This window comes from Macrotis lagotis, chromosome 6 (assembly GCF_037893015.1).
Source record: "Macrotis lagotis isolate mMagLag1 chromosome 6, bilby.v1.9.chrom.fasta, whole genome shotgun sequence".
Classification (NCBI taxonomy): Eukaryota; Metazoa; Chordata; class Mammalia; order Peramelemorphia; family Peramelidae; genus Macrotis; species Macrotis lagotis.
Window position 1 is genome coordinate 53556100 of NC_133663.1, and position 499562 is coordinate 54055661.

The window sequence follows — 499562 nt, forward strand, 5'->3', positions numbered from 1 at the left end:
GAAAGATAGCCTCACCCCCAAGCCCCTGCCACCACCGCCACAGGACCACCTCCTAGAGCACTGGAAGGGAGGAGCTAAGCTCCAAGGACTCAACTCATCAGATGGCTGGGAATTGAGTTTAGTGTCTCGGGGTTTGTGGTATATTTGCTAAATCAAAATGTATTGAATTTGAAAGTGGCCAAAGAGAAGAGAATAAGCATTGCTATTTACCAATAATCGTTCATGGATCCTTACAACAATCCTTCCAGGTAAGTACTGTCATCAAGTACAGTTGAGGAAACTAAGGCTGGATTTGAACTCAGGATTCCCTGACTTCAGGCTCAGCAACAAAACAAAGTGATGCCATATTGTTTTCTAGAAGTATTAAAGGAGTGGGATGAGACTCAGGATATTTTAAATAGACGACATCACATTCTTTATGGGAGTTTAGCATCAATACAGTGGACTAAGTCACAGAAAATCCAAGCTCACTGGAAAGGTTCTCTGCCTTCCCCACTGACCACGGTCCATTATTTGGATCCCCAAAAGTGAAGTGAACTTAAGAAGTGAAGAAAAGTAGCGTGGGTTCCTTTGATCACTGACTTCAGAGAGAGAAGTTGCCATTTTCTGTGAGCCAAGTATAGCCATGGGCTTGATTTTCTCTTGTAAACTAGTTTCTTTACACAGTTTGGATTTTGTCCTTGAAGGAAGCTTCTTACCTTTTCTCTCTGGCCATGTGAGCATTCATCACATGTACCATGATGGTCCTAATAAGGCTGGCAATTTTGGGAGTTGGAGGACCTAGGTTCAGGTCCATCTATGGTTACTAGACAAAGAACTATGGGCAGCACTGGACCTGGAGTCAGGAAGATCCAGTTCAAATTTGGCCTCAGACACTCACAAGTTGGATAATTCCGGACAAATCAATGAATCCCTGTTTGCCTCAGTTTCCTCAACTGTATAAGATGCTGATAATTAGTAGTCCTTCCCTCTCAGCACTGCAAGTCAAATAAGATTTGTCAAGTCCCTCTTCTCTTGTTGAGTCCCCCAGGGCCAGAGGAGAGACTTGAGCCTGAGAAGATCTGATCCTAAGGCTGGCTCCTCTACGAATCTGCCAGTCTCCCAGGTCTCTGATGCACAGTCAGCCGGTGGGGGGGGGAGGATTTTTCGGTTTGCCACAATGGAATAATACAGAGTGCTCCAGAACAGCCAGGTGGCAAAGTCCTTTCTAATTTTGTCATCCTTTATTACTCCCTCCCAACCTCCCAAAAACTCTTTGTGCAATGCTAGTTATTTATGGGCTTTTTCTCAATGTGAGTTGGCCAGCACTTTACATAAATTCTTTTATGTGATTATCTGGGTCCCTGGGATATATTATCCCCCATTCTGCAGATGAGCAAACTGAGGCTGAAAGATCTAAAGCAACGTCCACAAGGTAACAGTGGCAATAAGGGGCAGGATCAGGTTTTTTTAAGTCTGGGTCTTTCGGCTCCAGACTCAACCTTCTTTGCATGCCCCAGCTGCCTCTATAGAAAATAGAATGAATCTCTTGCTGTTTAAACAATGTCTCTAGAATTTACAACCATTTGTTTTCAGTTGTAAATTAAGTATATTATTCTTCCACAGTCTAGGTAGGTAGAATTAAAATCAAGTTTCAAGAGGCAGATCACATCTCTGGAGAAATAAGGACAAGGGATATCCTTTCGTGTCCAGAGCAGCTGACTGTGTTCAACATTTCACACACTGCTCATGGGTCAGGTTCAGGACCAACCACAGAGTATTAAACCGGGATGGAAGAGCTATGGGGGGTGGGGGTGGGGAGCAGAAAGCAGAAGGCCCTCTAGGTGGACCCTCCATGCTACAGATGAGGAAGTCTATGAACCTAGAAAGTCATTTAATTCTAGAATGAATACAAAATCTGTTATGAAAATGGAACCCCAGAATGGGTAAAGACCTATTTCATAGGAAAAACACTCTAGATTCTGTTCCCTCTCCTATAAAATGAGGGGTAGGGCAGAAGGAGGAATAAGGTCTCTTCCATCTCCAAGTCAGGGTGTCTCCTACAACATTTCTGATCTGTTGGTGTTGGGGATTTTTGTTCCTGAATGTTTACACTCCCAGGAATATCTGAAGGATTTGGCAGTTAAGATTAAGACAAAGAGTGTGGCCCAAAGCCACGGGAAAACTCTTGATCCCTTTGTAAACTGTTCACATACCTCCATATGACACAGCACAATTTCAACAATATGCTGAAATGGAAGCCTGTTTTTGATAGTTATTTCATATATATTAGTGGCCCCCTTTAGATTCAAGAAGCAAGGGAGGTATCCTCTTTTCCATTTCAGGAGTGTGGCTATCCAATGAAACCAGGCAATATTTTCCATCAAAGTTTTGGTCACCCACAATCTTATGAAGCTGAAAGGGACCCATGGGTTTTATTAAGGCCCTGAGGATGCTGCTCCTAAACCCTTATTTCTTAAAATTTAAAGTAGTTTCCTTTTCAAATGTTATGTGGCTTGACTTCAATATTCTGGAAGTAAATTACTGTAGTTTTAGGGAACATCTAATACTCTCCTCCCACATAATCTGAAAATACAAACTGTAACTTTTAAATGCACATAAAGGGTTCAATAATGCTTATGTAACCAACCCCATTGGCAGACTTATCTCAGGATATTGTTCTCTGTCTGCTCATTTTGCGGAAATTGTGGATATTGCTTCTCAGGTTAGAAAAAAACTGCATTGAATATATGCATGTGTTTTTATTTCCACATCATGTGTATATTCATACATACACATAATGTATAGATAAGTATATACACACACACACACACATATACACACATTTATGTGTCGTTAAGTGTGCGTATGTCTGGAAGGAGAGAGACAGAGAGATGGGAAGACAGCTAAGGTGGTTCACTTGTTAAGAGCGCTGGGCCTGGAGTCTGGAAGACCCAAACTGAAATTGAGCCTCAGATAATCAATCCATCACTAGCTGTGTGACCTTGGGCAAGTCACTTTCGTTTGGCCTTAATCCACTTGAGAAGGAAAAGTATCTTGGTCAAGAAAACCTCATACAGGGTCACAAAGAATTGGACACTACTAAACAACATATATACAAACATACATTTGTATAACTATATATACACAATTTTTTAAAATTGTGAAATTGAAAAACAAAATGTCTTCTAATAGAACACCCTCAAGTGGACTATCTACAGGCAATATCAGTTTGATTATATACATTAGTAAACTCAAAGAGATTACATTTGGAGGCTATGGAGTCCTGATGAAAAAATAAATCTTTCATGTAAGTGGAATACAAAAAAAGCCTCTTGAATATAAAAAGCACAGCCTTTTCTCAGCCTTTCAAGACTGATTTCATTTGTGTAGGTTCAGAATGCAACCCTTAAACAACCTTGACGAGTTGCTACAAACAGACAAAAAAAGCCCGCTACTTTATCTGGCATGCAGTAAGACATGAGTTATTAGTTTGGTGACCTCTTGGGGTCTTGGGCCACCCCTAGCTATATCCATGAAAGTCAACCCCACCCACCCCAACATGGGTCTGACCTATTAGAGGCTGGTCCACCTCTTTTACTGGGTCTGTGTTTAGAGCCTTCCAAGTCTGGCAGTGTCTGCCACAGCTTGCCCTCTGTTGGCATACACTTAAGAATCATAACAGACTTAGGCAAATGGATCAGAATTTGAGTGTAGGACTATCCATCAAGATTAAAATATAAATGTCAACTCTGAAGACAACAGCAGATTAGGAATTGGCATTACTTGCAGATGAAAATGCCAAAATATTTCATGTGTGCTTATGACAAGCCTGTTAAATCAAATAAAAATCAACCAGATTTTAAGAATTTTTAAAAGGAAAGGCTCCTAATAAAAGGACAGTTATAGATTGTTAACCTTTATTTTGCTGTTTCTTGTAGGTACATTAGTCTTAAATACACTATGTTCACTCTAAAATACAATTCTCTGAGTCTAAGAACTTTTTTTAAAATTTTATTTAAGGCAATGGGGTTAAGTGACTTACCCAAGGTCACATAGACAGGTAATTATTAAGTGTCTGAGGCCAGATTTGAACTCAGGTCCTCCTGACTCCAGGGCCAGTGCCCTATCCACTGTACTACCCAGTTGCCCCCTGAGAACTTATTTGCAATGCAGCATAAATGATAGATAGAAAAAACAAAAAGTCTTGAGTGAATTGTCCACTAATATAAATACTTTTGATGTATTAAGATAATTCAGTATAATTATGTTGCTAAGCACTTACAATTGTAGTCATACCAATAAAACAACTCTACAAATTCAATATGCTCAATGCTAGGAAAACAAAAGGGCAAAACTAAAACCTATTTTGAAAAATCTTATTTTATATAACCTCCAAACTATAAAATAATTCCGTAGTCCAGTATTGGAAGTGACATAGAAAACAATGAGAATAAAACAGAGGGCATGGAATCAAAAGTGTTGGAAGTGCAAGGCATTTTAATGAGATGATGAAGCCAGAATGTACAATGCTTACGCATGTTTTTATGATCAGTTACATTTCTTTCTTTTTTAGTTTTTATTCAAAATACAAAAAATGCTGATAGGCCATTTTAGCAGTTATTTTCCAAGCCCTGGAAGGAAGTAGCTGTTTTCAAATGCCAAAATCCTTAAAGAAAACATTATTGAATCCAAAAAGGAACCAATAAGAAATCTGAAAATTCCCAGTCATGAGTTTACTGTTGTAATAGTCAGCATTCTTGGGGGGATGAGGAGATGGTGGAGAAGTTCACAAAAAAATAAGTACTTGAAGTCGTATGCTAAGATTCTCACCATGAAAAATGTGGTTGCAACAGATAAAAAAGGTGCACTGCTTGCATCCCAAAGGACAAAGATCTTTTTAGGGTTCGACTGCTGAAGGCACAGCTGAAATTAATTAGATATGGCTTACTGTGCTTGCATTAAAAAGGCTCAAGTTCTACATGGATAAAATTACATGAACAGTATAAATTTGATATGAAAAAGTGTACTTTTATTAAAGTAATTATGCCCAACAAACAACAAAAGGGAAGTTTCACAATTTGGTTTCAATCATATAATCCTTAAGTAGAAAAACTATAAAGTGACAGTCTGGTATGGAGAACATCTCCTTTAATAAACTTGGAACCTTAATCCTTGTATTAAGAGATTCTATTGCGGAAGAAGTTGAGTGGAAGGAAACATCTTGGGAGGTGGGGAATAGGGGAACACAGGGAATCAAGGAGAATATTTCAGCTTAGCTGGTTCCAACTACATTATTCTCAGTTCTAAAAAAACTCCCTATTCCCCCTGGTGTTTCAAAGCCACCACCAGAGGCATAACAACACAAGAGATTGCAGAATTAAAACAAAATATATCAATACTCCAAGCACAAATAGGCATATGAAAATGGGCTTAGGCCAAATTTTACCTATTCACCTAAAAAAACTATATAACCAATTATACATACAATGCATTGATACTTAAATTCCAATAAGGTTCACAGCTGTGTTGAGTCAAACACTGAGGCAATCACTTTTTAACCTGGGATGTGACTATTTGAAGAAGAGTCCTAGAGTTGTCTTAAGAACACTCCCAACTGGAACTTTACACTGATGTATTATAAAATCAATCTTGGAAGACAGTGGGGGGGGGCAATGCTTAAATTATTATAATAAACTAACCCCCAAATAAGCTTTTCTAAATCTTACAAGTATGAATATTAGACAAGTCCTTTACCATGAAAGGGAATTTTTACAAATAGTGTATTTAAGCTCAAAAGAATAATATAGACTTTCTAAAAGCACTGGTTATTCAGAAATATTTGCATTAAATTCATTATACTTGGTTTAGTCATTTAAAATTGTTTAGTATCTAAAGATATTTCAATGCATAAAACTGATCAGCCTGAGTTCTTCAAACAGTGTTTATACGTTATTTTGGAATTAGAATCTCTTACAATGGTAGTACTGTACAGTCTTAAAAGCAACCCACTTTAGGGGAAGAAGTCATGATTCTGATGTCCAGTTTGAAGCATTTTGGCAATATAAGGTTTGGCGATATAAATAAGCTGTTTTTTTTTCACAATGGCAAAAATATTCTTTTAGCTCTATTTCTCTGAATCTTGAATTTTGTAAAGATAAAAGTTAAGACTTTTTTTTAAGAAAATTAGGTTTAATTATTAGTAGGATTCTTTAAAAAATGATTCTCAATAGTAAAGAATTTAAAACTCAAAGATAAAACAGCTGTTATATGAAAGCATGTAAGCAAATATTTCTACCACTAGGTTCTTTAATTGGAGCAAGTCTCAATTTAACCCCACAGGCATGGTCCATACAAAATAAAAACCAGGTCAATGCAATTTTTGCAAATCTTAGCACACACAAGAATTTTTTTTTTAAAAAAATTCTGAATCAATAAAAAACACCCTTTGGGTCAAACTCAATTCCTAAACATGCTTCTTATTTGAAAATCCCAGTCATTTACCAATGGCAATATAGAAGCACATGGAAAAAATATTTCCCAAATGAACATGCTGAGCAGCAGACTTGTCTTTTAGTCTTGATTTTTTTCACCTGAACAACACTAGGAAAGCAGCATAAGCCTAGTAGGGGAAGCCCTCATTTGAAACCCTAGGAAACCTAGAGTAGTGAGAGAATGACTCCCCCCCTGCAAATGAAGAAGTCAACAGATCACATTTTCTCTCCTAACTGGCTGAAAAAGATACATGGTTCCTGGGTCTGAATGAGGAAATCAGGAGGAATATTTCCTGTAAGTGAAAGGCAGTGAATAACATTGTTTTGGCTTCAATTTGAATTACTTTTCTAAAATCTCAAACCTGCCTCTCTTATTCAAGATGGGCTCATTTTTTCATCATATTCAATTCTCAGGAGTCATGTTTACTTGCTCTAACTTTTCATTGAAGTTAATAAAGAGCAACTAATTTGCCAGTAACTTTTACAATTCAACAGAAGTGCTCTGGAGCAAACCAAAGCTAAGAGATTCCCTACATGTCCTCTAAGGTTTTTCACATAACATGTCAACACTTCCAAAAATAAGGTCCTCAACAAAGGTCAGTCTTTTCTACTGTAAAAATGATGTTCAGAACAGAGAGCTGCTTAATTCTCATGCAACAAGCAGAGTTTTACAAATAACCCAAATTAAATTATCTCAATATTTTTCCCACTCTTTCATCCTCTGAAGAGCAGAGTAGATACACATTCACATTTTCTTGCTATTTGTTTGGTATATTGCTTATTTTCAATCCTCTACTCTGGTCCCCATTCCCCAAGATAATATGAAGCTACTAGCACTGCAAAGAGATCCATCTCTCCCAAAAATTTTGCCAAGCAAGATAGTTTTCACAAAATTAAGTTGTCCCAGGTATGGATTAAGAATAGAAAAAAGTTACTTATGTTGACTTCAAAAAAAAAAAAAAGGAAACCAGCACCAAATTTTTAGAGTTTCTTAATGGTTCAAAGTGAGTTTTTTTAAACAATTAACATTCTCTAACAAAATGCTTGAACAGAAGCATGAAAGATAAGTGAATGCCTATTCAAGCAATATATTTATATGTTGATAAGAGCCATTAAGGAAAATAATCTTGATGGGCTCACTGCCACACATTATTGGTTGTACAGTTTAGAAGTGGCCTGCCAACACTGAATTGATACAAATACATTTACTCCCTCACAAGAATAGTACATTTAAAATTACATGCCTTCAAGAATTGGTTTTTAAAATGTGGAAAATTGGTCTAAAATAAACTTTTTTAAAAAAAGTATCCTAATCAAGACAATCCATCATCAAAGTAGTTACTTCCCTTTCAAAAAAACAAATACCCAACACAAAAAAATCCTCAAACAACTATACAATTAAGCACCCAAATGAAAAGGAAAATTGACAAATTTTAGCATCTGTCAGACCTAAGATCTAAAATGACCCCAAATTTTTATGCTTATTATATAAAAACATTGTACAAATATCTGCTCTTCCATATGGAGGAAGGAAGTCTTGCTGCCAGCTCAGAGCACATTAGGACTTCCAAGTGGTACCAGTTGCTTACGTGAGCTTTTCACTACATCCTGGATGAGACACTCAGGCTTAGCAGTTTTGAAAAGCTAATTCATTTTCCTACTTTACCTGAACTGAAATCCAATCTCATTTTTTCAGATAGAGGTGATTAACAGTAAGAAAAAAAAAATTATTGAAATATTTTAAGATACCAACCTTCAAATGGGGACACGAAAAAAGAATACAGAAAAAGGCTTTAGCTGTCATGGGAAGGAGATAAAGCCTAGAAAAACCTGGTCTCCAAGCTTCTTCTTCCTATCTTAATCTGAATTTCTTATACAACAACTCAATACCCAACTAAGCCCATGATTTAAATTCTCTTCATATATTTGTCTTTAAAATTACTTTTATTCTAGATATGTGTGTTGTGTTAAAACTATCTCTGTAAAAAGATAATCCTATCAACTTTGGCTCTGCCTGAGGGCAGTATGTTAGCCTAACAAAGCATGCCATTTCTATGATTCTTGGCTGTCTGGGCACCAAAGTGGTCTAGGAAGACCTAGGTTATTTCAGAACCCTCTTAGGAACAATGACCACCAAATTTTCTCAGTTGCCTTAATTTTGACAATCATTTTAATGTAACTAAGGGACAGCTACTCAGACACCAGGGACTGTAAAGTGCATCACAGAGGAGAAACATATAGGTGGTGGTAAATTACTTAGCAGACTTTTATGGAACTCGCTGTCACCAATGGGGCAAGAAAACACATCTTAATTTTCTGTTGAGATTTTATTTGAAATCTAATTCAAATTGTCAAAGCTACAAAAGGGGGAAAAAACATCTGTGTGTTATTTTTGCTAGGTCACAACATCCTAAAACAAAATATCACTACTGCCAGCAGATCAGTTACACACATTTCTGATGAAATTCATAAACACAAAAAATGTTTCATTTTGAGAAACAGCCACAATGAAGATAATTTTTGTACAATATAAAACAATGACAGGTCTACAGATGCAGTTACTCATGAGTATACACGTGCATTCACAAAAAAAAAAATTCAGGAATGCTCTTCCATTTGATTTTTTTTTAAAACAGACTTGTTCAGGCACAAAACAAAACCGCATTTCCAGTAAGCGACAGCATTGTAAAAAAAAAAAAAATGTGAATTTTTTTTGTCAGTGTTTACTTTTCTTTGACTTCTTGTGAGATCTGTGCGGAGATCGAGACTGAGATCTGGATTTCTTCCCTGATTTTTTAGGGGACCTAGATCGTGATCGCCTAGACCTTTTAGGCGTCCTTGAACCAGATGGTGATCTGTCAAAAACAAGAAGTCAAGCATGAATATATAGATAAGAACTCTATTTTAGATGTTTATAATACCCAACAATTTAGAGCAATGAAAAATCATTTAAACAAAGTATTTAATTTCCATGTTACAACCAGCCTTACATTTCTAAACTACTTCAAATGAAAATATTATTATCCTGTACACTATGAAAGCAAGCAATTCAACAAGGCAAGTTGTAGCTTCCAAAAATCTATTTTAATTTTATATAAAAATCAATACAGATCTATTTTACCAGGTGAATTTTGTGGTACAGAATAAAAATTTCCCTTCAAAAATTAAAGAGTCATGGTTCTCTCTCAATTCTTCACTTCAATTTATAATTCATTAATTTGTGAAAATGATGTGACATGGGTTATTAAAGGAATAAGAGAACAAAAAGTACATTACTAAGAGAGATTATACACAATTTTTAATTCTATAGATTAGGAAGGGCAGCTAGGTGGAGCAGTGGAGAGAGCACAGGCCCTGGAAGCAGGAGGACCTCAGTTCAAAGCAAACCCCATCACTCAAAAATTGCTTAGCTGTGGTGACCTTGAGCAAGTCACTTAACCCCATTGCCTTGACAAAAACAAACTAGATAAAGTTTTTCAGCCCAAATGAAACCTGTCTAGAAGATAAACAGATTTTTTTTTAAATAAGACAATTTGCCTTTTAAATATTTACAGTTTAAGAGGTCCCAAATAGCCTATGTTCCTAATATGTACACAAATAATAATGGAAAACACAAGAGCCTTAACTCACTCCACAAATAAAGCATGATTTGATGGTGTGCCTTGGAACCAAGACAACTTGGGTTGGTCAATCAAGTCTTACTTGTAATACTAACCAGCAGTGTAACCACAGGCAAGACAATCTTATCAGACTGTTTCCTCTGCTATAAAAGGGGCTAGACTAGATGGTCCTTCAAGCTCTAAATCTGAGTCTATGAATCATGCTACCATTTTGATTAAAGTCTAAATGCAATGCACCTCCATTTACTGTTAAGCCAGTTATAAATGACTGAAAACAAGTAAGACTTATCAGTAACAAAAATAAAGACCCCAAAGTCCACATGGGACCAAGGACACACACTTCCTTCCAAGGACAGATTAACAGTCTATATGGTAAGTGCGTTCTTAGAAATCTAGATTCACATCTCATAACAGAAAAGAAGCATCAAGTTAGAAAAGTGAGGAATGTTGGAGGGCCAAAAAGGTAAAAAGAGGATCCTAGAAAGTAAAACAATAGTGCTAAGAATTATTTGCTGAGAGTAAGGGAGAAAAAAGAAAAATGAATTAAAAAAGAAAACAGCAGCCTATAGTCCTTTAGCTTGTCCACAGGGGCCAAGGGCATTATCATTTATAGACAGTACTGCTACAGTAACTGCCACACATCCTCAAGAATGCCATGCATTCCAAGAACACGTAAAACCAGAATGCCAGAATGCTCTGATAATGCAGATTTTGGACAAATTCTATCAAACTTCTTTTTTAGCTCTGACACCCAAAAGAAAACAGATCAGTTATTCGGCAAATTTCCATTAATGGGAAAAGATGACATGTAAAAAAAGGAAAAGAGTACAGAGACTACAGAATTCAGTAAGTAAAGAATCAAGAAGAAGACTCCTTTATGCCAATATTTATATCACTCTCACACAACAAACAGCCTGTGATGCTGCTGTGTTTTAAGATGGTGATCCAGGGTAATGAAATAATTTAGACCTATCTTCTTTCTTTCATGAAAAGGGGCTCTGCACACTACAGAAACTATAGAAGATAGTGAGGGGGAGGGAACCTCTTTCTTAGATTCATTTGAGAAGTTTTGAATATTTATCTGAGGTTATGGACCTTGCTTTCTCATCCGAAAGACTTTCCTCATGTGTATTCAGGAGAGAAAAATTGAACAATCTAAAATGCAAAGCATTTAAGAAAGTCATCAAGGAAAATGAAAGCAAAATAATTCACAGAATTGCATTTACTGACAATTCACCTGAATTCTCTAAGTTTAAATAGCAAAAAAATTGTAAATGACAAAAGAAATTATGAAGAAAACCACAAAATACATTATTTTTTATGACTCAAATTTATAGAAATGATTCAGAATTACCTTTTGGCCTTTTTACTAACATCTCTAGGAGAATCTTTGTGAGATGACCTGGAACGGGAACTCTCTTTGTGAGATCTCTCTGATCGCTCCGATCGTTCAGATTTTGGTGAAGGTGATTTTGCTCGCCTACCACTACTGCTCCGAGAGGGACTGGGCGATGTGCTATGTCGCCTTTTCCTGTGCAATGAAGAGCCAAAATATTCAAAAAACAGGTAATGGATAAAGTTGTGCATGTTAGATATTAATTCCTAATGATAATTATTTTCAACTGCTACAGCAATATTAATTTATGCCAGTAGTTCAAGGCTAATAATCCAAGAGCCTTTTTTTTTTTTTTTTGCAAGGCAAATGGGGTTAAGTGGCTTGCCCAAGGCCACACAGTTAGGTAATTATTAAGTGTTTGAGAATGGATTTGAACCCAGGTACTCCTGACTCCAGGGCTGGTGCTTTATCCACTGCGCCATCTAGCCACCCCAATCCAAGAGACTTCTTCAACAATTTAGACTTTTAGAGTCATATATAATTCCATATTAATGCCGTACTACTGAAAAAAGTCCTTTTTTTTGAGAGCAAAAGGTTAATAGTAAGAATGTACTATACCAAACATGATACAGCCTCAGGCTTCCTACAAAATAAGTGACACAATCACATATATGATGCAATTCCACAAAAATGATGACCTACCCAATTGCCGCAACAGAAAAAGCATCAATCTTTGATTTAAGATGAATGAACTGAACCACAAAGTTTCTTTTGGGAATAAGACTATCTGCCATGAACAATTGAAGTCATATAATGTATATGTGTATTTCTTTCACCAAAAGTTTTCAGCTGTAGCTAGCAAAGAATCAAACATATTTCAAAAGAATTAAGTCCAAATCTTTTGGTTCAAGGTCCATTACCATTACTAAGAAACCCTAAGTTGCAATAGCGTTTCAACAGAAGCAAATTTCTGGCACCAGTAACTTGGTGACCCTCTTTCTAACTGAAGCCCTTCTGGGCTAAAATGAAGGCAAATGGCTTCTCTTTCTTCCACCCCCACCACTTCCAGGTTAGAGGCAGTCACACTAGCACATTAACTGTGAGAGCTACTTCTCTGGAAGATAAGGAAGATCTAGTGAGTTGTTTTGGACATTTGAGTCTCAGTTTGGTACATGATATTGTAACTAAATTCCTTCTCAGAGGTAAGAACTCAAGATACAATCTGAACCTCAAAGTAAGGAAGATGGCTGCATAATGAAGCTCAGTACTCTCCCTTATTCTCCAAATAATACTACTGCCTGTTGTGGGCAAGAATCAAGTGAGCCCTGACCAAAAATAACATTTTCCCATATTACTGCCATGATTCCCCTGTGCCTTAGTGTCTTTCCCTTCTGGCTTTAGAGCTATCAGTTTGTGAAAATGTCACTTAACAGTCACACCAACACAAAACCTCCAAATTTCACCAAAGAGCAAAATGACAAAGGCTGCACCTTTCTTTTCTTGTAGGCGTGCATTCATCTTTTTCCTTCTTGTCTTTGGATCGAGATTCCAGTTTCTCTTTATCTTTCTTGTCTCTCTCACGTTCTCTTTCCAATTCCTTCTCTTTTTCCTAAAATTTAAAAAAAAAACCATTTCTGAAAATATTTGTCACATTTTGCAAATAATTTCAAATTCTATATAAGTACACTTATCCACTACTGTGTAGAAAACAATACAGTACTGAATTAACATCACAGAAAAACTTGAAAAAACTCTTTTATATAAAAAACTATTAATTTTTCTATTACAGTGTAAGATACAAATGAAAAACTAAGTATTTATTAACTTTTTTATGTTTCTGATTCTCAAATATACAACATATGAATATAATTAGCAACATTTGAAATGCTTACTTCCAGAAAACATCTTTTAAATATGAGCATAAAAATACCCCCCTAAAAAAAAGTGTTATCATACCAGTAGTTTACCCATATTTTAAGTGGTGATTGTTCTGGCAGATTAAAATTCTTATGACAACTTAAAAGAAGAAGTAAAACTGGCAGAGCAATCTTCCTATTTGTCCTAAATCAATGGGCTTTGTAAAACACTCATGTGTCTTCAAGCATTATAACTATCCTATGTTTAGTTCAGGGGTATGACGTAAGAATGACTGGTAAGAATGACCCTAGCTTGTCTACAATGCTAACTGAAATCCTAATTTCTACCAATATCTCCTTTGAGATTTCCTATTCATCTTTCTATCTCTGCATTACACATAGTAGGCATTAATATTTGTGGAATGAACAAGGTGGGTGCCTCTGAATTATTTAAGGAAGCACTTTATTACTCCCTAGCTTTACACTAATATGAATTTCCAAATTTATTAAATTTGAAAGGGGGGAGGGGAGAAAGAATCTATCCAAGACAATTTCTACCTTCTGTAATAAAAAGAAAAAAAGTGTGAAGACCCAAGAAGCAACTATGTTCTAGAACAGATGTTACTGTTTTAAACCATTATATTTTAGCTGTCACCATTCAGTTTAGCGAAAGACTAAGTTTGAAGATATACTACAAAACTCTTAATCATCATTTTCCAAAAGTTTTCAGTCAATTCAGTGGCTTGGTTATCAATTTTGAAAATATTTCAGGTTTATTTGGATCAGAAATATAGAGGTGATAAATAGACTGGGCATTAATAATATGCAGAAATCATATTTTCCCCAATAATAAATGCAGTTAAATGCCTAAAATAAGCAATTTTAAAATAAATATATAAATGCCACCATTACTATTTACTCTGACTTCCAGCCTTGTGAAAACCTAAAGAAAAATAAAGTTTTATTTTTCTTGGGAGATACACAAGACAGGATGGACAAAATGATATTCATCACTCGCAGTTTTGTTAGTTTGATAAAGTAGCCAAAAGTAATAATTACAATTCTGGTCCTGGTAGTCAGTCCAAGTCCCTACACCTAATGAAATATGAATTTGGACTACTGGTCCTTAACTATGTTTATATCTCTCCACTCAGTAGGGTTCTTTCTGACAAGATAAGCTAGATTGAGAGTAATGAGCTACTCTGAGAGTTGGTGCCCTAATTTGAAGACAATGTATAAAAAGTTGTCTACAATTTAAAATTTTACCAGTTCAAATTGCTTTCATGTCCTTTGTGCCATTTATACAGGGAGGCCTAGAACAACTGTCTCAGACTGTCAAAACAACTGTGGCACTCGCAGGGTCTTACAGATTTAATTAAAAAGAGTAGTCCATCGTTTTATAGAAGATAGGGGCTACATTGGCCCCTTCTGCCCATTTCAAAATGCTTTTAATATAGAATTCTGAATATGTCAAATTTTGTCAAATGTTTCTGGATGCTTAGAACTCAGAGAACACAAATATAAAGATACCAATTTCTAATTTCCTTTTTAAAGGATACACAACTTCTAGGCCATTAATCTATATATATAAAATTATTGAAGCAAATACCAAAATTCCCCTTACTCTCTGAAGAAGTTTATCTCTGTAGTGTTCTACTTGTTCTTGAAAGCTCTGCCCTGGTTTTTTCGGTCTTTTCCCAGATTCCAATTCATCCTGAAACTTCATCACTTTGAGCTATGGAATAAAAGGGCATTTAAGTTAGTTCTCATTACCAGAAGTTCAATCAGAAAAGGGTTCCTGAGGGTGGCTAGGTGACGTAGTGGGGGCGGCTAGGTGGCATAGTGGATAAAGCACCAGCCTTGGAGTCAGGCAGGGTGGTAGAGTTACAAGCTGGCAAGATGGTAGGCAGACAGGGTAATGATAGAATGGAGTCAGGAATACCTGGGTTCAAATATGGTCTCAGACACTTATAATGACCTAGCTGTGTGGCCTTGGGCAAGCCACTTAACCCCATTTGCTTTGCAAAAAAAACCTAAAAAAAAAAAAAAAAAAAAAAGAAAAAGAAAAAGAAAGAAAAGGGTTCCTGAGCCAAACACCACTGTCATTTCCTATCTGGCTTATGAAAAGCAATACAAATAAAACCGGACTGGGTTGCAATTTCCAGCTTCTCCCAGTTCATCTTGCAGATGAGGAACTGAGGCAAACAGGGTGATGTGATTTGCCCAGGGACACACAACTAGTAAGGTCAGATATGAATTCTATCCACTATACCACTTAGTTGCCCACACAAATATAACAAATGAGTAATTAAGTCAGACTCCAAGAGAAACAAGCTCAAGTAGACTGGGCACAGCTGGGAGGGAGAGTGGGACTTCAGTTTGCATCCATCTTTGCTACTTTGTCTGTCACAGCACCCACCTCTGCTGTACCCCTGGAATTGAGACAAGGATCTGTCTGCTAAGCTCTTCATTTCCAGGTCAGCTCTCTGAGCATGCCCAGCTGATAGTCTCTCTCACACCCCTGGCTTCCCATTCTATTTTCTTCTCTAGTTCCTGGGCTTTCTCCCATAAAGACTCTCTCTCTCTCAAATTTTTCTTGTGGTTTATTTATTTATTTTCATATTATTACAATAATCTTGTTGGAAAGTAAACAAACTCTCCACACCCCCCCCAAGACAGGAATCTCATGAGAAATGGAAAGGAAAAGTCTATGTTCAGATTCCATCGGCTCTATCTCTGGAATGAGTTGCCTTCTTTATCATAAATCCATCAGAAGTTGTTTCAATATCTTTTCCCACAACTGCTACTATTAGCTGTATTTCCCTCCACTCTATTCCTCCCCACTCCCACTCTCTCTCTCCTCTCACCCTCTCTTCAGAAGTATGTTGTATCTGACTACCCTCTCCCAAGATTTTTCCCTCCCTTCTCTCACCTAGTTCCCCCCTCCCCTCCCCCTGTCCCCTTTCTCCCATCGCTTTCCTTTTATTTTTCTCTAGGGTAAAAGATTTCTATACCCTATTAAGTGTGTATGTTATTTCCTCTTCTGAGACATTTCTGATGAAAATAAAGGTTCACTGATCCCCCCTCACCTTCCCTCCTTCCACTCCATTGCAAAAGCTTTTTCTTGTCTCTTCTATGTGAAATATCTTAGCCCCTTCTTCCTCTCCTTTCTCTTCCTCCCAGTACTTTCCTTTATCATGCATTGACTCCATCTTTTTACTATATTATACCATTATATTCAGCTCCCTCCTATGCCTATATATGCTCCTTCTAAATGCTCTTATGAGAAGGTTCATAGGAATTATAAGTATCTTCTTCCCATGCAAGAATACACATAGTTCAACATAATTAAATCCCTCCTCGTGAGCCCTTCCTGTTCACCCTCTCTATGCTTCACCTGAGTCCTGTACTTGGAGATCAAGCTTTCTGTTCAGCTCTGGTCATTTCCTCAGGAAAGTTTGAAATTCCCATTTCACTGAAAGTCTATCTTTTCCCCTGAAAGATGTTCAGTTTTGCTGGGTAGTTGATTCTCAATTCTAAACCAAGATCTTTTGCCTTCCGGCATATCATATTCCAAGCCCTACAAGCCCTTAATATAGACCCTACCAAATCCTATGTAATCCTGATTGTAACCTCATGGTAGCTGAATTTTTTGTTTTTGGATGCTTGTAATATTTTCTCTTAGACTTGGGAGTTTTGGAATTTGGCTATAATATTAATGGGAGTTATTTTGGGGGGGATCTCTTTCAGGACATGATAAGAGAAGTCCCTTAATTTCTATTTGACCCTCTGCTTCTAAGATCTCCAGGCAGTTCTGTTGGATTTTTTTTAAATCAAGTCTAGGCTCTTTTCCTGGTCTTGACTTTGAGGTAGCCAATAATTTTAAAATTATTATTAGAGATATTTCACATTTTCTTCTGTTTTTTCATTCTTTTGAGTTTTATTGTTTCTTGACTTACTGCAAAGTCATCTTTAGCTCCATTCTATATTTGAAGGAGCTATTTTCTTCAGAGGGATTTTTTTTATCTCCTTTTCCAACTGGCCAATTCTGCTTTTTAAAGCATTCTTCTCATTTGCCTTTTGGATTGTTTTTTCCCATTTGACCTAAACTGGCTTTTAACATGTTATTTTCTTCAGTATGTTTTGCTATTTCTTTCACCAAGCTGCTTACTTGGTTTTCATGATTTACCTGCACTGCTCTCCTTTCTCTTACCAGTTTTTCCTCTCCCTCCCTGACTTGCCTTTCAAAGTCTTTTTTGAGCTCTTCCATAGTCTGAGTCCATTTTCCATTTCTTTTGGAGGTTTTGGAAACAGAAGAGTGTATATTTTGATCCCAAAGTAGTTGTCTATGGTCAGGTTCTTCTTTTTCTGTTGTTTGTTCATTTCCTCAGCTTATGACTGATTTACCACACTTCGAAAGCTTTTGGAGGTTTTTTAGGATACTCCCCCCACCCCCAGAACTAGACTAAAATTCTTTGATTCTACGATCTGGTTCCCAGTTTAAACCTATCATAAGGAACTGTCTAAATGGAAGGCAGGCCAATAGGAAAACCCAGAAGGTACAGATCGATTGGTGACATGCAGAAATGAGAAAACTAAGAAATATCTAACATAGTCATTAAGAAAAGGGTAAATCAGATTAAATTAAACTTGTTTCTAATTTGACTATTCAATTTACTTAAAATAAAGATCAAGGAAACCCCCAGAAACAATCGAAATATGTACTCTGAAAGAACACTGTACAGCCTAACAGCAACATGGGGGTGATGGTCAACCTTAAGGGACTTGCTCATTCCATCTGTGCAACAATCAGGCACAATATTGGGGCATCTGTGATGGAGAATACCAGCTGTATCCAGAAAAAGAATTATGGAGTTTGAACAAAGACCAAAGATGATTATCTTCAATTAAAAAAAAACTCATTATCTTATCATGTAATTTTGCTATCTCTTATACTTTATGTTTCTTCCTTAAGGACATGATTTCTCTCTCATCACATCCAACTTACATCAATGCATACCATGGAAACAATGTAAAGACTAACAGACTGCCTTTTGGGGGGGGGAGGAGGAGCAAGAACAGGGGGAAAATTATAAAATTCAAAATAAAATCTTTCTTTAAAAAAAAAGGATAAATCTGCACATTCCAACAGTTCAACAATCAGGGACAATTTTGGGCTATCTGCGATGGAGAATACCATCTGTATGCAGAAAATGAATTGTGGAGTTTGAACAAAAGCCCAAAGACTATTACCTTCAATTTAGAAAAAAAGAAATCGTTATCTTATTATGTAATTTTTCTATCTCTTATACTTTATTTTTCTTTCTTAAGGATATGATTTCTCTCTCATCACATTCAACTTAGATCAATGTATACCATGGAAACAATGTAAAGACTAACAGACTGCCTTCTGTGGGGGGTGGGGGAGGGAAGCAAGAATGGGGAAAAATTGTAAAACTCAAAATAAATAAAATCTTTCTTAAAAAAGGGTAAATCAGTCAGAATCCTCTGCTTAAAGCAGTAAAGAACAAAAGCAGCTCTTGATAAACCAAGTGATCCAACAACATCTGGGGAACATGCCCCACACTCAGTGATGCCAGATAAATTTGGGGGGTGAGGAGGGGAAGGAAAGGGAGGTATCTGTGCTCATCACAGCCTGCTCTACCATGACACCTGCCAAATGTGGAATTTTCTAAATGAGTTTACTTTAGTGACCTAATTCAGGACTCACTATGAAGTTTTCCTCAGAAAATTTTCTAGCTTGGGCCTTTTATTTAAACTATTCATTTTTAACTTATTTCTAATCTGACTTTTCAATTTACTTAAAAAAAATCAAGGAAACCCCCAGAAATAGTGTAAATATGTACTCTGAAAGGTATTGGAGAGCATAAAATTTAAATAACATGGACAGTTTCTTGTGTACATGTAGAATGTTAAAAGTCACATTTTTTTCAGAAGATGAGGAATTCACCATTTCCACAATGTTATATATGAACTTCCCTAGAGCACAACAGAGTAACCACATGAACCTAATAACTCTGAAAATCACGGATCTCTCCACCCAAAGTTTACGCCCTGTAGATATTGCGCAGCTCAAAATGTTATCAGTGGCTTTTGAATCGACTATATATGAGAAATGGGTGGGAAAAATCTTGCAATAACCTAACAAGGTTAAGGAATAGGAAATAAGATAACACAGAAAGTTAAAATGTAAAAGCAAACCACATAAGAAACTTAAACTTCTTTGTCAACCTTATTCTTTTAAATTTGAGACTCCATAATTACACTTCACTACAAATAGTAACTCCTGGGAAACTTTGGACATAACCCTAGGGTAGAGATTCATGAGGATTTTCTCCAATAAAATACCGTATCTTTTATCTGGGAGGAAAGAACAAGCAAAAAGAATAAACCAGTCTGCTCCAAGAAGACTCATGGAGATAATGATAACCAGTTGGTTCACTCTCCAGAGTAGGAAATTGAGGGCCAAAACAAAGTTGTACTAGAGGCATGTTGCAAAACTAGAACCCCAACCCGGATTCTCTAGGTACTAATTCCCTGCTTTTTCCAGTTCAGCACAAGTCCTCTTTTCTCATTCAAATGCATTCAAGTTAGTGCCCAGCATCTCAGCTACAAAACAATCCCCACAACAGATCATCTTCGTTTATGGACTATTTTAAAAATAGACATTCCTTTTCCTAGTTCCCAGGTCAAGCATGATGGAGGAATTAATCTGGGCCTCAATGTGTCACCTAAAACCACAGAAATCATCTAGAATGAGGAAACACCTCCTTATCCCCGAAATTACCCACAATGCTCCCTTTTGTTCATGAGTCTGGTTACACTTTCACACATCATGCTAATACTGACCTCAATTTCTCGCAGTTTAGCTCGCTTTTCTTCACTCATTTCAGAATATTTAATAGAGGACTTGGACTCCGTCATTTCTTCTTTGATTGGATTGGAATACAAATGATGTTCTTCAGATTTGGAGCTCTGAGTATCTTCTTCATCTTCACTCTCTTCTTCTTGACTTTGGGAATAAGTAGACCATGTTAACAAATTCAGATTAGAGCCTTGGTTTACTCCTATCTCTGGGTACTCATCTCCAGATCTTTGTTTCTCTTTCTGTCTATGCATTTTAATAGCTCTCAGAGCCAATCTCCATTGGATAGATGTATTTCTCCATTCCCAAAAAAATCTGGGTTCTGGGCTGCTTTAGCAAAATATGGACTCTACAAAGGCAAGGACTGCTTCCTCCTTGTTTCATGTTCCCTCTCTCTCCTACAATTAAGCAAGGCTTAAGAAATATTTATTAAATTGATAATTTTTTCCACTGTGCAAAGGGTTTACTTTTTGTACTCTAGAGAACTCTGGGCAGGGTAGCTGAACACAAACAAATTTTCTCATTGACTTATAGTCAACTTCAGAGATGTTTTCTCTGAAAAGTTTTTCAAAAAGAAGCTGATTTCAACAAGTAATAAAAATCACAATCACATCTTGCTTTCTTGGTGTTGTGGCATATCCTTTGCAAAACTAATGAATCAAATGAATAATCATCCAGATGTTCTTTGTATAACATTGTTCATAGGACATTCTTAAACATTAAATTTCATTTATATAAGAAGCCACAGTAATATTCAAATATTAACTTTTTCAAAAAACATTGCTTACAAAATATTGATCTAAACATTAGTACCCATTATCACTACCTTAGGTGATCAATTAGTGGATTCTATAGAGAGTAATCAAGTGGCAAAAGGAATGAAGAAACCTATCAGTTTAGTGTTTGTGGTACAGTTTACTATATATTTCTTTAATTGAGTCAAGATAAAAACATAAAGCAAGGACTATCAGCCAGTACTGTCCTGAGTGGGGAGACTCAAAAAGTCGAAGACAGGTATCAAAACCAATCCAAAAAAACAAAAAACCTTCAAAATTCACTTTGAAAATTATCAGTAACCCCAGGTGAGTAGTAATGAAGAAGTTTTAACCTGTCCTACTTTTAAATCCAGAGTTTACACACTTTAAAATGCGAAACATGTCAGAAGCCCAGGGCCCTTTAGACACAGTGTGCATACCCAGACAAGTCACCCACTTGTGTCTTCCACACCTCACTCCCAACTACTATTTTAGGTTTTCCTCACCTATCACCTGGATCACACTAAAAGCTTACTTAGTGTCCCTGATTCTAGTTTCCCTCCATAACACAGCCTTCACACATGCCAATAAAAAAAATCTTACTCAGGAAAAATTCTCAACAACCCACTAAGGCCCCACACAAGAGATGACTCTATTCTACATGTCTAGCCTTATGTTATTCCCTCAAAAATTATAAAGAAGAGGGAAGAGTGAGAGGAGAGTAGGACCTTTCTTTCTCTCCTAAAAAGCAAAAACCTATTTAAAATGACTTCCAAGATAATTTTTTGAAATGAATTTTAGAAATGCATCATAATTTTGTATATGGCATATAAACTCAAAACATGGCACAAGGAATGTTCTGATTTTTGAAAGGTCATAAAGTTCCCCATCAAAGAATTGTTGACCAGTTCTGTTGTAATCTTGCTTTTCTACTTTTGAAGCACATTAGAAGAACTCAAATTTAGCTAGTCCATAAAGTTCTCAAAGCAGTATGAATATACTATATACAAATAAAGCATTAATTTCTCTTCTAAAATCTAGTTTCTTCCTTGGTGCTATAGGAACCAACCATTATTCTATCTCCCATAAAATGCAGTTGACAAAAATACTAGTCTAGATTCAACCACTAGAGTGCAGCAGCATAACACACAAAGAAATTCAACAGCTGTTGAGAATACTGATAACAATTATTTATTTTACTAGGTCTTTTCAACTTCAGTCTGTAAGAAATCTCTGAACCTTTTTCATTTAAACTTAATAGGAATTATATTTTAAAAGAACTAGAATGATCACCCAAGTCTTTGAGACCAAGCAGGATGATTCAAAAATTATTTTAAAATACTGACCATTTGACTTTTTAGCACCATTATCAGCAAGTCTAACCATATTCATTTTTATTTTTCTACTTAAAAGATTTTAAGTGTGATTTTGATTTCTTGCTAAAAAAATCACTATCATTGGATTCTCAAGTCTTACTCTCATCAATTTAAGAATGTTACATACAATAACATCAACTAGGTTAATGGCTCAGGAAAAAAATCAAATATACATCAAAATTCAATGATCTAATGGATTTATTAGTTCTATATTTTAGAAAATATTAATGAGTAAAAGCTTCTCTCCTACTTGAAAAATGATAAACTCTACTATGCAACTATATCAACATGCTTATTATTTTGCACTATTTCTGTCAGCAACTCATCCTCACTCTGGGAATATATGTAATTAGTTACTGCTGAGTAGCACTGCTATACTTACTATAATATATATGTATATACATATACATATATCAGAAAAATCATCTATCTTGCAAGAACATTCTAATCATGGAAAACTTGATTTTCATGAAAGTATTATTATTACATTTCCCAAAATCCTGAGCAACACTGGTATCGCTTTTTTATTTCACCTTACTCCTCAGTTGCAATGTATATACCTGCCCTTCCCATAAGACTCTTGTTCAAGTTTTCATTTAAAATTTAAAAAAAGGGTTTCTCATTTTCAAATAGAGATCTTTAATTTTTCAATGCTTCCATGAAGAAAGGATATATAGGAAGTGCTACCTCTAACCTAAAACAGCAATTGTATTAGACAAGCCAGAGTCTCTGAAATACGATTTTGAAACATTTTACTACAATTTCATACCCAAGTGACAAACATAAAAATTATTTAAAACCGGGTCAGAGAACATTAATTGACATGACAATATTATAATTTTAGTGTGAAATAAAATTTTCCATTTTTTTGACTTATGAATAGAAAAATGCACTGTTTTAATTTATTCTGCTTAGTTCTTTCAAGTTATTCTTTAAATTCTAGTCTGAGTTTTAAGTGATATAATACATGGAAAAATAAAAATGCATCTGCCATAAAAATGATACCGTCAGACCTGTTCTTCCTCTGGTATAAAAAGTTCTCCAATTTTCCTAAATAGTTTTTTGAAATAGTTTTTGAAAACACTATCAGGTATTTAAGCGCACACTTGTGTTGTAGTGTGTGTCTGCGTATGTGTGTCTCTAGGTCCTGGTTTTACAATGTAAGCTCCCATCTAAAATGGACAGTGATACCACTATTCCTTCTACTTCTTTAAAAATCTCTTTCCATGGAGCCCAATACAATATTTGATAACAGAGATCTGAAAGAAATGCCACTGATCAATTAACATATTTAAACTACAAAGTGAGATTAATAACTTGATGGGAGAAAACAAATACACTACAGAACTAAAAAGCTCATTGAAATGAGAACAGAACCAGAAGCCAAAAGCTCCTCATGTGCTGGGAAAATAATTGAGGATCTGAACATGATCCCCTTACCAGTTTTCCTCCCTCTTCACTATTATTTCAAGCACACCCCCCATGAAAAAAGGGACCCACACAAGAAACCAAGCACATTAAGATCCTAGATCCTTACTTTTGATTTTCTTCTTCTTCTGATTCTTCATGCTGGTCAAATAACTCCCACTTAGATGTTGTTACCGCTGAATAAAGGAAAAAAGGATGTAATTCCATAAGGTAAATTAACATTATTACAGAAGCATAGCTGAGTTCCAGGTTTAGAGTTGAGAGGTTTGCATTACACAAGTTTTTATCTGTATGGTATTAACAGTCATTTCTTTGTGCTGCATGCATTCCATCCCTCATGAGAATATGTAAGTTTATTTCTTTACTCAAACTTACATTGCATTTCTATCTGAATTAACTAAGAAACTAATATGCCCATGCTTCTATTCAAGATTCCTTGTTTGATCAGAAACTCCATATATTCCTGTGGACCCATTATAAGCATCTTGTTTACATTCATGTGTACACATCATGAGCACATCGAGGAATAGGAGAAAATTTGCCAAGAATGAGGGCTCATTTCCTCCAACTCCCTAATTCCTATAAGCAAAAGTGAGTTTGAAATGGGCTTCCAAATGTCCTGTGAGTCTGTACTTCCAAAGAAGGTACTTACAAGATTTCTGACAGTGGAACAAGGGTCTGAATTAAGGCAGGAACATTCAATGGTCTAAGAACTCACTAGGCCCTTATAGTATCTGATTCTAAATTTCTGCTAAATAAACACAAAGGAACTAACTGCCCCTGCCCTTACAAATGCACAAGAGGACACCTGCAAAATGGTTCCCAATGATGGCTATTATTTATTTGGGGGAAAAAATTCTAGTTAAGTAATTAGCATTCTGCTCACCCTGTGCTTCCAATTCGGATTCATCAACTGCTTCCCATTTGGATGGGGCCACTTTAAAAATAGGCTCATTCTTTTTTGAGTCTTCAGAGGTATCCACTATTGAAACAAAGAACTGCATTATTAAATGAGAAGCTAAATAAGGGCAGTCATGCTAAAAAAAAAAAAGCATCTATATTGCTCATCTATAATTTTGTAAAATGTTTATCTCATGGTTTAGTGATGCTTTTAATCCTAATATCACTCTAAATGTGATACTTAACCCTCTTGATGGAGTACTGCACATACACATACACACCAACTTTTAATTCCCATAATTCATTTACTACTGAATATTCGGGCTTTTTATTTTTAAGTAACAAACTCAAATCCAAACAAAACATTTCCATCACAAATTCCTATGTGACACTTTTCATTATTTTCAATTAAAATAAGTGTAAAGTCTATTTAATGTTATTATAAAGTCTATTTCCTTCTTTCCACATAAAAGCAAAGATGAAAGTTTCTCTTACAAGGCACACCATCGAGATCATCATCAAGTGACTTTATGGGAACTCCATCAAGATCATCAATGGGAGTAGCATCAATAGGAATACCATCTACATCTTCCAAGGGTGCACCATCAAGTTCTTCCTCAATAGGAGCCCCATCAAGATCATCTGGTACTTCCTACAGAAACACAGACATATTAACATCTTCCTGTATTTCTTACCAGTTGCTACTTAGGCATTTACAACATCTTTCACAAGATTATTAACAAGTTAATACAAACCTACTGAAATACAGATGCATCTGGGACAGGTTTGTATTTTACTAGAAAATAAACTCCTAGAAAGTAAGTGCCAGTTTTCATTTTTTTTCATCTTCAGAGATTAGTACATTGCTATGCTCATAGTAGACAATTACTTATTGAATCAAAGGATAAAGAGTACATATGAATTAAGATTTTTAATCTACAGACAAAGGGCATGTACATGAGATAGGGCATGTACATAACTTTAAACTAAACTGGTAGATTTTTTTTTCAATGAAAATTTATAGACCAGTACATTAAAACATTAGTTTACTTAGAACTTATATTACTCGATTAAAATCAAAATAAAGCTGTTCAAAACACTAAAGTGATCAGCTTAAGTATGCACAGCCTTGTTTATAGTTACAAGTGCATTCACACAAAACTGTCAAGAACAATTTTTTCTTCTTAATATCAAATATACCAAGGTATTTTTCAAGGAAACAAAGTTAGCAGGTAAATGAGCAATAAGTCAATAATTCAACAAATATTTATGGTAAACAACAAGCAACATAAAAATAGTTACAGCATTAAGCTATGATTTGGTATCATTTTTAAATCCAAGCACTAACCCACCAAAAACAATTGATTTTTTTTCATTCTTCAAGGTCCAGCTAAGTTTTCCTTCCCCTGACACATTATGTAGAAAAAGATTAGACTCCATCCTCTAAACCACTTTTGATTTGTACCACTCACTGGGTACTTAAAAACTTAATAAACAATATATTAACATGCTATCTTTCTGCATGTCTATGCTTCATGTATACACTGTAAACTTTCACATCTTTATATTGTAAACTTCTCAAAAAAACTAAATTTTATGCTTGCTAAATGACAACTAGCAAAGCAGAATACTTCAGAGATAGAGAAGACATTCAAAATACCTGATGGAGAGGTTTTTTTTTCCTCCCAATCTTTAGATTTCTAACCTCAGCATCTAGAATAGTACTGAAAATCTTAATATATGCTTAATGAATGAATAATGAAGTGAATATTTATATTGAAGATTTCAAATTACTGCTATTTTCAGTCATTCTAAAAAGTTCTTAATCCCACTGTTGTCACTAGAGGAGCTCCAGTGTTGTTTCCTGGGCTAAAATTACAATTATGAAGTAAGTTTTTTACACAAATAAAAATAAACATAAAAAAATAATATCTTAAAATCACCCTTTTATGAAGAGATTATGTCTTTCAAATGAGACAAAGTAAAAACTACAAACCTGACCCAATCTACTTAATCTGGTTTAATCCTCAAAATAGATCAAACAAAACTATAATTATAGACCAGGGAGTATTAGTAGAACATGTTGAGTTTCAAGAAGTATTTGGAGTGAGGAGGTGCCTACGTTGGAGATGACTAGGGGATGGGGAAAGGATTTCTCTCTTCTTCCAGATAAAGCAGGATTAACTGTGCTGTTTCTCTGTTGCCTTGTCCAATCCCTCTAGGTTGAGGAGATACAAATTACATAAGCCATTAACTTCTTTGTCTTGCCCTGTTAATTCCCACCCTTTTACTTTATCCTAGCCAAGTAAGTCTCTTCCTGCTTCTATGTTTACTGTCCCAGTGGGCACTACCAGGCCAGAGAAAGTTGTAAAATCTTTTTGAATTCTTTGTGACAATATTATGACAATTATAAATTCAAGACATCTAACACATACTTCAAAGAAGTCATGAGGAAATAATATGAATTTAAAGTCCATTTTGAAAATGTACTGTGTTTTAACATTACTTCATGCCATTTTGTCTTCACAGTATTGCTTAATGATTATTCTTTTGTAATCTCTATTGTGTTGTGCTGTAGTACATTTTATCCTATTCCCCAAAAGGAAGACAAGGGGTAATGCCTACCTCTGTTTCTTTTTCTTCAATAATATTTACAAGTCCCAAAAATATATTTTGTAATTTGATCAAAAATGGTTCTGGATAAATTGCCCAGTCTTCCCATGCTCTGAAGCAGGTCATTACTCGTTGCTTTAAAAATAACAAAAGTAAAGTATTAGTCATCTATCAAGAAAATCAAACCATAAAACTGGTACAGTTAAAATTGTGGCCCAAGTCTCCTAAAATCCAACCACAATCTTTAGCTCTGAATATCAATAATTTGGATGAAGGATTAATGATTGTTTTAAAACAAATGGAAGGATAACAGAAAATTCAAAATATTTCTTTTTAGGTTTTTTGCAAGGCAATGGGGTTAAAGTGGCTTGCTCAAGGCCACACAGGTAGGTAATTACTAAGTGTCTGAGGCTGACTTTGAACTCGGGTACTCCTGACTCCAGGGCCAATGCTCTATCCAGTGTGCCACCTGGCCGCCCCAGAAAATTCAATATTAAAAAAAAAAATTAAACTAACCAAAACATCTAGATGTTCAATAAATATCATATAAAGTTATTTGAAGTCACCTTAAGAATTATGAGGATGCCTTTATTATCTTTTAAGGTAACTCATAAAATGGGATATTCCCTGAGAAAAGGCAAGTAATTTCAATTAAGTCTCTAATGACTTGAAGCATCAAAAGGAGAGGAGTCAGGAAGAGTGATCCCCATTAAGGGTCACTTCACTAGAAGTAGAAATGGATGATAAATCCAATCAATCTGATTTCTCAAAAGGATCATCTCTAAGGCGGAAAATACTAAATCATTTCAACAACCAAACTTTCTTAAAGATGTCATTTTCTATGAAGCATTCTGCTTTTCCTTAAAGTCAGTGTGTATAACTGATCATCACTAACAACTTCACAGTATTGGACGGTTTACAAGGGGCTTTATATCCCATTAACTTCAACTTTCCACACAACCGTAAGGCAGGCACGAATATTATCCTTATGTTACAAATAAGATGGAGGTCAGTGATCATACAAGCTAATAAGTGACTTGAGGCAAGAGGTGAACCCAGGTAATTCCTGGTCCTCCTCACTGGCAATGGCCAGCTAACCCAAAGATATAAAATGGATTTCTTTTTCATGATAATGACTGGCTTATTCAATTTTGTACTGTTATCTTTATTCCACTGTGACACAGTGACAAATTTTCCGGCATTAAAATAATCAAAATCTGAAAAGTAAGTCATTTGATATATGCCATTACAAAGCAGGTAGTCTTCACAAGCAGTTTCACAAATGTCTGGGGTACAGTGGTATAAGATATGGTGCTTTTTTTTTTAACTCAAGATGATTAGGTCAAAAAGTAAACAATTAAGAACAGTTAGGCAAAGTTAGCCAACATATATTTTATTAATTTTTTGTTGGGGTGGCTAGGTGGTGCAGTGGATAGAGCACCAGGAGTACCTGAGTTCAAATCTGGACTCAGACACATAATAACTACCTAGCTGTGTGGCCTTGAACAAGCCACTTAACCCCATTGCCTTGCAAAAACTAAAAGTCAGAAAAATTTCCATAAGAATGCTAAAAAACAAAGATAATATGAGATGTTCAGTTTTTTAAGGTTCTATCAAAACAAATGGGACTCTCAAAAAAATAAATAATTAAATATAAAATTTATACACATACCTTGAAGTTTTCAGATTGCAAGTGGCCTTGAATTGTACGGTAGGTGGCATTGAGATCTGAAAATATCTGACATAACTTTGTTTCAAAACTGTAATTCAAACAATTTTATTTTAAAACTCTAATAGACATTGTCATAAAATACAATTGTTTTTCCATTCTTGTCAGATCACAATTCTTAAATATTTACTATACAAGAACAGTTGTACAAAATAACTTATTTAATTGTAACTTATTTTAAAGACTATAACTATCTTCTAAGCATTAAAAGTCTACAAGCTACAAGTCTTACAGATCAGTATTATGCCAAATTAGATCCATTGATAGATCAATTTTTTTTCACAATAATTGTTTCCAACTCCACATTTATGAAACATGAAAAATTATATTTAGCATGGAGGTGGGGCTAAAATATTTTGGTTATTTAAATATGCCTTTTGCAAAGTCCAAATGAATTAAGTTCATAATTTTATAGGTATATAAAACTATACTTACAATTTCCTGTAATAAGAAGCATTGGCAACTTTTGCTGAAGAGTTATATAATACATCAGAAACCAAATATAATCTGGCAATCTATAATGTAAAAAAAAGGTGAAGAATTATTATCACAAAGCCAACAAAATCTGGAAAAGGACATGGTGCTTCTATGACACAGACAAATAACAGATAATATGCTTAACTTCAAGTAAATGGTCAGGAACATAAAAACACTCAACAAAATTATTTCTTTAGCAGAAATATAAATTGTCTAAATTTCATTGCATATTATCTTCCAATTCAACATGTAAAGATAAAAAGTCCCAGCTCATAATTATGTAAGTACAAAAAACATGAAATAGTTTTCTTAGGAAAAATATATTCAGAGTAAAATATAACTTAGTCACAAAATACTTCATGTAAAAAGGAGCTAGAAATTTACATACCTTTTTAGGCAGTGGTGTTTTCAAGATGGACAGTGATTCAGTAATACAATCCACTATTTCTTCAGCAGCTTCGGCATTATTTAGACAGAAAACCATTGCATCACCAATATCATTTTTCCGAGGAGTTAATCCACGTAAGATTTCTTCTAATTTATCTCTCTGTCTGAAATAATTTTTTTTGAAAATTGTAAATACTTTGGATTCCATTAGAATGCAAGATTCTTGAAGAGAGAAGCTGTTTTTTCTTTTCTTTGTATTGCCAGTACTTAAGCAGTGTTTGTTACCTAACAGGTACTTAATAATTGTTTTTGACATCCAAATGTCAAATATTTAGTAAGGATGAAAAAAATCACTTAGCATCATTTTTGACTTAAGTAAATATTTTAACACCAGCAAAATACAAGTTTTAGAAAAAATGTGAATACAATCTAATAAATATTTCTTAGATAAAAGCAAGAATGATAAATACTACATTAAAAAAATCATTTACTAAGTCCCCTGAAAGTGAGCTCCCTCCCAAGTACCCATTCTGTAGTACCCCAAGTATGTACAGGGGTCAGGATCTTTTCCTTCCTTTCTAGGTTGGGTCTTACCTAGCACTCCCTTGGACATAACTAGAGCAGGCAGACCTTCTGAATAAGCAAACACATTCATTCAACAAGGGACTCACCAATACCAAACCAAATTCAAAGTTATGGATTACACAAAAAAGACATTACAAAAAAAATTACACACAAAAAACACATCCCCCCCCAGTTTCCTGAATGTCAAATCAACAGCAGGAAAGCCCTGAGGTACATTATTTCACCTCCTACAATAGCTTTAATATTTGATTATCCCAAATTGCCACAGAGGGCTCACTCCACCTCTCAAAACAGAAACTGGAGAGATTGTTGGTAGGCCGTTTCTGGCTCATCCCTGCCAAAGTAACTCTTCCTAATCCTACTAATCTTATAGTAGAAAAGATTTCAATAAGCAATTAGAAACTGGACATGAACCTGAAGTAGGTCTGTGAAAGAAACATTCAGGTCTAAGACTCAAATACTGCTAAGTGATAACATGATGAAGGACTTAAAAAAATTATGGAAATTACCAAGATCCTTGGGCATCCTCTTGCACAGAAAGGTATTTACTACTATTACAAAAATTAACTAGCAAAGAATAGGTCAGATTGGGCTGATACAATAAAGGAGAAAAAAAATTTCAGCAGAATTTTTATGGTCAGCATTCCAAGACATTTGGTTTTTGAGGCAAAGAAAGGAAAAGGGCAAAGCCGTCACAAAATGCGCCATTAATTACCTTATTCCTTAAAATGTTTTTGTATCAGAGAGGTTTTGTTTAGTCCTAAGGGACTACATAAGTATATAATCTATAGATGGAAGAGAGATAAGTCAATCTAATCAATCTTTTCATTTTTCAGGGCAAGGAAACTGAATGATTAGCATAGGTATATATGGCAAATAACAGATGAGGGAACTAACTTTCCAATTCAGCCTTATCCATGACTCCCTTTTAAGGAAGTAGCCAGTGTAGAAGTGAGGCCTACTGGGCAAAGCTACAATTCCGGATGTGGTCATGACCAATTGCAGAAAATCTTGAATCCAGAGTCTGTACAGGGCCTCAGTGACTTGTGATGTTCTCAACACAGTAATGATCAAGAACAATCTTGACTAAACTTATTGAGACAAAGAAGATAGTGAGAGGGATTTAATATTCCATTCCTGACTCCAGCACTGGCTGGTTGTCACCAGTTTCAGTCACATTCTCTCTCTGGTCCTAGCTTCCTAATCTATAAATTAAGGAGCTTGTACTGACTAGTACTGACTTTCTATCTCTAAATCTATGATCTGATAAATGTATCAGTGAAGAATTCTTTGTTCAAAGGTTACAATGTAATCCATCATCTTTTTTCTGGAACATATACTGTACCAGTTACTTAGGGTAGTGACTTACATCTTAAGCAGCACTTTTTATAAGCTGCATAGTTTTAAAGGAAAAGCTCTGAGGTCATTTGATACAATTCTGTTCTCCCCCGCCCCCACCTTTAAAGGTAAGGTAACTTCCTAAAGATTAAATGAACCATACTATAGTTGCACAGTGGCAGACTCTTAAACCAACACTCTTTCCATGGCACCACGAAGCATTCAACTAAAATGAACTGAAAAACATTAGTCACAGAAGCAATAGAGGCCAATGGCAAACAATTCTTAGTTCTTAGTTGGTGAAGTGGATGGCTAGTTTTCTTTTTTTTTCCCTGGAGTCTCAAATTAAAACATCACAATTTTTAAGGTAATAATAATCTTGGCAGGGAAAGGAAAGGGAGACAATTGTCCCAATACTGAAAGGGGGGGGGGGGGAGAGTCAAGCTTACTCTTCTTTGAGTGCTCCTTTCTTGCTAGGTTCTTCAACAAAAGCTTCAGTTTCTTGCTCTTCTGACATCCCATGCAGGTATGGATTTAATGGTGGTGGTCTCCAAAAAGATCCATTTTTGAACATACGAAAATCTTCTGTTCTCCACTTAGTTGGAGCATCTCCCTAAAAAAACCCACCAAAATATAGGACAATTAGGTCTAACTTTACATAAAGTCAAAACAGTTTTGAAATTGGTTCTACTTGCCTGTAGAATTGAATAAAGCTTCCATCTATAGTAAACATGGGCCGGAGTCTGGTTTTCAAATAAAAACCTAAAAAAAAAAAACCCCAACAAATATACAGTTCAAATTTCCAATTGAATTATTTGACCATCTTCCCCAAATAAACACATGTACAAGTCAAAGATATTTCATTTTACTACTGCATGAACAAGACCTAACACTTAAAGTCAAAGAGATCAGGTTTTTTTCCTCTAACTTAATTTTATTATTTTATCAACCGACAGTCAAACATAAATACATCCTTCAGAGGAAAAAAATGTTACTTTAGTCATTCAAATCACCCTATTCTCAAACATTCATTCTAAATGAAATCTAATGAAATACATCAAGCAGTTACTGAAAACATTTTTTTTTCAATATGTATTCCCTGATTGGCATTTGAGAGTGATCTTTAAATATTCAATATGTGAAAAATAGAAGAATTACAGGATCATGGATTGAAAGCTAGGAAAATCCTGAGGGATCGTCTAATTCTACTCTCATTTTACAGATGTCAAAACTAAGGATCAGAGTTGCCCCAAGGACACAAAGAGTGGGGACTTACACCCAGGTGCTGAGATTTAGCCAACATTCTTTCTTTCTTTTTTTTTTTTTTGCAAGGCAAATGGGGTTAAGTGGTTTGCCCAAGGCCACAAAGCTAGGTAATTATTAAGTGTCTGAGACAGGATTTGAACCCAGGTACTCCTGACTCCAAGGCCGGTGCTTTATCCAATACCCCACCTATCCACTAGCCCAACATTCTTTCAAATGAACCACTGTCTCCCAAGGAACACACCATGCCATTTTTCTTTTCCTCCCAAGTCACTATGGAAGGGATTCACTATTCTGAATCTTCCTTTTAATAACCATGATGAAGGTATTTATCCTATTATAACTCATTATATTTAAAGACTACTCTCAGAGTCTGAGCATTATTTCAATATAACTGGTTTCTCTGTAATCCTATGTCTTTTATTTAACACATTTTGTAAATGGTTCAGAGGTTCATACCAGATAGGTCAATGACACAATCAAAATTAAGAAAGCCTCCTCTGAATCAAAACAACTCCCATGTGTTGAAAACTATCAAGTTTTATCATTTAGTTGTGACATAATTCAGCTCCTGATTCACACATTTGTATCAAATACAAAAACAGTCAATATATATTATTCAATCTACTGACATCTTCCTTTGGCTATTTTAAAAACATACTTTTGAAACTTAAATTTCAAAGATTAAACAACTAAGGCTGATGTATGTAATATAGGTAACATACACCCACCTGAACATAGGATTGTTGATTTCTCTATTCATAATCATGGCTTCAAACATTGGTCCTTCACGTACAACAAACTCTATCATTCGATGTATCAATGCGAGCAAATTCCTATAACAACAACACAGTTAAAGAAAAATGGATTCAGACCTACCACTATATAAAACTACACTTCACCTAAGTTACTTTAATTGTGCAGGAAACGATTATTTGCTGACTAATACAGAATTTTATACCAAGTAAAAGTAATTTGGAGCAAATGTTAATTCTGTGCATTGTGGGGAAATGGGAAGGGCATGGTAAGGGGAGGGGAGGGAAACCACAACACATCCTGATAATATTAAAGAGTAAATTTTCTGAAATGTCACTCCTAATTTTCAAAACTTAACTGAAAAGGTTACTATGAATCAGGGACTAAAAAAGGAGGAGTACTGATCATATATAAAAATTGGAAACTGAAAACTCACAGGCTATCTTACTAATATTACAAATATTTCTAATCTAATATCAGGTAATGCAAAAAGTAAATGAGTTACTTTGGTCATTTTTGTATGTAGATACTATTATATATGGCTACTAAAAATTCAAAACTATCAGGAAAATAAATAAGCATGTGGTCAGATTTAATAATAAGTCCATCTAATTCTATGCCACAGAAATTTTTTTTAAAAAAATTAATGAACGCTACAGTCCATTGTAGAACTGGACATATACCTTTCTGCTTCATACAAACCAGATGGAATTTCTATTAAATCTAACCATTAAAGAGGCAACATCCTTTTGGTCAATAATACAAATAATATACATCAGTGAAATAAATGAAAAATTCTACAGCTTGTAGATTAGAGGCTTTCAGTTTCAAAATAGTTTGTGGGTAAGAAAGTCTTAAATAAAGCTATTCTCCACTCAACTCAAAATACTGTCAAAGGGAGAAAAATGTAAGGAGTTTTCCCCAGGTTATATAACTTTAATACTGCAGTATTTGGCCTAAATTTTAATGTATCACAGCAGTCCTTTTGCCTCTAAGTCTGTCAGCCAAGTTTGGAGAACAATTTTATTTAACAATCTGACAATGAGTTCTAAAATTGTCACATACAGCTCAATTTATATTTGGAGATTTTTTAAAAGTAACAAGATATACAGTTAGGTAAAATGAACTCAGTTGTCTCTTTGCCAAAGCACTAACAAATACTAACAGAGAAAAACAAAAGGATATTGGCTCTTGGTATACTGCACAGACATAATTTATTTACCCTATTAGTACTGCCAGAACAATGAGTTCACATATCTGCTACAACATACTTTTAAATGTACTGTTATTTTAGAAAATATCAATTTATATGGTTTTATTTCATTATCCTGCTTCAAAGTACATAATTATAAATCAGCGAGATAAAATTTTGTTGCTTAACTTCTTACATTTCTCACAAACCTACTTAAACTGAATACTAAAATAGCTACAAAAGTGAAAAAAAATTAATTTAAGGCTAAAAGGAAAAAAAACTTCTAATCTATAAAAGATTTAAAACTAGGAAAAGGGTTGACTATCTAGATTTTTAACTATATTTTGACTTTCACAATTAAAACAAATGACCCAAAGCATCCCTTAGAGATTGATAATCTAATCTAGAAGGGTTTTTTTGTACAGAAGTATTTACTTCTATACAAAAATAAGAACCCTCAAGGACATGTAGTTCTAAGTTCAAAAACTGAGAATATTCTCCATATTCACAGTTATCAGTATTCTTTTGGGTGGGATAGAGGGAAATGATAATGAAATTATAATTCATTTTCTAAGGTCCTATTAGTGTCAGTCATCTTAAAGATATGGGAAATGGTTTTTCCCATTATCAAATGTTCACATAGAGTCTACACATAACAGAAAACTCATGTAGATTAAATTAAAAAAAAAAACACACGGACTTTTAAGATAAACACTGGCAATCCAGTATCCTAAGTGGAAACTGGTTTATTAACTTTTAAACTAGGGGTTTATATTAATAGTGAGTCTTGAGACTTTTTTCACCAAACTACACTCAACCAATTAGATTTTTTTAAAGAGATAAACTAAACCATACACAGATACTCCTCAAGTTTTTAGAAATGCTTAAAAAATAAAAAAAAAAGGCAAAAAGACCTCTCTCTTTGAAGGCTAATAACATGAAAAACTATAGTTTTAAATAGGCTTGTAACTGATAAATATCTATACATTCATGATCAAAAATTTAAGTAGTTTTCAATAATTTAAGGAATATGACATTTAAAAAAAACACCCTACATCTGACAATTAGCTTCTTCTGGCACTAGTCTAAATTTGTTCTTATTATAACAATTTTACTTAAACTCCTTATCCTAAAAATTGTGTTTTTTTAAAAAACTGTTTTTCTTATTATTTTTTTAAAAGGGGACTGTTTTACAATAGAATGAAAACAGTGTAGTACAAAAAGATGATAGTTTAAAGTGCATTATTTAAAAATGTTATTATCTTACTCTGGGCAACAAAAAAATAAAAATGTCTCTCAGTTATAATAAAACCACATTTATTGGAGTCGATCGTACCAATGTCTGGTCAAAAACTGTATACTTTCCCAATCCATCCCATGATGTTTTCCTGGTCCCCCGCTGCCGCAGACAGTTCAGCTGGTGTTGCTCACCAAGGCCAATGTCAAAGAGAATTTGGTATTCTTTTGTGTTCATTTATTATCCAACCAGTGTTGTGTTCCTGTGTTTGGGAAAAGGCTTAGCTTGACTGAGCAAGAGCATACCTAGAGAAACACCTCTGCTTTTAAATACTATTGTTATAAAGAGTAAAGGGGGAAAAAAAAGAAAAACAGAAACTCAACTATCTTCACAGTGAAGAATTGCTTCCCCTGTGCAAAGTGTTCAAGAATACAATTAGTTTTTTAAAAAATCATTTAAAGATCTACAAAATAAATCTATAACTCTACCAAGCTCTTCTCAACCAAGATTGCACATTAAATGCATATAATTCAGAGAATTACAGAAAGTTATAATACATGAGGTAGAAACAACAATCTAAGCATCCATTGTATGCAAAAAAGCCCATTAAAGATTCAGTCTTCATATCATTAGACTATCATTTTCAAATGAAAATAACCACATCCTATTCTACAAAAACTATTAATTCTCTATATATTACACTAAAAAGGAAGGAAAGTAGTGACATAAAATTGTAAAATATAAATTATGAATTAGTAAAATTCCCAATTCCCCCCCATAAGTAAGAGGAAGGAACCATTGCTCAGTCAAGCCATTACCTTTTCCTCAACACCATTTTTTTAATTCAGAAGGGGATATTTTCTATATTTAGATCAGTAATAATAAAGAAAAACATGTACCTTTCTGTTGGGATAACCACTTTGACTATGGCTTGCGACAGAGTCTGTATATGAAGTCACATCAGATAATAAACATAGAATATGTGAGTATTGTTAACAAGTAACAAGCAAAAATATACATATGCATTGAAAATACTACACATCTAATCATAAGTTTTGCAGGCAATCACTGCTGTGAAGTTATACACTAGGCAATTACATATATGCAAATGGATGTGTTCAGCGAACCATGACTGTTCACTAAATGCCAAGAATAAGAACACTCCTGCCAGAATGCACATCACTGCCCGGAATCAGTACTACACTGAGAGTCTAAGATAAGGATTTTAATTTGTGAAATCATTCACTGTTTGCCTTGGATCATACAAGTTTACTACTACTTTGTTCCCAAGCCTTTAAAACCAGCCCTGTCATTTTTAAGTGTAATTCATTAAAGAACCAACACATTCTTAGAACCATAAATTAAGTTGGTTTTATGTTTTAAAAAAGTAAAGAATACTCACCCTTAGTATGCTTTTACTATAGTTAGTTGCTTTAACAAACCACACATACCCTAAAAATATTCTGACACCTAGTTGGTGCTTAAATATTACGTCAGCTAGTTGCCATCTAAACAAATCAACTATTTAGGAGGTCATTCTAATTGAAAACTAAGCCATCTGATTACAAAGTAGAAGTATCTTAAAACAAAATAAATTTAAATACTGTAAAACTGGTACCTAAATAATAAAACTGAAACAATAGGGAATAAGAAGGGAGAAAAAAATAACTGAAGTTTGGAAAAGTATAACTAGATTTAAAGGAGTGACAGTAACAAAAATATGGCCTTATATTTCTGAGGCCTTATTTCAATACTGGGGTTTTATGGGCTAAGGCAGGGAACAGACTATATGTATCTTTAAGGGTTACCAAACAGATAAGCACACACAATTCTATAAAATTGTAGAAAAGAAAAACTACCATAAGATTTAGTATTTACAAATTAGATGTGGTCTATGTACATTTTTAAAATTACCTTCTCAAAATCCTCCTTGCTTTTAGGTGGAGGTAGCATTGGAGCATTGGGGTTCTTTAATCTCTCTCTAGGTTGAGCATTGAAAGGCAGGCCAGATGGTGGGGGAGGAAGAGTGTGTTCCATCATAGAAGGTGGAATGTATATTGGATGTGGTGGAATAGGTACAGCTTTGCCCCACCCTAGTTTCATTTCAAAGGACATGATCATCTTTCCTATAATAAAGAAAGAATTACTTTACTTCACTGAGCATTGGCTTATACACAAAACCAAATATTTTAAACTGCATTTGGACTGTATAGCTAATTTTTAAATTTCAAAACTACATTTCAAACAGTGAGAAAGTTCTAAAACTCTTGGACAGATATTACTGCGACTTACCATTTAGATTTTTCAAAGCTCTCTCAGCATCTCTTCTATTCATAAAGGCTACAAAACCACAATTCCTTTCTCTTGCTCTTTCCTCATCTGTTCTTGGCCACATAATTTTGACACTGGCTAATGGTCCAAACCTCCCAAATTCTTGGCATAACATTTCTTCGTTCATCTAAAAAAGGATGAATTTTTATTCAAAATGAAAATTCATTAATTTATACCATGAATTTCTAAAATAGAATTTGTCATTTACTTCAAATGAGTCAAATTCTGTTACAACAAAACTTCAAGAGACATTGAAAAAATTTTATTAATGAACTATTAAAAATCACATTCTCATCTGTAAGGTCACAATACAGATTTATTACACAATTCAACTCTGAGTTAGTAAGGAAAAAAATCAACAACATCTACAAAATTAAGGCAAAAAAGAAATCCCAAAGCAAACTTTTCACTTCTGCATATTTATTCCTTCATCCCTACCCACTTTCTTCCTTTTAAACTTCTGGAGGAGGAAATTATATTATTGAGGTAGGTGCATTGGGAGCTGTATTTTTATGGTAAAGTCATTTAGGCTATTTAAGGTGGAAAGGAGACTGGAAGAATACTTAGAAAGAAAAATCTCACATCCTCCCCCCCAATTCATAAATTAACACTCTAAAATAAGGACATCAACAAAGAGAGAAAAGGAAACTAACAAGCATACTATATGAGGCAAAAGTCACAAAATATCCCTTATTACTTCTCTAAAATTCAAGTAATTATTCAATCAAATGATATAATTGAACAAGAATCAGCCAAATAATGTGCTAACTAGTTTGGTCATAATGTTATAATGACATCATTGCAAAGTAATCTTAAGATTATAGAATATAGCTGCAGTGTTTCCAACTCCCAAATTAATGGTCTGTTTATCAGAGCAATTATTTAATATAATAAATTAATTTGGAAATTTCTCTAAGAATTTTCAAGGAAATCACATACTGATATCCATTCAATTAATGTTACTAAGGTACAGGATTTCCCTATGGTGCTCATTATGGAAAGCTATATAAAATAACAGAAAACAAGCTATAGTAGATTTCTCCTTGAGTCCCAAAGAATAAATCACACTAATAGAGGCCACAGACAATGACTTGTAAAATATCTTTATTAAAATATCTTTATTAAAACACAGCTAAAAAAGTTCCTCAATTTATTAGAAAAATTAGAAAATAAGCTGCTACTGTTTGCTTTCCTTTTCAAAGAGGACCAATGATATCCCTATACTCATAATCAAAACTGACTTGCCTCACTATCTGAAGGGCATTATGTGTTTTTACAGGGTCATCTGATAATTACAAATTTTTAAAGCACATATTACAGTGATACACCATAGTATAGAAGCTAATTGTCTCAAAGGTTAGCAATCCACTTTTTTTTAGATTTACACCATTTTATTCTAAAAAAGAAACATGCAGTAATATTCAGTTTAGACTTATATTTATTACCTGTGGGTTAATGTTTCCAAGATATAAATTTGTAGTACTTGGATCCCCCACATCATGTGAGCCAGGAGCATAGTCATCAAGGACTAGACAAAAAAGAAAAAGGATTGTAACCCTCAGGATAAATACACTGTTCAAAATTTGTACCGTGTGAAAGAGCAAGAAACTATATTACCACCAGATGATCTATTTCTTCGGGAAGGCGCGTCCACTAAAAACAAAAGCAAATAAATAAATAAATAAGTAAAGCATTCTTACCATTAATTATATTTTTTTTAATCAAAGATATTTATTAAAATAAATTTTACTTACTAGAACGACGCTGGCCATCTGAATCTGACTGAGGAGGTTCAAAACGACTTAGTCTGCCTTTTGTTTTATGTCTTTCATCACGCTCTTCTTGAATTCTGTTGAAAATATTGTAAATCACTAGCAATGAGTCAAAATATCATTCTAGGATTCTGAATAAAAAAGACTATCTACTATATTCAAATAGGGTGATTTTTAATTATTTTCATACTGGCAGTCATTGTTAACACTTTTAGGAACAAAAGAATTTGATGTTATAGCTGCCATACAAGACAGCCCAGATAACTGAGTCCTTTCATTATGTACAAAGGCAATATATGCCAATTATACTAATATAAAAACTGAAACAGAAGAATTATTTTTAAAACATGGGGAGGAAATCACAAGTGACAACTATTAAATTTACTGGGTCCTCTCCTATATTTTTCCTCAAGAGGAATAATTTTTCCACTGCAAACAGGACTCCGGCCATTAGGTAAAATCATTTTAATTCAACCCACATATGGGAAATTACCAAGAGGCATTACTGTGAATTTTATTTTAAGTTCATTTTCAAACCCTGCCCCACAAAGCATAATCATAAAATCTTAAAAGAAAAAAATCTTCATGACAGAATATTTGGTAATAACTAATAGGTATACTATGTGGGCCCTTCCTTGTATTTTCAAGCATCTATTTGATATACCTATGATAGTTATTCTCCACACTGTAAAACTTACTGTTTTAGTTCTTCTTTGAAGAGTTCCAAATTGCTCTTTTTCTTTTCTTTCTCCCCTTTCTTCAGTGGCTATGAAGGATATGACAGGTTATGCTTCAGAAAAATGAAGGTTTAACAAAACGAATGGTTCAATAATTATACCATTTCTAAACCATATTTACCTCTTGGCCACCGATTTCTTTAAAGTTAGTCACTAATAAGATGCTGGTAAAAATGAAGCTTATCATACTGTCAAATATCTGTATCTAAAAAAACAATTTTTGGCACTATTCTTAAAATAATGAGGTCAAAGAAAAATCTTAGCCCAATACACCTGAAATATATTACTATTTTTAAGAAACATACCAAAACCCATACATCTAAATAAGTATTGTGATTCATAGCAGTCATTTTGGAAGATTACACTTAACCAAAAGCTACTGCTCAATCTATTTTTGCATGACCTCTTAGAACTGCCTTCAAAGCCAATCTAGAAGTTAAAAAAAACACACAAAAATCACTATTGTTACTTTCTCTTGGTATCTTTTTGACCAAAATCTATTTACACTCTCTTTGATCCATTTATTCACTGAACTTGGTTCCAGGTGACTTTAGGCTATTTCCAAAACAATCTACCCTCAAAATGATAAAGAAATGGTACCAATACATTAAAAAAAAAAGTCACAGGTTGTGAAGAATATTCCAAATGAGTAATCCTAAAAATTATGAATAAGAGCTAAATAGAATAACAATTCCCCAACTTGACTTTAAAAGGTACAATGCTCATTTATATGTAAAACATCTGGTATGTTTGTTTAAAATATAGTCATTAATATGTAGATAAGTATATCTTAAGCTTCAATCAAACATTCTTAACATACACTAACTGCAGCCCCAATTACTAGGTTAGTATCAAATGTATGAACATTAAGAAAAATGCAAAATCTTATGCCATAGCAGTATACCTAAAGGAAGCAAAAGTAGAAACTGTTCACTGCTTAAAGTCTGTCAATAATCATGTGCCACATGCTAATATATCATAACCTTCTGAATGAGAATGCTATTGGGTTAGAAAACGCCAAAACTCACCACCTCCAAAAAAATACCAAAGTCCTGCTTACAGTGGAAGTACAGAAAATAGTCTCAGCAAGGTCATCCAAATAGACATGAAAGGTCAGGAATTTGAGTATGACTTACAGGTTTTTTGGTTTCTATCACAAGAAGGGATGGTGGTCTTTCATTGGAGGACTGATTGGGTGCATTTTTTTGATCTGCAAATCTTGAGGATGGCTTGTAGATTTTGCCTCGTTTTTCATCTGTTTCATGTTCTTCTATAATTTAAGAAAGTAGGACGTTTACTATATAGTACATTTCAAACAATTAACAAGCATTTGTTAAGTACCAAACATGTGCCAAGCACTGTGCCAGGTGCTAGATATGAATGTTATTGGGCACACCTACCAAAGCCAACAAAATTGGTAAAGTATTTCCAGTTCCAATGTGTATGTATGTATGTGTGTATATATATACACACACACACACATACACACACATACACACACACCCTGTCTTATATATGCCATACATGAGTGCGCGCACGCACACACACAAACACAGAATTTGCTCATAACCACTCTACTAAGGCTGCAAAGATAAAATGACAATTTTAATAAGGGCTGGCTCTCCCATCTATACTTATTGAAACAAATTCCAATTCCATGAACCCTCATTGGCACACACACAATGTCCAAGGCTCAGTGCTAGGTGGCTGAGGGTTTGAGGGCAGGGTGTAGATGGGGCGGGGGGGGGGGGGGGGGGGGGGGGATGGAGGAGGTGATACAAAGATGAGTAAGACAGTCCTTGTCTTCAAGGAATTTGCAGTCTAGTAAGAAAAATAAGAGATATAAACATTAACTATAGCATAAAGCAGATATGAAAATGAAGAAGAAATACCAAAAATAAAAAATAGTACTCACTCCTTCCTCCTCCCTCCCCCCCAAAAAAGAAAGGATCACATCTGACTGATGTGGTAGGGGAAGTAAAGCAAGCAAAGTCCATAAGGGAAGTGCTGTTTGAGTTCAGGAAAAAAAGAATCTCAATTTGCAGACATTTGGAAGCTAGTGAAGAATGGCAGTAATTACTGAACATGTTTTTTGTTTTTGTTTTTATTTGTTTTTAGGTTTTTGCAAGGCAAATGGGGTTAAGTGGCTTGCCCAAGGCCACACAGCTAGGTAATTATTAAGTGTCTGAGACCGGATTTGAACCCAGGTACTCCTGACTCCAAGGCTGGTGCTTTATCCACTATGCCACCTAGCCGCCCCTTGAACATGTTTTGAGACCGGCAAATAAACCAGTATGGCTAGAGCATTGAGCTCCTGAAGGGAAATAATGTTGAGGCTAGAATAAAAAAGCAAAAATCGGATTGTGCTGGCTCTTAAATACCAACTTTAAAAAGCCCAGACTTAACCAGTTTAACCATCTTAAATCTCTTTATTGAATATTTACAAAGAACTTTTGAAATGTCCAGACCAAAAGGTACTAAAATAACAAGTGCTTCCTTCTCCTACTGTCCATACTTTGGACCTTTCCTTTTTATTATTAGCAAATCCACTAGAGGATATTAAAAGGTGGATGGAAATTCTAATTAGTCAATGTTCTCCAGCTGTTATCTCTCTCAGAAAATAAAGAAGGGGAAACTGAAATTCATGTGTGAGTGAAGACTAGCGATTATTTATGGATTCAATGACCAAGAATAATGTAAAGTTAGCAGGATCATACCATGTGTTTCTTTTAACTTTGTGCTTTGAAATAAATCTAAAATCTGATCCATTACCTTAAAACAATATACATGGGAAATCTAAAAAAGTTATGTGATGACTGGATTTCATTAACCATGTTATCCCCTTTCATCAGAATTCTAGCCAAACCGTGCAACTAACCAGTGAGAAAGTGGCCTTGAAAAAGTCATCTAATTTCACTGAACCTCAATCTTTTTCACCCTATAAAATGAGCATTATACTAATGCATGTGTAAATGTACTTTCACTAAAGTTCTTCTCTGATCATGGAAGTTACATGATCCTGGGTTCTTAAAGGCCTAAACATTTTACTAAGCCATAGTGAACTTAAAAGACTTTACATTAAAGACATTCAAGTTTGGTTTGTGTTTTTCATCACAGAACCAGCCCAATCAGAAGAGGTTCATGAGCAATGAATTAGCTAACATTGGATGTTTTCAGTCATTCTAAGCATGGATTGTGATCTAGAAATGACAAGAGAAATCCCAACTATACTGTTCAAGGTTTTAGATCTGTCCAAATTATTCCAGCTCTAATATTTTTTATGCTGTTAATTTGCATTAACTGAGAACTCTGAGACTTAAAACAAAGCCAATAAAAAATAAAGAGGCAATGTATCTAAAAAGTTATCAATAAAAACAATTTAAAATTTTAAAAAACTTAATAATTTGGAAAAATATAAACTTTTCATTTAAAATTGTATAAATTAAACCAATAATAAAGTTTTTTAAAGTCATACTTATGGTCCCTAGGCACATACTTTTGATAAGGTCTTGGATAAGGCACATATCCTTCTCAACACTCCTGGACAACTCACAAAGCCCTTATATTGAAAAAGCTTCCACTCAGCTTTAATTCTGAGCTACCTAATTATAATCTATGATGACTGCTAAATGACTATAGTTATCATATTCAAACTTACCTTTAGCGGCATTAACCACACCACCTCTCACAAATGTTTTCACTTTATTGCCATCACTGCCTTCAAAAGCAGCCAGGAACTCTTCATAAATCTCAGCGGCTGCCTTCTCATCCTCCTAAGTGAGTAAATTTTAACAATTTAGTATTACACTTTCTACTAAATATCCCCCAAAATCATCCAAGTACAGACTAAGCAGTTGAAATCTTCCAGCTCTAAGTAGTTTCAGAAGTTAGAATTAAGCAAATGTCATCCTTGGGAGTAAAAGCATGCTTCCAATTACCAACATAAACTCTTGTTTCTATACTGAATTAAACCTATTTGAAGGCATGCTTCAGAACTTGAACTCACCACCCTTAGGTATATCATAGTCACAGCAAAGATATCAGGCACAGGAGAAGGGAGTATAAATTACCTTTTTCTTCAGTTCTTCTTGCTCTTTCTTGCTCAAAGTCCTTTTAGCTGCACTCATCTTCCCAATGCTAAAAGCTTTGAGCTTGTTTTCCAGAAGTGGCTATACAAAGAAAAACAAACTTAAATGTTTATATAAACAATTCTTAAAAATCCCTTCTTTTCAGAACAGATCTCTAAGTCCCACACAGCAGTCAAGGTCCTCTGTGCAGAAAAGAGGACCAATGGACAAACCCAACAAGACATGCTTCCCTCTAGTCTTTCTTTCAACCCACTGAAGGTCAGAGAAAGAAGAGGACCCTCATGGAGATGCTGTTGGAGTCACAGGGGAAGGACAAGAAGAAATAATGAACTTATAAATGGGAGAGAATGAAAACAAAATTTCAATTTTAAACTCTTTCCCTCTCTCAATGGTTACAATATCACAAAATAGGTTCATTTTAAATCATCAATTTAAAATTCAGGGGTGGGGATGGGGTGAGAACATTAGGCAAGTTATCCCTAACCTCTTATACCCACAGACCTTAAGGAATTCTACAATTTTACAATATAACTAAAAAGAATTATGAGATAACACACATATACACACACACAAAACAATCCTTATAGAGATCCATATGGGTTATACATTTGCACATGTAATTCAGTACATTTTTCATTGTATTAGCTCAGTTGTGATGATCTATTTTCCTCTTCCTTGTCTTTTAAAAAGTAACATTTGCTGTGGCATGGCTGAGAGGATGATGAGAAAAATATCAATAAAAATTTACTTTAAAATTTTTTAAAATTACAATTTGAAAGTACTGAAACCTCTTACCTAACAACTTAAGATAAACTTTTCATTTAAAAAACTGTATAAGTGATTAAACTAACCACATAGATTCTATTTTTATATCTCGATAAAATGTTTCAGATACAGGGAATCAAAATACTTTTGAGTAAGGGAATTGGTTTACAAAGTATCTTTCAAATCATCCAGTTATAGTAATGGGATACCTTTGCAATCATTTCCTTATCACTAAAACAAAGTTGGCCAATCATTCTAGTGACTTGATATTAGTACCTAACAATATTATTATAAATCATCTTGGAAATGTTTATATCAGTAGTATAATCTGTTCATTTAACAACATCCAAAATTATCTAAATGATGTTTTTCTAAAAAGATTAATCACTGTAAAATTAGTAACTGCAATCAGTCACCATTTCTAGCTCAAAAATAAATATTTTTAATTTAAATTTAGATATGAAATTCCATTTTCATTTCTTAAAAAGAGAAAAAAATCTTTTTGCTGGTAATATATTCTCCCCACAAAAATACAATTAAAAAAGTTAACTAGAACTTCTCAAGACTGCATCAACTGTATGTATCTTCACAAACACTGGCAAAACTCTATATTACAGGTGTCAATTAGATGTCTCCTCATTTTATTTCCTCTTAAATCATTTTGTTCCATTTGTCTCTGCGGTTCACTTGCATACTCATCCTGTTCTTGACTTTTAGCCTTTTCTAAAGCAGTGCATTCTTAGTTTTTTCCCCAATTCTCTCACCAGACATAGACCTTTATGTCACAACATGAAAGGGACTTCATGAGTTATTTTACAGCTGAGAAAACTGAGGGCCAAGAATTGAGTGATTTGCCCAAGGTCACAAAAGTCACAGGCATTAGCAGCATCGAAGAATCAAGTCCTCTAACTTTCCATTGTATCACAAAGTCTTTAGTTGAATCATTCTTCCTTAAGCCAAGGGCAGGAAGCTAGGAGGGGACCAACACCCAAGCCATCTCTCCAGCATTTGAGCACACACACCTCTGCTCCCTTATCTAAAATAAAATGTACTGCCTGTCTTGTTAAGAAGGCCTCCCTGGACAAAGTCATGAACAAAGGCCCAGTACAGGGCAACTCAAGAGGCCAAACCTGAGTAAGAGAACAAATGAACAGCAGAGAGCAGAGGGAACATTCAGCCAATTGCCTGTTCCTCTGGGTCATACTGTAATCATCCTATTCATTTAGTTTACATCATCTAAATTATAGGTGAAAGCAAAACTGGAGGTAAGATGGGCTGAAAGAGAAGAGTGAAGAGGTACTGATAGAGAAAGTCAGACGAGAATAAAGATTAAATTTATGGAAAAAGTCCTAGACTTGAAGTTCTTAGACCCGAATTTGAATCCAAAGCTCTATCATTCACTAGTGGCAGGATCACAGAGCAATCAAATGGTCACTCCAAGCCTCAATGTTAAATTGTTAAAATAGCAACAATGCTAGCATTGTGATACACTGACTTATTCAATATCTTTCTGAAGGAGAATACATTCACCCTCTAATGGAACTTGTTATGAAGAGGTACCAAAATAAGGCTTGAGAGGTAGGTCCAGTCATGATTCTCAAAAATCATCTTTCAAATCACCTCTAGGACATATTCCAAAAGCTTTTATCCTCTGGATTTTTATATATCTATATCTATATCTATATCTATCTCTATATCTTAGATTTTTGCAAGGCAAACAGGGTTAAGTGGCTTGCCCAAGGCCACACAGCTAGGTAATTATTAAGTGTCTGAGACCGGATTTGAACCCAGGTACTCCTGATTCCAGGGCCGGAGCTTTAACCTCTATGCCACCTAGCCGCCCTGATTTATATATTTTTTAAAATATCATTTGTAAGACTTACCAAATTAATCACAGGAGAACTAATTATTTTCCCCATATTTGACATAATATAGACATGGAGAAATTCCCCTTGAGTTCTACTCCACATACATACTTGCTTCTTATCTTCAATACTTGCTTCTTATCTTCAAATTACACTTAACCTTGGAAAATTAGTATGCTATTTATATTGTGACAGGTCTTTTATTGTAGTTAAACCTTCCTATCTTAGATTGTAACTTCTAAAGAATATAATTGGTAACTGGGGGGAAAGGGGTTATTTTTATTTCTGAATGAAACTTTTTGATAAAGAACTACACATGAGGTGATAGTTTATACTTAATCAAAAGTGACTTTGAAAATATCTGAAAGAGGAAATCATACTGACATATCAATCTGAGAGGTCAATCATAAATAAATTTGGCTGTGGACACATGTTCTACAAATTAATTAGACTGAGAAGAAAAGGAGGCAAGAGTTCTTATTTGCTTTCTTTGGGGATAAAGAATGGCCCAAATTATCTGTACAGGCAAAAGTTTGTTAATATATATGTTTCATATTAACCCAAACTGTTATCTTTAACAATTCACCATATTACTTTTAAACAAGACTGAAATACAAGTTTGAAATTTAATAGTTAAACAATAAGAATTTAAAGTTGAAAACCCCTTCTAACACAGAGCAAATGTTAAACTCCTAAGTTATTTTTTTCTAACTCACCCTAGACAGATTTTGATGAGGAGAATCACAAAGATTCTCACGGGTATTTTCTGTCCTATAATTGTGCTTCCTTGGACTCTTAGGCCGTGTCCGACTTGGCATATCTGTATCTGAGGGTCCAGCTGCATCCATCTTCAAAGGGAAAAAAAGCAAAAGAAATCATATCTGAAGATTATATAATCCTAGGTTCTTGCAAGATATTTTTCTTTAAAAATAGAAAAATAGAAATGAACAGATTAAAAAGTTAATCATTTGAGAAAGAAGACGCTCTATTGGCAATCCCTTGTTTTTCCCTTCCTCCTTATCATATGCATCAGTTTATGCAGATATGTATATGATACAGATTTCACAACTATATCCTATGCAAGATTATATGCTCAAAATTTTAAAAATAATAATATTTTGTGGGTTAGAATGATTTCCCAAAATGCACATTTACTATTTTGTTTCAAGGTATTTCCTTGTTTTCCCTTAATGAATACTTTAGCAGATTCGACATGTGAATTAACTGCCTCTACCAAAGCAGACTAACACCTGCAGGGAGAACTGAAGAGTTTAAGTGACTTGCATAGATCACACAGACAATGGCTATCAGGAGAGGCATGGTCCCAGGTCTTCCTGCTTCTCTAGAGATCTACCACAACACACTGTCTGTCCATCTATGATTTTTTGAAATGGTTAATTTCAATGACTTTTAGATTAGTGAGTTCATGTAAACTAAGCTTTTATTTCCTTGTCTTAAACATCACTAAATTATGAAAATTAATATAGCCACAATATTCACAATTTAGAAGTTATACAGCAAATAGTATAGAATGGTGAAAATAACACTGGATTTGGAAGACCTGAGGTCAAATCTTGACTTTGTCAATTATGACACTATATGACCTAAATAACTCTCTGGGTCTCAGAGTATGTATTATAATGCTCTCTAAGGTACTTCTAACTCCAAATCAATGAACCACAAAAAATATACATTTTTTCCAGGTGATAATTTGTGATACTTGATTCATTCCATTCATTCAAAAATATTTAGAATATCAGGCATTGAAGAAAACATCAACAGTTATAAATGTCCAACTTATAAATAACTTCACCTGATATCCTTAAGTGTAAAATTAATTTGAGAGCAATTAATGGTGACCCATTTCTTTAAGCAGGTTCCACTGCCACCTCTGACATGCAGGGGTCTGGAACCATCTTAAATCCCTGGGAGCTTTTACATTTTTCTCAATACATTTTTGGGGACCCTCCCACATAGTCAAGTTGACCAGCCATCTAGTTCTCCCCTCTTCATTATTTGGATGATCTCCTTCCTCAGGCACTGGTGCCGCTTTGGAACATTTTATCAATGGCGAGGATCAAGACCTGGAAAGGCATACTTATCAAATCTACAGATGACAAAACTGATATGGATCATATATGGGCTGGAGAACAGAATCAGGATTTTAAAAGATACAGACAGTCTGGAAAGATGAACCAAAATAAATAAGATTAAACGTATACAGGGAAAAATGGAACATCTGAAATTAGCCACAGAAGTGATCAACGGAAGAAGCTGAGACCTGAAACTGACAGTAATTCAAATGAAAATGGTGGTCTCTTGGGCCTACACCCTACTTTGATTTTTTTTAAATTTTATTTATTTAAAGCAGTGAGCTTTAGTGACTTGTCCAAGGTCATACAGCTAGGCAATGATTAAGAGTCTGAGGTTACATTTGAACTCAGGTCCTCCTGACTCCAGGGCCAGTGCTCTATCCACTGTGATACCTAGCTGCCTTCTATTTTGATATTTTAAAGTACCTGTGATATTTCACCGACAAAAGATCAGGCAGATATCAATTCACTATACTTTTTGTCTGTGTCTTTCTAAAAATCCTATATTGCACTGAATGTCTTCCTCTTTCCTCTAAAATTCCAGGAATATCAAAATGAGACGGAGTAGTACACTGACAAAGGAGGTCAACTTGGAATCAGAAAAGAATTGAATTCAAATACATATACATAATCATAGGCAAATCATGTATTTTCCTCCTCTACAAAATGTATGATTATCCCCGTGTTTATGAGGAGCATTGTGGAGATCAAACACAAAAATGTATAAATTAGCAAACCTTCACAGTGATCTCTCCATGTCAGTAATCATGATTAATTCTTCTTCTCCTAGATAATCTCTTCTTTCTAGGACTTTGTGATTGACCCACCTCTGACCACAGCTCAGTCTCCTCTACAGGTCTTCGCTTATGGGTCCCTGAAGGCCCTTTCTTGGGCCTCCTTTTCTTCCTACTCTCTTCACTTGAGAACACCACAACTTTCTGTATCACCTCCCTGCCAAAGGTGCTCAAATCTCTACAGACAGCCCTAGTACTCCTAATTCACAGGATCAAGTCACCAACTGCTGATTTCAAGTTCCATGCATTTCAAAAGCATCACACACAAAACTGAACTCATTTTCTTACCCCCAAAAACATACTTTTCCCCTAACTTCCTTCTTTGCTGCAGGTCAAACCACCATCCTCCTGGTCATATAGTTTTGAAACTCTAGTATCACACCCTAGACTTCTTACTCACATTTCCCATAACCAATTCACTGGCAAATTTTTTAAAATCTACACAACATGTGTCACATTTGTCCCCTTCTCCAGATCCATACAACTATCACTCTTATCCAGGGCCTCATCCTTCTCATCTGGGCTCTAAGTCTATTGAGAAAACTGCCAAAAGGAGTTTCTCCAAACACAGATCTGATCATGTCATTCACCTGCTCAATAAAACCTAATGGCTGCCTGTTGCTTCAAAGACCACAAGTACCACAATCTGGCTCTAGTCTACCTTTCCAGTCCATTACTTCCCTTTATATTCTTTACATTATCTTATTTGATACCTACAAAAATCCTCATTTAGAAAATTGAGCTTCAGAGAAGTTAACATGTCTATGTCACAAAGCCAATCTGCAAGATTGGTCTCAAAATGACATTTTAAGACACCAAATCCAATATTCTTCCTATTTCTCCCTATCACATAGGACCAAAAATTAGAAATTATAGAAAAGCAGATTTTACCTTTATATAAAGAAAGACCTTTCTAATAATGGCTATTTGACAATGGAGCAAAGTGTTCTGCCATGCAAAATAATGGGCTTCCTATGGTCTCTGGAAGCATTCAAAGCACTGTCAAGGATGCTTTTAGATGAAATCTGTGATAGCAAAAAGAAGTTGGACTATATTTCCTGCAGGTTCCTTTTGACTGATTTCAATATTACTTAGGCTAATATGATCAAGAATTTTTTCCTTATGCAACCCTAAAACCCCCTCCTGAATCATAGTAACCCTTTTTTGGATACTTTAAAACCTAAAATTGGCAAAAAGGAAAGATCTTGCTTTTAGGCTATGTCCAAATACGACATTATACTACAAAACTGCAAAGACCCATGACCATATTGATATAAAGTTCTATAACTGGTTAAAAAAAAAAACAGTCTCAGAGCATTCCTGAGCCTGAAAAATATAACATTACCCTGGGAAAAAATTTCTCTAATATTGTTAGACTTATCTTCCCATGATATAATGTATCCCGCCACATCCACATTAAAAACTGCCACAGCTTTAAGACTATACTAGAATGGCCTTCAAACACCCAGAGCCACTGTTATACTATAAAATGCTCTAAAGCAGGGATTCAATAACTTTTTTTCCCATATTTTTACAGCTAAATTTCAATTAAATTGGTTTACTTTATATTCCTGTTTTATTTCATTCTTTTAAAAACATTTTTCTAATGACAAATGTTGGAGAGAATGCTAAAAAACTGGGACACCCAATGCACTTCTAGTGGGACTATAAACTGATCTAATATTCTTGAGAGCAATTCAGAACTATGCCCTTAAGGCTACAAAAACTGTACTTACCCTTTGATTCAGTAAAACCACTACTAAGTTGCATGGAAGATCAAAGAAAAAGGGGAAAGACCCACATATATAAGAATATTGATAGCAGCTCTTTATGTGGTGGTAAAGAATTAGAAATTTAGGGAACATCCATCAACTGAGGAATGGATGAACAAGTATATGATTGTGATGAGTACTTACTACAGTATAAAGAAATGACAAACAGGATGCTTTCAGGAAAAATCTGGGAAGATTTATTAACCACTTATTAACCACAATTCAGTATTCACAACTGACACAATAGATAGAGCAAAAAGACTAGAGTCAGGAAGACCTGAGTTCAAATTTAGTCTCAAACACTAGTTATGTGACTCTGGGCAAATCACTTAGATACTCTTTGCCTCAGTTTCCTCAGATGGAGAAGAAAATGATGAATCACTCCACTATATTTTTGCCTAGAAAACCTTAAATGGGATCATAAAGAATTGGACACAATAAAACAACTGAACATTAGCAACAAAGTATTTTGAAAAATGCTATTCCAACTCCAGAGAAATAACTGATGGAGTCTAAATGCAGATCAAAGCATACTTTTTACTTTATTTCAAGAGGGATTTTTGGGTCTCCATTTTCTTTTCCAACAGCTAATATGGACATATATTTTACATGACTTCTCTCTCTCTCTCTCTCTCTCTCTCTCTCTCTCTCTCTCTCTCTCTCTCATATATATATATATGTACTATACACACACACATATAAAATCTATTATCAAAATGTTTGCCTTCTCAAGGTGGAGTGAGGGAAAGATTTTGGAACTCAAAGTTTTAAAAAACATGTTAAAAAATTTACATGTAATTGAGGAAAAAAAACCATTATTCTGTAAAAAAAATGCTTATTTAGCTTCACCAAACTGACAAAAGGGTCATTGATAAAAGCATTATGGTGGTTGAGGAATTACCATTTAAGATTTTAAGTTTTGCTTTTTTAAAAATACTTTTTTCCTAGATAGGATTAAAATATAAAATAAGGCTACTAAAATTACAAAATTCATATGAAGCAAACAACAAAAATAGTATCACAATCAAAATTTTAATGTAATATCCACAAAAGTTTTAATAGTGAGGAAAGGAATATTCCTTCGCAATTATTCTATTGTCATCTTTTATACTTACATGTGCATCTGAAGAGCCAGATGAATGTACTGTGTCTGATGATCTGGCCTGTGAACATAAGAAATATAAAGTTAATTTAAAAACAGAGGGAAAAGTTTTTGTACTCTAAATAAAATATGCTATTTTCCTTGGTAGAATTTACTCTTCCAAACTTGTTGGCATGTCTTTCTCAATTAGCAGAACTTAAAACAAGCAAAGCCCCCAACGTACAAAAAAGTTGCATTTCAAACAAGCCAGCTGTAAGAAGATTTAAGTCTCTATCTGACCAGTAATTTAAAAATTTAAACATGGATTATATCCCAATCATATATAGAGGATAACAAAGAGGAAAATACATGCAAAAATATACAAATATAATAGCCCATTACAAAAAAGCAAAATATATAAAAGGAAAAGCAGAAGAGGGAAGAATCTCCTGTATTTGGGTAAAACACAGAAGTTGTAACTGAATGGTGCTGTGAATGAAGAAAAGAATTTCAAAAGCAATGAAGGATAAACTGAACAAATGTATGAAATTTTAAAGGGGAAGATAAGATAGGGGAAGAGTTTAAATAAGGGAAGCAGTATAAAACAAGGCTTGGAAAACTTAGCATGGCATCAGACCATGGAGAATTGAAGGCTAGGCTCAAGCATTTGTATGTCATTCCAGTTAGTAACACAGTTACTGAATGTTGTAAAGGAAAGTGATAGAAAGTAACATGTACATGAATATTAACTTGAGTAATATATACATAGATTAGAGAGAGAAAAGTTATTTAGTTTCTACAAAAGACCACAATCTGCTTATGAGTGTCAAACTGCCACAACAAAAACAAAAACAATTCACTAGACACAGAAAAAGTCAGTACAGAATGATATATGGGCTCCCCCTTTCTGATAACCAGAAGAGCAAAAATTAAAAAATCCTGAATTAAATGACTAAAAATCAAAACCTGACTGAACTGCTGGTTCAGGATTCTTCAATTTCTTAGCAAATCTATTTTTGCTGACTATTGTGGCAATTTCAGCACAGAAACCCAAGATTGTGAGCATCCATAGAACAAATCCTTCCCTGCCCCCAAGTTTGTTTCTGTACCCACAAAAGTCAGAAGTAAAATGTCCATTCTTTCAAGACAGGTTTTTTTTTTCCTCCTTCAACTTTATCTTTGATTGTGAGCCTCTAGAACAGCTCCTGGCACAAGTAAGGTACTTCAGATTTTCATCCCAACTGAGAGCTCATTTAATCTGACCCCAAAGACATTTTTAATTCTAAAAGTCTTTGAACTAACAATTAGCAACTTTAGAGTTTAAATTCCATCCAAAATATTTGCTGTATGTTTTCATGTATGATTTTGACTGTAGCCTTAAAATTATGATGCTTTTTGGAAAATAGCATTTTATACTTGAATTAGGAAAGAAAAATATGGGCTTAAAATGAAGGCTAGATTAAAAATTATACTAAGATTAAGAATTAAGTGATTTGCCCAATATGGTTAAACATTAGGGTCCTTATTTGAATTCAGTTCTTTTGATTCCAAAATGCACTCTTCCTATTCCATGAGTCAATGATAGGGAATAGATGAATCAATTTAACTGGCAGCAAAAGGATATTTAATAGTCTCTTAAAACAAAGTAACTACTACAAATAGACCTTAATTTCAGCATTGCAGACTCCTCTACTAAAAGGAAAAAAAAAATTCAGGCTGGACAGTAGGAGGCCACCTGATGTAACATATACATTGAAAGAAATCTATTGCAAAGAGGTCCCCAAATTTCCCTATCCAAGCAATTCTCCAAACTCCAGTCAAATCTACATTGCCAATATTTTTCAACTCCATGCTTTTGATTTTTTGCCATAACTGTCCCTACCTCAATTCAAGTCCTTTAACTATGACTATTTTAAATAGTCTTAGAAAATGGTCTTCTTTTTCTCTCCATCCCGATCTATAACTTACACTACTAACACACTAGTCCCTGCTTGAAAATTTTCAATAGCTATCAACTTGCCTTTACATAAACAAAATATAAACTCCTTACTTTAGGATTTAAAGTTCTCTGTAATCAGACTCAAACTAATATTTTTTTCCATTTTTATCATATCTCCCAGTACATACTCTAAATCAGGAGATCTTAACTTGAAGCTCATATGGTTCCATAAATTTGGAAAGGAAACAATATCTTTATTATCACTAACATCTACCTGAAATTTAGCATTTCCTTCAAAGATGAAGTTAGGATACAGACATTGCTGGGAAGAGTCTCTAGACTTCACCAGACTGTCAAAAGGGCTCAGAACAAAAAAAGAAACTGCTCTAAGTTCCACAAAATTTGGGTTTCTCTCTCCCATTCTCATCCCCACTTCTGTTTCAATGCCTCTATTGCTCCTATGAACCTCCACGAGCCTGGAATGTCCTTTGATACTACCAACTAAAATTTTTCTTCCTTCAAGATCCAACTTGGGAGCAACCACCTCCATAAAGTGATTTTTTCCAAATGAGAGATTCTCATGAAATCTTCATGACATACTAAATATGTTATACTTTATGACATACTAAATATTTCAGAATTGCAATGACCCAAAAAAATTCAATGCTGGTGATGAGACAACTAGGCTGATCCTCAACAACTTCACAGTTAAATGATATGGTGAACAGAGAATACTGGGTCTACCTGGAGTGTGGAGCATTTGCTAGCTGTGTGAACCTAGACAAGTTATTAAGTCCTGTTTGCCTCAGTTTCCTCAATTGTAAATGGAGATAAAGCACCCACCTCACCCAGCTGCTGTGAGGAGAGAACATTTGCAAAGACTTGGCATATAAATGCTTCTTTCTTCTATCCCTCCCTCCTTCCAGTCTGACACTTAAGCTTGAGGAAATTACCAACAAAAAGAACATTGAGGGGTTTGCTTCTTTTCATAGTCTGCCTTCAATCAACTTTGTTCTTAATAATTGCATGCCCCTGGTATTTTCTACAATTTCCCCCTCTGCTGAGCAACAAAGTTTAAAAGGAAAGTTGGCACTAAGGAAATGTGTAGCTAAAAATCAGCTTGTGTACTGTCACCTTGAATAATCCAACACTAAAATACATTATCAGATGATCTTATTAACCTTAGTAAAGCCAAGAATAACACACCAATAAAGGGATGAGTAAGACTTTTCAGTAATAACCTAGAAGAAAAGGATTATTTGTCTAGAATAGGTAGACAAGAACTATGGCTTGTCTCCACCACCCCTCCCCAATCCAATTGTAGTCAAAGTCTGCAGATCTAAGCTTTCCAACAGCACTAGACACACCCATCCTCTTCTTAGACAGTGCCCCCATTCCAGGACAGGTCCTCAACACCCGCTATGGTCTCAGAACAATCTCAAAAGGGTCTATTTAGGGTTTATAAACACCCTAGTCTGACTTCTACCTTAATGCCCCAATATATCCTCTTCCATCCAGTGACACTGGCTATTCACAAACAGAAACCTCCATCTCTCAGCTCCAAGTATATTATCTGGTTGTCTCCATTTCTGGAACACTTTCCCTCCTCCACTCCAAACTACTGACCTGCCTGTGTGAACTTCACATCTTCTACAGAAAGGTTTCTCCAGCTCCTCTTAATTCTAGAGCCTTCTCTATTATTACGGTGTATATGTATATATATGCATGCTATCTCCTCAGAGGGCAAGCTCTTTGAGGGCAGGGACTGTCTTTTACCCCTTTTTTGTATCACCAGTGTTTTAGCACAGTGCCTAGCATAGAATAGACATTTAATAAGCAATTATTACTCTTTTGGTAGTTCTGATATTTCTCAAAACAACTCTGAAACAAAGGATTATCATAAAATAGGACCATATTCAGGGGAAGGGAGAAGGAGAAATGAAAAAATATGTTCTGACAAAATTTTTAAAAAAAGTTAAGAGATTTTTCCTATCCTCACACCAATTTCAAGATATTTTCCTCAGAAGACATTCACTAGTTAACCTGAGGAATTGGTACATTCATTTCATCACCAAGACTGGTTCATTCATATTTTGTTACTACTTTGTTAAAAATTTCCATTCAAAAACAACGAATGGACATGTGAGAACACCTAATCAAATCCCTCATTTTATTGTGGGTTTAATTTCTTTCTAATTTTCAAAATATTTCATTGATGATCTAACATAACTTTCAGTTCATAATGAGGTAGACCATGTCATATTAATAAACCTTCCATATAATAAAGTAGAGTTAAGTCAAAATAAATCAACATATTGGATATATCTGAAAATGTGTACCTCATCCTGCCCACACAGCTCTGCCAAAAAACAGAAACACACTTGCTCATCAAGTCCTCTGAAGTCAAAATTGATCACATTGGTCAGAAGTCTAAAGTCTTCATTGTTTTCCTTTACAATTAATATGATTCACCATATAAATTATTCTAACAATTCTCTCATTTTAAGGAGGAGGAAAATAAAGAAAAAAGTCAGAAAGGTTGAATGTGAAGGAGTGGGGAGTAGCAGCAAGAGTGCCAAGTAGTGGTGGTACTGGAAGTAGTGACAGTAAGTCAAGGAAAATAAGTGATTCAAATTTATAAAGCACTTTGTCATCTGCAAAACTCTTAAAATTATTACATGGTCCCCACAGGGAGGTAAATGAGGAAAAATGAGGCAGAGTGAAATTAGGTTGCCCAAAGTTTCTAAGGTAGAATTTGAACTCAAGTGCTGACTCTAAGTCCAATGCTCTACTCTCAGTACTGTCAGAGGTAAAGAGAGTCACTCAAAAATTCCTGTTTTCTCATTAACTGCTTTTTTTGCCTTTTGCACTGCCTATGCTCTACTTGAAAAATGCTATTCCTCCTCACCTCCACTGCACAGAATTCTTTAGTTATTTCAAGGGGCTAGAAGTATGTTACCTTTCAAACAATGTTAAATAATTTCATAAATTGTTTTCTTAGTTCTGCATCATACAAGTCTTTCCAGGTTTTTCTGAACCTGTCCCATTTGTCATTTCTTATGACCAAATAATATTTCTTTTTTTTTAAGGTTTTTGCAAGGCAAATGGGGTTAAGTGGCTTGCCCAAGGCCACACAGCAAGAGTGTCTGAGACTGGATCTGGTGCTTTATCCACTACGCCACCTAGCCGTCCCTAAATAATATTTCTTTAAGGGTTGAAAAGCACTAGAAAGGAAGCAGCTAGGTTGCAGAGAAGATAGTGAATCAACCCTGGAGTCAGGAAGACCTGAGTTCAAAGCCAACCTCAGACACTTAATAATTGCCTAGTTGAGTGAACGTGGGCAAGTCACTTAACCCCATTGCCTTAAATAAATAAAAAGACACTAAACACCAAACAAAATTCAGAGAAAATTTAATTGGTTGACTTTAAGAGAAGAAACAACTGGTTAATGGAAATGGGCATCATTTCCACATCAACTATCCATGAAATAAAATCAATCAAAATCAATCCCAGATTATAGGAGAAAAGAAAATGCCCCCCCTTCCCAAAAGCTCTAGTGTAATCTATTTAACAGACTGTGGTTCCTGAAAAATTGGAAACCAAGGGAATATTGATTTATCATCACTTTTAGAAGTTTCATATGACTGACCAAAAACAAGCCACCAATACAAGGGTAAGAGAATTCAAAAGTTACCTCAGATAGCAAATGGGGAGGCAGGATAGTCAAGACAAAACTGGTTTAGAGTACAAGCTAACATGAACAATACTGGGGGGGCAGCTAGGTGGCGCTGTGGATGGAGCACTGACCCTGGAGTCAGGAGGACCTGAGTTCAAATCCAATCTCAAAATTAATAATTGCCTAGCTGTGTGACCTTGGGCAAGTCACTCTTGACCACATAACCTTAAAAAAAATAAAAACAGTAACATGAAGAATATTGCTGAAGATTAAAGTTTTTGCCTCTCCAAACAAAAAGTAGCAAAGAAGAAAGTAAGCCAGGAAAGAAAAAAAGAAAACTTGTCATGAGAACCAAATAAACCAAAACTAAAGTATTTACAAATACAACTGTGGCCAAAAAATTGATGCAAAATATATCAGATTTAAGCTAAGTTTCTAATGTAGCTAACTATTCTTCATCAACAATAGTGACCTTCACATTTGAATCTGACATCTCAGACACTGATATATTATGTTGATACAAGGAAATGATATTTAGAATTATCTTGGGAAAAGTGGCTAACCAGAAGCCATTCACATTAGAAAAATTTGGCAACATAACTATGAACACAGCGAAGGATCAAGTCTCAGGATCTCAAGAAACCAAATAAATATATAAAGGGGGGAACTAGAAAGTATTACAAAACAAAACCAAAAAGGTCAACAACTATGCATCATATGGCATGTAAGAATGAATAAAAAACATGGTTATAGTCTTTTAAGAAGCCTCTCAAGAATTCTAAAACTTCAAGGAACACAGATTACTTGTCAAGCAAAATTTCTGCTATACTCAAATAAATGTTAATTAGGAGAGTTCTGCAATGACACAGATTACAAACTGCAGGACATTAATCCTGTCTATCCTGTGGGACTTTTAGTTCACCATCTCTCCTAAGTTCACTAGAGTAGATCCACCTAACGTGTAAATAGATAGTGGCTGTGGTAGAAAAGGGGGCAGAAGATGCTAAGAATCACATTTTAGACTATCAATAAACTTTGACTACTGGGACTCGAAACACGAGCTTCTTGTTCAATGAGTACAGATACTTCTAAAGGAGCTGAATCACATCAATCTTTACATTCTTGCCAAGGAAGCTGCAGTTAAATAGGAAGATGTAGCACTGGGAGCTACCACCAAAAAAAAAAAATTGTCAGAAGTTTTGAAAGTACACCCTGGAGTCAGGAGTCCCTGAGTTCAAATCCGGCCTCAGACACTTAATAATTACCTAGCTGTGTGGCCTTGGGCAAGCCACTTAACCCCATTGCCTTGCAAAAACCTTAAAAAAAAAAGTACACCCAGAAGTAGCAAAAAGCATTGTTTCAAAGGATCATTTATGCTATTATTAAGCATTTGTAAAAATGCTACTGTAAAAATAATTTGGGTCGTCTATGTACCTTACTAAGAACTAGGTAAAGAAATTCAACAAAGAATGTGATAAAAACCTTCTAAATAAGATAAATAGAATAATACTTGGTGACCTCAATGCCAAGATGGGAAAAAGGTAAGGTTAAGGGGGGAAAAAAACCTATGGGAGGACATGAAGATTCAAGAAAGAAAGCTATCTACCAATTCTTTTTTTTTCTGAGTATTCTTTTTCTCAAAGCAAAAGACTTCTGAGTAATGTACCAAAAGGATTTGGAAGGGGTTTCACCTACAATGGGGAAAAGATTCACTGAGAGGAACCATCAACCTTCTTCAGGGTAGATAAGACTATAATAAATGATGATAGGAAAAAAAACCAAAGTTGTTTCTCTGTCTCTATCTCTCCCTTCCTACCTGTACTACAGAAGGTTGCTACATCTGACACAAATATATATGTAAAACCACATGTATACTTCTACTTATCATTTCTTTCTCTGGAGGCAAAGAGTGTATCTTCCTTCAATAGGTCCTTTGTGGATAAATTTGAGAATTTCTACTAAGAATAACTTAGTCATTCAGTTATTCTTTGAACAATATTACTATTATTACATACAACATTCTCTTGGTTCTGTTTATTTCATTCTTCATAATTAACACAGAAGCTGCTCAATTAATATTGAACTATTTAACTGAAAATTTAGAAGGACTATTATTTCCCAAATATTTACTTTATTCTAATTCCTTGAAGTATTTTCTCTGTGACCTGAGAGTTTGAAAACCGAGCTTTGAGATCTTTCATATAGTATTAAGTGGATTTTTTTCAATTACTATTTTACCCTCTAATTCTAAAACTTTGGAGCAATTTTGAAATTGCTTTAAGTATAGTGTCTAGATTTTTTTTCTTTCTTTTTTTTTTTAAGACATTGGGGTTAAGTTATTTGTCCAAGTGATATCACACAACTAAGTAATTATTAAGTGTCTGAGGCCAAATCTGAATTCAGGTCCTCCTGACTCCAGAGTCAGTGCTCTATCTACTGAGCCACCTGACTGCCCCTAGATTTTTCTTTAATAATAACTTTCAGGTAGTCTAATAATATTTATATTGGTGCTCCTCAATATTTTCCAGGTCAGTTGTTTTTTTACCAATGAAATGTTTCACATTCTTTTATATTTTTTTCTTTTATTTCCTTGGTGTTTTATGAAATCATTAGTGCCACCCTTGTCCATTTCTAATTTCTTTTTTTTTTTGGCAAGGCAGTGGAATTAAGTGACTTGCCCAAGGTCATACAGCTAAGTATTAAATGTCATCAGGGCAGATTTGAGTTCTGGTCCTCCTGACTCCAAGATGGATGCTCTATCCACTGCACCACCTAGCTGCCCCCAATTCTAATTTCTAATTAATTATGTTCGTTGGTTAAGTTTCTGGATCTCTTTCCCTAATTGGTTGGCTTTCTTTTCATTTTCTTGATTTTTCTTATTTTTTCCCCCACAACCTCTCTTATTTGATTTTTAAAGTCCTTTTTAAGTTGTTCCAAGAATTCTATTTTTGGCTTGTAACTATTTTACATTTTCTTTTGAAGTAGAAGTAGCTGTTCTTACTTCACTGTCATCTTCTGGGTTTGAACTCAGATTTTCTCATCATCATAGTGGCTATCAATGGTCAGGTTCTCTCTTTTTTGTACTCAATCTTTTTTTTTAGGCAGCTTACTTCTTAGCTGCAAACTTTACATTAGAGTTGCACTCTTGTCTCAAGATGTGAAGAATAATGTCTCAAGTGTCAAATTTTTCCCACTGTTGTTTTTTGAGCTCTATCTGAAGGTCTGAATTGAGGTAAGGACCAGGGCCATCAGCAACACTTGCTGCACAGTGGTTGCAAGCTTGAATTCATCTCTCTCTGCCCCTCCCTCAACCATGCACAGCCATAGCCTGCAACCTCTTCTGGGCAGGTCTCCTATAGAGGGGCCCTACAATATCTTTCCCTGATTAGCTATCTGACTCCACACTCTTTGTAGAGAGAGATAAGTACCTTAAGCTAAAGCTGTGGAGACAGTGCCCACAAGGCTTGTTGTTTATTGACTTATAGGTATCTATCTTCAATCAGGGAGGTCTGGTTTTTCCTAAAGTCTTCCCAAGTTGTCTCCACTAAACAACTGCTTTTATCCCAACTTTTAATGATTTCTGTTACTCTAAAGTTCAGTTTGAGGCATTATTTTAAATTACTTATGGGGGCAATTTCCTGCCTTATTCCACCATATTCCCAGAATTGTTTCAGCTGCTTAGCTATTACTTGGTTTTCATTTTCTGAGTCAAAAAAGAGAATCACAGAGTTGATACTCAAAATACCTACAGAGATAGTAAGAGGTCATTTAAATCTAGATTTCTGAATTCAGGATCCATGAACCTAGTGTTTCAGTATTTTGATAAGAATATTTCAGTACTATTGGTTTCCTCTGTAAACTTACACATTTCATTTATATTTTTAAAATATTATTTTGATTATATTGTAAGATGAAAAGTGAAGTTTCAGAGAAACCATCTAGAGACTCTTTTATGCAATGATACAGATAAGAGAGAACAGAATCAGGATAAAAATTTATAAAAGAAAATCATTTGTAAAGATGGCAAAATCATGATTCCAGAGAACTAAAAAACATGCTACCAACCTCTGGGGATGAAGAAAGAAAAGGAAGGGAACAAACATTAATTACATGCTTACTAACTATGTACTGGATACTACACTAAGAACTGGGAATACAAAAAAAATGTAAAACAGTCACTGTTCTGAAGGAGCTGACATTCTAAAGGAGAGACAACATGCAAACACTATGCATAGGAAAAACTGGAAATGAATAGAGAGAGCCCCAAAATTAAGAGGAATCGGGAAAAGTTTTCTGCAAAATGTGGCATTTTAAGCTAGAACTTGAAGAGAAGGAATCCTGAAGATGGAGATAAATGAGGAGGAAGAGCATTCAAAAATGGCGAATATGTCTTCAGGTGGAATGTCTGTCTTATATCCTGGAAACCAGTGTCACTGGTTCAAAGAGCAAATAGGGGAGTTGAAGGCATAAGAAGACTAGAAAGTTGGGGAGTGGGGTTCAGGATATGAAAGGCTTTTAAGTTAAACAGGTTTCTATATTTGATATTGGAAAGTGCTGTACTGAATGTAATGACTTTTACTGAAAAGGGAGGGGTATGTGGAGAGACCTATCCTTGAGAAAGATCATTCTGCCTGGCTGAGTAGAAGACAGCACCAAGTGTATCAGAAGAAGAAAAAGGTGGGTAAAAGTGTCAAAGGCTGTAGAGTCAAGACTTAATAAATGCTTCTTAAATACATGAATATGAGTATTCTCTCCATAGATCACAAACCATCCATTTTATCAGTTTTTGTCTATATTCTTTCATATGTCCTCTACAGGTTACACACACAATGTACTTAGGGATTTCCTCTACAACTTTTTACATTTTAAGGATACTTATGGAGACCCCTGGATCATCCATATTATGCTCGTACAAGACTCAAGTTCTCTTTTTCATTCGACTTCCCTAATGTGCATTCTAGGAAGCTCCGTGGCACAGGCAGTAGAGTCAAGAAGACCTGAGTTTCGCTCTTACTTCACACTCCCTAGCTCTGTCACTTAACTTCTCAATGCCTCCTCACTTTCCTCTGAGGTAACAGTACTTCCCTCTCAAGTTTGTAAAGGTTGTTATAAAGAACAAATGAGTTAACATATGTAAAGTGTTTTGCAACCCTTAACTAACTATAGCTATTGTTGTTATTATTACAAGATATAATTAAAAATATGGGCAGCTGGGCAGCATAGTCATTAAAATGCCAGGCCTGAAGTCAGGAAGACTCATCTTCCTGAAATCAAATCTGGCTCCAGGTAGTTGTGAGTCTGCTGGGCAACTCATTTCACCTTGGTTTGCCTCAGTTTCCTCATCTATAAAAGAAACTGGAGAAGGAAATGGCAAACCACTTCAGTATATCTGCCAAGAAAACCCCTTACGTTGCCACAGGGAGTAGGACATGACTGAAAATGACTGTACAACAATAATTAGAAATATATTACCTGAGCCCAATGTAGATCTCACCACTGCTCTTTGGATTTTACTCACTACTTCCTTCTAGCTATATGAAATCTTTATTAGAATGTTTTATATGTATCAAAGGTACACTCTGAAAACATAAAGGTAATTATCAGGCTCTGGGGAAATAATTTCTACTGCAGACCACACATTCAATGTCATACAACTGATTGATGATTACAGAAAACTTTGGACACAAAGGCTCTTCCATTCAAAAAGACTCCTATCCATAACAGATTTCATAGTAACTAAGGGCATCTAACATTCTCTTTGTTTAAGATGCTCTAGTAATATCAAGCAAAGCATAAAACAGAATATATATATATATATATATATCAAAGATATTTATCGATATGATGAAGACTATCTGGCACAGGATTGAGAGAGAAGAGGGATTTCCTATAAAGATGAGGTCTTTTACAGAAATTCCTATTTTGCTGACCACCCCAAGATCTCTTTGGGGCCTCTTCATTAAGATACATGAGCACCAAAAAAGGTCAGCTTACCTTAGAGAGTACCATAATGCTATTATCATAAATATGGACAACTGAGGATGTTTTCCAGTAACAAACAAGAAGCTCCCCAACTGTCCCCTTACTCTATGCACTAGAGCTGGAATATAGGCACTAATAAACAATTTGGTTTCTAAATGTCACTTTCTGGCCATTAGTTCGATATATCACATGACCACCTTTGTTCAGATCTTAGTTGGACATCATTTTGACCATGCTCATCACCAACTTCCACCTCCAATGTGATCACTCTTCAAATTCTGATATTAACTCCCTCCTCTTCCTCCTCCTCCTCTATTTTTTGTGATACTGCTCTTTCTAGGTCCTCTCTTCCCTGGCTTACTCTCAGGCTCTTTTACTTGTTTTTCAGGCCCACTAACCAGGGATATACCAAGGCTGACTTATAACCCCCTCACCTCTTCCCTTTTTATACCCCCACTTAGTGATTTCATCAGCCCCTAGAGGTTCAATTATCATCTTTCTCTAAATGAATCCCGTATTTAGCTATCCAGCTCATCTCTCTCCTGAGCTCCAGTTCCACATCACTGACTGTTTATTGGACATTTTATCCTGGATGTTCCACAGACCTCAAACATAACATGTTCAAAAACAGAACTCCCTCTTACTTCCTCAAAATCCTACCCTATCCCAAACTTATCCCAAACTTCCATGTTAATGCCAAAGACCACCATCCTTTCCATTATCACAAAGTCACTGAATCAATCAACATTGATTAAGCACCCACTTTGTCAGGCACCATGCTAAGCACTAAGTATACAAATTCAAAAAAACAAAGAGAGAGCTCAAAAAGGAAAGGTGAGAGAGAGGGTGCCTCCAGCTCAGGAGCAAGAGGAGAGAAGCCAAAGAAGTCAAAATGAGTGCAGTCTGCATAGTTGCTTTTATCATCCTCCACTCATCACTCACCCCAGTTATCTAAGCAGGAACCCTCCATTTTCTAGAGGAACAAGTATGTATCTCTTCTCTGGCATTCAAAGCTCCCTGGTTTCTTACTCCCATCCCAGTCTACTTTTACAGTCTTGCTCTCTTCACACACTAGCCTTACTACTCTACACATATACATTCTATCTATCTTCTCTACCCCTGGGTGCTCTGGCTTTTCCAAAGCCCAGAATACTCTCCTCAGGTCCACCCCAAGATACTGCTTACCTTTTAAATAGGTAGGGAAGGGGCAGGGGAAAAGAGAATTTAGAACTCAATTTTTAAAAATGAATACTTAAAAAAAATTGAATATAACTGGGAAATATTTAATGAAGGATATCTATATACAAAAGGACTGAGCTCATCAAGTATTACCTTCTACATGAGACTTTCCATGATTTACCTAACCAGAGGCTGGCACTTAAGATTATCTGTGTGTGTGTGTGTGTGTGTGTGTGTATGTGTATGTGCACATATTGCTTCCCTCCATTAAAATGTAAATTTCTTACATGATTGACTTCATATATATGATGATCCCAAGACAGAGTTAATGAATGAGATATGCATTTTTAGATTCATTTGATGAAGCTACTTAAATATATTTCTTTTTTTTTAAGGTTTTTGCAAGGCAAATGGGGTTAAGTGGCTTGCCCAAGGCCACACAGCTAGGTAATTATTAAGTGTCTGAGACTGGATTTGAACCCAGGTACTCCTGACTCCAAGGCTGGTGCTTTATCCACTAAGCCACCTAGCTGCCCCTTAACTATATTTTTTTATGAAAAAAAAAAGTTTTTAGTTTTATTGGGTGGGAGGTGAGAAATACCAAAAAAGAAAAGAAAAAAGATCAATTAATGATTTAAAAGTAAACAAAATATATTACAAAATTCAGAGGGAGCCACAAGACAATTGTTTAAACTACCATGCTAAATTTTGCATATAAAACAAAATGTTTTCACACACACAAAAAAGTGTGCATAGTGGGAAAACTACATAAAAGTAGAGGTTCATGTGATACTCTTTATATATTTAAATTTTCACATTTTTGATGTTTATTAAGATATTTTCACTTGTTTTTGTATCCCCTGATAATAAAAGATTGATGGAACTCTGTCTTCAATGATTTTTATCTCCCTTCTAACTTCCCAATCACTCACAACCGTTCCTTCTCCAAAATTCCAAATTCTAAAATTTCTAATTAAAAAACTTTAATGCTGCATTTTTCTCATTCCTTCCTAACCTGACTTTTCTTCCCCTCCTACTGCTTCCATGTTTCTGACAATCTCTCTAGCTTGGAAAAGAGATGGTTGTTAGTCCAAAGTGGCTCTGTAGAAGACCCTAGAATCCTAAACCCTACTAATTCCTTTTTTTTAAATTTTTCAAGCATTGCTGGAAAAGGTAATAAAACCATTGTCAACTCAATCTACTATAAATGGATCTATCCTCACTTGGAGCCTTTTACAGTTCAGTCATTTTTTCATCTTTTGTTGACTGACTATGGCATTCATTTGGCTTAGAAGTTCCTCCAAAACTTTTCCATTCTTACTAAGTCCAAGACAAACTATACTCTATACCTTTAATCTTAGCAATGACATCATCTCCCAAGACCAAATACATTCTCTAAACCTACCTTCTTATGTATTTATTCTCTTCTGAAAGTCTGAACCTTGTAAACCCTTTCTTGGAATGTCTTAAAATGTATATTTATTTAATTCATTTTATTTATACATGATAATTCCCCAAATTTCTTCAAAGATGTCATTTTTTTCCCTCATCTAAGTTTATGGACCACCGAAATCTATCCAAGACCTCAGACCTAGGATGTATCAAAGATAAGAACTGAAGCCAAATCTACTGAGGAAGATGCCTGGTATTTGAGTCCTTCCACAATCTGATACCTCCTCTCATGCTACATACTAACCAAACTGAAAAACTCAGGACTGTCAACATCTACTCATTTCCTTACATTTACTCACACACTACCCTATGTCAGCAACTTCCCCTCATTCACAACTTCAACTTCTGATAGCCTATCAATTCCTTAAGGCCCACCTCAACTAGTATATTTCCCTTCTCCCATTTTGCATAGCACATCCTTTTGAAAACTTTTTTTATTACAATCTGTCCTGCCCTTAAGTTACTTTGTGAATGTATGTGTGTATGTATGTGTGTGTGTGTGTGTGTATACACACAGTATTTCATGCTTATCTTTATCATAACTCCCTTGCTATAAGATAAATTAGGGAAAGGTTCTTGATTTAATTAATCCCAAGGATCCAATAGTCCTTTTGAATACAAAGACAACTAAATGATTCAACTCAACAATTTAAGAACCTGCTGTGCAAAGCACAGAATGTTAGTTAAGATATTTCCCCAACAGAGTGTACAGTAGGCAAGAGGAAAGGCACCAATTAAATAAAAGACAAGTAACTGCTGAATGAACAAATTCAACACAATTAATAAAGATAAAAATTTGTGGTACTCATTTGTTTTTATCCAAAATGACTGCTCTCTGGTATTATATTCCACACTGACTTAGGCTCTGTCTCCATCATTGGAGGTTTTCTATTACAAGTTATAGGGAAGGGAAGGGAGAGTCTCCCATTTTCTAGAAGAAGCAATAGGAACAAAGACCCAGAGTCTAAGAATGACCAGTGAAAAGAACTAGTTCTCTCTCCCACAAAAGCAAAGGCTCTACACCAGTGGAGTGGCAGTAGTGCAAGAGCCCCCAGTACCCTGGAGCTGTCTAACTTTCATGTGGTTAAAAATGTCAATCACTGGAGAGAATTTCATGACTCAAAATCTCTAAGTTTAGTTGCTTCTCCTGAAAAATTTCATTATCAGTACCTTTAAGCAAAAGGAAACACTGACAAGCATTTCTCAAATTATTTCTCAATTATTATACAACAGACGTGTCATAAATTTACTGTACTACTGAATTTACAGTAAATGCTATTTTAAAATGGAATCCTGACAATGTATGAAGGGGGTTTTATTGATTTGCTTTTGAAAAAAATTAACATTTAACATATTTGCCTCCTCCGTGAACTTTGTAAATTTGCAATTGCAAAATATATTATGCATCTTGTGGCTAGAGGGCCCTTTCTTCCAGAATATAGGAAATAAAGAATTTCCATCAATCTACAAAAGTATCAATACTTCTTACAACTTAAAGGAGCCTATAGGGTCTTGTTCCCACCCCTCCAATTTTAAGCGAGAATATGAAAAACAATATTTCAATAACCACAAACACTTCAACTAAAGCACTGGCTACCAAGAGCAAAAAAACTAATATCCTGATATATTATTCACCTTGCTTTAGAAGAACAAAGAAGCAAAGAGTTGCTCATTTTGTTCCAATGATTACTAAACTGCTGAATTTTGCAAATTCAATTCTCAAAAAGACAAAAATACTCTAAACATTTACAACTTTCTCATAGATCAATAACCACAGTTCTAGGTCTGGAGATAAAATACAAAATAGCCTTACAAATACAAAACTCTGCATATGTATATACAAAATAAATACAAAGTAATTGGGGGAGGGGTGTCCCTCAGGGTAAAGGTATTAGTAAACTGGGAGTGAACAGGAAGGATTTAAGCTAAGTTTTGAAAGGAACTAGGAAAAAAACAGATTATCTTATTGTCTGATCCTGCTATCTCTTATACTTTTTATTTTTTTCCTTAAGGATATGATTTCTCTCTCATCACACTCAAAATAAATAAAATCTTTAATGAAAAGGAAAAAAAGAAAGGAACTAGATTCTAGGAGAGAATGGTGAGACAAAAGGGACAGCCTACTGCAAAAGCAGGTAGGCTAAAACCTTTTTAAAAAAAGGGGGGGTGGCCTAGGGCAAGCCACTTAACCCCACTGCCTTGCAAAAACCTTTAAAAATAAAAGCAGGTAGGCTGGAGTGTCCTTGGTAAAGAACAGCAAGGCCAAGTCATGGGGACTGACTGAGGGCATGAAGGGGGTCAGGGGCTCTGAAGTGTTGTATTGCCACAAGAATTTGTGACTGACTGCAGAGACTCTCTGGGGCCTCTAAGTGATGTGGACAGGCCTGTCCGGTAGAAATAGCCCTCTGGCAGTTGAGGCTGGGAGAACTATTAACAGGCTCTACCCCAAGAGTTCAGAAAAGAAAGTGGATGAAAGCCTTGGTCAAGGTGGTGACTACAGCAGTAGGAAAAAAAAAAGGAGACAAATGCAAGATGTTCTGGAGTCTGAAGAAACATGATTTAGATTGGCTGGGTATATGATGTGAGAGGGAGGAACAGAGGATGACACCAAGGGAAAGAACTGGGAGAATGGAAGGCTGGTGATAGTATTTGTATAAATACTTCAGTATTTACATTCAGAAGAGAGGTAGGAAAGATAATACACTTTGTTCTAAAAGTCTGAGGCCTGAGGGCTAAACAGGGAGATCAGCGCATCTTCTTCCAAGAGAGGAACCCAGGGATAGAAAGTGTTCTCTTCAAATTCTGCTAGAGGAAAGATATGAAATAAGAAAAAGCAAGCATAAGGTAAGGACCCACAAAAGAAAAGATCAGAAGAGGAACTGAGGCTCCCGCATCTTACTCTAGTTTTCAGGGTAATTGCCAAGAGCATAACAACATAAAATCAGAGAACAAAAGTAGAAAAGTCTTTAAAGATCATATATTCACATGTAAGGAAATATGTTAAGCAGTTATCCATGGTGGCAGAAAAAATTGTTTCAAATCATACTGCTTTCTTCAAACATGGTATCCCTAAACAACGATCACACGCATACATACAAAAAGTAGAAAGACTTTTAGTATTCCTGAAACCTTTTAGAAATGACTATTTCCTCCTGGCACAGCAGGCAAAATCCAAACAGGGATCCGTTATGAACAACAGGGGTCCAAGAGGGAATGTTAAGCAATCATATATGTGTGTGTGTGTGTATAAATATTATACACACACACATATAAAACTTTCCTTCAGAGGACTGGATGAACAGTATGATCAAAGTCAGAAACCAGAAATTCCACCTATGGGAACAAAAGACAAAAAGGGTCACCCCCTTCAGGGACCTCATCCCTCCATTTTAGAATGCACTTCATTATTTAATGAAAAAAAGGCAAGGGTTAAGAGGATATGGTGACCATTGTTTATTTGGGATTAGGCTCCAGCTGATATTTTGCAAAGTCTGACGGGTTTCACACTCAATTAGGTAAAACGTCGGTGGGATGGCATACAGGAGGGTGGCAATGGAAGCCGATATCCAGGACTTACAGATGACAGCAGGGGGGCGGCACGGGTGCCAGGGAGCACCCACGCCTAGCTAACACAAGCTCTTCTCCCTTCCCAGCCGGGGGCGCGGGGGGCACGAGCGGGCGGGCTCCGGCGCTCCCTCCATGGCCGCTTGCCCGACGCTGGCCGGGCACTGCCCCGTGTGCCCCCGGCCCGGCGGCGCGGCGTTGCACACAGCGGGCCCGGCCCGGGCTGCGTGACCTTGGCCGCGGCGGCCGCACGGCCTGCCGAGCCCCCCCTCCGCCGGGCGCCCCGGGGGGGGGGCTAACGGTCTCCTCAGGGGCCCACGTGCAAATTCAAGTGCAGCGCGGCCGGGAGGGGGCGGGGAGGGCCGCCGGGCCCCGGGCCTGGCGCGGCTTCCCGCCTCGGGGAGGCCCGGGCCGGGCGCGGGCGGCGCCCCGCGGCCTCCGCCGCCGCCCCGCCGCCCTCGGGGCCTCCCGGCCCGGCCCGGCCCGGGCGCCCCCGGCCTGGGCCGCGGCCCGGCGGCCTGCGCACCACGGCGCCCCGCCCCCCGCCCGGCGCCCCCGCCCGCCGCACGCCGCCCCCCGCCCGCGCCGCCCCCGCCGCCCGCCGCCCCCCGCCGCCGGCCCGCGGAGCCCCCTCGGAAAGCACCTTTGAACTGGATTTCTGCGAGCCGCCTGGCGTCTTGTCCGCCATCTTGCGCCCTGCCCCTCCTCGGCGGCAGCGGCGGGCGCGAGTCGAGCGCCGACCGTGCGTGCGGAGCCGCCGCCAGCCCCGCCCGCCGCCTCCAGGGGGGAGCAGTCGATGGCCGAGGGAGCGAGCCGCGGCGGCGGCCGGCCGGGCGTCCCGCGCTCGTCCCCTCCCGCCGCCGGGAAAGAGGCGGGCGCTGTGGCGTCACGTGCCCGCCGAGCCCGCCTTCGGAGCGCCGATTGGCGCGCGGTCCGGGGGGCGGGGCCGGGCGCGCGCGCCTGCGCGGAGCTGCGCCGGGAGGCGGGTTCGCGCTCCCCTCCCCCCCGCCGCCCGGGAACGCGGGCCGAGCCCGGGCCCCGGAGCCCGCAGCGGGCTAGAGCGGCCGAAGGCGGGCCCCGCGCCGGGGCTCCCCAGCCCGGGCTGCGCCGAGGCGGGGCGGCACGGCACGGGCCCCCGAGTGCCCTGGCGGGGGGCTCTGCCCGGCCCCCTCCGGGCGGTCATCTCGTGCTGTCCCCGCTGCCTGCCATGCCCAGTGCACCCTCCCCCTCCCCTTCTCCTGACTTTTGGGGCTGCACCAACCCCCCAGCTGTCCAGCTCACAAGCTGGGAGGCATCCCGGACTCATCCCCCCCAAACTGAAGCCGAGCCCATTCCATGTTTGCAGCACCCTCTTTCCTCTGGCACTCCCCAGCGCCCTATTGCAGGGCTTCACCACCTCAGGCCTGGATAACTGCAGCATCCTCCTGCTGGGGGTCTGCCTGTCTCGGGCTCCCTGTTCCCTTCATTCACCAAAGTGCCTTTCCTAAAGGGCAAGGCTGATGCACACCAGAGGCTCCCTCTCATTACCAGATCAAACAGAAAGCCCTCCCTAACCTTTACATCATATACACCCTCCCCACACACACACACATGCACTCTTCATCCTATGCCCATTGCTGTCCCACAAACCTGGTACTTTCTCTGGTAGTTCCGGATGCCTGGCATTCTCTTTTCTTACCTCTGTTCTCTGGTTTCCCTATATTCTTTCAAGTCCCAGCTAAAATACTAGGAAGCCTTAATCCTAGTGTCTTCCTTCTATTAATTATTTCCTATTTATCTTATATATAGCTTGTTTGACCATATTTGTTTGCTTGTTCCCCAGTTAGATCATGAGCTTCTTCTAGGCAAGGATTTTGTATCTTCTTTTTTCTTTCTTTTTGATTTTGGCAAGGCAATAGAGTTAAGTGGCTTGCCCAAGGCCACACAGCTAGGTCATTATGAAGTGTCTGAAGCTGGATTTGAACTCAGGTCCTCCTGACTCCAGGGCCAGTGGGTGCTCTATTCACTGCACCACCTAGCTGCCCTAAGGATTTTGAATTTTGCCTTTTTTATATATCCCTGAGGTTAACTTACAATGATAGGTGTTTAATAAAATTTTTTGACTGATTGATCTGAGAGCTGTTATCTCTACATTTTGCAGATGATAAAAAAAGAATTTACTGTCCCCTTTCAGGTAAGTCACTTTTTCCTAGTTCTCATTTTCTTCCTCTGTAGAGTGAGAATTTTGGTCAAGATGACTTCTAAAGGCTCTTGTACTTTACAACCCTAAAATTTATCAAGTGCTTTCTTTACAAGTTGGGGAAAATTTGCTTTTATTATTATCTCCATTTTATAGATGAAGAAACTGAGAAGATGAATAGTCAAGTACTTATTTGGTTACTTGTTTATTCTTTTAATTGGGGAAAAGAAACATCTCTACACCTACAGTTCTGACCAAGGATTCAGAAAACTCCTTTAAATGGCCTCCTTTCCCCTACCCTAAATAGAATGTAGTCATAGGATTCAAAGTTCAAAGGAACCTTCAAGAAATTTTCTCCTCTAATACCTTCATTTTGCATAAAAGGAAATAGCAGTTTCAGACTTTTAAGGGACTTCCTTCCAGGCTCCTAAACTTGAAACAACATAGGAGTCATTTTTTTTTTACTCCCTTTCTCTCATATGCAGTCAGGTTCTGTGTCCTGTCACTTCTTTTGAAACTTGAATTTGCTTCTTTTTTTATTTGCACTATTAACGCCTAGATGAGCTCTGATCCTCCTACTTAATCTTGAATGTCTGCATCTTCTTAACTCAACCAGATGATCAATATTCATTTCTCCTTGCAATAATCCTGAATAATCATTGTCAAACATCTTCCTATTTATTGCATTTATCAAATTTGCCTATTCCTATTACATAAATCATTAAGTCCAAACTCCTCTGCTTTGTCTCCAAAGCTTCTATGATTTGGAAATCTACCTATTCCCACCTGTTATCAATTTCTCACTACTCTCTGGCCTTCATCTCTGTAATCAAACTGATCTTCTCTCACCTTCTATGCCTTGTCTCCCCTGATGCCACAATATCATTTGATTCAATTCTTACCTAAGCTTTAGTCATTGAATGGGCATTTCCTGAGATAATTTACAAATTAATTTAGAAAGGCTAAGGTCTCCTACTGTTTCCTGGGCTATCACCAATCCTCTTAACTTTTGTTCTGCCATTGAACCTCAATCTCTCTTGGAGGAGTGAGCCTGATGACTTTTCACCATCTTGTCTCACTCAATTCTTAGACTTCCAGGATAGAGCCAAGATGGCAGTGTAAATCTAGGAAGCCCTTGGAGCTTTTCCTGAAACAACTTTAAATAAAATCTCTACACAAAAAGCTACAGATTCCACAAAATAAAAACTGAAACAAGTTTTCAACTGAAGATATCATGGAGGAACTAAAGTAAAGCTGTCTTTTCTGGGGGAAAGGGGGACTTACCAGTGTAGGTGGAAGAGCTGGAAAGCCAGTTCGAGGCTCTTAGCTACAGTGCAGCTTAGGTCAGCAGACCAGCTCAGAAGACATAGTTTGAGCCCTGAGAATGCTGATACAACAGACTGGACTGAAGTGGCTACCTCAAAGCAGGCCACAAACCACTACATAGGCAACACTTTCACATAAAGGAAGAACAAACTCTGTATTGATAGCACCTTGGCAAGCATTCAGCTAGGGACCAGATCCAGGTCCCAACACAAAAAGCTTGGGACTAGACTCCCTGTACCCCCAAGAGCAAAACTCAACAATCAAAAGGAGAAAAAACAAGAGTGCTAACAATAGATTGCTAGGGCGGCTAGGTGGCAGTGGATAGAGCAAGGGCCCTGGAGTCAGGAGTACCTGAGTTCAAATCAGGCCTCAGACACTTAATAATTACCTAGTTGTATGGCCTTGGGCAAGCCACTTAACCCCATTTGCCTTGTAAAAAACTAAAAAAAAACCCCAATAGATTGCTGGTATCCTGTTTGGGATGATAAAAATGCTATCTCAGAAGAGGAAAGTAGTGATAAAAATACCTGCATGTGAAGCCTCTAAGGAATTTATTACTTGGCCTCAAATCCAAAAAGATCTTTTAAAACAGCTCAAAAAGGATTTTAGAAACCAAAGAAGAGAAGAAGATGAAAAATGGGGAGAAAGGAATAAGAGTCATGCAGGAAAATTATGAAAAATTGACTGAAAAAAACAAACTCCTTTAAAAGTAAAAATGGTCATCTGGAACAAAAAAGTAAAATTGAACAACTGAAAAAGGAAATACAACTCATTTAAAAGTAAAATCAACCAATTAGAAAAGAAACACAAAAGGTAACTGAAGAAAATAAAACTCTAAAAACTAGAATTGGACAAATGGAAACCAATCTATGAGACATCAAGATTCTCTCAAACAAAACTTAAAAAGCTGAAAAATAGGAGAAAAATGGCTGCCCTGGAAAATAGATCCAGGAGAGATAATTTACAAACTATTGGTCTACTTGAAAAACCTCAGGAAAAAAAATCCAGGAAACTATCTTCCAGGAAATTATCATGGAAAACTGCCTTAATATCTTAGAACAAGAAGACAAAATAGTCCTTGAATCCATTGATAGCCTCCAGAAAGAGATATCAGAATAAAAACTCCAAGGAATACTGTGGCCAAATTTCAGAATTCTCAGCAAGGAATATTTGTGGCCAAATTTCAGAATTCTCAGTTAAAGGAGAAAATATTCCAGGCAGCCAAAAAAATCCAAAAATTTAAATTTAAATACCAAGGAACCACAATCTGGATTATGCAGGGTTTATCAGCTTCAACATTAAAGAATTGGAGGGCCTGGAATATGATTTTCTGAGGGGCGTAGTACCTTGGATTACAACCAAGAATTAACTACCCTGCACATTTCAGCATATTCTTTGAGAGAAAAGATGGAATTTCAACAAAATAGAGAAATTTCAAATTTTTCTGATTAAAAAAAAGACCAGAATTGAATAGAAAATTCAATCTTCAAATACAAGAATCAAGAGATGCAAATAGAAAGGGGAGGGAATGCTACTCAGTAACATGGGAAGGTAATACTTGTAACTCTTTAGACTTCTATTTCTCTTAGGATAGTTAAAAGAAACATAGTTGGGCAGAGAGGGAAAATTGTCCCTGCAAGTTAAGAGGCTCTAGCTGATACTTTAGTTTCTGTTTAGAGGGAGTGTACTTGCTTGACTTATCACTTTAGTAAAAAGGATTCTGTTTCCATTGGGACAGAAGGAAGGGAGTGAGTGTACTTAGAGGGTCTAGACATAAACAGATCATGAAGTGATTTTACATTAGCTACAACTTACTTGGAAGGGGTAGGTATAAATGGTTCATGAAGTGATTTTGCTATATATGATACTTTAATTCATGAAGATTGTTAGATTGTTTCTATGCAGGATACTTTGGAAAACTGGGTGTGGTAAAAATTGATTATAATTTGATGTTTCTTATGACTAAAGGGACAGAAGAGAGGAGTGTGCTTGGACAGTGACTGAGGCAATGTTGCTTATCAATCAATCAACCCTTGAGAACTATACTTCTATAATGGGAACAAGACAGGGTTAAAACAATCAAGACATGAAAAGAAGGATTATACCAGGAGAAGGCTAGGCATTAGAGGATAAATAATACCACAGGAAGAGGCACAAAGACCTATTATAATAGAGAGAAAGAAGGAAGGGTGTTAACACTGAGTAAATCTTTTCAACAGATTTGACCCAAAGAGGGAATAACATACATTCCCAATTGAGTTTATCCTATCCTACCCTTAACAACTTTAGCCAAAATGCATAATACAAAACAAACCCACATAAATCATCAGCATTTCTAATAGTACAAACAAAGCCCTGTAGTAAGAGATAGAAAGAGAAATTATATTTAAATTAATTGTACACTTAATAATTACCTAGCTGTGTGGCCTTGGGCAAGCCACTTAACCCCATTTGCCTTGCAAAAAAACCTAAAAAATAAATAAATAAAGTAATTGTATACAACAGAAAATACTTAGGAGCCTACCTGCCAAGACAAACCCAGGAACTATATGAGCACAATTATAAAACATTTTTCACACAAAGTCAGACCTAAACAACTGAAAAAATGTCAATTACTCAAGGGTAGACTGAACTAATTAATAAAATGGATGATTCTACCTAAATTAATCTATCTATTCAGAGAAGTAGTGGGGGAAGAGGAAAGAAAGGGGAAGAAGGGACTGATAAAAGAGATGGCTAAAGTTAAAATTATAAAGAAAAGTTAAAGGGGAAAGGGAGAAGGGAAGGAAAAGGACTAATAGGAGAAAAGTACTGATAGGCAGCAGTCAGAAGTGAGGTGAGGAGGGATAAGGGGAAAAGAGAGAGAAAAGTATAAATGGGAAGATAGCATGAAGGGGAAAACAGAGTTAGCAATCTTACCTGTAAATGTGAGTGGGATGAACTCACCCAGAAGCAGATAACAGAGTAGATTAAAAAACAAAATTCTACAATATGTTGTTTACAAGAAACACATTTGAAACAGAAAGATACACACAGGGTAAAGGTAAAAGCCTTGAGCTGACTATATAATGCTTCAGCAGAAGTAAAAAAAAAATCAGGGGTGACAATCCTGATCTCAGACAAAGCAAAAGCAAATAGATCTCATTAAAAGGGATAAGGAAGGAAAAAACTATATTTCTTAAAAGGCACCATAGGCATGAAGAAATACTATTAAACATATATACTGTGAGAGGAGAAGCTAAATGATACATGGGAGACATAGTCAGCAAAACCATAATAGTAGGGGACCTCAATCTAACCACAAAATAAAAAAAAGTTTAAGAAGGTGAAAAGAATTTTAGAAAACTTAGATATGGGGATAGAAATAAACCTCTGTCTCTGAAGCACATGACACCTACACAAAAAGTGATCATGTAAGAAACCTCACAATCAAAGGCAGAAATATTAAATGCATCCTTTTCAAATCTTGATGCAATAAAAATTATATGTAATAAAAAACCATGGAAAGATAAACCAAAAATCAATTGAAAACTAAATAACCTAATTTTAAAGAATGAGTGGCTCAAATAACAACTAGAAATAATCAACAATTTCATCTTAAAAATGACATCAGACATAAATTCAAATCTCTCAGCAGTCAACATAATCCTCATGATATCATTAATTCTTTTCAAGAATGAAGTATAAACAACAGCTTCAACATCACACACACACACACACACACACACACACACACACACACACACACACACACAAAACCAAATAGCTCAGGTCTCCCCAGAGTCAACCCCCTATGACCCAGGGCTGAGTGTCCTCAGTATTTCCCCTCTCACCAAATTGCTACCCCAAGACCCACTCCTCAGAGGGATCCCAGAATAGGACAGCTTCTCCCTGCCCCTGACTTGGGAATCCTTACACAAAAATATGTGTGGATGAACTGCCCCAGATGTGACAGAGCCCTCAAGGATGGAGTGGGAAAGATCCATGGTTGGGGTGATGATGGCACAGAGAATTAGAGAGGGAACCATATGAAGAAGGGTCTCAGGCTCTGCACTCAGGAGTCTGAAGACGGAAGGAAGGATGAGTCAAGAGAGGATCACTAGTGGCAATAACACAGAGATGGCAATTTATTATCAGAAACAATTTCACACACTCCATCTAGGTTGTTCCTTTCAAAAACCATATGTAACATGTATACAAATAATTTTATTTCAATTCAGCCAACATTTAACAACTATGTTCAAGGCCTTGGAATAAGACTTAAAATGTTAATCATAGTATTTTCTCCTCTGTAAAAATGAGATAATTATAACACCTGCCTCAAAGGGCAGCTAGGTGGCACAATGGATTGTGAACTAAGGAAGACTTGAATTCAAATGTAGCCTCAGACACTTAATAACTGTGTGACCCTGCCCAAGTGACTCATCACTGTTTACCTGCCTTTCCCAATATGTAAAATGAGCTGAAGAAGCAAATGGTGAGCCATTCCAGGACCTTTGACAAGACACCTCCAAGATAGGGTCAAAGAGAACCAGACACAAATGAAAAACAACTAAACAAAACAGGGTTGTTGTGAGATTATATCTGTAATATATTTCTGCACAAAATAGTCAAATGAGATAATAATCATGGCAGCCACCATTTATTTAACATTTACTATGTGCCAGATGCTGTTGTAAGCTCTTGACAATTATTTTGCAAACCTTAAAGCCTTACATTATCACTATGTTGTTATTACTTTATAGTGTATTTTACTTCACTTGCTTGATCCTCATGATGGCCCAGAGAGTTAGAACAGGGCCATCTAACCTTACTTTTAAAAGTTTTTATTGAGGCAGCTAGGTGGCGCAGTGGATAGAGCACCAGCCCTGGAGTCAGGAGTACCTGAGTTCAAATCCAGCTTCAGACACTTAATAATTGCCTAGCTGTGTGGCCTTGGGCAAGCCACTGTTGGGAGCCAAGGTCTCTAAGCTGTTAGATACAGTCTCAGCAAGAAGACTCAAGGCAGTCACACTGCCTGATGGAACAACATTTCCTTCCTCAATATATATAGGAATTCCATGCATATCAATATTTGTATGTCTATTATTGATTGCAATATTTACTCACTCTAATAGTGGAATGACTATAAAGGAAGGATTTCAGAAAAATTTCTTGAATAAAACAGATTGTAAACTCTGTCCAAATTTAACAGGACTGCCTCTCCCTGAGGCATACAAAAGTCTTCAAAATTATGAAATCTCTGGAAAATCCAACATAGGGAATTCCAAGGAGATATCAGAATACATACAGGGAATACAGATATAAGATAGGTCAGATAGAATTCCAGGGAAATTAATAGTTTTGCCCCCCTTACCATATACAGGAATATATGAAAAAGATGGTGAGGAAATAGTACAGGTGACCAATATGTGAACTCTAGCAGCCTTAGTTTCATGGAAAAGAATTAAAAAAGTCACAGAAACTGTGGTTTCTACCAACAAGGCCTGAAAGAAAAATTGGTTATTGTAAGAGTTAACATTGTAAGAGTTAAGCATAAAAACCTCACTATAGATTGTTAAAGAAGTATATCGAAAAACATTACTTACACAGAAAATATAAAAAACTTTCCATAAAAGAATTGCTTAATAACTTTAAATGAATTAACAATTATACAATGTAGTAATAAACAAGGTAACAGATAGGTTGAGGTCATCATGGTCTGAGTAGGGATAAGAAATCAATTAACTATGATTATTAATTAAATTTATAATCACATGATTAAAACTTGTAACCACATGAATTATATGATTGATGGTGAAAATTGTACACTTTCATAACCAAGGAAATGATCTTAGCTTGCTTGCTTGAAGTATACATGATTCTGAGACTATAAAAATAAATCCAAGCAGCTGACAGTCAGTCAACCTGCTCCTGCCTTCACTCCTTTGTTGACTCAACTCATTTCGCCAACTCTATCCCTCCTGCCAGATTCCAAGGACCCTGCAGAGGGTGGACCCCCCACAAGCCACTTAACCCCATTTGCCTTGCAAAATCCTTAAAAAAAGGGGGGGGGTCCCAGATCCTAGCATCTGTTCCTGCTCCTGGAAAAGGAGTTGGCAATGTAATCTTCTCTGCCCATTGAAGTCATAGCTAGACTAGGCCCCAGAGTCAATGTGTGCTCATCCAAAATGATTAATCAGGTTCACCATTAAGACTAGTTTGTCTCCAAAGTACAGTATGAAATCCTAGACATCAGGATACTACACTTCAGCCAACAAAGTATCTCCTCTACTTACTTTGGGACCCTTGAAATTCCTCTGACAAGAAAAAGTTTATAACATGGATAAAAGACTTTAAGTGTTGTGTTTTTGTTTGGTTTTGTTTTGTTTTTAATTAACAGAGAAAAACTGAACTTTGTTACTATTGAAGGAGATCACCCAATCAATCATTCAATAAGTATAGATAATCCTTTATGAGTTTTTAGAGGGAAGTAAGTTTGAAAGAGAATAGGGCCTGGACACTTGAAGAAAAGGATGCCACTGAAAGGCAGAAAAGAGGAAGTTGGAAATATAGAAAACAAGCTTCTACTACTTGCTAATATTTCTGAGGACCAATTCGGTTTACCTTCAATTACCTATGTTCATCTAGAATCCCCTCTGGAAGTACTTTTTGTCTTTTTTTTTCCCAAACTCATCAGTTCTTTGTTAAGTAATAAATACCTAAGCAGAAATTTGTTATAAATCATTTGTCCCATAAATAGCACATGGCTTGGAAGGGTACGTCTTATTAAAAAATAATAACTTCAGAGTAGATTAAAGGGGGTAGGGTGCAAATTGGCATCAGAATTGAAGACAGAATCTTGTGAGGAAATCTGGAAGTGGTATCTATTCATGTGAACACCAAGTTGGGCAAAACAAGTGATATTACTATAGATATAAATGAGGAAAAATCTATTGGACAAAGGGAGAAAACAGATGAGTTGGGGAACAATTACATGGCTGACACAGAATGATATTGTACTAATGGCTGACTTCAATTATCTAGATATCTGCTAGAACACTCTGCCAAAAGTAATACAATTAATGATATCTTGGTTTGCCTTTATGATAATTTTGCTCCTTCTTAGAGGAAACAATGAGAAGTACTATTCTGGATCTAATTGTGACCAATGAGGATGAACTGATTACTGAAAATAAAAATGATAGGAATCTTAGGAAGAAGACACCTTAGGATTTTTAATAGAGAAGAAGTGGAAGAATACACTGAGATATATTCTAAATTTTTGGAGAGCAAATTTCAAATGTTTCAGAGGAATGTTAGGTTATGGATTGGAATTCAGTAAGAGGAAACCAATACCCAAAGAATGGAAATCTCTTGAATAAAATTTGAAGACAAAAAAGAGAAACAATTTTAGTGAGAGGAGAGAAAGGGACATGGATTCTCAAGATTCTTATGTGTTTCTATAGGAATGTCATCATTCAATTTTTATATTTTTGAAAGACATGTCTAGAAGATGGAAAGAAGAGGAGATAAAGGAGTCTCTAAGAACAGGATCAGACATAGCAAAGTAGAATTAGCTTGCTGTACTTAGCCCCAAAAGACAGTACTAGGTACAACAAACAGAAGCTTCAAAGGACCAAATAGAGATTTGGTGTTAAGAAAATGAGGTCATATCAATCCAAAAAGTCTTTGGTGGATGCAATATAATTGTGAGGGCAATAAGGGACCATTATACAACTAGGAGAGGAAGATACTAAAGGTGTGAGAAAAAATCTTGGATTTTATTAATACCAAAAATAGGGAAGATGGAGAAGGCAACTGTGGGAAATCAGTAACTATTGACCTAAACAGGTTCATATAGCATTTCCCAATTAATTGAGGGATGTAGAGAATACAAAATAACATCATACATATTGTTTGGTGATTACAAAATAGCATTTGATTGGCAGAACACAACAGACTCTTTTACAAGAAGTTGGTCACAATTCCTTAGAAGATAGAGGAAATCCAGTTGAGAGTTCAGGTCAAAGAGTGATTCCCTGTGGATAATAAAGTCCTTCCTTTAAAAATGTAACATCATGCTGATTGCATCAAGCACTAGAACATTGCAGACTCTCCTAGAAGAGATTCATCATCCTAACTATCCACACAGGAAATGTCAAGTGGATGAAGAAAGTCAATGGAAAGACACTTTTATGTATCTTTAGGACAGATGGTACAGATTGACAACAAATCGGTCCCACAGTGGAATGAGAAAAGCAAATCAGGCTGGAATGCTTTAAGGAAATTGCAAAGTTCTTTTACATGAGAGCAAAGACCCATTTTTCAGTATTAACATTTTACGAGTGTTTTATGTGATAACAGAACATAGAACCCCTGCCTTCAATGAATTAAAAATGAGTATCACAAAACAATGTTCCTATGTAATCAACAAGGAACACAAAGGTCATAAAGGAATAAAGGACATCATAAAGGAATAACATGATAGGATCATTTTTGATGATATTTTGGAATGACATGGGTAGGAGACATAAAGGGCAGAATTGTGCCTGTTATGTAGTAAGCAGTGTATAAATCTTAGGTATTATTACTCTTACTATTATTATCATCAATAGATCTAGATGAGTTGCAGTGTGGGCTGTGAGGAATATGGGGGTGTTTGGGTTCCACAAGAATATGAAGGGAGAATTGTATTGCTGCCTATGGGCAGGTACTGAGTTAAAAGATTTAGCCTTAATCTTATCAAAACCTGAGATTAGGTCAGGTCTGCCCCACCTAGTTCTGAGTAATCCCCCTTTGCCCTGCTCAGGAAGTAGCTGTTCTTGCTCTTTAGTATAATGAGCAGGGCAGGGAAAATGCAAGGGGACAAATGTGACAATTAGATTTGTGACCTCAGCCAATGATTGGCATGAAAAGGCAAGAACAAAGCCTTTCAAACTGCATATAAGAGCTAACATTTCTGGGATTCCTCATCCCTCTCCCCTTGAGAGAGGTGTGCCATTTATTAAACTGTCTTAATAAAAAAATTTTAATCACTCTGGACTAAGTAGTCATGAGCTATTTATAACATGGGTCTTGAAATCCATTTCTTTATTGAAGTTGGGGGAAAAAATTACCCATCAATTAATTCTATACAAAAGTAGACTGGACTGCCTCAGGAAGCAATAGAGTCCTGCTTCCTAGACTACAGGTGAAAGTTGACTACTTGTGGGGCTCCTGTATAAGGAATTCTTATTCAGGTTCAACCAGATGTCTTCTAAGTTGTCTTCCAACTCTGAGGTTCTGGGATAGGATTGCCCTGGGACAAAATTCCAAATGTAATGATCTTTCCAGGACATCTTATTCCTCATATTTTTATAACTTAAATATACAGTATGATCAAAACATTCCAAATTGTCACCTGTAGCTCTGTCTTTAAAATTAGCATATTTAGGTAACATGTAACCTAAAATATCTTTGTCTCTGAGAATCAAAAAATATAAAAAATCCTAGCAGAAAGTTGGCCTCTGGCCCATTCAGGTAGAGTAATTTACACAAATCATTAACCCACTCAGTATTCTTTTTTTTATTAATCATTTTTTTTGCAAGGTTTTGAGTTTTACATTTTTCTCCCTTCCTCCTTTCCCTCCCTCCTCACCTTGACAGAAAGCAATTTGATATTGGAGCTACATTTATAACCTTGCTAAACATAGATCCATATTGATCATTTATGAGAGAAGAATCAGATCCAAATGGAAGAAAGAAAATATTAGAGGGGGGGAATGGCATAATACATAAGACGACTTTTAAAAATTGAAGATAATATCATTTAAAGTCCACAATTCCTCCTCTGGATATGGATGCTATTTTCATCACAAGACTTTTAAAATTGTCTTTGATTATTGGACTGCTGAAATGAACAAGTCCATCCCAGTTGATCATCATCCCATGTTCTTGTTAGTGTGTATAATGTTCTTCTGATTCTGCTCACTTCACTCAGCATCAATTTATTCAAGTCTTTCCAGGCTTTTCTGAAATCCCATCCTCCATGATTTCTTACAAAACAATAGTACTCCATCACATTCATATTGTTTAGCCATTGTCCAAGTGATGGGCATCTCCTCCATTTCTTTGCCACTACAAAAAACATTGCTATGAATATTTTTGTACATGTAGCATTTTTACCCTTTTTCATGGATACAGTCAGTATTCTGAAGAACTTTCTAAAACCAGAGGCTGTAATAACCTGAATAGATAAAGGGAGATTACTTACCTGAAAGTCCCCTAAACTAATTTAATTACAAGGCTTTCCCCTCTCCCTATATTACCAGGTTTCTTTTGGTTTTTAACCACAGTTGTCATTTCACCATGTAGGGAATATCCTCTACCATCTCAGCAATTTGTACTTTTAGAAGTACCTGGGTCAATGAGACATCCAGAGACTTCCCAGGGCCATGTGTCCAGTGGGTGTCTAAGCCTCGACTTGAACCCAATGTTTCTTTTGACTCCAGTGGAGTCTGGATGACTCCTCTTCCACTCTTCCAATTCCACTCATTGCTTCTGGTTCTACCCAGAGGGCCAAACAGAATATTTTCCTCCATAAGAGAGCATGTCAGATACTTGAAGACAACTATTATGTCCCCCATGAGTCTTCTCTTTCTAGGCTAAACCTCCTCAGATCCTTGAACCTTTCTTCAAATGAAATGAATTCAAAGTCCTTCATAAATCTTGATTCTCCTTCCCCAGATCAGCCCTACCTTTCCAATATACTTAAACTGCAGTGATGATAACTAGGCATAGTACTCCAACTGGAGTCTGACCAGTGTAGAATACAGAAGGATATTCATTTCCTCCTTCTTCCTGGAAGCTATACCTCTCCTCATGAAGCCCAGGATCCCAACAAAAATATTGTTGCTGTTGCATAATATTGCTAACTCATAGTCAGGTTATAGCCTACTAAAGCCACTAAATAATTTTTCAAGTAAGCTACCATCTCCTCATGCCTTTCCCAACTTGAATTTGTAAGATTAATTTTTTTAGCACAAGTGTAAGTTTTTATATTTATCCCAGTTAACAACACTTTACCTTTTCAAGAATTTTTTAACCTACCAGTTTTGTATCATCTGAAAATATCAACTAATTAATAAAAATGTTAAACAACCCTGGGATGCTCCACTGGAGGCCTCCAGCTGAGCTAATATGATACCATTAATGATGACTCTATGAATTGGCCATTCCATTTCTGAATTCATTTCATTTCATTGGTTTTATCATCTAGTCCATATCTTCATCTACTCCATAGAAATAATAGGAAATGCTTTATCATATGTTTTGCAAAAGTCCAGGTAAATTACATTACAGTCCCTTGATTTGCTATTTTGGTATACTAACAAAAAAAGGCAAATAAGATTATTCTGGCATGACCTGTTCTGGATGAAACCAGCCTTGCTCTTGGGAATTACCACTTCTTTTTCTAGTTGCTCACAAATCATCTTTTTAATGAAGCATTCCAGAATATTTCCAGGTATCAAACCCAGTTCCCTGTCCTAAAGCCTACAAACCATTCTCTCTCTCTCTTAAAAAAAAAGGAATTTCTGCTCTTCTTCAGTCCAGGAACTGTTCTCACTCAGCTTTTAAATATCGCTAACTGGCTCACATCACATCCTCCAAATCTTTCATGATTTATGGCCAAGGGAATTAAATTCATCAAAGCAGTGACTATTTCCCCACCACTCCCTCATTTAACATTGGTATCAATACATCACTCGTCATTTCTGTTCTTTCAAAAATGCCTGTAACTCTGAGGTTTTACCAAGTGCTCTCCCCACACAACCCTGCAAAAGAGGCAATACAATTGTTACTATCCATATTTTATAAATAAGGAAAGGGATTCTCTGAGAAGTTGAGTGATAATGCCCAAATTCAAACAGTTAGTAGAGAGGCAAACAGAGGTTCTTTCCACTAGCTGCATCATTGCTCTTATTCTTATTCACCATTAGAGAACTAGCCCAAATACCTTGCCCAGTTTCTTACATAAGTTTCTTGAATGAAGGAATGAATGACTAAATGAATGGGTAAATGCTTCATTGAAGATTACGTAAAAACTTGACCACTGTTGCCAGGTTACCTTTAAAGATGGGATAAAGTCTGAATGTTCTCTCTCCTGAAAGTCTGAATGTTCTCTCCCGAAATCTTTACCCCTTATGCATTACAGGATATAAAGAATAAAGATAACAAGGATGTCAAGCATCCAGGGCAAGAAAAGGTCATAGCTAAGTCACAAATACTGAAGTAAGACAACCTGAGAACAAGTTGTTCTTCAGCCTGGGGACATTTTTAATTGAGAGACCAGTCCAAGGAAGGGTAGATAGAAGAAAGTTGTCTGGCTATATTTATCTATATCTTTTTTTCTCTCCAATTCATTCCTTCATGTTTGCAAATGTATTCCTTATGCCTGAGGCTTCTATAACAAGAAATTCCTGGTTAACCCAGTTGAACCCCTTTGAGAATCTGGTAAAGTCTCTTGTCTCTAACAATCATTTTTTAAATACATAAAATAGTTATACAGCATTGCAAGAGAAACCAGTTAGTATACTGAAATGTAGTTTTTGAACTTTTTTTTAAAAAACAACTTCATTGACCCAAGAACTTCCCTTGAAGCACTGATCCATGTAATGCAAATTAAACACACACACACACACACACAAAAGAACATCCACTGGAGACAAAGGTTGTGCAGTGAGTACCCCAATCCCAACCCAGCTGAGAGACTGAGCTTAGAGGTTTCCTGCCTTCTCCATGTTCTCCTGCAGTCTACTGCTACAATGTGGAGCATTACAGGACTCTTTGATCATCTCTGGTGGCCCAAACAAGTGGAACACTTCTCTAATGCCAAAATCCTGCCCCAGCCCCTCCTCTGCTTGGGCCCTCCATCACCAGACCCAAGAACCACTGGCCTCTTCTCCCCCCCCAGGTCATTCAGAGACAGGATTTAGAGACCACCTTGTTTCCTCCATCTTCTGTCCCAGACCTACTCTCTTGCTTGGAGGTTGTTCCCAATCCTCTGGATGTAGCCACACCACCATTCCAACCTGACTTTTAGCACCAAGTACCTGGGCTCAGATGGAGTCACCATTAATACCTAAGAATGACAATTTTTTCCAAAGACAATTTTGGAAACTGGAGATTATTGCTACTCATGGCAGCCACTTTCTTCAACAAACCATACATATAGCAACAATGACTTGGGCACCCCACAGCATGTCTCTCCCTGCCAACATCTCATCCAGGACACTTCCTACACCAAGACTCCTGCATGAGACCTTGACCAGGAGGAGGGCTTCAGGCACCAGACCTAACCCTAGGAAGAAATCCTATGTCCATGGTAACCAGGCTCACTTCAAGTAATCAGATAATATTACTTAATGTTACCTCCTTTATTGAAAAAATAGTTCACAAACTCCCTCTCCACCTCTCCAAAATGATTCTACATGAACCCTTTCTCTCTTCTCCTTGAGTCTAGTCTTTGCCTCAGTGACCCTTCTCCCCACATTGATGTTTTTGATCTCTCCTCCCATCCCCCTGCCATCCCTCCTCCCCCTGTCTGATGATAAGGCTAACTGCTCTCAAAGCAGAAATGGAGAACTCACCTTAAACAATTAATATTTGTTTAGTGCTTATTATGTTTTAATGGCTAAATGTACAAAAAAAGCAAAAAAAATTCCTGTTCTGAGAGCTCCCAGATTACTGGGGGAAACAACATGTGAACAAGACAGATGAATTGGGGCTAGACCCTTGGATCATTCCCCCCCCACCAATTCCCCATGTAAAGAAACATAGTCAAATCTCTTGAATCCTCAAACACACACACATTCATCTAACCCATGCTATTATCCTATATCTAGGCTCTTTTTCTACATCTTTGTCTCTATTTCCCTGTCTCCTCTCTAGTTTCTTAATTCCCTGTAATCCCCTTTGGGTGGGGGTGGGGTGTCCTTTCTGCAATTTCTCTAAGGTTACTAGCAATCTCTAATCATATCCTTCGGATTCTTATCCATCCTCATCCTTGACCTCTAGAACACTTCATACCTTAAACTATCTTATCCCCTTCTTCTCCCTCCTCCTCCACTTTCTACCTCTTTGAATTTTCCTAATATTTTCTTACATTGATTCTTCTCTTATTCTACTGTTCCTCTTCCATCTCCTTCATAGCTTTATCACCCATCTTCTGCAACCCAACTAGAAGTTAAGATTAATAAACAGCCAAAATTCTGTCCAGGAATATTTTCTCATTTCTCCTTATACTCTTGATAATCTCATCAATGAGCATCCCTATAAAGATGACACCCAGATTGACCTCCTCCCATATCCTCAGGATGAGCAAATTCTTATGGGAATTTCATTTGGGGACATGCAAAGACATCTGCTCCTGACCTTAAACTTTAGGGAAAGCATTGCAGGGAGGAGAAGGTCTATTAGTATAAGGTCTTTGAGCTATTGATCTATTGAGATGATTCACATGCCAAACCCTACCATATGCTTCCAAAGGGTGGCACCAGGGGGTGTTGGGGGAAGGGTGGCCATGCCATGGAGTATTTGATTGACAACACTGATGCTCACTACTGAAGATGATAAGACAATGGTAGCACTGGAGCCTTTTCCAGCATCACACATCTAAGCAATTGCTGGACATGAACTTGAAAAAAAGTCTTTGTATACCCAGCCTCAATATAATATTTTGTACATAGTAGACATTTAATAAACAGCCAAGTCTATAGGAGAGATCTGGATTTGAATGCTAGCTCTGACACATAACTAGCCAGGTGATCATTCATTTTTGCCCTTCTTGATTCCCCAGTTTATCAAACCACCTTAAAATGCTTATTGAATAACTGGTCACTGATTGCCTGGCAAAGTCCCTGAACTTCAATTTACTCATCTATAAAATGGTACTGAAAGGCAGTAGGCAACAACCTGAGTTCAGCCTAACCTCTGATATTTTGGAGTTCTGTCACCTTAGGCAAGTCAATGAATGAACTTCTTAATGCCTTAGGCAAACCTTTTAGACCATGTATTAAGCACTTAACGCTTTTTTTATTCATTTATTCATATTCAGTCCTAAACGTTTCTGGATAGTTTTCTGAGGAAATCTCTGGGGGGTGGGGTGGGGGGGAGAAACAAACAAATCAGAAATTATGTGATTAAGCATTTTGCCTTGTATGCCCAATCCCAATGTCGTATTTTGCATTTAGCGACATAAATATCTGTAAAGTGTATAGTTCAACTATTGTTGATGGAACTTGATATCTGCCAAAATTCAGCTTCATCTGCTCACCAGTTTCAGAGTATTTTCATGGAAGTTTTTGTGAATAGATAGATCCTTCTTTCTTTCATGAGCAAATTCCCTCCTTTTCCCAATTTAGTACATTTTCCAAGAATAACCTTCAACCTGGAGCACCCCCCCCCCATCTTAGCCTTCCAACTCCCCTGGCTTCCTTCAAGTATCAGTTAGAATTTACCTTCAAGAAGCCTTTGCTAGACCACCTCAGTCTCAGTACCTTCCTTCTGAGATTATCCCCAATTCATCTGTCTTGTTCACATGTTGTTTCCCCCAATAATCTGGGAGCTCTCTGAGAACAGGAATTGTTTTTTGCTTTTTTTGTACATTTAGCCATTAAAACAACACCTGGGACATAATAAGCACTAAACAAATATTAATTGTTTAAGGTGAGTTCTCCATTTCTGCTTTGAGAGCGTTAGCCTTATCATCAAAGACACTATCAAGAAAAAACTCCATTGGATCATTGTTGGCAATGTAGGCGTCATACTGGTCCACTCACTCTCACACTTCATATCCATTTTGTTGCCAAGGCCTATGGATTTTAACCTTCCTAGTAACATGTCTTTTTCACCCTCTCCTCTGTCCCCTGATATTGCTGACACCTGGTGTAAGCCCTCACCCCCTGAACTATTCCAATAATCTGCTGACTGCTCTCCTGGCCAAAAGGCTCTCTCCACTCCAGTTCACCTCCACTCAGCAGGAAAGCCTCAGAGAGGGCAGTCCTTCTGCCCTCACTGTGAAACCTCCTGGGGCCTCCTTCTGTTTTTGCCATCCTTACAGGCTGACTGCCTTATTTTGTGTTGCTCAATCTCCCTTCTTCAGAAATGAAATCTCAGAATGGTTTAGCTATACTAGGATGGTATGGACCTTCTTGAATCACTAGAGGGCAGCCATGATACATGTGTGTTGAGTTGCAAACATTTTCATACCCTGTGCTTAGTGTATCAAGGTCATGTTCAAGCATTGACATTTTTTAAAAAAAATCTTTTCCCCCTAATTGTAAAATACTAGAAAAATTATTCTGGTTTTCTGACAAGCGCTGAAACTCAGTTTATTGATTTATAGGATTTAGACCTAGAAAAAACTTAAGGAGTATAACACCTACATTTACAGCTAAGGAAACTGAGTCCCAGACTGTGCAAGTCAGTTAATCAAAGTCACATAGACAAGAAGAGACTGCATCTGATATTTATGCAAGGTCCTAGGTGAAGGAAGATTTCAGTGGACAGAGATGTGAAGGGAGGGTGCTCTAGGGAGGGGGTGTGCAAGGTATTGTTCATTTTACTATTGCTCCTGGAAGTAATAGGAAATTATGAGAGACACAGTCATACTTGTGCTTTATTACGATCATTTTGGTAGCTGAGTGGAGGTGAATTGGAGAGAGGCTTATGGCCAGGAAACCAGCCAGCAGATTATTGGAATTGTTCAGGTGTTGAGGGCTTATGACAGGTGGCAACAATGTCAGGGGACAGAGGAGGGAGTGTGTAAGAGATGTTACTAGGAAGGTTAAAATCCATATGTGTGAGCAATGGATTGGATATGGAATGTGAGAGTGAGTAGACCAGTATGATATCTACAGTGTGAACTAAGCAGACTGAGAGGATCCCAGTGCCCAAGGGGAGTTTAGAAGGGAAAAGTTTTGGGGAGAAAGTTTATTTTTGAACCTGTTTAGTTTAAGATGGTCTACAGGACAGTCATTTGAAATTGCATGCTAGGCATCTGGAGGTGTGATTGTGGAGGTTGACAGATACTTTAGGGCTAAATAAGCAGACCTGAGACTCATCAGCTTAGAAATGATAATTGAATTCATAGGAGCTTATGAGCTCACCAAGTGAAATAGTATAGAGGGAGAAGAGAAGATAACACGGGATAAATACTTAGGGGCCACCCACTGAAAACATGTATGGCCTGTATAAAGATACAGCAAAGTGGTTTGGGGAGTGGTCAGACAGATTGAAAGAGAACCAGGAGAGAGCAATGTCCCAAAAATGTAGAAAGAAGAGAATATCAAGGAGAAGTGTTTAATCAGCAGGGTCAGAGGCTGCAGAGGCATCAAGAAGAATGAAGATAGAGGTCATTCGCTTCAGATGAATGAAGTCACAAGTTGGACTGCATGAGTTAAGAAAAGAATGAGGAGAAAGGAAGTAGAGGCATAGATTACAGATGCTTTCTCCACAAAAAGAGAGGGGAGATGTGGGGCAATAATTACTGGTGAGGAACAGAGCAAATAAGTTTGTTTGGTTTTTTGAGAAATGAGAAGACATATGTAAATTTGGAGGCATTAAGGGAGTAGCCACTAGAGATGAAGAGATTGAAAATGTGAGAGGATGGGGATGATAGAGGAAAAAAGCTGCTGGACTAGACAATGGAAGGTGATCACTTTTGTTGGTAGGGGCCTTGCCTCAGCAAGAAGAAAGGTCAACTCTATGTGAGTTTGGAGGAAAGGAGATAATTGCGAAAGGCATCTGAGTGATATGAAATGAGGAGAATGAAAGAAGATAGCTCATGGAGAATGATCTCAATATTTTTAGTGAAGGATGGGGTTCCAGGTAAGAGACAAGGGTTCCAGGTAAGAGAATGGAAGAAGGAGGGACCATGGGAAATTGAGGATTGATGGAAAAGTTTAGAAAAGTTGCAAGGGATAGTGGGTCCCAGGAACTCTAGCCCAGGACATGGGCATTGGACAATTGAAACAATTCTGGTGTTGGAAAAAGGAATTTTTGGAAACTGTTTTAAACTGAATTACTAGAAGTCCAGCAAAAAAAATCTGGCCACAAAGGGGAAAAAAGACCAGTTACTAAGGGAAAGGGGAGGAAATAATCTTCATGGCTTAGTGGAAAGCTAAGTGGGAAAGGAAAGGTCAAGTCTTTTAAAAGACAGTGCAAAGGCATCTAGGTGGCACAGTGGATAGAGCACCAGCCCTGAAATCAGGAGGATCTGAATTCAAATCCAACCTCTGACACCTAATACTTACTTAGCTGTGTGACCTTGGGCAAGTCACTTAACCTATTGCCTTGCCCAAAAAAACTGCAAATCTGGATGGGATAACAAGATGGCACACTAAAATAGATCTGGGAAGACTAGAAATTTATCAACCAATCAAGTATTTACCAAATACCATACCTTGTGCTAGGAGTTAGGATTACACATTCCTTTCTCTGAAGGAGTTTTCATTCTTCCTCTCTAAGCAATCAAAAATCAAATTTAAGCTTGAAGATCCTCCAAATTTTAGATCAATAAGAGATTTTTAAACACATCCAAGGCAAGGAAATGAGAGATAGACAGAGAGATAGACAGAGAAAGAGACAGACAGAAACAGAGAGAGTGTATGTTCATGAAGTCCCTTGATCATTCCAGTGTAAAAATGTTCTCAGAAAAGGAGATAATCTAAAAAGTAATGAATTCTGTATGTTGCCTTCATTGAGGAAGACTTCTTAGTTTTGCTAAGTACTAAACTCTATATCCTATTTGACCCAATGATACCACTATTAGTCATATAATCTTAAAAGGTCGGAATAAAGGTCAATTTATACAAAGATATGTATACATATTTTTTTATGTATACAACATTTTTTTTTATAGTAGCAGAGAATTGGAAGAAACTGATGATGAACAAGGGGTACTCATCAATAAGGGAATGGCTGGAAAAATTTTAAAAAAATGATGGTACAGTTGTGCCAAAAGAAATCATAAATACGAAGAACGTAGAGAAACTTAGGATGAAAGAGAATTGATGTTTATTCCAACAAAGCAAGAAGAGGCAGGGAAATGATGACCACAATAATGTAAAGGAAAACAAGGATGAAAGACTCTAGAACTGATCTTCAGAAGTCAGATTCATTTCCTACGAGTATCCCCGCTCCTATCAGCATCCTTTGTGCATTACTTCCAATTCCTTCTACCCATTAGACTATAAGCTCCTTGAAGGTAAGGATTGAGTTTTTTTCCCTAGATTTGTATCCCCAGAACTTTACACAGCCTCTGACACACAGTGAGCACTAATGAATGCTTGAGCAGCCAGATGACACAGTAGATGGAGCACTGGTCCTTGAGTCAGGAAGACTCATCTTCCTGAGTTCAAATCCAGTCTCAGAAACTTACTGGCTCTATGACCCTAGACAAGGCTCCTGTTTGCCTCAGTTTCTATGTCTGTAATATGAGACAAAGAAGGAATTTCAGTATCTTTGCCAAAAAAACCTCAGATTCCCAAAGAGTTGGCCTAATCAACAAAATGAATGTTTATTAACTAATTAATGGTGAAACATGCCTCTTGGGAGATCTAGTCAAGATGCTATGGTTGATCTAGATTTAGACCTAGTCATATGTTGATTTGTTTTCCATCACTGTACTAATGTAATACTAATAATGCAAGGGAAGAGGAGAGTCAGCAGAAAGTGACAATCATATAAAATTTATAAAGAGTTTTGTTGAACATCATTTCTTCCCAGTTCTTTGCTGTACAAAAAGTGCTGCTATATGTACTTATGTATAAATGGACCTCTGTCTCTGACCTTCTGGGAGTCTATGCTTAGCATTGGTATCAATGTGACATATATATATATAAAATATATATATGAAAATGCTGTCTATTTACACACAAAAAGCACACACATGTGCAGACAAATACAGTGTAAACATATAAACACACATATACACCCACCTTGGTAACTAGTTGTTAAGCTTTAAGCCAAAGAATATAGTATAGGAGAAATAGATAGGAGCATGGAGCTTAACAGTTATGAACATACATCAGGCAATTCCCTTCTATGAGGAAGAAACTGCTTGCCAACAATGCAAGAAGGGGGATGCTAATGATAACAACTTACCCTCCACTCCCATCATTCTGTAGCTGTAACACAGGGATAGGAGTCCTTTAAATCTGAGAGAGACAGATAAGTGGTCTCATATATGAAGTACAGAAGTATTTTGCAGCATCTTTGAAAGCCTAGGGGTCCCTATCCACATGTCAGTGCTATCTGTGCCTCCTGGTTGAATTCATCTAGTTAAATTGGGTATCCCCATAGACAGGCAACCAGAAATTGACACTAGTCATATCTATACAGACTACAAAAATAGAGCAAAGATGCTGGCATTTGATAAGGAGAATCCACCTGGAAGATACTCATCCCTCTTCCCATTTATGTGTATATATGGGGACTGAGGTATTTCCCTTTCCCTAGGGGCAGCAACAGCACAAGGGCTCCTGGGTCTCTCCCAGTTGGATTTTAGTAGGAATTATGGAAGTGAAAGGAAGGAGAGATACAGAAAAGAATGACTCCAGGGCATAGTAGTCTGGAAGAAAGGAAAGCCCTATCTTCCATGTAGGGAGTTGGAGAAAAGACTAAAAATGTTAGATAAAGAAAATCAAGGAAGAAAGGTTCCATGAAATCAGGAAAAGACTATCAAGAGCCTACCCTCAATTTTACCTCAAAAAGAAGTAAAAATACCAACCTCTTGATAAAGGAAGAGAAAAAAAATTAATAACATCTCCCATGGAGACGTAAGAATGCCTTGGATTTGCAGAGACTTCTAGGATTTGGAGAATTTTCTGCTCATCTCCTAAGCAAGAAAATACACATGGACAGGGCAAAAAAAGGAGAGCAGAAGAAAAAGGGGAGAGCAATTTCAGAAAAGAGGGCATCAGGATTCCCCATTCCATCTCCCCAGAACAGAAATATAATGGCAACAGGAACAATGGTTTCATCGATAATGGAGATCAAAGAGACAAAAGATAAAGGACCAAACAGCAACATAGGAGGCTGTGGTTTGTTTTCATTTTTATTTTTGTCAGGAGCGCTTACTCAAGTGACTGCAGCAAACATATATGTCAGAACTGATTGTCTTTATTCCCTTGCTTTGCCTTACTTTCATTGGGGGGGGCAACTGGTGCCCCTTTTCAAAATGTAATAACCTTTATTCCATTGAAATTTGCACTGGACTGAGCCAATCTTCTTTTCTTTTTTGTTTTGTTTTTGTTTTTGTTTTTGTTTTTGTGGGGTGGGGTTAAGTGACTTGCCTAACATCACACAGCTAATATTGATGTAGAGAATTGTGAATGTAGCAGAAACAAAATCTGTTAAATGGGTGGAGATTCCACTCCTGATATTCTGCCTTCCTTGGACACTGTTTTTTGTATTTTGTCCCTGTTTTCCCTTCCACTTAACTTTGGCATGGATGCTGGCAGGCAGGAAATGACATGCTGAAATTGAGATCAAGCACCTTGAGATGGGAAGGACCAGTACATGATTTGCCACTGGGGGATACCTGGTTCCAAGTTGTAGGACCATTCCCATGCACCGCTCTCTGCCCAACCTACCCCAGCAGGGTATTTAATAGGAAGCTTGCTTTTTTGGGGCTCCTATCCAGAAGGATAGGGCTTCCTCTGGTTCTTCCTTAATCCATGTGGAGCTCCATGGGCTTCACCATGTGACCTGGCTAAGCCAAGCCTTATGGCTGCCTGGTTCCTCCCCCCCCCCCATCTCCTTCCTTTCCAGACTTTTGCTGAGTCTGGCAGCTGGCCTGCCAAGATTAATTAGCAATCCATGTGGCTTTTTCCTTAATCTCTTAACTTTCCTATTACTTTCTTCTGTGTTGTAATTTCTTTTGATAAATCTCTATCTTTTTTACACCAGGATTCCCAGCTCAAAAGAGAGATTCTTCATAGGCAGATAATTGAACAATATAGGCAACAGTATTAAATGTCTTGAGATCCGAATTGAATTCAGGTCCTTCTGACTCTGGGGCCTCTATTCACTGCATCACCTAGCTGCTCCCTGCAAATTTTATTTCTCAAAAACACCTGAAGTTGACCCTTTTATTTGCATTTCCTGGTGTCCCTTTGTTCATGACATGAGAGTGTGGGACAACTCTGGGAGCTCTCAGGAGAAAATGACTTCATCAAGTGTAAATCAAGGATTCCAACCCCAACCTCATTTGCTTTTTCCTCTCTAACTAAGTATAAAACCATGAACCACTCATGTTTCATCATCAGAATTCCAAGGGTAGAATTACTATGAATTTGAGCTTCTACATCTGCCTCAGTAGACCAGAAGTCTAAAAGTTGGCAAGTAGGGTAACATTGTTGATGGAGACAGATTTCAAATTGTTGAAAAAGACAGAATAGAATCATCTGGATCTCAGGAAAATAAAACCATCTACCTAAAAGTAAAGAAATTAATTCAGACTACTCAGTGGAAGGACAAATACTGAAGCTAAAGCTTAAATACTTTAACCAAAAATTGAGAAGATGGGACTCAGAAAATACCGTGTTGGTGGGAAAGAATGAAGGCAAAAGAGGAAGGGGATGGCAGAAGATGAGATGGACTGATAATGTCCTGGAAGCAATGAATATGAGCTTGGATAGACTTTGGGAAATGGGCCTAGTGTGCTCCTATTTCCACAGGGTTGTGAAAAGTCTGACATAACTGATTGACTGAACAACAAACCAAGAATAAGAACTCAGTCTGGCTGAGGTCTGAAGAATAGTGGTTTACAAAAGAAGTTATCAGAAGTGCTAATAAATCTACAGTAGATGAATAAAACACAAGAACCAAATGGTTCAGTGGATAAAGTGATGGACTTTGAGTCAGGAAATTCTGAGTTCAAATTCTTCCTCAGATATTTGCTACCTTGGTGACCTGGAGCAAATCATTTAACCGTCCTTGGTTTCCTCATTTGTAGAATGTTTATTTTAGATCATAATTATAATATTCTTCCCACATTATAATAGCACCTACCTGGTTATGAGATTATGAGGACCAAGGGAGATAATTGCAAGCTTATATAAATATATAAAGTGCTATATAAATGGTAGGTATTCTTAGCAATTATCCAACTCCTTCATTTTTCAGTTGAAGGCAATAAGGTCCACAGAAGGGAAATAACTTACCTTGGTTATATGGGTCTTTATTGGCAGAGACAGGATTCTAATCTAGAACCCTCTGAATGCAACACTCAGCATTTTACTTATATTCCTTATGTATCTGATGTAGAACAGATACTTAATCATCTTTTGAATGATGGTGAAGTTGATGACATAAATTTGTGATTTAGGCAGAAATGCTGAGAATAATAGAGTCTCAGGTTGGATTTGAATTTAGATTTGCCCGACCCCAAGCTGGCATTCAATTCAGTTTGTGTCCTAGCTACCCTAGGAAAAATGGTGTCTCTGAAGAGGGCATCTTTGCCTTCTCCAGGTTCCTCCCTCACAACTTCCTTAGCAATCCTCTCCTCTTACTGCCCACACTGGACTTGAAGACCCTCAAAGAATTTTGATCTGCTGCCAAACTGTCATTTGTTAGCCACCACATTTCTAAAAGGATTGTTTCCACCATCAGAATGTAAGCTGCTTGAAGGCAGGAACTGCCTTTGCTTTTGTATTTGTATATCTAACTTTTGTAATACATGTATGTAATAAAGGTTTTTCCATTCATTCATTTTTCTTTCATTCAGTGATGGGGAGGGAGTCTGTGGGGTAGAAACAATGTGAGGAAGATCATCATTAATAATGTTAACTACAGAATGATCAAAAAAGATGAGTACTGAGAATTGATTATTGAAGTGATTTGACAAATTAGCAGTCATCTTTGAGAGTTGGGTTCAGTAGATGAGAAGAATGAAAACCTGAGCATCAGGGACTGAAGAAAAAGTTACCATTATGAAAGTGGACAAGTGGACTTCTAGTACAGGCAATATTTTTTAGAAGTTTGGGACTTAAGGGAAAGAGAGATTGGTTAGTAGCTGAAGGAGTTGGGAAGTTCAAGAGAAGACCTTTTTCTTTTAAATTTGGGAAGAACCAATAACATTTTTAGGCCTGAGAAAGTAAAATGGGTAGAATCAAAGACCTGTAAGAGGAAATGATGTCTGGAGCAAGAGTGTCTTTCTATGGCATGATTCTAACCAAGTCCATGCTCAACAACTGAGGGTCAGTAGTTCATCAAACTATAGGAAAATAGATAAATTCCTTAGCTTGGTGTTCAAGCTCTTCCGATTTTCCACTTCCATTAGTGATAGTATCACTAATTCTGATCTCCTTTTCCAACTCGATTTTATATTACTCTCCTTCATGTACTTGGCAGCCTGACCAAAAGAGGTATGCCATCTTCTGTTCATGTCAGCAATATGCTTTCTTTGCATTTCTATCTTTGTGCTTCCTTATCTTCCTTCAAGCCCTCTTCTCCAGGAGGCCTTCAGCATTCATTCACCCTAGCTATGAAAGTTTTGTTTCTTCTCTTCTCAAATTTTCCTAGAATACTTTGCCTGGATTTCTTTTTCACTCCATTAGTCCCTTTCATGTATCCCTCTATATCTATACATGTTGTTTTTTCCTTCTCCCTTTCCCTGCCAGTAGTGTTTGAAGGCAGTGATCAGATCTTTTTTTTTTTTTTTAGGATTTTTTGCAAGGCAAATGGAGTTAAGTGGCTTGCTCAAGGCTACACAGCTAGGTAATTATTAAATGTCTAAGACTGGATTTGAACCCAGGTACTCCTGACTCCAGGGCTGGTGCTTTATCCAATGCGCCACCTAGCTGCCTTGATCAGATCTTTTTTTTTTTTAAATCTCTACCACTTGACAAAATGTCATATACCAGCTTGTTCTGTGACTTTTTTTAACCTTACTTACCCCCAACTCCCAGTGAGTGACTACTACTAAAAACCATTCATTATTCTTGAACTGATTATTAAACAACTTCTATGTGTTGGTACTGTGCTTCAGACTGAATTTGTACTTTCTATCAAGCTGTCCTTAAAGAAAACAGATCCAACATTTCTTTTCCTCTTAATTTAAAAAGTAAACACTTTTTTCAGCATCTCTATATTCAGAGGAAATTGCAAATGAGGGAAATCATTAACCTGATTGGGAATGTCTGCTACAATACTTTTAAGTTTAGACCACAGCTCTCAGGAGACAATGATAAATTTGATTGCTTTTCTTTACAAACTTTTTTAATCTTGTGGCTTTGAGCCTTTTTGTTCTATGGGACTCTTAATGAGCTTGCTCTCTGTGGTCAAGCTTAAAAGCAAGTACCTTATAATTTTGCTCATGAGCTCTCCTATGTGAAAATGGTGGTGGACCTGAGCTTGATTTCAAGATATGATTGAAAAGAGTTCCTTTCCATTGAAGCCATTATTTCAAGAAGAACCTGGAGACAATTTTAGATTCCCTATTGTCACCCATCTGTTTGGGCTTCTCAAATCTGAGGACTTAGGTCTGCACCTGGGTGGTATCCTCAACTGCTCAAATGGAACTGTGATTTCATTCAATAAATTCACCAAGCAATTGAAATCAATTAGTATTTATCAAATGCCTTCTGTGTCCCTGTCTGGTACATATAGTTAAGGGAGCTCACATTCTAATTGGTGAAGATGGGACACAAAGGGGAGCTGAAAAGGGGTGGAGTGTGACTGAAGCTGTCAAGAAGAAGTACGGAGGTGAACAGAGGTGAACTATAACCCAGCAGGATAAAGATAGCGGTAACTTTCAGGAATTCAAATTTTCTGGAAAGAATGGATGGGATGGCTTAAGTAGACCTTAGAAATCATTTAGCCCAATCCCCTTGGTTTACAAATGAGGAAACTGAGGACAATTAAGGACTTACCCAGGCCCTACAAATTCTAAGTGCCTGCTAATCTTTAAATTCAGGTCATGGGATTCCAGGTCAACAGGCCTTTCACTGCTCTGAAATGATCTTTGTCATTTTGTGAAAAGGGTTCATAAAGAGAATAAAGTCCACATGAGTGGAATACTGTAGGTTGTCAAATGATTAATTCTAGTCATGCCAGAATGATTTAGCAGCTTTGAGATAAATCCCCAAGCTACAGTTGAATTATTCTGTGGCCTTATTTATATCACTGAACCTTTCTACTTCAAATTTTTCATCAGTATTATAGAGACAACCACACTTGCCCATCTCAGAAGTGTATGGGTAATCAAGAGCTTAATTTAGTCATATCCCAAAAGAAAGATAGCAATAGTTGTGTTCGACTAAGCCTACGTGAGCATTGTAAGGACATTGGCAGCATTCATTGCTGCCTATTAAACATTTTTTCATTGTTAACAATTAAAAGTAGACTACAAATAGTCTGGATCAAAAAAATTTTGTTTTTGTTTAATTCCTTGAAGGGACACACTCTTCTGCATTTCTTGGAACTATCTCCAGTATCTGAAAGTCCTTTACCCAGAGTAAGTGCCAAAGGAATACATGGGGTTGAGTATGGTTAAGTGTACACTGGTACCCAATGTACTGTGAATTATTTGAAGAAGTTCCAGGAGATTTCTTCATAAAACAGTTTAAGGAAAGGCAGAATGTCCTAAGAGACAGAGAAGGTCTCAGAGTCAGTAAAAACTGAATTATGTCCTTCCTGAGTGACCTTAAGTCATTTAACCTCTCACTGTCCCAAGGCAAGACATCAAGATAATGAGTTGTTATAGAACGAGTGCTAATCTGCGTGGATTGAAGGATTTCATCTATTGGAAGTAAACCAATGAAATTGCAGATCCAGGGGAAAAAATTGACTATACCCTTGGGAAATCATGCAGTTCTTTTAATGACTTCAAACCAAAAGTCAGTCTTTTGCCACCAATATTTGTTTGTTAAGTATGTGTGCTTTTGAGGGGTGGCTAGTTGGCGCAGTGGATAGAGCACCGACCCTGGAGTCAGGAGTACCTGAGTTCAAATCCCGCTTCAGACACTTAACAATTACCTAGCTGTGTGACCTTGGGCAAGCCACTTAATCCCATTGCCTTGCAAAAACAAAAAAAAAATGTGTTTGAGAGCTATGGAGTGCCACATCTTCAAAGCATGAAAGCTACAGGTCTCCCAAAAGGCAATGGGGAAGATCATGGAGACAAGAGCAGGTTGCAGCACATTTCCCAACAGAGGACTGCATAAAAATAATCAGAGTAAAAGCATATCATCAGAGATATTTGACTAGAAAAGAAGAGGGGTTAGTTAAGTGGGTGGAACAAGGGATAATTGATCTAGTTTGGCAGTCTGTTGGCATCAACATAATGTCCAGAGGAAAGTCTCCAACCCTTTGGGGGGATCTGGCAAGCAATATTTTTATGTAAGGATATGTGCATGAGTTGCACAGAATGAAAGGGCCAAGATGAATCAGAACCTGCCCCACTTGAAGGAGTACCCATAGGAAGAGAAAGCAGACTGAAGCAACCAATCAATCAACATTTTTTAAGTGCCTATGATGACCAGTTAAAGAAAGTCCCTGCCCTCAAGGAACTTCCAGTCCAGTGGGAGAGACAGCATGCAAATATACACAAAGCAAGTGAGGGAAAGCACTGGAATTAAAAAGAATTAGGGAGAGTTTCCTGGAGAAGGTAGGTTTTTAATTAGGATTTAAAGGAAGCTGAGGAGGCAGAGTTCCACATGTGCAAGAGTCCAAGAGCTGAAAGGAGGCCAGTACCAGTGGATCAAAAAGTTTGTGTTGGACAGTAATGTGTAAGAAGAATGGAAAGGTAGAAAGGGACTAAGTTGTGAAGGACTTTGAATGCCAAACATTTATATTTGATCCTGGAGACAAAGAGGAACCACTTTATTGAGAAGAGACTTGAGGTAGGCTCACCAGAAGACATGGGGGTGGCCCAGATTTGGGGTGGCAGCATCAGAAGAGAGAGGCAGTGGTGCCTTGGAGAGGTGATACAGAGGGGACATTAGTAGACTTTGGCAACAGCTTGGACATGGGGTATGGAAGACAGTGAGGATAGATAGCTTGACTCCTGAGCTTTGAGCCTGGGAAACTGAGAGAATGGTGTTGTCCTAGAGATAAGCAGAAGAGTGCCAACTGGATTAGGTAGATTTGAAAAACACAAGCACAGAACTGATAAATGCAGATGAGATCACCAAGTGAAGTAGTATGGCAGGAGAAAGAGACCTGTGGGACACCATGATTGGGAGATATTTCTTGGATAAGGCTTTAGCAAAAGCAAGACTGAGGATTGGTCAGACAAACAGAAGAACCAGCCCAAAGAGGGGTCCCAAAAGCCACAAGAGATAGTGTCAAAGGTTGCAGAGAGGTCAACTTCAGTGAATGATATTTCCCCAACAACTTTAGTTTCAAGTGAATGTGCCAGTACATAGCCAGGTATGTGCACTGCCAACCTTGCCTCTCTTTGGGTTTGTCCTTTGGGATGGATACACCCACTCACAAAACAACAAACACTGTCTGCAAATACTGGGGAATGGCCTGAGGAACACTCACTGTTCAGCCTCTCTGTAAACTCAAAAATTTCTCTCAGCAGCATGTGCTCTTCGGAGCAAAGATCAGGGTTCAATGTCCTTCAAAAGACAGTACATTCCTAACATTAACAAAATTCAGAGGGGACTTTGTTTTTAGCAGTTCAAAAGCAAATCTTTTGGATGACTTTGGTTAAAATTTAAAAAAACTCTGGCTATAGACCAGAAAAAAAAGCTCTGAATCTTTTTATTTCTTCAGGAATTCCACCTTTGCCGACATTTTCTTCTCCATGGTTCAGGAAAGGTGAACACTGTGAGGTGAGAGCATCTGAAACAGTCCTTTGGGTTGGCAGCATGGCTAAATGGTGCTATTAATAGAAGAGAATTTAGGAATCCTTTTTGATACAAACTACTTTGTTAGAGATGACCTTTAAAACTGCCAATTATAGCAGTCACCCTTTCCTATCATCAGGTACTAGGTTATGTGTTGAAATCTCTCTTCATGTATGTAAATATATAAGCAAAACTACAAAAAATAATTGAAAAAATCCTCAAAAATTGGGCTATCAAAATTGTAAAGCTGTTCTAGAGGTTTGGACTATACAGATAGAGGTCCTTATCCACTTAGATTAACTGCCTTGACTGGAGTTGTTTATCAGGGACTGCCAGCTCTGTAATTAAAGTCTGCAGAAATAGGAATAGAGTTTTTGTCTCTACAAAATAGGACCTTGGGTTAATGCTGAATTTTAAAAAATTTTTTATTTTTAATTTTTTTTCTAATTTCACGTGGAGATAGTTTTCAACACTCATTTTTCTTAAATTTTCTCCCTTCTCCCCTCCCCAACAAATTGAGCAATCTGATTTAGGTTATTCATAAAGAATCATATTAAATATATTTCCATATTGGTCATGTTATTAAATATGAATGAGAACAAGGGAAAAAACAAGAGAAAGCAAATACAAGACAAAAACACAAATTTAAAAAATGAAAACAGTATGCTTTGATTTGTTTTCAGACTCCATACTTCTTTCTCTGGATGTGGAGGGCATTTTTCATCACAAGTCTTAGAATTGTCTTTGATCACCGTATGGTTGATCATTACACAACGTTGCTCTTAATGTGTTTTAATGTTCTCCTGGTTCTGCTAACTTCACTCAGCAACAATTCATCTAATTCCTAACAAGTTTTTCTGAAATCTGCCTGTTCATCATTTCTTATAGAACAATAATGTTCTATCGCATTCATATACAACTTGTTTAGCCATTCCCCACCTGACGGATATCCCCTCAATGTCCAATTCTTTGCCGCTATGAAAAGTTTCTATAAATATATTAGGAAGTTTTGTGGGAAAGCCTTAATCTTTAAAAGTTTTAAGTACATCCCCAAGTCTTGTGGGTTTGAATAAGTCAGCTAGTTGATGCAGTGGCTAAGAGTACTGATTTGCATCCAGAAGCTCCCAAGTTCTAATCTTGCCCCATACTGTATCTTTGGGCAAGTCACTTTACTGAGTGACTGAGGGTAGTTTTTTCATCTGAAACTTCTATCACAGGGTTGATGTGAGGATCAAACAAGGTAACATGTAAAAAAGCTGTGCAAATTTAAAAAGCATTCTATTCTTATTCCATGCATCTTTTCTGAACCTCATTTTCTTATCTCATCCTTATGTCATAAAATAGAATTGCCTCACATGGTTGTTAAGAGGATCAAATTAAATCATGTTTGCAGACCTCGTCAAACTATGAAATGATATTTCCACATGAGTTATTACTTGTATTAAGATTATTCAATAAAGATTCAGGTGAGAGAAGAGACTGGTAGCACTTAAAGGGGAATTCTCCTGACAGCTAATGTAGAAAGCAGCTTATTGAAAGGCAACATATGCTGCCAAGACACTTTGGACCAGGTAAAGTATGTGATATCTAACCTTATTAGTTCAATAATCAGCTCCTAGCCAATTGCAGAATTTATTAAGTCAAATAGCAAACAATTCTAGAGATAATGAAAATTGCAATAGTATAAAGTGGCTCCAATTAAGTGACTAATTAAAATTAAACCATTATTCATTATTCATCATATTTATTGTAGTTCAACATTTCCACCATATCATTTAAATTGTGGGTAAGGGGGATATAATAATCAGCATTTTCTTCCATATGTTAAAAAAAATCATTTAATCATTCAAATAGTGCCAAGTGCACAAAAGATCCAAATAAGACTACTTTTGACATAGTGATCTTGATGGTACTTTGCCCTTGCAGTGTGACAGACTCAGTTTTCTTGGAAAGAAGTTGTTAAGCAATTCTGTCTAGACCTAATCGATAACATTCCAGGATCACCTGAGCCTCCTGATCTCATTCTTCTTGGAAACCATCTCAGATGCAGTCCTCAGCTACTTCCTGTAGCACCAATTCTATCATTTTGCATATTGAATTATGTTCCTAAATACATAATTTATCTTTAATCATTTTTCAGACAGTGACTTTTCAATTTTCAACACATTTTTCTTTAAAAAATACTAAAATTCTAATTTCCAAAAATATTTCTCACACACCTATAAATCCACTTTGACTTTCTGAAATCATGTTTTGTCAGGACTTAAAATTCAATAAATCTAGGACATTTTTATGGGCAAGTTTTAGCAACTTTAGCAAGCTATTTTTTAAGTTAATTTTGAATGACCTACGAATGACAAATATCCAAATAGTCCTTGGCAGAAAAAAGGTTCCCCACCTCTGATATATAAAAGTCACTGTACTAAAAGCATCAATTATCTCCAGTTAGGATTGTTATTTCTAAAGGTGACCCAAATCTTTCAAACTCAGCTATAAGCAAATAACACCCAATGTTAAGTATTCCATTTTCCCCAAATTGCAGATGGTTAAGATAAAACTAAATGTGGAGAATTAAGAGAATTAGGGACAGCTACCTCTGGTAACTTTTAAGTACTGTTTCTGGTATCCATAAGGAGGTGAGGATCTCTACCTGAGCTCATGATTCCAGTGGCTTGAGTTAGAAAGGACTAAATGAAACCAGAGTTTTGAAGAGTGGCGTAAGAGAATTCTAGATATGTGGAAACAGCATGGATAAACTTGGGGTCATAGTTTATTGAACAAGACAGAGGCAGCAGAAAGCAAATGGGAAGTTGAGAGCTGGGGATAATGTATCTCAGATAATGCTGATGAAAATGTAAAGTTTAGAAGAAGGAAATTGGGTGAGAAGCTAAAGCCATAACCTGGAGAATAGCCAGTCAGGGATTTCCTGTGAGCCCAGTCCAGAGGCATGCTGGTGAAAGTCAATGTTGGTCTCCCGTTCAAGTAGATGATGAGGCCTAGCCAAAAAAGGCATTTATTTATTTTTAGATTTTTCAAGGCAATGGGGTTAAGTGGCTTGCCCAAGGCCACACGGCTAGGTAATTACTAAATGCCTGAGGCCGGATTTGAACCCAGGTACTCCTGACTCCAAGGGCGGTGCTCTATCCACTGCACCACCTAGCCGCCCCCCAAAAAAGGTATTTCTTAAGGTATTTGTAAAGGGAACTTCAGATCAAGTTAAGAGCAAAAGTGCCCAACAGATGCACAAGAGTTAGAACAAAGAGAAGGGCCTGATAATCAAAATAGCTTCTATTTCTTGGATGTAGCCAATACACCCACTCTCAGAGCCAGAGTAGCTACAATTGCCCTTTGGAATTCTAGGGTACCAAGAGGGCTTCGCATTTTATCTTCTCTATTGCCATTGACTTGAGCTTCCACCATCTGTATTCCCTTCATTGTTAATTGCAGTGACTGCAGTTCCATTTGACTTCATTAGCTAGGGACATTTACTTAATGTGTGGCAATATAAACATTTCCAGTATCTCAAGGGAAATGTGTATATACATATACAAATATAAAACCACTCTAATCCCTGGGGGGGGGGGTTTAAAGACTCAAACACAGCTCAGTCTCAACATTGGTCCAACCCAATTCATATCTCAAAACTGCTATTTGGTGAGTCAGTACAGTTAAACAGGTCACAATGACCACTAGTGAAGGTCACATCTTGCTCTTGTAAGTAGCAATGGGCAGGTAGGTGGCCCAGTGGATAGAGTCGGGAGAACAGGAATTCAAATCTGGCCTCAGATATTTGACAATGTATGACCCTGGTCAAGTCATTTCACCCTGAGTGCCTCACATCCAGGGCCATCTCGAGTTGTTCCTGATCCATATCTGGCCACTGGAACAAAATGACTGTGGAGGAGAAAGTGAGACTAGTGACTTAGCACAGTGCCCCCCCCCCCATCCAATTTCACATGCTTATCATGGCATCATCTATCTCCCTGATGTCATGGTCTTCTTTGAGACTAAAGGACAAACATTACCAGTGCTGTACAGATTGCCAACATCAGACACAAGAAGCCTGGAAGCTCACTCTACATTGAGCTATGCTGGAAAAAAAACAGATGGAGACCCAGGGCCAACACCCATTTCTTAGTGTTACCACAGTTTCAGTGGGGAGAAGGACCCAATGCTTCTCAGTCTTCATTTTCTCACCAGATGCTAGGACCAGAGTTCAACCAGGAGCATTTCTGAAAAGAAATGACCTACAAGTCTGGGTTGAAGCTAAAATATCCCTAATTCTGTGATATCCACTGAAAAAGGCAGTTGCTAACTACATGATTTGAGACCATAACCAGGTATAGACTGCAAGTGTTCCAAGTCTCACCAGCTTCCATTCTATGTCATGAAAGTAGGCTCTCCAATGTCTCTCCATGTGCAGAGGAATCTTCAGAGGCACTCTGTGTTTGCCTATATTACATAATATGAAAGGCAGCCATCTGTATAAAAGTATGAGATTTGGCTCCAGAAGACAATGGAGTTGCAAAAAAAAAATTGGGTTTAATATCAAGCAAAAATTTCTCAATTAGAGTGATCCCAAAATATAATGGACCAACTTGGGAGATGAGTTCCTCTTCAATGGATAGTTCAAGCTAAGACTGGCTGACCACTTGGGGTTATATTGCAGTAACTGTCTTTTCCAGGACAGGTGACTAGCTGACAATCCAAGGCTCTTCCAACTCCCAACTGCTTGATTTTCTATACCAATCATAATAATGCAAATGTGATGCAACATCTTATTTGATCCCCCAAATATCCCAATCACTTTAAAAGATATTAATCCCATTTTATAGATGAGAAGAACCGAAGCTCAGAAAGGTTAAGTGATTTGCCTAAACTCATACAGCTAGTGTCAGAAACTGGTTTAATTAAAGGCAAATCTGGCCCAGAATTCTCTTCATTATACCATATTTATGTCTCAAGGGATACTGACAAATCAAAAAGGGCTGCTTGGTTTGATGTTTTAATGCCAACCTAATCCTAGAGCTTTCTCTTTGATTACTTCCTGTTTTGTCCCCCCATTAGGTGGTGAACTCCCTAAGGCCAGGGACCATTTTCTGCTTTTCTTTGTTCCTTAGTGCTTAGCATGAAGCCAAGCCAACAGAAGGTCAGTCAACTGACTGACTGTATTTGCAATAGACTTTGACTAGAGGAAGCTTGCGCCCTGGAATTTCAGTGTCCTTGACCTACGTGTGCTGGGATACAATCATCAAGATGGAAGAGAGAGTCTGCCAGAAAGGGGAAAAAAAGTGAGAAAAAATCAACAACCCAGGAAAAATACTCTCTAGAGAAATTTTCTCTAGCACAAAGTTAACCCATGGCAAAACAGCCATGGGGAACCTGGTTGGGAAAGCTTCTGTTGGGGGAACAGCTACCGTTCTTGAAGAAGTTCCCAAATTGGGCAAATCATGATGAGCAAAAACAGTACAGCTGCACAAGAAGGCAGATAGGTAAGGATGAGAATAGTCTCAGATGAGAATTTCAACTTCAATTGCTTTGCTGCCAATTCCCAGCCCTCTCTCCACCTGGCCTTGGAATCCAGCATCCCTCCTGAAGACTTCCCTAGGGGTTGCCATGGTTACATCTGATGCTGCTACAAGGCTCTTCTCCTTGGGAACAACACACTGACTGGATTGCTGCTTTCCACTCTTACAAAATACAGACCTCTAATTTGGTATCTGGCAACTCCAGTCTCTTAGAGTTGAGACTGTTTCCCAATTATCAAAAGGAAATACACCTTATCGACAACAAAGGAAGGTCAAGATCTAATGTAGTTTTCTTTATACACTGGTCAGTACCCCACTCTCTGCAGCTTAAGATTTGGAATAAATATTTTTTATAGTGATTTACAAAAGCTTTGTAGACCAGAGTACAATAGACTTATTGGAGCTTAGTAACAATAACCAAAAAAAAAAAAAAAAGATACATTTTTGAGGGCTTTATGAACAATTCAGTATGCTTATCAAGGAAGTACCAACTTGTGGGGGATTTTTACAAGTAATACTTTTCTACTTAGCTACGGAAGAAGTAAACATATATTATTACTTTACTATAGAAGAAAACATATATTGCCTTACTGTATTTACAGGGAAAATGGTCCAATCCAACCAGGTTATAAATTAAATTGAACCAATTTGTCACAGCTTTCAAGCTACATTTGGTGATAAGGACCCCAGAGACACAAATATTTAGGGACTCCATAGGGAATCACACTAATGTAAACACAGCCCAATTTTACAGTTCTGTTTTGATCAAGCTTTGACTGTGGAGAACTGACCAAAACAGACTGCTAGGGGCCTGAACTAGCTTCCCGATGTAACACAAGGTGATTACTCAGTGAAGGGCTATGTGGTTAGGTCTTAGTTTACATTTAGGGACACCTTATCTCTCCATGTAAGATCCAGGGAATGGAAATCAGTCTATGGCTTCTATTTCATCCTCCTGCCTAACTGATATGGGAAAGAAAGATACAGTCTTAATTGATAATAGAATTGACTTTTGTAAAAAACATAGAGGTTTGACAAACATATTTTTGTAAGTCAAAGGAGGGTAAGAAAAGATAATACTGAACAATTGAGGCTCAGGAACAATTGCACAGAAGGACTTAAAAACAGGAACAACAAACAATTGAAGAGTGGATTTTTCTACTTTGCAGGGCCTTGGAATCAGAAGGACAGAAGTTCGAATCCAGCCTCAGACACTTACTGCTTACTAGCTATGTGACCTTGGGCAAGTCACCTAGTCCTGATTGTCTCACAGCCAGGGTCATCCCCAGTTGCTTTAAAACATCAAACCAAGCAGTCCTTTTTGAATTGGCAAAGCTGGTGACTTAGCACAGCTCTCCCCCCCCCCAAGTCCAATTCATGTGCCTTCCTGATGTCATGGTCTTCTTTGAAAATGAAGGACAAACATTATTATAAGAAACAGTAGATAAGAACTTAGTATCAGAGAGCATCTAGGATCATATTGTAGCTGCCAATCATTTTTATTTTCTCAGGGAATAGGTTAGAACACAAAAAAACAAAGGATTCAAAGAGACAAAGCTTACATCAGACAAATTTCCAATTTACCAGAAATGTTATGCAAGCAGTTTATGACTTTCCAAAGTAGTATGCAGATTTAAAAAAAAATTCATAAAAGGCACACTTAGTTACAATTGATTCTGGCTCCCAATAAAAAATGGTATTTTCTTGATTTTTTTTAACAATTTTTTAAACAATTTTTTAACAATTAATAAAAAGCAATTTTGTTTATTGTGAATTTTCCATCATTTTATTTTGTCCTGTTTGTCTAAGTATACTGATTATGCAACTGTGATGTTCATAAATACAGACTTTATCAAAGGGCGAACATATTATCCACAGAGCCTTAACTATGTGGTTGGCCAAAGAGTATTAAAAACAAATGCCAGGCTCATATTCTCTTTATACTTGACAGACTCTGGTTTACCATTGCTAAGCAAGCCTTAGTAATGCTCCAGTCTTAAATCCCTTTTACAAATTAGCACAGACTCTTAGGTGCAGGAATAAAAAAAAAAATTAGGTTTGGATTGAAAAGAATAAAGCTGCAGACATGGAAAATGGAACACAAGACACTAATACTCCCCCCCCCCCAAGCAAATCCTTACTAATTAGAAGCACACTGATTCTGCCACATCACTTTACCTTTGAACTACAGGGAAGGGACCATTTGCAAAGCCAATTAAGAGTGCAGATTTTAGGGAGCATGTTTAAACTAATTAGGAGAATGAGTATAATTCACAACCATTTATCTACCCCAAAAGTCACTGTTAATTACAAATCATTTTGTATATATTCATTAAAGTCTGTCCCTTAAGATCCTCTACTAAGCAACACACCATTAGCCTAGTTGTAGTTACAATATGCATCTGAATGTAAAAAAGAGTGACCTATCAGCTAGCCAGACCCGGAACTGGTGAAATTTTACTATACTGTATCTTCAAGTTACTGAAACTTAATTATGAGGCATCTCAAGTCAGCATCATCTCAAGCAAGGCAGTAATGTACTCATTTCATTCACCAAATTTATTAAGGTAGCCACTGGAGATGGGCTTTCTTATGGCTTTGTTGGGGGGTGGGGAGGGTCTGGACCTGTAATTTCATTGTGTAAGGTACTGCTGGGTATGGAGAGTTCCTCCAGGAAGCCATCTGTAATTTGCAAGCCCTGAAGAGCAATTTATCCAGGATCCCACAATTTTGTTGTGCCTGTCAGAGGTCAGGCTTGAGCAGAAGCCTAAGTATTCCTGACTTCTCAGATGTTACAATGACAATATGATGACAGTAAGATTTCTGATAGCTAATGTCACTTGGGCCTTACAAGTTGCCTTGCAATTACTGTCATGGCATTACTGGGCTTCCAGACACCAAGGCTCAAATCCTGAGTCATCTTTGACTCATTCCTCTCCCTCCCTATCTCTTCCCCCACCAGTCTGAGCAGCTGCCAGGTCCTTATCCATTCAAGCCTCTGCAGGCTCTCACAATTTTGTGCCCTTCTTTCCTCCTCATACTGTAACCACATTAGATTAGACCCTCAGCACATGCACCAAGGCTGGACTATGACAACATATTCCTAACTGCTTACTCTGCTTCCCACTCTATAATCCCATCCTTTCACATTGAAGCAATCTTTCCAAATCACAGGTTAATTAATTTATCCTTTGTTATCTATCATTTTTGTATTTTTCCCAAAGTACACAGGTGGGTCAGATTCTGTTCTTCCTTTGCTGAAAACCATTTCAGGAGTTGTTCTTCAGTGATATAGAAATAAAATACCAACTACTTAGACCAGTACACCTTGCCTTCCACTTCTGCCTCTAACCTAAGTTTATCATGTACTATTTTTCCCTTCATACCTTCAGTTTTCTAGCCAGGACAACCAATTGTCTGTTCATGTCCATGATTATCCTGCTGCATGTGCACAAGTCCCTCAGACAGAATCACTCAGACCAAAGCCTAGAAGCAGTTCAAAGCAAGAGGGACAATTGTTAAATTTCACAGCAAGTGTTTACTCTTTGGAAATGGGACAAATACTACAAATCTAGCTTTCTTGTTTGGAGGATTGTCTGAACTTGAGAAACAAAATAATTCAGTTTAAACTAAAAAGTGTATTCTATGCACATTTCCCTACTCTCCCACCCCCAGCCTGGGAAATAGTTATTAAAAACATTTTTACCAGCAAACCACTGCCTCAAATTCCACCATCTTCATCTATAGGAATTCCTTTTCTTCAAAGTCAGCCAGTGCACCCTTCTTCATGAAACCTATGATCCCCTCCAAATCTCTCAGTTCACCTGGATTTTTTTACACACGTACGATAGTCTATATATTAACACTTATCATTGTAACATCTCCTTTCCCTCTATTAGATTCTAAACTTCTTGAAGGCAAAGTTGTTTCTTTTCTCATCCTGGGGCACCTCCACTGTCACAGTGCTTTACCTCTAACAGATAATCAATAAACGATTGAATTATTCAGCCTCTCATTCCCAATTGCTCCTCTTTCCTGCCCCAGTCCTCCTGTTGACTTCCTATATAACACCTCCTTGTGCCCTATAGTCCAATCCATATTTTTAATCTTTATTCATATCAATACTTTCCCCCTTTAAGACAGTAGAGTAGCTAGGTGGCAAAGTGAATAGAATGATGAGCTTAAAGTCAGGGAGACCAGTTCAAATTCGATCTCAAACACTGAAGAGCTATGTGACCCTAAAGCACTTAACCTCTGTCTGCCTCAGTTTGCTCAACTATAAAATGGGTATGAAGTGGCACCTACCTTCAAGGACTGTCAGGAGGATCAAATTCAATTGTAAAGTGCTCAGCACAATGTAAACCTGCTTAAAGTAAAAAGGCTTTTGTTTTCTTCCAATAAAGGCATAGCCTTCAAATTTCATTGATCTCTGTATCTTCCCCATTCCATTAAGTGGGTGATTTCTACACAATAAGTATCAAACACTTAAGTGAATTTGTCCTTTAACGGACTTTTAAATTTGTCCATTATCTATTGTCTCCGTATTTTTGTTCTTGTATTTGTGTGTGTATGTGTGTGTTCATATCATTTCTCCCAGATAGAATGACAACTCTTCCACTAATTCATGCCACTTTATAATTCTAACTTCCAGGGAGTGAGGTGATACAGAGGATGGAGCACATCCTGGAGTCAGAAGGGCTTGAGTTCAAATCCAGTCTAAGACATTTACTGTGTATCAATGGACAAGTCAGTTAAATCTGATTGCCTCAAAAAAAAAGCCAGAATTTTCAATTTTTTAACATGACCATCATATTCCTCCAGATTCTGCTCTTCCTGACATTCTCATTTTGTCAATGGAAATACCATTCACTCAGACATCCATGATCATGACCCTAGAATTGTGTTTCTTCCATCTCTTCTACCAAATGCTATCAATTCTGCCTCCTAATTAGCCACCAAGTCAACCCCTCCTTCTGTGTCTAGCCGCTCTCTGAGATAATGTGGGCTTTCATTATTTTGGCCATATCCCCCGATCAATATCTTCACACTTCTAGGCTCTGCGGAGCATAGCCAGGTTGCTCTTCCTGCACAGACTTCACCAACTTTCTCTCATTACTTCCAGTCCTGTTCTGTATGTCCTAGTCAAACTGGATCGCTTCCCTTATTCTGAACACGCCCCTGCCTTTTCCATCTCGCTTACTCGGTCCGCTCTCTTCCTTGCTTCCTTGTCCTTGTCTCCATCTGCTGATTTACTATCTTGTGGCATGAGTCAGTCCCTCAAGGGCCAAAGTAGGTGGACTAAGTCTAAGTCCAAAGACTTTGCCTTGTCTTATCCCTTGAGCCTCCTTTCATCTGGCATCTCGAGTGTGCACTTGCAGCCCAATTTGTAGTTTTCCGGTTGATGCTTTTATTTCTTTTCTCTCCCCCAAGTTCTCAGAATACTAACTTGTCCGTGGCTGGCTTTTTATTAATGCTTATCATGGCACAACTTCAAGTGATGACAGCTAAGGCGGCATGTGCAGGTTTATCACCACGGACTGTCTTAAGGGGGACTTGCCAACAAGGCATGGCCATGCAGCCAACCCAGAGAGGTGAAGCCGGTTCTGTGGCTTCAGTGAGCTGGGCTCCTCTTGGGGCAGCAGACAGCACCGCTCTCACTTTGTCTAAGACCCCAGCAGGGTTTGAATTGGGCAGCCAGAGCTTCCAAGAGCCCAGGATCACCTCCGGGACAAGTGCGGGGTCACAGCGGAGGTTTAATACTTATCATACGCCTTCCAGCCGGCCCCTTCCCTGCATTATCACACTTTCTAAAGTCCCAGGCAGAGCAGGGCTTTGCAGAACTGAAGGTCGACAGTCGTTTCGAGACCCTCCTCAAAATCCCTCACCTGATTGGTCTTTTATGACGTGAAACCGAAGCCGAAAGGGTGGGGGGGGATGTGCTGCTTATGAATGCGGTCTGGCTCATGCATGTCTGCATGGGGGGTGGGAGGGCGCAGGGATTTAAAGTCCGAAGGCCCGTAATGCCCGTGCCCTCTGGCGCTGGCAGCCCCCCGGGGCTTGTTTCTTATCTGTAAAATGGGGGGGCGGGGTGAAATGACCCCTGCGGAGCGCCGGAGCCGGGCCCTTTCCACCCAGCTCGGCTTCACGCTTCAATGTTAAAGAAAGACCGAATCGGGTCTCCTCCCGGCCAGGGGTGCCGGAGGCCGCGCATCGGGACGGACCCCGCCGGGTGGGAGCTGGCCAGCACCGTCTCCCCTCCAGGGCTCCCCCGCCCCCAGCCGAGGCTCCTCCTCCTCCTCCTCCTCCTCCTCCTCCTCCGGGGTCCCCGGGCTCCATTCATTTTCGGGGACCCCTCCCCCCGTGACCCGCGACCCCAACTGTCCCCTTGGAACTCCAGCGCGGCTGTTGGCTGTGGAAGGCCGGGCCGGGCCCGGGGGGAGGGGCGGCCCCGGGGCCGCGCCCTTTGCTCCGGGCCGTGAATCATTAACAGCCCCGTCGGGGGGCGCGAGGGGCGCGGAGCGCGGGGGAGGAGGGCCCCGAGCCCCCGGCCGGGAGGCTCCCTCCGGCGCCGCCCCCGCCCCGCTCCCTCCCCGCCCCCTCCCCGCCGCCGCTGTGCTTGCAGTTACCGCGATGCTCAGTCGCAGCGCTGCGGCGGCGGCGGGAGCCGGGCCCCCGGCGAGGATGCTGTAGGCAGAGGCGCGCCGCATCCCGGGCCCTTGCGCAGCGCGGCCCCGGCCCCGCCGGGCACAGAGGCGGCTCGGGCCGAGCCGCGCCGCCGCCCGGGCTCCGGGGGCTCCGGGGGCTCCGCGGGCCCCGCCGGGACGGCCGAGGAGCGGCGCCGCGGGCGCGGGGCGGGCGGCATGCGGCCGCGGCTCCGGCCCCGGGGCGCGGGCGGCCGGGGCGCGGCGGCCCCGGCGGCCCCCAAGCCGCTGCTGCGCTGGGACGAGGTGCCCGACGACTTCGTGGAGTGCTTCATCCTGTCGGGCTACCGGCGGCTGCCCTGCACGGCGCAGGAGTGCGTGGCGTCGGTGCTGCAGCCCACCAACGAGACGCTCAACTTCTGGACGCACTTCATCCCGCTGCTGCTCTTCCTCACCAAGTTCGGCCGCCTGCTCTTCCTGGGCGGCCGCCACGACCTGCCCTTCCACCACCCCGGGCTGCTGCCGCTCTGGTGCTACGCCTCGGGGGTGCTGCTGACCTTCACCATGAGCTGCGCGGCCCACGTCTTCAGCTGCCTGTCGCTGCGCCTGCGCGCCGCCTTCTTCTACCTGGACTACGCCTCCATCAGCTACTACGGCTTCGGCAGCACGGTGGCCTACTACCACTACCTGCTGCCCGGCCTCAGCCTGCTGGACGCCGGCGTCATGACGCCCTACCTGCAGCAGCGGCTGGGCTGGCGCGTGGACTGCGCGCGCCTGATCGCGGCCTACCGCGCGCTGGTGCTGCCCGTGGCCTTCGCGCTGGCCGTGACCTGCACCGTGGCCTGCTGCAAGAGCCGCGGCGACTGGTGCGCCTACCCGTTCGCGCTGCGCACCTTCGTCTTCGTCATGCCGCTGAGCATGGCCTGCCCCATCATGCTGGAGAGCTGGCTCTTCGACCTGCGCGCCCGCAACCCCACGCTCTTCGTGCACTTCTACCGCCGCTACTTCTGGCTGCTGGTGGCCGCCTTCTTCAACGTCAGCAAGCTGCCCGAGCGCATCCAGCCGGGCCGCTTCGACATCGTGGGCCACAGCCACCAGCTCTTCCACATCTTCACCTTCCTCAGCATCTACGACCAGATGCACTACGTGGAGGAGGGGCTGCGCCAGTTCCTGGAGGCGCCGCCCGCCGCGCCCACCCTCCCGGGCACGGTGGGCTACATGCTGCTGCTGGTGCTCTGCCTGGGCCTGGTCATCCGGAGGTTCCTCAGCGGCTCGGACCTCTGCAGGGAGGACTGAGCCGCCCCCACCCGCGGAGGGGGATGTCCGGGGAGGCCCACACACGCACACGGGTGACCGTGACCGCCGCCGCGGGGATCCAGACGCACAACCGCCCGGGCCACCCTAAAGCCGCCCTCGCTCGAGCCCCGCCTTGGGCGCTCTCTGTGGAAAAAGAACTAAACGAACCCTGATGTTTTCATCTGCTAGAAAATGCATGGAAATGTGAACACAATTATTTCAATGTGTTGATGAATTGTTATTTAATTAATATATATATAGTTATATTAGACACAATATATATACATACATAGCTGTATGTATATATATACATATATATATATATGCAATGATTATTTCCTATGGGTTTTTTTTTTTCAAATTAACTCCTGTGTGGAAATATTTTCAGAATAAGCACTTGAAATTTTCTTTTTGGGAAGTTGGGGGGGGTGATGATTTCTTTTTTTTTTTGAATTCTCAGCCTTTTTTGCATTATATATATATATATATATATACATATATATATATGTATATATATATATATATATATATACACTGGAATTGGGTTGAAGGCAGTTTGGTGGAGAGCTGTTGCCTTTTTATAGTGTTTTTCTGGAGGACCACTCACTCTTCTGTGTGATGATCTAGCTGTGAATTATTCTCCTATAGGGAAAGGGATCCAAGGTATGGGAGAAAAGCTCCCAGGCCAGACATCCTCTCAATCATTCATTCAGTTCTTGCTTGATCCCCTATCTGATAGGGCAACACAAATCCCACCTTGGCTATTTGAATCTTGATGCTCCTACTGGAGTAAATGTGCCTTTTGAAGCCGTGCCCAAATGACCAATGAATCTTGGCCCTAGCTGGAGGAGGAGGCCTTACCTGGGGGGGAGAGGGGCCTCCATCGCAAATGAAGATTTAATATTTCATCCATGAACAAAGAAAGATGTGTTTTTTTGTAGAATGAATTTGATGCTCAGCCTCATCTTCTGAAAAAAAAAATCTGCATGTGGGATTTTATGCATAGAAATCAAACCAGGATTGCTGCTGCCACTGGTATTCCTGACAAGTAACCTTGGGGAAGAACCAATGAGAGTGTTTCAAACTGATGCAGCTCTTTGTTTTAAAAATTCAGTAAGGGAAGAGATCACTCAATCCCAGCTATCTATCAGGAGACAGATTCCATCAGCTATAATTGAAAAGTTGGAGTTAAAACAGGATTTAGCTTTGCGATGGGAGGTCAGCTACCCATTTCCCAGCATCAGAGGTTCAGATCTTTAGGGGGGACAGGCTCTTAACTGGTACAGCCTTAGGCAATGACTAATGGTGCCATCTTCAGTCATTTGGAAATGAGTTCCTGTACTTGACTTATTCCAACCATTCACGTTGGCCTATCTCATTGGGGACGTTTTTCTTACAAGTCCTAATCATTTTTGCACTTGAGCACAATCTAGTGGGGCTATTCAGATGCTTCTCAAAGGTCTATTAGGTGACTTGAAATGAAAATGTTGGGGAAGGAATTTGAATTATAGATTATTATGGCATTATCAACATGCACCAAACAGAAAAGAGAGGATTCTTTGGAATCAGAGAGATGGTGCTTTTAAAAGGGGCTAGTACTACTGTTTTTATAACCAGAGAGGTGTCACACAATTCCCTGGAGGAGATAGTATATCCCAATTGATTTTTGTGTCTTTGTTTGCATATGGAAGTTAAATTTATATTTATATGTTTATATTTAATGTAGGGTCTTTTCCTGAAATTCATTGCAAGGGTATTGATTGAGCACCACCTGTTCATGCTTTGGAAAACTCAATCAGCATTACAGCCAGGCTGCTGTCATAGGTTAATAAGCTCTGTAGTCAAGGAGCCTGTGGAAATAGCCTCTCTTTTATGCAAACTTATTTGTTTATGAATGGTGTCTGTTCTGGTACCCCAAGGAATGTTACTGTGGGGTGTTGAAATTATCCATTGTTCTTGATTTTGAGGTGAGCTGTAGCACCAATTCTGAGCTGTCAGTCTATAGACTTCCAAAGGTAGATTCTGCTTTTTTTTGGGGGGGGGGCAGCTTTTGCCACTATTTAAGGTCATCTTCTTAATTCTCAGTGGAGAACATTTAAACCAAAAGACAAAATCCCCCCCCCCAACCTCTTTCTCCTCCCTCTTTGTCCTTATGACAGAGAGGCCACTTAAGGATAAAATTATACCCATATCATTTTCAAGTGATTAATGTTGCGTGAGCCCTGTAAGATGACACACTTTTCCCTGTGAAAGGTTTGGTTCAAAGTGTGTCACTGGGAAAAATAATTCTCTCCTTCCTTTTCTTCATTTCCTCCTTCCTCATTTTCTTTCTTGGTTCAAAGTCAGGTGTAGGGGAAAAGGGAATAATAAGCATGGAAATTGAAATGTTTCCTCAATCGACTCAATATACATGTTAGGTATATTTGAGTTAGAAGACCAGGGATAATGCATTAATTTTTTCTATATTTATTTGCTAAGTTTTTCATGGTTTCTGCTATCATAAACAGTGGTTTACTAGAATCCACCAATATTTACTTATTATTTATATTTAGGTGGGACTACTAGATAATAATAGAAATAGCACACCAAAATTAGAAGAGTTTAGTTCTCTGAAACAATTTCCTAATTGCCCTTTTACCCTATCCAGTCTTTAAAATAAAAGACTGATTATGCCTCCATAGCATCTAATCTTAGTTGCAAATTAAAGATGAGATAAAATAATAATGAATTTAAAAATGATCTGCATAAATTATTGGAGTAATGAAATGAAGCATATTATATAATCCATTTTATTTTTACTTGTTAATCCTGGATAGGATGCCATCTCAAGGAGCAATGTCACAAAGTCATGACTGGCTTGTAAAAATAAATGTGATATTTTCCATTGGCCACATAATGTCTTCTATATATATCCCACCTAGACTATATGGTGCTGGCCTGTCCAAAGATTTGCCTGGAATGTTATTTTCATTCATAAATGGTGCCTGTAAAGTTATGATTTATAATGTGATCTTAATTTAAAAAAAATTTAGGCCCCATCAAATCAATATGCTATTTCATGCAAATCATTTCTAGGAATAGAAAATGTTTAAGAATGATGCTCATGAAAATGTTTTTTGACCTTTTTTTTTTTATCTTTTATGACTTTCTGCCAGAGAATTAGATTTTGATCAAAGGAGTAAAAAACATCAAGAAATAATTAATAGCTCTTTTCATCTCTAGTCTTTTTTATCAACCAGATGAATTAATTGGCACAAAATTACCAGTAAAAGAAAATCCATAGTTATTCTCTCAAATGTTAGGGCTCTATAGCTTGTTCAAGCCCACATAGCTAGTTTCCCAAACTAGTATTTTGAATTGACAGCTTAGAAGAGTTCTCATTGTGGATTTCATATACTTAGTTATGATTACCTATTCATTCATCCAGATACCAAGTAGTTTTTTTGGTTGTTTTTTTAACACTGATTTGAAGGGACAACAGGTGATAGACATACATAAAACTATGTGGAATAGGTGACAGAAATCCTCCATAAATATCTCCTCTTCTTTATACTATTTTAGTGTAGACTGCCCCCTTCCCCCACACATTTTTTAGGGTATGCTACTGGCTAAATTTTTTTTATTCATTTCAGCAAGCATTTATTGAGTACCTACTATGGGCAAGGTCTTGTTTTCACATGAATTTGGGGGGAATCTGACCATCCTTACTCTTTCACCATCAATTCCCCCTTTCACACATTTCTGAACAAGTTGGTTTATGGTGCTAAAGGCTCTGAAGGAAGCTTTTATTTAAAGTAGGGTTCTAATCCACCCTTGACCCAGACCTGTTTTGGGCAATTAAGCCAGAATGTTTCATGATACCCATTTGTATCAGAAATGGGGTATTGACTGCAAAAAATTATGCTTTACCTGAAAACTACAAGTTTCTGTGGCCTGCAGACCTTACTTTCCCAGATTCATGTATTTACATTTTCATGATTAGAGACCTGAAGGTTTCATCCAAAGGCAGGGATGGAGGCCAAGGGTACAGTTTGAAAAATCCAGAAACCATTCATTTTGGAGTTGTTAACAGCATTCCCAGCATTTTGCAGTTTATACTGATTGACTAAATTGTGTTATTTCTGATATGAACTATACCAGCCTATGTGGTTTGTGTCCTTCAGTTTCTTTCCCCCCTTTTAAGGTTCTTGCCATAGACTATCATTGAAAGAATTCTTGGAAAAAAATTAATCTTTATGGGGGATTTTGAAAAAAAACCCCAAAAAGATAAGACTCTCACTGAATTTAGAAAGCTTGTTAATAAACAAAATAAGCAGTTGGGCTTCAGACATCAACCAGAAGTGTCCAGGACAGCAGAAGGAAGAGCCATGAGCATTTTAGCCTGGATTTTTACATTTGTACCCAGAAAGTCAAGCTGCTGCTCAGATGAACACTCAGGACTTCTCACCGCAGCACTATCCCATCTCAGTCCTCTTCCCCACTTCTCCCCAGTTTACATTCTACTTGTGATCAGTTTTTGGTTGTTTTGGGGTTGGTTTATATTTTTTTGAATCTATGAATAAAGTGGGAAATTCAGGGTGCTTATTTTACCAGTTAATGGCCAAGAAAGCTCCCTGAGCTACACACAGTAGCAATATCTGAACTTTGGAGACCAGGATTCTGGGTGCTCTGATTTCCATCTGTTTGCAACAGATACTGATCATTGAGCATATTCAAAATGTAATCATTTCTATTTACTCTGCTTTAAATGGAAGGGACAGTGGTTTGTTTTGTTTTATAGAAATGCTTTATCTGGTGTGTTATAATATATCTTCTTTGCAATGCATGAGCCCCCATTGCTGTATGTTTTGTATAATTTTTCTAAGCCATTCCAGGCATGGCATTTCTCAAGGATACTTGGATTTCTTGAATGTGTAAAAACACCAAGCCAATTTCTTCATGCCTTATAGCACTGCCCAGCACATGCAATAACCACCCAAGTAGGTGCATGTTATGTCTTACAGATTATTTTGACTGTGTTACTCAGAATGTTCTGCTCTTAGTGGTAAATTATCTCAGCGTGAGATGGATGACCACTACTGTAAATAAACTTGTTTCTATAGGATGTAGTAATATCCATTTCTCTTTGCAATCCCCCTCTCTATATGGAAAAAATAATGTTTTTATTCAGCTAAATGCAATAGAAAAATCAATTAAAATAGGGAGATTTTTTTAAAAAAGTATTTGCATTTTATAAAAAATGTTCAAGTTTATAATAGTAATGAATTTGTGAATAATTCACCTTTACACAGAGATGAGGCTTACTTAAATGCTCATCTTTGTCTTGGGCATTTAATCACTTTTAACTCATTTGAATGATAATGACCTATAAATCGGGGTTTTTTTTCATAAATACTGTGTTAATTGTGTCTCAGTGAGGAAGGGTAAACTTTAAAAGCTGGGTCAGGTTTTGCTCTTTTTATATAGCAAGACCTAAAAGTTTTTTTTTTAATTCTGATGGGAAACATCATTAAATTTATTTTTACAACAGCCATCCCTACCCACCCCTCCTTTCTCCCAGTCTCTCATTCTTTCTAGAGGTCATTAATAAAATTATTCCAGACAGGCAACTGAGTTTAAAATAAAACGATTATCAGTAGAAAGGCAAAGTCCCATTTTCATGGTTTCTATAGCCATAATTAATGATGTAACCAGGCAAAACTGACTGACCAGGGTCATTCCACTGGTATCGCTGATTTCTACATTTTGTAGTGGCCTGTGAGGGTGGGAAGTAGGGAGAAGAGGAATTAGAAAACATCCTATATGTGTTTTGATTTCCCCTATTTCAGTGATGACACTGAAGTAGCACTGCTTGCATTAACCAAGTAGGAGCTTCCACCCCTGAGAACTGCCCTCTGTGGAGGTATTCATTCACATCTGAGGAGGGCCCCAGAAATCCATACATTTATTCAACTCTGAAGGCAAATGACAATGGACCACTTGATGTCTTGGATGATTAGTATTTGGGCCTTTAAAAACCATCTGCCTTACGAGGTTCATTCAATTCTAAACTGATACTTAAGGATTGCCATTCTAGAATTTATATAAGTAAGAATGTACAACCAACATGTGCCCCTTTTTAAATAAAAGGGATTAATTGAAGGGCCACTGTTCATATTTTCTCAGGTTGACATACTGGATTGGGGGTGTGAGCTTTGATAATGACCAAACAATGTAGACCTCCATATTTCAGTATTGTTTTTTTCAGCACATTTTGATGGTGATTAGGGAGGAGGATGAGGGGGATGGGTAAAGACTGAGGCAGGCATGAAGAAATAGAATTTTTTTTCCTCCAGTGCTTGCTAGATGACCATAAATTTTCCTGGAGAAACCCTCTAGCCATCAATAAATCTGGTAGTCTTTTCCCTAAAGGACCTTGTTTTAACTGGTTGGAAAGAGCTCTCAGGGAGTTTGAACTTGTGATACAAGGGGTCTGTGATGCTATTCCAAAGCAGTAGAGTGTAAAGGCAGAAAGATCCTTAATCACAACTTTTTAAAAAATCCACCAATGAATTAGATGCACCAATCTATAGAAACAGATGCCACCTTGATGCCACCAATTTTGTGCATGTGAAAGCCAGACACAATTGAGTCATTCCTGTTATTTGGTTTGCTTTCATTTTTGTCTTCTGAAAACTTTGTTCTTTGTGGTCTTGAATGCTGAAACTGTTAAAAAAAAATGCATTTTTAGCTGAAAGACAAATTATGAATAAAGTTGTTTCTAAGCATAATATTTAAAGACTGTATTTGGATGCTTTGATATTTATTCAGGAAAAACATTGTTCAGTTAGCCTAAGATTATCCAGGAATTAATAATAATCTAACATGAAGAATCTAACATTCAGAAAGATTCTGGAGAAAAATCATTGTTCTTGGATAATCTTAATGGCTGTGTTTTTTTCATGAAGCATAGGGTCATAAAGATAGTCCTGGAAGAAATCTAAAAGGTTATCCAGTCCAACCTTTTCAGTTGAAACCCAGGCAGATTACAGGTTACTAGAATTTGAACTTGGGGCCTTTGACTTACTGTCTACTATATTAGTACATCTCCATTAAAAGTTTATCTATTGGGAAAATCAGTCCAGGCTAACCTTTTTTTTTTTTAGGTTTGTTGGGTTGTTTTTTTTTTTTGCAAGGCAAATGGGGTTAAGTGGCTTGCCCAAGGCCACACAGCTAGGTAATTATTAAGTGTCTGAGGCCAGATTTGAACCCAGGTACTCCTGACTCTAGGGCTGGTACTCTATCCACTGCGCCACCTAGCAGCCCCCAGGCTAACCTTTAAACCTAGTTAATAAAATGTTTCCGAGTACTGGGTTTGCCTTATTTTGAAAGGCATATGATATCCAGGGGGTTACATGGGGGCCAAGGACACAGGCTAACTAACCCTGAGTTGCCTGTGTATGTAAAAGGTCTCCCCTTTACCTCCTTACTCCAATTGACCTTAGAGCTTAAAAACTATTAAATCATTTGGTGTATATACTTCTCATTTCTAAATTTAATTCCAAAGCTTCTAGGATTCTGTAGATATGGCTTGAATTTATAGCTTAAACAGTTGTAAATAATATTCTTTTGTTATGATGGGAAATACAGCAAAGAAAGTAGAAGTTAAAAAGTTTAGCCCTTGTTGCAGCTCCCCCATTGAGGAGTTTTTGGTTGAAGGGGCTCAAGTCAGTCCTGAGTATCATGGTGGTCCTGGGGAATAATGTTAGGAGCCCCCAATGTAATCGACCACCAGCTGTAGCCCTATAATAAAGGCGGCTGCTTGTTTCCATGTCAAACACTACTTCTCCATGTTAAGGACCCAGAACAAGCTGATTGGAAATTCAGTAGGAATCATTGATGAAAAAAGCAATTGGAACTCAAGACAAGGAGTGAGACAATCTATGATACATTTCCCTGAGTTCTGTAACAAGATAGATATGAAATCTATATGCATACGCAAACTCAAAGTTATTTGTAGTTGATCGGAGTGACATAGGATTCTGAATGGGTTAAGAAGCCCACTAGGGGAAAAAAACAATTCTAACCAAAACATTTAATATATAAAACCAGATATATTTTAGAAATTTAATTCTGTTAAGAGTCTGAGTAAGTCCCTAGAGTAATTCCCTTCGATTCCTACTCTGTATATTTTATAGTATTTTTAGTCATCAAATGTTAATCCCGATGGCAAAACTGGAGAGATAAGAAAATTTTATAATCCACAAATATAGGTTATATCAACATGTATTTTTGGAATCTGCAAAATCTAGCTTGATAGAAATGGTATTGACTCTAGAAGCCTATACTCTACCCAATTATTTCAGAAAATAACTTTTAAAATTCTTCCTATTGATAGCTCTCCTTTTCTATAATTAATAATAATAATAATAATAAATAGTAGCAAAAATATTAGCTAACACTATAACACTGTGCTAAGTGCTTTACAAATATCTCCTTCAATCCTCATAATAACCCTGGGGAAGTAGGAACTATTATCCCCATTTTACAGAAGAGGAAACAGGTAAACAGAGGTTAAGTTTCTTTCTACCACCACCAACTACATTTTTTTCTTTACAGAAGCCTGTCTAACTGGAACATGCTTTGTTTTGCCATGGAAAAATAATGGGTTAAATTTAAGAAGTTTCTATTAGTTTGTTTTAGCTGGCAGTATAGTGGATATTAGTAACACTTAGCTTAGAGACAAGAAGACCTGAGTTCAAATCCAATCCCAGATGCTAGCTGCATGACCTTGGGCAGGTCACTTAATCCCTGTCTCAATGTCCTCATCTGTAAAATAAGGATAACTCATACCTCTCTGGGCTGTTGCGAAGATCAAATTAGGTAATATTTTAAAGTGCCTGGCACAGCATTTTATTATAACATTAATCTCAATAACATTTGTTTTAGCATTAATATACTAATATAATTAACAAACACTTAACATTACTATTTCACTTACTATGTACCAAGTGCTTTACAAATATGATCTAATTTATTCTTGTAATTATTATTATTATTCTTATAGGAAAAAGAGAGCTAGTCAATACTCCTCCTCCCCACCCCCAACTGCTTCTCAGTGCTATCTCCCTACATAATTTTCCTTCTTACAGGAAGGAACCTACCTTGAGTTTAGATTATAGGTTCTCGGGTTGGCTAGGTGGTGCAGTGGATAGAGCACTGGCCTTGGAATCAGGAGTACCTGAGTTCAAATTGGGCCTCAGACACTTAATAATTACCTAGCTGTGAAGCCTTGGGCAAGCCACTTAGCGCCATTGCCTTGCAAAAACTAAAAAAAAAAAAAAAAAAAAAAAAGATTATAGGTTCTTCAATTCCTTTCTACCCCACAACAAAGTGATAAAACCCTAAACTTATTTGTTAGGAAACAGTGAAAAAAACCCCCAACACATATACACATTAAGAGTTCAAGTATTTGCCACTTATCTCCATTCTTTCATAAAACCATATAGATAGATTCCTTATTCAAGGGAATACTTGAAGTAGTCAAAGAATTTTGGAAGGAAAGAGACTTTAGGAAGCTCAAATTACTGAATTTGGCATCGTTCTTTGGGAATTGGGGCTGAAAAATCTTAAAGATTAATAAAAGCTGCCAAGAAGTGGTACCAGGGGCAGCTAGGTGACACAGTGGACTAAGTATTGGCTCTGGAGTTAGGAAGATCTGAGTTCAAATACGGCCTCAGACACTTAATTACCTAGTTGCGTGACCTTGGGCAAGTCACTTAACCCCATTGCTTTGCAAAAAAACAACAAAAAAAGTGATACCAAGTCCCAGATGTTCATATGTTTTGTTTTTGTTTTAGGTTTTTGCAAGGCAAATGGGGTTAAGTGGTTTGCCCAGGGCCACACAGCTAGGGAATTATTAAGTGTCTGAGACTGGATTTGAACCCAGGTACTCCTGATTCCACGGCCAGTGCTTTATTCACTGTGCCACCTAGCTGCCCCTTCAGATGTTCATATGATGCTCTTCCCTTCTCCCATCACTGTTTGGGAGAAAGAGGGAGCCCCAGAATGGAGAAAGACCTAAAAGTAAATCTGCTATTAGAAATAATGTGCAAAGAATTAAAATCTTAGATGATCTCAATAGCCTCTCATTTCCATTCTTCAGACTCGTCTTATTGCTATTTATCTATAAATCTGTTCTGATAGCAATCTGTCACTGCCATAAAGAACCAAAAATAAATGATTTGGGTCATGCACTTAATGTTATGCAGTGTATAGAAAAAGCCAGTTCATTGAATTAAAGGAAAAGCTACAAAGTCAGACAGCCTAAACACATCTAAGGACTATTCAAAACAAAATCATCTCTTGCTCTTATGAAAAAAATAGATATTTTTTCCTCCTAACTCTTTCCTGTTTACCACTTCTACTTTCAAATTAAAAGAGATAAATTAAATAGAAGGTTCCAGATGTGGTAGACTAGAACTTTTTAAGCTGGAGTTCATGAACTTGTTTTCATATATGCATTTCATATGTATACATATATGAAATTTTATTTCAATATATTTGATTTCTTTTTATAATCCTATGTATTTTACACATTTGACATTTCAGTTCATACATTTAAAAACCTCACTAGATTTCCACACAAATGTTGTTAGGTGGACATTATGTTAAATACTGGCTTTACCTGTCTCCTAGATAGCTAAAATTGCCATCATATCTTGCACAGACTAGAGTGTCTCAGTTGACCTGACTTTTTAAAATTTTTAAAATTAATTTAATTAACAGATTTGCTTTTTGTGTGTGTGTTTTATCCTGGCTCATCTGTATTGCAGAACTAGGAGGGATAGGACTGCTTACCTTCAGCACTTCACTTTTGAACTGCTGAAATCTATTTAACATGAAAAGCCCCAGTAGTCACAAAAAAACCATATGTATTCTGAGGACTCTGCCTCCCTGTGAGGAGAATCATAGGATCAATAGAGTTTCGTACTTAGGAAAGGGTTAAAAAAATCTGAAAACCAAACATAAACCTAAGAGTTCAATCATCTGCTAATCATTTCCATTCTCTATAAAAACATACAACCAACCTCCTATATCAAGGAACTTTTAAAGAAGTTAAGGAAGGATTAGGGAATTTGGAAAGAAGGGGATTGTAAGAAGTCTGGATGCTACTGGACTGCTAGTTGGCACCATAGGGTATAGGAGTGCCAAGCCTGGAGTCAGGATGTCTCATCCTCCTGAGTTCAAATCCAACCTTAGACACTTACTAGCTGTGTGACCTTGAGCAAATCACTTAACCATATTTGCCTCAGTTTCCTCATCTGTAAAATGAATTGGAGAAGGAATTGTTAATCCATTTGAGTATCTTTATCAAGAAAACCTCAAATCGGGTCACAAGAAGTTGAATATGACTCAATAACAACAAAAATTATAAGGAATTTGGCATTGTTCTTAGAGTCCAATTAGTCCAACTCATTCCTATGAGTGAGGATGAAGAAACTGAGTCACAGAAAGATTGAATGACTTGCACATTTTCAAGTGATAGAACTAAGGTTTTGTTTGCTTGTTTTTTAGGTTTTTTCAAGGCAAATGGGGTTAAGTGGCTTGCCCAAGCCCACACAGCTAGGTAATTATTAAATGTTTGAGACCAGATTTGAACCCAGGTATTCCTGACTCCAGGGTGGTGCTTTATCCGCTGCACCACCTAGACGCCCTAGAACTAAGGTTCTAATCAAGATCTTATCATTACAAATCCAGGGTCCTTTTTTGAATAAACCATTTTGTCTTTCATTATTTAGAAGTGTCTCAGGTCTTTTTCTTTCCTTGTTTGTTTCTTTGTTCTCTCTCTCTCTCTCTCTCTCTCTCTTTCTTTGTCTTCCTTCCTTCCTTCTTGCTTTCTTGTTTTTTTCTCTTTCCTTTCTTTTCTTTCAGACTTCAGGTGGCTGGAACACTTCCTCCATTGCTTCCAAGCCTCCTGGTACCTGATTTGCTGTAAAAAAAAAAAAAAAAAAAGCAGCCACAATGATGATTCTTTTTGTTATTGTTGCTAGTTTTATCGATAATGGAGCAAGATCCTTTGAGCAGAAGACTTTCATGGAAACAACCAAGAACATACATGTTAAGAGACTATCTAGAACCATGAGATTAAAGGTTAATGGTAAGACCACCATTAAGGCCATTAGCACCTAGTCCATGAAGTTGGTCCTATGATTGGTCTGGTAAAACAGACAATGGCATCTAGAAAGTAACACACAATGTTAACCAAACAAGGGGCTCATCTCTTCAAGGTTGTTATAGGAAAATTAACCTTTCCTTGTCAAGGAGAAAGAAAATTAAAAGATGTTCTCAAAGGACACAATGAACAGATACAAATTCACACAAATAATTCTGGAACAAAAACATGTTATTCCACAAAACAATGTTTAACATTCAAATGGTGCAGTGGGGGACAGCTAGGTGGCACAGTGGATAAAGCACCTGCTCTGGAGTCAGAAGGACCTGAGTTCAAATCCAACTTCAGATACTTACTAGCTGTTGAGCTAGTCCCTTAGTCTCAGTTTCCTCACTGACAAAACAGGGATTATAATAATAGCACCTCTCTCCCAGAGTTGTTTTGCGGATCAAAAGACCATTGTAATGCTCATAGTCTAGTGCCTAGCACACTTTGATGTTAATATTATTTAAATCATTTTATTATTAGTATTATGTAATGACAAATGATTATCTCTGGTTGGGGACTATGAAATGGCTAAAATCCAAGGGTGGAATCAAAAGTTTTGTGGACAACATCCACACGATTCAACTCTGTTAACAAATGTTGAGCAAATGACTCAACTATGAAGAATTTTTTATAGCAATGGAAGAGGGATTTATGGTAACAAATCTTTAAAGATTTGGAATTTATTGATCAATCTGATGCAGATTAGTTAATGAAGAGGTAGAATTCATGCAACCTATCCCTGCAGGTGCAAACATTCCCAGTCTACCTGACAATCAGGTGGCTGGAATTAAACACCAGAAGCTCATTAGCCTTTATAAATAAACACACAGATAACAAAGATAAATAGAAACCACCAAATGTCATTAAATTTAACAAATAAACACTTGCTGTTATAATATTGATACATAAATATTTAAGAACAATAAGATGTGGACATATCAAATATTAAGCATCTTATTTTAAAACTATACAACATAACAAGTTTTCAAAAATATAAAAATGTAGAAGAACCTAAAATCATGTGGAAATGAGCAAAGGTACATAGGATCATATATTTAAAGCTAGCAGGAACCTCAGAGATCATTCAGTCCATTTCCTCATTTTACAGATCAGAAAACTGAGGCAAACAGAAGTCAAGTGACATACCTAAAATTTCCCAAAAAGTAAGTATTTGAGATAGGATAGGTCCTGTTATTTTGTATGCCTCCTGGAATCCCAAAAGTGCTTTCAATGGGTCTACAGATGACCTGGTATCCCAGTTCTCTTACTCAAAAGAAAAAGTCATTTAATCTACCATACAATAATTCACAGAACACTAACTATAAAATATAAATGTATTAAATATATGTATACATATGTATACATAATGATAGCAAGACACATCTTTGTATCTGAACTCCAAAAAAGGATGAAATCATAACTAACACAACAACTGACATTTATATAGTTTATTAAGGTATGAAGAGTTTGACATCGATGACCTCATTTGCTCCTCTTTTATAGCACTGTGAATTAGGTACTAAAGACAGTTTTATCCTCTTTTTTACAGATCAGGAAACAGAGGCTTAGATCTACTATCAGAATTTTGTATCTGAAGAGGGATTTGAACCCAAGTTTTTCCTAATCGCAAATCTCATACTTCCTTACACATCCCACTGCCTCCTATAACATTCAAAGGGATATGTCCAAGGGACATGGGAGAAATATGGAAGGTCTGAGAGCTGTTTGACATATTCAGTGGGTAAATCGACTAGCAATGGATAGGAATGATCAGAGGAGGAAGAGATTACCATTTACCAATGGTATGATGAAAGCAAAGAGAAAACCATCAGCATTGTCTATCAAAAGGGTGGTGACTTTTTTTTTGTCTTTTGCAAGACAATGGGGTTAAGTGACTTGCCCAAGTCATCTTACCAGTAAATAATTATTAAGTGTCTGAGGCCAGATTTGAACTAAGGTTCATTTGACTCCAGGGCTGGTGCCCTATCCACTGCAGGGTGGTGACTTTTGAACAAGAAGTTTCATTAAAGCTGATGGGAAACTGAAACCAGATTATAAGAAATTGAGAACTAAGAGAAGGGTCAAATTGGAAGGGTAGGCTGCTTAACCTCTTTTATCTTTCAATAAATGTCTCAGTGAAAAGAAAAAAAGAAATGATGATAATTTGAGGATCTGATAAAGGTTTATTTAGAGAGAGGAGATATCCCCAAAACATTTTCCTGGAAGGTCCATCTCCTATTTGAGGTTGGTCAACATTTTAATAGACTTACCATCTGCCTTCCAAATTCAAGTCCAAATAAATTGGAATGAGTAGGGATATGTTAGGGATATCCTCATTATGCCCACTTCACCCCAAAGGGTCTTTAGGCACTGATGTGTGCCAACCCAGTCTGTGAGGATTGTGTTGACACATGAATTAATGTCATACCAAAGAGTATTGCAATGCATTACATCAAAGAACTTTATCCTGGATGCTTGAAAATACTTTAGTCCTTGTTGGAGGATATTGATTCAAGGGTGACCAAGGGGAGAGAGGTGGGAGTTCCTTCTAAGGAATATCAGGATTCATTTTCAGTTTGTTCCAATGCTGCCTGGTAAAGTCATCTCTAAAAATAACCTATCAGAAAGGGTTTCCATTTTCTGCTTGTGCTGCTCAGTCGGGATGACAAGTGTAAACAGTTTTATTGCCTGATAGGTAGACAAGAATTAGAAGTATTTGTGTGCATATTTTTCTAAAGTTATATCTTAGCTCTATGACATGAAATCATCAAGTTTATTATAGTTGCAAAAACACAGGATTACCAAGAGGTTTCAGAGCTTTAAGGTAAATTTTATAATTGACACTGGATATCATGATCATTTTAATTTATTAATATATGTTTTACATCTTGCCATATTCTATATAAAATAATTACAAGGAGTGGCTAGGTGGATAGTGGCACCAGCCCTGGAGTCAGGAGTACCTGAGTTCAAATCTGGCCTCAGACACTTAATAATTACCTAGCTGTGTGGCCTTGGGCAAGCTACTTAAACCCATTTGCCTTGCAAAAACCTAAAAAAAAATGAATAATTACAGTAATGTGCCAATTTTCCCTTTACTGTAAAAAAAAAAGCCAGATATCTTGAAGAGAAGAGCTGCTTGCATTATGTGAAGAATATCATCCCTGATGGGTTAAAAGGCTTTAAAATGTAATTCCCAAGATATACAAAACAGGTCATTGTAGAATCATTGGTAATCAAAGAACCAAACAAAAGTTTTATTTCTTCTTGTAGTTTTGGCAATCAGTTTCTTAGGCATGTGATCCCTTCCTAATTTTTCAAAGGAAAAGGTTGTAACAAAAATCATATATATTATATTTTTCATATATACTTTCTAGGTATAGGGACAAAAATCTGTGATTTCTCTGGCATATGGAATTCTCAGGTGAAGAAACTTACTATAACTTAGAATTTAGACAGTTGCTTATAGCAGCCTATCATAAAAATAAACCATATAAAAGTATCCATTAAGGCTGCAAATGACTTAGAAAATCACATTAGTGCATATATATATATATATATTATTTTTATTAATAAAACATCACATTAAGATCAAATAAAAATTACATTTTCAATTGTTTCAGACCACACTTGAAAGTATTGCCATCAACCACTTGAGAACTTTTATCTGAAACTTGCTCGGGGTTTCACAATTAGTATGTGTCAGAAGCAGGACTTCCTGCCTTAAAGGCCAGCTCTCTAAGCCAAGCCATTTCCCATACAGATATATGTTTTCTATATAGACACATATACATTTAAACATACATATGATTATATATATATATAGTATATTAAATGTATTTCTGAAAGATAAAAATGGATAATGGAAGGTTGGATAATAGAGATAGCGAGAGAGAGAAAAATGTATAATAGAGAGATAGAGGTGGGTAATAGAAAGATGGATTATAAAGAGAAATGGAAGACCAACAGAAAGATGGATTATAAAGACTGAGATGGATAATGGAAAGACAGATAATAGAGCTAGAGAGAGAAAGATGGATAATAGAGAGTGAGATGAGTAATAGAAATAGAGAGATGGTTAACAGAAAGATGGATATTAGAGAGAGATGGTTGATAGAAATGTGGTTAATAGAAATGGAGAGGTGGTTAACAGAAAGATGGATAATAGAGTTAGAGATGATAACAGGTAATAGAGATGGAAAATAAATAGAAAGCTGAGCAATAGAGAAAGATGGATAATAGAGAGAGATGGATGATAGATCCTAGAAATAGATGTTAACAGAAAGAGGGATAATATGGTTATAGATAAAGAGATATGGATAATAAAAAGATAAATATTAAAGATGGATAATGGAAATATAATAGAGATGGATAATAAAAAGATGGATAATAGAGAGAGATAGAGATGAGTAAGAGAAATATGGATAATAGAGAGATAATGAGAAATAGAGAGATGGTTAACAGAAAGATAAATAATAAAGAGAAAGAGAAATGGATAATACAAAGATAGATTTTTAAAGATGGATGATAGAAAGATGAATAATAAAGAGAGGTGAATGATAGATGAAAAATAGGAAGATCAAAAAGAGAAAGAGAAATAGATAAAGAAATAGCACAGTATAGTAGATAGAGCTCTTGAATTGACATCAGGAGTATTTGGGTTCAGTCCTGCTTTGGCCCATACTCTAGGCACATCTAACACCTAGGTTTAAATAAGTTACAGATGAATTATAAACTGTATTGATGCTACAGCAATAAAACCACAGATTCTTAACATACTGATACTTGTATGGATATGTTCTGGATGTGAAACACCAAAGGAAATAAAGTTGCAAATGACCCAATTGACACAGGGAAGACACTCCCTCTGCCAATATAGATTGACAGCTTCTGGGCAATTAATCCTCTTAGAGATTTCCCCAGGTTCAAAAGGCCAGTGCATGCCAAAGTGACTCAAATCCAGCTCTTCCTGACCTCACAGCGGAGCTTTACCTTCAGAGACATGTTGCCCCATGGGTTTCTGCATTATGATAATGAACCTAGTACAAACAGCAGGATTTAGATATCAACCCTTTTTTCTCTCTTCTGATATAGTCAATGTTAGATACCAGTATAATACACATTGCTATAGCATGTAAAGCCAGTGTTTAATGGTAGAAACATATATACCATCTTAAAACTGTAATCGAAAGGATCTTTTTTACAGTGAAAAGGGCAGGTGGGAGTAATGGATAGAATCACTCAATTTGGGAGTTGGAAGACATTTCATCATCAGCCATCTGGTCCAACTTATATCCCCAAGGACCTACCCAGCATGTTGTCAGCCAGCCTCTGCTAAAAGGCCTCCTATGAAGTAGAGACTATAACCCCCCCACCACCACCACCAAAGAGCCTTTTACATTTTTGGAATCAATCATTTATACAGCTCCTAAATCCTGAGACTGAAAGATGTCTTCCAGAGTAAGTCTTCAACATAAACTATTCAATAAATATGATCTCACTTCCCCTGCAGCAATTCTGCCAATGAACCAATTACAAATTCATACATGGAAACAAAAAGCTTCGTGGTAACACAAAGACCTGACCTAGGTTACTTAGCTAAAAGCTATATCTAATTTATAGGTGAATTCAAGCAATTTGGTTTAGGAGGCATCTGGATGGCATTGTAGACAGAGAAGTGTTCTTTAAGTCAGAAAGATGCTGAGTCTAGCTCTGACCCCAGACACTTGCTAACTCTGTAGCCCTGAGTGAATTACTTTACCTTTTTTACTTCAGTTTGCTCCCTGGTCAAATGGGCATAATAAAAGCAAAGGCCTCCCAGGGTTATTGAGTAAAGAATAAAATGAAATAATATTTTAAAAGTGCTTTATAAACTTTACAGCACTAAATAAATATGATTACTATTATTTGATGAGGAATTCTTGTAATGATTAAGAATAGAATATATTCTAATGGTGAACTGTTCTGATGGATAGAATGATTATTTCTATTTCTCATGAGGGAATAATAAAGGAAAATCTTGATTGGAGATCAACCAAAGAATAGACATTGCTAAAAAAATGACCCTAGAATCAATCGTTAGATTGATGAATTATGCAAACTGGTTAAAAACATTCATAGGGAGATAATTCATTTAATTTTTGCATGACCCAGAACTAAGCACAGACTTTTAAAAGCAAAACATTTACAATTCTCCTCTTTGAAGTAAGAGACCTGTAAAGAGTTGCTAAAATAAAGGAGAAAAAGGAACTCATCTGTTAAAACATCTGTCATCTGAAGAGAGGTGTTCTCCTGCATCTTTGTCCTATCATTGTAACATAGAACACCAAAGTTAATGAGAAGACTATATAATGAGCTGAAAGGATCTATTCCATAGTGCAAAGGACAGATGGAATGACATATTAAGAAGGGGAGAAACACATTGTGTCAGAGTCTCCTTGTTGTTGGATAAAATCCAAAAGTTTATCAGATCTAAATAAAACATTCATGATGTGCCCAAGTATCATATCAACAAGCTTTAAAATATAATGCCTAGGATAACTGCTAAATTATATATGACTTGCATGTTAAGGCTGTGCTATAAAATCAATAAAATCAATTTCATCCTATTAAAGATGAGAATAACTCCACAGATTATTCCAATTAACTTGTGCCTTTCTTGTGGGACATAGATTTATATATTTTTAAAATTTTCACTTGTCGGTTTTTTAAAATTTTGACATGTTGGGAAAAACACCATCGGAGGCACTAGGAAGACTCAAAGTCAAGATCAGAAAGGTTCTTCAAGCTTTGGCAACTTGTAACCAAGTTGGAGAATGAGATATTATTCCAGTTAAAATGCCCTGGAGTCAGGAGGACCTGAGTTCAAATCTGACCTCAGACACTTAATAATTACCTGGCTGTGTGGCCTTGGGCAAGCCACTTAATCCCATTTGCCTTGCAAAAACCTAAAAAAAAATGTATATGTAATGTGAAGCCTTGGTCCCACTGCCTGCCTTTTACCCCTTTCCCAGGTTTTCCAGTACCCTAAAGAGACTGTTTAAACTCTCTGCAGTTGGCTCCAATCCTCATTAAGGATGTTCTTCTAATTGTAGGGGGGGTGGCCTGTACCTCAATTCCTTTAAATCATTTACCAGTTGAATTAGCTTTTACAAAGGAATTTTTATATTTATTTTAAAGAAATAACTTAAAAAATAAAAAAAGGAAATAACTTAAATACACTTTCAAATATTCCCCCCCCCCTTCCTCAGTACATGGAAGCATAATCCTCCCTCCTACCCACCCCACATCCACTGCCAAGGGAGGATAAAAGGAGAGGATTCAGGTCATGGTTTAGGTCATTTCCTATCTAGCCCAGTCCCAGGTTCCAAATCCAAAGCCTGCCTTGAACTTGAATGCCAGGTATCCCGGTTTTGGGCAGCTTCCTTACTGGTTAGCTGGGATCTATCCATCCTGGAATCTTGTCTCCAAAGTCACCATGACTCAAGCTCCCAGTTCCAGTGGGGATTTCACCACCCATACCTAGAACCAAAAAAGTATAAACCAAATAATCCCAAACTGATTTCACAACCCCGGGGTAAATGTGAAGACAGTAACCCTTTCCCCATGAATCCTGTGCTTGAGCAATGGCCCTTTCTGGAAATAGTAAAAAAAAAAAAAAAAAAAAAAAAAAAACCAGGAGCATCCCAAAATGGCAGTCCTTAAAAACAAACCTGGTCCATATTGTAGGGAATCTCAGGATGTTTTTTCCCAGAAGCAGAGTTCACTGTCTTAGGTGGTTTAGGTACACCCCAACACCTTGTTACATAAGGTTTAGTAATACACCAAACTACCAAAGTACTACTTCACAAAACTAGCCAAAATACTTTTAAAAAGGCCTGGTATAGCAAGAGAAATGGAACACAGGGGTGGGTGTGGGAAAGGAAACTAAATACACCACCAGATCTTAAGCTATGCTTTAAAGCAAATAGCAATCAAAAAACCATTTACCACTGGTTAAAAAGCAGAAAATCATAACAGTGAAAGTAACAAGCTAGATTTTTTTTTGAAGACCTAGAAGCAATAGAAGACAAAGCAATGGTCCAGAAAGCCAAGATACTCTAGAGCCAAAGTCTCTAATACACTTTCTGCCTCAGCTCACAACCTTCCACTTGAGACATAGAAAACAAAATACTTAATATAGTCTGAAGCTATTGTTCTCTTATAGGAGCTCTTCTCATGTGCCTATTTCTTCAATTCTGCTCTATACTCTGCACTAGTAAATGTGAATTGGTGTTGTGTGATAGGAGTAAACAATATAATACATGCATGTATTATCTGCCAAGTCTTTCCTTAATTAAATAGCAAGCATCTGTTTACTTAACTCCTCAGTTGCTCTGTAAACCTTTTTCCAAAGCAAGATTGCCAATCCCCTGGGGATTCATTTTCTGTTGAGCAAGGCTCTCAAGTGAGTTATAGGCTTGTGATATGTGGCAAATGACCTCTATGAGGTTCTGTGAGACGAAGTCAATGAAATGACCTCAAATGCAAGGGATTTTTTTCTACTCCTGATCACAATTCCCTCAACCTTTTTATTCCCCATTTTTGGGAGGAGGGATGGGAATTTATCTTTCCAGACCTAAAGATGTTGGGAAGGAAATGTTTAGCTAGAAAGAGTCCAACGAAGAGCAAGTATCAGTTGAAGAAATTGGAGATGTTTACCCCAGAGAAGAGATATGATAGCTGCATTTTACTAAGTAAGACTGAAAGACTTTCACATGAAAAAAAAGCATGTTCTGTTGAGGTGGGAGGGGAATTAAAATGTGTAGAAATTGAAATGAGGCAAATTAGGCTTTATGGGTGGATCCATTCATCTTGATGGTTGAACTTCTAGCAATGAGAGATACCCCTAGGTGGGTTACCTCAGGAAACAGTGGACCTCATTAAAGGTATGTAAGCAAAGGCTAAATCTTATTGCCTATGTAATAGAGGGAAATCCCTCTTCAGTTATTAGTTAGACTAGTTGGCCTGAGAGGTCCTTTGTGACTCTGAAATTCCCTAAATTTGTTTCTTTCAGGTCAAGATTACTGTGATGACTTTAGACAATTAAAATCTTTCTGCCCAGGTCTAGGTATGTTTGAAGGAAATGCTGATGAAATATATATTTTGAAATACCAGTGCTGAATTTGTCTTGAAATTGTCTTGAACAATAATCTTGAAAACATTCAAAGTGAAAGAAAACGTTATAAGGGCAAAGAATTTCAGTTTTGTCTTTGTATTGTAAATGCCTACTACAATCCTTTGAACATTACTTTTTGTCTATACTTGCTATTATAGCTTTATAAAGATCTCCTACTGTGAAACCTCCTTCCACATGAAGGTCAAGCAACATGTCTGAGATAAGTCTTAGGTTACTGTCAAAGTCAATGAGAAAATAAAAGATTTTTCAATGATCACCCAACCAAAAGCAGTTCTTGAACACATGTCTTTCTGATTCCAAGGCTGAACCTCTATCCATTATATCATTCGAGCTGTAGTAGATATCTATATAGAAACATACATATACATTGGCATCTATATATGTATTTATTTATGCACATATATATGCAGATGTGTCATATACATATATTCTTATAGTCCTTGCATATAATAGACATTTAATAAATGTTTTTTCCATTTGAAGAAACCTTATAAGGGTTTTTTGTTGAATATATATATATATATATGTTAACAAGTGAAATCAATGATAAAACAAAGACCTATATTACTCTTTACAATATTTTGACTATGAGAAAGTTCACAGAATCATCTCAAGCTCATTAAAAGTAACCAAGTTCTTCATTTGTGAAACAGTTGAAGGGTGGATTGATTGAATGACTGAGGAAACAAAGGAAAAAGAAAATAATAAACTGATTAACCAGTAAGGAGTTAGTTTTCAAATAAGACATATGGGATGCTTGAAATGTATGGTGGTAAGAAAACTCTCATCAATCTTGGGATCTGACTGGGTTTCTGGTCCTGAGTTAACAAGTCTCCAAACAACAGGTAGAGGTGGTCCTGAATTCTGAATTACTACTCCCCCCCCCTTTCTTTTTTATTCCTTGCAACTGGATCTTGTCCTTTGTTATCAAAGAAGACCAAAATGACATCACTGTGTTTGAGACAAATTGCTGTGTCCCACTGTGACGGATCAGACTAATATGAGCTCAGAATGTTCTACCACAGGTTGAATACAAATAGTCATGTGAACACCATGGGTACTCTTTGTCATGTTTCTGCCTTCCTCTTATAGCAGTCCCACTGATGAGGGCCTGCCATGCTAGGTGGTCCTGTGCCAGTGTCTCCCATGCTGTATGATCAATTCTAAAGTTTTTCAATGAGACCTTCAGGGTATCTTGGTACAGCTTCTTCTGACCTCCTTTGTGAGTTCTTCATAAAATAGTTTTTTTGACAAGTGTACTTCTGGCATTCTAACAATGTCCAGCCCATTATAGTTCCATTCTCTGTAGTAATGCTAGAATGTTAGGCAATTTAGCTCTAGAAAGGACCTCAGTGTCTGGTATCTTTTTCTGCCAGGTGATCTTCAGAAACTTCCTAAGACAATTTAAATAGAAGCAACTCAGTTTCCTGGAATGTTACTGGTAGACTATCCAGGTTTCACAGGCATATAGCAATGAGGTCAGTACAGTACAAAAGCTCTGTAGAGCTTCATTTTGGTGTCAGTCTAATACCTCTTCTCTCCTAAACTTTCTTTTGGAACCTCCCAAATACTGAACTAGCTCTGGCAATGTGAGTGTCAACCTCATTGTCAATGTGGTTCTCCCTGGAAAGGACACTGCCAAAGTAAGGGAACTTGTTCACAGTTCTCAGAACTTCTCCATTTGCTGTAATCGATGGATCCACATATGGATGGTGTGGTGCTGGTTGATGGAGGACCTGAGTTTTTTTGGTGTTAATTGTTAGATCTAACAGCACAAGCAGCAGAGAATCAATCCATACTTGGTGCATCTCAGCTTCAGAGGCTGCCTTGAGTTACAATCATCTGCAAACAAAAGATCATGCACCAACACTCCCTCCACTTTGGTCTTGGCTTGTAGCCTTTTCAAGTTGAAGAATTTGCCATCAGTGCAGTAGCATATCCTCAGTGAAGACATTTGATAACATGACTGAAAGCATTATGCTAAAAAGTATGGGAGCAAGGGGAAATCTCAAAAGCTTCATTCACTATCCAGAAACAGGGTACACTGATGAACTTCTCCGTGCAACCACATTTTGACAATATTTTCCATAAACCCTCATGACTGATGGTATCAAATGCCTTGGTCAGATCTACAAACATTGTATACAGATCTCAGTTCTGATCCTGGCATTGTTTCTGAAGTTGTCGGGCAGGAAACGTCATCATAGCTATGGCTCCTCAACGATTAATTGTCTATCTCTACAAAGCTAAAGGGAATAGATTGTCCTGTGACAATCCAGGGGTGTTTCTCTTTTAGTCATTGCTGGTAACATTCTTGCCAGAGTCCTTCTCAATAGGCTGATCCTTCACCTGGAAGATGGTCACCTCCCTTAGAGCCAGTGTGATTTCAGAAAGGGTTGAGGAACAGTAGATATTATTTCTAATAAGGGATGACTTGCTTGATAGGAAAGGATATTTGTATACATGAAAGTGATGCAAGATTAAAGATGTCAATAACAATTAAAAAGATTAAAACAAAAAAAGAACAACCAGTTTTTCTTCGTGTTTCTAGGCTTTTAAGTATTGATTTTAAAGAGAAAGATTAGGGTTGAAGATATAGAGTTAAAGAATAAACAACCATCAAGAGGTTAAAAAATATCTTTGGGGCTAAGCAGATGAGAAAATTTTTAAAAATCAGAAGTGAAAGTAGAAGAGTTGAACTGATATCCCATTTGAGGGTTTAAATCAACCCACCTTCTACAAGTGAATTAATACATTTCTTGGGAAGGAACAGCAGAATGAGAAGTTGCATAAATGAGATCATAGATGTGGGAAAGTGGATCATGGGCTATGGATTAAGAAAGAAGGGTTGTTTTCTTTTTTTTAAATTTTATTTATTTAAGGCAATGGGGTTAAGTGACTTGCCCAAGGTCACATGGCTAGGCAATTATTAAGTGTCTGAGGCCGAATTTGAACTCAGACTCCTGACTCCAGGGCCAGTGATCTATCTACTGCACCACCTAGCTGTCCCAGAAGGGTTGTTTTCTTAATAAGAAGTCGTGAAGATGGGAGGAAATGTGTTAGGGTAAGGGGGCTTAAGGATAGATTTATGTTGGTTCCTTTTGTTAAGAATTCACCAATCTCTCTAACTCAGGGAGAGAAGAAAGGCTTAAATTTTAATTCACAGATTACTGCAAAAATTCACAAGCTATTATAAAAAGTTCATAGATTACACAAAGTTCACAAGTTAGGTTCTTTGGAAAAAGCAGGATAGTGAATTTCAATAGAAGTAAGAGGAGGGTGGAAGAGTGGATGGCTTTACTGCAAGATAAGCAACATTAGTAGTAGTCAAGATAAGCAGAAGAAAAGCACAGAGGGGCAGAGAGTTAGGGAGATGATACTTCCCCCAGAGTGGGCTACCCTCCAAAGGCAGAGATGTAGCTGGGAATAAACTCTTGAGTTAGATGAGTCAGTTTTCTGTTCTGTGATAAAACCATTTAATCATTATTTTTCCTTTTGACAGCAGAGAAAAAAATGATTAAGTGGTTTTATGTTTTTGGAAAAATATTTTTACTTATTAGTTGAATTCTGTTATCATTTCATGCATGGACTTAATATAAAGTGCCTAGCATTAACCTGGGAAAAAAAGATTACTTGTAAATAGTATTACTAAGCAGTTATTTTTCATTCCTGAAATCAGGAATATTAACTCTACATTTTTATTTATCGATTATTCCTTTATTGGGGCAGCTAGGTGGCAGAGTGAATAGAATACTGACCCTGGAGTTAGGAGTTAGAAACTCTTTCTATGTTGAAATTTGGTCTCATACCAGATGTGTGACCCTGGGCAAGGCATTTAACCCTATTTGCCTCAGTTTCCTCATCTGTAAAATAGCTGGAGAAGGAAATGGCAAACCACTCCAGTATATTTGTCTTGAAAATCCCAAATGACCAGCGACAAAAACCTCTATTGATTGAATCTCTGAATCTTACAGATCCCCGAGTTACATCCTATCTTAGCAGGAATCCTTTCTATAAGGTCCTAGAGAAGTGATCTGCTAGCCTCTGCTTTGAGACCTTGACTGATGAGAAACCACTTCTTGAGGTACCAGTCCCACTTTGGAAAAAACCATCTTATATACATGCTGTGTAATGTAATTTTTTTTTAGGTTTTTTGCAAGGCAATGGGGCTAAGTGGCTTGCCCAAGGCCACACAGCTAGGTAATTATTAAGTGTCTGAGGCCGGCTTTGAACTTAGGTTCTCCTGACTCCGGGCCGGTGCTCTATCCTCTAAGCCACCTAGCCACCCCCTGTTCTAATGTGTAGTGCTCTAGCCACTGTGTCACCTAGCTGCCCCACTGCCTCCCATTTTCCCTTATTCTTCTCCTTAGGACAAACAGAACTTCAGCAGTTCCAACCTACTTGGATTTATTAATGACAGAGAAATCAGCTTGACCTTGGCCTTCTGGTTTTCTTTCTTAGAGGACTTGGATCATGCCTTCTTGTCTCCCTGTGGAGTTGTTCATTGCCATGAATCACCACGGGCATTTGCTCTTTGGCAAATATTGCCAGCCAAACAAACCTTTCCTAAAAGTAAGCAAGGGTGGAAATCCTGCTGCCCTACAGCTTCTAAGTCTAAATGCATCAGCTGAAGGCTCAAACTGTAGCATTACAGAAACATCTGGACCTCCTAAGACTTGCAAAGCACTGGCCTCACTCTGGGGAGGTTTCATCACCTTGTAGGAAGGAAAGGATTGAGTCTGAAAGCCAACAGAGTCAGCTGGCTAGGGATCTGATGGCTGGCATTATATAATCCAGCCTTTGATGTCTTTCTCCCTGTATTTCTGAAAATATTATCTGGAATTATTATGTCTGGGTTCCCAAGCATGCCCTCAGGAGCAAAGATCATATTAGAGATTTAGCCAGAACTGTCTCATCCTAGACTCTTAGCAAAAAGTTGATTCCCTTGCCACCTGGGGACAGTCCCACCACCACAGGAAAACAGACGTATAGGGAAGGGACACATAGACACTACCTTTGAGTCAAAGGAGTCTTAAGAATAGAGAACCTGGGTTTAAATCCTGCTTCAGTCACTAGCTGTGGACAAAATACTTATCAATTTTCTCATCTGTAAAATGGGCAATAGGTTGTAGGACTCAATGGCCTCTAAGGTCTTTTATAGCTTTAAATTGGTGATTCTTCTTGAGTACCTCCTTGTCATTAATATACCAAGAACACTCCAATAATGCCCATCATTTAATTTAGAGTTATTTCCAAGACCCAGGCTTTTCATTTTGCAAATAATCTATTCTCCTTACAAGCAATGGGGTACCCAGAATACTAGCCACCAGTAACAACCCTCCCTCCTCCTCCTCTGTCACTATCACAAGATGATTTGCTTAAAAAAATCTGTAGGTCACATAAAGCTGAGCAGGATAACCAACACAGTGAATGACTGAACTAGGATGCAAAAAAGATCTCGAAAGGTTACAGCACTGGACTGAATCTAATACTATGAAATTCAATAGGGATCTAGGTAAAGTCTTATACTTGGGTTAAAAAAAAATCAAATTCATATTCGGATTGAAAGCTGAATAGGACTCAATAGTGTGACATTTTTGGTCAAAAATAAAAAAAAAACAAGCTAATGAACTCTTGGACAGCACTTAGAAAGACCTCAGACACTTACTAGCTGTGTGACCCTGGGCAAGTCACTTAACCTCTTACTAGCTGTGTGACCCTGGGCAAGTCACTTTTGTCTCAGTTTTGTCACCTGCAAAATGTTCTGGAAAAGGAAATGGCAACCCACTGCAGTATCTTTGCCAAGAAAAAGAGACCACAAAGAACTGGACATGACTGAACAAGAAGCTGTGATGAGGACCAAAGTATAAGAACACCCTGCAGACAATACTTAACCTTCTAGATAGCCACTTGGTCCCCCATTGAAGAGTGGACTCTAGACTTAAAATGGTTTTTAACACCCCCCCCTTCTTCCCTAATTGTGGGTTATGGTTCTTGACCCAAGAAGTTCTTTTCTCTCTTCAAGAAATCCCTACAAATTTCCCTTCTGAATGTGCCAAAACCAAGAGAAAAGTCCCTACCATGTGCCTGCATTGACTTTCTCGTTCCTCATTTGGCACAACATCCTTCATCTTTGTGGCTTAGCAATTCTGCTTGGTAGATCCCTCCCTTTCTTCAAGATTCAGCTCAAGCATCCCCTTCTACACAAGATCCCTCCAGATCCCTAGATTGTAGTGTCCTTCATTCAGTCTTAGAATTTTATATTTATTCTTGATGGTTCAGAGGTGTATATATTGACTCCCTCCATAGAATGTAAGCTCCTGGAGAGCAGGGACTGATTCATTTTTTTTGTTTTGTGTCTTCAGAAGCCAGCAGTGTCTGATGGTGTTTAATAATTATAGATGCTTAATACATATATGATTCACACTAAATAACTGAATGCATTTTTCATTTTTGAACTCATTCTACTTCTAGGAAGAACTATGTCTCATTTGCACCTTTTTTTTTCTTCCATAGTCAAACAAAAAATATTCTTGTTTACCTTTTGTTTAATTGAGACTTCTGTGAGGCCGTTCACACAAGAGCATAGGGAGCTAGTCCATCCTTCTCGGTCTGTCGAGTTCTGCTCTCACCTGATAAGAAAAAGGAACACGAATTTGACCCAATCTTATCTTTCTTGGTTCCCCTCCCTCTCTAACTCTTCCTGTCCATTGCTGGATTTTTATTTGGAGCCCTCCTACTAGTTGGACATATTCCCCAAGGTTCTATTTGGTGTCCCTTCCTTTCTCCCTCGATACAATTGCACTTTGTGATAATCTCAGCTTATTTGGATGAATTTTTATCTCTAAATAGATGATTCTCAAATATACTTTTCCAGCCCTTACCTCCTTCCTGATTTCCATTCTTATACTTCCAACCATTTATTGAACATTTTGACTTGGAGGATGTCCTGGAGACATCTTAAGTTCAACTTGTCCAAAACTAAATTTGATTTTCTTTCCCTCACACTTTCCCCTTTTCTTGACTTCCCTGTTATGTTTGAGGACCCCACCATTCTCCAGGTCATCAGGGCTCATCAACCTCGACTCCTTATCCAATCTGTTCAGGCTCTATTTTCTTTTCATTACATCTCTCTTATTTGTCCTCTCTCTCCTCTTACACTGCCACCTCTTTGGCAGGTCCTTGTCACCTCAAGACTGGACTCCTATGATATATCCTTTTTGTTGGTCTCTGTCTCATGTTTCTTCCCACTCCATTCCATCTTCCATTCAATGACCAAAGCTATGTCCCTAAAGCTCAAGTCTGACTGCATAGCCCAATCAATTACACAGGTTCCCTATTACATCCAGGCTCAAATATAAAATAAAATACAAAGTCCTTTGTTTGGCCTTTTGAAGCCCCCCATGACTTGTCCCTTTCCTTCTTTTCCAGTCATATTCCCCATTATTCCCCTCCACACAACTTACAATCCAGTGACACTGGCTATTCTTCACCCATAATGCTCCATTTCCCAGTTTGATGTATTTTCGCTGCCTCTTCCCCTTGCTTGGAATGCTTTCCCTCTCCATCCTTCCCCAACTTCCCAGCTAAAATCCCTTCTATAAGAAGGCTTTCCTGATTCCCCCTAAATGCCAACGCCTTTCCTCTAAGCTTTCTCTCCAATTTGTCCAGTCTATAGCTTATTTGAACATGGTTATTTCCATGTTGTCTCCCTCATTAGACGGTGATCTCTTTGAGGACAGGGGCTGTGCTTTGCCATTCCTTGTATTTCTAGTACTTAGCACAATCACTAGCCCTTTGTACACATTAAATGCTTGTTGGTTTATTTGAACTTATTTGACTCCATTTCCTTCAACCAATTTTCATATGTATTATTTTGAAGGCCCCTTAGGGTTGTCATCTTCCCAATATCTTTTTTTGTTTGTTTTTTTAGGTTTTTGCAAGGCAAATGGGGTTAAGTGGCTTGCCCAAGGCTACACAGCTAGGTAATTATTAAGTGTCTGAGACCTGATTTGAACCCAGGTACTCCTGACTCCAGGGCCGGTGCTTTATCCACTACGCCACCTAGCTGCCCCCATCTTCCCAATATCTTATAGCTTATCAGTATGCTTCCTAAAATGCTTCACTCAGAACTAAAAACAATACAGGCATACCTTGGAGATATTACAGATCACCAACTATTGCAATAAAACAAGTCACAGGAATTTTTTTGCTTTCCATTAAATTTCCAGTGCATCTAGTATAGTGTGAACATACAGTAGTCTATTAAGTCTGCAGTAGTAGTATTATGTCAAAAAACAATGTACATACTTAATTAAATAATATTGCCTTGCTAAAAATACTAGCCACCATCTGAGCCTTCAGGGAGTTTAATCTTCTTGTTGGCAAAGGTTCTTGCCTCAAAGTTGGTGGTTAATCAGGGTGACTCTAGCAATTTCTTTAAATAAGACATTTGAACACTTAGTGGACATAGTAGGATTATTAATTGACCTAATTTCAATATTTTGGTGTGCCTCAAGTTATAGAATTCTTTTTTTTTTAGGTTTTTTGCAAGACAAATGGGGTTAAGTGGCTTGCCCAAGGCCACACAGCTAGGTAATTATTAAGTGTCTGAGACTGGATTTGAACCCAGGTACTCCTGACTGCAGGGCCAGTGCTTTATTCACTTCGCCACCTAGCCACCCCAAGTTATAGAATTCTTAAGGAGAGAGAGAAGGAGGATTAACTGGTTTGCAAAGAAGTCAGGACACTCACACCATTTATTGATTCATTTCACCATCTTATATAGGCCCTGTTCATGGTGATTCAAATAAATACAACACTAACATCAAAGATCACTGATCACAGATCACCAGAATGGAAATAAAAATAAGAAAAAGTTTGAAATATTACAAGAATTATCAAAATGTGATAGAGATACAATGTGAGTACATGTTATGGGGAAGAATGGCACCAATGGGCTTACTTGACCAAGGGTTGCCACAAACTGTCAATCTGTAAAAAATGAAACATTTACAAAGTGCACTAAAATGTAGGCCTGTTCTCCAGACTTACTTGGACCCAAGCAAATTCCAACAGAATTTGATCACCTCCCTAATCCTGGACTCTATCTGTGCCAAAGAGTTAAGAGATCCTGAATTCCTAGGAAAAGAACACTAGGAAAAGCAAACATTGTGAGTATTTTATAAGATCCCAAGTGCTCTATTAGGAAAGACTCTTGTTTATGAGTCAGTAGTTTCTTTTGAGGTCTCTTAGTGTTTGTTTTTAATCACTTTCCTTTCTCCCACCCTCTACTCCTCCTTCTAATTATGTTGAACATCATTTATCATAGAAAGGAGATGTGCAAAGCTCTTCAAAATCTTTCCTTGTCCTATTGGGTTTCTAGTTTCACCTCCTTTTGTTAATCAATAGAATCATTCATTTCAGAATGCAATTCTTTTTGTTTTATAATACCATCTAAAAAATTGTAGATTTTTGCAGCTTCACTGAACATCCCCTGGCATTTAAATTACTAAGTGGACAAGTAACTTAGGCATGGCATTTAAATTAGTAAGTGGCATTTAAATTAGTAAGTGGACAAGTAACTTAGGAATTTGGCAAAAATAACATTCTGTGTGGGCAGATGTCTGTTTACATCATGATCGGTTTATTATTGACTTTAAAAAAAGGCAGTGTTTCGAGAGTTATCAGTGCAGTTCCCAAGGACCTGAGCAAGAAAGAGTGCAGTATTTCTGAGTGACAGCTAGAAAGAAGACTGGTCTTGGCATTTGGACTTTTCACTGTATCTGGGCATTAAATCTGTTTCCATTGGCTCATTTTTGGGGGTAATTTTTTCAACTTTCCAAAGCCATCTTAAAATTCTTCAAAGGAAGACGGAGGTATGCATAGGGTCTGGAAGATTCATCAATAACTCAGCCCCAATGATCCCCTTCCAAGTTATGGTGTATATTAAGTCCCCTAGAGATGCAGACACCTTAAATGCTCAAACTTTTTACAGTCTTCCCTAAGGGCTTAATAAAACTTCCTTGATGGGGGGAGGGAAGAGGGAGAGTATTTTTAACTGAAAATAAAATTTAAAAAAAGAGGTCTCAGACACTTAATAATTACCTAGCTGTGTGGCCTTGGGCAAGCCACTTAACCCCATTTGCCTTACAAAAACCTAAAAACAAAAAACAAACAAACAAAAAAACAACAAAGGTTCACTGAATTGAATGGGCCAGTGCTGGAAAGCTGCTGTGGATTAAGAATCTCATCTCTCATATAAAGATATAACCAGTGGCCTGCCCTTCTCAATGAGAGTAAGGAATAGTATATAATCATTTAAAGAACACTTAAAAGTCATCACCACTATAATGAGATGTTCTCAAATGGAGAATGCAGGTACTTATTTATTGGTCCCCAACCCATAAAAGCAGGTATCAAATTTATTATCTTCCCTTTCCTTATTATTCCTTAGATTTTAGGAGATATTAATATAATGTTTTATTATTTGGGTTTTTTTTTATAACTTGTTCTTTTCAATAGCTCTCTAAGGAAGTAAAAAGACTAAAAGAACACCAACTTTTTTATTTTTTAAGAAAGAGGTTAAGTCATATAAACCTATATAAAAATTGCTTACTGTTTTAGGGAGGGAAAAATTTTTTAATTTTTTTTCAACTTAAAAAAGTGGATGTTAAAAATTTTCTCCTATAGTTGAAAAAATACTATTTTTAAAAAGGAGACTGAACATCCTTAATATGTATGATTTTCCTTGCTGTCAAAGCATTTTTTCTGTGCCTGTAAAGAGGCTTTTATCTATTTTGGAGAGTAAACAAATGTAGTCAGTTCTAGTTAACTTGTCTTTGGCTTAATTGTTTGTATGAAGCTTAGGGAGGAACATTTTTCTAATCTAAGTAGCATAGATTACTCAGTTATTCATCTGGCTTGTGATTTTTAGGTCTAAAGAAAGTGAAGTTTATGAACTAGTTCATATGGACTGGAGTCACTGAATCCCATAGATTATTCTTGTTAAAATCTGACCAGAGAGGCACACAGCGACATGGCTAGAAGACCAGTCTTACAGTCAAGAAGACCCACATCCTGACCTTGCCAGACACATAGTCTCATTGTTGATGGCTCCTGATAATTCCCCAGAGCAGAAGGGTTGTCAGTCCATCCTCATAGTTGAGATAAGTTCTATTAAACTGAGAAATGTCTTGGCCAAAAATGCTTGAGAATATAAAAAGATCTTTTTTAAATTGCTAGTACTTCCCAGTCAATTCTCAGGAAATTTTTTAAGCCATATTTTTAGAAAAATGCTAGCTTCTTTAATTCTTAAAATATATAAATTAAAAAACCAAATATATTAAGCACTCACTCTATATTATATTGTGCACAAACAAAAAACTGTGTGTAGGGTAGTGTAGTGCAATGGAAAGTGAACTAGACTTGGAGTTACAGGATGTGTGTTCAAATCCTGATTCTGGCTTTACCTTATCTTGACCTCTCTGGGCCTCATCTGGTTTCCTTATTTGTAACATGAGAGGAGTTGAAACTCTGAAAGACTTCTGGTCTCTGATCAGTGTCATGATTAGTCAAGATTCCAATGGACAGATGATGGGGCATGCTACCTACCTTCTAAGAGCAAGGAGGTGGACTTAAAGTATGGAATAAACTGAGCATTTTTGTATGTAAACAATATGGGAATTTGTTTTCTTTGACTTTGCATATATGTGGCAAATGTTTTGTTTTCCTTTTCTTTTTTTCCCAATGGAGATAGGGAGAATGGAGCAGGGGAAATATATATATATATATATATATATATATATATATATATATATATATATATATATATTACATGTTAATTGGGAAAGGAAAGGAAGGAAAGGGAAAGGAAGGGAAGGGAAAAGGAAAAGGAAGGGGAAAGGGGAGAGAAGGGGGAAAGGAAAAAGGAAGGAAAAGAGAAAGGGAAGGGAAGGGAAGGAAAGAAACAAGGTGTAGGGGATAGAGCACTGGGCCTGGAGTCAGGAAGACCTGAGTTCAAATTAACCTCAGATACTTCCTGGCTATGTGACTTTGGTCAACTATTGCTTCAGTACCTGTAATATGGGGATAAAAACAGTATCTATCCCATAGGGTTATTGTAAAGATCAAATGAAATAACATTTGTATAATACTTAGCACAGTGTCTAACACTTGAGCATTATATAAAAGTTAGAAAAAGAAAGAAGTCTAACTAGATGATCTCGTGGGCCTCTTACAACTCTACAGATGTCAATTTAAATAATGTAATTTATTGCGTGGTATAGGTCCTTACACCAGCATACTTTCCTTTGTGGATTGGTTCAGTAACTGGCATTCTCTTTCCTTGCTTGCTGAACCCGTGACTTAAAATAAATACTCCACCAGAGATGCTTCAGAAGCATGTGTGTTATTAGTGGCAACTGGAATTCATCTTTCCCAAGGTAGCTGAATTAGCTGGAGCAATACATAGCATCTGCTTTTACTCATTATAGGAATTTCTCTTGCTGTGAAATCTAGATCTCTGTTTTGTTTTAAGCAATAAAGCCAATGGTGGTAGTTGAAGTAACTATAACACTTTAGAACATAGTTTTAACTCTATTCTCCCTCTTTCTAAGCCTTGATTTCCTCATCTGTGAAATGGGGATAGTCACATTCACATTTATCTCATTGGGCTGTTGAGCTAAATTGCCATTTAACAGGAAGCTGGTGTATTTGGTAGTATTTACACTTCTTCCTCAAAGTATCTCAAAGCTTTTCACAGATGTTATTGTAACTGTTTCAAGCATGAGATTTAAGAGCAATTTGCAGGTGACTACAAAGTTACAGATAGAACTTCAAGGTCTTGAACACTTTTATATTACATATACATATACATATATACATAGTTGCGATTCCTATCTCCTCTACTTTTCTTCTCCCAACTTTGTTTCTTTATCTTTCATCTAGAATAAGAATTCCTAACCTGGGGTGTATAGACTCTCAAAGGAAACATATTGATTTCCACAGACCCGTGAACTTGGAAAAAAAATTCCATCTTTATCTCCAATAACTTTTGACTGAAACTGAGCATTTCCTTCAACTGTGTTTGTAAGCGATGAAACATGTTTCTGAGAAACCCATAGGCTCTGAGAGGATGATTTAGATTCATTTAGATGGTATTTTCAAGTTCTATTGAGCTCCTCAGAAACAGCAGCTTCCTAAAAATCCAGGCTTTTCATCTTAAACCGGATTCTTCCAGAAGAGGGCAGAGGGGAGAAAACTCACCCTCCACTAACTCGCTGAATATGTCCTGGGATCAGCTGCTAACAGAGCCCACCAACAATTTAAACAGGCCCCAGGCAGAGCCTGTGAGGAGGCTGGGGGCCTCAGGCCCTGCAGAGACCCTCCTGCTTCCCTCAATAGTGGAGACTGAAGCCTGCTGCTCATCCTAGTGGCTCCCTATAAGACTGCTCCCGTGGCTGGGCTGGGACTTATTGTGGGCTCCCCATACCTGGATATCTCTCTGCCTCTTCCTCTGCCTCTGCCTCTGCCTCTGCCTCTGTCTCTCTGTCTCTCTGTCTCTCTGTCTCTCTCTCCTCTCTCTCTGTCTCTCTCTCTCTCTGTCTCTCTCTCTCTCTGTCTCTCTCTCTCTCTGTCTCTCTCTCTCTCTCTCTCTCTCTCTCTCTCTCTGTCTCTCTCTCTCTCTGTCTCTCTCTCTCTCTGTCTCTCTCTCTCTCTCTCTCTCTCTCTCTCTGTCTCTCTTTCTCTGCCTGAGTAAGGGGCAGAGGAAGGAGAGAAGGCTGTTCAGCAACTAAGCAAACAGCAACATTTTTACTTTCCTGCAAATATCCTTGAACCCTAGGGAAAAGAAAATCAGAAAACCTGGCAGAGGGGCATGAACATAGTAGGAACTTAATAAAAAGTCTGTTCAATAGTTACTTTTTAGACTTTAAAGAGAGAATCATATCTCTCCATATTGCAAAGTTTTACCACAAGGGTCTTTTGGGGTGTGGGCTTTTTGGTGAGTTTTTTTTAAATAAAGTCAAATATAGAATTTTGTCAGTATATCAGGGAAGTTCCAGTGAGGAAACCCCCCTTTACCAGCAGTGACTTTTACAGTTTAAGGTCCTAGAGAGTTGCTTTTGGGTACACCTGCTTTGCCCTTAGTCTGATGCCAAACACAGTTTGAGAAAGAAAATTTAGCTGTAGGGGGGACCCAGGATGCATCAAAATTTACAAACATTTGGCCACCTACAAAATGTAAGAACCTAGGAAGGCACTGAAGTTAGAGTGAGTGTTTGTGTGTGTGTGTGTGTGTGTGTGTGTGTGTGTGTGTGTGTGTGTGTGTGACAGAGAGACAGTGTCAGAGACAGAGACAGAAACAGAGAGACAGAGAGGAAAGAGACAGAGACAATGACAAAGAGACAGAGACAGAGATAGAGGGGGCGACTAGGTGGTACAGTGGATACAGCACCAGCCCTGGAATCAGGAAGACCTGAGTTCAAATCCGACCTCAGACACTTAATATTTATCTAGCTGTGTGACCTTGGGCAAGTCACTTAACCCCATTTCCCTTGCAAAAACAGAGAGAGAGAGAGAGAGAGAGAGAGAGAGAGAGAGAACATAGAGAAGACAGACAGAGAGAGACAGAGAGCCCAGGAACAAATAAGCACAAAACTCAAGAAGGAAAGTTTGCAGGAAATAAAGCAAGGCCAACCATGGACAATATTACTCACATTTATCTTTGCTGATTGACCTGAGGCCACCCTCTACTTCCCTCCAGGGAAGGAGGGAAGAGAGGGGAATGCACTCTATCATTCTCCAAACTTTCTGAATTCCACAGACATCAGGAAAAGACAATTTTGAACAAGCACTTCCAACATTTATAAATTATAGAGCTATACTGGTGCACTAATAATTAAACCCTAAAATAACCTTATGAAAACTTCCCCCAAAATAGAACTTTTTAAAAAGAATGAATTAAAGATGAAGTAACACTTGATCCTGGAATAAATTGGGAGCTACTGGAGTTTACTGAGTAGGGGGGTGATAAGTCATTCCTGCACTATAGGAAGATAACTCTGGCAGCTGTGTGGAGGATGGATTGGAGAGAGGAAAGACTTTTGATGTTCTTCATAATTCACCCTTTCTTTGCTGCCTCCACAGCTGCCACTTTAATTCAATACTTTATCACCTTACAATAAGCTATTGAGGGATTGAAACTCCCAGATGGATGATTCACTGTTCCTAGAAAAACTCTCTGTTTTCAAATAGAAGTCCTTTTTTTTTCTTTCCTCTGAAAATTTGCTTCTGGACCACCATATGCCTGGAATGTTTTCTTTTCTCTATCTTCACCCATCAAAATGTTAACCTCTTACAAATGAACTCTTTCCAAATGCTCTCTATCACCCTCCAGAAGTAATCCACTCCTTTTTGGATTCATATGACACTTGTCAATTAATCAATATAATACATATCATCTTTAATTATGGTGATTTGTGTTGTCTTTCCTCCACTATTAGAATATAAGCTCCCAGAGGGAAGAGACTATGTCTTTTCCATTTCTGTACCTCACAGAAGGTCCTCCACCTAGGAGGCACTTATTAGTTGTCAAATAATTGGATAAAAACTATTTCTCAATAACAGCTGCCTAGTACACAAAGATGCTGGTAGATGGCTCAGTGGATAATTATAATCATAGTAATAACTAACATTTATATAATACTTTACAAAATTATCTCATTTATCCTGGTGAACCTTGGGAGGGAGATGTTAATATTATCATTTCCACTTTACAGAAAAGGATACTGAGGCAGACAGAAGTTAAATGACTTGGCCAGTGTCATTCATATAGTGAATCTAAGACTGGATTTGAACTCAGGTCTTCCTGACTCTACATCTAGTGCTCTATCAATGTGTCATTCAGAAGTCAAGATTTGGAACACAGAAGACGAGTTCAAATCCAACCTCAGACCCTTACTAGTTATGTGACCCTGGCCAATTCATTTTACTTCTGTCTATTCCTCTTCTATAAAATGAGGATAATAATAGCTACTACATCCCATGGTTGTTGTTAGAATCAAATCAAGTGTTTTGGATACCTTAAAGTACTGCATAAATAGTATTATTATTAATACTAATAATTTTAATTGTTGTTCAATTGTTTCAGTCCTGTCTGACTCTTTGTGACCCCCCCATTTGAAGTTTTCTTGGTAAAGGTACTAGAGTTGTTTGCATTTCCTTTTTCAGCTCTTTTTATAGATGAGGATACTGAAGCAAATAGTTAGGTGACTTGTCCAGGGTTGCACAGCGAGTAAGTATCTGAGGTAGAATTTGAACTCAGGTCTTCCTGACTCCAGGCCCAGTGCTCTACCCACTATACTACCTAGTTGTCTAGTACTGCCACGAATAGCCAGAGCCCCAAAAAGAGTGATTCATGTTTGATATCAGACTGGAAGAAGACATCTGGAGATCTTCTGGTATTGATTCTGGGCCATTTCTTATCAGTGATACTGATGTTGTGGCAGTTGCATTGTATTTGACACAAAACTATAGGGGATGATTGAGACACTGTATGATAATATGTAAAGAAAAATTGGACCAAGTCTAAGCAAATGAAATTTAATATAAAGTAATTATATTTGGTTTCAAAACACCAATTTCACCAGTACAAGTTAAGGAAGACCTATAGGTTTATCTGAAAAAAAAAACAATTGGAGGTTTTTAGTAGGTGGTATGCTCAGTGTGATTCAGCTGTGTAGCGTGACCCCAGGAAAGCTAATGTTAACATACAATGTTGAAAAGAGGTGTGATGTCTACCCCATGGAGGTGATGGCCCACTGGACTCTGCTCTGCTCTGCTCAGACAATTCTTGGAGTATCGTCCTCAATCATGGTGCCTCATTTTAGGAAGGACATTGATATAAGCCAAAGAGTGTCCAAGGAAGGGCCACCAGAATGATGACGTAAGTACATGTCATTTGAGGATCAGTTGAAAAGGGTCAGTTAAAAAAGAGAAGATTAATTTGGAGAAGAGAAGCTAGCAGAGAAGACAGGAAGGAAATAAGCATTTATTAAGTGCCTATTGTATCCCAAGAACTATACTAAGAACTCTACAAATATATCTCATGGGATCCTCAAAGAACCCTGAGAAATAGGGGTTATTAATATTATTATACTCATTTTATAGGAAACCAAGGCAAACAGGATTAAGTGACTTGGCCAGGGTCCCAAAGCTAGTATGTGTCTGAGACTGGATATGATCTCAGATTGAGTGCTTGATCTGCTGGACCATCTTGTATCCTCTAGGAAAGAAAGAATGAATAAATGAATGAAAGTAATAATAATAATAATAATAATTAATAGCTAACATTTGTGGCAGGCACTATACTAAGCAGTTTACAATGATTATCTCATTTTATCCCCACATTAACCTTGGGAGGGAGGTGCTATTATTATTCCCATTTTGCAGTTGAGGAAACTGAGGCAGACAGAGGGTGAGTGACTTGTCCAGGGTTGCACAGCTAGTAAGTGTCTGAGGCTGGATTTGAACTCAGGTTTTCCCAATTCCAGGCCCAGTGGGGTATCCACTATGCCACCCAGCATCCTAACTGTGGAAGACTGTCATGTGGAAGAGGGAACTCTACTTTGACTCCATAGGTCAAAACTAGAAGTAAAGGATGGAGGTTTCAGAAGGCAGATTGAGTCTGGACTAAAAAAGATAATCTTAACAAGCCCCTCCAGAATGAATGGTTGCCTCAAGGTTTTCTCTACCTGGAGGACTTCAGGAAGAGGCTGATTGACTAGGTGGATTGGAGAAAGGTTTCTTTACCTCTGAGATGCCTTTTGATTCCATCCCTGCAAAGCTGTACATCTGAAGACTGAAATCTTCATCTCTGCTCAGAATTCTCAGAACCAAGTTCTTAGGAGAAATGTTAATCTTGACTGTTTTATAGAACATTCTTTTTTAGTGACACAAAACAGGCAACTTAGATATTCAAGTTTGCAAAAATGATTCCTCTTATTGCACAATTTTGTTTTCTCTGGCAGAAAATAGCAATGCATAAAAAATTTCATACTGTTTGGAATGAAAATCCTGACCTCTTAATTCAGTTTAATTCAAAGAACACATATTTTGTATCTATAATCTATAAGCCAACAAAAACTCAATGACAAAAAAGGATACTGTTCCTTCCCTCAAGATGTTTATAATCTGCGAAAGAAGAAAAGTATATAAGAATTATTGATATAGATTAGGAAAAACTGATTAAATGTATCAGAGAAGTCAAAAAGAGTGATCTAAGTGATTTGAATATAAATTTCCAGCTAGGAGCCGCCAGGGGAAGCTCCCATGGAATTGGCAACAGATGGGGTGTGAAGGGTGAGGGAGAATGGAAAGTGGCAAATAGTGTTACCATCACCTGAAATATTAGGAGGAGGGGAAGGTTTTAAATAGTAGATAAAACATGTGTTTGAAATGCCTGTGGGACATCTGGGTGAGGCAACTGGAAATTTGGGACAGGAGATCAAGGGAGTGGTCAGGGTTAGAAACAGAAATTTGAGGACTCTTTATTTGTACTTTTCTTCTAGTTAAAGGAAAGATAGCATCTTTCCTTTTTTATGTCCCTCTATGCCCCTGATCTCATTCCTTTCTTCCTACTTAAAAGATCTTCATTATAGGTCTAGAATGAAACTGAGGTGATTAAGTCCAAATCCTTCATTTTATAGTTGGTAGTTTATAGGCACAGACTGGTTAAGGGATTTCCTAGAGCCACATGTGTTAGCAAGTGTCTCAGAAACTTTGCCTAGCATTCATCATTATCTTTCATGTATCTTTAGATCCTCCCTTCATGAACTCCTCTACCTACAAAGGTGCTCAAGTCTCCCCAGTCCTAAAAAAACCCCAAACTGGCACTTCTGCTCTATCCAGCCAACATCCCATCTCTCTCCATCTTCTCAATGCTAAATATTTTGAAAATGTGGACTGCCTTCACCTTCTCCTGAAACCATTGCATTCTAGCTTCTACTTCCATGACTCTACAGAAAGCACTTTCTCAAAGAACACCAATAATCTCCCAATTGCCAGATTTAATCCCCTCCCCCCTCTTTCTCCTCAGTCTTCTCCATAGGCCCTCTGCAGAATTTGACGACATGAAGACAATTAGGCATGATGGACATTGGGGTCGGGAAGACGTGAGTTTCAAATCCAGCCTATCTCCTCTATATTTGGAAATGCCAGAGAATATAGGAACTTGGAATTGTGAGTAACCTTAGAACACTTAATCCAACTCTTACTTGAATAGGAAATTCTCAAAAAAGTGATTATTATTCAGGTTCTACTTAAAGCCTCTACATTCAGTAAGAGGGAATTCAATGCCTCCTGGGGCAATCTATTCACTTTCTGATTAGTGGTTAGGACATCTAAGTGGCACAATGGATAGAGTGCCAGGCCCGGAGTCAGGAAGACCTAAGTTCAAATTTAGTCTCAAACACTTACCAACTGCATGTCCCTGGACAAGTCATTTAACCCCTTTTTGCCTCAGCTTCTCATTTGTAAAATGAACTGGGGAAGGAAATGGCAAACCACCCCAGGATCTTCACAAAGAAAAATCCAAAGGGATCATGAAGAATCAGAGATGACTGAAATGACTGAACAACACCCAATAATTAGGAAGGTTTTGCTTCATCCTTGTTGCATCTTTCCAATTATAGTTCCTTGTTCTTGTTCTTCCCCACAGGGTCCACCGTGTAAAGTGTGGATTTATAGTCAAGTAATTATCTCTATTAAAATTTACCTCATTCAGTGAGACTCATTGTTCTAACAGTTTATCAAATATCTGGATTCCAATTCTGTCATTTAACTCACATGTCATCTCTCCCATATTGGGGTCATCTGCAAAGATAGCAAAAGTGACTTCTGTTACTTCATCTGAGTCACAAAGGTACGGCCTACCAATTGTCAAGCGAAAAAAAAGTAAAAAAAAGAAAAAAAAACAAGTTGTTAAATGAGACTCCTATTCACCTGGCCGTGATGCTGGGAAACTCGTCTCTAGTGACAATAGACTAGTTCAAGTTTGCCCCTGTGTAGCGGCTGTCCAATAGTATTTGGCTCATTTCTAGCTCTCATAAGAGTATCATGAACCACAGTTCAGCAGCAAGCACTGTTTTTAAAAGCATTCAGACAGTAGTATATTTAATTGTTAAATACTCAGATAATAGTATATTTATTAGAACAGGTAAAGAACAAAAATGGGATTCATCTCTGAGCCCGTACACATTGCCCAATCAATGCTCAACCAGACTCATTCAATCCTAGAAGTCCCTACCATAAACCCACTTTTTTGGCTTGTCCTCTTTCCAGAAATGCCTACCCTTGGATCTCATGTAGCATTTGCTCTATATCCATTGACCCATCGATCAGGTGTTATAGTTATCTGTTATAAGCTGCATTAGAACAGGAATCATATTTTAACCAACCAGTATGATTCTCACAATAGGTGCTAATAAATAGTTGTGCTGATTTGAATGTGCATAAAGGTCATAATTGAAACTATGGAAAGGGAATGAGATCACCATGAAAGAATGTAATATGACAGCACAGTTCCTGGCAAATAGTAGGTACTTAATAAATGCTAATTGATTGATAATTTGAGAAGGAAAAGAAAGGGAGGCAAGGATAAAGACTTTATCAAACAATGATAGGTTGCTTCAAGTCCAAAAAGGGAAAAAATGGTTTTATTGTCTTGACTCAGACATTAGCCACATTGGTATTACTGGGAATTTTGCCAAAGAAAGAATTATTACTGGGCTTTTCTGATTTCATCCAGAACAGTGCTAGATTTCAATGTCTTCATTCAGCCAAATTGGTATAATTTTTTTATAACAGCTATAAGATATGTAACAGTTTGTCAGCAAAAAAGAACTACAATTAATTATAAATATCACAAAGAGGCATGATGAATAAGAGTAGTTAAGTAATAATTGTCAAGAGAAGGATGAGTAATATTGTTATATAAATGGGAGGAAAAAGTCATTTCTTAGACATTACACAAGTGAATTTGTCAAAACAAATTTTTTTTAAAAGCACCCACAGAGAGCAACACCCAGATTTTCAAGATCTCTGCAATCTGCCCTCCTACGCCACCTCTTACTAGATAGGGCTCTCACCAAGGTGACCTCCCAATTGCCATATCCAATGCTCTCTTCTCAGTCTTTCCTCTCCTCCATTTCATCAGCCCTTGACATATTGATCACCTATTCCCAAGCAGCCAAGCGCATTGCTGGAGGAAGTGATGAAGTAAGCTGCTTCTGCCTGTAACAAATGGATGCTTTCTAACTTCATCTCTGCCCAGTCATCCTTTTATTCATTTCTTTTTGAGTTACCACACTCCCACAGTTCTCCTTCCTCAAGCTCACAATTTTCCCCCTTTACCTTTTTTTTTCTTTCCTCCTTTTTCTTCCCTTCCTTTCTTTTCCTTTTTCCCTTCCTACCACTTCTTTTTCCTTCCTGATAACTCTCATTTGCATACGTTTCCATTTATTTTTAAATTTTAAGGGAACTAAGCATTTAAAATTTTTTTCCCCAGAATTTTGTGATATCTTTGAGGAAGACAACAAAAAATAGCTAATATTTATATAGTGCTTTAAAGTTGCAAAGATATTTACATAGCTTACATCTCATTTGTTCACAACAGTCATGGACTTAGACTTCTATGACTTCCTCCAGAAGAAGAGTGCTAGTTACCCCCATTTTATAGATGAGGAAACTGAGGCAGACAGCAGTTAAGTGGTTTCCCCCAGCTAGTGAGTATCTGAGACTAAATCTGAACTCATTTCTTCTTGATTCTACTTCCCATGTGACCTATAAACAAGATTAGAGAACAAGCTACCGTAGAACTGATTATTTTACTTTTTTAAAAAATCCTGACCCTTGTTTATTTCTATTCAATGTTGATTTTTTTAAATAATTTTTTATTCATTTTAAACTTAAGCACAAAAAATAACATTTCCATGTACACAGCACTTCATAAAAAGAGGTTTCAGTATAAAACCATGAATTTCCATTCACACTGTTTACTTTTTTTTTTAAATTAAGGCCTTGCTAATGTTTGTATACTGAGAAACTGTCTTAAGGGTAGTGACTGGAATAAGTGGGTGGATCATATGATGGGGCTGCCACTGGCAAGAGTGGCCACTGGGACTTGGAGGGTTTGCCATTATGTCTCTGCCATCTGGCAAGCAATAATAGCTGGTATGAGAAAGTGACATAGCCCTGGAGGAACAGTGAGAACTGTAGGTCAGTGGCTTAAGCCATGAGCACACTAAAGGAACATGCCAATAGTGCCAAGCAGAAGCTCACCACTCTGACATATTGCCAATTCCCAAATGAATACCTTTGGACAAGATAAGAGCGTTCTGATAAAATAGATTCAAAACTACTTATTAAAATACAAATTGTGATTACCTTGAAGATAATTCCAAAAAAATGCCTGGAAACTATAGAGATTTTTATCTACCCATAAAAGCTATATCACTTCTGCCTGTATATATCATGCCATTCCATCCTACAGCTAACCATACCCATTTGGCACATTCTACAGATTGGTGTAGTAGAAAGAACATTAACTTGGAGGCAGGAATCTTGCACTGGCTCTTTGTGATTTTGGACAAGTTACTTAATTTCTCTAAGTCTGTTTCCTTATGTGTAAAATGGGAATTGTAATGTCAGTTCAACCTAACTGACATGATGAGGGTGCTTTGACAATTTAAGGAGTTCTTATACATCTTCATAGCAGCACTTTTTGTGGTAGCAAAGAACTAGAAGAAAAGTAAATGCCATAGATTAGGGAATAGCTAAACAAACTATGGTACATGAATATAATGAAATATTATTCTACGATGAGAAATGAGTGTGAAAATTTCAGAGAAGTGTGCAAAGACATACAACCTGATGCAAAGTGAAATGAGCTACACCATTAAAATAATATGAACAATGTCTATAACAATGTAAATAGAAAGAACAAAAATACTGAAACCTAACATCATGTATTCACGATGACCAGGGAAGAGATGAAAAAATGTACCTCATCACCCTTCTTTGTTAAAGTAGGAAATCAGATTTGGAACATTGCATATACTCTTGGGTTCAGTTAATGTGTTGGTCTTGCTGAATTAAATATTTTTTCTTCTTTTTCTTTTCTCTTCTTTATTACATGGGATAACTCTTTGAGTAGATAGTGGAGGAGGGATATGTTTGAAAATGAAGGTGACATAAAACCAAAGCATAATTAAAATGAACAAATAAAAGGAACTATGAAAATACAATGCATAAAATCAATCAGTACTTTTGTGGGCATCCTATGTGCTTATAAGACATAGTCCCTTTCTTCAAGGGGCTTCTAATCTGGTTGAAACATGCTAAATGATATAAGTCAAGAAGAAATAATACTAAACATCATATTATTAAATGTAAAATAGTATGATGATATCAATGCTTACTAAAATAATTTGGAAGGAAGCTTAAATAAAGCTATAGTGTATTTTAAAGTATAAGAATATATTGGTGGAAGAAATGATGACTCAATGATATATGTCTACATAAGGGGCAGCATGGAGTGTGAGTTTGGAGGCCATATATTATTCCACATTATTCCAGATTCTCTTTAGGGAAGGATCTGAGGAAAGAGAAACCAGACTTTGGAAGGGAGATGTAGGAATAGAGAAGGTCTTCCACTTTCCAAAACTCTCACCTGTTATATGTTGTGCCATGACCCTCATGCAGAATTGTTGCCCTTCAATATTGAAGAAGACCATGACATCAGGAAAGTGATGTTATGACTTGCACATAAGACTGATTAAAGTAAGGGGGCATTGTGCAAAGATGGAATTCTCACTCTCCCTCATGAGCCCAGTAGTCTGACATAGTAAGATCATGACAGTTGGAGATCATAGGAAACTTCAACCTTTTAGAATCAGGTCTTTTCCATGTCACTGAGGTTCTTTGGCAGTTTGGTATTGACAGACAATAAGCTTTTGATAGTAAGGTAAAGCCAACCCATCTCTCAGTGGTCTAATTTTATGGTGACAAACTTTCAACAATAAGGGATAGCTAACCCATCACTTGATATTCTAAGTGAGAGTTACCTGAACCCACCAGAATCAGGATGAACCCATTCGCGGGTGGCCCTGTCCTTCACAAAGAAAAGAGAACTACTCCTGGGGCTCCCACTGGCTTCTCCAGGATTGCATGACCATTCCCATCTCTGCCACTCTGTATTTAGGGATCTGAACCCAACTCCCTATGAATCGGCCAAGGGCAACAAAGACCATAGCCCATCTTTTGGAATGCTGCTGGAATATCTCTCAGGACCAATTGACCCATGTTCAATGGCTATTCTCATGGAACCCTCTTACACTTCAGTCTTCAAAGCTCTTATATTATGCAGATGTGGCCTTGAGGTATCACTCTTTGCACCAATGAAGAGAATCTTATCCAAATGCTGTGGACTTGAAAGTTTACTTACTTACTTACTTACTTACTCTCATCTTAAGGGATCTTAGCCTCAAAGGATATATATAGACATTTTTATAGGCTAGGAGAAAAATACTGAAAGTTATCTCAGAGAAAGAAGATAAAGTTCTAATAACCAGTGGAGTGTGTTTGGAGAATACTTAGGAACTATGTCCAAATTCCCAAGAAAACCTTTCCAAAGATATTGGAAGACCCCAGACTCTCCAGATTTTGGAAAAATAGAACAAAGCTGTTTTGAGATTTGTTTGCTTTTTCCCCCAGTCTTCTCCAGTCCAGCCTTTATGATTTGCATAGAATAAACAAATAGAGAAACATCACTTATGTCCTCCATTTGATAAAGTAAAAGCCTTGAAGATGCTTGCCCTAGCCAATGAGATAGTCTATGAACCAAGAATTAAAATTTCTTTCTGACCGAAAGTCATATAACAGTCGAATTCCTAAAGTCAGATAGAGTGAAAAAAGGAATTCAAAGAGGTGTGATTTTACCTTAGCATCTACTTCTACCTCCTATGAGAAGGTTGAATGAGAGGGCTGTTATCCTCCCCAATCCAGGAAGAGGCTTATTAATCACAGTTTTTGGGGAACAGAGCAGCAGACCCTAAAGAGAACACTGTCTGAAGACTACAGTGGAGACCAAGCCTCAGGAAAACTGAAAGTACTTTAGGAGAGAGATTTCCTAATTACAGCATCTTCAGTAAGTGATGATGGTCCTGAAGACATACCAGGAGTAGGATGACAACATCATCAGAACACATCATCAGTTCTGCAGTCCTAAAGATCTGAGTTACCCTGGCCACAGATGTTCCCCATCTGTGTGTGTCCCACGCTTGATTCCTATGTGTATCCACTCTTCCCACTAAAGGTTTATGTATTTGTGGGAGGATGAGCTCATGGTTTATAGGAGGAACATTCCGTTGTTATTTATTACCTTGCCATTTCATCAAATATTTGTCTTTGCTTTGAACCAAGTCCTCTGGGTGACCATAAAACCAAAATTATTGGTGGAGTCTCAGGAACTGTGATTTAGAGTGAATTCTGCCTATAATCTAGAGGTGTAGTGATTTCAGGTAGCTACAAAAGTAATTTTTTTAAAAAGGGAGATGGATTAGCTTTTAAATGATCTTTAGTTTTCCTTACTGAATTTCTTCTTAGCATATGAATATAGTGAACTTCCAAAACTTCATCGAACCTTGTAATATCTGCTTGGGAAATAGAAGGGAACATAACATTTTGATGTGATGAATAGTATGGTTCTACTTGTCTCAAAAGGGAACTGGGTTTGTGATGTAGTGAAATCAGCAGATAACACAAGAGCAGTCAGTGCCACAGACTTACTAGCTCCTGACTAGATTCTTCAGAAGAATCTGGGGAGGTGGGGTGGCTGGGTGGCACAGTGATTGGCCCTGGACTCAGGAGGACCCGAGTTCAAATCTGATCTCAGACACTTAATAATTACCTAGCCGGGTGACCTTGGGCAAGTTACTTAATCCCATTGCCTTGCAAAAACTAAAAGAAGAAGGAGGAGGAGGAGGAGGAGAAGAAGAATCCAGAGGAAGATATGGATGAATTGAAATCTGCAACATTGGTAGGAGGATCCATTTCCAGGAAATCAAGTAATATTCACCCCATATCTTGCTTCCTACCATGATATACTAAATTGTACTCCGACATTTTTCACCATTATTTTTACTATTCAATAAAAAAAAACCTGAATAGGAAATTGAAAGTCAAATAATATACTTTTTTTAATTAAGAATTTTAAAAGATAACACTTAATGAAAGTTTCTGTTGTTTTTAAAAACTACATACAGATTACTCAATACCTTTTTAGCTTTTAGTCTTATTCAATTACATCTTGATGGGCAAAAGCATTTTAATAATTTAACTGATAAGACTATTATCATCAATTGTGCACACTGCATTTGATCAAACTGGCTTTCCCAAATGTTTCTTTAAAACACTTAAAAGTTTCTGTCAATGATAACTGATTTTATATAATGCAAAATTAACAAACAAGTCTTCTATGAAAACAGATAGGTGTCTTTAGAAGGAAGTCATTGATTTCTTATTGCTGGAAAGTAAGATGAAAATGTAACTAATCCTATTTTCTTAAAAGTTTGAATGTACTTTTCTTATTTTCCTTGAGAATTTAGGTTTTTACATACATTTTGGAGTTAAGAAAAGTATAGGATTAAAGTAAGACTATCTTGATCTTAATATCTTGAACTTAAATGCTAGGAAATAAGACTAAATCATGCTATTAGAATCAATAATTTGTTAAAATAATATAAACAGCTAGCATCAATGTAGTTCTTTGAGTTTTGTTTTTGTTTTTTGGGGTTTTTTTTAGATTTTCCAAGGCAATGGGGTTAAGTGGCTTGCCCAGGGCCACACGGCTAGGTAATTATTAAGTGTCTGAGATCACATTTGAATTCAGGTACTCCTGACTCCAAGGCCAGTACTCTATCCACTGCACCACCTAACCTCCCCTGTTCTTTGAGTTTTGAAAGACAATGTACATGTTATCTCAACTGATCCTCACAGCAACACTGTGGGAGTGATGTTATTCATTTTTTCATTTTATAAATAACAAAACTGAGGTTGAAAATTAAGTTACTAGGGGCAGCTAGTACACACACACACACACACACACACACATTTATGATTGTCTATACCTATACATGGGTCATTGAAGTCAAACCATGCTTCTTCTAGTGGAAAACCTACTTTTAGGAGCCTACCAGTACTTAAGTAGCCTGTAGACACACACACACACACACACACACACACACACACACACACACACACACACACACACACACACACAGACGAACAAAAAGACTATTGTTGTCCATGAGGACAACATCTGTGACAAATATAGCAAGTGCTGATGTTATCTCAGAAGTATCTAGTTGGAAGGAACCCTCTTCAGTGTACCTATTGGGAGGTAGAGTGAAAATTCTGAGAAAAGAAATGAAAACATTTGAGTATGGCTCCCAAAGAGACAGTCCATAACCAAAAAGCTATAGTTTGGCTATATCCTGTTACAACTAGTGGAAGTCTAGGAAATCTCATCTATGTCAGGAAGCAAAAATTGCAGATATCCTTCCAACTGTGGATCCTTCTAGATGGCAAAATATCATTGTTTCACAGTTCTGGTGCTGAAGTATGACACCTTTTAGAGTCAATGGGTCTTATATTTGATGAGTGAGAGAGTTATTCTGACCCTTTTTATGCTTTCCCAGGTTGTTTTAACATACTGATATAACATGGAGACTGCCAAAGGAGTAGATTCACAATCCTTTTGCTATTATTCTATTAGTTTATGGCACTGAGCCGATAAGCTGGTATTAGAACAAAAAGAACTTAAAACCTGTTTTTCCTAGAAGTTTGAGAGATAATAGTTTGGGAAATAGGTGGTGAGAATGTTCGCTACTAGATTCTTATCTTTTGGTCTCTAATATTCTCTAATTAAACATCCATTTGCATTGCTAAGATATCACAAAATTAATTCTGGTTGAGAGGGAGGTTCAGAAGGAAAATGGGGGCTGGTGCTAGAAGAAGTTCTAAGAATCTGAATGTGGCTGTGCCCACACACACACACACACAAACACACACACACACACACACACACACACACACACACACAGATATGTACAGAAGTCCTATGTACTTCTTATCCTTTTTTTCCCTCCCATAAATTTTTTTTTTTTAGATTTTTCAAGGCAATGGGGTTAAGTGGCTTGCCCAAGGCCACACAGCTAGGTAATTATTAAGTGTCTGAGACCAGATTTGAACTCAGGTACTCCTGACTCCAGGGCTGGTGCTTTATCCACTACCCCACCTAGCTGCCCCCCCCCCCCCCATAAATTTTCTATGGAAAAGATTGGCGATTACCTTCTAGGTTTTTTGTTTTCTTTTGGTTATTTTAGTATTGTGGGGCTTTCAATGAGCATAACATTTAAAGTGAGAGTATACTTGTCTGATCTAGTTATACCAAAATTAAATTAATGCTAAGCATAATATTTTTAAAACATACCTTTTTATTTATTTAGAATTTCCTAATTAGATATAGTTTTATACTTAAAGGTAAAAGAACTTTAAAACTATTATTAAGACACCACCTTCTTAGTAAAAGTAAAACAATGAAGAGATTTTAAAATATTTGCATCATTTTTAAATGCAAAATTTGCATTTTTTTAGTTCTGACTAGGGAACAATTTATGTCAAAATATTTGCATATTATTTATTGGACTTGCAAAGATTACATAGTTGCATGATTTTAGAAAGAAATAGTAGTATAATTCTGATCAGAGTATGGAGGAAAGAAACCAACATGGTAAAGACCCTTGAATTCATGTGTTATGAGAGTTAGGTGAAGAAATTGGGGATGTTTTATCTGGATACTTCTTTATAATGCCAATTAAACATTACATACTGATTAGCTATTTTTTCAGATAAAGAATCTAAGGCCTTTAGAAGTTGACCAATGTCAAATATGTAGCACAGCTTAAGATGCCAAACCCAAGTCTTCCATTTCAAATATAGGGTATTTTTGGCTACACCATACTGCTTTAATTAATCAAATAGTGATATGACGTTTTTCTGTAATTCATTATCCTTCAATCCTTTTTCACATTTTGTTTTTTGACCATTTCCACTTTTTCTTTCATTAATTTTTCTTGTTTAGAACTCAGGACCTCCTGAAATTTTTGATTAACTAAAATTCTCTCTTCTATTAATATTAATCTCACCTGATTTAACTCATGAGATGACAATTTTAAAGAAGACTTTTGACATTCTCAAATGAGAAGAAGAGAATATAACATTTTTAAAAACTCCCCCAAATAGGTTTATTTGTGAAAGAATTTCATGCTAAGCCTTCATGAAATAAAAATCTCTTCCTCTAAATTAGCTTATTGTGACTTCTTTAAAATGTAGACTTGTAGTTTTGTAAGTGTTGGATGTTGCATACTCATTGTTTAATTGATAAACCTGACAAGTTTACCTAGAGTCTTTGTAATAGGCTTGTTTTCTCAAGGAATGGATGAGACTATATTTCTATTAAATTGTTTGTTTAACTTTTATGACATTGAAGAAAGTATGATTATGAATCTTTTTTAATCTTTTATGACCTGAAAGAATGTACAAGATTTTAAGATGTAAAAGAATTATCTGTCACTTTGCCATACTTTTATCTATGAGACCTTGGTAGAATACTACTCTAGATTCAGATTTATTTATTTATTTTTTGTCTGCCATCTGAACCTATGCTTAAGCATAATAAAACCTAGGAATTTTTTTAACCCTCTATAATTTTTGTGTTGTGGCAGATATATATTTGGCAGTGGTAATCTGCCACATGACCTCAAAAGGAGATATTTCTGCCATAACAGTCCTTTCTAGAGGTATTCTATGTCAAACTTCTAGAACAGGAAAAAGCAAAGTTAAAAAGGTTCTGGAAATAATTAAAGCAGCCTTCCAAATTCCTACATATCTACTTTCAAAGGCCTTCTAGTTCTTCTCAGAATGGCAACTTCCTCTGATAAGGTTTATCATTTGTTTTCAAAGAGGACCAAAGTCATCACAGGTAATTGCTTTGACTTTTGCCATAATTGGATATAAATGAGGCAGAGTCACATAAAGTTGTCAGCCTCACCCTCTCTTCCAGAATCATTGAAGTCCAGTGGCATGACAAAAGCCAGGATGACCAGTCTTCACATGCTGGAGGAGACATCACCCTAACTCATTGATGTGTTTATTGTAGAACTGAATTCAATAAATGTATGTTGCAATCAGTTGAAATAAAGAAAAGTCTAGCTTTCTAAATCTAATATATTTTGTATTTCTCTGCTACCCCCACCCCCCTCAGAATGAAATTTGCTTCTTCAAGAGAACTCTTGATTTTGGTACAATGTAAATATTTGATGAACTTGTCAGATTATAAAATAAAATTGAATATCTGCAGGAATTCTAAGAACTGCTCACACTGATATCTTGATTCTAATATCCAAGCTTATATAAATGTGTGTGTGTGTGTGTGTGTGTATTCATACTTATATATAGAGAGAGAAGGACAGAAAGAGACAGAGATAGAGACAGATACACACATACATACACACACAAACACACAAACAGAAATTTTATTCCACACTCACATATTTGCACTGGACCAAAATATTTCCTTCTTACCATATAGTGTAAGCCAAGACATAGTATCAATTAACATAGACATAGTACCAATTAACAATGCAGAAAAAATGGCTATTTTTAAGCACAGTGATAGAATTTTTGTTGGGAAACAAAAAAAAATTCTGTTGCTGTGTTTTCTTAGTTATAAAATTAATGCTTACCAGGGTCAGAGGGCCATTGGTATGACCAATTGGTAAATTACCCACAATTGAAAATCTTAGTGCTAGGACCATGAGAACAATTCCTGGCTTCAAAAACAGAAGTAAAATTAAAATCTCAGAACTAACAGCATAAGAATCATTCTAGAGTAAGACTCACATTGCTATATTTTCTAATTGAGAATCAAAATTTGCTTTGCATATTTTCAAAACTCATAGTTTTCATTTATTTAGAATTTCCTAACAGGTTGTACTACATTGCATAAAGATTTTACACTTATATTAAAGGTAAAAGAACTTTAAAACTATTCTTACTCTGGTATCTACTGAGGAAAAATAAAGTAATGGAGAAAGATTCTAAGATATTTGTGTCATTTTTTAAATGCAAAATTTCCTTTTTTTTTAGTTCTTAAGGTAAACTATTCAGGAAAAATACATTTTTGGACAAAATTATCTTTCGCTGATTTATCAGATCAGTTATGAGATATTTCACATTGTCAGCTCTTTTTTCCATTCCTTTTGACTTTATTTTATTGTTTGTTAAATGTCTCAGGGAGTCATTAGATTCCACATGCCCAATTCTAATTTTTAAGGAGTTACTTTATTCAGTGAGATTTTGTACCTTTTTTATTACCATTTGGACAATTCCATTTTTAAAGATGTTATTTTCTTCAGCAATTTTTTTGCTTTATTTACCAAGTTGCTAATTCTCTCTTCATAATTTCCTTGCAACACTCTGATTTCTAGCCCTCTTATTTGATTTTTCATTTTTTTTTACTCTTTAAGCTCTTCCAGGAATTCTTATTTGTCTTGTGTCCAATGTATATTTTTCTTTGAGACTTTCTTTGAAACTATTTTCACACAATTGTCTTATTCTGTGTTTGTGCCATGATCTTCCATTTCCCCATAGTAGCTTTTTATGGACAACTTTTTTTTCTGACCAGTTGTCTAAACCCCTTACTATCTCTGGACTGAGAGTTTCTGATGCTGCTGATATTGCTATTGATACTACTAAGATCCATAGCTGGTACTGCTCTGGACCAGCATCCACCCCAGTACACACACCTTTCCTTCCAATCTCCTTAGTTATCTTTGGGAAAATGTCCTTTCATTGGTTGATCTGCTCTAGAATTATTTGAGGCATTATTTTGAAGTTGTTTGGAGGAGAATGCTAGAGAGCTAAACTGTAGTGCTACTTTTACAACATCTTGACTCCTCAAGCTCTAATTTTATTTATTAAAAACATTTTAAATAATTCTTATTTTATCTCTTCCAGGAATTCTAGTTGAATTTCTGCCAAATATGTATTTTCTTTAAGACTTTTTTGGTAGATATCATATTCTTCTAGGTTTGTTTCTTGAGCATTCATTCTTCCAACCTTCTCCCATCTTCAGACTTGACCTTAGAAAAATAATTTGTATACTTTAGGAAATATTTGGGTTTATCCTATTGTTGTTGGATTTTTTGGGGGGAGAGGGTAGAGGTGAGTACAATATTACTCATTTATTAAAGAGACAATTCAGGTTGGGGGGTTTGCAAGTTTTCAGTATTCCCAAAATGACCTGATCCATGACAAAGTCTGATTAATGACTACCTGGTTTGAGTTCTACAAGTTTCTGACCTGGGATTGGGTCTGCCACTGTTGACTGCTGTTGGATTTAGTCACCATCAGTCAGCTAGAAAGCTCTGCTGGTTCAGAACTACAAAAATGCAGTATCTCCTTTGGTCTGGAATTCTTACCTTGCTTATTTCTCTGCAGATTTCAGACTGAACTAGCAGACTGAACTGCTCTGCTCTAGGGTCTGAACCATGCTATTGGCTTCTGAACTTGCTCCTCTCTCAGAAGACTGCCTGGGCCTGGGACCACTCGTTACCCTAGAACCTCATCTCTGAGCACAAGTCCCTCCCCAGTCTACCCTGAATCTGGGAACTAGACCTGGGGAATGGATGGCAAAGTTGGCAGATGACATCTGTTCTAATCTGGGTCTAGGGCCTCTTCTTGCCCTTGTACTTAGCCTCTCCCTATATTAGAGTGATCTTCAAAACCACTCCTGTCCCTTGGACAGAATCTTTCTATTTCCTTATACTGACCTGGGTTGGAGAAATTGAAAGAGTTTTTCCTTGGATCTCCTATCAGGATTCAATCTAATGTATTTTTTAGATCTCTTTGGAGGAGATTTTGAAGGGCATTGTACCACTCTGCCATCCTGACTCTATCCTTCAGCTCTGTAGCTTAGCAAAATTACTTTGGCAGCCAAATGGAAGATGGTTTCAAATATGGAAATATGTGAGCTGGGGGGTGCCAATTAGGTGATTACAGTCATGGTGTAGACAAGAAGTTAAGAGGATAAGACCCTAAATTTGGATGATGGTTATTTGAGTGGAAAGAAGAGGATGTATTTGAGAGATGAAGTTGAGACAGAAATAAAATTTTACAATAGATCAGTTATATAGGATAAGAGAATAAGGAATCAAGGATGACACTTACCTTGGAAACCTGAGTGATTGGAAGAAGAATGGTGCCTTAAACATTAGTGAGAGTTTGGGGGTGGGGTAGGAATTAGATAGTATATTCTCTTTTGGATATGTTAGGTTTGAGATGTTTTTAGAACATCTCTTTCAAAATGTAAAATGGGTCATTAATGATGTGAAGAAAAATTAGTCTCTCAGGAACAATATGAAAGATGACCAAGGAATAGATCAAAGACTTATATGATGATAATAATTGAATATATGGAAGGTGATGAGGTCTCCTGTTAGGAAAACAGAGAAAAGAGAAGAAGGTCCAGGACAGAATCTTGAGAATACCAAAAGTTAGTGGACAGTATGATAAAAATGAAGAACTGGCAAAAGAGACTGAGAAGGAATAGTCAGACATGCAGAACAGAAAGGACATAACAACCCAGAGAAGAAACAGTGTCCCAGGGGCAGCTAGGTGGCGTAGTAGATAGAGCACCAGCCCTTGAGTCAGGATTACCAGAGTTCAAATCCAGCCTCAGACACTTAATAATTACCTAGCTGTGTGGCCTTGGGCAAGTCACTTAACCCCATTTGCCTTGCAAAAAAAAAAACTAAAAAAAAAAAAGAAACAGTGTCCTGAAGAAACAGATTCCTACAGGATAAAGTGGGTCACAGTATCAAATAATACAGAAAGCAAGAAGCATAATGGGTAATAAGAAGATATTAGAAGAGAGCACTAATAACTTTGGATAGAGTCATTTCTGTTGAATCCTAAAATTGGAGAAAAAGTCACTGAATTTAGAGAAAGAGAGAGAGACAGAGAGAGAGAGAGAGAGAGACAGAGAGAGAGACAGACAGAGACAGAGACAGAGACAGACAGAGAGGCAGAGATAGACAGAGACAGTCAGATAAACAGTGTTGTTTGTCCTTCATCCTTGAAAGGAATCAATGACATCAGAAGAATGATGTCTTGACTTGAAGGTGATTTGGATTTAAGTGGGGCAGGGCTGTTATCAGCCTCTCTCTCTTCCTCCAGAGTCATTGGAGATAAGTAGCAAGACATAGATCTAGTGGCAAGACAGCTGGTGGTGCAGTGGGAAACTGTGGTATTTTAAGCTAAGATCTTTCCCAGGTCTGTTTGTTTGATCTATTCAGTAATTTAAGAATAGGTAACCAGTGAGCCAAAAGATGACCTACTTTGCTTACTAAGAAAAAAAAGAATAAAGGAAAAAAAAAGAAAAGAAGAAAAGAAAAAGGGAAAAGGGAAGATTCAGGACACATAATCGTTTAAGCTGATGTACATTATGTATTTGAACGATGTGGCCAGCCCCTCGGAGTTGCACTATGCAGTAGAGTTTGAAAATTGGACAATTCAGTTCAAGAAAGAACCTCAGTATCTGGCATTGTCTTGTCTTGTCAATCTTCTTAGACAATTCAGTGGAAGGGATTCAGTTTCCTGGCATGGCATTGAGATATTGTCCGGGTTTCATGGGCATATAGCAATGAGATCAGCTCATCAAGGTCACACCTTCGGTTTGGTAAGCAATTTAATACTTCTTCTCTCCCACATTCTCCTTTCAATTCTCCTAAATGTTGAGTTAGCTGTGGCAGTGTGTGCATCCAATTCATTATCTATGTGTACATCTCTAGAAAATACACTGCCAAAGCAAATGAACTTATCTACAACACTCATATTTTCTCCATTTGCTGTAACCATTGATTCCACATATGGATGGTGGGGTGCTTGCCGGTGGAGAACCTGTGTTTCCTTAGAGTTAATAGGTCAAAATTAGTACAAATAGCAGAGAATCAACCCATAGTTTGTTGCATTTCAGACTCAGAGGCTGCACTGCGTGCACATCATCTATGAACACAAAGTCACTTACCAACTCTTCCTTCACTTTAATCCTGGCTTGCAGTTTTTTGAAACTTGAAATATCTGAGGCCAGATTTGAACTCAGGAAGATAAGCATCACCTAGCTGCCCAAGACAGATGTAAGCATCAGGGAAGGAGCCATTAGATAAAAATTAGCTAGAAGATTAAAGAAAGGGTAGGGATAATCAAGAGAGATTTGCCTTTATCTAGTATCAGACTAAAGGTGGAGATAGGAGATGGTTTCAACAAGATTATAAGAAAAGGGAGAAAAAGGTACCTCAGTAAATGGACTAATTTTTTTCATTGAAGGATGAAATGAGATCCTCAGTAAAAAAAAGGTAATGGAAAGAAATAGGGTGGGAGGCTAATGAAAAAAAGAAAAAAGTTTGAAATGGTGCTGAGCTGAGTGGAAAATGGAATTAGGAAGGAATAATAGGATTTTCTTGCTGTAGTGAAGACCCAATTGAGATTACCTAGAATAAGTATATACACCAGACTTATTTATCACAATTTCATTCTCTCCTCTAATTCTGTTCAGTAGTACTTAAGTGGAAAAGAGGTAGGCAGATGACTGTGTTTATGCAGGGCCAGGTGAGATCTTTAAAGGATAAGGGAACAAGGAATTTAAGAGTAGAGTTGAACTGGGGAACCAGTTTTTACAAGATTCTTCTCTGTATCTAATTTAATCCCCTTTTAAAATATATTTTATATATTATTTGATTTCTTCAAATTCCTGTTTGGACTGAATCATTTTAAAGACAGCTTTTCAAGATATTTAGGGTTTATAATTTTGGTCAGAGTTGAGATTCCAAGTAAAATATGTGTAGCTAATAATATGGGTTTTGGTGAACTACTCTTAAAAACATGTAGTACATTTGGGGGTTTTCTTATGTACCTTAACATAACAAAATGAACAGTGTTGAAAACATTGAATGACTAGGTACATTTGAAAAAACATCATGAGTAGTTAGTATGTATGGAAATATTTACTGTTGTATGATATTTGTTCTAACTCCATTTTTAAATATTTGAAAATAATTTTTATCTTGAATCCAAACTTGTCCTGAAAATGTTCATTCTGACTGATATAAATGAGCATTTTTACTGGAAAACTAAATGGAATAATGTTTCCTGTTTATGATTTTGAGCCCTAAATTTCACTGTTATCAAAAATTAGACAATCTCTCTTGAAAAATGTACAAGATAAACAACCAGAAATTTTCCTCATTTAAAAACAATTTTTTGAGTTGGTTAATGATGTAAGTTTCAGAAGGCAATATGATTTGCCAGAGTTCGTAATGCATTTTTTTAAAATGTCATTCAGGGTGTGGTTCTTTCAGAGAGCTGAATAATTAGTCTTGCTTTTATTATTTACTTGTTTCTTTTTCTTTTTTAAAAAAGATATTACAAAATAAACCCCCTGGGAAAATCTGGGACTTATTATAAGCCCCTGCTTGCCCATGCCATTATAAATAAGAATTTTTAGTCCCTAGATCCAGTGATCTGCTTCCTTCCTTGCCAGGAGTCTCCTTGGAGAAACCTTAACCCTTGAGGTTTCAGTATTGGAAATCAAGTATTGATCAAGTATGTCTTAAAACATTTAAGAAATACCTTTGAAATGGGAGTGATGTAAAGAATGCTCCTTCTTCAGATGCTGGGGGGGGGGGGGGAATGTTTATTCCACAGTCAGAATATCATTAAACACAAACATTGGTAAGTGACTTTTCCAACAATCATTTGAATATGGATCCATTTAAAAAAAAAGACCATGAAGAAAAAAAGCAAGTTGTGATAAGCAGTTTCTGGCACTGGAGCAAAGCCAGGAATCTCTGAATACTTTTCCACCATTCTTTCATCCAGTGAAAAACCCTTTTAATAGAAGAGGGCCCTCAGGCAAAGAAACATCATCTTTGAAATGTTGGCTATTCAGGACCATTCTACTCAGGAGCTTGCTAGAGTCACCTTGGGAGAGCCCAGATTGTTAAATTTTCAATGTTTCCATGGAAACCCCAGAAATCTGCAATCTTTACAAATTAATTAATTGATTGACCGTTTGAAGGAAATGTTAATAATGCCGATTAGTCTTTCTTCTCCCTGCCACCAGCCCGGTGCTTAAGCATTTACTGGCACACTCTCAATTAACATTGCCTTGATACTATTGCTTCATCTCAGCGGGAGAGGAGAAGAAAGTTCAAGGAATGAAGTCATCACCAGATTGAAGACCTGGAAACTGTAGGCTAAGCATTAATAACGATCATCATCATCATCATCATCATCACAGTAAATTGGCATTTATAAAGCAAAATGCTGGCTACATCGATTATCTCTCATTTGAGCCTCACAACCACCAAGATCCCAAGGTCTGATCATTGTGGTTTTCTCTTATTGGCTCCAAAAGCCTGCTTCTTCAGGGAGCGAGTCACTGAGAAACTAGAGGCCGGAAAATGCAATGGCAAATCCCCACCCCAAAATCAGCTGTCGCCTCCTTAGTCACCCTCACCACCCCCCCCTTTTTTAAATGGGACTATTGAATGAAACCTTGGCTTAGACTAAGTCCAGGCTGGGCAGGATTCAAGCAAAACCAGAGCTGGGTGGATCGGAGGAGATAGCCATGGACAATGGAGCCTCAGCTGGGCCAAGCCAGAAGGCCCAAATGGCCTCAAAATACACCTTCCCCCCCAACTTTTCCCCACCCCACCCCCGTTAGGTAGCGTGCTGCCAAGCCCACCCTCCGGCCTCATCCGGTGGGCTCTTCTTTTCCACGCTCCTGGAAGTTTGCAATTCAGAGACTGAGAAGGGTTTTGAGTCACGGAGATGGGAGAGGGGGGGAGGAGGAGGAGGAGGAGGAGGAGGAGGAGGAGGAAGAGGAGGAGGATCTGGTTGGGAAAGCAGCCTCCCCCCCTGCTGCCGCCGCTGCCCTAAGAACAAATGGTATATTCATCAGTAGTTTCTTGCTGCCAGAGAAACTCCTCGAGGGAAATTCGGTGTAGAGTCAGCCTCCACTCCAAGCCTCCCTTTAAAAGCCCTCCCCTCCGGGCCGACCACCCCATGGACACTTAGTGGCCTCCGGGGGCCGGAGTGAGTGTGAGTGAGAGTGCACGCGTGGGCCCGCCTCGCGTCTCCACCAGCCATGAGAGGCGCCTCCCGCGTCGGCTGCTGGGTCTGGCTGCTGCTGGCCGCCGCGGCTCAGGGCTCGGGCCAGCCGCCGCCCGAGAGGTAAAGAGCTCCGCTGGGCAGCGGTGGGAGGAGGGGGCCGCCGCTGCCCCGCGCTGCCCCCTGAGCTGCCCCGCGCTGCCCCCTGAGCTGCCCCGCGCTGCCCCGCGCTGCCCCCTGAGCTGCCCCGCGCTGCCCCCCGCTGCCCCGGAGCTGCCCCGCGCTGCCCCCCGCTGCCCCCTGAGCTGCCCCGCGCTGCCCCGCGCTGCCCCGCGCTGCCCTGCCCCTGCCCCCTGAGCTGCCCCACGCTGTCCCCGCTGCCCCCTGAGCTGCCCCACGCTGCCCCCGCTGCCCCCGCTATCCCCGTTGCCCCCTGAGCTGCCCCCCGCTGCCCCCCGCGCTGCCCCGCGCTGCCCCCGCGCCGTCTCCACGCCTCTATCTCTGCGCCGGGCGCTCCTCTGGGTCCGCCTCCCTAGAACCCCGCGCACGGCCAGGCGCCTCCGGCCAGTCCGCTCCGGCCCGGGCACCCCTCTCCCCTCCCGCTGGTACTCCCTGCCACTGTGCCCGGCCCCGGAGATTTCTGGACTCCTCTTCTTCCCCACCCTCCTCCAGCTGCCCCCGGGAGCCCCTCGCTCCTTTCCACCCTGGACTAAGACCTCACCCTCCTCCTCTGCCCCGCGGCTGCGGTTACAGGCGCCTGGTGATGCTCTTGCCTAGGGTCACTAAACTACCCCCCTCACCACTCCCACCGTCCCCCCTCTTCCCCCTCATTCATGGGAAAAACGTCTACAGGAATTTCCAGATCCCTGAGGCCACCTCTCTCTCATTTCCTTCTCTTCTGGGAACCTTTGCCCAGTGAGTGGTTCAAGCCCAGGGAAATAGCATAGGCTAAAGGAAAGAAATTCTGGGCATCCTGCTAAGAGGTGAATTCATTTATTCCATGATCTCGACTCTTACTCCAGTTTTACCTGTAACCCACCTCCACCTCCACCACCATCTTTCTTTTCTCCATGGAAATCCTGCTAATAGGAACCCTCTAAAAAAGGAGAGAAGGGAAATGCCTCTGTCAGATTTTAAGCAGCTCTGGCTTCAATCAATTCTTGCTTTTCTACTCTGAAAACAAACACTTAACCCCTCCTTTTATTCAGCATGAGGTAGAGGCTGGAGGGTTTTTTTTTTTAATATAATGGTGGAAATTAATTGAACATTCGAAAAGACTCGGTTTTATTACTTGTTTGGGAGGCTGTATTATTCAGTTGCTTTTTTTTTTATCATGATTAGGATTGCCTGAATTGAAATGAATGACCAGGAAATATAGGTGTGAACATTGGGAATCTCCTTATGTTTATTAACTAGCAGAATGAGCATCTTCAAAGTTGAGATTGATTATTGAACATGGACGGACAATGTTGGTTGTATTTGCAAATGAAACCATATTACTGTTTTCTTCTTGTTTTAATCTTGCCAGACCTGTTTTCACCTGCGGTGGCATTCTATCTGGAGAATCTGGACTTATTGGCAGTGAAGGCTTCCCTGGGGTCTACCCTCCAAATAGCAAATGTACTTGGAAAATTACCGTAAGTAGTTTACATATAGTATTCTTGTAACTCTGGGAGTGCTGAAAACAAGGGAGATCTGCGCTGTTTGTGTGTGTTTGTGTGTGTGTGTGTGTGTGTGTGTGTGTTACCTGGAATAGTGAAATGCTAAATTGATCTCAGCTCTTTGGAAGATTATTGAAAGAATTCCTAGTGTTTTCATCTAAGGACTATATTGGGGGCAACTAGGTGGCACACAGGCCCTGGAGCCAGGAAGATCTGTGGTCAAAATCAGCAGCCATTGGATACCTTCTAGCTGTGTGACCTTGGGCAAGTCACTTCATCCCATTGCCCCACAAAACCGGCCAAAATGTATATCAAAGTGCTTTGAGAATGGTAGGGTAAAATGTTTACTTAGAAGTCTTCCTCAAAGCCCATCTCCCAACCCTCAACTTTCTGATACAGTCGTAGGAAATGAGAACATGAGATGATTTGCAAGCTGTAACAGCACTGCTGGGTTTTCTACTGTATCCTAACCTTTCAAATTCATTGTGTTGACTGTGCTCCACAGAGGCAGGCATAGGGAAGAAGGATACCTGATATTTATTTATATAGTACATTTCCTAGAGAGGATCTCATTTGATCCCTATTGTTGCTGTTGATGATAAGGATGATGACTTGTGTTCACATTCCCTCTGCCATTTACTATCTGTGTGACTTTGGGCAAGTCATCTCACTTCCTAGACTGTCAGTTTCCTCATCTATAAAATAAGAGATTGGACTCATTGAGTCCTGAGAACTCTTCCAGTTCTAAATTTAGAGCCCATGATCATGGAGAATTCATATCTCCTCTCTGGGATTCAGTTAACTCATCTATAAAATGAGAAATTTGAACTATATAACCTCCAATGATCTTTATAAGACTAAATCTTAGAAATAACCAGATGAGGTAAGTGGCATCATTTTATTATCCCATTTTACAGATGAGAAAACAACCTGATAAGTTAAGGAACTTATGTAGGCTCATGTGGATAGTGTCTGAGACAGGATTTGAACCCAGACAGTCATTGATTAAGTTTCTAATAAGCTATGGAAATACAAAGAAAATAAAAAACAAAATACTTTGTGCTATCAAGGAATTCAGGTCTTCCTGATGCCAAATTGAATATTTTGTTCATTATACCACTCTTTCTCTATATCATAACCAAAGCTTAGTCCCTCCCTTTGGCATCTATGAGAAGAATCAAAAATGTAGTATCCTACCGTTGAAATCTCCAGAAAAGGCACATTACCAAAAAAATGGAAGGAGAAACATCTCCAGTCTGCTATGTTCTTTTTTATTTTTATTTTTATTTTTAATAGGAATTGTCTGCCTGTGCCAGGAAAGTACAATGAGTATAATATTGAGTCATAGTGAGATTCTGGAAAAACAGAGACTGAGGCAATCTAAAAATGCCTCATTTTTAACATCAGAATTTTTAGTCATTTCCTCTCTTCCTTTGATAGTCACTGTCTGTAATTTTTTGGTTTTTTGATCTCAGGGTTTTATCCTAACAGTCACACAATAAACTTACTGAATGTTTTCTTTATTCAATATAACTACCCACTAAAACAGACTGTATTCACACTGAAAACAGGAGTGCCCATATGATGGGAAGATTCTAGAACTATGTTCTTCACTTCCATAGAGGTCCTAGCCTGCAAAGAGGCTTCTTTATTGGGAAGACTCCCCGGACAAGTGCCCTCCTATAAATAAACTTATCTTTCATTCATTCTCAAGTTTTAGTAGACCTAGGTAAATGTCCTTCTGTAGTCATTTCTCCATCCTGACAGGCTGAAAGAGAGTCTACAGAATATGAAGAAAGGACAATCATTTCCTGGTATCAGTAAGTCAGAAAATGACTTGGAAATGTGATTCTGAGGAAAAAGTCTAAATGATGAAATTTCTATATTTGCCTTGAATTGTTATTAAATGGTAAATGTTAAGAAAAGGTGGCAGTAAGTGGATGAGAGAAATTAAATTGTGCTTTGAAGTTCTGAAGCTTTATGAATTTCTTAAAAGAATTCGCCTTTAGAATAATTATAGAAAAAAGATCTAGCATCTTCAGGTTTGAGAACTGTCTTACAAACACAGGATCCCAGGGTCAGCTAGGTGGCACACCTACCCTGGAGTCAGAAGGACCTGAGTTCAAATCCAACCTCAGATACTTGAAATTTACTAGCTGTGTGACCTTGGACAAGTGTTAACCCCATTGTCTTGCAAAAACAATCAAACCAAAAAACCCTCAAACATTGGATCCCCAGAACAAGACAAAATAGGTATTACACCTCCATTTTTCAGATGAGAAAGTGGAGACAAAAATATTTAAGTGATTTGTCTACAATCATAGAACTATCAATCCAATCCAATTCTCTTCTGACTCCAAGAAGAATGCTTTCCATTATACCTCTGCTACTTCTCTAGAGAAAGGAAGGCAAATTCAATGTTGCAGCAGCACTGAGAGATTCTGCTAGGAAAGACACTGCTTTGGAGAGGTAGCTTTGGAATGGTGGGTGGGATAGACACCCTGCTGTGTGAATCTGCTTTATTGCTTCACAGCCAGTGGGTGAGGTGGCATGGTGCCCTCCCTTCACAGTATGCTTCAGTCTCTGTAACTAGCTCAAAATGTTTTTAAAATATTTCCATTTGCTATTAAAAGAATCATTACAGCTATGCCTACACTTTTAAACAAATTACTTGGATCATTGGAAGAAAAAGGAAAAGAAAGGAATGGAAAAGAGGAAAGGAAGAAAAATGAAGGAAGGAAGAAAAATGAAAGAAGAAAAAAGAAAGGGAGGATGGAAAAAAGAAAGGAAGAAAGAAAAAAGAAAGGAAGGATAGAAACCTAATTAGGCACTTATATACAAAAGAAAGGAAGGAAAAAGAAAAGGGATGGAAAGAAAGAAGGAAGGAAGAAATATGAAAGAAGGAAGAACTAAAAAGGAAGACTGGAAGGAAAGAAGAAGGAAGGATGGAAAAAAGAAAGGAAGGAAGAAAAAAGAAAGGAAGGAAGGAAGGAAGCCTAATTAAGCACTTAACATAGATACATACAAAAGTAAAGATAGTGTCTGCATTACTAGAGTTTACAATCTAATTGGGGGGTCAGTCTAATTGGCCAAAAGAGAGACCAAGTAGCTTGTCCAAAGTCACAGAGTGAGTTCTTTGGGAGAGCCAGGACATGAACCCAGATTTTCTGACTCTGAATCCGACATTCTTTCCACTCCATCTTGCTGTCACTCTTAAAGAATACCGTTGTGGTTTTCACAGTTCAGACAAGGTCAAAACCACTTAGATCAACATTAGTTAAGGACATTAGGGTAAATTGCCAAACTGGCATCCTCTTTCAAATGCTTTTTCCGTGTAGTACAAATAATTACACAAACTCCTTTTTAGAAAGAAAAAAAGGCTTTGAAGTGAGCGTTTGATTTTAGCCAATGAAATTTGGACTCTTTCAAGAGGACATCCCTTTGCTTTCTTGTTAGAAAAACAACTGCACTATTCTGAGAAAGGCAAAAAGGGTTCAGTCCATGTTCTTAGTTACTGGTACAACTTTGGCAGGACTGAGTCACAAGGGTCCTCATTGACACAGACTCACTTGGCTGCCACAGAGGACTCAGCTGGGCACTTTTCATTTTCTGGATAGCTATAATTTATTTGTAACTCTCCAGTTCAATCCATAGGCATTTATTAAGCCCCTAACACATGCAAAGCACTGTCCTTGGTGCTGTGGATACAAGACCAAACCAAACCACAATAACAAATAGTCCCTTTCTTTAATAAACTTATATTCCACTGGAGGGTTACAATATGTACACAGATAAAGAAACACAAAATAATTGGATGTGAGATAGAACACTAGGGACTAGACAGATCAAGAAAGATTTCATTTATAGATGGGCGTCTGAGCTGAACCTTGAAGGAAGGTAAGGCATCTAAGTGGAGGAGGTGAGAAGGGAATGGTTGTGAGAAAGCCCATGCAAAGGTGGGAAATGAGGGAGCAGAGGGCAGAAGTCTGGAAGAGCAAGAGTGCTTTAAATGACAGACAAGTGGACAAGTTTTTTGTTTTAGACTGGAAGTAATAGAGAGCTACTGGAGAATCTTTAGGAGTAGAGTAACAGGGTCAAGCTTCTACCTTAGAAGAGTATTTTGAAGGATGTATTGTTGGTAAGATTTCTTGATTGGTGAGAAAAAAGACTGGGCTCAGAGAGACTAATTAAGAAACTATTACCTTGGTCCAGATGAAAGGTAAGGAAGACCAGAATGAAGGAGGTGTCTATGAGAATGAAAATAAGGGGAGAGATGCAAAATATGCCTTGGAGATAGAGTCACCAAGCTTGGTAGTTGATTTAGCTATGGGAACAAATGTGAGGGAGAAGGAAGGATCATGGCTAACTCCATGATGCAAAACATTGAACACACAAGGGGAGTGAGGTTCCATAGTCTAGAAACAGAGGAAAAGGTCCAGTGGGCCTCTTGTTCTCCTTTTCTGGCTCCTCAACGTGGGTACTTGTTCTTCAGAGCAGCATAGCTGGGGGTGGAGGGAAATCTTTCTTTCTATAACTCCTGTAGATTCTAGGAGAATAGATGGAATGATAGATTCAGGTATAGCTTTTTTTATTCATTTATTTTTTCCAGGAATAGCTTTGAGTCTAAAGGAACATGGGTTAATTTTATTTTCCAAATATTTGTGAATGCAGATGAGACATGGTAGTAAAAATCTGGAGACCTAGAGGATACTGGGTGTTGTTCCCACCAGTGTTGCTGCCATTCTAGTGATGTCACCATAGAAGACTGCATCCTATAGGTTGGAGTCCCCTTATTCAGTTCAGGTGATAATAATAATTACTTATTTACATAATGTTCTACAAAGTATTTTCCTTAGATAGCATACAAAATGACTACAGCAATTTGAAAACATCAAACAAAACCTAATGTCCCATAGTTATGATGATAAAATCCAACCACGAAGAAGAGAAAATGTACCTACCTCTCTCCCCTCTTTGCAGAGATGGAGAACTGTGGGCATTGGATGCTGCATATACTGTCAGATTAGGGTGATATGTTGGCTAGTTTGGCTGAACTGGTTCCCTCCCCTCTCTTGTTTTTTCTTTTTCTTTTTTTAAATTTTTGTTACATGATATGATTCTCTGAGGATAAGGGAATAAGTTGAAAAATGACAATAATACAAAAACAAAATATCAGTGCACTTTTAAATGGAAAAAAAGCACAAAATATTTTCTTCACAATAGCCAAGTGCAGTGATGTTTCCTCAACCATTTTTATAGATCAGTAAACAAAGTTCAGGACAGGTAGGTGGCATAATGGATAGAGTACTGGGCTTGGAATCAGAAGGATTTATCTTAATGAGTTCAAATCCACCTTAGATGCTTGCTAGCTTTGTGATCCTGGGCAAGTCACTTAACCTTGTTTTGCCTCAGTTTACTCATCTGTAAAATGAGCTGGAGAAGGAAACTGCAAACCATACCAGTTCTTTTTGAAAACCCCAAATAGGGTCAGAAAGAATTGAACATGACTCAACAATAACAACAATTCAATTCAAGAGGCAATATGGCACACACACACACACACACACACACACACATATATATATATATGTATATATATATATATAGAGAGAGAGAGAGAGAGAGAGAGAGAGAGAGAGAGAGAGAGAGAGAGAGAGAGAGGGCCAGCTAACCTTGGAGTCAGGAAGACCCCCCAGTGCACATCCTGCCTCTGTCTGTATGACTATGAACAAATCAGTTTCCCTCTCAGACCCCTAGAAAATTGCCCAAGGAATTTCCACAAGGGAAGCTTCCCACACTGGTGCAATCAAAAGGATCAGACCAAAATAAACAAACAAAAAGACTTAAGCCTCCAAGAAGCTGTGATCAGATTTCATTTACAAGGAGGTGTTTGGTTTTTTTTATAAAATAAACTCTAGAATTTTTGTGACCTTCTGTATAAACCCTTTAGGTTTCCTTGGGATATTGGTAACCAGGGTTATTTATTTTGTGATGCTTACAGAGAAATAAGTTACATAGGCACAGGACTGGATCATCCTGTCCTCTAGACTTGGATGGTCTCTGTTAGTCTTACATATTGTAGATTTATGATATCGAATTTTTTCTAGAGATAGATTGTTAGAGGCTAAAGGGTGATCTTGAGGATCAGGAAATATTCCATTGATTTACCAACATCAATTTATTGCAGGATCTTGGGCAAATGCTTTCAGATTTCTATGCGTTGGTTTTCCCATCTCTGAATTATTCATTTCCTGAGCACATTGCTAAAATGGGTAGGATAATATTTGCTTTCTTTACATAAGTGGAACAATATTTTTTTTGCTTAAACAGAACTAAGTAACATGAGTAAAATAAGATCTAGCTGCTCCAAGTTTGTCTAATCGGTGTTATTCAGAATAGTGTCATGAGACAGTCACATCAGCTGAATTGTGTTTATAGCAACTATGCAAAGTAGATTGACTCCGAGGCCTGAAAGCTTCCTATTAAGATGGCAACAGGCAAATAAGAATTTTAATAAATAGATCACGCAGCCTATAATTGAATCAAGTGAGGCTCCTTGAGCCGATGATGCTTTTACTATCGCTGGTTGACTATGGCAATGTTGGCCAAGATTAATACAAATTATATGAGCAAAAATTTAGAAAGATTTAGAACTTAAAGGGACCTCAGAAAGTTATTCATTCCTTCTACAAGCATTTATTAAGTCTCTTCTAGATGAAAGACATCTTACTAGGTGCTGGGCACATAAAGACAAAATTTAAAAAAATATTCCCCCAAAGATCTTAAATTCCATAGAGGGTATATGTTCTTTATACATGTTAAATAGTGTAGGGTAATTTGAGGAACAAGAGCATTAATGATTTAGGACAGGATTCCTTAGCCTGGTATCTGTGGATTTTGTTTAATATTTTAATATTTTAAAATTAATATTAAATTATGGCATAAATTGCTATTAATCATTTTGTTTAATATGTGCATATCAATACAATAGTTTTCCTTTGAGTCATTGTACTTTATTGTTTGCATTTTATAATATTATTCTGAACAGGTGTCCATAGGCTTCTCCAGATTGCCAAAAGGGTCAATGATAGAAAGAAAAAGTTAAGAACCCCTGGCTTAGGGGGTCAAGAAAGACTTCCTTTAGGAAGTAGCCACTGAAGGAAATATGGATGGAGGGAGGAATATACTCCTAGTATCCAGATAGTCCCTGCAAATTTATGGTTGCCAGAAATTATCTATTCCAATTTCTTGATATTACAGAGGAGGAAATTGAGGCCAGAGTTACTAAGTCACTGGACCAAAGTAACACTGGTAGTGATCTGAACTGAGATCCTCTGAATCCAAAGCCACCATTATTCTATTTTCTCTTTCTTAGGTAGATGTAGACCTGACTCACAAGTCAGGTTTAAAAATTAAGTACTTATGATAAGTCTAGTTTCAATAAGAATTGTAATTAAACATTATTGAAAGTACTCAGCAGGCCTTTGCATAAGGGTTCATTTAGTGGTTTTTAACTCAGAAAGTATCTTAGCTGAGAAAGATTTGTAAGTGAATTCTAAGCATTTTTTTTAGTCTAAAGCATGGCAAACAAGGATTTATTCCCAATCATCTCCCAACCCACCCTATATACTTTGATATAAGTAGCATAGGAAGGGAGCTAAGGTGACCTGGAATCAGAAAGACCTGAGTTCAAATTCAGCCTCAGAAACTTAGTAGCTGTGTGTGATTCTGGGCAAGTCATTTAAATCTGTCTCACTTTTCTCATCTGTGAAATGAGCTGGAGAAAGCTCTACTACTGCCAAGAAAACTCCAAATGGGGATCGCAAAGAGTTGGACATGACTGAGTAAAACCAACTACAAAGAGTTTGGCGGGTCAGAGTCAGATTTTTTTTTCTTTTTGTCAGAAAGGAAAGGGAAATCTAAATTCTCCATAAGCAAAAATTGAAAAGAAAATGGATTTGGGGTGGCTAGGTGGTGCAGGGGCAGCTAGGTGGCACAGTGGATAGAGCACGGGCCCTGGAGTCAGGAGTACCTGAGTTCAAATCTGACCTCAAACACTTAATAATGGCCTAGCTGTGTGGCCTTGGGCAAGTCACTTAACCCCACTGCCTTGCAAAAAAAAAAAAGAAAATGGGCTGGATGATTTCAAAATAAAATATAAATAAAACACTAAATATTGAGAATAATTGGCATGCCCAGAAGATAATGGGGATGGCTAAACCTGCCCCTCAGGATGGTAGTTGAGGTAGGAGGAAGGTTGAGGGTCCTAGAAGTTATGAAGGATGGTGGACTGAGAGTCTTGAGTACTAGAGAGGTGATAATAAGATGGAATGTCACCTTGCCAAGAATAGGAATAGCAGAGTCTTTATCAGCACAGAGTTTATCACAATCCTTCTGGGGTAAATTACTTGTCAGAGCACTAAAGCCATAATCAGGGTAGAGTGATCAGAGATTCGTCCCAGAACTCCCAGCACTTCAGTAGCAAGGAAGCAACAGTTCAGCTTCCAGTTATCAAAGATATTTAGTGAAAGAGGAAGCTAGCAAATAAGGAGGCTAGAATGAGTTCTTCCCCTTCTCATTGGTTCTGCCTGCCATGGGACATTGTCTCAGATGAGGGCTACTTGAGCTCCAACACCTGGACTCTTGTCATAGTGCTTCCCTTCAAGCACAAAACCTCCCCTTTATGCCTCTGTCCAACACTGTCTCATTCAATTTAAATGGTATTGACATTCAGTTCAGTTCAGTATAATCCTGGGCTGAAAGTGGGTTAATGTTCCTTCCATCTAGCCATCCACCTTGGGTCATCTGTGAGCTGAGGGTCAAATAAAACCCTGTCTTTGCATGGTGACTGGAAGTAGGGGCTCTATTAAAGTTTGTTGATTCTTCTTCAAAAAAAGATCAGTTCTATAGGCATATAGTAAAAGGAGACACAGTGAATTCTGCCAGAAACTTGGCTCTAAGTCACTTGATTTTACTCAAGGGCATAGTAATTGGGTCCAAATTCCCAATAATTATTCCTCCTTGCTTTCTACAACCACAGCAGAGGAGATAGAGCAGAGGAATGTTGGCTTTCACCACAGATTTCCTGGCCACAACTGCACTGGAGCATTTAGAACTATGCAAAGATTGGAATTTCAGTCTTGACTGAAGTTTGGATGATTTTTTAAAAACGTGCATATATTTTCACTGTAAGAAGTATTTTAAAAGTTTAAAGAATGTTCCACACTGCTTGTCCTGACCTCATTAATACATATCTGATTCAAAAACAAAACCACATAATTAGCAAAGACATTCTCTTTGATCCTGGGAATTGTTAAGCAGAAAGAGAATAAGGCAACTTGAGTTTTTCTTTAAAAAAACCAACCAACCCATGATTCAGAGATTTGATGGCAATTGAGATTAAACTATAGGTAATTCTTAATGGATATTCATTGTGTGTATAGTCTGGGCAAATTAAAAGATGAGTTAAAGGCTGAAAGAGAATCTAAAAAAGAAATGGAAGGTTTTTTCTACCAAGGATCCAGCTTTCATATGTACATGGATTTATGCCTGCTGGCTTTTAAGGAGAGTCCAATGCTTTTTTTTTTTAATCTGTAAAGAATGGAAGGAATGAAGGAAGAAAACAAAGATATACTATACAACCACTTTACATCAATTGCTTTACAAATTTTATCTCATTTGATCCTTACTACAACCCTAGGTGGTAGGTTCTATCATCTCCATTTTACAAATGAGTAAACTGAAGCAAAAGGCAAAGTGACTTGCCTCCGAGCTAATAAGATTTTTGAGGTCAAATTTGAATTCAGGAATTCCTGACTTCAGACCCATGGATCTATCCACTATACTACCTAATTGCCTCCAAAATTAAAAAATAAAGACAAAACCCCCATTTTTAATTGACTCCTTTGTTTGGGCTACTTGTATATTCAATGCTCTGCTGAGGCAGATGGTTAGAAATGATCAGCAGAGAGATGGAGAAGGAAACTGGTCCTAAAGTTTCAATGGGTTTCCCAAAGTGAGAGTCTCTTTCCGTGCTTAATGAAAAGTGACTTCTTATCAAGAAAAGCAGCATATAGGACAAAGAATGCCTGACTTTATTCAGGTTTGAATCTTCTTTCTGAGACTCATTGGCTTTGTGATCCTGGGTAAGAAATTGATTTATCTGAGCCACAGATATTTGGAAATTATATACTACCAGTAGTTTGGGAAGCTGGGTTGTACAGTGGATAGAGCACTGCCTTGGAACCAGGAGAACCTGAGTTCAAATCCGACCTCAGACACTTGACTTACTAGCTGGGTGACCTTGGGCAAGTCACCTAAACTTAATTCTCTCACATCCAGGGCCATCTCCAGTCATCCTAATTTCTATCTGGCCACCGAACCCAGATGATTCTGGGTTTTTTTTGGCAAGGCAATGAGGTTAAGTGACTTGCCCAAGTTCACACAGCTGGGTAATTAGTAAGTGTCTGAGGTCAGATTTGAACTCAGGTCCTCCTGACTCCAGGGCCAGTGCTCTATTCACTGCACTACCTAGCTGTCCTATGAATCCAGATGACTCTGGAAGAGAAGGTGAGGCTGGTGACTTTGGACAACAACCCTTCACTCAAATAAAATTATTTTACTCATCATGGCATCACCTCCCTGATATTGTGGTCTTCTTTGAGAACAAAGGACATAATTACTACCAGCAGTGTTGAGTTCTCGAGTTTGTGATGAGGATCACAGAGAATGACAAAATCTGTCAAGAAGCAGCTTCATACAATAGGAAGGGCAAAGGATTTGTGGGTTCAAATCTCACCTCTACCTGAGGGACCCCAGGCAAGACATTTACCTGTAGTCTCCTACCATATCCTCCTGATTAATTTAGTTCAGTCAGTCCATTTTTTTTAGGTTTTTGCAAGGCAAATGGGGTTAAGTGGCTTGCCCAAGGCCACACAGCTAGGTAATTACGAAGTGTCTTAGACTGGATTTGAACCCAGGTACTCCTGACTCCAGGGCCAGTGCTTTATCCACTATGCCACCTAGCCTCCCCCAGTCAGTCCATTCTTAAGTTATTCATCTTTAAAATCAGCTCACCTCACTCCAGGACCATGGCAGTTGCCATCTTGCCTCAAGTCTCTCCTCAGTTCATCCTCTACTCAAATATCTACCAAAGAGATTTTCTCAAACCACCCATCTGACTATGTCATCCCTCAATAAACGTAGATGGCTCCCTATTCCCTGCACTATCAAATGTAATATCCTCTGATTGACATTTCAAATTCTCTATAACCTGCCCCCTTTCTACCTTTCCATATTTCTCACATTTTGACTCTTCTCTTCAAATCTGATCTAGCTACAATGTTCTACCTGTTGTAGTTTGTACACAGCTCTATCTCTCCTAGCTTTGGAGACGTGTCTTGCAATGCTTGGCCTCCTCACCTCTGCCCAGTAGTTTAGCTTCTTTAATCCAATGATTATAGAAGGTCTTTCTTCCCTGGTTTTCCCTATTATAATTGCCTTCTCTCTAATCACCTATAGTCACCACAACCACCACCATCATCTTCCATTCTCTTTATCTATAGCTTATTTGTATCTAATTATTTACATCTTATCTCCCCCATTAGAATGGAAGCTTTCTAAGGGCAGAAACAGTGTTTTTAATCTTTTTTGGTACCCCCAAGTTTAGTATATTGTCTGCCTCATTAGCACCTTATTAATGCTCATTGATAGACTAACTAAAGTTTCTCTACAGCTCTGAAAATAACCAATAATTTGGTCAGTATTTCTACAGTGATATAGTACAAAGATAACATCCATTAAGTCCAGAATTAAAGACAATAGAAATGAGAAAGCATTCTATAGATATTAAAAATTCTATCAGTCAGAATTTAAACAATCAGGGTGTTTAGTTTATTGTTCTAGTTGCTGGGCAAAGTTTATATAAGACATATTACCCACCAGTGTGAAACTCACAGTCTAGAAATGAAAAGAGACAAACATAGCTAATAAAGATATGCAATAGTAATTCAGAAGAATAAATAAACCACTTTCTGTGCCTTAGCTTTGGAGTTGCCTATAAAAATACAGCAATCTCAGACACCAAGGAACATATATTCTGAAGGAAGAGACAATAGTATTTTAAGAGGAGAGGTGAGGGAGAAAGGACACTTTGACCGGAAAGTTACAGGGATGGTGAATGAAGCCAATAGGGACTCAATTGTCATATATCTTTCAGGAGTAAGGTAGTATAGATTTGAGCATGGTTTCAGAACTAGCAATTAGGAAGGTGAACCCAGGAGTCAGGGTGGATGGAGAAAGGGACTGTTTGAGGTATAGCTGGGATTGCTCTGAAATAGTCTGACTCATGGAGGAGTTACTGTTAGGACAATAGAGCCTCTGAGATGAAAAGATTAAAAATCTTAAAACCTGCTCTGCTTTAGGTGGCAAACTGAGTAGGGAGTAAGGTAGGGAATTTGGGAGGTACAAAACTACATACTATAAGAGGTCTGAGGAGGAAGGTGTTAAATGCTAGATCCAGGAGATCAGAGAGAGCTTCACCAAAAAGGTGGCAATTTGAGTCGGTGAGAGTAGGAATGCAACATGCCAAGAGAAGGAAGGTGAAGGAAGAGCCTGAACAAAGCCATGGAGGGAATGATGATGATGATGATGATGTTTGTCCTTCATTCTCAAAGAATGCCATGGCATCAGGTTGGTGACAAACTTGTGAATTGTATTTGAGTGAGAGGTGCTGTGCTAAGTCATCAGTCTCACTTTCTCCTCCAGAGTCATCTGGGTCCAGTGGCCAGATATGAATCAGAATTATTGGAGATGACCCTGGATGAGAGGCAAATCAGGGTTAAGAGACTTGCCCAAGGTCACACGGCTAGTTAGTATCTGTTGTCTGAGGCCAAATTCAAACCCTGACTACAAGGCCAGTGCTCTATCTATTGCCCTAATAGAGAACAGAGGATGTTTCAACTACAGAGAATTATCCAGTTTGACTAGGATACAGAGTTTGCCACATGGTCTCCAATTGTCTTCCCCTTGGATAAGATCTAGGATACTCTCTCTCTCTCTCTCTCTCTCTCTCTCTCTCTCTCTCTCTCTCTCTCTCTCTCTCGGATTTTTTTTCCAAGGCAGTGGGGTTAAGTGGCTTGCCCAAGCCCACACGGCTAGGTAATTATTAAGTGTCTGAGGTCGGATTTGAACTCAGGTACTCCTGACTCCAGGGCTGGTGCTCTATCCACTGCACCACCTAGCCGCCCCCAGGATACTCTCTTGCTTGAGCTGAGTTACCTTGCTCCCAATGAAGAAGTTTCTTCAGTCTGCATTGTCTGTGTTGTTCTCCTTTGTAGATGTTTCCTAATTTCTGTTTTGCTTTTGACTTAAACAGATGAGTATATTTGCTATTTTTCCAGGTGTGTTCATTGTGGAATGTGCATTTGATGGGAAGGGAGTTAAACCTTGGATATATGCCTTGGGATACTCTTTCCCCATCAGAGGATGATGATTAGGAACTCAGCTTGAACCTACAAATGAACTTCCTTTATACTAATAATATTTAGAGGGATCAATAGATCAATCAACAAACATTAATTAAGCACCTATTATATATGGGGATGAGGTAGGTTCTATGTTGATTAAATATATTTTATATGACCACATGGGTCTTTCTATATGTGACTCTGAGGGAGATATGAGTGTTGAAGAGCTGAGGATACAAAAGAGGCAAAAGAATCCCTGCCCTGCCCTCAGGGAACTTTCAATCTAAAAAAACATCATTTTATTCTGGTGCTCTTTCTCTTAAGAGAGCAGGCAGAGTGGCCAACATATGGTCCCAACCTCTTATTCTCTTCCTGGAAGGAATAAAGTCTCCCTTGGGGAATAATGGATAGAAGAGATTCTAATGGTATCCATTCACATCTCCCTCAGTTTCATCTAGAAAGACCCATGTGGGCATATAAAATTTAGATAGTACCTCCTCCCACCTCCATCCCAACCTAATGTAGTGAGGCTTCAGGATAAAGAGCTAAGGCATGAGAGAAGAAGCTTCATAGATATTCTGGAGAATGTAGAGCTGACTGGCCCAGTAAAATGTGACATGAGGGAAATTAATATTATACTATCATATTAATAGGGCAACTAGGTGGCAAAGTGGATAGAGTGCCAACCTTGGAATCATGGACTCATCTTCCTAAATTCAATTCTGACCTCAGATACTTAGTCGCTATATGATCTTGGGCAAAATACTAAACCCTGTTTGCCTCTGTTTCCTCATCTATAAAATGGGCTAGATGAAAATGGCAAACCATTCCAGTATCTTTGTCAAGAAAACCCCAAAATGTCACAAAAGTTGGACAAGACTGAAAAATGACTGAACAACAATAGCAGAATTAAAGGAGCATTCTAATTAATCCCTCTTCACATAGCAAGTCCCAAATGTTAAATTTATGATTGGTACACCCATAACCAAATTTAAATGGCACCAGGGATTTTCAAATTACCACAGTGCCTGCATGACGTTGATGTTCTATAAATACTCATTCTCTTCAAAGGGATAGGGACTGGACCTGTGATTTCATTTGGGTTGGAATCTTCCAGGCCAGGAAACTCCCTTTATCAATGCAAGTTGGCACCTTCTTTGCAAGGTAGAGATTGAAAAAGTTGTCTAGAGCATCAAAACAGATCACTATTCACTAGTTTTCTTTCTCTTTCCTTCAGAGCAATCAGTCTTTAAAAATAAAAACATGGGGAAATAGGGGAGGGACCTGTGTATTGGGAATAGGAAACAGACATCTGTGCATTCTACCTTAATGGGTGTGCATACTTTCAGGTCACCTATTCTTGCAAGAGTGCTATAATAAAGGATCCTCTTTGCTTCAATAAAAATAATAAAATAAAAGCTATTATTTCTTTCATTGATGCAAAGCCAGATCTAAGGGTTTTTTTGGTTTTTGTTTTTTGCAAGGCAAATGGGGTTAAGTGGCTTGCCCAAGGCCACACAGCTAGGTAATTATTAAGTATCTGAGACCGGATTTGAACCCAGGTACTCCTGACTCCAAGGCCGGTGCTTTATCCACTATGCCACCTAGCCACCCTCTAAGGGTTTTCACAGAGGTGTCTTTCCTACCTCCATATATGTAGCGAGACCCAATTAATACCATTTCATTTCATTTCATCTCATCCTGTTTGGTAATTGAAGCAAATGATCAAATAAGAGCTATATTCTTTACTCAGGGGTATCTTCCTGCTTCAACTGAGATCATTACACATTCTAATTATTTGAAACCATGCTTTGAATCAATTCAGCCAAATTTAACAATTATTTCTTAACTACCTCTCAGAATAACAAAGAGGATCATTTAATATTTTATGTAGAGAAACCTTAAATGATCCTCTCTATCTGCTGTTTGCCATAACATTGCAGTCCCAGCCCTCAAGAATTTACATTCTTCAGGGGTATACAATATGATATCACCAGTAATGAAATACAAATATTATAGAGAAGTGATACTTTATAATTTCAGGAGAGATTGCTAATAACTGAAGGGATAAGGAAAAGCTTCATAGAGAAGAGGATGTCTGAGTTGTGCTTAGAGGAATGTTAGGAATTATAATCCAGTGTGGAGAAAGATGAAGGGTTTGTTGAAAAAAGTAATTTTGGGGGTGTGTTTTGAAAAGTCTATTTTCTTCAACACAATGATGAGTAAGACCTCAAAACAAATCGTGATTACAAGCATTTGCAGCCTGATTTACTAGTGATTTTCTTTCTGACCACCTACTAGACTTGACCATGTGCCTGGAAGATTGACTGATTCATTCACTGTTTTCATCAGTTGTTGCATTGGCCGGTTGTCAACTTGGCTTGCCTTGCTAGAGTTTGTTACATTTTGTTGATCAAAAACATTTTCTTCATAAACTTTAACAAGTTGGACATGAATTGCTCTGGTGGAAATATTTCAAAACTTGAATCACAGCTCACAGATTATTTGGGGCCCCATGTTGTAAAGAATGACTATTTCGAACTAATGGGCAGGGATTTGAATAATAGCTATATTATAAAGTTAAAAATTGTAACTGTTTTACTTAAACAGTATTACTATAAACCAAACAAAATATTGAATTTTATTTAGGGAATATTTATTATTTGGGATCCATTCTCTCATTTATGTGAGAACCCACTACCTTAGGGCAGGTTGAAGCTTATCCATGCCTCCTCATTCCATGGGATTCTTATGCATGTATTCTTATTACGTTTCCTTAGAGGACTGATACAATGCATTGGAGATACTTCAACTTTTTATGGATATTTGTACCCCAAAATGTTTTATGCAGAGAAATATTAAATGATCCTCTGTACCTGACATTATAAGCATATTATTTTTAAAATTACTTCTGGCTTTTCTAGGATTTACCCACTGTAATATTAACTCAAAGAAGTTCCATATTTCATTTAGGAATGATTTCTTTTAAGGTATGAAAAAAAGAACAAATTGTTTGAATTTGGGAAAGGCATTATCAAAGGATAGTTTTCAAAGGAAGAAAACCCTAGTGTTAACGATGGGGTTTTGAACTTTTCAAAGACAGGCTGGTTTGATCATTATTTTCACAGAAAATTTCACAGAAAATTATTATTAATATAAGGATCCTTGGAAATTGATTTGTCTGATATTCTTAATTTTACAGATGAGAAAGTTGATTGTCAGAATTGATTAATGGAAGGGTCAGAGGTACAATTAGAATCCAGGTCTTCCTAACTCCAATGCTTTATCTACTATGAGAGGTTGTATTAATAAGGTTCAAACCGAAAAGTTCTTGGTAAAACAGCTTATATTTTAAGAAAATAAATGGAACATATACTTAGAAGTGGTCTTAAAGTAACCAAAAGAAAAACCAAAATGCCCTTAATCCTTATTCTCCCATCTTAACCCCCCATCTGAAGTCTTTTTTTTTTTTTTAGGTTTTACAAGGCAACTGGGGTTAAGTGTCTTACCCAAGACCACACAGCTAGGCAATTATTAAGTGTCTGAGACTGGATTTGAACCCAGGTACTCCTGACTCCAAGGCCGGTGCATCATCCACTACGCCACCTAGCCACCCCAAAAGATTTTTAATTACAAAGTTTTACTTTATAAAAAAGGCCTTTATGATGTTTTTTCTTCCCTCAAGTTTTCCTTTTTTATTATTATTACCAAGATGATATTTTAAAAAAATCAAACATAAAATTCTGTTGAATTAACAAAATCTTAACATAAACACCCAAAATTTCAGGCCTTGGACAAACTAGAGCCCAAACTCCCATTTACATCCCTCACCCTGTGTTCTCACACTGAACTAGCTTCAAGCTAGAGCCTCTACCTCCAATATTACCTCAAGCCCCTATACCTAGCACTCAATCAGAGAGATGGTTTTTTTTTGTCGAGAAACAAGAATATTATATCTAGAGTCACATGACTTGGGCTCAAATTTCCTCTCTATTTACTGAATGACCTTGAACAAATTATCTTCCTTCTCTAAACCTAGGTGTCTTTATCTGCAAAAACATGAAATTGGGATCAATGGAAAGTATGGCACAGTACAAATCTGGAGTCAGATGATCTGGTAACCTTGGACAAGTCTCTTCATCTCTCTGGGCCTTTAGTTTCTTCCATTATGAGGGGATTAGATTAGATGGATCCTGAAATCCAGGGCCACAAATTCTAAGGACCTATACATTCCATGGAGGAAATGTAGTTTCTACACTACAGAAGGAAAGCATTGAAGAGTCAAGAGAAGCTTAGCAGAAGAGGTCCTGGCCCAAGAGGCAAATATGGATGGACAGATAGTCATACCGAAGCTATCGGTAGTTGTCTAATGACCCCATATTGAGTTATCAGTAGGCCCTAGTGTCGATTAAAAAAAATTAAACTGACTAGGGAAATTAAATCGATTCTATTCTCTTCTCAGCTCTTCGAAGGTTTCCCATGCCCTAACCTAGTTCTAAAGAAGTAGCTCCTCAATTATGTAGGCTTTCATTAAATTCTTCCCAACCTCTCTTCCAAGATGGCCATGATGAGGGAACGACAGTGGCGGCACTGAATGCACCAGGGACCACCATCTCATTTTCCAAATTTACCAGTTCATAATGCTTTGACTATAGTTGACCTGTCTTTGAAAAGTTTAAAACCTCATTGTTAACACCAGGGTTTTCTTCCTTTGAAAGTTAACCTTTGATAATGCCTTTCCCAAATTCAAACAAATTGTTCTTTTATCATAGCTTAAAAGAAATCATTTCTAAAGGAAATATGGAACTTCATTGACCACACTGGTGTCATTTACTTTTCACGACTGTCTGTAAAATGAAGGTGACATTCTCAAAGAAGTTAAACAAAGTTACTATGTTAATAAAACAGTTTTGTCATTAAATAGATCATAGACTAATGATACATTGGTCAATGTCATAATAATTCATCATATAATTTTCTTATTCATTTTAAACTGGTTTGCAGAATGATGATATGTGAAACTTTGGTACCAGCTTCTTGTTCTTATCATCTTTTCAAATGGTTAGTTTAAAAGGAAAAATAATATCTTTTCAGTATTGCTAGAGACCACTAATCATATTCATTTTTCTTTTAGGAATTATTTTTAAACTTGCTTATTTTGGACAATTAAGTCAGACTAGATTTTAATCTTATACATACACAGCTTACCATAATTCTGTGTTAAGCTTTTTAATCACGGAAAGCTTCCTTTTGGGAAGGTTTGTTGTTTTTATAGGAAACTCCTTACATTTCACCCGATCTGAAAAGAGCACAGAGAAATTCAGAAGGGAACACAGACAAGCAAGGAAGTCTGATCTATTGTTGGATAGTTTTCTGTTCTGTCCAACTCCTGCAATCCCATTTAGGGTTTTGGTTTTTTTTTTGGCAGAGAGTGGTTTGGCATTTCCTTCTCCAGTTCATTTTACAGGTGAGGAACCTGAGGCAAATAGAGTTATGTGATTTGCTCAGGCTTACATATTTAAGATTTTCTTGACAAAGATAGTGGACAGGATCTGCTATTTCCTTCTCCAGCTCATTTTACAGATGAGGAAACTAAGCCAAACAGAGTGAAGTGACTTGCCCAGAGTCACTCAAATAGCAACTGTCTCAGGTCAGATTTGAACTCAGGAAACTGAGCCTTCTAGGTCCTCTATATATTTACCCTCAGGCAATTTGGTATTATTGCTGCCATCTTAATGAACACTTTTAAAAATCCAGGCAATAAAAATTCACTGTTTCACATAAGAAAAAAATTGATCTCAACATAAAAGAACTTTTCTGACAACTTATTTTTTTCTGTCACTATGATCCATCCCTTATCTTCCCAAGTCCTCAGTTTCCTCATCTGTAAATGAAGGACCAGGTTGGATAGCCTTATGTTCTAATTCTTTTGATAAATAAGGAATATCTGGAATTTCATTTATAGAATAAGAAAGATGATTTTCAAAGTATCTTTGTCCTCATTTCACCCTTTTTAAGGATTCCATTCTAGTAATATTTGTTCCCCAAGAAGACAGTTCCCAGTTCTGGAGATCAGGAATTGTTTTTGAATGGATTCAGAGACATCTGAAACCTCCTTATCCACGCCTACTCAGAAGCAGAATTTCTCTTCTACTTTCAGCTAAGCATGCATTTTATGAGATCCATTGACAGAGAGAGAGAGTCATCAACACAGAATTTTCCCTCTGGTGAGAATGTTTAAAAAACATGTTGTTTTAGAGCTTGGTAGGTTTAGGTTCTTTTTGGGGTTTGGTTGTTTGTTTTAGTTTGTAGATTCATTGTAAGCAAGCAGCCCCTCTCCTATTACATAAATGCCATGTAATAATATTACTCCCTTCCTCTCCCCTCTCAGTCAGGTTTTCCAGGTCTGTTTCCATAGCCATTGTCACTTCTTACAACTCCAGCAAGCTGCAGCACAGTGGAGACCCTACCTGTGTTCAAGTCTTGTCTTAGACTTAAGAGTTGTAAGATCCTAATCAAAACACTGCTTAATCATATGTTCTATGAGGTAATTGTGTTCAATGACTTTTTTTCCCAAGGCAATGTACTTAAGGGACTTACCCAAAGTCACACAGTTGGATAATTATTAAGTGTCTGGATTTGAATTCCTGACTCCAGCCCTGGTGCTCTATCTACTAAACCACTTAGCTGCCCCTTTCAATGACTTCTAAGATCCCACCTAGCTTCACAGCTGGGATCCTATGATCATCCTCAATTGACCAATATTTTTGAATCCATGATGGAAGACTTATAAATTATTCATGTAAGAATCACAAAACAAGAAGTTAAATGAGTCATGGAGACAGGGGAGGGGGAAGCAGGCATGCTTAAAATTGAAAAACAAAATTTCATCTTTAAATTCCCCCATTTTTCCTCACATCCCTTTCTCTGCCTTCAACCTAGTAAACCAAATTAATGTTGGAGAGTTTATTTGGATTTTCCAAATTCTCTGGGTTCCATCTGATATCTTGGGGACTGTTGAACATAATGATTATGGTGCTGGGGATGGTAGGAATTTGATAAAATTATAGTGTTTTAAAATCCACCCTGAGTATTTCATCTCTTAGTTTGTAGAGGGTTTCTTTCCTTATATTTTATCTCCTGAAGAGTGTCATGACGACTTTTATTTTCTTGTGGATTTGCTATTGTTGTTTCTTTTTAAAATTTCACAAGCAAAGTTTTGGATATAGACTGGAAGCATTTTTCTTTTCTTTTCTTTGAGGCAACTGGGATTAAGCAACTTGTCCAGAGTCACACAACTAGTAAATGTCTGAGTTCAGATTTAAACTTAAATCTTCCTGACTTCAGGCCTGGTGCTCTATTCACTGTGCCACCTAACTGCCTCACAAGAATTTCATTTTTACTGAAAAATTTTTGACCCCTAACTTGAATATTTCGCCTGCATGTCCAGAGAAAAGTGCTAAGCCTGTCACCAATCGTCTTGTGCCCAGTCACTTAGTGTGGTTCACTTTACTGGGAAGAATGGATTCATGATGTGTTTTGTCTACCTAAGGTCTAGATTTTCTTCAAGCCATTCAATTAGTCAATTAATATTGATCAATAATATTTTGTCAATTAATGCTGCAAAAGACAGTTCAAATGGATCACAGTTTGGTGATGACACATCTGCCTGATGGCCTTCTTTTAAGGATGAACTGCTTCCTATTTTTGGTTGACCTTGAAATCCAAAGATTCATTTCAGGGTTCATAATGGCAAAAGAAGATGTATCAGGGATGAAAAAAGTTGTATTCTTCAGGCACTTTTGAGGTGAAAGAAGAACCCTCCAATCTCAATAAACTTTTGACAAAATGTTGATTGACATTAGCAAGGTTATAGAAATTTTTGTTATTCAGAGTGTCAGTACAATTTTAATATTTAGTAAATTGAAAGTTAAATTAAACTTTCTAAAGATTAAAATTGTATTATGGCTTTTGGGCACCCCTCTTTTAGTTACCATGTTTGTAAGAACCACAGAGTATACAATTAAGGATTGATACAATCAATTAATCATTCTACCCTACTTAAAATAACACCCAAAATACTCTATCCCTGATCCATTTTTATAAGGTGAAAACATCTCCATTGAATCTATCAATTAAAAACATTAAAGAGCACTCAGTCACGTTCTGGTTGGCTAATTATAAAGTAGCGAACTACCTGGGGAGCCAGGTACTTCAGTATCTGGCAGCTGAGAACAGTGAAGAGCTCTGGTCAAACCCTTGAGAGGGCATCCTCTGGGGCAGGGAGAGTAGAGGATAGCCACTAGGAACTTCCGGAGGGTTTGAGGATTTGTACTCTTCGCAGGCATCCGAGCAGTATCCCTGGAGCATCCATGACCAGGAACAGTCTCAATCAGGAGCTAAAGACAATCTAGATGAGATAAGGAAAGGCAAATTCATGGTTCTACAAGGAAGCAAGCCTAAAGCTGAGGTTATTATTTCACCAGCGTCTGACTCTCTGTGACCCTAATTTGGGGTTTACTTGGCAGAGATCCTGAAGAAGTTTGCCATTCTTTTTCCAGCTCATTTTATAGATGAGGAAAATGAGGCAATCAGAGTTAAGTGACTTACTGAGGGCCCCACAGCTACTAAATGTCTGAGGTTAGATTTGAACCCAGGGAAATAAATCTGGCACCACCTAGATGAGAAGAAAACATTTTGAAAACTCCCAACAAAAGGGCTTCTAGGAGTTGTGAATTGCCCCCTTTGCCTTGTGTACTCTTTAAGCTTCAGCCCACTTTTCCTGGATTTCAGTAAGAGTCTATCCGAAGATGGAAGAAATGTTTTGTACCAATGACACCAGCAGGGTAAACACTCCTTTCTAAAAGCTTATTAAATCTGACCAACTAATGTGAATAATCATGGAGTAAAGTACACTGGTTGGGGCTTGTGAGCAGTAGCATTGCAAAAAGATACACACTCAACTTCTTAGAGTCCCCTAGAGCCTAAATAAGGGAAGATGAAGTAGCTCTTCTTTTTTTTATTAAACTTTTTTTTATTTATTTAAGGCAGTGGGGTTAAGTGACTTACCCAAGGTCACACAGCCAGGCAATTGTTAAGTATCTGAAGCCAGATTTGAACTCAGGTGGTCCTGACTCCAGGACCAGTGTTCTATCCACCATGCCACCTAACTGCCCCTCAGATGAAGTACTTGTGTGGGGCTTGACCTTCAAGTGAAAGTGGAAGCTTAGTTCCAAAGGATGTATTTTATACATGGGGCAATTAGGGGATGTAATGGATAGTCAGGAAAACTCATCTTTCAAATCTGGCCTCAGTAATTGTAAGTCCCTGGGCAAGTCTCTTTACCCTGTTTGCCTCAATTTTCTCATCTATAAAGTGACTTGGAGAAGGAATGACAAGCCCCTCTTGAAACTCTGCCAAGAAAACCCCAAATGGAGTCACAGAGAATCAGAAAAGATTGAAACAACTGAACAACAACCAATAAATGCATGCATGCATCATCAAACACATATATATTTAGGTCATATTTTCTTTCCTAATTGCATGTAAGCACTTTGAGAGTAAGAACAGTCTCATTTTTGTCTTTGTATTTCATCATCTAATATAGTGTCCAGTACCTACTAAGCACCTAAAAAACTTATTGTCTAATAAACTGATTAATTCGTTAAGTGCATAGGTATGAGCTCCAATTTGATTCTCAGCACTTGACTACCACTGACCTGAACATGTTAAACGTTCATATACCACCAGCCCCAGTAAAACACACACAATCTGTTTTCCTGTTTTTCCTTTCAGAGTCCAGAACACATTTTGTACGACTCTTTGCTTTTCTGACTTAACCATGTCTTCTTTTTAAGGGTTTTGATTCGTCTTGCCACTAGCAGAACATTTCAGATCAATGTCACAAACTTTGAGCACAATGATTCACTGTCTGTTTTTAAGTCTGGTTCTTGCTGAATGAACTGGCCTTTGAGACTTACTGTGGTTTCCTTAAATTGGGTTATTTCAGGAGCCTGTTGGGTTGACCCTGTTTCTCTAACTTTTCATTCCACTTTAATTGCTAACCCCAGATATGTTTAAAAATTATTTTCTTTTATGGATTGAAAAGAAAATTCTAAGGCAAGATAGGATGCAATAATTTCATTAATCGACTTGAGGATACAATTCAATTTGTCCAACATTTGTTGAAGCATTTTAATTAACAGAAACCACTGAGGAAGAGGTTAGTATAAGGACAAAAACAAAAGAAACCTGCTCTCAAGAAGCTCACATGTTAGGGAGGAATAATATGAGAATGTATTGGGAGGAATAAACATTAATTCCATTGTATTTCAAGCCAATGGGACTTGGCTAAAAGGGAGAGAGAGATCCACAATTTTAATCAAGAGCTATTGAAAGGAAATGCAAGGCTCTAAGTGATGCCTCCTTGGACTAATCACAGGAATAGATTCAACAGTAAAAATATCACTTAGAGGTTGCCTTCCCAAATCTTGTGTTCTCTAGGGGCATGGTAGAAAGCATGGTAAAGTTATTAAAGAATCAACATAATTTAGCTTGGATAATCTTTCCATAAATGTATAGAAGACAATTCTAGAGTGAGTGTGGAAGAGTCCAGTACAGACTATGTGTATATGAATTTTTCTTCTTCCCATACTGAATTATACAGCATCTGTATCATAGAGCATCAATACCTCTAGAAGTTTTGCCTACTTCTCTCTGCACACCAGAGAGGTGGGGGCTTGCTACAGTAGAAGGTTTTCACCGTATGGCAATAATTAACTTGATAAAATACAGTAATATACCATTAATTCCATATGTCCCTTTTTTTTCAGCTTCAGGGAATTTGTTTTAAATGAAAAGTTATGAGTTATCATAATTGCTTCAACCCCCCCCAGTTAGGAAAATTTCAAACATTTAGGCAGAGGTTGGTATCTCTGCCAAACTTTACATATCCTATATAGATAGATGCATATCTGTATATTTGTATATACATATATATGTGTAAGATTATTAAATAAATCACTGCATATAAGGATTATATATACCTAAACCTATACTATGTAAGCATAAATATATAAATAAATATGAATATATTTATGTTATGGTATTTATTTATATATTAATATATGTATACACTTATATATTATCTATCTACCTTTTATATAATTATCTAACCATTTATCTACCTACCTTTTATATAATTATAATTATCTATATTTCATATAATTATATCTATTTACCTTTTATATAATTACCTATCTTTCTCCCTACTTTTTTATATATAGCCATCTATCTTTTATATAATTATCTATTTCTACCTATCCATCTAATTTTTATATAATTATCAATCTATCTATCTACCTTTAATGTAATTGTAGCTATCTTTGATATAATTTTCTATATTATCTATCAATTCACTTACCTATATAATCAATCTACCTATCTACATACCTTTTATATAAGGATAGCTATCTATTTTTTATATAATTATCTATATCTATCTACTTACCTTCTATAGTTATCAATCCACCTATCTACCTACCTTTTATATATCTTTTATATATCTATATCTATCTACCTTTTATATAATTATCAATCTGTTTAACTACCTTTTAAATAATTGTAGTTATTTATCTAAAGTTTGACAGAGAACCTAATCTCTGCCTAAATATAGAACATATATATTTATATAAATGTGTGTTTTTGTCCTTATATGTCTACACAAATATGCATATTTATATACATATTGATATGTATGTATGTATATTGTATATGTATGTGTGGGTGTGTGGCTTTCTAGTGAACTCCCAGAGCCTTTGTGGTTAAAGCAGCCATAAGAGCATAGTCTTGGAGCTAGCAGGGACCTCAGGAACCATCTTGTTCAACCTTCTCATTTAACAGATGAGGAAAATGAAGGTCAGACAGGACAGGGCATCTAAAACCCTCCACAGTCTGGTTCCCATCTTCCTTTTCAGTCTTGTTTCATAGTATTCCCTTCCCATCATCTTCAGCTCAGTGAAATTCCCATCATCTGCTTTTGACCTGACTGGCCCTCCTCTCTGGTATATACACTCATTCCCTCTCCCCTTGTCTGGTATACACTCCCTTCCTGAAGGTTCTTGAAAGCCATGACTTAAATAAATACTGCTCAGACACAACCTCCTACATGAGGTCTTTCCTGATTCTTCCCTGCAGTCCCTTCCCATCTCCCAAATTGTTAAATGTTCTCAACCTCTTCAAATTATTTTGCATTTATTCCTCAAACACTTACTTATTTCTGGAAAGATTATCCAAGCTAAATTGTTGATTCTTTAACAACTTTACCACAAGTTCTACCATGCCCCTAGAGAACACAAGATTTGGTAAGGCAACTTCTAGGTGATGTTTTTATTGTTGAATCTATTCCTGTGAGTAGTCCAAGAAGGCATCACTTAGAGCCTTGCATTTCCTTTCAATAGCTCTTGATTAAAATTGTGGTTCTCTTCCTTTTAGCTAAGTCCCATTGGCTTGAAATGCAATGGAGTCAATGTTTATTCCTTCCAATACACTCTCATATTATGGCAGCTTAAGTCTTTGCAATAGAGTTGTCCTTATGGTAATAAGCATATTTAAAGACTAGAGTTCTGCCTGTTATAGAATTCTTCAAAATTCTCCCTTCCCTTCTTAGTTTTTTAAAAAAATAAAATCTTACTCAAATTTCAAATTGATGATATAGTGATGGTGACTAAAGTTAAAAGCATTTTGCTGGAGATTTTCTAGCTTAAAGATTTAGGATCCATGTTCATATCCTGTCTCATCACTTTACTTCCTCTACTATTTTGGACAATTTATTTGGTCTCTCTGGGTCTCAGTTTCATCATCTGTTAAAAAAAAAAGGGGTGGTGGTGCATGAAATGGCCTTTGAGATCTACCCTAGCTCAAAATCAGGGCTTTTAAACCTGGGGTCTGTGAATTGGTTTGCTTTTTAAAAAATATTTTGATAATTCTGTTTTAATACAATTGTTTTCCTTTGAAAATCCTATACATTTTAAAATATTGGGCAGCTAGGTGACATAATGGTTAAAGTGCTGGTCTTGGAGACAGGAAGTTACTTTTCAGTCATATTTCAGTCATATCTGACTCTTCCTTCTGGAATTTTCTTGGTTAAGACATTGGAATGGTTTGCCATTCTCTGACCAGAGCTACTGTTCTTTCTTGGGAAATCTCTGAACTTGGAAGAAGTGAGTATAAAATCCCCCACAATTTAGAACAGGTTCTGAAGCCTGAAAAATACATACAAATGATTTGTTGGTGTTTTAATTCAGCCTTGCTATTTTATTGGTACCAGGAGCTTCCAGGGAGTTGTCTCCCTCCCTGTTGACATCAGGCAATGTCAACAACTGCAATGCTATTTACAATCCTAAGCTATTGCATGGGACCTCCAGAAGTAAGGGGCCTTGCCCAGGGTCACACAGCCAGTGTGTCAGAGGCAGTAAATCCAGGTCTTCCCAGCTGAACCCAGTCCTCCATCCACCAGGTCATAAATAACTTGATATAAATACTTTCTGCATTTTGAGTCAACCCCATTCTTCTAGTTCCAGATGACCTCATCACTGATGTCATCCCACAAAGTTGGGAAAGCTCCTTTCAGCAGATAAAGAAACTGAATTTAATCCATTCTAATTATATGTTTTCAATTGTCCTGATGGCACCAAAGCAAATAAGTAGTAAGCCCATGATACGCTTCAACAAACTGGCCAACTGTCATGAAAAAAATCCAGAAGGAGCATGTGGGTGACCGAGAGTTTCATCAAGTTTCCCTTGTCTACTAGTCCCAAGTATTCTCCTTGTGAGGACCAAGGAGAGCATTACTGATCTCTAGACCACATGAATATTCGGAGTGAATATTCTAATCCCAGCCTAATATAAGATTCTATGCATACAGCTGGTGCTTTATAAATACTTGTCACATGCATGATGGGAGAAACATCAACTCAGCAAATTAGAAGTTCTTTGTATTTTTCAGTGACCAAATATAAATCAAAGCTAAACTCTCCAGCACCAGTCCTAATAGAATTGCTTACTGGCGGTGGTGTCCTAGGAAGGGCAAGCTGTATTTGGAGTCAACATTCCAAATCCCCTCCTCTGCCTATGATGACCCACATGACCTTGGCAAATTCACACCTTCTTTCCTCTCAGTTTGCTCATCTGTAAATGAATTAGTCAGACCAGATCAGATCAAAGATGTCATACTCCATCAACCTGAAAAATTCTGGAGTACAGCTAAACCAGATTAATATAATGAGGTAATATTTAACAAGATAAATTTGAAAAGGATATAATAGAGAAAAATTTAATTTGTGGGTTTCTAAGTCAATATGCGGTCAGCAATGGTGAACTAGATTGAGATCTGGATGGATTATTTAGAAGCCATCACATTCAACCATGTTTTTATAGATGAGGAATTTGAGGTTCATCTGAGATAAAGTGACTTTCCCAAGGTCACACGCCCACTGGAAGGAGGCATGGTCCCTGGAATTCCTCAGGTCAACTACATCATTCTATTCATTAAAACATGTTGCCTCCTCTAAGATCCCTTAGAGCTGTTATTCTATGATCCTGTCCCCAGGTTATAAGATATATAGATTCCAGCAGAGACCATGTTGAACCTGGTGTGGAAATTTTCCATTTAACAAAGAGAAGGCTTTGGAAAGAAAAGAGGAGCAGAGACACCCAAGAACAAAAAAAATGAAGAGGATTTGATATCCACTTTCATATTAACTGACCATTGTTTGTGAAACAGTCCTGTCAATTTTTCATCAATGAGAGTAGTTTCTACATAAGTTTTCTACATGGATAAAATTATCAAAAAAAAATAAGAATTTTAAGAATCCCTAATAATCCATGATTTCCCTTTGGAAGAGAAGAGCCTGTAAAATAAATACCTGCCAGAAACCCTGCAAAGGTGAATTCAATTATAATTAGACTATTTTGTGTAGGTTAGGAAAAAAGTCTATTAGCCATGAGCTGAGAAAAAAAGTGAGCTTTTCATTAAGCCAAGAATGGACAAATTAGAGATTCTAAATGAACAGAATTAAAGGAAGTTTTGAGATTACCAGACCAATCAACCTATTTTCCAGAAGATAAAAGTTGCCCAAGGTCATACAGTTATGGAGCTAAAACCCAATAGAGCCAACTTTCCCATCGTGCTCAGTTCTGGGATAGAGTCTACATTCATCTTTTTTCAAAGAGAAGGTAATATGGAAATCAAATTTTAAAATAGAATCACATATTTTTAATCTTGTCATTATTAACTTTATGCATCTTTTGATGTATCTTATCACAGGAAAGTGGTCTCTGCCTCTGTATTTCAGGAATTACCCTTCCATCCTCGGCTCATTTTTTTAATTGACTGACCCTGTATTATCGCAAAAATTATTTTGCAGAGCCTTATAGACACTTTTTTAAAATGAGACTGATGACTTGTCATCCATTTATTTCATGGAAGATACTGTGAGAAAATTGATTTTTATCATCCTTGTATCCTAGAAAAAATGCTAGGTTAGGAAGTAAGAGACTTGGGTCCTAGTCTGGGCTCTGTTGTTGCTCACCTTAGTCCACAGAAAGAATCTTCGGAATCATTGGTTTCTTCAGTTTTGTAGTAGGCCAGATTTTGGGGGTTAAGTGACTTGTTCAGGTCACACAGGTAATGTCTGAGGCTGAATTTGAACTCAGGTCCACCTGACTCAAGGGCTGATGCTCTATCATTGTACCACATAACTAGAATATTTATTCTTGCAGAGTGTTTGGACAAGAATTTGTCAAGTTCTTTTTTTGCCTTTCTGTTTTTGTAAGGCAATGGGATTAAGTGACGTGTCCAAAGTCACATCTGAAGTTCTTATTTAGACTTTGATTTTCTTTTCTTTTCTTTTTTTTTTTTAAGGAAGCCAGCACTATATTTGAGTATAAATGCAATTTAGGGGGTTGTATGGAGGCCACATCAACAAGGCAGATGTTGATTTGTAAGGCTTTTCTGTAAATCTTAGGCCATTAAATTGACATTCAATTTCAGATACAGGGCAGCAACATGGAAGGGCTACAGAATGGTCCTTGGTGGTATATGACTGCCTTTTCCTTGTATAGCTTTAGATGTGATCTCCATCACCATGAGAAAGGTGGGGAGACTACTGTGGAGGGGGTATTTGGGAAAGGAGACTGGGGTTTTCTATAAACAACGCTTGGGGTGAAGCAGGCACTAATCAAGAGAGGAGAATCTCAGAGTGGAAGGATCTCCAAGGAACAGGGTCTGGTGTGGATAGAGAAGCAGATGGTAAGGAGACCAGGTCGAGACTGAAAAGACATTAGCCACACTTCTGGCTAGATGACTGAACCTTATGATTGTTCAATGCTTGTATCCATTTACTTCCACTTCCCTACCCTGTAACAAGTACTGGACAGCTATATATTTTCTCCACCATGGAAGGAAATACTTAAAACAGAATAATTTATAAATACCCACTGATCAATATTTAAAATGTGGAACAGCAACCTGTCATCCCAGTTGTTCTCTCCTAGGAACTGTAGACCTTCTCAAAGATATTGCATGTTTACTTCATATCTCTAATGACTACACAAGTCCAAATCTACTGGAAAGTCAATACACAGCGTGTCTTCAGAACCTGCTTGATGATGGCACTCTTCTTCTCCTCCAAGAATCTTTACAGAAATCACTGTCTTCTGGCCAATGACAAGAATGGAAATGACCATTTTTCAGGATCTGTACTCAGTTTTCTATTTTCAGAAACAAAAAAAGCAGCCAGACTTGAGGTCTGGTCTTAAGCTTACTGTTCAAGGAGTTGCACTTAGAAAGGGAACACTAAGCCAAAGAGGTAGCCAAGGTCAACCTCACTTTCATCTAGACAAGCCCAAGTTATCATTTCCATATGTGTGAAGTAACTGTAGTTAGTAAGGAAAGATTGGGGAGAACAATCCCATTTAAGGTTCCTTGCTGGAAGTTCAAAGGGTTGGCTGTGTCCCACCAGAGAGGCTGCCCTAAATAGACTAGAAGCTATAACTTCTCAGTAGGTCACTCTCCTGGTTCAGTTGCCAATACTTGTGGCATCGCCCCAGTCATGTAGAGATACAGAGATCGGCAATAACTTCTGGTCCCACATAGAATTACCTCTTCCTCAATGGAACCAGAGCATGCTTGTCCAGCTCCATGGAAAGTACCCAAGCCCAGACCTCTACTCAGCTCTTTCGGACTCCAGGCCCAGCCTTCTATCATCTAAGTTCAAAAATTCACCTTCACACAACCATGATAGAGGGGCATGACTAGGGGACATGACTTGGGCAGGTAGGTGACACAGTGGATTGAGTACTAGACCTGGAGCAAAGAAGATTCAACTTTATGAGTTTAAAGCCAGCCTCAGACACTTACTAACTATATGACCTTGAGAGAGTCACTTAAATTTGTCTCTGTTTCTTCATTTGTAAAACGAACTGGAGAAGGAAATGGTAAGCCACCCAAATGGGCTACAAAGAAACAGACATAACTGAACAACCGAAAGGAAAAAGTATGAAAAAACTTCCTAACCATTGAGAGCAACCCAAAAGGGAAATGAGCTATCCCTGAAGCAGAGGATCTCCACTTTTCACCAGAAGGTTTCTTGCAAAGGCTGGCTGACATTTAGGAGAAAGGCTACCAAGAGGATTCCTGCGACTAGGTGCAGTGGACCTGGCATCAAGAAGACCTCAGTTCAAATCCTGCTCCAGATACTTATTTAGCGATATGACCATGGGAAAGTTACTTCAGATCTCTCAGCTTCAATTTCCTCTTCTGTAAAATAAGGATACTAATAGCACCTACCCCACAACAGAGACTCAAATGAGATTCTGCAATTCTATTCAATGAGAAAAATGATTTATTTATTCGTCAAACTTCAAGAATAATCAAAGGAACCTTAAGATTTGCTATTCCCACAGGAAAACACTTCTCAAAGGAAAAATAGGCTGGAGAAATCCCATTTGCATTATACCCACATGATCCGATAAACCTAAAAATTCAGAGTGTGGGCTTAGAAGGTAGTCGTTTACTTCTCCTGGCAAGAATCCCAGTATCGAGTGATTTGGCACATTTACATGTGACAACAACTTAGCGCCAATCACCACAGGGTGAGTTGAGGACGAGGTTTTAGCCTCAGGCTTTGGCACAAATACAGATTTGGTTGTTAATATGGAAAACACACACACACACACACACACACACACAAACAGAGAATTGTTTCTCTACCAAAGCATAATAAATTCTCTAGTAAATACTGAGCGAAAACATTCAGGGTTGCATAATTTCCAAATATCTTCTTAACTGTGATTCTACAAGTATTAACATTACAATATTACAGGTATAGAATTGACTATTTTCAGAAAACATTTTTTTTCTCTTAGGCGAATAATGATTTATCCACAGAGAACCCTTTTTAATCTGTTTTTGAACTAGGTAAAATTCATTAGAAATTAAGAGATGCCGTTATCTAATACCTGTTGAATGGTTTGTGGAAAGGAGCTAGTGAGTTCAGTCTAATTCCCTGCAGAGGATCCATGTCCTGGTGATAGCTACTGTTAAGAATATTGCATCTCCTCTGGGGCCATTTTCCCTACTCTTGTTCCCATTGGTAGGCCATGTCCCCAGAAGGTGGCTGCCACTATTCTTTCAGGGTTCTAGAGGCAACCCTGATCCAGTACTGTTGTTCACAAGTCCCCATCAGCATCTCCATTGATGCTTTCCATTGATTATCAGGCAATAACTTTTATTAGCTTTTTTTTTAAAGCAAAGATATTTATGAAAGAGTTATAGTTAAAAAAAACAGTTGGTACAAAACATTCTCTTTGGTATAATAACAAAACAAAATTATTTCCCCTTGATATAATTAAGAAGAGTTGATTTTTTAAAAATCCTCTCCTAAAAATCTGAAGCAAATTCTCCTACAAATATACACAGGGTTTATGGGGAGAGTGACCACAAACATATAGTATAATGGTAGTGAGGCATATGTGAAGAATATAGCTATGGTCACAGTAATTGCCATCTCTGGGTGCTTTATGGTTTGGGAGTCCTTTTTTTGAGTCTATCATTGATATTGCTATCTGATAGAAAGAGTCATCTTCCTTGAAATTTGGTTGATTTCTGCAACTGGGTTTGTCCATGTTTGTCCTCAGTGAGTCTTCAGTGTGTCTTTTTCTAATGCAGTTACTCCCAGTACTGCTAATTGCTATTAGCTCTGGTGGATGCTGCTTCCATTTAGCTCCGACTGCCCACAGACTTCTGGATCTCTTGAACTTACCAGGTCACCTAGGCACTCCCAGCTCAGAATACTCATTGGCCTAATATCAGGAAAAGATAAACAGAAAGACAGAAATAGCCATGTGCTCGCTGTCCACTGGGAGACAGAGCAGGTATTCTCTCAGCAAGAGGTAGCCTAAAATAGTCCTTATCCCTCAAAGTCCTTATGGAAAGAGCAATTTAGGGGGTGGGCTGCCCCTTTTGATTACCTACTCAATTCTAAGGCAGCAACTTTAGTCATCAATTCCATGCTCTCGTCCAATTAGAGGTATTTCATCATCAGACAATATAATGACCCTCATTCACACATGGCTGGAATCATATTCCCCAGAGCTCCATGTTGGATTAGAGCCAGGCAAGGAATATCTGTGCAGGCTCTGTACAGCCCAGAAGCAAGGGTAAATCTACTCTATTACATAATAGAATTAACTGACCCTTAATGCTTCTAACTTAGACTTTAATCTATGACTTCATAGATGTGGTTACTTCCTTCACTGGTGCAGAAGAAAATCCACCCATCCCTTCTCATTCTATGACATTAATATCCATGCTTTTCCATAAATTCTCTTTATAGTATTTGTCCAATACCCTGGAAGCCTTCTTCTTTTTCTTCTAATAGCCAGTATGCCTCCCTAAGAAGTCCCTCATTCTTTTTATTTTTAAAGCATATTTAAGGGGACAGCTAGGAGAGCACTCGCCCTGGAGTCAGGAGAACCTGAGTTCAAATCTGGCCTCAGATACTTAATATTTGCCTAGTTGTGTGACCTTGGACAAGTCACTTAACCCCATAGCCTTAAATAAATATATTTTTTAAAAAGCATATTTTATTGATAACATTTTTATTTTTAGAATTTTTTTTAAGGTAAGTGATTTGCCAAGGTCACACAACTAGCCAACTGCTTTTCTCATCATAAATATCCTTGATGAGATTTTTTAAGGTACTTCTAGAACATGCACAAATCATTATGGGAAATGTGATGTAGTCAACTTTTGACTGTTTTTCTGCAGGTCCATTGCTCATCTATAACTTTTATTCTTGATTTTCTATAATTGATAGCCATACAGTAGAGTCACTGAAAGAAAAATGTGTGTTTTTGCCTCAGAGCTCAGCCTGAGATTATTAAATCACATAATTAAAATTATATAAATCATATAATTCCCCAAATGTGAAAGTCTTCCTACTCAAATCTGGATCAAAACTATTGTCCATAGAATGCCTAAGATTCTGTGTGTGTGTGTGTGTGTGTGTGTGTGTGTGTGTGTGTGTGCGTGCGCGCACATGCTTGTGCATATGTGTTGGTGTAAATGTGTGCCAGGTAGCTAGGTGGTACAATAGAACACCAAACCTAATGTCCAGCCACTGGACGAGTCACTTAACCCTGTTGCCTCAATTTCTTCATCTGTAAAGTGAGCTGGAAGAAAAAAATGTCAAACCTCCCCAATATCTTTGCCAACAAAATCCCAAATGGGGTCATGAAGAATTAGACAAGACTAAACAATAAAATATATATGGGACCATTATAGCTATGTGTATTTGGAAGGCATTTACTAAATGATTATGGTTTGATTGATCATTATAGACATAGATTTGGTAGGATCTCCAAGGTTTATCCAATTCAAACCCCTCCCTATACTGAAGAGATCATCTGATGAAGAGTCAGAACTCTGACTCTCCATTCATTGCTCTTTCCACGATGCCATGGCTTGCCTCTTCATGTGCTTATCACAGTCTGGGATATATGTGTGTGTGTGTCTCTCTCTCTATACATATATATATACATATACACATATGTGCAACTATACATACATATGCATGTGTTCCTATGAACATATATGTGTGTATTGTGGGTGAGTGTTGAGATAGATAGATAGATAGATAGACAGTCAGATATACTTCAATGCCCTTATATTTTCTTCTCTTGATGTTTGAGGTGATTTATTACAAATTAGTTTGAATTTTCCCCTCCATTTCAAACTTTTATATAGAAATAGGGTTGTAATTTTATTTGTATTGGGAACTTGAAAGTGAGAAAACTCTATCAATGCAGGTTTTCACCTTCTCTGCCAAAGGAGGAGGGAGAGTCAAATTTTGGGGAAGTCAAGTAGCAACCAGAGTAGGATTATGGAAAAATGTACACACTCTTACACTTCTTCTTCTTCTTCTGGGTAGTGAATGGGTGCAATGTTTTCAAAAAGCAAAATGAACTATAAGAACTACAAATTGTTTATCCCCTTTGACCCAATGATCCCTCAAATACCTTTTTTTCCATAATCTGCCTCCAAAACAAAAAACCTGGAGGCAATCTGGTGGATTCAGATGGTACATGTGCTTTGGAGCTACTCTTTCTCAGTTCCCTTTTGAACTAGCAGGTTAAGTCACCAGAGAGTATTTATTATGTCCCCTCAGAATTCTCAAATTAATTCTTGATAAGCTGAGGGTGGGGGTGGCTTTCTAACATCATAGCTTATGAGTCCCCACCGGTGTACTTTCCTCAGCATTTTATAAGGGTTATTTACTAAGGTGGTATAGTATATCCCTCATAGTGTGCAAGATACATATACAAAGATTGCCTGGAAGAACATCAAGAAGCCTGGCAATTTGGAATTTTTACAGGGTCTTCTCCATGTCGCTAGTTCCTTTTCCTACCTCCCCTGTCAGCAGAATTGAAAGCACCCTTTGGGAAGAGGGCATATATGTCTCACTTGAGGTTGCTCCACAGCTGATCCCTGAACAAAGTAGTATCTATGTTTGCATCTGTCATGGAATATCTTGAAATATTCATGAAAGACCCCTTATTTAAGAACCTTTAAGGCTACATTTTGTTCTATTGAGTCAAAGAGTGAGTGAGTGAGTGTGTGTGTGTGTGTGTGTGTGTGTGCGTGCATATGTGTATATTTAAGTTATAGCTTAAATAAATGTATTATGTATTTTAATATGTAAATATACTTAAGTATTTAAATATCTTTATTTATATTTACATAGATAGGTTTATATTTTTAAGCTATATAATAGATAGCAGGGTGACCCAAAAATCTTAGGGCAGTTTTAAACATTAATAGATTACTTATTTAAGCCAGAAGTAAAAAACAATTTGATTTTGAATTTTAATATCATACTTATTTAAGCTATAATTGAAGGCTTAAATAAATATGCTTTTAAGTCTTAAAGCTCCACCAAGATTTTTGGGTCAGTTTGTATTTCTTTTATTATACCTTTTGGCTTTATATCATCCTCTGAAATACATTTTTTATAAGACACAGGTAATTAATATAGCAGGATCTTAAATGTGGTAAATAAAATTATCTGTGAAAGTCTGCTTCTTCCCTTCTCCTACTTTCAACTACCCCATTAATAAGATACATGTAAAGATCCCAGTCTCATAAAGATTTTAGAAAGATTAGTCTCCTTCTGTGTTCCAGGCAAAGACAATCCTTGTCCTCAGGAAGCTTACAATCTATCAAGGTAGTCATGATATTAATATGTACATCATAAGTTTATATGGAATAAATACAAAATAAATACAAGATAGTTTGGGCAGGAGAACATTTGGAGGCATCAGGAAAGACTTCCAGTACAAAATGTTGCTTGAGTTAGCTCCATCTTGAAAAAAGAGACAAAGTCTATGAATTCAGAGGTGAGGAGAAAGTAACTATACATAAAGGACTGGGAGATGGAGTTAAGTGTAATGATTAAGTCATAATGAATTCATATATTCCAGGGCAAATATAAATCACATTGGTTGTGAGGGATTTCCTTTGCAGATGGTCAAATGTATCTTCAAAGGAACCTACCAAAGAAGATAGTAAAGCAAATTCACTTGTTTTAATGTATCATTAGACAAAATTTTGTGGCCTGAGTCTGCAGGTAGAAGACTGAGCTTGATTTCTTTCTTGAGTGCCTCATACTCTGGACAGACTTCTCCAATGTGGGGAGACAAGTTTTTACTTTACTCAATGGGGACCCCATCTGGTGGTTAGCTAGGAAAAAAGAATCAACTGACCAAGGCTTCATTCCTTATTAAGTAATTTGAAATTGGGATTTAAAAGGTAGTATAAACTCAAATTGAAGTATCAGAAATTATATTGAAACTGAATAATTAATTTTTCACATGAGAGAAGAACAGAATTATACCTTTTGGCTTTACATCATGCTGATGTTGTGACATATCATGCTTTGAATGACATATCAAAGAAAAAAGGACATGGAGAAAAGCATGGAAGGAATGTGCCTATTGTTTCATTATTACAAGATTATGGGAGTTTTACTTTTTTGAAATGAAACCGTGTAGCTCTGACAAAAGTTGCTTCAACTATGATTGGGTTACTTTAAGCACCATAAACAGTTCATCTGAATAATTCAAGTCCCAAAATGGATTTGCTTTGATCTGAAAGCTCACTTTGGTCAAATTAACTGGATAGCAGCCAGATGTCCCCTTTGTTTCATGATCTGTAGGCACAACCTGAGGCACAAAGTATTGTGTAAATAACCCTGATCTTGAAGTAAGAAAACCTGGGTTAGGGTCCTGGCTCCTCTCCATACTGGCCAATTTAGCCTTTAGAAGTCACTGTTATAGCATTCAATTTTGTCATCTGTAAAATGGAGAGATGCTTGCTCCTCTACTTCACAAGTTTCCCAGAAGGCTTCTATAATGTCCGTGAAAGCACATCTAACATGTAAGTGCCTTGGAAATGGAAGCAATTATTATATGTAGGGGTTTTGCTTTTGTTTCAGTAAGGATGAAATGAAGACAAAATACCTTTAATAGCCAGTTTGTTAAACAATGAACCTAACCTCTCACAAGATGAAGCAGGTGTGCTTGGGTGCTAAAGCCTAATCAAAAATTCACTCTACAAATTATGAAGCGTCGATTAATAACTGCTTTCACCTACTTTGTTTAGAAGGACCCTTGAGGAAGAATTGTCTTCTTCAGCGAATATGGAAATGTTCCCAGTTAATTAAACACTTAGATTTTCTTAGCAAGAAGAAAGCTCTTACCATTTTTGCTTCTTTTCTCCTTTGTAAATTCTATATTCTAGGCAAATCGGTTTACTTTTTAATCCATGAACACATTCATCTCCCACCTTCTTGCCTTTACACATGTTGTCTTCAACTCCCTGACTAGAATGCTGTCCCTTCTCACTCTCACTTCTTGGAATCCCTTTAGAATTTACCTACTTCCAAAGCCTTTTCTGATATTACCCCCACACCACTAATACTTTACTTATCTACTTATCTAATCACCTGTTGTTTCCCACCTTGGGAAGTTCCTGGGGGCCATGGGACTGTTCTTGTTTTAGCTTCAATTCTCCATTTCCTAGCAGTTTCGACACAAAGTCATCTACCCTCCTCATTCAGGTTAGAGATGGGAGAAGCTTGTTCCTTAACTTCATACCCATCTTTTAGGAGAAACATAGTCATGATTCTCATTCTCTTGGGAATTCTTGTCCTTAACGATTCTTTTCTCTTCACAGGTACCTGAAGGGAAGGTTGTTGTTCTTTACTTCCGGTTCCTAGACTTAGAAAGTGATAACCTATGTCGCTATGACTTTGTGGATGTGTACAATGGCCACACCAATGGGCAACGCATCGGTCGTTTCTGTGGAACTTTCAGGCCAGGGGCCCTTGTATCCAACAGCAACAAGATGCTGGTGCAGATGATTTCAGATGCCAACACAGCTGGAAATGGTTTTATTGCTATGTATTCTGCTTCAGAACCAAATGAAAGAGGTATTTTCCACCACTAAACCTTAGAAGTAGCTTCCTGGTCCTTCTGGCAGTACCAGTGAATGTATCTTTGTCTTGTACAGCAAACTGCAGCCAAGCAGGTCTTCCTCACCATGAAGAGATTCCAAAAATCGTTGATTGATCCTAGTGCTCTTATCTGTCTTGGATTTATCCTTTGGAAGAAAATAGACTAGGGAGGGAGAACAAAGTGTGGAGAATTGGTAGTTTGAAATACTTTTTTCTTTTAAATAACAAAAGGATTTGTTAAAAACCAAATATTTATTAACAGAGCAAAGCATTCAAATCTGGGACCAAAGCAGGGATTAAGAAGTTTATGTGCATTTTATTAACAAATGATAGTATATACTGAACATCTTTTACTATTATTATTACTATCGCAGCTGCTGCTACTACTACTACTACTACTCATACTTCTATCACTACTATTATAATCACTACTATTTATTTATTTTTAACATTTTAAAAAACATTTTTAACACTTAAAAATTAAGTTTAAATTCTCTCTCCCTCCCTTCAGCTCTTTCCCTACCCATTTACAATCATCTCACTTCCTCCTTACAACTATATTATCCTCATTTTGCATATGGTGAAACTGAGACAGAGGTTGGGTGGCTTGCCCAGGGTCTGAGGACAGATTTGAATTTAGTTCTTGCTGACTCCAGCCACAGAGCTCTACTTTGCTACCTAACTGTATAGAAAAAAATAACATTTCTTTCATTTCCTTTTATTGTTTAATTTGTTCCAAATGAACAGATAGGTATTTTCTCTTTTTCTGTCTTGTCTCCTCTTGAAAAAAACAAACAGGGAAAAGTAAACTCAAGTGAAAATCTGGTCAAGTAACACCAGTTAGTTAAAAAATAGCCCCGTCTAAAATAAATATCAAAATTCTCTTAACTGTTCAGCACATACTATCGTCTGTTGGCGACTGGCACATAAACTTGCTAATTTCTGCTTTGTTTCTTTTTTTGCTCTACTGATTAATATCGTTCGTTTATGCTTAACCTCTATATGTTCCCTTCTGGCTATTTGTGAGTCACAAACAAAAGATATGAAGTTCTGACGGGATTAACCAGTAAAATCAATCAAACAGAGTGTCAAATCATTTTTTTTTAAATGGCAGCCTTCTCTTGATGAATTTGAGTGATCAGGCTAATTGGGAGCTTTAGATATCATGGTTTATATCAGCATTGCCAGGAGTACATAAAGAATGACAGCTATTTGGTAAAGCTGATTCATTGCCTAGATTTTATGATCTCAGTATTAGGATGTTCCTAGTTATTTAAATTACTATCGACTTTGCTTCCTCATATAGCCTGTTCTTGGGAGTTCATTTCATTCTAATCTGTATTTTTATGATTATAGGGGATCAATATTGTGGTGGGCGATTACAAAGACCAATAGGTTCCTTTAAAACACCCAACTGGCCAGATCGGGATTACCCTGCAGGGGTCACTTGTTTATGGCATATTATAGCTCCAAAGAATCAGGTAAGATTTATTTTTCATAATGTAGAATTTTTTAAAATGTAGAAAAAAGTTTACAAAAATGAAGAATCTTCATAACATTTAAATTATCATAGAATCACAGAATTTGAAAGTTAGGAGGACTTTAGCAACCATGTAGTCTAAACCACCTATAAAGAAATGCTCACAAAATGGTTGAAAAGTGGTCATCCAGTCCCTGACTGAAGACCTCCAAGAATGAGGAGCTGTCTTTAGACAACTCATTCCACTTTTGAAAATTTCAATTGTTAGGAAATGTTTTCTAATACTGAGCCTTAATTTACCTCTTAGAAATTCCCACAAATTATTCCTCCTGGAACAAATGGAAAAAGTGTGACCTCTTCTCTACTTAACAATCTTTCAGAGGCTTTGGAAAGGCTTCAGGCAGCTAGGTGGCACTGTGGGGAGAGCCCTGGGTCTTGGCATCAGGAAGACCTGAGTTCACATGCAGGTTCAGTCACTTCTTATTTAAGTCATTTTTTTCTAACAAGGAAATAGAGGTAGAGGGGAATAACCTGTTTTTGAAAAAGTCATGATGCCCCCCTTGAAATCATCATTTCCTTTTTTTTTTTTTTGCAAGGCAAATGGGGGTTGTGTGGCTTGCCCAAGGCCACACAGCTAGGTAATTACTAAGTGTCTAAGGCTGGATTTGAACTCAGGTAATCCTGACTCCAAAGCCGGTGCTTTATCCACTACACCACCTAGCTGCCCCACCATTTCCTTTTTCTAGAGATTCTTCAACTATCTTTTTAATGATCTGTTCTAGAATCTTCATAGGAGTTGTAATTAAACTACTTATAGACCTGTTGTTTCTAGACTCTGTTCTCTTCCGTTTTTGAAAATTAAGATATTTACCCTTTTTCAATATCTTTCAATATCTTTGACAGTGGCTTGTGCACAGATGTTCCTAGTTCAAAGGTGAAGTTCAACTGAGCCAGGAGAATTGAATTCATCAGCTGGTTGTTTTTTTAAATTATCTCCTTCCCCATGTTGAATATTCATTTTCTTTTAATCCACTATTCTAGAAAGTTGTAGATGTATATTCAATCCAAATATTCAAATGGTTCTTTGATGCTATTGATTCAGATGTTCTCTCCAACAAGGCAGAACCTATTCCCATCCATGCTTGCTTCTCCTATGTGACTCTTGTCCATTTTCTCCCATAAATTTGTCATAGGGGATCCACCAAACATGCTAAAGAACTTCTCTTGATATTCAGAAAATGCACATGCTGCAATAATTCCATTGCTTTTCTTAAGAACTCTTGAACATTGAAAAGGCAGTAATAAGAAATTAAATTTATATAACATAGAAATATTGTATATGTTTCAGAGGGAAGAAAGAAGAGATTAATCTAGCCTCTTCTCCAAGGAACACTTTAATTCCTGCAAGAAGGGAAATCAGAATGTTAGGGTCAGGGATAACTGCTTTGCTCCCTTCAGAGAATTATATCTATTCGCTCCTTTAAATCTTGTAAATCTAAAGGAATTAACTTTAAGATTCAAGCTAAACTTCTGATAGCTACTTATTATTGGGAAAGGGGAAGGGTCCAAGTTTGATATCTAAGACTTGATCCTCCCTATCACCAAATAAATGCACATTATTGAACTTGAGAGCAAGACAGAAATCAGAGAACATCTATTTATGAGATTATCTGTTACTATTTAATTGCTTTCAATAATGTTCAACTCTTCATGACTCCGTTTTTTTGGGGTCTTCTTAGCAGAAATACTAAAGTGGTTTGACCATTTCTTTCTCCAGCAAATTTTACAGAAAAGGAAACTGAGGCAGACAGGATTAAGTGACTTGCCAGCTAATATGAGTCAAGTCAGATTTCAATTTGGTCTTCCTGACTTCAGGTCCCCCATTTCATCCACTATACCACTTAGGGTACCCTTTGAGAATATTACCAAACAATACAAATTGAACAATAAATTGATTCAGCTCAACCAAGAGAGTCCCAGATCTTCCCCAAAGGGAAATACTCTGAAGTCTCTAGTGTAGGAAGTTGAGAATAATAAGACTGAAGTTCTACAGGTTGGCTTCTTCCTAGAGTCTTTCTCTTCCTTCTTTTGATCTGAAGAGAGGTTGGCATCTCAGTTCTCTCTCAAAGCTAAAAGTCAGAAGATCCCTAGATCCCTCTCCTCTTTTGCTCCTATACTGTCTCACCCTCTCATTCAGATGTGGTGTATTGATCTCCAACAGTGAGGAGAAAAATCTCATACCAATGGGTCTGGGCACTTGGGTTACATTTGTAACTAGAAAGATTCACAAAACAGAAAAGGAGAGAGGATGATTTAATTGGCTTCTATCTGCCTCCCAACAGGATGATTTGGAAGTAAAACCAGTCTCCCCAATCATATTTTCCATATGACTTTTCATTGTTCTTTGGGAGATAATCATTGCATGTATTTCCATTTGTATGGGCATACACTTGGTTTTTTTTAAATCAGTAAAGTTAGGGGCGGCTAGGTGGCGCAGTGGATAAAGCACCGGCCCTGGGGTCAGGAGGAGTACCTGGGTTCAAATACGATCTCAGACTCTTAGTAATTACCTAGCTGTGTGGCCTTGGGCAAGCCACTTAACCTTATTTGCCTTGCAAAAACCTAAAAATAAAATAAAATCAGTAAAGTTAAAGGTTGAATTTTCTAAGACCTGTTTTGATCCTAACAGTGATGCTGTTTTTATTTTAAATATGAGCATACATGAAGTAAAAAGGCTACAGACACATCTTTCTTTTTGTCTTATTCAAGATGGCCCTGCCCAGGATAGGGTCAAGAGTGAAGTCCAAAGTGAAGAGGGAGCTGGAAGTCTTCCATAGCAACAGAAAACAAAACCTTTTTCAGTCATACTCAGAGAGTTAAGTCATACCAAAAAAAAATAAAAATAACCACGATAATAATAATCATCATCATCATCATGATCAAATTCATATAGCAATTTTATGTTTGCAAAACTCTTTGCATATGTTAAGTTATCTCATCCTCATAACAACCTACACCAAATTTTAATCAGAAAAGCCAAGAAGAGCCAAAGGGATTCATTATATCTTTTGAATCAAGATGCTTGACTGATTAGGAAGCATTAAGATCCAAGTGTAGAAACAGAAACCAAGAATGGAGGCTAAAGGAAGGGCCAGCAAACTCTGAAAGGGAGAGATCAACAAAGAAAGGCAACAGGGTATTATAATAAGAATACTGAATTTGGAGCCAGAAGACAGGGATTCAAATCTCACTTCAGCTATTCACAACCTGTGTGACTTTGGACAAATCACTTAATCTCTTAATCTTAATCACTTACACTTAATAAGGAAGTTGGATTTGATCTTTAAGAGCTCTTTCTTGACCTTATTAATATTACTGACAAAGTCAGAACTTGTTCAAAAATATTGTGATAATTTGCCATGTATTCTATGAATTTAGAGTACTAGCTGACTTTTGCCTGGCACTTCCAGAAAGGAAGACTCCAATTCACCTCCATCCTCCTGAACAGGAAGGAACAAGTTATCATCGAAATGAAATCAGGAAAAAAAAAAAAACCAATTCAACCAACTTCTTTTGTTTTGTAAAATCCTTCCAGTTACTAATTTAATGTCCTACTACATAAAACTGCCATCTTTCAATATTCAAGACAATTTTTAAGAAAAGTAATGGAAACCCAAAACCAGAGAGATTTTTTAGTCATCTAGAAGGTTCTATGTGTTAAAGACTGCCATTCAAAATCATCATCCTATGGGTAAATTTGATATGAATTTTTTCTCCTATTTCTAATAATAGTCATAATTATTATTTATCATTAATGTTCTGCTCCACTGCCTCAGGATATGACCTTGGGGCTTCAAAATACAAACTCAAGCAAGTCTTGAAAAAAGGCATCTATTAAATATGCTTCAAGTCTGAACTACTCTGGCCTTGGTCCACTGCCAAACATGATTGGAGTTGGCTACCCTAGGAATGACATTTTAGCCCCAGTAATTTATGAAGCAGACTATTTAGGCATAGAGAAGGGGTGATATGCACCAGTCAAGAGAGAATAGAATAGAATTTGCATTCTAGAAAAATCACATTTCTTCAAAATATGAAAATAACAAAGTATGATAGACAAATAGTGATAAATAAGGAAGAACAGCTAATGATGCATCAACATCACAAAAGAGTAGACTACATTTTTTTTCAAAAAGGAAGAAAGAAAAGCCAGATCACATATGAGTCACCCTGAAATCATTTAAAAGTGTGTTTTTCATATACAAGATGTTGTACAAGTTCTGTGCAGAAAGATTGATTCCTAGCTCCTAATAGTAAATTGATTTCTGACATTGATTAATTCATTGATTATTCAAGTTTGTATGCTTTCTGGAAATCTAACTTTGCTTCCATATTTAAGATGGAAAAAGGAGTCAAAACATTCTAGTTTCTAAATGTAGAAGCAAACAAACCTACCTTGTAGGATCTGAAATATACATATTATTTCTATGGAGACTATTGCTGGGTTGTTTAGTGAATTCTTCAAAACTGGTCCCTTGTCATCTTATCAGATGTACCTTGGCATTAATATTGAGATATACTTCCTAATATTAATCTCAATACTTTTATTAATGAACAATTCAAGCCATCATAACACTGATGTTAATCATTGGTTTTCAGGTAATGATCTGGAGACCCCTGAGACACTTTCAGAAAGTTAAAACTATTTTCATAATAATACCTAAGCTTAATTTTTAAAATGGCAAATATGAATAATATAAATGAAAGCTCTTTGGAAGGATCTTCAATAATTTTTAGGGGTCTAAAGAGGTCTCAAGACTGAAAAGTTTGAGAATCATTATTTTTGATGATATTAAACAAAAGCTTTTTTCACAATCCTAAAATTCATTTTTGTTTTAATATCAAAAATTTCCAATTTATTAATGAATACTACTATTTTATAATCTACCCTACAAGATTTTATACTTTTTATTATTGTAGTATTATTAATGAATACTGCAAGTTTTTATAAATTAAAATTACATTTCAGAAAATATAATTTGAGTTGTTATATGAATAATCCTTTGAAATTTAATTGGTCACATTTTCACTCTGTTGCAGGTTTAAATATTCTAAGATAACCCAGTTCCTGGGCTATTAAATTCTATTCACAATATATTTCAGAATTTTTTTACTATTCTCTTTTTAGTAAAATTCTACTTCCTTTTGTGTCTTTATATCCAGTTTATACACTTTTATTTTGTTAATGTAATTTTTGGCTAGGATCTCTTGACTTTTTAATCTTCAGAGAAGTCTTTGAAATCACTGGGAACTCTGTTCAGAAATATATGATGGAAAACCTGAGTGTTGAATAATTTAGGAGCACTCTTTCATCCTAAGAAATCTATGGGATGTTTCCTGTGTTTAGAATCTCACTGAAAGAAAGACCCTTTTCCTGCCCTCTTCTTTTATCCCTTCTAAAGCATTTCTCCCATCACCTCCAAATGGGAATGTGTAGTAAATTTCAAAGTTAATTTTTAATGGCCCATTATCTTTAATAGCAAACATAATTTTACTCATAATGATTGAGAAGTCATCGTGTACAAATAAACCCAAAACATTAATATACTATGAGGCAATCTTATAAATTAGTCATTTGCCCTCCTCTGTCCAGTCATACCCAGGGATGGGGTATCAAAAGAACCTGACTGCCTTTCAGGTCCAAACACAGAGAAGAGTTTAACTTCACTTTGGATCTAGGTCATCTAGATGACATAGTCAATAGACTGTCGGGAAGTCAGGAAGACCTGAGTTCAAATACAGCCTCAGACACTTTTTTTTATGACCCTAGGCAAGTCATATAGCTGTTTGCCTCAGTTTCCTCATCTGTAAAATGAGTTGGAGAAGGAAATGACAAACCATTCCAGTATCTCTGCCAATAAACTACAAATGGGGTCACAAGAACCACATTAACAAGAAGATATGCAAAACAAGACGAGAGAGTTAAGGCCAAGAAATTCTTAGATCTTTGATAGTCTACCTCTCTAAGTCTCAGTTTTTTCATCTCTGAAATGGACATAATAATAATTTGCACCAGAGAGGTCAAACAATGGGCCAAAACAGATTAAAATGCAATTGGAAACCATTTAATAAAAAATAAAAACAATAGAACATAGATAGTGCTAATATGTGATTTTTTTTTATTTTTTGCAAGGCAATGGGATTAAGTGACTTGCCTAAGGTCACACAGCTCAGTAATTATTATACATCTGAGACAGATTTGAACTCCAGTTCTCTATCTACTGTGCCACCTAGCTGCCCCTAATATGTGGTATTCTAAGTCAGTTTGCAGCCTTCAGAACTTCCAAAAAAGTTTAGGGACCCTTGGGGTCTATTTGAGTTTGACACCAGTGTTAGATACCACCATCTTCTCAGTTTGTTATGAGCAAAACATTTTGTAAACCATAAAGCAGGTGTGTCCAACTTGGAACTCCCCCCATGCTCACTTGCTTGTGTGGGTTGCCAGGTTTTCATGAAAAGGTATTGAATTCTGTATGCAATCCTGGAGGGTTTATATTAGGCAACGCAGCCCAGAATAACTAAAAGACTAGACCACCCCTGCCATAAAGCCTATGTGAATGGGAGTTATTTTCAAAATGTTGAAATATTGTTTAAATTCTTTTTAACGTTTTCCTCACTCCTTCCTCACTCCTTTTTTTTTTTTGTGAGCTGCCAAAGTGGGGATAAATGCTCTATCACAAACAAGTAAATTCTGGTTTTCAGAGTAGGTCAATCAATATTTATTAGCCCTTAATGGGTGCCAGAAACTCTTCAATACAAAGTAAGGAAGGAAGAACATTATCCTAGCTTTCATGGTTTAATAGGACAGACGAAATGCAAACAAGGCTAAATGGAATTCCAAGTAAGTCCCTGGAACTCTTTTGTGTCTTTCATGTACAAGATGTCCAAGTTCTATGCAGACAGGTTGATTCCTAACTCCTAACAGTTTTTAAGGAATTCTGATATTGATTATTTCATCGTTTATTCAAGTTTATGTGCTTTATTATGTTTACTGTAACTGCTTCCCTTCTGGAGGCATTGCACAGTGACATAAGCTGCCATCTTTGACCTGGGTCCTATAACTTCTCCCCTACTTCATACTTATGTAACAAATACAGAATGAGCTATAAGATCAAATTATGTTTGGTAGAGCACTTGTTTTTTAAAAAGTTCATTCTTGGGGCGGCTAGGTGGCGCAGTGGATAGAGCACCGGCCCTGGAGTCAGGAGTACCCGAGTTCAAATCCAGCCTTAGACACTTAGTAATTACCTAGCTGTGTGGCCTTGGGCAAGCCACTTAACCCCATTGCCTAGCAAAAACCTAAAAAAACCCATTCATTTTTATTTTTTCAAATAAAAATATTTTAAAAATAATCTGACCCTCCCATTGCCTCTCCAATTGAGCAAATTAAACAAAATAATCACCCTCCCAAAAAAGGTTAACAAATTCCCATATTAGTCACATCTGAATATCTATCTATATATAGATAAATATAGATATAACTTTCTGCATATTAAGTTGATTATTTTTCTATCAGGAGGTAACTGTCCCATTTCATCTTCATTCTTTTGGACTTATGGCTTATCATTGTACAAATTAATTATAATGTCTTCTAAAGTGGTTTTTCTAAGTAATGTTCTTATCACTCTCTAGATTGTTCTCCTTCTGCTCTCTTTGCTCAGCTTTGGCTCTTTGGGATCTTCCCAGTGATCTCAGAAGCTGCCCATTTTATTGTTTTCTTGGCAAAATAATATCCTATTATATTCAAACCACAATTAGTACCACATTTCCGAGACCCTAGCTACTGAACTCTTTCTACTTTCTGTTGGAAAGGAGAGTGTCCAGGGAAAGGCCATGGGTAAATGTGGGCATCAGACATCATGACATTGACTTTTTGCAAGATACTATGTTGAACACTTTAAGGGATAAAATAATGGATGAGATATAATCCTTGCCCTCTGAGACCTTGCAAAGTATGCCTCCCCCCCATCGCAACAGGTCCACTATATTTTCTTAAAGTACACCTTCTTCTTCTTGCTGTCTAATCCATTTTTCTCTGTTCCTTCTACTTTATTTATTGTTGAAGAACCTTGATCTCTTACAACCTCCCACAATGACTCCCTAGCATCAAGTGATTGGATTCCCTGGCCATTGCATTCATTTTTTGTCCTTGAAATAGACCCAGGAGCCAATCTCCCCTTTCTTCTAGCCTGATATCGAGTGGAATCCAGAATCCATGTTTCTTGAATTACAAACTAGTAAAGTTCTTGCCTTCTACATCACCCATTATACTTTCCATGTGGATCAAATGAGGCCATATTTGTAAAGTATTTAATACAAAATAGAAATACTTGTCTCCTCTTTTTCTCTCTCCTCTAGAGGATTTCTTGAGTGACATCTATAGATCCACTTTTCTATCTCTACATCAACTTAACCTGTCTCTGCCTTTTAGTGAAAAGCATTTTCCCATTTCCACCTTTCCTGTGCCGTAGTTTTATTTCACACAAATTATTTGTCCAATCCATTCTCCAGACAGGAAGGTCACTTTCACAGGGACTATTAATGTATGGGATTCAATGACAGCAGAACTATGGAAGATTAATACAGATAAAAACAGGTAGAGACAGCATCTTGTCTATAAGAATAACCCTTACACTTCAGAGCTCGGAGCACGTAAATTTAGCAAACAGCTATGATGGCAACATGCCTGATTCCTATGCAGTTAATGGTCTGACTCTAAAGGTCCCTTGAACCTTCCCTAATAGGAACCCTACATTTGTCTCCCTTGATTCCTGCATTAGTCCAATGCAACCTCACTCTTTGAGACCCATTAGCACTCTCCAAGCAATCCTGCCTTTGAAAAGTCAATGCCTCCCCCCATCCATCCACAAAATCTTACACGTTTCCACAGGTTATAGTCCTCACAACCTCTTGTTCAACATTCCCCAAAGGAGAGGAAGAAATTCTTAAGTACTTTCCTTCCCTTTCTTACCCATTTGCCATAGCGACATTATAGCACTGATGAAGACAGCCTTTGTCCCTACTGGAGTAGCTCCTAATTGAAACCACCAAGCTTAGTTGGCCACTCTCAAAAGAGAAAGGAAGTGACTGGGCACTAATTAGAATGCCCCCCTCTCTCCAAACTCCAAATCTCCAAATATTTGGCTTAGAATACCAGAGATAGTTTTCTCACAGATTGAAAAAAGAGTAGTTTCAGATTACTCCTATCAAACTATGCCTTAGACCCCACTTCTACAAATCCCTATTAACCAAGATCAGCAGATCTTGGTGGGCATAATAAGAGTACTAGTCAGGAAGACATGAGTTCAAATCTGGATTCAAACTTGGTCACTGTATGACCCTGAGCAAGTCACTTAACCCTGTTTGCCTCAGTGTCCTTATCTGAAAAGTGCGCTGGAGACATCCTATCACTCCAGTATCTTTACTAAGAAAACTCCAAATGGGGTCACAGAGTCAGACATCTCTGACAATGACTGCATAACAAAAACCCATCGATGGCTTGACACCATTGATGATAGCAGAAAGCCCCTCCTGGATAACCTAAGATATGACAGACCTTTGAAGATGGAGTACAGGTGAAAATTGCCACCAGACTGATTGGGTCCCTGAGCCAGTTCAGGACTCGGGAATGAAACAACAAGAAGTCACATTTCTATAATATTAAACGGGTTATGAAATGGCTTCTTCACAACACCCTATGGAGATATTAGTGCATATATTATCTCCATTTGCCAGACTGGGAAGCAGAGGGTCAGAGATGGTGACTTTCTCCAGGTCACAAGCTAGTAACTATCACAGTTAGGAAACAAGTTCATGTCTCTGGGACTCTTTGTCCAACATTCTTTTCTACCAGACCACAACTAACTACTTCAATCCATTCCAGGCAGTGAGTCATGACTTAGCTTGGAACAAGGCCACTCTAATGGACTAATTTGTCAAGCAGCTTATAGATTTGATTAAGTATGAACTCACAAGAGAGGAAGTGAATACATCGTTGCCCACTCTGTTTAGGTAGTTATCTCACTACAGATAATAGGTTTTACATTTGTCTCCCAGGAATTGTCCTTGGAGCTGTGTCTTACCCTTTGCCCCAGTCAAACTTCCATAAATGATCTATAGGAATCAAATTCAAAGAGAAGACATTCTCTCCTATTCATCTTTTCCTGCTGGTTTCCTTCAAATCTCAGCTTGGCCCTACCTCCTACAAGAAGCCTTTCTCTGTTCTCTTTAATCTTAGTGTCTTCAGGTCCAGAGCTCTATCTTTGCTACCCTATGAGGCCATTAACTGAAGGTTTCTAACTCATCTCTCCTCATTTCAAATCCTGTCCTCTTTCCACTGGACCTTGGTGATTTGTGATTGGAACATCCCTAAGAGCCTTGGGGAGATCCCATTGTAGGGGGAAGGTATGTGGATGTCACTGTCAGACAGCTTGGAGTTAGCACAAAGTTGGAGAATACATAATCAACCCCTGGTTCTGAGAGCTCCAGACCTGACCCCCAGATACATGTCCTGTTTCCTGGATCTTCTTTTAAGAAAACCTGTACTAGTCCCCTCTTCTTTTCTCTTGGAGGAATTTTCTTGGTATGATTCAGTCCTTAGTTATATTCCATCCTCAAAATGCCATCAAGCATCTGTGGTCCCACCCCATTGTCCCACAGCAGGTAATGCTTGGTAGTGGTATTGCTTCACCATGTCACAATGCCTTTTGTAGGCACACTTCAAAAAAGGGAGTGATTCTTTAGCCTTGACCTATGTAAGTGGACCCAATACACACTCTAATATAAAGACAATTTCTCTTCTGGACACATATACAATTCTTTCCATATAGGGATTTGAACTATCACACATGCATCCTTTGAGACAGTATGACAAAGTAGATAGATAATACACTAGACTTCAAGTCAGGAAGACTTGAGTTCAAATCCTGCCTCGGACACTTACCAGATGTGGATCTGATCCTCCTGTTTCCTTCTCTGTAAAATGTGGATTATCTTGGCACCAATCTCGCCTTCAGGAGATATAGGTTGAGAATTGGCTGCAGTCAGGAAGATGTGAATTCCAATCCTGCCTCAGACACTTACTATATGACCCTGGGCAAGTTACTTAAGCTCTATCTGCCTCAATTTCTTTGTCAGTCAAATGAGGATACCAACAGCACCTAACTTTCCAAGGTTAATATGACTATCAAATGAGAGAATATTTCTAAAGTGCTTTTCAGACCTGAAAGTGCTTTATAAATGCTCATGGAATTATGAGTCAGAGTTACTAACTGTTCTTTGTCAGTGAAGCAAAGCTTCAGGTCTTCATCACCCAGAATCTTCAAGAAGAGTTGAGGAGGAACGTTGTACAGGAGGTTCCATTCATCCATGGGTTAGACTAGGTGCCCTCTGAGGTCAAGTCAAATTACTTCTGATCATGCTTCTTTAAGTATAAGGAACTGTGTGCTTCATGCTTCATCCTGAATCCACTGTTTTCTTCCCTAGTGCTAGAATCTGATTGATATTCTCTGTATATCTACCACCTTGGTTCTTCTCTCATATATCCCCCCTTTTTTAGAACTTCTAACATCTTGGTTTTTATTTTGACATACTCCAGAATCATCTGCAATCATCTTGAGCCATACCTGGAGAGTAAGGCTAGTGACTTTGCCCAGTTCTCCCCCACTTAAATCCAGTTCACTTGCATATCTTGGCATCACCTTCCTAAAGTCATGGTCTTCAAGAATGAGGGTGTCTAGGTGGTGCAGTGGATAGAGCACCAGCCCTGGAGTCAGGAGTACCTGAGTTCAAATTCAGCCTCAGACACTTAACAATTACCTAGCTGTGTGGCCTTGGGCAAACCACTTAACCCCATTGCCTAGCAAAAACTAAAAAAAAAAAACCAACTAAAAAAAAGAATGAAGGATAAACAACCATATCAATCGCTATCCTGACTATAGTGGGGGAATACTGAAAACTGACTAACTGCCTTGCTTCTGATAGCTCTCTATTGACCCATTGACTCCTTGTGGTACTGGGGTTCCTAGGATCATGATGGAGCAGTGTTATTCATTGTCTCTGCAAAGGTCAGAACATGCAATGAGTGGGGGCTAAAAGAAGACAGAGCTCAGCTATGGTTTAAGAATTGTGTAACAATTAGAGTTATCCAAAAAATGGAACAGATTCCCTTGCTATTTGCAAGGGAATTACAATTTTTGCATTTGGAAGAGATCAAAGGGTAGGTGACCACTTTTCCCAGAGGTTTCAATAATTCAAAAGACAATTAAGTTTTGTAATGTCAAAAATACTGTGTGTAGATGCTGAGAATGCAAAGATGAATAATGGCAGTCTCAGCCTTCAAAGAACTTAAGGCTTAATAGAGATGTCCATGTATAAGGTATCAGCATTGGACTTAACCACTAAAATCCTTTTCAGCTCTCGGATCCTATCATTATTTATTTCAGTCCATCAAGAAGCTTTTATTAAGAGCGTTATGCTAAGTCCTGGAGATACAAAGAGAGACAAAAAATAGTCCCTACCATCAAGAAACTCAGTCTAATAGGGAAGAGAACATGCAATTATGAACAAATTAGACTTATCAATGAAAAATTGAAGATGATCTCAGAGGAAAGAGACTAAGACTCGATACAATGGCTTCTTGTACAAGATTTTAGGTGAGGTTTGAAGGAAGCAGGTAAGTCAAGAGAAGGTAGAGAGGAGAGAGAGAGGCAGATATGACAGACAGCCAAAGAAAATGGCGTCAGGTGAAATGAACAGCAAGGGGGCCAGTGTATCTGGTTCACAGAAATCTTGGGAGATTGAATGGAAGGAAGTAGAAAGGTAGAAAAAACTCAAAAGGTAGAAAGGGGTCAGGGCTGGAATATAAATTTTAATTCTGGGGTCCCAATCAAAAAATTGTAAAAGGGTCTCTGTAATTCGTTAATTGCACTTTGAACATATAACCAATGTCAAGGAAAGAATCCCAATTTATATGCTCCCTGCCTGCTAATGCTCACAATGCAGGGGAATGACCTTGGACAATATGTGTATATGTATGATATTCCTTTGGGGAAAATGAAGGTGAGATAGAATTTCATTTGTTCACTAGAACTACATTTTTCAGTGCTTTTACCACACCACGAACTAAATAAGACACATGAGTCTAATACCACATTGAAAAGGAAATGAATCCCTGTATTCTGTGTTAACTGCAGTTGGAGTGACCTTCTGGAATGATTAAAAATTTAAGAGAATGAATACAATAAAGCTGTTAGCCAAATCAGAAAGTTCATGAAATTAAATAAGCATGACTGAAAGGGGGCAGCTAGGTGGTGCAGCGGATAGAGCACAGGCTGTGGAGTCAGGAGTACCTGAGTTCAAATACAGCCTCAGACACTTAATAATTACCTAGCTGTGTGGCCTTGGGCAAGCCACTTAACCCCATTGCCTTGCAAAAACCTTAAAAAAAAGCATGACTGAAAGGGAAAAGATCTAAAAAGGAAGAAAAGGAATTTCAAAAAACATTGCATTTCAGAGGAGTCTCATGCTGAGCCTAGAGATGGAAAGAGAGGTTTATGAGAAGCATACAGCATTGTTCATATCTGTTAACTTTCTCTAATTATCTGCAGGTAATAGAGGTCAAGTTTGAGAAGTTTGATGTGGAACAAGATAACTATTGCAGATATGATTATGTGGCTATATTCAATGGGGGAGAAATCAATGATGCTAAAAGAATTGGAAAGTATTGTGGAGATAGACCACCTGCGTAAGTCTTTTTTATTTATCATCCTCTACATGACCTGAAGCTTATATTAGCTAATATTAACTATAAGCTAAGATTAAATTAACTTTATTGAGTTGGCTAAATTTTAACAAAGCAGAATTCTTTACAATGTGCACAACTTGCTTCTCCATGAATGGCATTTATTGAAGGATTTGAGAATATGTAAAAATACGATGTGACTCTAAGGAGTTTAGCTTTTACTCTGAAATCTTGTTTACATAAGTAATTTGCCCTGAAGTCTTGCCTTTATCAATAATTCAAAGATGAATCAGCCTTGTTTAGATGAACATCTATGGGGGTGGTTCCTGTACCAGGGGGTTCTTGTAAGGGCTTTTCTAAGACCCTTAAATTGAAAATTCTGTGTCCTTCTCTGGGGGGGTAAATTCAAATTCTGAGCCCTAAGTCTAATAACAATTATAGTTCACATTGACATAGCACTTAAAGATTTGCAAAGTGTTATCTCATTTTATATTCACTACAATCCTATGAGGCAGGTGCCAGCAATTTCTCCATTTATAGATGAGGAAACTAAACCAAAGAGAAGTTAAATAGTTTGTTCAGAATCACACAACTTGTGACTATCCAAGGCAGGTTTCCAACATGGATCTTTTTGAGCCCAAGTCAAACACTCTCCTTTGTTCTGACTAGTACAAGAACAAGGCAGCCAAGAGGTGCAGGAGTTAGGAAGATGGGTATAATAGCACCTAATTTCCTAGATTTGGTGTGAAGATCAAATGAAATAGTAATTATAAAGCACTTATCACGGTGCCTAAAATCTAGCAAACACTGAATGCTAGCATCATTATCATCACACCACCACCATCATCATCATTGTTAATGACTTTCAGCTGTGTTACAGTAGATAAGCGTGCTGGACTTAAGAGTCAGGAAGACTCATCTAATTAAGTTCAAATCTAGCCCCAGACTCTGACTAGCTGTATGACCTTGGGCAACTCACTTAACCGTGTTTGCCCAATTCCCTCATCTGTAAAATGAGCTGAAAAAGGAAATAGCAAACCACTTCAGTACCTTTGCCAAGACAATCTCAAATGGTGTTCCAGAGAATTGGACACAAGTGAAAAATGATTTAGCAATAACAATAACATTAGCTATGTGACCCTGAGCCAGTCACTTAATCTTTGTTTGCCTCATTTTCCTCATTTTTCCTATAAAATGGGGATAATAAAAGCCTATCACCCAGAGTCAGGACGAGGATCAAATGAGATGATCATTGAAAAATTCTTAGCACACAAGTCTTATATCCGTGTTAATTATGATGTTGATCTTGATGCTGATGCTGCTCCTCTTGATGCTGTTGATGACAACTATATTGTAGGGTTAGCGGCGGCAAGATCATTATTTCTCAGGTAGCTAAATGGTGCAGTGGATAGAACATCGATCCTAGAATCAGGAGGACTTGAGTTCAGATTCAGTCTCAGATACTTGATATTTACCGGTTGTATATCCTTGGACAAGTCACTTCTCCCCGATTGCCTCGCATCCAGGCCCATCTCCAGTCGTCCTGATCCATATCTGGCCACTGGATTCAGATGGCTCTGGAAGAGGAAGCGATGCTGGTGACTTAGCACAGTACTCCCTCCCCCCACACCCAAATTCAATTCCCATGCATGTGGTAGCATCACCTCCCTGATGTCATAGTCTTCTTCATGAACAAAAGGTAAACATAATTACTGAGGGAACTGAACATCAGAGACATTAAATACAAGTCAAATCCAGCTCTTCCAAGTGGGGGTCTGGCACTTTTCTGACTGTACATCCTCTTATGAGTTCCCAACTGTAGAGCCTAATGGGCAAGTTCCCACAGCATTTCTGCTTGAGTACTTTTATACAGAATAATATTACTTTGTCTCTTGGACTTTCCTACAGAGTTGAGTATTTTTGCTTAACTCTCCCTCTGTTCAGACTAGACCTCAGAGTCATGGAGGTCCAAACTAGATGGTAGCATTTTTCTCTCCTGAATTATTTCTGCTCATTAGTGAGGTATTCACAATAGCAAAGCATTAGCAATAAGGAGAGTTCACTTGGGCGCCTTCTTCACTGGTAAATGTATGTATCAGTAATTGTCTTAAGCCAGAGTCAAATGCCATCTGCTTCTCATGTGGGTGCCTGTTGTGGTGCACATTGTAACATTGGCAAGCGAAAAGACTTCTTGGCCCACGACCTCAATTTGTCAGGGAAAAAAAGCCCAAGTCAAAGTCATACCTTCTTTCTTCCCAATTACCTGACAATAATTTGAAGGTGGAATTCTTGATCCTCATGAAATATATGCCACTCTGAGTCCCCTCTAATTCAAAACTCTTAAAACAGCAAGGGGAGGAAAAAGTCTTCCTTGCAGTGATAATTACAATATTCCATGAGAAGTTTTAGCTTCAGAATATTTGCCTCTAAAATTATAGTACCAAGGATGAAGCCTGGCCTAAAAAAGAGGGCAATAAAGAATCACAGTAATTATACCATCATACCCAGGATGCTGGCTGAGAAAGGGCTCAAGGTTTTCATTGTTTTGCAAAGCACATCTTTTCAGCTGTTCTCTCACTTAAACAAAGGAGCTCTATTTAGAACCTTAGGGTAGGACTGTAGGTGTGAGGATCAAAGAATATAATATTTGTTCAAGTATATTGTAACCATATTATTACTACCCCACATCTAATAACAAAAGTAGGAAGCTGTCTTTCTGTCTCCCACAAAGCTTCTTAGTTTAAATTTTCAAAGAAACCAACATCACAATTTATTGTTGCTGTTGTTCAATTGATCAGTCTTGTCTGACTCTTCATGACCCCATTTGGGATTTTCTTGACAAAGATCCTGAAATGATTTGCTATTTCCTTCTCCAGTTCATTTTACAGGTGAGGAACAAGGCAAGCAGGGTTAAGTGACCTGCACAGGGTCACACAGCTAGTAAGAATCTGAGACTGGAATCAAACTCAGGTCTTCCTGACTCCAAGTGTATGGGGTGTTCCAGAAGGACTAGTATCCCTGGTGTGAGGGCTTGCCAAACTCATTCCCCTTTGGTATCTACCTGATTCATCTAATTCTCACCCGTGATTCTAAGAAGCTGAAGAGTGTGCTGTGGCTACAGCCCAGTAACCAGTTCTAAATCCATCGATGAGTTAGAGGAATATCTACCCCAAGCATACAAGGGCTTCTGCCTGTGGAATGGGTGATGAGAACAATTTGTTCAAATGGTCTTGAAGGTGGCTGAAGAAGACACCATGGAGTACTTAGAGCTTAGTTAGGCATCAAAGACACCAAGGTCATCCACTACACCCTAGTCAGCACCAGTTATCCAATTTTAGTCCTACCACTGGACTTCAATAATTCAAGTAGAGAGAGTGAAGCTGACAACCATATGCAACTCTGCCTCACTTAAATCCAATTCATGAGCGAATCAAGACTATTTCATGATGTGATGTCATTGGTCCTCTTCAAAAATGACTGATAAACAACAGAAGACTCTATCCATTATGTCATCTAGCTGCTTCTTTTGTATATTTTATTTCTTCATGATATGTTTGTGAATAGAACATTATGTACACATGCACATACGGAAATATAATATTCCACGATAGTATCTTTGCCAAGAAACTCCCATTCTTGAGAAGAATCAGATATAATTGGAATGACTTAGCAGAAACAACAAAAAGTATATGTATCTATGCATATATTATATATACATTTATAAACATTTTTTACATATTCTACCCCATTTCTCAGATGGAACATCTATTTTCTTTAGAGGAGGTAGCATTTTGGCAAATTAGTCTGAGTCTGGGAGGACATCAAAACAACTATCAGGTTAAACATTCCCTCTAAAGTTTAGTTTGTATATGATTCATTTACTCTATAAACCCTTTCAACTCTATTCTAGTCATCACCTGCCAAGAATTCCAATTTCTAAATTAGTAGAACCCAAATCAATAAAAATTTTCAATATTTATGTTTATATATTTATCCAACATATCTGAATATTTCAAGCAAATGAATCATTTGATTTACATAATGCCAAGCAGCTGTTTTGATGTGTATGTTTTTACTAAGTCAATTCAATGATCACTTATTAAGAACTTACTTACCAGACCCTATGCCAGAGCACTCAAAAAACTTATAAGTGAATGGACACACAAAAGTAAGCTGGAATGCAAAGTAAGGAGGCATGAGGATATATATCCAACATGGGAGCATGATGTTCCATGAAGCTTAAACCAAAGAAAGCAGCTTATGGAAATTGGAGAGTTACTTCCATTGTGCTGACTATGGGCTGCCATTTTGAATACTTTGGCTGATGGCATTACTCAATTCAGAGGAGCCACAATGATGATGCTGATGATGGGTATGGTAATTATAATGATAATAACAGCATTTTTATGTTGCATTAAAGTCTGTAAAGAAATTTACAATCATATTATTTCATAAAGTATCTAATCTGTTCAATTAAGTGACTCATTTTGACTCATTGTTTTTCCCTGAATTGATCATATTTAAAATTTCTTTTGGGAAATAAACCAATAGCTCTGATGGGATGTGGATTCACTGTTTATATTTACAATGAGAAAGTTCTTATACTTACTTCTTATTTAAATATCTTATTATTGCTCCTATTGTATGATCATTTCAGTTATGTCCAACTCTTTATGACCCCATTTTAGGCAAAAATATTAGAGGAGTTTGTCACTTCTTTTTCCAGCTTATTTTACAGATAAGAAAATTGAGGCATAGAGGGTTAAGTGATTTGTCCAGGGTCACACAGCTAAAAAGTACCTGCAGCCACATTTGTACTCATCTTCCTGACTCTAGGTCCAGTACTTATCCACTGTACCACCTAGCTGTTCCCATACCACCTACATCTTATACTAGATAGCTAACAATCTATATATCTTTATATTATAATATATCTTTATAATATTATTGAGCAGCTACTTTTCGGCTTTGAGAGAAAAAATTTCCTCAGTGGGCCCTGAAGTTAGACAGAGACCCCCAGTTAGGATTAAGCTGCTTTTTGACTCATGTAATATGGTTAGAAGTTTGCCATTGTAAACAATGATATGTTGTAGGTCAATTGTTTTTAAAATTTCATGCAGGGGCAGTTAGGTGATAGAGTACTGAACCCTGGAGTCAGGAGGACCTGAGTTCAAATCCAGCCTCAGATACCCAATAATTACCAAACTGTTAGATCTTAGGCAAGTCACTTAACCCCACTGCCTTGCAAAAAAACAAGAGGTTTGGTTTCTTTTTATTCTTGCACAGACACTACCTAAAGCTAAATTTTCTATAACAGAATGCTTCTTTTTCCCTTCCAGGCCCATTGTGTCTGATCGAAATGAGCTTCTCATTCAGTTCTTATCAGACTTGAGTTTAACTGCTGATGGTTTTATTGGTCACTACAAATTCAGACCAAAAAAATTACCTACAACCACAGTCCCTCCTGTTACAACGACATCTCCTGTACCCACAAGTAAGTTTTCTGTAGGAGATTATAGGATTTAATAAAGGGGAAGAGATTATCTTGAGGTTATAAAGGAAAAGAATATTCTTACTTAGAGGAAACAATTTCTGTTGCTTGAATGTTCAAAATAATATGGTAAATTTATTAAGTATTATTATCTTTATTAAGTAATATCTATCTGTCATCTATCTATCTATCTATCTATCTATCTATCTATCTATCTATCTATCTATCTATCTATCTATCTATCTATAGCAGTTAGGTGACTGCTAGGTAACTCAGTAGATAGAGTGCTAGATCTACTGAATTCAGATTGACCTCAGCCATTCACTAGCTGGGTGACACTGGGCAAGTCACTTAACAACTGTTTGCTGTAATTGTATCTATTAAACCTTTTTGCCACAGATTCCTATGGCTGTCTAATGAAACCTATGAACTCATTCTCAGAATAAAGTTTTTTAAATGATAAAGTAAAATGGGAATAGCAAAGAAATCAAAATATATTGAAATAGCAATTAGTTGTTTTTTAAAAAAAACAGTTCATGCACCCCAGGTTTAGAAATCTTGCTTTTAGATAATTGATGCCTAATCCTTTGGGAAATTGCAACATTTTATGATTCTTAGCTTATTTGGAGAGGCTCATTCAAAAAACTATATGATGTTTTAAAAATTAAAATTAATTAATTAGCTTAGAAGTACCCATTATAATTACTGGCAATCCTGTAGGCATAGTGAATTACTTTGTTAGGGCAAAAGCTCACTTCTTGATCATCTGCCCTATTCCCCTTTACTACAAAAAGTAGAATTAAATCCTTCACTAGAATTAAAAAGAATTATTGCTCCTATTTTGATAAGTTGTCAACCAGAGATAACTTGAGTAAATGAATCATTCATGCCATGAGAATTATTAGAAGATTTATATTTGTCACCGTCCACCGAGAACATTTCTTCCTGTTCCTTAAATTTCCCCACTAGGTAACCCACACTCATGGTAGCACCATAATTCAAACCAGGGCAAGACTTTCCACTAGCCATGGTGCTGACCAAGTTATGTTCTACTCATTTTATTGCTTACTCATCACTATACCACATTAGAATTAGAAGATCTTAAAAACCATCTAGTCCAATGTCTTTATTTTACTAATAGAGAAACTGAGGCATAAAGTATAGTAAGGATATCTTCAGTGAAATACTGCTAATTATTCACCTAGGTGAGACAACAAAAGTCTCCTGATTCTCATTCTAGGTCTTTTTCTATTACACCTTTTCCTCTATTTCACCTGGTTCTTCCTGTCAATGACATTCAGCAAATCTTCTAAATATGCTGAAAATGTATTGTAAAAAGATCCAGGCAAAAAGGACTCATAGATGATCAAGTTACATGGTGAATTTATTATATACTTTTTAAAAAGGCAAACTACACAGTAGGGATTCAGAGTTTTATATATAAAGCTCTGTAATGGAAATTCCCATTTGATTTGGTGTTTGTCAAGTTGAATATAGAAAAATTCAAACAGAAAAAAAGACTCATAAGTATCTTTTTCATCCCGTCAAATCCAGTTCCCTTTCTTTACAAAACCTTGGGGATTATCCTTCAATAGAACTGTCTAGGAACTTCTAGGATTAGCGGGAGTTTGTTGAGGATGGAAGATTGATTCTGATTAGACTGGATCTCAAAGGATAGCATATACATGAAAATAACAGCAGCTTTATTAAATACATTATAAATGAAAAAGACTTGTGAATAAAGCCGTCTTCTGTACAAAGATATTCTTAAGTTCACATACGTAAAAAAATTTCAGCAAATAAAGATGGAAGCAATGTGTCAAAATGTCCTTCAAATTAGATAGTGCCACTTTTCAGAAAACCAACACAGCTTACTATAACAGTAAATATAACATTGTGTGGGAAGGCAAGTAGTATCACTTTCCCACACAGTGTTATATTTTACTTTTTTCTTCAAAATCAAGTTAAACCAATCAACAGATAGTTATTAAATCCCTACTACATGTCCTCAGCACTTATCTAGAAGCTAAGGGGCACACCTGGGTTCCTGCTGCCCGCTGCTAGTGGAACCCAGTAAAAACGATTTATTACTGTAAGTACGCCTGAATGTGAGCCAGGATGATGTGCTGTATGCTTTGAAGGAAGATTGATGGGAAGGCCAGGAGAAAATACATAACTTATTACAAATTATTGTTATTTTAAATTTAGTTTTTATTTTTTTTTAAGAAAAGGGACATTTCATACTGAAGAGAAATAGTTTTATCATGTGTTTAAAAATTTTACATTAAATATTTCATTTTTGGGGGCAGCTGGATGGCACAGACTGGAGTCAGGAGTACCTGAGTTCAAATCCAGCCTCAGACACTTAATAATTACCTAGCTGTGTGGCCTTGGACAAGCCACTTAACCCCATTGCCTTGCAAAAACCTAAAAAAAAAAATTAAAAAATATTTCATTTTCTCTAACATAAAAAAAGCTAAGGGGTAATATAGTGAAGTACAAAATGTGATTTTGGCCTTCAAAGAAACAAGATATTAAAAACATATACAATCTGGAATAAAAAAAGAATTAAACAACAATTAATAACAAAGAATTGAAGAGCTGCTAAAAACAACACAATTTTAATAGCTAAATGAATGGAAGAAAAGAAGCTCCCCTATGGGAGACCAGGATAGGGAGGGCTGACTTCAAACTGAATTTCAGTTGAGTTTTGAAGAATGAAGATTTAGGCAATTGCTCTCTAACTTATAAATTCCTAGTATTATTGGGGTACTTGAGAAGTCAAGCGATGGTCCAAGGGCTTCCCCAGTAAGTGTCATTTGGAGGCAAGTCTCAACTCAGGTCTTCCTTCAAAACCAACCCTTTTCTACATCATCTGCCACCATGGCAGCTAGGTGATGAAGTGACACGGGGCTTGTAGTCAAGAAGATTTGAGTTCGAGTCCATCCTCAGATATGTACTGACAGTGTGGCCTTAGCCAAGTCATTTAACTGTTGTCTGCTATAGTTTCCTCAACTATAAAATGAAGAATAATAAGGGCACTTTCCTCACAGGGATGTTGTAAAGATTAAACTTTTCCAAGTAAAGTGTCTGGTATTAAGAAATGCTTGTTTCCTTCCTTTCACAAGTCTTTAAAGTTGTTTCTTTAAGTTAAGGAAATTGTCAGGATTCCAGGGTTTAACAGAATTCTTCAGTCTCTCTATAGAAACTATTAGAATTCTTATTTACTATCTCTTTTAATCCTAAAAGATCCTAGCCCAGTTTAACAAGAACACAAGATTTCCTGCTTCCCTTGTATAATAAAAAGCTAGGCTTGCTTATAAAGCTTTATTCACTAATCCTTAAATAACCACACTTTAGTCAAGGTGGATTAAATATTTCAGTTTAAATGAGTACATCTAATACACTAGGAGGACACGTGCTTTGCATTCAGATGCTGACTGTTCACAAGGATCCCTAAGCCTTTCCAAAGCTACCTCTGTATATTTAGTATATACTGAAACAATCAGAGAGTGATTTTTGGCCACAGGTACTGGTCTTGCCCTTTCTCTTCAGGAAGGTATCGTTACTTATGTAATTTCCAAGAAGTTCAGACAGGTCCATAAAGTGTTTTCTAATAGCCATCCATATAGAACATGGGGAACCTTTTTTTCTGTCAAGGGTCATTTTGAAATTTTTTGTTTCATCAAATATTTAATTCATTCACTCCTAAGAAGCTACTAGATTTACTGAATTTCAAGTCCCTGCCTAGGGTTGCCTTAGCAATGCTAGACCACTATGGCTCCCTGCCCCTGATGTAGGGAATGAATTAGTCAGCCATTCTAGAAAGCAATTTGGTACCCAAAGTGACTAAAATATGTGCACCCTTTGACTCAGAAATACCACTGCTAGGCTTATTCCCCAAAGACGTCAAAGAAAGAAAAGTATCTACATGTACAAAAAAGATTTAAAGCTGCTCTTTTTGAGTTGGCAAAAAATTGAAAACTAAGATTATGCCTATCAGTTTGGGAACGACTGAACAAATTGTGTCATTTAAATGTAATAGAATATTACTGAGCCTTAAAAAATGAGGAAAAGGATAGTTTCAAAGAAAATAAAGATTTGTAGGAACTAATGAGGAGTGAAGTGAAAAGAACCAAGATACAACAATATTAAATTCTAAAAAAAAATTGTAAAAAAAGCAATTATTTTTGAAAGATAAAACTTTGAACAACACAATGATCAAACTTGCCTAAGGCCACACTGCCTATCTCCTGAACATAAAGGTATTGGACTGAATATACAAAATGAGACAAAGTACTAGACAGGGCAACACTGAGAGCTTCTTTTTCTTGACTATGCATATTGTTACAAAAGTTTTGTTTTTCTTTTTTACCCCTATTGGCAGAGGGATGAAGAGGAAGGGGAAAATGTTTGATGAGGGAAAAAATTTAATTAAAAGTAAAAATTAACAAAACTAAAGACAATCATGCAGCTAAACTAGAAAAGTTTTATCACTATGGAGAGATTAGGAAATGAGTTCATGCTGACAAAATTAGAATTTGTCATTCCTAAATGGCTTTGATGTTTCCATAGTGCTTTTCATAAGCCTTCAAAATTCCAAGGCAAGTGTTCATGGGTATTGAAAAGCACTGCCAGAGGAGTTCTGGCAGGTCTTATGCTTGGGGTTGACTGTCTTAAAAAGATCACTTACAGTTCTAAATCCTATTAAACTAAAAAAGAAAGACTCCAAATGTTGTGAAGTTAGACTTTTGTCTAAGGTAGGGAGAGGCTTATCACCAGAAGGATGGGCACCAAAAATGTATTTTTTAACTATATCTCATCAAGCTGACTGTGTTGGTGGGAAGGAGTATCCAACTAATGAAATAATAGATCTCTCAAAAAGAAAATTGAGTACCAGAATTTGAGAGGCAAGTTCAAATTCAGGGGGAACTGTTTTCAAACAGGTAAAGTAAGTCACAAAGGATTCATCTAGAAAGATAATTAGTAACAGCAACAAAAATAAGAATAATAATGATAGCTAGTATTTATATAATAATAGTGTTATCTGGCATTTATACAATAATAATGATGATAATGATAATGGTAATAGTGGCATCTAGATCATGACAGCTACAATTTATACAGTATCTACTTTGTTCGGATCCTACCTCAGACACTCACTCAACTTTGAATCCCTGAACAAGTCACTTAGCCTCTGCCTACCTCAGTTTCTTCAATCATAACATAATGATAATAAAAGCACACTTTTCACTGGGCTGTTACACAAGATCAAATGAAATATTTGTAAAGCATTTGGTGTAAGTAGGTATTATATAAATATTTATTCCCTTTCCCTTCCTTCTCCATGTGTCAGGCACTGTGATAATCAAGTTTTACAAATATTTCATTTGATCCTTATGGCAGCTCTGTGAGGTAAGTAGTATTATTATCCTCATTTTGGAGTTGGGAAACATGAGAAGGCAAAAGTTAAGCAACTTTCCCAGGGTCACACAGCTACTAAGTATCTGAGGTCAAATTAGAACTGAGACTTCTATTCCCCAATTAATAAATGATCCAAAAAAGGGAAAGGCAATTCTCAGATGAAGAAATTAAAGCTATCTATAGTCAAATGAAAAATTGCTCTAAATCATTATTGATTAGGGAAATACAAACTAAAACAACTCTGAAGTACCACTCTACACTTTCAGATTGGCCAATGTGACTGGAAAGAATAATGATCAATTTTGGTGTAGATGTGGGGAAACTGGGACACTAATGCATTGTTTGTGGAGTTGTGAAATGATCTAACCATTCTAGAGAGAAATCTGGAATTATGACCAAAGGACAATAAAACTGCATATTCTTTGACCCAGCAATACCACTAATTGGGTATCTCAAAGAGATCACAAAAAAAGGGTAAAAATATTCAGAGCAGCTCTATTTGTGGTGGCAAAGAATTGGAAATTGAGGGGATGCCCATCAATTGGGGAATGGCTGAACAAATTGAGATATATGTATGTGGTGGGAACATTAGTGTTCTATAAGAAATTATGAGGGATAAAGGTTTGCATCAACTGATACTAGGCGAAAAGAGCAGAACCAGAAGAACTTTATACATATTAACAGCAACATGGAGTGATAATCAACTATGATGGACTTGTTCACTTAAGCAGTACAAGAATCAAAGACAATACTTTTTTTAAATTTTATTTATTTATTTTGAATTTTACAATTTTCCCCCTAATCTCATTTCGTATAAGAGCTAAATTGCATATTTTCTAAAAAAATTAAAGGTAATACTCTTTGATCTTTGTTCAAACTCCACTTTGTTCACTCCAAATTCTTTCTCTAGATACAGATGGTATTCTCCATCACAGATACCCCCAAATTGTCCATGGTTGTTGTACTGATGGAATGAGCAAATCCATCAAGGTTGATCATCACCCCCATGTTGCTGTTAGGGTGTACAATGTTCTGGTTCTGCTCATCTCCCTCAGCATCAGTTCATGCAAATCCTTCCAAGTTTCCCTGAATTTCCATCCCTCCTGGTTTCTAATAGAACAATAGTGTTCCATGACATACATATACCAGTTTGGTAAGCCATTTTCCAATTGATGGACATTCATTCAATTTCCAATTCCTTGCTTCCACAAACTGAGCTGCTATGAATATTTTTATACAAGTGATGTTTTTACCCCTTTTCATAATTTCTTCAGGGTATAGACCCAGTAGTGGTATTGCTGGATCAAAGGATATGCACATTTTTATTGCCCTTTGGGCATAATTCCAAATTGCTCTCCAGAAAGGTTAGATGAGTTCACAGCTCCACCAACAATGTATTAGTGTCCCAGACTTCCAACACTGATCATTGTCCTTTCTGGTCATATTGGCTAGTCTGAGAGGTGTGAGGTGGTACCTCAAAGATGCTTTACTTCGAATTTCTCTAATGAGTAGTGATTTAGAGCAATTTTTCATATGACTATGGATTGCTTTGATTTCCTCATCTGTAAATTGCCTTTGCCATATCCCTTAACCATTTGCCAATTGGGGAATGACTCATTTTTAAAAAAACTTCACTCAGTTCTCTGTATATTTTAGAAATGAGTCTTTTGTCAGAAATACTAGTTATAAAAATTGTTTCCCAATTTACTACATTTCTTTTGATCTTGTTACAGTGGTTTTGCCTGTGCAAAAGCTTTTTAATTTAATGTAATCAAAATTATCTAGTTTGTTTTTAATGATGTTCTTTATTTCTTCCTTGGTCATAAACTGCTTCCCTTTCCAGAGATCTGACAGGTAAATTACTCCTTGATCTCCTAGTTTGCTTATAATATTGTTTTTATGTCTAAATCCTGTATCCATTTTGAACTTATCTTGGTATAGGGTGTGACATGTTGGGCTAATCCAAGTTTCTGCCATACTAACTTCCAATCTTAACAGTTTTTATCAAAGAGGGAGTTTTTATCCCAATAGTTAGACTCTGAGTTTATCAAACAGCAGATTACTTTAATCATTTCCTGCTATCTCTTTTGCACCTAGTCTATTCCACCGATTCACCACTCTATTTCCTAGCCAATACCACAGTTTTGATGACTGATGCTTTTATAATTTTAGATCTGGTGATTTAAGCCACCTTCTTTTGTACTTTTTTTTCATTAAATCCCTGGAAATTCTTGACTTTTTATTTCTCCATATGAATTTACTTACATTTTTTCCTAACTCGTTAAAGTAACTTTTTTGGAATTTTGATTGGTAGAGCACTAAATAAGTAGTTTAATTTAGGTAGAATTGTCATTTTTTATTATATTAGCTTGGCCTATCCATGAGCAGTTGATATTTGCCCAGTTATTTAAATCTGATTTTATTTGTGTGAGAAGTGTTTTGTAGTTGTTTGCATAGTTTCTGAGTCTGCCTTGGGAGATAGACCCCCCAAGTATTTTATATTGCTTGAAGTTATTTTGAATGGGATCAATTCTTTTTGTTTGTTTGTTTTTGCAAGGCAATGGGGTCAAGTGACTTGCCCAAGGTCACACAACTAGATAATTAAGTGTCTGAGGCTGCATTTGAACTCAGGTTCTCCTGACTCCAGGACTGGTGTTCTATCCACTGCACCACCTAGCTGCTCCAAAATCAAAAACAATTCTAAAGGATTTGTGATGGAAAAAAAAAACTATCCATATTCAGAGAAGGAACTGTGGAGTTAAATGCAGACCAAAGTTTACTATCTTCAGTGTTTAAAAGTTGTCTTCTCTTTCTAATTATTTTTCCCCTCCATTTGGATTTGATTCTTCTTTTACAACATGATTAAAATGGATCTGTTTAGTATAATTACACATGTAGAACCCATATCATATTGTTTTCTATTAGGGGAAGAGGAGAGAGAAGAGAGGGAGGGAGAAAAATGTGAAACTTAAAGCCTTTCCAAAAAGTGATTGGTGAAAACCACCAATGGATGTAGTTGGAAAAAGTAATAAAAATATTTGAGTTTCTGAAAAAAACAAACTCAGACTTCCCACCTCCAGGTTCGGCATTCTCTCAGCAAAGTGGCCTAGCTGCCTTAATCTATAAGGACCAGTCTTTATGTTTAGTATTACCACACGTCCTTCACATTTTAAACACAGGAAGAAATACTTGCTGAATTAACAGCAGCTGAATATTTTTATGGAGATGCTGATTACACATCTTTATTTTGATTACTTGTCTTTAAAATTTATTTAATGACTACTTCTGTTTCCTAATAGTCTAGAAGTATAGCCACTTGAGGTTACAGCTTTATTACAAATAATTAAATAACTATGTCTACCTTACTTTATACAAAACACAGGCTAGGAAAATATAAATGTATTTGCTTAGTTTAGGTAACTCCCAGGAGAAAGTACTCCTTTTTAACAATAGGCAAGCCAGTACCTTTCCCTACCATTCATATTCTTAGAGAGCTCTCCAGAACATCAGATGGTTAAGTGACTTGCCCAACATCACTCAGGTATCCCCTTTAGCTTTCACAAGAGCTATATTTATAAAAACTTGTTGATTAATCAAATTTAGTGAATCGTTACAACAATCATGGCCAATCATGGCCACTAAAGGTACTAGGGGAGAATGGACTTTGGAATAAAAAGATATGAGTGGTCCAGTTACTCAACTTACTAGTCATTTGGCTTCAGGTAAATGAATCTTTCTGAGTCTCATTTTCCTTATCTGTAAAATGAGAATGAGAAAAATCTTTGTGGGTCTATTTCATAGAGTTGTTTTAAGAATCAAATGATATGATGTAGCAGTTTTCAAGAGGTTTTTGGAAACAATGAAAATTGTGCAAATGTGAAGTATTTGTTTCGTAAAAGTCTTCAACTACCTTTGATATGAACACTTTTAATTAGTCTGCCTATTGTTATATTCAGATAAGATCAAGTTTTTATATACTTGGTTTTCTTAAAGCAGGGGTACATCTTTATAATAAATACTTTTTTAAAAAAAGTTATTTTAGGAAAGCACTGCTTGAAATAATCATAAAAACAAAGAAAGTCATTTGGATCATTTTTGATCCTAAAAATTGTAAGTAGTCTATTGAGTTGCCTCAGGGAAATCAAGAGTAGCTGTCAATAACAATGAACAATTTTGAAAAGAAATAATCTCTTTTGTGTATTTTTCTGGGATTTCATTGTTGAGGCTTAGACCTAGCTATGTAAGCAGATTGGTGCCCAGGGGAATAATTGAGAAAGTCAAATATACAGATTTAGGTGCAAACAATAATCATATTTCCATGCATGCATTTTTTTATGAACTAAATGGCTTTTTTTTTGAATAAAGGTTCAAGACCTACTGTAGCCCTATGTCAACAAAAATGTAGAAGAAGTGGGACTCTAGAGAGCAATTATTGTTCAAGTAACTTTGGTAAGGCAAAAATCCCCCACAGCTTTTTCTTTGTAATGGGAGACTTGGGGAACTGCATGATTATTCTCAAAAGAATTACTGGGAATTTAAATGTAAATGGTCAGTAACATAATTCACATAGGGAGGTATTTGCATGCCACTTTATATGTTGTTAACGTCTCCTTAGAAAACAGACTGCATTTGAAATGGTCGGCATTTCAGTTTGTCTTAAATTGGGTCAGAATGGTAAACACTGGATGGTCTTATAGTTGAGATAGTATACAAGAACAGAAGCATTACTAAAGAATCTAAGGCCTAGGTCAGAGAGAGGTTTATAGACTGACATTTAATAAAAGGAAGAAAAGTTGAAAGCAAATTAGAATCTAGGGAAGACTGAAAGTTGGGAATGAGGTGAAGTCTAGGAACCATTGATGGGATGGACTTCTAGAAACCTAATTACCAGAAACTTCTGTGTGCACCACAAAGATGTTTTCTGACATATCCATGTTAGAATTTTAACAGTGACAACCCTAAAACTAGTATTTTACAAATATGCATGTTTGTAGTCTACGTGCTAATCACTAAGAAATCAATAAATTCCTAGTTATAAAAGAAGGAATAATTGACAATGTGATTTCAATTATATCAATCACATTATTTTGTACTGAATTTGCCAGCAACAGAAATGAATGAATGAATGAATAATTCAACAATAGCAGAGGCTTTACTAGAGTGCTGCATCTTAAACACATGAATTACCACCTTGTCTGGTCAGGATCATCCCACACCTCAAGAAACACAAATTTCACTCTATTCAATTGAACTATTAAATAGTAGCATAGCTAGAACCAGAAAAGAATTTGGTAACCCATGGAAATAAATTGTTTAATTTTTATCCATTGAACTGGGGATGGAAAACTTTTCCCCCTCCATGGGGGGGGGGGGGAATGCTGTTATTGGAAGCAAAAGCAATTCAAGTTAAAGTTTTTCTTTTTTTTTTAGAGAGAAATATTAAGTTTTACATTCATCAACTAGAAACAACATAGTTTTAAAAATAAAAATAACAAAAATTAAATACATTTATTTTTCATTATGAATGAAAGGATAGGATACTAAAGAATGAGGAAATATCATATAGGTAGAAGGGAGAATGAGAAATGTATAAACTGGTGAAAAAGATAAACAGATGTAATGAAAGAGACTAAGATCATGAAGAAAAAAAGCAGAGGGAAAGACAGACACAAAACGGACAGAAATGGACACACCCTCAGAAAAACTAGAAAAAGACATACATGCTTCGATATAGCTATACCTACCTCCTGTGGCCTCATAGGATATTATCATTAAACTAGGGTGCTTTGGGGTAAATACAGGCATGAATAGGGTTATAAAATTGTTTGGCTAAAATTAAGGCTGGGTCTAGAAACTCCCTATAGCTGTAGAAGACAATTGAGCTATTGTTTTAATCGAGTATGGATTTATATTCTTACACAATCAAATATTATCTAACAATGTAATATTTCAATGAACCCTTTAATTTTTTCCACAAATCTGGTACAATTAAACATTAGGGTTTTGAGGTTCTTTTCTTTAGCTTTCCAATATTTAATTCTGAAATAATGAAGAAAATATTTCATTGTTGTACTTCCAATTTTCATATTTTAAAAATCATTTTCTTTCCTAGTGCTAGCTGGCACTGTTATCACAACAATGACAAAAGGTGGAAGCTTGTACGCAACGATATCCATCATCAATGTATACAAGGAGGGAAACCTGGCAATTCAGCAAGCTGGGAAGAATATGAGTACCAAGATCACTGTTGTTTGTAAGCAATGTCCTCTCATCAGAAGAGGTGGGTAAAAGAGGAAACTTAGTAAATGGTTCTAAAGCAAGTAATGAACAGTTTAATGAGAGTGTATCCTGGTCAACTAGGTAGTGCAGAGGGTTCATATCCAGCTTCAGATATTATTTACTTAGCTGAGTGACCCTGGGCAAGTCACTTCACCATTGTTCACCTCAGTTTCCTCATCTGTAAAATGGGGATACTAATAGAGGATCTAAGGAGATAATAGTTGTAAAGCACCTTAGCACAATGCTATATAAATGTTCACAATTATTAAAATCTATAAAGTGCTTTGTCAACTTCAAAGTTCTGTTTCGTGCTAGCTAGTATCAGAATAACAACTCTTTCTTCTGACAATTTTAAATATATATTTTAGAATAGTAAAACTAGGTTGAACTCTCACAGTGACAAATTTAAAATGCCCAGATGACTTTCTGGTAACTGGCATGCCTCTGATTTATCCTTACACTTACAGTCCTTCAATCAACCAATCAATAAGTATTCATGAACACAGAAGGCACTTAATAAATGTTTATTAATCAATTAACTACTAGGAGCCAGGTGCTAAGGATTTAATACAAAAAATGATTCAGTCTCTATTTGCTAGCAGAATACATTTTAGGAGGAGACAGTAAGTACATTCCTAATTATATCCAGCATAAAACTAAAGTTAATAATACAAATATTCAAAATAGTTTGGGAAGGAAGGCATGAACTCTTGAGGGTTAGGGGAGGCTTCATGCAGAAGCTTAAGGGAAAAGGAATTCTAAGAAACGGAGAGGGAGGGCATTCCAGGCAGCAGGAATGGCCAAATGGGAGATGATTGAGTGCTGCAAGTCAGAACAGTCAATCAGCTCCGGAGATACAAAGAAAGAAACACAAGAGACGTCCCTGTCCTCAAGGAGCTCACAGTCTCTTTGCCAATTAGGTTAGATCTCAGAGTACAAAAAGGGGAAAATATCCAATAAGGCTGAAATGACCAATTGGGGTCAGGTTGTGAGAGGCTTTAAAAACCAAACTGAAGAATTTATCTTATTTTATTTTAGAGATACTTGATTGAGTAGGTTATCCAAAGTATGTAAAAAGGAGTCAAGAAAGATTTCCAGTACATTGACAGAGGAGGAAATGAAGGAATGAGCACATTTTTGTAACATTATTGTTATATAGTTTGTTTTACATTCTGCATCATTTCATGTCAGTCTTTTCAGATTTCTAGGAAATCATCCCTTTCTTGTATATATATTTTTTGCAATATACACACACAAACACATACACACATACATATGCAAATATTTATGGCTTTAAGATTGCAAATCACTTCCCTTTAAGTCTGTGAGGTAAATAATTTAACATAGTATTAGCATATGAGAAAATTCAGTCAGACAGATTTAATGACTTGCCTATAAAAATATCAATGACTACACATTTAGTATTCTTTCCACTATGCCATGAAGCTGCCTTCTCAGTATTTTTGAGAATCAACTTACTTTGGCTCTGAAAGGAAACTTAAAAGTCCAAATGTGGTGGCCTTAAACTTTTACAATTCTTGTCTATTTTTTATCTGTTGTCTACCCTTCCAAACAAAAGGAAAGAGAGCTGGAGAGAGATTAATGACTTGCTCCTAGCAAACACAATTCACTGATGACAACACTAGAAAATGAAAGGCAGCACAGTAATAGGGTAATAAGTAATAGGATATCACAGCATTTGGAAGACATGAATTCAATCCTATTCCAATGGCCAAAGGACCTTGAGAAATCACTTAATCTTTCCTTGGCTTTAGTTCTTCATATGTTAAACAAGAGGCTTGGACTAGATGGCTACTAATCTAAATTGATATAGAGGTCCCTATTCGGATAACTCTAAATCTATGATCTGATATTTATTGATTAAATGGTGAATTCAAATTTTCAGAAATGATAACCTTGAAATAGATTTTTATTATGAACAGTGCAACAACAGTAACTACTCAAATAATTAAATATTGCATTAGTGTGTGCAGAAAAAAAAATAAATTTCATGATTTTATATTTGTATCCTGTAGGTCTAAATTACATCATCATGGGTCAGGTAGATGAAGATGGGCGAGGGAAGATCACACCAAACAGTTTTATCATGAATTTCAAGATGAAGAATCAAAAGATCCTGAATGCCTTAAAAAATAAACGCTGTTAAAGAAGAACGGTATCAAATGAAGCTGCATTCGTTTATCTTCTCAAAGATCTATTTTCATTCAGTAGAAGAGTTTTTAAAATTAAATACTGAGCATTCCCAAAAGATCAACTTGATAGCAAATGACCTCTCTTAACAATTATGTGCACAGTCATTGAGGCATAGATCTGATTACCAACCTTAAGACAAGCTACAATAATCATGTGAACTGAAATGTATGAAGTTCTGAAAACTTGGAAGCTATTAATTTATATACCTTGGTAAAAGGAGTTCTTTCAGAAATGAATTTTGTGAGGATGTGAAAAGGAAGATTTATTATAATAAGTGCAATATTTATAGTGATGTTTTTAACTTTTAGCTTTTGCTGAGTTTTTATATTTTTTCCTGCATTTTTATCTATGCTTAATAAAATATTTTAAAATAGAATCTAGCAGTCATTATGTTTGCTTTAGAGTAATCTGGGTGTGCTAAGAGTAAAAGCAACATATTTTCTGAAAATCTACATGGATACCTTTGCAGGAATTCATATTCTTTTTTTTAAAGTTTTTTTTTTTTTTGCAAGGCAAATGGGGTTAAGTGGCTTGCCCAAGGCCACACAGCTACATTATTAAGTGTCTGAGGCCACATTTGAACCCAGGTACTCCTGACTCCAGGACTGATGCTCTATTCACTGTGCCACCCAGCCGCCTGGAAGAATTCATATTCTTAAAAATTCCATAAAGAACATTTTATTTATTTTTCCAACTGGACCTGTGATTTCATTGAGGATAAGGAGATCCCCATGTGGAAAGACCTGGGGCACTGATCGATCCATGGTCATGTGGTCAATATTTGTCAGGGGGAACTTGAACCCAGGTCTTCCCAAAGCTGAGGCAGTCTTTCCACTATTTCTGTGAGATCAGGAATTTTTAACCTTTCTTTGACCCATGGAACCCTTTCGGCAGCTGAATACTAAGGCAGAAGATTAGGACTGTGAACCCCTTCTCTGAGTAATGTTTTTAAATACAAAAATATATAGGATTAAAAAGAAATTAACTTTTTACAGTTATCAAAGTTCATAGATGTAAGTTTAAGAGCCCTAAACTGTGCCTTAGTTTTTCATTCAGATTCATATGTGGCACCTGAATGTGTCTAGCTCAATTCCAGTCTACAGACCTTAGAGATCACCTATCTTAACCATCTTTCTCTGCATTTCCCACCTCACTCACCACTTTACAGAGGTGCCTAAAGCCCAGGAAGGCAAGGAGCATAACCAGGATTCATATCAGGTCTCCCGGGCAAGTGTTCTTTATATGGTACTTCAGTTTTAATTGGATTTGTAAAGTAATATAATCATTATCCCCTTTCCTCTTTAAATACTTCCTTAAATAGGTGGAGATATCAGTTGGTTAATGTGGGAAAACCACTCCCCCCTAATCCATCTCTGACCTAGTAGATAGTTTAAGTCATGGGGAGTTGACCGAGTACAACTGAGGGTCAGTTCACTGTCAGGGTCATGTCATACAGAAACAGATTTGAACCCGTCTTTCTGACTCCCATTTTGAACAATCCTTTCAGGATTTCCAAGATGGGATCTAGATTACCATGGTAATTTATAGTCATTCAGACCCTTTACTCTTTTCTGATTACCTCTGTACCAGTTCCAATTCTATCTATTCTCTTACTTCTGCTTCTAGTCCTGGCCTTGCCCTCCTACTTTTCTTTGCAGACTTACAGGTGATTTCCAGCTGTGGGACTTCTTTCAGTTCTATTTTTAAACCTAAAATTAAAAATTTTGAGTAAAATTATCTCATAGTGGGGATCAGATGTATACAAATACATTTTATTTTTTTTTATTTTAGGTTTTTTTTTTTTTTTGCAAGGCAAATGGGGTTAAAGTGGCTTGCCCAAGGCCACAGAGATAGGTAATTATTAAGTGTCTGAGACCGGATTTGAACCCAGGTACTCCTGACTCCAAGGCCGGTGCTTCATCCACTGTGCCACCTAGCCGCCCCTACATTTTATACATACATATATATAAATACATATGGCTAATGTAGATCAATATTTTAAAACAAAGGTTTGGAGGCAGAGGTCTATCCTACATGATGCACATCCACAAATGGAGTAAATAGCCTTTTGAACTTCATAAGACTGGATGGGTGCCCAGGTAAATGGGGAGTCCCACCTGGAGCTATCACAAATGGATTAGTCATCTTTAATAATCATCTATTCTGACCCTCAATTGTGTCTCATATTATCATTTTTCAAAGATGTCATTGTTTCTAATGAATTCTGATCCATCTTTTCAAAATGATGTTCCTAAATCAAAGCACAATCAAATTCAGCCATAACCAAGTAAGAATTATCCAGATTCACTAAAGGATGAGGTATACCTATTGATATATATGAAGGACTGTTAAAAAGAATACAGTGGCTAGTTTTTTGATCTTACTGCAGGTCAATTAAGAAAGGAGAGAAAAAGAAATTATTTAAATTACAGTATAAGGAGATTTAGGTTAAAGAATTTGATATGATTCTTAATGTCCTGTTTTCAAAAGTGGGGGGGGGGGAGCAAGATTCTTCTTGGTAAGCCTTGGTAAACCTGGAAAGGTTTTCATATGCCTTTTTCTGGTGGGGGATGGATTAAGTGATTTTCCTAAAGCTAAAAAATATATTCTAAAGAATGCATATGGCAGGGGTGGGGAAAAACAAGTCTACCTGTCAAATATGTGATTAAATGAGACAGTTCTTTTTTTAAACCCACATTTACCTCCTACACAAGCCTGCTGTTAGACCGCTTGTACTACTGTTATTTGATTTACATCAGAAATAATGAATCCTGTGAAGATAGTTATTTTTAAAACACATAACTACCACAGTTTAAAATTTGCCCTCAAATTCTCTTTGTGTCACTCATTCTGGGTAGCTCTTCCAAATCAGAATCCTGTACACATCCACAGAAACTAGCAAAACCCTAAAGGTGCCAAACCAATGATGTCACTGTCATGACCAAAGTGTTTATTTTTCCTCCTAAACATTTAAGTCCCAACTGTATAAACAATTCTTGTCTCCTAGATTGCTTACCAATCACAGATAATGCTAACAATGGTCAATCAGACAAGTTTATTTAAAAAAACAAGAAAAATGAAGCACACCCTGTTTAGGAGGCATTGAGTCTTTAAACACAGTGCTTTATTTTGGGAAGGAAAGGCAAAGTTTAAATAGTGTGAAATAAGTTAATGAGACCAAAAATCCCCTCAAAATTCTAAACTTCAAAGAAAATCGAGATGCTTAAACAAATATGTCTGTATTTGCTCTATATGTGATAACAAAAAAACTAGAAAGAACCTAAAAGTCCCATAATTGATTGATTAGTGGGTTAGTATCTCTTGAAACAGGCCACAGAAACCTGTTGTTTTTGAGAATTTTCTAGTAAAGAGTGAGAGGTAAACCGAGCTGGGTCAGGCCTAAAATGATCAAGTAATAGCTATAGGCAGTCCATTTATTATTGTTTGTTTTGCTCGTATCTTGACCCACCAGGAATGCCAGAAGGGCGTAGAACTGGTATATGGTTCAGCTCCCCATTCCCTTGGGCATCTCAGATACTTGTGGTTATAACAAACATGATTACACAACAAATGCTCATTGATAATGAACTTAGTTCTTAAGTGCCAACTATGAACCAGGCTAGAGACTGGAGACACAAAGTCAAAAAGGAAACTATCTTTACCCTAGAAGCTTACATATTGTTGGGCAAATGAGATGAACCTAACTAAGTATATGCAAAACATATTCAAAATTGGGGTGGCTAGGCACAGTGGATAAAGCACCCGCCCTGGAGTCAGGAGTACCTGGGTTCAAATCTGGTCTCAGACACTTAATAATTACCTAGCTGTGTGGCCTTGGGCAAGTCACTTAACCCCGTTTGCCTCGCAAAAAAAAAAAAACTAAAAAAAACCCCCATTCAAAATCAATACAAGATATTAAAGGAGAAGTGTGTGGTTGAGGAGAATCAGAATTTTGAACGAAACAAGGGATTCTAAGAGGCATGAGTAATAATGAGTACAAAGACATGAAAACAGGATGATAGAGTGTCATATGTGAGAAATAGCAAGGCTGCATTGACTGGACCATAGAATAGAAGAATAACGTGTAATTTGTTTGAGAGGATATTTTAAGGAGAATTTATCTTTAATCCTTGTTTACTGAATAGAGAAGTGACACAATCAAAGTTGCATTTGAAGAAAGTCACTTCCAATAATTGATGACAGGATGAATTGGATTAAGGAGAGATAAGGCAGAAGGACTTAGAGAAGGGTTTTCCATATTCCAGGCAAGAGTCAATGAAGGTTTGAACCAGGTGGTTGTCCTTTATTTGATGATGTGAGAGAGATAAGAGTTTTGGAAATGGAAAAGTTGACAACTATCTGGATATGAAAGGTGAGGGAGAGTGAGGAGCCTAAAGCCAGGATTACAAATTTAGGAGACTAGAAAGATGCGTGGTGTTCTTGACAGATATATGGAAGTTCTGAAGAAGAGTAGATTTTGGGTGGGGGAAGATTTGTAGAGAGGTTGTATTTGAGTCACCAATGGGACAAACAGTTGGGACTATCTAATAAGCAGTTACAGTTATGTGACAAGAGTGCAGGAAAATCCCATAGAAGCAATGTGCTTTTCAAAATATTAAAGTTGGGGTGATCAACATCTCAGGGCATTGAAATTTATATTAAGTAGCAAGGCATATTGCTTATCAAAATAAATAAGAATTTTTCCTTCCTCCTTCTTTAGAAGTTCTTCTAAGAAGGCAGAACCAAAAGTACAGCCATACCACAATCAATAACGATTGGTTTCAAGAAAATGCAATCTTGTTGAAAATGACAAATGAGCAGTTGACTTCATAATGTTTTAGCAGAATCTGGAAGGAACCTTACAGTTCAACCTACACACCTGAACAAGAATGTCTTTTACAACATACCTATGTGAATATTCTTGAAGACCATTACTTCTTTTGTAAGAGACAACTACTCAATAACTTCCAGAAGCCATCTATTCTAGTTATAATTTTAAGAAGCTTGTTAACTTCAACCAGGATCAAGCCTTAGACTCAAAAACCCTTCAACTATCTAACACAGCTAAATAAATTGGGATAGTTAAATCTTGAAGCCATCACTTTCCTGGTTTTCCTTTTCTGAATGATCATCAGCTTATCAATGACCTTTAAAGAAAGTATGATAGAATTTGGTTATTAATTACTAACAAAATTGTCCTGAAATCACATAATTCTAAGCAGTTTCATACAGATTTGCCTATACACAATAATCACTATCTGAAAAAAATGTTTGAATGAATAGTGGAAGAAGCTATAGCACTTAAAGCTTCTTCTGATATTTCTTTGTATGCTTACTTTATTACAGTTGAGTAAGCAAAATTTAAAGATAATTATATTTTAAGAATATACAAGATTAAAACCTATTATTTTTCTTCTTTAGATTAAATACGGAACCAAACATTTTAAATAGTGTGAGCTTATAAATTTGATTGATAAGTTGGTAAGATTCATAAGTTAGTAAGCAATTAAGTGCCAGCTCTGTGCAAGAGAACATGCTAGGAGTGTGGAATACAAAGAGAGAAGTGAGACAATCTTTGCTCACCAGGAGTTTATATACACAAAGGTATATACACAAAGAGAAATACAATACGAGGTACTTTGAGGAAAGAGAGGACACTAGCAACTGGAACAATAACAGAGTTTTGAAGAGGACATGGCACCTGAATGGACCCCAGAAGACAAGGAGAGGCAATGCATTGATTAGTGGGTTAGTATCTTTTGAAACAGGCATGCATTTCAAACCTGAAGATGAGCAGGTAGACAGAGGAGGAAGATGGAATGTCAGTTCCAAGGAACAACTGACTTGGTTACCGAATTTGGCTAGAATAGAGTTTATTAAAGAGAATGAACATATATATCTTTCAAGATATTAACAATACTGATGGAGATGTCAGTTATAAGCATATCAATCAAAAAGGAAAATTTAAGGCATTTTTAAGAAAGGTTTTTTTGACTTAAAGTTTTAATATGTAATTCATGCTGAATGATCAAAAACTATGGGTCAGTAGTAGAGTTGTGGCTGTCTGTAAAGTATGATATTAATAAATTACATCAAACACTAATAGAAAAGCTATATCCAATTTTTGCAACCTTTTTTCTTAGAATATAACCTTACAAGAAATTACCATTTCAAAATATGGGGGGGAAATGACTGATGATTCAGCCTAAATAATGTTAGAGTCAATAAGAAGGGGAAGAAGCCCTATCTTATTTTCTAGGGAAAACCTATGTTACAATTTAGATTCTAGAATCTCAATGCTGAAATCATCCAAATTATTTTGGAGAAGCAGCAAAGCATTGTGGAAAGATCCTGGGCTGGGAGACAGAACCTGAATTCAAAGCATGCTTCCTCCTGTAATTGTCCTTGTGATTTGGATAAGCCTCTTAGCCTCTCTGGCTCTGTCCTCATGGGTTTCATTTGTAGACCTAGTACTTAGGACAGTGCCTTGTATACATAGTAGGCACTTAACAAATCTTGAATCTGTAAAACTGAGATAATACCTATCCCACCTCAAAAGATGGTGTCAAGAATGAACTTTGTCAACTGTATAAAGCTCTACATATATATCAGAATTTTTTTCAACATTAATCCACATAAATGGTCATACTTTTGGAAGGAAAGATCTACCAAGTCATCAGCCTAAGAAATTGCTGAGAAATGCAAAATAATGGGCCTAGAACTGTCCATAAAAATAGAAAAGAACAAGATAAACCTGACAAACATTCTTTGGGTATGAGTCCTGGGGAAGCGGAAGTGAAATGAAAATACTAACTTTCCAAACCAGAATGCTAATTTCTGAATGGATGTCAGATGAATTAACTATTTGATCTCACTATTAGATTTGGATCATATTTGGCCAGTTTTCTGGCATTACATATTATAGTAACATGGCATGTATGTACTTCTTTTTTCACTGCATTATTTAATTTAATCAAAGTGTTATCTTTTTTTCCATTTAGTTTTATTTCTTTTCTGTTTTTCATGTACATTATAATACAACTGATTAAACATTATGCCAATGTATAATTCAAAGTCAAATTTTATTTTTTCTTACAATACTATCATTCAAAATATACCCCCATAAGTAATTCATGCACACACTAGGTGCTCAATAAATATTTTTTTTATCATGTATTATTTTTAGAATGAATGAAAATCCTGATGCTGAATCCCAAATGGGATGTGCATAATTTTATAGTAGACAAAATATATAATTTTACAATAAATATTTTATAAGAATTCACCCCAAAGAGGGAGCACTTACAGTTTGGTAATTCCATTAAAAAAAAAAAGGAAGAAACATATTATACCTAAAACTTCTATTTTATGATCCCTGGATCAGTAATGCTTATAGACTTAGGGCTGCCTGCACCCAATGTCCATAAGACTAGCTAACATTCAAGTGAGAAGATTATGCTTAACTTCCATTTAACGGAAACCCTACCTTTCAATTCAATGGTAGGAATACAACAGATTTTCAAAAAAAAATTAATTATAATTCCTCCAAAGCACAAAATAATCAAATATATTATGTACTTCGGCAAAAAAAGAACACTTTCCATTGTAAGCAGGAAGAATCATATACAAATTAGCACAAAGTCATACTTATAGAAGTTATGTTAAATTGCATAAATATTTTGATATTTAACAATAAATCAAATATAGCTTAAATATAAAATAAATATTTGCAAGGTATACTGTTGGAAAACAAAGTTCTCTTTAGAGTTCACAGAAACAAAAATTATACCATAACCACAAAGAAAACCATTCTAAACCCTTATTTTTGGTTTTTGTTTTACAAGTTCTAGGACCTTTCTCCTGATTAAAGAAAAAAACTGTAATAACTCAAATTAAGTTGAATTCCTGAAAAATGAATATAACCTCAGCCACAGCATGCTAATTTTATACATTCTTAGAACCAAGAGTTCCACATTCCATATATATATATCTCATAAAGATAAATCCACATTTATTTTTGAGTATCTTATATAACTTTTGAACAATAGATGTGGTCACAACTATTTCTCCCCCAAAAGATGAGAAAATAAAGTAAAAGGCTAGAAAATTCTGTCTGCTAAATTGCTCCTACTAAAATCCGTGTTCAGTAGATTTTTAAACTATATACATATTTTATATAACATACATAATTAAGTTATGAGTCTTTAAAGAATGGCTTTGACATTATTTCTACATTCCAACCCATACCTTAATAAATTTAGTTGCAAATTATGTAAATATTCATGGTCTAGAAATAAGCTAATTTCTTGGGTAAAACATAGCATATTTAGAAGTCCGAAAACCAAGTAAGTCCCTTATTTCATTTCGAAACTTTGATAGATCTTGGCGGAGTTCATTGAGATTTTCTACAGTTGCCTGATCTGTGCTTTGCATCTTCTGTCTCATGGAAGTTAAATAACGGTGGACTAAGCAACACATCACTTTTTGGTAATTTTCATCTCTTTTTTGTTTCAGATTTCTCCACTCCTTCAAAATAAAAAAATAATACATCTCTACTAGTTATAGTTCTTCATATTTGTACAAACAAAATATATATTTAAAATTTTTTGACAATACACAAATATGCAAACCTATAATCCTACAAGTTTAAATACTTCTATCCATGATGTTCTTGTAACTACTTCATAGTCTTTCATATTTGTTTATTTCAAACTAATTTGTGAAATAAGTTATAATGATTAGTGTGATATCACTGCAACACACACAAAATTATTTATTCAAAGAAAAATAATCCTTTCTTTTATACTATAATTTACTTGCAATGTTTGTAATTTTTTTGATTTAAAAGAAAAAAATATATATATACTCATAAAAAAAGAGATTGGCAATTATTTTATCTTCATGGCATTTTATTAGCAGAATCTAATTTTAAAATCTAAATGAGACTTTATAGGCTGAACCTAAAATTTGACAATTTCTTACCTTTAAACTGTTTTGCCGTTTGACCTTGCCCTTTGATGTATGAGAGCAAATCCACTTATTTAGGCTACTTAGTAGATAGCAAATGGTCTTGGGAGAAGGAATGATATTGAAAGGTGGAGGTAGTGTGCATTTGTCATCAAAGTAGCTAAGCCACAATTTAGCACGGGCAAATTTCCATTCTTTGTCCTCATGGTTCTATAATATATGAAAAATACTGCTGAAATATATTTAAAAAATAATACCCATGTGTAGTCTTAAACTATCAAATTCTCCAGGCACATTAAAGTAAATAATTTATATCATTACTACATACCATGATATAGAAATTCATGACAGACATTATTTATATTGTAAAAAAAATGTAAATTAAATGCTAAAATGTATACCATTCTAAAATTAATGAGTACTCAAGGTAATAATGATATTATCCTTCATATTTTCTAACTTTTTTGTTTCCTGACATAATTTCTAGATTTAATATTAAACAAGAAGTACAAAGATACATTTTTGAGAATAATGGGAACACTTACTGCTATGAGCTGAAAGCTTTTATGAAGCATGGCCACTAATAATTTGGTAAGAACAATAACAACCACAACATTGTATGTACCAACAATTACAGCTCCAACAAAAGATTGCAATTCTTCGCCGTAGCTAAATCTTGTGACAAAGATTGCTACGTGGGCTAAAGAAAAAATATACCAGAACAAAGCAAAGCAAGTGCCAATGAACCTGAAAAGACAATAAAAATTTTTGTTACACAAAATCATGAAATAAAAAAAACACTTCTATCAAAAGTATTTAAAAATATTAATATTCCAAAAACAAATAATTAAATAAATGAAGTGCATACAAATTTTCTTTTTCTGGTTTGTTCAGATATACTTTGATTTAAAACATAAACAAATATATAGAAATCTGGATTTACAAGAAGATAAATGATACCAATAAATTTATTATAGAAATAATAAATTTTAAATAAAAATATTTTATTTGTCAAATTCAACTTTCTAAAAATATCTATTATGTGAAATATGACGTTACAGAATAAGTTCACAAAAGCAGGTCAAAATTACTTTAAAAATTCTATACAATCCTGATTAAAACACTAAATTGTATTAAATCTTTATAAAACTTTGCAAGATTCTGCCAAGCTAAGTGCTCACCTCTTAAAGATTAAGATTCTGAATAAATTACAATTAAGATTTTCTAATGACTCTGGTCTAACACTTCAGTTCAGGAATTTTCCAAGACATCTGTAACTATCTTTTACTCACACTTCCAAAACTCAAGTATATTAACTAATAAAAACTAGGTAGTCACAATTTCCCTTGTCCTTTCATTTAAAAAAATTAAATATTAAGGTTTGATTTTAATCCATTTGAGAACTGGAAATGTTTAATTCCTTATTATATATAAACAATGCTTAAGCAAAATAGATGAAAAGTATATTGTCTTAAAACCAGTGGTATTTGGACTCACATAATCTATATTTAAACAGTTAATTTTACAAGGAAAAAAACTCTCCAATTTTGCTCAATTTCAAACTGAGTCCTCCTAGGAGATCAGAAATAGGCTAGTTTTGCAAAAGATGAAGGATAAATATCTACAATCAATCTTCCAACTCCTAGTAAGGTCTTTGAGAGTAGGAGCTATTAAGTACTGTTAATTTTTGTAAGACAGCTAGGTGATACAGTGGATAGAGAACTGGAGTCAAGAAGAAGCATTTTTCTGAGTTCCAATCTGGCTTCATACAGTAGCTGTATGACTGGGCAAGTCACTCAACCTTTTTTGCCTCATCTGTAAAATGTGCTGGAGAGGGAAATGGCAAATCACTACAGTATCTTTGCCAAGAAAACAACAAATGGGATCAAGAAGATCATACACCACTGAAAACTACCAAACAACAATTATTTTTCTAAAACATATTCATACAATAAGTATTCATTAGGGTTCCACTTAAAGATTGAATTATTTCCCAAGGACATTTTAAAATTTCCCAAGGATATTTTTTGGGACTTACTGACAAATAAGTGTTATATATACTCTTATAAGTATTACAGAATTCTTTTTTCTTTCTGAAGTTTTTAGATTTAATGGAAAACGTAAATAATTTTAAAAACTACTAAGAATAATTTATATGTTGGACCTTTGGGTCCAACTAAAGGAGATAATTGAAGAAAATGATTCTCATTAATTCAGGTTTTTTTTTTGAAGGAGAAGGGATAGGAGAGGATTCATATTATAAGTTCAAAAACAAAAGAATACCATTTAAGGAATATATGGTTTTTCATTGAAAGTTTTTTTGGGGTTTTTTTTTCCAAAAGTCAATAGGGATGGAACCAAGATGGTGGAGAAAAGTCATGTATTCACCTGAGCTCTCCCAAATTCCCCTTCAAACAACTCCTAAAAAAAAATTCTGGAACAACAGAATCCACAAAAGAATGGGATACAATTTTCCAGTCCAAAACAACTTAGAAGATCAGCAGGAAAGGTCTATCTCACTGAGATAAGAATGGAGTGCAGTCCAGATTAGGCTGTGCCAGGATAGGAAACCCATGGGAAGCCTGGGAATGACTGGATCTGCAGCAGTGGCTTCTGGAGCAAACAGATCCCAGACAGTAAGAAGATTACAAAGGGTCTTTTTTGCTGGCCTTACCCATTTCAATCCTAGGCAAGGGGGAAAATATTAACACACCAGAAGCCACAGGGAAGCAGGATCTAGTCACAGTTTCAGAAAAGAAGAGTGCTTTTGGTTACTCACAGATCTGAGCATAGGCTAGGAGAGTAGTAAACATGCCTCTTCTTAGATTGTACCACCTTGGAAGAACTGAAAGCTTAAAAACCCCATAGAACTAGCAGCACAAAAACCCTGAAGCTTGGGATAATATCTTTTCTATCTTGGGAGCAGAGTCCAATATAAAACTAAAAGTCAAGAAATAGACTAGAAAAATGAGCAGACAGACAAAAAAATTCTGACTATAGAAAGTTACTATGGTGACAGGGAAGATAAAAACACAAACTCAGAAGAAGACAGCAATCAAAGAGAATCTCAAAGAAAAATGTGTTTTAGTCTCAGGTTCACAAAGAATTCCTAGAAGAGCTCAAAAAGTATTTTAAAAATCAAGTAAGAGAGGTAGAGGAAAAAGTTGGGAAAGGAAATGACAGTGATGCAAGAAAATTTTGAAAAATCAACAGCTTGGTAAAGGAGGCACAAAAAAATCTTGAAAAAAATAACACCTTAAAATATAGACTATGCCAAATTGTAGAATAGAAACAAAAATCTAGAGAAGAATGTATTAAAAAGCATAATTGGCCAAATGGGAAAGAAGTTCAAAGCAATGAAGAAAATAATCCATTAAATGTTAGAATTAGACAAGTAGAAAGTGACTCCAGGAGACATTAAGAAACAATAAAAATTAAAAGAAAAAAGAAGAAAATGTGAAATATCTCATTGGAAAAGCAACTGATATGGAAAATAGATCTAGGAGAGATTATTTAAGAATTATTAAACTACCTGAAAGCCAAAATAAGAATTTAGACATTACCTTTCAAGTAATTATCAAGGAAAGCTGTCCTAATATTCTAGAATCAGAGGGTAAAATAGAAATTAAAAGAATTCACTGATCACCTACTGGAAGAGATACTGAATGAGAACTTCCAGGAATATTATAGCCAAATTTCAGAGCTCAGGTCAAGGAGAAAATATTTCAAGCAAACAGAGATAAACAATTCAAATATGGAGCCAGAGTGAGGGTAACATGAGATTTCAGCTTCTACATTAAAAGTTCAGAGAGCTTGGAATATGATATTCCATAAAGCAAAAGAGCTAAGATTATAAACAAGAATTATCTACCCAGAAAAACTCACTATAATGCTACAGGGGAAAAACAGACATTCAATGAAACAGCAAATTTTTTAAACATTCCAATGAAAAGATGAGAAGCGAATAGAAAATTTAACTTTCAAATAAAAGACTCAAGAAAAGCATAAAAATGTAAACAAGAAAGAAAAATTATAAGGAAGTCAATAAGGTTAAATTATTTGCTCTCTTATGTGAGAAGGTAACATCTGTAACTCCTAAGAACTTTATCATTATTAAGGCAGTTAGAAAGAGTATACACAGAAAGAGGGCAGAGGTATGATTTAAATATGATGAGTTGATCTCTTAAAAAAAACAAAATTAAAGGCTGAGAAATGACTAAAAGAGAATAACACACATCCACAATGGGGTATAGAAATCTCTCGTTCCCTAAAGTATAGTAGGAAGGGAAGGGGATGAGAAAAGAGAAATGGGAGATGGCAGTAGGGAGGGTAAAATGGAGTAGGCAGTAGGTAGAAGCAATATGCTTTTGAGAATGGACAGGATGAAAACAAAAAGAGAGTAGGATAAACAGGTGGAAAACAGGATGAAGGAAAAATAGTAATCAGAAATATGAACAAATTTTATAGCAGTTTCTCTGATAAGGCCTCATGTTTTCAAATATATAAAAAGAATTAAGCCAAATCTATAAAATAAGGGGCATTTCCTAATTGATAAATGATCAATGGATATGAACAGGCAATTTTCAGATGAAGTAATCAAAGCTATCTATAATCAAATGAAAAACTGCTCTAAATCACTACTGACTAGAGAAAGCAAATTAAAACAGCTCTAAGTTACTATATTTCATCTATCAGATTGGTTAATATGATAGAAAATAAACATGACATATGTTGGAGAGGATATAGGGGAAATTGAGACACTGATGCACTGTTGGTAGAGTTATAAACTGATTCAACTCTTCTGTCTGATAATTTAAAACTGTGCCCAAGCAATAAAAATCATGACCCAGTACCACTATTAGTCGGCATTTCAAGATTAAAAAAAAAAAGGACCTATATACGTGTCTGTGTGTGTGTGTGTGTGTGTGTGTGTGTGTGTGTGTGTATGTATTTAGTAGTGGTAAAGAAGGAGAAATTGAAGAGATGCTCCATTTGATGGAAGGGTTGATCAGGTTGTCATATATGATTGTAAAAGAATATCATTATCATATGAAATGTTAAGAAAAATGCTTTCAGAAAAAAGTGAAGTGAGCAGAACCAGGGGAACAAAATACACAACAACAGCAATATTGTAGGATGATCAGCTGTGAATGAATTAGTTATTCTCAGCAATACCATGATCTAAGACAATTCCAAAGAACTTATGATAGAAAATGCTATCCATCAGTAAAGGAAAGAACTGTTGGAATCTGAACATAGATCAAAGCATACTTTTTTTTTCTTTAGGTTTTTGCAAGGCAAACAGGGTTAAGTGGCTTGCCCAGGGCCACACAGCTAGGTAATTATTAAGTGTCTGAGACTGGATTTGAACCCAGGTACTCCTGACTCCAAGGTCGGTGCTTTATCCACTACGCCACCTAGCCCCCCCAAAGCATACTTTTTTTAACTTTATTTTTTGGGGGGGGGTTGGGGTTTGTTTTTTCTTTTACATTATGACTAATATGAAAATATGCTTTGTATGGCTGTACATATATAACCTCTATCAAACTGCAAAAAATTGTTTTTACATGTAATTAGGTGAAAATAAAATATTAAATAAATGAGTAAAAAAAAAAAAGAAAAAAGCCAATAACTTACGAATGGAATGTGTCATTGCTTTGCTGTTCACAGAAGATCCCAGCACAGTCCTTCTGTTCTTGAGGAGCTGTATAGCCTTTGTCATATAGTTGGGTCAGTCCAATTGTGAAAGAAAACAGGACAAGAAGGAACATCCCAAGAAACTTTCCAAAGTCTTGCAACATTTGTCCCATTGAAATCTATGGAATTTATAAAACAGATTTTCAAAACAAAAGCTACTATAAATTATAAAATATTAAATGTTTAGCTACAGCCTAACGGATTGCTGCCTGTGTATCTGTGACATCCAACATCCAAAAATCCATTCCAAGTAAAGTCCACTTTGGAGTGTGTATGTGTTATACATTTCATATATATGAAATAATTTAAGAGCCAAGCAAATTTTGAGTTTTTATGATTCTGTCTTACTTTCTTTGAAACAAGAGTCAGTTCCTTAAAGGAAAATATTACCATAGGATTCCCATTTTGCTTCTAGGAGATCAAGCACAGGACTGGTTTGCAAAGGATAAAGAGAAAATATCCAAACCAATCTTCTACCAGGCCCTAGTAAGCTCCCTAAAGTGCAGACTAGCTTTTAGATTTGAATTCCTCCTCTCAGGACAGAGATTGGCATATAACAAGGGCTTGAGAAATCTATTTCATTTATAGACTCATTCAATATTTGTACATGTCCCTAAACACAAAAAACTAAGAAAACATTAAATACCTCTTCTTAAGACTAACCCAGTCCCACAAACTCACTGTTGTGTGCTTGATCCAGTTTATTATCCTACACAGGAAACAACTGGCATCATAACATTTATGCTGCTAATCATGATCTCATCTAAGTAAAATATTTTGGTAAGATTAAATTGGATGCCTATCATTTGAGATGGATTAATTCTTTCAGACTAATAAAGAACTATTTACTCACACATGTCCTGCAGTCATTTATTTATCTACTTCATTTATCTACTATTTGACAGACCCAGTACTAGGAACTTCAAGTAAAAAAACCGAAAAAACCAAATAGCTCCTGCCTCAAAGGGCTCACATCTACCTGGGTCTGGGGGTGGGGTAGGGGGTTGGTAGGGGGTAGGGGTAGGAATAAGGAAAACCCAGTGAGGCACCTAAGTGGATCAGCAGAGAGAGTGCTGGGTCCAGAGTCAGTAAAACTTACTACCTGTGAGACACTAGGTGAGTCATTTTACCTGTTTGCCTCAATTTCCTTAACTATAAAATGGTGATACCTGATAGTAGGCATTATTTGTAAACTGCTCAGTACAATGCCTGGAATATAACAGGTACTGTATAAATGTTTATTTCCTTCGTTCCTCCTTACCACTAATAACTGGTAGGATCATAAAAACAGCTAGGTGGCACAGTGGATAAAGCACCGGCCCTGGAGTCAGGAGTACCTGGGTTCAAATCCGGTCTCAAACACTTAATAATTACCTAGCTGTGTGGCCTTGGGCAAGCCACTTAACCCCATTTGCCTTGCAAAAATCTAAAAAACAAACAAAAAAAAACAGGAAGGATGGGAATTCAGGGAAGCCTGGAAGGATTTGCAAGAACTGATGCTGAGCAAGATAAGAAGAACCAGAAGAACACTGTACACCCTAACAGCAACATGGAGGTGATGATCAATCTTTTTTTTTTTTTAGGTTTTTTGCAAGGCAAATGGGGTTGAGTGGCTTGCCCAAGGCCACACAGCTAGGTAATTATTAAGTGTCTGAGACCGGATTTAAACCCAGGTACTCCTGACTCCAAGGCCAGTGCTTTATCCACTATGCCACCTAGCCGCCCCCTGATGATCAATCTTAATGGGCTTACTCATTTCCTCAGTGCAACAATCAGGGACAATTTTGGGGTATCTGCGATGGAGAATTCCATCTGTATCCAAAGAGGGAATTGTGGAGTTTGAACAAAGACCAAAGACTATTACTTAAAAAAAAAAAAAAGATATTTTATAATGTAATTTTGCTATCTCTTATATTTTATTTTTTCCTTAAGGATATGATTTCTCTCTCAACACATTCAATTTTGATCACTGCATATCATGGAAACATTGTAAAGACTATCAGACTGCCTTATGTGGGGGGGTGGGGGGAGGAAAGTGAGACTGGGGAGAAAATTGTAAAATTCAAAAAAACAATTAAAAAAAACATCCTTGATGAGAATATTAGGAGAAGAAGCACGACACTTTCTACAATTTACCTCATTTGTTGACTATAAAAGTTTTTAAATTGATAGATCAAATGCCTAAATGCTTCTAACAAGGTTCCTCCAATGCACACAACAAAATACTGTGGGGCTGTTGAAAATTATGGCAATACAAATAACTTACAACAACCAGTTATTTTAAAATCTGGTAGGGAATAAAGCATGTTTGAAGAAGGAATCCATCATTTTCATAAACACACACAGAAGATGCACAACCAGTTGGCTTCAGAATTACATGAGAGTTGTCTGACTAACAAGAAATTAAAGGGTTTTTTTAATTACTTCCAACTTCTCCCTTAAATTAAGATCATATTGTTAACAACACTGTTCTGTTGGTAGCTGTGTAAGGCAACTAATAATGGAACACTATAATCTCTGGTCATCATATGGAAAAAGCAAGGGGTTGGACAGGTCATGGATTCCATCACTATTTTTACACTATCAAAAGAAAATGAGGAAGGCATCTAGTACATTGTGCTGACACCCTGTGGTTAACATATGAGAGAATATAAGAGAAAAATTCAATAGGCAGAGGGGTGGGTTTGCAATATGCACTGGTGATGGGAAAATCCACGAAAATAAAATCATAAACTGATTAGTGTTTACAAATGTTCTATATTGCATCTTGGATTCTAGGGTTCAATCTTCCTCTCAATGTCCTTGATAAATTTAGAGCAGAATATCAGTTAAATTCAGTTAAAATCTGACCTCAGATACTTACTAGCTGTGTGACCCTGGGCAAGTTACTTAACACTGTTTGCCTCAGTTTCCTCATTATATAAAATGAACTGGAGAAGAAAATGATAAACTGTTCCAGTTCTATGCCAAGAAGACCACAAATGGGGTCATGAAGAGTTAGACACATTCAAAGTGCATGAGTGCATTATGTAAAATAACTGAACACATTATCAAGTAGCAGGTCAGTGATCTATCACTTCAATCTGTTCTATTTTCTAGATCCACAGACTGTTTCTTAAACTGACCAGTTCTCCCACTCATTTTATTCCCTATATTTACTAGAATATTCCTCTCTAAATGAGGATTTGGTTGTTTTTTGTTTTGTTGTGTATGTGTGTATATGTATGTGTGTTTATGTGTGTGTTATAGACCATTGACAGGAAATGAAAAAAGAAAGGTCACACACAAAACCTACAGAATTACTGAAAGATGATATTTCTTGTTACTTCATGGATATTGTTGTGAGTTATCCGGTCCACATTTCCAGGGTCTTAACACTATGTGAGGTCCAAAAACCAAGATGACTTTTTATCTTTAATACATGATGGTACCCATTTTTGATGCATGTTAATTAAGATTTCTCAGTTTCTCACTTCCTAAGATTCTGAGGCTATAAGTAGCATGGAAGAAGAGGTATTCTTTGTTAACTCTATTGCCAGATCTATACTTCAGATTTTCAGATATAGTAATTGGGTGAGAAGGTAAAGGGAAGAGGAAAAAAGGCTTATGAAAATGTACTGGAATTATTTTCGTAAGTATAGAGGCCTTTTATGATCGAGTGATTCTACAAAATATTCCCTGACTCTAGAGACTCACTGCTCCACATAAGTGGATCTCAGAAAGGGTTTCAATGCAAAACAAGGAAAAAGGCTGATATTGTTTATGGTCTGGACTCTGATTTGACTTTCCTGAGCAAGTCACCAGACTCAAAATCATGCCATAGTTGAAGGAAACAGTGTAACATTTACTCAAAAGATTTGGTTTAGAACTTTACATATTGGGGTATCTAACATCTATGAGATAAATTAGTAGGCATTCTGATACACCAGACTCAACCCAAACAAATTCCTGGGAAACACAGTACAATTTTCCACAACAAGACTAAGTACACATAATCCTGCAAGAAGTTAAGATCTCATTTAAAAATACCTTTTAAACATTAAAATCTCCATGGAAAATGCTCCCAGTCAAAAGCAAATACCTAATGACATTCATTTGGATGAATAACCAGACAGAAATATTAAATTACTCCAATACCGTGTTTATTTCTACAAGGGGAATAATGATGACAAGCATTCATTCAGACCTCGGACTGAATTGCCAGAGTAAAACTTCTTTGTCACTTATGGACTCTGAGGACCTTCCAATTCTAACACCCTTATGATTTCCCTATTTCTCCAGATGATTCTACCATATGTTCTACAATAAATTCCTTATAATCTGATGATTATAATCAAATAAGCCAATTATAATTACCTTTAAGTAATTTATATTTGTTAAATATAAAAATGTAACATATTTAAGAACAAAAAAATTTTTTTGAACACAAACTGCAATGATTAATAGCTGTCTTTTATTGAAAGCATTATTTTCTCTTCTCATGATTGATTTTTGAGACTATAGCCACACATTCCTGCTTTTTCAAATGTTTTTGAGTTGTGAATTTTAAAATTGTGAAAGGAAAAAACTAAAAGCATATTTGTAGGTAAATATAAAAGAAATAAAACTGTTTTGGTTCACTTACAAAGTCCTTTAAACATTATAGACCATTATACAGGCTGCATGAATGCACAAATAATTAAAGTTGAATCTAAATCAAGCCCCTAAATCTAGCATGGGAAATGTGTGTTCTTATAAGACTCTGATACATTCTCTTGGATTTGACTTTAGAACTACTACATTTGCAAAGGCAATTTACAGATGAAGAAATCAAAGAGATCATAGTCATATGAAAAATTGCTCTAAATCACTATTAGAGAAATGCAAATTAAAGCATCTCTGAGGTACCACCTCACACCTCTCAGACCAGCCAATATGACCACAAAGGTCAATGATCAATGTTGGAAGGGATGTAGGAAATCTGGGACACCAATACATTGTTGGTGGAGCTGTAAACTCATCCAACCTTTCTGGAGAGAAATTTGGAACTACACCCAAAGGGCAACAAAAATGTGCATACCCTTTGATCCAGCTATACCACTACTGGATCTATACCCTGAAGAGATCATGAAAAAGGGTAAAAAAATCATCACTTTTACAAAAATATTCATATCAGCTTTGTTTGTGGTGGCAAAGAATTGGAAACAGAAGGAATGTCCATCAATTGGGGAATGGTTTAATAAACTGTGATATATATACGTTATGGAACACTATTGTTCTATTAGAAACCAGGAGGGATGGAAATTCAGGGAAGCCTGGAAGGATTTGCATGAATTGATGCTAATCAACTGATGCTAAGTGAGATAAGCAGAACCAGAAAAACACTGTACACCCTAACAACAACATGGGGGTGATGTTCAACCTTGATGGACTTGCTCGTTCCATCAGTGCAACAATCGGGGACAATTTTGGGCTGTCTGCAATAGAGAATACCATCTGTATCCAGAGAAAGAACCATGGAGTTTGAACAAAGTTCAAGGACTATTCCCTTTAATTTAGAAAAAAACACAGATATCTTATTATCTGATCTTGTTATCTCATATACTTTCTGTTTCTTCTTTAAGAATATGATTTCTCTCTCATCACACTCAATTTGGATCAATGTCCAACATGGAAACAAAGTAAAGACTGACAGATTGCTTTCCGTGGGGGTGGGGGTGGGGGGAGGGAAATAAGATTGGGGAAAAATTGTAAAACTCAAATAATATCTTTAATAAAAAAAAAAAGACAAGAGCATTCCATAGTCAGAAGAAAAAAGAATCCTAGATATCCCTGACCCTCCCTAAAAAAGAGCTTCAAAAATATTTACATATGAAAATATTTACACATGGTATAGTTCCTCTCTTAAGAAAAAATTTCAGAAAAACAAAATATGACAACTTTAAAATATACAATCTCATTAACAATCAGAGAGTTACACAAAATAAAACAGCTTTGAAAAATCTGCTCACCCAAATCAAATTGGGAGAAATAATGAAAAACACTGAAACCTGAATCTAGAAGGACTGTGGAGAAACTAGTACTCATTGAACGGCATTGTAAATTTGAAGAATTCTTTTTTTTTTTTTTTTAGGTTTTTGCAAGGCAAATGGGGTTAAGTGGCTTGCCCAAAGCCACACAGCTAGGTAATTATTAAGTGTCTGAGACTGAATTTGAACCCAGGTACTCCTGACTCCAGGGCCAGTGCTTTATCCACTGCGCCACCTAGCTGCCCAAAGAATTCTTTTGAAGAACAGTTATGACAGTATAAAGTAATTAATACAAAAATAATCACATCCTTTGACCTATATATAGGGTAATATATCCTGGAAGTATTATCAAAAAATAAAATAAAACAAAACAAAAAAGGAAGGCAGATAGATTCATTGATTACTATACAGATCTACACATAGCTTGATATTGATAAGCAAATATGATAGATTAAAACTTCATTTGAGATAGCCTGAATTTTCAAAGATTTTCATAGAAAAATCATATGTAATTGCAAAAATAAACAAAAAAACCCCAAAGTAGTCTAAATATTTGACAGGAGACTTTAACTAAATTATGATATATTATTGTAGCAAAATATTATGAAAAAATAAGGTGTGAGAAATATAAAGAAATCTGGAAACATCTTTATGAAATAAAGCAAAGAGGGGAAAAATTAGAACCAGAAGAATAGAGCACACACTAATTACAAATATAAAGTTGATTTCTAAAACAATGACAAAGATTCTTGAAGGGGATTTAAAGGAAGCAACTAAAAATTATTATATTTTATAAAATGTAATTAATTTTAATTTTGATAGTAACAAAAAGATTAACTACATGATATTCAATAATGTATTTACTATCATTTAATTTTCTAAATTATATATACATATATTTAAAATGAGATAATAATTATAAAAGGCTCAGCCCAGTCACTGACACATAAGAAGATAATTAATAAATGCTTACTTCCCTTCCCCTTAAAAAAATGGGAAAATTTTCAATGAGAAAAATTTGGGAAACCAATAAAGGCAAAAAAGATTGATTTAAATTGGAAAGGTCATTTATCATGAAATGAATGCCCAAAATGACTTTCTAAAATAGATTGTAAAATGTGATTATTACATGTAGTAACTTTAATATTTGTTGGTAAAACCTGAACAATTGAATGCAGAATAAAATAGAAACAATATTTTCTAGATATCATTTTAGAAGAATTTATCTGCCTAAACAGAATCAACTAATTTTAAAATGGCAATTTTCATGTGACAATTTAAAATCAGATAGATATAATAATATGCATAAAATAAAAAAAGATAATTTTAATTTATATGTCATAGAGAGCAATATAGTGAAATTAATTTAAAAACATCTCTTGGATTAGGTTAAAAAATAAAATCTTATGAAAGGAAAAAATGTAATTCTCTAACTTTTCAAAATAATGCAAATTCTGAATATAAGGGAAAAACAGCAGAGAAGTTTTCTACAGATTAAATGATGAATATAGGCATAGGAGCATACACAGAAAATACCCTTTTTTTCTGGGAGAGGTCATGAGAGTCAGATTAAATGGCAGAGAGAAAATAAACAGCATACATTCCTATAAAGACCTTGGGCAATTCTGTTTTATAAGTTTGGTGGAAATGGGGTTTCTTTGTGCTTCTTAAAAACAAATTTTAAAAAACCCTGAGACTTTTTGGTTAGTAGGAGATAAATATTTTTGCTATTATTGATTCCCTGAAAATCAAGATATATTTTTATCCACATGAAATTATCATGGTTCTCTATCTACACTCAAGTCATTTTTTCGCAATAAAATACAAATTTCTTGAGAGTAAAGACTAGTTCACTTTTGTCTTTGTGTTCCTAGCAACCAGGACTGTCTCTGGCACATAATAGGCACTTAATAAAACCTTAGTGAATTAATACTTTCCTATTCCTTATTTTCTCTACTTCTACAAAATTCCTCTCTCAAAATTCAAACCAGCATTTCCCACTTGGCATCTAAAGAACAATAAAGCATCTTTTAAGCTTCAAATAGAAACTTCTTTTATATTTTTTAATAATTAACAAGTATACAACTATGTTTACTTTTTTTTTGTGCATAGACAGAGAGACAGGTGTGATTATAGATCATCTCTCAATAAATAGGTGTAAGGAAAAAAATACACTCCGGACAAAGAAAACCAAGAAACACTCTTTGGTAAAGAAAACCTGGTACTGAGTAGAAAGGCATATCTAATTAGAGCAATAAGTAAATTGCTTTGAGGGGAAGGATGTGGACCATTTTATTTTAGGTTTTGGTTTTTTTTGTAAGGCAAATGGGGTTAAGTGGCTTGCCCAAGGCCACACAGCTAGGTAATTATTAAGTGTCTGAGACCAGATTTGAACCCAGGTACTCCTGACTCCACCTAGCTGCCCCGATGTGGACCATTTTAAGAGATACAAAAGTAACTGTTCTTAATATTATGTTAATAGAAGCTGAAATTATGGATCTAATCCAAAAATGAGCAATTGGTAACTCTTATTTCATGGTCACAGAATTAAAGTTCCACTTTAAACTCCATTCTTATTGACTGCAAAGGGAACAAGATGAATGTTTGAGTGAACTCAAATCCATCATTCCTGAAAGAACAGCTATTTAGAAAACACTTGTCTCAGTATCTAATAGAATCATCTTCCCATTTAAAATAGTACTGCACAATATTCTGGAAACTTCCTAGAAGTTTTTAAGTTTCATGAGCTGTCCATTACCCATCTTCTGATTAAACATTTCATGAAGCATATCCTTTAGGACACTTCAAATTCAACTAAAACACTTACTGTCTACTATGCAAAGTATTGTGCTAAGTCCTAAGGATGCAAAGAAAAATAAATCAATCTCTGCCCTCAAGAAGTTTACATTCTAAGAAGGGGATACAGAGATATCACATAGTATATACAAAAGAATGAAGAGTCATTTCAAGAGGGAAAGACCACAAACAACTGAGGAGATCAGAAAACATTTCATGTTGGAAATGGCATCAAAGTGATGAATTTCAAGGTGTGATGGTGGGGAAGGAAAGGGAGTATATTTCAAATATAAGGAATCACATGTGCAAAAGCATATGCATGGTTTATGGAATATTAAAGGGAATAGTTAGCAAATCAATTTGACCAGGGGAAAATATGAAATAAGACTGGCTGCAAATTTTGCAGTTTATCCTTAGAGGCAAAAGGAAAATATTGAAAATTTTTGAGCAGAGTTGATAAAATAGTTAGATCTACACCTTCCTAAGTTAACCCTTAACTACCCACAAAGAAAAACAAATTAGATGAAGAATGCCTATTGTCCAGTCTCTACCAAACAGTTGAATAATTTTAAAAACTCATCCATGACTATCTATATCTTGGGCAGATATTGCAAAGATAGACTAAGTTGGACCCAAAACTGAACAGGAGGAAGGCACAGTTCTTTTTTTTTAAGGTTTTTTTTTTTTTTTTTTTTTTTGGCAAGGCATGGGGTTAAGTGGCTTGCCCAAGGCCACACCAGCTAGGTAATTATTAAGTGTCTGAGGTCAGATTTGAACTCAGGTACTTCTGACTCCAGGGCCACCTAGCTGCCCCAGCAGTTCTTTTAATAACCACAAGCTTCCCAATGAAATTGTCCCACCTTTTAAAAATCATAATTTTAATAACCATGAAGCACTGTATACTGGAAAGAGGAAAATCAGTATGAGAAATCCATGTAAATATTAGACTACTGAGAAACTAAATATTATGAATCAGTAGTTATTGATGTCTTCTTGAACACTTTTTTTTCAGTAATAAAATTTCCTCAAGTTTTCCCATTCCCTGTTACCTCTCTAGTTAGGATAAGTGGTATAGGGATAAATCGGAATCAGGAAGATTTGTATTCAAATCAGGCCTCACTTACTAGTTGAATAACCCTAGGCAAGTCACTTAAATGTTAACTGCCTCAGTTTCCCCAATAGTAAAATGGGGATAATAATAGCACCTAACTTTTAGGGGATTGTTGTGAGGATTCGCTGAGATAATATTTCTACAATTTTTAATTACAGAGTCTGGCACATAGAAGGCACTTAATAAATCTTCCTTCCTCCCCTCCCTTTTTCCTTGTCTCTGAACTGTTATAAACCATTTCATCAATGCTTACACAACTGTGACATCTTCAGTAGGTACTTCTACATATATTTGATTTATGAGTGACTTTTCCCAATTTCAGTTTCTTAAATCTTTGACACCAAATTATCCGGTTTCATTGTCATTATTTCAAACAAAATGAAACAATTATTTTGGAGAAGCTTAAAATGTGTTCAAATTTCTTTGTTAGCCTCATCCATAGAATTCTACTCTAGACTTCAAAAGCGATAGTATCTTTTAGGACTGATGTATAACACCACTCAAAACTGAGCTACTTGGTCCCTCAGATCAAAAACAAGCTCAACTTCTTCATCCTTTAACAATCCTCACCTGATCTCAGGTAAACTCCCTAAGCAAGCCATCAATACATCTCTATCTCAGTCTTGTAAATCGTCTGCAATCTCACTTTGGTCCATAGCATTTAATTTAAATTGTTCTCTCTCTCTCCAAAGTTTTCTTAACGATCTCTCAACTATCAAATCTAATGGCCATTTTTCAAAACTCATTCTGCTTTATATCTTTACAGCATTTGACCCAATTGATCATCTTTTTCTGAATATTCCCTCCTTTCTAGCTTTTTTTGACACTACAATCTCTTGGGGTTTTTTCCCTATCCCCTACTTTTCAGTTTCTTTTGCTAGATGTTAATTATGCATCCTAAAGTACTGTAAATGTCCCCCAAGCCTATGTCCATTTCTCTATGGCAGGGGTTCTGAAGCTTTTTTATTTCATTGATCACTTTTGTCAGTCTGGGGAAGGCTGCAGATCACTTCTCAGAATAGTGTTTTTAAATGTATTAAATACTAATTATAATCAGAAACTGTTATCAAAATGTTTCTCAGAAACAAGTTCACAAACTCTAGGTAAGAATCTCTAAACTACCTAGTCTTACCCAACAATCTCATCAATTCATTTACCATATTTATGCAAATAATTCCTAGTTCTATATACCCAGCTCTAACTCTAGACTGAGCTCCAGTCCTACATCTCCAATTGTGTCTTAGACAACCTAAACTAGATGTCCAATAGACATCTTAAACTCAACATGTCAAAATAAAACTCATCATCTTCCCCCCCCCCACCCCCGCAAAACCCTTCTAAACTTCCATATTGACCATTCAGGGAGCCACTATCCTCCTTGTCACCCAGGCTTACAACCATGGTATCTTCCTTAACTTCTCACTCACTCTTGCTGTTTCTACTTTCCAATCATATCTTATATACATCTGCTTCTCTCACAAAACCGACATCCCAGGTCAAACATCATCATCTCATGCCTAGACTACTCCAATAACGTTCTGGGTGATCTCCCTACTTTGTGTCTCTCTCCACTCCCAGTATAGTCTCTACTCAACTATTGAAGTCATTTTCCTAAAGCTTAGGTCTGACTATGTCACCCCCAATAAGCTCCAATGGACTCCTTCCTCTTTGGCATTTAAAGCTCTTAATAATCAGGGCCCCTTAACAAATATGACATTCCACCTCATACTGGCTCAATCATTTCCTCATACATGACAGTCCATTTCTAGTTTTTGTGACTTTGTATTGACTTTTCCCTTTCCAAAAATTTTTCTGTTTTCTTGCCTCTGCCTTTAGTATCTTAGGCTTCCTTCAAGATTATATTCAAACCCTATCTTCAGCAAGAGACCTTTCCCAGGCTCTCCAGCTGCTAAGACTTTCCTCTCTGAGATGACCTTTCATCTAGTTCTGTAGAGATTTTTTTAGATATCTAGCTATTTTTGAATTTGTCTCCATTATAATATGAATCTCTTAAGGACAAAAAGAATAGTTTTGGTCTTTTGGTGTATATCCTTGATGATTAAAACATACAAATACTGCTTTAATGAATGTTTTTTGATTGGCTGTATTTGTTTCACTCTAGAATGAGAGATCAGAAGTGTTTAGCCTACACTGTTTAGTGGCAAACCAAAAATTTTTAAAGAACAATGAGAATATGGGGCAACTAGGTGGCGCAGTGGATAGAGCACCAGCCCTGGAGTCAGGAGTACCTGAGTTCAAATCTGGCCTCAGACACTTAATAATTACCTAGCTGTGTGGCCTTGGGCAAGCCACTTAACCCCATTGTCTTGAAAAAAAAAATAAAAACCTAAAAAAAGAACAATGAGAATAACATATTGGATAGATCTTTCATGGGAGCCTTACAAAAAACATTAAATATAACTGTTAGCAAAGTAGGAAATCCTCACACAGATTCAACTGAAGATCTTAGCAAACTACCTCTGGTTTGATGAATATCATTACATAAATTTAGTTTTAAAAATAAGTATCATAATTAAATGGAACTCAGTCACTTAAGAGAATAAAGTTAGCTCTTGCTGATAAGTTCAAACAGTTGTGAATTACCTATGATTTTTACTAAAATATGCAACTGTCATATATCCAATATTTAATAAGGAATAAAGGGAAGCCAGAATACTTGGAAATACCATTTACTTTTTAAAAATTATTATGAAACATCATTTAAAATTTTAATCAGGTTATTAGCCCATTTATTTGTTTGTTGTTTTTTTTTTTGCAAGGCAGATGGGGTAAAGTGGCTTGCCCAAGGCCACACAGCTAGGTAATTATTAAGTGTCTGAGACCAGATTTGAACCCAAGTACTCCTGACTCCAAGGCCGGTGCTTTATCCACTACGCCACCTAGCTGCCCCTTAGCCCATTTATTTGTAAGAATGATTGTCATCAATTAATTCTTCCTAGATCAGCTGCCAGCTCTACTTATCTTCCCTTAGGTAAACACATTATCATATCAAGATCATTTAAATGTTATCTGTTCCAGTGGACATTTAATCATAAAATAACAAATCTCTCAAATTCTTTTGCAGAAATTTTAATCTTTTACCTGTAATGGCCCCAAGATGGAGCTTGTCGTATACATGAAAAAGAGGCGGAGGTAACTCAGAACATTAGCAAAAGCAAAAAGACCTTCTGCCACTAATGTAGGATGAAATGCGTCCCAATCCTTTCGATCAGCTGAATCATGGAACTGGAGTCAAGAAGAAAAAAAATGAAATGCAGGACACACTATTTTGTTTAACAAAAGTGAACGCTCTAATTGTTGAAAATCAACCCAGAAAGTACAATATGCAACTGGTATGAGTATGTGCACAAACATTTATATATATGGATCATGGATCAGTCTTTCAGAATAGTTCCATATATAGAGCAAAGATATTCTTTAACATCAGACAGCTAAGAAGATAGATTTTTAGTAAACTAAAAGGTTTTCTGAACTGTATTTTATTCACTAAAATCATCAAACACATTACAGAATCATAGATTTAGTTCTGGAAGGGATGACAAAAATCATCTTAGTACAATATCCCACTTTGCAGATGAAGAAATTGAGATGTCAAAAGGTTAACTATCTTGCCCAAGATCTCAAAGGTAGTAAAGATTCAAACTTTGGCCTTTTGCCATCACAATCACAAATACTTTTTAATTCCCTAGTAGGTATGACAGAAATGTCTGTCAAATTTCACTTTTAAAAAGGCACTTCCATTCCAGTTACTAGAATATAAAGCCTAGTTTTAAAGTCTACCTGGGACAGGAAATATAATTGCACATAAAAGACAGATTGATGCCATGGAAAGATTAGTGGAATTGGAAGTCAAAAGCTCAAGAATTTTTTGCTTTGAGTTCTAGTTCTGCAGTTAGCTAACTTGGATAACTAGAACTCAAAGCAAAAAATTCTTGAGCTTTTGACTTATATTATAGGATGGCCTAAAAAGTCAAATAAAATAGCATAATAAAACATTTTGTAATTATAAAGTACCATACAAATATGAGCTATTTTTAAACTAAATTTTTTATCAACTAAATTACTTAAATTAATAAGGGAATACACTAACTCTGGGAGCTGAAGGGTGCTCAGAGGTCATCCAGAACAATCCTCTCTTATAAGGCTCATGTAATTCTAGTGGTAATACCTGATAGATATTAAGGTAACAGAGGAGAAGTTTTTTTGGACAGGTCCTTTTACTCCAGGAGGGTTCTTTCCATTATACTACAACTGACAGTTATCTCTCTTATAAAGCAAATAATCACTTCCATTGTCACTATTCTGTTATAAAATGAAATGCATATAGAATGAATTTACCAATTTATCAAGCAGTTTTTAGGTCAAATGATAGAATATGAGAAGTAACAGGGTTGATGGCTGCATTCTCTATGCAAATTTAGGGTTAGGTTACCAGTCCTTTAAAATCATAGTTACATCACTATTCCTGCTCTAGTTCATACATCTTTTGAAAAGGGGAAAATACAGGTTGAGTACAGGAAGAATAGAGAATTAATGCTGCCTATAAATCTGTTTAACACCTAGTTATTTCTTTCCATAGAGGCACTGCAGTATAATGACAAGGGTGTTGCCTTTTCTGGCTCTTTCACATATATTACCTGTGTGACATTATTAGATAAAAGTTGGTCTAAAATATGAGGTCCTTTCCTGTTCTAAATATAATCCATAATTCTATTTCCAGTGCTGTTAGTTAGACACACTTATGATAGGAGCAATTTTGATGATGATATTTCTCCATTTACTCATTTGTAAAAGGAGGAGATTAGAACAAATGATCTTTGAGGTTACTTCCAAATCTAATATTCTATGAGTCTATATTGATAATGATTATTATCACCTTAAGGACACCAGGAAACTGCAGGATGAATAGAGTTTAAAATTCTAATGTAAAAAATTACAGAATAATAGTTATCCATTTCTAACAAGCATATTTTAAAATAATGAAGTTAGAGTTTTATTAAACTGGAATTAAATATATTATAAAAGGAATCTTTTTTCCCCCCTATTCAGAGCACCTTTAAGGTACAAAGAAAATAGGCATGTACAACCATGCAACATTATATTCAGATAAAGGACTGAGCTACTAACTTTCTGAGAAAATAAAAATATTTAATATTAACAATTCAGTTCTTGAGTTTCTTTGTACTTTCCTTATAAGTATGTTCAGCCCTATATGGAAAATGTGAAACCATTAACCCACATAGTTTTTAGCTAGTGGTTTACTTAACTTCTACAGGTAAACTTGGTAAATAAGTAAAAGATTTAAACTCCTGTTATTCTGGGGGGTACAAATCTAGAGATTTTTGGTGTCCTCCAATGAACTTAATTATTTTTTTAACTGATGAAGTGAATAGTCACCTTGTTATGAGCAACAACTTTGAGGGCAAAGGTTGCCAAATAAAGAGAATTCATGACAAAACTGAGTTGATTACGAGATTCTTCTAAAAAGTCTTCCAATCCTTCATACCAGAGTCTTTTAACATCTGACCACACCATTCCTAAAAGGGAGTTGGGTGGGAAGAAACATCAGACAATGCACATTTAATTCTATTATATAAGAAAAATACTTAAATAACAAATAACACACTTGAGTCACTGTAGTCTTATGAAAAGAAATGACTTTTTTAAAAAAAATTATCACAGAAAATATAATCATAATCTATATTGGAGAAAGAGACTATGGTGAAAGTTAAGGAAAACTTCTAAGGATGGATTTTCATCCTTAAAAAAGTCTAAATATTATTAACCAGAAATGCTTTCATAAATGAACTATAAACAAATATTTATAAGTACTAAAAACAATATAATTAAAGGAATTTCATGATATATTCCTCTATTTGGATGTTTTTAAGAGAATACAAAGTAACAATAACCTGAGTTCTTAAATAAATATGAGAGAAAAACTATTTAAGCCAAGCGTATCAAAGTTTGGATTTCCTTTGACCAAAATAATTCCAATAAAAAAATACTTTAGAAAATTCCTGGTCAGGTACATTTTGACTGTAAAATGGCTTTATTTCAAATAGAAATGAAAGTTTCTTCAAAACAGTTTTTAAATTAAAGATTTATATAAGTTGAGGTGTGATTATATCACTGAACTATTATGGACATTTTTTGAAAATGTTAAACCTAATCATCCAAAAGAAGACATTTTTGCTGCAGTAACTAAACTACTTTCCGTTAGATATATTTCAAACTTTTCAAGGTGTGCAAGACTTCTGTTCTGCCTATTATTACTATCCCAAGTCAGGATTTATAAGTAGACATTAGAGAGGAAAAAAATTAAATCTCTCTCCCTTTTTTCCCCAAGAAATAACTCAAAAGATATTTCTTGAGACAAGTGATACTCAAGAGATAATTTTCATGGAATCTGGAAGGTTCTTGAAAAAACAATAACTTGAAGATTATCAAAACAGGTAAATATTTTTTCCTCTATATATAGCTTTAAAAAAAAGAATTAAGATTTTATCAAATATCATCATATTTTCAGAAATAAATGCTTCAATTAAGAAAAATCTATCAGGGTACCACTGACCCTTAACGGAAAAAAATTTTGAGTAAAAAAACTTGGAATACTCAACTGGTAAAGGCCTGTGCATTAAGAAGGAGGGTAAAAAGATGAAATATTACTAAGGACTGCCTGCTGTGATCACTGGTATAAATAACATTCATTAAGGTGGACAGAAAAAGGGTTTCAATCCAAGTCTTTCTCACTCCAAGGCCAGGTCTCTCTACTACTCTATCACACTAACTCCCAGCTAGCCATAAATCTAGTCTAACAAAGGAAATGCAATTGTAACATACCACAATGCTATCTGTTTAAATTTATTTTTTTAGAAATTTAAGGATAACACACTTAACATATTATAATATAATGATGAAGCAAGAATAGCTAAAGCCTTTAATCATCACTTTCCATTTAAATTTTCAGATTTAAAAATTTAGGGGCCTAATGATCAACTTTGTTAACCATTTCAACTTAGTTTCTGGGGAAATTCTCACTACCAATACAGACCTGTAACTGTTTTGTAACAGATTATTAATAATTCAAATCACTTGTCCAGGATCACATTCAGTTTATGTGTCAGATGCAAATTTTGAATCCAAGTCAAACTAATTCTAAGGTCAGTCTTCTTTCTACTACTCCATACTTCCTCTCTTGATTTTCCATAGGCACAATTTTAAAAAATGTTCAATATGCTATTAACATATATTAGAAAAAGTACATTCATTTTAACTTCTGCATACCTGGAAATCAATTATAAATAAGATGACATTCACAAAATGACAAGCCTCTGTTCAATAAAATTTGATAAATTATCTTCATTTTAAGCAAGTTTCCCATGATAAGTAAGTTCCCATTATTTTTAGTTACATCATTGTATTGTCCAGATATTCTACTCTGGTCAAATCAAAGTATTTTAAAGTGACACTTGATCTAGCAATAATTAATTTCCCTCAAAGAGTTCTTTCTTCAGTCCAGAAGGAAAGACTGGGAAAAATGGAACATAAATCTTTAACTCAATGAACTCAATAAGCATTTTTTTTAATGTTGGCTACAATTTTAAAACCTTCTTTTGAAAATTACACTCTAATATACAACAAAACACTATGGGTTAACACATTTGCCAAGGTCACCTCCATTTTTTTATTTCAAAACAATTTCATATTTGACAATATATAAAAATTAAAAATAGGAAAAGTATGCAAATAAAAACCATTTTAAATAACAGAAGAAAAAACATGATATTTAGAGTCCAAGATACCACTTTCAGTTCTAACTTGTTGATGCCTAGAAAATTTATAGATTGATTACATTATGGAATGAAGAAATTTACTTGATCTTTTTTCTCATTATTGACGGAATATTAAAATGAAACATTATACCTCTGAAATTCTATGTATTCTTCAAATCTATTTCTCCTTTATCAAATTTGTTCAAAATTTAACTAACTTACGTAGGTTATATAGTTCGTAATGAATAGGTATTCCCTTTTGAGGGAGATAGAGAAGATGAGGGGAAAGGCAAAAAAAAGTATATCAGTACAATCTGTAAATAAAAACTCATGACACAAGATGAAAATAACTATATGAACTGATGATGCATGTTACATTTATGTAATTAAAGTACAAGTGATATAATTTGCATACATGCTATCTTAGAAGAACCACAAAGAGTATAGTTTACTGAAACAAAAGGCTGAATTTATCTTCAAAGATTTCCACTTAGTTAATATTGAGAGAATGTTCAATAAACATTTTTTACTGAATATTATTGAGAGCATTATTAATGCAAAACAGTAAATGTTGAATTGTGCAAACTGAAATGGCATTAATGTTCTTCAACACAAGTTCCATTGAGTCAGGAAGACCAAATAATTAAATGAAAATTAACCATGTGAAATAAAGATGTCATATTTGAGTTCAATTCACTAAGTATCTGTTAAATCATATCATATGTAAAGCATTGTGCTATGGAGACAAACTGTTTTTTTTTAAAGATAGCTTCTCAGGCAGTTTACTATTCTCCTGTGGATTATATAGCTTTTGGTTTCAATTTCAACTAATCTCAAGCAGTTTTATTGGAAAATTAGCTGAATATGGTCAATAACAAAAACATGATGTTTCTTGAAGTCAATTAAAATTGTCCTCTCCAAAGTTACCAATCATCTCGAGTAACTGCCAAAATCTCATGGCCTTTTCTTATTCCTCATTCTACAGACCTCTCTAATGTATTTGATATCATTAATCATCTCTTTAGGTTTTCTTGACACTGTTCTCCTGGTCCTCCCACCTGTCTGGTCCCTATTTCTCATGCTGGTTCTTCATTCATGTCATATCCACTGAGAGTATACCCCAAGCTCTGTCCTGGGACTATTACTCTCCCTTCACACTATCCCACTTGGTGGCCTTATCAGCTCCCATGAGTAGAATTATCATTTCTATGCAGATAATTCCCAAATCTACATACCCAAGCCTAGCTGTTCTCCTGAACTCCTACATCTCCAACTGCATTTTGGACAATTTGAACTGTTAAGTACAATAGACATCTTAAACTCAACATATCCAAAATGAAACTCATTATCTTTTCCCCCCAAACCCTTCTGAACTTCCATATGACTATTCAAGGAGCCATCATCCTCCTAGTCAACTCAGGCTTACAAGCATGGTGTCATTTTTAGCTTCTCACTAGCGCTCACCCTACCTATCTAAATCATCATTATATCTTGCTATTTCTACCTTCCACACATGCCTAGTATATGTCCCCTCGTCTCCACCCTCATGCCTAGACTACTACAATAACCTTTTGGTTGATCACCCCTGCCAGGAGAGTTCTTCCTCCCTCACCTCTGCCTCTAATTTTCAATCAAATTACAATCAAAGCCCACCTCCTGCAGGAGACTTTCCCCTTTCCCCTGGGTTTGAATGCCTCTCATTTCAGATAACGTTCCAAACCCTTAGTAAGATCTTCTATGTATCCCATTATTTATACATTTTTTTCCTCAGCTAGAATACGAACTTGAGGGCAGGGAGAAATGTCTTTGACTTTCCTTAGGATATCACCCAGCATACAGTAGGTAATTTATGAATGCATGCATGCTAGCAGGTGGAGGAACGGTTCAGAACTCAACTGCTCCAAAGAGTAATTTACCATACTGAGAAATTCAGTTAAGTGCCTACCTTTACACAACTAATCATTAGAGGCAGGTCTTAAAACTCCAAAGATAATCCATTAACAAGTCCTTTAGGAAGGATTGCTGCTTAAGTCAATATTTAGATTCTTTTTTTAAAATAAAATTTAAGATTCTTAAATGTGATTTTTATTAATTGAAATTGAAACAAGAAACTTTTTCTGTTCAGTCATCTGAAATTATCAGTCAACTAGAAGATGATTTGGCAAAATATGTGCTTTACAGATTTTCTGGGAGTGTATCTAACTAGTGAAGTAAAATTAAACTTGAAGATAAAAATGAGAATTCCCAGCAAGTACAATAATATTATTTTCTAGTGAAAAATAAGATATCTGCCCTTTTTTACAATATCTACTATTCAGAGCAAATGCACAAGAACTTAAATGATTATTTCTCTTACAAAGACTTAGAAAAGTCAAATCTTCCTTTGAAATTAAAAACATTTTAGGGGTGGCTAGGTGGCGCAGTGGATAGAGCACTGGCCCTGGAGTCAGGAGTACCTAAGTTCAAATCTGGCCTCAGACACATAATAATTACCTAGCTGTGTGGCCTTGGGCAAGCCAACTTAACCCCATTTGTCTTGCAAAAAAACCTAAAAAGCATTCTTCAATTAAGAGGATAATCATTAAGAATAACATTATTATTAATAACATAACATTTTTGAAAGCTATTATAGAGTTATGATAGACTCAGTTACTTAAACATTTCTATGTTCAATTCCATTATTCATAAATGCCTCTTCCAATAAAATGTGAATGCTTTTGAGAGTAAAAGTGATCACTAATTTTCTATTTGTCTCCCTAGAACTTAGTTCAATGCTTTGTATATATAACAAATATATATAATAAAAGATTTTTCATCTATTCATTCATAAATGGTTGCCACCATTACAGTATTATATAAAATGAATAAATATATTTTTGTTTTCAAAATAAAAGTTTATAATTGCAAGAATTTTAAAAAAGATAAAAGATAGAGGAAAATATTATAAGGCAGTATTTCACCTTTCTAATCATATTTATAACATTCTAACTTTAAATTTAAAATACTCATATCACATACAGCAAATTGTTTTTGGCTTAAAAATGACAGGTTTAGGTGGGAAAATGTCTGCTTTAAATTAATTTTAAAAAATAAATGGAAACATTGTTACTATTAAAATGAACTAAGCTTGGTTCCTACAAAGAAATATGCTGATGATTCTCAAATCTACTTACGTAGCCCTACCCCCTCTACTGACCTCCAGCCTGCTATTTCCAACTGCCTATCAGTTATCAAAAAATGGATGACCTACAGATGTCTCAAACTCAAGGTGACTAAAATGAACTCATTACTATTCTTCCTCGAATCTCCCCCTCTTCCAAACTCTTATATTATGATGGTCCCACCACATCCCATTCTCCCAGGCTCACAACCCAGAGACCACCTTCTATTCCTCACAATCTCTCCCCCATATCCAATCTGTTGCCAAGGCTTATCAATTTAACCTTCACAACCCCTCTCCAACATGACCCCTTGGAGTAGGCCTTCTTCACCTCCTGCCTGGATTACTGTAACAACCCACTGGCAGGTCTGCCTGCCTCAGTCTTACTCATCCTCCAGTCACCAAAATGATTTACCTAAAATGTAGGTCTGCTCATTAATCATCTCCAGCAGTTCCCTATTATCTCAAGAGATAGATTTTTCATTAATGATCCCTTCCCTCCTTTAACCCCACTAGCTACCTCTCCCCTCTTCTCCTACTTTATTACGAATCCTCAGGGATAGTGGCCTCTATGCAGTTCCTCACACAAGACATGCCATCTCTTGGGACCATGCCATGCCTGGACTATTCTCCCTCCTTAGCTTGACCTCCTAATTTCTTTCAAGTTCCAGCTAAAATCCCACCTTCCACGGGAAGCCCTTCCCAATTCCTCTGCATTCACTAGCCTTCTCTCTTTTAAATTTTTCCAATCATCTTGCATATAGCTTGTTTGTACTTAGCTATTTAATGTTGCCTCCCCTATTAGATTGTTAGTTCCTCAAGAGCAGGAACTATCTTTTACCTTTCTTTTTATACTAACCACATATAGTACAGTGTCTGGCACAGAGTAGATTCTGACTGAAATATTAGAATACATTTCCCTCTCTTCTTTTAGAAATGGAAGCCTAGGGATGTGTAATACCACATATAATGTCAGACTTCTTTATGTGCTAGACAGTTTATTCAACATTTTCCCCCTTTTTAATTCTTGGTTAACAAAAGAACAATAAAAATTTTAAAATAGATAAAATATAATTTTTATAAGTATTGCTGAACAAAATATAAGTATGTGAAATTGTATTTCTAGGTAGGTGTAACCAACCTACAGACTAAGGGCCACATGCAAACATCAAAGTCAACTCATGTGACATCATATTTTATTAACTGCCAATTGGCAGTATGGGTTACACTATGTTCATAAATAAATACTAAATTAAAAATGCAGTCCTTGACAAGTTTTTGTTAGGTGATGCAGTCCGGAAGAGCTAAAATTGAGAAACAAGAAAGGATCAAGTGAGCTTTAAGTCTTGAAAGAAAACCAATGTTTTTATATTGAGGAAAAACAAAAAATTTCAAGAGTTCCTTTCTAACATCAGAACAAGGATATAATAAATTAACGTAGAGTACCAGAAAAGTAATACTATTTTGATGAAGGCAAAACAAACAAAACTACCCCACAACAAAAACACTAAAGTGTCATGAACAGAGTGAAAAGGGAGGGGCGGCTAGGTGGTGCAGTGGATAGAGCACCAACCATGGAGTCGAGTTCAAATCTGGCCTCAGACACTTAATAATAACCTAGCTGTATGGTCTTGGACAAGCTACTTAACTCCCATTTGCCTTGCAAAAAAAAAAAAAAAAAACCTAAAATAAAATAGAGTGAAAAGGGGAATGTGACCTTCAAATCAAACTGATTTCCCTCCCTACTATTTCAAGTTTATTATATCATATTTTTATGAACATAAATTTTTTAAAAATACATATTTATTAGTTTATTTTATACTTTTAAATATCTGAAAATATTAAGAAAGACTATATATCTATTATTTGAAGAACCGTAATGAAAAAATGAATTAATAAAGCATGGATTCTTAACATTTTTGTGTGCCACAGAACCCTCTGGAAATCTCATGAAGCCTATCAATACCTTCTCAAAATAATAATTTTAAATGCATAAAAGAAAATGCTTAATATTATAAAGGTCACCAATTATATTGAAATGCAGTTATCAAAATATTTTAAAAATAAGTTTATGGACCCCAGGTTAATAACCTCACACTAGAAGATTATATAATTCTAAATTTAAATGTTATTACTGTAAATTAAATAATTAAGAAAGAAGAGACAGTAAAGGAAGATATGACTGAAGTGATTCATTAAAAATGATTGGGTTTTTTAAAGCTTAAGTTTAAGGGAATATAAAGGAATATTTCAAGGAATATATTATCTCACCAACTCAGAAACTCCTTCCATTGGTGTAGCCTTCTGCTGAACTTTGTCCCCTTGCATAGTTAACTTTCAAAGGTTATATGAGCATAAAAATTCATACATAACATTTTAACAAGGATAAAGCTCTAAATAGGATTGTAATCTTTTCCTAAGAAAAAATGTACAACATCTACTCTAAACATGATATAGAAGCTCACAGTTTAAGAGGAAAATCCTATAATTCACATGTAACACTTTATTGAAGATAAAAGAAGAATTCTACCTCCTCATCTGTCAAATATCTGTCAAAGGACAGATTGGTCCTTTTTTGAGGTCATCATCATCATCATCATCAATAGTGCTAGAAGAGTTCAATTCATTCATTTTTTAGAATTAAAACTCAGATATTTTATAAACACAAAGCAAAAGAGCTAAATCAAGAAATCAAGACAACTTTTTAAATACTTACCAATCAGCCATATAATAAGAAGATAATCTATTCGTTCAAGGGCTGGCCCCATGGTATTTTTCTTATCCTCATTGTAGACCAGGGAGTATAAGTTAAGCAATAATAAGAATGTAAAATATGAAGCCCCATGAATAATAAACTTCATAAAAGGAGTGTGGATTATTCGACCAACTTGCGATTTGGGAGCTATCAAATAACAGAGCGACAGAACTGGCCAAAAAATGCCAACTGTCAGAACTGTCAATATCTTCTTACAGGTGTGTTTACGCCGATAACCGGCCATCTGTCCAAACCAAACCGTGTTGAGGAACTGCTGACAGTTAGATTGAGAGACAAACTAAAAAGAAAAACACAAAACTTAAAATAATGAATCTAAATACTGATTGATAAACCTATTATTCAACATTGCAAACCTTCAAGGTTTCGAGAAGATTAAAAATCAATACTACAAAATTTCTTCAGTTTTTACCAGAGAAAAGTAAAAATCTAACACATATCTTCTCAAATAATTTCATTGCACTTATTTGGTTTGCAAAATGTAACTATATTGAATTGTTTTATAAAACATAAAATGTGTTCTGAGAAAAATGGTAAGCATTTTCTTCCAAATGCATAATGCGTTTCTTAATTTAATAAAAATTAATACCATATAAGAAATTCAAATTCAAATCCTAAATCTTACATACAGCAATGTAAACATGACATTAATTTTTTAAACATTGTAAGCAAATATAGGCTCAATGAAACAAAGTCAAACCCAGATTTAATGTAATATGAAAAATAAAGGGATTGAAAAACATTCTCCATGCCTGGAAATAATAAATACAGACTAACTTTCTCTATGAATTGCTTCACAATTTAGGCAAATTTTTAATGTATTAAATCTTCAAAGTGTGACATAATTTAAGCAGCTTGATAATTCTAGATTCATTAACATGAGACCAAGTTTAAATGAAGAAAGTAAAATGGAGTACTTTGAAATTATACAGACAACCAGAAAATTGGTGGTGAAGTGGATAGAGCACTGACCCTGGAGTCAGAAGGACTTAAGTATATGCTGTATTGCTTCAAAACAAAACTAAACTAAACTAATAATCCATGCAACCTTATACATGAAGTAGATTTGTTCTGACAAAAAATAATTTAGAGATCATTCTCCATGTTCTCTTTTTTTCATCTGAAGGAACTTACAACGTAGAAAAACAAATTTAGTGTTCAGGAAAGAAGTAAACTTATCAATACAACTGTAATGAAATTATGCAACGGACATTGTTGAACAAAAATATCATATCGTTACTCATAAATGCTAGTTGGGCATTTAATTCTATCATTCTTAGTAGCCAAAATGAATTATTTTCTTTCCTTAAAAATGGAGTATTGATGGGGAGGCTAGGTGGCACAGTGGATAAAGCACCGGCCCTAGAGTCAGGAGGACCTGAGTTCAAATCCTCAGACATTTAGTAATTACGTAGCTGTATGGCCTTGGGCAAGCCACTTAACCCCATTTGCTGTGCAAAAAAAAAAAAATGGAGTATTGAGAGATATGTTTTTTTCTCTCAATAAACTTTCCAGTTTAAAGAATCAGAAGAAAAATTTCCATTTGCCTCAAAATACAAATTTGAATGTTCTATTCCCCTCTGCTAAATCTTGTCCATAATTGTAAAAATTAAGCATGTTATATAAAAAAAGCTAAAAATAAAATGAATGCTACAACATTTTTCCTTTTTATTCAACTCCCTATTTTTTTTCTTTTGTTTGTTTGTGTGTGTGTGTGTGTGTGTGTGTGTGTGTAAGGTCATGAGGCCAGATTTAAATTCAAGTCCTCTGACTCCAGAACCAGTGCTCTACCTACTGCACCACCTACTGCTTTTTTTTAACTTTCAAAAGAACTAGATCATTTATTTTTATTTTTAATCATTTCATAGGTAGCTATTGAGTATTTAAAAATCTATACTACTGGGGACAGCTAGGTGGCGCAGTGAATAGAGCACCGGCCTTGGAGTCAGGAGTACCTGGGTTCAAATCCGACCTCAGACACTTAATAATTACCTAGCCGTGTGGTCTTGGGCAAGCCACTTAACCCCATTCATTGCCTTGAACAATCTAAAAAAAAAAAAAATCTATACTATTTTAAAGGAAAAGACTCTATGATTCTTTTTCTGTTACTTTTAAAACAGTTATTTCCTTTCAAGGAAATCTACATTTTAAGCTAGCCTAAATGACTCCAGATTCCTGATTCCTCTTGCTTTTCTCTTCAGTGGAAACAACTACTCAACCTCCTTCAGAAACCAAGAAATCAAAAAAAAAAAATGTATATCATCTTCTAACCTCTTCTTTAGGCAGAATTATTGCTTGAGTCCAATTTTCCAACTCAGTCTTTCAATGAATTTTTTTTCTTTTTGGAAGGCAATGGGGTTAAGTGACTTGCCTAAGATCACACAGTTAGGTAATTATTAAGTGTCTGAGGCCAGATTGGAACTTAGGTCCTCCTGATTCCAGAATCGGTGCTCTACCCACTATACCACCCAGATGCCCTGCTTTCAATGAATTTTTGTATTTCACATACAGAGTTTATATGTAATGCAGAATGGATAAAAATTCCTACAATCTTTCTATCAATATTGTCCAATGAGCTTTCAAAACTACTTTCAAAACTACATGCTGTCATGTTATTAGCTTACTGCACATTGAACCCTGAACATGTTACTGTTCAAAACTAGTAATTTTACCTTATATTCAATTTTTTCACCATAAAGGTGAAATCTTAAACTTAGACTGTCTGAACTTACCTGACTCTTTGTTTTTGATTTGGTATTTCAGGCAATTATTTTGGTAACCATGTATAAAATAAATGATAACAGATGCATGAAATTGTAAAAGCACAAAAAAGGCTCATACAAAATGGTGGCAAAAAAGGGATTTAACTTTCAGTACTATCAATATTTTGCCTTCAATCAAAATCTAGAGAATTAAACTTGCTTCTATTACCACAGGAAATATACTAACTGTAAATGATAGATCACTACAAAGAAAATTAGAATATGTTAAGAAGTCTTTATAGTCTAATTGCTTTGGAAAATATAAAGATCTCATTTTATTTACAAAGTCAATCAGAATGTATTTGTTAATTCAGTGGGAAATAAAAGTCTTTTAGGCTCTTTACAGTTAAGATGTCTCCCAAACTTATATCAAAACCATATAAAACTCTTTGGCAAATGAAATTAGGAAGATAATATAAGAGATCAAGGGAGATATCAAAGAGAGAGATAAGTTTTTACCAAATTATCTGCTTGATGATGTTCTGTATGAAGTCTCAAGAAAATGAATATTCCCTGCTTTCCCTGCAAATGCTTCTAAACTGACACACAAAACTGAATCAAGTCCTAGAACATTATTGAACTCACTTGGTAAAAAAGCATGGTAACTTGAAAGAAACTGATCTAATCACTGGAAAAAGCAGGTGAATAAAAATTATATATTACCTAAACTGCCTAAGAAACTGAAAAAGGAGACTAAGTTGGCTGATTAGTTCATGTAAATAAGCCAAAACACATTACTAATGAATATCTGCATGGAAAGTGGCATAAAAAACATGATTTATGACATGCATTTCTAAAAACAAGGTAGGCTGGTCATGCAGGTCACAACTGGAGAACTTTTCATGGCATGCAGTTACTTTCCTAAAGCTACTTCCCTAAAAGAACAAGAGGAAGTTATACTTAATGAAACTAGGGTTCCACCAAAGTATAGTATCAGGTGCACAATGACCTCAGCATTATATTTTAATGGTTTTCTAAAATTGCTCTAATACCATAGACAATTCAGAATATCTCTCAGGATGCAAAGTTATAAATTTTAAAAAATTGTAAAGCAGTTTTTCACAAAGGTTGTGGAAAGGCAAATTCTTAAGAGGCTTACACAGGAAGGAACTGAAAAAAATTTCTAAATGTTACAAACATCACCACCTAAAAAAAATACAAAAAATACAAAAAATTTCTAAATGTTATAAACATCACCACCTTAAAAAAAATACAGTATTTTCATTTCTGGAGGCATTTTAGATTCTGATATGATGTTATACAATTTCCATAGTTGCAGGATGACTTGGGGAGTCAAAAATTTTTTTTAGTTTTTTTATTAGCATCCAATTCTTATAACTTTTATCATTTATAAATTAGTAATTTATAAATTACTAATTATTTATCATTTATAAATTTTATATATCAATAATATTATATTATAAATAAATTTATCATTTATAAATTACTACTTTATCATTTACCATTTATAAATTACTATAAATTACTTCATCATTTGTAAATAACTGATAAATTACTAAATACACTAGTTATTATGTATGTCCATGTTAAATCCTATTACAAATCCCATAGGGTATTCAACGTTATCTATATTGAATAAAGGAGTGGGAATCACATTTCTAATTTGTAAGGATTGGAGCCAAAGCAGAACTGATATGCAGTTTACCTGAATCACAGTGGGTTTAAAAATATTTTGATCATAGTAAGAAAAAAAGGAAGAATCATGCCTACTTCTGAATTGTGCACAAACGTGAATATTTTAGAATTCTTGGTGAATTTTTTGCCTAAATTGATTAGATTACAAAACAGAGGCTATTGAAACTAATTTCAAAGGTATTCTATACACAACTAAAAATCTATACAGAATTTAAGATTCAATTCAGCTATCCTTCAGTCTTTATCCTTACTTTTGGAACAAACAGTAAATAATATTTATAAACAAGAAGATCATATTTCTTTTTTTTAAAGAAATGTTAATGTTACTAGATCAAGATTGTATCACTAAAACAATCAACTTGAACATTAATATTTAATACACAGATCTTTTGAATTTGACATTATAGAATTTAACTTATGCGCCAGTAACAGGTAAATCCTATGCAGCAGAGAATATCACATACCTCCTTTTGGTTATATTTGATAGCAAGTTTTAAACGACTTAAATTCATTCTTTCTTCCAACAATCCCCTTTTATCCAAAGGTTCATCACTAGATGTGTGGTTTAAGATGACTTCCAGCTCCCGTGAATTTCGCGCCTGGGCAAGCAAATCTTTGGCAAACATTTTACATTGCTGGGCTAATTCTTCATAGTCATTCCTGCAAAATACAATAGTATATATTAACTACTCTAAAATGATTATGTTACCTTCAAATAATGTTGTTGCTGTCTGTCCTTTGTTCTTTTTGGGTTTTTTTGTTTGTTTTTGCAAGGCAATAGGGTTAAGTGGCTTGCCCAAGGCCACACAGCTAGGTAATTATTAAGTGTCTGAGGCCAAATTTGAACTCAGGTACTCTTGACTCCAGGGCCAGTGCTCTATCCACTGAGCTACCTAGCTGCCCCTGTCCTTTGTTCTTGAAGACCCTGACATCAAGGAAGTGATGCCAAGACAAGCACATGAACTGAATTTGAGTGAGGGAGGGCTGTGCCAAGTCCCCAGCCTTACTTTCTCCTCTGGAGACATCTGGGTCCAGTCACCAGATATGGATCAGAACGACTGGAGATGGCCTTGGATGAGTGGGAGACTTTGACCTTTTAAAGCTAGATCTTTCCAGGTCACAGTTTGACTGAGGCAACACCCATTCAGTCATTGAGGTTAGGAAGGAGAGAGAGAGAGAGAGAGACTAGGCCAAGAATGACCATTATCCAAAAAAAGAAAAAAAATTTTTCCTAATACCTTCAGGGTTTCTCAGTGATTCAGGCAGATAAGAAGTAAGAAGAGTCTCTTATGCAAAGTCCAAAAAACAATATCAATCTGGGAGAGGAATCTCAGGGTTTCTAGCCAAAAGAGAACCAACTGCTATTTACATTCACTCTGAATCAATTACTCAAATAGTGACCAAGTGTACTTAGCCTAAGACCCATTATTGAACAATCTAGGAGAGCCAGAGTGGTTTGGGGCTTGTAAACTCCAAGAAATTTTACCAGGCCCTGTGGGCAGAGAATCTACAAATACAGGAAGAAAATATACCTTGAAAATTAAAACAGGAATATAGCACTCATCAATCTTTAAGTCAAATGTACTATACTATACTGAATTAAAGAAGATATCAGAAAATACCTTCCAATATATTATATTCTCATTTTGAATTGTTCCACAGATTCTAATGTAGTTGAAGGCTAGGACAGTGAAACAACCATACTGGAACACTGCTTTTATGAGACACTGGAAAAACCAATTTTCACATTTAAAAACCAATCTTCACATCTTTCCCTCATTACTCACTGATTTTCTTAATTAGCATACTTGATTCATTGGGCAAAGGATTTATTCTAACAACAGTTTCCAAAATAATAATAATATTACTAATAATTTATACTCTCTGGTACAATGGATGGTACTCTGGCTCTGAAGTCAGAGGATTGGTCTGATTTCCTAAATCTAATATTTATGACTTCTGTAATTTTATTTAACTTGGTCTGGGGCTCATTTTCTTCACCTGTAAACAGAGCCTTTGGACTAAATGGCCTATGCAGTTCCTTTTACCCCTAGCTTTATGATTCTGTAATCTTAAATAATAAAACATCTACTTAATCTTTAACTAATCTTTTTCAGATAATTTACTTATTATTTAGGTACTTTCTAATATTTTAAAATATTATCTTTAAGTTGACTATTTGGGGACAATGTCTAGTAAATATACATCGTCAAATTCCCATTATTTAGATCTTGGTACTGAACTAGGCAAAATTTATATAACAGTATAATGCTATGTATATAAATATATATATATAAATAATATACATATATTTATATTTTAGACACTCAGTAAATATTTACTGTATGGCCAAAAATTAGCTATGAAAAATATGGAATTCTAGCAAATGCTTTTCTTAAAAATCTTTAGTTTTATTCAATTTATATTTACATTGAATTTAGAACAAATTTTATAAGCAACTTTATAAATATGAAAAAATTAATCTGAATATTTTAAAATGTTAAGAATAAGATTTCAAAAGAAATAAACACCAGTCCTAAAATTGAAATCAAACTTCTTGGTATCATTTTTTTCTGCATCTAGGCCAATATTTTTAGCTAAACACAAAAAGTCATCTCTACTAAAGTCTTTTTTCTGGAGGGAGAAAGGAAAGGAAGAAGCAGGGGGAAGAACAGAAAGACCTTCAGATTGATAGTCTTGAACATTTTCAGAGCTAGCCTCAAAAACTCAGAAGCTTAGAGAAACTTTCTTTTCCTCACATGCTATCAGTTCTTCCCCTTCTACTCATTTGATCTCTGACAAAAACAAGAGAAATGTAACTTTTAGGCACAAGCAATCTAGCAGACTGAGGTTCAGGACACTTAACTTGTTCTTCTAGGGATTAGCAGGATTAACAACAGGTCCAGCAGAAAGATACACCATGTGAAAGGGAGGGAAAAAATGCAGCTGAAGAAAGGGGAAATGGCCCCTGCACGAAGCTGGGTCCAGGCATGGAAGAGTGAGAGGTCCCAAGCATAGGAATGGGAGGTCCAAAACTCGGGAAAATCCTGGCGTGGAAGGAGTGGCATCTGCATAGCATTTGTCTTTGCAAACAGACAGGTGATGGACTCTCCAAGTTCCCTCATACCATAAGGGAGGCAAGACCTCAGACCAGAATATAAAAATTATTATTAAAATTATTGCAGAGGTCTGTATAGCTTATGCCTACAGCTGCTCTTACAGTACTTATGAAATGAAAAGTTGAGTATTATGGGTAGTCATCTGTTCCTGTTTGCCAAAAGTATGGTTGATCTCAAAGCTATCCTGTGAACACAGATCTGGGCAGGTGTATAGTCACAATATTTATTTGAGTAATAAATTGCAACTCAGAACCCCAGGTTTAAAGGAATCCTTAGTATACTCTGTTAGAACCAATCATAGGTCACTTAATTATTTAATGTTCACTCTTGGAATCAAAGAGTATTGCTGTGGAAACAGACTTGGAGTCCAGAGAATGACCTTATGTCCAGATTGAGCCATTAACTAACTGGGTACTCACTTCTCCATTCTGGGCCTCCAAAGCCTCACCTTGGGCCTGAATGGTCTCTACAATCTTTCCTAGCTCTAAGTCTAGGATTCATTTAAATCTTAAATAAGACACAAAGAATGAAAATAATCAAGGGGCTACAAGAGTTATTTATTCTCCCCAAATGGTCAGTGTTCATTATTTCTAAAATAAATAAATAAATAAAATAAAATCACAGTTGATACAAAATGTCATTTGTATAAGCTTTTCCTTATATTTATCAAGATTTAAAAAAAAACAATTCATCCAAAGTGATGAAAAATGCAAGAATAAATTTATTTATACTATAAACAGAATATTTGATGTCAGGCAAAACAAGGCATTACACAATTTAAAGTTTTTTTTCAATGTTACCTGAATTCTACCTCCACAAGACTGAGCTCTTTTAAGTCTGCACTAAGTTCAAATGCTCTTAAAATTGGATCTTCTTCTGTTAACATGATTAGGGCTGGACTGGCTAAACAACGATAGATATCAAGTCGAAACCTGTGATTAAAAGAATTATATGAAATTGTAAATTCTTATAAACATGTCTCACTTGATTAGTAATTTTAACATGATTTTTCCCCTAAAACTGAACTTATACACTTTAATCTGTCTCAAGAAGGTAAACCAAAAGAAATGTTATATCTTTAATATATAAACCTTAATTCTCCCTCTAGATTCAGAACATTATTTTATGAAATCAAGTTTGATCCCAGAGATATTTACATCCTTTCCTTATTAAAAATGGATCATACCATAAAATTGATAGAACAAGTTTAACACAGAATATTGTACCCAGTTACTTCTTCCATATTTTGAATAAATTAAAAAGATGAAATAAGATCATTTATTTACTATACTTAAAATGACAGAGTTATGACATAATAAGAGAGTGGGCCTGGGAGCCAAAAAGACCTGGGTTTAGGTACTACCTTTGAGATCTAGGTGGTGGCTGTACATCACTGGGAAAGTCCCTTAAATATCAGTGCTCTACGTAACATAAGATTTGTGCTAGAGAAAGTGCCAATCTACACTGGTAAAGGTAGTTTCTTCATTCAGAAGTTCCCCTATAGTTCATTTCTTTATTTATAGGTTAGAAAAGAGTTCCAATTTTGAAAAGCTGAAAAACTAGCATTCAGAATATTAACAAAAAAATTATACTTAGGTTAAATACAGTTACTTCTATAACTTTCTACCAGAAGAGATAACAGTTATATAACTTATCGATTTTGAAAAAAATCTGGGATAGAAAATAAAAGATCACAAAAGTCAATCATGATGAAAGTCAGCTTGAATGACCATCTCAATTAATAACTTAAATTTAAATTATTAAAGTATTAATTCCTTTCCAACTTCAAATCTGACAAGATTCTAAGCTTCTCTATCAAATGACTAAAAAAAAAATTCCAAAGCACATATATTATAAAAATCTAAATTCTCTCATGTGTGTATGAAATGTAAAGCATTAAACACTAACTTTTAGTGTTACTGGCCATAGAAAACAAGAACTAAAAATACTAGATACAGTGGCAATTCACATGGGGGGAAAAAAAGATATTCACAAGAAAACAATCAAAATGTACTACATAGGTCTGAAAAGAAGGATGTATTACCCCAAACTGTTAATCATATTCATACCACAGGTAAACTCTGTTAGTTTCTACAAGCACATGTGGCCCTAACAAGTTTCCTAACCAATGAATTTACAATGAAATATCTTAAATGCCCTGACCCTACTGACCTGAAATGTAAGGAAGACAAAACTTTCCTTCTAATGCCTATATCCTGGATCTGTGTCTTTAAGGGATCTTACCATTAAATTCATCAACCCCCCCCCCCCCCCCCCCCGGCCTTCTCACATCACCAAAAGATAACTTGGAGAGACTAAGAAGATCCTCAGAACCCCCCTCCCCAAAGAGTTTGTTCTTTGTTTCATTAATAGAGCTCCATTTACTATTCAATCAATCAAAAGAGAATATGAAGTCTACTACCATATTAGATGCATTAAACACAAATAAAAATCAAAGAATCCCTGCAATAAAGAAACATTTCTATTGGAGGAGACAAAACAATAAGAACACTTGTCATGGTATATTAATAAATATACACAAAATATATATGAAGGAAATGAAGAACTATTTTTGGAAAAGCAGTACTGACAATGGAGGATAATGGAAGGCTTCTTATAACAAGTGTGGTCTGAGTGGGTTCTGAAGCCAAGTCTACTTATCTGATGTTGTTGTCCATGTGTCAAGGACAGCCTGCACAGAGGCTGGGAAAGGTAGCTGAGAAATGCTGTTAGGGCCAGTTTGGCTGGAATGAGTTGAAGGGGGATATGTTCTGTCTTACTTGTCTCTGTCTAAAAATGAGTTTGTTAGTCAAACTCATGCTACCCTTTGACAAGAAGATCAAAAGTTTCTGGCTGGCTTTCAGTCTTTTACAATGAATTTCTCAAAGTTTTAAACGAAGTTAACATCTTTATTTTTTTTTTCTAATTCCCAGTTTGGGGAAATGGCATCTTGTCCAAGTAGGCTTGGATAAAAGATGATATAATTGTCCATATTGCACTATTTGTACTTTTACTCCTATCTCCTGACATTTCCATACTCTCCCTATTCCACTATCAGTCAGTAATCCTCTTTTGAGGTTCATTCAATCAAGTTTATCATCTGATCAAGATTCTAGTGGCTTTTCCTATTGACTTTTGAAACAACTGCTTTCCTTCTTTATTGAGTTCAGGCCCTGGCTTATCATCTTTCTTCCATAATTCTTTCCTTCATTCTAAAGGACTCCAACTGATGTGCCCACAAATACCTTAACTTTACAAATTCTCAATTTACTTACAATGACCTACTTCTCCATTCTATCTCAGCTGTTGTTCAGTCAATTAATTTTTTAAAAGTATTGATTGTTTTGAGCTCCCTCCTGCCCAAGCAATTCTCAAAAGTCTTTTCCAGCACCACAATTTGAAAGCACTGATTCTATGGCATTCAGTTTTCCTTATAATCCAACTGTCATAGTCATACCCTGCTACTGGAAAAACCACAGCTTTACTATACCTTTGTTAGCAAGCTGATTCTATTTTTTAGTATGCTGTTCAGATTTGACATAGGTTTCTCTCCAAGAAGCAAGTGACTTTCAATTTCATGACTACAGAAAACATCTACAGCAATCTTTGATCCCAGAAAATCTGATGTTGCTTCCATTTCTTCTCCCTCTATTTGCCAGGAAGTGATGTGACCAGTTGCCAGGATCTTAATTTTTTTGATGTCAAGCTTCAAGCCAACTTTTATACCCTCCTCTTTCACCCTCATCAAGAAGCTTCACAATTCCCTCTTCCTTTCTGTCATCAGAACTATCATCTGCATAACTGAGATTGTTGATATTTCTCCTGGCAATCTTAATTCCAGCTTTTGTTTCATCCAGTCTAGAATTTTGCATGATATATTTTGCGTATGAGCTAAATAAATAAAATGACAACACACATCCTTGTCATACTCTTTTTTCGATCTTAAACTAATCAGTTGTTTCATTCTGAGTTCTAACTGTTGCTTCTCGGCCCATAAACAGGTTCCTCAAGAGACAAGTAGGATGATCTGATACCCCCACCTTTGAGAACTTGCTGTATTTTGTTGTAGTTAAAGTACTCAATTAGCAGAAGTAGGTATTTTTCTGGAATTCCCTTAATCCAGAAAATGTTGGCAAGTTGGTCTCTAGTTCCTCTGTTTCTTCAAAAACCAGTCTGCTCTTCTGGTAATTCTCAGTTCCCATATTACTGAAGACTACCGTGCTCCTTATGCCTAGTTTCCTACCTTAAGGATAACCTTGCAATGTGAAATGAGAACAATTGTTCAGTAATTTGAACATTCCTTGGCTTTGCCCTCCCTCTGAACTGGAATGTAAACTGATCTTTTCCATCCAGGAGCTACTCTTGTTTTCCAAATTTGCTGGAATACTGAATGCAGAACTTTATTTTTTTTATTTTTTATTTTTTGCAAGGCAAATGTGGTTAAGTGGCTTGCCCAAGGCCACACAGCTAGGTAATTATTAAGTGTCTGAGACCGGATTTGAACCCAGGTACTCCTGACTCCAGGACCGATGCTCTATTCACTGCACCACCTAGTCGCCCCCTGTCCATAATTCTTTAGGCACTCTATCTACCATATCTAATCCTTTAACTCTGCTTATCATCTCCACATGCTATTCAAATGGAGATAGTCATGTTCTTTTTGTTTGTTTTTTGCAGGGCAATGGGATTAAGTGACTTGCCCAAGGTCACACAGCTAGATGATTATTAAGTGTCTGAGGCCAGATTTGATCTCAGGTACTCCTGACTCCAGGGCCGATGCTCCATCCACTGCACCACCTAGCTGCCCAAGATAGTCATATTCTTGATCTTACTATGATCCACGAGTTTTCTCTTCCTTCTTCCTGAGACTGACTCCCTTATCTGATAGTTACCTTTTATCAATCCATCTTTTCCTCAGCATTATATCCCTTAATCCCATTCTTCATATTCACCATAACCTCCAAACTCTTTATCCCTCAGTTCTTTTCTGGGCAACAGTCTCTATGCTGATTACATACTCCTTTTTCCTTTTCTGACCTCTTGCTGATCCAGTTCAACTGTAAACTATCTTCTATTAACTATTGCCTCTTTATTCTATCACTAATATTCCTTGCCAAGATCAGCCACTGCCTTTGCTCCAATTCACATGCTGTTGAACAAAAGTAGAGAGACTATGCCAACTAGATCCACACAATGGACTGGCACATAATATGTACTTAAAATGTGTATAAATTGATTGTTTCATTGATGCTACGTAATATTAATTGGATCCTCACTGCATCAAGGCAATCAAGTCACTATTACTCTCACCATAGTAGTTTTTCCAAAGCTTTTCAACCCTTCTCATGGCTCTCCCTTCTTCTACTCTCCCTCAGCTGAAAATTTTGCCTTATATTTCACTGAAACAGTTGAGGTCATTTCCCAAGCGTTTCTCTTCTCCCCTCCATTTCATATTGCAACATTCAGATGTCTTCTCATACCATCTACTTCACCTCTGCCTCACATTAAGAAGTGGCCCTTCTGCTTGCCAAGGATAATTCCTCTTTATACACAAGTGATTCCCATTCCATTCAGTCTTCTCCAGCTGACTCTCCCTCTCTAACATCACTTCTCTCTAATCTTCAATTACTCCCTGATAACTGGATTCTTTCTTGTTATCTACAAATATGCCCACATCTCTCCCATCTTCATGGATGGATGGATGAATGATCATCATCAAGGCTTGAAAGTCTCTGTTTAGGGAAGCTAGGTGGCATAGTGGATAGAGTACCAGTCCTGAAGTCAAGACGACCTGAGTTCAAATCTGACCACAGGCACATAAAAATTACCTAGCTGTGTGGCCTTGGGCAAGTCACTTAACCCCATTGCTTTAAGTAAATAAATAAAAAAAAAGAAAGTCTCTGTTTCATTTCTTCTCATTCTCTTCTTAACTCTACAATCTAGTGTCCAACCCCATCATTCAACTAAAACAATTATCTACAAAGTTAACAGTGATCTTCTAAATGGCAAATCCAATGACTTTTTCTTGGTCCTCATCCTTCTTGACCTCTCTAAGCCTTAAATATTTGTTTCACACTGTAAGGGCAATCAGAGGTGCCATGGCACATGCTAAGTATTTAATAGATGCTTGTTCATTGAGTCACAGTATACTATCATTTTTATTTTCTTCTCTAGTTTGGTATTTATCTGGTCCCTTCTACAATGATTATCTCTGAAACCAGTAGTCTCCTGTTTATTAAAAATATAATTTCATTTTTAATATTGTCATTAGGTGCTCATTGCTCTTTTCTTAATTAAAGTATTCATGATGTAAAAAAAAACTATGATGTTTATTTGTAGTCACTCTCATATCTTGCTCTCAACTGAACCATATTTTCCAACACAGCTTCTGCCTACTTTTGCATTCAAGTCATTGAATATTAAAATAAAAGTTTTGGAGAATCTTATAAAGTTCTTCACATCTCTATTTCTTCATCCAAGATCTTTTAATTGTCAAATCTGATAGAATTTTCCTCAGTCTTCATTCTTCTTAGCCTCTCTGCAGTATTTGACAATACTGACTACTCTTGTCTTTGAGATACTCCTTTCTCTCTAGATTTGTGCAACAATGCCCTTTCTTGGTTCTCTTCATGCCTCTCTGTTCATTCTTTTTTTTTTATCACTGATAATATAACAAAGTGTGGTCCTCTTCTATGTCCTTTCTGATTTTCTCTCTGCATTTTTTATCACAAAGTTTAATTAATATCTCTGTCAATGACTCCCAAGTTAATATACCAAGCACTCATCTCTCTCCTGAGCTCCAATTAGGTCTCTCCAAAAGCTTACTGGAATTTCAAGCTGAATGTCCCCAATATCTCAAACTCAATGTATCCAAAACTGAACTCACTTTTCTTCCAAATGTAATCTTCTTCTGAAGTTACCTATCTACCATCATTCTTCTCATTTTCAAAGTTTACAAATGTCTCCTATGCTGAGCTCTTCCCTTCATATCTCAAACCCTGACATATCCCATCAATGATCAAATCTTGCCAAATCTACTTCCACAACATCCACTCCATTCATGTGGCCATTATCCTAATTCAGGCCCTCATCACCACCTTCCTGGACTATTGAGATACTTCTTTACTCCCTACCCCATCTTTCTTCTCTAATCGATCCTATACCTAGTTGCCAAAGTGAGCTTCCAAAAGTAACAGGCATGACCATTTTACTCCTCTGCTCCATCAATTCCAATCAACTCCAATGGTTTAATATTGCCTCTGGATTTTAAAGCCTCCTCAGTCTGGTTGGTCCCAACTTATCCTTCTCATATTATTATATATTTCTGCCCTTTATCACACTGTATGATCCAGCCAAATTGGTCTTCTTGCTATATATTTCATGCATGATATTCCATCTCCCATCTTCGCATCTTCGCACTGTGTACTCCATCCACAGAAAGCTTCCGTCTTCACCTTCACCTCTTAACATGCTTTATTTCCTTCAAAACTTGCAAATACCACTTCTACTTGAAGACTTTCCTGCCCTCTTCTAGTTGCCAGTGTCTGAGCCCACCAAAAGCACTTAACCTACATTTACTTTGCATAAAATGTGCATACTGACATATGTGTTGTCTCTCCAGATAGAACATATGTTCCTTGATAGCAAAGTTTGTTTCATTTTTGTCTATGTATGCCCAATATCTACAGTACCTGGCACATGGTAAGAATTTTATGAATGCTTGCTGACTTTTTTATTCATTTAATATGATACTATCATCATAGAGATATAGCACATTAAGAAGACAAGCAACTAAAATCACATTTGATGATAATCTAAGAACTGTGACACTGTAAGCACTCTGCTGCATTTTTTTTGCCACTGGTTCCCTGTGGAAATAAAAGGAGTTGCACAAAAATAGCTTTTCCAATAAAACAGGAAGAATCACAAAAGGAAACAATCAAGTAACTGATTTACTAATACACAATACTATATCATAGCTATCAGATACCTTATTAGTTAATTAGCACCTTAACTTTCTGACCTGGAATGTCTTAGACTGTCCTTCTTGTTTTTTGCAGAGCATAGTGTACATTCACAACCCACTGCATGAGGTTTGGGTAGAGATACATCCTGTTTTAAAAGCATTGTAAGAATTTCATAGTTGTTACGATGAGCAGCTAATATGACTGGAGCAACATCCATAGTTGTTGAATACTCAGGATTCTGAATGCGTTCCATTAATTTCTGAAAGATATTTATATCAATGTTCAGAGGTCATAATTTGCATCTTAAGAAGAAGCTTTTCCAAGAGATTCAAGTGAGAAACATCTAGAGAAGAAGAAAAATATCTAAAAACCTAAAGGGTATAATAAAGACAGTGAAAAATATTATCAACACCTCTATTGGAACCATAAAATTTTTGTGAAATTCAGGGTTAGTTGCTGATTATCATATAATTGAAGCCAAAAACTTAACTTTAATCTGAATGAAATAAAACATGCCAGCAAGACAATTTCAAAATAGCAAAAACTGTCATGATTAGGTTTTTAAGCCAAAAAAAAAGGAAGTTTCTCAAAAAAGTACTATAAACAATGATTTTAATACTTTCCATGATTTCATGATTCACTATACTTCAGGGATCCTAATATAATTACAAATGTTCACAGGAGCATATAAATGAAAGAACTATTGATGATCCAATTAATCATTTAGGACTCAAATCTCCTCATCCATAAAATGAACCTCTGATGTAATATCAGGCTCATAAATAGAATGATTTTTACTTGTGAAATAAGCTTATTAGTACATATATCAGTATCACAATATATTTGCATATATAAAACATATATTATATATTTAAGCACTGTAATATATTAGCATATATTTTATATATACTAGTATTATGCTAAATTTCTCATGAGATATGTGAAGAGCTTCCCAGAGAATACTGCCCTGACTAATATCATTTTAAATGGTAATATTAATACATTATAACCAAATCCCATAATAATGTTATAACATTATTCTGAACCAACTATAATCCACAAAATCCTTTGCTTAATTTTTTCTAGAATAAATTAACTATAAGCAAAATATACTTATATTTAAAATCCATTGCTATAGTTTCTTATTTCCCAGGAAAATGTGCTTTACAATTTTAGTGATGTCAAAACAAACTTGGAAAAAAAGAAATTGCATGAACAAATGAAATAAAAGAAATGTGTAACATAAATGGATGGGAAAAATGAGATGTTTCTCTAACTCTCCATTTCAATTCAAAACATGGTGGGATAACAAAATCCAGATGGTGAGGTGGAAAAGGGGAAGGGTTGCACAACTTTGCAGTTCACAAATCTCTACAAATATGCCCTGTAGACATCATTTAGCTATCTTCCTGTCATGGTTACTCAAAAGCATGAATATTATTAGTGCAGAGGTGCCTGGTGAAGGAAAGAGGAAGTAAAGATTAGCAGCCAATAGGAGTAAAAGTTTAACAAAAGATGTAAATTTTCATGCAACAGCAGAATTCTGACAAAATTTTTTTCATTCCATCATTTTAAAGTAATTCAATTAGCTTCCATTATAAAATCAAGAAGTTACATGACAGCAGGATATCTGTATGTAATCTACACCAGTTTAGTTTTCTTATCTTTACTTGTGACAAGAGAAAGAGCAGCACACTAAAGCACATCACAAATATTATGAAAACCAAATTGTTCCTATTTGGTTTTAGAAATATAATGCAAAATTCTCCTGGAGAATAGTTTCACAAAAAAAAAAGGTCCACCTATCTAAAAGTCCAAGTTTCTTACTTTATATTTTAAAATAAGAACCATGTATAACCAGCAACTGTACTTGAAAGGCCACTGCTCAAAAAGATCACTTTTACTAGTAGAAAGGAAAATCATTAAGTTTCACTGAACTTAAAAAGAAAGCACACAAAAATAGTAGTCATTTCTTATCTAGAAAATTCAGAGGCTAGCAGATAATTTAAAAAAGAACAAAACATCTTTGTACTAATTCCTAATTTACCATACACGATAAGATCAAGGATTTGAACACAATATGCTGAAATTGCAATATGTCATCAGAATTTTTATCTTTTACTAAATGTTACCTATATCTCAAAGGTGAAAAACAATTTTCAAATATAAGCTACAAGGAAAGTTTTAATCTTCAACTATAGAATTCTGTAGTCATACTCTTATTAAACATTTTAACTATGTTTACATCAGCTACAGATTTTTAAAATCCATACTCTTCATAGAATATGTATAACTTGAGCTGCATCTTGTGAAAGATGAGTTGCAAGGGAAGCAGGGCAGTGCAGGCAGTTAAGAGGAGAGAGAGTAGTGGACTTTGAACATCTGAAAGAATACATGTGTCAAAGATAATAAATTTCTTGGGAATTATTCCTAAGAAGAGAACCTGTATCTATGGATAGAAGTTCTCAGGGAGAAGCAGTTCAATTTGCTACTAAATGAATAACCGAGTAGAATACCTTGAAAGAAATGAGTTTTCCGTTACTAGAATTGTTTGAAAAGAGACTAGATGACTCCTTTTCACAAATGTCATAGAAGGTATTCCTTCCAAAACAAAGATCATATAATTCTGCTGGAAATAATGGTGACACTAGAATAATATCTCCTCTATTTCACAGTCAATAAGTAAATCCCTACAAGGAAGAAGTTTGGAGCACAAGCTGCAGACAAAAGATTAGGGTCTGGAACCCAGGACTAAGAATACAGAATAGACTACCAAATCAGACAACGAGCTAAGATAGAGGTGTCATGACAAGGGAAAAAAACATTAGGAGGAAGTGGGTCTTCTGAGTCTTTTGAAGGGGTTAACTTCCTTTACCTTTCTAAGCCCTGTCACTTATAATTCCCACTTAAGCTAAAAAGAGACACAGAGCCTGTGGCAAGATTCATACTCACTGCTTTTTTTGTCCTAATTGTGAAAGAGAAATTTCAGATATCAAGGGTAAAGGATCAAAATTCTCAAATCATGCATGGAAAACAATCTGTAAATAAGCTATGTGTTCAAGGTCTTTTTTTTCCCACTGTAGACTGGTACCATGAAGCCAATAATTCTGGTACCCATCCACAAAACTGAGGGCATCCCTCTCAGTCAAAAGGTCAGTTCAGTCACTAAGAGCCCTTTTGGATGCCTCAAAGCATCTAATGAACAATCTGGAAAGTACTTAACTTACACTAAGGGAGTTAATTTGCTTGGGAAGAGAATCCATTGGAATATGATTCTTCAAGTAAAAAAAAGGTTTTGAGGAAGAATAAATAGGTGTTCATGGGCATGGTAGCTACTCTGCTGATTCAAATCTGATTTTAAAAATCTAAATTAAAAAAATATTTAAGAGTACTAACTACTATACTTGGTCTTGATGATCGTTTTGGTCGATGATTAAGTAGTATATCAACAGCTCCCACTACTTCAGAGTCGATAGCCACCAAAAGTGCATCTGTGGACTTTAAAAAAAAAAGGTTAAAATGAAATTAGAAAATATAAAAAAGGTAAACTATTCCTTAGTAGTTTCAGAACTACAACTAGTTTAACTCTACTAATTTTTAAAAACTGTATTACATACAGTAATAATGAATATTAAAAAATTATCAATTGTATGTTTACTTGCTTTAGCTTATTTCTATGGCTACAACATGTTATTTCTGTCCCTGCTTCAGTTCATAAGCTGATTAAGTAACTGATACTTGACTAATGGGGCTATTCCCTGTGAAACTATGCTGATCCACACAGCACTAAAAGTTAAATTTTTTTCCAAGATCTTTACTTTTTAACTAGGGATCAAAAGAATCTTAAAAGTTCAAATCATTATAAAAGAAACTGCCAAGAACTATTACTGAACATAAAGTACTCTTATTTATTTTAGTGAAATTAATCATTGATGCAGCCCATGAGAATGTAAAAAATGGAAAATACATTCTCACCAAGGTAAAAACTTTCTATTCTTATTGATAAAATGCATATAGTTAACTAAGTGCTACCAATCTGACAATATGAAGCATAAATTACAAAGATCAGACTTCTGGGACCATTAAAGATAGAAAGAGAAAAACAGAACTTGAAAATCACTATCTTCCAACTTATACCCTAATATGGCATTTAGTCTCATCTGGAGCAAAAAGTAAGCAAGAAGCTACTAAAGTTTGGGGCCTTCAAATCCCCAGAGATTCACAGACCTCTAGAGGATCATGCCAATATAATGACAGATAAATGAAAAGAACAGGAGGAAGAGGTTTAGGAGGAAAAACATAAGCACAATAGTAAACTAGCCTAACAAAATGTCCTACTAATATATAATATTTTTATATTTCAAATTCTTAAAATATTTCAAAAGTTGTTCACTACATTGGACAATTAAAAACCAATTACAAATCTCTTTCTTGAGTCTTAGAAGGGAACACATGTTTTATATATTTTATAATCACTCCATAAGCTTAGGAAATATCCACTAAGTAAAATTAAGCTTCCCTTTATTTCACCTAAGGATCCAAAAGTAAACTGGGCTACCTAACATCTGGACCAAATGATCATTTCGTCTCCTTGCAGAAAGACACAGAGAAAAATGAACCTGCTTAGACCCTTCCTACATCACTATAAAAATCCCTGCTTGACACATCTGGCCTCCTGTTGATAATTCTCACATTACCCTCTCTCTTCCCATCTCCAAAACAAAAACAAACAAAAATGTTATAAAGCAAAGATGTCATATTCAAGAAAGGAGTGAGAAGACCCATTGTTGCTTTTTTTCAGTCTCGAGCCTATGTTAAACAGGGCAAAATATTATTTCACTATCTTTCTGATGTTTTGCAAACATTGCTTTCTTTTCAATTTCAACAATTACTACTCTACAACTAACCAATGAACACTGAAGCAAATACAAATAAATAAAATGAACAATTAAAATTTTAACCCACTTAACTGGCAATCATACAACCATAATCTAGCCACCTCAATCATTTGGAAGACAGTCATAAATAGAGGGAAAGAAAGTAAAAATAAATAAATGCATGCTATGCCCCCTAAAATGTGGATTCATATTCAAAATTGATTGGAAATTGTATGGAAAATTAAGTTGTTCTTAAAATCAAGTGCTAACTGTTGCTGGCAGATGGACAATGGACTAGAAGCAAAGATGGGGAAGGAAGGTTGCTAGATGTTGACACACTGAGAAATGATTAATAAGAGTGAGAAAGGATAAAGCAGACTGACAGCAGACTAAGACCACTTAATGAAAGGACTAACATCTCAATAACCCCTAAAGGATTAGTATTATGTAAAAATACAATTGAGTAGGTCACACAACAGAAATCACTGCATTAGATACAGCACAATAGTTCATGATCGTGTATCTGATTTTTCAAGGTTAATTTTGTTTCAAAATAAGCTGATTTTTCTAGTAATGGAAACACAAGCCTAATCCAAAAGATATATTCTTTTTAAGAAGAGACAAGTTCACAATATAGTTTATAATATGTAAAAATGCCTAAGGAATAAACTTTATTTCTATATTTCCTTATTTTTATAGAGAATATACTAGAACCAAAAGTTAGATAAATTACTATATTAACCACTTTGTAACAAGAGATATCTTCCTTGGTGTAATTCTATCTCAAAAGGCTATATAAGTATTTAAATATATGAATATGCAACATTTTCCACTAACTTTGTCTCCAAAATTTCCCCACATAGCAGTATTCTCATATCTGTTTTAATGTGTACATTCTTATTGAAACAACCAAGGCCATTCTCTCCAACTCAAGACTATCTCTACATACATTCCAGCATTCTTTTTTTTTAAGTTTTTGCAAGGCAATGGGTTAAGTGACTTGCCCAAGGCCACACAGCTAGGTAATTATTAATTGTCTTGAGGTCACATTTGAACTCAGGTTCTCCTGACTCCAAGGCCGGTGCTCTATCCACTTTGCCACCTAGCTGACCCTTTCTTGTATTCTTTCCCACAGAAATGTTCTTTCTTCAAAGTTACCTCACTCTTCACCTCTGCTGCTAATCTCATTGCTCTCTTCCTTTTCTCTAAAAGTTTTTCTTTTTTTTTCTAGAATTATATTCTTTCAAGTTTCTCCCTCTTCTTTAGTTCCTTTCTTCTACCAGCACATCCAGATTTCCTCTACCTTGAAAAAAGATTTCCCTTAATCCTCCTGCTTTCTTTACTTACTATCTAGTTATCTTTCCTCCTTTTTAACTGTCAAATTTCTAAAAGGAGTGATCTATACCTTCAATCTTTTCCCTCATTATCCATTTATTCCTTAATAATAACTGACATTTCTATAGCACTTTAAGGATTATAAAGTATTCCTTAATATAATATTGATTCCTCTCTTTTGTAGTGTTAACTATACTCTTGAAACTCATCAATGGCCTTACAATCAACCCAGAGGTTACTCAATTCTCATTCTCCCTGTCCTTTCACACTTGAGAATGTGAACCACTTTATATTTCATTAAATTCTCTCCCTGGGGGGCGGCTAGGTGGCATAGTGGATAGAGCACCGGCCTTGGAGTCAGGAGTACCTAGGTTCAAATCTGGTCTCAGACACTTAATAATTACCTAGCTGTGTGGCCTTGGGCAAGCCACTTAACCCCATTTGCCTTGCCAAAAAAAAAAAACCTTAAAAAAAATTTCTCTCCCTGGCAAGGATGCTTGATTATCCCCTACCTCTTACTAAATTATTTTCTGTATTTTTTGCTGTTTTTTTTCCTTATTAGGCCTTTCAAATATGGATGTCCTCCCCCCCCAACAGAGTCCTTCAACATGACCTCCCTACAATCTCTTCAGTGAAGATCTCATTCAATTATTCCAGTTTCAAATATCACTTCCATGTAAAAGACCCTCACATTTTTACCTCTATCTCTGACTTTTTTCCCCAGATTTAGTTATACAATCTCTAAATCTCTTGGAATCTCTACTTTGGCATCTCTCTTTTGGCTGAAACTTAAAATGCCTAAAATCAAAGTAACATCACCCTTAAGACATCCCACCTTCTCCTTTTTGATTTATGCTAAGTTTCATCAACATCAAAGTCATCCAAGTTCAAAAGTTTCAAGTCATCTATGACTTTTCCCTCTCCTTCATATCTCTTCTCTTCCTCCCCTTGCCCCACATATATTCACCAACTTCTAATGATCCTTACTATATAAAATCTATCACATTTATTCTTTCCCTTAAATTCATAACACCAACATTATAGTTCTGACCCTCATTACTTCAAACTTCAAATATTATTCTATCTTCCACAAATTCATCAGATTAATCTTTCTAATATATAATTATTTTATCATATTTTCCTGTTCGGAAAACATCAATAGCTCCCAGTGCCTGAAGGATAAAATTTCAAACACATTAGGATGGCCTTTCAGATCCTCTAGAATTTGGCCCCAAATAGGTTTTGTTTTTTTTTGGCAAGGCAAATGGGGTTAAGTGGCTTGCCCAAGGCCACACAGCTAGGTAATTATTAAGTGTCTGAGGCTGGATTTGAACCCAGGTACTCCTGACTCCAGGGCCGGTGCTTTATCCACTGCGCCACCTAGCCGCCCCCCACTGCGCCACCTAGCCGCCCCCCCCAAATAGTTTTTAAAGTAATATTTTCCACTGCTCTCTAGTTCCAAACAGGTATTATACGCTGTCTTTAGATGCATAATTTGTAATTCTTCTCTCCACACATTTGTTCTCCTCACTTCTCTCAACTTACCTTCAAGATTCAATTTAATTTCCACTCCCTTCACAAAGCCTTTTTTAACCATCCCAAATCACAGTAATTTTGTTATTTAAATTCCTATTCTTTTAACATTCATCAAATGTGCTCTTATACCTATATGCCTTACATTTCTAACCATGTCCTTTACAGTAAGTTCCTTTAAGGTAGGAACTATGTTTTTCATTTCTTTTTAACATCCACTTATAATAGGGCCTTGCTCATTAATTTTTGCTAACTTATGAGTATGTAAGTAAGTTAAGTGGTATAAACATACACACATATAAAAACAATACATGTGTTTTTATATGCACAGATAAATGCAGTAAAAAATCATTTTTTCCAGCATCATCAAGGAAATGAAATGTCCCTCATAACTAAAATTTCCAAATAACTGAATTTTATCCTCTAAATATTTCTTTTATCTTAATTCCTTTTCATGTAAAACCTTTTCTAAAATCTATTCTATATTTCCTCATCTTCTTAAATGTTTGTGTTGTTCTCATCACACTCAATTTGGATCAATGTACAACATGGAAACAAAATAAAGACTGACAGATTGCTTTCCGTGGGGGGGTGGGGGAGGGAGGTAAGATTGGGGGGAAAATTGTAAAACTCAAATAATATCTTTAATAAAAATAAATTTAAAAAACGTTTGTGCTGTTCAGGATGACTCTGAGGTAATATATACCTTGCCCCAATCACACAAGTCAAAAAGAAGACCTGAACCAAAGACTCACTAAATTTGAAGTCATTCCAAGCTGCCTCTCAAGTCTGTCTGTATCTAAGTATGTATGCATCTGCAAGTGCATTATATGCATATGTATTGTACACATCACCTAATTCATATATATATATATATATATATATATATATATATAATATATATAAACTTTCATATAGATAGATAGATATATATAGATAGATATAGATATGCTTATCTGGTCTACCATAGCTAATCTACTCATACTGTATAAATATATAATAAAGATACATATAGGCAAATATGTACAATTCCTAGTCTTCAACTTTTTTTCTAATCAAATATTTTGTACTGTTATACATAAAGCTAAGAGACATAATTATAATAAAACACTAAAGACTGATTTCATAAATCATATGTGTAAAACAATTTCTTTATCATCATACTACCTAATTTCATCATGCATACACTTGTAGACAATTCATTTGAAGCATTAAATTTCATTAAAACCTAACTGAAACAGAGAAAAGCAATAGCAAGTTATTTTGGACCTCTAACTGAATTCTCCCAGGACTTGATAAATATATATTCTTACTCCTGTCCTCCTACCTGCACTGATTTGAAGACAAATGGAAAAGGTCAAATTTTCTACGAAAAGATCATTCACCTTGATCTGTGACCAAACAGATAAGATTTCAGGCAAAAAAAAAAAAAGAAAGAAAAGAAAATTTTATAAAAGTTAACATGAAAAAAATGGTCAAAATGGAAACAGTTTTATAAGACAGTGATAAAATTTGCAATTACAACACTAAAATTGTCTTGGGATACAGAAAACTTTTTTCTCCTAATTCTAGAGAAATATTCATGAGAACAAACTGTATTACTAAGCTCTCTGATAAAAACATAAAAATAAAATGGAATCCTTTAGCATATCAATCATGTTATTATGACCACATCCTATATAATACAACTGAGAGAAATTAAAAGGAAACTGGAAGTAGAGAAATCAAGCACTAAACTATATGCAGTTCCTATGAGGAAAGATATTTTTGTTTTTATATTTGTAAAAATGAATCAGAAATCAAGACAAGAAAACTCAAAAACCTAGAATACCTGAGTTATTTCAATTATTAAATAAAATTATTTAGCCTTGTACCTGACAACCGTAGTCCAAAAGAAGCTGCAGAATATCCAAGTTTTCGTTTTCAATAGTTATGGTAACGGCATTCCTCCCAAGCACATCTACGCAATTTATGTTCATGTCACCGGCACTGTTTTCCTCCAACAGCTTTTTAACCATATAATAGTCACCTAAATAACCAATATACAAGCATGATTTAATATCCATAGCAAATTAAACAGTGAATGGCTGTAAAAATAAATATAGTTAATTATTTCACTGATTTAAGATACTAAAAAAGTACATTAATTTTATTAGAGAAAACCCTAATACAAATATAAAAAAGAAAAATCTGAGTATTTTCTTGCTCAGAATAAATTACCATCTCATATAAAAAAACCCTATTGATGCAGACTATATTAAAAATAAAAACCAAGAAATTTAAATGGAACAAAAAGCAAAACATTCAGATACAGAAGAGAATTTTTTAGATTTTTTAAAAATGTAAGTCAATGGGTTAAATGACTTGCCCAAGGTCACACAGTTAGTTATTAAGTGTCTGAGGCCAAATTTGAACTCAGATCCTCCTGACTCCAGGGCCGGCGCTCTATCCACTGCGCCACCAAGCTGCCCTAATAGAGGAGAATTAAAAAATAACTTTGAAAAGTTGGACCACTTTATTACTATATGAAAAATTTAATTCAGTTATGTCTAAAGTCACATATATTCAGATAAACAAAGTTAAGATGAAGGTCCCTATTAATAAAAAGAGAGCAAGAATATTAAAAGAAAAAATGTAGTATGAAAATACAAGGGAAAAGTTAAAAATCTAGAGTAAAGAGGTCATCTTTCAAAACCATTATCAGAGGTTAGAAAAAAGCTCAGAAATGGGGCAACTAGGTGGCACAGTGGATAGAGCGCCGGCCCTGGAGTCAGGAGTACCTGAGTTCAAATCCCGCCTCAGACACTTAATAATTACCTAGTTGTATGGCCTTGGGCAAGCCACTTAACCCCACTGCCTTGCAAAAACCTAAAAAAAAAAGCTCAGAAAGTACTCAAAGGCATAAAACTAGTTAGCGGCTGTAAAAAACTCAGTTTTTGAACTAACCAAATTTAACTAATGACTAAAGAAAATATATAATGGTTAGGATATGGAATAATGAGTGTTAATATCTCAGAAAGTCATCTAAGTAAGCTAGAAATCTGATATATTCTGTCAAGAAAAATACAAACTCAAGATTACAAAGAAAAAAATCATTTAATTATCTTATACATTTAACTATTAAAAAATAATCAAACAGAACATGTAAAACAAAAGATAATGGTTTAACCAACCTGTTAGCCTTTAATGAGGCAGAATTACATGAATTAAAAAAATTAGCACCAAAAACAATTTTATGTCTTCTTCCCAAGCTTATCTTGGAATTCCATCATCTTTGATCATTTTTATATCATTCTTTCTTTTACTTAATATATACGTTCAGTGTGTATACAATGCTGATAGTACTAATTTCATTCTAAAATATGTCATAAAAGTCTTTTCATATTTCCTTGAAATGTTTCATACTTCTATTTACAACACAAAAAATATCCCATTACATTGACATATAACAATTTATTCAACGGTGTATAGGTAAATGTTTAACAACTGGCTCTCTAAAAAGGCACAAATATTTTAGTTTAATTTTCATTGTTAACATTTTCTTCATCACTTATATTAAACCTAGACAATAATCAAACTAGTAAATCAAGCCCTAATGTATAGCTTGTCAATCTCAAGGTATAAATGTGCACATTGAAAATTTAAAAATTGGCTCTTACAAACTCAAAAGAACTGGCTCTATTAGCCATTCTCCATTTTCAATAGCTTCCAGTTTTTTTGTTATAAAACAGTTATGAGTATGCTTATAAAGGTAATATAATCACATATAGATCAAGTTTTTTCCTAATATTCTTGGGCTAGAACCCTAGCAATACATTTGATGGGTGGAAAGGCAAATCAGTTTTTTTGTTTAGATACTACTTATTGCCATTTCTTAGCACCCACCAAAAATATATTATTTTGTCCATTTCTCACATCTCCACAAACACTAGATTTTATCTTTTAAATTATATTTTTATCATTCTACAGAATAAGGAGTCTTAAGATTATGAATTTGCATTTCTAAGATCAACAAATTTGGGGCATCCTTTCACGTGTTTATATAATTTTTAATAAACAACCTAGTCCTTGGGACAGTGTTTCACTGAGAAATGTATTTATATATGGCTCTAGAGAAGACAACTCCTTTGAGATTCTGGGTGTTGAACTTCTGACACATTTTCTGTAAATATTTTTCTTCAACCTTTTCTTTTAAAGAAATTTAAAAAAAATTATTTCCTTACATCACTTAGTTTAGGGGCAAAAAATTCCCCTCTTCCTTCAGGTTGAATTCTTTCCAGTGACAAATTAATTATGCAAAAACAGCCAAAAAGGGCCCCAACTAAAAATGGAGACTACATATTTCATCCAAGTAATGATCAAACTAGCAGTGCCTTAAGAATGGAGTATGATTCATTATCTTCATTATTTCTTCTCTCTCTCTCTCTCTCTCTCTCTCTTCATTAGTTATTTTTCAGTTAAACAAAGTTAAACTACCTTTTAGTGACATTTTTATTTACATTGTTGTAGTTATTGTGAATAACATTCTTATAACTTTACTTTTCTAGGGTTTTTTTTTTTTAGGTCTTTGCAAGACAAATGGGGTTAAGTGGCTTGCCCAAGGCCACACAGATAGGTGCTCCAGGGCCGGTGCTTTATCCACTGCACTACCTAGCCGGTCTATAACTTTACTTTTCAACAGGTCATGTAAAAAGTTACAGGTTACTCTAATTCCTCATTTTCATCATGTCATAGCCTACAACAATATTCCATTACATGTGGTTGTGGAATAAATGCCAACCTTTGATTGGCAATCAGATTGTTCAAAGTTTTAAATTGGATCATAAACATGTTAAAGAGAGTTTCTGCAAAACTGACACGAAGATACACTAAACACATCTCCCTTTACTTCAAGTCTGATGGAGGGCAATTTTTTTAAATGGAAGTACTTATGAAGATTTGACTTCTTTAATTCATTTACCATAGCTTTTTCAGTCATTTCCCTTCCATTAAGAAATTGCTTTTTCTTTAGCAAAATCCTTTAATCTCTATATCACCAAACCCATTTGTTTTGTCTCTGCTGATTTCTTCTCCTTGAAGGTTAATAATAGCCCTAAGTTCTATAATTAAAATAAATATATTATTCCTTTTTCTTCAGAATGTTAAAAATATTGTCATATTTAAAGTGTTGATTTGGTTACAATTTTCTTGTCAATGATAAGTGTGCCTTCAAACACTTTTTTTGCCAGCTTTCCAATTTTTCCATTTTTAATTGAATAATGATTCTAAAAATAACTCTTGTAATACAAGTCCTTGCCATATTTTCCTGTGTTTTCATCTGAGACCTACCATACCCAACAGTGTTCTATGCTCTGGGACTTTCTTCAATTCCCATTCTCCATCTCCAATCAAAATGTTCTCATAAAGCTAGAAAAGTGTAGAAAAAAAAATTATACTTAGATGTTAATAAGAGAAGCTTAGTGTGTTAGTATTCCAAGGAGTTACTTGAATTTTAACAAGGTTACATTTCGTTTTGACATAAATATATTAAATTTCAATGGAAATTCTTCTTTTTTTTTTTTTTTTGCAAGGCAATGGGGTTAAGTGGCTTGCCCAAGGCCACACAGCTAAGTAATTGTTAAGTGTCTGAGACCGGATTTGAACCCAGGTACTCCTTACTCCAGGGCCGGTGCTTTATCTACTACGCCACCTACTCCCCCCCCCCCCCCCATTGCCTTTTCTAAGGTTTGCTTGTTGTTTAAATTTGCTCTTATCACTTTAACAACATTATTTCTTGTTTAATGCTTTTTTTTGTTAGAGATCCCTTTTTAGGACAATTCTTAGGTTTGCTTGTTTTCTAAATGTGCTCTTATCACTTTCTTAACATTATTTCTTCCTTAATGCTTTTTTTTTTGTTAGCGATCCCCTTTTAGGACAATTCTTAAGCTAGTCAGCAGTTAACTTTTCCTTTTGTTTTGCTTTTACATTAGTTATTTCTCTACTCCATGATGTTTAATTGAATTAGTTCTTTATTCTGCTTGTTTTCTGGGGTTTTTTTTTTTTGTAAGAGTGGTGATTTTATGTAGAAGTTTAAGAGTCACTTATAGTGCTTTCTGAGGGATGGTACCTAGCTCTCTTCCAAACTCCCATTCCACTATCTTGATCAAAGTGTCTGGTATTGGGGGCAGCTAGGTGGCATAGTGAACAGAGCAACAGCCCAGGAGTCAGGAGGACCTGAGTTCAAATTGGCTTGCCTAGCTGTGTGACCTTGGATAAGTCACATTACCTTAGATGATTTTTTTTTTAAAGGTATCTGCTATCTTAAAAAATGAGCTCGGGGTGGCTAGGTGGCATAGTGGATAAAGCACCGGCCCTGGAGTCAGCAGTACCTGGGCTCCAATCCGGTCTCAGACACTTAATAATTACCTAGCAGTGTGGCCTTGGGCAAGCCACTTAACCCCATTTGCCTTGCAAAAACCTAAAAAAAAAAATGAGCTCCCAGTAGTGTTACAATTCAGCATAAAGTTATTATGAACTTGGGTCTAATCTTCCCAAATTCATCCCCTTAAATGCTACATCCACTTTCTCATCCTAGATTCTGAGTTGGAAGAGTCCAAATACAATGACTTTATTATTGTTGCCAATGGGACCAGATTATGATTGAAATTCTGGTAGATTCATTCCATACCCTATTTATTTGTGTACCCCCTTTTAGTTTCACCTACAAAACTGCCTTGTACAAAACTTGCTTTTTATTATTTTAATGATACTGTTTACAATTTTCCATTATAAACTTAATATTATAAATCAATGCTGCTTTTGTCTATCATCTCTCTACCTATATATTTCATCGCCAAGATCATTTCTGTCATTATGATGACAATTTCATCATTATGATTATGTTTCCATTAGTTAAATTTCTCTGAAAAAGGTTTGAATCAGTAACTTTAATTTTGTCTATTTCCTGTTATTCAGCTACCAGTTTAAAAGCTGTTATAACAGCTTATTAGCACGTTTCTTGTGTTTATGATTTTTTCGAATTTCAATGCAGCATTGATTTTAACTTTTTCTCTAAACATTTGATGATCAGAATGTATACTGAGAGTTGATTCCAAAATGTTTGAGTTGGTCACTGTTCTGACAGTTAAAAGGAAAAGGAAAAGAACTAGACTTGTGCTTTCATTGATATGAAAGGAACTCTTGGGAAACTCCATCTACCTAGAGGTCAGAACCTTTTCTTAAAAAAGATTTTTTTCTTAAAAGAATTGCCTAGAGCACTGAGAGGTTGCAAGGGAGCTGGAAGAATTTGAATATTTGTCTTTTGACATGAAGGTTGACTCTCTCTCTAATACTATTAAAAGATAGTCAAATAGGAGCAGCTAGGTGGCACAGTAGATAGAGCACCAGCCCTGGAGTCAGGAATACCTAAATTCAAATCCTGCCTCAGACACATAATAATTATCTAGCTGTGTGGCCTTGGGCAAGCCACTTAACCCTATTTGCCTTGCAAAAACCTAAAAAAAAAAAAAAAAAAAAAAAAAAAGATAAAGCACTAGTCTTGGAGTCAGGAAGACCTACCTAAGCTCAAATCCTGTCTCTGAGACAGCTAATGTGTCACCTTGGGCAAGTCACTTAACCCCATTGCCTTGCAAAAAAAAAAAGATAGTTAAGTAAAAAGGTTTTTTTATACAAACAAAACCAATTCTGCTAAAATTAGATAAGAAGCAGGAAACTTGGTTCAATTTTTTTTATACTTTCTCTGATAAAAGTCTCATTTCTAAAATTTAGAGGAAACTGAGTAAAATTTATGAATCATTCCCTAATTGATAAATGTTCAAAAGATATGAATAGGCAATTTCAGAGTAAGAAATCCAAGCTATTAATAGACATATGAAAAAATGCTCTAAATCACTAATAATTAGAGACCTTTAAACTAAAACAATTCTGAAGTAGCACCTCACAGCCATAAGATTAGCTAAACAGACAAAAAAAATGCTGAAGAGGCTATGGGAAAATGAATATTCTAATGAACAATGGGTAGAACTGTATACTAGTCTAATCATTTTGGAAAGTAATTTGTAATTTTTCCCCAAAAAACTATTAAACTTTGCAATACCTTTAAACCAGCAATACCACTCCTAGGTCTATTATCTCAAAAAGATTTTTAAAAAGGAGAAAAGGATTCTAATGCACAAAATAATTTATGGCAGCAGAGAACTGGAAACTGAGGGGACGATACTCAATAAATGAGGAAAAGACTAAACAAATTATGGTATATGAATGTGATAGACTATTATAGTGTCATAAAAAATGGAGATGGTTTTAAAAAAACTACCTAGGAAGGATTATATGACCTGAAGCAAAGCAAGGTGAGTAGAACTAAGAGAATAATATGCATGACAGTAACAACATTGTAAAGATAGCCAGCTCTAAGACTTAGTATCTTAGTACACAATGACCAACCATGATTTCAAAGAATTTATAATGAAACATGCTATCCACCTTCAAAGGCAATGGACTCAGTGCACACTGAAGCATGCTTTCTTCCTTTGTTTAGATAAGGGTAAGTAGGAATTTGTTTTGAATGTCTATATGTAGTTGTACTGGGTTTTGTTTTTCTTGTTTTTTCAATGGATGGTGAAAAGGAAGAGAAAAGAAAAGAATTCAGAATTGAAAATAAAATAAGAATGAATTATTTAAAAAAGATAGTCAAATATATTTTATTAAAGTATTCATGCTTTAAGTTTCTTAAATCTTTGGCCTCTTATTTCTTGAATAGGAATCCTATTTTTAAGTATTATTTCTTGAGCATTTTTTGTATCTTGTCAAATTCTACATGGATGCTGGGTGAGGTACTTGTCAGGTAAATAAGAGTCCTCAAGAAGCTTACTTGCTGTGTGACCCTGGGCAGTCACACCTCTTTCAGCTTTAGTTTCTCAAGCTATAAAATGGAAATAATAATTGTACTTACATCACAGGTTGTTGTGAAGACCAAATGAGATAATATAATTAAAGTATTTTGCAAACCTTAAAGATATATATATATAGATATATATATATATATATATATATATATAGTATTATCAGGATGAATTTTTTTCTTCATCTGTAACAAATTATCACTGAATTTGAAAGCTAGAAGGTCCCTCAGGAACCATCCAGTCTAATCCATATACAGAAGCAATTTCTATATAATGTAACTTCTATTTGAACACCCTGAAGGAGAGGAAATTCAACCTCTACTCACACAGACACAGACACAGACACACAGACACACAGACACACACACACACACACACACACACACACACACAAATATACAAATAGACACACACAATCATTATTACAGGTAGACCATTCCACTTGGAGTAGCTCTAATTGTTAGGGAAATTTTTCTTGATGTCCTCTAAATTGGCCTCTTTGAAACATATATTATAGTCATTGTGCCTGACTCAGTCCTCTGGGCCAAACAGAATAAATCCAATCCCTCTACCATCTAAAAGTCCTACAAATATTTAAGCATAGCTATCACAAATAACTCCCCATATCTTCTCTTCTACAAGCTAAATTTCCTCAGTTCAATTATCATACAATATAGACTGAAGATCTTTCACCTCATGGCTGCCTTCCTCTGGACCTTTTCCAGTTAATCTTAATTTTGCCCTCCCTAAACTGTGGTGCCCAGTATGGATAAGATTTAACAAGAGCATAGTACAATAGGGCTCCCATATCCCTCTTCCTGGAAGCTATGTTCCAATTACAGTGGTTCAGGATGGCATTAACTTTTTACGTTGCTACTTTAAACTACTGACTAAAACTCCCAGAGCTTTTATGAGATCAACTGCTAGTGATGTTCCATCCATCATTTGAAATTTAATTATTCTGCATCCAAATATAATTTATTAAATTTCATCTTATATTCAAGCCACTGCTCTAGCCTATCAAGATTCTTACTCTGTTAACTTTCCTTCCCTTGCTTTTTGTCATCTGCAAATTTGCCATCTAGGATCTTATTCAAGTCACTGATAAAATGTTAAAACAACACAGGGTCAAACACAGATCCTTAAAGTACTACTCTAGAGATCTCCTACCACAATCACACTAGATCTTTAATAAACTACTCTTTGAAGGAGACTAGAGAGCTAGGAAGATGGATATAGAGAAAAGTTATACAGTATAGGAAGAGATCAATGCAAATCTGTTTTTTAAAAAATCAGTTACTTCAGTTCAGTCACTCAAATCAATTTTTAATCTATCTCTTCCCTTATATGTAAGAATAGTATGAGATGTTATCAAAAGTTTGGTTAAAATCATGGTAAATATATCCATAGTAGCATTTCCTTCATCCACTAGTTTAAAAATCTTGTCAAAAGGAGAAAGGTTTGTCCAACATGACCTATTCTTGATGAAGTCAAGTTGTCTCTAATCACTGCTTCTCTATCTAAATATTCAAAAACCATCTCTTTAGTGATTCATTGTGTAATTTTCCAGGAATCGAAGTCAAGTTCATTGGTCTATATTTTGTAAATTCTGTTCTTTTTTGAAAAATGGGATTCTCCATTCTCCAAATTTGTGGCAACTCTCCTATTTTCTACAATCATTCAACTATCATTGATAGTGGGTCAGCAATGATATAGTTCTTTCAGGACCCAACGATGTAGTTTATTTAGGCCAGCTAAATTCAATTCATCAAAGGTAGCTAGTGTCTCTCATAATATCTCTTTACTCATCTTGAGTTTCAATTTCCAGGTAGTCAATTTTATCCTCTCATTTCCTGGGTAAAATTCCTAATGTTAAGTATTTCTAGTATAAAGCAATAATTTCAGTTATGCATCAATATGACTTTATAGTCTATTTATGATTGTTTTGAGTACTGCAAGGTAAGATGAACAAACATTTCATAAAATAAGGAGTTTTACACTTGAGATGCCATGAAACCAAATCTCTTTATGGGCTTCTGAAGAATACCTGGGAGCTATCCTTCCATTCATTTCTAATTTCTGTATGTTGTTTGGTTTCAATAAAAACAAGAATGTTGATATAAATGTGGCTCAGCTTCTCAAGTAGCATGATTCACCCTATTCAGTGGCTCATTATTCACTAAACAAAGATGATATGGCAGGATTACCAATGATTAAATTTAGTTTGTAGACATTTTGAATAATTTTGTAATTCTTAGCATGCTACACCTACTTTTGTCTGCTCTCTAAAACATCAGGGGGTAGTACAACACTTTTACATTTTAATCTGTTTTATGAGGTCAGTGTCAGAAGATGTGTTACCTAATATTCAACTTTCTCATCAATGAGAGCTTATACATTTGATGGGCTGATCTTTGAAGAGCAGAAAGTTTTGTCACTAGACTCAAAGCTTTTTCAGCTAGGTAGTAGCTATTTAAGCTTGTCCTCTACTAGCACAACCCTCAAGAAATGGGGTCACCTCTTATGTCCCAATAAGACACTTTACAATAAAGACTAAGTCAATCGAGAGAAATGATTATGGAATAAAGGGGACCCAGCCACATCTTCAAACACTAGCCCGGAGTCATTAAATAGACAATCAACAAGGTTTTGTAAGTGTCTACTATGATTCAAGCACTGTATGAGGCATTAAGAATACAAAGACAAAAATGAATCTGGTCCTGCAGGTACATTAATTGAGTATATGCAAAATATGTGCAAAAAATGCAGGGTAATTCTGAAAGGGAAGGCACAAGGAGATGGAGAGATCTGGACTATGCTTCATGTAGACTTCATTTACATAAAACATATACTTATCACCAATTATTTAGAAAAGAGCATTCTTTCATAGAAGCAGAGGATTTTCAAGCTACAAGACAATGTAGAGATTACCTAGCCCAGTCCTCACATTTTCCTACTCCTATGATGTTTGTTGATCTGGTGCAGAAACAGTCATTACAATAGGATTCATTGTGTTCAATACTATATTACCATATTGCCCTCCTAAAATACTGAAGTCCTTAAAATTTTCCACATTTTACCTTTCCGCTAAAATAATTCTGATCCTCAAATTTGTTCTATGCTTTTACTCAATAAGTCCTAAGATCTACAGCCTCTAAATCTCTAAATTGGAATTAAATCCATATTTAAAGCTATGCTCCAGGTAGGTATCCTTGAATAAGATATACCTACCATTCTTACAGGATTCTACAGATCAAAGTTTACATCCAGAAAGAAGGTTGTATTTCATAGGTCTTAGGTTTGAATACTGACACTGCTAATTATCGTGTGTCCATTAGCTTCTGTGGGTCTCAGAGTCTTATCTGTAAAATGAGGGGGTGACTTACAGTAATAAAGTCACTCTCCTTTTCTTGTTTTAAACTTATGGTTTCGTTCTTGTTGTTCATTAATTTAACTAAATATATTCAAAGGATTACTGCCTCTACTGGCATCCACATAACCATAGCCACTATGGGATAACAAACAAGAGTAAAGAGAAATTTGTCACCCTCTGCAAACAAGCAATTTTTTCCGAGAGTTCCACCAACAGGGAAAAGTTATACAAGGATAGTTTATTACAGAATGAAAAAATTCTTTCAAAAAAAAAATGTCCTAGGGGCAGCTAGGTGGCGTAGTGGATAGAGCACTGGCCTTGGAGTCAGGAGTACCTGAGTTCAAATCCAACCTCAGACACTTAATAATTACCTAGCCCTGTGGCCTTGGGCAAGCCACTTAACCCCATTGCCTTGAAAAAAAAATGTCCTGGGCATTTATTTGGTTTGATTTTGCTTGCTTCTTTATCTTTACTGTCTAAATTTAATACAAAGAACCCGAAGCTCATTTTTCAGAAAAATATAGAAAATGCATTAAACTCAGCCTGGATGTGATCAGGTTGTCTTTCCATAAACAAATGTTTTTGTACATGTTCTTTTCCTAATAAGAAGTTTTTGGTCTGTGCTGACGAATTTTGTCTAGAAAATGTTCAATTTTGTCCCGAAAACAGTACTGTTTTATTTGATATTTTGAGTAGATTTTCACAATTTTTATTTAGTGAGGGTCACAATAAAAAAGTTTTAACAATACTGATTTAGTACATACGAAGTTCAAAAGAATAAGGTGTATAGTTATATTTCAATGAAAATTTAGGTATTAATTATACAAGATATACCATTTTCCCCAAATTAATCCCAAGCACAATGTCAGGGTTTTTTTAAGTGCCTGAAATATAGAAAATCATCATTATTATTTCACCTTTTAAAATTTTGATTTGTATGTGTATATTTTCTTCTTTTTTTTTTTTTTTTAGGTTTTTACAAGGTAAATGGGGTTAAGTAGTTTGCCCAAGGTCACACGGCTAGGTAATTATTAAGTGTCTGAGGCTGGATTCAAACTCAGGTAACTCCTGACTCCAGGGCTAGTGCTCTATCCATGTATATTTTCTTCTAAAAGATAAACAATCTTTAAAATGAGTTTGTCAAAATGAAAAATTTAGTAAAAACTTAATCACCACTGTTTATATAATCATCTTTCAAATATGCTATCTAAAAATCTTAAGGCAAATTACATAAATATCATTCAAAATGCATGTGTTAAAATTCAAAATACGTATTTCACTCTAACCAATTACCATGATTAAGAGAAAAAGTGATTAAAATATGAAATTCCTGCTGCTAGATATCCCTACATGAATGACCTTTTTTTTGGTATTCCTGAATAAACAAAAACAATAAAATAAAAGTAGGATGCTTGAGAATAAAAGGGCTAAATGTAAAAGATGCCTAGTTCTTTCTCAAAGTAAAACCTAAGAGGAAAAGTCTAATAAAAAAATATGCCTTCTGGATCCTTAATCATAAAACAATCAAGTGGTTGAAAGATGAATGTTAGATTAAAATTACAATGACTTTTTCCACTCAGATTACTGAATTATCTTTTTTTTAATGGAAATGGAGATATTTGAAAATTTTAAAAAGATTGGAATGTCTAAGTCCTAGAATATGACCCAAATTTAAAAGTTCAAATACTTTGTCTCCTTTCCAGAATTAAAAATTAATTGGGAAAAAGAAGTTATGGGAATAAATCTATTGTGTGCACATATCCAACTGCATGTATGGAAAACATACTTACTTGTGGTTAAGTATGGCTACAAGGTCAGATTTCCACTCCCCTTGTAGATACTGGCTAATCTAAAAGAAGGTCCTACCAAAGTTTTAGCAGCTTTGTAGTTCATTAGTTTCTGTTATTTTCCCCCCCTTCCTCTCTGGTGTGACTTTCTGGACCATCCTTATTATTATTATTAAGGGAATGCCTTAACAAGAAACTCACTGAACTTCATCCTGTTGGTGCCTCAAGGAGCAAATCCTTGGTAAAAATCAAGAGGATCTCTATCCAGGCAGTGGCATCTACATCCAAGAATGGACATAGAGAGGACACCAAGAAAAGTACCACTCAACAAGCAGTTGCTAAATTTGCAGCGGCCAACCTCTTGGAACTTCTGGTAACTTTATTTCCATAGGAAGAAAAAAGAATGCCACTTACTATGACAAAAGTTTAAATGTGTTACAACCTCCACATCTAAAGTTCTGATGGCAATACTTACCTACAACTTGTTTCAGAACTTAAAATCTAGGTTAATTTTTAAGGAGCTGACTGGGATGAGGGAAGTAAATACTCTGAAAAATAAAGTACTAAACTTGAGAGCACAGAAAACCCTAATCCCAGATGGTCAAACATGATAATCTTTTTTTTTTTGCAAGGCAAATGGGGTTAAGTGGCTTGCCCAAGGCTAGGTCATTATTAAGTGTCTGAGGCTGGATTTGAACTCAGGTACTCCTGACTCCAGGGCCGGTGCTCCATCCACTGTGCCACCTAACCACCCCTAAATCTCATAATCTTTATGAGGGGAAAACTGCATTTGACTGTTCTTTGAATTTTTTTATTGTCATTAAAGACTGCCCACAGCTGAAACTGAAAAAAGGCTGCAAATAAGTAAAGTACCTTTTAACAAAAAAGCATTTACCTTTGTTAGTGTATGCTGGTGAAGATACAACTTTGCTTCAATAAAAATCATGAATATATATTCCTATATGTAGTTGTACAACATAGAGGCACATAAATTCTAATGTAAACAAATTATATGTTATACTAAATGAGAATGACTGCTATTAAAGAAATCCATCAATCTTTTTTTGTAGAGAAAAGAATTCTTCTGGAAAGAAATAATATACTCATTGTATCTCAGTGTCGAAAGTTTGGTTGTTTCTTTGCCAGATCTCTTAAAAGTCTATGAGTCTGAAAGAATTTAAGTTTCTATTTATTTTCCTTAATATATAAACAACCCCCCCCCAATTTGCAAACATTAAACAACTTCCCATTTTGGGGGGCCTCCGTCACTCGAATGTAAGGTTGTCCAGAAAAAAAATCACCAAGATATAAGCAACTACAAAATCTACTTTCCCCCCATACCCAGTCAAAATAAAAACCACTTCATTTTGAAGCTTTGGGGCTCGACCCTCTCCGGGTGCAGGGGCTCCTGGGCAGCCCCCCAACTGCGCCGGCTCCTGTCTTCGTCACCCCGAGCCCGGCGCGCCTGGCTCTCCGCGGCTCCTGCATCCTCCCCCCTGAGAGGGGGAGAAGAAGCCCCTGCCCCTGCCCCTGCCCGCGGTGCCAACTGCCGGGCTGCACCTGACGCTTCCGACGGGGGCGGATTTCCCGGTAAGAGGCAGGCGCGGGGCTCGGCAGGGGCCGGCCCGGGTCCGGGACTCCCGGGGCTCCAGAGGCCGGCCCGGGTCCGGGGCTCCCGGGGCTCCAGAGGCCGGGCCGGGTCCGGGACTCCCGGGGCTCGGCAGGGGCCGGCCCGGATTCGGGTCCGGGACTCCCGGGGCTCCAGAGGCCGGCCCGGGGCCGGGGCTCCCGGGGCTCGGCAGGGGCCGGCCCGGGTCCGGGACTCCCGGGGCTCGGCAGGGGCCGGCCCCCGGATTCGGGTCCGGGACTCCCGGGGCTCCAGAGGCCGGCCCGGGTCCGGGGCTCCCGGGGCTCGGCAGGGGCCGGCCCGGGGCCGGGGCCGGGGCTCCCGGGGCTCACCCTTGTCGCAGGCCAGCAGGAAGAGCTTCTCGTCCAGCGTGGTGTCCTCCCTCACCTCCCGCACGTCCTTCAGCGCCAGCAGCCGGGCCGGGGAGGAGGACGCCGAGGAGCCCGACGGCTCCGGGCTCTGGGGCAGCGCCGCCATGACGGCGGCCCATGGAGGGGGCGCCCCCGGGGGCGGGGAGGGGGCCGGGGCCGGGGCGGCCCCCTCGTCCTCGTCCTCGGGCCCCGGCCCCCAGTCCGCCCCGTGGCCGCAGAGGAGCCGGGAGGCTTCCACGGTCCCGTCGTGGCGCGGCCGCTCCGGGGCCGCCAGGGCTCCGCCGACGGGCGAGCGGCCCCCGCAGCCGCCGGCCGCCGCGGGGAAGGCGCATGCGCGGCCCGGCGCCGGCCGCCCCTCCCTCCCCATCCCCATCTCCAGCCCCATCCCCGCCCTCGGGACGGCCGGGGGGAGGGGTGCCGGGGGAGGGGTGCCGGGGGAGGGGTGCCGGGGGAGGGGTGCCGGGGGAGGGGTGCCGCGGGAGGGGTGCCGCGGGGGGGGCAGGAGGGAGAGGGCTGGAGGAGCGGGGCGTGGGCAGCGGGGTGGGCGCGAGGAGCGGGGGAGGGGGAGGGGGCTGCAAGGCGCGAGAAGCCGGGGGGCAGCGGGAGCGGGAGCCGGAGCGGGAGCGGGAGCGGGAGCGGGAGCGGGAGCCGGGGCCGGGGCCGGAGCCGGGGCCGGGGCCGGAGCGGGAGCGGGAGCGGGAGCCGGGGCCGGGGCCGGGGCCGGGGCCGGAGCGGGAGCGGGAGCCGGGGCCGGGGCCGGGGCCGGGGCCGGAGCGGGAGCGGGGGCCGGGGCCGGAGCGGGAGCCGGAGCCGGAGCGGGAGCCGGGGCCGGAGCTGCAGCCGCAGCCACAGCCGGAGCCGGAGCCGCGCGGCCGGGCCTCGGCGCCGCTCCCCGGCCGCCCTCACGTCATCCGCGGCCCCCGGGAGCGGCCCCGCAGCTATGGTGGCCGAGGAGGGCGCCGCGTCTCTGCTCCGCGGCTGTGCAGAAGCCGCCCCGCGGGGGGGCAGCGAGCCCCGAGTTCAAGGGCAGCCCCGACCGAGCCCGGCGGAGCCCGGCTCTGCACTCCCTCCCAGCCGCCCCGCCCGTGTAGGGGGAGCGCCCCAAAACTATGGAATCCCGTGGTCCTAGGAAAAAGTAAAGGAGTTTCAGACCCGAAAAGCGCTTCTGGAGGTCCCGAGTGGAAAGTGTCCGCGCGGGAAGGGGTCTTGGCAGCATTTGCATCCGCCTCCCGAATTTGGGGGTCAGGAAACTGAGGTCGGGGTGTAATGCTTGTCCTCCGATTTCAAAGGTGAGGCCATGACAAGGCATGAACTGGACTCGAGTGAGGGGCTGTGCTAAGGCCCCGGCCTCACTTTGTCCACCAGAGCCCTCCGGGTCCAGGGGCCGGATGAGAATCAGGACTGCAGATGGCCCTGGATGCCAGGCAGTCAGGCTCAAGTGACTTGCCCAAGGTCACACAGCTGGTGTCAGAGGCCGGACTCCGATCCCTGTCCTACGTCCAAGGCCCCCTGTACCACCCAGCTACCCCAATCATTTGCCCAAGAATGGCACCGCTATTGTCAGAGACCACAGAGGAAATCAGATCTTCCCCATTCACCTCCAAAGTACTCTCCATAGACATTTTCAAGATGCCTTTCCTCAAGATTGTGGTGATAGCAATGGGACTGAAATGAATTTAAATGCATCCTTCATGCAAAGAATTCTTTTGAGATGAGAATCTAATTAGAAAAGTAAGGCAGATTTCTCTCTGTAGCTCACACTCTAATGCAGAGATGAAACAGAGTCCAACCTTGTAAATCCAATCCTAATCTTAGCCAGTTTTTTTCCCTACCCAGCACTTCCCAACAACCCATCTTTCAACATCTAGAAACAGAATCTCCCCAACAGTTAAAAACAACAACAAAGAATGACCACATCTGGCACTCTGAAGTTCACTACCTGCCTCTTTAGGGAAAGGAAGGAGGCCTTCCTGTTAGAGATCAGTTTAAATGTATTCCATAAAACATAGATGAGGGGGAAAATATATTCTAGAAGTGAAGTTTGTTAGTAGTTAAAAATGGAGAACCTTGCAAATGCAGAGAGTTGGAAAGAGATGAGTGTTCTAAACAGAGAGTTACCTTTAATAAACTTTAGCATGAACAAGATTATGACAGTGTTTTTTAAAGCCAATGGATGGTTGATATTTTACCCTAGAGGAAAGAAAATACCACTGTATTATTCTATTAGGGGAGTGCTATGGTCAAATTTGAGCTTTAGGAATACCCATTAGGAGGAAAACTAATAAAAAAAAAAAAGATTGAAATAGTCTAGGCAAGAGCCTGTGAGGACTCAAACCTGATGATGGCAGGCTAAGGGGGAGAAAAGAGTACAGATGGGATCTATAAAATAAAGGCAATTTGGCAGCTGATTAGTTACATGAGGAGTTAAAGAAAGGAAAGAATGGAGGATGACTCCAAAGCTCCAAACCTGCATGTCTAAAAGAATCACAGTGTTAATCAACAGGGAGGAAAAAAGACAGGAAGAAGGGACAATTTATTAAGAAAGATCAGAAGCTATCTAGTAAATAAGCAGTTAGTGACATGAGTCTGAAGCTTGGGAAAGAGAGTTTTTAGACATCTGTTGGAGCACACTCTCCGCCAAAAGCAGAACATTTGGGAAGTTCTTGACTAGTTTTAATGCTTATTTTATTCTTTGTAAATTGGCGGAAGGGACATGGGGTGCTGTTATTCTGATTCTGATGAATATGGAGGAACTTGTACTGAAGTAGAAATAGAAAAATAGCATTTGCAGAGTGCTTGAAGGTTTGCAGAATGCTTTACATTTACTTCCCCATAATCCTTTTGAGGTAGGGCTAAGAAATCCTATTTTACATAGGAGGAAAATGTGCCTTACAGTAATGACCTTCCCATGACAGGTGAGATTTGAACTCAGGTCTTCATGTCCAAGTCCAGGAACCAAAGAAGGAAACAAATGACTAATTCATATTATGTTTGGGGTGGAGGAGAAAAAGCTCAGTCAATCAACACCAATACCTATTATCAATCCAGTGCAGCTAAATTTCAGAGTTCAAATGTAGTATTATATTAGTAATGTAGGATTCCACAACCTAACATTCCACAGGGGAAATGAGCCCAAGAGATGCCAGGATCATAGATTTTAGAGCCAGGAGGACACTTTTCATTTTACAGATAAAAATATCTGAAGCCCTACATCTTAAATGATGGCCCAAGATCACACAGATAATGACAGTTTGGATTTAAACCTACATCCTCTGGCACTAAGTTCACACACTTGCTATCTTAACTCTTTTAGGTACAAAGGAATAGAAACAATCTCAATTGGTTAGGGGAGACTGCCTGAATAAAGATTTAAATCTCAGAATAAATTGAAGAACATTGAGGACAAAAAAGGGAAGGGCTTTGGCTCGATTGAGACAAAGAGGAAGATCCGTGTTTAGAATAGATTGCTGCTCAGAGTAGATGGCATGATTTATTGAATGGAGGAAAAAAGATAGATTTGATTTTTGTTTTGCATTCTCTCCTACCAAGGATAACATTCTTCAGTCTGGGAAGGAAGTGAACAAAATTGGTTAATGGGAAAGTGATGAATGAGGACATGTCAAGAGAAATGTTGGATCTGATTGTTGATTTGTGATCAGTAATTTTTTTTTAAATGGCAGAGATATGAGAAAGTGGCACAGGGAAAAAGAAAACAAACATTTTATTCGTATCATGAGGTGGTAGAGGGTAGAATTTAAAATTAATCCAACATCAATCCAAAATTAATTCAACATTCTAGAATATTATTTAAAGGTTGGCTTAGAATCATTTAGAAAGGGAAATGGCGATTACTAAGATTTCATGGGTTCATCAATACTGTGTCATGTCAGAATAAATTAATTTCCTTTTTGGGGGATGCAGACCCCTTGTTCTAGGGAAAACCTCTCTGGAATATAGGTTAATGCTTTCTCTAAAACAATAATTCTCAAAATGTGGTTCTTGAACTCCTAAGGATCTTCAAGACCCTTCAGGGGATCCAAGAGATACAAACCTATTTAAGTTTTTAAAAAATTTTATTTATTTTTCCAATTACATACAAAGATAACTTTCAACAATCATTTTTTGATTAGGTTTTGAGTTTTACATTTTTCTCTCTTCCACCCCCCCTCCCTGCCTCAAGACAGAAAGCAATCTAATATAGGCTATACATGTATGATTGCTATATCCATATTAATCAGATTGTGAAAGAAGAATCAAATCAAAAAGGGAAGGGAACAAATCATGAGAGGAAAAACCCTTAATACATAAAATAAATTTTAAAAATTGAAAGTAGTAAGTTTTGGTCTACATTCAGACTCCATAGTTCCTCCTCTGGATGTGGATGGCATTTTCTATTAGCAAGTCCTTTAGAATTGTCTTTGATTATTGTACTATTGAGAAGAGCAAAATCCATCATAGTTGATCATCACACAATGTTGCTGTTAGTGTGCACAATGTTCTCATTCTGCTCACTCAAACCTATTTTCATCATAATACTAAGACATTATTTGCCTATTAAAATAATTCTCTATTTTCTAAATATATTTCTGGGAAGGTCAGGTTTTCTTTTTATCCTTCAATCACAACGGCATATAGCAGTAAATTAAGTGCATGAGCAGATACAACAATCCAACTATCCTCTATAAAATTCAAGAACAGACCCAACAATGAACTGTGTCTGCTCGGGCTAAACTCAGGGAGACACAACATTGAGGTAGGGGATTATTAATTTTTCAGCTATAAGAACATTTAGAGGTCACTACAGTAATGAAATTGTGGATCTTTAAATGTATGTAGTAGTGAAGAGAACACTAGATTTGTTTTCAGAAACCCTGGGCTCCATTCTAGCCCTGCTTCTTATTTGCTAGGAGACTTCTTTCACAATCTAATTAATATGAATATAATGGCAAAAGTCCTCTAATTGACTTTGTGGGGTTTTTTTTTTATCAGTAAGCTGAGGGAGTTAGATAGAGTGATGTAGTGAATAAGGTTGCTTCCAACTCTTAACTTTCTAAATTGTGATCTCTCAGATGATGCCATCATTTATGGATGATTAAAGTGCCCTAGGGGCAGGCTCATGCATAATGTATTGTTTCCATCTAATTGTTATGTCTTTTTCTTCAAAGTACCAATTATGGTACAGTACAGTACTATTATCTAGATGACTTTAAAGCTGCAAATAAACACTGAATCATGTGAATAGCTTTGCTGTGGCCCTGCCTGCTCCCATCTGCTACAATGAGAACAATTTGTTTACTGTCTTTGCATATGCTTTAATTTAGATCATCCCCATGTTTTCTTACTGTCACCCACTTCTTCCTTCATCAGCCAACATGCATCTTTCCCATCATTCAAAGTCCACTCCAAGTCAATATTAGGTTTTATCTTCTAGAAATTGAACGATTTTGAAAACCATTTTGTCAATTTTATGGATTAAAAAGTCCACACCAGGAGTTAGTGGTAAAACCAGGACTAGAACCCAGTTCTCATTTCCAGACCAATTGCTTCATTACTACATAAGATTTTTAACAATTTTCCAACCACTTACATATGCTTTTTTTAATTGAACTTTTATTTTTCTGATTACATGCAATGGTGGTTTTTCAACATTCATCCATTTATAAATTTATGATTTCCACATTTTTCTACCATCCTCCCTTCCCTCCCATATGCTTCTTTTAATTTTTTATATTTCAAAAATAATTTTCTTGTCAACATTACTCTGAAGTTAAGAACCATGTAGTCTCTCATTCTGTCACTTTACTGAGTATTTTGTCTATAGGCTTAGTGTTTGATAAAGTTAACCTTTCTAGATACTAATACGAACCACACTCTTCCCTAAAGCATTTATGACATTTGATCATAATGGTTCATTTCTTATTTATAGTCCAACATAAATATACACTCTGTAATCCAGGGTTCAAACCTGGCAATTGCATAAAACTCCTAATTGGAGAGAATGAGCCCCTGGTGCTCTTGACTTCTGTGAAGGGTGGAGATGAGAGCTTGTGGAGAGATTCTGGGCTTCCAACTTCCAGCTATTAGAGAAGACATGAGGTTTCAGGCTTTTTTCCAGGGAGAGATCCCTCGAGGAAGAGCAATACTGAGAAGAAGCCAACATGTAGAGGATGTTTATCTTCAGCTTGTCACACTAGAAATTTTATGGAATCTCCCTTTGGGTGAGACTCTCTCTTATCCAGTGGGAGAGTTTATTCCTTCTGTGTGCTGTCTATTTTATTCTAATCTGTACAATCTCTGATTTCTATTTGCTTTCAGCTTAGATGAATAGATTTATTTGCTAAGTACTATGTGTGATGGTCTTTGTGGAATTGGCATTTGGTCAGAAGAGAGACACAGTTACACTTTCAGATGGAGCTTCCCTATTAAGGAATAGGGCCTTGAAGAATGACCTGACCCTAAAATTTATTTCCTTAGACTTTCAATAGTTAGGGGTATAGATAGACATAATTCTAGCCCAGTATCCCCTCTGAATCAAGGAGAATGGCCAGCTGCAATCTCCAGAAGCCTTCTCTAGCAGAAATCAAAGTCTCCCTTGGAGAGGCTGGAGGGATCTTATCTATTCACTCTTCCCTAAAAACCTTCTTAAAATAGCCTCAGGTAGATATATATAACCTACCACCCAGCCGAACAGCTCTAGTACACAATGATCCCAGTCCCTAGGTAGCTCCAGAGTGTCTAAAGAAAAGAAGGGCAGGTGGGTCCAAACCAAGTAGCCATGCTTTAGTTTCCTCATTTATAAAATGAACTGGAGAAGGAAATAGCGAATATCTCTAATATGGTTTTGTCAAGAAAACTCTAAATGGGGTCACTGAGTCAGACACACCTGAAAGAACTGAATGGATAGGTATACATGGGATCTTCCACTGCTAGATTATTATTTCAAGGTCAAAAACTTTCCCTTTTGTTTTTCTATTGCCTGTGCTTATCAAATAGAAATGGTAGAGGTTTAATAATGCTTGTTGATTAATTGCTCTGATGTAGCTAACTGCCTTAAATACTATTGTTTCAATATATGTGTTTTAGACATCAATGGAAGCAATATGGAAGCAAATGTCTAAGACTGGATTTGAACTCAGGTCTTCCTGACTCCAGGCCCAGCACTCTATCCACCCTGTCACCTAGCTGCCCTTTGTACATAAATAGGTAGATAGAAAATCTATACAAGGTATTGGAAGTAGAGAAAGAGACATGACTTGAGGGACCAAGAAAGGCTAAGTGTGGAAAGTGGAAAGTGGCACTTGGAAGAATGGCAGAGATCCTAATAGGTAAAATTGAAGAGGGTATATTATACATGGGAAATACCATTAGGCTTTGCTTGAGGTTCCTCAAATAATCATAGGAAAATATAGGCTGCATAATGTGCTTAATTAGGCAGGGTCACACTTTACAGTCCAGTTTGGACATTAATTTTTGAGATTTGAGATGTGGAGCTCTGGCTGCCCATCTCTTCAGGAAGATTCCCAAAATTTATAGGTGAAAAGAACATGCCAGCAAAGGAGAACTGAGAACTACATTTATTTGATGGAGCAGAGAAAGATAGAGTAGACATACTAAAAGGAAGTTCACACGTGAAGAACTGATTGGGGTTGGGGCTGCAGCAATTCCTAACAAGAGGACCCAAATATCAATATGGTTTCTCCAGGCACTAGGGATGGGTTTGAGGAGATTGAGCATTGAAAGAGAATCTAGGACATCCAGTACAAAAAGAGGTCTCATTCCTCAGGACTCTCTTGCCCTCTCATTTAAGATCAACAATGTTTCTCAGATGAATTAGGGCACCATCTACCCATCTGCAGAAGTGCATATTCACACATATGTATCTACATTTATATGTATTATTAGAGACATCATGATCTTGTCAGTTAACAAGCATTTTTCTTAAGGTTTCTTTTGATGTGCCAGGTGCCCTTAGGAGATAGAGAACAGGTCAGGAAGATTTGACACAGTTTGTCTCTTGAGTAAATGATTTGATCTCTTTATATACAGGCCAACTCTTTAAGATAAGTTTTCTTAACCTATTTTCAAAATATTTTGACAACTTGATTTTCTTTGTTATCCTATATATCTTATTTTACTTATTTGAAAATATTTTATCTTTAATATATATAAATCTCATATCTACATAGAGACTTTAATATTCATTTATACATGCATATTATCCACAGCTGGAAAAATACAATCCATCTCTTTGAAGGACAGAGATAAAAATGTTCAAATCACTACTATAACACAAGGGGGGGGAAGAGCATTTGAGTTAAGCCTGAGCTGGGGGGGGGGGTTAAGAACCAAATCTCCCTTTCCCCTCCTACCCACTTTGAAGAAACTGGCAGATTAAACCAATTCAAACTGTGCCTTTCCTGGAATTCATAGTTGTAAAGCAGCTTCCATACTGAGAAGAAAGGAAGGGGGGAGCTCCTGCTCCCAGGGATTGGAAGGTTTTCAAACTCTTTGCTATTTTATTCCAACCCAAATCAATGATAACAACTCTTTGGATATGCTGTTCCAGTTGTGTATCCACCCAGTAGTTGTAACTATAAGTCAGACATCACATTGATATAATTTATGTTGATGCCAGTGCATCAAAGACAGTCCTAGAGCATATATCAACTGTAGCAACAACTTGGTGTTTAGATTAGTTCTTCTCCAGCCCAATCCAGAAACTGTACCAAGAAGTTACCGTAGGAACTCTAAATCCATGGCAACAGAAAGGGTTTAATAATTGTGACATTAGGTTTAAATCATCTCTTCCTGAGAACAGGTTCATTAGATTGACTTCAGTTTTTGTTAAATTTGGAATACTTGTTTGGGTTTTTTGGGTACTAGGTTTAGGTTTTTTTTTGTTAAACATTGCCAGTGCAGATATCAAAAAAACTGCTGCCCTTCCTCCTTGCTTGAGGAGCAGTGGGGACTTTGGGCAATGAATCAACAAAGCAGATGGTCACAGGAAATGATAGAATCTGTGGTAGAAGAGTCAGCATTCAAGGTAAGAGGATAGGCTGCTGGAACACATACTCTTTGGGGGCATACTGATAGGATACTGCTGAGTTCTCTCATTGTTCCATGATGGCATAGTTGTGGCCATGTAAGGTTAGTGATCCCTGCCAGGACAAGATAGCTAGGGCCAAAAATATCATCTGCTGAATATTCTGCCTTTCTCCCGAGTCTGTCTCCTGTGTCAGGGGCCCTAGTTTGAAGTCTAGGGAGAGTTCTACCTCCTCATCTATTAGACTCACTTATGAACACTGAATGGGCACTCATTTGCTGGGAGTTCTAAGTCGATACCTATCCTGGAATTCATAGTTTGAAGACCACTTCTATACTGAGATGAGGGAAACAGGGCTGTCAGCGACTAAAAGAGCTTCAACTTCTTTGACATCTTATTCCATTAAGCATGGTATAGTCATTATTATGTGTCATTTGTTTGCTTTACAGTATCCAAACATATTTGTCATCCTCTCTGGAGAACTAATTCCATTATGTCAAGGTCATATAACTAGGTTTCAAAGAAATAAAGCTAGTTCAAGAAATTTAGCCAGTTGAATTGGGAACTCAGACACAAATTCTAATTGGGTTAGAATTCCCAATTCCACTGATTTCATACATCCCTTGCAAAAAGTTGGCACTTCTCTGCAAGAGGTGAAGTTGAGGAATAGAGGTTTTCACTAACACAAAAACCACAGAGAATATGGTACTTATTCCATGGATTGGCATAGGCAAATTCCCAGGATGAATTCATGAGACACCCCACCCGATCATTTTTGTGGTTAAAATAACCATAAGAAAAACATTTTATTTGAAAACAAAGTTGCTACTTTTAAAATTATTTTCTTTCATTTTCTGGAATGCAAGTTTATAATCTTAAAAGTTACATATTTTCTTTAAATGGAAGAAACACAGACACATTTCTACATATATAATATCTTTATTAAATACATTTTGTCAGGGGGAAATGTCCTCATCATAATTATATAAATTTAAAGACGTAAAATCAGAGAGAAAAATTTTAAATGATCCCATTGAAGGGTGAGAACACCTTTTAATTTACACAGTGAAATAACCTAGTTACAATAGAAAATAAAGACAAAAATGTCTTTTTTTGCAAAGGAATGTTACTTTAAGATTCCATTTACAAATCATTCCATTGCAAAATTCCTTTCCAAAGAAATGGGTGTTCTTTCTTTTCCCTGACAACTATTCATACTTTAAGCAGTGGTAAATACAGAAGAGAAAATCCAGTATTCCCTGTGAAATATAAGTGAGAGAACTTTTGTCACATGGCACAGCATCAGAGATGGGAGGTGGAAACTTTGGAATTTTAAATGGTAGCAACCAACCACGAACTGGGATGGCTTAAAACATATCTACTCCCTATTCATAGCATTTCAAGAATTGTTAAGGGACTAACCCACCTAGTAACTGGTAGATACCAAGAGTAACCATTCATCCCCAATCTGAAAGAAACTTAGAATCAAAGATATAAAGAAGATGAGAAGGGATCTCAGTAGTCACCTTGTTCAATATCCTCATCTCAAAGATGAGAAAAGTGAGGTCCATTATTTGTCAAGCAACTTAGCCAAGTTCACAAAAGTAGTTAGCAGCAGAACTGGGATTTGAACCCAGACTCTCAATCCAACTCTTTTGTTACTGCATCATGTTGCCACTCAAGCTATAAAAGAACATGAAAAGATTTTATCCACTAAATATTATCCTTATTCATTTTTTGCAGAGACACTCTCATCTATTGGTTCCTAAGTGAACTATGACCAGTGCAAGATGAGGTCAGCATATCTAGCTATATGCTAGCTGAATTCTGGTCTCAAAGGGAGCCCAGGAAGAAAGAGGGGATGAGGTTACCAATTGTGAATGTAAATGAATAGAATTCCTAAGACCTTCAGAGACCAGAGGTCAAAAAATTGAATGTTGCTGGACACAAAATAAAGAATTAATTGATTGGGAAAATTCTCACACATTTTTAGAACTCTAAATATTTCATATGTTTTGCACAATGTACACTCTATTAATGATATCTTGCTAAGTTTTAATATGCCATATGTTTAATGCCACATTATTATCAGCTCCTAAATATAAAAGTAATAGCACTACAGTTTTGTTAAGTTTTCAGTAAGAAGCTAGAGCTGTTTAAACAAGAGAACAAAATATTAAGTTTATTCAAGAAATGGTTCTCATATAAAAAGTTTAATATTAATAAGCAATATTTGTCACTTTCAATTTTAGACAATGGAAATTTATAGGACAAGGCTAGTTTGCTGATCATAGTGCATATTTGGAAGAAAATTGAAAAAGCTGAATTATAAAGCATGACTTTAAATAAATTTGTGATTAAAATTAAATAACACAAAAATCAAGCACATTTTCCCCCAGCAGGTTCTGAAATAATGTGTTGATTTGGTTGATCTTTTTTTACATTATGAAAGAGAACAAACCAGTCATGATTAATGGTGTTTTAGGAAAAAGAAACTAAAAAGAAAAAAAAAAAACCCAAATCTGAGTTTGGTAATGAACAATTTCTATTATTAGAATTAATTATTAATTAATCATATGATCTAAAAAGGCTGACAGTCTAACTAGTATAAAGATACCTAAATATCATTAATGAATCTATAATCATTGTGCATACAAATAATAATCTCTGGTTTTATACCCACTAAACATTAGAATTCTGTAAACTCTGTGGCATTCAATATGTTTAACATGGCAGGATATTAACTACACATTTCATTTATTTTATTTTGTTCAGTCCTTTCCCCATTAAGCATGCAAACACCGTCATAACCATCTTTGGCTTCACTTCTACCAGGTCATCTGGTAGGGCATATATCCGGGCACCAATCTTTCGAGCAACCGAAATGGCATATCTTGAAAAGAGAAGAAAAACATCTCATTTTCCTGTTCCTTATTGTCTATTTCAATTCTGTGTTAAATATATTTTAAATAAGTAATGAAATATATTGTCAAATAAGAATGATTTTCTGGAAGGCTCTGGATCACAAACTATCACAACAGTATCAATTTTATGAATAAAGCATGCTTTTCTTTTAAAATGCTCTAAAAATTCAAAGGATAACTTATTCACAAATAGAGCATGAACACTTACTTAGCATTATTCAGTTTGTCTTCATCAGATAAGTCTTCTCTCTTGACCATTTCTTTACGAATTGCATTTGGTGCAATGGCATCTATTAAATCTAATACAGGTAAACTTGTGCTAATAGATTTATCCTAAAAAACAAGTGATGAAGATTCATAAATGTATTACTACTAACCTCATTAACCTGAATCAGCAATGCCTCTTTTGATTACATAAATGAAAGCAGTTATGTATTTCTCTTTCATCTAACTTAGTATCTCTCTAGCCAATCCCCCAGCATACATCGTTTTAACAAATCATTCTAGCATTGCCTTTGGTATATACAATAATACCAAAGTTCTTTATACTGATTATAATGGCACTGCCTATATTAGTAAGTTCTGATAAGGAGCTTTATAAAATATTAGCTAAAGTGATTATGGAAAATATGAACAGTGTCTTTAATAGACCAGTTTTGTAAAAACTATTCACATTTAGATGATACTTCAAGGTTTATAGAAAGCTTCCCTCACAACAATTTGGAGATGTAAGGAATTGAGGTATTAGTATGCCTGTTTTACTGATAAGGAAACTATAAGTCTAAAAAGGTTGAGTCCCTTGCCCAGGGTCCCACAGCTAAGTATTAAACCAAGACTATGAATTCTGACCTTGAGGCTGATGTTCTTTCCTTTAGACTATGTATGCTGTGCATAAGAATTATAATCCCAAAAGAGAATACAACTCTCTGAAACTCAAGTAAATTCTATAAATTGCTGACATTTCATCCTTTAGATTGTTGATTCTTAAATCTATGCTGAATGTTTCTCTGGAAAAGATAAAACTTATGGTCAGCTAAGCGAAAATGAAAGGGAACAAGTGTCCGTACTACAGGCAGAAGACAAATATGTGTATCAATCAGTCAACAAATACTTAATAAGAACCCACTATGTGCCAGTTACTGTCCTGGTAATACAAAGAAAGGCCAAAAAAAGGTCTCCATTCTCAAGGAGCTCTCTGTCTGAAATATATGGGAAGTGTTTTAGAGGAAGAAATGACTTGGAAACTGATTGACTATGGGAAAAAAGATGGAAGAATTGAGAACGATAGGCTATAAGCAAAGAATGGCTTCTTTTGCATAATTAGAAAAAAAAAAAACCAAGACAATCTGGAAGGGGAAGCCCCTCTGGGTTTCTGTTCAAAACAGAAACAGTATTTTCATTCACTCTGAGCCAATCAGGGCCCAAAAATGACTAATTGGGGCTTTGGGAACTTTGGCCAACAATCAAGGAGAAACCCTAAGGATGTTCCCTTCCCAGTTTGTTTGTTTTTTTGGACTAGGTAAAAGTGGTCATTCTAAACCTCATTTTTTTTTCTTACCTGATCTTAATCACTGAAAAGACCTAAAATAATAGAGAGCAGAAGCAGATAGAGGCACCGAAGTACACAGTTTTTGCAATGTTCAAGAAACTACTGGTCTAATGCCACTTTTCTCAGGTGCATTACCTCTGTAGTTGCCTGGTTTCTAAAGGAATATATGACAAATATTCCACATCCTATATTTGAAGCCTGCTCTTTTCCTTATATTATTTTGTCTTAGAATTCCCCTCATCTTCTTGGCTTTAACTCTGAGCTTTATGCAGATAATTTCTAAAACTAAATCTCCAGTCCTGCTCTCTCTCCAGGTAAGCAATACTGCATTTTCAATGACTTTTCAGACATTTCATCAAGATATTCCAGTACCACTTCAAATTCAATGAGCTTAAAACTGACCTCAGTGCTTTTCTTTAAAACTAGCTTTACCTCATGATATTCCTATTAGAAGCAGGCTATCAAAAATGACAGTATCATCAATAAGTCCCATCCTAGGAAACCCAAGGCAAAAAATCATATTTGCCTTTTATATGTGTGACAGATGTCAATTATTGCTTTTCAAAATTCTTGTTAATGCATGACTAATATGAAAATAGGTTTATCATAGTTATATATGTATAACCTATATCAGATTATTCACTGTCAAGGGGAAGGGGAAGGTAAAGGAAGGAGGGAGAAAAATGTGGATTTCAAAACCTTACCAAGAAAATGAATGTTGAAAACTATCTTTGTATGTTGTTGGAAAAATAAACAAATCTGTTTTTGAAAAGTTATATGTGGGCAGATGAAAAAAAATCTCTAAATCACTCACAACTAATTAGAAAAATTTAAATTAAAACAACTCTGAAGGAATTTTTAAAAATGATTGTTAATGCTTCCTTGCCAATATGGCAAGAGGTCTCCAATGGAATACACCAAGGATCTATACTTGTTCCTGTGCTGTTTAATATTTTTATTATAGATGTGAATAAGGGCATAAATTGTTTGACTCGAAGAGGACATAAGGCTAGGAGAGATAGCCAACCCAGCAGATGACAGGCAGGATCCAAAATCTTGACAGGCTAGAGCACTGGCTTAAATCTAATAAAATAAATTCAAGATATAGAAATAAAAAGCCTTATGCTTAGGTACAAAATAATCAACTTCAAAGGTAGAGGAAGCATGATTAAAGAGAACAGTTCTGAAAAAAAAAAACCTGAGGTTTTAATTTACTGGAAACTCAATGAGTCAACAGAATGATATTGTTGTCTTTGTTGTTTTGTCCTTCGTCCTTGACCTACAAAGTGATATAGCAGTCCAGAAATTAATGCCATCTTGGAATATTTTAAGAAAGGCATAGCTTTCAGTAATAAGGAGGTAATAGCCCCACTCTCCTCCGCACTCATCACAGCCACCTGATCATTATCAGAGTACTGTGTTAACTTCTGAGCACCAAAGTTTAGGAAGCATATTTGATTAGCTGAAGAATATCTGGCTGAAGGAATTGGAGATGTTTTGACTACAGAAAACTTGCAGAGGAAGGGGGAGGGGATTATGAAAGCTGTTTTCAAGTATTTGAAAGACTATTAAGTGTTTATGTTTGACTTCAGAGAGCTGAGCTAAGAACAGCACACAGAAATTTCAAGGAGGCCACTTTGAGGTTTGAAGTCTGGAAAACCTTCTTGACACTTAGAACAATCTCCATGTGGAATGGATCTCCTCAAGAGGTAGTTCTGCCTCCTGGGATGATCTCTTGTCGGGTATGTCAGAGTATGTATGGGTTAGACAAGATGGTAACTGAAGTTTGCTTGAAGTTCCCCAGTTACTACTGGATAAAATCCAAATTTCTTAGCCTGGCATCTGAGACCATCTTGCAACCTGGTCCAACCCAAAGCTTTCTTATTTCTTATTTCTATATAGCCTTATTTCACGAATTCTCCAATTTAGCCAAACCATTCTATTCAGTGTTCCCAAAATAAAACTGGACAATACCCATAATTGTTATGACTGTTCCTATACCTTGGAATGCCACCTATCCCTCATCTTTGTTACCTGTCAAAATCCTATTTAACCAAACTTCAGAGATGAATTCAGGTCTTACCACTTCTTTTCTGATCCCCCTGATCTCTTGGTATTCTGAATTCCTAAAAATACATGTGACTCATACTATTCATTTTTACACACCTTTTACAGATTGATTCTATCAATGATTAAATTATAAGGAACTGGAAAACAAGAACCATATCTTATAGTCTTTGCTATTGCCTCACCCTGGGTATAGAGCAAAAGGGATTTTCACATAGTAGGAACTCCATAAATATTTATTGACATCAGGCTATTTCATTACTTCTTGTTTTTGTATCTGAAGTAATTATATAAATCTATTGATGGTACAATGCAGGGTGACCTCAGGCAAGTTACTAACTTTTTAGAGGACTTCAGTTTCCTCATTAAAAAAAAAGATTAGAAAAGGTCATCTAGGTATCTTCCTACTCTAAAATACTATGATTTTTATTCATATCTTTACAACTCTTAATTCCTGAACTATTACTCTTTTCAAAGACAAGAGGGCAATAAAAAAAAGTTAGATATTTTTCTGTTCCTTTCTTTTTTGCAAATCCTCCTCCCCCCACCTTTATAGCAGCTCAGTCCCTGGCTCACTGTTCTTCTTCTATGACTATCTTGGTTTTTTTTAACCTTTCCTTGCCTATTCCAGATAAAAGTGGGTTTCAGAACATCCCTTCTCCTTTCCCCTAGCTCCATATTTGAATTATTTTCATCTCTTCTACCCTGATTTTAAGAAATACTAATTCTCTTCCTTCTCCTCTTTTCTCCCTTAAAGCACTTTTTAAAAAAGCACTTTTTATATTATAATGCTTTTTCCCCAAAGTACAATTAGACTGAAGGTTTTTCACATATTATAATGGAAATGCAAACACGATGGAGATGAAACAGCAAAGTAGGGTGGATGATTCACTATATGTGTGTGCAAGCAAACATGCTTTGATTTCTGACTTGAGCATGCATGCAAAAACAGCATACCACGGGAAATGCACTAAAATTGGTAGGAATGTATATGAATATATATGTACAGTGTGAATGCTTTATGATTCACTGAGTAAAAGTGCATATAAGTGAATGCTAAGGGTCATTATACATTAGATGACAAGATTTTTTTTTCCTACCCGTTCTCTCAATCCCACTTGAATCTGGTTGGTTCTGTTATGCCTTGGAAATGATGTCAATATAGTTCTGAAACTGCTGGCAGGGAGCACAAAGCATTATAGGTCCTTATAAACAATGATTTTTAAAAATTATTCTATTTTATTTCTCATAAGGACAAAGTTATACTGATTTTTTTGCTTGTTTTCCTTTCTCATAAAATAGACTTACCTACTATGATGCCATTCAGCCATTATCAATATGGGTGCTGAGATAACCAGCTAAAAAGTCAAGAAATAGGGGCAGCTAGGTAGTGCAGTAGATAGAGCACTGGCCCTGGAGTCAGGAGGACCTGAGTTCAAATCCAGCCTCAGATACTTAATAATGACATAACTGTGTGACCTTGGGCAAATCACTTAACCCCATTGCCTTGCCAAAAAAAACACACAAAAAAAAGAGTTAAAAATTGAAATATTTGGGGATTCTCTACAAAACACCAAATAACTAGCTTTATCATTATCATTTTTTGTGGTTGTTTTTGCTATTGTAATTTTGTTATTGCCAATATACAACCCTGCACTAAATCTAAACTATATGACATACTGTCATATTCTCACTTAATGTTAAATTTAGTTTCTTTGAAATATTCTTATATTAGTCTTATATTTACCTTGAAACTAGAAATTGAAGTTTTTTTATTTGCCTCTGCAAGTGTTTGATTCACCCATTTGATAATAATTTCATCAGTTACTTTTTCACCTTCTCCAAGATCTGATAGTACATTCAGTGTATACCTGCAATGAAAAAAAAAATGCTGAAATATAATATATACCTTCGAATCACTTATCTAAACATTTAGGTGCATTTTGTAGAATAATTCAGTTCTAAAGAAATCTATACTTATTCATTATCAGTTTGCTAATTACATTTAGCAAAATTCACTTATCAGAATCCAGAAAATTGGTGTATTTTTTCTAAAAGTTTAACAATCATCACTTGAAATATTATTGTAAAATTAATAATTTAATTTTGTTTCTATTTCATAAATGGAACAAGTATATTTTTCAGATACATCATGATTTACATTAAATATAAATAGTGCTTGTCAACAATATATCAAATTTTAGAATAAGCATTTTCTGTTTTGAATTTTCTTTTTTCTCTATACAATTCCAAAATCAACTATAAAATTTAGTTTAAGTGACTAGTTGAAAGAACAATTTGTGATTGGTGTATACACACACACACACACACACACACACACACACACACACAGAGTTCTTGGTTATCCTTACCTTCTCATCAGCTGCCATAGCAATGCCAGGGTAAGAGTGGAATTTCCTTCATGTAAATCCTGCCCAGCAATTCCAACCAGGGAGAATTTGGCCTTATTCTTTCCAAGATCCACTGCATAGTTACAGTTTTCAAGCTACAAAGAGAAAAGACAAGGATCCATCAAAATTCTGCCAGTCTACTATGGTTAATGATCTAGAGCATCTTAGCATCTTATGTAACGAATACTGGTTCTGCTCACAATCCAAACTGGAAAGCAACTCTCCTCTTTAAGAATTAAACATGTTATGAAGTACTATTGTTCTAAAAAGAAATCATGAATGATTGGATTTTAGAAAAGCATGGAAATATTCACATGAAAGATGCTGGTTAAAGTGAGCAGAACCAAGAGAACATGATACATATTGACAATATGGTGAGATGATCAGCTCTCAGCAGTTCAGAGATCAAGGACAATCCTGAGAGATCTGCCATGGATAATGTCATCTACATCTAGAGGAAAAAACTATGGAGTCTGAATGCAGAGCAAAGCATTTCTTAAAAAACTTTTTATGTTTTTTTTCTTCTCATGGTTTTTTCCTTCCTCTTAGTTCTAATTCCTCCTTCACAACATGACTAATATGTAAATAAGTTAAACATGAATGTACATGTACAACTTTCCCCAGATTGTTCACCCACCATGGGGAGGAAGGGGAGGGAAGGGAAAATGGTAGAAAAATGTGGAACTCATAAATTTGTAAATGAATGAATGAATGAATGAATGAAAAACCCCCATTGCATGTATTTGAAGGAAATTTTTTTTAGGTTTTTGCAAGGCAAACAGGGTTAAGTGGCTTGCCCAAGGCCACACAGATAGGTAATTATTAAGTGTCTGAGACTGGATTTGAACCCAGGTACTCCCTGATTCCAAGGCTGGTGCTTTATCCACTATGCCACCAGCCACCCCCATTGCATGTATTTGGAAAAATAAAATAAAATTTCAATTAAAAAAAGAATTAAAGATTATTTATATGAAAAACATGCTCTAAATCACTATAGATTAGAGCAATGCAAATTAAAACAATTCTGAGGTATCACTTCACATCTACTAGAATGATAGTAAAGGGAAATGACAAAGCTTGGAGGGGGTAAGGAAAAGTTGAGACACTAAGATACTATCGGTGGAGTTGTGAATGGACCCAACCATTCTAGAGAGCAATTTGTTCAAAGAGCATACCCTTTGTCCCAGCAATACCACTACTAGGTCTGCATCCCAGAGATCAAAAGAAAGGAAAAAGGACTTATTTGTACAAAAATATTTATAGCAGTTCTTTTGGTGGTGGAAAAGAATTGGAAATTGAGGGGATGCCCATCAATTAGAGAATGGCTGGACAAGTTATGTTATATGATTGTGATGGAATACTGTTGTGCTATAAGAAATCATGAGCAGGATGATTTTAGAAAAACCTGGAAAGACATGAACTGATGCAAAGTGAAGTCAGCAAAACCAGGATCTCAGGGTACATAGTAACAGCAATAGTGTACAATGATCAGCTGTAAATAACTTAGCTTTCAGCACTACAATAAGCTAAGAAAGTTTCAAAGGACTTATGATGAAAAATGATTCTACCTGATGGAGTCCGAAAGCAGATGAAGTATATTGTTTTTCACTTTATTGTGTGTATGTAGGGTTTTTTTGTCTGTGTTTTCTTTCACAACATGACTCAATATGGAAATATGTTTTGCATGACTGCACATGTATAATCTATATCAAATTGCTTACCATCTCAGAGAGAGAGGGAAGGGGAGGGAAGGAATTTAGAACTCAGTTTTTAAAAATGAATGTTAAAAATTGTTCTTACACACAATTAGAGAAAAACAAAATATTAAAAATAATTAAACATCATAAAGTGATTGAAATTGTACAGATAAATATACAAAACTATAATACTATGAATTCTCTCTCATTTCCAGTAGTCTTTATAGATAAATATACCATGTGTAAAATACATTTAAACTTCAGAAGCCCAAATTTACAGAATTTTAAAAGAAAAGTAACAGATGTCTAATTTCGGAGCCTCATAGAGTGCTGCCTGTAGCACTTCCTCTTTAGTGGGAGGATAGGCAGTGGATACAAATTGATTTTATAATTTAAAATGGTAGATGCTTTCTCAAAGCCTGCAAAAACCTGCTAATTAAAAATGGAAATTAATACATGGGAATCTGCTGTTTAGCCAGTTTGGCTACAGCATGTCTAGGGAGTAAAAGAAAAGAGTTTTGGGCGGGGGGAGGAACTACTGAAAGATCAGAAGCTTGGGGCTTAGAAAGATGGTGGCATCATTGATAGTTACAGTCAACTTGGGAAAGAATGTCAGTTTGAGGGAGATTAATACCTTTTTTGAACTATTTGGTTTTAATGAAACAGTCAAGTGAACATATCCTAAAGATACTTAGAGATACCAACCAGGGAATGGATTAAATTTGGAATTGTGGCATATTTATAAATGGTCACTAAGGCCAGGAAAAGTGTATGAATTACATTATAATACCGCCCCTATTAGTCTTAGAGAATAGCCACAATTATTGAACCTAAGTAAGAAAAACCTTCAAAGGAAAATAAAATGAGCAGTTAGAAAGGTAGTATAGTGTCCTTTAGGTCAGTGAGTTTCAAGAAAACTACTAATGGTTTGGGCAGAATTAAAAATAATATCTTTGAAAAGAATGAAAAAAAGTTACCGATTTCCAAAATCAGCAAATTTAAAAGAAGTAATGAGAATGAATGGATATCCATGTTAAAGTTTATAATATAATTTTCAATTTTCTTTTAATCATCTTCCAATGAGAGTGAAGTATTGTTGCAAATACAAAAGTTCTTTATTTACAAGTACAGGAAAGAATTTCTGTTGTACTCATATAAGCATGAAGAAATATATTAAAGTTTTAGATTTATTTGTATAAAGTACCACAGGTTGTAGATAGCATAAAATGGCTGTTTATTATGCTTGCTTTGAGGCACTAATTTTTTTTTCTAAAATTATATTAAAAACAGATAAGGAAAGCCAATCACCTCAAGAAATGTTTATTTGAATCAGACTACCATAGCAGACTACTGCTAAGACTTGTGAATTCCTTAATTCTTTGGGAGAGATCAATACAGTAACAATTAGTCTATAGAATGACAGATACAAAACTACTTCATTTACCTTTTTCATCTTACTCCCAATTCCAGGATAAGGAGGTTTATTGACACGGTTCCATTCTACTGGGACCCGGGTCATTTCATACAGCTGAAAAATCACTAAAGCATCAGCAAGGTCACTAGGAACAATATGAATAAACAGAAAATGTTTATGTTCAAGTTCAAAATTCATTCTAAGTAGGCATCTATAATCAAAAAATTACTGTAATCAAGTTATTCAGTTCTCAATATTGTAGGAATATCACACTAATTCCATTGATGTTAAATGCTCATGGTGGGTTATGAGAAATAAGTGGAACACATCCCACAAACCAAAGACTCTCCTTTAATTAGTCTGAGTATGCCCTCCGAGGGTTCAGATGGTAATCCATCCCCAATTCAAGCTGTACAATATTTTCCCATGTCCCCCATAAATCCTCAATAGAGGACTGATCCACTGTCTTGGAGATCTCCTTTTGCCTGTTTAATATCTCATGGGTGACTTCCAAAGGACTTTATTGATAAGCTCAGAGAATGTTCCTCAATGAAGTCAATTCTCAATTTTCTATACTAAGAGAATGAAACAATAGCAAATGATGCAAAAGAATTATTTGGGTTCATAGCATTTTCCCTAATATGTACCTCTTATGTTTCCTTAGTGTTATCATTAATTTAAAGGATATTAATATTAATTGAATTATTAAGTTAAAGGGTTCATTTGTATGTTTTGGCATATTTGTCCATAGTCTCTCTAGTGAATATATGTTTAAATTACAAGCATGACATTGTATGCACGTGTCACAACAGTTACACATATGTCTAATCAAGTAAATAAACAAAATCAATTTAATAAATAACATCAGTAAATTTACTTAATAACAGAATATCCATATAGAGTGGCATATGTGCAAACAGACAAGCCTAAAAATTGTGCATAGTTAACAAGCAAATATATTTAAGGCTCATAAGTAAGCAATAATTACCACTTATATCAATGAACATATGCGATCTGGCTGTGTCGCTAACACCTTCTCTAGTTTTCACTGTAATAACCTGAATCAATCTATGTGTTCTGAGACCAGCTCACCTAGCTGAGCTGTACCTAAAGCAGATGATAGTATGGGCTGATGGGGCCTTTTTGAGAACTGTAATCCTACCTCCCTAAACCTGTACTTGTGGAGAGTCCAGGCTAACTGGAAATGTTCCAGTACTCTTTGGAAATTCTTGCTACTCGGGGAGTTTCTACAGTTGAAGTTCTAGACAAAAAAAAATATTGTCTCCCTTCCCCCTCATTTAAACTGGCTATCAGGTGTACAGGATCCCAAGTCTTTTTGAAATTTCTATTTCTGAACCAATGTCTGATTGGGTCTTTGAAAAATCTTTGAAAAAGTCCCTTTTGCACTGGAGTAAATTTTTTTCCTTCACAAAATGGGGTCCAAGGAATTCTTTAAACAATAAGTAGTTGTGATGAATAATCTTTAGAGAAGGGTCTAGGCCTAGGTTATAAATGAAAACATTTCCGAGTCTCTCACAAAACTAGGAATGGAGTCATTTTCTGCCAATTGATATCTCATGAAGTCCAAAATTTCTTAGTAAAACTGTCTCCATGATTAAGGTCTTGACAGCATACTCAAGCATTATATATCATGGATTATTTCTGTCAGCACTCTTCTGAAGTGAAGGTGCTGGGAGGTACATTCTTTTCACTTTTCCTCTAAGGTGATGTCTATACTTTTTCCCACTTGACTTCAAAACACGAGTCAATTTGTAGGCATGCTTGTCACCTAGAACCTTAGCAGATGCAGTAGAAAACTGGTGATAACATTCTGATAGAATTGGTATTCTTGTAGCAGAAAAGCTGTATGTTGTCTACACAGAGATTACTTTTCTGATCTCAGTGTCCCCACCACTTTCAAGATTGTGCAATTATATCAGTTACACCTCGAACTCCTTGAGGGTGGAAAGGTATTGTTCTAGACTTGAATCTAGAAAAAGCTAGTACTTTCAGAGTCTGTGCCTTGTTATGAAGGTGTGAATCCTGACTCCAAATCCAACCTTTGAGATATATTTCTCCCACAATACATTATACATTAGCAACTATGGAAACTCTTTGATTCATGATTGGCTATACTGATATGGATTCTGTGGAATGATCAATAACTGCCGGAATGTGAATTACAGACTTACTCCTTGCAGAGATAAAAAATTAATTCAGTTCTGCCAATAAGGCAGTCAGTCAATAAGCATTTATTAAGCACCAACAGTATTCTAGCCACTATGCTAAGTGCAGAATATACAAAGAAAAGCAAAAGACAGCCCTTGCCCTTGAAGATCTCAAATCTAATGGGGATGACAACTTGTAAGCAACTGTATGTGCAAGCAAGAGAAGCCAGGAGGGAGAGATGAGAACAGAGAACATTCCAGACATGGGAAACAGCCAGTGAAAATGCCTGCACCAGAGAGATGAGTGATTTCTAGTCTTTATTGCCTCCAAGAATGTGACATAGTTGGCAACCCAAGTCTCACACTTCTTGGTGAAGTCTGTAGGGATCTTGAACCAATAATGTCTGTTCTTTACTAGTTCTAGTGTCCTTTCTTGATCCATACCCACAATTATTATATAAGACTTCTGAGCCCTTGCTGAGTTACTATATGACTAACATACTTAGCAGAGGCTTTGCAACACAGCTACTTTTCAATTGAAAACTTTGGTTCAGGGGGCAGCTAGGTGGCGTAGTGGATAAAGCACCGGCCCTGGAGTCAGGAGTACCTGGGTTCAAATCCGGTCTCAGACACTCAATAATTACCTAGCTGTGTGGCCTTGGGCAAGCCACTTAACCCCGTTTGCCTTACAAAAGTCTAAAAAGAAAAAAGAAAACTTTGGTTCATTTTTCTCTTTCATCAGTCTTTATATTATTCTAGGATCTTGTTAAAGACAATGATGTCACTAAGATTAACAACACTTCAAAGAAGTTCATTTCTCTAATTTCTCCCTTCATCAGGTATGAGAACCTGACAGGTGCCCAAGAGAAAGCTTGAAGCTACATTTAAATGGACAAGAGCCAGCTGGACAGATGATAGTCGTCTCCTTGTCTTCCTCTGTGAAAAGAATCTAGGACTAGCTGCTGCATAAATCCACCCCTGAGAACCACTGGCTATTGAAAAGACAATCTATAGACCCTTATATCTTAGCAAGTAGATGTGACAAGAATTGATCATCAATTTTTGAAATTGTGAAGTGGAGGCAGGTACTTGTTAGGAAAGACCACAATAAATAGAGGGAAATAGGACCAAGATCATACTTTAAGCCCAAAGATTATGGAGGCAAAAACAGATAGAAGCAGAGACAAGAGGCAAAAGGGGTACAGATGTAAATAGGGTGGGGATGGGAAAATGGGATGATGAAGGAAGACAGGAACCATGAGGAAGGGGATAGGGAGCAGATGAATCACATAACTGAACTAGAGCTGGGAGCATTGAGTTACTACTCTTAGGGACTCTTAGGAGATGGAAGAGTGCTGGTAGGGAGGGAAAGGGCAGGAGTTTGAAGGTATATTTTTGACAGGGTTTTGGGAGGGAAGCAGACTAAGTCTTAACTGTGATACCTTGAAATAAGTTCACTAACATATCCAAATCATCTCAAAGTTATTGATAAAACTTTATTGGGTTTTTTTTTTGTAAGGCAAACGGGGTTAAGTGGCTTGCCCAAGGCCACACAGCTAGGTAATTATTGAGTGTCTGAGATCGGATTTGAACCCATGTACTCCTGACTCCAGGGCCGGTGCTTTATCCACTACGCCACCTAGCTGCCCCTAAGGTTTTTTGGTTTTTTTGTTTTTTTTTTTTTTTTTAGTTTATTGGTAAAACTTTAAAGTTAACATGTCTACATCATCTCAGTTATTAGTACCTTTTTGATATTCTGATGGTCTGGCATTATGGAAATCTGGAATTTGGTTAGAATTTACATATCATAGGACCAGAACCATGACAGCAGCACCTATATGGTTTCTTCTGATTCAGAACATATTACTAGGTGAATTTTGGTTAATATACAATACAATTTGTAAATTATACTTCTTTGATATTTGGGATAGTTTTTATATGAAGGTTCCCCTTTGCAATAATATTTTCTGCTACTGTCCTGTTATACTGACTACTTATAAACTTACTATTCTAACTGGTAAAGGGGACAGGAGTCGGCAAGGGGGGGGGGACCAGAAGAAGATATAATTTTATAACATGATGCATAGGGGCTGCTGTGTTGTGATAACACTGATTATTAGATATTTTGGATAATTTCTAAGATCAACCATCATAGATAAAGGAATCTTCCTGGATCATCCCCAAATTGGTTTGATCCTGTGAGTTCATTCTTGGACACATCCCACTCATATAGTGAGAATATAGCTGTCCTTTGATAAGATTTCTGACTCGATCCATTCTTCCAGGACTGGAGACAAGAAAGTCAACTACCTCAAGATCTACTACCAAAATGCCCCTCATGATGTTCACAATTACCATATGCCTCAATTCTCCTGTAGACTTCCGTCTAGGTTGCATGGATAGTCAAAGTGCACAGGGATTGGGTTAAAGCTTTTCATTTTCAATATCTTGTTGGTATCTTGCAGGAACTGGTTCCAAACAATGCTGAAATTATGAAGATGCTCTAAGGGTCCAACTATATCAAAGTATCTTTGTTCCTACTGACACCAATAACTTCATTAGTAAATTACATTCTCACTGATTTAGCTCAGATTTGGATAGTTTTTGTCACTCAGTCCTCCAAGTTGTCCCAAAGTGTGTAATGGTATTTTTTAAAATATCTCTCATGAATGATTGAAAAACAATGATCAACAATTATCTGCTGTTGTCTGCTTACTATACAAGGCTTTCCACATCCTTGACTGCTCCAGCACATAACTCTGCTCAAATGGCTATCAAAATTGTCTTCCTAAAAAAGATATCACTCTCCATTCGTAAGCTCCAGTGGTTCACTATTACTATCTCCAGAGCAAAATACAAAATCTAGTTTGATTTTTAAAGTCTTTCTTAATCTGGCTCCTTCCTCCTTTTCTAATCCATACATAATACCCTTCTTCCCCTTCCCTCCCACCCCCATATATTCTACATTTCAGCAACTCATTGTTCTCCACCCAAGACATTTCATTTCCTGACTTGGTTCCTTTTTCATTGATTGTGGAATTCTCTCCCTTCTTACCTCTGACTCCTGAATTTCCCAGCTTTCTTTAAACCTCAACTAAATCCTCAAATCTTCAGAAGTCTTTCTCAGTCTCTGTCACTCTCTTGATTTTTGTGGGGTAATAGGATCACACATCTAAGTAAATATCAAGTGTCTGAGGTCAGATTTGAACTCAGGTTCTCCTGACTCCAGGGCCAGTACTTTATCAACTGTGCCACTTAGCTGCCACTCCCCATCCCCAGCATCTCTTAATATTAGAGTCTTCCCTCTGAGGTTTCCTCCAATTGTCTCCAATCGTTAGAATGTAAGCTCCTTGAAGGCAGGGACTATTTTTGCAGTACTTAGTATTCCCATCACTAGGCACAGTACCTAGCAGATAGTAAATACTTAATAATGCTTGTTGAGGTCCCCATCACTGCTTTTGGAATCCTTTGAATCCAGGTGGAATAGGCCCATATGCAATTAGTGAGGAAGCCAAATTCACTTTTGGAGGTACCAGGATCAATTCTTTCCCTGGCACTGTCTTCCCTCTCCAGTAGTGGTCATATTGTATTAAAGCTGCATTCTCTTCATATGTGGATCCAACTTGCCTGTGGTTATCTTTTCAGTAGTTTATCTTCCTTGCCCATCCTTCTGTACTTAAATTCTGGGCTTTTAAGAACCACTCTCTTATGATTGTTTCAATAAGTCCTAGCTATTTTAGTGCATTTAATCTTTTCAGAAAGCAATAATTTTGCCTGAGAATTAAGATTTCCATGAATACTTACAAAAGGTTTTAAAACAACTAATTATTGATAAATTCATGTAATTCAGTCCTGAATTGCTTCAAAGTTAATGACTGATGAAGTTCAAATTAAATATCAGAATTTTTAAGAAGACAAGTTGATAAAATTTATATTAAAAGAAACCAGAGGATTTTTTTTAATCTATCCACCTCTGAGAGGAGACATTGGAGAAAGTCTTTCACAGACACCAAGGGAAGAATTTAGAACAATGTTATCAATATTTGTGCCTTATAATAATTTTCAACACAAATCATGAAATAAATTACCTAATAGATTTGGGAAAAAACTAACATCTTGTCCAGATATATTATACTTTGACATTTCAGAAGAACCCTGATTTCACTGATGTGCTTTGCCCCTTCACTGGTGAAGAGCATGATGTTCACACATGAGTAGGTGGTTTCATGATCTGTCATGTCCAAAAATCCTCACTAGCAGGTGGTCATTCTTAGCAATAAACCTCTCTGAATTTAACCAGAATGACCTGTAGATGATAGGCACAGAGCCTTTCTCTAGGCATGTGTATGTATATATGTGTGTATATATACATATGTGTGTATATGTGTCTATGTGTATGGATGTGTGTAATTCTCCAGAGGTTCTAAGGAAAAGTTATATGTTAGAAAAAAGTCAATTGGTATTACAGTACCCCATTACTGTGGGAATGATTTTGAGGGAAAAGTATCTCTTCCTCCCCTAAAAAAAGCTAATGAAACAATAGATCCTGGAATATTGATAAACATTTATAAAATATAACTACATGCTTTTAACCAGTACAAATGAAAGTCAAAATGAGTTGATTGTTTCTTGGTAAGCAATTCATAAAAGGCAGCAAGATTACCTTTACTAAAATGCTTATTTATATAAGCATTTGAAATCGAATTTTTAGATAGCTAATTGTGTTATTTCATTTTAATTTCCCTTTTAAATCTGTTGTGTTGTCGGGCATCCTTCATTATTCAATTTCATATACTGGTAAAATTTCTGATTTTAAAAAATATTATTCATTTAAAGATTAAGGATGAGTCCTTAAAGCATTTCTCTCTAACAATAAAAATGGAAAGCAATCAAATATTTACCTGTACAAGTGATTAATATATGGATTGACACCCAAAGAATTCATCCAGTTCCGGAATGTTCTCTCTTCTTTGCTTTCTCCTATAGTAGACATGAGTTCATATTGATGATTTAAAGGGGGGAAAAGAAGCAAGAAAGAAAGATATATATATATGTATATTTAAACTATTTTTATAGATAAGCTAATTCTATGTGATTAATTGTGGTTCCTGTGCTGTATTTCCTTTAGAAAACAATTCCCATTTTGCAAATGGCAATCATTGCTGCGGAAGTCTTTATTTGCTTATAGCATTACTGATCAGAAAAAGGGGCCACACTATGTGCAATAGTGAATATTTTTAGACCTATAATTGGAATTCAGTTTGAGGGTGGGATTTTAAATGTTAATTAGGTTTTTTTTCCTGTTAAATAGAAATAGAAAAGCTGTCATTTGCCAAAGGAAATATTTTTTAAAAATAAGTTTTTTAAAATTGATCTCTAAACATGTGCTCTTTTCTTGTGATGGAAAATGCCAACCACATCCAGAGAAAGAGCTACCGAGTCTAAATGCAGATCAAAGTATACTGTGTTCACTTTTTAAAATTTGTTTTCTATTCTTTTTCTTTCTCATGGGTTTTCCCTTTTGTTCCGATTCTTCTTTCACAGCATGTCTAATATGGAAATATGTGTAACATGATTATGCATGGATAACCTATGTCAAAATATTTGCTATCTTAGGGTAGAGGAAGGAAAGAATAGGAAAGAGAAAACTTTTCAAAATGAAGAAAACTATCTTTACATATAACTGGAAAAATGAAAAAAAAATGTGCACTTTAACTTTATAGAAAGAAACTAAATAAATGTATGTAAATTTAGACCTTGTCTATAGCAAAAGGGGGAAGGGGAAGGAGAGTAAGAACTATAAACAAGTGCAACATACAGGTAAAATCCACTGTTAACCCAGATGTTCAGCTATAACTGATATTTTGATACTTCTAGGTCACCTTAGTTCTACTAATAGTTCCTACTGTAAATCTATCAGAGATACAATCTCCTGAAATGCTGCTTAATCATCTTTTATAGCTTAGATTTACTTTCTACCATATTAAGTCTAAAGCATTGCAATTCATTTAAGATGAACAGCCCTAAGTACCATTATTTGGCCTATGGCTACTATCATCTCCTTCAGGATTCCCACCATGGCTGTGTTTATAGTAGTTTAAGGAAAGTAGCTCATAATATGACAAAAAAAGTAATAATTGAATCTCTTAAAAAATGCAGTAGAACATTATGAGATTTCACTGCAGTGTTTTCACTTCCTATATTTTCCAAATTGGAATTAGACCCACATGTTTTACTTTAATTTCCCTCATAGTTGACTCTCTAGATTTATTTCTTGGAGAGGGTATTCTATCATCCTACTTTGAGTCTGGGAGTGCTGGAATATCCTAGGCTATCATGAATCACTTGGATCAAATGTTCCATTGACAAGGAAGGACTCATAAACCATAGACTATCCCAGCCACATACTCTGTAATACTTCAGGCAATTGTTCTCCTGAGACCCTCAGGGACTCAAGTGTATAAAGACAAGGCCATTCCCTTTCATTATAGAACCTCTTGAGGTACTTTCAGACAAAGATCCTTCACCTCAGATCCAAAAGGGTCAATTAATCTGACTCACACATGACTAAGCATATCCTCTATTATATCCCCAACCAATAGTTATCCAACCTGAGTTTGATGACCTCAGTTAAAGGTGAGCCCTCTACCAAACAAGACAATCTATGCTATTTTCAAATAACTCTTAATTATTACGAGATTTCTCCTTGCATTAAGCCTAAATCTATCTTTTGCTGTTTCTGTAGTCAACAGGGCAAATTCAATCTCTCTTCCACATGACAGACACTTGAAATAATTGATGACAGCTAATTGGTCTTCTGAGTCTTCTTTTCTCCAGGCTAAACATGACTGGCTCTTTCAACCAGTTCTTATTGTCATATTTTCAAGGGTCTAACCCTTCAATAAACTTGTGACCCTCCTTTGGATGCTTCTTAATTTATCAGTGTCCTTCCTCAAAATGAACATAATACTCTACATTTGGGTTCTCCAAGGAATTATAATCTCCATTATATTTGATAATCTGCTTTTCTTAATGGAGCCTAAAAAACATAAAGGGTTTTGATTGCTCCATCACATTGTTGATACAAATTGAACTTGCTTTCTACTAAGATTCATTGATTTTTCTCAAATGAACTGCTACAACCTTTTGTGAAACTGATATTTTGAACCTAAATTTAACATCATCTCAATCCCTTTAAAATATATTTAGCTCAAGGTTCTTGCCTAGTATAGATTCTGACAATGTGTATTATCCTATGTGTTAGTTATCCTTTCTCATGTTGTGTCACCAGCAAATCTGAAGTGACTTTATTCAAGCTCTTGATAAAAATACTAAATGGCACTTAGTCAGATTCTAATTCCTGTGACACTTTACCATAGACCTTTCTCCAGACTGACACTGCATCATTACTTGAGTATTTGGGGTACTAGACAGCTCTCTAGGGTAATTCTAAAATGGAATATCAAAAGTAATCTCTAGAATCAAGTTGGTTTTGTGTCAGGGTAGGGACGAGAAAGGCGAAGGGGTGATAGCAATCCTGATTACTATTTCTGCTACTGAAAGGGAAAAGGCAAATAGTATAATGGATTTTCATATGGTTTTCAATGTTAATCGTATTTTTCTTAAATTACTTTGGTTTTATTTCTCCTAAACTATACATGACCTCTATTGGGGAAATTATTCTTTTTAAATCACTTCTCTGCTTTTCAATCGACATCTATAAACATTATTTTTTTAAATAGACATGCCTAAAATCCCTATTTTCCTTTTTTTTCCTGTGACCATTTACGAATTCTATTTAAAGATATGAAATGTCTTTGAAATGGCAGTCTTCGACAAATATAAATACTGAAATTCAGGTTCAGTGTGTTTGACTTAAACTTACCCCCCCCCCCACAGAATAACAGAATTAAAATTAGCAACTATAGCTGAAAGGGGCCTTAGAGGTCATCTAATCTAATCTCATTTTATTAATGAGAAACTGAGCTGAGAGAGCTTAAAATCACATTTATATTAAAGTTTGGAGCCAAGATTCAGATGTGGATTGCAACTCCAAATTCTGGTTCAGTTTCTTGGGTTTAAAAAGCTATTTAGGGAGCAACTTTGAAGGTTGAAATATAAATTACACATTTTTCATAATGTCATGTTTACATTTTGATCCAAAATAATAATTAAATTCTACCAAGTAGACATGAAAAGGAAAACAATGGAAAATGTAAATGTTTTATTTGCTCTCAGGTTTTTAATAACACTTTCATCAGCTTTAGATTTATTATTGATTATTAAACCTGAGTGTTAGCATTGATTTAAAAATAAGGGATGTCTAGAAAGTAAATAAGTTTCATAATAAAGCATTTATTTATCAAACTCTAGTTTTATCTGTAAATAAATGCTCAAAATCTGAGACATCATATAGTGTACAGGAATTGACGGTTAAGCAAAATAAAAGCCTATATATATATATATATATATATATATATATATATATATATATATTCTGGCCTGGGGAGTATTTCCTAGATTGGAAGTAGAAGTAAAGGATACTGCAGAAATTTCAGTGGTAGAATGCAAAACATTCTTTTCATTTATTGTCTACCCTTTAATGGAACTCCTGGCAGACCAAATAAACTTGTTACAATCTTACTGAGTCACAAAACAATGAAATATTATGGATGTTGATCCAGAGATAATTAATGCTATCATTCATGTGTTGAGTAGGAATTGTTCAGTAATTTGTTTTTCACAACAAAGTTTCTCTCATTACTTGGCCAATAGATGACTTTGATTTGTTTAATAAGAAGAAGCTAAAGCTTAATGGTAATCTGAAAGATCCCTTTGGATTTTATTAAGATATTTTCCACTAAGATTTTTTTTTAGGTTTGTTTTTTTTTTTTTTGCAAGCAAATGGGGTTAAGTGGCTTGCCCAAGGCCACACAGCTAGGTAATTATTAAGTGTCTGAGACCAGATTTGAACCCAGGTACTCCTGACTCCTAGCTGCCTCTTCCACTAAGATTATTGACAGTACATAAGTTTAGGTGATGATTGTGTCTGAATTTGTGGAGGGAAATATTGTTACCTAAACTCTGCTAATATGGCAAAATTTTTTTAATCAGCAGTGCATAAAAATAGAAATATCCAGAAAAAGGTCATCTGAAGTTCCTGCCTGATCTAAATCCATTGTTCTAAATATAATGATTATAGAGCCAAGTGATTATATTTAAAGATGTATATCAGGAGATATGTTCTAAGGCGATTGATAAATACTTCCAGCAGTATCATCTTAAAATTGTATATGGCAAATACTAAAGGAAATATTCAGCAATACCATTCACACTGAAAAAAAAATCTACCAAATGCATGCTGTACTATAGCAAAGGAATCCAAACAAGACAAAAGGAGGTAAGAGCCAGCAAGTTCAAGAATGCACCTCTAACTAGCAAGAATTCAGGGGCTAAAAATAGCAGACCATTTTTAATATGCCATTCTAAACAAGTGTCTTTTATTGTAAAACACAGGAATTCTGAAATATGCCAGACTTGTGAAAACCTTGCCTTTCTTTAAAATTTTCTTCTGATACTTTAGTTTAAATTTCTAATTTTTGGTAGAAATGTCTTATGGAAATGCGACATTACTAACATGTATATATAATGAGGAAACATATTCTTCGACTTTGAAGCTACTTAAATACAAAAAAAATTACTGTAGTTGTCAACTGGCAGAGCAAGTATAGTGGTGGAAATAAAAATTATTTATTTATGGTATTATCATGATGATGGAGTGTATAAAAAAACATAAAAGAGGAGTATAGTTTTGACTCTTGTCCCCATTACCAAAAGAAAAGGAGGAGTATATATGTGAAAGGGACAAGTTTGGGAACTTTAGTTTCCACTTTCCAGGACTGGAGGAGGCGGCCATTCTCTGACGCAAATGAAAAGAAGGATCATCATTAATAGTAGTTACTTTTTTTTTGGAAAAACCATCGCTGCTGTCATATTTTTTTTTCTTTTGGATTCTTGGACTAATATGAATAGATATAGATAGATGGAGATCTATCCATCCATCCATTCATCTAGTGATTTCTCTCGCTCTCTACATATATATTAATATGTATATTAATATATATATGGTGGGAGAAAATGCAAGGGTAGAAAGGACAGTTAAAAAGAGAATTTTTGTCTATGTTAACTTTTAAATTGCAGGTTGAAAAACAGGGTACTGACCTTTTCCTTTACTGTGTTCAATAAGATTCTTCAATAAGTATAGAATAATTAAATAATATTAAATACAGATATATTGAAGGATCAAATTGGACCCTTTCAGAAATAAGAAGCAGGAGAGGTTTGGGGACATGTAGGATGAAGGGAAAAAAATACTTAAATTCCCACTGTGAAGTCAAATTGTCAAAATAAATGTGATTTAAACTGTAATAACCTACTACTCCAGAAAGAAACTCAGGTGGTTAGTTTATTTTAGCAAAGATTTGCTTCAGAGTCATAATTTAAACTATAATTTTATTTCTCCATCATAAATCATTCTTTCGGCATATTAAGACAAGGATAACACAGCATAAACAATGCAAAGAAGAAACACCAACCCAGAAGAAAAGAATAAATGGTAATAATAGAAAAATTTCAGAATAAATAAGCTTATGGATAGAAAAGTACTAAATACAGTACCTACATTAGGAGGGGTCAAATCTGCATTTCATGAAGCAAAACAGGAAAGTTATAAATTATGAGATAGATAATGACAGCTTGTATATTATAAGACATTAAAGTAATGAGTGTTTCATCTTCCCCACCTCCCACCCTTTAATTAAGACCACTTCAAAGAGAACCAATCTGGAGAAAAATAAAATTGCTCTTTAGTTTTGAAATAGGAAAAAAAAAACCATAGCATGAATGTCTTCTAATTGAAAATATATTATTCATATTGGCAAATTTTATGTTATTATTTAGTGAATTTTTTTTAACATATAGTGGTTTTCACCAAGCTATTAACATCTGGGAAAATTCTAAGAGTTTTTTACCCCAATGTTGTCTTTCATCCAACACTAGATGAATTCTAATCCATTAACACACCTGCATAAACATATATATAAACACACACAAAATGATTTCTAGGATGCCACATTTTCCTCTCATTCTTGCCATACTTGATTGTTGCAGTAAGCCAGTACAGTGCTTGGAACAGAGTGAGACAATTTAAGACCAAAAAAACTCACCTTCTATCAAATTCATATCAATGTCATTATTCTCAGGCTTGTGCAGACATGGATATGTGTTAAAGAGATTTGCAACAAAAGCTAAATTAAGTTTGGGATTTCCAGCAACCACATCTGCAGGAGCAACAAATTGCCTACAGCCCAGTTTCTCAGCTTCTTGAAGCATCAGATTAGCTCTTTTCAGATCATTTTTCTCCTGTGAAAGAATGAATAAAAAAAAACACATACTGAGCATTTTCTATATGCTTACATGTAAATGATGTCAACCACAACAGCATGATTTTTCAACTAATATCTAGGAAGTAAATAGGTCTCATGTCAAAGACTATAATTATTCTCTAAAGCTACACAATGAAATAAAAAAATTCACGAGAACCAATTTCAAAAATTTTTATTTGCTTATTCATGCTATAGATAAACATTCTTCTGTAAATATATCTGATGACAGCTTGACTTACAAGAGGACAGACGTCTCCAGGAATTTCTAACAACTCTGGCTCTGATAATTCTAAATCTAAGAAGCAGGGATTAAGTGTGAGATATTTTATCCATTATATTAGAACAACCATAACATCTTATATTTGTACAACACCTTATAGAGAGTTTTAAAATTTTTGTGTTTTTTGATTCTCAAAAGAAGTCACAGTTTTAGGCAAAGCAAGCATCTTTCTCATTCCAAAGATGTACAAGGCAGCATTCCTAATGAATACACACAGTCAGACCTATATCTCAGATCTTTTGATTCTTGATCCAATGTTTACTCCAATGTGCAGGGTTGACAATCAACAGAAATTGTCAGATATTTATTGCTTTCACCTCCAGAGAAATCTACAGATGGATTGTCTGATGAGCTAGCAGAATTAAATTATTTATCATATATAAATATATGAAATAATTGCAAGTAATAAAGTCTCAAATTTCCATATGTTATCTCCAGAGAGATAATGTATGTTAAATAAATCTTAAAATACTGTATAAATGACAGTCTTTAAATTAATTTTACTTATTCTCTATTGTTCATTTTAGGCTCAGAAATTAATACCTTCCTCTCTTATCTAAAAACAAATCTATTACAAAAAAAGTATTGCCATCTTTTCATGTAGAAAGGGGATACCACTTACTCCATGTAGCAATAGTAATCTACTTTGGACTTTTCCCCAAATAACAACCACTCAGTAAATAACTCTATTTGTCTTAATCACCTTCCCAACCTCATATGCCTTAGTAATTTTTCCTCTAGGTTCCCTGCCTCAATAAAAAACATTGGGATGGAAATTAAAAAATGGGGACTACATGAAGGGATTGCATCAGAGGCAATTAAAAAAGAATAACAAAGTGCCAAGTCTCTCAACAACAAAATTTCCAAATTATTCTGCAAAAATTTACTATGTTCTCAAACCATTCATTACAACTATTGAAGATAAAATTAATAAAATAATTATCAAGTTTCAATTAAAACCCCACCTTATGGAAAAACCCTTTCTCAACATCCCCCAATCTAAATGCCTTCCCAATGTGAAAAGAAAACTATTATTTATTACAGATATGATAGAGAATCAAATCAAAAACTCTTGAAACAAAAACTTTAGTAAAGATGTAATATAAAAAATAAACCCACAAAAATCATTAGTATTTCTACACATTACCATCAAAGTCCAGCAGAAAGAGATAGAGAACATCCATTTAAAGTAACTGCAGGAAATACAGAATATTTGGGAATCTACCTGCCAAGCTGAACCCAAGGCCTATATGAACAAAATTACAGAATAATAAATAAAAACAGATCTAAACAGTTGGAGAACTATTTATTGCTCCTGGGTAGGCTGAACCACTATAATAAAAATGATAATTTTACCCGATTTAATTTACTTATGCAATGCCATATCAATCTAATTACTAAAGAATTATTTTATGAAACTAGAAAAATAATAATATTCATCTGGAGGAACAAAAGGGCAAGAACATCAAAGGAATCGATTTTTTTTAAATCATGTAGAAAGGTGATCCATTGATACCAGATTTCAAACTATATAAAAAATCAGTAAGCAGCAAAACAATCTAGATTAGATGGAAAACAATAAAATAGAAAAAATTCCCATCAAATTTTTCTGATAAAGATCTTCTTTTTCAAATATATAGAAAACTGAGCCAAATTTATAAAAAACAAAAGCCGTTCTTCAATTGATAAATGGTCAAAGGATATGAACAGGCAGTTTCAGAAGAAGAAATCAAGCTATCAATACTCAGATGAAAAAATACTCTAAATGAAAATTGAAATACTCTGCAATACCACCTCATATCTATCAGATTGGGTAACATGACAGAAAAGAAGAATGACAAATGTTGGAAAGGATTCCATCATTAGTGAAGTTGTGAACTGGTCCAGCCATTCTGGAGAATAACATCAATAGCCCCCCAAATGCTAGGGGTACCTTCTGTCCTATAATACCACTCCTGGGTCTATATCCCAAAGAGTTCAAATAAAAGAGAAAAGGAACTATTTCTACAAAAATATTGCTAGCACTTTTTTTCTGGTAGCAAAGAATTGGAAATCAAGGGGATGCCTATCAATTGAGGAACAGCTGAACAAGTTATGTTATAACACTGTGCTGGAATACTATTCTGCTACAAGAAAAGATAAGCATGATGATTTCAGAAATACTTGGGAAGACTTAACAAACTGATGCAAAGTGATGTGATCAGAACCAGAAGCACGCTGTACACAGTAACAGCAACGCTGTAACAATGTTCAGATGGGGAAAATTAAGCTATTCTCAAGACCATAATCCAAGACAATTCCAAAACACCCATGATGAAAAATGTTATCAGAGAGAATCGATGAACTCTGAGTACAAACTGAAGTATATTTCTTTTTTGCATTCTTTATTTTCATTGCTTTATTTTTATCTGCATTTTCTTTTGCAACATGACTAACGTAGGAATGGGTTCTCTATGACTTACAATGTATAATAGATATCAAATTGCATCCAAGGTGGATTGAGAGGGAGAGAATTTGCAACTCAAAATTTAAAAAAATTAACACTTGAAAAAATTTTACCTGTAACTGGAAAATATTTATGAACTAAAATATTTTTAAGATCAATTCCTTCTTTCTGAGATGATCTCCAATTTATCTTGTACATATCATGTTTGTACTTTCTTAAAGTGCACAGTCCTAAAAATTAGCTAAAATAATATAAAATGTTTCATAAATAACTCATTTTATCCTTACAACAACCCTGGGATTGTTCCAATAATAGTTGCTGTTATTGGAGACAGATAGAGATGTCCAGAGTTGCACAGCTCATATGTGTTTGAGGGTGTACTTTAGCTTGGTTTTTCCTGACTCCAAGTCTAGCACTCTATCCACTGGACTAGTTTTCTATAGTTAATAAGAGCTACTCCCTAAGTGGGAGAGTGAGGAAGGATATTGCCAGATTCTGCCCAAACTCACAAAAAGCCTAGAATGACATGCAGGATGATGCTTCATACAATAGTCTAGAGTAGATGGGGGCTTAGTGCAAGTTTGGACCATGAATGTTTTTCCTAGAGGGCTCAACAAGGAATCTCCATACAGAAGACAAAATAGGGAATATATGTTTGTTTTTCTTAAATGTTCAGTATGCAAAACAGTATAAAAATTCATAAAGTAATGTACAAAATCAGGGCAGTTTGTGAACAACTAAATGCCTTTCCACTAACATAGGATTAGAGGAGAAAGACACCTCCTATTAACAAGTAGAACTCCTAGTTTCTTTTCATTAAGGAAATATTGATAGAGATACATTCTAGACACAATCATGGCCAAGATTCTCTCTGTCTCTCCTGCAATCTTAGCCGAAACAAGGTCTCAGTATGGTAGATCTGATTACATCCTAGGTTCCTAAAGATATGAGAACATCTTGATTCAATTCAGCAGATATTATCAAGCATTTCACCTACTGCATGCAAAGCAGTCTTAAGAATACACCAAGAGAACTTTTTTCTTAGTTCTCTAGAGTAATTAAAAGTTCAATTGTTCTATCATACCTGAAAAAAGGATCACAAAGATTACAAGAACTTCCTGCTCATCATCTAGCATCATTAAATTCAGTCTATTTTTTTTCAAGTCTCAGACAATTTCACCAGTTACTTAGCTGACAAGAGATAGGTCAACCCACCACAATGAATCCATCAATAAGAGAATCCATTGATGAGGATGGACTCATACCACTATTTCCTCCTTGGTAAAATCTATTTTCTTCTGTAACATAAATGGGAAGGAAATCAGGTTTAGTAGCAGCCTTGCCAGCATGTTAGCAATAGCAACAACTGAGTTTCTGAACTCAAAATGCATTTATAGGTCAAGACTCTGAGATTTTGTCAGATTAGGAACTTCTTTTGGCAAGGGAGATCACAGCCAGCCTTTAACTTATTGGTTTGGCTGAGTTTCAGAGTGGTTCAGTGACTTGATATAAAGTGTGAGAGGCAGGATTTGAATTCAGATTGAGGGCTTCCTGACTCTAGATTTGAAATCCTGTAATATTTCCAACATCCAACAAATGATCTTTGAAGGGATCAAATTTATTAAAGGCTTGAGGTCCACCCCTTCACTGCTCCCCCCCCCCACTCCACAACCATCCATACAGTCCCAGTCTCATGCTACCTGGGATATAAATAGTTCTAGATAATTGTACTTACATTAAGTCCAGAAAGGTCAATGGTAACAGAAGGTTCATCAACTTTGTCTCCTTTAGGGGCAATCTGATTAAGCAGATGCAAATAGGCCCTGGAATCCTATCAGAAAATAAATCAATTTGCTTTGTAAGATAAAATTTTTCACATATTGTAGACATTATTCCCCTCTCAAAGGACAATATGATTGATCAAACCTCACAGGGCTGTTTTGAGGATCAAACAAAATATAAAGTGCACAAAATGCACATAGTAAGTGTAATGTCACCTATTATTATTGTTGTTAACATTTTAAGTTGGAAATGAATTATGAAAATCCAGTGCAATTCCACAAATATAATAATGACATTTATAAGTGTTTTAAATATAGTCCTTTGCAGATAATTTCATTTTACTCCCAATAGTTCTATATGGTAGGTTGTTCTGGTATGATCTTTATTTTACAGACCAGGAAAGAAAAGCTCAGAGAGAAGTTGGTTAGAAGTCTTGCTTAGACTACCCTAGTTAATGGCAGAAAAAGCAAAATTTGAACCTAGATCTTTTCCACTCCAAGACAATTGAGTCATGCTATCTCTTTTTTTAAGCACTTACTATATACAAAGCTTTTTGTTAGACATGAAGGATACAAATTCAATTCCACACAACCAATCTCTGTTGCAGATCAGGCAACAAAGATTCCCTGACCCCAATGTGCTTCCTGAGGAAAAAGACCAGGTAACTTCAGAAAAACCTGGAAAGACTTGCAAGAACTGATGCTGAGTGAAGTGAGCAGAAACAGAAGAACAGCAATGTCATGTGATGATTGACTATGATAGACTTATTCAAAGTCAACCCTAAAGGACTCGTGATGGAAAATACCATCCACAATTAGAGAAGGAACTATGGAGTATGAATGCAGACCACAGCATTTTATTTTCAATTTTTTCAATTTGCTTAGTTTTATGTTTTTTCCCTTTCATGGTTTTCTTCATTTTTGTTCTGATTCTTTTTTCACAACATGGTTAATATGGAAATATGTTTAACATACTTATTCATGTATAACCTATATTAGCTTACTCACTGTCAAGGTGGGGGGTGGGGGAAAGAGAGTGAGGGAAAAAATGTGTAACTCAAAACTTTACCAAAAAAGGATTGTTGAAAATTACCTTTGAATGTAGTTAGAAAAATTAATAAATTTATTTTAAAAAATAAAAGAAAAAGATCAGATATGCAGAAGAAGAGACACAAACCAGAGAGACTAACTAGCTACCAAAAAAAGTCCCTTGAAAGAAGCTCTCCTTGGAAGGAAGGTAGGGAATTCTACTTGTTAGAGATGAGAGGGCATTCTCCAGGCCTGGGAAATGATGTGTGAAGAAGTGGGGGAAAGGAAAATTTTGTGTGGGAGACGGCAAGAGATTACTTTGGCTGTAGTAAAGGGGGGTAGATTGTCAAGGACTTCAAATGCCATTCAAAGAGACACTGTATTTATCTTAAGGGAAACAGGGAGTCCCTGAGGCTTTTTGAGCAGAAAAAGGATGAGGTCAGATGTGTACATTAGGAATATCAACTTGGCAGCTGGTAGAGGGAAGAGATTGAGTGCCTAGGGATCAATAAGGTCGCTATTCTAATAGTCCAGGTAGAGGTGATAAGGGGCCCAAGCAAGGTGGTGACTGAATAATGAAGAGAAAGGATAACTTTAAGAGATACTTTGGAGGTAATATCAACAGAACTTGCTTATGGACTGACTAGAGTGGGAGTGAGTAAAAATGAAGGGTCAGAAATAACTCTGCGGTTGAAAAATCTGAGTAATTTCAAGGTTAGTGATAAACTCAAAAGAAACGGGTAAGTTTAGAAGAGCTTGGGGGGAGGGGTGATAATTAGTAATTAGTTGTTTTGGACATATTAAGATTGAGATTCTTATGGGTCTAGGTGGAAGTATCGGTGTGCTGGTGTGGGATTAGAGGTTAGTAGTTGTCTACCTAGAGATAAAAATTAAATTCATGGTAGCTGAAAAGACTACAAAAAGATTGTGAAAAGAAAAAGGAGGAGAGGACCCGAAACAGAGTCCAGGGTGCAGTATAGAAATTAAAACCCAATTTGGACCTCAAAGGGAGTAAGAGTACTAAAGGGAGATAGGGTAATAGACATCTGAATCATAGGGAGAAAGGGTTTGATCAAAGGCAATGAGAAGAAAGAGAAATAGAATGAGAATCATAGATGGAGAGAAGTCTGGAATGTTAATGGAATGAGATTGATTGAGTAAAGAAACGGAAGAGGTAAATTGAGTCAAAGTCATGAAAGAACTTCACTTTGAAGAGTTGGAGTTTATAGTTTTTTTTTCAGAAGCCACTGTTTGGAAAGATCCTGAAGGGTTCTTTTTTAAGTAGAAGAATGGAATAAACAGACAAATGTGTCAGAAAGACTATTTAAGATAATTTGTAAAGGATGGAATCTAAGCTTCAAACTCCAATAAGGGGGAAATTATTTTTTTAACCTCTAAGTGACATTGGAGTTGTTTTGAATTGTGCAAGATTCTTTATGTTAGATAAAACTTATAATATATTTTCTTATCTGAAAGTCAACTTAGTTTCTTGCGGGAAAATGTTTGCCATCTTTGTATAGAAAGATGAAACAACTGACCCCATGTAGGATTACACAAGAACTTTAATGACATGAGATGTGCAAACAATAAATTGTTATTGGATTTCAAAGCAAATCTCCAGCCGGGATGATCAAGGAAAGCTCTACAGAGAAGATGGGATTTGAGCTGTGTCTAGAACAACCATGATGATTTAGATAAACAGAGAAAAGAAAAGTGGGGAGTGGAATTTATCCTGAGCCTTCTATAGGTTAGGCCCAGTATAAATGGAACATATGATCCCCTATTTTTCTTTTTGTTGCCCTTTATAATGGTAATATATGAAAAAAAGCTATTTGATGAAAAAGGCAAACCTTAATATCCTGACTGAAGTTGCTGATTTTCTGCCATCCTGCATTATTCAGATGAAAGTTTACCCATCGGAGCAAGAGTTCTTCTGGAGAAAGCTTCATGAGCTCTTCTAGATCTTCTCCTTCATTTAGTAAGGCAATCAGGGCTAAAAGGAAAAAAATGATAAATTATTGCTGCCTAGAAGTCAAAAGTATAATTTCAAGGTAAAGTAAAACTATCATTTTTTTACCTTCATTCCTGGAAATCTCAATATCAGCAAAAAGACCAACTTTAATGATCTGCCATAGAAGTCCCATAACCAAGTGAGGCTTTCCTTCCTTCAGATCTTGGGCTCCAATATTGACTACAGTACAGCCGATGGCTGATGCTGAATTCAGTGCTAGATTTAAGTTTTCCTAATTTTAAAAGAGAAATTCTACCAGTTAGTTCCTTTGAGTCCTTCTACACATTTTTTAAAAATTAATTAAAAAGTTCATGTTGCAAAAGTTTCAAGCATCTTTTATATTTATATGAAATCAATGCCATCTGTGTTCACTTGTATGGATACTCCTTCCGACAGCACATACTGCAACCCATTTGCAGCTTGGTAGATGATCCTCACATTTTGCTCTACCCCAAAATGCCATTGCCTAGCAGTCACCTTAGGAATGAATCTCACCAAACTTAACAGGTCAGAAAACAGACATTCAATCTATTAATAACTCTACATTCAAAGCCTTTCCAAGTTGGTAAAAAATGCAGGAGTTTTGGAAGAAGAGGAGAAGAGAGAGGAAAATTTAGACTAATTTTTATGATATATCATTTTTCCCTCTTTAAAATATGCTATTCCCCACCCCACCCCCAAAATCTGCTCTAAAAATTTGCCATAAAGTTACATGCTGAAAGCTACTTGTAAACCATAATATTGATTTATTAATTTTTTTTTTAGGTTTTTGCAAGGCAAACAGGGTTAAGCGGCTTGCCCAAGGCCACACAGCTAGGTGGCCGGTGCTTTATCCACTAGGCCACCTAGCCGCCCTTGTAATATTGATTTAAAACAAGTCTTTGCTTATGTCCTTTGTTTTCCCCCTTGTTAGGGCTATAATCCTTTCTATATCATGACATATTTCAATGAAGAAAAAAACAAAGAATTCAGTCTGGGAAATAAAGATATTAAATTTGAAAAATCTGGGCTTGAGTTGACTCATTGCTGTTTTTCTCATTTATTCCCAGGAAATGTTGAAATCAAACTGTATATTGAAAATCTTTTTTTTCAACTAGCTTTTCCAAGGACAGAATGTCCTAATTTACTTGAATCATCTGTATGCAGATGGGGCCTTCCTTCAGTTGACAGTTGGTATTGATTAGTAATCTAGATAATCAGAACTGAACACCAAAAATGCTAACAAGATATGGCTTTAACTCTTAGCTTTTGGGTTTGTTTGGGTTTTTTTTTTTTTAATAAAAGTTAGAAGTTTTCTTCCTATTCCCCCTCAAATATACTGCATATTTTTTTTGTCACATTCCTTGAGGCAGTGGCCTCCACAGCAGTTCTCCGGGAGAATTAGGCACAAGAGCTAAAAACAAAATTAACAAAGGACTGAGGATCTAGTTTCCAGAGAACATAAGAGCTTTATAGTACTGTATAGAGAGTTTATCCTTTTCTGCTGCAGACCAATTACCACTTGTCTTTGCTTAAAGTGTATGCTAAGCCGCCTCCTGAGAAGAGAAGGTAAAAGGGCTTGTAAGTTTTCAGGAAAAAATGAAGGATAATTAAAAAAAATTTTTTTGGTTCAGTTGAATGAGAAATATAAAAAAGAAAAGGGATGTGATTGAGCATCTTGCCATTTATTAGGAAGATGAAAGAAAGTGAAAATGAGTCACTAAACCTTTGGTAACAGATGTTCTCCCTAAAGAGAATCCTAGACACACTCAGGAAAAGGCATTTGCTTGTCCTTCCTAGAGCAGGGGTGGGGAAGTCCAGACTATGGGTCATTTCTTCTGGTACTGCCATGGCAACTGCAGATGGGACTTGAAATTCAATAAATCTAGGAGGTTTTAGGGGTGAATTAATTAAATGTTTGACAAAATATAGCAGGCGAATGATGTTATAAATATCCAAATGGCCCTTAGCAGTAAAAAGGGGATCCCCAACCCTGTTCGAGGGTGATGATATGGAATCACAAAAAAATGAGAGATCAATAAGAAGGGGGTCAGAGAAAGAAGAGAGCTGGAATGGCGATTGGTGAGTCCCTGCTCAATGGTGCCAAAGCAAAGGAGAAACGTCTCAAGGATCTATGCTCGGCCCTGTGAGGTAGATAGAGCTTGGGTACCAAGAATGGGGTCATGAAGACTCATATTCGTGCTTTCAAATCCAACCTCAGACACTTAGTAGATATATATAGTTAAATGACTAGGCAACTCGTTTAACTGTTTGCCTCAGTTTCCTCATCTGGAATAGAAGCTGGAGAAGAAAATCAAACTACTCCAGTATCTCTGCCAAGAAAATCCCAAAGGGGGTCACAAAGAGTTGATCCCAATTGAATAATAATAACATAGTCAATGTTTCAATTAGTGACTCGAACAAAAGTACTCTGCTAAGCACTTTACAAATATTATCTCATTTGATCCTCACAACAGGTGGGTGCTATTATTCCATTTTTCAACTGAAGATTCTCTGTTCATAAGAATTTTAGCTAGATGTTACAGTGGATTCAGCACTGAACCTAGAGTCAGAAAGACCTGAGTTCAAATGAGACTTCAGATATTTCCTAGCCTTGTGACCCTGGATAAATCACTTATTCTGTTTACCTCACTTGCTTTGACTACACAATTGCATTAGGAATAGCACTCTTTTGGGGCAGCTGGGTGATGCAGTGGATAGCACACCAACCCTGGAATCAAGAGGGCCTGAGTTCAAATCCAGTCTCGGACACTTAATAATACTTAGCTGTGTGTCCTTGGGCAAGCCACTTAACCCCATTGCCTTGCCAGAGAGAGAGAGAGAGAGAGAGAGAGAGAGAGAGAGAGAGAGAGAGAGAGAAGCACTCTCTTCCCAGGGCTTATGAGGATCAAACTGAGAATGAGAAAGGTTAAGTTCTCTAGCTGTTATCTACTTAATAAATGTCTGTGGCAAGATTTCAACTCATGTCTTCCTGTCTCCAAGTTCAATGCCTACCCCATGCCACCTAAGTACCTTTAGATTTTTAGGCAAACACTTGGCCACTCCTTGGTGTCAGTCAGACAAATGTTTTCATGATTAAATGAATCACTTCTGTGGCTACATATGTCTATATAGGGGAAATGGTAAATTTGGAATTACTTCCTGACTTCTTAGCCTCCAAATACATTGGGAAGCCTCTTGGGAATCAGCATGAGGTGAATAAGCTTGGAGTATTTAGTAAAGTCCTTGCTGAGTTAGCATCCAAGAACAAAAATTATTCTCCAATTCCAATCTCTGGTGCTTCTTCCCAAAGTGATATCCTAAGTTCCTCAAGCCTTATTGCTCCCTAGAAATAAATCTTTTATCATTATTCTAATCCAAGAACTTTTCTGCTTGGAAAATGTCCATGCATAGTCTTCTCATATCTGTCTCTCCCCATAAGATATTTTGAAGTTACATTTATGGGATTTTTAAATAGGAAAAATTTTGCCATATGACAACATAGTTACAAGATTTAAGATAAGGCAAGAGTTAATATTTTGTTTCATCAGTCTGGAACAATAGTCACTCCATCATTGGAAAATCATTTTCCTAAAACTACTCAAATTTTCTGACTACTGCCATTAAGGACTCTTCACTCCCTTCAACTAATCTCCTGTAACCTGAAACTAATCGCCAGTGGTTTTCCTTTTAAGATCACACCTAATCACTTTAAGTGAAGGGAGAAAGCAATAATTTTTCAATAGACATGAAGTATTTCTTTTCCTTTGTTTGGTTTCCACCCCTAATCCAATTTCTGAATCTTAGCTTTTGTTCTTGACCTTTTATAAGCTTTCCTAAAACAAAGGGGTTAGGATTATGGGAAAGGGGAAATAAGGATATTAGTGAAGGGTATTGTTTCCTGAGAAGTTTAAGTACTGATAAACTTTCCTTCCTTCTAGTAAGCCTGGAAAAGACTTCAGATTGGAGAAAGATTTATTTCTTAATATTTCTAGCAAACTAATGAGGTTCTCATGTACTTCTACTAAGTATGTAAATTGTCAGAGAATTAGCATCTGGTTTATATTGATATCAATTTATTTTCATCTTTTCCCTACCCAGTAGAAAGTTAATTACTTCTTGTGAGTGACAGAATTGTAAGGTTTTACATTCAATTTTGATCATTGTATAGTATGGAAACAATGTCAAGATTATCAGACTGACTTCTTTGGGGGGATGGGGGAGGGAAGGGAGGGTGGAGGAAAATTGTAAAATTCAAAACCTTACAGAAAAATGATAGGTAGAAACTACTATTGTATATAATGGGAAAATAAATAAAATATCTATTTAAAAAAAGAATTGTAAGGTTTCCCTGCAGTCACCTCTCAATACCTGGAACTGATTTCTTAGAGAGGAATTAAAACTTTAAGTACCCTGACACCATTTGAGTAAATATTCATCCCATATAAAATTCTCCCCATTCCCTCCTTTTCCAGTTTCATGAAACCATTCTACTGAGATGAGGAAAGGGGGGAAGAGAGGGAGGAATCAAGAAAGGAAAGGAAAGAAGAAAGGAAAGAGGGAAGGAAGGGGGGGGGGAGGAAGGGAGGAAGGAAAGATATATTAAGTGCCTATCACGTTCTAGTCTCTGTGCTAAGTGCTTTATAAATATCTCGATTGATCTTCACAATAATCTTGGGAAATAGATACTATTATTATCTCTATTTTACAGATGAAGAAACCAAGGTAGACAGAAGTTAAGTGATTTTAATAATTTTAAACTGCACTAAGACCTTTGGAATACTGTGTGTGTATTTGTGTGTAGATTATATACAATCATACACACACACATATATACATGCATATGCCTCACTTGTCATGAAGTGATGCAAAAAAATTTCTGTAGTTTGCTGTTATCCAACAGAAAAGGTCTACTTCACTGGAAAAGTCTGAATACTTACAGAAATTGTGAAGGGTGTAAGTTTCTTCTTATTAATGGCTCTTTCATCAATTGTATCAGGTTCAGATAAATTGATCATTTTGCTAAAAGAATGGAGGAGAGAGTTTAAAAAAATATATTACTTCAATTGCTCCATTTACTGCCAGAAATATTTATATTTAATTCTTCTAAACAACCTTTAAAATAGACATAAAAATGAGTTTTTTGAGAATATTTTCATTGTAAAAGAAGTCAAAAGCTAATTAAATATACATGCTTTCTACCTAAAGAAAATTTTGTTCTTCACTTCAAGAATAGTTTTAGTATTTTAGAGGCAGCTAGGTGGCAAGATGAAAACAGTACTAAAACTGGAATCAAGAGTACCTGAATTCAAATCTAACCTGTTACTCTCTTTGTGACCTTGAGCCTCTTTTAACCTCTATTTGTCTCAGTTTCCTCATCTATAAAATGGGAATCATAAAAGCAACTACCTGTCAGGTAGATATCTCCCAGGATTATTTTGAGAATCAAATGAGGTAAAATTTGTAAAGTGCTTTGTAAACCTTGATTGTTGTCATTCAGTTGTTTCAGTTGTGTCTGATTTTTTGGGACCCTACTGGGGTTTTTGTGGCATAGACACTGGAGTGGTTTGCCCTTTCCTTCTCCAGCTCATTTTACAGATGAGGAAATTGAGGCAAAGGGGGTTAAATGACTTGCCCAGGGTCATATAGCCAGTAAGTGTCATATTTGATCTCAGGGAAATGAGTCATCTTGATTCCAGGTCCAGCACTCTATTTACTTTGCCCCCTAGCTGCCCGCCCTGCAAATACATGTATATATGTGTGTGTGTGTGTATGTGTGTAGATATATATATATATATATATATACACACCATTATTTATACACACACACACACACACACACACACAAACTTTAAACTTATGTATGTCATTTTTCTTTTGAGCTGCTTCAATTCTGCCTTCCTCATAGTATGTAGTACCCTCACTGATGAGGGCATGTCCTCATGCTGGGCAGTCCTGTGTCAGGGTCTCCCAGTTAGCAACAAACTGTTCCCACTCAGAGAGACACTAATTCTTGACATTAATTCTTCTAGTATTCATTTTGCCTTAGGGTCACCACTTTGGTTGAATATCAATATTTAGATTAGAAGGGATGAGTCTGTGATCAATCCAGCCCTGTGCACCACACATTGCCTTTATCACTCTCACATCATATCTGTCTCTTCTCCTTACAATCACATAGTCTAATAAATGCCAATGTTTGCTATGAGGGTGCATTCAGGAACTTATATTGCATTTAGGTAAATGGAAGACAGTGTTTGTCATGAGATGTGCAGGTCTTCAGTAGAAGGTGACCATTGCTGTTGGCTGTTTCCAACTCCATTCCTTCCCAGGACTCCCTGCCATATCTGGTAATCTAAGCCTACTCTAGTATTAAAGTCACCCAGAATTATAAGTTTGTCCTCTCTTTTGCTTTATTGATGATAAGGGTCTCCAGGTCTTTGTAAAATTTTTCTTTAATTTTATCAGTGTTCATCATGGTGGGAGCATAAGCATTGATGATGGTGGCATGGCATGTTCCTGGAAGTGGTAATCTCATTGTCACAAGCCTATCATTCATTTCTTTTGGTTGACATTCAAAATCGTTGACTAGATTAGTTTTGGTTGCAAAACCTACCCCAGCTTCATAGCATTTCCTTTCACTGAAAGTACTCCAGGAAAATGTACATCCAGCTCCAACTTCAGTAAGCTGGCCTTCATTTGTAAGCCTTGGTTCACTAAGGGCTGTTATTTGGATACCAGGCCTGCTGAGTTTTTCTCACAACAGGAGCTGTTCATCATTCAGGTCTATTGTATCTTAAGTTGTCTATGAGTGTGTGCACGTTTCATGCACCAACGGTGAATGGAATCTTCTTCAAAGAAGTTTTTGTAGATTTTTTTGGTTTCTCAACCACACTGTGGTATTCCCCGTATGCCATGGTATTCAGGCCAGGGTTGGGTAAGCAGAAAATTTTTAGGGCACCTTTTCCAGCCCCTTTCTGACATCATGAGGAACTATCTCATATACATATATATATATATATGTATATATATATATATATGTATATATATGATAAGTATTATAATTTACTTTTAGTCTGCATGAACAGAGTCCTAAATTCTCCTCATGAGTTTGTCTTTTTATTTAATTTAAAGTAGCATATAGTGACAAAAAGTGATTTTCATAGAAGTGAATTTCATAAAATCTGTTTGCTTTTCCAAAACAACCAGCCAACCAAAAAAATCCTTAAGCTCTTTCTTTCATGATATCACTTCATTCCTCTATGGAAATTTTGTTTTGATATTTGAAATGAAATGTGTATTGGTCAAGATTCAGTCTCTTTAAGTTCAGTGCCAATTGGTTGTCAATCAGTTGAGATTTTATATATATATATATATATATATATATATATATATACACATATATGTGAATATATGTATGTATGTGTATATTTGTGTGTATCAGTGTGTCACCAGATAGCTAGATTGACATTAGATAGATAAGATACACAGATAGATGGATGGATGGATAGATAGATAGACTGATAGATAAATATAGAAATGTACAGGAACAGGTCTTATTAGCTCAGGAAATGTAACTGTTAAATGTTTTGTGTGAGCATTTATACCTCAAAAATTGAAAAATCCTTCCAATAAGGGCTTGATTTATTGTTTTATTGATTTTGGGGCTTACAAAAGTGATGGAAAAGATATTAATAATACAGAATAAACTTAAAAGTGCATTATTTGACAGTTTTCCCTAGAAAATTGATAAAATATTTACCAGCACACCTCTAGATACATGCACACTCACATATATATATATATGCATATATACTCACATGTTCATAACACATTTAGCATATCTTGTGAATGTTTAACATATATACCTGCATCTGTATGTATGTATCTAGGGGTATGATGGTAAATGCTTATAGCTTGCATATATATGTGTGTGATACAGTTCCAAGGATTCATGAAAATCATCTATAATGACACAGGATTGATGAAGAAAGTGCCTATCACTCATGAAATGACAGGTTTTGAAATTCTTGAATAATATATTAGTTAAAACTCCTTCTTGTGGCAAGAAAAGAGAAGGGGAAGGGTCTATGAAGTTTTGTGGGACCACAGTATTATATCTTTAATTTCCCATTCATTTTAAATTTTCTGTTTATTTTAGCAGCCTCTTGGCTTATCTATCATGTGACTTGACAACAGTCACAGCTCTACCAGATAAGTGTAAAATTGGGTCAGGATTCTTTTCAAAAAGATTTCTTTTTCTTCATTTGCAAACTACAGGGTTGAGAAAGTTGCTGTCTTCTCTTGGACATTGGGAAGAATAAATTCTGTAAGAGTTCATGAAAATTGAGATAAAGCTTTGATATTCATTCTCCTAAAATAAAAAAAACCTCCTCCTGAAGTTTCTCAGTGGACCTGGAGAATACTGATAGCATTGCTTTAGAAATATATGAAAAGAGCAGCAGAAAAAAAAAAAAAAACCTAGGGAACAAATTAATTTAGTGGAAGCTAAAGTACCTATTTGCACAACTAGGTGGTATATTAGATACCACCTAGTTCCAGCCCTGGAGTCAGGAAGCCTCAATCTTCCTGAGTTCAAATCTGTTCTGACCTTATTAGCTCTGTGATCCTGAGCAAGTCATGTAACCCTGTTTGCCTCAGTTTCCTCATCTATAAAATGAGCTGGAGAAGGACATGGCAAACCACTCCAGTATCTTTGCCAAGAAATTTCCAAAGAGGTCACAGAAAGTCAGATACAATTCAAAAAAACAACTGAATAATGAAATTTACTTAATAACTAAGAGATTATTCTGCTAGACAATTTATTTGCTAAATTATAATTTTCATAAATTTTCACACTGTTGCATAATATTATTGTTATATGATTATATTATTTAGTTATGTTATAATATTAGGTAATATTAATTATTAATTAATTATAGGCAATAATAATTATTAGGTAATTAGGAGGCTCAGTGGAGAGAGCCCAGTGCCAGGAAGATCTGAGTTCAGATCTGCCCTCAGATACTTACTAGCTGTAAGATCCTGGGCAAGTGAACCTCTTTTTCTCAGTTTCCACATTTTAAAAATGAGAGTAATAATAGCACCTCCTTCCCAGAGTTGTTGTTGGGGGATCAAATAGAATAATAATTGTAAAGCCCTTAGTCTTTATCTTCCCTAAAATAAGTGCTACATAAATATTAGCTATTATCATTATTGCTCTATTACTACAATTACATTATACTCACACAAATACATACAATATATTAGACATATTATTATAGCAGTAGCATTTATGCGGCACTTGTAGGTTTCAAAGCACTTTACAATTATTATCTCATTTGATCCTTACAACCACCCTGAGAAGTAAGGGCTATTATTATGAAAAATGGAGACAGAGAGAGATTTAATGACTTTCCCGAGACAGATCACATAAGTACCTGAAGCAGGATTTGAATTTGGGTCTTTAGACTAAGTCCAACACTCCATCCATCATTCACTGTGCCCCCTAACTGTGATAAAGAGCCATCCCCTTAAAATCAGGAAGATCTGGGTTCAAGTCTCACCTCTGACGCACACTGGTTTATGGTAAGACATTTCATGTCACAGTTTTCATAGGTCCCTACTTTTAGGACAAACATCTTTAGAAGCCACCAAGTTCAAACTCGTCATTTTTACAGATAAGAAAACTGAGGCCAAGATAAGTTAAACAATGTGTTTGGGGTCACACAGCCAGTTATGTCAGAAGTAGATTCTGAACCGCTATCCACAACTCAATGTTACCTTTTTTCCTAAGACTAGAAGCTATAACTCTGCATGAGGAAGTGGTATCATGCACTGTACAGGAATTGAGATCCAGAACCTGAGTTCAAATGTGACCTCAGATATTTACTAGTTGTGTGACCCTGGGCAAGTCATTTAACCTTTGTCTCCCTTGAGTACCTCATCTATAAAATGAGAATAATAACCCCTCCTTCCCAGAGATAATGTGAGGATAAAATTAGATAATATTTGCAAAGTGCTCTGTAAACCTTTAAAAGCACTATAAAAATGTTAGCTATTACAAAGGAATCAATGTCTAGACTAAATAATAATTTTAAAAATCTTGAAATTCTTCGAGAGAGATTTAAAATACATAAACATTTGACCTACATCTTAAGAGTTTTGCTAAATAGTCAGATTAATTTCCCTTAAACCCAACCATTTTCAACTTACCAAAGAAGGATACCATCTGCAAGTGATTTGAAAAGACTGGAATCATTCGGATCCATGGGAATGAGATGCTTACAGTCAGGGTCATCTTCTAAGGCTTTGTTTATCCAGTTAACGAAAGCCACTTTTTCTTCCTCTGGAAAACAGAAAGTTATAAGTTTTTAATAATCACCTACTCAGTTCACCATGTGCTATGAGTGAGTTGTCACTGTGCATCCATGAAGGGAGTTTTCACCCTAGAATTCCCAACCAAATGATAAAGTCACCATAGAACCACAGGAATCAAGGATGATCACAAACAACAGAGAAACATATTTTGACATTTTCATATCTAAATAAAATTCTCGAAAATATATTAAAGTTTTGAAGACTATGAATGAGTTCAGTTACTTCCATTTAATATATATTCTAAAGGAAAGTAAGGCATATTTCTTTAATGAGAATTTAAATTAATTTAATTTAGACTATGTTACTACTTCTTATCCATTACATTGACTAAAGAATTAGAAGTAAGAATTCAACATTGATACAGGACAATCCAAAAGACTAATGATGAATCATGTTATCTTTCTCCAGAGAAAGAACTGATATTATTTGAATACAGACTGGAGCATTCTATATTTCACTTTCTTTCTTTCTTTCATTTTTTTTACTTTTATTCAGGAGGAGTTGAAAGGGCAAAAATATATTTCCCCCTCCTCCCTCCAAAAATCAAGAGACCAACAGCTTTATTTATAGCCATCAGGGCATCTAGGTAGCCCAGTGGATAGAGCACTGGGCTTGGAATCAGGAGGATGGGAGTTTGAATCTAGCCTCAGTAACTGGGCAAGCCATTTAAACTGACTGCCTCACATCCAGGGCCATCTCCAGTCATCCTGATTCAAATATGGCCCCTAGCTCTGAAGGAGAAAGTGAGGCTGGTGACTTAGAATAGCAACCCCTCACATTTTCAAATCCAAATCATGTGCTCATCATGATATCACCTCTCTAATGTCATGGTCTTTGATAGCCAAGGAAAAACAGCAAAGAAAAACATTATCATCAATAAACTCCATGACTTAAAAAATAAAATTCAGAGGTCTAAGACTATGAGGTCAAAGGGAAATAAATAATCAAATAGAGAATCTTTTCTATGCTTGTAGTTGGAATACAGTTCAGAATTTGGAGAAAATAGGTAGTGATACAGCTCTAAACTGTTATATTGTTATCGGCACTCAGAATTATCTGCCCAGGTTGTCTTCATATTTTAACCAAAATTTGCTTCTATTTTGATTTAGCCCTTAGTTTTTATTCAGGAAAAAATGTTGCTAAGTTATCTTGTGAGCTATATACTAGTGAAAACAGGAAGTTCAGTTTAAAACTACAAATATGCAAATCATGAACAATAGAGTCAGAGTTCACATTCTCATCACTGAATCTACACTATAGGATGACTGGTATTCCTCTCTTTGATACTAGTATCTGAAATTTTAAAGAGCACACACTGAGCAAATAATTGAAAGAAAAAAAAGATGGGGTTATTTTCCCCCTCATCAAAAGAAGCACAGTGTGGATATTATCCTGGGTGGTGGGGGGTGGAGATAACTTGTCAAAAATTCAGGTAGAACATTTTTGATCCTTTAGGAACAGGTTGCATGAGGTTTAAATCACCTTATCTGATAATCTGATGTGACCTTGGATTTGCTTTAGAAGAAGAATCAAAGAAGTAATTCTATGAGACACACTGTTCTCTTTTGTGGCCATTTTTGTCATTTAGACCTCTTAGCTCCAGTTGCACCTGAAAAGTACTATCCTTTCTACCTTTCTCTGAGTAGGTCTGAAAGAAAAGTTTGTAAACAGGATAGATAAACCAGGTCCTCCATCATTATTAAACACATCTCATCACAAGGCAGTCAGTCAGTACATCACTACTGCTGCAGCTTCTTGAATGATCACACTCTAGTTTGAGGTTTTTACCTGCATAAGAATGTTGTGTCCCCTCACTGGAGATGGCGGAGGTTCCTCCAATGGCAGTAATTCCTTCTCTCTTCATTATGATTTTTCTGAATGTTTTGCTGATGTCTTTGCTTTTTAACTCCTGCATTAACTGGAATAGATCATAAAAAAATTTCATTCGGGATGAATCATGAGAAAATTTTCTGCAGAAACAAGAGTAATGTTACTTGATTTTTTTTTGAAGTAGAAAGTCACACAAAACCATTGAAGGGTCTATATGTATGGAACACAAATCTTAAAAATGCTATTTAACATCTTGCCAAAAAATAACAATTCAGTGACACAGGTTTCCTATTAAATACTAAAAGATTTTGTACAGAGAGCTTAGTAGGTAAAATATTTTTTTTAAAAAGTATTTTATTTTTATTGATACCTACCCTTTTGAAAATCATATTCATATCTGAAGAACTCTCTGACTCCTTTACCCCCCAAATGCTATTCCTTGTAACAAAGATTTCAAAAGAAAAAAAGTAATCCTGCAAAATTATCTAATACGTCAACTGTGTCTAGAAATGTATGCAATATTCCTGAAACTCCGTAATGAAGAGCAAGGGATGCCATATAGTCTCAAATTCCATTCAGAGCTAGGCTGGATCTGTATCATTATCAATTTGGGTTTTTATATTATAGTCACTTTATATTACTTCACACTATAGCATTTCATATATATAACTCTTACCATGATTCTTTTTTTCCTAATTTTCCCAATTTTCCCAATTTTTTACTTATTATGGTAAAATACTATTCCATTGTACTTAAATACAGTAACTTGTCTAGACATTCCCTAATTGATCAGTATCTACTTTGTTTCCAATTCTTTCCAACACAAAAAAAAGTGTTGCTATGTATATTTTGGTCTTTAGCCTCCTTAAGTACAAGCATAATTCTCTGTGTCGGATGTCAGTCCCTTATCAGAGGTATTTGATGCAAACAGTACATTTGATAAGTAGGGTATTTATATTTTCATTTATGTTACTGATAAAAAAAATATTAAGCAACACAAGTCAGAGGGCAGATCCCTGAATACTCAGCTTAAAGTCTGCCTTCCAGTCTGACCGTCTATTAATGACTAGTCTCTTTGGGTCTTGTTATTTAACATGTTTCTAAATCAATCTAACTTTAGAATGATCTATCCTACATTTCTCTGTTTTTCCATAAGGATTGGGTTGAAATTTAAAGTTACTATGTATTCAGTATTTACCCAATTTAGCAGTGATAAGTCTGTCAAAAAAGAAATGAAATTAGTAGGTGTGACCGCTTCTTAAAGAAGCCATGTTTGGGGCAGTTAAGTGGCACAGTAGATAGAGCACCAAGCCTGGAGTCAGGAGGACCTGAGTTCAAATGTGACCTGACACTTAATAATCACCTAGCTGTGTGACCCTGGGCAAGTCACTTAACCCCCCCATTGCCTTACCAAAAAAGCCATGTTGGCCCTTAGAGATTACCATTTCCCTTTCTAAATCTTATAAACTGCCCCTTTAATGATATACACATTAAAATTTTTCCCAGAATCAAAGTCAAACTCTTGGGTCTACAGCTTGCTATATTTAAAATGAGGAATGAATCTGGGACCAGAAGTTATGGGTTCACATAAAATCTCCATCACCTGGTTACCTACTAGCTAAATGACCCTGGACAAGTTATTTAGCCTCACAGTCTCCATCTGAAAAATGAAGATGTAGAATGGATTACTTAGTTAAACATCTACTAAATGCCTATATGCAATTCATCATACTGATCATTTTTGATTCAAAGGCAAAAATCAATTCTTGCATTCAAAGAATTTAAATTGTACTTGCAAAACAAGAAAGTTCACCTCGCTCTCTTTCAAGTCATTCTTCATTTAGATGACCAAATGATTTTCCTTATGCTTACATCTGACTATGTTCTTCTCCTCAAACTAGAATGACACACTGTTACCTTGAGACACAAATACAGACTCCTTAATTAGCATTTAAAGCCCTTGACAACCTAGCTCCATTTTATTATACATTGCTTTACTTCATATAAAACACAATTAAATTGGATTTTTTACTCTTCCCCATATATATGTATATGTATATGTATATATATATATATATATATATATATATCTATATCTATATCTATATATATATATATATATATATATATATATATATATATATGGCTCTTGATTTCCCATCCTATGAACTACTTGGCTTCCATGCCTGTTAGAACTCTTAGTTTTCTTCAACACTCAAGTCAAGGAGTGCTTTTACATCAGCAATTATCAAAATGTGGTTGAGGGAATCCTAGAGGTTACTGAGATCCTTTCAGGGAGTCCACATAGGTAAAGCCAGTTTCATAATAGAACTAACATTTCCATTACTAATGTGGTAAATAAATGGGTCTGTATTATATTTTAGATAGACAAAAGATCTCTCTGAAGAAGGCGAGGAGACATTCTGAATAAATTTTGGATATAAAGACGTTCTGAGAGAGGAAAGTTTGAGAATCACTGTTCCATTTGAAGCTTTTCCTGATTCCCTAGTTGCTGGTACCTTTTCTCTGAAAAAGATCTATGGGGATCCACTTTGTACGTACCTGTGCATGCATACATGTTGTCTCACCCAATAAAATCAAGACCCTTACTTACTGATACAAACTCTTCAAAGTTGATCTTGCCATCCTTGTTGTTGTCAGCCACTGCTAGAATCTTCTCCACAATCTCCCGCACCTTGTAGCCAGGCAGGGGGAGCCTGGCTTCCTTAAAGAGATCCTGAAGCTCATAGTCACTAACATAGCCACTGTTGTCGATGTCTGTGAAGGAAAATGGCAGCCATGAGCTCTCAATCATTTACCATCTTTGCTCACTCCTTTAAGATTTGAACTCTACTTGAGATTACGGATCCTGACCAGGTTGACGTCATAATGAAAGAAATCAATGATCTTCAATGAACACATGAACTTATTTATAAAAATAATTTTAATTGCATTTCTGTTCCAGAATTATAGTTATCAAACATACAAGGTGTCTCAAAAGTCTTATTTAAAACTGCATTAAAGGGGCAGCTAGAAGGTACAGTGGATACAGCACCACCCCTGTAGTCTCAGTTCAAATCCAGCCTCAGACATTTATACTGGGTTGGGTGACTTTGGGCAAGTCACATAACCCCATTTCCTTGCCAAAAAAAAAACTACTGCATTAAGACCTTTGGGATACCCTTTATTTAAGTACATAGTCAAACTGAAAATTGAATAACTTGGGTTTTGCATGTGATGAAATTTCAAATAACCATGGAAGGGATGGGAAGAGTTCAATTGGTTGAAATAATGCCAGAAACTGGAGGTAATTTGGGTCAGTTCTGATTTTAATGATCCCTTCTGGTAACTGACAATTGCAATTGTCAGATTGATTTTTTTTTGAAGTAGAAAGACACAGGAAAGTCCATTGAAGGGTCTATATGTATGGAACACAAATCTTAAAAATGCAACTTAACATCTTGCCAAAAAATAACAATTCAGTGACAGATTTCCTATTAAATACTAAATACTAAATGGCCTGAAATCCTAAGAGGAAAGAGGTTCATACATTAGTCACATTTGCTCAAAGTTCCTTTCCTGCATATCTCCATTTCATTCCTTAGTTACTTAATGCAGCACAACAGATTTACTGTGCATTTGTATATGCTGAATCATATTTGAATCTATGAGATTAGGTGTTAGAAGAACAGAATAATTTCATATCAAGAGTATGAATTTCCTGAAATAGCTCCTAGATCACAGTAAAAGTCAGGAAAGAAAGATTAACAAAGAGTCCCCACCTAGTTCCTGGGTGTGAGAGGTTCCTGGCTCTATTTACAGCCTCAATCAAGGGCTCAGCCCTTCCTTGGGATTTCCTAGGGACAGGCTGTCATTTATTGACATAAGAAAGTCTCCACACAATATTATGCCTCTGAGTATTTTATTAGTGACATAGTCATTGGGGAGAGTAGCTTTATTACTTTTCATTGACATCTATCCAAAAGATACTGTTGCTGTGGACATCAGAAATTTTCATTGGTAACTGAATTAATTTTTTTTCATAAAAAATAGTGACTTTTTCCCCAGCAAGGAGACTAGATGGTGAAATGGATAATGCCCTGGACCTGGAGTCAGGAAGACTTGAGTTCAAATCCATCCTCAGAGAATCACTAATGTCTCTGAGACCTAGGGCAAGTCACTGAACCTCTTTAGAAATCCTTAGCTTTTGGGGTGGCTAGGTGGCACAGTGGATAAAGCACCAGCCCTGGAGTCAGGAGTACCTGGGTTCAAATCTGGTCTCAGATACTTAATAATTACCCAGCTGTGTGGCCTTGGGCAAACCACTTAACCCCATTGTCTTGAAAAATCTAAAAAAAAAAAAAAATCCTTAGCTTTCTAAAATGTAAAAAGAAGATAATAATACTGCCTATGCTGAAGGGTTGTTGTGAGGATTAAATGAGAGTATAGTATAGTATGGTATGGTATGGTATGGTATGGTATGGTATGGTATGGTATGGTATGGTATGGTATGGTATAGTATGGTATAGGGAGCATCTAACATGATTTATCATTTGTGATGCACCAGCAAACAGCCATGACTCTGAAACTACCAGATGGGTCCATTCTGATACTTTCCTTTAGTATTATAGTCTCACTTTATGAATTAAGCTTTCCACTGAGACAAGAGTATTTATGATCACTTCAAATATAAGATATAATCAAATATAATAAATAATTCATTTCTATTCTGGAAAAGAACTGGGAATTCCTGCCTCCATGCTGCCATCTTGATTCCGCCCCTCCCCCATTCATTTCTCTTCCCACCAACATTTATTGAACCTACTATGTACAAGGCAATGGAGATACAAAGAAGTTTGGTTTAAAAACAGGTGTGCCTTGGACAAAAAATATTTTCTCTTTAAAGCTTGATAAATCATCAAATCAGTAAACACACACACACACACAGAGATAGTGTTAACATTTTTATAACATTGAACAAGTCATTTTGCTGTCAGACATTGTTCCTACAATGAATTATTTATTCAAAATATCATTAAATAACTATGCCAAGATTACACATATGTGACTCATAAAGATTAGTGTTCAAATGCTAGACAGAAAGGAAAGAATGTTAATCTATTCCCTGCAGTGAGAAATCTCTAATATTTTACTCAAAAGATAAAATTAACAAATCACTTCTACAAAATTAACAGTATGTTCTCTTTAATAGTATCAGACCAGAAATTACATTTTAAAATTTTTATTCTTCATTGCCCATGATGAACTGACATTTTTGATCACTGTCCAATTTTTGTCTTAAAAAAACAAGGTCTCATGAAATGATTCCCGTGAATTAGCACAGCAATCTATATAGTGCCGAAAAACATTTTTGTGTAATAGTTTCATTACAAAATCACACATAATATCCTGAAGCAAAAAATACTAGAATTGGATTCTCTCGGTAACATTAATTCAACCACAATAATTATATTTCAAGGCCTAGTGAGCAAAAGGGGAGATATATAAGTGTATAAGTGTTTATATATTTATGTAAAAACATATATATATGAATTATTTTTGTTTTTTAGCATGTGAGCAGAGAACAAATATTTCAATGAAACCTCAGGTTTTAGACAGAATTCCTTCTCATCCCATGCCATATGGTGCTCCACCCAAAGGAATATAATTTGATTACTGAAACTTTGGAAGATATATCAGGGTTTGTGGGCTGGATTTCTTTTTTAAAGACCATGTCTCAAACACAAATCACTTCAGCCCTGACTGAGTGACCAACAATAGGTCCCAGCCCAAACCTGGCTTGGTCCCAGGATTTTGATGGCTCATTGTGAGTATAAATAGTAACTTTCTCTGTTTTGCCCAGAAACCTGAGGGTCTTCTACACCCAGATTCTTTGCCTCTTTTCTCACCTAGCCTTTATCACTGAAAGGGTGTTGTCTCAGACAAACTGAAACTTGGGAATGATCTCAGCTTAAAAAAACCAATCTGCACCTGGATCATCTCCAGTCATCCTGATCTATGTCTTGCCATTGGACTCTGATGACCCTGGAGGAGAGAGTGACACTGATGATGTGGTCCAATCCTACCTCACTCAAATCCAATTCACTTGACAACTCCTTCCTGTTGTCATTGGTTCTCAAAAAGGATGAACAACAAGAAGAGAGGATTTTATATTTGATTCTAGAGATAATTGGAAGTCAGTGAAATTTCTCATATGGGGATGTGATGTGACATAGTTAGATTTGTTCTTTAGAAAGACTACTCTAACTAGAGTAGGAAGATAAGAATTGAGAAAGTATCCAGAAGCTACTTGCCCTCTAAGGAATGATTATATAAATTCAAGGTTGCTATTAAGTAGAAGCTCGACCAGTGAGGGACAAAGGAAGAAAAGATGATGTAACTGGTGATTGCCTGCATAGATCTACCATGTTTGGATGCCATAGCAAGTAGCTACAATATGAAGAACAGCAGTAGATACACTCTAAAATTCACAGGAGATAAAATTCTAAGAAAGGAGCCAGCAATGAAAAATATGATTTAGATGCCAAAACACAAATACATGAAGTATGGGCAATAAGTTAACTTGAGATCCTAATACAAAAAAATCAAATTTAGTCTTATGAGCATCACTGAGATGTGGTAGGTAGAACCCATGACTATACTAAGGTTCTGAAGGAGCTATGATATGATGATAGGGGATAAAGGATAGATGTGTCCAGCTATTTTGCTTCTGTTTTCTCTCCCAGCAATAATGATATTGAACTAAATAAGGATAATGAACTAAAAAAGAATAACAAAATGTCCAATTGTAAGTTGATACTTAAGATAAGTAGAGAGATAATATGAAAACCTCTAGCTGCCTTTCAATGAGCTTAAGTCACCAGACCCATACAAGCAACATCTTTGGGTACTAAAGGGATGAGTGTGAATACTGAGCCACTGTCACAGATCTTTGAAAATTCCCATTGACAGCAGGATAGGCATCTGACCCTTTTCCCTGCCACCTGCCCTTTTCTCCATATCTGATTCATATCTGATTCTTCAAGATCCCATCTGAAATTTTCTTAACAAAGATATTTAACAAAATGGTTTACCATTTCCTTCTTCAGCTCATTTTTAAGATAAAGAAACAGGGTTAAGAAATTTGCCCAGGTCACAGAGTTACTAAGTGTTTGAAGTCAGTTTTGAAAAAGATGAATTTTCCTGATTCCTGATTTCCTGATTTCTATACACTCTCTATCCACCTAGTGCGCCTTAGAGACCTTCTACTTTGAAGTCATAGACACCAAGTTCCCTTCATTTGTTCCCCCTTCCATCCCATGTAGGAGGTTAATCCACTCAGTTTTAGTATACTCTATCTTGGACCTCCCCTCCCCTGCCCCAGGGCAGACTGCCAAAGCTTTTATATATATATATATATATATATATTTTATTGAATTTGCAGGTGATACAAAGCTGGAAAGGATAGCTAACACATTTGATTACAGAGTTGGGATTCAAAAAAAAAATCCCCACAAGCTAGTACACTGGGTTATGATAGAATTTGACCAGGATAAATGCAAATTTTTAAATTTGCCTTGAAAAGATCAGATTCACAAGTAAGAGGAAAGAGAAGATGATGATCTCAATAAGAAATCTTAAAGAGTCAACAAATTGGTGCTGCTAGGTGGTGCAGTAGCTAGAGTAACAGCCCTAGAGTCAGGAGGACCTGGGTTCAAATTCGGCCTCAGATACTCAATAATTACCTAGCTGTGAGGCAGCGTTAGGCAAGCCACTTAACCCCATTGCCTTGTAAAAAAAAAAAACCTAATAAGAGTCAACAAATTGATACTGTGGCTAAAAATGTCAAAGCAGTCTTAGGTTATGTCAAGAGAGGACTAGACCCAACACTCCCGGTATGACTGGGGATGGTACTGTATTCTTCTGCCCTGGTCCAACCACAATTGTGTTCAGCTCTCTGGGTCAGAGCAGGGCAGGTCAACAAGAATTTATTAAATGCTTACAACGTCCAGACTATGATAAATCCTGGAAATTCAGATGTAAGCAAAAATAAAGATAGTGTCTGTCCTCAAGGAGCTTACATTCTAATGGGGTCTGAAAAGGGTGAGAAGGAGAAGGTACGTAAGAGGGGAGTCATGGTACTGAGAAAGATGTGGTAGGGCAGGGAGAGTACAACAGGAGCAAAAATTAAGATGAAGATGGCTTTAGATGCCACTTTACAATGGAGAAGGAACAGTTAATCTGAGGGGAAAGGTTTCAGGAAAAGATGGTATTTTCAACAGGTGAAAAGCTTGGAGATGGAGTAATTTTACTGGGTGCAGAAGCTGCTAGATAGTAGAATGAATCATGTTGAACTTGGAGTAAGGAAGATGAGTTCAAATTGCACCTCTTGTTGTTGCGTTGTTTTTCCATTATGTCTGACTCTCTGTACCTATATTTGGGACTTTCTTGGCAAAGATACTGCAATGGTCTGCCACTTCCTTCTCCTGCTCATTTTATAGATGAGGCAAACAGGGTTTATTTATTTTTTTTTTTTTATTTTTATTTTTATTTTTTTCAAGGCAATGGGGTTAAGTGGCTTGCCCAAGGCCACATGGCTAGGTAATTATTAAGTGTCTGAGGTCAGATTTGAACCCAGGTACTCCTGACTCCAAGGCTGGTTCTCTATCCACTGTGCCACCTAGCCGCCCCAGCAAACAGGGTTTAGACCTTGCACAAGGTCACAAAGTTAATAAATGTCTGAGGCCAGATTTGAACTCAGAAAGATGAGTCTTTCTGACTTCAGGTGCAGCATTTTATATCTACTTAATCATTCTGGGATAAGTCATTTAATCTGTCTCAGCCTCAGTTTCCTTACTTGTAAAATGGGAATATAATAACAGCAGTACCCACCTCATAGGAATGTTGTGAAGATCAAATGAGATAATGTTCACAAAGTGCATTATATACTTTAAGATAATATGTAAATGCTAGTTCTTAGTCTTATTCTCTGTGCTAGTTTAGGAAGAATACTGCTAAACTGAGGAGAGTCTAGGAGAGGACAAAGATTGATGGTGAAGAATCTCAAGATCAGACTATATGAGGACTGGTTGAAGACAGTGGGGATGTTTAGACCAGAGAAGAGAACCTTAGATAAATGAGTGGAAAAGGGGAGTAAGGTAGGGAGAGACATAGTAATTGTCTTTGAGAATTTTGCAGAAATGTCACTTGGAAGGGAGATTAAACCTATTCAGTTGAATGCCAAAGGGCACAATCAGAAGCATTCCCCAATAATCTAAAGGAAAATTAATTATCTGAGATTCTCTTTTCCTGGAGGTCTGTGTGTAAACTTTGGATTTATTATTGTACAGTGGATCTTTGTCTAGGGTGGGGCCAATCACCAGCCATCTAGACTTTTGTCCTGCCACTCATCTCCAATGATTATGGATGAAAGAGTGAGTTTGATGACTTTGCAAAGCTTGGGCACATTTAAATTCAATTCACATGCAAGTCTTCTTTTTTTTTCTTTTTTTTTTTTTAGTTTTTGCAAGGCAATGGGGTTAAGTGGCTTGCCCAAGGCCACACAGCTAGGTAATTATTAAGTGTCTGAGGCTGGATTTGAACTCAGGTACTCCTGACTCCAGGGCCAGTGCTCTATCCACTGCGCCACCTAGCTGCCCCCTAATATGCAAGTCTTCTTGATGTCATTGGTCCTCTTCCAGAATGAATTATGAACAACAAACAATAAGGTCCTAGGTAGATTAGATGGCCTCAATGTTGCCTATGTTCTTTATTTTGACATACCCTACCCCTCAAATGAACAAGATGCTGCCTATCATGAATCTCCAATGTAGAGTAATTAGATATATTCTCCTCGTGATCAAGTAATGATGGAGACTTCAGTTATCCAGACATCTACTGGAGCTCTCTATGCCAAGTGCTGAGAATTAGATAAAATTATAGTTATAGTTGGATTAAAAAAAATCTTGGTCATAAGAACAGAATGAGGCAACATGGTTAGACAGCAGTTTATCTGAGAGGGAGGGAGCAGAAGTTTTAGTGGCCTACACCTTGCACATAAGTCAGCATTATGATGGGGCAGCAAAAACTAATTATTTGTGATTTTGGAGTTTATAAAGAGAAGCATAGCTTTCAAGAACAAGGAGATGGTCCCCCTCAGTTGTCAGTTCATTTCTGGGTGCTATAGTTTAAGAAAGATGCTAATAAACTAGAAAGGATCCAGAGGGAGAAAACAAGGATGGCAAAGAGACTTGAACTAACTGAACGATGATTAGCCAGAAGAAATGACAGCTTAGGGGTAATGTGATCATTGGGAGGGGGGTCACATGTAAGATGAACTTGTTTTCCTTCCAGTGAGCAAAACCAGGAGCAGTGGTTAGATGATGCAGAGAGGTGAATATTAGATTGGATGCCAGGGAAGATTTGTTAGCAATTAAATCTGTCCAAGATCCAATAAGAGCTCCAGCAGCAGATAGTAAGATCCCCTTCATTCTAAGTCTTCATTCTGAGGCTAGATAACTATTCATCCAATACTGTCACTTGCAGGGAAGATCCCTTTGAAGGTTGTTGCTCTCCCTTCATTTTTGAAGAGGACCAATGATATAACAATGGTGCCATCTCCTTCCATGAAAACTATATTTTGCACAAAGTCTTGGCAAGAAAAAAGTTAAGATGCTTGGCAATAGCAGTGGATGATCTTAGTATTTTCACTGTCTGACCAAGTTCTATGTTTTCACAACACCTGCTTCAGTCACTTTCAAGGTCTTTGGAACAAATTGTTTTCATCCAAGCATTCTAGCAGAAGTCTTCACATGCTTGGGTAGACAATCCCCCTAACTTCCCAAAGGGGTTTGATGTCAACTTGGATGAGCCCATCCATCTGCTGCCACCATGCATGCTATTACTGCTTCTTGGAGCCAGGTGAGAGTTGGGTGACAGGTGAAAAAGATTCAGCAAATCCTCATGCCAGGACTGCTAGTCCTCCCTGAACACCTTATTCATCCCTTTTTGTAGAGGTGGACCAAATAACTAGAGGTAGCTAAGTGGCCCAGTAGAATAGAGATTTGGAGTAAGGAAGACCTAAGTTAAAATCTTATCTCAAACAAGATCTGATGGTCCTGGGCAAGTCACTTAACATCTCTTAAGCCCTAGCTTCCTCTTGTGTAAAATGGGAATAATAATGGCACTATCTCACCGGATTGTGAAGATCAAATGAACTAACATTTGTTAGGGCAAACCTTAAAGCACCATATAAATGTTAGCAATAATTTTTATTATGCCCAGTGAATCCCCTTCTAACTCTAAGTTCTCTGATTATTTCATGATACTACTTATATTTTACTCTATAGAAAAATTATTTGCTTATATGTCTTGTTTATTTAATAAAATATAAGTTCCTTTCAGTAATGAATTATGTCTTAATTCATATGGATATACTGTGTATGTATGTATGTGCATATATAGATATGTGCATATATCCCAACTGCCTAACCTAGTCCCTTGTCTGTTATAGATACTCAATAAATATTTGATAAACAGTACTACATTTGCAACCTCAGTGTTGACCCTAGATGGTATTATATATGGCATCTAAATTGGTTTAGGATTTTTTTGAATTTATGAGAATTCTAGGATCCCAACTAGACTATTATATTGTATCTTTCCATCTCTATAATATGCCATTATTACTTTTATGGTCCTATTTTTCACTGTAGTTGTAAATTAACTTTTGAGGATGGTTTGAGGGAGGACTCTATACATAACTCTATACATAATCATCTCATCTCATCTCAAAACTCAGCCTTTACTTCCCTTATTCCCTACATATAGAGAGTCATACATTTTCCTTGTCCACCAATCAGCAGATTTTTGTGAGCAAATTTCAGATTTTCAACTAAAAATGAATCATAAAATATGTTTAAGGAGCTATCCAGATGTAGATATGACAAAGCAAAAACCTTGCATACTTTTAAATCATGAATATAGAGAAAGAATATAGACAATAATCTTGAAAAATAACACTTTGTGGAGCCAGTGAATGACGGTGCCACAGACAGAGATTCAGAGATCAGAGTTCAGTTTATGCACAGGGAAGTGGTTCTATATTTCTCTGCAGGTGAGGACACTCTGTTAAGTGTATTCAGTTACACTGTCATTCATTAACTTGGATTATTCTCTACAAAGAAATGATCAAAGATTGCAGTTCACTGAGAAATGTAAGGCAGTCTTTACTTATCTCCAAGAGAAAAGAAAGAATTCAGTAAAAGCTACCAAGAGAATAAAAGGAATAATATTTCCCAAAAAGATGGGAGGGTGGCAGAAATAGAGACTGACAGAGAGACAACAGGGAAAGAAATGTTATCCTTTTTCATGTATTTTAATGTTAAACAAGATACTTTAAAAAGTTTTTATTTCCCCAAAACATACCTATTTTATTGAATGCTTCTTGAAGTTCTTCCAATTCTTCCCGAGAAATGGTGGTTGTATTATTTTCCATCTTTGGACAACAGAAGTTGCTTTCTATGCTTTAGATCTAAAATAAGCAAAATTGTTTTAAAAAAATCAGATCTTTTGTAATCTTTTAAGGCACAGGGAAAGGTATACTCTTAAAAAAAAAAAAACCCACACAGGATTACCCTAATATACATACATAGTACATAGTATATATAAATTAGTACTACACTGCCCCAGTAAGGTCTGTTGAAATGATAAATTCATCTGAAAAATTACCTGTTCACAATCTCTGACCATTTATCAACTTAGGAAATGACATAATTTCATAAATTTGACTAAGTCTCTATAAATTTGGGATATCAGGTATTTATCAGAAACACTTGCCATAAACATTTTCACCCCTCCTTTTTTCTGCTTTCCTCCTAATCTTGCCTGCATTGGTTTTGTCTGTGCAAAACTTTTTAAATTTAATATATTAAAAATTATCCATGTTACATTTTGTAATGCTCTTTATCACTTGTTTGGTCATAAATTCTTTTTTTACCCATAAACTATTTCATGCTCCCTAATTTGCTTACAGTATAACCCTTTATGCCTAAATCATGTGACTTTATCTTGGTATATAAACATGTATTTTTAAATTTCAATAAATTAAAGTGTAAAAATGCAAGTCAGAAATTAAAATTGAAAATATTTTTAAATTCAAAATAAGTACTTCCAAACATTAAAAAGTTACAAGATATGTTAGCTCTATATTTCTTCATAGAACACTGGATTCTATATTGTTTAATTTCCATATTTTGAAGATATTGCCACATTCCAATATGGCAACTAAAGATAAATCATAAAAATGTTTAAGGAATCCAATGATCTCTCAAAGTTTTTTTTTAGGTTTTTTTTGCAAGGCAAACGGGGTTAAGTGGCTTGCCCAAGGCCACACAGCTAGGTAATTACTAAGTATCTGAAATTGGATTTGAACCCAGGTACTTCTGACTCCAGGGCTAGTGCTTTATCCACTACGCCACCTAGCTGCCCCCCTCCAAAAGTTTTAAAATTCATTAATGGCCTTCATGGTTTTCCCTCAATTGTCTTTGGCCCTGTATTTTCCCTATCTTTGTTATGATTTTCCAATATAAGCTATATGATACAATGATAACAAGCAGGATGATAACAAAGAAGACATGGGTAAGGAGCAATGCTAATATAGTTTTAAAATTATATAGGATTACAAAACTGCCCAGTCATTATAAAGACTTTCCATTTGCTGTGTTTGTCTCTTGTAAGTCCATATATAATTACACGATATCTCCCCCATATCTCCTAGTAGGTGCTTAAAAAAAATGCTTATTGATTAACTTGCAAATAAATCAGATGCAATTGTTCAGATGGCACGGTGGTACTTAATAAATATTACTGATTGATTTTTCCTATTGCATACCTCAGGAAAAAGAACAACTGAAATTAAGGGAAAAGGCTTCTTTATGAGAATCCAACTCTTGCCCCTAAATAGTTTAAATTCTTCAGTGAAACATATCACAGTTCCAATTTGTTAGTCAATGAAATTTAGAAAGAACATCCTGTAAAACTTACTAGGTCATTGTTCTTCCTCTCAAATACATCCTGGGGCAAGTTTCTAATTAATTGCTCTAATGTCTCTCGGTTCAGAAATACTGTATGTAGCCCACTGGTTGTGACTGTTGTTGGCTTAAATAACACATTAATTCAAAGACAACCTCAGAAAGTGTTTCAGGTCAACAAAATTGGAAGGAAAGTGGGAAGGAACTAAGGAGTGGGGAAGTAAATGGAGCTTTCTTTATTCCACAGATATAAATCATTCTGTTTTTAAGAGGAAAAAATGCCTCTCTCCCTTGTATATAGAATCAATATCATATTTAGTAGGTTGTCCCAGAGTCCTCCTGTGCTGTTAAGCAGTTGGTGCCAACCTCTTGAACTTTCCCTGGGTCTTGAAAATGCTAATTCTGTTCCTGTTGACTTTGAATCTTTATGGTTTTGGCCTTCCTTTACTACCTTCAAAATAGTTCTGATTGCCCGGAATTTCTTCACAAGCTTTAAAAATAGATGTTCAAGTTTAGTGTGTGTGCACACCACAGAAAGGCTATAAATGAAATGCCCTTCTCTCGTCCTTGCATTTTAAATCAACCTGGGACCTTTATTCTTTGCTCATCTCACTATATGCCATATTTAAATGGATGCCATTTGTTATTGCCTAAAATAGCTTTCACTTGCCCATAATCTTGGAAAAACAAGCTGATTAACTAAGTGATTCACAGAGGAAATGCCATGCTTCTCATTGAGAGACCCTTTTTTATATTCAGAGTAGTTAACATATGGAAAGCATGGCCTAAGTTTGAAAAAAATGCCTTTAGAGATTTTGAAAATACACAAACCTTTCTGAGTTCATGTGAGACATACTGATAAACTACATACATTCAAGTGAGAGATTTCTTGTCCCTATATGTGCTCTGAAATGGCTTTAATTTTAGTCAATTTGTTTAGTATCCCAGATTCAAATATAACTTCACAATTAATCTAGAGCATTGAGGTAAATAGAATGGACAGCTAATAAAATGGATCCCACCTTACTCCGTGGATGTAATTTATTATAAGATGAATAATATTTTATAATTAAATTGAGATGTTATTTAAATAACATAATAAATATTCAACAACATTATTAATAGTCAAAATGTTGCATAAAAATTCCTTTAGATAATGTTATAGAGAAAAACAGCTAAAAAAAACACTGAATATGGGTTATTCATGTATAATCTATATTGTACTGCCTTCTGTCAGGGGAAGGAGGGAAGTGAAGAAGGGTGAACTGAAACGCAAAATTTTGCAAGGAGATGATTGTTGACGATTATCTTTATATGTGGTTGGAAAAATAAATAAAATATATATATTTTTAAAAACACTACTGAGGGGCAGCTAGGTGGCACAGTGGATAAAGCACCGGCTCTGGAGTCAGGAGTACCTGGGTTCAAATCTGGTCTCAGACACTTAATAATTACCTAGCTGTGTGGCCTTGGGCAAGCCACTTAACTCCATTTGCTTTGCAAAAAAACCTAAAAAGAAAAACACTACTGAATAATTTAGAGTATTCCTCATTGACACTGTGATTGATTCTGATAAATAATACTGATTGCTTTTTAATAACTCACTACATCTGTATAGAGAGTACCACATTCTTCTTATTATAAAATACAAGATGAGGGCTGTTGAAAGAGGAGGATTTTATGTTTGGTTAATTTAGTTTTGTAACAAACCATACCTTAAAATTTCGTTATATATGTTTATGTGGCAAAACAGCCAAGCGGATGATAAACAATATTTGTGACTTGATGTACCTTAAGTTTAAAATGCCTGCTCTTCTAATTTGTCTTCAAAGTATCATAGACTATGTTTTGGTTGTCAGATGCATTTAAAAGAAGAAAAGTTATTTCTCTTGAAGAACTATCACACCATCTTAATTTCATGAAGAGAAAATAAAATTGTAATAAAGTGGCATGCCAAGTTTCAGGAAGGAAGACAGACACCATAGATGCTTCACAAAACAGATGCAAACCATGGACTCTGAATTTGACTGGGCTGGCATTCAAAATCTCTGCCTGGACCACCAGGCAGTAGTAACAATCTAGATAGGATCTAATAGGAAACTGTGCAAAAAAGTACACAGCTGGCACAGTTTGAGTGTTGCCATAATTAATTGCCTACTAAAATAAAATAGTTTCTTAAAAATAAACTTATTAGCTTGTCTTTATAACAAATCCCTGTTAGAGAAATGAATCAAATATTTATTGAATACCTACAATGTACAAGCCTTTCTTCATGGTAGATTTTGAAGCAGTTTGGAATGTAGGAGAATTAGTTAAGTCAGTCATTAAGCATTTATTAAGAGCCTGCTGTATGACAGGACTGTGCTAGGGACTGCTGATACAAAGAAAGATTAAAAACAAAGAAATAAACATATGGTCCCATCTCTCAAGGAACAAAAAGTCTAAAGGAGGAAACAAAGAACTATTAAACAGACAAGTTATATACATGATAAATTGTAGATACTCAACGGTAGGAAGATGCTAGAATTAAGGGGGTTAGGGAAAGAAGGGGAGATGTTTGCCACTATTAAAAATATCTAGCATCCAAGCATATCCTGCAAAAAGAAGTATCTATGAACAAGTGAAACTTGGGAAATATCAAGTCAATCTAAGTACTGTTATCCCATGGTGAGTTTGCTGAATAATCACCTCTCCTCAACCTTTCTGCTTACCTAAGGTGATATCACTGTTGTATATATCGATTTTTCCTCTAATTTCTGTCATTTGACTGACAATCTATTGATTTGCCCTCAATAACTTCATTCTAGGAAATATGTTAATTTTAGCTTAACACTCAGAGGACCAGTTATGCAAAATTTTATGATACTTTTATTCTGAAACAAACATTTTCATCTCACTCTATTTTCTTTGTCTTATAAATTAAAGAAATTCACTGGGTCAGTTGATGTAGTTTGGATTTCTGTGGAGTTCTTCCATTTCTGTCCTTCTAGCACTGAATTCCAATTTAGTCACAAAGAGTCTCCTTTTTCTCAATAATAATCCTGATCCTCAAAACAGATCTCCTAACATAGCATAGGTTTCATCAGGTCCTTGCTAAAAATGAATCAACCAGTCTAGATAAAATAAGATCGGTCTCTTTGTCTATACCTCAAATTTCTGGCTTTCTTAAATTTCCTTGAAGTCTTACCCAAATTCATTATTGCAGAGCTCTAGGATGGGCAAGCTATAATCAGTATTCTTTTTTTAAACAGACTTAGGGAGGCATGGCCAGGGCATGAATCTACATTTGGCATGTGACTGAAGGGATCATAAGACCTTTATCCTTAACATTAAAGGGGAAAGGAACCAGCACTTATGAAGCACTTACTATATACCAGGGCAACTATATAGCACTGGGGTTGGAACCAGCAAGACTCATCTTCATAAGTTCAAATCCAGCTTCAGATAAAGCTGTGTGACCCTGGGCAACTCAACCCTGTTTACCTCAGTGTCTCGTCTGGAAAATGAACTGAAGGAAATGGCAAACCACTCCAGAATCTCTGCTAAGAGAAGCCCAAAATGGGTCACAAAAAGTCAAAAGTAACTAAAATGACTCAACAAGAACAAATACTATGTTCTAGGCTCTAGGCAAATATTATCTCATTTGATTCAACATTAAAGTTTCAAACCAATGTTAAATGTTATGTTATGAAGAGTAGAGGGTCAGGGATTACCCTAACTAAAAATTATGAAGTAGGTAAAATTTGTCTGTGTCACCCATCTCTCTCCCTTTACACCCATCTCTCCACCAATGCAGTAAACCAAATGGTCTCATGCATGCCTTCAGCCCTCCCCAAATGGTATCCCTCCAAGATTTGTCTTCCTGTTGCTCATACTTCTTGTTCCTCATACTCCAAAATTACCTTTTCCCACCAAAATCATCAAGTAATCAACAAACATTAAACCCTATTTCATGCTAGGAATGCAAAGACAAAAATGAAACAGTTCCATAACTAACAAATAAAGCATGAATAATTTGCACTAATATACAAATGACTAATAATCCCTAATATGATCTCCTTTCAAGAATATCTGCATGTTGAAATGTGCAAATTATCCTACTGTAACCCAAAGAATGAATCTTTAATAAAGGACTTTAAGAAGTCAGTAAGAACTATATTTTTGGATGCTCTTGGTGCCCTTGAACTGATTTGATATTTACAGCCATATACAATAAACCAGTCTATAATTAAGATTCTCAAAGCTTCCCTGAGCTCAGCAATGCTAAAGATTAACAGTGACATCTAACATCCCAAAGAGAAGCCTTTGAGTACATCACTGACTCAAATCCAATGCCAGCACATAATATCATTTTACCAAAGAAATTTTTCTTGAAAGTGTGTCAATGTAATTTTAAAAATTTAGCAACTTAAATTGTATTAGGAAGCTATTAACCCTGTGTCAAATTCTTTTGTAAGCAAAGACTACTTCTGTCAGATGAGTAATCATCTCCTAATTTATCTGTTTTATAAATGTTGAATTTCTTACAAATTTCTTCCATTTAATAGGTCATTCAAAAGCATCAGCTATTTCCATTGGATAAAATAATATTCTATAATCCTAAATTTATTCCCTTTATGGTTTTTTTTTAGGTTTTTGCAAGACAAATGGGGTGAAGTGGCTTGCCCAAGGCCACACAGCTAGATAATTATTAAGTGTCTGAGACCGGATTTGAACCCAGGTACTCCAGGGCCGGTGCTTTACCCACTACACCACCTAGCAGCGCCCCCCCCTTTATGGTTAATGGAAGTCATTTTCCCTGATTGATTGCATTCCTTTTTCCAATAGAAAATTTGAAGCTTTTAAAAACATCTTTAAGTTACTCTTTCCCTTTTAGGAACTTCAAACTTTTTAAATTATATAAATATTTTTATTTGTTTTCCAATTATATACAATAGTAGTTTCTACCAATCATTTTTGTAAGATTTTAAATTTTTAAAATTTCCTCCTCCTCAACAGTAGGTAATCTGACATAGTCTTTACACTTGTTTCTATGATACACATAGTTCAAAATTGAATGTATTGAGAAAAAGAATCGACAAGGAAGAAAATTTTAGAGTTAGCAAAATTTTGCAAGACATAAGACAACTTTCTTTTAATAAGTGAAGATAATAATCTTCATTTAAACGCCATAGTTCCTTCACTGGATACAGATGATATTTTCTGTCACAAATCCCCTAAAATTGTCCCTGATTGGTGCACTGATGGAATGTGCATGTCAATCAAGATTGCTCATCACCCCATGTTGTTGTTAAGGTATATAATGTAAGAACTTCAAACTTTTTACTAGTAAATTAGTCAAGATATTGCCATTCATTTTGATCCTTTCTCTATAGTCCTTTATTGTTCATTCTTCAAATGTACAGAGTTGAGGAGAACCCACTGTCATCTGTGGTAGGGATATTCCCTTTCATATTGACTTTCATGCAATAACTGAGTAGTGGGTGTGAGCATGGAATTGGAGAAAGGAAGACAAGTTCAAATCCTGCCTTGGACACTAAGCTTTTTTAAGTAAGTCACTTTACAGATAAGGAAACTGAGACTGAAAGAGGTCATATGACTTGCCCAAGGACACACAATTGATATCTGAGGCAAGATGCAAACTCAGATCTTTCCAATTCCAAGTTCAGTCCCATCTCTATTATAGATAGCTAGATAGACAGATAGATATAGATATATAGATATATTTCTGAGAGCATATTTCTCTCTCTTTTACATATATATTGCATATATATATACACACATTTATATTTTATATACACATATATATCATAAAACTCAAATGTGGTAATGTATGTAAAGTTCTTTGAAGACCTTCAGGTTCTATCAATGTCAGTTATTATTATTTCAAACCCCCCCATCCCCCTTCCTTCAGTTCTTCCCCATTTCAAATTTCATCTGAAATTGTACAAGTTTAGAAACATTGCAGGCATTGGGAAAAAAAAATCACCCATATGAAACTAGGATAGCTAACCACTAAATATAACTTCATCATTGTCTTTCAAGCCCAAAATAAACCTGAAAATGTCTGAATTTACCTAGATTTACTTGCAATATTGTAGGTCAATGGGCCTAGCTTTCTGTAGGTTTCCTTACTTAAACACATAACTACAATCATTTATCTTGGTCAACCCACATTTTTGATTTTGAAATACACATCCATTTTCCCAAATCTGCAATTCATCAGCTTTCTTTTCTTTTTACTAGTTCTTCTTGCATTTATTTTTCGCTTGTGTTTCTAATTTCTGTACCCTCTGATATAAGAAACCTTGACTCTTATTTGCTTTGTTAAACTCAGATCTTCCATGCCTCACACTTGTGTGAACTGGGTTTTAGTCAAGTGCCTACCTATTAACCACAGTTTTGATTTCTGCTCATTCCCCCCGCCCAATTGAAATAATAGGTCTCACCTTTTTCATTTAATTTGTAAGAAGGCAATTTGGACTTTACAGGCTTCCTTCCCTTTGTGATGGATTTGATTGCCCTGGGTGAAGAGCAGTTGTTAAATTTGACACTATTTAAAATTAATGACTATAGGGCTAACTTTATTCTCCAGCAATAGAATTAACTATTTCCTGACTCCTGGGGGAAGGGATTCTGACTCTATTCCTTTTTGAGAATATTAGATGAGCATCAGTATATAGCATTTGATTAACAATATCAGATTACCACTGATAAAAAATAATAACAGGTTACCAGATGACTAATTGTATTTCTAATCTTTTGAAGATATGATAATTTTCTACAAAAAGGGATCCAAACAATGAAAATCTCTAAATATCAAGGCTATTGTTGCTGAGTTCAAATATGGCCTCAGAACACTTAGTACTTTTGTGACCCTGGACAAGTCACTTCACCCTGTTTGCCTCAGTTTCCTCATCTATAAAATAAGTTGGAGAAGGAAATGGCAAACCATTCCAGTATTTTTGCCAGAATAACCCCAAATGAGGTCACAAAGAATCATCTATGACTGAATTGACTAAGCAATAACATTCTGAATTTTTTATCTTGCTTTCCACTTGAATTCCACTAAGTTAGTCTGCTTGCCAGCCAGTTAGGTAATACAGAGGATTGAGTGGCAGACCAGCCAGGTAGTTGAGTTCAATCTCAGACAAATCTGACCTCAGACATTCACTAGTTATTGTGTCCTTGGGCAAGTCATTTAAGCTCTGCTTGTCTCAGTTTCCTTGATTGTAAAAAGGGAATAATATTAGCATCTATCTCCAAGAGGGGGACACAGTAGGTGTTTCCTTCCTATACCCAATGCATACATTTTTGCCATTGTGTGTACCATTCTCTAGTTCCCTCTCGGTTAATCCCTCACCTCCTCAAAACTCAGTTCAAACTCACCCCTCTAGAAAAGCTTTTGTGAATGATCCCACTTTACTTCTCAATCTTCTTATTACTTATCTATTCAGATTGTGCTTTATTAATTTTCGCTTATTATACATCACCTTATAATAATATTCATGAGTTATTTAAGGGCTGCTTGTTCTACCTTCCCAAATAGATTGTAAGCTTCCCTGAAGGGGAAAGAAAGTATTTTCCCTTACTATAACAATACCATGTAATAATAATAATTCACATTTATAGCAAGTGCTTCACTGTGGACAAAGGATTTCCCTCATATACAACAGCACACATCAACTCTTAAAAATTGTTCCCACCAATATTTCAGTTTCAATGAGGTTGGATAGTTGTAGTTGCAAAGGACCAACGAAAGTGGCCAATTTGAAATGAGCCATTAGAAAAATGAAGAAATAATTTAAGACAAAAGTCACTTGGGTCAGGGTTTGTGTATCACAGTGTATTTCTATGGTATTTCTTTTGATTATATTATCATATATGAGGTTATGTAGCTCTAGTAATTGGTCTTTCTCTCCCCTTCTCTCCTCTCCTTTTTGGGTAGACTGAATTATTATTCTCTCCTAAGAAGAAACTCCTGAATTACTTATCCCTTTAGAGAATATCTTGGCATGGTGAGGTAGAAGTCAAACTCAGAAATTTCAGAAGTTAGGCTTGAATTTAGATCTTCCTGACTCTGAGGTCCACTCTCTATTTGCTAGACCACTCCTAAATTATCCAAGTGATTTTGGCTTGCTATTTCCTAATGCTTTTACTACAAAAATCTTATCAAACAATTGAAACTGACCTTCTCAATGTCACCAATGGTCTCTTAATTGCCAACTCTAATGGCCTTCTCTCTGGTATCATCCTTCATGACCTTTCTATAACATTTGGCTTTGTTGATCATCTCTCCTAGATACTTTCTTCTCTCTGGGTTTTTATGACATTGCTCTTTTCTATGTCTCTGTCTATCTGTCTGTCTGTGTCTCTCTCTCCCTGTCTCTGTCTCTGTCTCTGTCTCTCTCTGTCTCTCTGTCTGTCTCTGTCTGTCTGTCTGTCTCTCTCTCTCTCTCTGATTCTGTCTCTGTGTATGTCTTTCTCTCTGTCTCTCCCAATGACCCCATCAGCTCCCATGGAATTGTCATCTCTCTGCTGATGATTTCAAGATTTCCATTTGCAGTACCAGTTTTTCTCTTGAGGTCCATTCCCAATACCTATTGGGTATTTTAACTGAGTATCTTGTGGATGTTTCAGACTCCATATGTCTCAAACTGTTCTAAATCCTTTCTGCTCAGATCTGTCCATCTTCTTGAACTTTCCTATCTCTATTGATGATATCACCATTCTGCTAATCATTCAGGTTGGTGATGTTGAGGTGATCTTAGACCCTCACTCTCAACTCAGTTCATGACGTCTCTCCTGTGTTTTCATTTTTCTCCACTCACACATCCACGACTCTTGTTCAAGACCTCATCACCTCTCACCTGGGTTCTTTGCATTAACCTCTCAATTGCTTTCCATGCCTCAAGTCTCTTGCATCTCTAGTCATCTTCCCTACAGTCACCAAACTGATTTTCCTAAAGCACAGCTCTGACCACAGCACCCCACTTACTCAATAAACTTCAATGGTTCCCTATTGCCTCCAAGATCAAATATAAACTCCTTTCTTTGGCATTTAAATTCTCTTTTGTTATCTCCTTTGTCTACACTGTAAGCATTTTAAGGAGAGAAATACTTTTTTTTTCTTTTGTCTTTAGTACTCCAGTATTTTGCATGATGCTTGGTATATGGTAATCATTTTATGACTGTTGATTGACTGAAAAATCATAGCAGGATCTCTTTTGTGATCAGACCACTTTAAACTGAGACAATTGTACATGAGGTAAAGATAAAAAAAGTCTATATAATGAGAACATGGTGAAATTCGATGAGAGGCCATTTCAGATTCTTCTGCTCCTTTGGAATTCACATGCTACCTATAAACTATCACTACTGGTTCATATTTGTGGTTTCTCTTGAATCTACACATCTGGGAACTAACTTAGATGGCTGTTTAGACCTGAAACAGTCTTTATTACTATACATTTACTTCAATAAGGGTTTTACTGAACATCAGGAAGATATTTGATTTTCAAGCTGTCTCAGACTAATATTAGTTCCTTCATATAACTAAAGTTTATATGGGGTAGGAAAAGACCAAGGAGGCTTTGGCCATTTCCTACAGAGTTCTTACAGTGTGCTCTAGGCAACACTAGCTTCCTAGAACATGTCTGGTATGTCACCATTGTTGGAGCTAGTTTCTAGGTATCACTGGTCCTTCAAAACTTATACCAGCTAAAAAAATGAAAAAAAAAATCCTCTAACCAAGAAAAGTTTGAAATTTTCATAAAGAACTTTTTCTAGGAAATTAAGAAGAAGCAATAGCGATAACAACAAAACCCACAGAACCCCTTGCCCCAAATCACATTTTCAGAGATTTTAAAATGTTAGTCAATCATCTAGTATTTATAAAGTGCTTACTATTTGTGAGGAACTGTGTTTCCAAAGAAAGACAAAGCCACAATAACATGTATAGAAACAAATGCATAGAAATGGTGAAATTTACAGAATACAATTTATTTAACCATGCTTTACAACAACCAAATCTCAGCTAAAACTGGAATAGAGTCTAAACAGAAAGTTAGGAGTGGAAGAAAGTGCTGTCAAAGAATAATAATATCTCAAAACTATATATCCAGGTAAATGATTGATTTCTTTAGAGAGTACTCAATCTTTTCATATCAATAAGTAAGAAATAAGTATCATGGCAAAGAATTGGAAATTAAGTAAATGTCCTTCAATTGGGGAATGGTTTAACAAACTGTGGTATATGTATGTCATGAAACACCACTGTTCTATTAGAAACTAGGAGGGATGGAAATTCAGGGAAGCCTGGAGGGATTTTCATAAACTGATGCTGAGAGAGATGAGCAGAAACAGAAAAACACTGCACACCCTAACAGCAACATGGGGGTGATGATCAACCTTGATGGACTTGCTCATTTCATCAATGCAACAATCAGGGACAATTTTGGATTATCTGCAATGGAGAATACTATCTGTATCCAGAGAAAGAATTGTGGAGTTTAAACAAAGACCAAAGTCTATTATTACCTTTAATTTAGGAAAAAAAAAACATTATTATGCAATTTTGCTATCTCATACTTTATTTTTCTTCCTTAAGGATATGATTTTTCTCTCTCATTACATTCAACTTAGATCAATGTATACCATGGAAAAAATGCAAAGACTAACAGACAGTCTTCTGTGGGGAGCAAGATTAGGGGGAAAATTGTAAAATTCAAAATAAATAAAATCTTTGGAAAAAAAAGACTTTAAGTATCTCTCTCATTATTGTAAATTACAAACTCAGGAGCACAATGACCAGGATGCTGGGAGGCTTGTCCTGCCAGGAAGATACAAGAGATTTGAGAGTCTTTGAGGAACAGTTTTGGGCAGAGATACTGTGCAACTTTCATGATTAAGTCACTAAATAGGTTAATAATTTTCCCTATTCTCTGCTTTTGCTTAAAAGTTTGGTGTGATCATTACCTTAATGGCCTCCACCTTAAGATTTAGATGGGGGCAACTAGGTGGTGCAGTGGATAGAGCAGTCAGGAGTACCTGAGTTCAAATTTGACCTCAGACACTTAATAATTACCTAGCAGTATGGCCTTGGGCAAGCCCATTGCCTTGCAAAAAAAAATATTTAGATGGTAAATCTCAGAGAATAACTTTATGACTAATCCACATTCTTCTGTTATTTTATTTTAACCCTATATTTTTAAGGTTTACATTTTTCAGAGTTCATAGTTCTGAATTTGGAGTCAGAGAAACTGAATTCAAATTCCACTCCTCTCACTTCTCACCATCCCCTCTATTAGCCTGGGAGCTCCTTGAGGGCAGGTTCTCTCTTTTGTCCTTCTTTGTATCCTCTGGATTTAGCAGGGTACATAAGGTGTTTAAGAAAGGCTAATTCACTACCTAACTGATTTGTGAGTTTTAATCTACCAATAAACTTTTCTAAGGGTAGCTAAGTAATGTAGGGGATAGAGCACTGGACTTGGAATCAGAAAGACTCCTCTTTCTGAGTTCAAATCTGGCCTCAGCAAGTCACTTAACCCTGTTTGCTTCAGTTTCCTCGGCTATAAAATGGAGTGAAGGAAATGGCCAACCACTCCATTATTTTTTGCCAGGAAAACCTCAAATGGGATCAGGAAGAGCCAGAAATGACTAAAGATGATTAACAAACAACTTTTCTTGGCTTTGACTGTAAAATAAACAGGATGGATTATATGATCTGTGAGATTCCTTCCTACTCTAAATTTATGATCTTATGATACTTGGGTTCCCACCCAAAGCAAATTAGAGTTGACATGGGAACAGTTCTAGTCCTGGCCCTAGTCTCTTTGGGTCTATGGTTTACTAACTTGTCCCTGGTCATCCAGATCCCTTGCCCAACATGAGATGAAGGATGAGAAAACCACTTCCCCATGTGGACTATAAGTGCCCACTGTCCTACAGTGACCTATTGAGCACTTCCTTCGCTCATCTCCTGGCTGTCTCTAGGACCAAGCCCCAGGAAATCCCTCTCCTTGCCAGTCACCTGAAACTCTCTGTCCTCAGGCTGCCTGAAGAATATTCCCTAGCTACTTGCTAAGGCTGGTTTTCTCCTTCAGTGAAACTTGGCTCCTTCTCTTACTGTTTTCTAAGCAAGTAATCCAGCAGATAGAGTCTCTTTAGGGGCCGTGTGATTTGGGAAAAGATGTCTCTTGCTAACCTTTGCAGATATCACCTCAACGATGCCTGAGTCTTCTTTTGGGGGTCACTCACTATGCTCTAGTTTCTTATGAAAGGATATGCCTAGCTCACTTGCAGAGCAGAGATGACCGGCTGGTCTCCATTTCAACAACAGGTTACCAGTCTCATCCACTTTCCCAATTTTTCTTTAAAGACTAATTTCCCAGATGCCCCCATAGCAATGATTTTTCAGAATCCTGTCAATGCAGCTTTATAATAACAAAATACCAAAATACTAAATGAGACATCAGGTCGGGGCAGCTGGGATAGAACACTGGTCATGGAGTCAGGAGGACCTGAGTCAAATTCAACCTCAGACACTTGATACTTACTGGTTGTATGACCTTAGGCAGGTCACTTAACCCCATTGCCTAACCAAGAGAGGGAAGGAGGGAAAGACAGAGATAGAGACATCATGGTATAGTATAGAAGGAAGGAAACAAGCATTTATTAAATACCTATTGTTTGCCAGGCACTGTGTTACCTTCTGCTTCACACTGTTTCACAAATATTATGTCATTTGATCCTCACAACAAACCTGGGAGGTAAGGTGCTGCTGTTATTATCTCCATTTTACAGTGGAGGACACAAAGGCAAAGAGAAGGTAAGTGACTTATTGTATATCACACTGTATCTGGAGTGAAATTTGAACTCAGATCTTTATGACTCCAGATCCAGCCCTGTAGCTACTGAACCACCTAGTTCCCTAGAGTATGGATGTTGGAGTAGAGAAGATTTGGGTTCAAATCTTGCTCCAGTACTTGCTGGCTATGTGACCATGAGAAAGTCACTGAACATATCTGAGTGTCAGTACCCTCATATGTAAATTAAAAGTCATAATACCTGTACTGTAACCTCACAGGGTTGTTTTGAGAATCAAATTAGATATAAAGTGCTCTTTAAACCCTAAGGTGCCATATAAATGTCAGTCTTTTATATAGTCAACTCAGAAGTCCACCAATGCTATTTCTTTTTTCCTTCCTGTTCCTTTGGTTCCCTCAGGTAAATCTTCCCCAATTTGCACCTGGCTCAGAGAGTTTGCCCATCACATCACATCACTAAGTGTCTTCTAATTCTATGTCTAGAGATTTTGTTTTTTCCTATATTATGCTCCCTCTCTATTTCACATCAAGTCAATGAGAGTTCTTCTGGAGATTGTTCCAAAGTTTTTGATCACAGGGCATTCCTGAAAGAATATTTGTGTGTGTGTGTTTTAATAGACTTGAATGCTGCGTAATTGTAAGTAACAGTCTTGGTCACAGAGACCACTTCTCTCGGTTTTGAAGAGAGGCAGGGGACCACGGGTGTGGAATGTTGTATACATTGTCAAATGAGGTCTATGATTTTCCTTAACTGTTTTCTTCTTTACAGGGAGGGCTCATTTAATGGGAATTGGGTCATATCTGGAATTGATTGTGATTGTGATTTTTTGAAAAATGAAACCACGAATAAAATGTATTTTCCACTACAAAATAAAAGGATAGACTTAAAAAAAAGACTAAGAGTTGGCAATACTTCAAAAGAAGTATATATTCTTCATACTGATCTTATAAGAAGCAGAAGATTTAAAGCTTAGTTCACTCCCTTAATAGCACAAGAAACTATTTCCCTAGACTTCAGTTTCCTCTTCTGAAAATGAAGCTTGATGAAAATGAAAATGAAATCCTTGATGACTCCTGGGGTCCCTTTCAGTTCTAAACTTATAATTCATTCAATTATGACCTTCTGTACTTTGAGGAGTTTGATGTACAAAGAACATGATTTATTTGAGACCAAAGAGTAAATCACAGAACTACCTCAGGCTTACAAAACAAAACTCTCAACTCATTTTTGTGACCACATTTAAATGGATAATCAAACAGCTAAGGGGTCACAGGTTTGGCCATAAGAGTAAAAGTCAGTGACATTAGAAATATCTTAGTAACATTCATTGATTGTAGGATTGGGTGTGTGTTTTAATTCTTTCTACTTTACAATCATTTCATACAAATGTTTATTATAAACTAACAAAGGATTTGAATCAATCTTGCTCCCTTCTTTTCTACTTAAAAAACTCTACAGGAGGTTAGTTTCTACCAATGTCACCTTTCCCCACAGCCCTCCCCACCTTTTTTTAGTGCCTTTCTTTGGTTCTTCGGTTCCCACACACAATCCGCAGCAAAATTTTAGGCAGCAACAGCTTGAATTAGATTTGCTGATTTAACTAATGGGCTTCTTTATAGATAGATAAGATTTCCTTTGTTAAGTTCATAATAAAAGAAAAGGAAAATTTAGCAAGCAGAAACAATTCAATAAACAATGAAGAAGAAAGTGAAAAACCGTACTTTTATTGTATACAATTGGTGTTTAGCAAGTTGGAATAAAACTCCCCCCCACTTATCTATGTTATTTTCCTTCTGATTTCTTTGGTTCTATATTTTAATGTTTCATTGACACTATGTTCTCTTTTCTTTTTATCTGATACCTCATCACTACAAACAATTGTCCTTCCCTTAAAAAAAAAAAGCTATCACTTGAAATAGATAAGTAAAATCCAGTGGAAAAAAATCTACATGTTGACTGTGTCTGAAAATGTATATATTTCACTGTGTATCTTATCTTATCCATCCTTATCTCCAAAAGTTGGGATCCATTCATCAGGCATTTGAAATCATGACTGATCTTTGCATTGACCAGGATTCTGAAGACTTTCTTTCTTTTTGTAAATTTGAACTCAGGTCCTCTTGACTCCAGGGCAAGTTCTCTATCTACTGCACCACCTAGCTGTTTCCCTCCCCCTTTTTTCAAATTTTTTTTATTTAGGTTCTTCAGTCTTTCAAAGTTCTTTGGCTTTGGATTATTGTGGTCACTGTATAAATTGTTTTCCTTCATAAGTTTCTAGATTTCTTTGATTCTATCATATTTGTTCAATAACACAATTAGACTTCATTGAAGAATACTGAGGAAGGGCCAAACTAGGTTGCAATCAAAGTAGGGGAAATTACCACCACCAAAGCCATTCCCTTTTCCTCAACCCCCCCCCCCCCCCCATCAGGCCTTGATTGAGATGATTGCCAAAGATCCAAGATCTTTGAGAATGCCCCGAGACACCAGCCCTGCTTCCAGTCCCATCCTGTCACTTGTCAGGGAGCAACCCTATTGGAAACAGCCTTGGAAACTGCCACTGCAGAGTGCTGTCCATAACCCCTTCCTCTTCTGCAGTCAAAAGTCCTGAAGACTCAGAAAAGAACATTCTCACCACCAAAGTCCTTGACACATAAATGACTTCATATCAGAAATGGGGTTTCATTGATCAAATCATCAAATGGCCACTAAAGAAGATGCTTGAATGTCAGATTTACCTCTCTTCTCTATAACTCAAGTCAAACTGAATTGTTATTCAGACCACTGAGCCTTACCATAGGCCACTCCCCCACCCTGAACTGTCATCTACCTCACTGTTGAATTATTTACTATGTGTTTTCCCCACCAGAATATGAACTGTTGGAGAACAGGAATTGCCTCACTCTTCAATTTCTATATCCAGTAGTTATGGAAGCACTGAATCATTCATTCATTACATTTATATACTACAATTTGTTCAGTCATCCCCAATTGATGGGTATTCTCTGTGTTTCCAGTATTTTGCTACAATAACAAGTGATGCTATAAATATTTTTGTAATTATGAGTCTATGTTTTTGTAACTATGAGTCTAGTTCCCTCTATATTTGACCACTTTGAGTTACAAGATTTTAATGTTTTGAGTTCAACTATATATAGTTGGTTAAGTACCTTTCAACTCTCAAGTCCTGTGATTCAGTTTACCTCTCTCTCAACCCTCCTTATGGAACTCCTATTTCTCTAAATAATTTTATAACATAACTATCTGGATCTAACAATTTAGCACTTAGTTCTATATTAACTTGTATTATTTTTCTCCATGTTAATCTTGTCTCCTCAACTCCCTTGAGAGTGAAGACTAAAATGAAATAAAAATTCTTCTTCTATACTCCCACTAGTTCTTTTTTTTTTTTAGGTTTTTGCAAGGCAAACGGGGTTAAGTGGCTCGCCCAAGGCCACACAGCTAGGTAATTATTAAGTGTCTGAGACCGGATTTGAACCCAAGTACTCCTCACTCCAGAGCCAGTGCTTTATCCACTACGCCACCTAGACTACCCCAATAGTTCTTAATGTAGAAAATCTTCCACTGCTGTTGTTTTATTGCTTACCTATCCAATTGTTAAATCAATTCTCAGCTTGCTTCTAGGACATCCACAAAATGATATTAAAATCTGAATAAGAATCTGAATAAGGATCTGAATGAAAATTCTGACTCTGCTTTTATAACATAAATAATATGGAAATGTTTAACACAGTTATACATGTATAACCTATATTAGATTATTCTCTGTCAGGGGAGGTAAGAGAAAAGAGAGGGAAGTGAGAAAAATGTGAAGTTTAAAACCTTACCAAAAAATGATTGTTGAAAACTATCTGCATTTACTTGGAAAAATAAATAACTTTTTTTTAAAAAAATATAAGTATTTGTTATTTGTAAGTTCAAAATATCCTAATTTTCAAAAAAAGACAGCAAATAAGGTCTATAAACTATAAACCAATAAGCCTAACTTCAATTTTAGTCAAAATTCTAGAATTTTTTTTAAAAGGCTAATAGTTAATACCTAGAAAGGAAGCAGTGATTTCAGAGACTCATTGCAAGGCAAACTCTCCCTCCTTATTTTGGCCTCCTGGCTTCCCTGAATTCCCTCAAATCTTAACTAAAAATCCTATCACCTACACATAAAGACTTCTTCATTCGAATTTCTTCCCTTTGACAAATACTTCCAATCTATCTTGTGTTTAGTTTCTAAATAATTATTTGCTCATTGTCTCCCCTGTTACAGGACTATGAGCTCCTCATGTGTAGGGACTGTCTTTTACTTTTCTTTGTATCAAGATTGAAGCACATAGTAACCACTTAATAAATATTGATTGACTTTTTGATTGACTCTTCTGACAGAATTATCAGTGAGGAACATCAAGAAGATACTGCAAATATTTGAACTTTAGCAAAGCAACTAAGAAATTATCTTATCACATTCTTGTAGAGAAGAAAGAAAATGCTGAACTAGATAACTTTCAGATCCAAAGATTAATCTTTGATTTTTGATTTCAACAGGGAAGAATGTCTCTATAAAGCTCCCCAGGTATTTATAGCACCTAGCTGCCCCCATGACCCAATGTTCTTTATCAATGATTTCGATAAAAGCCAAAGATAGCACGCCTAACAGATTCCGGGCAAAAAAGAGAACATTGTACACATTAATAACACTGTGAGTTGATGGACCTCAATGGATGAAGCTCCTCTCAGCAGTTCAGAGAGCTGGGACGACCCTATTATATCAGCTATGGCTAATGCTAACCCTATTCAGATGAAGAAAAACAAAAGAAAACAAAACAATAACTAAAAACCCTTCAGAATTTGAATGAACACTACATTCACCTTTTAAAAATTTCTCTAAGCATTTCTTTCCTATCTCATGGTTTTCTTTCTTTTCCCTTAATCAGTTCCTCATACAGAAAATGACCAATCTCTAAACTAATCTCTTTAACCCAAACATGTAGGTACAATATTCACCTGACTCTTTGCTGTTGGGGGGGGGGGGGGGTGAGAGGGGAGAGGGGTGAGAAGAGAGGGTGGAAGAAAATTATGTAATTTAAAAATATGCACATGCATGTGGATGAATGTTAAAAAACCGTTCATAACATGTAAATGGAAAATTAAAATAAAATATCAATTGAAAGAAGAAAAAAAGATTCTGGGCAAAGATAAGGAAAAGAACTAAGTATTTATATAGCACCTTCTGTTTTAGTGCTATTGTTTTTTAACCAAATACTATCTTTTTTCTTTTTTTAACCAAATATTATGTCCCTTGCTTCTCATTCCTCACTACTCACTCTGTGAGTTTACTATCCCCACTTTTACAGCTGAGGAAACTGAGGCAGGGCTAGTAAATGTCTGAGGTCACATTTGAATTCAGGTCTTCCAGATGACAGCCACCAGTTGCCTTACAAGCTGGGACACATGTTGGTAGTCAGTATCCAAAATTATCCAACAGACTAAAACAACCTAACAAGATGAGATGAGAGTTAGTGGAGTTCAAATAGGCATCTTTATAAGTATAAGCTGGTGAAGGCATAATTAGATAGGAAAAACTCTAGCATAGTAGCTATAAACTCAACAAGTCATAAGTGCTCTTTGGCAGGCAAGAAAACCAGTCTAAACTTAGCTATATTAAGAGGACCGTGGTATCTAGGACTAAGAAGGCAATACAAATCCTGCTGCCCTTTGTTCTTGCCATAGCACAACTGAAATCTTTAAATCAGTTCTCAGGACTACATTTAAGGAAGGCCAAAAATAAGTTGCAGAGTGTCTAGAAGAGGGCATCCGAGTGAAGGGCCTCAAGATAGGTATGATAGGTATCTTCAGGTAAAGGATTATCACCTAAAAGAGGCACTAGGCTTGATCTGCTTGGCTCCAAAGGGCTAAATTGAATGGGGCATAGCGAGATCAAATTCTGAAAACAACAAATTTCGACCCAATACAAGAAAATCAGATTCATTTGAATATGCTTGTTTTTAAAGTAAGGAAACACTTCCCAGAATCAACTTTCAAGTGTAATAGAGGATTCCCCCTTCAAGGCTTCAAGCTAAAGACAACCACTTATCAAGTCTATTCAATAAAATTCTTGGTAAGGTATGAGTTGGATTCAATGATAAATGAAGTCCCTTCCAATTCTGGAGATTATGTGATTCTAGCCTTGATGTGTGACTCTTACCCTTCCAGGAATAAACCAAAATTACAGGTGGGATGGGAGAGTTAATGATACAATACAATTTGTAGAAGTTAAAGAGACAATTGCCCAAGTACTGAAATGATCTGTTACACCAAATCAAACTTAAAATTCATGAAAAACCACCAACAAAAAAAGGACTGAGTTCCTTTCAACATTGTCAAGTTTATGGTCCTTTTCCTTTACTCCTAGTTAAGTCCCTATAATTCATGTAACTGATTTACAGAAATAAAAGTGAGGTTGGGCTTAGTTCATGTATGGCTCCTTTAGGACTGGATCACATTTGAACTACTTCACTGTTGGAATTTAAACTCTGAACTTGAAACCAAAGGATAAAGTATGCTACTGGGCAAAAAAAAAAAAAAGTTAATTTGCTCAAGGCTCTGACAGTTCAGTGTAGTTTAGATACTGAAACCGGTGGGATGCTTAACATAATTTTAAAAGCTGCAAGGCCCAATCCTGCTCCACATCCCTCAGTCTAGTTTAGAGATGTTCAAAGAGGGCACAGGATTAGGAGAAATGAAATCGAGTCTGTGGATCATCAAGCTTTTTCCTCGAGATGTCCAATGAATCATCAAAATGTCAATCAGTCAAGAGAAATTTAACAAATGCCTCTTGTACTGCTCTTAAGGAGCTCCCAATTTAAAGGAGAGATAAGTAGGCAAACAACTCTACAAAAACAACACATCAGAATAAAGTGGAGTTAACCAAGAGCTGAAGGGGATGCTAGAAACCACTGAATCCCAGACCCTCCATTTTATAGACAGGAAATTAAGGAGCAAAAAAGTTGAAATGACTTAAGGTCATTAAATTAGAGAGAATTAGCAGCATAGCTGGGACCAAAGCCTGGGCTTTCTGCCCTCATATATCTTGCTACTCAACCAGGGTAAATCCTGCCAGGTACATTGGATAGAGCCCTGGCTCTGGAGTCAGGAGGACCTGAGTTTAAATCCATTGTGTGACTCCAGGCAAGTCACTTAATCCCAACTGCCTCCAAAAAAAAAAAAGGGAAATCATGCCATTGTTAGTTATGAAGCTTGAATTTATACAGGTTAAAAAGCAACAATGCAAAAACAATTACCTGAGAGCCCAAAGACATATACATTGATGTCAAATCTAGTAATAATAGTGGTGATGAAAGCAAGTAATTAGGAATTAGGAGATCTGGATTCTGGTGATCTGGAACAAGGAAGAAAAAGAACAGTGGAGGATAAAAGACAAGACAAAGAAAATACTCATATTTATAGAGCACTTGAAGCTATACAAACCCTTCTGGGCTCTCTCAGAGGCCAGTCAGAAGGCACAGTGGATAAAACATTGCATCTGGAGTCAGGAAGACCAAGTTCAAATCTGGTTTCAGACTCTTACTAGCCCTATGACCTTAGGTGAGTCACTTAACCTCTGTTTTACTAAGGAGGCAGCTGCTAGGTGGAACAATGAACAGAGCTTTGTGTCTGGAGTCAGGAAGACCTGAGTTCAAATGTGACCTCAGTACTTACTGTGTGACCTTGGGCAAATCACTCAACCGTTGTTTGCTTTTATTCATGGAAGAGGAAATGGCAAACTATTTGAACATCTTAGCCAAGAAGACCCCACAGACAGCATGGTCCACAAAGAATCACCAATGAACACCAACCTGGCTTTCTCACTTTGTAAAAAGAGGACCTTGGACTGGACACCTCCCTGCCCTAACATCCTCTGACTAAGCATACTGAGACTTAACTTCTCCCACAACTCAGCATTTTTTCTTCCACTTCTGCTCTGGTTCATTCAGATCTCTTGGCAAAACACTGATGGAAGAAAATGTCAGGCTTCCTCTAGTTATTTTCTGCTTTGACCCACTGTTCCCTTCTCTCTCTCCAACCAAGAGAAGTTAAAAGCAAAAACCTCAGGGTGAAGAAAAGAAATCTTTTGAATAGTGTTGTTTTCAAGTATCCAGTCCCCTAGAACCAGTTTTCCAATTTGGCCTCAGGCGATGCTTTAAAATTCACCTACCCATTAATAAAGCCATAAACAAGCACCAGTCTTTACCAGTGAGTCCTTCCCTTTAAGTTTCCAGTTGTAGTCATACCTATTCAGGGTCTAGTCCAAAAAGATATTATCAGTCTCCATTTTCCCCTTTATTTATAGAATCCTCAAACCCAAATATCAGCCAATTCCTTAAAACAAGCAGATTAAAGAGATCTAGAGCAGAATTTATAGTTTACTTAGGCTTTTTTTTAAAGTATTGAAAATCCAGATGTTGTCATTAGCCAATGAAAATGCATTTTAATTCAATTCAAGGGGCATTTATTGAACTGCTATGGGCTCATTATCATTAAATCATTGACTATAAGGTATTCTGGGGTCAGAGGAGCTCAGCTTGTTGTTTATTCCAATTTAAGTATGGTCCTTCTTCCCCTGTCTCCTACTCTAGGGCAGAAGATGGATTGGGTTTAGGACAAAGGAAGGAAAAGCATCGTGTGGGATGGCACTTGGAGGTGTAAGCCTACAAGCCACTGTGGTCTAACATACACACCTAGTTTGTTTATAAAAATGGAACATACTTCCAAAAAACACCCTATATTTACAGGAAATTATGAGTGGCCTCTCCTTGGGGTTGAGTGTTGGAAGGCTCACCTTGGCATTAGGGCTGGAGTGGAGAAGGGGGAAGAACTTTGGGAATCGATTTGTCGGGGTTTATTCTTAGGGTAAAGGCCCAGACTCGAGGATGAGAGGTCAAATAGAGTAGGGCCTCCTCTCCTTCCCAGGTGAATCCTGCCCAGACTCACCTCTCCCCACTTTCTAATTTCGATCAATAGCACAGCTATCTTAGCTAGTTGCCCCAACTCAAAACCCCTCAGACCTCACTTTGAGTCTTCCTTCTCCCTCATTTCCAGACTCAAATCTCAACAACTTTTCTCTTAATTAGGTAAGTAGGTGGGTAAGAACAGCATTCATTAGGAGCTTAGTGCAGGTCTGACACACAAGGAGTCCCTGCCCTCCAGGAGGCTCCTTTCTAAGACAAAACGTAAAGGTCACCTGGCAGGCTGCCAGGGAGGAGGCTGCCCAGTGGGAAGATAATCTAGAAATGATACTTGTTTCTAGGCAAGATGAGGCGGAAAGAGGACATGATCTAAGGGAAGATCCAAGGTTCCAACCAAGCATGATGACCTCCTTCAAGACTCAACTCTAATCTGACCTGGTACCTACCCCACTGCTAGTGGCAGCTGGGTGGCACAATAGTGGTCAGATGTCAGGAAGACTCATCTTTCCAAGTTCAGATGTGGCCTCAGACACTTACAAGTTGTGTGACCCTGGGTAAGTCACTTCACCCTATATGCCTGAGTTTCTTCATCTGTAAAATGAGCTGGAGAAGGAACTGGCAAATCACTTCAGTGTCTTTGCCAAGAAAATCCCAAATGGGATCACAGAGTCAGATACTACTAAATAATAACCATTTTATGCTAGAGTCTTCCTTCTGACACCTTCCATTTCACACTATTTATATCCTGTATATACAATTTTTTTGTCTTTCCCACTAGAATGTGAACTCTGAGAGCAGGGACTGTTTTTCCCTCTCTTTGTGTTAGTAAACTCTTATGTAGTAAGAACTTAATAATTACATCTGTTAACTGATTGATAGCCAGAATAGAGGCATCTCAGTGAGCAGATTACTAGGAAGATCTGATCATCCATTCCTCCTGAGGGGTTATGTCGCTTGTTTTTAATCTCTGTACCCAGGGGGAATTTAATTGATTATAGAAATCAATCAAGAAGAGATTCCAAAAGGAAGACTGGATAAAATCCAATTCCTCTATGGTAATTCTATCCTCAGGCTTGGCCTCAAGGTACTTCAACCCACTAAACTGAGAGATAACATGAAGCTATACAATTGTCGTAGTTATAAGAAATTTTTATTTTACTTCAAGCAATTCAAAATAAAATCCAATGGCTAAGCATATCCTCTATCCCTTTCTTTTTCTGTTATTTTTATTTCATTTAGTATGAGTCTAAATGAATGCTCAGGATAGATGCAGTTAAGATTTTATATTCTTTCTTAAAGATGATAATTATTCCATGTCAGGGTGGAGATAATTACAAGGAGATAATTACAATTACAATTAGTGTGTATTTCACATTAAATTATAATATACTTGATGAGTGACCTTAAATCTGAAAAGAAAAAAAATGAGGGAAGTAGACATTAATTATTCATGTTAGTAAAGAACAAAAGGGTAAGAAAGAAAAGCTACCAAGATAGAGCTAGAACACACATGTCCTTATTAAGATTCTGTGGCAAAGTAGGATGAACTTTATATCCTGAAGCAATGAGGTCACCAAGCAAGTTGCCAAGGTAGCCAAGGAATCACCTTCCCAGAAGATATTCAAGGTTGAGATTTGAGCCCCATCTACAAGGGATCAAGAAATCCAATCTCTTATAATGCTTGAGAACACTCAATTAGATAATTCAATATGCAAGTTTACAAATAATCCACAGTAAACAATTCTTTTCAGATTCCAAGGTAAGCAAAATGTCCCATTTCATATTAGGGAATGGGTTTGTTATGTTCAAGAGAAATTAAGCAATGAGTTTTAAAAGAGACAGTTAACTCACAAATGCCATATAGCATGAGGAACGAAAAGTTAAGACTAAAACTTGAAGAATCCAGTAAATATTAATCAGAGATTCAGAAGTAAGTTTTACAAGACTGGTCATGACAGTAATAAGGATAACAAGATAGTGAATGTCCCAGATAACTGAAAGCACACTGGAGGTAGAGGCAATAGGTTGGCAGAAGGACTTAAACAAGGATAGAAAAACTTATATTTGCAGAATTAAAAGTGGCTTAATTTTTTTCTAAGCAGACTGAATTAGGAAAAAATGTTACTCAAAAACATTTTTTGGAAAATAATTTTTCAGTAACCAAGATGAACATACCTAACAGAATTCTTCAGTATTTTAATTAATGTCTGTTCAATCACCAACATCAACTATATATACACCTGTGAATAGAGTGCTATTTTAGACCTATAGGCAATTGAGCATTAAAGTAGTTAGAGCTAGGACTTTTGAGTCACAAAGACATGAGTTTGAATCCTGCCTCAGAAGCTCCCTAAGTGTGTGACTCTGGCAAATCATTTAACCTCTCTAGAATTCAGTTTTCTCATCTGTAAAATGGGGATGATAATTACCACTGAGTAATTTAATTGTAAGGGTCAAAGGAGTTAAAATAGTGTTATGTGAACATTAAAACATTGTTCTAAAAAAGGCTGATCTTATTAGTTTTTAATTGTTATTATGTGGGAGAGACAATACTATCTACTCTATGATAGCACCTATCATCATTGACTCTCAGATCTGGGCTATTATGGGTCTTAGGAAAAAAAACTCACTCCCATTAACACATCTCATCTTTAAAATTTAAAAATGGTATTACTCAACCTTGTGACCACTTTATTGATTAGATTTGGTTTTGAATGATTTTGTAGTAATACAAGTCCAGTGCTACTCACACATACATCTTGGCTAAGTGATTAGTGTCTCAGCACAACAGCATCTTTCTGTGACCATAACAATAGTTATTTCTCTTCATGGGCAGAAGGAGCATCTTTGAGTTTCCTATCTCAATGGCATCACAGATTCAGACTAAAAAAGGAAAGGAGGGGGGAAAAAAAGGATATTTGAAAAGACTGCACTACAAGGTCTGCAAATCTAAATTTTCTATTTTTTTTTTTATTGTTTTCCAATTACATTACATTCATAGATCTATTTAGAGCAAAAAAAAGGGCTTTAAGAAATCATGAAAGCTGGGGTGGCTAGGTAGTGCAGTGGAGAGAGCACCAGCCCTGGAGTCAGGGGTACCTGAGTTCAAATCTGGCCTCAGACACTTAATAATTACCTAGCTGTGTGTCCTTGGGCAAGCCACTCAACCTCCATTGCCTTGTAAAAAAAAAAAGAAATCATAAAAGCCAATGCCCTCATTTTACAGATAAGGAAACAATGCACAGTCAATATAGGAGAGGCACAAGACTTGAACCCATGCCATCCAAGGTGGCAAAATTAGTAGGTGGCAGAGTCAATTCCAAAATGCAGATTTCTTCTACAATATATCCCCCCAAAGAAAAGTTCCAAAAATGTTTTAAGAAATGTCAGCAACACTGAGTGTATAACATCCCTAGAGTACAACTTTGAAAGAGAAGGCATTCATTCACATTCAATCTTTTGGTTAGGTTCCTTTTTTTAAAAAAAATCATTCCCACTATTTGGCTTAGCCACTAGATACCAGTTCATTTGGGCAAGTTTCTGTATATTATGACTTCTGTCTACTCAGCTAATGAAATGAGGGAGTTAAGGTCAGTGACCACATCTTGATCTCCTCCATCACTAACATTCTTCTATAATTGTACAACTTTATATATTCTGATACCACATTTTTTAAAAAGCATGCAAATTCAAAAACTGATGCCATTAATGTAGGCTGAAATAAAATATGAATAATTATGCTCTATTGAGTTATGGTATAGTCATTTCAAGAATACTAAATCAAACTGCTGATGTAACATTTCAAATTTCAATGAAAACTGCAGTTATATATATGTATGCAGTTATATATATATATATACATATATATATATGTATATATATATATATATATATGAAAAGGTTTTTAGTGTCACAACACAAATCATTAACACAGATTCTATACTACTTGTGTGACCTTGGGCAAGTCACTTAGATTATTTTTGAGCCTCAACTATAACATGATGGGGTTGACCTAACTATGTTATTCAAATATCATATAATTATAGACTTTTTGAGATAGAAGAAACCTTATATATCTTCTTGTCCCAACTCAACTTTTGAGGTATGTGACCCCATAACCTCTGACTCCAAAGCCACTATTTCCACCATATTATCCTCTTTTATTGTCTATGCAAAATCACACCACCTAGAGGGAAAGTGAACAACTCATTGTCATAATAGAAAGACAAAAGAGTTTAGCTATACTTGGTTCTGTCCTGGAATCTCAAGATCTCAGGACTAGAAAGGACCTCAGGGGTCATTTACTGCAACCCCTACCTGAACAAGAATTTTCTTTATAATATGATCTGTACACTGAAGTTATCCTGAAATGAAATGGATGCTTCAGGATGCAATAGATTTCTACTACTCCTGAGGGAACCTGTTACCTTGGTGTCTAATTCTTAATTATTAGGAGGCTTTTCCTCACATCAAGCCTAAATCTGCTCCTTTGTAACTTCCACCCACTGCTGCTAGTTGTGTCTTCTGAGACCAGACATCTTGTCCAGCAAGACTCCCAACAGAAACACCCTAGCTATAAATATACATAAAAGATCTGAGGCTAAAATAAAATCCTTGATCAAAAAGATACTGTTTGGGGGAGGAGAAGAAAGGTAGTCTGGGAATTCCCATAAGCATCAACTGTTATAGGATTCTATTTGTAATCACTATTCATATTGGCCAAGCATTTACCCTCTACCATCTTTGGAAGCCTTTCAAGAAAGTAAAGAGTAGTTTTATTCTTGCTTTGATGTCTTCAAGTTCCCAGACACTAGCTTCCCTAAGAAGTCACCTGGGAAGTGCAAAACTGCTATTACTACTTTCTAGGGATCCCCTAGATGAGGTTAGCTAAGAACAAAAAAGAAGAACTAAGTAGAAGAGCAGATAAAGTGTGGAGCAGAGTCAGGAAGACTTGAATTCAAATTCAGCCTTCCATACTTAGTAGCTGTGGGGCCCTAGGCAAGTCATTTAACACTGCTTGCCTCAATTTCCTCATCTTTAAAATGAGCTGAAGAAGGAAATCAAACCACTTTCAGTATCCTTGCAAAAAAAAAAAAAACAACCCAAATGAGATCATGAAGGATTGGATGTGACTAAACAACAATAAAAGAACAAATAGATCAGAACCCATATTTAAATCTCAGATGGAGTAGGGAGCAATGTGGCTTACTGGAGAGTTGGCCTCAGTGTCAGGAAGATTTACCCATCCTACAGTTAAATCTAGTTTAAAAAAAATTTGAAACCTCTTTGAGTTTAGAATTTCCTCCTCTTACTGGTATACCAGGGGCGGCTAGGTGGATAAAGCACCGGCCCTGGAGTCAGAAGTACCTGGGTTCAAATCTGGTCTCAGACACTTAATAATTACCTTGCTGTGTGGCCTTGGGCAAGCCACTTAACCCTGTTTGCCTTGCAAAAAACTAAAAAAAAACTGGTATACCAAAGCCCAATTGTATTTTTTTCCACTTATGTAAATTTGGGCAGCTCACTTCACCACCTTCTGTCAACTCATTTGTCAAATGAGGGAGTTGGATCACTGAGATTCCTTCCTGATATAAAAACCATAAGCCCATGACTTGCTTCTTTTTATCTATCCCACTACTTAATGGACTTGAACTTTTAAGAATCTGAATTGATTGAATTAGCTGGTAGCTTTAATCAAAATGTAAGAGACAAAGAAAGGTACTAAAGAAGATATGACTGATAGGAAAAAAAACTTCACATTTAAAAAAAAATCTCTGATTCTTGGGGCAGCTAGGTGGTGCAGTGGATAGTGCACCAGCCCCAGAGTCAAGAGGACCTGAATTCAAATCCAGCCTCAGACACTTACTAATTACCTAGCTATGTGACCTTGGGCAAGTCACTTAACCCCATTGCCTTAAATAAATTTTAAAAAGAAATCTCTGATTTTCTATTTTTTTTATGTGTAGCCATACAGTGCAACTTATGTCATAATATCTAGGACTACAGGACTAGCTGGAAAGGTTAGAAGCCTTCTAAATGAATCCTTTCACTTAACAGATAAGGAAACTGAGATCCACTGAGGATAAGGGTCTTCCCCAAGATCACAGAAGAGTAATCAGCAGAGCCTGGGACTTGAACACAGCTTCTCTAACAGCAAATTCAGGGGTTTGGTCACATTTAAAGTTCAATTTCTTAACAAGCATTTCATAGTCTTTAGAGTTGAAAGGTGAAAGGACTGTATTGATGATCAAATCCAATTTCCTCATTATATAGGCAAGGAAACTTAGAATGAGAAAGAAGTGACTTTTCTCTAGGTTACAAAGGTCGTAATCAACATTTGGATTCAAAACTAGGGATTCTGATCTCAGTTTTATGGAGGGGAAAAAAGGGAGGGGGAATAAGTTTATATCACACATACTACTATGTGCCAGGAACCATATTAAGCATTTTACAAATTTATCTCATTTGATCCAGGTCAGTGCCTTTCTCTTTCTAGCCCATAGTTCCCAAATAGAGTGATTGCCTAAGGAAACAATATTCTCCTCTGTGGGAACAGAAACAAACCAGTTATTCACCTGTCAAGGAGAGCAGGTAAAGGAGAAATGGAAGATTTAATATTCCAAAGGAAAAAATAGTGTAATTATTCCCACAGAATACAACCATTTGTCTACTGGGTGCCGTGGAAAGAAAAGTCTACATTTGCCAACTTTTTCCACTGGTTAGAAGGGGGGGGGGAAATTCTAATACCACACAAATAGATTCAACTCAATGCATTTCTGATGGTTTGATTTTCTGTAGGTTAAAAACTGGGAATGGGGCAGTAGGGGCAGGGACGAGCAGAGAAAGAAAACTGAAAATTCCCTTTTCCTAACCTAGAAACAAATTAAGGACCACAAGCCTTAACCTTCTGCCAAAGGGTCAAAAGATGCCCAAAGTGACCCACAGTGCTAGACTCCATAGGGAAAAGGCATTTCTATGTTAACCAGGTCCTTCCATCACCATATAGGGTTTGGGAGATTAACATCATCGCCCTAAAGTACACTTAGAAGAATAAACAGGTGGTCAGGTATGAAGGTGAGAGCTGCTTTGGAGTCTTTGTGAATTGTGTCCTTCAGGAGACAGTTTCATTTTCTGCCATCTTAAATTACCCGGTGGTCCTTCTGGGTTAGTTGACTGGAGGTCAGAGTGGAAGTGGATTTTTTTTTAAAGGCTCCATAACTCTCTCTGGCCATTAGTAACATTTGTAGCTACACAAAGTAACTTAATAAGGGTAATCAAATATCATGCTTTGGGTAGTAAGCTGATCTAAACTGGGGAACATAAAGGAACGTTATCCCCCTCCTCTCAAAGAATACAATTGAGCACTTGGCTGAAAGGAATGGAGCTCATGTACTAAAAGTCGAATCCGAGAAAGGAGATTCTGTTTTTTAAAAAAGCTGCAGTGAATTGCGTGTGTATAAATGTGTGTGTCTTTGTGTGTGTGTGTGTATGTGTGTATTTAAATTCTGCAAGAGTTTTTTTTTCTTGGCATTCCTGGTTCAGAGGTAATTAGTTCGGAATTGCGCTTTCACTTAAGCTCAGGTTCACTCACAGAATGATTCTCATTTCTCTGACATATTAAAAACAATATAACTCATACACAAGCAGTTGGACAGTTCTCAAAGTTTACGGATTACAGACTTACGGATGTTGCTGCAAAAAAAAGGAGATATATTTAACTTTTTCGAAGTTACCTCTGCTTTAAGAGGACTCAAGTCAGTTTTTGTACTTTGGCAGTAAGAGCCCTGCAAATTCATCGCAGGTATCGGTATCAAAGTTTCCTTAACATGCATCATTCAAGAGCTTCTCAGTCTTACATGCAGAGCAAACTGCCCATTTTTAGTTTTAGTTTGAAAAGCATTGGAATTAATCTGGCTCCTCTGAGAACTATGCAAGGTAATAATCAACCAGCAAATATGATGCCCCAAAAGAAGGTACTTTACAGGAAATTCATCTTGGAAAGGGCTCTCTGCCATTTCCGAAATTTACCGGTGATAGGGAGTTTTAAAACTTTCAGAGCAGAAAGATAACTACCTCTGTTCTAATTCATTTTTAGATTGCAGAAAGGTTAGAGTGGCAAAGGTAATCAGAAAGGATAAATGGTACACTGAGTGTGACCCCCTTCTGAGGATGCTGTGCCATGGTTATATGCTATCCTCACTCTGATCTCCACTATATCTGCAATCAGCTCCTATGCTTTTAAACCACAGGACCATTTGGTGCCCCACCCCATCCCCTACCCCAAACCCCCTGTATCAGAGAGACTCAACCAGTCAAGGCAAAATCTTGAATGTGAATTAACTGCTTCTCCCCCCCCCCCCCCCCGAAAGAAAACATCAAGCACCAGTGGTTGGTAGAAAAAGCATATTCTATCCATCGCTTTTACAGCTTCCTATCAATATGATTTCAGAGAGGAAAAAGTTGAAACCCAGCCATGAACACTTGTGGCTGAATAAGTCCAAACAAAGCCTTCTCTCATCGTAATTGCTTTTAAATGAAGAGAAAGGTGAAAAGACATTTACGGATAGGAAAATGGAAAGAGATTAGTGAATTCTGTGCCTCCACCCAACCAAACCGCCACTTAATTCTGCGGATCATTCTGGAAACACACCCTTGAGCACCTTGTAAAGCAAATATGTCCTGAATGGAACAAATGAGCAGTACCAGCCACAGTGACCAAGGTTACTTTTGTTGCTCAAAATAAAAGTAAAGTCTGCATACCTGGTTATGCTGGTCCGGTTACCTGAGAGTAATCTCTCCAGGAGATTTCAAATTCAGTCTGACCAAACTTCTCAATAATCCTATGCCAAAGTCTGGACTAGGAAAGCGGCAAGTCCACACTGAGCAGTATTCTGCCTACTACTGTAGATTTTATCACAGAAGAACTTGGTCTCAGTAGAAAGGCCAAGCTTCAGGATGGGTGTGGTTTCGGAACTATAAAAACATTCAAGAGTCTAAAATGTAAATGACACACAGGCATAGGTGGCAGAATCTCAGGGTGCCATGGACTTTTTGCCCCAGGAATGTCATTTGAGGAAGACATCACAGTCATGCATGCACCATAACATTAAAGCTTCTCTTTATATTCATATTGTGTGTGCTGCAATCTCTTAGTTTAATTTTCAAAAAAGCACAAGCTGTCTTCACCCAGTTAAAGCACAGACTGAGCTTCTAGAAGGAATAAGAGAGGGACAAAAGTGAAAGTAAATAAGAACACACAGGACTGTATATATTGAGCTGAGCAGACAGTTCAGACTTGATGGATTTTCTCAAGGGATGGCCAGTCCTCCCTACCAGGAAAGGGGCTCAATTCTAAACCACTGAGACTTTCAGGACCCCAGAATTACCAGACAGGGAAGGGCTATTAGACTCTTTGAGTTTCCTTCCAGTTTGCTCCTAACAGGACAAACTAGGGATGTTTGTCCTAACAAGACAAACTCGATTTAGGAGGGTGATGCTTTGGCTGAATGGCTCTCAGAAAAATTAGAATTATTTTTACTTAGAGTCAACAGGGAGGAGGTGGCAAAAGGGTAAATTTGAGTATGATGTAAAATAAGATTTCCCATTGATACAATCTATTCAGAAGTGAAATAGGCCAAGGAGAGGCTTCAAAAAATTGTCAGCTGGTCTCTTGTCATCTATTATAGAAGGAATTATTGGGGGGGTTTTAAAGCCATCTGGGTTAAATGAGTTGCCCAGAGTCATACCATTAATTAGTACTAAGAGCAGATTTTGAACTCAAGTCCTCCTGACCCCAGGGCTAGTGCTCTATCCATTGCGGCACTTAGCTGCCCCAGTAGAAGGAATTCTTCAGGTCTGCCTCTGAAGTCTCTTCCAACTCTGAGATTTTCTAATTTTTTTTATAATGAAAGAAGAAGTTTTGAATGCCTACTGAAAACGTATAGAGTCATAGAATGTCAGAACCTAAAAGGACCTCAGAAATCATCTAGTTCAGTTCTTCCTTTTACAGGATGGGAAACTGAGATATAAAGAGGTCCATTTAACATAGATGAAACTGTTTTCATCTTACAAATAATTCTCTGGGGATGAAATAAATTTGCAAGTGCTTTCTAATGCTATTAAAAAGTAGAGCATGAATACTAATAAAATTGCCTTACCTGTTTAAAATATATATATGAAATATATGATACTATATTTTATCATATATCATACATATTATCAAAAGAATAAATAGTAAATAAATAGCAGAAAGTGACATTATTTCTCATGACACTCATTATTTAGACTATTAGTTATATGAATGAGCTATTACAATGTCATATTTATCTTCCTGGTTTATTAAAGATTCCATGACTGATTTAAAAAAGTAAAATTTTCTCCTCCCCAAATGACTCTCCAGTGCCTCCAGATTCTCATTTGAATAATGACCAATCATCAGCTGAACCCTGTTGACTCCTTGTATTTAAGAATCACTATTTCCTGCCTCTACCTCTGCTTTCATATAAGTGAGCAATTTGGAATTTCAACACTAAAAAAAGGAGAATGAAAGGAAATCAAGAGGAGTCTGAACATTTTTTTGAGATCTGTCACTTAGGAAGGAAAGGACAAGGTAGAAAAACACCAGTCACCTTTTCAGTGACTTCAGTTACAGTCCTCAAACATACAGATAAATAACACACACACACATACACATAACCCCAGATAATAATACTAATCTAATTACAAACCCAGAACAGCAAAGCAACTCATAAAATGAGATTTGCAGATAATAAAAAAATAGCACATGCCAAAGTCAGTATAAGAATATGACAAAGGTTAAGATAGCATGAGGATTAGAATTTGAATTCTCCTTTAACATTACATAGTATTTTATTTTCTCCTTTAATTAATGATAAATGTCTCAAGTCTCAACAAGAAACTTAATTTGGAAATTCTACTAGGTCAGAGACCCCATATTATTTATCTTTATATATCCATCAACATCTTATAGTGACTTTCATGTAGCAATTACTGAATAAGTATTTGTTGTTATTTAGAGCAATATATTTGTATAGTGGGCATGATCTTAAGAATTCATTCTCAAAAGACTTTAGGCCAAAAGAATATTCTAATGGGGAGAAATTTGCTGAACTGCATCTTCCACAATTCTTAGGTTGGCTGAAGCTGATGACATAATTAGATAAAGATTGATTGGTGGGGATTTCTGGACAAGGAGAGAGATATAAGTAGCTGGATGGTTAAAGATGGCTACACGGTGGTGCAAATGGCAAGCTAGAAAGGGAGAGTGAAAAGGAGCACATGGAGGCAAGGTGACCATGACTGTTCCCAAAGTCAAGGTGAGAGATTGTTCCCAAAGTCAATTTTGAGCCTGCACTAAGAGGTGCTTAACTAAGAAGAAATTCCAAAAGGCAGCAGATACTAAGCACTCATTAGTTGAATTGTCATTGATCCTCTTTGAAACTGGAGGATTAACAATAAAACTGGAGTCATGAATCTCCAAGAGGTCACAACTGTATCTGTCCTCCCACTACTGAAGGAAATTAGAGAAATTAAAGGGTAATTACATTATAATTTTTTTTATAGATACAGGAGATTGTTCCCATTTGTGTATGGGTGCAGAGAATGCTTTTATTCAAATCCCTTTCCTTTCCTTATGTCATAATTCAGTGTTTTTGCTGTTGAATTTACTGCCTCTATATGGTTGGGAGACCATAGAAAATGAATTTGGTTAGGTATTTAGGCTGTAAAATATAGGTTGCTCTAAGCCACCCCATGGGCAGGGAGGAAAGGAAAGGGAACAAAGGGTAATGCATTTGAATCTTAGCCAATAAAAAAGCCTCAAACAAGTAAGAGCTAAGAAATAACTACTGACAGGTACAATGCAGACTGCTAGTAAACAACATATAATTTAGAATTACAGATATTTAAAGACCAAATTAATGGCCTCTTATTCTTATTGCCTCCAGTCTCTTTTGGCAGAAATCCATCTTATACAAATTCCAGTCTACCTCTGACATCATTTTCACCACATATCATTGCTCAAACACCTATAGTGGCTAAAAATAGTTTCCTCCACTATGAATTCAAAGTTCTCTACCCATAGACTCCCTGGATCTTTCTAAACTCATCTCCCACTGATCCCTCTATAGCTTTTGCCCACCTTAGAATCACTGCCTCCTTTCTTTCCATTACTTTATGTCTATTCCCCTTAAGTTTTCCATGATGTCAACCCCTCATCATTGCAATCACTCATTCCTCCAACTTCCCAAACACTTAGATATCATCTTTTTTTTTAAGGTTTTTGCAAGGCAAACGGGGTTAAGTGGCTTGCCCAAGGCCACACAGCTAGGTAATTATTAAGTGTCTGAGACTGGATTTGAACCCAGGTACTCCTGACTCCAAGGCCAGTGCTTTATCCACTATACCACCTAGCTCCCCCTAGATATCTTCTTAATGTTATTTTATATTTTCACTTACATGCAGATGGTTTTCAACATTCATCTTTTTGTAAACTTTTGAGTTTCACACTTACTACCTCCCTTCCTTCTCTTGCCCCTCCTCATGGCAGTGAATAGTCTGATATAGGTTACACATGTACAATAAAAACACTTGAATGTTTATTTATTATACAGGGGCTGATCTTTCCCAAATTATTAAACCAGTACTGCTTTTCCCATTTCATTGGCACATCAGGGTTACAGTATCTTTAGAATCTCTTCCCTTCCTACCCCATCTCCACTCAGGAAAGAATTCTATGATTATTTAAGGTCTAATGTTACCCTAGGGAAAGGATGTTGGGTTTTTAATAGTGTTCTTAAGCAAAAAAAAAAATGAATCTCTCTCTGCATATAATATCCCTAGTTCTTCTACATTAGATTTTTGTCTTTTTAACTAGACTTTTAATTCCCCAGGATAAGAACTATGTCTTCTTTTTCATTATCTCTAGGGCCTTGTTACACAATAAATGCTTTTGGAATAGGTGGTTTGGTGTTGGGTTTTTTTTTCTTTTTGGTTGTCATAAACTCTGTCACCACTTTTTGAAATCCTGTTCCCAAAATGCAAGAATTGGAGTTGAAAGAGGTAATGATGTTCAGACTTTGGAACGAATTAGAAAGTGGAAAGAAATGTTATAAACCCATTAGGGGAAAGTGGAAAAGATTATACACACATACATCTCTCCCTTTTCTTGCTCCAAATTCTCACATCTTTTCCCATGATTAGGCTGACACAGTGAGTGATTTGTAATTGAGGCAAGTTCATTTTTTTCAGGGGTGGTATAACTGACCTCTTTGACATTACAGGTAATTGCTCCTTTATGACTAGAGGTCAATTATATTTTCCTCCCCCTCCTCTCCTGTGGGTGTTCAAACAACTTGCATTTTCTCCACAGAGAAAGTCTATTATGGGATCAGTGATCAGAGAGCACATTATAGTCAGAAGGAAATTATTCACTTAGCTCAACAAAACATTACTGTTAGGGGCCAGTTATAAGGCATAAAGCTTTGTTCTCTTGACTTCTTTGTAAAAGTATTCACGCTAATGGGCTCCTTTATCTGTTAAGTATTTACATTTTAAAAAACAGAAGAAAGTCTCTTTGCCCTATAGAAAGTAAGGGTAAGAGGATACTGAAATCCAAGGCAGCAAATTTCACATGCAATTCCCAGAAAGCTCCAGATAATAAAATTATAGTCCTTGATACATATCAAAGATTCTGGACATAACACTTTGAGGTCTCTAGTTTCAACTTTCTCATTTTACAGATAAGAAAACTAAGTCTCACAAATTTAATTTAACTCAAAAATCATTTAATTGACAGGAAAGACTTGAACTCAAGTCCTCTGATTTCTAAGGCCAGTGTTCATGTTGCCTTCCCTACTTCTTGACTTCTGGTCAAGGTAAGTCAAGGTAGAAGTGGAGGGGGGAGGGAATGGAGTGGCTCAAGGGCAGTTAGATCTATTTGAGAAAACAAAACTAAGTAAATCTTTTATGGACATTCAATATCCTGTGAAATGTTTTAGGATAACCCAATAAACTCTACTTTTGGGGAAAATGAGCCCACATCTCCATAGAAATATACTAGACCACCAGGAATAAAATAATCTACTGAATGGATAGTTTTAATAAGGAAAATTTTGACAGTTGAGTACTTAGGATCTGACTTTTAATGATTTTGCCTTATTATATCTCCAACATCTTCCATTCCTATTTAAGAACAGAGCTGTTAGTCATAAAAACAGAATTGAATAAAAGTACATAACATTACATATAATATTTATGTAGATTAAATTATAGTCTCTATCAAAAAGGATGATCTTTCTACTTAGCACCAAAGAAAAATGATTAATAAGGAGTTGAAATAGAAGATAAGTAGGAAGGTAGTAAGAAAGCACCTTGCTGTCTTTTGAGTCGACTATATCCAAGGTACTGAAAGAACTGAACAATATGATTGCTGAGCCATGGTTAGTGATCTTTGAAAGTCCATAAAGAATGGAAAAGTACCCCAGATTGGAGGACAAATACTCCACTGTTTCCTTTTTTTTTCTTTTTTTACTGGAATGGAACCAACTAACTACAGGAGAGAGAGCTTGACTAGATGGGAGGGGGAAAGATCAAAGGAATGGCTAGTGAAAATTTTCACAGAATTCAAGAGTGCTTAATATTCTTACATGGATGAAGCCATAAAAAACATGCTTTTCAGGGCCACTAGGGGGCACAGTGGATAGAGTACCAGCCCTGGAGTCAGGAGAACCTGAGTTCAAGTTCGGCTCAAACACTTAAATTGCCCAGCTGTGTGACCTTGGGCAAGCCACTTAACCCTATTGCCTTAAATAAAAATATTTAGAAAGTATGCTTATCACAAAGAGCTGGTATGGTTTTATAACCATATAAAGTTTATACCATATTAATTTCATTTCCTTGGAAAGCTGTGGATATAGTTTATCCACATTTGAGCAATGTCTCTTGCTATTCTTTCTATACAAGATGGAGAGATGGGATTTAGATAAAAGTACATTTAGATATTCTTTAGAACTGGTAGAATGCCTGGACCTGAATTTCTATAGCCTAGAGAGAATCAGGCACTATGCCAGATGTCTTACCAATGGACATTACTCCAATGAATGCCATCTTGATTTGATATCTTCCAGAGCAACCCAGGTAACTGATTTTGACTCTGTACTGTTTAATATTTTCATCAATAACTTGAACAATGACATATTTACCAAACACAGAGATGACACCATGTTTTGCCGAATGACAAATACAAAAATACCTTTGCATCGGGCAAATCTAATTAGACAATATTTATTAAGGAAAAATGAATTGGAGTTTTAAAAATCAATGATAAAAGCAAAAGATGGGTATGTGGGACTGGAAAAGACACCATGTGAAAAAGACCTCAGGTAGCTACCAACAAAATAATTACTGGTAGTAAGATCTGGTCATCAAAAAAAGTGAATGCATTAACTACATTAAGGAAAACATAGTGTCCAAATCTAGAGCTAAGAATAGTCCTGTGATGTCTTACTCTGCTCTGGTAAGGTCTCAACTGGAATATTATGTTCGGTTTTGGGTGCCATGTTTTAAGAAAGATAAGGATTTGTTAAAGAAGGGATGGCTAGGTGGCACAGTGGATAGAGCACCAGCCCTGGAGTCAGGAGTCCCTGAGTTCAAATCCGGCCTCAGACACTTAATAATTACCTAGCTGTGTGGCCTTGGGCAAGCCACTTAACCCCATTTGCCTTGCAAAAAAAAAAAAAAAGAATGTCAAGAGGATTTTGATAAGGATAAAAAGGGGTCTCTCAAGACCAAACTACATGAAGACTGGTTGACCTGAGAATGTTAAGCAAAACCAATAATCATTTAAGGATGCTACTATGAAGAATATTTTTGCTCAGGTATGATTTGAACTAAAATGTCTCTGTCATCCTTTCTCACTCTGAGCATCTGTGAATCTCTGATATCAATGCTGGATGTCCACAGTAAGTTATTATTTAGGAAAATTGTTTAGATAAATTTTCTTGAAAAGATAGGTCTTTGTAGCAACAGAAATATCAGTTAGCTGCATTTTCCAATTTCAAGACAAAAATCAATCACCATCTGAAAATCCAAATGCAACATTTATCAAATTGACAAAGATGACCAAAGAGGAAAATGGGAAATCCAGGAAGGGCTACGGAAAGGAACAGACCCTATGACACTCAAAGTAAAGTTGTCATTTAGTTCAAAAGTCCTTTTAGAAAATTTGCAATTATACTAAAGTCATTAAACTGTCCATAATCTTTGACTCAGTGAAACTGAAACTTTGGGATAAATCCAGTGTTAAAGTCAGATATATATATATGTCTATATACATATATATTTAAAGCTCTCCTATATTAAAAAATTATAGTAGTACTTTTTGTAGAAGCAAAGAACTAAGAGGAATATAGGGATTTACTGACTAGGGAAGAGCTAAACAAAACTCTATATGAAAATATTAGAATAATATTGTGTCAGAAGAAAGAATAAATATAAAAATTAAAACCAACTTGGAAAGACTTATATGAATTGATGTTTAGTTAAGTGAAACTAGGAAGGTAATGTACATAAAATGGCTGCAATAATTTGAAGGAAAGTAAAATTGAAAGGCATCAGAAATGGTCAAAGGATATGAGCAGGCAGTTCTCAGATGAAAAAAATTAAAGCTTTCTACAGTCATATGGAAAAATGCTCTATTAATTAGAAAAATGCAAATTAAAATAACTCTGAGGGGTGGCTAGGTGGCGCAGTGGATAAAGCACCAGCCCTGGAGTCAGGAATACCTGAGTTCAAATCTGGCCTCAGACACTTAATAATTACCTAGCTGTGTGGCTTGGGCAAGCCACTAACCCCATTTGCCTTGCAAAAAAATAAAAAAAAAACCTAAAAAAAATAAAATAACCCTGAGGCACCAGCTCATACCTATCAAATTGGGCAAAATGTCAGAAAAGGAAAATGGTAAATGTTGAAGATGTAGGAAAATTGGAACATTGTTACTGGAGTTATAAACTAAGCCAACAGTTCTGGAGAGCAATTTGGAATTGTGCCTAAAGGGCTATAAAACTGTATACCCTTTGATCCAGCAATTCTACTATTAGATCTATATCCCAAAGAGATCATAAAAGGGAAAAAACTCACATGTACAAAAATATTTATAGCAGCTCTTTTTTATGGAAGCAAAGAATTGGAAATTGAGGGGATGTTCATCAATCGGGGAATGGCTCTACAAGTTATGGTATAGGAATATAATGAAATACTATTGTGGCATAATAAATGATCAGCAGGTAGATTTCAGAAAAACCTAGAAAGACCTATATGAACTGATGCTGAGTGAAGAGAGTAGAACCAGTAACCGCAACACTGTGTGATGATCAGCTATGATAGACTTAGTTCTTCTTAACAATACAATGATCCAAAACAATTCCAAAAGATTCATGATGGAAAATACTCTCCACATCCAAAGAAGGAACTATGGAGTCTGAAGCAGATTGCAGAATACTATTTTCACTATTTTGTTGGTGTTTTTATGTTTCTTCTTTCTTGTGGTATTGCCTTTTTGTTGTGATTCTTCTTTTACAACATGACTAATGTGGGAATATGACTAATATGATTGTATATGTATAATATCCTTTATCAGAATGCTTGCTGTCTTGGAGAGGGGATAGGGGAGGGAGGGAAAAAATTTGGAATTCAAAACCTTATAAAAGTAAATGCTGAAAACTGTTTTATATGTAATTATAAAAAGTAAAATGCTAATAAGTGGGAAAATTTTTTAAAAAATAAATACCCACAAAAAGAAAATACAGAAAGACATCAGAAGTTGATGACTAGATGCCAAGAAAAGAAGAACACTGACTCAACAGTCTGAGGCATGGGTTCAAATCTTACCTCTATCATGTATACTTAGTGCCTGAATGACTTTGGGTAAGTCACTTAACTTCCCTAGGCTTCAGTTTCCTCATCCATAACAATGTGGTTAGACTAGATGATTTCTGAGGTCTCTTCCAGTTCCAGATCAATGATCCTATTTTTTAAAATATAGTTATTTTTGATAACTTCTATTGGGTAATGATGAAATACCAGTAAGATGGTGAAATGTAGGTGGGAGAAATACATATGTTATATGACAGATCCTGTGGGATGACTTGTTTTGTTACACAAGAAGGAAGAGAAGAAAGAAGAAAAAGGAAACAAAGGAATCATTTGTCAATAATAGCAATTTTTTAAAAGAAAAAAGCATCAGGGGCGGCTAGGTGGTGCAGTGGATAAAGCACTGGCCTTGGAGTCAGGAGTACCTGGGTTCAAATCCGGTCTCAGACACTTAATTACCTAGCTTGTGTGGCCTTGGGCAAGCCACTTAACCCCATTTGCCTTGCAAAAAAAAAAAAACCTAAAGAAAAAAGCATCAATAAAATACTGAAATTTTTTAAAATTCGATTAAATATACTGTGGACCCATGGAAAAAAGATGAGGCCTTCCTTAATTATCTTTCTAGATGAAGATATTACTATTTAATGTAGGATGCAGCACAATTAATCCCAAGTCAAAGACATTACATTTAGAAAGTGCCACAACTAACTACTTGACTAATTTGATCATTAGAAATCTTCATAAAAATCTATTATCAATAATAATGCATTAGAGTCTGTCATTGAACTGCCATTGCTTATAAGAAAACCAGTAAGGAGTACTGTTTGCTCAGAAGGGTTTAGGACATCGTATGCATACAAGAAATATTTTAACAGAATAACCTGACCTGAGGTTATGTATCCCCAAGCATCCCTAAACTTAAACCTAGATGATAAGCATGCTTCAAGTCACACTAGAGCATATTTAGAGAGAGAGTCATATTGTAGTGGGATGGCATGCATCTTGAGAATAAGTAATGCATTCTTTTCATCTTTGTAAATCTCTCTAAAGCCTACTTAAGGCTAATTAATGATGATGTTTTCTTCTGATACAAAAAGGCGTCCATCTCACAACATGATCCATATGGATCCAGGTTCAGCATGGTTATAAATGAAGAGTCTATATCAGATTACTTTCTGTCAGGGGAAAGGGAAGGAAGAGAGGGCGAAAAACGTAAAATTCAAAACCTTGCAAAAAACAAGATTAGGGAAAAACTACCATTGAATATAGTTGGAAAAACAAAATAAATTAAATATTTTTAAAACAAAAACAAAAAAAGGCATCCATCACAGTTTCTCTAGAAATTTCAGAAATAATCCAAACATCCTATTTACCCTCTGCCCACAACTACTTTACTTAAATCATCCTTCAGTCTCCCCCTAACCCTCACAGATCCCATGAATTGGAAGGCACCACCAAGGCCATTGAATACAAGTTACATCTAAAACCACTTTCTTTTACAATGTCACAGAAAGATATCATCACACCTCTACCTGAAAACCAACAGAATGAGTATGTAGGGTGAGTGGGATCCCCCCCACCTCCTAAATTGACCCTTTCTACTTTTTACAAAGCTCTGTTGGCTCATTTTTCTTTGTATCCAGCTGAAACCTGATTCATAATTTCCACACATTGTCCCTAGTTCTATCTATCCTTCAGGTAGAGTAGAATTGATCTAAAGCTCTTGTCTATCAAAGACTTCCAAGTAATAGAAGACAATTATTCTATCTTCCTTGAATTTTCTCTCTTCTCCAGGCTAAGCATCCTCCTGTGGCATGTTGCCTAGTCTCTTCCCCAGCCAGTCATCTTCTGCCTTTCCTATGTCCTTCTGAAAATGGGCACAGAAATGGGCACAGCTCTCCCAAAGCAGTCTAACAAGGAAAAAATACATCTCAATTATTACTTCCCTCATTCTAGACACAGTGGTGCTTTCTTTTTCCCCCCAATTTTTAACATTTTTGTTTAAAGTTTTGAGTTCCAAATTCTATCCCTCCCTCCCTGAGATTGTAAACTATCAGATATAGGTTATTTATGTGCAATTATGTAAAAATGTTTCCATATTCATCTTTATACAAGAAGATTCAAATAAAAGAAAAAAATATTGAAATAAGAAAGTGGAAAAATAACCTGCTTCAGTTTGTATTCAAACAACATTAGGTCTTTCTTTGGAAGCAGAGAGTGTGCTTTATCATTAATCCTTTGGGATTGCTTTGGATCATTATCTTGCTAAGAATAGCTAAGTCATTCACAGATCTTCATTGAACAAAATTGCTATTACCATGTACGATGTTCTCCTGGTTCTATTCACTTCCAAAGGCAACAGTTCATGTAAGTCAAGTTTTCTAATATCATTCTGCTTATCATTTTTGATAGCACAATAATATTCCATTACATGCATATGCATAGCTTGTTTAGATTTTTCCCAATTGATGGACATCACTTCAATTTCCAGTTCTTAGCCAACACAAAATATCTTTTGCGCATGTAGGTTTTCCCTTTTTCTTGATATCTTTAGGATACAGACCTAGCAGTGGCATGCTAGATCAAAGGGTTTGCAGTTTTATAGCCTTTTGGGCATAGTTTCAAATTGCTCTCCAGAATGATTGGACCAGTTCCCAACTCTACCAAAATTAGTGCATTAGAGTCCCAGGTTTCCTATATCATTTCCAACATCCACTATTTTCCTTTTTTGTCAAATTACAGTGACTCTTTTTAAAAAAAAAACCTTAGGTTAACATTAAATTGGAGACTACTATGTAACACTATTGTCTACTAAAACTGCCCAGTCTTTTTTTCCAAACACAAGATAGATCACAGCCGAACTGTTAACCGTCTAGACGTCACTCAGCCCATACTTCTGAAGCTAATTTCTGGGAACCTGAGAATTCACAGGTGACATTAAGTTTAACCTTATTAGAAACAATCCATCATTCTAGCTTGTTATCGTCTTTTTGGCTCATGAATCTCCCACCTCATGTTAGCTATCCTGCCCAACTGAGCTTTCTGACATCCATCAATGAGACAAGAATACTTTTGTGGAATAAATGGCCTCTGAGGTTTCACCCACATCTGAACTTCTGTGAGTTTTTGAAAGATGAAATTAGAAGGTCAGGTTGACAGGAATGTTGAATGTATAAAGGGCAGTAATATGAAACAAGTCTGGGAAAGTAAGATGGTATCTCTGCCAAGACGAGGAATTAGTATTTTGTCCTGGAGAGGGGAAAGGGGGAGTCACTGAATATTTTCAAGTAGTGAAATTAGAATCATTTCCTCCTTTGGTAGCTGCGTAGAAGACAGACTAAAGGAGAAATTAGAAATAGAAAGACCAGTTAAAAAGGAAATTCTTACAACAGTCCAGGTGAGGATTAATGAAGGTCTGAATTAGAGTAGTATCAGGACAAGGAGATGAGGAAATCAGAGGTGGAAGAGAGCACATACCTGAACTGCCTATTAGGTCAAAACTATGAAGGGGGAAAAGAGTAGCCAGATTAGGGATAAGAAAATAAAGAGAAAGCCTAGAGGTAGAGACAAATAGGTGTAGGGGGACTGAGGTAGAGATAATAATGAAAAGGTGAATATAATGAAAAAGGAATTTTAGGTCTAAGAATTAAAATCACAAAGAGGGAGCGGCTTCAGGTAATGAGCCTATGGCATGGGTCGCTGAGGTAAAATGGACATATTGAGGAAGATGATGAACTGAGAGTCCAGAGTGAAAGAATTATGACCTAAAACAATCTTAACATAGTCCGGAATGATGGCTGAGTATAAGATGTAAAATTCAATACTGGGTAATGTCAATATTTGGTTTTGTTTTCAAACATCAAGTCCACAAACACAGGATAGGGAAGGCATGGCTACATGATAGTTCATGAGAAATAGATCTGGGTGTTTTCACAGACAACTGGATCAAAATGAGTCAACAGTGTGGCCTGGCAACCACAATGCTAATGTAACCGTAGGCTACATTAAGACCCAGCACCAAGAGTGAAGGAGGTGATATAATTAGCCTGTACTCTACCTGAGCAAGACCGCATTTCTGGTACTACATGCATTTCTGGTCCACCTTTTAGGAAGAACTGATAAGTTCTTATTAGTAAGAATTGATAAGTTAAGCGACATTCAGATAAGAAAAATCAGGATAGTAGTAAGATTACTGTACACTAGACCATTCATACAAGGATGAACTGAAAAAAACTGGGGTATTTACCCATGAGAAGATAACTCAGAGGTGGTATGATATCTGACAGTACCTATATGAAGGGCATTCCTATCTAAAAGACAACTAAGTGGCACAATGGCCACAGTCCCAGGTCTGGAGAGTGGAAGATTCATCTTTGTGAGTCTCAGACACTTACTATTTACCTCAGTTTCCTTTTCTGTAAAATGATCTGGAGAAGGAAACAGCAAACTACTCCAGTGTCTTTGCCAAGAAAACTCCAAATGGGGTAATATCTAGAAAAACTAGATTTTTTTTCTGTTTAGTTCTATAGAGAAGTAGGGCCAGCAAGTGGAAATTAGAGATAAGAGATTTCAGTTCTTTATGAGGAAAAACCTTGTTCATCATCAAAACTACTCACAAACAGAATGAACCACATCAGGAGAGCAGATTCTGCCAGAACCAAAACTTTCAAAGCAGAGGTTTGAGGATTGCTGTCAGACCATGGTAGAACAAGTGCTTGGCCAGGGAAAGGCTGACCTCTCAGGTCCCTTCCAGTTCTCCCATTCTGTGATTCTGTTTCTTATTTGGGTGCCCTTCAAATATCCCGCATATTTTCTTTGTGGCATGGTAAAGAGAGAATAGTCAGGAAAACCTGGGTACAATTGACATCTCTGGAAGGTAAGAAAGGGAAGAAGGGGGATAAGGAGATAAGTATAGAGGGGAGAAATAAGCATTTATGTACCAGTTACTGTGTTATGCTATTTCCAAATATTATCTCATTTGATCCTCACAGTAACCATGGGACCTATTATTATCTTTATTTTACTTATGAGATAACTGAGGGAGAAAGAGGACTTGCCCATGGCCACACAGCTAGTAAGCATCCAAGGCTGAATTTGAACTCCTATCTTTCTGATGGCAGGTTCAGTGCTCTGTTCTCTGCACCACCTAGCTGCGTGGTAACAGCAGGTGTAATTCAGACAAGGTGTGTAATTTCAACATGTCCTGACCAGCTCTCTAAGAACAGGTACCTTGCAAAGCAGTCACAGAGATAAACTGGCAGAGGAGATGCCCAGGACCATGAAATCTCAGGTCAGGTTCTCCTTATACACACACATACAATCTCACATACACATTCGTGTACCCTCATATATATACATATTCACACTCATTCATACAGTCCTGTGCACAACCAACACAAACACATGTACACAAATCCACACAAACATGCCTCCACACATGTACACACATACACACATGAACATGCATGTATGTGCACACAAAAATCTAAAGATTTGGTAATTTTTAAAAACATAGTTATCTTTAAATGTATCTGTCCATATTTTAGAGATACCTGCAAGAATTGCATGAACTATTTCAGAGTGAAGTGAACAGAACCTGGAGACTAATTTATACATTAATAAAATTATTTTTTAAAAATTTAAAAGACTTAAGAACTCTGATCAACACAATGACTATAATTCCAGAGGACCAAATGTAAGACTTGCTACTCACCACCTGACAGAGATGGGCTCCAGATGCAAAATAAAGCAGGTATTTTTTTTAACATGACCACTGTATGTATATGTGTGTGTGTATGTTTATTAGAAAAAGTTGGGTTGTTTTTTTTTCTTTTTACAGTGTAGGTTGGGAGGGTAAAAAAAATTATAGGGATAAGGTAAAAAAAGAAAAAAAATAAAGAGAACCATCAAGTCAGATAGATAGATAGATAATCTTTTTAATGCAGAGAAAAGAACAGAAGAAAGCCCAGAACAAGGAAGAGACAAGCACCAGAGGTTTGAAAATGACAGGTTTAACTTCTGTGCTTAAAAGCAAGAGGCAAATAATAGCTCTTGAGATCTGCAGGTCATGTTCTTTCTTTCTATTCTGCTTTATATAGGGAAATATCCACTTTATTTTTTTGCCTGCTAAATTCAGATTTTTAAAAAATGTGCCTCTCTACATGTGATTTTCATAATCAAACAAGAAACTAACCAAGTCATACAGTACCCACAGTGATATACTTTGAAAGTAATACTCAGATAATAAATTATCCAAGATTTTAATGCATCACTTTCACTTTGAGAAAAATAAATAAAAGATTAGGGACTTCCTGTGATCCCAAAATAGTAAGTTTTGGTTTGGGGAGAAAAAAACCTTTTGAAATTTTTTTTCTATACATTCAAGTTCCTGTAGGAACATATATGCCTATAAATTCTCTCCCTTTGCTACTGAAAAAAAACAAGGGGGAACTTCAAGCTGCTCATCTGCAGTAAAGTAATGAAATCACTCTTCTCCTAAACTATTTGTATCTATATCTGGCCCTGAAAACATTTCATTTCACAAAAAATATCATTTGCTGTCATATTTTCTTGGGTTAATCAGGATCAGTGCTTAAATCCCTATTGGTGATGGTGATAAGGTTACTTTGCAAAGCCCAAGTTTTTATAGAACAGCATGTTCCCATCGCCTTGGCCTTGAACACTCACAAGAGAATTGCTACCAATTTGGGCTGGCACACTTGTTTCATAATTCTATTCAAGTAATTCTTTCTGCCCAAAATCATTCTCTCATATCCTGGAAGTCAATGATATATTTTAAATGGATCAAGTTGCTAAAAGTAGATGCAAAGGAGAAGGCAAGAGTGATAAAAATGTAAAAGATCACATTAGGATTTTGTCCAGAATGATCAATATTAGTAGAGATGCTTTCTTTTTTTTTTGAAATATTTTAATGTTCCTAATTTTTACTGATGTTTGTTTTTATATTACCTTAACTTCTAAATATATCCCTGTCCCACCACCACCAAGCCAGACATCCTAACCTTGCCAAAAAAATTAAAGTTTAAAAAAAAAGCAGTTTAGCAAAACTTACCACATCAAACCAAATCGGCAGGGCATGAAATGTTCCATTGCTAAGAATCCTCTAAAACTTCAAAGAAGGGAAGGAAGTACACTACCTTTTCTCTTCTCTTGGCTAAAATTTAGTCATTAAAATTACATGACGGCTACTTTCATTAAAAGATGCTTCGTAATTCTGGGTCGAGGTCACTCCTATAGTGATCCTAACAGTCAGGGAACAGAAGCAGGATAAAGAATTCCTAAGTCCTACCTTCAAATTATTACTGACTGTGACTTTGGGGAGGTCCCTTAGCATCTCCAGCTTTTAGCTTATCTCACGGTGGAGTGGGAATGAAACTCAGTCTGGCAGAGAAGCGAATGTCATCACATGTTCAACTCCTAATTAAGGATGCTTAGTTTTGGCTTATCCTCAAAGATGTTTATCCAGATTAGAGTGGGCCAGGAAGGAATGGCATAGGGGAGAAGAAAGCTCCTCTATACCAGAATGGTACTGGGATAACTGGCCCAGCCCAAGAAATCTTGGGTTGGAGCAAGTCCAGTACCATTTTAAGGGATCCTCTCCACACCCATTAGACCGGAAGTTTCCAGTGGGCAGAGACTGCTGTTTACACCCCCAGAGCCGAACCCCAAGTCTGGTACATAGAAAATACTTTTAAAATGCTTGTTAATCTGTATGTCCTTAGGTTTTCTGAACAAAGCTGACCTATCTTCCCCCGTTCAATATACCCAAATGTTCCATACTAGAACCACACACCCTGTTCTAGACCACAGCTATGACACATGAACTTTCCACCCCTACAGTTTCCTCCTTTGCCCAACATATACATCTGAATTTCTTTTGACTACACAAAAGAGACCATTCTTTGCTTCATTTCTTTCTTACCCTCCTTAATCAAGGAATGTGGTTGCCTCAGTCAAACCGAGACTTATTAAAGACCTTAGCTTAAAAAGTCCAAGATCTTCCATTGCATCCAGGGCCATCTCCAGTCATCCCGATCCCTCGCTGGCCACTGGATCCAGCAGGCTCCAGAGAGGTAGGTGAGGTTGGTGACGTCACTCAGCCCTCCCTCACTTAAATCTAATATACTTGCATGCCATGGCATCACCTCCTTGATGTCAAGAATGAAGAGCAAACAACATTTGTACCTCCTGCCTTGGTCAGATCCATACAGAAAGCAGAGCGAGAGTGGATGGGGAGAATGGCTATGCACTTTGTTACATGTTCTTTCTTGTTGTCCCATGAGATACTTGATTGTATCAAAACTTGGAAGTTTTTGGATAATACCAGCATAAAACTGGCAATTTAACTTTTTCCCATTTCTCCTTTTCTGGAACAAAGTCTAGGAAGATTATTTAGAGGAAATGAATGTCATTCAGCATGAACATACTGTGTTAGGGTTAATGGGAGGGATTACTGGAAAGAAAAATAGCAACTAGACTACATATCCTTGGAATTGTTAGGTTTTGATGCTGAATATAATTAAGTAAAGAGACAATTTTGTCCAAAAGATTCTAAGAAAAGTTAACACAATTTAAGATAGGCATTGATTGAAGAACAAAAATTACTAAAATTGAATCCTATAATTTTCCTATTTTAAAAAGAAAATTGCTAGTTACATAGAGATTTCTTTTTATTTGCTTCTGAGAGTTATATTTTGGGTATTGGAGCAGGGAGTGGTGGAAGGAGTGCTCATAGTATATTTACTATAGATGGTGGCTGTCTTGATTACCTAAACAGGGTACATAGTCAACCAAACCATTCTACCATATTTATTTTAAGAACAATGAAACTGAATTGAAGTGGCTTATTCATGATCAACAAACATTACATCATGTCATGAACCATACACATATGTAACCCAGAATCATAGGATCATTGTCCCAAAACAAGAGGGGACCTTGGGATTTTCAAGTTCAATTTCCTCGTTTTTGAAGATGAGAAAACTAAAGCCTAAAAAAAGTCAAGTGACTTGATCAGGTTTGTGCAGATGGGATTCAAAGACAAGAATTCTGAGCCCAAATCCATCATTTCCCATTGTCTGTCACATTTATTCCATAACTCAATGACTTGCCAGATACTGAAGTTCCTTAAGAGCTTAGCCTTTTTCCTTGTCATCCCCCAAGATTTTTGGTCATGCCATTACAAGACAAATCAAAATAGGTAATCCTCATTGAAAGCAACATATGAGAATTTAGAACTCAAGGTTTTAAAAGTGAATGTTGAAATTTGTTTTTGCATTTAATTGGGGAAAATAAAATATGAAAAAAGAGTGAAGCAAAAAATAAAAAAAATAAAAGTTAAAAAAGAAAGCAAGTAACATGATAAAAGAATGAGGCTGGTAAAGGACATCAAAAGGTCCATTCATTATAGCTTTCCTGTCTCTCCACCCTCTTCTTTTTAATCTCTCCACCCCTTCCTTTTTTGTCTCCTTTATCCTTTGTATTTTCCCTTGAATATCTTTATATTTTGAATCTTCAAATGTGTGAAAACAACATTGGGGTAAAAGAGGATTATTCAGCCAAAATCTTCGTGTTTAAATTTGTGCCGCAACTCTGGGTATCAGTCACATGTTCCATGAGCCCAGACATTATATATTTCTATATTCAACTATGATGTCTTTCATATGGAAATCCTTTTTCACTTCATATACTAGGTTGTTGTGGTACAGAAACAGCTGATCTCCCTTGTGCAAACAACAGATAGATCACAGAACAATCATTAATTAATAATTATCCAATCCCCGAGGCGGGGAATAGAATTAGATTGTTGTTGACATGAAGAAAGAGAATCTACAGTCTATAGTAGTTTGTACCTTCCTTCTGATAAGATTTCTTTTAGTAAGATCATAGATCAGCCAAAGTTGATAGGCTTTCTCTATTCTGTCATACTAGGTCACCCTCCTTAAAAACATCACTGGAGCTAAAATTCAGAGCAGCTCAATGGGCAGCTTCGGGATTGCTAAAGTTTTATGCTCCAGTGGACAGCCACAGGCTCTTGAAAGGAGATGAAGTCAACATTTTCTATGTTCTGTACACCCTGCCCCAGAGTCCTTGTGGCCTTTTACTTCTTGGACTATGAGATTTCTTCCTGGGCTAAATTTTCTAAAAGCAGGTTTATATGCTCACTTATTAATACAAACAAAACAGAAATGGTCCTAATACAAACTCTCCGTCATTGGGAAAAACACAATGGTTTTCACCTAAAATGTCATAGGATGTAAAATAAGAGGGGATATTTTGTAGGTAAGGAAATCAAAGCCTTGAAGGCACAATGAGTGACCCAACATTGCCCAAAATATAAATAGTCATCCTTGGATTTGAACCCAGATCTTCTGACTCAATATTTAGAAGTATCTTTGGGTTCCTCCTTACTGGAAACATCCTGAAGTCCTCCTTGAACCTGGTACTGCCTATCTCTAGTGCAATTATCCTGTTGATGGATCAGGTCGTGATGGACAGCATTCTGGAGAGAAATATTTAAACTAATAACCTATATCAGATACTTCCTACTGTGCTATCCCAGAAAAGCCATTGAATCTCGCAGGACCTCAGTTTTTGGTAAAATAGTAACAATAATACACAAACCACCTACTTCAGAGGATTGTGAGAAAAGTGCTTTGTTAACCTTAAAAAAATATAGAAATGTGAGTTTTCTTCTAAATTGCAGGGCAACTAGATGGCAGAGTGAATGGAGTGCTGGGTTTGGAATCAGAAACATTGGAATTCAAATGTGGCCTCAGACACTTCCTGGCTAGGTGACCCTGGCAAGTCACTTTACCCTGTTTGCCTCAATATCCTTATCTGCAAAATGAGCCAGAGAAGGAAATGGCAAACTATGGTACTATTTCTGTCAAGAAAATCCCTCATAAAGGGGCCACAAAGAATCAGACACATTAACAAGAATATGATTATAGTTGTTTAGTTTGTCACTTCAATCAACTTACAGTCTGGTTCTAATTCATCTCTGTATTCATTCCTTCATAAGATAAACAAGTGATTACTAAAGCACAAGAAACTACTGGAAGAAAAAAATTACTGCCCTCAAAATGCTTATATTCTATTATGGGAAAAGAAAAACAAACAAACGTGCACAGTTAAGTATATTTAAAAGTGTAAACAAACTAATCATTTCAGAAGGAAGACTTTGGAAAAGTTTTCTTACACAGATCTAGAACATTAGCCGTGATGGCAAATGATTTCATTTCTCTGAATCCAATAAGCCTGGGATGTCCAAGAGAGTCAGGTTCTGATTCAGTCTGGAACAATATGGATGAGAACCTGAAATACGTACCTTCCCCTCTGAGCCTCAGTTTGCTCATCTATAAATAGCGGGTTTGGTTGAGATGATCCCTAATACATGCCCCATTCTAGAATTAGTATTTCCAACATGCAGCACATGTGTCCCACTGAAGAATTCATAGTGCCCATCATAATGCCTGGCACAGGACCTGTCCAGTGTCTGACACAATGTTTCACAAAGAAAAGCAGAGCAGCCTTGGTGTCATACCTGAACAGAAATGGGTCACTAAATTGTACATGAAGATCCCTGCATGTACATATTGACTTAGAAAATCACTTATTAATATCTATGTTCTATTGTATTTTATTTATTTTGCTAAATATTTCCCAATTACATTTTAATTTGGTATAGGTCATATGTCTGATACCTCAAGCATAGAGAAAAGGACATGAGATTTAAGGTCGAGAAGATACTTCAAGTTATTTAACCTCTCTGAGGCTCAATTTCCTCAGTCTTCAAAGTGAGGATAAAAATACTTCACAGGATTATTGTGAAGATCAAATAAAACTATATTTACTTACTATTTGCTTTTGCTTTGCTTATTATTTTTGCTTATTATTATATAATAGATGCTTAATGTTTATTGGACACAAAGGATATTAATTTTTGTTAGAAAAAATTCATACTAATGAAGAAGTTTTCTCCAGATGATCTTCCATTCTTTCTTCTTAAGACTATAGTGGTTGGAAGCATCGTTATCCCAAATGGTCCTGGGTGACCACATAAATTCAAAATTGAATCTAGCAACTATGCAAAACAAAAACAACGAAAACCTGGAGATAAAACATGTCTGTAACCCAGCAGTGCATTACTAATATAATCAATTCAGATTTTTCAGTTTTGTTAATTGTTCTATCTGAAGTAAATGCAAATTCTGAAAAGGTTATGATACTTAAGGGCCTTTCACTTAGCAATCATCAAGGCTCTGTGTTTAAAAAAATATGATAACCTATGAAATAATCTATAAGAGAAACTGCATCTAAAAAAGAGAAACTGAAGTTAATTATTTAATAATCCCTGAGTAGAATAATAAAAATTTCCAAAGGTCTTACTCTATCAAATTATCTGCCATCCGCATATACAATAAACTTGTTAAAACCATTACCATGTGACCTACAGATGATTTCATTATCACATCAAGAAACTCTGATGAATTCAACTGCTGTTATATTTTCAGGAGTGATATGATTTCAGCTAGTTTGCAAATTCCTGCTCCTTGGCCAGAAGATGATGTCAAGATATTCTTTACTGTTTAGTCAGTTTTATTTTGGAATGTCATTTCTGCCTTCCAAACTTCTCTTTTCCCTTTCCACCCCAAGACTGAATGATCTTAGTGGTAAATTGAGATGTTCTCAATTCTATATTCCTTTTTTCCCCTGTGTCTTATATTTGCTAGTAAATTAGCAAAGATGACAAAAGAGAGAAATTGTCAGTGTTGGGGGGGGGGTAGGAAAAAAGACAATAGACTAACATAGGATTGATTGGTCGAGATTTGTTCCAACTATTCTTTGACCACATAATGAGAAGATGAGACTCATTAGAAAAGACGCTGATGTTGGTAAAGACTGAAGGCAAAGGAAAAGGAGATGCTGGAGCATGAGATGGATAGACAGTGACATAAACTTATACAGACTTTAAGATACAGTGGAGAATAGAAGGGCCTGGTGAGAATAGAAGGCCCCAGGTCACAAAACGTCCCACATCACTGAATGATTGAACAACAACAGCTAAGCATTCTGGAAAATGATTAGAATTCAAAGACAAAAAGAAAGGTCCCACAACTGCCCACATAATTTTAACAGCATCCTTTGAAGTAACAAAGAACTAGAAACAAGCTGGGTGCCCACTGAAAGAGAAATGGTTGAACAAATTGTGGTACATGAATTTAATGGAACAGCTCTGTCCCAAAAGGAATGATAATTATGAAGAATTTAAGGAAACATGAACCAATGAAAAGGGAAGTAGGCAGGATGAGGAAAGCAAGATGCACAGAGAGATAGAAATGACAATGACATGAAAATGAGTGCTACATAAATTGAATAACCCAAGGGAAGAAATGAGAAAATGTTACCTTATTGTTTTCACTGGAAAGGATGGGGACAAAAGGTGTGGGATGCTAACTAAATATGCTGTTAAGTATGTTTGCGTGTTTTGCTTAAAAAAATCCCTTGGTTCTGAAGTTAAGCTCTTTAAGGGTAGGGAATATATTTGGAAAAGAATCTGATATAAAATGACATCAGTTAAACTTTTTTTCTTATGCCCATAGGCATAATCTGAAAGTTAAAAAAAATTTACTAGTTAAGTTCAAGGTATAATCTGTTGAGATCTTCCCTTACCTTAATCTAAATGAGCTAAGCTGAAAGTAGAATTGTATTTACATTATCATGACATTTTAAATCAAACCGTCTGGAACTAAACTTTCATATGGAACTGCTGAAGATATTGGCATGAGATGTGAACCCAAACCCTTGTCAGCAACTTTATTACTGGCTTGACCTTAGACAATTTGCATAAATTCTTCATACTTTCTTTTTCTCATTGGTAAAATGAAGAGCTTGAAATGGATTACCTCTGAAGGATGGGTTGGTTCTAAAACTAAAAACCATATAATAGGCTATCAACATCAATTAACTTTTAACACTCCAAAACTGAAATTTTTGAGTCCAGGATTAAGATACACTGCCTGATGAACCACAATTTTATTTGGGGGGAGGGGTCAACATTTATTTATTTTGAATTCCAAATACTTTCCCCTCCTAACTCTCCCACCAATTGAGAAGGCAAACAATATAAACTTTCCTTTCAAAAACTATTCCATTTTGAGAAAATGGACTTTTTCTACATCCTTCACAAAAAAATGATGGATCAAAGATATGGATTAAGGCATATATTTTCTGGTATGGTTAATTTCTATTTTTATCTAATGTATTCAAAAGGGATTTGCTATATAAAGCACTTGGGAGATGGGGAGGGGTAGAGTTATTGGGTAGTGAAAGAATGTTTTTTTAAACAGAAAGAAAGATAACATCAACAAAACATTAAATACGCATGAAAAAAAAAGCCAAAAAGAAGTTCAGAAGAGGATGCTGCCAATAGGGCAAATTTATTCCTACCAAGTTCAATTTAATATATACTTCTAAAAGTTGTAGTATAACATACAATATGGACTTTACTCTGTACATAACAGTATTTATATTTATAGCATATGTATAAGTGTACATAGAATAACAAAATACATACTAAGAATATCAAATAAAATAGCTATTATATGTGATATAATATATATACAACAAAGATATAACATAACAAGAGATTATATAGAATGACAACAAAAATACTATGCATACCGTATATACTATATGTGAATAGCCTAGTTCATAGAATACATAGAATAACAACAGAAGTTTGAGGTTTCCTATATAGTTGTCTTTTTACTTATTTGTATAATGGAATGTTCAGTTATTTATTATTAGTATGATTAGAATAAAATTTGAAGAGACTTAAAAGCTTAACTAATGCTATTGATTTTTATAATATATTCATTTCAAAATATATTCCACTTAATACTTACTTAGCTGTGTGACCTTGGGCAAGTCACTTAACCCCACTGCCTTGCAAAAATGAAAATAAAGATTAAAAACTAGAGAAAAGTAAATTCAACAAAACTAAAAATCATAGTGATCCTGTGTGACAAATATAAAATGCTTTAGAGCCATGGGTTTTGGTTTTGAGGGATTTTTTTGTTTTTTGGGGGGGGTAAAAGGGTTAAGTGACTTTCCCAAGGTCACACAGCTAATAAGTATCAAGTGACTGAGGTTGCATTTGAACTCAGGTCCTCCTGACTCCAGGACCAGTACTCGATCACTGTGCCACCTGGCTGCCTCTATAGCAGGGGTTTTTCAACTTTTTTGTCTCAAGATTCCTTTACATTCTTAAAATGTTTGAGGACCCCCCAAAGGGTTTTTATTTCTGGGATATATCTATTGATATTTACTATATAAGAAATTAAAATATCTTGCTTATTATTATGAAAATAATATTGCCTTGAGGGTCTCAAAAAGAGTCTCATAGACTTCAGGGGTCCCCAGTCAACACTTTGAGAACCAAAGCCCTACACTCATCTCTTCAATGAAGGGGGGGATTAAATTAAACTCTTTAAATTTGTGAGAGAATAATTATGATTAAATTTAGGAAAGTTAGCCATGGAAGAATAATGCTAGATGCCTCAAGAGTTATTTAGTCTGGAGAAAAAAATGTTTAGAGACAACTTAATAGTGATCTCAGAGATAGGAGGAACTGTTATAATGAAAATTATGACCATTATATGGTCATATGACTATTATCCAGCTTTCAATAAGGCCACAAATCTGACATGGGAACTTTCAGGTATGTGAAAGACTTTGAGGAACTTTAAAGAAAATATCCTAGTAGTGAAAGTTGTTATAACTAGACAAGGAATTCTCCTGTACAGGAAGCACATAGGAGATATTTAATAAATATTTTTGTCTTACTCAACTGATTGAAATGGCTACACTAAGCCAACTTCAATACTTCAGTAGTTGTGTGATCTTGATACACCCACTACTTAATCTGAGACTAACTAACCCATCCAAAATCCCAATTAATCCATGATTTCTCAACCAATGTGATTTTTTTCCTATGTTCTCCCCTAGATCTACTATGGGAAAATTCTTCAGGTTGATCAAGGATTTCCTCTACCATTCTTAACATTTAATGAGTTTGCACAAAGCAGGCTTCAAACTGCCAGCTTGTCATCTGCTATACCCTAGGACTCTACTAATCAAAGATCTTAAAGAGATACATGCAGAGAAAAAAGAAAGGCAAGAAGTCAGACTCAGAATCAGAAGACATACAGATATAAATCCTGTCTCCAACATTTGTAAGCTGAGTAACGATAGATAAGTCATTTTAAGTCTTAACTTTTTTCATCTATAAAGTGGAGATAATATTACCTGCAGTCATTACCTCACTGAGTTATGAGGATCAACCAGTCGGTTAACCAAAAACTATTTATTTCTGTTTAACATGATTGTATGTGTATAACCTATATCAGATTACTCTCTGTCATGGGAATGGGATAGGGAAAGCCAGGGAGGTAGAAAAATGTGGAACTCAAAACTTTACAAAAAAGGTGAATGTTGAAACCTATCTTTGCATGTAACTAAAAAAAAAAGAAAAACAATAAAAATATGTTTGTTAAGTAAGCCATCAACAGCATTTATTAAGAGATGACTAAGTACGAAGGTAAGGACTGGGGCCCCAAAGAAAGGTCAAAAACCAAAATCCCTGCTCTTAAGGGTTTCAGGCTAATGGGAGAGAGAACATACAAACTATTTAGTGAGTAAGACATATGCAGGATAAATTATAGTCAACAGAAGGAAGGTATTGGTATCAAGAGGGATTAGGAAAAACTTCTTGTAGGATATGAGGTTTTAGAGTAAGCCAGGAGACAGAATGAGAAAAGAGTTCAAGACTTGGGGGACAACCAGAAGAAATGCCCAAGGTTAGAAGATGGAATGTCTTGTGTCCAGGAAGCCAGAGTCACTGGATTATAGGTAAGTGGAGGGGAGGAAGGTGTAATTAAGAATACAAAAGTGGGGGAGTTCATGTTATGAATAGCTTTGAATGCAAAGGATTTTATATTTCATTCTAGAGGTGACAGAAGGCCACTGGGTTTTACTGAATAGTGGAGTGACCTGGGGAGAACTCTATCTTCAGAAAATTATTTTTACATTGAGTGGAAGATGACCTAGGGTGGGAAGTGACTTGAGGCAGGGAGGAAAGGAGGAGGAAGGAGAAAAAGTGAAGGAAGAAGTGAGATTGAGAGGGTGGAGAGGAAGAGGGGAGGGGAAAAGAAGAAAGAAGAAAAAAAGAAGGAAGAAGAAGGAGGAGGAGGAGGAGGACTAATAGCATTTATTGTACTAAGCACTTTACAATTATTATCCCATTTGATCTTAACAACAATCCTGCAAGATTAGGTGTTATCTCTATTTTATAGAAGAAGAAACAGGCATACAGAAGTTAAGTGACTTGCCCAGAGGCACACAGCTAGTAAATGTCTGGGGCTGGATTTGAACTCAGTTCTTTCTGACTTCCAACTCTATCCATTGCATCAAGTCTATCCATGGCACTAAGCTTAAGGGGATAAGAGCCTGTACCAGGGTGGTGCAATGTTACAAGACAGAACAGGGCATATAAGTGAAATATTGTGATGGAGACATGGGGAGACAGGGAGGAGCAGATAACACTTGAGTCTCCTGCCATAGTTGCTTCGTACTTTTCCAATTTTAAAGGATCACATGAATGTTATCTTCTCTTATTATTATACATCTAAAACTGACTTCAGGTTAATAAAAACATGTCAGTACTATTTTAGTGTACCAGAAAAAACCACAATAAAAACCAGAAAAACCACAATAAAATAATGGGGCTCTTAATTGGCACCAGAGTCAGGAAGAATTGAGTTCAAATCCAACCTCAGACATTTACTAGTTGTGTGACTCTGGGCAAGTCACTTAAACTTTTTATACCCCCATTTCCTCATAGGTAAAATGGAGATTATAAAAATATATACTCTGTAGAGTCATTGCAGGATCAAGTAAAATAATAATTACGAAGAACATGGCACAGTACTTAGCACACAGTAAGTAATAATTAAACATTAGCTATTATTATTACTGTTAATAATATTATTAACAATTGTTAATAATATTATTAACAGTAATAATAATAATAATAGCCTACGTACTGTCTCTGATATATCCTAGGTCTAGGAAACCGAGATTAGAAATTATCGGGAAGATGTCCACCTGCATTGGTAGAAGGATTTCCTCCTCTTAGGGATCCCTAAATCAATGAAATCACAGAGCTAATTAGTTAAAACACTGTGTTTGGAGACAGAAGAACTAGATTTGGATCCCAATTCTTCCATTTACTGTTTGTACAAATTTGAGCAAGTCACCTTATCACTCTAGGTCTCTCCTTCCTTGTTTATAAAATGAAGCTCTTGGACTAGGTCAGGGGTTCTTCACATTTTGGGTGTCATGAATCTCTTTGGCACTCTGGTGAAGCCTGTGAACCTCTTCTCAGAACAATATTCTTAAATGCAGAAAATAAGATAGAGAGAGGATTACAAAGGGAATTGATTATATTGAAATAGTGTCAGTGAACTATCAGTCAAGGGCACAGAGAAATGATTATTAAATATTCAAATATTAGGAAAATCCAAGATTTTTTTACCCCATCAACCTTCAACTAAATGATCTCTGAATGCTATGAATCTTATGCATTTAATTCACATTAGTGTTTAATGATAAACATTTCACTTTTTTAAGTGCCCTACTATTTTCTCATTAGATTGCAAACTCCATAGAGTACAAGAAAATGAGTCTCCTTTTACCAATGGTAGAAATTGTTATTGCCACTATAATACAATACTTCAAGGATTAATTTATTTCATTGATATTAAATCAATCTTTATCAATGTAGATCACCCTTCCTCAAAAAATTTAATCTTTGAAAATTTCTATAGGAAAAATCACTAGTCTATAGCCAATTTTGTTCTAAGTGCATTCTGAGATGACAGCCTTATAGTTAATACATCACTGGGACTGAATTCTAAGACTTTTCAGTATAATGTCATCATCTGAGGGCACAAAGGTCATTAAAATGTTGGCTATATATCTCTGAGTACCACTTCACACCTCTCAGACTGGCCAATATGATCAAAAAGGACAATGATCAATGTTGGAAGGGATGTGGGAAATCTGGGATACTAATACATTGCTGTTGGAGCTGTGAACTCATCCAACTTTTTGGAATTACGCACAAAGGACAATAAAAATGTGTATACCCTTTGATCCAGCAATACCACTACTGGGTCCATACCCTAATGAGATCATGAAAAAGGGTAAAAACATTACTTGTACAAAAATATTCAGAGCAGCTGTTTGTGGTGGAAAAGAATTGGAAGTCATGAGGATGCCCATTAATTGAGGCATGGCTGAATAAATTATGGTATAAGTGTGTTATGGAACACTATTGTTCTATCAGAAACCAGGAGGGATGGGAATTCAGAGAAGCCTGGATAAGACTTGCATGAACTGATGTTGAGCAAGATGAGCAGAACCAGAACATTGTATACCCTAATAGCAACATGGGGTTGATGATCAACCTTAATGGACCTGCTCATTCCATCAGTGAAACAATCAGGGACAATTTTAGGGTATCTACAATGAAGAATACCATCTGTATCCATCTGTGGAGTTTAAACAAAGACCAAAGACTATTACCTTCATTTTTTTAAAAAAAAAAGTTGTCTTATAAACTACATAATTTTGCTATCTCTAATATTTTATTTTTTCCTCAAGGATATGAGTTTTCTCTCAACACATTCAATTTTGATCAATGTATAGCATGGAAATAATATAAAGATTATCAGACTGCCTTCTGTGGATGGGAAGGGAAGGGGAGGAAATTTGTAAAATTAAGAACATTACAAAAAATAATAGGTAGAAACTACTATTGCATATAATTGGAAAGCAAATAAAATATTTATTATGGAAAAAATGTTGGCTATAGGTTGATTATTTGGTAGGTATTGCCAAGATGTTGTTCACTTAGTGTGGCCTCCATGAACCAAGGGTCACTTCTAAGGCATGAGGAAGACTTTAGTGGAGAACTCTTATTATAATAAGGTAATAACCTATTACAAAGAAATTTCTACAGTGATAACCAATCATTTTATGTCTACTAGAATATAATCCATTACATCTTTTAAATGTTATTTGGTAATCAGTCAATAATAAAAAACTTTAAAAGTGTTTACTAGGTTCCACCATGTTCAGTGAGTGATCCAGATGCTTCTGGGAATCATAATTTGTTATATAGACCAAAGAGCTCTGTGTAGTCTAAAATCTTTGATTTCTTACTCCTGAAACATGTTTTCTACCATGTTTCTATCATTTTCCTTTATAATTGCCTTTGCATTGAAAGCACTAATCATTCAAATTTATGTGAATTAATTTTGAAGATTCTCATCAAGTTCTTTGAAGAAATTTTATTTTTTTTAACCACCTCATCTCCGAACCAGATGTTGGCACACAAGTTGTAATTATCTTCATGATATTTTTGCAAATGCTTATTATGGAGTCTGTAATGATCAACTTTCTCATGAAAATGATGTATCTTGTTGCTCTTGGTTATAATAATTTCTACTATAATGATTATTTTGAATATTTTGAGTATAACAATATTCACAATTTCATCTCAGATAGCATATGGTTGGATCTTTGTGAAGAGGGGCTATTTGACTCCAACTGGGGAAAAGGCAGCTGCTGCTGCTGCCATCTTCCTTAATTTAGGCTGCAGTGGGAGAAGGGCAGAATAACACTCAGGTAGTGAAAGGTGAGGTACTAGAGAAGCAGGATTAATTTGGTAGGGGAGACAGACTGGGAAAAGTGCACCTGGACATGGTCCTGGTATACTATCTCTGTGGAAATGATGGGGTTCCCAAGGGCACTTCACAGAAGAGGCTTTATCAAAGGTTTCCTACTCTCCACAGGGAACTCCTATGTTTCTTTCTTTTTTTTCTTCTTCCTTTTTTTTTGCAAGGCAAATGGGGTTAAGTGGCTTGCCCAAGGCCACACAGCTAGGTAATTATTAAGTGTCTGAGACCGGATTTGAACCCAGGTACTCCTGACTCCAGGGCCGGTGCTTTATCCACTTACGCCACCTAGCCGCCCCACTCCTATGTTTCTTATGGAGCAGCAACTGACATAGTGATCCTTATGACATCATAGGGGTGCCTTGCATTAGCTATGGTGGCTTCCCTGAGACCTAGGAGTGGTGACCTACCATGGTGGAGACAGAACTCATACAAATGAAATAAAATGAATCCTTTGAATTATAGTGATAATAACTATTTTTACAATAGTAAAAAGAGACTCATTTTCTTATACTCCTCCTTAAGAAATATTGCTAACCCCATTTTTCCAATAAGCCCTGTAGTTTTTATTGGATTATTTTGTATAGAATGGTGATTTTTAGGAATATGTGTCTTATTATAGCATAACTTCCTATACAGTAAAATCAGTTCCACTACTCTGCCACCATCACTGCAGAAACAGAAGGGAATCCAATGCAGTTGAGGACCATTTTGCATTTGTTTAATGCAAATTTTTCTTTGTTTAATGGATTGTCTTTGCATTAGTCTTTGTTTTATGGGTTGCCATAAGCAAAGAGTCTATCACCAAATGGCCATCATGCTGCTGATAAGACTCTGTATTGAACTAGGCTGTTTTTAGATTATATCAATTGTAGGAGCCATAGTTCAAGGTTTTTCAACATTGTAGAATCTTCTAAAGTTTATTCTCTTTGGCATCCTTCAAGAACCCAGGATCACATTCTACTCAACCACAAAGATTTTGTTAAGTCATTATTATTATTATTATTATTATTATTCAGTTATTTCAGTTGTGTTTGATTCTTCATGACCTCATTTGAAATTTTCACCAATATAATGGAGCAATTTGCCATTTCTTCCTCCAGTTCATTTTATAGAAGAGGAAACTGAAGCAAATGGTTCCGTGACTTTCCCAGGATCGTATAATGAGTGTCTGGGGACACATTTGAACTCAGGTCCCTGTGACTCTAGCCTTGGTGCTCTATCCACGTACCACTTAGTTGCCCCTAAGTCATCATTATGAACATTAATTATTTTACTGGACCACAATAAGGTGATTGCCCAAGACACTATTAAAAGATTTGACTTTTTCCTGTACACTAAATGGCCACAAGGATAACATGGGTAAAACTATGAAGAATTCAGATTAACTATAAAGAAATAGTTTAGGAGAATTCAGCCATATACTGCAATGGGCTGGAATGGAATGAACTAGGGAAATGATCTTAAGAACCAACAACAGTGGTAGATACAATGCAATTTAGGAGCATAGGGAAGTAAATGGATTCAAATTTTTTCTACAGTTTCTCCTTAAATCCTGCTGCTCATTTTTTAAATATCAGTGTATGATGCAAACTAAAACCACCAATCCATAAGATCACTAGGAGAAGATGTTGCATCTCCTGGGCTTAAATCAAACAAAACCTCTTGGGCTTAAATTAAACAAAAACTTCTAGTTTCCACCAAGTTAGTTTTGTAGGTAACATATATGTTAACTTTCAAACAACTTTCTCCACTCCCAACAAGAGATCAGTAGAATACAATTTGGTCTGTTAGTTTGAACTTCTTGGTTTCCCTAAGTATAGAAGAAATCTTGAACATTTACTTCATTTATCAAAAATTTCAGCAGCTACATCTATCAATTATCAGTATGACTTCGGACCATAGTATTTCATAGTCAGATATGGTTGATTCCAAAATTCTAATGAGAAATTCAGAACATTTTTGCCAATTTTTCTTTCAAATTTAGGGTTAGCAACAAACTATAGTTAAATACTTGTTTTACATGCTGTCTTTTCTTGTTTTTACAAAAAAGAAAAAAGGTGTTTATGCCCCTTGAAAGTCACTTTCACCAGCTCTTCCAGTACAGGTAAATATTAAGGCTTAAAAGAAAACCAAACTTGTATATATATATATATGTATATATATATATATGTATATATATAAAGCATGGCAAAGAAGAATGAAGCAGACTCAACTGCCATCCAGATTTTCCAAAGATAGATCTGATTTTGTCAGAAATCAATTCCCCATTATCAGGCATACCTTTGTTCAAAGGCAAGATTCAGGACATGTTCAAATAGAAGTTTTAAAAATTACTCATCATTTTGAATTCCTTATGCCTCAGGGTTGCAAATGATTAGAAATCAGTTAATAAATTTGCTGAGATTTATATAAGTTGATAGTTAAAAGGCCTTTCTATGTGAAGATCAGAGAACCTTGTGATAGATTATATATATATATATATATATGTATATATATATATACATATATATATATATATATATATGTATTAGGTTTTTGCAAGGCAATGGGGTTAAGTGGCTTGCCCAAGGCCACACAGCTAGGAAATTATTAAGTGTCTGAAGCCAGATTTGAACTCAGGTACACCTGACTCCAAGGCCAGTGCTCTATCCACTGCACCACCTAGCCACCCCCCAGATATAATATTTTTTATAGAGTTATCTTATTCCAGCAACGATATTTACCGTAGGAAGCTTACAAAGCTACAGAATTGTCAAGTTACTACTCTGATGAGGTGATAGGGGTGATGGCATAATGCCCTTGCCAGAGTTGGCTCAGTCCTTCTTTGTCAGAGGTCACTAACTCTGTTGGTAATTGGACAGGCTAATTTAGGTGGGCCTTGAACACAGAGATCCTATCTCTTTTGACTGGCAGTAAAAATATCCAGTAAGATAAGCGACTACCACTGTGCCCTTTGAGATTTTCCTGATTGGAAATCATGGGAACCTTTGGAGCTTGGCTCCTTCTTATCACATTGCTAAATAAGTTTTAAAGTTATTTACATTTGATTGTATTGAATTAATTTACTCTAAATAGCCATTTCTATTCAATGCCATTGGTAAAATCCCAAAAGGAAGTAACTTTGGCTCCATTCTTCCCTTTTGTTATTTATCTTCACTGCATTGATTATGATAGTCTGTTCATCACCCCAATGACACCTTGGAAAGAAATATTAATATTTATTATGATCAACCTTAATTATGATCAAGTTCTTCCCATGAAAATAACTTCCTTTTTTTTTCTTTTTTTGTTTTTTGGTAGACATTGGTAAGTGACTTGCCCAAGGTCCCACAGCAAGGTAATTATTAAGTGTCTAAGACCACATTTGAACTCAGGTCCTCTTGACTCAAGGGCCTGACTCTATCTACTGCACCATCTATCTGCCTCGAAAATAACTTCTAATCTAGATTTCGGTACATCTGGAATATATAAATAATTTCAAAATAAATAGTTTCTTACTAAGTATTATTATCTAGCCCCCAATTTTTAGGAAAAATGTGATCATTTTTCTTTTTACATAATTTGATTTTTTAAAAGGGAGGCAGAAATGAATCACAAAAAGTTAAGTACACAAAGTTTTACTGAAGCCTACACACAATTAAGTCTGCTTCAATCAAATGAAGTCACAAAGAGAGAGGACTTTTGAAATTCTGTTTATGTTCAATTTTACATTTCCCACATGACCATCATGAGAATTTGTTTTTCTCAACTCTTCTTGTTTTTAACAAGGATTGTGTTTTCTTGTTCTTTTAACTGGGAGTGGGGGGGGGGTGGATATGGCGGAAATAGAGGGAGAGTAGTAGAAGAGAGAAGCAGACTTTCATTAATTGAAAAAAAATGTGTAATTTTTAAAAAAAATATGTTTCCCAAGCAAGCTTTGAAAATCTTTGTATTTTACTTTAATGCTTAGTATCTTTCTTAGCTTATGTGACCAACATTTGTAACACAAGCTTTGCTAGAGTCTACACTAAATGTGAAAGGGGATGCTAAAGAATCTTCTCACAAATATTTAATAATAAATTAGCTTACATGAAAGAGTAGCTTCTTTTGTGTCCTTTTTTTGTGGCAGCCAAGAATGTGGTGGTATACTCTAGGATAATGGAAAAATACAATGTTTTGACTTCTATACGATCTTGTTCTGGTCTTCTGATGACTAAAATACTAATCTCAAGATATATACCTGTTGAGAAATAGACTCAATTGTATGAAATTCTAAAAGCACATGAATAATAGCAAAGATGTCTAAACCATCAGTCCTGAGTCCTATACTTGGGGATTTTATCTTATTTTCCCCCTGTACTTTCTAGTCCTTTTTATAGATAGGTAAGATTTTTTAAAATACTATAACTACTTTTTACAAAATAACTTAGTTGAAAGTAACAAGTTAATTTGTCTATGATGATATTATAAAACTGAATTGGCATCATCTTAAAGAAAATTTATTACCTACATTTTCTAGGATGGTGCAGTTGTCACTATTTTATTTCATATATATGTATATACATATATATGTATATATAACATATATATATATACATATATATATATGGGAAAAGGAGATCATATTGCTGGATGGTGTGGTGGGTAGAGTGGCTGGGCTCAGAATCAGGAAGACCTAAGATCAAATATGACCTTAAGACATTGAATGACCCTGGGTAAGTCATTTAACCTCTGTGTGCCTCAGTTTCTTCAACTGCAACATAGGAATCATAATAATACCTCCCTCACACAGCTGTAGTGAGGATCCCATGAGACGATATCTAAAAAGCCATAATAGGGGTTATATAAAAGCTAGTTATAATTAGTAGTCATATTTGCACAAGACTGTGCAAAGGAGAATCATAGGGTGAGAAGGTAAGCTACAATCTGTCACTTAGAGGGAGCATTAATTTCATAGATTCATTTAAATATGGAAGTAAGGGATACCTGCACAGAAGGTATCACCTCAATATCATTATTTCTCAGTCCTTATCATCTATATCTCTTCCAATAAACCTTCAAGAAAAAAAAATAAATACTGAAGGATTAAAATCAGTTTATTACCTGTAAGTACTTTAAAAAGGATGAGGCACTCTACAAAGATGAACTGTCTGAATCTATGTTTTTCATATGATTTCATCAGTTTTTCATATCATTTCATCATGGAATACCTCCTTCTATTATTGCAGATTAAAACCTTCTCTGTCATTTAGTCTCTTAGAGGTATCTGAAGTCCTGAGTGTGGCTTACCCAAGGGCAAATGCATTATGGGTCACACTTGGATCCAGGTTTTCCTGATTTTGAGTTGTATTTCTCTAGTTCCTACCTCATATGATCACTCATCTGATCACAATTATTATCCTATTCATTTTCTCCTGAAATCATTCAACTAATGTACTAAGTCTGAGCTAATTCTCAAATGAGATGAAAACATGGTAGTGTTGATGGTTCCAGTGATAGATGATCAAGGGATGGCTCGAAATAAGATCCTCAAGGGTTCGATCAACAAGAAGTGGTAAATAATCAGGGCTGTGACATTCACTTAATTTCCAATTCTTTGCCACCACAAACAGGGCTGCTATGAATATTTTTGTACATGTGATGTTTTTACCCTTTTTCATCATCTCTTCAGGGTATAGACCCAGTAGCAGTATTGCTGGATCAAAGGGCATGCACATTTTTTGTGGCCCTTTGGGCATAATTCCAAATTGCTCTCTAGAAAGCTCTATGAGTTCACAGTTCCACCAACAATGTATAATTGTCCCAGATTCCCCGCATCCCTTCCAACATTGATCATTGTTCTTTCTGGTCATATTGGCCAATCTGAGAGGTGTAAGGTGGTATCTCAGAGATGCTTTAATTTGCATTTCTCTAATAAGTAATGACTTGGAGCAATTTTTCATATGACTATGGATATCTTTGATTTCCTCATCTGTAAATTGCCTTTGCATATCCTTTGACAATTTGTCAATTGGGGAATGGCTTAACAAACTACGGTATATGTATGTCATGGAACACTATCATTCTATTAGAAACCAGGAGGGATGGGAGTTCAGGGAAGCCTGGAGGGATTTGCATGAACTGATACTGAGTGAGATGAGCAGAACCAGAAAAACATTGTACACCCTAACAGCAACATGGGGGTGATGATCAACCTTGATGGACTCGCTTATTCCATAAGTGCAACAACCAGGGACAATTTTGGGCTCTCTGCAATGGAGAATACCATCTGTATCCAGAGGAAGAATTGTGGAGTTTGAACAAAGACTATTACCTTCAAATAGAAAAAAAAAACATTATCTTGTTATGTAATTTTGCTATCTCATACTTTATTTTTCTTCCTTAAGGATACAATTTCTCTCTCATCACATTCAGCTGAGATCAATGTATACCATGGAAACAATGTAAAGACTAACAAAATGCCTTCTTTGGGGGTTGGGGGGAGGGAAGCAAGAATGGGGGGAAGAATTATAAAACTCAAAATAAATAAAATATTTCTTTTTTTTTTTTTTTAGGTTTTTGCAAGGCAAATGGGGTTAAGTGGCTTGCCCAAGGCCACACAGCTAGGTAATTATTAAGTGTCTGGAGACCGGATTTGAACCCAGGTACTCCTGACTCCAGGGCCAGTGCTTTATCCACTGGGCCACCTAGCCGCCCCAATTAAATATTTCTTTAAAAAATTCCTGCTATTCAGACCCCTCTCTTAGTCAGAAGACTCTACAGCCTCCTGATGGATGATGGTCATCCATTCTTTGCTTTGGGACATCCAGAGACAGGAAAACCACACCATTCAGAGATGGTCCATTCAAATTTTGCATCAAGCCTAGATTTGCCCTTTTCATTCAGTACTCTTAAATTCTATCTTCTGTGGCCAGCTATCATGTCCCCATCTGCAGCATCTTCCCCAAGAAGATGACTGGAAGCTACAGAGATCAGTTTCCCCAGGGCACAAGCTTCAGCTTCCTGCCAAGACAGTTCTCTAGGAATGGCAGAAAGATGATTCACTTCCAATCCCCCCTCAAGATACAGTCTTTGGGGTCAGCTAAGCATTATATATTATATAGAACTCCACATTTAATTAATCAACTTTGATTTTAAAATTATCTTTTTTTTTTCTTGGTGCAATGGAGATCAAGAATTTCCTTTGGCTAAGATATATATAATCATATAATTTAATTGGCTCTTTCCTGGATTGTAGCAAAAACAACAATAGCTAACATTTACAAAGTGTTTATTATGTGTCATACACACACACACACTCTGTAAAGCATTGTACTAAATGCTTCACACATATCTCATTTATTCTCGCAATTGTCCTGGGAAGTAGGTACTCATTTAGAGTTAAAGAAACCGAAACAAATAAATTAAGTGACTTATCCAAGGTTGAATAGCTAATGAGTACCTGAGGCAGGATTTGAATTCATTTCTTCCTGTCTCCAGAGACCCAGTGTTCTAAGGAATAAGTCATCCAGGGAACTCAGAGGATAGAGGACTGAACTTGAAATCAAGAAGATCAGAATTTGAATCCTGACTCAAACTCTTAATAGTTGTGTGACCCTGGGCAAGTCAATTAACTTCTTTCAACCTCAGTTTCCCCATCTATAAAGTGATGGGGTTGAACTCAAGAGTTCTAAGTTCCTTTTCAGCTCTAAATACTTGATACTATGACAATTCTGAAATACATTCTATTTATAATTTTTATATTCCTTCTATTTTTTTGTCATAAAGGCTCTGAGATCTTATGTAATAGATCAGTTTTTATAAACCTATAGTCCAGTTGTTTTAATTGTGTGATATAATTGTATTCAAATCTAAGAGGAAAAACAATCTTACTTGACTTTGACAAAGAGTTTAGACTAGAAACCTTTCAGATGTGGGTGAAGTCTCATTATTTAGGGTGTGGCTGAACAGATCTAGGGTCTATGAATATAATGGAACATGATTGCATCATAAAAAGTAATGAGATAGTTTCAATGAACTCTGGGGAGACTCAAATGAACTCTCATAGAATGAAGTAAGCAGAACCAGAAGAATAATTTATATAATAACAATGCTATAAAAAATAAACAACTTTAAAGCTATAGGAACTCTGATCATGTCCAAGTATTATTCCAGAGGACCAATGATAAGTCATGTTCCCTAATGAGGAAGGTGATAGACGGTGCAAAATGAGACCCAAGGTTGGTTTGTTTTTGGCCCATAGGGTAATTTGTTTTGTATATTGGTAAAAAGAAAAGTTTTTCTTTGTTTCATTTTGTTTTGTTTAACTATGCATGTTTTTAAAAGTTTTTTTCTCCATTGGGCGATGAGACAGAAAAACTTATTTTTGTTCATTAAAAAAATAAAATTTAATTGAAAAACATTTAAAAAGATTTGGTTAAGGAGGCAAATTGGTGAACCCTATTCTGGTTAAATATTAAGTGAGAGCAAATGGAGTGAAGACACAAAAGGGGTAGTATCAATGGTTGTAGCTGTGTGGTGCCTCTGCTCAATTTTCCTCTCTCCCCCAATATGATTCCTGTGATTCATGGCTCCCCATAAAGTCCTAATTCTTCAGCCTTGTAATCCAGCTCTCTACAAATAAATCAAGCTCTCCATCTTACTTAATAAGAGTCTTATCTCCCACTGTCAGTTAGAAGTATGATATCCTTTGGTAGAGCGAAAAGAGCCCTGAATTTAGTCAGAAAAGCGGACTTCAATTCCCACTTTGTTGCTTACTACTTATGTGACCTTAGACATCTCCCTTAGCCTTGTTGGACCTCATCCATAAAAGGAGAGGAAGGAACTAAATAGTCTCTAAATTAAAGATGCCAAATTCAAATAAAATGGGGGTCACTATTCTATACATAAGTATTCCTGCAGATGGCATATTGGCTTAATTTTAGATTTTAATATTACCTATATTTTATTGTTTTTATTTAGTTTGTTAAATATCTCTCAATTACATTTAAATCTGTGAGAATTTTAAACAGCAAAATTATAAATTTTACATGTAAATCATTTAGTTTGGTCAGTGAAAAAGAAACAAACTAAAACAATAAGTACTAATTTGGCAGTGAAACAAAAAAAAAATACAAACACAGGGAGAGATTTCAAAGCATGTCCCCAAATGCAATCTTTAAAGCATAAACTGTTTCCTATTCCTGATTACCACTTTGTTAAAGGAAATAGTGCTCTACAGAAATAACTGTTGCTCCCATAAATGACATCAGACTTTTCTTGAATTCTTTATCTCTTATGATTGTTTTCTATACTTAAAGTGTTTAACTTTGAGAAAATCATTCTGATGTTAGCAATTAATGCCTATAACACTGGATAAGTGACTTAGGGATCAGAATTATAGAAGTTGACTTCAAAGTCTGTTTTTGTTATATATATATATATATATATATAATATATATATACATACTATTTATTTATTTATTTGTTTATTTATTTATTCATGATCTGTTCAGGGTTGGACAAGTCACTCTGGTCTTCATTTTCCTCACCTATAAGAAAAAAGGGTTGAACTTGTGTTGTGTCATATGTGTTCCAGGCTAAGAGCTATGAAGGGTTAACACAGAAATAGTTATGTGCTTTAACGAGCAAGATGTACTTCAGAGCTTAGATAAGGGAGTAGCTGCATGTCTGAGCTAAGGAGGTGTATTCCCAGGCTCAGATAGATAGCGCATTCTGAGAAAATTACCTTCTGGACTCTGTTTATCAAATCACTGTTTGGTTCTCAAAACAATCTTCTCTCTGTTTATCAGAACACTGTTTGGTTCTCAAAACAATCACCTAAGACATATACAAGGTATGCATGTGAAAAAATGCTTGCTAAAACGCTTATCTGATTGGTTACGTAAATGTAGAGTATAAAAGTATGTATCCTGTGATCAATAAACGAACCAGCTTATGCATCATATTGATGTCGGCCTGGGTTCCCTCCTCCGGACTCGACAAACTTGTAAGGTCTTTTCCATCCTAAATCTACAACTCCTCATTAAAATACCATAAATATAGAAGTGCCTACTATATGCAAAGTGTCATACTAAAGACTAGAAATAAGAATGTAAGGTTTTAAGAAAATAGTCCCTGACCTCAGGAATCTTGCATTCTAATGCTAAAAATTATTGAAATAACAATGAAATGAGAGGAACCAAAACATCCTAAATATGGTTATCTATTTTTTTAGGAGTCAGAGGCACATAGAAAAACTCATTGTCTTATGTAATGTTTCAGGAACAATTTATTACTCAGTGTTTATAATTTTAAACCAAATGCTATCTCAGGCAGCAGTAGTGGTAGTGGTAGTAGTAGTGGTAGTAGTAGTGGTAGTGGTAGCATTAGTAGTAGTAGTAGTAGTAGTAGTTAAGTAGCAGTAGTAGTAGTAGTAGTGGTGGTGGTGGTGGTGGTGGTGGTGGTGGTGGTAGTATAGTGGTAGTGGTCCTAGTAGTAGGAGCGGCAGGAAAAGCAGAGGCAGAAGTAGCAACAGCAACAGCAGCAACAGCAGCAGCAGCAGCAGCAGCAGCAGCAGCAACAGCAGTAGCAGCAGTAATAGAAGTAGAAATGAGTAGAAATAATAATAGCTAGACTACAAGACACAGGGAGAAACAGGGTTATACAGTGGATAGAGTGCCAGGCCTGGAGTCAGGAACATTCATCTTCATGAGCTCAAATCTAATCTCAGATCCTTATAAGCTGTGTGATAATAAGACAATGGAAGTCTAAAATGAATTTGGCCACCAATTCTCTTACATAATAGCTTTCACAGAAAACATCACTGGGTTTTTTTTTTATTAGAAATGCTTCCCCCCAAAAAAAGACAACAAACAAAAGAAATGCTTCCCAGCTGGCACCTCACTGGTCTGATAACACTTCAAGACTAAGGAATCAGCTGTGATTCATGGGATCATTTAAATAGAACTCAAAGTCTAAACCTTAAGAGGAGAATTAGAAAGGAAAATTAATTAGGACAGAATTTTATTTAGATTTGGATTTGGAGGCTCCCTGACATGAAAGAATGCTTAATTATTTAAGGATCTGTATTCTGTGCCAATTATCATTTGCAACTATTTAATGTTGTGCTAAAAGTTCAAAGGATATGACTTTGATACTAGCATCACTTTAATATGCATTGCTGAATACTATTATATTATTATTATGATAATCACTTCCAAAACTTCTAAATGCTATGATTTATTGATTGTTCTATCTAGATTCTACATATAGTAAAAATTGATTATCAAGGAAAACAAGTGCAGATCACTGTCAAATGACTGTCAAAAAGTCTGCATTAAAGGTAGAAACATGAAGTAAAACAATGATCTACTTTCATAGATCAATATTTTTTCTCTGAGTCATCTTGGTACTGGCTATTAATTTTGTTCACTGGATGACTTGGTACAATTATCCCTAGAATCAATAGTTCTTTATGTTTAAAAATACCTAATTTTATATTGTAAACTGCCAAGCATGCTACCTTTGTGTGCCCCATTATAATTTGTAATTATAATCTGTTTTCACTATGAAACTGTATTGCTTTTGAACTTTGTTCTGATAAGCTGATAGTCTAACAGCTTGTTGATTAAGAAATTCTCCTTTATGAGTTATGAGTTTCTTGTTTTAATTTCATTTTTGTGTATGTGAGGCTTCCTATATCTATTGCTTCCTTACTCTGGTCTTTTAAAAATATTCATAAAAAAGAAAAAATATTCATGAATACATCTTTGATTTGATTTGAAGAGGTTGGAAATTATGTGTGCAGAATGTTATATAAGCTGCCAGATACAGTCACTGTATTTTTTGTTACAATAGAAATGTTCACTGATTGCATATTATGAGACAATGGTATAGTCAGAAATGCTGATGAAGCAACATATTTATTGATTAAATTCAGTAATTAATAAATAAAAATAAAAATAAGTCACTAATAAAAGAATTTTAAAAAGAAAAAGAAATTTTAAAGAAATTTAAAAAGAAATTTTAAAAAGAAAATATATAAGCAAAATATTTCTCTACAGCTTACAAAGCATTGGTCTGTCTCAATTTTGGCTCCTGCCTCATATTTTCCAATTATTTTGCCCTCCTCCTCAATGCCCATCTTTTTATTGAGGTCAAAAAAAGTATATGTTGACTTAATTGGGGAATATAATCAATTTCTTCAAACAATTTCTCAACTTCCTCTGTGGCACTGAGATTGCTAAAAGATGTATGACCAAAAAAGGAGGTGCATGGTTCAGGTGTAAAAGTAAGGAACGACAGTAGTCCGTGTGCTCCATCAATAACTTCAAGAGATTCCAAGGAAGACCCTCTGTTCTGGTGGGAGGATCTTCTGTGGAGGATTTATGAGAGTATATAGAGGAGTTGCAAAGAATGAGAAAACTATGGAAAACAAGGGCAGTAATCCACACAATTGGAAGGTACAGTTACATGGATGAGATCATAGGTCTGTTACAGAAGCATCAGAAGATAAGTTACTGAATTCCTTCTCCCACATATCCAACCCAATCTGAATTTAAATCTAGTTTTAGGGATTCAATATGCTTCTCCAGTAGGTCACAGTAGCATCAGTATTCCTTTTCCTTTCCTTCTTGTCTGCTTATTTCTTTTGACATCTCAGACTTCTAGCTTATTTTCTTTCTTAGATACAAAATAAACTTGAATAGTCCTAATAACTAGTTCTTCATTTCTCAAGTCAACCAAATATCAATTTTTGACTTAAGCCATGAGAAAACAAGTCAGTGCTACAGAAGTTGAAAGATCCTGACCTGGGTGTTAAAAAAAAAAAAAACCAACTTAGGCTTGAATCCTGCCTCTAACCTTTAAACTGTGCAAAGTCTCTCTCACCCTCCATTTCCCTAATCATAGAACTCATAATACTTGTAATATCTAGTTCTAGAAATTGTTATTAAAAAAAACTTAGTATAAGTTGATATTGACTGGGAATATGGCAGTGGGTTAAGAACATTTTGTTAGTGACACCTTTTAATCTTGGTATGGGTCTCAGAATCTTATTTCTGTATGTAATGCATTCATTGTGTGTCTGTGGAATATTTTCTTATTATTAAGTCATTTTTCAATTGTGTCTGACTCTATTTTGAAGGTATTCTTTAGCAATGATACTGGAGTGGTTTGCCATTTCTTTCTCCAGCTTGTTTTATACATGAGGAAACTGAGGCAATGAGGGTTAAATGATTTGTCCACAGTCACACAGCTGATAAGTGTCTGAGGCCAGATGGAACATTTAAGCAAACTAAATTAGAAAATGACTTAGGTAAGATATTTTTCTTATTTTAATGTCTCTCTGAAATCCACAAGCAAAGCAACTATAACTCCTGGAAAGAGTTAAAAACATCAGTTTTTTAAACCAATGAAAAGGAACTACTCATAAACAACCCTCTAACATGATAATAATAGCAAGTCTTGCAACTTAAATATTTTCATCCTTAGATGTATGTGGAAAATTTCTAAGAAGAAGTGCACTCTAAGGGAAGTCACAGTAATTTATATGCTTCAGGTCAAAAATGCTGAATGGCAACCTATCAATACAGTGGGACAAAAGGCAATATGATCAAAGTTGATTACTCAGTGCCTTGAAAGATCTCATGTAGTTTTAGCATAAATAACTCAGAGCTGAAAGAAAACCTAAAGACCATCTGGTCCAACTTCATCATTTTACAGATAAGGAAACTGAGGCCAAATGAGGTCAACTGACCTATTCAAGGTCTCACTCTGAGAGAGAATCACAATACTCTGACTCCTAGGCCCAGTGTTCTTTCCACTGTACCAAATCACCACCAAAGCTGTTGTCAAGACTTCAAGTAATTATAACTATAATCAATATGCTCACAAAATCCATGAAAATAATAACCCAGTTGGTTCTGCTTTTTTCCCACTTTTACAGCAGATTGAGATGCTTTTCAGAGCATAAGATGTGATATGACTAAATTCCTCTCTGAGAGACCACCTTAATTCAACCCTCTCATTTTACAAGTGAGGAAACTGAGTCTCATATTCTATGATGAGAGATTTACACCAGATCCAGTGATTGCAAAGTTAGTACTCTTTCCTTTATATCTTCCTAGGGCTCATATCTCAGAATTAAATAAAAGCAGAATTGAAAAGGACATTGTAGAAAAGTGGAAATGTAGTCCTTGCATTTATTTCAGTTTTCATGGGAAGAGTAGGTTTAGGATATGTGCAGTAGGTGAACAAGAGAAGTGTGATGAAGAGGGGGAAGAGAAGAAAGGGAAGGAAGATACTCAGGATCTACAAAGAAGGTTGCAAGAAGGGGAGGCCACTTTTTTTTATCACAGCAAATCAAATCGATGCTTTGACCTGAGTGAGGCCAAACCAGTTCTTCTTGAATCTGTGAGTCTGGGTTGTCATCTCTCTTTCTTTGACCTTCTCTTAAGAGCTCACTCTCAATGTTAGCTCCTCTGAAGATAGCATGTCCTCCTCCCCCTAAAAATTCCTGTTCCTTAAGAATCCCAGTAATCTATATCAGCTATGGGCACCTCTTGGTGGGGTGGATTAGGAATGGACCTAGGGTTTGGATCAAACCACAATTCACAGTTCCTTCAAGTTTACCCCAAAGTGACCAAAACCCTGAGTTGTAAAGGCAAGGAAGATTATGAAACCCCTACTTCAAGCTAGGTGCTGTGCTAACATGTTATATAATATTATCTCATTTCATTCTCAACAATCCTATGAGGTAGGCACTATCATTTTTCCCATTTTACACTTAAGGTAACTGAGGCAGACAGAAGTTAAGTGATTTGTCCAGAGTTACAATGTTAATAAACATCTGAGACTAAATTTGAACTTCAGCCTTTCTGACTCCAAGGTCAGTTCTCTATCCACCCAACACTACCTAGCTGCTTGGAGATATCATCAATTTCCCTTAGAGACTTCAGGCCAAGGATCCATCATCTAATAACCCTCTTTTAACCCAGTCTGACTTCACTGCCAGGAAGCATAGCCCTCCCTGGACCTTTGGCTGAATCAATATTAAGGCAAATTCCCTGGACCTTTAGTTGAATCAATATCAAGTCAAACTCCTCTAACTAGAGAAATCCAAGAGATAATAAAGACTACCTCCAAAGAAGCACTGATCTGGTACAGGTATTAGTAGGAAAATCTGACCAAGGGAAAATAGGTTGGGGAAGAAGAAAAAGAGAAGGTAGATGTATGTCTCCTTTTAGCTTTTTCCAGTAAAAAACCTTGCCCTAAGGAAGTTGGAAAGCTTAATTAGATCACTTCAGTCATGCACTTTGAACATCTTACAGAGATATTATAAAAAATGTGATAGAACAGTAGTATTATATAATGAGAGGAATCCCAGCCTTGTCCCAGATCTGCTTCTAACTACAATGAGTCTTTAGGAAGCAAGTTCACCTTTCTAGGCTTCGTTTTCCTCTACTAAAAAAATTAGGGGATGGGTTGGATTTGGACTTGTACATAGCTTAAATTCAATTATGCTAATCGAGAGAATATGAACTAAGGGATAATCCCCTGAATTTGTTAGATAAGAGCTATTTCCCATGTCACCAATGATGTGAGAATTTTAAGAAAGCCATTTAATACCTTAGATGGGATTCTTAGTTCCACAACAGGAGTGCATTTAATATTTGGGGAACTGTTTTTGTTTCTTGTTTATTTCTTTTCTTTTCTTTCTTTCTTTCTTTCTTTCTTTCTTTCTTTCTTTCTTTCTTTCTTTCTTTCTTTCTTTCTTTCTTTCTTTTCTTTCTTTCTTTCTTTTCTTTCTTTCTTTCTTTCTTTCTTTCTTTCTTTCTTTCTTTCTTTCTTTCTTTCTTTCTTTCTTTCTTTCTTTTTTCTTTTTTTTTTTTGATTTTTGTAAGGCAATGGGGTTAAGTGGCTTGCCCAAGGCCACACAGCTAGGTAATTATTAAGTGTCTGAGGACCAATTTGAACTCAGGTACTCCTGACTCCAAGGCTGGCACTCTATCCAGTGCACCACCTAGCTGCCCCTTTTGTTTCTTTTTTAAAAAAGAGGAGGACCAGACAAGTTTCTCAGACATGCCAAATGAAGATGCATCTGTCTGTCTTATTCACTCCCTTGATGTCATAGGCCATGGTCACCTTTAAGAATACTATTTACAATTCTATGTATAACAAATACCATTTCCTCCTATTTACTAAAGTCCCTGGCCTCCCCCTATGTTCTCACTACTCTTCAAAGGTTTAGTCTCTATTTTCTTTTACATGGGCATAGGACAAGAAGGAAGAAGCATCACTGGTTATGGAGTCATAGGTTCTTATTTTAAACTTCAGTTTTGGCACTTACTGATTTGTGTGCTTTTGGGTAAGTGTTTTAATTCCCTAACTCAGTTTATCTATAAAATGGGGATAATTCGACATATATTAACTACCTCACAAGATACATTAGTTTTTGCTATTTATAGATAAACTTGCATTACTGTCTTCTATATTTGGAGATGATGTTAATGGTGATGAGGTCCATGGTCTCTTTTTTTTTAGGTGTTTTTTTTTTGCGAGGCCAATGGGGTTAAGTGGCTTGCCCAAGGCCACACAGCTAAGTAATTATTAAGTGTCTGAGACCGGATTTGAACCCAGGTACTCCTGACTCCAAGGCCGGTGCTTTATCCACTATGCCACCTAGCCACCCCATGGTCTCTTTTGTAATGTTCATATGTAAAAACTGCACACTTTGATTTGTAAAGTTGATATTTGCAAAGTCCATCCCAGGTAAACAAATTTTCAAGTCACCTTTTTAAACAGAATTTTTAGTTTAGAAATGCTACCATTTATTTGGCTTGTACTGATTTTCAGAGGTTAATTACTAGACTTGTATTTTTTCCAGTTATTATCAAACTTCTTTCCTATCATTCACAACCAAGTTCCTGGAACATGATTCAGAGGTTCTAATTTTCCTTTCAATTAACTGTCTTCTCAATCCTTTCCAAGGATTTCTACTTACTTTGCTCCACTTCCCTCTCAATAATTCTTTTGCATAGACTTTTGTCCTCTGAGTCATCACTTAATCCTAAATATACATCAACTGGGAGATGCTGATCTTTCTTACTTTGAACATCTTTGAGCATTCAACCGTGACTTTTTTCAGAAAGCCTCTTGTTAATTCTTTGGGTTTGGGGATTTCCTCATTTCCTCATCAAATGAATTCAGGTCAACAAATATTTAAGTGACTACTCCAAATGCGAGGAACTGGATTACGTGCTGCAAATATAAAGATAAAAAATTATGTAAATTATGTAATTCTAGTCTTCATGAAAGCTACAAAAAGCTACAAGGGGACATGACATGAAAAAATAAGACACAACAATAGAATGTCATAATGGCAAAGGAAGAGATCCAGTCCATATGTATTAAGATGATTTAAAGACAAAGAGCTCTCATTTGGTTGGTAAGACCAGGCTTCATGAAAAGAGATGGCACCTAATCTGACACTGATGGGGAAAAAAGGATTTCAAAGTATAGAAATGAATAAGAAGTAGATTCTAGTTATGTAGACAGCTTGATCAGTACATGGATGTAGGAAGTGGCAGGATGAAATCAGAGAATAGCTAAATAATGATGATGATGATGATGATGATAACAGCTAACATTTAATTAGTGTTTATTATATACCAAATACTATTCTAAGTGCTTAATAATTTTATCCTTTTAGATACTTATAACAGCCTTGAGAGGTAGATGCCATTTTACAGATGAGGAAATTGAGGCAAAGAAAGTTAAGTGACTTGACCCGGGTCATATAGTCAATAAGTGTTTGCAGTCAGATTTTCAGTTTTCCTAAGTGCAGGCCTGGTGGTAGACCAGTTTAGCCAGAAAATAGATTATTTACAGGAAAGTATTATGAAATAAGGTTGGAAAGATAAGCTGGAATCAGACTACAAAGGGCTAAATGATAAGCTAAAGAATTTGGACCTTTCTTCTATCAGCTAAATAAAGAGTCAGTGAAGGATATGACATGTTTCTGTCAGCTGTGTCTGACTTTTGCAAACACCACTTGAGGTTTTCTTGATAAAGAAAGGGAAGGTTATGTCATTTCCTTCTCCAGCTCATTTTACAGATGAGCAAGTGAGGAAATCAAGATTAAGTGATTTACCTAGGGTCACATGGCTAGTAAATGTCTGAAGGTAGAATTGAACTCAAGAAAGTAAGTCTTCCTCATTCCAAGTCTGGCATTCTAGCCACTGTACTACCTAGCTGCCTTGTTTCTATTTTAAGACTGTTTTCACAGATTTGTGAAAGATGAAATTTTGACACCAGAAGCAGGTAGACTAATTCATTTCAATAGTCTGGAAGAGAAGTAATAAGAACCTAAACAGGTAGAATGGCAATAGAAGGCAAGAGGAAAATAGAGGTTTGAGAGATATCTGGAAGAAGAACTGATCAGAGTTGAACCCTGCTTGGACATAAAGAATGAGGGAAAAGAAAGAACCAAGGATAACTTTAGAATTTGAGCCTGGATATCTAGGAGGATGGCAGTGCTATCATCAGAAATGAGGAATTTGGAAGGATCAGCAGATTTTGGAAAGATAATGAGTTTGATTTTTAAGCACTTTTCTTCTCCAGATCAAGACCCCAAAGAATCCCATCAACTGCTATACATTCACTGATCTACTGGTCAATTTTTTTCTTTAGTTCAGTTCCAGATAGCATTCAACTTGGAAGAAATACTAAACGATCAAAAAGAGTGAAACTGGAGCTATTCAACTTTCCTACAAAACCAAAATGTTGTGATAAAAAGAGAACTGGACTGAGAGGCAAGAGACTTACTCTCAACTCTGCTACGTTACAGTTTGACCTTGGACAAGTGGTTTACAAGATCAGTTTTATTTTCATTTGTAAGATAGAGGAGGTAGACTAGCTGTCCTTTCTAGCCTAGGATTTTAAGAGCTAACTTTCCCCATGGTTACCTTCCCCATCACAATGGGTAATACTATCAAATCAACTTCCTAATCTTTCATTCATTTGTGTACTAAAAAATTATTGAGTGTTTCCTTGGTTCAGAGAATTGTTTTAGGCTCTATGGGAAATGAAAGTTTCTTTATGAGGCAGTTAGATGGCACAATAGATAAATCACTGGGCCTGGACTCAGAGAATTGAACTCAAATCTATCTTCAGACACTTATGAGTTATGTGACCTTGGGCAAACTGCCTGCGTCAGTTTCTTCAACTATAAAATAAGAATAATAACAGCACCTCCCTTACAGATAAAATAAAAGAATTATGTGTAATAGATATAAATGTATGTTTCCTTCCAAAATTAAGACATTTCTATAACCTTAGGATCTCACAAAACAACAGGGGAAAAAAGGAGAGACACAGATAACTATAAAACACAATATTCTATAAAAATGAATTAGAGGAACTTTCCCCAACCAACTCAATTAGGGTTCACTACCACAATCATGGTCTTGAAGGGGGAAAGGTATAATTAACAAGGATGTAAGAAAGGCTTCACAAAAGAGGTAGCATCTTAACTGAGCTTTAAAGGGAAGATAAGAATTCTATAACTAAAGAGAAAAGAGGAGGGCATTCTAGATGAAAGGACCAGTTTAAGGTATGGATGAGGAGAGAATGGAGGGTACTTGTGGGCTGCAGCATAGAGTATGTAAGGAATAGTATAAGATAAAGCCAAAACCATAGGATAGTTCTAAAGGGTGCCTTGGATATTAGATAAAATACTTGACCCTTTTGGCAACATGGAGATACCTGAAGATTGTTGTGCGGAGGAATGAATAGATCATATCTAAGCATAAAGAAAATTATTCTGACTAGAGGGAAGAAAAAGAACTTATTGCAGTAGTTTAGGGGAATGATACCAGGGGCTTCTGGTAGAGTAATACTACTGGAAATAAAGAAGAAATGACTGATTCATGAAATGTTGTAGAGATGGAATTGACCCAAATTAGTAAATAAGCAGATAAGAAAATCATAGAAGAAGGAAAAGTGTCAGATAACTACAAGTTCAGGTAACTATGAGAGAAAAGATGACATGCTCAATTTTAGGCTTGTCAAGTTTTAGGTTCTAGCAGGACAATCAAGCTGTGATGTCCTGTGGGCAGTTGGAAGTTCAGATCCACAGATCACAAGGGAAACAGAACTAGAGGTATAAGTCATTCCATAGAGGTAGTAGTTGAAGCCCATTGGAGTGAATCAGATTGGCAAGTGAGGAAAAAAAGGAGAGGGATAATTAGAAATCCTTAGGGACTCTACTTTAAGGGATCAAAAAAATGACAAGGAGTCAGCAGAGACAGAGAAGGAATAATTTGAGTGATGGAAGTAGTAAAGGTGATGGCTCTGAAGCCAAGAGAAGAGAGAATAGACAGAAGAAATGGAGGTCAACAATGTCAAATACTGCTAAGAGTTTTTGAAAAAGAGGTTAACTGAAAAAAAAATCATTGAATTGGCAATTAAGAAGTCATTGGTGACTTTTGAAAGGAGAGGCTTAGTAGAGTGGTGAGTGGTCAGATTTCAAAAGTTTGGAAAAAAGTTAGGAAGTAACAGACCCAAGTACACATTTCTCGAGATTGGAAATAAAAGGGGAAAAGAGATTGGATAGCAAGTATCTGAAATAGAAGATTTAATGGAAGGATTATTTTTTAAGGCTTTAGGAGGTCTGAGAATGTTTGTAGGCAAATGATAAGAAGCCAGTAGAAACACAAAGATTGAAAGGGGATGATGGCTAAAATAAATTTCTGCAGAAGACAGGAAGGAATGTGATCAACTTTAGTGAGGTATAAAGTATGGCTCTGAGACCAGAGTGGAAGGAAGGAAGGGAGAGAATATGATAATACTGAGTTGGGGTTTTTTTTAAGAATAGAAAATAATAAAGCAAGTTCTCTTTATTTTGTTGGGGGATTTTTTTAGGCTCTTGCAAGGCAATGGGGTTAAGTGACTTTCCCAAGACTATACGGCTAGGTAATTATTAAGTGTCTGAGGCCAGATTAAAACTCAGATACTTTTGACTTCAGACTGCTAGAACCACTGCACCACCTAGCCACCTGACAAGTTCTCTTTAGATGGCCTCAATCCTTCCTGTGAAATAGGAGCCTATGACCATTACTGTTTTGTAGAAGATTTGGAGTAAGAGGAGAAAGGAAAAACTTTAAACTATTTTCTATGATGAATGAGATGAGGATTTTGACAAAGGTCTTGTCAAAGAATTGTTGAGTCTTGAAGACCTTGTTGAGGCCATGGAGTGCTTGAAGTTGTACTAGGTGAAATCAGTTCCACATCTGGCATTTTTCCACTGATGCACAGAAACCAAAGTAAAAGTTAAAAACTTGGATGTCAATAGTCCTTCAAGATGAGCATTGACAAGCCTCTCCACATGTCTCTGTCTTTTGCTTTGCACATCTAATCTCTTGTGAAGTTTTGTAACTTTCTCCTTTAGAACACTTCTTAAATCTGTTCTATTTACCCAATATCTATTCACATCTATTTACTCAGTATCTATTCACATCTTTAGTTGTGTTCCCAGTGAACTCTCACTGGATATAATCCTGGACTTCCTGCCTTCCTGTTGATACAATGGAAAAAGCACTTGTTCTGAATCAGAACTAGCTTCAAATTCTGACTCTGACACTTACTACTTGTAGAGTCCTCAGGTTAGTCACTTAACCTTGTTGAGACTCAGCTTTTCCAACAGCCCAAGGATGTTGGTTCCTTCCCTAATGACTGCCAAAGCTATCTTCCCGATGCAGTGTTTTTGCCACCACCCAAGGGCAATCCACAGTGATTTTCCATAACGGTATAAATTGAGATCAATATTCTCACCTTCTCTCTCAAAACCCTTTGCATGGCTTTCTGCATTGCACCACTATCTTTGGTTCCTCCTTCTATCCTTCCTTCAATGAATAATTATTGAGCATCTACTCAACATAAAAAACTGTAAGGAATATAGAAATGCATAAAACATGTCCCTGACCTTCAAAAAGGCTATCATTTAGTGGAAAAAAATATAAAAAAAATATGGTAAATGATGATAGGCATTATATATAAATAGTAGAGAAAATAAGTGTCATAGGAGTCTGGAAGAAAAGTGCTTTTAGTTAGGAAGACAGGAAAAGGTTCTATGGAGAATGACATTCAAGCTGGATCCTAAAGGATGGGTAAGGCTATTGTAGAAGGAAGTGAGAGGAAGAAGCAAAGACAAAGAGGGAAAGAAACTCAAATATGTTCAGTTTCAAATTTGGAGGCTAGGGAAAATGAGCTATAAGGAAAAGTTATCAGGGAAAAAAAAGTAAATGAGAAAGATGGATAGAATAAAGGAGAGGTGTGGTTTTAAGAATTTTGGAGTTTGATTTGATAGTAAGTCATCCAGGAGAATTCAACAATAAACATTGTTTTGCCACCACCCAAAACATTCAACAATAAACATATTATCGTGTAAGATATTTTTTCTAGGTGCTAAGAATATCAGGTCTTAAGAGTTAGACTCAAGAAGACCTTTATTTTGGGGCAGCTAGGTGGTGCAGTGGATAGAGTACTGGTCCTGGAGTCAGGAGGACCTGAGTTCAAGTTTGACCTTAGACAATAATTACCTAGCTGTGTGGCCTTAGGCAAGCCGCTTAACCCTATTGCCTAGTAAAAACCTAAAAAAAGAAGGACCTGAGTTCAAATTCAAACTCAGATACCTGACATTTAATATGTGACCCTGGACAAGTCACTTAACCTCTGACAGTAACTAAATGTTTGACTTTAGACAACTTACTTAACTTCTGTGACCTTTGTTTTCACCTATGAAAAATGAGGATACTAAAACCTATAAGGATTAAACAAGATAACAATAAAGTATTTAGTCTACTTGAAAATATTATATATACCAACTATTATTATGAATACATAGTAATCACACTAAAGATCAGATGAAACAATCTTACCCTCAAGGAGCCCACCTTTCACAGGGGGAAGATACAGTGTGTATGTAAAGAAATCAATAGATATGGGACCAACCCTGGAGTCAGGAGGACTTAAGTTCAAATCTGAACTCAGACATTTACTAATTACCTATGTGACCTTGGACAAGTCACTTAACCCCTCTGCCTTGCAAAAGCCAAATAAAAGAAATCAATATATTGTAATTTGAGGAGGAAGAGGACACTAAAAATAGGGGCATTAGAGAAGGGTTCAAAGTGGGAAAAGAAATGTCCACAAAATAATAAGAGATGTGGGACAGTCATTCAATGATAAGATGAAGACTAAAGATCTAATTTTGATAATCTTCCACTTTGGGGAGAGACTTCAAATTATGGGAATGAATGAAATCTGAGGAACACAAAAAATTACAAAGGACCAAAGATAGAACTTTAGTAAATGCTGCCATTTGGGAGAGAAAGAAGAACCAGTAAGGAAGACAGAAAGGAGAAGAATCCCAATAGTTCTGACCTTCAGAAACCCTTCCAGTCTTGCCAGACTCATTTGCTCTGATTCTTGACTCCCCCAACCTCATCTACCATTGCTTCACATAATTATCCCCTTGCTATTTGAACTTCCTCTTATGCTTAGGATAACCTAACCCTCATCTCGTCTCACCAAGCCTTCTCTTTTTTCCTTCACTCAAACAACTCTTGAAACCCAACCTTGTTCAGAAAGTCTTCCCTAGCTGATTTTTTTTTTACCATCTAGTCATCTAGTTCACTTAGCTCCACTTCACTCATCACTTAAAGAATGGATGGAGACTTTGCATTTAAACAATGAAAAGCACTTATGTATTTCCTTAATGGTTGCTCAACTGCTAACTGTTCTTTTTCTTTTGTTTGATTTTTTTGCAAGGCAATGGGGTTAAGTGACTTGCCCAAGGTCACACAGCAAGGTAATTATTAAATATCTGATGCGGGATTTGAGCTTGCATCTTCTTTGTAAGGTGAGCATTAGTGTTCTCAGTTTGAGATCATAAACTTCTAGAGTATTACTTAAGATAAAACCACGCAGGGGCAGCTAGGTGGCACAGTGGATAGAGCACCAACTCTGGAGTCAGGAGTACCTGAGTTCAAATCCGGCCTCAGATGCTTAAGAATTACCTAGCTGTGGCCTTGGGCAAGCCACTTAACCCCATTTGCCTGGCAAAAAAAAAAAACCTAAAAAAAAAAGATAAAACCACACACACACACACACACACACAGAGGCACCTAATAAAGGAGGATAATATTGCAATTCACTTTTCAATTCAACAAACATTAGACACCACTAAATACAAAACTAGGATGAAGATAAAGATGTTCAGATCAGTTTGATTGTTAACCACCTACCGACAATTACTGTATTTCATCTCTCCTCTACTCAAACCCCTAAAATTACTTTGTATTTATCTTGTGCATATTTCATGCTTAATTGTCTGAGCAAATTTCTTTTCCATTAGAACGTCAGTTGTAAGTTTTTTGAGAGCAAGGGCTGTTTCTTCTTAATTTTTTTAAATCCTGAGTCCTAGCTGTTCAGTCATTTCAATTCTGTTTTACTCTTCATAATCCCATTAGGGGTTTTCTTAGCAAGATATTGGAATAGTTTGCCATTTCCTTCTCCAGCTCATTTTACAGAAGAGGAAACTGGGGCAAAAAAGGTTAAGTGGCTCGTCCAAGGTCACACAGCCAATAAGTATCTGAGGCTGTATTTGGTCTCAGGTCTTCCTGACTCCAGGCCTGGCACTCTACCCACTGCATTGCCTAGCTGTCCAGCACATAGTAGATGATTTTAAATAATAATATGCATAATAAATAACACCATATTGAGGATAATATTAATAAAAAAGGTTGGATCAATTGATCATGATGATGATACACTCATGATAAGTCTAGTGATCAGAGAAGTCTTCCCTCCTGCTCTTTTAGGCTACAAGGCTCTAATCTTGATTCCCATCTATCCTTTGCTGTTCACAAAGGCATTTGGGGGTAGAATTAAGAGATTAAAGGAAGAGGAGAAAAATAGTTCCTTTCAAATTAGGGCATCTTGTGATACTGCTAGAGATTTGAAGTTAGTTTTGTTTTCTTAGAGAAAACTTTCCAGAGAAGAGAAGGTTTATGATAAGCCTTAAAGGATTTGGAGGATAAGAATAATAAGTGATGATGAATAGACATCTTTTAAACCTAGGAATCAATGAGGAAGACACTGATGGTAGTTTATGCATAAAGGACTTCCTGGCATCTTTGTTATGTGCTTAAATCACTCAATTAAAATATTTCATACAGGTGAAAAAAGGAAGCTAAATAATGCTATTGCCTGAGAGCTGGTAAACTGCACCTCATCCTAAGGCAGTCAATAGGTAGATATGTCATATTGAGCAAGTTAGTTAATGTATCTAATGCTCAAGTTCCTTTATCAATAAAATAAGGGAGGGAGGGGCGGCTAGGTGGCGAAGTGCATGAAGCACCGCCCTGTTGTCAGGAGTACCTGAGTTCAAATCTGACCTCAGACACTTAGTGATTGCCTAGCTGTGTGGCCTTCGGCAAGCCACTTAACCCCATTTGCCTTGCAAAAAAAAAAATCTAAAAAAAAATAAAATAAGGGAGTTAGACTAGAAGATCTCAGTGGTCCCTTAGAGTTCATATATTTCAGGATTCTACTTAGTTTTAGGGAGGTGGAAAGAGGGAGAAACACACATGCCTATATAAAGAAAGTTCTTTGGAAACACTAGAAACTATAGAAATATGAGCTATTGTTGTTTTCAAACCTGAAATATAAATTTTGTATTCTGGAAATTGTTGACTATTTCCATAAATATATGTATATGCATATATCATGAAGTCAACATCATAAATTTTAAGGGGCAGAATGAATGGAATAGATTCTGAGTTCCAATTCTGATTCTTATTAGCTCTGTGATACTGAATATCATTTAATTTCTCTGCAAATCTCATTTGTAAAAAATTAGAATAATTACTTTATACCACAACCTCCCATACTTATTGGAGGTTGTGGCATAAAGTAATTATTCTAATCAGATGAGATCTAATCAGAGAATCAAATGCAATAATACAGGTAAAAATGCTTTATAACTTATTTAATATAAAGTCAACTGTTATTATTCATCCCTGAAATGCCTTGATATTTGGTATCTAATACCCAGAGGGATTTCAATGGGTCACAGGATGCAAAAGAAATAACGATTACCACCCCACCTACCCATCCAATATAGCATTCTGAGAGTTCAGGGTAGTGTTTAACTAGTAACCCAGGACAAGTGAAATGGGGGCAGGAAGAAATGGGAGGAAGCAGGTAGGGGCAGCTTTATGTTTCATTCATATGAAAGTCTTTTAAGGCTTCAGTTATTCCTATCATATCAAATAGGGCATTTCTCCTGCTAGAAAAAAAAAGGTCTCCACCAAGGCTATTTATTATTCAGAGGTATAGACGAATGATCCTTGTCAAACTCTTAATAATGACCACCAACTCCAAATTGCATGCCTTTTCCTGAAAACAGAACTGAATCTTGATTCTTTTCCTTGAGAGTGAAACTCAGAGGAACTAGATATTTTCTTCTACGGCAGCATCCACCGTCTCTGTCCCAGAAAGAGAAACTACTGATAGGATTTCATTTCAGCCCATTGATCATCTGCAGCAAAGCCGAAAGGCAAACAAACAGGTCACAGTATCCAAAGAAAACAGGACGAGCCCCAATGCAGCTGCTTGCAGCAGCAACTGAAAGTTTTGACAGTGTTGGGGGAGGGGGGGTTAAAAACATAAACTTTTCTAGCTGTAGAGCTTTATGTAGGTTAAAAAAAAAAACCAACGTGGATCTTCAACTTCCTTTCTCAAAAGAAGGTGCAATGGCTTACCTGAAAAAAATATTTGTAGGTAGCCAGGACCCTGTGGGTGTCCCCACTGAAAAAATTGCTAATGCTTGCTACTGTAAAATGAGGACGAAAAGCTAAAACTGTCCGATGGAGCCACCCTAAATAGGCAGTTTGGGGGGCTTGTTTGCGTTTGCGGGCGCCTATAGTAGCAACTAGAGAACACCCTTTGTTGGTGCGAGTAACAATGTATCACCCCCCCGGGAAGCTCACCACGGCGCCCCGCTGAGACAACCGCAGCCTTTGGGGGGCATTATCTGGGGGCTCCGGCACCAACTTTCTTCCCCTCCCCACTTACAGGCTCCGGCTCCCCAGTTCTGGGGCGGCTGCTGCTCGGCCGGCCGGCGGCTGCTTTCTCCTCCTCCCCTTCTTCCTCCTCCTCCTCCTCCTCCTCCTCTTCCTCCTCCTCCTCCTCCTCCTCTTCCTCCTCCTCCTCCTCCTCCTCCTCCTCCTCCTCCTGGGCTCCAGCCCTCTCTGCTGCAGGGCTGAGGCTTCCTCGCAAGACACCTTCTCTCCCTACTGAGCATGCCCAGCGCCCGGCTCACCCAGGAGTGGAAATGGCCAGCGTCTACCTTTCCGCGTTTTCGTGCCCCTCGAGGCTGCCAGGAGCTCGGGAGCAGGCACCTGGGGCGCCCTGAGGCCGGGAGAAGGCCCTGGAGGGACAGGTGGAAGGAGGGAGGCACGCGAGGCAAACTGGGACTTAGGGGGAGCAGAGCTGGGAGCTGAAAAGTCAGCTTCGCATCGGAAAGGTAAATGCCCCCCTCCCCTAGCTGCAGGGCACATGCTGCGGGTGCGAAGGCTTCCCGAGAGATGCGTTTGCATCCTTCCGGCCTCCTGGAGCTGGGCCGAAACCATTCAAGGACCGCAGGGAGGCCTTCTCCCTCCAGGGCAAGGGAGCTGGATGTAGGACAGCTGGATCTCCCAGAGGAGGAAAGGAAGCCCAGAAAAATGAAGGGAGCCCAAGGTCACACGCTAACCTGGACAGGTTAGGATTTGAACCCTGGTTCTTTGACTCTGGATCAGGACATTTCATGTATGGCTGTCTCTCTAACAGAGAGAGAGAGTGAGAGAGAGAGAGAGAGAGAGAGAGAGAGAGAGAGAGAGAGAAGAAGAAGAAGAAGGAGGAGGAGGAGGAGGAGGAGGAGGAGGAGGAGGAGGAGGAGGAGGAGGAGGAGGAGGAGGAGGAGGAGGAGGAGGAGAGAATAAAAAGAACAGAGGTGAAATATTGTCCAACATGCGCCAAGTCAATGGAATGCAGCCTAATGTCTTTTCTGGGAATTTTACCTTAAACCTAAATAAACAGTGATACCATCACTCAATTATTTGTCTAGAGCTAGGACTTACCTCATTAACTCAACCTTCTCTGAGATGAAAAACTAATATATTGATAATCTGTACTACACCATATAGCTTTAAACTCTATTATTATTGTCTATGAAATCATCTCTGAGGTATATTCTGTGAGGGAGACAAATGCAAGTCTTGCCTATACATTAGATTTGAAGTTCCCTAAGGGTAGGAACCATGTTTTAGTTGTGTGCTTTTTCAATAGGTAGCATTTATAGGTACAGATGAAGAAAGAGAGTCTGAGAGGCTAAGTGACTTTTCCAGGTCATAAGCCAGTAAACAGCTGAAGTAGGATTTGAACTTGTGTCTTCCTCATTCTGCTGTATTACCTGTTTGCCAAGCTGAGCCCATAGCATAGAAAAAGTAGCAGCAGTAGCAGCAGTATTAGCATTAGTAGTAGTTGTTGTAATGGAGAAGGAGGAAGACAGTGACAGCGATGCAGGAAGAAGAAAATGATAAATTATATAGTGTTTTAAGATTTGCAAAGTACCTTACACATATTTTCTGACTTGGTCCTCAACAACCCAATGAGTTAAGGTGCAGTTATTATGCCCATTTTACTAATTAGGAAACTTGTCTAGCACATAGCTTAGTATCTGAAATAGATTCCATGATAATTCTTCCCGACCAACAGTTCAGTGCTCTATCCACTTAGTACTTAATAAATATTTGATTTCTGTAATAATGATAATAATAACATAGTACTTTAAAGCATGTAGAGTGCTTTACACATGGTCCCATTTAAACTTCACAACGACCTTGTCAAATGGGTATAAAGTTATTAATGTCTCTCATTTACAAATGAGCAAGCTGAGGTTCACCAACTTGGCCATAGTCACACAGCTATAAGGATCGGAGGTGGAATTCCAATCCCCATAAAACTGAGGCTATGATCTCTAGGTTGATGTTGATAGGAGTTATAATTGGTACCTTCATTCATTTATTCAATTATCATTTATTAAGTGCCTACTGTGTTCTACACACACTGTACTTTGGACTGAGGAATACAAAGAAGAAAATGAAACAATTGCTACTTTCCAAAAACTTCCATTAGGTAGAGAGAAGAAAAACATGCCTGTAGAAAAGTAAATTCAATATACATACGAAGTAAGTGGGGTTGGAGGAGAGAAGGTGAATAATCAGAAAAATTCTCCTATAGCTGGGCACTTGACCTATAAGCCTCAAAGGAAGCTAGGGATTCTATAAGACTGAGGGAAGAGGGAATTCAGTATAGACAGAGGGGATACCCTATCCCAAGGTGCAGAGATAAGAGATGGAACAAATGTTGATTTAACATTCTAGCAAGGCAAACTGTTGCATTGATTTGTTTTAACCTAACTTCAGCTTACAGTTACTGTGTAATTTTACCATTACAACAGGGACAATATTTCAGTATAGTTGTTCCCAACCTGTAGTCTGAGGCCCCCTGGGGGACTGTTGGAGTCATTGCAAGGGGTTTGAGCATCCATTTTTACACCAAAGCATCCTCATTTTTATTTTAGTTCCTATTAAATTTGCATCCTGATGTGGTACAATAAATAAACCATTTTTGTGGATGAATAATTATGTCTCATACATGAATATACACTATTTTCAAGGATGTGGAAGACATTATTAAAAAATTAAAATTAGATATGACACTAAATTATGCTCCAAATCACTAATAACCAGAGACATGTGAAATTAAACAACCATCATATTGACAAAGATGAAAAAAATGAGATAATGGTCATTATCTAAAGGGCTATGGGAGACAAATATACTTTGGATGGGGTTGAATTTGGTCCAATCATTCTAGAAAGTAATTTTGAACTACATCCAAAAGAGGTCACTAAACTGTTCCTGATCACTGACCCCAAAATACTATTACTAGGTATAAATCTTCAAACTACTCAAAGATCTAAAAGTACTAAAATATTTGTAGCAGCACTTTTTGTTGAACAAAAAAAGAAATGAAAAAAAGAACACACTTACCACAATAGTATAAAGGAAAACATCTTTGGAATATTCCGTACAGACTTTTCATTAATTCAGTAATCAATCAAGGCTTTTAGAAGCCTGATAACAAAACAACTGATGATGTTTTCCTTCATTCTCAGAGAAGATCATGACATCAGGGAGGTGATGCCATAATTGGATTTGAGTGAAGGAGTACTGTGCTAACCTCACTTTCTCCTCCAGAAACAACTGGATCCAGTGACCAAATATGAATCAGCCCTGGAGAAGACCCTGGACACACTATCTACTTCTTAGCAAAGAGGTGATGGACTAGAATGGTATACATTTTTAGACATGGCCAATGTTTTGAAGTATTTCCTTGAGTATGTTTATTTTTGTGAGCATGTGTTAGGGAAAATATCAAAGGTATGGGGGAAATATTAAATCTTTTTAATACTGGAGTAAGTCAACTCAGAGAATATCAAATGAGCTTAAAATCTTTATGGGAGTCAGTTGACCATAAATCAAAAAAGCACATTTGATGAAGGCATGTATCAATCAATCAATAAACATTTATTAAGTACCACTCTGTGTCAGGTACTGTGCTAAGGACTAGGAATATAGTAAGGGCAAAAGATAGTCCCTGCTCTCAAAGAGCTTCCAATCTAACGGGGGAGACAAGAAGCTATACAAAGCAAGTTGACAATAGGATAAGAAAGCACAGAAATTAAGGGATTGGAGAAAATTTCCAGTTAAGGGTAGCTTGGTTGACACTTAAAGGAAGCCAGAGAGGTCATTAGTTGTAGGAGAGGATGGAGAGCATTCTAGGAACAGAGAACAGCTAAGGAAAATACTGGGAACTGAGATATGGAGTGTCTTGTTACTGGATCAAAGAATTTGTCCTGGAGAGTAAGGTGTTAGCAGATCGAAAAGGTAGAAGAGAATTAGATTATGAAGGTCTTTAAATCCCAAATAGAACATTTTATGTTTGCTCTTGGAAGCAATGGGGAGTCACAGGAATTTGTGGAGGGGGAGGATATGCAATGTAATCTAAGAAAATCACTTTAATGGTTGGATACTCAAAAATTGTTGGGAGTCATATTTTTAATTTTTATGCTAGTATCTACAAGAGAATTAATTCATTTTGGAGGGAGGGAGAGACAGAGACAGAGAGAGAGAGAGAGAGAGAGAGAGAGAGAGAGAGAGAGAGAGAGAGAGAGAGAACAGAGAATTTGTCAGACTAAAGTAGACAAAATTGCCCTGACTCAAGGATTGGGAAAGGACCATAGGAGCTCTTCCCCCTAAGCTTAGAGTAAGAAGTCTTGAGACAAGAAAAAATGGACTAGAATTATATATTAAGGCATCCTTTTCCTGAAACCTATCTCTTCCTTATTTTTTGATTGTAACTATTGAAGAAAAAGCAAAGTGGCTTCTATTACATCCAGATGAAGAGATGACTTGACTAGAACCAGTCAGAAGATAAAATAATACCACAAGGAGAGATCCCTGACCCAAAATATTAATGGTAACTTGGTGGAAAATAATCAGTTTTTAAAAAGCCACAGAGTTGCTTAAATTGGGATGGGAAATTCCATTTTGACTCATGAGCCTGGGAACAGAATCATTTCCACTTTTCTTTTTCAGTTATTTATCTTAAACTAAGAGTATAAAACCCCTTCCAACAATTTCTTTCCATGTGCTATAGTCATGAGTAATTTAGATTCCTCTTCTCTGCATCTAAAGATCTAGTAGGGAAACAAGGAGAGGGATAGGAAATGTGTTTGTAGAAAATGCCTCTTTAAGAAATGTTTTGTTTAATTTCTTGTGCAATAAAATACTAGAACACAATATGCTTCTAAATCTATGAGTGCATTGGGAAGTGAGCAGAAAGTGAACTCAATATAGTTAGCAGGTTATGTTTTTAATATCTTGACCAGGATACAATTTCATCTAGTAGATCTCTTGAACCAGCAAGGATTAATCAAAACTATGCTACCTCCCAGAAGGGCAACCCTTGCTGTTGGCAGCAGACCTTCCGCTGAAGCCATTGCCACATCAAAATAAATGAAATAAGTCAAGTAATTTCAAACTTTCCCTCTTAAAGGTTTGGTGCAGGGTGGTGGGTCTCCTGAGAGGGGGCATCCTTTTATATTCCCTATCTGAGATCACTCAGTACTCATTTTCTTGTTTTCTGACAAGGAGAATATTGCTTAAAACAAAAAGAATAGAATTAAAATGTTTGAGAGGTAAATGAAATCCAAGACAAATAGAATATTAAGTAACACAAATTACCTACATATGTGTATGCATCCTTTCTGGGTTTAGTTTCCTCACCTGCAAACTGAGGAAAGAAAACCCCAAATGGGGTCACAAAGAGTCAGTCGTGATTAAAATGGCTGAAGAACAACAAACAAAATTATTTTTATTATCCAGAATATCAAAAAATTTTTCAGAGTGAGTTTTTCTATAGTAGGTATCAAACATATGCAGCCCAAGTGTGACTTTAAACAGATTAAAATATAACTCAGAAATATTTAATAGATAAAAATACAATAAATAGATAATATTAATATTGCCTTTCCAAGTCATTATGTGGCACACTAGAACCCTTCTGTATGGTTTAGTAGGCCCTGTTGGACATAACTGGTCTAGACGCATCTGTTTAAAGGTGACATGAAAGTCTGGAATAAAGAAGAGGTTCCAAAAGAGAGCTGAAACCACTCAGAAGAGTTTGGTTTGCCCATCATCAGTAAAGACCAACAGAACAATGAAAGTCTGTTGCCCAGATTATAGCATGTATTCTGAGTTGTATCAACACAAATGCCTCATTCAGATGGTGAAGATAAACAGTGAGTTGGGTCCAGAATTGAAAAACAAAATGAGAATGGGCTGGACTAGTAAAATCGCAAAACTCTTTAATGATTTTAGACTGCAAAGGTCCATCTTTTTAATGCCAGCGTTCTATTGGTATTGTGATATGGTATTGAGACATGGAATATAACCTCCTCCAAACAAAAGAAAAAATTAATCACACATAAAACAATGGAGAGGTACATAGTAGGTGTAAACAGGCTGCAACATACAAGAAATGAAGAACTTTGCAAAAAGAACAAAAGATATTAATACAGAATTATATAATAGGAAGAGAAAAATGGACTATTCATCCATGATGAGGGCAATGGAAGACAGTAAACTGTGTTCTACTGATATCCTCCTGAGCAGAAAAAGCAGTGAAGACCTCTGGTATGCTGAGTAAACCCCTTTACCAAACTTAGAAGAGGACCTGAACAAAAATTGCCAACAGAGTAGAGACAGATGGCTTTCAATCTTCAACAATGGTGGAAATTTTGAATTAAAGCGATCACAAAACTTTTTGTATATTTGAGTGTTTACACTAATAAATAGTGAACAACAGAAGTCCCCTAGGGAAACAGATCTAAGAAAAGAGGGAGGAAATGTCCATGTTACCTGTAGGCAGCATAATCTCCAAAATTTGAGTTGAACTCTTCAATCTTTTCAGAGTTAGTAGTCAAGATATTTTAATAACACCTGTTTTAAGTGGTAACTTTACCTAGAACAGAAAGCACCTTAATTAAAGAATATTGAAGTACTTACCCAAGAGTAAACATAAGCATAAGGCAATGGTAATAGCTCTGACATTTAATAAAAGCTGAATTGAATGATTGTGCAAATGAGAGTTTCTTATATTTTGGTCATTTTAAGTTTAACAATGATGGGGTGAAATGGTAAACAGGATTGTTTACCTTTTCCTTTTACTCCTCTCACTCTCCTACTGATTCATTGTCTAGGGGAGTTTTCTGTATAAAAGATTCTTTGTTCTAATAAGTTTCATCAAAGGATTTGTAATTCTGACATCTTTTGCTCTGAGTTTCCAATCAGAGATCACTCAGACAAAACATGTCTTTGTCTCTCTGTCTCTCCTTTTTCTTACTTTATGATTTTTTTCTTTTACACAGTATATAATAGATTTTTTGTTCTAATTTTGTTTAATTATGTTCTGAAAAGGAATTTTAGGCTGGATGATTTCTAAGGTCTCTTCCAGTTCTAACATTATATAATTCTATTTCTGTTGTTGATCCTTCATTTTCTAGGAGGATCAGTGACATCACAGGGTGATGTTTTGACTCACAAGGGAATTTGAATTTATTTATTTACTTTTTTTTTTTAGGATTTTGCAAGGCAAATGGGGTTAAGTGGCTTGCCCAAAAGTCACACAGCTAGGTAATTATTAAGTGTCTGAGGTGCGATTTGAACTCAGGTACTCCTGACTCCAAGGCCAGTGCTCTATCCACTGCACTACCTAGCTGCTCTGGGAATTGAATTTAAATGAGGTAGAGTTGTACAAAGTCATCAGCTTCATTCCCTGTTACTGGTCATCAAAATCCCATAGCAAGATCAAAGTTGGGACAACAACCCATGGTCCAGTATACAATGGATGACCTTGGCATCTTCCAGGTTTGACCAAGCTCTAAGTACTCCACAGCATCTGTTTCAGCTACCTTCATGGCCATTGGAACAAATTTCCCATTCCACTGGGGAAGTTTGGGATAAATATCCCCCTATTGGCTCCCCTCAACCTGGTTTTACTGTGAATGCCACAACTTTTTGGAGCCACAAATAGAGTTGGGTGAAAGGTGGACCCCAAAGATAGATGAGCAGCCCTTTTTAGGGCTGTTCAAAAGCCCTTCCAACAAAGGTGCCAGTCTTCCTAAACATTCCATCTATCCCTGTAAAAAATAAAATTTAACTGTAATGAATCAAAGCAGAGGCAAATGAACATGTGGTATCTGTGTCACGGGTAATTCTGTGGAGTTGAGCAATGAATAACTTTCAAGAAGGGTGCATTTAACTTCCTGCAAAGAATCATATAGGTGAGCTCTCAGTTGTTAATGTTCTTTTCCTTGGTAAATTATTTTGTATATTTGTATTTATTTAACTGTGCACATCCCCTCAGTAGAATGTAAACTCTTTTAGAATAAGACTGTTATGTTTCTTCTTTGTATTACCAGGACCTAGCACAGTGCCAGGAACAAATCAGGCAATTCCAAACTGCTTATGGAATTGAAGAGATTACTAACACAGTCATTTCTGAATTAGTTGCCTGCATACAGTCAGTCAACTGACTTAGAACAAAGATAAAAATCAATTCCAAATTAGAAGAAAGGCTAAAAATGTTACAAAGTAATGTCATTTCAGAGGGAAAATAGGCTTATGGAAAATTTGTCAGAGACTCAACTAAACCAGATTATCCCCAGAGAATTTAAGAATGAAACTGAAAGGAGGACTGTGATAGCCAACAATGGAAAAGAGGTCAATATTTCTATAGTAAATCTTCCTCACTACCAGTGACACTCCAATAGACTCTCTAGCATCATGGTTCCCTATGACTCACATGAGAATATGAAAATGAGCCTTAAAAAATCTTTGTTTTCTTTATAATGATATCTTTTTGACAACAGCATCTGGCTTAGGCAAAGGACCCGATGTCAAGGGCATTGAGGGATCCACTCTCAAAATACCTGAAAAAAGGAAGATTTTTAAAATATTTTTAAAATTAAACTGAGAAAACATCAATAACTACCAGAAAATATGTCTATTTTTCCACTTTTACAAATAACTATATCTATATGTATCTGGCTCCTGAGAATATCTTTGATGAAGATATTGGAAGGGAACAAAAAAGTGTTTTGCAAAAGCTATTTCATAGATCACATTTTTATGATCAAATGGATTAAAAAGTATAGATAATACTTCATTGTGCTTATTTTTGTTAAGTATAAAAATGCAGTTGATTTAGTAGAGCAAAGCACAAGATGTAAAATACCTTTTGAGCTGTCTCCCATACACATGTCAAAACTATACAAGATTCTTTGAGAAATGAAATGAGTGAGACAACTTTGATGGCTTCTGTGTATTATTATCAAAATGTTGGCCTTTGCCATGGAATATATCCAGTGCTTGATTTTCATCCAAGGAAGAATTCCCACAGATGTTAGAGTCAAAGGATCAGAATTTTAGAGCTGGTCTTTTTATAATGGCAAATAATTGGAAATTGAGGGGTGCTCAACATTTGGGAATTGGATGAAAAAAAGTCGTTGGATATGAATGTTATGGAGTACTGTTGTTCTATAAGAAATCATGAAGCAGTTGTCTTTTAGAGAAGCATGGAAAGAATTAAATGAACTGATGCTGAATGGTGAGCAGAACCAAGAGAACATCCCACACATTAACACTGTGAGATGATGAACTGTGATGGATGCAGCTCCTCTCAGTGGTTCAAAGATCAAGGACACCCTGTGAGACCTGCTTTGGACAATTCCCTCCACATCTAGAGGGGAAAAAAAACATTTGAGTCTGAATGCATACCATGTTCACTTTTTTTTTCCTTCCTCGTGTTTTTTTCTTTCCCTTTATTTCTCATTCCCCTTTCACAATGTGACTAATATGAAAATGTTAAACATGTATGTAAATGTACAACTTTTACCAGACTGTTCACTGCCATGGGAAGGGGTTGGGGAAAGAAGGTGGTAGAAAAATAGGAAACTCATAAATTTTCAAATGACCAATTGTCAAAAAACATCTCTGCTAGATGTAACTAGAAAAACAGAATAAACTTCATTTTAAAAAATGAATTTAGAGCTGGTAGGGATCCTGGTGGCAGCAGATGACAAGTTATCTTTCAGCTTCTCCTTGAAGACTCTGATGAGTAAAGGAACTTTAAACCTCCCCAAACAGTCTAGTCTCCTTTGAACAGTGTGAGTGATTAGGAAATTTTCCCTTACAACAAACCTAAAATTACCTTTATTTCTTCTACTATTGCTCCCAGTTCAGTCCTCTTGAACCACGTAGAATAAGTCTGTTTCCTTTCCCATATAGTCATCCTTCAAAAACTTGAATACTATTATTCCCTCCCTTTCCTCCCCTCCCAGGTCTCTTCTCCAGTCTAAATATTGCTAGTTAATTAAACCAGTCCTTATCTTAAAGATCCTTTACCATTTGTGTGCTCTCTTCTGGATACTCTCCAACACCTAAACGTCCCTCCGAAAATCTAGTTCCCAGAACTGAAGAAATTACTATAGATATGGTATTTGAGCTAAATCTAAATACCTAAAAGTTAAATAATTTGATAAATAGAAATATATACAGTAAATGGGTGGAGATAAGAGATGGAATATCATGGACATGGTTTATACGTCAGTTGGACAAGTACTGAAAGGAAATATATGAAATAAGTCTGGAAAGGTAGGTGGGAGTCAGATTATTGTAGCCATTAAAAGTAGGGGAGGGGGTGGCTAGGTGGCATAGTGGATAAAGCACTGGCCCTGGAGTCAGGAGTACCTGGGTTCAAATCCGGTCTCAGACACTTAATTACCTAGCTGTGTGGCCTTGGGCAAGCCACTTAACCCTGTTTGCCTTGCAAAAACCTAAAAAAAAAAGTAGGGGGGAAGGGAATAAATATATAATGCCTATGCACTGAGAACTGTATTAACTAACCACTTTACAAATATTGTCTTACTGGATTTTCACAACAGTCCAGTAATATAGTTGCTATTATTATTTCGAGTTTATGTTTGAGGAAACTGAGGCAGTAGTTAAGTGATTTGCCCAGGGTCACATAGCTACTATGTGTCTTAAGGTTGGATTTTTTACTCAGACCCATGTGACTATTTGTCAGGTTAAAAATTTTGAATTTTAGCACAGTGTGGCACCTAGGGGCACTTAATAAACAATGCTTGCCTCTCTCTGGCTCTTTCTCTACCTCTATTTGTCTGTGTCTCTACTTTCTCTTCTCCACCCCCTCCCCCATCTCTATCTATCCTAGAAATGAGAGATGTGTGATTAGATTATGTTTAAGGAGCATCCATTTGACAGCTAACTGGAAGAGACTGGAGTAAGAGGAAGCCAATTAGGGTGCTATTACAATTGAGAGAAAAGGAGAACTAAATCAGTGTAGACTAGAGGCTGTGTGAGTAGAGAGATGAGAAATGTGGTTGTAGAACTGATAAAACTCCAAGAGGATATGAAGATGAGGGACAGAGAAGAGTCAAAGATACTCAAGAGTTTTAGAACCTGGATAACTAAAGGATAGTAGAGTTTTCAACACAAAGAGGGAAGTTCAATAATGGACATTGAGTTTGTGATGCCTACAGGATGTCCAGATTTATATGTCAGCAAGCAGCAGGAGCTATTAGACTAGAGCTTATTAGAGAGATGCACAAGTAAGTAGAACTGTGTGCAGTTTCATTAGCACTAATATGTTGCTACATCAATGAGTAGCTCAGCATTTTTTACTAGTTATTCATTCATTTGAAAGTTAATCTGGAGGCACCTGGGTGGTCCAGTGGATAGAGCACTGACCCTGGAGTCAAGAGGACCTGAGTTCAAATACGATCTCAGACACTTAATAATTGCCTAGCTGTGTGACCTTGGGCAGGCCACTTAATCCCATTGCCTTAAATAAATGAAATTTAAAAAAAATAGAGAGTTAATCAGTTACTGGACTCCTATAGTGCCTAATGCAGTACCCTGATGCCATTATAATACCATCATTTGACATCATCAATAATTATTTATTGAATGTCTATATATCACAGTTATCAACTAGCCAATATCCATTAGTTTAGTTAAATTTTTAGGAACTGAGATCAGAAGTGCTTAACATATTGTTTATTTTTTTTTGTATATAGTATCTTAGCTGTAAAATGTTTTTAAAACTAATATTTTTCCAATTAAATGTAAAGATAGTTTTCAACATTCATTTTTGTAAAATTTTCTCCCTTTCCCTTCCCTACCCAAGACAGTTAAGCAATTCGATTTAATATTGTTTTAATAACAGAATGAAAACAATTCCTGTTACAGCAGACAAGACACTACATTGCTGTTCTATACTGCATTTTAATTTTTTATGTTATTTGAAAATAAATAAAAATAAATAGCTGATAAGATGACACACACACACACACACACACACACATATATATATATATATATAACACTCTTAAGATTTGCAGTATATTATTTCATTTGATCCTCATGACAATTCTGTAAGATGTTGGTAATATGATCTCCATTTTTCAGACTCATAATTTGAGGCTCAAAGAATTTATCTGACTTGGATTTAGGAATCTCTTTACTCTAATTCCTGCACTTTCTCCATTATTTCCTGTTGGATAATTCCACATTTGACTAGTTCATAGTCTGTGCTTTGATCTAAGGACAGAATAAGAGAGAAAAGAGAGGGAGAGTGAAGGAATTTGTGCTGGCAGAAGTCACATTTTCTCATAGAGGATATTAAGATCCTGCTGAACATCTGTCTAGAGAAAATTACATTTTCATATATAGGATATTAAGATCCTGGTGAAAGTCTGTCCAGAGAAAGTCACATTTTCGTATATCTATAGATAGATGATACAGATATAGAGATGGATGGATAGAGATGGATGCATAGATAGAGAGATAGATGGATGGATAGATAGAGATGGACAGATAGAGAAATAAGAGATATTAAGATCCTGGTGGAAGTCTGTCCAGAGAAAGTCACATTTTCTTATAGATTGATAGATAGAAAGATAGATAGATAGATATGGATGGATAGATAGATGTTGAGATGGACAGATAGAGAAATAGAGATATTAAGATCCTGGTGGAAGTCTGTCCAGAGAAAGTCACATTTTCTAATATAAAGTTCTCAGTGGAAGTTTGTCTAGACAAAGTCACATTTTCTTATAGATAGATAGATAGGATGAATGGATAGATAGATAGATAGATAGATAGATAGATAGATAGATAGAGATGGATATATAGATAGAGATATTAAGATCCTGGTAGAATTCTGTCCAGAGAAAATCACATTTTCTTATAGATGGATGGACAGATAGAGAGATATAGATATTAAGATCCCTGTGGAAGTCTGTCCAGAGAAAGTGGCATTTTTTATAGATAGATAGATAAGATAGATAGATAGATAGATGGATGGACAGATAGATATAGACATTAAGATCCCTGTGGAAGTCTGTCCAGAGAAAGTCGCATTTTTGATAAGATAGATAGATAGATGGATAGATAGATAGATGGATGGATGGACAGATAGATATAGACATTAAGATCCCTGTGGAAGTCTGTCCAGAGAAAGTCGCATTTTTATAGATAGATAGATAAGATAGATAAGATAGATAGATAGATAGATAGACGGATGGATGGATGGATGGACAGATAGAGAGATATAGATATTAAGATCCCTGTGGAAGTCTGTCCAGAGAAAGTGGCATTTTTTATAGATAGATAGATAAGATAGATAGATAGATAGATGGATGGACAGATAGATATAGACATTAAGATCCCTGTGGAAGTCTGTCCAGAGAAAGTCGCATTTTTGATAAGATAGATAGATAGATGGATAGATAGATAGATGGATGGATGGACAGATAGATATAGACATTAAGATCCCTGTGGAAGTCTGTCCAGAGAAAGTCGCATTTTTATAGATAGATAGATAAGATAGATAGATAGATAGACGGATGGATGGATGGATGGACAGATAGAGAGATATAGATATTAAGATCCCTGTGGAAGTCTGTCCAGAGAAAGTCGCATTTTTTATAGATAGATAGATAAGATAGATAGATAGATGGATAGATAGATGGATGGATGGATGGACAGATAGAGAGATATAGATATTAAGATCCCTGTGGAAGTCTGTCCAGAGAAAGTCGCATTTTTATAGATAGATAGATAAGATAGATAGATAGATGGATAGATAGATAGATAGATGGATGGATGGACAGATATAGATATTAAGATCCCTGTGGAAGTCTGTCCAGAGAAAGTCGCATTTTTGATAGATAAGATAGATAGAAAGATGGATAGATAGATGGATGGACAGATAGAGAGATATAGATATTAAGATCCCTGTGGAAGTCTGTCCGAGAAAGTCACATTTTCTTATACATGGATAGATACGTAGATAGATGATACAGATAGATAGATAGATCGATAGAGATGGATGGATATAGACATATGAATAGATAGATAGAGATATTAAGATCCTGGTGGGAATCTGTCAGAGAAAGTCACACTTTCTTACAGACAGCGGGATAGCTATGGATGGATTACGATCCCGGCGGGTCGGGCTGGGGTGAGGGGGCAGCCGACGGGCCCCGGGCGGGGGAGGGGCGGCGCCCAGGCTC

General features: G+C 36.5%; 5 protein-coding genes and 1 long non-coding RNA gene across 19 annotated transcripts; 2 read left to right on the forward strand and 4 right to left on the reverse strand.

Moving 5' to 3' along the window:
- Nucleotides 1–3889: 3889 nt before the first annotated feature.
- On the reverse strand, nt 3890–72174 carry U2SURP (U2 snRNP associated SURP domain containing). Of its 6 annotated transcripts, none has more exons than XM_074191140.1 (29): nt 71941–72174; nt 53540–53587; nt 48482–48613; nt 45118–45216; nt 44706–44820; nt 42184–42317; nt 41009–41076; nt 40293–40387; nt 40156–40191; nt 39984–40066; nt 38500–38665; nt 38122–38333; nt 37107–37150; nt 33754–33858; nt 32455–32521; nt 32209–32372; nt 29838–30000; nt 29408–29487; nt 28916–29003; nt 27256–27378; nt 26753–26848; nt 25126–25282; nt 24617–24712; nt 23840–23906; nt 20156–20318; nt 14910–15020; nt 12920–13038; nt 11448–11624; nt 3890–9328 (listed from the first exon to the last, which is right to left on the reverse strand). In XM_074191140.1, the coding sequence occupies exons 1-29, from the start codon at nt 71983–71985 to the stop codon at nt 9190–9192; spliced, it is 3192 nt and encodes a 1063-aa protein (XP_074047241.1). In that variant the 5' UTR covers nt 71986–72174; the 3' UTR covers nt 3890–9189. The 6 variants fall into 6 exon arrangements, with proteins under 6 accessions (XP_074047241.1, XP_074047242.1, XP_074047243.1 ...); XM_074191141.1 differs by having other exon boundaries at nt 40159–40191; nt 71941–72104; XM_074191142.1 differs by lacking the exon at nt 71941–72174 and adding an exon at nt 71311–71519.
- A 43839-nt stretch (nt 72175–116013) lies between these two features.
- On the forward strand, nt 116014–117180 carry PAQR9 (progestin and adipoQ receptor family member 9). Its single transcript, XM_074192736.1, has one exon. It carries the CDS (start codon nt 116014–116016, stop codon nt 117088–117090), a length of 1077 nt encoding a protein of 358 aa, XP_074048837.1. The 3' UTR covers nt 117091–117180.
- A 5469-nt stretch (nt 117181–122649) lies between these two features.
- On the reverse strand, nt 122650–145091 carry LOC141490836 (uncharacterized). Its single transcript, XR_012469371.1, has 5 exons — nt 145012–145091; nt 136722–136813; nt 127930–129061; nt 126234–126397; nt 122650–123795 (listed from the first exon to the last, which is right to left on the reverse strand). It is a non-coding gene; the product is annotated as an uncharacterized LOC141490836 (long non-coding RNA).
- A 31456-nt stretch (nt 145092–176547) lies between these two features.
- PCOLCE2 (procollagen C-endopeptidase enhancer 2) lies at nt 176548–258759 on the forward strand. The gene is made up of 9 exons (XM_074191151.1): nt 176548–176882; nt 178288–178396; nt 216680–216935; nt 218316–218440; nt 232107–232243; nt 237580–237734; nt 247521–247604; nt 249268–249435; nt 251471–258759. Exons 1-9 carry the CDS (start codon nt 176797–176799, stop codon nt 251599–251601), a joined length of 1251 nt encoding a protein of 416 aa, XP_074047252.1. The 5' UTR covers nt 176548–176796; the 3' UTR covers nt 251602–258759.
- TRPC1 (transient receptor potential cation channel subfamily C member 1) lies at nt 257045–329648 on the reverse strand. 4 transcript variants are annotated; one of them, XM_074191147.1, is made up of 13 exons: nt 329225–329648; nt 315080–315234; nt 308857–308958; nt 305517–305719; nt 298294–298425; nt 294839–295034; nt 289900–290236; nt 281646–281785; nt 279330–279473; nt 266253–266431; nt 261161–261362; nt 260631–260825; nt 257045–260174 (listed from the first exon to the last, which is right to left on the reverse strand). In XM_074191147.1, exons 1-13 carry the CDS (start codon nt 329646–329648, stop codon nt 259947–259949), a joined length of 2637 nt encoding a protein of 878 aa, XP_074047248.1. In that variant the 3' UTR covers nt 257045–259946. The 4 variants fall into 4 exon arrangements, with proteins under 4 accessions (XP_074047248.1, XP_074047251.1, XP_074047250.1 ...); XM_074191149.1 differs by lacking the exon at nt 329225–329648 and adding an exon at nt 318534–322225 and having other exon boundaries at nt 257046–260174; XM_074191148.1 differs by lacking the exon at nt 308857–308958 and having other exon boundaries at nt 257046–260174; nt 329225–329456.
- Nucleotides 329649–339248: 9600 nt separating this feature from the next.
- PLS1 (plastin 1) lies at nt 339249–485437 on the reverse strand. Of its 6 annotated transcripts, none has more exons than XM_074191155.1 (17): nt 428313–428499; nt 422309–422435; nt 396143–396248; nt 386331–386494; nt 383675–383804; nt 381722–381854; nt 376447–376528; nt 371594–371759; nt 371367–371509; nt 368442–368537; nt 363762–363957; nt 357438–357516; nt 350399–350513; nt 347219–347352; nt 346594–346717; nt 341439–341563; nt 339249–341199 (listed from the first exon to the last, which is right to left on the reverse strand). In XM_074191155.1, the coding sequence occupies exons 3-17, from the start codon at nt 396210–396212 to the stop codon at nt 341064–341066; spliced, it is 1893 nt and encodes a 630-aa protein (XP_074047256.1). In that variant the 5' UTR covers nt 396213–396248; nt 422309–422435; nt 428313–428499; the 3' UTR covers nt 339249–341063. The 6 variants fall into 6 exon arrangements, with proteins under 6 accessions (XP_074047256.1, XP_074047255.1, XP_074047254.1 ...); XM_074191154.1 differs by having other exon boundaries at nt 422303–422435; XM_074191153.1 differs by lacking the exons at nt 422309–422435; nt 428313–428499 and adding an exon at nt 485369–485437.
- Between the last annotated feature and the right edge of the window lie 14125 nt (nt 485438–499562).

Coding starts and splice junctions, on each gene's coding strand:
- PAQR9 (XM_074192736.1), top strand. CDS start 116,014: ATGCGGCCGCGGCTCCGGCCCCGGGGCGCGGGCGGCCGGGGCGCGGCG.
- PCOLCE2 (XM_074191151.1), top strand. CDS start 176,797: ATGAGAGGCGCCTCCCGCGTCGGCTGCTGGGTCTGGCTGCTGCTGGCC. Junction 178,397..216,679: donor AATGTACTTGGAAAATTACC/GTAAGTAGTTTA, acceptor TTCTCTTCACAG/GTACCTGAAGGGAAGGTTGT. Junction 216,936..218,315: donor TTCAGAACCAAATGAAAGAG/GTATTTTCCACC, acceptor TTATGATTATAG/GGGATCAATATTGTGGTGGG.
- U2SURP (XM_074191140.1), bottom strand. CDS start 71,985: ATGGCGGACAAGACGCCAGGCGGCTCGCAGAAATCCAGTTCAAAG. Junction 41,077..42,183: donor TGATAGAAACCAAAAAACCT/GTAAGTCATACT, acceptor TATCCTTCATAG/CCACTGAAGAAAGGGGAGAA. Junction 29,004..29,407: donor GCTTCTTATTACAGGAAATT/GTAAGTATAGTT, acceptor TTTGAATTACAG/TTTTGAAACAAAGTTATGTC.
- TRPC1 (XM_074191147.1), bottom strand. CDS start 329,648: ATGGGGCTGGAGATGGGGATGGGGAGGGAGGGGCGGCCGGCGCCGGGC. Junction 298,426..305,516: donor GACAGTCTAAGACATTCCAG/GTCAGAAAGTTA, acceptor TTTTAATCACAG/GTTTCGACTTGATATCTATC. Junction 290,237..294,838: donor TCAAATATAACCAAAAGGAG/GTATGTGATATT, acceptor TTTTCTTTTTAG/TTTGTCTCTCAATCTAACTG.
- PLS1 (XM_074191153.1), bottom strand. CDS start 396,212: ATGGAAAATAATACAACCACCATTTCTCGGGAAGAATTGGAAGAACTT. Junction 371,510..371,593: donor TGAGATTTCCAGGAATGAAG/GTAAAAAAATGA, acceptor TTTTCCTTTTAG/CCCTGATTGCCTTACTAAAT. Junction 347,353..350,398: donor TTGGGAGTAAGATGAAAAAG/GTAAATGAAGTA, acceptor TTCTCTTTGTAG/CTTGAAAACTGTAACTATGC.